This window comes from Mustela putorius, unplaced genomic scaffold, assembly GCF_011764305.1.
Source record: "Mustela putorius furo isolate JIRA1106 unplaced genomic scaffold, ASM1176430v1.1 tig00000873_pilon_pilon_pilon, whole genome shotgun sequence".
In the NCBI taxonomy this organism is placed as follows: Eukaryota; Metazoa; Chordata; class Mammalia; order Carnivora; family Mustelidae; genus Mustela; species Mustela putorius.
Genome location: NW_025421504.1, coordinates 3,496,827 through 4,054,799, shown reverse-complemented (window position 1 = coordinate 4,054,799; position 557,973 = coordinate 3,496,827). Strand labels below are relative to the sequence as shown.

General features: G+C 54.9%; 11 protein-coding genes, 7 long non-coding RNA genes and 1 other non-coding gene across 60 annotated transcripts; 10 read left to right on the top strand and 9 right to left on the bottom strand.

Moving 5' to 3' along the window:
- Positions 1-35,136: 35,136 nt before the first annotated feature.
- Positions 35,137-45,768, top strand: LOC106005459. 2 transcript variants are annotated; one of them, XR_006608333.1, is made up of 5 exons: positions 35,137-35,275; positions 39,074-39,256; positions 43,505-43,597; positions 43,857-43,960; positions 45,181-45,768. It is a non-coding gene; the product is annotated as an uncharacterized LOC106005459 (long non-coding RNA). The 2 variants fall into 2 exon arrangements; XR_001178803.2 differs by lacking the exon at positions 39,074-39,256.
- A 31,254-nt stretch (positions 45,769-77,022) lies between these two features.
- Positions 77,023-86,337, bottom strand: LOC123393523. Of its 3 annotated transcripts, none has more exons than XR_006608330.1 (5): positions 85,619-86,337; positions 79,894-84,909; positions 79,123-79,298; positions 77,617-77,791; positions 77,023-77,345 (listed from the first exon to the last, which is right to left on the bottom strand). It is a non-coding gene; the product is annotated as an uncharacterized LOC123393523 (long non-coding RNA). The 3 variants fall into 3 exon arrangements; XR_006608331.1 differs by having other exon boundaries at positions 79,123-79,235; XR_006608329.1 differs by having other exon boundaries at positions 79,123-84,909.
- Positions 86,338-86,899: 562 nt separating this feature from the next.
- Positions 86,900-99,763, top strand: LOC106005479. 8 transcript variants are annotated; one of them, XR_001178852.2, is made up of 10 exons: positions 86,900-87,035; positions 88,578-88,724; positions 89,137-89,284; positions 89,898-91,110; positions 94,061-96,066; positions 96,551-96,650; positions 97,006-97,296; positions 97,456-97,528; positions 97,988-98,233; positions 98,823-99,763. It is a non-coding gene; the product is annotated as an uncharacterized LOC106005479 (long non-coding RNA). The 8 variants fall into 8 exon arrangements; XR_006608326.1 differs by having other exon boundaries at positions 88,578-89,284; positions 94,061-95,265; positions 95,857-96,066; XR_006608324.1 differs by lacking the exon at positions 89,137-89,284.
- Positions 99,577-101,748, bottom strand: LOC123393524. The gene is made up of 3 exons (XR_006608332.1): positions 100,435-101,748; positions 100,114-100,241; positions 99,577-99,710 (listed from the first exon to the last, which is right to left on the bottom strand). It is a non-coding gene; the product is annotated as an uncharacterized LOC123393524 (long non-coding RNA).
- A 58,588-nt stretch (positions 101,749-160,336) lies between these two features.
- On the bottom strand, positions 160,337-171,619 carry LOC106005477. Of its 2 annotated transcripts, XR_006608322.1 has the most exons (4): positions 168,704-171,426; positions 165,358-167,435; positions 161,146-163,076; positions 160,337-160,710 (listed from the first exon to the last, which is right to left on the bottom strand). It is a non-coding gene; the product is annotated as an uncharacterized LOC106005477 (long non-coding RNA). The 2 variants fall into 2 exon arrangements; XR_001178849.2 differs by lacking the exons at positions 165,358-167,435; positions 168,704-171,426 and adding an exon at positions 171,433-171,619.
- A 114,234-nt stretch (positions 171,620-285,853) lies between these two features.
- Positions 285,854-285,956, bottom strand: LOC123393552. The gene has a single exon (XR_006608382.1). It is a non-coding gene; the product is annotated as a U6 spliceosomal RNA (small nuclear RNA).
- Positions 285,957-319,514: 33,558 nt separating this feature from the next.
- Positions 319,515-415,688, top strand: TNRC6C (trinucleotide repeat containing adaptor 6C). 9 transcript variants are annotated; one of them, XM_004748809.3, is made up of 22 exons: positions 319,515-319,547; positions 320,329-320,350; positions 340,354-340,680; positions 359,949-362,546; positions 374,043-374,258; positions 376,055-376,221; positions 379,494-379,574; positions 380,884-380,941; positions 387,909-388,051; positions 389,579-389,728; positions 391,024-391,170; positions 392,967-393,086; positions 395,997-396,080; positions 396,294-396,525; positions 400,292-400,459; positions 401,592-401,783; positions 402,248-402,391; positions 405,402-405,518; positions 407,305-407,499; positions 408,308-408,378; positions 408,953-409,092; positions 412,631-415,688. In XM_004748809.3, the coding sequence occupies exons 4-22, from the start codon at positions 360,167-360,169 to the stop codon at positions 412,989-412,991; spliced, it is 5,166 nt and encodes a 1,721-aa protein (XP_004748866.1). In that variant the 5' UTR covers positions 319,515-319,547; positions 320,329-320,350; positions 340,354-340,680; positions 359,949-360,166; the 3' UTR covers positions 412,992-415,688. The 9 variants fall into 9 exon arrangements, with proteins under 9 accessions (XP_004748866.1, XP_004748867.1, XP_044941749.1 ...); XM_004748810.3 differs by having other exon boundaries at positions 389,555-389,728; XM_045085814.1 differs by lacking the exon at positions 405,402-405,518.
- Positions 346,253-350,404, bottom strand: LOC106005476. The gene is made up of 4 exons (XR_001178844.2): positions 350,103-350,404; positions 348,299-348,466; positions 347,605-347,769; positions 346,253-346,866 (listed from the first exon to the last, which is right to left on the bottom strand). It is a non-coding gene; the product is annotated as an uncharacterized LOC106005476 (long non-coding RNA).
- A 403-nt stretch (positions 415,689-416,091) lies between the features above and the next one.
- TMC6 (transmembrane channel like 6) lies at positions 416,092-433,299 on the bottom strand. Of its 7 annotated transcripts, none has more exons than XM_045085815.1 (21): positions 433,096-433,298; positions 431,448-431,586; positions 431,149-431,288; positions 430,897-430,992; positions 430,426-430,584; positions 429,239-429,344; positions 429,014-429,110; positions 428,558-428,818; positions 428,039-428,226; positions 426,795-426,939; positions 425,809-425,964; positions 425,255-425,406; positions 425,074-425,155; positions 424,795-424,892; positions 423,974-424,069; positions 423,634-423,709; positions 422,807-422,953; positions 422,531-422,707; positions 422,343-422,421; positions 420,143-420,210; positions 416,092-419,577 (listed from the first exon to the last, which is right to left on the bottom strand). In XM_045085815.1, the coding sequence occupies exons 2-21, from the start codon at positions 431,501-431,503 to the stop codon at positions 419,308-419,310; spliced, it is 2,649 nt and encodes an 882-aa protein (XP_044941750.1). In that variant the 5' UTR covers positions 431,504-431,586; positions 433,096-433,298; the 3' UTR covers positions 416,092-419,307. The 7 variants fall into 7 exon arrangements, with proteins under 7 accessions (XP_044941750.1, XP_044941756.1, XP_044941752.1 ...); XM_045085821.1 differs by lacking the exon at positions 433,096-433,298 and adding an exon at positions 433,047-433,065 and having other exon boundaries at positions 431,149-431,236; XM_045085817.1 differs by lacking the exon at positions 433,096-433,298 and adding an exon at positions 432,443-432,731 and having other exon boundaries at positions 431,149-431,236.
- A 66-nt stretch (positions 433,300-433,365) lies between these two features.
- Positions 433,366-443,446, top strand: TMC8 (transmembrane channel like 8). Of its 8 annotated transcripts, none has more exons than XM_013054379.2 (16): positions 433,372-435,217; positions 435,661-436,020; positions 436,232-436,380; positions 436,733-436,882; positions 437,151-437,233; positions 437,724-437,860; positions 438,117-438,264; positions 438,626-438,796; positions 439,104-439,243; positions 440,593-440,716; positions 440,988-441,085; positions 441,254-441,437; positions 441,670-441,728; positions 441,821-441,979; positions 442,386-442,464; positions 442,973-443,446. In XM_013054379.2, exons 2-16 carry the CDS (start codon positions 435,860-435,862, stop codon positions 443,228-443,230), a joined length of 2,100 nt encoding a protein of 699 aa, XP_012909833.1. In that variant the 5' UTR covers positions 433,372-435,217; positions 435,661-435,859; the 3' UTR covers positions 443,231-443,446. The 8 variants fall into 8 exon arrangements, with proteins under 8 accessions (XP_004748862.1, XP_004748861.1, XP_012909829.1 ...); XM_013054378.2 differs by having other exon boundaries at positions 433,374-435,217; positions 441,598-441,728; XM_013054375.2 differs by having other exon boundaries at positions 433,368-435,217; positions 441,254-441,728.
- Positions 443,447-443,590: 144 nt separating this feature from the next.
- On the top strand, positions 443,591-456,479 carry CUNH17orf99 (chromosome unknown C17orf99 homolog). Of its 4 annotated transcripts, XM_013054382.2 has the most exons (6): positions 443,591-446,672; positions 447,085-447,117; positions 452,448-452,747; positions 453,987-454,256; positions 454,404-454,500; positions 454,837-455,447. In XM_013054382.2, exons 1-6 carry the CDS (start codon positions 446,636-446,638, stop codon positions 454,967-454,969), a joined length of 870 nt encoding a protein of 289 aa, XP_012909836.2. In that variant the 5' UTR covers positions 443,591-446,635; the 3' UTR covers positions 454,970-455,447. The 4 variants fall into 4 exon arrangements, with proteins under 4 accessions (XP_012909836.2, XP_012909835.1, XP_044941760.1 ...); XM_013054381.2 differs by lacking the exon at positions 454,837-455,447 and adding an exon at positions 455,461-456,479 and having other exon boundaries at positions 443,591-447,113; XM_045085825.1 differs by having other exon boundaries at positions 443,591-447,113.
- A 111-nt stretch (positions 456,480-456,590) lies between these two features.
- On the top strand, positions 456,591-460,567 carry SYNGR2 (synaptogyrin 2). Of its 2 annotated transcripts, XM_045085827.1 has the most exons (4): positions 456,593-456,758; positions 458,591-458,828; positions 459,246-459,385; positions 459,475-460,567. In XM_045085827.1, exons 1-4 carry the CDS (start codon positions 456,660-456,662, stop codon positions 459,670-459,672), a joined length of 675 nt encoding a protein of 224 aa, XP_044941762.1. In that variant the 5' UTR covers positions 456,593-456,659; the 3' UTR covers positions 459,673-460,567. The 2 variants fall into 2 exon arrangements, with proteins under 2 accessions (XP_044941763.1, XP_044941762.1); XM_045085828.1 differs by lacking the exon at positions 459,246-459,385 and having other exon boundaries at positions 456,591-456,758.
- A 1,284-nt stretch (positions 460,568-461,851) lies between these two features.
- TK1 (thymidine kinase 1) lies at positions 461,852-472,800 on the bottom strand. Its single transcript, XM_004749270.3, has 7 exons — positions 472,646-472,800; positions 472,492-472,523; positions 471,325-471,435; positions 468,772-468,865; positions 463,225-463,314; positions 462,860-462,979; positions 461,852-462,751 (listed from the first exon to the last, which is right to left on the bottom strand). The coding sequence occupies exons 1-7, from the start codon at positions 472,709-472,711 to the stop codon at positions 462,542-462,544; spliced, it is 723 nt and encodes a 240-aa protein (XP_004749327.2). The 5' UTR covers positions 472,712-472,800; the 3' UTR covers positions 461,852-462,541.
- Positions 472,801-472,945: 145 nt separating this feature from the next.
- Positions 472,946-488,826, top strand: AFMID (arylformamidase). Of its 2 annotated transcripts, none has more exons than XM_013054373.2 (11): positions 472,946-473,074; positions 474,885-474,975; positions 481,813-481,920; positions 482,009-482,057; positions 483,118-483,203; positions 483,302-483,374; positions 483,562-483,659; positions 483,951-484,029; positions 484,139-484,280; positions 484,484-484,588; positions 488,070-488,826. In XM_013054373.2, exons 1-11 carry the CDS (start codon positions 473,015-473,017, stop codon positions 488,100-488,102), a joined length of 924 nt encoding a protein of 307 aa, XP_012909827.1. In that variant the 5' UTR covers positions 472,946-473,014; the 3' UTR covers positions 488,103-488,826. The 2 variants fall into 2 exon arrangements, with proteins under 2 accessions (XP_012909827.1, XP_044941742.1); XM_045085807.1 differs by having other exon boundaries at positions 483,562-483,677.
- Positions 488,827-494,203: 5,377 nt separating this feature from the next.
- On the top strand, positions 494,204-502,319 carry BIRC5 (baculoviral IAP repeat containing 5). Its single transcript, XM_004748802.3, has 4 exons — positions 494,204-494,394; positions 495,167-495,276; positions 496,676-496,793; positions 501,840-502,319. The coding sequence occupies exons 1-4, from the start codon at positions 494,284-494,286 to the stop codon at positions 501,927-501,929; spliced, it is 429 nt and encodes a 142-aa protein (XP_004748859.1). The 5' UTR covers positions 494,204-494,283; the 3' UTR covers positions 501,930-502,319.
- Positions 502,320-509,265: 6,946 nt separating this feature from the next.
- Positions 509,266-511,933, top strand: TMEM235 (transmembrane protein 235). The gene is made up of 4 exons (XM_045085806.1): positions 509,266-509,358; positions 509,608-509,688; positions 509,881-510,018; positions 511,692-511,933. The coding sequence occupies exons 1-4, from the start codon at positions 509,328-509,330 to the stop codon at positions 511,931-511,933; spliced, it is 492 nt and encodes a 163-aa protein (XP_044941741.1). The 5' UTR covers positions 509,266-509,327.
- LOC101675884 (probable low-specificity L-threonine aldolase 1) lies at positions 509,337-517,070 on the bottom strand. The gene is made up of 8 exons (XM_013054371.2): positions 516,744-517,070; positions 516,125-516,310; positions 515,350-515,487; positions 514,932-515,124; positions 514,709-514,813; positions 513,312-514,598; positions 511,739-512,926; positions 509,337-511,198 (listed from the first exon to the last, which is right to left on the bottom strand). Exons 1-6 carry the CDS (start codon positions 517,068-517,070, stop codon positions 514,459-514,461), a joined length of 1,089 nt encoding a protein of 362 aa, XP_012909825.2. The 3' UTR covers positions 509,337-511,198; positions 511,739-512,926; positions 513,312-514,458.
- A 10,776-nt stretch (positions 517,071-527,846) lies between these two features.
- LOC123393522 lies at positions 527,847-541,720 on the top strand. Of its 4 annotated transcripts, none has more exons than XR_006608320.1 (5): positions 527,848-528,205; positions 536,185-536,444; positions 536,890-537,520; positions 537,603-540,960; positions 541,171-541,720. It is a non-coding gene; the product is annotated as an uncharacterized LOC123393522 (long non-coding RNA). The 4 variants fall into 4 exon arrangements; XR_006608321.1 differs by having other exon boundaries at positions 536,185-537,086; positions 537,436-537,520; XR_006608319.1 differs by having other exon boundaries at positions 536,185-537,520; positions 537,603-537,727; positions 540,663-540,960.
- Positions 532,080-534,221, bottom strand: LOC123393521. Of its 2 annotated transcripts, none has more exons than XR_006608317.1 (3): positions 533,821-534,218; positions 533,470-533,641; positions 532,080-532,775 (listed from the first exon to the last, which is right to left on the bottom strand). XR_006608317.1 is itself a non-coding variant. In XM_045085805.1 (3 exons), the coding sequence occupies exons 1-3, from the start codon at positions 534,180-534,182 to the stop codon at positions 532,258-532,260; spliced, it is 690 nt and encodes a 229-aa protein (XP_044941740.1). In that variant the 5' UTR covers positions 534,183-534,221; the 3' UTR covers positions 532,080-532,257. The 2 variants fall into 2 exon arrangements, 1 of the variants encoding a protein (XP_044941740.1); XM_045085805.1 differs by having other exon boundaries at positions 532,080-532,369; positions 533,470-533,685; positions 533,821-534,221.
- Positions 541,721-557,973: the final 16,253 nt, after the last annotated feature.

Genomic DNA, 557,973 nt, shown 5'->3' with positions numbered 1-557,973 from the left:
GCCTGGTCTCCAGCCCCGACCCCCATTCTCCAGAAGGCCCCGGGCAGGCAGCCCCTCATCACCCGTCTGTCTGCAGCCTCTGGTCTCCGTGAGCATCCTCCTTCCTGAGCTCTGCCTCCTGGAATGTACTCTGGCTTTGCCACCTCCCCCTCCCCCTCCTCCCCTGCCCTGCCCCCTTCCCGCCCTTTCCTCAGCATGGCTTGGGGTTCTGGAGTCCCTAAAGAAATGGAGACGGTTGACCAGTGTGGGGATGGATCCAGTGGGTATGCCCACGGGCTCCCAGGACTGACCTGCAGAGGGCCAGCTGAGCGTGCTTCTGTAGGGCTCAGGTCCCTTCCCAAGGCTCCAGAGTCGGTTCTGGTAGACAGCCAGGGCTGAGAACTCCAGGGAACGTTCTGAGAAGGGTTCGGAAATGGGGAGATTTCTCTGGAAGCTGCCCTGCCAAGAGCACTATTTGGGGAACACAGATTTCAGACTCAGACCCATCTGGGCTTGGCCCTCAGCTGTCCCCTCACGGATCCTGTCACTTTGGACTAGTGACTTCACTCGCCAGTGCCTCAGAGCTTATCAGTAAAATGGAAATAATTCCGCAAGGAGCAGAGACTGCCCGAGCCAGCTCAAAGACACAAGAAGGGTGTTGACTGTGAGAATGGGAGGTGCCTCTGGGGCCACGAGCGACCCCCTAGTTCAGCAGGTCACTGACTCGTCTTCCAGTCTCTCGATAGGTAAATGCACGGGCCAGCCGCTCAGAGCAAGACTGAGTCTCTGCATGTCAGTTCCAAATTCCCAGGCTATGGCTTCTGTCTCTTCACTCCCACAGCATCACCTCTGTACCCAGGATCGCTGTGGGCCAGACACTCTCCCAGAAGTCGGACACAGCCTAGAAACTGGAACACATCCTCCCCAGGTGATTGTACATTGACTTAATGAAAGCAAGATGCCTGTGTTTGGAGAGGAGACTGCATGGTGGCCCCTAGAGCGGGCAGGAGAGCTGGGCGCCCCCCCCCCCGTCCTGCCCCCGGGGCCGGGCACCAGGGACATGCAGGGAGTCTATTACTTTAAGTGGAGGGAAGAAGGTCTCTTCCCAGGGCTCTGGGCTTTGCAGACCTTTCCTTAAACAAACAGGAGAATTTATTTGTCTTCGGTCAAACTACACAGAGGTCAAGGGGCTAGTGACCCCTTTTAGTTTGGAGTGATGGGGTCACTTGGTTATTTGCTCATGGGCCAAGCTGATCCCCAGTGGGGGGAGAACTGGCATGTGGTGGTTCGATCTCAGCCCTTTGCTTGCTTTGCTCACGTAATTCTGATGGAGCAGACAGCCTCCGTGATGGTGGTAGGCTGCTGTGGGCGCCCAATGCCCCTTGTGTGGCTGCCGCCTCTTCCCTCCCAACACCCCTTTCCGAGCACATTCTTCCTTAAGTCCTCGCCTCTCTTCTGCTTGGTCCCGCCCCCATTCTCCTAAGCTGTTACCCTTGTCGGGGCCCTTCGTATGTCTCAGCACGCTGGGTGACCCACAAGCATGTTGACACCTGTCCTGTCCAGCGACCCTCCCCATGAATGGCACGAACCTCCAGTGCAGGAAATCACAAGGAGCCCTAATATTAATTATATGACTTGACGTTAGCTGCCTGATTTGGACACACGCCACACGTGTTGATAATAGATGTTACCTTCCTGTTGCAAATGTGTATTTTAGTAAGGTCACTCTGAAAGGATTCTTTTTTTAAGTCTGGTTACTGGGGTATAATTTGCATTTGGTAAAATTCACTCTTGCTAGAGGCCAGCCCCGTGAGTTCTGATGAATGCACGCAGTTATGTAAACAGCACCGCAATCCAGCCGTGTAACACTTAGCTCCCTCAGCCCAGTCCAAATCTCCCCATCCCCTGGTCTCTGGAAATGAATAATCTGTCATCTTCCCCTATAGTTTTACCTTTTCCAGAATGTCCAGTACAGCGACTCATACGGTCGGTAGCCTTTGGGGTCTGGCTTCCTTCACAGAACACCAAGCATTTTTGTGTCTTCCACGCTGCGTGCTGGAGGCTCCTTTCTTTTTCTTGCAGAGTGGTTCCCTGTTGCATGATTTACTGTTACTTTTTTTTTTTTAAAGATTTTTATTTATTTATTTGACAGACATAGATCACAAGTAGGCAGAGAGGCAGGCAGAGAGAGAGGAAAGCAGGTTCTCTGCTGAGCAGAAAGCACGATATGGGGCTCGATCCCAGGACCCTGGGATCATGACCTGAGCTGAAGGCAGAGGCTTTAACCCACTGAGCCACCCAGGCGCCCTTACTGTTACTTTTTTATCTGTCACCAGTTGAGGGACATTTGGGAGGTTTCCAGTTTTCGATGAGGATGAATCAAGCTGCTACAAACACTGCCACGCAGGTTCTATGGGAACACACATTTCCAGTATGGAAACCCAGTGCCGTCCTATGAGTGTGCGCGTCCTATGATGACCAAATGGTCATCCCGCATGGCTGTTGCGCCCCGCAGGGCCAGTGTTCCACATCCTCACCAACTCCTGCTGTTGTCAGATTTAAAGCCCTTCTGATATCTGTGTTGGGATATCTCACTGTGGCCTTAGTTTGTATTTCCCTGACAGTTAGTGACGCTGAACATCTTTTCTTCGCGTGCTTATCTTCTACCCGTATACTGTCTTCAGTGAAGTGTCTTTTCAAATCTTCTGCTGACTTGTAAAAATGGGGCTGCTTCTTTTGCCTTATTAAATTCTGAGAGTTCTTTATCCTGGACACGAGTCCTCGCACAGAAATACGTTTTGCAAACACTGGCCCCCAGTCTGAGACTTGTGTGTTTGTGTTCTTCACAGTGTTTCTCAAAGAGGGGAAGTTTTTAGTTCAGACGAAATCCAGCTCATTATTATTTTTTTAATGGAGTATGCTTTTTATTTTGTATCTGAGAAATTGTCCCCTGATCCAAGATTTTCTGCCATGTTTTCTTCTAGAAGTTCAGGTCTGCATTCCTTGTGAGTTTGTTTTTATAGATGGTGAAAGATATGGGTGGAGATTTATCTCTTTTGCTTGTGGGTGTCTGGTTGTTAGACCATTTCTTTAAAAGACTGTCCATTCCCCACGGACGTGTCTTCATGCTTTGTAGAAAATAAATGGACTGTCCTTCATTAGTTTTGAAAAATTTGGCTTAATGCTTAATGTGACCTGAAGGTCTCCTTCTGAGTTGTTTATGTCAACAGTGGTTTGTGGTGATGCTAGCTGGTAACAAGGTCTCACAAATATTATGTAGATCCAAAACAAAACAAACAAAAGATATGTAGATTCATTGGGAGGAAGCAAGAAGGAGGCTGCAGCTACTAAACCAAGATACTTGTTTTACAATCCCATCTGACACTTGAGTGCTTTTTTTTTTTTAATTGAAATTTGTTGTTTTCATTTCTGTCTTTCTTCATGTCAATCAGTTGTTCCCACAATCTTGGAAAGTGTTGCACTGTTCCCATCTTTAACAAATGAGTTCAAAACCCACAACACTCTTCATATAGAATATTTTTTTTAAAGATTTATTTATTTATTTGAGAGAGACAGATTGCGAGAGAGAGCACCCATGAGAAGGGAGAGGGTCAGAGTGAGCAGTGCTGAGCAGGGAGCCCGATGTGGGACTTGATCCAGGGACTCCAGGATCATGACCTAAGCTGAAGGCAGTTGCTTAACCAACAAAGCCACCCAGGCACCCCCATATAAAATAATTTTTTAAAACTTGTTAGGAAATTGCTTCTGGGTCATATACACCCGGAGGAGACATTTTATTGGACAGGTGATTTATTGTTTTGGGCAGTGATGATGCCAGCTTGACTCTACTGAGGACTTTCCCCATTGTTTTCTAGATTCTGGGCACCGTGCTGGAAATGGGGTACACGGATAAGGGGTGGTGCTAATGCCGGAGCACTAAAGAACATGGGAGACCTGGGTTCTGTGTAAATTGTGACTTATTCCACACCTGTGGGGGTTTGACTCTCTATTCAATAGTCTATTGAAGACTAAAGGACTACAAGTCTTTTACTAAATACTAAATAGTCTATTGAAGACTAGAAGACTAAAAGACTATTCCATAGTCTATTTTCCCTGTAACCTATTAAAAAATATTGATGCAGCTCTGCATTTGGAGACTAGCATCAGACAGTACCAAAGACAGCGTGTCCTCTCATCCAGCAGGCACTGGAGAGCAGGGGCAGTTCTGGGGACACCAGCTTGTTGGTCCCCATGGACAGCCTCACTGAGAGCCACACCTGTTTACCGTGAGTGTCTAGGATGCAGAGATGAGGCTCCTCAGTGAGCCTACCTACCAGCATTGGAATGGTAGGTCTGCACACCCCCTCAAGTATCCTGTGGGTCACATCCTGAATTTCATGAACTTAGGGGAGCCCTGAGAAATCACAACACCGAGTACACACTTGCTTTTCTCTGGGTCCCTCCCTTTTTTTTTTTTTCCCTCTTGCAGCACCTCAGTTCTTGGAAAGGTGCCCTGGAGATCTCACCGTAACGTTGGCACTCATGAGTTCTACAATGCCCTGTGACCCTTCTGTACCCAGCAAGCACTTGAGTGTGGACTTTGATGAGCTCTGCAGGCTTAATGGCTCAGGCACCCTGGAGGGAAATGCTGTGCAAGAACTTCCATGCTGCTCTTCCCTCCCAGGTGGGATGTGACCAGGGGACACAGAAATGAAACAGGGAACGAAGAGAAGTGGGTCCTCCCCTTGTTGGACCGCAGAGAAGCTGGAATTTTCTTTGGGGGAGGCCCGGGGACAGACCATCTGGCTTCCTAAGGACCTGGCCGGAACTGGAGACCTCTCTGCTTTGGCCTGTCTGGATGTCTCGTGCTCTTCTCGAAGGGAGAAAGCAGATCTTAGAGCTGCCCAGCTTTTGAAGAACAGCCTGAGCCGGGGCCATCTGCTGGTCACTTTTCCCCGAGGATGCTGGTGTATGCCAGAACCAGGGCCTTCTGACACACAGGAACCATGGCAGCTCTAATGTGTGCGTGTGTGTGTGTGTGTGTGTGTGAGTGCACGCCCACATGTTTGTGTTTTCGTCTCTAATTTCTGCCTCCAGGAGGTCCCAGAAGGCTGCCGGCAGCTCCTTGGGGCTCCACGCTTTCATGGTCATCTCTGGTAAGAAAGAGAGCACCTCTTTGTCCCAACATTCCAAGCGAAGGTTCTGAGCTTGCATTAATAAAGCCAGATTGGTTCGCGGGCCCACCTTTGGGCAGGTCACTATGACAAAGGGATGGGAATTCTATAGGGTGACCGCCTACGTCATGTGCTTTGTCTCGGAACCCAGCAACGAAGTCAGGTTCCTGGGAGGCGGAACTTGGAGAGATGGAGGCTGCTGGGAAGGGGCAGGAATGCTTGGGAGGCAGCCAACAGGTTAGGTTACTAAGGTTAGGAAGACCAGAGGCCCACACCCCATCGTAGTGTCCAACGACTCTCATCTAATCCTTCCATTGTTGGCCTTTGCGATGAAACGGGTCCTTCTACTGAAACTCTCCTGCTGCTTGTTTCAGCAGCATCAGGCCAGGATGCTGGGATAGATGGCCATGGCATCCTCAGGCACGAGGCCAGGCTCCGGTTTTGAACGCCAGAGCCTTGGTGCTCTCCCTAGAGAAATGGAAGTCCCGATCAAAACTGCCTTCCGAAGACGTCTGGGGGATTCGGCGGCTAATGGCGCGCCCTTCTCGAGTGTCTGGGCGGCAATAACCCGGCCCCAGGCTGGGGCTTCAACCATACACCTGGCCGGCTCACAGCTCTCGGGGCTGTAAGTCCAAGATCAAAGTGCCTGAAGATTCGGAGTCTGCTGGGGGTCCTCTTTCTGCTTCTCACTGTGTCCACACGTGGAGGGAGGGATGAGGAAATGCTCGGGGTCTCTTCCGTAAGGGCGCTCACCCCATTTGTGAGGGCTTCCCCCTCCTGCCCTGATCTCCTCCCAAAGGCCCCACCTCCGAAGGCCATCTCACTGGGGGTGGAGATGCAAGCTATGACTCCCGCGAGGACACAACATCCCCCCTACAGCTCGCAACAAGGGCTCAGCCGAGAGGCAGGGGACCCTGATTTGGGCTCAGGGAGTGGAGCTCTTCACTGGCTGTCACTAGTCCACAGGGCCATAGCCCAGAGGAGCAGGAGGTGGTGGTATTGGAGGTGAGAGACACAGGGAGGGAGAGTCGGGGCGGTGGGGACTCCTGCAGGCTTAGTGTGTCCTCTGGTGGACCCGAGGCAGCCACCGTTAAAAATAGAAGCGCACTTGGCGGAGAGATTCTCAAATGACACCCACCAAGTGCCCATTAACTCATCAAAGTGGTGATTCCAAATTGATTATTTCGAGTGTAAGACATAATAACATGTTCATCACGGAAAATAATTAGCAGTGGAGTGGGGCCTGGGACGGCCTGCTGCCTGCCTGCCCCCCAGCCCTGCAGCCGCGGGGGCGGGGGGAACTGGTGGATTCGGAGGGGGGATGCAGGCCTTCACGCCGGCGGGGGTGGGGGGGCTTCCATGGTTTAGGATTAATCCTCACCCTGCCTCCCCCCCCCCCCCCCCCCCCCCCCTGCAGGCTGGAGCCTCTCCTGGGGCAGAGTTTGGGGCGCCCCCAGCCCCCTGGCCCCCTGGGGGCTCCGTGGCAGGCCAGGCTCTGGGGGTACCAAGTGGGCAGTAATTGGCTGGGCTCCAGCTGGGCGCCTGGGCCCCGCATGACGCGCATTTCTCACTCGTGTGCGCAGCAGCCCGCACCTTCACCGTTTCCTTGGAAACCGAATTGCTCTGGCAGCATTCCGCGGTGGCACACACACACAGTGTACACACACACCACACACACCGCAGGGAAATCAAGCGCCGTGGGCCACCCCTTCCCGCACCCCTGCGTGCACCCCCCACCCCCAGGCCTGGTGGGAAGTGCCCCCCTGTGAGCGAGGGAGGCGAGCTGTCTCCTCCAAGCGCTGCTGAGGAGGCCGTTTGAGCGAGATGTTTATGGGCACTTGGACTCGGATGGAAAACGGCCCCGAGCGGCGGGGGGCGGCAGCTTAGGAAGTGGGGTGGGCTCTGGGGACGCCCTGGCAATTCTGGCACAGCGAGGCCTAGACAGAGGGTCCTGCACGTTCCGCGGCCCCTGCCCACCTCTCCCCTCCCCCGCCCACCGCTCCCTCAGTGCCTGCCTCCCCCGCCCTGCCCACCTCTCCCCTCCCAGTCCCAGCCCTCCCACCTCACCCCCTCCCTCCCCCACCCACTTTTCCTCCCCCCCAACTCTCCCCTCCACTACTCATCTCTCCCTTATCCCCCATGTCTCCCACGAACCGCCCCCCTCTTCCTCCTTCCCAGGCCCTCACTGCTGCCTGCAGAAAGCACTTGCAACGGCAAACGCTTGGGAAGGGCTGTCCTCAGGTTTGGGGTGACAGCCACATGAAGGCAATCTGGGCAGCGCGTGCTGTGGCGGGCCCCCAGAGCTCCATCCGGGCTCGGGGCTCACTCGCCCCCAGGTCTCAGTGGAGTCCTTCTGGGGGACTTGCCTCCAGCTGGCCAGAGCGGCCTGTGTGCTGGCCGGCGGGGGGCGGGGGGCAGGGTTGGAAGCACCTTTCCTACCCCCGCACCACCCTGGCACCTCGAGCTCCAGCTCCAAGGCTTGCAGTGGGGCTGCAAGTCTTCCCCGAGCCTGCATCAGCTCTCCAAGAGCATGGGAGACCCCCCTGCACCCCAAAACTGTATCCAGCCCGTGGCCCTGCAGGCAAACCATGGCTGGGTGTCTGTGTGGGGTGTCCCAGCGCCTTCTTTCCCCCCCTCCTTCCACAGTCCTTGGAACACCTACTGTGTGTCGAGCACCAGTTGACCACACAAGCAAGGCTCTGTTCTCACGGATCACCTGTGCAGGTTGGCAGAGACAGAAAAGAACGAAGTAGGAAAATATCAGATAGAGAGACGTGCTCTGCACAGTTAAAAGGGTGACCTTCTAGAAGCTGGCAGGGTGAGGCCACCATCCTCAGGTGGTCAGGAGAGCCTCTGTGAGGAAGGGACATCTAGTTGGACCCTTCAGCAACCAGAACAGCTGGCCTCGTGAAGGCCTTTCCACACACGGGGGAGCAGCAGGTGCAAAGGCCCTGAGGTGAGAACAAGATACACATCGTCTAAAGCTTACCGTTTCAGCCACGTTTTAAGTGGACCGCTCAGGACATTAAGTCCATTCACCCATTGCCACTGTCTGTCTCCAGAACATTCATGTCTTCCCCAATCAGATCTCTGTCCCCGTTAAACACAGGCTTCTCATTTCTCTCCCCCTGCCCGGAAGTACTCCACTTTCTGTCCCTTGTGATCTGGGCTGCTTTTGAGTACCCACGTAGAGAGAATCTTCCGTGTCCCCCTGATTTCGCTGAGGAACACATTCTCAGGGTTCATCCACGTTGTAAGAGGTGTTGGAGTTTCCCCCTCCTTTTTAAGGCTGTGGGTCTGGACCACGTTGTGTTCATCCACGGACAGGTGCTTCGGCTGTGAACGTGGGCGCACCACGGAGGGGACCTGCGTGGGGCTGTGAGGGGCACGGCTGTACTGATGTTTTAGCCAGATCTCTCCGGAGAGGATGGGCTGGGTCGGGAGGTCAGTGAATCATGGGGAGGGGGTGTCGGGGGGAGGGGAGGGTGATGCCCCTGCGGCTACTGGTGAAGACCACAGGCCTGAACCCGGGGTGCGTGGGAGGCACCATCGTGCCCACTATCCTGACTTCGAACAGAACAGATGAATCTTTGCCTCCTTTAAGATCTCATGTAAACAGGATCATGTGGCTGCCCCTTCCGCTTCGTGGCTTCTGTTGCTCAGGGGTATCTCACCCATGCCTGGAGATTTCTCATTCCCATTGCTGCAAACCGTCCCGAGGGGGTAAGAAGCCAAGCCGCTTATCCATCCACCGGCAGATTTGGGGGCGTTTCCGGTTCGGGGTTTTTCTGAATAGGCTGCAGTGTACGTTGTCACGTATTTTGGTGGACCCGGGACAGATCTGTGGGGGGTGCGAGCCTGGGAGCGATCTCGCGGATCCTAGTGACGTCTAGTTGAACCACTTCCTACTCCCAGCGGCACGCCAGCATCCGGATCCGGCTGCTCCGAGCACTCCCCGCTCTCCCTGGTGTCGGCCTCACCTCTGCAGCACCCGCGCGGTGTCTGTGGGTCCCCGGTGACTGTGAGGCCGGCCACTCTACCTATGTCTGCTGACCGTCGTCCCGTCCGTGAAGCACCTGATCAAGGTGTCGGCTTGTCGATATATCGAACCGTCTGCGTCTTTCCTAATGACGTGTAGGCGTCCTTGCTGTATCGCGACGGTTAACTTCAAGTGTCAAAGTGACTGGGCCGCTGGTTAAACCTTATTTGTGGGTGTGTCTGGGAGGAAGTTTCGGAAGAGATGAGCCTTTAGGTTTTGGGTGAGTTTAAGTAGATATTCCGCCCCGACGTGACTGGGATCCGCCCCTCCACCGAGGACCCCAGTAGAGCAAGAAGGTGGAAGAAGTTCGCATGAAGTGCTCGGTGAAGCAGAGCTGGACGCTGCACTCCTGCCCCTGGTCCTCGGGCCCCAGACCCAGGCTGGAGCCTGGGTTATGAGCCGTCCGGCTCTCAGACCTGCCAACCACACCACCCACGGCCCTGTCTGGGTCTCCCGTCTGCAGAAGTCAGACCGTGGGACTTCTCAGCCACCACAGTCATGTGGGCCAGCCCCTTGTAATATGTATGTATGAAGGCAGACAGAGACAGAGAGAAGCAGGCAGAGAACGCCTTCTCAGTGTGGGGCTGTGCCTTCCCTGTCAATCCTCTTAATCGTATGGACTAGTGATAAACAGAGGTCCTTGATTTTCTTTCTTTCTTTTTTCCTTTCTCTCTCTCTCTTTCTTTCTTTAGAAGTCAGCTCCAAGCCCAGTGTGGGGCCCAATGTGGGACTTGAATTCAAGACCCAAGACCCTGAGATCAAGACCTCAGCTGAGATCTTTTTTTTTTTTTTTAGATTTTATTTATTTATTTGACAGACAGAGATCACAAGTAGGCAGAGAGGCAGGCAGAGAGAGAGGAGGAAGCAGACTCCCCGCTGAGCAGAGAGCCCAATGCGGGGCTCGATCCCAGAACTCTGGGATCATGACCTGAGCCGAAGGCAGAGGCCCAACCCACTGAGCCACCCAGGTGCCCCCTCAGCTGAGATCTTAACCACTGAGCCACCCAGATGCCCCCTCAGCTGAGATCTTAACCAATGAGCCACCCAGGGGCCCCAGAAGTTCTTCATTTTCATACATTTCCTTTACGGTTAGTCTCAGTGTTTTGCGCTGGGAAGCTTGGCGTCTCCCCCAGCGCGGAAAAGTCAGCGCGTGTGTGCGATGTTCCTCCCCGGGAGAGCCCACTGAGGGGGAAGCAGCCCCCAAGGTTTGCGCTGGGTGCAGGTCCCATGGGCTCTCTCTCTGCCTGGCGCGAGTGGAGAGGCCAGACCCCTGGAGAGAGAGCAGGTGCTTATGTAGCGGAAACCACACTGGAAGGGGCGGGTGGTCCTGAACTCCGTGTGCCCAGCCTTGCACTCACTCCTTCCCAAGGAGAGCAGCCTCGGGCTGCCACCGTCCTCTCCCGCGTGGCGAGAGCACCATCCGCAGCGGGAGCGGTTCCTTCTTCTTGCCCGGGAGTTAGTGCCTTTCTGTGTTTTGTGTTCTGCCAGCTGGCCTGGAGCTCGGGTGGGAGCTTACAACCCTCGGGTTTCTTTCTCAGTCTGGAGGAGGCCGGGAATCCCACCAAGAAAGTGAAAGAATGAGAGTGATGGCATGTGTCTGCGGGGGCATGTCCTTCGGAGGGTCTGATGACAGCCTCCGTCCCTGCCCCGGGACACACACCCTCCCACAGCACACGCCCACGTGGTCACACACAGCACACTCACATAGCACCCACCCACACACATGCAACACACAGACACATCACACAAACAGCACTCGGACACACACATAACACACACACACACACACACACACACACACACACACACACAACACAATCACACACACACAGCATAGGTTGGCCATAGCCTGGTTCTCCTCCAGACACCCAAGTTTAAGCCTCTAACGTGGCTCTTAGGCCGAGAAGGGGCACTTGCAGAGGGAGGGGTCGCCCAAAGTTGGGGTGGGAGGCCCTGCCTCCCCCCGAATGGGAGCAGCAGCTCCGAGGGCAGGCCTCCCCACGCACCCCACTCACGTGAGCAAGGAGACCCCAGAGCGTGAGGCTTCCTCGGAGCTGGCCATCATACTAGCACGTGACCCTGTTATCTCATTTGGTCCTCCCACAGCCGCATGGGGGAGGTATTTGTTTCGGAAGGGGAAACGGAGACCCGGGGAAGGTCGCTTGCCCAGGGTCACACAGGATTGGGGTCCAGGTTGTCTGTCGCCTAAGGTCTCAGCACCTCTATTTGCCTCCAATGGCGCCGCTGTTGGAGGTGGCCCAAGGTACAGTCTTTGCCCATTTTTCTGTGATGTCCAGCCCTCAGGGAGGCCCTGAGCACGTCAGCCAGTCATCTCCTCGTGTCCTCAGCACGGCCCGCCATCCGGGACCCTGGTCAGAGAAGGTCACCCCGGGCAGTGCCGCCCGCTCCTGCCAGTGTCACCATCTTGCTTATGATCAGTGACCTGGTTCCCTCCGTCTCGCCCTGAAGGCTTCCGTCTCAGAAGGAAGGGGCAGGAGGAGATGCTGTCACCATGACGAGCGATCACGAGCGATGACCGCAGACCAGCACCGTGCGCCAGCCTGGGCCAAGCGTGGCACCCAGGCCCTCCTGTGGAGTTCTGGAACCTCCCTTTGGAAGACGGCGCTCTCAGATTTCTCGTTGACGGGTACAACCGGTAAAGACGTGGCGGCTCCAAGGGGGTTCAGTGATTTGCTCAGCGTCAGGGTGTGAAAGCCGGGCTGGAACCCCCGATTCTCACCGTCACAGCACTTGGCCTCCCATGGGTTCCTCCCAGTAGACACGCGCCCGCCGTGGGTGTCCCATAAAGGCCACCGTGTGGATGAGCGCTGGGCCATGGGCAGAGGCGGCTCGTGTCCCTGCGGGGCTCAGCAGGTCTGTCTTGCATGGGTGGTGTGAGGAAGGGGGTCCCACTGTCGCTGGTTCTCACAGTGTGAGACAGGGTCGTGGTTGGCAGTTCTGGCTTGGTCCTAGCGCGGGCTCCGGAGTGGAGACAGCCTCCTCCCGGTGACCCCTCACTCTCCCCACGCCTTTCTCATCCTGGGGTCAAACGCTGCCATCTGGACGTGCCCACTGGTGCGCACCATCGTGTAATTGGTCACCACTGGATTCATTTTGTCCTTGGCGGCTCTTCCGTGGCGTCCCCCCGGACCCCCATCCAGAAGCCTCCCGCAGGCATGAAGGCGGCCAGTCATCATGGAGGGAGCAGCCGGGACTCCTGACGGATGGGTCATCGCATCCTCCTCCCGGCCACTCGCTGGGTCTTGGTCTCAACTGCCTCTTCCTGCGGCTCTTCCAGAGGCGGGAGGCTCCGACAGCAAGTGACAGACGGACCGGCCAGGTGGAGGCAGCGTTCTTGGTTCTCCACTCCCAGCTCCTTCCGCTGTGATTTAAGTCCGTGTCCACCCTTGGTGAGCGAACTTCCTGGGGCAGTGGCTGTCCTGGTCTATCTGTCCCTCCCGCTTCCAGGAAGAGGCCACACATTCCCTCTTGCGCGTGAGGAATATGCTCATTTGCTCCAGAGCTGCCGTGAACCTTAGAGACTGGACCTTAGAGACTGAGAATGAAAGCTTCCAGACTGAGCCCTTTGTATATCAAAGGAGCTTCATAAATTCTGATTACATCAACGCATGCTCTCCTTGGCTCTCCTGGTGCCTGGGAGAAACATCGAGAATTCCTTTAGCTAACAATCCTTGCTCGGGGAAAAGTCAGCTTCATGGGGACACTCAGAGGAGGGAAGGCTGGTTGGTGCCCGTCTAGCCACTCAGAGTCACTTCCTGCCCTTCTGTGGCTGGTACTGTTAGAGTGTATCTTGGGTCCCAAAGGACATAAACATGGCAAAGGTGGGATTCTTGTACGTTTTGTTCGCTGAGAGTCTCCAGCCTTTGCAACAGGACATGGTTGGCCCTCGGTAAACCAACAGGGAACTGATGGGAACACGAAAATATTCCTGTGACCCTCTCCCCTGACCTCTCTGTCCTTGCTCATCTTTTAGCTCCACTGAAACACAGTCTCTATCAACATGGTCATGAGAGTGAACTTGGCCAGGGAGGATTGTGTCTCTAGACCTTTTCCCAGGAAACAGAGCTGCTCCTGGACCACCATCTCCAGGGACAGTGGCTGGACCAGTCCGCGTGAACCACATCCTTGGGTTTCGGGGGTCTGCCGAGGGGGCTGCGGAAGACCCTGGCTGACGGAGATAACACTTGATCAACAGGGAGCGCGTGCCGTCCCCCGCTGCCCCTCTTTTAGATACCTGGAGTTCTTTATGGCTTTGCTCAGGTAGATCATTCATTGCCATAAATTTTCTTATCTTCAGTGCTTTTCCAATTATGGATAACAACAGAAAAGCAGTCATTGGTTTCTAAAAGGTCATCAAGATATAGAGCCCGTTTGGGAAGGGAATGACTTATGCAGTTGACTTGTATAAATCTGGAGAAGGTTTATGCACAAGTTGGACAAGAAATGTAAGTGAGATTCATAAAATATATAAAGATTTATGGCGCCTCCGCTGATGAAAATTGCCTCTCCTTTTCCTGTTTGTGTGGGAATTATTGGTTCTTTCCAAGTGTTTTACATACGGCTTTTGAGCCAACGAGGCCTGGTGAGGCCCCGCGAGTGACCGGTGGCGTCCCGAGGGCGTAGCGACAGTTAGTCACAGCGAATGTGAACCGCAGGATGGAGCGGGCGTCTCAGAAACCGCGGCTCATCTGAACACCGAAGGTGCTCGAATCCCCGCACGCCGCAGCGGTGGCATTTTGGGGCCCTGCTGACGGACACAGACGCCCACGGGGATGGTCCACCCGCTGGTCGCCCTGTCGCCCCTCTGGGACAGCGGTGGGACACGGGGAGCTGGCTGCTGAGCGTTTCTCAAGGTGGTTCTCAGACGACCCGCCGTGGGCGCCACGCAGAGTCTCGGGCTCAGCCCCAGAGAGCCTGGTCTTCCTGGTGGAGCGTGGGAACGGGCGGGTGCATCCCACTGGCCACACCGGTGTTTCGGGAGCGCCCCAAGGTCTGAGAGCACCCCGCGGAGCACTTCCCTTCGTCCCCCTTTCTGTGGACCAGAGATGGAGGCCCAGAGCAGTGAGAGGCGTAGTTAAGGACCTCGGCTTCCTCGGGACCTCGAGGAGTAGGAGGAGGAGAGTGGCAGAACCCGAGGTCACCGGCAAGAACTCTGGATCAGCGTGTCCTCGAAGCTGCCCCGTGCAGGCTCGCTAGGAAAGATCATTTCCCCTGGACGACCCTCAGCGACCCGGCCCGGGGACTCTGCCCTCATCAGCCTCCCCCGCCCGCTGTCCCTAGCCCTGCCTCGCCGGCCGTGGGGGAACTCGGCGAGCATCCTCGGGGCGGCGTGCGCCGTCAGGTCTCACACCTGGATTTCTGGGGAGAGAAGCCCTGACGTTCACCAGTCCTCGTGGTGGAAATGCTCCCACCGTGGCCCGTTCCAGGCTTTCCGGCGGGACTTCTCTGAGGGGGTCCTGGGAAGGATCGTGCGGGGTTGGCTCTCGTAAGCTGGTCTGAGCCCACCGCGGTGTCTGCGCCCCAGGAGATGAGTGCGGTGGAGGCAGAAACGGATCAGGCCTGAGAAAGAGGAGGCTGGCCGACACTTTGGGGCTGGGCAGACAGACAGTCACATCCAGGAGGCCAGCCGGGGACTACCCGCACGCACGGGGTGACCGCCAGCCTCGGGATCCGGGGGAACTGAGGACACCCAGACGGCACTGGGGCACTTGGTGTAACTGTTCCCCAAGGACACAGGAGGGTCCAGCCCCCTGACTGCAGCCACAGGGCTGCTTGTCACCGGGTCACAGACAGGGGCTTCTTACGCTTCTGGAGAAGAAGCCAGACGTGTCCTTGTGGATCAGAGCTGCGCCTCCTGCCAGGCAGAGGTCAGAGCCAAGTGTGAGTCTTGCTTTTGAGACCTTCCTCTGCAGACTGGCCTCACCCCCTTGTCCATCTCTTGCTCCTGTCCCTCCTCACCCAGATGCCACACTCCGGCGACAGCATGGGACCCAGTGAGCCCCCTAAAAACAAAAGTTGGCCCGCCTCCTGGGTCGTGCTTAGGCTGTGCCTTCCACTTGCTGTATCTCCCCCCACAACCCTGTTCATGGTCTGGGGGGACCCGAGGCTTTCTAACGTTTTCTAACTGCAAATATTACCCCTCGGTGAGGACCTTTGCAATCACCCTCCACCGTGGGAAGAACCCCTCCCCCGCCGCCCTTGACCCCAGGACGCTGCATACCTTTCCAACAGCGTGGACGACATCCGCCCCATGTGGTCACGTGCCCTTTTCAGGGAACTTGACCATGTTTCTCTCCACGGGGGTTGTCCATTAGGCTTTAGGACTCCAGGTGAGGGAGATCCCCCATCTCCATGGCCCCCACAACATGGGGGCCTATAACTTGAGACCCTTCTAAGGTCTGGCATCACTGCTTAAACCAAAAACGGTTTGCCAACACACTAGCAGGGATGAGCAGGTGGGCCGAGCTCCCCACGTGTAGCTCCTCTGGGGAAGTCTGTCCTGCCCACCAGTCCCGGAGCCCAGCGGTGGCGACGGACAGACCCGCAGTCCCGGCTCGGACCCGTGTCTATCTGGCTCCGGAAGCCTCCGGTTCACCTCCTTCCCGGCTCTCCTTTCCCGAGATGCTCCATAGGGCCGGGGCCCATTCCAGCTGCCCGTGCCGGGTGGGTGGGAGGCTGCCCTCTGCCTCCAGGAGATGATCTGTTGGAGAGTTTCAGGACCAGCTACAGCCACACGGCCATGTCGCGACGGGTCATGGCCTGCCACAGCCATAGCCACTCCTTGAAGAGCCATCCCGGGCGCGTGGACAAGCCTCCGTGTTGGGCGAAGCCTGCTGATGCATGTGCGTCCGAGTGGGTCCTGGGGCAGTGACCCTCTTCTCTCCTTCTTCCCTCCCTCCTTCTGCATCTTATACCATCAGAAAGAAACTAGTTTCATGGCTAAAAACTCAGGCCTTGGGTCAGAGAGTCCTGGGTTCAAACCTCAGCTCCAGCGGTACGATCCTTGTGACCGACGGTGTCTGTCTCATTCGTTCCTGGGGGCCTTTGATGGGTGAATGCAGACAGAACTCCGAGCAGTGCCCGGCACAAGGCAGGGGTGCCCCGCACAGGGCAAGGGTGCCCTGTGGGTTAGCTGAAGGCTTCTCCACTGTCAGCAGGCAGCCTGGCCTCTGTGATCAGGGCGTCACCCACGGTGTCTCTACCACCGCTTTTTCCTCTAGCTCTCTCGTGTGTGTCTTACCACACTTCACTGAAATTAAATCAGAGCTCACAGGAAAGGGTCTCGTTGTGCCTGGCACACAGTGGGCGCTTTAGAAACCACGGCGCTTTCCAAGAGTCTGGGGGCAGCATCCCCTAGCCCAGTGCTGGGCACATAGTGGGTCCTCCACAACAGAGCGGAGGGGTTAGCCCAGCGCCCTCTCTTCCTCCTTGTGCCCCCCCTTCAGGGCTCTGTCCTTCCCCCTCATCAAGGTGGCTCCCAGATGAGCTCCAGGAGAAGGTTCTGTGTCGCCCATGGGGCTGGGAAGTAAGACGTCAGGACAGACATGCTCTGGGGCCCTGGGGTGAAGGGGTTCCATCTCAGCAGAGACGAGGGGTTGCCCTCCCATGTGATGCCCGGCTCTGGTCCCTCTTCTCACTGTCCTCACCATCCCTGATCCCTTGGTCAGGCACCCAGCCTTCTCTCGGGGTCACAGCCCCGGCCCCGGATCTGCCACCAGGCCAGAGCGAGATCTCACCTGACTCATGCGGGTCCGTGGGAGACAGGATGGGGGATAGATTGTCCCCACCGGGGCTCTTCTCCAGGACAAAGGCCAGCCATGAGGCTGTGTCGTCAGGCAGGCTGATGAGATGCTGCGGGATGGGGCACAGGGACATTTGTCATGGTGGAGAATGACAAAGAGGAAGAGGCGTCTGACCTGGGCTGACACAAACCCGGAGCAGGGGGGCAGGGGGCAGAGACACAGTGTCATTTTTCAGCATAATTTTCCTCCATTTAATGTTCCCATAGATTCTGGGACCCCATCATCTGATGGCCCATAGAGATGGTTTATGGTGTTAGGGTGTCAGGTTCCAGGAGAGGGAAAAATTAACGGTGAACTTCCTGTCCTACAAGGACCCTCATTGCCTGCAGAATACCGAGTTGATTTGGTTTTGCTCTTCTCGGAAAGGTACTCAAGGTGAGGGAGATAAATGGGCTTGCAAACCCCCTTCTGCTTGTAAAGAAAACGGAGAGACGCTCCCCTCCCCCCCGTCCAAGTGCGCCCTTCCTTCTGGCATGGGGGGGGTGGGGGCGGGGGTAGGGGGTGGGGGTGTGGGGGCGGAGGAGTCTTCCCACTCCCTCCGGCCCCGATGGGGACCGAGACTCCTGCAACAGCAGAGCAGCTGAGGCTAAAGTTTTCTCCAGCCCTCCCTCTTCTCAGCCTCCCCCTGTAGTTCTCTGTCCTCGGCTCTGCGATCGTCATCCTCGGGAAGGTCTGAGGAGAGACAGGGTCAGTTCTCTGTCTCAGACGGACCTCGTCCTTGACTCCAGGAGGGAGAATCTGGAGTCCTGAACCCCATCTCCTGGCAGGGAAGAAAAGCGAAAAAATGAGGTCACGTTCAAGTCAGGCAGTGCACCTGCTCGAGACCCCCAACGCCATGGTCGGGGAGAAGGACCGTCAGACAGTGAGGTCCCGCGTCGCACCAGCGAGGATGGGCGGGACCAAGGCCCTTAGTAACAGGTGCCCACCGGGATGTTCCAACATGGGAGCCCCCGAGCGATGCTGGAGGGGGCGGCGGGATGGCCGATGGGCTGGCTGCTTCGGAAAACAGCCTGGTGGCTTCTTAAAAAGTTAAACGTAGAATTACCTGTGGTCCAGCAATCCCACTCCTGGGTATAGACCCCAAGGAATTGAAAACACGTGTTTAAACCAAGACGTGTACGCGGGAGCTTGCAGAGAGCCGTTCCCCGTCCATCCACGCCCGCGTGCGTGAGCAGAATCGGGCGGCATCCCTACCCGAGCTCTACTCCCCCCGAAAACGTGGGTGGAGCCCCAAAGCCTCACGCTCAGTGAAAGCAGCCAGTTGCACGGGGTGTGATGTCACGTCCATGAAATACCCAGAGGGGAGCAGGGGCAGGATGCAAATCGGGGTGGCCAGGGTCTGGAAAGAGGAGGCGATGGGGAATAGGGCCTGGAATAGGGGTGTGGGGCTTCCTTCAGGGGTGGCACGAATATTCTGGAAGTACACAGAGAGGGTAGTTGCACAACATTGCCAACGTACTAAAAACCACTGGATGGTTCGTTCCCTTTAAAATGGTTAATTTTATATTGTGCAAATTTCATCTCGATTAAAAAGAAAGTAAACCATCATTTCGAGCAGGGCCCTGAGAAGCCAGCTTGGGGAGAGAGGCTGCCTCAGGGTGGGTTGTTGCAACTGGAGGAAATGCTCGCGATGTTTCCCTCCAGAATTTCTGGCTTCCCCCAGCCCAGGAATGAAGGCTTGGTGGGAACGTCAGGTAACGCGTACATTCCGTCCTGGGAAAACCGTGGGAACCAGCCCAGACAGAGCCAAGAACCCAAGGGACACAAGAGGGTGATTGTCTCCTCCTTTGCCGCAAGTCCCCTACCCCCTACCCCCACCCCACGCACACGCAACCACCTGCCCAAACCACCAGGCTCTTCTGCCTGGGCCAAGCCAGTCCCCAAGAGCCGGCACAGGCAAGGGCGCGGGCAGCCAGCTGGGAGAGCAATCCAGAAAGCTGAGCCCGTGGATGCATGCGTGGCCCCCCGGGAAACGTGGCGCCCCGTTTCCTCCTCCTGCCATCTTCAGGCTTCAGGAGGGCAGCCCAATTTCTCTGCTTCCCTCCCTTGCCACTGACCCGGGGTCGACCTTCAGGCCGGCTTCATAAATGGTGTCTATAGAAGGAAGACTGAAGGAGTCTTCATCCTGGATGGCGTTTGGGTCCCAGGCAGCCCCTCAGATTTTCCGGAAGGATGGTGGGTGGCCTCCCCCCTGCTCACTCTCCCTGGTGCCATCCATTGGAGCTTTCCTTGTTGAAGTCCCCCGCGGACTGGGATTCCGAGAAGACCCCACCTGAGTCTTCACCCCGATGTCCGACAGTCCCCCTCGTCCCGCCATCAGCCCCATGTCCATCACCCGTCCCCAACTACCATCCTGCCAAGTGTCTCCTGGTGCCCTTGGGGGGGCATCCTGCATCCCTGCCGGGTGGGCAGAGAGAGGCAGGTCCCCCACCTCTCAGGCCCCTTGGAAACCTCTTGGAACAGAAGTGGCTCCCAAGGGTCGTACTAAGATCCCGCTCTTTTTGCCTTAACCCATGAAAGAGAGAGACCCCATGATGGACACGGCCACTCCCCCCCCCCCCCACAGGAGCATCCGGATCCGGATCTGAAAAAATCGTCCTCCATCTTCATCAGCCACAGCCGCCGCCCCGCCCCCACTGCCCCCAGCCATGGAGCCTGCGTAATCCTCAGCAAGAGAGGATAATTAATTCGAAAAGGCCCGCATCCCCGGGCCTCGGCCCCTTTGACGAGAGAGCGCAAGAAGGGGAGGCAAGAAGAGATGCTGCGTCTGTCTGTCGGAATAATCCCTGTCTCGGGGCAAGATGGTTCCAGTCCTAATGAGACCCCCGGGCATTATCCTGGCGTGTATTGTCTATCACGGCCAGGAAAAGGGCGAGACCAACTTTATTTCTGAATTTGGACTGACTTAAAGAGGTGGCATCACATTTGAAGGGCACCCAATCAATCTGTTACCCTCACTGCATGAAATTGTCTTTGCTTGCCTCTTCCTATCTCGCTGGGCGCAGCTGGGCTGTGAGTCATTGGTGATAACATTCTTTATTATGCCGTCCTGTTTATGAACTGTGCCTGGAAAGAGATGATAGAAATATGCAGCAATATGCAAAGGGGGGGTGGGGTAGGAGAAGGGGAGCAAATGCTAGTTGCCAGGGCAACAGAGGGGCTATTTTGGGCATCGGATTTTGCGGATGATGAAAAACCATTTCCTTGCGATGGTTGGACCCTCCCCTCCCCCCTCCTGGAAGGGATGAACGTAGAGCCGAATATTTAGGCAGGGGATGGCTTCATTTCTTAATTAAAAATTATTTTATTTTCCCTTCTACCTCCTTTAAAAATGGATGGAAAAAAAAAAAAAACACCTAAGGGTGTTGATAAGCATTCTCGAGTGGAAGGCGAGCTCTCGTTCTGGTAGAGAGGGGTGTGTGAATAATTTACTAATCTTCACGGATCCCCGCCACCTCCCCCCACCGCACACCCCCACCTCTTTTTACCTACACCGACTTAACTCTGATAAACTCCCCGAGCCAAATCCCCGAGCTCTGGACCTCAGCAAAATCTCAAAACCTGCAGGTGTTTATAAGCCGCCTGAATTCCAATGAGGTTTTTTGCAATTTGGCTGCCAAGGAGATGGCGAGAGCTGAGGGGAGCCTGCACCTCTGGGCGCGGGCGTCTGCGGCGGATGAAGGGAGCGGAACCCTGCCGTGGCCCCTCCTGCGAGCCCCCCGCCCCCTGTTCCCGGAGGAGGGACTCCCCTGGGGGCGGGGGGCGCAGAGCCCGCTCAGCAAGCCCGGTTGGCTCCGGGCCCTCCGGACCTGTGCCCGCGTCAGGCCACCCCTCGCACTGCGTCTGTTCCCACGGGGTGGAGGAGCTGGTGGCCCGAGCAGCAGCAGCCCATCACCACCTCACGGACGCAGGTGCTCAAGAACTAGATGTTGGTGGATAGGGCTGGGTGGGGGCTGTCCTCAAATCCAGCCTCCCAGCCGGCAGCACCCCTGCTCCCCAGGGCTCTCAGGGGTGTGTTTGCAAGGAGAGGTAGTGCTGGGTGAGCCGCGGGTAGTTTCCCCGGGGTTGGACCCCCAGGCATTCTCTCCCTGCCTGCTGAGCTCTGGTGTCAGGTCTAAGATATGTCTCTGGGCCCAGGGTGCGTCTTGCAGCACCCACTGGTTCTAGAAGTTTCCATAGATGTCAGAATTGGCAGAATGGCAGGGGAGGCTTGGGGGGGGGGTGGCTCTTTGGCTGTGGTTGAATGGGTTTGTGCCTCGAAAGTATGTTTTTGTGCCTCTGGCTTTGAGACCATGGGCCGTGCTATGTTCTTCGCGGTGGCCCCCTTCTGCTGCTTCCCCCGCTAGAAAGAACACCCCGCCCCCCGAAGCTGTCTTTGGTGGGCCAAGTGTGGGGGAGATTCTTTATGATAAATTAGGGGAGAAGGTGGCTGGTGGCTTCAGATGTGGGCCCTTCCTGTGGGGTGTCACCCGTGACAGCATCCCTGCCCTCAGCCCCAAGAGAACACTAGGATTCAAACTTTCTTGTGAAAATGAACTTTTCATCACACGTCACCTAAGTCGTACGAGCGTGTGCAGAAAAACTGGAAAGGAGAGCGCCGTACAAAGCGGCACACGCGGCTGCGCTTCCCCGTCCGGAGGCCGGAGGACGTTTTCCTGCGTCGTTCAAAAAGTCTCCTCCTTCCTCTCCTCTCTCTCTGTTTATGTTTACAAACTTGAGGTCGCACCCTAGTCCGTCTTTTCTTTCCCTCGAACGTCCTGGGGTGAGCGTCTCCCCCATCTCCTTAAATTGTCTTCGAGACTCGCTTTTATTTATTTTTTTTTAGCGGCTGCGTACTACTTTATAACGTGTCGCTCTATTCTGCGAAGCCATTGTTTTCCACGTCTCTTTCAGGAGGTGGAAGTGGCACCTCGTGATTTTAATACCAAAGAAAGCCGAGGGCCGAGGGGAGTCCCTTTGTCTTTGATGACTCGGGGCGCAGCACCGGTGGAGGCTGGAGGCCGGCTGGGAGAAGCAGATCAGTCAGTGGGGTCTGAAGTGAGTTTCTGCGCTGACATTCGGGGTGAGAGACGGAATTACTTCCCCCCGGGCGAGGGGCAGCGTGTGGCACGTTGAAGCTTAGCAACGAGATGAATGGAGTGAAATAGTAGCTCACGCAACGCGTCCCTTGAACTCCCTGGAACGGGGCTGTTGCCAGACGGGTCTGGGGCACTGCCCACCCCCTCGGGGCCCGGAGAGAGGCAGGGGCCCATCCGGTCTCCTGGGGTGATGTTTCTGCTCCATTGTATCCTCTCGGTGAGCACATCTGGGGTCCGCTCGCCGGTGAATGGGCCTTGCCAGTTTGGGTGCCCTCGTCCACACCCTAGATGTCGTCTGTCACCACAGCGTATCACTGCTTCCCTTCAAACCGACTGTCGGCCCGTCCCCCAAACCCCCGTTCCCCCCCAGCCTTGTGAGGCTGTGATCTATTTAATTCTGTTTCTTTCTTCTTCTTTTTTAAATGAAGACCATTTTTTTAAGAATAGGTTCCCAGCAAAATTGAATGAAAGGAACAGATTTCCTGCAGACCCTCTGCTCCCACTCAGGCAAAGCCTCCCGCACGACCAGCGCCCGCCCCAGATGGTTGAATCCTCACAGGTCCTTCCACCCAGGGCTCACAGTTTACTTTCAGCCTCATTCTCGCTGTTGTATATTTTATGGTTTTGGACAAACGTACGGTGACGTGTGTCCACCATGACGGTACCCTACCGAGGCTCACTGCCCTCGGATCCCCCGTGCCCCCCCACTCCCTCCCTGCGAACCCCCTGGCAGCCGCCCGTCCTTTCACACTTCCCATTGCTCTCTCTTTCCCAGAATGTCGTCCAGATAGAACCCTACCGTCTGTAACCTTTTCAGCCTGGCCTCTTTCACCGAGTGACACGCATTTACGGTTCCTCTGTGCCTTTTCAGGGCTTGAGGGCTCATTTCTTTTTGGAGCTGAATCCCGTTCTGTTGTCTGGGTGGACCACGGTGTGTTTATCCGTCACCTACTGGAGAACATCACGGTTGCCCCCCTCCCAAGTTTTGGTGATCACAAATACAGTTGCTGTAAACAACCATGCGCTGGCTTTTGTGCGGACGTGAGTTTTCAGCTCCTTTGCATACATACCAAGGAGCACAAAGGCTGGATGGTATGCCAAGAGTGGGTTTAGTTTCACAAGAAACCGCCCAACGGGCTTCCAAAGTGGCCACGCCATGTTGCTTTGGGGCCAGCGGCGAATGCGATTCCTGTTCTTCTACCTCCTCACCAGCTGGCCGTGTCGTCAGTGTTCTGGATTTGGGGCCATTCTAGCAATTGTGTAGTGGTTTCTCACTGTTGCTTTAATTTGCATTTGCCAGATGACTGATGACGTGGAACATCTTTTTGTGATCATTTCCCATCTGTGCATCTTCTTTGGTGAGGGGTCAAAGTCTTTGGCCCATTTTACTCGGGGTGTTTGTTTGCTTGTTGAATTTTAGGAGTTCTTTATATGTTTTGGATCACAGTCCTTCATCAGACGTGTCTTTTGCAAATATTTTCTCCCAGTCTGCAGCTCGTCTTCTCATTCTTTGGATCCTGCCTTTTGTAGGGCAATGGATTTTAATCTTCATGGAGCCCGTTGTATCAAGGATTTCTTTCATGGATTTCTCCCTTAGGTCTGGTGGCATAAACTTTTTATTTTGAAATTATTTTAGATTTCTAGAACAGAGCAAAGATAGTACAAAGAGCGCTGTTTGACCGTGGTTCTTCATTGGCCCCTTGGGGGACATTTGGCAGGATAAGGAGACATCATGGGTTGTGCGCACAGGCAGAGATGCTGTTAAAACCCTACAACGCACAGGACAGCCCCACTGCAAAGAGGGTCTCATTCAAAATGTCAGCAGAACGGACACAGAGAAGGCTCGCCACATGTCCTTCACCAGCTTCCTGAATGTTACCATCTTAAAATAACCGTGGCACATTTACTAAAATGAAGAAATTAACATCCGTACCATACTGATATTTGTTGGCTTTTTTTAACTCTACTGACAAATCTTTATGTGTCCAGAATATTACAGTTAACCGTAATTGCCATGTCGTACAGACGTCTCGAGACTGTCCTTGTCTTGCGTAATGGAAACTTCATGCACGTTGGAATGCATCTCTTCTTGCTCCCTCCCCTCAGCCACTGGCAACTACCGTTTTCCTGCGGCCTCTGTGAGTTCAGGTTCTTAGAGATCTCATACCAAGGGAATCCTACAGTATTTGTTCTTCTGAAACCGGCTTATTTCATGGAGCGTCATGTCCTCAAGGTTCACCCATGCTGTAGCAGGTATCGGGATTTCCTTACTTCTTGAGATGGAATAAATATTATTCCATTGTCCGATGGACCACATCTTCCGTAACTGCTCATCTGGCCATGGTCATTCAGGTAGTTTCCACCCATTTGCTGCTGTGAACGATGGTGCCATGGACCCTGGAGAGCCACTATGTCTTCAGGCTCCTGATTTCAATTCTTTGGGATAAATTTGTGTAAGTAAGGTTGCGGGTAGTTTGGCTTGTTATTTTTTGAGGACCCTCCAGACCATTTTCCCCGGTGGCTACACCATTTTATATCCCCACCAACAGTGCACGAGGGTCCAAATTTCTCTACATCCTCATCAACTTTTTTTTTTTTTAAGAGTTTACTTATTTATTTGACAGAGAAAGAACAAACAGAGGGAAGCTGCAGAGGGAAAGGGAGAGGCAGGCTCTGCTCTGAGCAGAGAGCTCAGCGAGTGGCTCTATCCTAGGACCCTGAGATCACGACCTGAACCGAAGGCAGATACTTCACTGACGGAGTGACCCAGGTGCCCTCAACACCAGGTTTGTATATATATTTCTGTACTTATAATGGCCATTCTAACAGGTCCCAGTGAGCTGGTTTTGATTGGCATTTCCCTGGTTCGTAAAGTTGGGCATCTTTTTATAAGCCCAAGGGCCATTTGTCTGTCTTCTTTGGAGAAATGCTCATTCTAAGTCTTTTGCCCATTTTTTAATTGGGTTGTTTGGGTTTTTCTGCTACTGAGTTGTAGGAGCTCCATATGGGCTCTGGGCCTTGGATTCTCATCAAATGTGTGCTTTGTGGATATCCTCTGCCATTTCTTGGGTTTTCTTCTCTTTTTCCTGACCGTTTCTTTTGCTGTGATCAGTTCGCTTTTTAATTTAACACTTTTATTTCTTTATATCTCGTGCACTCTTTGCTCTCCAAGTCACCTATGGCCCGAGACTAACTCTAAGTGTCCCAAGAAGGCCTCCTCCACGGGGCAGACACTTTCTGTCACACAGGTCATCTTTGGATCATTGATTTGTTTGGTAAAAATCACGTTAGGCCCAGCTTTTTAAAACCAGAACCCAGGGGCACTTTCCACCAAAACATGAACAGACCTGCATTTGGGAGGAGCAAGGTCGGGGGGCAGGGAACAGAGTGAGGACCCTTTTTGGGGACTCCAAGTCCATTCTCTGGAGGACAGGCCATTGGTCTGAACTGGGGTCTGTAGGAACCCTTTACATCCATCCCACGATAAAGACTGTCTCATCCACTCCTGTCCCTAGGCCTGGGGTTCTGAGGTTGTCATCATGGGACCCGGGTGCTCCCTGACCTTGGCAAGTTAGGTCCCTCTGGTCCCCAGTACTGAGGAATCAGCTCCCAGGCTCCCCACCCCACCGAATTCGAGAGATCTAGGGAGAAACCACCAGTCTCTTCCATCTTTTTCAGCGTCTCTCTGGATCGTGAGTGCCACCGCAGATCCCAAGAGGCAGAGCCCTGAGCCCTGAGCCCAGCGCCCTGACACTCTGGGCCTGAGAAAGAAAAGCTTATTCAACAGGGCACCATTCCTGTCCCACAGAATAAGTACCCAGATCAGGGCTCTCAACTCCTCAGTGGTCTTGCTGCAGCAGACTCTGATTCAGGGGGGTCGGCCTGGGCTGAGAGTCCGCGTTTCCGACACGTGCAGTGATGCTGGCACTGCAGGTCCTGAGCCACACTCAGAGACACGGGGGAGAGCCCCGTGACCCGCGGGGAGCCAGGCTGCAGCAAGCAGCAGCGATCCGGAGACGCTGCCCCGAGTGACACTGCCCCAAGCCGAGAAGGATGGACGGAGTGTGGGTCGAACTGGTTGCTGGGGACAACCTTCCATTGTCCTCGACGCAGACAGAGGTCTTGCTTACGTTGACCCAGAAGGTGAGAACCAAAGGAAGGCAGGAAGGACGGCCAAGCTCATCTTCGCTTAATTCAGTCGGATTCATCGGCGACCCTTGAGTCTGGCCAAGTGGTGGTCTGGGGACTTTGGGGGGTGGGGCACGGAGAAGGGCTTTTTCAGCCAGCCGGGTTCCTGGCAGCTGGAGGGGGGGCATCTGTCAGTTGCCGCCACTGAGACCTTGCCGAGGTCTTTGCCTTCGGGCCTCCAGTGGGGGTGGGCCGTGCCATCCAAGGGCAAAGTTGGTGCTTTTAGGAATTTCTTTCTGTAGAAGCGATTAGCCAGCCAGACCTGTTGTCCTTTTGCAAGCAGCAAATTACCCAGGAAAATGTAATTACCCATTCACTCTTATTAGCGCACAGCCAAGAAGATTGGAGCAATGGCCCTTTCATGGTCTTTCAAAGCTTCCTCACACAACACGTCCCTGATATTAAACACAATGAGACTTTTTTGAATTCAATTAAGCATTTGCCTACTGTGACTCTTTATTCATTGCAAATTGTCTCAGTAAATAATCTTCATCAAAAGTCAGAACCAATCCCCATTAGTTGTTTAGATTAATTAATGGACCCCCCCCCCCAGCCACCCAAATGAATTCAATTCGAACGTCAACAACTCGGCCCCGGAGTTTCCCAGGTTGGCATTAAGACAATATTAAACCTGCAATAAGTCACATTTAAAATGTTAATTCAGAGAAGCTCTCCATTTAGAGCATTTAATTAAATCCTTAAATAAACTGCATGGGCTCAGTACCAGATGGTTCTGTATTTTCACGGCAGCACCGAGCCGGCACGGTGAAGATAACCAGGATATATAGAGTAATAAAATCTAATCTCGTTTCCAGCGGGGAGAGTCCGTGAATGTACACAACCCAGGCTCAAATTGTAAGTTAATTACATTAACCCCAGCGTACTCCGGGATCTGAGCAGCCGGAGATGAAATTAGTCTTTTTCCTATCGTAAGATTCTTTTTCAACTTCACTATATTAATTTTTAGCCAAATACGAACTCATAAGGAAAATTGAAGTTAATGTAACCAAAGATAACGTAATGCAGCCTTAATATTCTGAAGGGATTATGGAGACCCGTGAAAATATACTCTGCAAATGTCACTGACTCGAAATGGATTTATGGGGTGGGGGAGAGGAAATGAAGATGCCGAGGGGGTTCCTGTCTCCGCCCATCGCCCCCCTCCCGCCTGAGGGTTAATAAAGGACTTAATCAAGAGAGCTCCGTCCTTGCAATCACACAGGCTTATGGGGGTAGTGGAGAGGGTCTGTTGGGGGAAGGGACACGTGGCCGCCAGGAGAAGTCCGTCCGCATCTCCAGCAGGCGATGGGGCCCCGGTGTCACCCGGCAGCGGGATCACCTTTGCCTGCCCCTGGAGCGCCGTCCATAGATTTCCATGGCTCAGCTGTTAAGCTCTCTGTCCTCAGAGCATCCGCCCTCCAAGAGGAGGGACGAGGCAAACAGCTCTTCCCAGCCTCCCTCGCAAGGTGCCCAGGGGGACCCTGGTCCTCCGTCTCCCAGCCCAGAGACATCACAGTCATGTTTGGTCTGGGGCAAGCTTACTTTTGAGGGAGTTTCCCCTAAATCCTATCAATTCTCAAACAGCTAAGAGTATCTGGCAGCGGCGTCTTCCAAGACCAGCCCCCTACAGGAATGGGGAAACGAGGAAAGCCCAAAACGTTTTTAAATGTGTCTCCAAAGAACAACGTTCCTTTCCTGCAATTCCAACCAAAGCAGCGGGAAATGTATTACATTTCTAGTCGCCTCATCCTGGGAAATGACTTTAATGGGCCATCGTAACCCTGCAGTCACCTTCACTTGACCTTCTTTGATTTGAGCTATCAAACTTCCACTTAGCTTCCTTCTGCATCCTTGACCTTGACTGTCAGACTCGTCAGTGAAGGATCTCATACCGAGGTCACTAGTAGATGTCATCCGAACGCCGGCTATAACCCATGGGGGTGGGGGGGGTTGGGGAGCTTCTGGAGTGCAGTTTTCAGTAGGATTCTGAGCCTGAATCTGGGCTCCAAGAGGGAAAGAACACCCCATGTGATTAGTCATACCCATGGCAGATGTGGGTGTGTTTGCGCTATGAACACTTCCCGATTTTTTAAAAAAATCGTTGGAAATATTTCCACGGCTAGCTGTAATTTTTTTTCAAAGTCTTTTTATTTTTTTTTATTTGAGAGAGAGCGTGCACAAGCAGGGGGAGTGGCAGAAGGGGGAAGCAGGCTCCCCATGAAGCAGGGAGCCCGATGGGGGGGCTCCATCCCAGGACCGTGGGATCATGACCTGAGCCGAAGGCACTTAACGGACTGAGCCACCCAGGTGCCCCTGGAGGAGCATAATAACTTAACTAGATTTTCCTGATGATTTGAATTAAGGGATAGCACAGAGAGAGCAAGACTTAAAGGAACAATCAGGTGGTCATCACGGTCCTCCCTCGTTGGAACAATCGGGTGGTCATCACGGCCCTCCCTCGTTGGAACAATCGGACGGTCATCACGGCCCTCCCTACTTGGAACAATCGGACGGTCATCACGGCCCTCCCTACTTGGAACAATCGGACGGTCATCACGGCCCTCCCTCGTTGGAACAATCGGACGGTCATCACGGCCCTCCCTACTTGGAACAATCGGACGGTCATCACGGCCCTCCCTCGTTGGAACAATCGGACGGTCATCACGGCCCTCCCTCGTTGGAACAATCGGACGGTCATCACGGCCCTCCCTCGTTGGAACAATCGGACGGTCATCACGGCCCTCCCTCGTTGGAACAATCGTGATGACCGTCCGATTGTCATCTTTGTCCCATTGGTCTGGTTCTGCAAAACGCACCATCGCCCCCTCCCCACCGCAAGGACCACGGTGGAAAGAAGGCGCAGGTGCTTGGCAACGACCTCACACTGACCAGAGCTGCCTAACAAAGATGCCGTCTTCTGCCGGGAAGAGCGAGCCAGTCACTGTGCAGCGAGTGGGGGTGGCCAAGGGGCTGAGCAGGGAGCTTCGAGTCTGGGAGCAGTCTGTGCTTGGCAGGGTGGACGGGAATGGCTGGGCGCTTAGCCACAGAATCCACGCCCAGCGCTCGTCTCTGGCGTGGAGCAGAGGACCCTTCCCGGTGGAACTCCACATGGGGATTGTTCCTGCTCTGCCCAAACCCCGGGCGGCTGCAGGACAGGCTGGCTCCAGGAGAGCCTGCAAAGAGAGGAGACAGAAGCCTTGTCCGAGGACGAGGGTCTTTGTTGTGCCTCGATGAGGACCAGCCGCTTGCCCCTAGCAACCCCGGGTCTGTGCTGCGAGAAATCAGGCCGAGCAGGAGCTGAAACTGTGGCCTTAATCATCGATATGGACACCAGAGTTGGCAATTCAAAGCAGTTACCCATGAACGGTCTGCAGGTCCCTAACCTCTATGCTCCAATGCAAGGACCTGAGTAGTTCATTCCAAGCCGCAGAGAACCCAGCACAGCCTGGACCCCAGGAGAGGACCAGCCACCGGGGCCACCCTAGCTGCTCTAGGACAAACCCAGGAACCCTTCCTCTGACCCTCTGCTGATGTCCCACCGCGCACCTGGCAAGCAGGGACAGGAGCTAACTCGGAGCCTCCCCGTCTGGCATTGGAGGTGTGGGTGCGGATGGCTCCGTCCTAGAAACAAACAGCCTGGCGCATGGTGTCCGCTTCCCTCTTGATGCCCGAGCGCTTATTTCAGAAGTGGCTCTGCTGGGTGGCCCTGCCCGGGCTCTGGCTCGGTCTCTGATTAAAGATGACCCTTGTTATTCTGTCATCCTTTCTTCTCCGTAGTGAGACGCATTCCCTCCAGGAATGTTCTAGCCCTTCACAGCCCGTACCTATTGCGGTACCTGGACGAGGGAGGGGCAGCCCTTGGAATGTGCGAGGGGAACCCCCCCCCCGCCTCCCGCCCTCTCTGAGTTGGCCCTGTGACTCCCCTCTCTCGCTGCCTGGTAAGCCAGCTGGATCTAGCTGAGCTGGGACAAGAGAGGCCAAAGCACAGGGGGTTTTGTTTTCATTTGGTTTTGTGTGTTTTGTGTCTGAAATACAAAACTGGCATCAGACTCAAAACGTTCTTCTCTTCCTCTGTATCCAGAGAACACGAACAGTGGAAGTGTCCATCGTGACTGGTCCAGGCCTGAGCTTGGCAGATGATTGAGATTTCTTTGCACAGGGTGGGGGTGGGGGGGCTCTGTGGCCGCCTCTCCCCAGCACAGTTCCCCGGGGCCAGGCGGCAGGGGAGGCGAGGAGGGGGAGTCAGACAAGTGCTCTCTCCCCGGGCACTGCTCTGCCTGCTCCTCCCTGAGCTGGGGGGCTTCTGCGGGAGGCGAGACTTGGCCTCATGCTAAGAGGGGGTGGAAGCGTGCTTGAGTCGTTGGTAGAAATCACAGAATAAAATGCTGCGTACTTTTTATGAACGTGACCTGGGTTTAGTGTCTCTGGGAGAGCAGGGCAGCGATCGCCTCTGCACAAGGAACTGGGGCGATGGGTGCCTGCCCAGACAGTCCTGGGATGAGCCGGTCTGCGAGAAGCCCCTGATGGAAGCTTCTTGGCAGGGTTTTGCTTTGGGGGAAACGTGGTTGTGGACAGAGTGGGGCCGGCTCCCCTCTGACTGCACCGGCTTCCCTGGAGTCACCAGTGGTGCCGCCCGCCCTCCCTCAGCTCAGCTGCGCTCGCCGTCAGGGTACCCTGTGCCTGGTGAGCCTCGGTCCCCGGCGGGTCTTACAGTGCTCATTCCCCGCACAGACCGATTCTCCCTCGGCAGGACCACAGCTCAGTCAGGAGGCACCATCCGAGCCTCCCTGACCATCTCACCCCAGATCCTGGGGTTGGAGGGAAGCTGATCTCTGCCGCCAGGGAAGGGGGCCTGGAGGGAACAGAGGACGGGGTGGCTGGCCTCCGGGACGGCGAGCAAGGAGTTTGCCGCCTGGAGTCAGATTCCTGCTCTGACTCATCCCCTTGACCGTCGGGAGGTCTCACCGCACTGCTGTAGCCCCAGCGCCTGGACACAGATGTCCGGCCCAGCGTGGCCACGTCAGGCAGGCGAGTCCTGCCATCAGAGGCTTTAGAATGAGGAGGGGCCGCTGAGATCGCCATCCAGGGACAAGCTGGGCTGAGGCCAATTTGGAAAGCAGGAGAGAGCCACAGAGACCTTGAGCCCCACTGAGGGCAGATATTACCGAAGAAGATGTGCTTCTTCCCTCCGGAGGACCAGCGTGGGGGCTGGAGCTGGGCTGGGCTGGTAGGTGAGCTTGTGTTCATTGTCCCTCCAGTGGCTTTTGAAGCCGAAGCCGCCACCTTCGCTGGTCCTGACGGTCCCGGCAGGATTCTGGTCCTGAGGGTCCTGGCAGGATTCGCCCTGTGATGTTTTTAAAAGAACATGCCCTTGACATTGCTTTTCCTCTAGAATTGCACCTGCTGGGGGCAAGCCACCCTCCCTTTCTCCCCAGCAGGATGCACCCACACTGCCCACCAGGCAACAGCAGGATTCCTTTGTTAAAGGTCTGATCCCCAGAGGCAGACTGTTGGAATCTGGGACCTTGTCCCCAGCCTTGCTGGAATGCCAGCTAAAGACCCAGAGGCCCATGTCTCCAGCAGCAAGGAAAATGTGCTTGATCTTGGCTTTTTCATCTTGGACAATGAACATGAGCTCAGGATGGTGCTTCATTAAAATAGTCACTGAATAAACAGGAATCAGCTGCGTCACTTACGGAGAGCAGTGGGGAGAAGCAAAGATTTTAGGCACAGGCTGGCGCTGCCTTGCTCTCTTATCAGCTGTTTCTCAGCTTAGCTCAGACCTCGAGGGCGAGAAAAAAATGATCAGGAGCTTCTGAATTAGACCAAGCCCGAGTTCTGTGCCAGGTTCTTCCCCATCCTTGCAGAGGGGATTAAGTGAGATCAGGCATATGCAGCTCCTAGCACAGGGCAGGGGCTGTATTAATCAGAAGTCTTTGGTTGCAAGTGACCCAAATCCCAAACTCAAATAAGGAAAAGGAAAACTCACTGGCTTCCATAGCTTCAGGTATGGCTGGATCCTGGCGCTCAAACACTACGGTCAGGACCCAGGTATCCGTTTGTCTCCCTCTCTGAGCTCCTCTGCACTGGACGGACTTGCCCCAATCATAGAGCATGCCTGACATGGGGGTCTGGGTGGGGTCGGGGTGGGTGAAGGCATCATGAGCCCCATTGTGGTACATCTGTGTCCCCCGCTATCCCACAGGAGGTTCCCCCAACCCTGTGTTCTGCCTCAGGGTTTTTTCCAAAGCTCAGGCAACATGCCCGGGGGCCAGTTAGCACCCCCGAAAGCCACCCTCTGCCAAAGGGGGACGAACGTCTGTGCCTGCAGAAGGGCACACTGAGGCAGAGAGTTGGCCCCACCCTAAGCGAGAGCACGGAGAGGAATTTGGTGGAAGGAGAGGGCAAGATGCCGGGCCGCTGTCCCTGCAGGGCTCAGCTCTCAGTCCCCTTCTTGGTCCCCTGCCTGTCTTGGGGTGAGCAGGTCACTCTTATCGGCCTCTGCCTTCACGTGTTTAGTGAGGGCTCCTGGAGACAAGCTTGTTTTCCCTTTAGCATCGGTTACCTGTCGCTGCCGTAACAAATTAGCGTGAATTGAGGCGCTTAAAACAACTCAAATGGACCCGTATGGCTCCAGAGGCTGGAAATCTGAGGTCAAGGTGTCGGCAGGGATGTGCTCCCCGCCCCCCCCGGGAGACTCCGAAGACCTCTAATCACATCCACAAAGACCCGTTTCCTAAGTCAGGTCCTATCTCAGGTTCTGGGCATTAGGATTGGGTGGGGGCTATTTTGCAACATACCACGCCCTTTTGATCTGAGGCCAGACTTCTAAGTCAATGTGTCTCCCATTTTCTTTGGGAATCTTGTTTTTAATCTTTCTGAAACTTTCTAACGTAATTTCAGGTGTATCTGCAGGTAAGTCCCCCGCAGGGAGAGTGGATGGGCGCTCCCGATATATAAAGGATACGAAGCTGGGGTGATCCAGGCTCACTGGGCATTCATTGAGCACCTACTGTATGCCAGGCTCACTCACCCCTCACAGTGACGCATGCCCCCGATTTGCAGACGCAGAGACTGGAGTCTGAGATTGTAAGGAGGTCGCACAGCCCGTGCACGGCAGGGCGACACCTGGGGTCCGTGCCCTCTGAGGTCAAGTGCAGGTCTTGCTCTGTGTCTGCTGGGCTTGTCTGGGGCCACTCACAACACTGGCCTCATGTGAAGCACTTGTTGGTGCCTTCCAATCCGGACTGGGCCTCCCAGGCCTCGCTTGGACTCTTCCCACCCTCCTGAGGCCCCTTTTCCTTGTGCCTCACAGGGTCAGGCTGGTCCGGTCAAGGTCCGCAGGCAGCAGACACTTTCCCGTGTGGGCACAGATGTCCCCTGTCCTGAGGTCCCCTGCTGGAATGTGGCCCCCGTGCCCAGCTCCATGGGAGGCTCACAGCTTCTCTCCCTGCCCCCTCCTGCCCACATGGACCCCAAGTGTGAAGGATCCTCTCAGAGCCCCCAACCCTCTCACAAACTCTGTCGCCGTGTCACCCTCTACATGACAACGCTAACCGTTCCCTCTGAGACCTGCGCTGTCACCTCTGGGGCTGCCCCGTCCATCCGGTCACCCTCCCCGCTAAGCACACGGAAGCATTAAACACTCCCAACCTCCTCGAAGACCGTTAGCCAAGAGCAAGCGACTGTTTGGTTTTCTTTCGCGTCTTCTGGTTCTGGCTAAACGCGGGGACTTCAGGTGGTCGGAGGAAGGCGGGGGGCGGGGGGCGGGGGGCGGGGTGCTCTTCAGAGGCTCTGCCCTGCCTCTCTGACCTTGCCTGCTGGCTGCCTCACCATTCCCACAGCGTGACAACGCACGCGCCACCCGGGGCCCAAAACAAGGCCAGCCTTGTGCTCCTGGGGAGAGCGGAGGTGGGGCCGGGCTGGGGGGGGGCCTCTTCGCTGGGCCCCATGGGTCTATCCAGCCGATTGTAAAGAGCCTTTAGGATGTCTCTCTGTTCTTTTAATGCCCTCTTCCCAAAAGTCACCGAAGAAACACCTGTCCTCCAGGGTATCTTATGCTGTTGAATGAGTTTCTCCAACTGAGCGTCCCCGGTCGCTTGCGAGTCTCCCCGCAGCCGAGCGTGCTAGAGACCTGGGCCTAACCGCGCTCTCCGGAGCCATGGCCAAGCCCGTCCCCCACCTGCGGGATGCCAGCTTTCTGAGAAATCTGAGGCCTGGCCCCGGTCCGGACCCCGTCCAGGAGAGCGGGGCTGACACAGACGTGCTCTGTGCCCTTAAAGGTGGCGGGCCGGGGGCGTATAAAATCCGACACTCGGCTCCGGAGCGCCTGCGCCAAAGAGCCCCTTTGTTTGACCTGTCACATGCTCCCTCTGTGTGGCTTCCACGGTGGTGGCTCCGAGGAGACCTGGAGGGAGGCTGCGGGCTCCTCCAAGCCGCTTCTATAAATAGCCAACCTCAGGAATTCGCTCGAGTGGGGACTGTTTTCCCCAGGTTTGCGACTTCATTTTTCCAGTAATCCTGCTGAGCTCTTCTGGGCCAGGGCCACAGCAAGGGTAGGGACCACTTGGAGGGGGTGGGGAGCTCTCCCCCCCCACCCCATTTAGGAGGGGCTGATGTGTGTGCGGGGGGCAGGGCTGCCAGCCTGCTTGGCTCCGGATCCCCTGCCCCGTCTCTGGCCCTGTGGCCGGCACGTGACTCTGGTTATCTGGGACAAGCCGAGGTGCCCAAGTCCGGAAGTGTCTTCCCCTGGGGCCAGTCCCCAGCCAACACAGCTGGTAAGCATCAACATGAGACGGAGCACAGTGTGTAATAGGAGCCAGCTCTGGGCCGTTCTAGGCAGTCCGTGGAGAAAACCCCTTCTATCAAGTCTGAATTCCTCTGCTTTTATGTAAGCCGCGTGTGCTTCTCCGGAGCAGCCCGTAACCAGTCCGCTGTGCGAGCAGCCCGAGGTTGGGGACCCCCTGGGTTTTGCCTGCTCATCAGTGACCTGAGGTTTGTAGCCCAAGGGGTCTCCAGCACCCCCTGGATTCAACTCAACAACCTTGATTGAGTGCGGGGGCTCCAGGCACTCAGCGAGCCAAGAGAGGGTCGTGCTCAGGGAGTGGGTGCCATGAGTGAGGGCCCGGGGGTCTGCAGGTGGGTGGCCAGGGGTCGAAGGGGGCCACCGAGGTCATGGCAGTTCTGAGCCTGCTTGGAGCAGCACCTGGCACAGAAGCAGCAGGAAATCTGAGTTCTCACGGGCACAGTCAGCTGGCCCTGGAGAGGAGGGCTCCGCGGGAAGAGAGAGCGTGCTCCCGAGAAGGAGAAGGAGGTCTGCCCGGCCGCAGGGAGGCCAGGACAGCCGAGCTGCAGCAGAGAGGCATGGGAAGGTCAGACAAAGATTGCCAGGGCCAGGACCCAACAAGAAGGCCAGCATGCCCTCGAAGCACCCCGTCCTCTGGCCCCGAATCTCTCTCTTCCCTACACTAGTCCTGGGTCCCAGCTCCCATTCCTGGCTTCATTCATTCATTTGGGAAGTCCCGAGCCCTGTTCAGACCTGCTCTGGACCCCGACATCCCGCATGCGCCCCACCTCCCCAGCACCGTCGCCTGTGCCCTCTCGATGCTGCCACTCCCTGCTGCTCAGGGGAGACACGTTGGTTGTGTCTCACCCCCAGGAGCACCCGGAGTGCAGACCCCGAGACGCACAGGCCCAGGACAGCGGCCCCGCGGCTGGTCAGCATGAGCGAGGCCAACCGAAGTACCTCCCACCCTCCTTCTCTGGGGCGAGGAATGCCGGGTTTGGGGTGACTGGGTTTTTTTTAGCAGAGCATCAAGAAGTATTTACAGGAAAGAAATTCAGACATAGAAAGCTAGAGGCAGAACGGAGCTCAATTTTTACTCAAAAGGAAGACGGGGGCATGAACGGGCCTCTGTCCCCTGTTGGTGATTTGTCCCGCGTTCTCCCGGTGACACCGTACGGTCTTAGCCGGGCGCTCAGGAGGCGTCCCCTCTCGCCCAGCTTTGCAGTGTCAGGAGATGTGTGATTGCTGCTAACTTAATGGCTAAATCGGGCAAACGGGCCAGCTCTGCAGACCCCGTCCGTCTGCCTGGGCCCAGCCACAGGCTCTCAAAGGGAGGCCTGCGGACCCCAGTCCCCGTCCACTGCGGGAGCGCCTCGAGGCACAGAGGCTGTCCCTGTGGATGCAGCCTGGCAGCCGGCCTGAACGCGGGCTCGGCCACTTGCCAACCATGCGTCCTCAGCCCGGTGCTGAGACAGAGAGCGCTGGCCTCCTCATGGGGCTGTGACACACCAGAGGAGACCGAAGGTGGGTGCGGCTCAGCCCCGGCCAGGCACGTGCCATGTCCAACAGGGGACCCTTGCCATTCTTGGTGGGAGGGCTTTCACCGGAGCAAGCCTCAGAAGACGAGCTCCCACACAGAAGACGGGGAGGCCTGGTGGTGGAGGGACAGAGGACACCAGCCCAGAAGACACCACCGAGGTCCCTAAGGTCACAGGTGGAGGTGGCTTGCTGACGGTGATGGAAAGCAGGTGTGCACCTGCGCGGCTGGCCAGCCTTGGGGGTGGGGCGTGCCCGCGATTGGGTCCGACATCGCGGCGTCGGAAGACGTCCATGGAGCAGGGCCTCCTTGACACCCGGGCAGCCCTCCCTTCGGGTCGCCTCCCCCGCTGTGACTAATGGCTGACCTGACATCTTTCCGCGAGTGACCTTGTTGCGGCTGGTAATTCAAATATCTTTCAGCGTCAGAAATAATAAGTGCCACTGTGAGATGAACAAGAGGGGCTTAAGTTGAGAGCAGATTAATGGGGTTTTAATATTCCTAATTTAATCACTCTTTTCTGTCGCACTGTGGGCAACAATGATGTAGCAGCTAATTATTTTTTTAACCATGATGGGGATCTTTCCTAATCAATTTTATATTTAACATGAATGAAGGGAGGGCAGTGATTAATGAGAGAATAAATCTCACCAAACAGGCACAAGCAAGCAATCAGTTAAAAATACGGCAGGATGATTTTTTTTTTTTTCCTTCTCACGGAGCAAATTCTGCAGGAATGGGATAGAGCACCATGTTAAGTCTCTCTCGTTCTGAAAAGAAGAAATACATGAAAGTTTTAAAAAACAATGTGTTGGATGGAAAGAAAATGCGTTCTGATCTGAAACATTGTATGCTGAGAAGTTAGAGGCCCGGGTCACAGCTGCTCCCTTCCAGGAGGAAGGAGCTCATTCCAGGCCACCTCCCCGTAACCGCAGGCTCCCTTGCCGCGGCCTGGACACCTTCAGAGGCTGCAAAAGAAAGTCAAGTGTAGCCGCTGTCTCTCACCTCGCCTCCTCTAATCACAGGGGCGGCTTCTCAGCCCATAGTGCCGCGAGAGGAACGGGGAGCACAGGACAACGGGATAGAGAGACCTCATTTGCATATTTTAATTTCAGTATACTGTTACAATTGTTCTATTCCATTATTAATGTTGTTCCTCTCTTCCTGTGTCTGATTTGTAAACTGCACGTTATCGTAGGTATGAGTGTAGGGGAAGGAGCACAGGGTAGGGTTCGGTACCATCTGACATTTCAGGGGTTCCCTGGGGGGATGGAATGCACCCCACCCCCTCCTGCCATGCAGATCAGGGAGGGGGGACTCCTGTGCTGCCTCTGACCATGTGACCATGGGCATCGGTTTTCTCATCTTTTTTTTTTTCCTTTTTTTAAGCGGGCTCCATGCCCAGCACAGAGCCCAACATGGGACTCAAACTCACCACACAGAGATCCAGACCTGAGCTCGGATCAAGAATCAGTTGTTCAACTGGCTGAGCCACCCAGGTGCCCCCTCATCATTTAAAAGGGGGCAATGTGGGGCACCTGGGTGGCTCAGTGGGTTAAAGCCTCTGGCTTTGGCTCAGGTCATGATCCCAGGGTCCTGGGATTGAGCCCGGAGTCGGGCTATCTGCTCAGCAGAGAGCCTGCTTCCCTTCCTCTCTCTCTGCCCGCCTCTCTGCCTACTTGTGATCTCTGTCAAATAAATAAATAAATAAATCTTTTTTAAAAAAGGGGGGGGCAATGATGTGCCTTCCTCAGGACCTGCTGAGGACCCAGTGGGTGAAGGTGCATAGCATGTGCCTGACACACATGTGTCCCCATTGGACGGTGATTCACAGCCCCCACGGGGTGTGTCCCAGGCTGGGGCCCCAGGAGCAGGTCCTGAGAGGAGGCTGCCCCCAAGAGTTCGTCAGGAGGTGTTCGCAGAAAGCAGACAGAGCAGGCGTGTGGGGAGTGAGACTGAGGGATGAGGCCACCCAAGGGGACGGTATCAGGCTGAGGCCACCATGGTTTGGAGACAACGGTCACAGCCCAGCGCGGTCCCAGCCAGGGGCTGGGGAGCTGACAATGCGTCACAAGGGAGGGGAGACCTCAATGCCCAGGCACCTTCACTCCTCTCGCCAACCAGCCTCCTGCCGCTTGAGGACAGCCTTCCCAGCCAGAGAGTCCGAGGTCACCTGTGGGGCGCACACAAAGGTGAAGATGTTCAAGGTGGCGCGGGAGGAGGCAGACGGTGACGGTCCGGGAGGCTGGGCTGGCAGCCCCCCAAAGAGGACGTGAACAGGCACAGACCCCTGCCCGGGGAAGGAGGTCCTGGGTTCACATGCCCACTTGCCCCCTGGGAGCTGTGGGTCCCTGAAGGCCTGGGGCGAGTTCAGCGCCCTGAGCCCCACCCCCCAGGAGGAGGCGAGGGGCAGACGCCAGACCTTTCCGGCCCACGGATCCCTCCCCTCTGCATTTCTCCTCCCAAGCAGAGCTGGACGTCTTTGCTGGAGTTTTCTCTCATTCAACTCCACCTTTATCAAACACCCGTGCCAGCCAGCACGCACACCGAGCTCCGACGGTAGGCAGGACGGATAAATCCCGCTCACAGAGCTGACATCTTAGAGGAGGGGACAGGCGGCAGTATGTGGTGGAAATGCAGTGTTTCTCAGAAGGTGAGAGTCTCGGGGGTGCCCGGCTGGCTCAGTTGGGGGAGCATGGGACTCTCCATCTGGGGGTTGTGGGTCTGAGCTGACGCTGGGTGTAGAGATGACTTAAAAATAACATCTTAAGGGCGCCTGGATGGCTCAGTGGGTTAAGCCTCTGCCTTCGGCTCAGGTCATGGTCTCAGGGTCCTGGGATCGAGCCCCGCATCGGGCTCTCTGCTCAGCGGGGAGCCTGCTTCCTCCTCTCTCTCTGCCTGCCTCTCTGCCTCCTTGTGATCTCTGCCTGTCAAATAAATAAATAAATAAAATCTTAAAAAAAAAATCTTAAAAAAATAAAAAAAGGAAAGAGGGTGAGAGTTTGCACACAGAGAAACAAAGCAGAGGGGAGCAGAGCCGGCCTGGCTGGGGGTCGAGGCCAGGCTGAAACACGCCTCAGGGAGCTAAACGAGGAGGCTTGAGCAAAGACCCATCGCGTGTCTTGGAGAAGATCAGCCAAGGCAGCAGAGATGGCAAGTGCAAAGGCCCAGTGGCAGGAATCTGCCTGGCCCTCAGGAGACAGAAGGGAGCTGGCATGGCCACCGTGAGGGGTGAGGAGGTGAGGGCTTGGGGGAACGTGCAAGTCTGGGTGAGGCCCTGGGTCCCACTGAGGACTCTGGCTTCTGTCGGAGTCCGTGGGAACCTTCCATGGGATGGTTCAAGCTGGGACGCGCCGTGTTCAAACTCCGGCTGCCGTGCTAGAGGAGAGCCTCCGGGTGCCTGGGTGGGAGAGGACGGCGGCCGCACCGGGGTGGGTTCCAGGTGGAGCTGGCGGGGTTTGCTGACAGACAGGGTGCAGGGGCGGGGGGACAGAGCCGAGTCAGGAGAAGTCCCGGTCTTTCAGCTGCGGCAGGTGGCGGCCCCGCGTTGCTGTGAATCCAGATGGCGGAGCAGGTGGGAGCGCGGGCGTGGGATGCGGCCAGGCAGGGGTTGGGACCTGTGAGGTCTGGAACTGCCATCGGGCCTCCGAGTACAAACTCCGATGACAGCTGGATCAGGGAGTGTGGAGTGTGGGGGGCCCAGTTCTGCGGGAGGAGGGCCCGTGGGCTTGCAGTCAGCCCCGCCGTGGGCCCCGGACCTCGTCCTTCCCCGCGGATCAGGAAGCGCTCTGAGCTTGTTTTCTCACCAGGAGGGAAAGGGGTAGGAGTGCGGAGAGTAAACCGCGGGGTTCTCGGGGTGCATGGACGCACCCCTCGGCAGGTGACGGTGATGACCCCTGGCTTACTGCTCACTGGTTTTCCGAGGCTTCTGTTCTTTTCTATACATTAAAGTTTAGACAATTTAGAAAATTGAGAAAACTCAATATTATTTCATCTTCTCTCCTCCAACCTTCCAGATGGGAGCCAGGGGATGAAATTTGCTGGGGACACAGGCCAGTGGCCGAGGCTGGCGTAGGCTGCCCCCCCCCCCCGCACACCCGAACGCTCCCTCCTCTCCCTAGAATGTGGGACCCCGGAGAGGGCAGAGCTCTAAACCCGCGTGTCCTTCTGCATTGGGAGCGGATGGCTTCTTTCCCATTTAACCTTAGACGTTTTACGTAAACATCATCTTGTGTTTAATTTCCTTTGTTGGGGGAGGTCAATTAAAGGTCTCGACATGATTCTTTTAAATCTCTGGTCTCCCGAGTGAATCGCTGAGGCCAAGTTATAAAACTTTGCGAGAGGGAAGCAAACAGTTGCCTTGAAACCCCGGCCTCGCCTTAAGGAAAACCAGGGAAGGACGCATGGTGCTGAGAAATTGTGCCGTGACCCAGCCAGGGTCTTTGTTCTATTTTCTCATTCGTGTCCTTTTTGCCCAAGGACAGTCCACACGCGAGTGGGGGGCCCTGGTCCCTGCCTGTCCCCCACTCTGGGTATTAGCTCCTTCATCTCACACCGAGGCACAGTGCAGGGGGGCTGGCACGTAGCTCCTCCCTCCACCAAGACAGGAAGGGGTGGGGAGGCTCTGGTGACTTTGGGGGGCGTGGTGGGGTGGGGGACGGTTAGTGCAAGCCTCCTTGGTTCTTCCCACAGGCTGGAGGAACACTGAACTCAGAGGGGATAAGTCCCTGAGCATTTTTCTCCCTTGGTTTTTAAGCCGTTTCTGCTTTAAGGAAATTGAATCCATGTGTGTTTGGATTAATTGCTTAACTCCTAAAAATGTTGTCTTGTAAGAGCAATTTGAGGTCCAAGAACCTTTTAAGTTGCTTTCCACCCTTCACATGGCCCCGGTCTGGGGATCTGCGCAAACCCTCTGGGCCAGTGCTGTGCTCACAGCTGGATCAGGCTAAGGAGGAATTAACAGCCTCCTGGGGTGTTTGCTTCACCCCCTAATAAGATGGGCTTAGGAGCCTCACACGGAAATCCAGAAGCTTCTGCATCCTGCTGGGTTCAGGCTTGGGCTTCCCAGAACAGGGACACCTTCTGTGGGCTCTTGTTAAATATGGGGTTTCCTTTCCTTGGGTTTGATTTCCAGAACTTGGCTCCCTCTCTTGCAAGGGAAAAAAAATGCCATAGAAGAGATTTCGGGAGCCTTGAAAGGAGGAACATCTTGAACCGGGGGGGTCCTGCTGAAAGCCGGGTCCTGCCTTCTGTTCTCAAAACCGATCCAATGGTCAGGCATCAAGACTGAAGGGACGCCCCCTCTACCGTGGCTGGAAGAAGAAGACCCCATTTCTTGAGCAGCCAAATCCATCAGGAACCGGGGTGGCGGGTGTGTTAATGCCCAGCCTGGGTGCCTTCCTCTCTCTGCCACCACCAGGCCCCCGATTCCCCGGCTGCTAACTGAAACCTCTCCCCTCAAGGTGTTCTGAGAGCCGGTGGCAGTGAGAACTCCCTCCCAGTGCTGGTGCCTCCAGACCGCAGGCACCCCTCCCCCTGGGTCCCAGGCCCCCTCCCCCTGGGTCCCAGGGCCACCTGCAGGTCCTCCTCGAGTCTGGCTCCTCGTTCAACTGAGCTGCACCTGCACTGGACGTGATACGGTGTGATTCGCTTTATATGAAATGTCCAGAATGAGCACATCCCTGGTGAAGAAGGCTGGCCGGCGGTCGTGTGGGGCGGAGGGGAGGGAAACACGTGGAGCAAGGCTTCCGTTTGTGAAGCTGAAGATGCTTCGGAAGGGGTGGGTGCGGCTGCGGAGGGGTTTTCCAAAGAGGAGGGACAGCCATTGTCGACTTTCAGGAAGCTTGCGCAGGGGCTGGGGTGGGTGACAGGCTGGGGACAGGGGAGCCTCAGGGAACATCGGACGCTGGAGCAAGAGCCCAGATGAGAGCCGGGAGCGGGTCTCAGGGACAGGACGGCGTAGGATACGCCGGGTGATTGATTAGGGAGTAAAATCTTCCCTCGGTGGCAGGAATACATTTTTCCCCCCCAGATGGCATGTGAAGCGAAACATCTCAGTGAGATGCTTTGCCTGATAGACCTTTCCTTTTGCCCCCTGCCGAGACTTTACGTTCCCAGCGCAGGGCTCACGCCCGGCCTGGAGGGGCCCCCTGCCCCCTCCGTGCTGGCCCAGCGCACCCGTGTCCCCAGGGCCTCTCGTGGAGTCAGAGATCGCGCGCGTGTAACTCCGAACCCTCCCGGAGCTTCGCCGCCAGAATCCGCGCGAGACCCATTCCGTGCGGAGTCAAGCCACGGTGGAATGATGACCTCCATCCTTCCGGGCTCGTCGTCTGTGGGACGGTCTGAAACCTTCATAGTTCTGCCTTGTCTGGACCCTGAGGCCTTTTCGGGAGAGTAGTTTGCTCTCATTCTGCGTGCAACTTGTTTTTGTTTTTGTTTTGTGTGTGTGTGTGTTTAAAGATTTTATTTATTTGAGAGAGAGAGGGAGGGAGAGAAAGAAGCAGGCTTCCTGCCGAGCAGGGAGCCCGACGCGGGGCTCCATCCCAGGACCCCAGATCACAACCCGAACTGAAGGCAGACGCTTAACGGACTAAGCCACCGGGAGCCCCTCTGTGTGCCAGGACTTTTGAAATGGCCTTTGGTCCAACGCAAGAAAGTTCTGGCCTCATCTTTATAAAATCGTTTTTTTTTTTTTTTAAAGATTTTATTTATTTATTTGACAGAGAGAGATTACAAGTAGACAGAGAGGCAGGCAGAGAGAGAGGAGGAAGCAGGCTCCCCACCGAGCAGAGAGCCTGATGCGGGGCTCGATCCCAGGACCCTGAGATCATGACCTGAGCCGAAGGCAGCGGCTTAACCCACTGAGCCACCCAGGCGCCCCTATAAAATCATTTTTTTACAGGGGGCGGGGCAGTAGTGAATGATGCATAAGCAACTCTAATGAGAAAACCACGTCTGATGAGAAGGTAGTCAGGAGGGAGCCGTGGACGATCCGGTAAGGCATTTCTAACGTCAACTAAGCCACGTTTTGCCTCGTGTTTGCGGGACATTTGGCTCTCCTTTGGGTCCTTGCATCGGGGACAATCACTCGAGGGGTAGAGTCGTGAACTCTTATATGGAAACTTGTCGCCCGTCGGCTTGTCAAGCCCCAGGTCCGGGGGAGCTGACAGCCACACTGGCACGCATCCCTGCTGCATGGTCAGCCGACGCAGGCCGGGCCAGTCAGTGAGCTCCGTCCTCCTGATTTCTTCCAGGGCAGGCTGGCCGCTGGGAGGGAATCCCAGAGGTGCAGCCTCTGCTCCTGCTGGAGAAGGGTCTGCCTAGGAAGGATGCTGGCCCACAGGAAAGAAGAAGCGAGGTACAGAGAGCAACTCCTGAAGACGTGGTTTGTGCGTTGAGGTCCAACCGTGTGGAACATTCCAGACTTTGCAGTTATGCGAGGCAAAACACCCCCTCCTTTTTTTAAAAGAGATTTTTAAAATTTATTCATTTGGTTGGGGGGAGAGAGCATAAGAGCAGGGGGAGGGGCAGAGGGAGAGGCAGAAGCAGATTCTCCCAGGGGGCAAGGAGCCCGACGGGGGGCTCGATCCCAGGACCCTGAGATCATGACCTGAGCTGAGGCAGACGTTTCACCCACTGAGCCACCCAGGCGCCCCCACGACACCCTCTCCTTTTCCTTCAGCCACTTACAGTAGTCTTTGATCCTTTGTCATCAAGTGTCCTTCTGGTGCCTGTGTCACGTGGCTGCTGTTTCTCTACTGAAACCACGCAGGGCTCCGTGGCTGCTCACTTGCATGTCTGCCTGCCTGGTATCAGAAGGCTCTCCCCTCCCTGGCCTCCCTCTGCACCCCGACTCTCTCGAGGGAGCAAGCAGCGCCATCCCGCTGGGGAAGACCCCTTTGTCTGTCGAGCTTTAAAAATGCTTGCCTCAAACTCAGGTTTGTTGGCCTGTGGGACCCCCTCCCTCTGCAGCTTCCTGGGGACTAAGCCTCATGTGCCGACATCTCAGTGTCCCCCACGTGGTCCCCTTACTGTCCACTTGGCCCAGAACTCGGACCGCCCTCTCCAGACATGAGTCAGGGGAGTGTTTCCGTGCGAGCAGCTGCGGGGGTATTCGGGCTGGGGATGGAGACAGCTTCCCGCTATGACGCGCCAACAGCCACCCCGGCGTCAACCTTACAGAGCCCATCCCGCTTCCCTTCAGCTGGGACCCCTGGCCCCCCCGACAGTCCCCCGCAGGCGGCTTGCATACCCGCATCCTTCCACGTGTGCCCTGCGTGCTTCTCCCCGACTCCAGCCTCCTCCGTGGTCCTCAGGCCAATGCGCCCCACCCCTGCTGTCTCCGCTCCCCGCCTTCACCGGGGCCCCTTCCCCAACTCGGCCAGCTGCAGACCTCCCCCACTTCAGGGGGCTGTCAGAGCCTGTTAAGGCCCCTCTTTTTCCCCAGCGTCCCTCAGCAAGGTGAGGGAGCAGGGGAGATGTATTGTCCTGCCCCTGGGATTTATACCGCCCGCCCTGGGGGCAGGGCCAGCCACACTCCTTCTGGGTTTCCAATAACCATCTGTCTTCTCTCTGCAGCCTGGGATGAGGTCCCCCCTCGGCCGTCTCTCCTCTAGGCCCCAGTGACACCGTCTCTTCATCATCGCTCTTGTTTCCAGACCCTTCACCCTCCCGGGCCTCTCCTGCGAATGAGCTGTTTGCTGCCTCCTTCAGCTGGACGCTGGCTTCTGGCTGCAACGTGCCCCGTGGCCTGCGGTTTCCGTGAGCTGGTTCCATGCACGATTAGTGCCGTCCAGGCTGTGCTGACCTCTCTTCCCAGCAGGGTTCCCATTGGCTCCCGTGGGCGGCAACTTCCCGCAGGGGCAGGGGCGTCCTTCTGTCGGCTCCGCCCTCCCTGGCTTCTGATGGTGCAGTGACAGACACTGCTTCGTGCACGCTGTGGCCTCTCATTTAACTACTTTTGAGTCTCGACTCTATCATCATTCATTTTCAGCCTCCCTCCCAGGGTTTTGCCATTCGAAAATTTGCAAAGCACATCCCCCGCCCCCAGGGGCACCTGGGTGGCTCAGGTCCTGATCTCAGGGTCCTGGGATCGAGCCCCGCATCGGGCTCTCTGCTCAGTGGGGAGCCTGCTTCCCCGTCTCTCTCTGCCTGCCTCTCTGCCTACTTGTGATCTCTGTCTGTCAGATAAATAAATAAAATCTAAAAAAAAAAAAAAAGAAAGAAAGAAAAGCACATCCCCTATTTCTGTCCACTTCCGGTGTAGAAGCGCCGACCGGTACCAGGACAGAGCAGATCCCTGGGGCCCCTGCGAGGGCTCTCCTTCGAGGCTGGTGCACTGTGCACAGCGTCCCACGAGCTATGAATTTCCCTGGGGTTCTATCATATAGTCTTTGTTTGACCACCTAATCTACAAATGTTCATGCAAATCCGTGTATGTGCCCGAAATATTCTTTGGGTCCATCCATCTAATAACTCACAGAAAATGGGAGAAAAGATCCGCGCGGCACGTGTTAGTCTCAGCGAGTTTCCCGTTTCTGTTGCCTCCCTTAGCATGCATGCACTGACTCTGTAATAGTCTTATCCTTTTCTCAAGATTTACAACACGCTTGCTGGCCTATTCTTTCTAGAATTTTCTCTTATTCCTTCCTTTCGGGAAAGCAGGTCAGGTGTGGTTCATGGCCGGTATTTCAACATCTCCTTTGCCCTCCATAATTTTTTTGAAATCCCCAGTCGTGGTTCTGAGATGATGGCTGCTGGCTGCCTAAACACCCAGGGAAGCAATTCATCAGGGTCTGGGGAAAGAACTCATTTATAGCAGCTCCGGTAGCGATTTTTCTCTCCTTGCTTACATCTGGTTGCAATCCCGTCTTTGCATTTAATTTAACAAACAGCCTCTGAGCTCATGTGGCATGCCCTGTGCTTTGTTTTAAGCTTCCCAGTTGGAAGACCGTTCTCTTTCCTGGTTGAGGTGGAAACAGGATAAGCATGGTGCTCGTCTGCCTTCTCTCTTTGAGGGAACCCGTGGGTGTCCTTGTTCACCTTGACCTGAAGGTTGCTTTTAAGGCTGTGTGTGTGTGTGTGTGTGTGTGTTATGTGTATTGTGTGATCGTATCTCAAGGCGTCCAGTTTGTTCCCGACTCTGCTGTCAGTCGTCAAGTTCATGCCCTTTTCTATTTCCTCCAGCGCTTCCCGTTCATTAAAACACCACCACCACCACCACCACCACCACTTAATCCTGTCATGACTGACATACCAAAAGCTGTACATATTTAATTCACACAACTTGATGAGTTTGGAGATAAGTACACGCCCCGAAACCATCCCCATAATCTGTCATGAACACATCTATTCTTTCCAAAATTTTGTCCCAGCTTCTTTATCATAACATTAAATGTGGGATCTACCATCTTAGCAAACGTCTGAGTATAAAATGCAGTACTGTTAACTATAGGCTCTGGGAGAGCCTACGATGTGCAATAGGTCTTAGGTCTATTCATCTTGCGTAAGTAAATTCTTACATCCCTTCCTCTTTGTGTCTGGCTTATTCCACTGGGGCACACTTGTTTTAGTCTATTTCTGGGTACTCTGTTCTGTTCCATTGATCTATGTGTCCAATTCTCAGTGGCCAACACCACACAATCTTGATTACTATGGATAGATTAAAAAGTCCCAGAATAAGGCAGCTTGAGTCCTCTTATTTTACTCTTTTTCAAATTATTTTACCAATTCCTTTAATTGTTCATAAAGATTTTTAGAATAATCTTGTCTACAACTCTGAAAAATCTTGTTGGAATCTTAATAGGAATTGCTTTACCCTGTGTTAATTTGGAATGAACAGACGTCTCTACTCTGTCCAATCCATGAAAATGGTATGTCTCTCCATTTATTTAGGTTTTCTTTTATTTCTTTGATCAGCATTGTGCAGTTTTCAACATTTAAATCCCATGCTAAATTTTTTAGGTTTACACCCAAGTATTTCTCTTCGTTTTTTTTTTTGAATGGTATTGTTTTAAAATTTAATGTCCATCTCTTTATTGTTAGTATATAAAAATATAACTTTTGTAGGCTTATCTTATATCTTGTTACTTTGCTGAACTCACAACTTCCAAGATTTAAAAAAAATTATTCTTTGGGGGCACCTTGGTGGCTTAGTTGGTTAAGCGTCTGCCTTCTGCTCAAGTCATGATCCTGGGATCCTGCTTCTCTCTCCCTTTGCTGCTCTCCTGCTCTCTCTCTCTCTCTCAAATATATGAATAAAATCTTTAAAAAAAATTCCTTGGAATTTTCTAAGTAGGCAATCACATCATTTGCAAATAGATAGTTTTCTTTCTTCCTTTGAGACCTTTACGCCCTTTATTGGCTTGTCTTGTCTTACTGCTCTGGCTGTCCAGGATTATGCTGAGGAAGAGTTTCGCTTGTTTCCAGTCTTGGCAGGAAGGCATTCAGTCTCTCACTAATAAGCATAATGTGATCTGCAAAAACCCTTTTCCCAAGCAAAGTCACAGTCCTCTGCTCTTGGAGGATGCGTCTTTTGAGGGCTCCCAGTCACCTCAGTGATGACCTGCTTTGCACGTTACTTGCCTACACCTTGCCTTGCCAGCGTCCAGTCGGGGGCTGACCACTGTGGCCTCGCAACTGAGCAAACGTATGAAGGGAGACCACTGCGCATCAGCACTGGAGGTGGAAGGTGACACCGAGCTGGGTCACGTGGGAATGTTTTGCAGGCAGAAGAGACGGGCAGGCTTGCTGTTCCAGGAATCAGAGGCTGCTTCCCCTGAGGGCTGGGGATAAAGAAGCTGAAGCCTCCCTCCCTGGGTAGAAAGAATGCTAAGCTGAGGCTTGGGCAGACCGCAGGGAGGCTGTAGACATTCCAGGGCTTATCAGCAGGGCTGTGAGCTGGGCAAGGAGCGGGCTGGATTTGGGTAGCTGGGCAGTTCTTCCATTGAGATATTTTTAACTAAGACTTAAGTCCTGAGCTGGGCACCAAGAAGGACTCTATCTCCTCGCCATCTGTAATTGCTTGTGACCTTATAAATCCCCTCATCTCTGTGGGTCGTGGTCATCTCATTGCTCTCAGCTGGCTGGAGGCTGCGTTGTCATTCACCATCCCCAAACTGTTACCGAGTCTCTATTTTGCAATAGACACGATAAAATAGTGTCCCTGTCTAGAAAAACTCCCTGCGCTAGGGGAGAGGAAGAAATAAAACATCATCCAAAGGCAGCTAGCTAAGCGTTGTAGCAAAGGCTGTGTGTGCATGGCTGCTGGGGGCCAGGGAGGGGACACTGAGAGTCCCAGAGGCGATGCCACTCTTGTAGCCACATTGCTGTTAATGGTGAGGCTAGGGTTCCACACACAATCCACGTGCGGTCTAAGCCTTACCCTTTCTGGAACCATGTGTTGCCCATGAGTGCAGGTGGAGAGGTGCAGGAACACTGTTGGGAGGGTGATGTCTATGTAAAGGAAGGGGGAAGCAGGACGGGGCAGGGAGGGCTCCCCACCGGATGCTCTCTCACGACACCTGGGGGTTCCTCAGAAATGAGCTCTAGACTGAGACCCGGAGTAGGGGAGCGGAACGTGTTCTGGACACAGTGATCATCCCAGAGGCTGGATAACATGAAGGTGTTTCACTATGGTTAGAACATTCCAGAAATCAGGCGGGGTGGGGGATGCACGGCCGACAGGGCCAGATCAGGAGAAAGATTCTTGAGCCATGTTCTGGAATCTGGTCTTTATCCTGAGCCATGGAAGGGCCCTGATCTGGGATGCGAGGAAATCTACTTCCTCCGGAAGGACTGGGCTGTTCTGGAACACGGGAGCTGAGCAAGCTGCTTGGCTCCATCTGGAGGATGGCCAGGCCCACTGCCCACCTCCACCTGTTCCTTCCAGCCCCCTCTAATGGTTTCTGCCCAGCGCCTAAGCCCCCAGCTGCAAGTCCCAGTGAGCCATGCCCCTGAGGAGAGCACCGGCAGGAATTGGGGCCAGGAGAGCAGAGACGGCATGTGGAAGTGCAGAGGGGGCTGTTGTCTGGAAATGACTGGAACGCCCGCCTTGCCACCCAGAGCTGGGGCCCTTCTGCCAGACCAGGCAGCAGCGCCCAGCTAAGGAGGTCCCGGCATGTGGCTGAGCTGCAGGAGGCAGAAAAAATGAGTCTGTCTGTCCTCCTCTCTGAGTAGGAGGAGTGCTGGGAAATGCCGTAAGGGATAAAGCAGCCTGTTTCTGGCCTGTCTGTACCCCTGTTGCCTCCTGGGGGGGTTGGGGCTCTCCCAGAGCCTGGCACAGGAACCCCTTCTCCTCTTGGGGCGAGACTCAGGTCTGCGTTAGAATTTGAACTTCCTCCTGCTGGTTGAGCCCAGCCTTGAGAGGTCGTGGAATTCATACCGTGCCTGGGGGAGGGACCAGACCCACGCTGAGCCAGGCTGGCAAGGCAGCCCCTTCTCTGGGCCCCCCAAGGAGAAGTCCTCAGGTATCATCATCAGCCACCCCCCCCCCACACAGCGCGGAGAATGCAGACCTCCAGCCCTGGCCCCTCTGCCTTCCCACTCAGCCAGCAGGTTGCCATGGTGATGAGCCAGTGCGAGCATCTCTGTCTTTAATGCCAGAGTCTTTCCAGGCTCTGCCCTGCCTGGCCCCAAACGCAGCCCCGGGTGGCGATCCAATAGCAGGGAGGGCAGCTGGCACCAGCAAGGGGAGGGAGAGGGTCAGGAATGATTGCCGATCCGGACACCGCCCCGAGAGTTACTTCCCGCGGGAAAGTGCCAGCAAGATGTACGAAGCGAGGTCTACAGTCTCGCTAGATTTTTATTTCGGATGAGCGTGGTGCGGAGAGGCTGGGACTCTGCTTTCGAGCTTGTAAATGCCTACTGGGGCCCGACTGACGACTGATGGAGCAGGGGCTCCCCGCTGAGCTAAGGGAAGGCCAAGGCCAGGAGGACTGGCTTCACCTCTGCTCACACCTGGACCTACAGCCCCAGAGGAGCAAGGGGAGCCTGGAGTGTTCCCTCCTGCCCTGACCCACAGAACTGGGCTCCAGCCTGAGCCCGTGCTCCGTCCTCTGCAGACACGGGTTTGTCGCCTGCTAGAGCACGGCGGCGGAGACGTGGGCTTCTCCCTCTAGCTCCCCCGCTTTGTCCTGGTATGGCCTAGTCCCCCTGGAAGACTGCCCTTGAGAGGCGGGGGTGTGGTGAGCAGCAAGTGCTTGAGGTGCCGAGAGGGGCTGACAAAACGGGTCTACCCCTCCCCCCAGTCCTGTTACTGGCAGGACGGGTCCCTGAGCCACGTGCTGGATGCCCACGGAGGTGCATCTTTCTCCTAACCTCCAGCGATGATTTCCAGAACCCCCTTCCTCCCTCCCTGGTTCTCTGGTACGCCGCACTCCCTGGGTCACCAGTGCGACCTTACGTCTTGTGTGTCCGCTTGGCCAGGAAGTGGTACCCAGTCATTTAATCGAATGTCAATCTAGGTGCTGCTGTGTAGGTATTTGGTAGATGTGGTTACCATGCGCAACCAGACGGCTGGGAACAAGAGACGTCCCGCCAAGCTGGCGGCGGGCCTCACCTAATCAGTCGAAGGTCTCCAGAGCCCAAACTGTGCTTTTCTGGCAAGAAGAAATTCTACAGACTGAGGCAGCAACTCCTGCCCAGTCCCAGCAGTCCTGCCCTACAGATGTCAGACTCGCCAGCCCCACAACCACTTGAGCCCATCTAAAACCCACCTCTCTCCGAAGAATCCTGGCTGACAGACCCATCTCTCCGTCAGCTGTTGGGGCAGGGGTCCCTTCTCTCCCCTACCCCATCTCCCTCTCTCCTTCTCTCTCTCTTCCTCTCTTCTTCTCTCGGTGCGTCTGTGCGTCTGTCTTTCCACCCCAGCTTCTCTGGGACTTCTCTACCCCCCCCCTCACCAATGGCTTGGATTCCTCAGCAACAAACGAAAACCCAGGAACAGACCCCACAAACGAGAATCCACATCCTTCCCCCCATGTCTGTGGTCTAGGACTCCTCCTCTTGTGATTCTGGCCGTGGGGGGCCAGGAGCCAGGTGGGAGCGGCGGGGGAGCTGAACGGCCCTGGGCGGTGGCGGGAGGCTGAGACAACTTCTCTCTGTGGCTGGGCAGGGCAGGGTGGGAATGAGCCCGGGAAGGGGGTCATGCAGGCCATGACATTGGTGCTCCGTCCCACAAGGTTTTATTTGGAAATCGGGGTTTACAGCCTAATGAAGGCTGGACTGTGCTGGCTTGGGCTGGCCTCAGTCTAGACCGATGCCCAAGGCCAAGGGAGGCATGTGACTTAAGGGGGACCTCGCGGCGGGTAATGCAGCATAGGATTGGCACCGGGGTCTTCCGACCCTGACGTCCGTGCTCTGCCACGGGGCTGCCTGTGCCCAGACGAGCTGGATGGAGGTGGCAGGTATGAGCGGTGGAGGGCCACGCAAGTGGGGGGGGTCCAAGGAGACAGGGCCCCATCCTCCTGAGGGAGACCCAAAAGGCTTCAAGGAAGAGATCACATTGGAGATGCCCTAGAGGGACAGTCAGGCTGTGGTTTTTAGAAGGTGAAGGGGGGAGGGCATCGCGGGAGGGGACAGTAGGAGCAGAGCCCAGAAGGGGGAACAGCGAGGGGACAGTGGGGGGCATCCCACTCTCTCTCTGTTGGATCTCAGCATCTACGTGGACGTGGCAGAAAGAAAGACCCTCCCGTTCTGGGAGCTGGGTCTGTGCTCGGCATGGTAGGCAGTGAGGAAGTCAAGGGTTGTTCTGTTTCCTTTCTGTTTTTTAAAGATTTTATTTATTTGACAGAGAGAGATCACAAGTAGGCAGAGAGGCAGGCAGAGAGAGAGAGAGAGAGAGGGAAGCAGGCTCCCCGCTGAGCAGAGAGCCCGATGTGAGGCTCGATTCCAGGACCCTGAGATCGTGACCTGAGCCGAAGGCAGCCACTGGCCACCCAGGTAGTCCAGGGTTTTGCACGCAAGGGGCATCCCCAGCGTAGGACCAGAATGGGAGGCAGCCTGGGGGGGGCAGCTGGGACCAAGACTTTGGGAGGAGGAACAGGGCAGAGGGGGAGATGCGGCCTTGAACTAGGGGTGGGGGTCTAGCTGTTCAGCCAAGGGGACCCCGGGGGGAAACACAATTAGGGGGTGCCTCCCAGAAAGGGGAAGCTGCATCAGGAACAAAAGTCAGCCGGTACTTGAAATGGACCAAGGGGTTTTCTATTTAACAGAGGCTGCTTGTAAAGCAAGGGATCGTCTTATAATTAGACTATGGCAACCTAAGTTTTTGTAAGTTTGGATTTCATATTTAGACTTACAAAATAACCGAGCCTGTTATCTGTGTTTGTCCCTGGTGTCAGGGGACCGTTCAGTCCCCCAGGCCTGAGGCTGAGGGATAGAAAGCAGAGCGCCTCACTGCACCCCCGCCAGCTGACCCCCGCGTCGGGGCAGGTGCAGGAGCAGAGAGGGTGAGCCCCGCCAGCACTGGGCAAGCTTCCTGGGGCTGTTGGAGCAAATCCCCACAGCACGGGGGGCTGAAAACAACAGAAATGGGTTCTCTCACAGCTCTGGAGGACACTTGTCTGAGATGGGGGTATCCGGGGCTGTGACCCCTCCCGGGCCTCCAGGGGAGCGTCTGTTCCTGCCTCCTCCAGCTCCAGTGGCCACGGGCCTTCCAGGGGGGCTTGTGGCTGCCCCGCTCTGGTCTCTGCCCACCAGCCCCCTGCCAAGACCTCACACGGTTTCATTTCTTTGCTAGGTGTCCCTCTTCTGTTTCTCATTAGGACACTGGCCATTGGATGTAGGATTTACCCCCATAATCCATGATGACCTCATCTGAGGTCCGTAACTCGACTATATCTGCAAAGACCTTTATTCCAAATAAGGCCACACTCCCAGGGTCCGGGGGCTGGCGTGAGCACACCACCGCACCCACCACGGGCTGGGGAGGCCTGGGCTCGGCGCAGGAGCCAGCCTCCCAGGGAGTGGGGTGGGTGCCTCTCTCTCCTTGCCCACCCCCTCACGCCCTCCTTTCCCAGTCAAACCCCCTCTCCAAGACACCCCCCACTTGGACCTGCCCTTCCTAAGCACACATCCTGTCCCCTCATTCTGCCTTCCAACAAAATTAACATATTTTTTAAAGATTTCATTTATTTATTTTTGGAAGCGAGAGAGTGAGAAAGCACACAAGAGTGTGGGGGACGGGAGGGGCAGAGGGAGAAGCAGGGTCCCCGCTGAGCAGCGAGCCCAATGCGGGACTCGATCCTAGAACCCCGAGATCATGAGCTGAGCCGGAGGCAGTCGCTTAACAGACTGAGCCACCCAGGCGCCTCCGATTACCACGCTTGCCTCCCTCTCCTGTAACCGACAAGTCCTGCTCTCAGGTCGGAGTGAGCGGGTGTGCGTTCTAAGCAGGGATTGGATCCGGGCCATAATCAGATGCAAGTCTGAACGCCGCCTCACAGATGAATCCTCCGTGTGTTCAAGGTCAAGTGCTTTAACTTCCGTGGGTCTTTCTCTCCCCGCCCATAAAAACTGGCAATAAGAAGACCTTTGCCTTTTTGGCTAAAAAAAATAGTTTCTGCGATGTATCTCCTCCTGCCCCATCGCAGCATTCTCTTTCCACTCATAATAGACTTAATTATTTAAATTTAATGTGTTAGAGGTTTGATATTTAATTTGAAAATCCTCATGAATTATTAATATTTAATAAATAATAAAATTTAATATCTATTAACTGGGGTTTATATATATAAACTCTTTAATTTCTTAATTCAATGCTTATTTTTTAAAATTGGAACAGAGAGGAACGGCTCTCAGAGCCCTCAGAGCCTGACTGAGTTCTGGTGGTGCCCACTGCCCCGCCACCCCGCGCGAGCAGGAGTCCCTGCGGCCCCCGGCCGGCCGGCTGTGTGCGGAGGAAGAACAATCAGGAGGTGGCCGGGGTCAGCCCCAGGAGGAGCTGCGGCTCGAAGGAGGCTGAGTGACCAAAGAGGTAGCATCACCCACCAGAATGTCCCGAGCGTTCCAAACTGCAAACCAATGGACGCACCAGGCTTTCTGTTTGAATATGTGTCGGCATAGATGTACCGCAAGCGTCTAGTTACACCGGGGCTGAGTCCCCAGGGAGGCTCGAGCCACCGCGCTGCTCCTGGGACTCTGGGAAGTATCTCGGGTGCTCCCGGCCCCATTCTCACGACAACATCCTCACCTAGGGCCATGGGCTCTTCTGGATCTTCCCAAAGGCAGATTGTCTTTCACAGGGACCGCGGACTGAGTGACAATCCACAGGACTGGCTCTAATCATGTCACACACATAGAAGAGAACCCTGTGGGGTGGGTGACCCTGGGGGTCCTTTAACCTGTACTTGGTTCAGGGGATTAAGGCAAACGGACCTTAATGGCCCTGGGTCTTCCTGGGTTTGCTGGTCCTTTTGGGATGCATGGGGCTTTCCCTGGTCATTCTGTCCTCGGAGGAAGAGACAGGCAGCTGGACCCTGGAGCCTGGAATCCTGGACGGTGAGGGGTCTGGGCCCCAAGGCACAAGCTCCCTGGCTAGGGAATGTCCTGAGATGCTGGGTCAGCGGTGGCCGGGCAGGGGACAGCATCCCCGGGACCTCCCATAGTCAGGCAGGCACAGCCAGGCGTGGGTCACACTGTCACCTCATTACATGTCCCGCACATGGCTCTGCTCTGGATGGAAGCCCGTGGCCTTCGACTTGCCGGCCCACTGGTGTGTGCCCAACCTTGAGCATCGTGCCTGGCGCACAGTAGATGCTCAGTTGTGGAAGGGAGGGGGGCTCGGGCTGGAGAAGCTGGAGCGGGGAGGCTCCAAACCTCAAGGAAGTGAGAATTCGCTAGTAACGGGACAGAGGCGATGGGGGGAGCTCTCTATCAAGGCTTCCCTGTGGGGGGGGGTGTCACTGCCCATGCCCCCCACCCCCACCACCTGTGCCCTGACACAGGCTCCCCTCTCTCGCACCCACCCCCCACCCCTGTTGGGTCAGGATGGGGAAGGGAGCAGAGGGTAGAAGCCAGGGCGTGTGTCCTGCTGCAGGGGGTCTGGGGTGGGGGCAGCCGACCCAAGCCACCTCACCGGACCCCAGCTCGCCCACCTGCTCGCCTCCCGCGGCCGCCTGAAGGCTCAAAGGGCGTTCTCGGTGGGGGAGAAGGAGCATTTCTGATCTCATTTTCCAGTATTTCAGCTGTGCCATAATCTGTTTACCACACAATTCGTGTCACTTTGATAAGCGGCTGCTTCAAGACTGCAATTATTAAAATCAAGAGCGGGGACAGCTTTCAAGTCTCTCAAGAATTGTAATAAACGTTTGAAATTAGTCATTACGGTGTTTGCCATGGTTCACATCAGACACTCCGTCTTGGTGACAAACCAGCCTATCTTGCACATGCTCTTTTTGGCAACGGTGGTGAGGGCCTGGCTTTGACGCTCCCCCGTGCGGGAGAGGGCCGGAGAGGGGCAGGGGGGAGGCCCTGCTCGGCAGCCTCTTTCCGGGGCCCCGGGCTCAGACCCGGAAAACGTTCTTCCAGCTTGAGTCTGAACAGGAGGGAAACAGCCCAGTTTCCTCTCCTTTGCCTTCCCCTACAAACCATCGGCTCTGTTTCTCCGTGGGCTCTCCACGGTCTCCCCTCCACCCTGCCCAGCAGTGTGTCTGGGTTTCCGGTATCCTCTGGGCTCCCGCAGCCGTGGGAAGGAAGCTGCCCTCAAATATGGCATCTTCTCAGGGGCTCAAAGTTCAGTAGAGCATTGAGCCCCAGGGAGCGGGGAGGAGGGCCCTCGCAGACATCAGAGGGGTAGCGCAGGAGCCAGGCATGCGAGGCCCTCCAAGAAGAGGGTTCCTGCCTCCATGGTGCCAGGGGGAGTGGGGACATCTCAAAGTGACACCAGGAGATAAGGGTCCGAGCAGGAAGGTGTTAGAGATGCCCAGAGCTGGCCCAGGGCAGCCTGATGCTGGAAGGGAGAGGGTGGGAAGGGCCCGACCCGGCCCATTTGCTGATGGATGAGACTTTCCTTCGGAGGGGTCCCCGGAGCTGCAGGGGTGCCCTCTAGCTGCCACCTGTTGTGAGAACTGGGACCCCACAGGTGAAGAACTGATTGGATGGGACCAGGAGGTCCGCTGGGGAAAGGGAGTCACGCGACATGGGGTCAGGGTGTGCATGGAGTGGATGGTGCCACTCCGGGGGACAGGCTTCTGCTCTGCCGGGGAACGCACCTGAATTTTGCTCGTGAGAAGCTGGTCAGGGTAAGTTCTTGTGTCCCACAACAGGCATGCAAAATGGGCATTCCTCTCCTTCGATAAACGGTTTAGGCAGAGCAGGGACCCAAAGCTCCTGTGTTTAAGCGTCCTTGCTGGTGAGGGGTAGGGGTGAGAGGGACAGACAGACAGACCCCTGTAACTACAGCATCCCAGAGGGGCTGGAGGTGTCCCCTCACAGGCCTTCCTGTCCCCCAGCTGGAGTCCCCTCCCAGTGAAAAGGCTTTCTCTTTACTCTAGTTTTGTATATAAAGGAGGAAAACAAAAAATTTCATTTGGTCTGGTTTTATGCATTTATTTGAGAAAGGGGGCAGGGAGGGAGGGGCAGAGGGAGAGAGAGAAGTAAGCAAGCTTTGTGCCCAGCACAGAGCCCGACACCAGGTGCGATCTTACGAGACCTGAGCAAACCCAGGAGGTGGACGCTTCATTGCTGGACCCACCCAGGTGCCTCCTTTGATCTGGTTTTAAAGGAAAAGTACCCTCACCGCAGAGAAGTTGGAAAACTCAGAAGAGAGTGAGTGCAAAGATGTTGCATTCCCAGAGATGAGCGCATCACATTCCAATGTCTGTTTATGCGCATCTTTTCTGCTTTCTGTTCCATCTTTGAGCTCTATGGTGGGAACTCTGACCGGGACAGGGCTCCCAGCCCCTAAAACACCCCCCGCATGGAGGCAGCACCTCTAGGGTGATGGGCTAAAAAGTATGCTGGCATCTCGAGGCCTGCCCTTGGCCAGTGAGAGGCCTAGCAGTGGGTTAGCGCCTGCTTTTCTGCAAGACCCACAGCGAGAAGCAGTGCCTCAGATCCGTGGCTGGGACTGAAATCCCCGGGGGCAAAGGGATAGCTAATTGTCGTCCTCATCATCATCTTCATCATCATCGTCGTCATCATCGTCATCATCCTCATCATCGTCTTCATCACCATCATCATCATTGTCATCATCTTCATCATTGTCATCATCATTGTCATGGTCATCGTCATCATCATCATCATCATCGTCGTCATCATCATTATCATTGTCATGGTCATCGTCATCCTCATCATCGTCATCATCACCGTCATCATCATCGTCATCGTCATCATCATTGTCATGGTCATGGTCATCATCATCATCATTGTCATCATCGTCATCATCATCATCGTCATCGTCGTTGTCACCGTCATCATTATCTTCATCATCGTCATCATCATCATCATTGTCATGGTCATGGTCATCATCATCATCATCATTGTCCTCATCGTCATCATCATCATCGTCATCATTGTTGTCACCGTCATTATCATCTTTCATCATCATCATCGTCGTCATTGTCATGGTCATCGTCATCATCATCATCATCATCCTAATGGCCTTACCTGCAGGCAGGGCATCCTTCCCAAAGATGGGACTTGGTCCCTTCAGAGCTGCGCAGGGTGCTGGTTAAGCAACTGGGGGCTGGGCCCTCTGGGGACCCATGGAGCCAGATTCTCTGTGATGCAGCCACATGACTTGACCCAGGAGCATCGGGGTGATCCCCGGCAAGACCTCGAAGTGCGTCCCGTCCTCACCGACCTCTAGTGACGCAGGGGTCACAAGCCACGAGTTTAATGAGGAATGGTGAGCTGGGAGAGGGGAGACGGCTTGGCCAAAGTCACCCAGCCAACAGATGGCAGAGCAGCACTGTATGGTGCCCTCGGGCTCTTCCAGCCAGGGACAGAGAGAGACGCCCGTGCTGGGGGAAGGGCTGCACCTCAGACCACTGCCTGGATGCCAGAGTCACCGTCATGCTATTTATTTATTTATTTTAAAGATTTTATTTATTTATTTATTTATTTATTTATTTATTAGAGAGAAGAGACAGACAGAGAGAGGGCACACGCTCGGGGAGAGGCAGTCCGAGAAGCAGACTCCCTCACTGAGCAGGGAGCCGGACCCAGGACCCTGAGACCACGACCTGAGCCAAAGACAGACTCCACCAACTGAGCCATGCAGGTGTCCTCACTTATTTTTTTTTAATGAACTTTTTATTTTTGAAGAGTTTTAATTTCATTAAAAAATAAAAGTGCCAATAGCACAGAAGCCCCATACACACACCTGTTTTCCCCTACTGTTAGCATGGGACGTTCGTACGGTATGGTTGGTGAAATCAGCGAGCCTGTGGACACGGCATTAACTTTGGTCCATGCTTTAGGGGCGCCTGGCTGGCTCCGTGGGTAGAGCACGCCACCCTTGATCTCGGAGGTGTGAGTTTGAGCCCCGTGTTAGGTGGAGAGATCACTTAAGAAAATCTAAAAAAAACAACAAATAAATAAAGTTCCAGCTTTACCCAGCTTTCTGTGGTTTTTCCCTAATGCCCTTTCCCTGCTCCGGGATCCCAGGGAGGACGCCCGGTCACGCTCAGGCGCTATGTCTCCTCCAGTGGGGGGACTTGTCTCTGATCATCCCTCAGTTTTAAGGACAAATGGTCAGGTGTGTCATGCAATGTTCCCTCGGTTTGGATTTGCTCCGTATTTCCCCCAGGATTAGACTGAGTTTGTGGGGCTCAGGGCAAGAACAGCAGAGGTGAAGTGTCCTGTTGTTTCCTATCTTGGAGCCATGACTCGGGACTGTTGATTAGGACCTCGACCAGCGTCCTGAGGTGGTGTTTCTCGCTGAGGTGAGGGAACTGTTTTCACCCCTTCCCATGCTGCGCTCTGTGAGAGAAAAACATCAGGCACAGCCCATACTTAAGTGATGGAGGGTGGAATATCTACCTAAATTATATTAGGAGTTCCCTGCAAGGCAGATTTGTCTGTTCTTTACTTTTTTTAAAAAAATTTATTTATTTGGTCATTTATTTATGTCAATATCGACTCATGGGTATTTATTGTATATTTTGGGCTATAATGTAATACACATTTTATTTTGTTGCTTAAATTGTTGCAGCTTTGGCCATTAGGAGCCAACTGGTACAGCCACTCTGGGAGACAGTCTGGCGGTTTCTTACAAAACTAAATATTCTCTTACCATAGGATCTAGGAATTGTGTTCCTTGATATTTACCCAAAGGAGTTGAAAACTTATGTCTGCAGGGAAACCTGCACGTGGATGTTTATTTAGAACAGTGTTATTCATAATTGCCCAAACTTGGAGGTCATCAAGATGTCTCAGAAGGCAAATAGATGAACAAATGTGGTCCGTCCAGACAATGGAATATTATTCAGCACTGAAAAGAAATGAGTCAGTAAGCCATGAAAAGACATGAAGGAACCTTAAATGCATATCACTAAGTGAAAGAAGCCAATGTGACAGGGATCCATGCTGTATGGTTCCATCTCCATGACATTCTGGGAAAAGCAAAGATATGGAGACAGAGGATGAGGGAAATCAAAGGGTTGAGGGGAAGGAGGGATGAATCCGCAGAGCAAAGATTGTTAGGGCAGTGAAACTGCTCTGTATGATGCTATAATGGATACATATCATTGCACATTTGTCCAAATCCATGCAATGTACTACATCAAGAGAGGACCCTAAGGTATGTTTCATACTTACAGTGATATTATGTTGCAATGTAGGTTCATTGTTTGTGAGAGATGCTCCTCTCTGGTGGGAAATGTTGATGGTAGGTAAGTTTGCGCATGTATCAGGGGTTAAGGGTTTATAGGAAACCTCTGTACCTTTCTCTCAATTTTGCTGCAAACCTAAAACTTCTCTTTAAAAAAGTCTTTGCAAAACTAAAAATAGAAATGTAAATACCTAGGTGGTCACCATCACAATCAGGATACAGAAAACTTACATCACGTGTAAGAGTTTCCTTGTGTCTTTTTGGGGACAGTCCCCCTTTTCCCCACAAGCCTGATGTCACCACAGTTTTGTCTTCTCTAGAGTTTTCATATAAACTGAATCATAGACCATGCTATCTTTTGTGGGTTATGCTATCTCTGCCTTCTTTCATTTAGTCTAAAGCTTTTTAAGGGCACCTGGTGGAAGTGGAGGATGTGACTCTTTTTTTTTTTTTTTTAAGATTTTATTTATTTATTTGACAGACAGAGATCACAAGTAGGCAGAGAGGCAGGCAGAGAGAGAGGGGGAAGCGGGATCCCTGCTGAGCAGAGCCCGATGTGGGGCTCAATCCCAGAATCCTGAGATCATGACCTGAGCCAAAGGCAGAGGCTTAACCTACTGAGCCATCCAGGCGCCTCAGGACATGACTCTTGATCTTGAGTTTGAGCCCCATGTTGGGTGGAGCTTTATAAAATAATAATAATAATAATAGTAGTAATAATAATAATAAAGCTTTTGAGATTCATCCTCATCTCCTGTATCAGCTTTCCTTTCTTATCAGAGGGTAATCTTCTGGTGAATGAATGGTTGCACCTCACCTGGTTGACCTAGTCATTAGATAATAAACATTTGGATGCTTCCAGTTTGGGTCCATTATAAATAAACCCACCACGAGCATTCTTGTCCAGGTCATTGTGTGAAGACATGTTTTCATTTCCCTTGGGCAAATTTGTAAGACTGAGGTTTCTGGGGGCATATAGTAAGTATATGTTTAGCTTCATAAGGAATTGCCAAGTACCTTTCCAGCATGGCTGTGTCATTTCTCAGTTCCACCAGTGGTGTATGAGAGTTCTGGTTCTGCATCCCCATCAACACTTGGAATAGTCGGTCTTGAATTTTAGCCATTCTAGTGGCTGTGTTGTAGTATCTCATGACGGTTTTCGTTTCCTATCTGATTGTTAATGATGCTGAGCATGTTTTCATGTATTTGTTCACCTTGCTTAATTATTTAAAAAGTTGAATTTTATATTTGAGTGACTCTTGAACAAAACATTGTAGAAGTTTGTAGTATGACTAGTAGAAGTCTCTTCCTTCTCCCTGTCCCTGTCCTCCCCCAGAAGTGACCACTGTGATCTCTTCCAGGTGTCCAGCCTTTTAGACCTCAGCCTGAATGTTCACAGTCAGCCTGCACATCTTCCCACACCAGTGACCAGAGACCCTTCCCTGGAAGAGCAGTGACTCCATTCTTTAACTTGTCCGTGACCCTATGGCCATTCGTGTCTCCCTTTCCCTACACCCTCCAGTCCATCCCATCACGAAGAACGATTTTATCCCAACCTCTCACCCATCCCTTCTCTCAAACTTCCCCCATGTCCACTGGAGCCTCTGCCATGGGCTGCCTGGACAGTGGTCCCAGCGTCCTGATGTCCTTCTAACCCATCCCCCACACAGCAGCCAGGGCACATTTTCGAAGTGCACCTCTGATCACGTCAGCACCCCATGCCTAAGACCATGGTGGCTCCCGTAGCTCTGAAGACAAAGCCCACCCTCCTGCTGACCCCACTCCCGTCCATCACTATCCTCAGCACAGGCTGGGGATGCCTCCCCCTCTTGTACCTGGGAAGCTCCCACCTTCTTTGAGACCTTGCCCCCTGCCACCACTTCCTCAGAGAAGTCTTCCTGGACCTCCATTGCCAGAGGTGGCTGGGGGGAGGTCCTCCCCTTGGCTCCTCTGGGCGCCCAGTCCCCTGGCTCTCCTTCCTGGGCTGTGTCACAGCTGCTCGTTTTCATGGGTCTAGGGGTTATTGGGTGAATGCCCCCAGCTAGACCACACATGCTGAGGGCAAGATGGAGCTTGTTTTGTAAAGCACTGGGCTCTAGCTCTGGTGACAGCAAGCCCGGCAGGGGCCCAGATCTTCTCAGGTGACCAGCTAGGCTGTTAGGATTTTTGTTGACACCTCTTCCTGTCATTGCCTCGGGGTCACGTGCAGCTGGCAGGACACCCTGGTGCCACCTCTCCTGGAGGAAGCCCAGTGTCCCTCAGAAGTGTGGGGTTCTCGGCCCCGAGGGCAATAGACGCCAGCAGCTGGGGAGGTGAAGGGTGGTGGCCACATTTCACACCTGGGACTTGTCTCAGGCTGCTGTATTGAGCTCTGAGGGCTCTGCGTAGCAGCCTGGTCACTTCGGGGTCCCTCCCACCTGTCCCCTGGGGTCTTCTCCCCCAGGTCCTCCCACACAAGCCTGACTCGGGCTCTGTTTCTACATCACCTGAGCTAAGACACCAAGCTGACCCATTCGGATGCTCAGGCTCCTGTGTGGAGAACCCCCATTGTAGTCTTTGTTTTGGGGGCAGAGGCTCCCCAGATTTTCGCACTGGGTGTCCCCCTGTAAGACTCACTACAACCATACCTCCTGCTTTTCCCTCCACGCTTCTCTCGGCCCTGCCTCCCTCTTCTCTCCCCTCTCCTGGCTTTCAGAATCGCCATCCAGTCCTTCCTGCTGCTGGCATCTGGACATGCAGATCTTGGCTCCTGTTTTGCATGAATGTTTGACCTTGGGTAGAGCTGCTTGCCAGGATGGATGTGTTGTGGCTGCATTTAATCACCGGGAGCAGCCCAAGCCTTGAGAAACCATGGAGACCCAATTCCCCATCCGCTGCTTCGAGATGGCAATGAACTTCTGAGAAATAGCTAATCAATAAATTGAACAAGCAACGCTGGCAACGGACCCTCTCTGTCAGCACCTTAATTACAATTGCAGAGATGAATTGCAGGGGTGAGGAGCAACAGCAGGGAGGCAGGTGGGGAGCTCACATTGACCCCTGATTCCTTGCTGGGAGGGGCAGGAGGGCAAAGTAAGCTTCTCCCCTCAGGGGGGCTGCGGTTGAAGAGGCTGGGATTCGATTTCTGGGAGACCACAAGACACAGGAGACACAGGAGATGGTCCAGCCATCAGTCTGGCTCTTTCTACCCACACTGAGTCCACATCGTGGATGGTTTTCCCAGATGGGCAGACCCAGCACCATGGAGACTGCCCCATGAAATTATTTCGAAAACCACCGGTGCCTCTTGGCTGTGTGAGACAGTGACTCCAGCAACTGACCTCCTTGGCCAGGACCCCACACATCTCCCCTTGGCCCGGCTGCACGTCTGAAGGAAGGTGACTCTGGACAGGTCAGCCAGCCAAGTGGCCCACCAGGGAGTCACTGGAGTGGGGGAACGTCCTGCTTCTCCAAGACTCCCTTTCTCCCAGGATGGGGATCTCTTTTAAATACATATTTTAGTTCGGAAAATGAAGAAATGTTTTAACTACTGCAGACAATGTAAAATTCCGACTAGAAAAAAAAAATAGATAAGATGTAAATCATTCTAAAATCACCTCCCCAGCAAGACTGATGAGACCGTGGCGTCGGTTTCAGTGTAATCTGCTCGGGGGCCTTCCTGCTCCCAGCTTGGTCATCGTGGGAGGGAGCGTGTGCGTGCACGTGTGCGTGTGTGCGTGCGTGTGCCACCCGGTGTGTGCGTGTGTGTAGGCGTGTGTGTGTATGTGTGTGTGTAAGGGAGAGAGCAGACAGCAGCAAGAAGCAAGATGCTGAGATGCCAGGTCGTGGCAAGCTGCCTGCCTCGGGGCCAGAATTTTCCATGACAGTAAATAAATCTCCTCTGAGAGGTGGCAGGCACCAAGGGGACACGAGTGAGGTGCCGGCGTCAGCTCGGTGTTTACTGCACAGACAGAATATTTACAGCTCCATCTTTGGTGTGAAATGTGGCTCTTCCAGACCCCACGAAGGTCACTGGAATGTCAGGAGAATTTATGGGTGTTTTATAGCACATTTGTGCCGGCGAGCAAGGCGACGGGCTTCTGCACCTCTGTACCCGGCGCAGAGAGACACCCACGGAGGGAGAGGGGGAGCAGCTGGCTGAGAATCTGCCCCCCCCCCCATCATGCTCATTTATGCCAGTGAGTCTATTTGTCTGTGCGCGTGTAGAACATATGTTACTCCAAGGCCGGGGAGGGGAGGTTAAAACACGCAGAAGAGAAGAACAATTAGAAGAATCATGAATCACAGTTCTGTTTCTGCTCCTGCTACCGCGGCTGATTATTTCCTGCTTTTACCTGAGAGAGGCTGCATTAATCCAGTCCAGGCAGTTCCCGGGCAGATGGTAGTTCTAGATTCCGGAATCCCAGAGCTGGGCCAGAACCTCCAAGATAATAAAATCCGTTGCAGTCATTTTTAGTTGAGGAAGGCAAAGTCCAAGGAATTTTGTTCATGCGCCTGCCTGATCTTAGAGCCGTTGGGTGGGGGGTGGTTATTTTGGACGTCAGCTCCTGCAGCCGTCCCAGGGAAGCAAGAGGTTGCTCCTGGAGGTGTTCACAGTTGGTCCGAGCTGGTGAGCTGCAGGCTTTCTATTGTTTCTGGCTCCTGGCCCCGTGGGCTTTCCCAGCTCACATGCTGGTCTGGGTCCTCTTGAATTTAGGCAGGCGATTATTGGATCCTGGGCCCCACACACCCCTGTGGAGGGCATCCGACATCCTGGGTCAGCCACATGGCTCTGGGACCCCAGAGGAGAACAGCCAAGCCCCCAGCCAGGGGTGGCCATCAAGCAGGGTGTTGGAACCACACCACTAGGACGGGTCCACGCTGGCCACCAGAGCCACAGCTCTGCCCTACAGCCGTCCCTCTTGGCTGTGTGACTCTGGTCTTGTCTCTTCCTTCTCCAGACCTGGCCACACTGTATCTAAAGGTATGTCATTGGATTCAGTGATCTCCCATGATTCTGGATTTTTCTAACTCTAAGGGGGAAGTGGGCGCCCAGTCTGAAACATCCTTTACGGTTCAGTCTATGCTGATCCTCGTGAGTGAGTCTGGAAAGGATAGAATTGGCGACAGTGCGCGAAAACGAACAAATAAGGTAAAGGGAGCGCTTCTCTTTATAGATGAGTGCCGGGGAGTGCGGGAGGAGTGGTGGGTCCGTGGAGCTGGAAACACACTCCATGATCTAGAGAGGATGGTCGGGATGCCCTACAGGCGCCAGCTACCCTCCCTACCCCGCACCGCACTTAGCAAACACCAAGAGAAAATTGTGACGTCACACCGGGAAGAACCGGCCGACGCTGGAGGCCTCTGCAGTGTGTGTCACCTGGCGTGACGTGCTGAGAAGGGCACACATCGCTTCTGTGCTTTTGTCATCAAAAATGCACGCTCTGGGGCGCCTCGGTGGCTCAGCTCGTTAAGCCTCTGCTTTTGGCTGACATCACAGTCTCGGGGTTCTGGAATCAGTTGAGCCCCACATCCCATCTGGCTCTCTGCTCAGCTGGGAGTCTGCTTCTCCTAGAGCATCAGCTCTGCTCATGCTCTCTCTCTGTGTCTCACTCAAACAAAGAAAATCTTTTTTTAAAAAAATGCACAGGGCGCCTGGGTGGCTCAGTGGATTAATCCTCTGCCTTGGGCTCAGGTCATGATCTCAGGGTCCTGGGATCGAGCCCTGCATCGGGCTCTCTGATCAGCGGGGAGCCTGCTTCCCCCCCACCCCTGCCTGCTGCTCTGCCTACTTGTGATCTCTCTCTCTCTCTGTGTGTGTCAAATAAATAAATAAAAATCTTTAAAAAAAAAATGCACAACCTGAATCTGATCATGAAACATGAGAACAGCCCAAATCAAGGGATGGTCTGCAAAATAACTGGCCTGTGTTGTTCAGAAACTTGGTAAAGAAACACAGAGACTTAATGCTGTTTCAGGGGGCATAGCAGCCAAGTGTCGCCTGGGGGAGGTCCTGACCAGGCGGCACGTGGCAAAAAGGGCATCATTTGGATAATTGACGGAATTGGAATAGCGGATTAATCTGCTCGAGCTGCCGTAACGGAACAGCACAGGCTGGGCGTGGGACATCGGGGGGCAGCAGGGCCGTGGTGTCCTGGTGTACAGACGGCCACCTTCTTGCTGCGTCCTCACGGGACCGAGAGAGAGAGGGAGAGGGAGGGAGGGAGAGCGTCTCCTCCACCTTTCCTCATAGGGACCTGATCCCGGCACGGGACCTCATCTAAACTCAACTACCTCTGAAGACCTCACTTCCAAATTCCGTCACGTTGGGGTTAGGACTTCAACAGACGAACCTGGGGGTGGGGACTGGGGGAGGGGGACACCAGCATTCAGTCCCTAACAAGCAGCAACTATGGGTTAGATAATATTTTATCAAGGGTAAGTGTCCCGATTTTGACCCTTCTAGTTTCACATATAATCATGGTTATGCAAGACAGTGTCCTTATCCTCAGGAAAATGATTCAGAGATAGGGGACGTGTTGTCTGCAACTTAGTCTCTCTAAAGGTACAGGGAAAAGAATGAGCTCGGGGGACGCCTGGGTGGCTCAGTGGGTGGCTCAGTGGGTTAAGCAGCTGCCTTCGGCTCAGGTCATGATCCCAGCATCCTGGGATCGAGTCCCACATCAGGATCCTTGCTTGGCGGGGAGCCTGCTTCTCCCTCTGCCTCTGCCTGCCATTCTGTCTGCTTGTGATCGCTCTCTCCCCCTCTCTCTCTCTGATAAATAAATAAAATCTTTAAAAAAAAAAATTCTTAAAAGAATGTGCTCGGAAAGCGTCTGTGACACAGCACGGAATGCAAAGAAGTGGTGAATCCGGTTTTAAAAACACCAGAAGTCCACCCATAAACGCAGCTCAGTAAATTGTGAACATGAAGCTGGTCTAGAATCAAAACCTCTGTGACTGGAGATCATCAAGTTCTCTAGTCTTTTGAAGTTGGTCTGCTCATTCGCCATCTTTCAAAGCAACCATCAAACACAGATTTCCCGAGGAGCGCGGTGACCGAGCGGAGCTCCCAGACCCCTTTGCTCATTTGTCCTTTCCCCGTACATACTCAGAAACCAAAGGAGCTCAGTTATTAGGTGCATTTGCCTGGCCAGCCAAAGAGTCATGAACTTCCCCTTCCAGCAACCCTCCCTCCCTCCCTCCTTTTCTCCCCTCCCCTCCCCTCCCCTCCCCTCCCCTCCCCTCGCCTCCTCTCCTCTTCTTTCGTCTCTGTCTCCCTCGCTTCCAAGTCAATACTTACTCTGATGTGAGAGAACGCTTTCCTCTCTCTCACTTCCCTGGGCTCCCGTTTTTCCAGATAGAAGTGAAAGAATCAGTCTCCAAAGTGTTCCATGGGAAAAAAAAAAAAAAAAGAGAGCAGAATTGAAATTAAATATTGTAATGATATAAAACAGTAAGCAGCTCTGCTTGGCAGTCCTGACAGCCATTTGTTCTAGAAAACAGCAAGTATGATGTCAGCCCTAGAAGGGAGTGTGTTTGAATTAAGATAATTGCAGCCGATAGAACAACAAAGACTCCTTGCCGTCAATCACCCTTCACAAATTCCACGGGTAGAACCTTCCCAGTGGCAGGAGAAGTCTGCCAACGGGGAGGGGCGAGTGGGGCGAGTGAGCGAGAGCTTCCTGAAGGTTCCTCCAGAAGTCGGAGCGCTCCCCTTCCGGGGTCATAGTGCATGCTGGACTGTCCCCCCAGGACACAGCTCCCCCTCTCTGGTCAAGGGTTCTGACTGAACAGGTGTCTTTTTTTTTTTTAAGATTTTATTTATTTATTTGACAGAGAAATCACAAGTAGATGGAGAGGCAGACAGAGAGAGAGAGAGGGAAGCAGGCTCCCCGCTGAGCAGAGAGCCCGATGCGGGGCTCGATCCCAGGACCCTGAGATCATGACCTGAGCCGAAGGCAGTGGCTTCACCCACTGAACCACCCAGGCGCCCTTGAACAGGTGTCTTGATGACACCATAGTGACACCCGACACTAATGGCTTTACCCGTTGTTCCTCCGGAATTCTGAATCCGAAGTTACAGCCAATCCAGACTCCTTCCTTCCGTTTCTACGCAGTTCGGAGGATGGTTATACCTGCCCGAGATGGCCTGATCACCAAGGGATCCTTTCTGCCCCGAAGTAGGGCCCCTCGGGTTTTCTCCTGTTCTTCAGGGTTGGATTCTTCCCACAGTAAAATGCCCCCTCAGAGGGTCACCTCTTGGAACTCACATAGCCTTGAGGGAGGTTGCGGGGGCTGGGAGTCCTGAAAGCTACTGGAGCCCGAAGGTCCTGGGACAGAGCGGGAGGAGGCTCTGCGTGGGGTCAGGGGATACTGCAGAAAACAGAGCTTTCCGTGGCTCCAAAGCAGGACTCTGGCTGGTGGGAGCCTCTCCCCTCCACTCCGGCGGCTCCGAGCCAGAGGGCAGGGCCGAGCCCCGGACGCTCACACCCCCATCTTCTTCATCCTGCCCCTGCTCATCCTGGCCCGGGATGTGGCCGTTCAGTCCTGGGTGCAGTTTCTCAGCATGGCCCCAGGTCTGCTGGGGCTGGAGCATCCTCCTAGGAAAAGCCTTTATTTCCCTCTGCAGTGGTCGGCAGCAGGTCCCCCGCCAATGTTCCCCTGGAGCCTCAGAATGGGACCTCGTTTAGAAGAAGGGTCCCACAGTTGTAACTGACTGAAGGATTTGAGATGAGGTCATCCGGGATTTGGGGAGGCCTGAAATCCAATGACGGGTGTCTTTTGAGAAAGGAGAGGAAGGTATGAGACGTAGGGACAGAGGAGAGATGCGGGGAAGCCGTGTGACAGCCGGGCGGAGACTAGGAGATGCGTCACCAGCCATGGAACACCAGGGATGCCCGGAGTCACCGGGAGAGGGGTGCGGGATGGCTTCTCCCTGGGGCGGGGGGGCTCCAGAAGGAACCAACCCAGTGGATGCCCTGATGGTGGGCTTCTAGCATCGAGAGGTGGGCGAGAATCATTTTCTGCTGTTCGTGGTCATTTTTACAGAAGCTCCAGGACACATCCTTCCTTGCACGAACACGTCCCGAGTGCCTCTGTGAGCCCGCAGCTCTGCGATGTGCCGGAAGGGAGGTCAAGACCAGACTCATGGCGTGGCGTGGCGTGGCGTGGCGTGGCGTGGCTCAAAGTGGCGGGGGCGGGGCTCTGGGGGCTGGGACGCGAGACCTGCCCCCCACCTCCAGCGTCCCTTCTGCAGCCGCGTGCTGGGTCTGCGTGAACAGACGGGGCACCGTGGGGTGGGCTGCAGGTGCGGAGAGTGTGGGAGACCGTCTTCGTGATTCCAGCGCCCAAGCACTGCTCTCAGGGACACTCCTAGCGTTCTCCGCACACCCAGCTCTTAGCTCCCCAAATGAAACGCTGTTCTTTGAAGGAGCCAAGGAAGTTCGTGCGGGAAGATCAATAAAATATAGAGTGAAAACGAGTACTGCCTGAGATGTGGACAGGACAGTCCAGCAAAGAGGTAAGACAGTGATACGGTGCTGGAGCCTCAGGCGCGTCGAACCTGTCATGGAAATGACTTGGACGAGAGCGAGCGCAGAGGCAGAACCTGCCCCCCGCGGGCCGGACGCCACAGCTCATGACTCCTCTTGGACAAACTGGCTCTGGGATGTCACCGGCTCACTGCCATCTGTATCAGGCACCTGACCCTGGGCATCAGCCCACGGGAGACTCTCACCGTCCCAGGGCCGCCACGATAACGTCCCACGGACTCAGGGGCTTTCACCAGAGAAATGGACCGTCTCGCCGATCTCAGGGACTAGAGTCCAAGACCAAGGTGTCAGCAGGGTGGGTTCCTTGGGAGCCTCTGCTCCGGGCTGCCGGGCCTCGCAGGCTGTCTTTGCTGTTCCCTGCCTGGGAGAGGCACCACCTGGGTTTGTCCGGTGGCTGGAACATCAGGGCTCCTTCTGCCGGATGCTGTGAGCTCAGGTGCGGCCCCAGCATGGGTAACATTTCACCAGCATGGGGAGAGGATTTTATTTTATTTTCTGAGGATTTTATTTATTTATTTATTTATTTATAAAAAGAAAACATTTTGTTTGTGGGTTTTTTTTAAGCTTTTATTTATTTATTTGACTGACAGAGATCGCAAGCAGGCAGAGAGGCAGGCAGAGAGAGAGGAGGAAGCAGGCTCCCCGCCGAGCAGAGAGCCCGATGCGGGGCTCGATCCCAGGACCCTGGGATCATGACCTGAGCTGAAGGCAGAGGCTTTAACCCACTGAGCCACCCAGGCACCCCTGTTTGTGTATTTTAAAGATTTTATTTATTTACCGGAGAGAGAATGAGACCGAGGGAGCACACCAGTGGGAGGAGGGGCAGATGGAGAAGCAGGCTCATTGAGCAGGGAGCCCGATGCGGGGCTCAATCCCAGGACCCTGGAATCATGACCTGAGCTTAAGGCAGACACTTAACGGGTTGAGCCACCCAGGCACCTTCAAGAGAAGGTTTCAGATGCCACACTCCGCTCTGGGGAAACCAGGTGGATGTCCTTGTCCCTCACAACCTCGAACCCCAGTCTGTGGAGAGCGGAGACGTGCTCTGATGATTCAGAAGCAAGTCAAGTTCTGGGTGCCTCCCCGGACCCGAGTGCTTCCCAGTAGAAGGTCATTCATTCATTCACGGATTCATTGATTCAAGACCCGTTTCCTGAGCCAAGACCACACACTCTAATTGTTGCTCTGAGCCGGGAGACTGGGGAGGGAGCAGGACAGTCAGGACCCTGCTCCGTTTGTTGGAATTCCAGCAAGAAAAAGGCAGACAAGAGACGGATAAATAAGACAATTTTAAATAGCAGAAGGAAAATAAAACCGGATCCAACAACGGAGGGCAGGGGGATCCGGAGACGGGCGGGCAGGGTGGATCCGACCTCAGAGGGTGGGGTCTGCGAGGTGGGAGGCAGCCCCCATCCGGGAGGGCCCCCCAGACCTGGCGAGGAGTTTGGGTTTCATTTAAAGGGGATGAGAGACCCCTGAGGACATCATGTCAGGAGCACAAGTGGGGACTGGGGGCATGGGCTGAGCATGTCCAGCCGCGGACCCGGTGGAGAGGGTCCATGCCTGTTTACACGGGAGTGTTTGTTGAGTGAATGGTTTAATTATCGAGACACTATGCGCTGGCTTCCATTAATAATGCAGGGAATCGCAGTGGCAGATTAAATTCTATAAAGCAGTAAATTGCCCAGGAAAGTGAGCACCATGAGTACATTGTAGGTCTTTATTAGATAGAAGCCCGTGGCTGTGGGCAGACGGGCTGATACAAACGCACGCATTCGAGAGACACGGGAAAATGCATCAACCCATTTCTCAAAATCACGTGAAAGAGTCAGGCTCGCGCTGAAGGAGGCGAGGTCCAGGGAAGCTCACTGGCCCCGGGAAGGGAAGACCATGGCCTGTGCATTAGCGCCAGGGCTGGACGGCGGCTCGCTGCCCGCCCAGAGTTCTGGCCAGTGAAGGCGCCCTTAGAACACTTATTTCCGTTGCAGTGTCAGAGGAGCACCGTAAAACAATATTCGAGGGAAGGATTGGCTGTGTCCTGACCCCGCGTGGCTCCGGACGCCAGCAACACAGTGCAAAAGGGAACCCGAGTGGGATTTCCCCGGGCTCTGCTTGGCGCCCCTCGGGGAAGGGGGCGCGAGGGGGCGGCTGCCTGCTGGCCAGTCTCCTGGCCCGAGGAACAAAAACCCTGTCCAAGCGGCCCTGGCAGTCCCGTCTTAGTCTTGGATTCCAACTTGGAAAGAAGGATGATGAGGTGCCAGGGGCAGGATGGGGGTCTCAGCCGTCCGGCGTGGAGACGGGGAGTGTGGGCAGGAGGGGATGAACCCCAAAGGGTGCTGGAACGGGGGTCCCCAAAGGCAGCAGTGCCTTTCCTCGCTGGTGTCCCCGCTCTGGGAAGCACACGCAGCATAGAGTAGGTTGACATCAACACCTACCGAATGAGTAAATAAATGAAGAAACTCCAGCGACGGGAGACGCAGACGGAGGCAGAGCGGAGATGCTCATGAAACCATTCTAGGGTCTCATCTGTCCCTCTGGTCCTTTGTGTCCAGGGCCTGGGGGACACACCCTTGTCCTGAAATCCTAGATGGCCCGGCCAGCAGGAAGGCTGCTTGTCGCTGTTTGGGAACAAGAGCCAGTGCCATCAGTCCACTGCCAGCTGTGTTTTGCACATCCGTGGTCTTCCGTGGAAAGTCTTGCCCTTGGATGAGACTTGTCGCCCTGGGTGTTAAGCTGTTGGGGGACAGAGGGTTACCTGTCCTCATCCCCATCTTACAGACAGTGCACACATACCGGAGGCCTGGACACAAGGCGTCCGACTGGGTGCGGGAAGAGAATGTTGGAGATTCTAGTTACATTTATTTTTCAGTGGCGTGCTTGGAAATTTTTCATTTTTGCATATATATTTTGTAATGTGTGTGTTCTGCCGGTGGCGCTAGTCCAACGGCTCTCAACTGGGGATGCTTTTGCTCCCAGGAGATACTGGGCAGTGTCTGGAGACATTTTCGAGGCTCACCATCGGAGTGGGAGAGGGGGTTGCTCCCGGGTCCTAGCAGGTGGAGGCCAAGGAGGCTGCGAAACAGGCCACCACGCAGGACGGCCCCAGAACAGAGCTGGACCCAGCCCGAACGTCAGCAGTGCCGACCCTGAGACCCTGGCCCAGCCTGCTCCTCCAAATCTGTCCCTTCATGTTCCCATCTGAAAAGCGTAAGGTTGGCTGCCTGCCTCCTAGGTTCCTACGAAAGGAGTTCACATGGTAAAGCATTTGACACCAGCACGACGTCTGACCCTCATACCTGTCTCATGGGTGGCGCTCGGCAATTTCATTCTGATAGAAAAACACCATAAAACTCCGGAAGCGGGCATCTGAGTGGCACAGTCGGTGAAATGCCCGACTCTTGGTTTCGACTTGGGTTGTGACCCCGAGGTTGTGAGGTCGAGCCCTGCGCCGGGCTCTATGCTCAGAATGGAGTCTGCTTAAGGCGCTCTCTGCCTCCAGCCTCTGCCTTCTCGCTCTCAGATAAATAAATAAATCTTTAGAAAAAAAAAAATCTTTGGAAGTGCTGGACTCAATAGAGATAGATGATCAACAGATACTGAACTTCGTAATAACACCAGATAATACTTTCCGAACTCCATACATTTGCTGAATATTTTTTGTCTAGTAGCCTTTTAAATTTCAGATACGGTGCTTTTTTTCTCCAAAGTTTGGTTTGGGTCTCCTGAGTAACTTCCGTTCTTCTTTATGCTTTGCTTTGTGGCTGTTTGAACACCCTCTTCTGTCTTTTTCCATTGATTGACTTTTTTTTCCCCTCCTGACCTGGGGACGGATTCTCCCTGGTTTTTTGCCTGCCTCGTCATCAGACACGGTTTTCATTTTACACTCCTTGGTGCTAGGCTGAAATATTCATTTAAATACTATCGAACCGTGTTGCGAAACACAGGTGAGTCACGTAGGATCAATTTTATTTTGCATTTTACAGATTTAATTAATCGATTGATTGATTTAGAGAAGGTGAGTGGGGGGAGGGGCAGAAGGAGAGGGAGAGAGAGAATCTCAAGCAGAGCCCCCTCTCCCACCCTGAGTGGGGATCCCCATGCGGCGCTTGAACTCACGACCCTGAGATCGTGACCTGAGCCAAAATCGGGAGTCAGATGATTAACCGACTGGGCCCCAATTTTATTGTTTTGAAAATACTTTGTTAGGGTAGATCCAGAACCACAGTTCTTCTGGGGCTTAATTGGTCCCAGATTACCTGAAGGCACGGCTGAAAGGTAGATTCATCAGAAATGATTTTATCTTATTTTTTATTATGTATCTTATTATTTGTTATTATTCTTTTACTTTATATTTGAAGGGCATTTTTGTTGGGTATAGAATTCTCATTTAATTCTTATAGCACTTTAAAGATTATATTCTTTTGTCTGCTGGCGTCAAGTATTTTTAATAAATCGGTGATAGTAGTTCCTATTTCTTTCCCTACGTGCAGCACATTTCTCTCTCTCTTCTTTTTTCCTCCTGACTGCTTTTAGGGTTTTATCTTTATCTTCAGTTTTCAGCAATTCAACTGTGATATTTTTTAAGGAAGGTGTTCTTTGCGTTTATGCTACTTGTGGTTCGTTGGAATTCTTGGATGTCGGCTCTGATATTTTTTTTCATCAAACTTGAAATTTACCGTAACTATTCCTTCAAATATTTTTCCATTAATTTTATCCACTTCTTTACATCTTCAGTTCAGATTAGAGACTTTCTATTGACCTACCTTCAAGTTTAGTGATTTTTTTTTTTTTAAGATTTTGTTTACTTGTTTAAGAGAGAAACAGACAGAAATAGAGAGAGCATGAGTGGGGCGAGGGGGAAGCCTGCTTCCCACTGAGCAGGGAGCCCGATGAGGGGCTCGATCCCAGGACCCTGGGATCATGACCTGAGCCGAAGGCAGACACTTCACAACTGAGCCACCCAGGCATCCCACAGAGCTTTGCTTTTGCAATGTCTCTTCTGCCATTAAGTCCATGATTTTTTAACTTCTAAGTTCTAGAAACTTCGTTAGATTTTAAGACTGTATAGTTTCCATCTCTCTGCTGAAATTCCCCATCTTTGTGTGTGTGCATCTCTCTGTAGAGATCGAGAGAGATGAATAGAGATAGATATCTTTCATGAAAGAGTTTGCGAACACATTTATAAGAACTGTATGTAAAATCTTGTTTGCTGACTTGAGTAGCTTCGTGATCTCTGGGTCTTTCTAACAACCGAGGTTTTTTTTCTCCTGGCTGTTTAGCCACAGTTCTCTGCTTCATGCAGCTGGTGGTTTTTGACCGTCTCCCGAATATTGGTGACACTCCATGATCGATTGTCTGGATTATTTTGTCTTTAATCAAACAGCATTAGCTTTGGTTCTGACAGCTGGTTAATGTGCTCGTGGACCACAGCTCCACCGTGCCCTGGCTGGTTATCTGTTCGGGGGGGGATCCAAAGGAGCTCTTACTGTAACGGTGAGAGCAACCCCGTTCCTAGGGCATAGTCTTCCAGAGCCTCAACTGCATTCTTAACCACTAGCCCCATGTCTGCCCTTGGGATAGTCAGAACGTCAGCGTCCCCTGGCCCGGCACCAGGTCTGGGATCCCCACTTAGCTCACAGATTTCCAACAGCTATTCTGTATCGGGTCTCCTGGAGGCTTGCCCTGTGCGTAACCTGATGGGCCTTTGGCCCCAGACTCAACTGAGCTCCATGCCGACTTGGGGACCAACTTCTCTGCCTAGCTCCCATCGCTCTGGTGTCCTGCCTGCAAACTGCAGATTCCTCAGCAACGTTGAGCTCTGGTCTCTGCTGTTTTCCACCCAGTAAAACCAGAGCTCTCTGTTTGGGCTCCCCGTGCTGTAATTCAGCAGAAATTTCTCTTTGCTTCTAATGGGACAGGGTAAGTAGTCACTGATAAAAGGAGTCAGATCACCTTGACTACCTTGATGAAACAGGGCTCCCTCGAGGGGGCTGGGGTGGTCCTGCCTCCCTAAGCCCACACGTGCCCCTAACTGCCCAGAACCAGGTTCTGTCAGCCTGGCAGTGCTGCCCTGTGGCCCCCCCAGTTCCCTGTCCCCTGTACGAGTCCCTGGGAAGTTGGCTCTGCTCAGAAGTTTGTCCCCTAGGGTCTGTATCTTTGTTGTCACCTTCTGTACTGGGTGGAATGTGTCCCTCCCCCTCCCAGAATCTACAGATGGGATCTTATTTGGAGAAAGGGTGTTTACAGAGGTGATTGGGTTAAGATGAGTTAGGGTGGTCCTAACCCAGTGACTGGTCCTTAGAAGACAAGGGAGGCTCAGGAGGAAGGTCACGTGAAACCCAGAAAGGGGGCGGGTGAGACAGGCGGAGGTTGGAGGGGCACCTCTCTAAGCCGAGGATGCCGGCAGCCACTGGAAGGAATGGATTCTCCCCTGGAGCCCTCAGAAGGAGCCGACCCTGCCCACATCTTGATCTCAGACTTTTAGCCTCCAGCACTGTGAGATGACATTTCTGCTCTTCGAAGCCACCCAGCTTGTACCGAACAGATAGTCCAATAAGAGGTCGTTTTCTTAAGCTGGTTCGAGTGGGCTTCTGCCCCTTGAACACAGGAATGGTCTTCGCCATAGCCTACCTGTTTCTCCTTCACACGCGTTTGGAAGTTCCGTCTCCTTCGGGTGTGGGATTCCACACCCTCTCCCTGACCGCTGACCTCCTCTTGTGCTTCCTATGCACCCTAAAGGACATCGGCCCGGTCCCAGCAGCAGCCTCCAGGGAGGAGAGGCTGGAGGGCAGCCTGGTGCCTCCCACCGTGCGTGGTGCCTGATGGATGGTGCCTGATGGATGGTGCCTCTGGGGGCTGCTTCGGGGAAGGAGGATTGAGGAATGAATCCGTCTGTGGGTCTGGACTGAAGCCGGTCAACCAGGTGGAGTCTGGAGAGGCCAAGAGTCCCCGAGCCCCAGGGCCCCTCCCCCACACCCCAGCCTCTGCCTTCGGAGCAGAGTCCCGTCATCTGCCACATGCAAACCCGAAGTGAAGGACCCCCGGGACCCCGGATTACGGACACTTACAACTAATGCCAAATAAACAAGACGAAATTATATGTAATTACTCCTCAAGTCATTTACTTGTACCGGTAATTGACCTGTGTGTCCTTTAATCTTTAATGCTCTTTTAAAATTCAGCCTCAGGGAGCCATCACGGTTACTGACATTCGTCATGGTAAAGGACTCTGGAGGCAGGAGGCTTTGGTTAAGATGTCTTCAAAAGAAACAACCGACTTAAGAAGACTTGACTCTCGCACCTCAGGATGAAAAGATGCAGGGCGCGGGCCGCGGCCGCCTGCGCTCTCGCGGGCCTGGAGGACAGCGGCGAAGGTGGTGAGGACAAAGACGGCCTAGCAGGTACCACAAACGGTCTCGATAGATTCTCCAGCGAAGCTTTAGGGACGGTGCAATCATTAGCCTCATTTTACCAGAGGGCGGACAGGTCACACCCCTGTCCCATCACGTCACATGTCCCATCAGACACACGGCGCTCGGGGCTGTCCTACGCCAAGCTGGACCTCTCTCCCGTGGGAGCCTCAGACCCTACACTGCTGCCCCTGCAGGGGAGCCGCCCCCCACCCCCGGCCTCTGCCTCACGAACAGCACTCCCCCCCACCAAGGACACCACCCCTGCAGGCACCCTTGGGCGGGTCCCCTCTCTAACCTTTGGTTTTCTTGTCCACAAAACGTGGGTGAGGGTTCCTACGGCGCTGTCTGTCGTGAGGATGAAATGGGGTCATAGAGACGAGCTGTGTGACAGACGGCGCTCTGCTAGCTTCCTCCTGCCCAAACCGGGGTCCGGGACTGAAGCAGAGTGCGTGAGCTCTCCTTCTCATCTCCTGGAGACAAAGATGGGGAGAGACACCTTGCTAGCTTTTATCTTACCCCTTTGAGTGTTACCCAAGCCAGTGTTCCGAAGGTGCTAAAAGAAAAAGAAGAAAGAAAGAAAGAAAGCCCCCAAAGCCACAGGCCCACAAGGGGACAGTTTTGGGGTGGCATTGCAAATCTTAATCCCCTTCAAACAGATCTGAGGTTTGGGCGCTCTCCGATAAATTGCCTTTGGCTTGGCCGCTCAGCTCTCAGCAGCCAGGTGCCATCAGAAGCACCTTTTAAATTAAATTTTATTATCTGATCTTATTAGGGCAAGAACTTTTAACATGAGATCTGTCCTCTTAACAAATGTTTGAGTGAACAATAGGGTATTGTTATAAGAGACACAACGCTGCGCAGCAGATCCGTGGGACTTTTTACCCTGCATGAACTTCTGCTGAACTTCTCCCTGCCCCCAGCCTCTGACATCACCTTCCTCCTCTCTGCTTCTCCCAGGGTGGCTGCTTGAGATGCCTCGTATGCCCGGAGTCACGCGCTGCTACGCCGTCCATCCCTGGCTTACTTCCCTGAGCATCAGGACCTCCAGATTCGTCCATCTGGTCAACTAGGCAAGAGTTCCTCTTTATAAGGCTAACTAATACTCCATCGTGGGCACGGGACACATTTTTTTTTTAAAGATTTTATGTATTTATTCATGAGAGAAAGAGAGGCAGGCAGAGGCAAAGGGAGAAGTAGGCTCCCCGCCAAGCAGAGAGCCCGATGAGGGACTCGATCTCAGGACCTTGGGATCATGATCTGAGCTGAAGGGCTTAATCGACTGAGCCACCCAAGCACCCGGCACATGACACATTTCCTTTGTGTGTTCATCTATCCATTCCTCAGAGGAAACACGCAAACAGCCAACAGACGTAGGAAAAGATGCTCCCCATCGCTGGTCATCAGGGAAATGCCAGTCAAAGCCGCAGTGAGACACCACCCACACTCGTTAGGACGGTTAGTCTCAAAAAAAACAAAAGCCAGGACACCTGGGGGCTCAGTTGGTTGGATGACTGCCTTCAGCTCGGGTTGCGATCCCGGGGTTCTGGGATTGAGTCCCGGCATCGGGCTCCCAGCTCCACGGGGAGTCTGCTTCTCCCTCTGACCTTCCCCCCTCATGCTCTCTCTCCCTGTACCTCTCTCAAATAAATAAGTTAAAATCTTTAAAAGACAAAAACAAAACCAAAATCAAACAAAAAAGATAACAGGTGTTGGCAGCGATGTGGAGAAGCCAGAGCCCTCTCGCCAAATGCTGCAGGGGCTGTGGGAGGCCGTGTGGCATTTCCTCGGAAATCAGAAGTACCTTGCGCGGGGCCCAGCGCCGCCCGGCACCACCAGCCGCCCGGTGACCGTCCTCCCTCCGATCGGGGTTCGGGGTCCCGCAGCCAAAGGCAGTCGGAGGCCAAGCAGCAGTTTCTGAACAGAAAACAGTTGCTGTGTTCGAGCCTGTGCTGGAGCAGGTCTGCGGTCAGAGCTCGGCTGATGAGGAAAAAGAACGTCCCGGTGTCCGGAATCTGGGCTCCTCCTCCTCCCCCAGGATGTGCATTGAAGGGGACCAGAGAGTGGAGGTTCCTCCTAAGATTTCGAGGCCTGGGTTGTGTGAATCCTGAGTCCGCAGACCCTCCCTGGGGCCCACATGTGCCCCTCCCGCACCTCCGTGTCCAGCGCAGGCTGCCCGCCCTGTCCTTCCTGCAGAGCCCCCAAACCCCTGCCGGGCTCCGGCCGGGCTCCCACCGCACCCCTCCCCAGCCAACAGCTTCCTGCCCCCGAACTCTCCCCCTTCGTGGAGAGTGGCCCCAGGCGCCATCACTTGCCTTTCCACTGGGCTTCAGGTCTCACTCAGTGTGAGGCTTACCGATTTTTCCTCGGGATTCCTGCTTCCTTCCCCCTGGCCCTGAGACCAAAGTGGCACTCTTCTGCCTAGACCCGGCACCGGCTTCCTCCCTGGTCTCTAACCTGCCCTGCGATCAGCAGCCCAGGGGTGCCCCTCACTTGGCCGACCCCCACCCACCATGCCTCTTTCTCCCCATCCCCGTCATCACTGTGCTTCTGGCCAGAGCCGGGCATCACTCACCGGGACCGTGCCACACCCAGCTGGACTCCTGCTCCTTCCCATAGTTTCCTCGTGAACATCGGCTCCCCTGCTCCGGAGCTGGGCCACCGTTTGGCTCTCAGCTCATTTCCTGCTGCGGATCCACGGATCTGGCTTCAGGGAACGTGCCCTCTGTCCCCACCGTCCCACAGCCACTGTCCGCGCCCGGTCATCATCCCAGCATTGGTCCAGAGCTTGGGGTCAGCACCAGGCTGGCCACTGCCTCATTTTCCCGACCCCTCCCTGGACGGCAGCCTTCCAGAAGGCAGTATCCTCTTCCTGCCTTTATCTTGCGGACTTGCCAGGCAAGTCCGCACACTCATTCCCCACCTGCCTGATAAATTGGCTGAATAAATTAATTTGGGGCTCATTTTCCAGCTTCCTGCCTGAGTGGGGGAGCTGCTTCCCTGACCCGTGGGGTCGCCTGGCCCATTAAGCCTGGCCCCAGATCCCATTAAACTGAGGCGAAGGGAGTGTGCACGGCAGGGACTCGCCCCAGAGACCCCGCGCACCGGATCAGGCTGTTTAAGGAGGTCAGTGCAGCCGGGAAGGCTCTGCGGCTAATCGCTCTCGGCATTAATCTCAGCGCGCTGCCGGGGGCTGGCCTGTTAGATTGTGTTAATTTGGTAATTACTGAGGAGGGGGAGGCTGCTCTGTAACCCTATGTCATTATTCTTTAACTGGAATATGAGATAGAAATGGAAAATGAGAACTTCCAGCAGCTTAAATCGAGCCGGTGGGGACAGCCTGGGTCTGCCTTCGTCTCCCTGCGGCTGCCTTGTTCCCTTGCTTGTGCCCAGCATCCACGTCCCCCGGGGGGAGTGGCCCCGACACCGGGGCGGGGGGTGGGGTGGGCGGTGGCTCTCAGCATCAAGGCCTGTTTTCTGGAGAGACAGGACTGGAGCCACATTGTATGATGACCTCCACAGCGGCTGAAAGGGCTCAGGACCCCCACACACACCCTCTGCCAAGACCCGGCCTGCATCTCGGGCCGCTCCCTATTGGGCTGGTGGCCCCCCATTCTCCTGGGGGGTCTTTTTTGCACCTCGTACCCCTAACTACAGTCCTTGATTCTGCCTCTCCTCCCTTGACTGTCCCCCTCCCCACCGTGATGGCTCAGACACCGAGTCCTGTTGGGGGCGAACCAAGACATCTGGATGCTTTGTGGGGCCTGTGCTAGGTCCGGGATGGGGCTGCTTCCAGGCGCAGCACGGCCGCAGGCGAGGCGTACACAGCCACCGGGCTGAGGAGCGCTGTCCTCTGCCTTGGGAGTCCAAGCAGGACCTGTCCTTCTGTCCCTCAGGCATCCCTGGAGTCTGGTTTCCTCTTGATTCCCGTGGTGCAGAGTCTGGGCGGGGCCTGACTTTTCACCAGGACCATCACAGCAGCCTGATGCGGCTTCTCCCTTCAAGCCTGGCTCTACTCTCGTCAAGCCTCTCCCTCCGCCGTCCAAGGACACAGATGTTGGGACCAGACAGACTCGGCTTAAAATCTTAGAGGAGAAGCCAGAGGCCTCCTGATGGCCCTCCAGGGTCATCAACGACCAGGCCCCCGTTCTGGCTCCGGGCTCTCCCTCTCTCTGCTCCAGCCAGCTGGCTGTCCGCTCTGCACAGGCCTGGGGGGCTCCAGACTCTGCCGTATGACTAAGTTCCCCAGGTGTGTAACGTGCAGCCGGGCTTGAGAAGCAGGATCTCCAGGGTGACGCTCAAGGTCACTGGGTACTCGTCTGACCTGGCCCGGGTCTATCTGCCCAGGGTCTGAGCCCTCCTGCCCTGCACTTGAATCACATCCAACCACAGCTCTGTCAGCACCTCTGTGCCTCGCCCTTGTAATCCCTCTGCAGGAAAGAGCCTCGGTTTCCCTTCTGGGTATTTTCTCCAGCCCTGCAGCCGTCCTGCATCTCCTTGGTGAGACCTCGTCGGTCCCGTAGGGTTCCCTGTCCTATTTGGTCCCGAAGGTCAGCATGGCAGACCCTGGCCGCCTCTCCTCCTGGACCTGCCACATTTTCATCTTCTGTTTATAGGCTCTGACGATGTAGCAACACAGGGGCTCCGGGCCAGAGAGCCCTGGGTTCAAATCCTCAACGGCCTTGCTTATGTTCCTGGGCCTCAGGGATGTCTCCTAATATCCCCGAGCCTCAGTTTCCCCCTCCATGAGCCACAAATACTCTCAGCCCATTTTTATGGAGAACCTACTGTGTGCCATGGATTTCAGACCCTCTTCCTGTCTGCTCCCCATCACGACCCTATGAGACACACGGAACATTACGGACACCAGCGGCCACGGGACCCCACTCCATCCTCACAAGACGGGGGCTGTGACCAAATTACCCAAGCCCCAACCTCCCCACCCCCCGGCCTCAGCTTTGTCCCAGGCTCTGAGGGCACCGTGCCCACCACACGGAGGTTGCAGCCGCCATTAAACAGTTCCTGCCAAGTGCAGAGAACACGGGAAGCCCTCCAGACGTCTCCGGCCTCTAAATGTGCACCTGCCGCGGGAGAGACGGTCTTCTACTCCCAGTCTTGGAGCGTCGCTGAGGAGATCACATGAGACAACGTACGAAAAGTTTGACATAAAATACGTCTCTTGATAAATGCTTGTCCCCTTCCTTCCTCGCCTGCCCCCAACCCTGGCCGGATTCCGCAGGAGTCACGCTCCTCATGGACAGTGAGCGCGTCTTCCGGATCCAGCGCCCAGCGGAGCCCCCGCGCGCAGGAGGGACTCCATCCACGGCAGGAGGGTGCGCTCCCATCTCTGACGTGTCCAGCAGCTTCCCGCCACGCGAGCTCTCCCTCCGCCTCCGTTCATCCGCCTCCCGTCCCTCTACTCGCTCCCCCGGCAGGGTCCACACCCACTGCGTGCCGACACGCTTCTGGGTGAAGGTCCCGGACCTGGGGAGCCGACACCCCACGTCCGGAGAGACAAAAACCTGCTTCCGTCGCATAACCCAGGTGACCGGGAAGGCGTTGAGTAAAAGCAGTGAAGAGGAGGTAAGAGCACGTTTCCCAGACAGTATCCAGAAAACCCCTCTGGGACAAGGTGACGGCGGATCGTTTTAAAAGTAGTGTAGATCTTTGTTAGCACTTCAGAGAGTACAGAAGAAGGTCCCTTTGCTCCATAACCATCGCTCAGAAATCGCGCCTCCCCAGCACCTCGGCTTTCGTCTTCAGGTTTGAATGGACAGATCTGTCATGTGCTTTTAAAATTTGAGGGGACACTCGTCATTTTACTGCTGTGTTTGTTTTTCCCGTTCCTGTGTGTCAATATAGAATTTTTTTTTTTTTAAATTGGTACCACAAATACATATGCGGTGTTTTCACCTTTGCAAAGGAAGCAGATAGTATTGTGCAGATTCCAGGCAATCAAGGTAAGGAAGAAAAGAAAAAATTTATAATCTGAAGGTTCAACACGTTGGTCCATAGCCTTCCTATTTTTTCCTTCCTTAAAGTGGGACGTGCCTGGGTTGTTTCAGGTTGTATCTGGTCTCGTCCGGATAGTGTCTGAAACCCAGGAGGAGACGGTGGGATTCAGGGGGCAGGAAGTAGCATGCCGACCCTTGTGCTCTGCCGTTGACTTTGCCGAGTCGTGTAACCTCTGACTCCTACAAAAGGAAGTCCAAAACCCTTCCTGGATGTTAAGCCTGGAATAAACACCAGAGAGCAGAGGGTGGCCACGAAAGACCCAGGGAGGAAGGATGCCTGCCTGAACAGGTGGACCGTGAAGACCCCTGAACCTGGGGACAGGTTAGCCTGACGGTCCTGCAAGTCTGTGGACTTTTCACGTCACCTTTTCTCCGTCCATCCCCTTCACATGCCCCAAAGTTGGCACGGCTCTGCCCAGAGAGGTCAGGAAACCTGGCCGAGTCCCATGGCTCCAGAGCGCACCTGGATCCACAGCATCCAAGGCCACACCTTAATGGCCGGTGACCAGAGACAAACTCCCCCGACATCTCCAAGGGTGGAGGGGAAGGTGCCCGGGCTGTCCTGGGCAACAGCAGTTCCGTTTTCGGTAAAACTGCTCAAGTTCAATTGTGAGGGTGAATTTGAGCGAACCCCAACGTTGCGCTCTCACGGAGTGGACATCGGCCCCTGGAAACGAGATTCGGTGCCAACGAGACGTCAGCCAGAGTGATGCTCCGGGCTCTGCCCCCCGAACAGGAGGTCCACGAAGTTCTAGCGCGCAGCCTTGGCTGAGAAGTCCTGACCTGGACGGAGAGGCATCCGTTTCTGACCAGCCTGTGTGTATCTATTTGTTAAAAACTCCTTCAGAAATGCGCACTAACTTTTTTACTGAAGAAGTAACACTTTCAGAATATAAAAATTAAAATAGTGAAAAAAGTGTGGGCTTGAGTCCCTGTCCCTCCCGCCCCAGGCCCCCAGGCCTCCTCCTCAGATACGGAGAAGGGTGGCCTGCCTTTCCTTCCAAACCCCGTGTGTGCCCGGAATCACCCGTGTCTGTGTATCTCTGGACTGCGCCGCGCCGGCCAAGCCGCGTCCTTCCTTTCCAAATGCTGCATGTCTGCCGCCGTCTCCTAAGCCCGCTCGTTCGGAGCGACCCCAACCTTCTCACGGCTGCGTAGCGCTCCGGGACTCGGCTGCGCCCGGGCGTGTGAACCGGCCCCACACCGTCGGGCGTCCGGCTTCTCCAGCATCTTGTTCTTGCTGCCGCCGCTGCGGGCAACAGTCCTGTGCCACCGTCTTCACGTGCACGTCCGAAGACGCCCGTCCGGAGAGCAGAGCGGAATTCGTTCCCGCTCGGAAGGTCCCAGCAGATAGAACAGAGAAGAAGAACGGAAATAACAAGGCACACGGATCAGGAAGGACAAGACAGATCGGTCCTAATCTGTCGTCGGTAGAATCCGCTCCCTACAAAATCCAGTGGAATCAGCCGACATGACGAGAACCAGCGGACGATTCGGCAGCGCGACCAGGCGGATTCCCAGCATAAAAAAGCAGTTGTCTTCACAGGCCCAGCAGCAGCCAATTAAAAAATGTCATACTAAAAGAAAAAAAAAAAAGAAAAAGAAAAGAGTGGAACGTGGGGGCCAGAGCACCCTCTAGACCAACACCTGTCCCACTGCGGGTTCCGCCAGCATCACCGGGGGCCCGAACCACAGGCTGTGGGCCCCGCTCCCAGCTTCCCAGCAGCAGACCTGGGAACCTGCATTTTGACGAGCTCCGGGGCTGCTGCTGCTGCTGCTGCCAGCCTTTGAACCCCACTCGGAGTCACGAGGATCTGAAAACTTCGTCCCCACCCCCACGGCACCAACTAGGGCTGACGACAAGCCTCACTCCCCACATTTTGCCAAGGCTGGGTGTTAAGAAAGCGTCAGCTGCTCTGCTGTCTGGATGGGTGGAAAGCCTGATTTTACAGTTTCCTTGTGTATTTTTTAATTATAAATGAGCCGGTGCTTCCTCCCACACGTCAGGCCTTGATTCTCATGCCACCAGGTGCTAAGGGGACACGCACAGGGCGATGGGCGTGGTCTCATCACTGGAGAGCAGCGTCATTCCCCCTTGAGTCCCCCGCCTCCGGTTCTGCCTTCCCCTCATGGGTGAGAAGGGACCCAGGCGACCCCACGGACCGTCCCCGGCCTCCAGCCTGCAGCACCAGTCAGCTAGGACCCACAGCCCCCACAAGAGCACCTTCCAAGCCTGAGCTGTCTTTTGGGGGCAAAAAGCAAAGATTTCCAATCAGGAGAACCTACCATCTCCGACCACAGCATCTTCGCTGGAAATGCGAAGCGATGCCAAGTGGGGCCAAGAGGTGGATTTGCAGGCGTCCTCATGTGTGAGCCGGGGGCTTCGGTGCACGCGCAAAGCAACGCTTGGACACTCAGGAGGTCGTAAAATGGACCAGGGGAAGCCGGGAGCCACCTTGTGCGACAGGGGGCTGTTTCGTGCCATTTCAACTGTGCAGGTCCAACAAAGCGTCCTGGCATGTTTGTTAATAAAGACACAGAGCGGCAGCAACACACGGGGATTCTGTTTCAGCCCGTTGTCAACCCCAGAGAAATGTGACTGGAGTCATACTGCATTTTCGGGTCTGACGAAGCTGCGGTAATAAAATACCGGATGCGTTATACACCCCACCTCAAAAGACCACCAGAGACGTGAGTCAAAGCCAAGCGGCAAGGGTCGTTTATTAGGAGTTCGAACCCAGACCTCCGCTCACTCGTTCCCGGTGACGCAAAGAGGTCCCGAGCAGAGTAAGTGCAGGGTTTTTATAAGCAGGTACAAACAAGTTTTGGGGTGGGGTACAAACAAGTTATGCTGATTGGTTAATATTTTAAAAATCATACCTGGTGTTGGTTGATTGGTGTTGGGAGCCCGCGCGTGCATTAAGCAAGCATTGGAACAGAAGCGGAAGTAGCTAGTTAGCCCGCACGTTGAGCAAGCACTTTTACAGAAGCAGAAGTAGCCGGTTGATAGCACTTTCGGGCGTAAACAAGTTTCAGGTGGGGGGAGGTTTGTCCAGGCCTTTCAGTAACATAAGCATTTTATGCAAATGTGTGGTGGTGGGAAGAGTAGCGGGCCAGGTACCAGACATCTTAAGGAAACCAGAGCTCTGGTTACTCCTCAGTTTTAACACCTCATGAGAGGAGCCAATTATTTTGGACCAACAAGCTGCCTTTTGTGGAGTTTTGTCTCTGCTTGAAGTCAGAGCCCGTCTGCCAGCACAGATTCGTGGGGTGCGGGGAGAGGTGAGCCCAGGTGACCAGGTGAGCCCAGGTGAGCATGGCGGGGAAGGAGATAAAGGCTCACCCTCTCGCCATGCATGCCTGTGTCCAGCCGTCCTCCTGGACCTGGGAGTCAAGGTCATGTCACGAAAACAACGGCGGGCTCTGGACTAAGGCTCTGGGGCTGCAGCAACTGAGACGGAGTCTTTGCTCTGCCGAGCACTAGCCGGATGGCCTCGGGCAGGTGTCCTGACCTCTCTCAGCTTCGTTTCCATCATCAGCGAAATAGAGATGACCGTGGGTTGGAGGGGATTGAGCAGGACACTGCGCGCAAAATGCTCAGCCCCGTGGCGTGCACAGAGCGCACATGGTCAGTAAATTGACCATTACAGCATCAGCCCGTTTGTAACAAAGCTGTTAGAGGCCGCGCCCTCAGGGAGCTCAGGTGGGAGAACCAGCTGAATGTGTGTGTGTGTGTGTGTGCACGCGCGCCCTCGTGTGCATTTGTGTTGGGGGTCTGGGAGGGGCTCTGCTGGCCGTAGGGCTGTGTCTGTCACTGTTGGCACGTCTGGGCGTCTCTCTGTACATCGTCTGCAAAGAGCCTCCCAAGAACTTCCCCCAGAACGGCCCCTGCCCCACACCCTCCTTTCCTCGGAGATCTATGGGTCTTCTCTGGAGCTGAAGGAAAACAACCCACAGCCCGTCTCCCATCAGCCCTGCACATGCCTGCGATGTCCCTCGGCTCTCCGGTTCCACTCCCCGTGGTCCCGGGACCCAGAGGGCTGGCCTCCTGGTACCTGGCAGCCCACCTGGAGGCATTTCTTGATCACTGTTAGGGGCACAGGGGATGGCACCGGCGAGACCAGCCCCTTCCAAAATGGGAGAGGTGCCCAGGCGACCACGACCTCTCAGGGCCGTGCAGCATGAGGGGGGCGCTCCCCGCGGGGCAACTGGGAAGGCGTCCTGGACAGAGCGTGTGACCCCCTCCGATCCCCTGGAGCCTGTCCCAGCCCGACTTCACTCCGGGTCCTCCTCGCGCCCCCACAACCCGATCCAAGCACCGTTCAGTGCATCATAGGCCAGAAGGAAACTAGCTCACCCAAATTACCCTTTTACGGCGCCCCCTCTGCTGTCCCGGCCTTTGCGACGTAGCAGGAAGACGTGGGGAAGGGGACAGGGGTAGGAAGGAGACCGCAAGGGCGAGGGGTCAACTGAAAACGTGGTTGCTCACGCTTCTTCCGCTGTGACTGAGAGCAAGAAGCAGACGTTGCAAAGCCATCCAGGTCCATGAAAAGGTCTGTGGGCCCGAAAGGGTCGTTTCATGCAGCCTGACCCTTCCCCTGTGGGAGATACTGGTTTTCTATTCCTGTCTGAGAGCTCTGCCTGCAGGGCCACTGGGGGGCTGCCCCCGTCCAGCCGTGGTTCTGGGGGGAACCTGGGAAGCAGTCACGGGGACCGAAACCCAGGTGGTCATTGGGGCAGAGCTGGTCATTGGGGGAGCGGCCACCTGACAGGAGGCTTCTCGAACTCCTGCAGGGCCAGCCCAGCAGAGCCGGGGGCGGGGGCTGTCTGTCCCCGTGGTCAGTGAGTCAGCCCCGCCTGCGGGCTCCTGCCCCTGCTCTCAGTTTCAAGGCAGGAGGGGGATCCTCTACCCACAGCCCCCAAATCTGGTGGCTCAGAGGCCCTGCGGTGGGTGAGACGTCTCCTCCCTGGTCCCTCACGGACCTCTGACAATCTGGACTCACTCCTTTCAACTAAAATGTAACTGGGGCTCAGGTGGCTAAACATCTGCCTCTGGCTCAGGTCGGTGTCTTATCCTGGCGTCGAGCCCCGCATCGGGCTCCCCGCTCAGCGGGAAGCCTGCTTCTCCCTCTCCCAGTCCCTCTGCTTGTGTCGCTCTCTCGCTGTGTCTCTCTCGATCAAAAATATAGATAAAATCCTAAAAAATAAAGAAAGAAAGAATCGTGTAATATTTGTCTTTTCGCAGCTGGCTTCTCTCACGGAGCATCAGGTCCTCGGGGTCCATCCGCATCGTAGCAGGGGTCAGTGTTTGGCTGAGGGACATTCCATGGCATGGACGCACCACACCCGGCCCCTCCCGTCACCCTCGCCCCCTTCCTACCCTCCCGCCGCTGTGAGTAGCGGTCATCGGTTTGGAAATGGGACAGACTGTTTTCTTGTCTGATGTCTCTGCTGGACGGGCAGCTTCTCAAGGGCAGCCAAGGGTTCAGTGTTAGGGCTGTTGCCTCCCTCCAGCTCACAGGTTGTACGGAGAGCGCATGTGAGCAGGGGGGAGGGGGAAGGAGGGGGGATGGTGGAGGGGGGAGGGGAGGGGTTCCCAGCCGCCTGCAGAGGCCATGCAGCCCTGCCCGCACCCACCCTGCTGGTGGGCTCCTCCTGCCTCCCGCAGCTCCCAGCCCAGGACAGAGCGGTCCTCCGACCTTCCCTCTGCTCCCTCCCGGGGCCCCCGGCACCCTGCAAACGGAGACAGGAAAGGGCAGGTGCCCGCCCGCTTGCCCTCGTCACCCGCCATTCCACCCACGCAGAAATCACTGCGCTGGACTTGGAGGACAGTGGCCACGTGCAGGGGCAGAGGGCGGCTCCCCGAAACTGCGTGAAATGGACACAAACGCACCCGGAGTTCTCAGGAGGGAGGGTCGTCGCTGTGGTCCTCGGGGTTTGCCGTCCGGACAGGTGTGAGTCCAGAATGACTGTGGCTCAGACCCTGCCTGGCCCGTGGGAGGAAGCCCGAGGGCTTTCCTTGAAAAGTCTTGCTGATGTGTTTTTTTTTTTTTTAAAGATTTGTGTGTTTATTTTAGAGAGAGAGAACGGGGTGGGGGAGGGGCAGGGGGAGAGGGAGAGAGCGGATCTCCAGCAGACTCCCCGCTGAGCTGGATCGGACCCCGAGATCAGGATGTGAGCCAAAAGCGACCGTGCCATCCAGGCGCCCGCTGATATGGTATTTTAAAGGACCAGGGCCCCACTGCTGTGGGTGAACAGATCTATTCTGAGAGAAGTGTGGGGGGTTATACACGCCCGTCTGTGGGCACCGCTGGAGGGTCAGGCGCTGGGGGTGCCGTCCATGCAGTAGGGACACTGTGAGGCGCCATGGGTATACCTTGAGCCGGGAACCAAGAGAGACACCCCCCCTCACTCAGGGCCCTCCTGGGCCAGCGCCTCCCTGCCCACAGACAAGGAAACGGGCAGGGGGTGCAGGTCCAAGCCCTCACAGCTCCCTTGGGGCAGAGCAGCCTCGAAACACCGCAGACTCGAGCGGCTGTATTTACCACCTGTGCTTCGCTTCCAGGACCCAAGACGGCTGCACCTGTCACCTGAGACCTGTCACCTGAGCTCCTTCAGCCACAGCCCGGGGCTGGCGGGGTGGAGGGGGGCGTCTGACGGCCAGGAAGACCCCAAGGCACGGGACAGTCTCACGCCTGCTCCCGCTGTGTCGGGGCACCAGGATGGAAAGCCTGACGTGACCGCTGCCCCCTCCCCAGGCGGGGGCCCCTTCCTTTGCACTAATATGCAGGGCAACATGCCGGCCGCCTCCTGGTTGCCGGGCCGTGTGAAAATCACCCCAGTGGCGCGATGAGCTGTTTGCCCGGGGTTAATCGTCAGTGTTAAACCTTGCTCGGCGCAGGTTTAAAGCTGAATTTTCAATTTCCATGTCTAAGAAATCCATTCTCCCACCCGCCGCGGGAGAGAACGGAGTTCACGGGTTTAGCCCATTTCCGGGCCTCTTGACTCAGGGCACTACTAGGCGTGGGCTAAGTGGAGGGGGTCTGCAGCTGCTTCTCTGCTCGCTGCTGTACCCCCCACCACTGTACACGAATCTCAGAAGCAGGACCAAGTGCTGGAACCCGTGGCTGCTGTGGGGGAGTTTCCCTGAAAACAGGGCAAAGCGTCTCTCGTCGCAGCGCTCGGAGGTGGCACAGAAGTCATCCTCAAATGTGGGAGAGCAGGAGGGGCGGCGGGCACGAGGAAGCTCCCGAGCCCAGGACTGAAGGGCAGCCGTGGGAGGGACGGGGTGGGCGAGGGGCTTCCCCTCGCTGCGAGGGAGGCAGAGACCCCAAGAGTGCACTGGTTCACGAGGCCTTCCTGGGACCCACAGCAGCTTTCTAGGGGTGAGGAGGGGCGGGCGGCCTCTGACCCCTTTTGCTCTTCTTTCTTCCTGTTCCTGAATCTGCAGCCTGAGCAGGCAGAAGACACCCCAGAGGGACACAGGAACGTGCAGATGAGTCAGGCACAGAAGTAAAGAATTCAGACAGGGAGGGGCCACCAAAGCCCCCGAATGCTCCCTTCATTGTCTTGGAGGAAACAGAGACCCAGAGGGCCATGGCCTGTCCAGGGGACACAGCTGGGCAGCTCAGGGCTGAATCCCTGCGTCTGGGCTCCTGCTCTGTGTTTGCCACTCACTGCACCAGCAGCCGTCACACGTACGTGTCACTGATGCTGCGTGTTTCATATGCGCACCTGCACCTCGATGGAGGCCTCTCGTCCCCCATCACGTCCACCAGGTGTGCAGCGTGGGCCGGGGAAAGCAGACGCGTGGCTGGGGCGGGTGGAGGTCTCCATCTCAGGGAAGAAGGCACTTGACCAGAGTGACAACAAGAAGCCTGTGCCGGCTGGGCAGGTGACCCAGCAGTTGCGTGTGGGGCCTGGTGGGCGGCCGTGCACGGCCATGGTGAGGCTGAGGGATGAATCAATGGTGCCTTTCCGGTTTGAGTCGGGGGTACCAGTGGCTGCCAGGGAGCCAGGGGTGGGGGTCGTTGGTTTGCTGGGGAGGGCAAGGCTGACTTTGAGTCTGCTGGGCTGCAGGCAAAGGCCGTGTGCAGACATCTCTGCCGGGCTCCTAGGTTCTTGAAACGCAGGAGCCCCACAGCCCGTTTCCAGCTGGGTGTCCTAGCCCCTGTCACAGCAGCCAGCATGGGTCCGGCCCTTGGCGGGTGTTGGTTGAACGATCCAGGTGGGAGGGTCCAGCGGGAGCTGAGAAGGGGGGACTGGGGCTGCAGGGGGCCGACCGTGTGCGTGGGTCGTTCTGGAACCGCCCGGTCCACGATGAGAACCGTGGGAGTGGGCTCAGTGCTGCGAGGCAAGGTGGCCGGGAAGCAGGAGAGGGGCCCTCGGAGGGAAGTCAGAGTGGAGGAGAGGGAAGGCCAGCGATGCCCCAGGGATGGAGGTCAGGGAAGCCCCTGGATTTGGGGTGCAGAGTGCTGTGGGTGCACTGGGACCTACGTGCATTTAGGGTGAGCAAGGCCGGAAGCGGACTTGCTTAGGACAAGAGATGGCGGGGTGGCGGGGTTCGGGGGGACCCGAGTGCACAGCTCTCTGCGGAAGACGGGGAGCAAGAGAGACAAGGCCCAGGATGCGGGTTTGGGAAAGAGACTTGGGAAGACGTTGAGGGCGCAGGAAGGAAAGGGGATGCAGGGGCTCCGCGGGCGGGCGGGAGCCAGGACACCTGCTGTGAATGAACGGCCTCCGCCAGGGCTGGAGGGACAATGAGCTGGAGGAAGCCTCCCCACTGATTTCGCCTGGGGTGGGGGGAGCAGAAAGATGGAGCTGCCCCCTTCCTGGGCGACAGCACTGCCCGTTTGCTGGCCTCCCTCTGCAGACACAGGACCCCCTTCCTGGGCGACAGCACTGCCCGTTTGCTGGCCTCCCTCTGCAGACACAGGACCCCCTTCCTGGGCGACAGCACTGCCCGTTTGCTGGCCTCCCTCTGCAGACACAGGACCCCCTTCCTGGGCGACAGCACTGCCCGTTTGCTGGCCTCCCTCTGCAGACACAGGACCCCCTTCCTGGGCGACAGCACTGCCCGTTTGCTGGCCTCCCTCTGCAGACACAGGACCCCCCTTCCTGGGCGACAGCACTGCCCGTTTGCTGGCCTCCCTCTGCAGACACAGGACCCCCTTCCTGGGCGACAGCACTGCCCGTTTGCTGGCCTCCCTCTGCAGACACAGGACCCCCTTCCTGGGCGACAGCACTGCCCGTTTGCTGGCCTCCCTCTGCAGACACAGGACCCCCTTCCTGGGCGACAGCACTGCCCGTTTGCTGGCCTCCCTCTGCAGACACGGGAGATGGTGGGGAGCGAGGGGAGACCTTGAAACGCTGAGGGAGGCCAGAGGAGGAAGGGCCTAGAAACAACAGCGGCAACAGGGGAACCTGGAGCCACGGGCCTCGGGCGGTGGGCGGATGCTGGTGCCAGTCCCCGGCCGCCCCCCCAAGGAGGCCCCACAGCCTCCCCTCCCTCCCTGGCTCCCACCCACTCATGAGGCCACGCTGCCCCAGTGGCTCCCAGATGTCTGGGCACGGAGCAGGCGGGGGCACCCCAGCCCGCCCTCCTAAGACCAGTCCCTGCTCTGGGCCCCCCGCGGCCAGCCAGGCCCCCTCTAACTGCACGGTAATCGGGGGCTCTCTTCCCGCAGCCCGCCTTCCTTCTGCCTCCCCCTTCCCGGGGTCTCCTCCTGGCCCTTCTGTTTCCCCTCCGCACACAGTTCTCCCAGCCCAACCCCAGCCCATCAAGTTCCATCCTGGCATCCGCCTCCCAGGGGATTTAAAGTGACGCCGTCCCCGGGGGCTCAAAGCGACAGCTCTACCCCAGCTCTACCGCTCGTCCGTCCCCCCACACTCTCCCTTCCACCCCTCAGTAAAATGCTTGTCCTTACCGGGCCCTCAGCCTCCCTGGCCACTCTCCTGTGACGGGGAGAGGGGTGTGAAGTTCTTGGCAAGCTTCCGTCCTGTCTCTGCCCGGGAATCTGGGGGCGGGGCCGGCGGAGGCCCCCCATTCCTGGACCTGAGCTGTTCATGCCCAAAGTCCCAGCACTCACACCCAGGTCGGTGCCCCTCCTGGCCTTGTCTGCAGAAGGGTCCCTTCCCTGAAGGGAAGGAAAGAGGTTAAGTTAGTGTCCTGGGGCCACCAAAGCAGAGTGCCACCAATGGGACGTGTGGAACAACATAAATGTGTTCTTTTCGGAGGGCAGAAGACTGGGCGTTCCCTCTGGAGGCCCAGTTCCCTGAGGGTCGTTGTCCCCGGCAGTCCCCGGTGCTCTGTGGCTAGAGGCACCATCCTCTGGCCTCTGCCCCCACCTTCTGTCTCCTATAAGGCATTCTCACGGGATTTAGGACCTCTTCACCTTCATCCCACCTGCAAAGACCCTTCTACAGAAGGTCACACTCCTCGGGTTCGGGGTGGACGTGAATTTTGGGGGGACACTATCCAACCCACCACCGCAGGAGAGGGGGATGAAAACTGTCCCCGAGGGTAATGGGGGCGCGGAGTGTGTCCTGAGCAAGCATGGGCCCAGCTGGGTCCAGGGGTGGAGGGGAGAAGACCCCCCCACCCTCCCAGCCCCCACGATGCCCTCGGGCTTCCCTTCTGGAGCTTTCCACCATCCCCATCTGCCCTCTGGGCTCTGCTTCGAGTGGGGGTGGGGGGGAGGCCGTGATGACACCTTCTGCTTTAATCAGGTTACGAAGAAGAAATGACTCCGGAGCAGAGACGGGCTCTCCGGGAAGGGGACGAGGACCCGCAGGCAGCGGAGAACGAAGGAGGAGGTGCCGCCACCCACCGCGGACCCTCCAGGGTTGGCTGAGCAGGGGTGGGGAGGGGCGAGGGAGGGGAGGGCTGGGGCGGGCCGAGGCCCAGCCCTCCCTCCCCTGCCCTGCCCTTCCCGGGAGCGCCGGGATTTCATATGCAAAGGTGGAGAGGCGGGCACGAGGCGCCTCGCGCGGCTCGCGTGTTTCAAACAAAGAATTTACAACAAAGGGCCGGCGGCCGCGGGGTTTGTCAGAATTCAGCGACGGGGAAGATTTATCTAAGCCGAGCGGAGGGGCCTGTGACCTTGAACAGGCGGTGGTTGAAGACGGAACAAAGAGCGGCTTGTGATTATCGTTATTTAATATCATGGCCTGAAACTGTCGGGAGGGGGAATTAGGTGGCACAAGAGAATTGTTTTATTCCAGGAGATGTAAGGGAGATGCCGTGCAGGGGGAAACGCTGGGGCGGGAGGGAGAGGCGGGAGATCTGGGGGGGCGGGGGGAGGGGGAGCGCACCCGGGAGGGGCGCGGATCGCCGGGAGCCGCCCCCTCCCTCGGAGGCAGGTCCGGCCTCAGCCCCAGCAGGTGTATCAGGGAAGGCGGGGCCCTCCGGGCAAGGGGCTGGCAGAAGGTGGCCTGTCCTGGATGCAGTGGGAATCCCGGGGTGGGGGCGCTGCCAGCAAACCCCAGACCGGGTGTCCAGCGCTGCCAGGAAACCTGGACACACGCCCTCAAGGAAGCATGGCCCGCAGGAGGGGTGCGTCAGTGGCCTGGGGGGCCCCGAGGACCAGGGTGTGGAAGGGAGCAGCAGAGAGCTGCGGGGTCCTCTCATCAGGCCCCCCAAGAAGAGGGCGGTGCCCCTCACACAGGCGTCGGATCCCGGGAAGTGTGCTCTTCTGGGCGGTGGCACACGGGGGTGACTGCGGGCGCAGGAGGAGGTGGCTGGCTGGGCTGCCTGGCTGCCAAGACCGGAGCCGAGAGCCATGTGAGCCCGCGATGGGCACCAGGTTGGGCCAGACCCGTGCCAGCTGTCCGGCTTCCCGGGATCCAAGCAGGACACCTGCCTTCTCTCTGGGCACATCGGCTTCTGGTCCTTTGGGCTGCCTCTTCTAACAATGCCCTCTCTCCTGGGTTGCGTAAGTTCCAACTAATGGGAGGGATGGGCTCAACCAGGTGTCCTCACAACACACCCAAGGCAGAAGGACTGCGCTTCCCCCCAAATGTGCCAGAAGCCTGTGCCAGCTGTCTGGGGACTCTGTAAAGCTTTAGAGCCAGGGTTGGGGGAGCAGAGCAGGAGCAGCTCTGTGCTGGAGCCACAAGGGACCCCCGTCGCCTGTCCCGGGCCGGCCGGCCACAACACGTTTCCACTGGAAAGATTTTCCTCACTTCACACTAGCTGCTCGGGCCACAGGCCAACTCAGACCCCCGAGACCAGGGAAGCAGAGAGAAGACAAGTTTCTGAGTCAGGCTGGAGGGGAACGAGGCAGGAAAGAGGCTTCCGGTGTGTCGAGGGCACATCCCAGTGGTGGGGGCCAGGGGGCCCTCTGGGGAGGCACCGCACAGAAGAGGGACCGTCCTTGTCCAGGAACTCGGAGGCAGGGATCCCCAAGCCTGGCTGCACACCCGGGCGGCTCAGGGCCCCACCCCGAACCTACCGAAAACCCTGGAATGGGGGCCGTGCGTCCGTGTCTTAGCAGCTGCTCAGGAAACTCATGCTCCCCGCACAGGGCTGGGCTAAGGGTCGATCCTGGAGGAGGCAGGGTACTCGGCTCCACCAGACGGTGTCCGGACCCGGGACAACCCCGCGGGCCGCTGCCCTTGCCGTCTGGCTCATCTCTGGGCGGCAGGAGAGGCTGGGAAGCCTTGGATGGGAAGAGACAACAGTTTCCACTTGACCTTCCTCAACTGTAGACGTGCCCCGCCCAGGAAGTCGGTCCGTAAGTGGGCTAAGACTGCAGCTGGAGTGGGGGGCATTGGAGGCAAGTGTCCACGTGGGGGCGCAGCTCCCGACACCAGGACACAGCAACCCTCCCCTCCCCTTCCCTCTCCACACCCCCCTACCAGGAGCACTAGGGACGCCCAGTGCTTTCTGGTGGGTGGCCGCGTGGCCTTGTGGGCCAGCCCAGGCTGCAGTCAGGGCACCTGGGCCAGCTTGGCCACCTACTCAAGGTGTGGCCCTGGGCCTCAGCCTTCTCTTCTGTAAAATGGGGCTTGAGGATAAGCCATGTCCACAGGGTAACTGTCAGGAGTAGGATGATGTGGGGGAGCTCTGGAAGCTACAGGGACTTGGCACCCACTACTGTCACTGCCTCATCACCGTCCTCCTCGGCTCCCTCTGTCTGCCCAGAAGGAAAACCCCTGCCTGCGGTTGGGGCAGGGGTCCTCACCAGAGGAAAGACGCACCGGTGCTTATTCCTGCAGGTGGGAAGCCCTCGGTAGTCCGAGAGGCCGCCAGGGAATATGGCTGGGCCCCTGGGGACCTGGTCGAAGGCTAAGATGTTTCTAGTTGACAAAACGGAAGGTACGACCTCAAATAGACCCCTGCGTCTCCCTCTCTCTGTCCCCTTCTCCGTCTCTCTGTCTCTGTCTCTCCGACTTCCTCGGTCTCTCCCCTCCTCTCCTCCCCCACCCCTAGTGCCCCCAGAACATGCGCCAAAAGCTAGAGCTGAGGCCGTGACCTCGTATTATCGGGTCCTCTCGCTGCATGGCTGTGACTCCCAACAGGGAACCTCTCCCCAGTCCGGTCACAAAACACCCACCGGACAGAGTACACGCGCCCGAATTCTCCCTCCCGTTGGGAAATCCTTCTTCTTACCCAACCTACATGCCTTGTCCTGCAGCTTCAGCGTATTCCATGGTCTGCTTTCCATTTCCAGTCACTTCTCTACTTAAGACTCTGATCGATGGAAAGTGGTCCCTTAGCAAACACTCAGTTCTGCGTCTGGACCCCTCGCTCCTTCTCTGCCGCGGAGGAGCCACGGGGTCTGGTGCTCGGGGATCCTGGGTGAAGCCCTCCGCTCGGCCGCCACGCAGCTGCTGCCGGCCGGACCCGGGCGCGGCGTCCTCTTCCCCCTCACTTCACGTCATTACCAAGAGATGATGCAGATCTGGAAGCAGGAGCCTTTGGCTCTGGAAAAATTATGTGTGACACTTTACATGTGGATCAGGTAATTAACGGATGCCCCGATTTCCTCCACCAGAACATAAAGCGGGCGAGGATGGCCCTCTAATTCCAGATAATTAAAGAGCGATCGAGTCGGCTGGTGCTGCTCGGGGAGTGTGGGCTTCTGTCATGAACACAGCCTCCTCCTCTCCATTCTCCACAGCTCGCTGCAGACCATGGGGCCCCGGCTCCCCCGGGACTGACCAGCTAGAGCGCCCAGGCAGCCCGCCCACCAGGTAATTGGACTGGCCATATCTGCTGCAAATGGAGTGCGGCATGCTGTCACCAAGGGGCGGTGCTGGCTGCTACAGTCCCCCCTGGTCTGCACCCTGCCCGGTGTGCGTGTGTGTCCATGTCTGTGTTTGGGAAGGAACCCCAGAATGGCCTCTCCAGGGTAGCCATGCCCAACCTTACAGATTTGGTTCCCCAGGGAAACTTGCAGAGCTCAGAGGCTGCTCCCGCCACCTGGGGAAAAGCAAGTCACACTGGCACAGCATGACAGCGCAGCATCCCCACTCGGCCCCAAGAAACTGCCCCTCTCGCCCTTCCTGCCCCCAGGCTCAGGAGCCTTCCGGATACCTGGGAGGCCTTCTCCCCTGCAGCTGAAGGCTCCTGGGGTTTCGGAAGTGGCAACAATCAGTGGTCCATGACATAAACAAACAACCCTGTTCCAAGGGTTATCATTCCTTCTGCAGTCCCGGGGCCCCAGGCTGCTGGTAAAGGTGCGGGCGGTGGACGGGCACCCCTAGAAGGCGAGAAGATGGGAAGGTGCTTAGCGGCCTCTCTGCGGGAGTGGAGCTGCCCCTGACCATGGCCGAGAGGACCGACAGCTCCTGGTTCAGCCCACGCAGCTGTCACATTCCTGGTGACTGTCAGCCCTTCCACTGTCAGCCGGGGCCCTTGGGGTCCCTGCGAATGTCCCCGTTCTCTGCTCACGTCTGGTAAGGGGTCTCCAGAAACGCGTGCATGCGTGCTTGTGTCCACACGGACTGTATGTGTGCAGGCACTGGGCTAGTCTCGGGCCGGAGGTGGGACAGAAGGGTCTGCTGCATGGGACAAGCCGGGAGCAAAGAAGCAGGAGGACAGGCAGGGTGAGCGGGAGACGTTGGGAGGAGCACCGGGAAGGTCAGGGAAGGGACGGAGCTCCAGGAGGGTGTGCACGGCGGGCCAACTGGCGGGTGTGCCATGGGAGCTCTGCAGGTCACCCCAGGTGTCCCCTGCCTCAGGTGGCCACGTCCTTCTCCGAGGGGGGCCCTTGGCCACAGGCCTTTGGGATTGGCCTTTAGAAGGTTCGGGGCACGGCTGTCTGGCTAACTGGCAGTCTGCCTGTTTTTCCCTGCAGGTCTGGGACAGGGTCACGTTTTCGCCCAAACCGTTTTCTACTTAGTGAGATTTTTATTTCTCCCCCAAATTCTAGACTCATATCCACGTGCGCATTCAACGTGTCCACACGGATGGGGCCTCAAAGTCAAGGCAAACTTAGCCTCTTCCTATTTTAACCTGCGTCTGCCTCTGTCCTTCCATGCCCAGACCGGAGGCTCAGAGTCATCCTCACCCCCACTTCCTGATGCATCCTTAATCCAGCGCTGCTTGTTCCGACCGGGGAAAGGCAGAGGGGGATAGAGTCTCGGAGACACAGGGAAGGACATCGCGGGACCACAGAGGCCGCGTCCGGAGGCAGCCCTGAGGCAGTAACATCCCGAGGCAGCAGGAGCTGGACGAGGCAAGAAAGACCCTCCCCTCGAGCCTTCAGAGGGAGCACGGCTTTGCTGACACCCTGAGTGCAGACTCTGGCCTCCAGAACTGTGCAGGAATAAACTGCTGTAGCTTTAAGCTCCCCAGGTTGTGGTAACGCGTATGGCAACACGAGGCACCGGATGCGATCAGCTTAGGACCCGGGGAATGGCATGATGATTGTAATATTTGCCACCATTTGCTGAGATGAATGTACTTGAACTCAACAAGGAGGGAAGTGCTGCTGTCCCATTTCCTGGATGAGGAAGCTGAGGCCCAGCCAGTCTGCACCACCTTGAAAGCCCTCCTCCAGGAAGAGGGTGCCCGGCCTGAGTCCAGAGGCAGCTGCTTGCGATCTCCTGCTCACATCTGTGGGCTCCAGCGATCGCCAGATGTTCACTCCAGCTTGCCCTGCAAGCCAGACGGCCCTGTGGAGACCCACGGCGTGGGGCGCTGCTCTCTGACTTCGGGTCCAGGAGCCAAGCTCTGCAGCCCAGCCTGGGGCCCGCGACCCTGGGCCAGCGGCTCGGGCAGCTGCAGGGAAGGATGGGCCTTCTCCTTCCTGTCTGTCCTACCAGCCTTTCCCCACCTGTCCTGACCCCAGCTGCTTGAGATGGACAGACGGACAGCTGACTCCCAGCCTCCCCTGTTCGGGCATCTTCTTTGCCACTCTCAGTGGCTACCCTGCACAGAAGCAAAGATAAAATTGGTTTTATTTATTTATTTATTTTTTAAAAGATTTTATTTATTTATTTGACAGAGAGAGAGAGAGATCACAAGCAGGCAGAGAGGCAGGCAGAGAGAGAGAGAGGAGAGGGGGAAGCAGGCGCCCCACTGAGCAGAGAGCCCGATGCGGGGCTCGATCCCAGGACCCTGAGATCATGACCTGAGCCGAAGGCAGACCCTTAACCAGGTGAGCTCCCTGGGCGCCTGGCAACTTTCTTGAGAGTTGATTTCCCTATAGCCAAAGGCAATAGAAGTAAATTTAAAGGCAAAATAAGATACCCTGGCAGCAGGCAAAACCATGAATCGGTGAGTTTTGGGGGGAGAAAGCGTCCGATATTCCCATCCCCCATCCCCCACACACCTGTCCAAGCCACACGCGCTCTGTCCTTGGTTGCAAGGTCCTTTTTGGACCTGAGCTCCTGGTTCCTAAACGCCGCTTGTCCGTGGGGATCCAGGCTAATGGACTCTCCCAGGAATGGCTTCACGGCCCTGGGAAACCCAAATTCAAAGTAAAAATCTCCACAGGCCGTTGTGGAAGTTGTGGGGCAGACGCTAGACAGAATAGGACGCGTGGTGAAGGCCACGGAGGCTGCGAGCACCTGATTAGCGCCCCCGTCCCACTGTCGACAAGCTGTGTGACTCTGGGCCAGTCACTTAACTGCTCTGAGCCTTGTGGCCTCACCGGTAAGTGGAGTAAAACCAGAGTTCCTCATGCACGGATGTGTTTGTCTTCAGCGAGGAGGTCTCCGAGAAGCCTCGAGACGACGGGGAGCGCGTCCTGACTGCCCCCTAAAGAAAGGGAGCTGTATCTGTGTGAGGGGCCGGTGCGTGGGGAGAAGGCCCCCCCCCGGCATCTGCCCAGCACTACGACGCCCACCTTTTGTGGACTTCATGCACGGCCGCTGACACAAGGCCCACGAGAGACGTAGGATGTCCCTGTGACTTCTGCTGCCTCAGAATGGGATCCCTGGGGATCTGTGGGTGACAGGGAGTGCCACCCTTGAGCAGTGTCCTCCAGCCCAAGGGCGAGGGGTGGACGGGGACAGTCCGCCTGCCGTCCAGGAGGTGCTGGGGCTGCAGACAGCGATTGGTCCATCTGTGAGAGGCACGTCCGTCTGTTGGAGCGGGGCTGGGGGGGGTGTTTGTTGTTTGCTTTTGCTTTGTCAGAATCAAAGCTGCCTTTCCACAGATCAGCCAGGGACAGAGGACCTGGGTGACGCAGAGCCTGGACCCGGTGGGGGGTGGGGCACCATGGACTTTCCTGAGGGCTGCAGGGGGCAGTCTGGGGACTTGTGAATTGACCTTCCCTGCAGGTCGCAGGCACAGAGGGGGGCTGTGTCTCCTGGAGGCCCCTTGGTCCAGCCTGGGATGGGGGACCAGGACGGCTCTCGGCCCCTTCACCCTTGGGACCTCTGCAGCCGAGCAGGGAAGCCCCCAGACCTCATTCCTCATCCCAGCGGGTAGGCCGCTGCCTTCCAGGACTCCGGTCTCCCCACCCGCACCCCTCCCTGCTGAGCCGCCCCAGAGCCGGGGCCTGGGAGTCTGAGGTGTGGATGAGAGCCCCCGGGGGTTCCAATGGTGAGCAAGTTTGGGAAAACGACCTTAGCCCCGAGTTACCAAGGGCCAGCTTAGCGTGTGGCCTTCCCCAGGCAGGGGTCATGTCAAGGCCTGTGTGCTCGGATGTCCTGAGCCCAAGGCCTGGGGCTGTCTCCTGTGTCCCCTGGGCCGGTCCAGGACCAGGCATGCAATGGCTCGCGGCCTGTGTTTGTTGAATGAGAAAACAAACAAACAGATGCTCTGCCGTGGAGCGGCGGAGGGAAGGATTCCACGCCCAGGGCCTGTGTGTTCTCCAAACCACGGGTACCTCTGCTGGCAACACCGTGTGGCAGAATCACAAAGGGTTGACTGGCTTTTTGCTTTCTTATTTTTATGGGGCGTGTGTGTACACGCACGTGCGTGTGTGTGTGTGTGGTTGTGCGTGTGCACCTGCATGTGTGTGGATACGTGCACGTGTTTGCGTGTGCACATGTGTGTGGCGAGACGCCAGGGGCCAGCGGGTCGGCGGGATGGGGGTGCACGGGTTCCTTGTCCCCGGTGTTGGACGACGCCCTTGTTCCTGCCCTCTGAGATGGATCAGTCCCGTGACCCAACCTGGATTCAGGTCACTGGTCCCCAGAGCGGGGGCAGAGGAGCAGGGCACAGTGGGGGATCAAGGGACACTGCCCAGGGCGGGGGGGGGGGTGGGGTGGGTGGGCAGGAAGAATGGAGCAGGAATTACCATTGTCCCCACGGAGCCATGTCAGCGTCCCCCCAAGTCCCCTAGGGTGCAGGTTCCTCGAGGCGGGGCCAGCTGAGGTTGATGGGGAGATTTTGTCCAAAGAAGGCACAGGAGCTTCTCCCTAACTTCCCTGCCGTAGCTGCCCTGGTGGAACAGGGTAGCAGAGAAGTCTGAGAGCAAAAGTGAGCGCTTGGCAGAGAGAAAAGAGCTTCCCACTTCCTCCACCCCACCCCTGGCCGATCTCTGGCGGCTGCAGAGGGAGGAACAAAGCTGGGTCTGAGGGGAGCCTCGAAGGCCCAGGCTGGTGAGAGTCCTGACCTCCCTGGGGCTTCCCCAGGCCAGGGCTCGGGGGCTCTCCCCCCACGTTGCAGGGCGGAGATGGGAGGGGGAGCTGTGTCCCCAGCCATTCGGCCAGCCTTCAGGCAGAAACCCACCTGGGATGGAAGTCTCCAGAGCCAGAGCAGTGACTTTGCCTCCACAATTTTCCATCAGCTCCTGAAAGGGGCCGGCAAGCTTCTCCTAGCCTCTTACCTCTCACCCCCAAAAGGACCCGCAGCTCCCTCTCTGGAGCGCAACATTCCCCTCTCCTTCCTTCCCTGTCCTCTCTGGGCCTGGGTCCCCATCTCCTGCCTCCTCGGTCCCCAGTCCCTCTGACTCTCAGGACGGAGCTGACAATCTGCGCCTCTAATGAACCCACGGGCTACTCCTGCCTCTGCTTTGTTAATGCAACCTTCCCCCAGATGCCGCCTCCCCATCTTTTCCAGGGTCCCTAAATAAATGCCATTAGTTTTCATCTGTACTTGCTGGGGAGCTGGGTCCGGCGGGTGAGGTGCCAAGGATGTGGGTGAAGCCTTGCGGGGGGCGTACGGAGCGGACCCCATGGAAGCCTGAGCAAAGTGCCGCACACCCAGTAGCTCCCACACAGACCTCGGCTGCCTCCGTCCTGGAGGCCACAATTCCAGAGTCCGCAGGGACTGCGGGTCCCTGAGAGACCAGAGACCAGAGAGGCTGGCACCATCTCCCTAGGTCCTCACAGGGTCGTTGCTCTGCATCCTAATCTCTTCTTCTAACGAGGACACCCGCCGGATTGGGGCAGGGCCCACCCTGATGACCTCAGTGCAACCCCATCACCTTGTCAGAGGCTCCTCTCCAAACAGTCACACCCTGAGGCGCTGGGGGTTAGGGCTTCAACATACGGATCTGGGTGCACACGATTTAGCCCATAACAGAACGTATGTAACAACAACGTGTGTCCGAAACTGGAAATTACCTCCGATCAGTCTCCCCGGGTTAAATGAACTGTCAGTTTTGGCGCTGCGGACATCATCACCATCTTCTGACTCGCGTTCTGATGGCCGTCTGCGCTTTCTGGGGCCCCTGCTGGGTTCCAGGTCCTGTCCTGGGAAGGAGGACACGTGGCTGAGTCGAGGACATGTGGCTGAGTCCCAGCCATGGTCCTGACCCCCCAGGACCTCAAAGAGAGCGAGGGATTCAGGTGCATCCCCGACTAACAACAGTGGGGCCCGGGGCACTTTCCATAAAGTGGGGAATTTATCGGGGACAGCGGGGGAGCTGGGGAAGGATGTCAGGCACGGGAGTGACACGGTTACCCCAGGGCCTGATATAAACTTGCTCAACCAACAAATAATTGACCCAATTTGCTGTTTTCCTAAGCACGGAGTTTGAGCGAAAGGGACCGTCCACCCAGCAGGGTCCTTTACGAGGGCAGGACGAAGACGCAGCCCAGGCTGGGGTCCCCCGTGGACGGTGCGGCCGCATCACTGTATGCTCTGAAGGAGTCTCTCCCCTTCTCCCTCCCCAAGTGGTGAGTGGGCCTGGGTCCAGGCCATCCATTCCAGCTCTGGGACGGAGAGTCTGGGGAGGGCATCGAGGCAAGGAACGGAGGGGGCAGGTTGGGAACAGAGCGGGGGGGTGGGGGCGGCGCTGGCGGGCTCGCTCTGCCTTTCCACCTCCCCCTGCTGCCCCTCACTGAGGTCCTGAGCCGGACGCGATTACCGCCCCACCTCACCGATGGGACCACGGAGCGTCAGGTGGGGACCTTCCCAAGCAGTAAGGCCAGCAAGAGCCCGGGCTGGGATTCGAACACAGAGCTTGATGCCTACTAACCCACGCTCTGCCGACACTGCGTTAACAAGCCCCGTCTCCGGCTACTTGCTGGCCGGCGTGAGCTCTCCCCCATCTCTGGGTCCCGGCGTCACTCGGACACTGAGTCCCAGAGTGGCTGCCCGCTTGGAGAGCGGTCACGTCTGGGAGGCTACGGTCGCTCCTCGGAGCAGCGGTTAACACCCCCGGAAACCACACAGCTCCAGCGGCAACAGACGGAAGCACACAGGGCGGTAACAAGGAAGGGCCCGACGAAAACCACCCTGTTTCGGGTCCCTAGACCCCTTCCCTCGAGAATGCGCTTGAACGACAGGCCAAGAAGGGTTTGCCTCTCTGGGGAGCGGCTTCGGGAAGAACTAAAGCAAAATGAGCTCCCACCCGGGCTGGAGAGCCACCCGCTGTTCAAAGCAGATACATGTATTTCTGGGGAAAAAAACGTTGTCCTGGTATTGAAAAATGGAAGAGAGAATTCCAGAAGGATCTGGGACTAATTTCTAATTAGCAGCAAAGTGTTTGGGAAACTCACTTGCTCCTAGCAGTTAACCCTTCGTGGGAGGAGGGGCTGGCTTGCCCCTGCTGTCTGGGGCCGGACAGGGAGGGGCCTCTACTGGGTGGGCTCTTCCATGGCACCCTTCCCGCAGGTCCAGAAGCAACACGCTCGCCAACCACCAACTGTGTCCATTCTGGTGTCCATCCTGGGACTACAGACTCGATCTCTAACTGGGCCCGTGGACCTCGGGGACCTCACTTACGTGGACCTGGCCAGGATGCCCCTGATGAATGACCCCCACACTGTCCCTCTCGGGGGCTGTGGTCATTTATCGTCATTGCTATCGACGGCATCAGAATGATTATCACAGACAGTTTATTGGATGGGCTCTCTCGTGCCGGGAGGTGTGGAGCCTCACACACATGTTCCCTTCTCCTCCTCGGGACTCTCTGGAGCGGGGACCATTAGAGTCTGCACTTTGTGGATACGGGAATTGAAACTCACAGGAGTGAGGGTACCCGGCGGCTCAGTTGGAGAAGGGTCTGCCTTCGGCTCAGGTCATGATCTCAGGGTCCTGGGATCGAGCCCCGCATCAGGCTCTGGCTCAGACCTCCCCCCACCCCCAGACAAGAACTTAGACCAGGCTCCCTCCAGCGACCGTGGCAGACATCACCAATCAATCACCGCACTCTGGCTGGCAGAGCCTCCCAGTCTTTCTCAGTAAGGGACCCAGGAAGCCTCTGGCAATGGTTCAGGATTTCACGAGGAGTGAAATCTATGTCTATCCTGCTTTTAGCCTTCCTGTGTTGCTTCCCTGCTCTGGGCCATCCTGGGGGAGTGCTCGGCATGGCTCAGCCTATAGTTTGGGGTGACAGGGACTGGGGTATCTCCCCACCCAAGAGAGTCCTGAGTGAAGTGGGCACCCATCCCACCCCAGCACCTGCTGCAGGCAGGGCTCACAGGCTGCTTTCAAAGACAGGCCTCCCTTGATGTCACGTCTGCTTGTAGGCTGAGCAGGTGGTCTAGTCTAGGGGTTACCAAAGCGGGTTCCCTGAAACATAGAAGTCCAAATTATTTCCGGGATTAGAAAGTGCCCACTGGAAGTCATAGTCTTTGCGGGTCTGTCCTAAATCCCTATTTTATACTAGAACTTATCCCTCCCTCTTCTAACACCCCTTACCTTGGGTGATATTGTCTCTGTGGCACTGATGTTTCCCACACACCACCCATAAGGTGTGTGTTTGTTGTGTATTTGTTCATTCTGTCTCCCCACTGCTGGAACCTAACACTCTGGAAATCTGTTTTGTTCACCAACATATCTCAAACACCTTGAACGGTGCACTTAGTAGGTACACAGAATCCTAGGGGGTGAGTAAATCCAGGAAAAGTCCTCCCACTCGGTCAAAGTCCTCGAGCCTCTTCCCCGGGGGCCGCGCACCCAGCAGGAGCTGTGATTGGCAGGTGCATATGTCTTTGATTAATAAAAACTGGCAAACACGTTCACACTTACGTAATGCATTCGGTTTTGTTGGCAACGTGTCTCCAAACATGGAGTCCTCGCAGGGGAGGCAGAGGGAGTTATGGACAAGAGTGATGGGGAACGCCGGCCCAGGAGCGGGAGAAGGGCCAGCCTCAGGGGTGAGCCGCATCCTGCAGACCCATTCACGAACCGTGGGGCCCCCTCCCATGCTGTTCCCCCCTCCCTTCCTCACTGGAGGCGGTGTAAGGGTCCAAGGAGCTAATCCATGCGAAGAGGTAACGTTTCCATCACCTGGAAATTCAGTACGTGTGAGTCACCGGTCCGGAGAGACTCTGGATCATCGTGGTTTGGAAGACGAACGCTCCCTTAATGATCCTGCAGCCCGGGGCACGTGTCCACGCAGGCACTCGTGCAGGCCCGAGGGGAAAACACAGCCAGCGTTCACAACAGCACACGGGGTCCTCCAAAGTTTGCGCTCGGTAAGTGTGTGCTGGGTTCGGCGCAGGCCCCAAGCCCTCGGCGTCCTCGGCTACACAAAACAACACTCACGCCTGTCGCACACGCGCGGGCGTCCCTGTTCGCCTAGATCGCAGCATCGAAGGACGACTGCAAACAAGGAGGCGAGAGAGAGACGCGGGAACTTTGGCGTAACCAGATCTGAGTTCGAATGCTGTCCCCCACTTACTAGCCCTGCGCCTTCCGGCCAATGACCGCTGCGGGTCGGCTTCCTTCCCTGGCAGGCAGGATCGTGATGCCTACCAGGGGCCGTTTTGAGGACCAGGCTCGTGGTGGGTCTTCTGGAATCCCAGCCTCTCCTTCTGAGAGACAGAAGATGGCAAGTGCCGTGGGTCCTCGGAGGAGTGGCTGGTCGCCTGGGGTCCCACCATTGCCGTCTGGCAGCATGTCCCCGGGGCGTGCTGTTCAAATGTTGCAAGTGTCAGAGCTGGCCACCCTCCGTCCCCCCACAAGGGCACGTCGGCGGTACGCCTGGGGGACTTAATTTGGAAACAGCACCGTTCCGACTTGTCGAACGCCACTCCCTTTGCTGCTTTTGGCACAACGGATCCAGACTGCGGGTCCCCTGCCAAGTAAGCAAGGCTGTGGGCATAAGTCCTCTTTATGCTCCTGTCCCCTGGGAACTACGGCGGCGAGCAAGGTGAGCCTCCTCCTTTGGGAAAGTACACAGCACGCCCCGCGAGGACCCGTGCCCCGTCTTTATCCACGAGGAGCCTTCTACAGCTGCTGGCGCGTCGGCTCTCCGGCTCTAATGTCCGCCCTGGAGCGATTGGTCTCGGGGACCCTACTGGGATCCATGAGTCCGTGAGCCCCCGGGGCAGCTGAATGGCCTTTAGTGTTGGGAAGTCCCGGCCCCACCTGGAGGGGGTACCGAGACGCCCAAGAAGCTGGCAGCAGAGTGAATCCCAGCCCCTGCTTGGGAACAGTCAGGCTGGCGAATTTGAGTTGGGGGAGGGGCGGTTTGAACGGCTTGTCCCCAGTCGCAGGATCAGGACGGTGCGTTTGGGATTCTGGGAGTGGTTTGGGTCCCAGGGCAAGCTCGAACCACTGCACCACAAAGCATTCCCACCCACCCACCCACCCCCGCCATGCCCCTGCGAGAATTCCTCTCCAGATGAGCCAGATGTCTTGTGGCCCTTCCCCTGCCTCCCCCCACTGCCTCCTTTAATGGCCATCACTGGAGCCAGCTTAGCCAGGAGGGACACCGTGCCCGAGGTCCCGAGGAAAGGGACCCATCGAGCTCTGGGCCTGGTTGAAGCAGCCCTGACCGCTGCAGGCTCGCACACACCCCATCGGGAGCACGGGGTGGCGGGTCACCTACGACGCTGAAGGGACAGTCGTACCCGTCCACTGGGCGCCCTGGCTGCCCAGTTACAGGCCTCCCCCATTTGGGCCTGGCTGAGCAGCCAGGGTTCCCACGGCTGGGGCAAGGTCACCTTCACCTCTCGCCTGGCAGGAGCTGCCTTGCCCACTCCTGACCTGACCTGTCCTGTGTATTTGCCTCCCCGAGCCGGGACGGTCAAGGCCCCCAGCTCCAGAGTCCGTGATCGACCTTCGTTTAGCTGACGGCTGCGGTCCAGGGGGCCCGATGCAATTAGTGGCTCTATTTCATGAGCCAAGGAAAGAAAAGAGAGAAGGGGTCATGGGCCAGGTACAAGGGTTTCTTCAGGACAGGATGCGGTCGTGTGTGTGTTTGTAGGGAAAAGATGCTGGAAAGAGAAGCAGGAAGGAGCGTTTCCAAGATCAGCGGGACATGGCGGGCAGGGAGGGGGGAACATACAGGACGTGAGCCCACCCTCCCCAGACGCTTGCAGGTGTGTGTGTAGGTGGGACCTGCCTGCCCTAAGCTGAGTGGGGCAGCTCCTGGGTGACCCCAGACCCCTTGAGAAGCCAGGTTTCTCCTCACTCCCCCCCACCCGCCCCGGTCCTTCTGGCGCTCTCTCTGCACCTCCAAAGGGAAAGCGATCCAGGTACCCAGGGCCACTGGGGGGCCCCGCTGGTCTCACTGGGAGCCTCCTGTCCCAAGACACTCCAGGAGGCAGGCGGGAGACCATTGTGCCCGTGAGGATCTGGGGTCAGATCCCACCGGTTACTGGTCACTGGAGGCAGAAGAGATTTAGAGGGAGGCTGTGGTGGGGGAGCTCAGTTGGGGGTGTGGGCAGCAGGGCCTACACGGGGCAGGCCCCCCCAGTTCCTGTGCACCTGGAGTCCCCAGGCTCAGGGGCCACAGTCCCAAGAGATTGTCTGATTGGCTGAGCAAGGACACACCCACCTCTGGCTGTCCGGGGCAGTGAAGGAGAGCAGGTCCCTTGTCCTCCATGGAGGGAGGTGGGCACCTGACCTCAACCTGCCCTGAGTACCCCACTTACTTGGAGGGGAGATAAGGCCCCAGAGGAAAGCAGGGCCCCCGGGCAGTGTGACCTTGGAGGCCGGCACCAGGAAGGCCCCATGTCCTTCTAGCAAGCTCAGATAAAAGGCTTGAGCAAGCCAAGAGGCTTCTGAACACAGAATCTGGTGAGACGCAGGCTCCTGGGTGTGGAGGGGGTGTGGAGGGGGTGCTGGTGGGGAAGGCCCCGCCGGGCGGAGGCGGATGGACCGGCCCTTTCCGGCCGCGGGTTCCTGGCAACTCCCGCAGACCTCCTGTTCTATTTAGAAAACTTGGCGACTCAGGTTCAAGTTCAGAGAGCAGCCCCCAGACTCAGTGCTCATCTCCGCATCACACACGGCCTCCAAGAACACGGGGGCCATTCCCCACCAGGAATGCGGAGGAGAGTGGGGGGGGTTCCTTCTTCTTTCCTCCGCCTCTGAGCAGCCCACCCTGGAGCTCGCTCTCACCCAGCCCCGGGAGCCCGTTGGTTGTGGCTTTGATCAGCCTTGACGGGAAACGTCTAGGAATAAAGAGGGAAAACCCCCCAATTCTCCGTTCCAGGGAGTCAGTCTTTATGTCCATTAAGAAGCCTCAGTTTCATGGATTTCTGTTCTTGGGGGCTGTGGGTTTTCTCTTCAAATTTAAGCTTTTTGGTTGCCTCTTCGCAAATCCAGATACACGAAGAAGAGGCCGATGGTTTCCGGGGGGATGGAGTGGAGGGGCCTGGCTGAGCCCCTGGGACCTGGGTCAGGAGGGCCGATCTTCACGGCTCATCCCAAAGTGCTGGCAAGCTAGTCCAGCCAAGCCAAGCCTGGTGGGGGGCCTGTGCCCCTCTCATCCCTCAGCAGTGCTGGGTGGGGGTAACCTGTCCCTGTTTGCCGTTTCCTGGGCTGAGCTGCCACCCGTGGGGGGGCTTCAAGGTCCCCCTCCTCTTGCTAGAGTTCGGACTGAATGTCCTTGACCCCCACCCGGATCGCCCAGCCTTTTCTGCCCTTGGGGCTCTCATGAGCACAGCCGGTGGAAGCCTCTCTGTGCCCTCCCCCACCCTCGCACCCTCCCCACCCTCCCCACCCCCCCGCCCTCCCCGCTTCCCCCTGCCCTTGCCAGTTGTGATTGCTTGTGTTGATTTGCATGCCATTTTGCTTGTGGTCTCCATAGCAACAGCTACCAAATGGCCTACGGATAAGAGAGGGGCTGGGGCGCGGGTGGGGGGGCCCCACGCGGGGGTTTAGACTTTAAAAATGAACTCAGTTCCTCCGCATACTTGGCACGGTGGAAGCCCCTCCTGGCCTCTCCATTCCTCAAGTCCCTGGTGCCCCCCACGGAGGGCCTGGTCCCTTCCTTCCAAGGGGGAGGGGGGCAGCATCCCGAAAGAAGCTGTGTGTGTGTGTGTGTGTGTGTGTGTGTGCGTGCGTGTCCACAGCACTGGCAAGAGCAGAGGGAAGCCAAGGAGACCAGGGAGAGGAGACCCCCCACCCACCCACCCACCAAGGGCGACCACAATTCCCTGGAAGCGTCTCCATCCTATGACGAAGCTCTCGGCCCAAGTCTTGTCTTTTCTCCATTGTCCACCTCGGCCTCAGCCCTCCCGGCCTCGTCTGCACGAGACACAAAGCACGACTTCACGTCCCAGCCGAGCTTCTGGGCCAAGAGTCTGGAGAGAGAATTCTCTAATTCCTCACGCGTGTCCAGCCCTGAGCGGGTCACAAAACGCATCCAGAGCCGCAGACCTCGAGCCCTGGCGAGGCTGAAGGGCCGGGAGGGGGGCGTCGTCCTCCTTTCAAAATGAGGGAGTGGACGCTGGGGCAGCGGGCCGAGGAGGCGGGACCTGGCGGCCCCCAGCCCGTGTGGCCCACAGTCAGAGGTAAGAAAGCCCCATTTCCGAGTTGGACCAGGCTCTCCCGATCGTATTTATATCAGACCATATTCCCAGATAACGTCTCACTTCCTATCCCCACGGTGCTACGCGTCGAGGGGGTTGCCACCCCCCCACTCTCTCTGCCCCTGGCACCCAGGAGCGTGGGAAGAGTGTGGCGTCGGGGACAATGTGCCATTAAAAAAGAAACACAACACGAGAACCCACTGCTTAGGGAGCAAGAATGAACTCTTAGCAGGTGCACAGATGAGACCCAGGGAGTGAAGGAAATTTTTTGAGCCTGTGTGCACACACGCGCGCGCACACACACACACACACGTGCATACACAAACACACATGTGTGCTCTCACATGTGCGCACACACACACATGCTCTCATGCACATGCACACCCGCTGACACACGTGTGCACACAACACGTGTGTGTACATGCATGTGCGTGCATGCTCACATGCGTGCGCACACATGGACATATATGCTCACTCACGTGTGCGCATACAGAGAGAGATGCACGCACATGTGCTCACACAGAGACACACATGCTCACACGTGCACACACAAAAACACACACGTGCACACACGCACACGGCGAGTGTTTCTGCCAGGACCGGATGTCACAGAAGGACAGGCCCCGCTGGACGAAAATCTTCCTCCGGTTTTCCCGGGGCGCTTGGCTCCCTTTCCTCTCTGTCTCTGCACTCCTGTCCCTGAGCCTGAAGCATTTACTCTCTGTCACTTCAAGAAAAAGCCTCCCTGGCCCCGGTTCAGCGGATGCCCACCCGCCGTCTGTCCGTGATCACTGTGGGAGAACCGCGGACTCACGGAACATCTCCGGAACCTCGGCGGGGAGCTGAGAGCCAGAATAACCGATACATCGAAGACGCACGTTGTCCTGCCCTCACTGGGCTCGTAGGACCCCAAGGGACCGTGACCCAGGACCACGCGGCCGGGTGCGGCAGAGGAGGGAGTTGGAGGATCCAGGACGGCCGAGGCTGAGGCACTAATGGTGGGGAAGGTTAGGAGACCTCAAGGAAAGCTTCCTGGGGGCGCTGACAAGGAGCCGAATCTCCCGAGACCACTCGCCAGCGGCGGCGCACCGTCTGAAGACGCGGGGCTTGGGAAGACGGAGGTGCCTGCGGGCCGGCATGGGTGGGGTTTGAGGGGCTGGCGATGTATCCAGTGGAGGAGGCCTCCACACCCCTGGGTGCGCAAGGGGGAGGGGCCCGGGAGGGGGAGAGTCTGGGCTGGAGGGGTAGTTTGGGGGGTTTGGTAGAGAACGCTATCTTCTCAGGGATCAAAGTTGAGACCACCAGGTGGAAGCCAACAGACAAGGCATTTGCCTTTGAAGCTCCAAAGAAAGCTTTCCGTATTTCAATATGTATGTGCCTGCTCTCTCTCTGTCTGCTAGACTGTAGCCGCTTACTCTCCTGCCCTGCACCACTAAACATGCATCAAACGTGGGAAACACCAATTTCCAAACACAAGACAACAGGAGTCCTCGGACAGGGACCTTAGAGGGAGAGAAGAAAACGACGTGGGACCAGCAGGTGCCTCCACGCACAGCCTGGAGAGGGTTTCCAGGCTAAAGTAGAGGAAGGGGGACCTCCCGGACCTAGGGAGACCATGTTCAGAGGCTTTGCAGGCTCAGTAAATGCCTCTCCTCCCACTGCCATCCCAGGGGGGCCAGGGAACGGAGACTTGACCCTGGGTTCCCAAATGACCCACCGGGAACTGTGGTCCGTGGGAAGACAGCCCCTAGGTCTGCAGGCTTGCGTGACAAGGCGCTACAGAGGCTCCGTGGGGCCAGGGGCATTTCAAGTGGGAAGGTCAGAGCTGGTCTTTGGGCAGCAGAGGCCCCAACACGGGCCAGCACAGAGTTCAAGACGATCTTCTTAGTAACCGTATCAGAAAGGCGACTGAGTGGAGCAGTCTGAAAACACATCATCGAAACCCACCGTTCAAAGGAAAGGTAGATGAGTTCAGATCTTTCCAGAAGCCTGGCTCTGAAGCCCAAGTTTGGTTCCACGCTTTCTTGTGCGCCTCTACAGCCCAGCGTTTGTCACACGGAGCGATTGTGACTTTGCCCACATGCACATCTGTGGTTCAGGCTCCTTGCAGAGGCGGGTGTCTGACTCACGTCAGCAGCCCGGCGACTCTGGACAGAGCAGGGTAGAGACAGAGCAGGGCTTGGTATCTCTGCCTCCGTTGAGTGGCATGGGGGGCTGTGTGTTTATTTCTTGTCCTGGGGCTCCCTGAGAATGACATATGTGTATGATTGCGTCAACACGACGGTTGGCAGGACGGCCGCAGCCACACGGCGGTTTCGGTTGGGTTCTGTCCTGTGCTGTAGTGCTGGGCCTGCTGCTGAAGACCCGCCAGCACATTCTTTTTTTTTTTTTTTTTTTAAGATCTTATTTATTTATCTGATAGAGATCACAAGTAGGCAGAGAGACAGGCAGAGAGAGAGGAGGAAGCAGGCTCCCCACTGAGCAGAGAGCCCGATGTGGGGCTCCATCCCAGGACCCTGGGATCATGACCTGAGCCGAAGGCAGAGACCCAATCCACTGAGCCACCCCAGGCGCCCTCCTATCAGCGCATTCTGTGAGAGAGGAAAGGTCCCATCTGGTCTGCCTAGGAGGGCGGCCTCCAGCCTGCCTCGGTCAAAAGCCCTTGTAATGTGGCCAGAGCAGACAAGGGACAGAATTTCTCATTTTATCTCATTTCCACTAATTTAAGTTTAAACAGCCGCATGTAGCCAGAGCTTTCCATCCTGGACAGGACAGGACCCGAGGCTGCTCCCAGCCTCCCTGGGCTTCTGGCCAGTCGGGTCTGGGTCTCTTCCTCCCCCAAGTGCCTGGTAAGCTGTGGTGAGGACAGACGTCCCCGTCTGCTGAGCTGAGGGGGTGCAGGCTGGGAGAGGCATGAGTCGCCCGCCAAACAGCACAGCTGCCTTTGCTCTACGAGGCGACCCTTCCCCCCGTCTCCCGCCCCCTTCCCAGGACCCAGCACGTGGGCAAGGCGTGGGACATTTGGCCTTCGAGACCCCTCGGCTTGCCAGCCCCCACTCACCTGCCTCCCTCCCTCCTTAATTAACTCAGCAGCACCAACTTTGTTTCCCTTTGCCAAGACCAGGAGCCGGCATCCCGACATGTGCCCGCGCCAGGCCCCCGCGGAGTGGAGGGGAAGACGCAGCAGAAGCCCGGGCCCGCCCCTCAGTGGAGCGGCCCCCTGCACCCACCCCAACCTGGGCCCTGGGGAGCTGCTGGCTGGCGCAGTGACAGTCCCTGGGCTACGGGATCTGCACGTTAGCTTCGTGGTGAGTTGAGTCGCACAGACTGGGCAGGAGAGGAAGGCCTGGCCTGCAGCCCGGGGGGAGGGGAGGGGCAGGGGAGGAGATGGAGGGGCGGAGGCTCCTCTCCAATTAACAGGGGCCTCCAGAGGGTCCTAGGAGGCCTCCTCCTGCCTCCGGCCTGCCGCCCCTCTGTCCCAAGCCTGCCAGCAAGGCGTCTGGTCTATAGCACCTGTGGGGCTCACCGGAGGGGGCAGGAGGATGAGCTGATTTCCAGGCCGCAAGTCCAGCTAGTCCCACCCCGGGATCTGGGAGGGGCCCGGGGAATCTGCATGTGCAACCATCCCCCAAGTTGTGACCCTGAGGCTTGTGTCCACGGGCCATGTTCTGAGAACAGCGCCCTAGTCCTCCTAACCAGGGAGCCGCTGGGCGGCAGGCATCCTGCCTCGGCTCGCCCAAGTCCGGTGGGAGACTTGTAGACAGAAGCCCAGACCCCAAGAGGGGCCACCGCGGCCGCTGGTCACACAGCGAAGGCAAGGAAGTAGAGCAACGGGCTCCAGACTCGCTCCTCACCCCACAGCCGGGACACAGTCCGGGGGCAGAAGGCACCCCGGGAGGGGCCATGGGATCCTCCAGAGGACCCAAGGTGTCCAGGAGGTGAGGAGCCTGCCCAGGGCCTCCGCCCGTCCCCAGCCGCAGGTCTTTAAGACCATTTGTTCCTTGTTCCTGTTTTCTCCCAGGGGTGACGTGGCCAAGCCACCTGGCCTTAGCGTGTCCCAACCCTGCCGATGACCATTCCCGCAAGTGACCCTGACTGGGCCCCAGGGGCCCTGCTCTGACAGGCAGGTGCTACCCGGGAGACAGGGCCAGGGTGGACACAGGACCGTGGGAGAGTGAGCCTCCCTGAACGGCTTCCCTGCTGTCTGCTTACCTGGCCCGCCGAGGCGGCGGCAGTCGACGGACTGAGTGGATACACACTCAGGAAGCGCCTGGCCCGCCTGGCCCGCCTGGCCCGGGGAAGTCTCTCCAGTATTTGTGGAAAGGGAGGGAGAAGGGGGGGTGATGGGAGGAGGAGGGAGGACCAATTTTTTAAAAAGCTGGTCGGGAAGCAGAAGACATAGTGCCGTGAATCAGGACGGAGCAGGCTCGTGGGCGGCTCCTGCCCCTCCTTCCCTGGCAGCGTGGCCTCCCCACCCTTTGAGGGACCTCCTCTGTCCAGGCCCGTTTCCTGGTCTGTAAGGCATGATGGGCTCCGATGCCCTGACGTTGACTGTGACATTCCAGGCTCCGGGCCCTCCCCTTGCTGCAGCTGGAGTGGAGGAGGGTCGGGGGGTGGCGGGGAAGGTTCTTCTCCGGAAATGGTGCCGCCCGCACCTGGGCTCCCTCCAGGCTCCCTAACCCGGCAGGGAGCCCAGGTGAGGCTCATCTGTGAAGACAGGAAAGGATGTCAGGCTGCGTCTGAAGCCACCAGGGGCCCAGCAGCCTGCTGCGCTCTGTCATAAAATATGTTGTCACCTGGGGAAGAATCATCACGGATGAAATATTTCAGGAGACAAAAACAAGAGGTGCATTGATTTTTCCACGAGGTCAGACAACTTCTGGGAAACCCCTTGGAACTCAGCTGTCACGGCGCCTCTCCCTGGGCATCCATTTCGCCTGTGATGATTTCAGCGGCCTCTGACCCGAGGGGGCACCTGCCCCGAGCACAGGCTGTCCCTCCCGGAGGCCGGCAGCGTCGTCGGGCCTTCCCAGATGCCGGGGGCCAGGGATGCCCCAGACCCAGGAAACAATTTCTCTCCAATGTTACCCAAATTGGCCCTGAGGAAGCTCTGCACAGGTGGCCCCGGGAGAGGCTGTGCTGATGAGGGACACGTATCAGCTTCTGGCACACGCAGAGATGCGGGTCCCTGCGGGGGTCCCTGACCACCACCTCCTTCCACACAGCCCAAGCCAGAGCGCGCTATCATACAGCATATTAACGGCAAAGTCGCACAGTGAGGCCATCAGATCTAGAGGAAATTGCCATTGAAAACACAGTGTGTGACTTACAGGGCACAAGAAGAGGGGGTGCGCCATGCCTTTTGGGGCTACCTGGGGAAGCACCAGAGGCAGCAAAGGAGAAGCATGGGAGCAAGAGGTTTTACTGTGGTCTCCGTGGCAAGGACCTGGTGTGCCCGGGGAAGCAGATTCAGGATTGGCGAGTGTGAGTCATTTTGGGGGGACGCTGGGGTACAGACGCTGTTCCTAGTTGTCTCCTACCTGGTCCCGGGGTGACTAGGGAAGGTGGTTGGGAGTTCGAAGCAAGCAAGAGGGCGGGGGGCAGGCTCGGGATTGGTTGGTTTGTATTTGGAAAACACATTCAGGTGAGTTGTTTACAAGCTGGGCCCACCCTGGCTGGAGCGTGGTTGGTGGCGGGGACTCTCCAGAGTCAGCAGAGCTCTGGATGTCAAAGCATTAGAATACAGACAGTAACAGACCTGGGTGTTTAAAGGGGACTGAAGTGCATAGCCTTCATTTACACACGCAAATCAGCACCTGTCCAACATGGCGGACACCTGAGCAGCGATCCTACCTGTTTTTCTTTAAAGATTTATTTATTTATTCGAGGCAGAGAAAGGTGGAGGGAGAAGGAGTGGCAGAACCTCAAGTAGACTCTGCTGAGTGTGGAGCCTGACGCGAGGCTCGACTCCACGACCCTGAGATCGTGATCTGAGCTGAAGCCAAGAGTCAGACGACTAAGTCACCCAGGAGCCCCATGACTGCAGCTTTTTAGGGATCCGAGCAGGTGCCTTTCGGGAGCACGATGTAGGCCTGAGCCCTCCACTATGACCGCCTCCGGCCGCATGTGACTCTCAAGTACTTGGCGTCCAGCTAGTCCGAAAGGAGATGTTCTCTCTGTGCAAAATACGCGCTGAGTTTAGCAGACTTGGTACGAATCGAAGATTGAAAACGCCTCGTTAATAATTTGGTACTGACTATGTGTTGAAGGGCGTCTCCTAGAAACCTGGAGATGACCTCAGTGGCTCCCCGTCTGTTTCTATCAGGCGGTGCCGCTCTCAGCCTCCCCGAAGGAACGGGCGGGCCCGGGCGCACACAACTCTGTCACGCCAGGCTGTGCTCCTTCTCTCTCTTTCCAGAGCTAAACAGACCCCGGAGAAGGGGCCGAGCCAACCCCTCTGACCCCAGGGCCCAGGCACACACAGATCTGCCCGGTGAGAACCCGTAGCCTCGAAATCCAGATCTTCTCCAAAGCTTCACGTCATGACCCGCCTGCTATAAAGCTTCAAAAAAAAGGTCAGGGGCACCCGGCTGTCCCAGTCAGTGGAGCACACGACTCGTGATCTCAGTCATGAGTTCGAGTCCGTGTTTGCGGTAGGATTACTTTAAAAAATCAGTATCTAATAAGGATAAAAATAAAACCCTTTTGGCCTCAATTAATTGATTTGATGGAGACATGGGCAGTCGGGCATTCTCTACTTTGGCTGAGAATCCACTCTTTTAGCTCATACGAAGCCTCCTAGGCCTTTGAACTTGCCCAAGCCGGTGCTGGCGTGGACTGGCAGCACCGGGCTGGGGCTGGGAAGGGCTTGTCCAGCTGGCGGACCTCTGTGAGGGCTTCGGGGGAGAGGCTCCATGTCTTGGCTCTGGAGCCCGGGCCCTGGGCCTGATGCCCCTGGAGCCAGGCACTCTTCTCCTGACTTGAGCACACGCCTCCTCTCTGACGGCAGGTAATTTGCCTCTGGGCATTCAGTGTGCACTGACCCTGCGCGACAGTGGGCTCAGTGCCGTCCTTCTGGGAGGCCTTCACGTGGTGCCCCAGACCCGGTTACAGGGAAGCGCAGAGAGATTAGTTTGGACCGGTCTGAGCGCAGGTTCTGAGACAGCCACTGACCAGCAGCTGGGCTTGGAGCAGGTCACCCTCGGGCCTCCGCCAGCTTCGGGAACAGGACTCTGATAACCCGCTGCGGTATGAAAAAGAGGGTTCCCCGTGTTTGTCTTCAGCTCCCAGTTCCGGGACTGATCTTCAAAAGCATTTGGAATTTTGAGAGTGATAGGAAATCCTCTCTGTCGTGCGGGGCAGGTGCTTGGGGGCCTCCGGAGGGCTGTCCCCCACAAAGACTAACCACAGGATTAAAGGTTGGAACTCCGGGGCCAGCCAGAGGCCCAGGAGGGACAGAGACGAGTCTGCCCTTTCTAGTAAAACTACAGTCAAAAGTATAGCACCATCCTGATCCCACGGGTCATTTCAAACTGTCAAACATTAGAAGGTCAGAAGAACCCCTGTGATTGTGACCAGCTGGTCAGAAGTGAGGGCGGCATGGGGACCCCTGGCTGGTGTCTGATGTGGGGGGCAGTCTTGTGAAGGACTCAGTCTTGATTTGGGGGGTCTGACGCTGACTCAGGGTGGCCGGTGTCAGCAGTGACCTGAAGTTCGCACCGTTGGGGTGGGGACAGAAGACCCGTCTAAGGTCTTTGTAAAGATTAAATGAACTAGGGGCACTGGGTGGCTCAGTAGGTTAAACATCTGCCTTCAGCTCGGGTCATGATCCCAGGGTCCTGGGATCCCTGCTCAGTGGGAAGCCTGCTTTGTTCTCCCTCTGCTTGTGCTCTCTCTTTCTCTCTCTCTGACAAATAAATAAATAAAATCTTAAAAAATAAATTAAGAAAACAAAGATTAAATGAACTATTAAATGTAAGAGGTCAGCTGAGTGTCATGCCCAACACCAAAACTCAGCAGATCATAGCTCTGATGTCTGACTGTTGGAACATGAACATGTTCTTTGGCTTCTGCCAAAGCCTGAACACAAGGACAGGTCCTGGCTTCCAAATGACTACGCGGTCTGGGGCAGGCCGAGCCACCTCCTGGTCCTCTGTGTCCCTGTCTGTGACATGAAGACTGGACAAGGTCCCTTCTACGGTGGGCTCCGGCTCTAAAACTCTATGATGGGGTGTGCCAAATAGGACTTAAAAGGGTGCTTTAAATCTCCAAAATGAAATAGTCTACGGTTCTCTGGATTTCCTGCTTAATGAAGAATTCTGCGGCCAAAAAGATTCGTTTTCGTGGAAAATCCGAAGGGACTAGCAGTGTGCGCGCCTCCTCGACGCAAGCTGAGGTTCAGACCGTGGCGTGGCCGGGCTCCCAGCGAGAGCTCACCCAGACTGCCGCCAAAGCGCCTGGAAAATCCAATGTTCCGCGGCTCACTCCCTTCCCGAGAGCGTCTGTTCTCACGGACCGGAGATACCCGGACCCGAGCAGCCACGGTGTGAGTGGGGACCTTCGGGGGCCCCGTTCCGCGTCCAGCCTGATCTCCCAATGCCGTGCAGACCGTCCTAGACCGAGCGGGCTCTGCAAGTGTGTCAGGGGTATTTCGCCGCCCGCCGATCCTTTTAAGTCCGTGACCGGGTGGTCCTCGGGTACCAGGAGAGCCGCGTGCCCCTGTGAGGTGCGGCGTCCCTAGACGCGCCCGAGCTCCCGCTCCCCACCCTCTCTTTCCCTGTCCCCTCTTCTTTGTGCCAATCTCCACATCCCACCGCCTTCTCTCCCTCCTCTGGCTCACGCTGCACAGAGGGTCCAGCCCGGCCTGGAGACGGGGGCCCGGGATCTGGCTCTGGGGCCCTGCTCACTCCGGAGCCTTTCTTCATCCCCGATGGAGCAGTGGAGGGGGACCGCGGCTGCTTCCGCCGGCCATGACTTGGCTTCCCCCAAAACGATGCAGACCCTGACAGAACGATGCCGTCTTTGTGCTCTGAGGATCTGGGGCATCTCCCGGAAACCCCCTTTACTTCCCATCAGGGAAAACGTGGTGCCGACCATGGGTGTGGGGCCAGCGCGCTCCCCCCGAGGCAGAACAAAAAGAGGTAGACCACTGCGTGCAGAGCGGGACAGCAGCGGAGAGACCCCGCCAGGAGGTGGCGGTGAGGGCGCTGCAGTTTCAGGGCCGAGTGAGGGACTATCAGGGTGGGTGGGATTTCCCCTTTTTTGGTGATCTTGGGAACTGTGCCTGGTTGTCATTGGTCCGTTTGCGTAGGGGCTAGGGGCAGATCTTTACACTGTAGTCGCCATGGGTGTGACCGAAAGGTCCCCGAAGGCTGTGGTTCAGAGCCCGTGGGAGTTCCCGAAACAAGAAAGGGGTCTCAGTGTGATGTATCCCGGGAGAAGGCACCAAAGCCGGCCATGCGTTTTTGGGCGATGGCGGTAGTTGGGGGAAAGTTCTCTGGCCTGCAGTCCCCCACCCGTGCCGTTAAGAGCGTCCGAGAATGTGATCCGTGCTCAGAGGTTTCTACCCTCCCCCGCCTGCACGCGTCACAGATTGGACGCAAGGCCCACCGACGCTAGGCTCCCAAACACTGAGTCCACTGGTGCCAGCCCAGGCAGCAACGGTGAGGGTCCTTTCTGGACGACCCATGACCTTCAGACCTCGGGGAAGCTGGGGGTGGTGGTGGGGGGTGGTTTGAAGAAAGCAGATTCCCAGAATCACAAAATGCGTGGGGTCTGGAAACACCCTTGACGTTCTGGGGGCCCAGCCTCGGAGCGGGCAGAGGCTAACCGGCCTCGGTAGACGCTCGGTAGACGCTTGAGTTCGCCTCCCATGGGGGCCGAGCCCAAAGTTCTCAGCTCTGGGGCTTTGATTCCCTGAAACAGTCCCAGGCTCTCGGGGAGGAACCAGGCCTGAGCCCAGAACGAGGACTGGCTGGAGAAACCCTCCCTTGGCCTGGGAGTGTGAGGCCGGTTCCCGTCCAAGTCTCATCCCTGGTCTCACCTCCCTCTCCAGCCTCACCGTCACCCCGCGTCCCCCCTTCCAGCCCCGCTCCCTCCAGGCCGGGCTCCAAGGGCTCCTGCGCCGGCCCTGGCCTCCCGTCCCCCCGCTCTGTCCACACTGCTCCCCGACACGAGGGCCGAGCCCGTCCCCACCCATGTGACCCAAGCAGACCCCCTCCGGCAAATTCCTGTCACCGTCCCGTCCTGTCCCAACACTGCGGGCACCACAGACCAGCGGGAGAATCTGGTGACACCACTCACCAGGAAAGGGTCACACGACAGCCTCTCGTGTGGGACCTCAGGGAGTCTGGGACCTCCCCGGGGGGCTCGCTCGAGGTGCCCTTCATCTGGGACACACTGTACACGCTGATGGGACCGCCTCCCCCAACACACGGCGTCTCCCAGGCAGATCGACACCGGTACACTCAGCCCAGACTCAGAGCCCGGGTGCCTGCTCTTTGCCCGCCCGGGCCCGGAGCCCGGAGTGTTCGTACTTGGAATCGTGGGGGCCTGGCACCGTCGGGGCTCACCTGTACGCTTTGCACAGACGCTCTGGTTATTCGTCGCCACGAGGGCATACAGAAATCGTTCCCTTCCGCTCCTGTCTGGCCGGGGACGCCGCGTAGTCTCACCTTTTCGCTGTCACTGTAGTAACACATGTGGAGAGTGGCAGGCAGTTTGCGAAGTCACCGCAGACACGTGACCTCGTGCTCACCTCCCAACGGCCCCGTGAAACGTGTGGGTAACAGCTCTCGTCTCCAGCAGCACCACAGGGCCCCGGCAGCTCCCAGAGGTCAAACGACTCACACAGAGCAACCTGGTCGGACACAGCCCACGGCCCCTCCAAAAACCTGGTCCTTGTCCTCAGCTCCCCGCCGGCCCTCCGCCCCCTGCTTCTGCCCTTGACATCCCGGCTCGGGGAAGCTGCTGCCCATGCCAGCCCCCCGCCCCCCAAGAATAGACCTTCCAAGAGCTGATTCTGTCCATCTTCTCCCAACCCCGTGTTCAGCCATTTCCTGGTGAGCGTTTGAGTCGGACCCGGGTGGGAGTTTTGCAGCACAGAGCTTGGCCAAGGCCCGGGGTCCAACCCCAGACGGCTGTCCAGCTCCCTCCACCCCCCCAAATCCCCCCCCACCACCACAGGGCCAGGAGCTCTGGCCTCTCTGAGGGGAAGCGCAGGACCCTGGGGGCCAGGCTGGGAAGGGCAGGCAGAAAGAGCCTCTCCAGGAAGTCAGGGAGAGTCAGCGCGGGAGTCGGACTGTGATGAGCCCCAGAGCTCATTCTCTCCCAGTTGAGCCCCCTTCAGAGCCTCCTTCTCAATGCCAGTCAAACCTTGTGATTTTCGCCTTTCATTATTCAGCGAGGGGAAGGCAGATTAAAAATACATGATGGCATTTTCCAGGTCGGATCACTCCGCGCGGCAAGGGTGTTGATCAAGGGTCCTTGTTCCCGCTGTGATGTCTGCGGAACGCGGCCTGGCTCCCCTCCCTCTCGGCGCCCCCCCCCAGAGCCTGCCCGCCCCGAGCCCCCCCACCTCCCTCACTTCCGCGGGCCTCATCGGGCCTCTGCCGTCTGGGAAACCGCAGAGTGCCACTCCTGCCGAAAGAGGCAAGGCCTTTCTGCTTTATTGAAAGAGACAGGATTTATTTTCATTTTCCTTTGCCTCCTGTGCGTTGAGGTTCCCTAAAGCCAGGGGATTCCGGAATAAGCAAAGAAACCAGATCCCCCGTAAGAGTGGCTTTCTGGCTAATTGCCTGGGTAAGGATTAGCTTCAATTCCTCTCCTGCTTTAAAATCTGCCTTCTTATTAGGCTCTGCTGATCCTCAGGTAGGACAGGTCCCACCCCCCCCCATCCATTTTGGGGACACTTCTAGGAATCTCGCCCTTCCTTTGTCCAAGGTGGGGGGGTCCCGATCCAGGCTCACCTGCCCGCCCCAGTGCCCCCTGCCTTAGTCCTCTTCACCCCGCCAAGGCACCGGGGTGTGCCTGAGGCAGGGGGCGCCCAGAGAGGCGTGGGGTCTTCTGGAGCAGGGCTTGGAGCTGTGCTTCCCCTGCTCGACACGGCAGTACCCTGTCCCTGTTGTGTGACATCACATCGGCAGCTTGAACATGGTGGTGGTGGGAGCATTTCCACCAGGGAAACCAACACCACCTTCCAGGCTTTTATTTTGCTGGAGAGCAGACTGTTCCGGGTTTTATCCACACCACCTTCCCCCTCCCCAGGACCGAGCTCCCCCTGCCAGGCAGTGCCACACAGAAGCAGAGACCTGGGAGGTGAGCTGGAACCAGGAAGAGCCAGAGGGTACGTCTGCTTTTCTAGGTAACAGGGCTAGAACAAAAGCACTGCTGCCCCGGGAGCAGGCTTCTCTGTTCACTTAAACTGATGGGACCCTATCTGCAGAGGCCCCCAGGGGGGTGAGCTAGAGAGGGGTGAGGCCACAGAGAGACACCTGTCTCTTCCCTCAATCGCAGGCTTTGGTCCATTGTCCCTCCCCCATGAAGACGGGGTATCTGAAACTAGGGTGTGGGATAGTGTATGGGGGTGTGACGGGGCACCTCTGACAGCTGCTGGAGGTCCTACCTGGCGACCTGGCAGACGATCGGGGACTTGACCTCCAGTTTGGTCTTCTCCACCCTGGACAGCCTGGGGGATTCCCAGCAGAGGAGATCGGGACATGCCCAGAGACTGCACCGGGCCATCAGCCAACTGGGAAAGCAGGACCCAAGAGGGAGAGGGCAGCTGGCTCTCGGCCCACTCTGGTCACACTGACCAGTGAACTGTCTCGAGCAGAAGCACTACCACTTCCTGGACACGGCTGGCAGCTGGGTGCCAGCTCCGACCAGAGACCTTCCCCGTCCGTTCCAATTAAATGGAGGTTCTGGCCCTGCTCCTACACAGGCACAGCCCAGCAAAGTGATGACGTCTCTAACCTCCTCTGTCTGTCCCCCCCCCCCTTTCAAATTAAAGGGGTTCTAAAGTCTAATTACGGCGGGGAACACGCCGCTTCTTTTAACCAGAGAATCTGACTCTGCTCAAGGGTTATTTGCAATTGCCTCCAGCCTCCCCGGAGCTGAAGAATGATCTGCTTTCTCTCTTTGCTAAATTACAACGTCCTCAGATTGGTGCAGACGGGGTCCCCGCCGGAAAACCAAAGTGTCAACCCTTTTTTGCAAACCCTGAGCCTGTAATTGGTTTGGAAATACCAAGTGAATAACTAAAAAGGCTTCAAGGGGATTAATGTCAAATAACACGTCCCCTGGATGGCGTGGGGAGTTGTCGTGTGGGCATAGGTGGTGGCAGGTGCTGTTAATTTCAGCCTGCGGTGCAGGAACATCATTAGGATTCAGATTTGGGATTGCTGCGCCCAGAGCCCCAAACCAGCCTGCAGAGTGGAAGGATGCTGCAGACCTTTTCCCTGCTACCCGCATCCCCCCTTTCCTCCGGGCGGGCTGGCCCAGCGCCAGGGCCAGCCGCACCTGCACCGGCCCCCGAGCAGCGCTGGGCTGCGATTCCCCAACAGAGTGGCCTTACACCATCCGAGGGCAACTTTCTTCTCTTCTCCCGCCTTGAACGGGATCTGGGTGTGCGGGGGAGGAACAGGTTTTCAGATCAGATGCAGGGCTGCGTCTAGCTCAGCAGCCACGAGGCTCAAGACAAATCATGTAACTACCCTGAGCCTCAGTGTACTCATCTGTGAAATGGGAAGAATGATTTTGGCAAGTCATTATGAGGATGACATGATTCCTTGGACCTTCCCCCCAGTCACCCCCCAGTCACCAAAGACCTAGGGTCTCCTAGATTCTTCCTACCTCCTGCCTGCCAAGACACCCTATGATCCCTTAGGGTGTGTGCTCTTTCCCTGCACCAAGGAATAAACCCAGTCTGCTCGACTACACGTGCGTTCCAGCTGGACTTGGCTGGAAGGCGCTGGTCCTACCTACATTCCAAGCATTCAGCAGTCACACATGGCTAGTGGCTACCATACGGGCTGCCTAGACATAGAATCATTCCATCGTTGTAGGACGTTCTGTTGGGCAGCCCTGCTCTACACCATCTGACTCCAAATTCTGGCTGTGTGGCTCATCAGTCGTGTGAACACGAGGGCATCTCGGGACCCCTCTGGCTTTGGTGTCCTTGTCTGCAGAACGGCAGTGATAATCGGGGTTGCGGGGTTAAATGAGATAATTCACGTTAAGCGCCCGACACTGTGCCTGGTGTCGTGGTTAAAAATACGTCCACGGAGTCTCTGGTACCCTCCCCCTCAAGAGAAGCAGCTTCCTGGGGTGCCTGGTGGTTCCGTGGGTTGAGTGTCTCCTCTGTTTCAGCTCAGGGAGTGATCCCATGAGTCAGGGGATCTCACAGTGGAGCCTGAGTTGGGCTCTGCACGCAGCACGGGGTCTGTTTGAGATTCTCTCTGCCTCCCCTTTGCCTGACCCCGCACGTACTCTCTCTCTAAAATCAATCTTTAAAAAAAAAATAAAATAAATAAATAAATAAATAAAAGAGGAGCAACGTCTCTCCTCTTCATGTGCCTGCTCTTAGGGACCCGGTTCTAACAGCTGGAATGTGGCAGAGCTGATGGTGCGTCACGTGCAAACTCAGGTCCTAAAGGGCATCGGGGCTCCCTCGCTCTGGGGGAAGTTGGCTGCCATGTGGTGAGGACGTCCAATGGCCCTATGGAGCAGTCAACAGGGTGAGAAACTGAGACCTCCCACCAGAAAACGTGTGAGTGAGCTTCTAGAAGCTTCTTCTGCCCCTGTTAGATCTTGAGATTATGCAGCTTTGGCAAACAGCTTGACCACAACCTCCGGAAAGGCCTGGGGCCACAACTGCCTCCAACTTTCAGATTTCTGACCTTCAGAAACTCTGAGATCACCCATGCTTGTTATTTGAAGCCCAAGTTTTGAGGTCATTTGTTACCCCGCAGTAGGTTCAAATACGCGTGGCTGATGGGAGCGCTTAGTTCCTGTTAGCCTTTCTGGCCAGCGTCCGCAGAGCTGGCCCGTGGGGAAAGCTGCCGGATTTGCCGCGGGAGCCGCGCTGTCCTGTCCGCCTGGTCGTCCTCTTTACTGCAAACGAGGCGATCGGTCTCCTGGCCTTGATGGCAGCCGGAGCACGGGCGGCGTGGCCGCTCACAGTGTGGTCGTCCGACTCAAAACACCAGCCAGGAAGTGAGCAGGGGCTGGCAAGCAGGGGTCCGGGTGTCCAGGACTCAGGACCAGCCCTCGAGTCCAGCCCACCCTGGAGCCCCCTTCCAGCCCCTGAGTGCCTTTCCAATAGGACCTCGGTGTCACCTTGTGTCACCTTGTGTGAACGCACGGCGGGCTGTCCCGAGGCCTGAGGCTGGATTTGCCCTTTGCAAGAGCGGAGTTACGAGGTTGGAACGGGAAAGGGAGGCCCAGGATTCCCCCTCTTTGGTGCCAGCCCTTCCTTAGCTCTGTCCTCCGAAATCTCCCCGGTCCCAGGCTGCGCCCCAGGCCTCATCACCGAGGTGGTCTCCCTGCTTCCTGGGACACCCCCTTCATGGCAGATGGGCAGTGGGAGACTTCGCGCCCACCCCACACGGCTCAGGGACCTCGATGGCTCAGAAACAGCCCAAGTCCCAGAACTCCTGCGCCGCTCCGTGAGGACCCCGGGGGGAGCAAAGGGGCACCTCCAGAAGTAAGAAGACAGAGTGGGGCCAGCGTGGCTCTCTGCCATGGGTTCCTTGAAGAGCCGCAGTGTGTGAGTTCCAGACCTGAGTGTGCACAGTCCTGGTTCTCTCTCGGACACCCGGGCCGAGGTCGGAGGGTGATCCTGCCTTCGAGCTCTTAGCAGATGGGCCTGAGATGCCCCATCCCTGGCTCCCAGACCTCCCGGCGCCCAGAGGGAGTGAGGAGGGGAAAGCCCAGAACCGGGGCAAACGAATTAATTGAAGGTTGAACTCAGCACTCAGAAGAAGAGGCACGATCTCTCGGGTCAGCGCACAGTCTAGAGGCGGCCGCCCTCCTCTGCCAGGCCCTTCCCACCAGCGCCTGATGGCTCTGATGGCTGTGCTAAGCGGTGGGGGGGCCCTCTCTCTCGGGTGCGGGAGAGGACGCCGTCTACACCGGGGTTAACATTCTGTATTTATGAGATGTCACCAGCTGCTTCCGTGTTTCACATGTGTTTGTTAATGAGAGGTAACCTGCGGGTCAGGTTATTATGTAAATAACTCCAAGGAGGGGGAGGGGAGGGGAGCTCCCCATGAGTCCGCGGCTTTCAGGAGGCCCTAATGAATCCTGGGCCTTGCCCCTTGTCCCGAGCATCGAGGCTTGCTTTACGGAGCAGAGGATGGAGAGGACGGGTCTATCCTTGTTTGGGCTCCGATGAGCTACTTTTCCCTCCATTCCCACATGACCAGAGGAAATTCGAGTTCTCCTGCCTCGACCCTCCCCAGCGCACCTGCTCCTGCATCCCACACAGAGAGGCGGGCCGCAGGGATGCTGGCTACGGGACCTTCTGTCTGTTTGCAACGGTGGTGTCTGAATCGCGAACCATCCCCACCCCCCGGGCCCTGAACCAGCCCCTCCCCTCTGGCTCGGAAATCACCCGGGGAGGCCTCCCTAGAAAATAAGGAGGAAAACGGTTAGCCAAGGAGCCGTGGGAGGCTTACCGCAGACTGGTGGACGCAGACTGCCGGCGGTCACGCAGAGAGGGCTCCCCGCTCCTCCTGGAGCTGGTATTTTTCTGGCATCTAGGCTGGCGCCCCAGCAGCCTGCGTGCAGCAGGAGGCAGCTGGTCCTGGCTGCAGAGGGCCGCCCAGCCCGGCCCTCCTATCGCCTGTGCAAAGCGCAGGTCGGGCTCTGAGCCACCGGGGCATCTCTGGGAACGAGGGACGGCGGCTCCCCAGACTTCCCAGGGTAAACAGAAGCGGAATACCAGTCACATGCCTGCATCACACTCCGGCTTTGCCTCCGACGAGAGGGAGCGTGCCGGGATGGGTGATCGAAAATAAATCTTATCGGGCTGCTCCGGAGCCTCCAGACGAACAGCGAGGTTCCCCTCTCTCTGGGCCAGCCGAGGTGAAGCAGCCCAGCCCCTGGGACGTTTCTGAGCAGTCACCGTCACGTGCCTGCCTTCCGTGAGTGTCAGGGACCTGTCTCTCCAGAGGAAGGCGGGTGTCTCCGTCTCTTCTGTCAGGAGCAGGGGTGGTGGAAACAGGACGTGGGGGAATGGTTTACAGGTAGACGAGGGGACAGGAGCACAAAGGAGCCCAATGTGGCCCTCCTCTGCCCCTTCTCAGACATGGCGACAAAGGCCAACACCGGAGGCTGCCGCTGTTACACATCTTCCCCCACCCACCCCACCCACGGGAAGACGCCTCGACTGCTCTGTCCAGAGCCCCTCACCCTCGCCGACTGACCTCAGAGCAGGTGCGCCGCTTTGCTGCCGTGGCCGCACGCCCCAGTGGGACGGAGGTGATGCTAATGGTGACGTTTGTCCAATTGTCACATGCTTGCCAGACGCTGCCCCATTTAACCCTTGCAGTGGCCCCCGATGCAGGCTGTGCGGGCGCAGCCCCCGAGCACTGAGGAGGTGAGGTGTGCGGAGACCGACGGCCGGCCTGGAACCGCACGGCCGACATGCGGGAAACGGCCCACGGAGAAAGGAGGAATTCTCCCCCAGGCGGGGGGTCGCCGCGGCTTCAGCAGACACCCCAGAAATGCTTCGTCAGGATGGAGCTTGCCTTCGCGTTCCGGAACATGCATTTTCTCTTGGACTTCACTCCACCTTGCGGTGGGTGGTCCTGGCTCCGTTTCCTCTTGTTCGTGGGAGGGTCTGTTCCTTCCGCACAAGAAGCTGTGTGAGCTCAGGCAGCTCACTTCACCTTGCTGGGTCACAACCTTTCTCTCGTAAGACAAAGGGGTTGTACGGTGGTCAGCGAGAGAAGCCGGACCCAAAAGTCCACATACTGTATGATCCCATTTATGTGAAGCATCCAGAACAGGCAAATCCATAGGGACAGCAAGCTGATGAGTGACTGTAGGGTCTGGGGGAGGGGGAATGGAGCGTCACCGCTTGTAGGGATGGGGTCTCCCTTTGGGGTGATGGAAATATTCAGGAACAAGGTAGAGGTTGGGGTCATACCACGGCATGAATGCACGGAATGCCGCTGAATGGTACACTTGAACGTGGTTCACTCTGTGTTCCGTGGATTTTATTTCCATTAAGAAACAAGGAGGGGATTTGGGTGAGATGGCTCTTGTCCCCTCACCGATCACGTTCTGTCTTTCTGTGTGGCCCCGTCCCTGCCCCCTCCCTCCGCCAGCCCCCTACACGCCATAACCGTAGTGGAGAGCCTCAACCGATGAAGCCAGGAACCTCATGACTCAAGGAAACGGTGATACAGGAAGAGACACGCTCCCGGACGTCCAAGGACGGTGGACAGGGAAGGGACAGCGTCCTATGAACAGCAGCCCGAGACTTGCTGGCTCGGCTGAGAGGTGGGTCACCAGGAGAGCAGGGGGGCCACGGCCAGCATGGGCGGGGGTGTGCTCACTCTGCAGCAGGGGAGCAGGGTGGGGGAGCCTTCAGCCCCGAGGGACAGGCAGGGGACAGGGACAAAGGTAGAAACTACAGCAGATATTCAGACTGACCAGAGCCTGGGGAGGGAGGCCAGAAAATCACCCCAAACATTCTGGTTCTCCCTATCACACCCTGGAGGGCTCTGTGGAAAAGCATGACATTTTCCTTAAAAGGTGAGGGCTCTACCTGAGGCTTCCCTAATGCCCCTCAATGCCCCATTCGTGTATGTTGGGTCTACGTTTATCCAGTGTTACCTGTCCAGGGACATTTCTTGGGGGGTTCGTGGTAAATTTCTCCTGGGGACGCAGACCTTCGGATGAGAGCAATGGGTCTTCATCAAGCCCCAGTTTCCCTCTAAAACTGTGCAGCAGGTGGGTGGGCGAGGGGTCCATGCTTCCAGAGCCAGGAAAGGGGCTCAGAGACACACCCCCCCCCAGGGAGGTCAGGGGACCCACCTGGACTGGAGGCGTGTCTCCGTGGACACACCTGGAGGTAAAGTGGCCCTTCACTCTGCCCGCCCCCCCTGCAGCAACACCCCCCCACCCGGCTGCAGAGGGTCCCACTGAGGGCTCCGTCCCATGTAAAGCACCCGTTGTCCCCTTCTGCTGCGATGAGGGTGACACACGCCGTGAGAGAAAGTTCTGCGCTCACAGAAAAGCATGAAGAAGAAAGTTGCGATCTCCTCTCAACGTCCCCTCGAGCACTCCGCGGGTCATCTTTATGCACAGATGCGCCCCATTTTGGAGCAAGACGCCTTTGCGCTGGGTCTACAAGTTAGGCACCCAGTCCCGGGTACAAGCTGCCGACAGCACACTCGAGGTCCTATGCTGTTCCTGCCATTGTAATGAGTTATCGGTCACTGGGGGCTGACTGTCCCGTCCTGATTGAGGACGTGGGAATCTAAGCCTCCCAGTGGGCGGGGTCAGGAGGCAGGACCTTTGGGAGGTGAGAGGTCATGAGGGTGGAGCCTTCATAAATGGGGTTCGTGCTCTGATAAATGAGACCCCAAAGGGCTCCCTTGCGCCTTCCTCCCTGCGAAGACACAGCCAGAAGACAGAAGATGGCTGTCTGTGAACGGGAAGGGAGCCGTCACCAGACACTAGACCCAAGAGCGCCTTAATCTTGGACTCCCAGCCTCTAGAATTGTGAGAAATAAATCTCTACAGTTTATAGCCACCTGCCTGTGGTAACTCATTACACCAGCCCAAACAGACTAGGACATCCATGCACTTATTTAAAACAGAACTTGTTGACTAATGCACATGTGGTTTAAGAAAATCAAAATGTATCAAAAACCCACCAGCCTGTTGGCACCTGCTGTCCCGGGACCACGCGTGGGTATCTGACAGGATGCAGGCAGATGGACAAACGGATGAATGAATCATACGCTGTTGGGGGTTTTACGAGGTCTTCAAGGTCCTGGGTTCTCAAATTGTGTTCCAGAAGCTTAGGGTGGGTGTCAGATGGGGTGAGAGCTGGGCGTGCTGGAGGGGTCCTGAGGAGGGAGGGTGCAGTCTCCCCAGCACAATCAGAGAGAAGCTGGGAGTCTATCTATTGTATGTAGTAGAGTTCCAAGTGAGATTTTCCTAAAAGAGTCATTTATTTATTTAACAGAGAGAGACAACGAGAGAGAAAACACAAGCAGGATGAGTGGGAAAGGGAGAAGCAGGCTCTCCGCCAAGCAGGGAGCCCGATGTAAGGCTCGATCCCAGGATCTGGGATCATGACCTGAGCCAAAGGGCAGGTGCTTAACAACTGAGCTCCCCAGGTGCCCCTCCAAGCAAGATTTGATTTGATAAAAGGGTTGGACTTCAAGTAAACAGCCACAGATGGCTTGCCCTCCATATGCTTTTGTAAATAAAGTTTTACTGGAACACACCACACTTGTTCACACTCAGATTGGCTATGGCTGTTTTCCTGACGCCACAACAGAAGAGAGAATTTGCCACAGAGATTTTCCGGCTGCCAAAGCCGGAAGTATTTATTACCAGCCTCTTTACAGAAAACGTTTGTACAACCTCTGATCTAATCGGATCTTCCCATTATACAGAGGAGCAAGTGGAGCCGCAGAGAAGGATTCAAAAACAAATTTAGATAATGGGAGATCAGGGGTTAAAATAGCGGCCCTGGGAATTCCCGTGCATAGAGATCTCTAGAAGCCACCTTCTCCACACTCCCACAGCTCACACCCAGGGAACAGCCAACCAAAAGATCTGTTTTCTACCTTTTCAAAAAGCCTACAGGTTTTCAACTCTGGCTCATTGTTTTCTCTCTTGCGGAGCCTAGGTAAGACAGGGTACCATCTTCCATGGTACAGGAGGTTGGGCAACCAGTCAACAATCAGCCTGTGTTCCCTCCCTATCCTGTCTCTAGTTCACATGGAAACAGCCGCTGCCTCCCGGACTTGGCCGTTGGATCTGCCAGTGGGGAGTAGGTGGCGGGTGCGTGGGGGGCTCAGGAAACGCTGGTGATCAGGGGCTCAGGCAGCGCAAATAATAAGCAGAGCTTGGATTTGTTGATGATGGAGAGACCTTTTGAGGAGTTAAACAGAAACAACAAGGAAACCACGTTTGCCCAACAATACAGATGATCGGAGTAAGTGGAGTGGACAGACACATCATTAACACCAGCTTGGCACAACAATTCTGTGCAAAGGGTCTCCGTCAGCAAAAATGGAAAACAGATAAAAGCTCTGTAGTGTCTGGTTATAAGGAAGATTGTGGGTTTCCGCTGGGGTTTATACACTGATATCTAGGCAGACTGTGAGAAGGGATGGGGCGTGCCGCTGCTTCGGTCCCGGTACGCAAGCAGACGTCACTGCTTTCAGAAGAGAGCTGTGGACGGAGACCTGGGTGGCTTTTAACGAGTTGTTAAACCTTTCTCATCGTCAGTTTGCTCATCTGTAGTGTATATGTACCCAGAATGTCGTGAGCATGAGTAATGGCCTTGGCCGTTTGGCTGGAAGGAGTGAAAAACTTTGGTTCAAGTTCAAAGGGGTCCTTCTACCAGCAGTAGTTGTGATGTGAAGCTTTTTTCGAGCCTGCTCTGAGGGAGCTCATCCTCCCAACGCCCACCCATCGCTGACATCTACCCCCTTCCGATACCAAGTCAGCTCACCACCTGCAGGGGCAAATTCTGCACCAAAGGGGAGACACCCCTGGTCCTTTCAGTGCTGTGCCCAGAGAAACGGGAAGGATGCTTGTCTGCTTTTCCACTGAGTCTGCGCTGGGCTTGGGAGGGGCCGCTGCCTCTCTCTCGTGCCATTCCCTCCTCCAGAAATACCTTCCCCTCCTTCTGGATGGCCCCAAACTGTATAAACCTCAAAATCCAGCAAAGAAGACTTTGCTCCTGCTGCATCACAACTGTGGGGGCAAGAATGCAGTCTCTGTGGGGGACAGAGACCACTGTCCACCATCATTATCACCCCATAACCAAGCACAGCCCTGACACAGGACCAATGCCCAGGAACTGTGGGATGGATGGGTGGCTGGATGGATAGATGGAGTGATAAATGGATGGATGGAATGATGGATGGTTGATGGATGGACAGATGGAGTGATGGATGGAGTGATGGTGGACAGGTGGGCAGATGGATGAGCTGGTGACAGCACCCAGCAGAGAGAGTTCGTTCCTAGCTTTGGCAGCCCAGTGTCAGCAAAGCAGAGTAGGTCATCCCAACCCAAGGTGGCCCAGAGAACGTTTGAGGGCCTCTCCCTCCAAGCCTCTCTGTCCTGTGCAGTGGCCTCCACTTCCCCGGGAGACCATGAAAAATGACTTGACAACTGCCCAGAGGAAGCGTGCCTCTTCAGGCTACAGCTTTCAAAATCTTCTCCTGTCATCAGAGCCTGCAAATAAAATGGTAGCTATGCCTGGCGACCTCGGAGGATCAAAGGCAGCAAGAGAAAAGCAAAATCAAATTACGCTGGAAGGCGGCAGCCCTGGAAGAACCCTGGCTTGTGAAATTGAAAGCAGAAACACTGGAGCCTGCCTCCCTCCAAAGCCGCACCCCCCCACACCCCACCCGCAGTCACTGCACGTTCGGAGCAGGGACTGCAAACTGCTCGGCTGAGGAAGGAGAAGCCAGCCCACAAAAGGCTTTGTCTGGTCCATACCATGCTTTCTTATGAGAAAATCTGGGTGCCAACATCTAAAATCGTATGCTTCCAGGGGCACCTGGGTGGCTCAGTGGGTTAAAGCCTCTGCCTTCGGCTCAGGTCATGATCCCAGGGTCCTGGGATCGGGCCCCGCATCGGGCTCTCTGTTCCCCCCTCTATCTCTCTGCCTGCCTATGATCTATCTGTCAAATAAATAAATAAAATCTTTAAAAAATAAAATAAAATAAAATCGTAGGCTTCCACAAAAAAAATCTAGTTGGCGGGTCTGGCTCCTCCAAAGAAACCGGATGCCCCCAGGTGACCCCAGACCCTCACCTGGTACCCATCTGGCCCCCGAAGGTGAGTGGACCCGCAGCATTTCTGTTCACAGAGGACTCTGCTTCCCCAGGAAGCACAGTTCTGTCCTGGTTTGGGAGGACTCTGATAGACACGTACAGGACACAGCCACCAAGACAGCTCTTCTCCCGTCTTTCTCGTGCATCTCAGTGTTCCGGGAGACCCCAGACCAGGATCAGGATGCTAATTCCCCAATCTCTGCGATTTGTCTGTCTAAAAATGGGAAACCCCAGGGGGAGACTGGGGCTCATCCATGACCTGTTCTCAGCTTTCCACCTCTGCTGACGTTGAGGCAAGGGCCGCAGGGGACCAAGGTGTGGCTCTCTCCACTTTGAGGAGCAGAAGGGAAGCTGACGCGGGTCTCACTTAGCCCCCACCTACTCCAGCAGGTGGACTGAGGTCCCCGTTGCTCCTCCAACACTCAGCCTGGCTTCCCCGCAGGCCAACGGCCACCAACCCTGGACTCTGTTGGTGGAAGGAGGGCTGCCAGGCAGAGGGAGTGGAGAGAGGGAGAGACAGAGACTGGCATGGTTGTTTGCACATGGAGAACTCAGTGGGGTTTCTGTGCTGGGAGGAGTGCCGGTGAGGGCTGTTTGTTCTGGGAGTGGCTAATCCTTGTTCAAATTTATATCCTGAATCTTTAATGCAACTGTGTCAATGAGGAGTTGGCCACGTCGCTCGTACAGCTGAGCCCGACGTGCAGAGTAATTGACACACTCCAGGGGTTCTGAAGGACACGGGAGAGTATTGTGATTCCCCAGCCCACAGACTCACATTTCCAGGAAGGTTGGCTCAGGGAGAGAAACAGATGAAAGCTGGCCACAGCCACATTTTGTAAGGGGTGATGCTGACCAGGCTCTGTCTCCCATTCACGGGGGAAAGAAATCATGCTTGTCTATGGCTCTGGGTGGGGACCTTGTCTCGTTCGGTTTACAAGTATTTATTTTTTAAAGTAAGTTCTGGTGTTGGCTGTGAACTGAGGGCCCAAGGCCGAGTGAAAGCAGACCAGACCGTGTGGACAGGGCAAGCCCTTCGTCAAGGGGACGGCAGCCTGGAGAAGGGCCAAGAGTACGAAGCAAGCTGGCGGGCCCTCTTAAAGCAGCCTGGAAAGGATCTCCAGGGGGCCTCTCTAGCGAGTGCTGCTAAGTGTTGGCCCACCTTTCCCGCAGAAGAAAATCTCTGAGTTATGGCACTTGCCAATTCCCCTAGTGTAAATGCTCCCACTTGGTCAAGGGCAAGCAGCTTATCTGAAGTCACGGACCCGTAAAGACAGGGCCGGAGCAGCAGCAGGCAGCTTGGGCGCTACCCAGACTTTCATCCTCTTTTCTGCTGAGCAGACGTAGAACACATGGAAGGAAAAGCAGGGTCTTTAACCAGAGAAACCAACAGTCAACACCATCGCCCCATAGTAGAAGGGTAAGAGGACCACCCAGAGGCCAATGCAAAGACAGAGCTACCCAGGAACCCCCAGATGTCCCGGCCCAAGGCAGCAAGGCTGGAGGGACCTGGTAGAGCTCAGATCAGGCTGCTCAGGTCTCCGGGGCACCGGTGGGGGCGGGCCCAAGGCAAAGGGATCCATTCCTGAAGGAGGAAACCAACGCCGGCGCCAAGCCAGAGCGATGGTGGCCACTCAGGTTCCTCGTCTGTAAAACAGGGTGATCATCACGCCCCCCTGCAGAGGGTTGTCATGGGAACTGCACGAGCTGATGCGCTGAAGGCTTGGCACGGTGCCCCCCACACAGGATGTGTTCTCTCAGCTGTCACCCGACCATCAGGACGCGTGGGCTGTGTGCGGCAGGGGCCAGCGGCGGAGGAACTGCAAGGCGTGGCTCTGGTGGATGCAACACGTCTGTGCGTGACCCCAGCACTCGGCCAGGGCAAGGGGCACACAGATCTCAAGTCATGGACATCGACTCAGTGCTTGGGGGGCCTGGGAGGGAATCAGGGACCTTTATGGACACCGATAAGGGGAGCCGGGCAGGACATCTGAGACTCATAGGCACACACAGAGGACAGCGAGGGACGAGGAAATCTAGAAGACCCGAATGGAAGAGGGGAAACGTGGGCGGGGAGAGGAGCACAGGTGTTCCACGGCGAGCACGGGGACGGGGACGGCTTGAAGGCACAACTCCGGGCCAGTCCTGACCACTCCCCGGAGCAGACTTTCCAAGACGGAGGACCTAGGGAAACGGCAGTCTTTAGTGGATTGACAGGGGTCCACCAAAGAGGGTCCCCTGGCAACGCCACCGGCCTCCTGGTACAGCTTCTCCAGCTGAGTGACAGGTCTCCCCGGACTCGTTCGCTCTTGCTAGAGTGTTACGGGATGCCAGTGAAGTCCTGTATTGTCCTTCTCGGATATTACGCTTATGTTTTAAGCAGGGTCTCTCAGGGGTCTTGCCAGAATAATGAGGAGCTGGCGATGTCAGGGTCAGGCTGTCCATTGGAGGCTGGGGCTCCCCCTTCCCTTCCTTGCTTCCCCTTTCTGGGACTGAAGAGTCGCTAGGGAAGGAGCTCCATGACCGCGCCCTGCGTTTGCAGCATGGGTAGAGGGGCTGGAGTCAGAGGCCAAGGGGCGAGGGTGAGTCCCAGGCTCCTTCAGCCAGACAGCGCTGGGTTGGCCAGAATCGTCAGGAACACAGACGAATGGTGGAGCCCCGGCTCGCTGTGGGGGAGGGGTTCCTCTTCCCACCTGCAGGCGGGGCAGTGGTTCTGAGGATTCTCGGGTCTTCTATGGCCTCTCCTGGTTGGACCCTTGCCTCTCTGCACACCATGGGCCCCGAACAGAGGCCCAGGGAGAATTCCTTCTTACCCTTGACGGCAAGGACAACATGCCTGCCTCAGATGCTCCAAGGACAGAGGGTCTCCAGCAGCCCATCCCCGGCCCCCCGCGGCCTCCAGACCTGCCACCGGCATGTCCGGCTCAGCTCCAGGGACCAGCCTTCAGCAAGTGTAGGATGAGGCCGTCCACCGCCGTCTTGTTAACATGATTCAGTGTTAAAGGAGCTGAGGTGGTGCTTCAGACGGCCCAGCTGGAGGCCATAGACTCCACTGAGGAATTTGCTTCACCTCAAAGTGGGATGTTTAACCCCAGGAAGCGCGAGAACTTCCCTGCTTGCTCCCTTGCCCTGACTCCTCTGTAGCTGGACTGAGCTGCCGGCTCTTTGCAGGAACGGACGGATGGAGCCTGATTCGGTGTCGGGAAATGGCATCTCTCGCAGCTACTTAAGAAAAAGGGAAGGTGAGCAGAGCAGGGGCTGAGGCCCTTCCCCTGCGCAGGGGCCTTCCGGCATCGGGCACACGGGGAGCAGCGGGGGACGAGCCTGTCACAGCCGTGCGCACGTGAACCTTCGCCCCGATCCCTGGGAGGGCCTGGATGCGCGTCAGCCGGCCTACGTGTCGGCAGCCTCCGCGGTCCCAGAGCCGTGCCCAGAATTCTGCGTGTCTGAGGCGGCAGAGGGGCCTTGAGATCAAGGATTTTGAGCCACGCTGAGGGATCTGGACAGACCCAGATCGGGGCCCTGCTAGGTACTCGCTGTGTGGCCTTGGGCAAGTGACTTAACCTCTCTGAGCCCTACGAACCCGATCTGTAAACGGGGATAAGTAAGGCAGCCTTCTTCCCCATGTGATTCTGACAGTTGAATGAGACCCCGTTGAAGTGCCCAGCGCCGAGGCCAACGTTCAGCCGGGCTCGGGGGATGCGAAAGATGCTGGTTACGAAGGAGGAGGGAGAGAACTCATTCTGGATATTCTCCTTGCCTGCGACCCCACCACCCCATGCCTCTATGTCCACGGAGGGGACACCTTGCACATGTGGATACGGAGACATACACAAGAATAGTTACAGCGACTTCTAGCAAAACACTGGGAGGAGGGGCCAAGCGTCCATCAGTAGAAGGACCGGTAAATAAATCACTCTGCGTTCACGGGTGGGGTATTACCTTGCTTGAACAACGTGTGGACTCCTGCTACACGCCGTAACCTGAGCAATTCCTTTGCAAGGGAGTCCTGAACGCCGGGTTAACCAAACCGAAACAAAAACCAAAATTCTGAGCCAAGTATGCATTGTTTGGTCTTTTTTAAGAAAACTAAAAAACAGAAACAAAAACCCCCACAAAAACAAAAAACCAAGTATCACCGTGTTGATGAATGCATTTCTAGGAAGAAAATTCTTTGAGAAGTCCAGGAATGGTGAGCACCGAATTCAGGTCCGCCCCTGGGTGCTGCCCCTGGGGGAAGTCAGGGCTGGTGCTGGGGAGGCCACAGCGCATGATGGTGGTGTTGGTGAGAACCCCGTAGCTTCAGAGGCCTCACAGTTTCCCTCATATTCTGTTTCCCACCTACATGGGTGTGACACAGATTCCTTTCCGTGCATCGGGATGATGATTTTTGTTAAGGGAAGGAGAAAAAGAAGTGTTGGATACCCCTCATTCTGGCTTGCAAATGAGACCTTCCCATCCTGAGGGAGGGGAACATCCCGTCACTTTGGAACGCAGTTTGGTAGTTTCTTATACAAAGTTTAATACCCACTTACTGGGTGACCCGACGGGTTCATCCCTTGGTATTTACCCAAGAGAAAGGAAAACATATGTTCGTACAGAGACCTGTAGGCAAACATGCATGGCAGCTTTATTCGTAAGAGCCAAAAACTGGAACCAGCCCAGCTGTCCATCGGCAGGTGGAGGGGAGAATGCACGGGGGTCTCTCCGTTCGGTGGGACACTACTCAGCAGTAAAAAGGCGTGAGCTACTAGCACGTGCAGTGGTGTGACGGCCGGCCGGCCGGCCAAACCGCTATGCCGGTTGAACGTGGCCAGACTCCAAGAGTTGCGTCCTGGAAGCTTCCATTTACAGGAAGTTCTAGAAAAAGTGAGCTATAGAAGGAGAGATAACAGGGTGGTGCTGCCAGGGTGTGCTTTCCAGGGTAGGAGAGGGAGTGGAGTCCCTTCTGTCTGGACCCTGAGCCCAGGCTGATCCCTGCTGACAGCCTGGTCAGCCCATCCTGGCTGTCCAAGGTGCCCTGGGCTTTGCTCCACCAGGAGACCCACCCCCCTGGGCTTTCCTTCCAGCTGGAGCTATCAGTCTACCTGTCCCCACCCCTGGCCCACCTGGCTGCAGCCTGGGCCCCTTGCTGTATACTTGCAATACTCAGGGTCGGGAGCCTGCTGGGCCCTCAGACCCCTTCCCTACCCCAGAATACCCATCTGTTTCCCCGTGACTCAGCCCTACCCCAGGCCCCAGGTCACAGAGTCCTGCCTAGTGCTTGCAAGACCTGTCAGGGGCCACAGACCTGTACCCGCCCTCTGGCTGGGTCCTGCCACCTGGGACCACACCTGGTTCCAAAGGACTTGGTCTGTTTCCTACTAGAGACTCTCCAGAGGCCGCCTGTGCCCGTCTTTACCTCTCCTTCAACTTCCCACCAGGCCATCCTGCCTCCCTGTACCCCAGCCCGCAGCCGGGAACCTGGCCCAGCCTGGCCCTAATCAGCCCTCACTCCCTCTCCCTCTGCTGCAGCAAGACCAGGTCCACCCTCCTCAAAACCTTCCCAGCCTTGCCCTCCTGGGACCAGTGGGCCGAGCCCTCGTGCCCAAGCTGGTGATGGCACTTCTCTGGCTTCCGGGCTTGTAAGGAAGGGTCTGGAGTCAGACGCACGGACCTCAGAGCCGGCCCATGTCCCCTACGAGCTCTTGGAGCTGGTTTCCAAGCGTGTACCACAGCACGGAGGGTGCTCCGAGAGCCCCCACGAGGGGCTGTGTCGGTGAGGTTATTACAATGCCTGAGTGCAGCAGATGCACCCCGGGACCCCCACTGGAGTGTGTGAGTCCCTGGACCGCTGGGGCTAGGGTCACCTCCTTTTGACCAGAGTCACCGTCTGGCTCACCCAGCGCCCGTCAGCTTGGCCTGCCTTCCCTCCAGCTGCCGGGACACCCCGGGATATCTGGACGGGGGGGGGGGGACACAAAGCAGGCATTTGCGAGGTCTGGGGCGCCCACAAGGCTGGGTGGGGGGCTGCATAGGCACACTCGGCTTCCCAGTCAAGCACAGGTAGGATGTGGCCGGGCTAGTCCCCTTCGCTGCAGGGATGGAGGTGGCCTCTGCCTCGGCTTTCCTCCCAGAGGAGCCAAGTTTCCGTGACCCCCAGGCTCTGGCTGGGTCGTAGAATGCTAGAGGGCAGAGGGGGCACCTTTGGGCTCAGAACCCAACACTCGCTGGTTCTGGGGCTCTTCTGAGCAAGTCCCGCCCCTCTGCCTTGTCTGTGCCCCGGGAACTGGGTTGAGGACCTCACGGGGTCCTGGGAAGACCAGATGAGATAAGAAGAGAGAGGACTTTGCATCCTGGCAGGCTCCAGACCCGTGATACACGGCCGTGACCTGATCTAATGGCACGTTCCAGAACATTCCTATTGGAACTCCCCCGTGCGGGGCCTCCTGCATGTTAGCGCTGATTGTCGGGGCTGCTGACGCTGGGCAGGGCCAGGATTCAGAAACAAGCCCGCTGGCCTCACGGGAACTCCGGGCAGAGGTCGGTGCTGTGGCCGAGAAGGTGCTATTTGGGCCAAGTCGTTAACTGCGTGGGCCTCCGGCTTCCTCGCTGGAAATGTGGCGAACGTCGTCACCGGCGGGAGGATGGGCCATAATTGTCCCAGCACCGGACACCACGAGCCTAAAACCTCTCATTGCCTCACGCAGAAAGGCCCCAGGACAAAGTCAGGACCTCAGCGACCCCCAGCCCCTGGCCTCTCCCTCCCTAAGCGCCCTCCAGAGGTCATCCGGAGTGACAGGTGTATTTCCCACGAGCACGCAGCCAAGTGTGGCCGTGTGCTGTAAAACCCAGGCCTCCTGTCTTCTGCGGCTTTTAGCAACATCCACACTTGGGCCAGTGTCATCACCGGCAACATGTCTCAAAATGCGTTAAGAAGGTACCGTTCGCCGGGCACTGCCCTAGACAGTCCTCATGCACCGTGACGCTGGGTCCTCCCCACAGCCCCTCACATGCCGCCATCACTGTTCTTCCTATTCAGCAGATGCGGAAGCAGGCCCAGAGAGGCTGAGAGACCTCTCCAAGGTCACGCAGCAAGATGGACCCAGGTCTGTATCCCTGCAAAGCCTGTGCTCTCACCCCTACGCCACGCTGCCTCCCAGCCGGCTTCCTCTCGTGGCTGCTCGGATGGCTCTGCGCATCCGGCCACTCCAGCTGGAGGGGGGACCCCTGACAGGTGTGGGTGACCACTGATGTGAGCTCTGCAGAGTTCCTCAGGATCTGCCCTCCCTCCCCTGCCTCTGCTCACCCCTCAGCCCCTCTGCCATTCACCTCGCCACCCCTGCTCCATTTTCCTGCCACCACACAGCCACTTGGCCCTGGTGTCTGCTCCTCCTCTCCCTAGGGCCTGTTTCCATGGGGAAGGCGCCAAGGGGCTGACTCTGGCCAGAGAGATGGATGGAGGGATTGCTGCTTCTGATCCCGTGTCGGCTGCACAGTGCGTCCTCGGTCCCTGGATGTGCAATCGTGGAGACGTGCCTCCAGGGAGCTGGTGCTCCGGAGGGTGCTCTGGTCCCCACCGCCCAGGACAGACACTGGCCATCCACGGCGGCCCGACACTGCCCTCCAGCCGACGAGGTGCTGGGAGGGCCGGAGCGGGGGTGCCCGCCTGTTTTTCCAGCAAGAATGGGGCGAGGGGAAAGCGTGAGCCCCGGGTAGGAGAGGAGGAGGCCGAGGCGAGCCACAGCAGGCAGCATAAAGGATAAACGTCGCCCGGCAATGTGGCTGCTCTCCCCGTGCGGGGCCGGCTGGGAGGGCCCTGAGCCCCAAGGCCCCCCCAGAGCTGATGGTCATGGCCTCCGTGGGGTGATGGCGCAGACCGGCCCCCTGTGCGTGGGCAACGCTCCCCACTCTGCCCGGAAGACGCCAAAGGACCAATGGCAGAGGCTGGAGTGGATTCTTGCCCGGCAACAGCCGCCAAACTCGGGGGCCGGAAGCCGCCCCTCCCACATCCTCTGGGTGGCCCGGCTTTGCAAATGCAGGAAACTGCCAGAGCTGGATCGCTGCGTGGGGTGTGCGAGCGAGCGAGCGGCCGTGCGTGGCTGTGCTCCTGGGGAGCAGCACCCTGAGTCTGGCCGGGGGCTGCCCACTCACCGGGGGTGGGGTGGGGAGGAGCGGCCCCCGAGGGCCCACCACCTGCAGGTGCAGAGAATCAGGCTGCAGGAGCGTCACCGTCACCGTGTCTGCCCAGCCCGGTGACTCTACCTGCAGGAGCCCATCCGCTGGGATCTGCTCCAGACCCTGCCCCAGAAGACCCCTCCCCTTGGGGCAGGGCACTGGGCCGAGGGCCCCCAGGAAGGGGCCCGCCCTTGATTGTCCAGGATCAGAGCTGTGCTTTCCTGAAGCTTCCCCTCCCCACCCCCACCAAAGGAAGCCTTCTCCTCCTCCCCCCACCACCACCCACCAGAGGGCCCAAGGACACAGACAAAACTCTCCTCTGTCCCGGCTTTTTTGGTCCATGGAGACGAGAGAGCCCCAGAGTAAGGACCCAGCACCCCATGAAGGGGGAGTCCAGGCACAGAAGAGCCACAAAAAGCATTTTCCCCTTCACAGATAGATGTGGCGGACTTACTCTGGACCATGCGGTGGGGGCAGACCCCAAATGCCTACCTTCCAGAACCCAATCTACCCCTGAAGCAGCCAGCTAGATTCCAGCAAGTAAGGGGTTTAGAAACAGGAAAAGCCAGTTCCTTCCTTCACCCTGGCCCCACAGCACACGCCCATTCTGGAGACGCCCAGAGGACCACAGAGGACCACAGGGGAGCCCAGGCTAGGGAAGCTGGAGAGGCCTGCACCCCACTGTTCCCCTAGCTAGAAGCTGGGGTATAGCATCGCAAAGGCCTCGCAACCAAGCTGGATCCAGCCACGGGCTCGCGGAGACGCCCACTGAAATGAGCACAGGGGCAGGAAATCCGCCTGCCCTGGCTCCTGCTTCTTGGGTGCCCGAGACGCCCACGGGGCGGCCCCAGCCATGCCCAGACGGGACAGGATGGCTCAGGCCCCCAGTAGTAGCCCCCACCACGGCTTCGCTTTCTGGACTCCATGGAGCCTCTCCCTGCATCCGCCTTCGGGCCAGACCTGCCGAGTCCCCCATGCGTGGGTCAGGGCCCTCCCTGTCCTCCGGACATGACATGCAGGGGTCCCAGCCTCTCTGGGTGGTCCGTGGTGGGTTGAAGCTCTTGAAAATGGGAAGGGGCTTCCCTGTACATGGTTACAATGAGGGGTATTTAGCCTGGTAGCAGGTGTCACAAAGACAGGGAATGAGAGAGGGGGCAGTCACTGCACCCCTGCCGCTCCAGCAGGCTCCCTCTCTCCCCTCCCCTTCCTCCCAGAGACACTTTGGTCAGTGGGGGTCTCAGGGAACACCCCTACCACTCACCCCTGCCCTCACTCACAGGGCAGGGGTGAGTGGTAGGGGTGTGCCCTCTGTGCCCAGACCTCTCAGATCCAGCATGCTGGGTTTATGGCCGACTGATCATTGAACCAGGGATTTTCAGAGTGGGCAGGTGTGGCCGAGTGTGGCCCAGACTGTAAGTAAATGGCCAGGGCTGGGGGAGAGCTCACACACAGGGTGGCCAGGCTGGCTCCGACCCTGAGATGGAAAGCATTCTGAAATGCGACCCTTTGCCAGCGTCTCCAAATGCAGGAGGAGAGGAGGCGGCGCCGAGGGCCCCCCCCCCCGGACCTCACTCACCTGCCGTCAGCACCCCAGCCCCCTGTCCCCCCTCGCTGACCCGCCTCTCTGCTCCAGGATCCGAGGGACACATCGTGGTGGAGCCCTCCCCCACTCTCCCCGGAGCTCTCTGCCTCTCTGCCTCGCTGATTTAGAATGGTAATAGCACAAGCGGGGTCTTTCTCTCTCTTTTAGTCAAAATCAATGACAATGAAGAGTTATAAGGCGAGCCGTGGGGAGGAAGAAGAAAGCGCCTGGTGTCAAAATTGATGCAGGAGGCAGTTAGAGGAACCTATTAGGATTTCAGTTGCCTTAGGGTGTGCTGCTCAGCACAGAGCGGCGTGATATCGGCGAAACCCACTGGCAGGCAGGCAGCCTTCTTCCCCGGCGCACCTGTCATTAATGTGGAAGGCGGAACATCGCAGCTATTAGTCTAGGGGGGGGGACCACATGGCGGAGATGTTTCAGTCACACTAGAGGGAGAGAAGAGTGCCATCGGGAGCCTAAAAATGCAGTCTCGGGGAGGGCAGAAAGGGGAGCCCCGAGTTGGCCGCTGGGGTGTTTCTGGGGGTCTTGGGGCCTCCGAGAGGAAACAGTCAGTGTCACACACAGGGGCTGAACCTTGCAGGTAGAGGGGTGCCTGGTGGACGCAGCAAGGCTGGCCAGCTGCTGCCCGTGGGGGTCCCTTTGTTCCTCTCCTGTCATTCTCCCTGGCAGGAGACCAGCACCCTGGGACTCACCCTGCTCCTCCCTCCCTCTGAGCAGCACCGGCTCCCACGCTCCCCAACGGAGAGGAAGGCAACTGGGAATAAGGGGTTTACTGGGCCCCTGCTGCGTGCTGGGGAGAGACTGGGGTAGCTTGGGTCTCATGGTCTTGACCGTGATGACCCGGAGGGACACAGAAGATGCTTGCCTGGCAGAGCCTGCTGCCGAGGTGAGTGAACTCAGGGAGGGAAGCCCCAGCACCGGCCTGGGCAGGCGGGGAGTGAGGTGGGAGGTCCCAAAGCAAGCGCTCAAAAACAGTCCCTTCCCCCGCAGCACCCACCACGCCCACACCCTTCAGGTGGCTTGTGGGAGCCCCTGCCAGACTCCTCCTCCATCAGGGTGCTGGGGGTGTGGCCCGTGAGGATGGCGGACAGGACAAGCTGGGTTCGCGACAACAGCGTGGCCAGCTCCGGCCAGGCGTGCCTGGGCCTGCCCCGCTGAATCTTCACACCCACCTCTTGTCTCCGTTTCACCTGTTCTAAGGAAGCTGCGGGACAGACAAGGTCGAGAATCTGCCCGGGATTCCCAGAGCTCGAAGCAAGGGGCAAAGCTAGAATTTGAACCTGGTGTCCCCGGATTTCGCTCTCCTCCTCCAAGACCACCCAGTCTGAGCCAAACTCTGTAGCTCAGCGGGACTCACCCCATCGCAGTCCAAATGGGGGCCCCCCTGGCCACCCTGCGGTCAGGCTGCCCCCCGCTCTGCCTCCGCAGATGTCTGCGGTCGCCCCAGTCCTTGCCCCTGGGGAAACGCAAGGAGAACACGGCAAAGGCGGGGATGGACTTGGTGTGGGATCGCGTGTGGCTAATATTCCCCGTTAAATAAATACATTTTGCTAATTGGATTACTCAGACAGTATAATATACTACTGGATTTCCAACATGATGCTAATAAATTGTGTGAAGAACTTAATCATGTTAGCATCCCGAAAGCTTGTAAGAGATGAAATTAGAAAATCAGGCAAAGTCGACATCAGGGGTTTTGCCGAGGCGTTCAGACCCGAGAAGCTTCTGCACGCTTCCCGACGCCGGGCAGCCGTGTGCCCCAGGACCCGGGGGGTGGCGAGGGGTGGTGGGGAAGGGGAGGGGGCATGGGCACTTGGCCAGGAAGTGAGAGTCATCAGCCGTGCCTGACACGCGTGCTTGCCGGTGAGGACCACACACTTGCCTCTACCCCCTCCCCGGGGTGCCCCTCCCCCCGGGCAGCCTGCTTCCCTGCAGGCACACGCCTGTTGGCACATGCCTCCCCTGTGAGCTCACAGACAGAGCCATCGATCATGCTACCAGGGTCAGGGGCGCCCACCGTGGACCAGGCTTCCTGCCTTGTGTCCCACCCCGCAAGCGACTTGTACGGTTTCTTTAAGACACTCACAGCGCTGACCTTCTGTGTACCCGGCGCTAGCTGGTGAAGACGCACGACGAGGTGGCAGCCGTCTTCAAGAACATCACAGCCAATGTGCACGGGATGCATCCCAGGGGACAAAGCCCGTGTCCGGTTCAGAGGGCGCCTACCTCTTCCTTCTGGGCAGGGAGTAGAGGTGAGAAGAGCAGAAACAACACGATGTAGGCACCAGGAGATAAAGTCCGGGCCAGAGACATGGCGGGGGGCGGGCGGGGTAACCTCAGCTCAGCAGGAAGGACACAGCAGGAGGTGTGGCCGAGGAAGCAGGTGGTGGAGGGTTATAGCCGGTCAGAGCCTTTGCAGGAGGCCAGGAGGCACCAGGAAGGACGCCGCTGTCCTCGCCAGGTGAGGGGGCAGGGCCGAGACAGGGGACCAGGTTCTAGACAGGGAATGAGGGACCAAAGGGGAAGGGGAAGGAGGAAAAATCCTGAGTGACTGTCGGGGTGTGAGGAGGCGTGGCTGGGGGAGACCAGAGTGACGGGAGGGTTTGAGGCCACCTGAGATGAGGGGCCCTGGGGAGAAACACTCTCTCACCTCCCTTAACTCCATCATGTGGGGTGCGGCCTCCTGTCTATTTGGAGCTATGTGGCCAGCTCTCTGGGACACACGCACACACACACACTGCTCACACGCATGCTCAGCTCACGCACCTGCTTCTCAGGAACCAGAATAAGAAACCTGATGTCCTGAGCCGACTGGCCACCCTGTCTCGGCCCAGGGAACAGAAGCCCTGGCGGGAAGGCAGCCTGAGGAGTCCTGGCTGCAGCCCCAGCCTCGCGTTCCGAGGCTGCACTTTCAAACCTCCCTCCCGACAGGCCCAAATCCGTTCGCCTCTGCACCAGCTGGCCCTCGGTGCCCAGTGGGAGTGGAGACAACCGAGCATCTTCTTGCCCCATTCGAGCCCTGGGACACCACGCCTGGGACCTCGTTGTGCTCTTCCGCCCCTCTGCTGGGCAGCTTGGGGCTGTTCCTGCCCACGTGGTCCCGGCAGCAGGCTGGTGGGCTTCGCCTCCAGACTCTCAGGGGGCACGGTCTTGCTCCGGGCTCCAGGCTGGAAGACGGAGGTCGTGGGGAGCCACTCATGTAATTGACCTGCAACGTGAAGTTGAACTTGGAGTGTTCCTGCATCCTTCATGTCCTTTGTGGTCTTCTACCATCTTCGTTCCCCGGAGAAAGGGCAAGAGAGGGCTGGTGGTCCTTCCGGAGGGAAGCTTGGGGCTCCCGGTAGTGCCCTTCCCAGCACCTAAGGCAAGGCTCTCGGGTATACGTTGAATGAACGCACGAAACAAGCAGTCTCCGGCCTCCCCCTCTGCTCCTGGCTAGCAGGAGTGCCCAGCACGCTCTCGTTTATAAGCATGTCCAGCTCCAACCCCATGTTCGTGCTGTGCAGCACTGTGGTGCTTTTCCGGTCTAGAACGAGGACAAGGAAAACCCTCGTTTCTTTACACTTCTTCAAGCTGGCGTCTCTCCTTTGAACTAGACATTCTTGACGGGACCTTCTGATCACATCTTTATGGAGTGGGAGACGCTGAGGGGACCATAAAGCCATTCGAATGCCACCCTTGTCCCACATGCAGTCCCATCGCAGAGGCGCAGGTGGGCCTGGGGGCGAGAGGGAGGAGCTGGCCGACTCGGGGCGGGGTCTCTGTGTCTCTCAGCGAGGCCAGAAGGAATCCAGAGGTAAGCAAGAGAGGTCTCCGGGCAGTGATGTTATTTGCTGCAACCCGGAGGTAAGATAATAACATGAGTAATTTAAGCCCCAGGCTCCAGGTTGGAATCTACAAGCAATAAGAAAGGAAGGGGAGGGGAGGGGAGGGAGGGGACGGGGAGGCAGGGGTGTCTGGGCAATGAGACAAGGAGAGAAGAGTGTCCGGCAAAGGCAGCGCCGTGTGTAAAGCTCAGAGAAACGCAGAGTGAGCAGAGTAAGGAACCGGGAGCCCGAAGGAAGTGAAAAGCCCACAGAGGCAGCTTTCAGGGGTGAAGGCAGCCGCTCCCCTGAGCCAGCTTCTACTTGGGCACCAGATCTGGTTTTTATATTGTCGGTAATTTGGGCGACTGGTTGCTAGATGGAGCCTTGTAAAAGAAATCCAATGATAGAAACTCACAATTAGAGAAATTTGGTCCAACAGGATGATCCGAAAAACTCGAAACTCCCCACTGACTAATTATTTCGCTACATTTGACTAGTAGCTGCACTCTTGAGATAATTTGTATTTCTTGCCTCTGGATGCTGGAAACATTCTATAATGGTGGCCACCACACCTTTCTTCCCAGCTCGCTGCTCCATGAGCTCATGCTGTTTGTCTGAAATTGGCTGCGCTATGAGGATTTACACCATGGAAATTGGCAAACTCTACAAATCACGGCTTGATTTATGGGGTGTTGCTGATTGTCTAGACTCAAGAAAGCAGTAGAGAGAACATTAATCATACAGGTTCGGCTTTCAACGGGCTTATTGCCATGACACTGTGAAGGTCACAGAACGATTGTCAAATTAGGGTTGGTGAATCACAGCACAGGTCGACTACAGATACAAGAGCTCGGTGGAGATTGGCAAAGGCATTCTGAGTACCCGTTGGCTACAGGGAATTCGCAATAAGGACTAATGTATACTTCATTATTATTAGTTAGTTGGTGCCCCACACTCTTTATGTTGGTAAAACCTATAATAAACACACACGTGCACACTCGTTTGTTTTTCCACGAGCGGCTGGTCCCACATTTATCAGCACAGCAGAGTCCTTGGGCGACATCAGGTGTAGCGGCTTCCTGGTGGGTGAAGGGACTGGGAGCACAGAGGGAGCAGTAATCACATTAGGTTTTCGGACACTGGTTTGACGGGGAGGACAGACAGGGAGAAGGCTCTGACAGATGCCCCATGCCGCGTGTGTGTGGCAGTGGTGGCCAGGAGGACACAGTGCGCAAGAAGGCCATGGCCCAGCCGGGATCGCAGCCCGTTGCTGGCTCTCACAGCCAAGGTGAAGTCCTCAGCTACCACCCTGGGCTCCTTAACACAAGTCTCTCAGGAGCATGAGCCATCCTCTGGGGACGTCGGCTAACCCAGGAGGGGCTGAGAGGGAGGTGGCCTTCTTTTTCAGTGTTTCCCACAGCTCCGGGCGCAGGGTCCTCTGTGGCCTGGGGTTCCGACCAGTGCGGGGGACTAGGTGTCAGGTCATCCGCCTGTCACTCAATCCCCCTTACAGGCCCGGGAAACCCCCTCTGGCCTTCTGTGAGGCCCCAGCACGAGGCTGGGTGGCTGCGGCTGGAGATGTGCGCCCTCCTCCCGACGCAGCACCCCCCGTGCCCCCGGGGCCATCCCAGGGACTCAAAGCCGGGGATGTTCAGAAGAATCTTCTCCGCTGGGCAGCCTGTCGCAGGCTGCGGGGCCGTGCGTGCCCTGTCCTTGGCCCCCGCGCGGACCCGGCTGCGCTCCTTCATCCACTCCCACGGGGCCCCCGCGCCCGGGGCCCTCTGGCACGAGAGACAGATCGCTGCTCCGCGGGAATCCTGCTCTACAAGGTTCCGCGTGTTTGCCCGAGAAATACAGATAACGCTCTTACCATGTACGACCTTTAGTCTGCGCGGAACACTGCCCGTGACAAAAATGCCATCTTCTAAATGGTTTTCACGCCGGGGTATCCAGCCATTAATCGTGGTGCCTGCAGGGCCCGTGGCGCTGCCTGGGAAATCCGCGCGCCCGCATGGCACCCCGAAGGCGGCCCCTGCTCCATTATTCTGGGCACGGCTCAGGGGTCCTGGGCCTGCCCTCCGCTCCCCGAGGGCCTGGCCCGGAGCCCGCCTCGCCTGGCAGCCCCCACACGGCCCTGGTATGGAGGTCTCTTTGCCCCCCCCCACCCGGAGTCGATGCCCCTGCCGGGGACTCTATGTTTAGTCTCCACCATGTCTGCGCTCCTGCTGGAAGCAGGGGCATCATTTGGTGGGGGCCGGCTCCTGCTGCCTCCTGCCTGCCTAATTGGAGGACAGGCAAGCGACGGAATTCGGGACATTCACCCCTCCCCCCCACCCAAGACATCCTCTGATGTCAGCCGGGAACATTTGCACCGTCCAGTTAGGTCGCCACCAGCCCCATGTGGCCCATGAACACTCGGAACCAAACCGCTCCAAACGAGCCGGCCGTGATGGGAGAGGCAGGCCCATTTCAAAAGCTCGGTGCCAAAAGCAAAAAAAAAAAGGGAAATCTCTTATCAGCGAGTTTTATGCTGATGACATGTTGAAATGACAATGTGCAGGGCGCCCTGGGTTAAATAAAATGTATTATTGAATTTCATCTCGCCTCTTTCTTTTCCCTTATTGAATGTGGCTCCTGGAACGTTCAAAATTCCAGATGTGGCTTGGGTTATGCTTCCGTGAGGCTAGACGCACGCTCCAGGCAGAGACCAGGCCTGGGCATGGCGAAGACAGAAGGGGAGCAGAAGAGGAAGGCCGGGTCCCTGCACAGGGACTGGGCGCTCCCAACCTCGTGGTCGGGGGGAGTCCTGCACACACAAACGTCTGTGCCAGCCAGCACCTTTGGGGGGTTGTCAGTGTTTAGCAAGCCTGGTGCTCAGACGAGGCTGCGGAGACACACACTCCACTTTACAAATAGGTATTCAGTGATGACCTTGGGGATAGACAGGTACAGGGAGCCAGGGCCCCCCGAGTCCCCCTTTGGAAGGGAATGAGGATGACCTCAGCAGGGAGCAGACAGTGGGGGTCCACCCCGAACAATCAGCAGTGCCCCCCCGGGTGATGTTCACATCTCCCTTGCCCGACACACCCTGACCCACACATCTGCTCCGAGCCACTTCTGAAAATGACCAGGTGATACGCATCAAGGAGAGAGAAGGCTGAGCCAAGGAACTTCCCAATGCCTCCTGGATTTTTTCCAGGCCCCCTACGACTAGAACCCAATTTCCACCGTGTCCAGAAAAGCACCTGGGTACCTGCCCTGTGACCATGGGGACGTTTCTCCATCCACATCGTCCTGGGTCTGACTCGTGCACAAATCAAGAATAAACACGTTCTAGGATCCGGGGGTGGGGGTCAGAGCGCGCGGGTGCCCGGAGGGCCCGGAGAGCAGCCTGCGGGCTAACATCCCCTCCCGCTGAGGGATCTTCCTGGCAGACTTTATGGAGCATCCCTGCTTGCTGGACTCGGCTGGAGGCTGAGGATACAAAGATCGATACGCCACTCGCCCGTAGGCATGTTAACCCGTTGTTCCAAATACATGGGTGAGGGACAGGAGGCCCACGAGCTACCTGGGGGCCTTGAGCCCAACCTGAGGATTTGGAAATGTACGTGGAGGAGAGGGAGGAGCCGATGCCTCAGCCGTTTGAAAGGATGAATTCCAGGTGCCCAGGAAAGTAGAGGCGGGGAGGACATTGTGGCCCGGGGCGTTATAGACACAAGTCTCTGAGGCTTGTGGCAAAGTTAAAGGTGGGAGGAATGTGGCCAGGGATGGGGGCAGGGTTTGCTGAGCCGTTTGGTTTCAGTGCCCTTTAAAGGTCAAGGCAAGGAGTGGCAGGAGACAACGCTGGATGGTTGAAGGGAGTGGGACGGAAGAGCCTTGAATGCCACACCCAAACATCTCCCTTTTCCCTGGAGACAATGGGGCCCCCGCTGAAGGGCTCTGAGCTGAGGCAGATGAGGTCAGATTCAGATTTTCCATCAAGTGTTCTGACAACTAGGGCTTGGAGTTGAATTAGCACGAAAGAGGCAAAGTTTGGTGCCTGAACTTGAACACTGGTGTTAAGAATGGAAAAGAGGCAGAGATCCAAGAAATATGTAAAAGATGTCATGGGTCAGGCTCGATGTCAGAGTCAACGTGGGGGTCAAGGGAGACCACCTCAGGGGCACGGGGTGTCCCCCAGACATTGGCTGTGATCGCCAGATAAGAGAAAATCCTAGGCGAGTCTCCAGCAAATCCTGGAAGCAGAGACAAGATCCGCCAATGACCCGCCCCGGGCCCGCGCAGCCTTACAGCCGCCCACCAGCCTCCTGCTCACCTCTCCCCGCCGGGACGGCCCACGATACAGGGGTGACTGCCAGCAGCAGGTCGGATGCAGCTAAGCAGCTAAATCAAGACCTGACTGTAAGGATGATTACATTGAAGCATCTCATCGATTTCATGCGAGGGGTGGGGCCGCCAGATAGCGCTTCCCAAAACTCACAGTGTGCCCGGCCCCAAGACAGCCCCCTGCAACGTCTGGCTGGGTCTAATTTAGGTATGTAAATTTAATGGTTCAGTAAGTAAAATTGCCTTTATTGTTTGGAATACTTGTGCAATAATTTATGGGCTCTGCTGGTTCATTCGATGGGTCTCTATGATGGAGTAGGTGATGGCCGCGGAGTGGCTATTTATATAAAGAACTCAGGAAAAGCGTGCAGAAAAATTCAGCCCCGCCATCCTGACCAGCCTACGAGAGCGGACCGGTCGGTGGCTAGCTGCAAACAGCCAGGGAGGCCACAGCCCCAGACCCTCGGGAGGGTCAGCGGGAAGGAGCTGGATGCCTGGGTTTGAAGATGCCTTCAGGGGCGCCTGGGTGGCTCGGTCGGTGAAGCCTCTGCCTTCAGCTCGGTCATGATCCCAGGGTCCTGGGATGGAGCTCTGACGCAGGCTCTCTGCTCAGTGGGAAGTCTGCTTCTCCCTCTGCCTCTGCCCCTGCTCGTGCTCTGTTTCACTTTCTCTCTCTCTCAAATAAATTAAAAAATAATAATAATAAAGGATGCATTCAGTACACCCAGCACACAGAAGTTAGGGAGAACTGGGAGCACTCTGAACGGGCGGGAGTCTAGGCATGTTAAAGTCCCCACCACCGGCTTTCGGACCCAGCCCCGCATGCTGGCCTTCCTCCTCTCCCAACACGCACTGCTCCCCTCGCCTGCGGGGCAGGGGGTAACGGTGAGCAGTGGGGGAGGCAGTGCAGAGACACGACCCGCAGATGAGCAGAGCGGGGCCCTGCCCTGGGGCAGAGGTGGGTCCAGAACCCCAGGAGGAGGGTCCACGGGGTTCCGGTTTCTGGACCTCACAGTGGAAGGTGCCGATGTGTGGCGATGAGAAGACAGGTCTAGGGGGCAGGGGCTCCACGTTTTTCTGCGTTCAAGGATTTAGGACGCGGGAAGCCCACACAGGTAGGACCTTGATCCTCCTTCTGTTTGCCCAAGTTAACTGCGGAGTACGCCTGAGCACGTGCCAGCCAATGGCAAAGAGAGGACGACCGGAGGACGGCCGGCCGGCCAGCTTGGGCCACCCGTCCATCTCTTAATTGTCTCTTTCCTCGCCCTCTTTCCACCTGCCCCGTCCTCTTGGAGAAGCCCCCCCCCCAAAAGAGCCAGTATCAAACCCTTGGTCTGCAGAGAACCACTTCTCACTCTGAAGGAAGGGTAGAGAGTGAGTAAGGGGGGGCTGAGAACATGCCCCCCCCCGCCCGCACTCAGCTCCAGCAGGCAGCCGCCCTCTCCGGAGCTGACCGCCCCCTCCTCTTCCAGAAGCTGGTGCCCTCCCTCAGCGGGTTTCAGCGCACCCCTCCCCCGTGAGTGTCCCCATCAGGGTGGGGATAGAGCAACACGGCCACGTCTCGATTTTCCAAGTCTGGTGATCCACTTTGGGGATTCTCTAAAGCCCATGGTTGCTTCTAGACCAGGGTGACCGCACCCAATGACCCGCCCGCCACCCCCCCCAAGGGGAGACACTCCAAGGGGGGGTCTACTCCTCTGCAACTCAGCCGGGAAGAAACGCCTTTTGGAGAGGAACTCAGATGTCTGTGAAAACTGGGTGCTGCCGCCGTGAGATAAGCTCCTGCCATTCTGTACCACGCACCTTGCTGGTCCGTTAATAGGATAAGGACTCTGCTGAAATTAAGCTGCCGCCATATTCGTTTCCGGTTCACTTCTCCCCGTGGGGAGACGCCCCCCCAAAGCAGACTGATAATTACAGACTGCTCCTACCCCCATTAACAGTGACGGGGACTGCGGATGCCCATCGAGGGCTCGCCACGCACCCCACACTGAGTCAGCTCAGGAGATGGAAATTCGTGGAGACAGAAAGACAGAACCCGCAGGCTGTGGCAGGGTCCCCAGGGAGGGGGCTCTGAGGCCAGGATCGAGTGCAAGTCATTTACTCAAGAGGGGAGCCCCAGAAGCACCCACGGGGAGTGGGGAGGGGATGTGCAGACCAGAGGCAGGTGAATCAGGTACCTCGTTCCTACAGTTATCGCTGAGGGCAAGCGGAGCTCCAGCCCAGCAGCAAATTCTGGGAGCCGGAGTGACCCGACCAGGAGGCTGTGAGGTTATCCACCAACTCCCTGGCACCCTTGGTAGGGGGCTGCTCCCCGGGGCATAACTGATGGGCACTTCTGGCCTGCGCCTCTTCCTAGAGGGACCCCAACTCGGGCAGGTGGCCCCAATGCATGAGCAGACAGAAGTCAATGTCATGGGGCTCTGCGTGGGCACCAACAGGGTCTGCCACGCCATTTTGAGAGGAAATTACTTGCCAAGACCACGCACCTAATAGCAGATAGAGGCTCTTCTCCGAAGCTCAACCATCCCCCAGCCCCACCAGGTTGACCCCGCGGAAGGATCCCCCATCCGCAATGCCCCCTGTGGGTTTCCCACGACACCCAGCTCCCAGGTCAAGGGACACAGCGGCTCTCCTGTGAATGCTCCCCTGCTCCGTTGCGGAACGCCACAGAATGATGCCACAGCACCAAGGTCAAAGGCCAAGGCCAAGGCAAGAACTTGACCTTGAAAACACTTTTTTTTTCCCATTGACATGAAGAAGGCCGACTGAAAAAATATGTCAGCTGACGAGCATGGGAGAGGAGGGGAGAACCGGAAGCTCCTGCCTGCTGCCGGGGAAGCTCGGGGGTGCGGCCATCAGCAAAACCAATCTGGTGGCTCTCGGTGAGCTAACCACCGAACCACCGAATGACCCAGCAATTCCACTCCTAGAAACAGACCCTCAAAGAATCGAAAACTGGTGTTCAAAAAAATCTTGAATACAGACGTTCACAGCAGTACAGCCCAAGATGGAAATGACCCAAAGGTCCGACCTCGAAAGCACAGATAAGCAGAGTGTGGTGAATCCACACGCCGGGGTGTTATTTCTTCAACCCGGGGAAGAACGGAGTTCGGGTTCGTGCCGCTGCATGGACGGACCTTGGCTCCGTGATGGAAAGTAAAAAGCCAAACACCAAAGGCCATGTGTTGTATGATCCCACATGCATGATGGGTGCAGACCGGGAAATCTGCAGAGACACAAAGTACATGAGCGGTCACCGGGACCAGAACGAGAAGGAATGCGGCATATCTGCTTCTTGTGGGGTTTCCTCTCGAGGGGATGAAAACGTTTTCAAGCAGGTGATGGTGATGGCCGTACCACATCATGAGTGTTCTAAAATACCACTGAATTGTATTTAAAATCGTTAAAATGGTAATTTTGTGTAATGTATTTTACCACAGTAAAAAAAAAAAATATATATATATATATATATATAGCCACCCACCCCAAAAGGAGGAAGAAGCGATAAAGAAATTAGAAGCATCCATTGCACATAATTCATAAAGGTACTTGCAAAACATGTGAGAAGTCACGATTCCTTTTCAGTGCAGCACGGAGCCCAGGGACAAACCCAAACCAATAAAAATAAAATAATAAGACCTAACAGCTGTGGGAATAAAATCATCTCTTCAACTCACATGTGGATAATCGAGAGTTAACTCTTAATAAAATAATAAAACGCAGGAGCAGTGGGAATAAAAGTGACGTCCTGAGCCATCTCCCGGAGACCACATTCCTAAAATAATGACTCCCCTTTTCATCTCCTTCATTTTATTGTGCAAGATGTAATATGGCCGGGCCGTTCCTCAACTTCCAGCGGAAGGGAATTGTCAGTCAAGATGAAAAATGTCATAATTTAAGTCTGTCCCAGCCTGACGAGAGGGTCCATATGGTCTTTAAGTGAGGCGCGTGCGGGGGGCGCGTGGAGCTATGATTGACACGGTCACGGGCAGATCTGCTTCCTCCTCGACCTTCAGGGACACGTGGACGGTCGCCTGGATGTGTCCCGCAAGCCCTGGAAACGGCAGGAAGAAAGGAGCATGGAGACGCCCGGCAGACCCCGGGAGGAGATCGGCCATGTAAGAGCCCAGAAAATAACGGGTTTCCCTTTTTCTCCCCTGCTGCTGCCTGAAGCCGGACTCTTTAGAGCAAATCATGCAGTCTGCAAGTCTGGGGGTGAAGGGGGTGTCAGTCACATCTGGTTGTGTTATTGTAGTGTTGCTGTGTTGTTTTCTCTTCTGTTGGGAAGTTTTGTTGGGGAGGAGGCTTGCAAGAGACCGGGCACTAAAGGGTGGCGTGTAGTCCAGCTTGCCCTCCCTTGCCCCCGTGCTCAACCAGAGCTCAAGGACGCACGGTACCCCTTGGGCCACAAGGCGATGTCCTTTTAGTCAGACACACCCCAGGTGAGAGGCATCCTTGAAGCAGGATGTCCCCAGTGTTTCTGGTGTCCAGCCTCCTTGGAGACTCCCCCAGAAAACCCAGCACAAGACGGGGAGACTCTCCTCGGCCCCTTCCTGGATCCCCTGTGTGGGGCTTCAGCTTCTCAGAATGAACAGAAACCAGTCCTGGTTCCTCCCTCTTTGGAGCCTGCCACCCCCCTCCACCCCCTGTTGTTTTTTTAAATGACCCCATCTGAACAGCACGCAGCCGGGGGCAGCAGCCCGTCTGGTCCCCACTCTCTCTGGGTCCGCTGGCCCGGGGGTGGGGGTGGGGGGCGGCGGAGTTTCTCCTGGGGGATCGGAATATTGGGGAGGCTCCAGGAATTTCTGAGGACGGCAGCAGGAGCTTGCAGACCGCGCATGCCCGCCACCCACACACACTCACACGCGCGCTGGCGCACACACACGCTCGCGCGCCCTCCCTCCTCTCGGGAGCCCCCACACACCTCATTGGCATCCAGTCCCATTAACTGATGGCTTCTCCCACCCTAATATTCTAGGCTGTACGGCAAACCTCCTTTTGTTTCCACTTGCCGCCGTCCTTCCGAGAGGGGCCTGTTTTGATTACTAAGAACGCTCCGCCTGAGCCGCTCTCCCAGCCGTTCTAAAGGGCAGCTCCTCTTTCCGGCAGAGGCATTGATCCGCGGATGGAAGGCGAGCCCGGGGATCAATACGAAGGGCAGGAGGAACGGATTCCAGGGTCTTTGGACGGCCCAGATTTGATATCTTTCTTCTCCCCTGAACCTCCCCGCTCTCCTGAGCTTCAAACGGGCGGCAGGAGGGCATTCTAGGATGCGTTGCCCTGTGCCCAAAGCCACCAAGTCACCTCTGAAACAATGTGATAGTCAGCTGGGCAGGGCAGGGCAGGGAGGGCGGCCCCCAGCCCCATCCGTCCTGCTCAGGCTGTTGGGCGGCCGCCCCCTCCTCTCCACCTCTCCGGGCCTCTGCTCTGGGCTGGGGGGCAGCCCCTCACTTCAGAAGCCGGCCGCTCTGCCCACGAGCTGGCCTGGGCCAGGGCGCCCACCGGGGGTGGCGGCAGGGTGAGCCCCGAGGTCCCCTCCGGCCGTCCCTCCCCTCCCCCTCCCCTCCTCCCCTCCCCCCTCCGTCCCCCCTCCCCCTTCTTTCCTCTCGCCAGAGCTGCTGTAACTGACATTTTCCATCTGACAGGTTCTGTTTTCCCTGCCTCCGGTTGCCAGGGAAACAAGCAGAGAGGACCGCAGCCAGGGAGCCGTTCGCTGCCTTTTTAAGGGGCCCTGGACATAAACAGCGCTTTCCATAATGGGAGCTGGGCACAGAGGTTTTAAAAAAAACAAAACAATGCAGAAGAGGAAGCTCAAGTGGGGAGGGGGTGAGTCAGAGGAAGAGCCCCCCGGCCCCGGCCCCGGCCCAGGGTTAATGGGAGAGTGAAGGACGCAAGACAGACCTCGGACAGCCTTACGCTCCTCTGGACAAAACCAGCGACCCTTCTGGAAGGTCTGATCCTCCCCTTGACGTGCAGAGAAGCAGACACCTGGCCCCCAGCCCTGACGGCTTCTCTGAGACTAAGAACAGACTTGGGACTATGGCTCCATTGAGCTGCGGGGGGCGGGAGGGGGCTATTAAGATCAGAACCCTCGAGGTTGAAATGATGCTCTTCCTTAAGTGATGGGGCTATGCAGAGCTGTCTTTGGAGAAAGGTAAGGGGCTTTTGCTTCTCAGAGCACACTTACCCCCCGGGTACCGCGGAGTGGGGAGAAGGGCAGGATTTGGGGAGAAAGTGACTGAAGTACAAGTGGCAGAGGAGGGTGCCCCCTCTTTCAGGAAGCCTGCTGGGATTGGGTAGACAGAGACCTCTGCCATTCATCCATGAATCTTCTCGAGGCAGCCACTTCCACACCCCTCTTGTTTGCACACACACGTGCGCGTGTGCACATGCATGAGCCTAAGCACACAGGTTCTTGCAAGTGGGTCTAAGTGAACCAGCCCTCGGCAAGCTCGGGAGCAGACCCTTTATTTGCTGGCCCTCAAAGGCAGCGTCGTGTGTTTCCCTTTCATTCCTCTTTCCCTTCCACCCTCACTGGGACCCCAGCAGAGGAGAGGGGCAGACATCCGCCATCTCCAACCGCCTGTGCCCGTCTCGACCCAGAAGTCTCCGTCTCAGACACGGTCCCAGGAAACCAAGTACTGGTGCGCCCATAAACCACATTTCCCACGCGGACGAATAACTGTGACTATTTATTCCGTGCTCATCGCTACTTGTTTCCATGGCATGAAACAGATGTGTCATTAAACATTTTGATATCCTATGTTTAATGATTTTAAATTCCCCCACCTCTCTGGGTTTCGGGTCTGTACCTTTCCACCTGGCTGCCCCCTAGTCCTTCAAACTCCGGAGATTCAGAGCAGAACTCCCTGTCCCCGGGGCGCCTGGGTGGCTCAGTCGGTGAAGCGTCTGCCTTTGACTTGGGTTGTGATCCCGGGGTCGTGGGATCGAGCCCCGCGTCGGGCTCCCTGCTGTGCGGGAAGCCTGATTCTCCCTCTCCCTCTGCTCCTGCTTGTGTTCCCTCTCTGTCTCTCTCTCTCTGTCAAATGAATAAATAAAATGTTTTTTAAAAGGAAGGATAGAAGGAAGGGAGAGAGAAAGGGAGGAAGACAACAGCTTTGGCTCCTTTCCCCGAAGTCACAACCCTGGGGTGACCCACAGTCCTCTCTCACCCTTGGCCAGCACACCGGTCAACGTTGGAGTCTGCCTCTTGAGCATTCCTGCCCCCTCCCGCCTCCACCCCTCCTGCGTCTGAGTTATTTCTCCCGACGTATGACGACTGTCCCAGTTGGCGCCCGCCCCCCCACCACGCCTCCATTCTCCCCGTCCCGTGGGCTGCTGCCAGCAATGGGCTCTCTCCTTACACAACCCTGTCCCCCGCCCGGGCCCCCAGCGATCTCCACTAGAGAGCCCCTGATGCAAACTCCTTCGCCTGACCTTGACTCAGCTTTCCGGATCCTTCTCCCACCTGCCCCCTGTCCGCTCACCCTTTCCCGCCTCAGCCTGGACGTTTCCTTGTCCCGGCTCAGCTTAACACCGCCCACCCGTGAGATGCCTCCTCCAGGTGGAGCCTCTCCGGCCCTCGCTGGTCAGATTGCCCCTCGCCCACTCCAGGTTACCCTCCCCTCTTCTGGTGGGCACCTCCCCGAGGTCTGGTCCAGGGCTGTCGCAGGGCTGAGGACAGTTTGCGGGCTGAGAATTGGCCCACACCCAGCCCAGCCCACTGTGTACAGCAGGCGCTCACACACGTCGTCTCTCTGTCCCCATGGGGGCCACCAGGAGGGCAAAGACGCGTGTCCTCAAGAAGCCCCGTGGTCATATCCGGGGCAGCACCTGCCCCTGGGGAGCCCATCCAGGTGCAGGATGACGTCCTCGTGGGATGGAGGAGTGTCTGGTTGGGGGGCCAGCCTCCTCAGAACGGGTTGGCTGAATGCTGGCCCCCCAGAATGTCAGAAACAGGATTCACTTTCTTTAATAACAAGTAGAAAGAGGAAAAGAGCCCGTGGTCCACCATCCCACAGCCCAGACACCCCTTTCTGATATTGCTTTTAAAGTAATAATTTTCTTTAAAAAAGCCAGTTCGTGGCACCTGTCAAGGGATGGCCGGTTTCCTGAAGTTGGGGGAAGGGGCCGGGAGTGCTCGGGTCGTGGCCCAGAGGCCGGCAAGTGGCCGAAGCGTGCCACAAGAGGGGTCGCAGGACGGATGGAAGCAGCTGGGGTCCTGGCCAAAGGAGGAGTGTCCCCAGAACCCAGGCTGGCGGGGGCGTAGAGGGAGACAGGCAGCCGGCGGGAAGATCGGGGTGCTCGAGGGTGTGCCAGGGAGCCAGGGAGAAGCTAACTCCACGGCCTCTCACTTGATTAGATAGAAGCCAGCTGAGAACAGGCAAGCGGGCGAGCAGGAGAGGTTGGGTGCCGCAGAGAGGCAGGGAGGGGAGGGGCCCAGGAGGAGACCCTTGAGTTGGGCAGAGGGCTCAGGAGGGCATTGACTTTCTCAAGAACGTACTCAAGGTTGTTATGCTATAGATACACTTTTTTTTTTTTTGTTTAATGCGGGCAATAGCAGGAGAACCATTGTGCGATCAGGTTCAGGAGACCGAGAGGCCTGGCCCGGGTCCGGGACGGCTGTGCTGACGCGGAGACGCACGCCAGACAGAGGCCAGTGGCTTTGTCGACCACCGGGGTGACGGCTGGCAGGATGCCAGGGAAGGTGGCCTGGGACAGCCTGCAGTCCTTACTCCGCACCACCTCGACCATGGTGTGCATTGGGTTGGAGGAAGCCAGCCGGAACGACCGGCCCTTGGCTCTTGCCTCATCATCTCGTCGGGTTAGGTCCAAGGTCAGGCCCTGCCGGGCATCAGGCAAGCGGGACGTCTCCTGCAACACGCGATGCTGTTGGGTGACAGAGTGAATAGACTCTCACTTGGTGGCTTTGGGGTAACCGGGAGGGTCTCCGGGATCACCGCCAGCCCCCTCCTGGTGGTCTGCTCCTTGGGGAGAGGCTGCGGGGTTCCGGCTTGGGTCTGGAGCACACTCCGGGCCCAGATGCTGCTGCCGCCTGTGACAGGCATCTCAGCTCAAAGCCGCGTGTGTGGTGGGGCCCCGGGGTCATCCACGGGCTTCCCGAGAGTATGAGGCATCCAGAAGGGGTGAATCACCCCAAACCGATGACCCAGGGCATACAAGGGCCCAACGCCTCCGCACGGCTCCAGCCCCTGGAGCAAAGCGAGCTGATCTCCTGTGAGTGACAAGCTTGTCCCAGGAAGCCGGCCCTGTCCAGGGTCCAGGCAGCCAAGTCCCTGGGGGACAGAATAACCAGGCACTCACCTGCATCCCCTTCCTTAATTTATGAGAAAGCCTTCCCGCCTTTTGGTTGACTCTGTCCTCTCGGCAAGCCTGTACCGCCTGGCTTCACCCTTCCTTGATGGGGTCATGCTCCGTCCATCCACGACATTGTCAAATGACACTGCAGGAAACTGAGGCCCAGAAATGTTAGAGCAACCGTCCAAGGGGCCACAGTCAGGGCAGACCCAAAACAGGTACTTTGTAACTTCTACATTGGGACGCTTTCTGGATAAGACTGCCTCCCGGAAGGGTCCTTAAGGATGGTCGTGGCAAAAAACAAAACCAAAAACCCACAGACACTGAAGCGGAGTCGCCCATTCATGCTTGATACGTGGTGTGTGTGATAAGATTGGAGGGTATCAGAAACCGACTGAAGACGATCTTGGAAGCCAGGGTCAGAAGTTGCAGTTTTTCCCAAGAGCGGTAGGGACTCAGCATCTCTCCAGCACGGGGTGGTCACGAGGGAGAAGCTTGTCCTTGGAGTGGGCGGGACTCCCAGGAGGGCACGCGGCTTGCCTGGGGGCGGAGGACTCGATGGGAAAAGAACCCACAGGCTTTGACCTCTCCAGGTGGTAGAGGTGAGCCCTGAGCCCGGCCTGCGTCCACAACGCCCAGGGCTCCAGGCCGTGAGAGCGGCCCATCTGGGCAGGCAGCTCTGCTTTGCTGTCCCGGGGAAGTCCTATGGGAGATCTAGCCCCAGGTGCCTCCGACCCCACCGTGTCTCCATCTCTGGGGTGCCTCCCTCTGCCGGGATGTCTTCATCTGTCGGGTACTCTGTCCCTGGTGTGCCTCCGTCCGGGGGCAGCCCGCGTCCCCGGAACACACCCGACCATCTTTCCCTTTTCTTCCCTGGATCGAGGAACGACCCTACATGCTGGGTCCAGCCTTGCATGTAGGATCCAGATTAATTGCCTTTGTTACGTTCATGGTGCAAGTGTCCCCTCCAATTCTTTTTCATGCAGCAGATTCCTATGTGTTGCTAAAAATACAAACCCGTGACTCACAGCCTCTGAAGGCAGAAAGGAGAGAGAAGGCTGCATGGCCTTTGTGGCTTTCTGGAGTCGGGCCAGGGGACCAGCGCCAGCGGAAGGCCTGAGAGCAAGCCCAGAGCTTGCACCCAGCGGCACAAGGGCAGAGAGAGAAGGGTCCAGACGGGACTGAGGGGTCCAGATGGGACCCGGGGCTGTGAGCCGGAGGTTGCGTTTTCAGGACGTGACACCACCGTTGAAGCTGGCTCGATCCAGAGCCCCAGCCTGAGCCCAGATGAGCAGCACCGACCCGTTCCCCGCCCTCCTCTCCCGACGCCCCGGCGGTCCTCCAGCCCAGCAGCCCGCCCGGGAGTGCCCCGGGGATGCCCCGTGCCACCCTCCGTGCTCTGTGAGGCTGGCCGGCCTCGCTGGCGTCCAGGACAGACCCTGGGCCAAGAAGCAGTCCCTTGAAGGAATGGGACTGGAATCGGAGACCAGTCAGGCCGCCTCGGCTTCCTCCTCGGCCAGAGGGGGGCATTGGCAGATGGCCCCGAGGCTGACGTGGGATGAAGGAAGCACGAGCGCGCGAGACCGCCCACCCAGAGCCTGGCCAGAGAGAGGCTCGGAGCGTGTCGTCGCGGATTACCCCGCACTGTTGGTGGCCGTGGCCGTGACCCCGCTGTGCTCTCCCACGCGTGGGACCGCGCTCACCCCATCCCCTCCTTCCTGGGCCCCTCAGTCTCTGCGTCACAGACGACTGGCCGAGAAGCAGGCATAAGTCCTCACCCCTGGGAAGCAGCCGCTGAAGAAAAGAAAGCCTTCAAGAGAATTTTCTTGGCAGCCCAGGCCCTCCGATGAATCAGGATTCTTTCCAATTCCCAGCTGGATTCCAGGCGATCTGGCCGGTTCCCTACTCGCTGGAGTGCAGGCGGAGCCAGAGTGGGCCTGTGGAGGACACGGGAGAAAGGAGAGGGAAGCGTGCTCGGAAATCAGGAGCTGACAGGTCCCTGTCCGGCCCCCAAGGAGACCTGTCCGGCTGCGGCCAGAACCGAGAGACTGGGCATCTCTTCCGGTGCATGAGACGCCTCCCCCCGACCTTGCAGAGGCTGCCCCCGCCTTCTCCCTGATGCACCCCCACCCCCAGCACTCAGCCTCCCTGAAAATCACCCACCCGGCTTTGGTCACTGTGCAGCAAGGGACAGGGAAAGGGATTTGGGGTGGGGGAGGACCCTAAGACAACAATGTGATCCAAGATGAATGGCCGCTTGCCCACCTTGGGCCAGTGTCTCTCGGCCCAGCGCCCTGGGACCCTCCAGCCCTGAATGGCCAGAATGAGCGTGTCAGTGGCCCGTTCGGAGCCAGCTGCCAGGGCTGCGCCCACGCCTGCCCCCTCTTTGTTCTCCTCTGTGTTCAGCATCCGCAGAGAGCAGGACAACCGGGATGCCCGGTCCCCGGGACTCTTAGTCATGGTGGGGACCTAACGACCCACTGCTCCACCGGGCCTCCAATGCGCTGGAAGATGCTGGAAGGCAGCTGTCAGCAGCAAACCACATGAAACCGTGAACCGGTCCTGCTAGACATCTGGTCACATACCCTTGGTCCCCCCCGACCAACGCCACTACATGTGTACCTCCTTGAGGAGCGCTGGGCACAGCTGCCCTCATCCGTAGGCAGCCAAGCCCCCTGGTGGGGGTGGGGGAGGGAAGGGTCAGGAAAAGCCCGTAATTAACCCTTTGAGTGCAAAAGGTTCTCTCCAGTTGGAGACTGATTGAACCAAAAACAGGTGGGTCCTACCAGAAGATTAATTCCCACACTGACCGCCCCTGGTTTAACTCTGAGTTAAGTGGGACTTTTTTTTTTATTATTATGATAGTGGACCTTTAGAAATTTTAAAAAAGATTTTATTTATTTATTTGACACAAAGAGACAAACAGCAAGAGTGGAAACACAAGCAGGGGGAGTGGCAGAGGGAGAAGCAGGCTTCCCACTGAGCAGAGAGCCGGATGATGCGGGGCTCCATCCCAGGACCCCTAGATCATGACCTGTACCGAAGGCAGAGGCTTAACGACTGAGCCACCCAGCGCCCCGGACCGTTAGAATTTTACTTTTATTGTGCCGTCTGCCAAAACAGGCTCCTTCTTCATGCCCTTCTGAGTCAGATCGTTGTAAAAACGGCCCCGACTCGCTCGAGACTGCCTGCATCTGTGCTCTCGAGTAGCCCCTCCGTGGCCGACTCCGAGTGCAGCCGTGTGACCGGCTCGTCCGCGAGGAGAGCCCAGGCTGGGGAAGAGCGTGCACTCTTGGGAACCCTGAGACCTGGGCAGAGGGAGACCCAGGCTTGCCTCCTGGAGGCCGGGAGCCTGCGTGGGTCATCTCAGCCTGGACCCTAAGACCAGCCAGTCTGCCACCCGCCAGAATGGGAGTGAGACCACCCCCTGCTGCCCCGTGCCCTGGCCCAGCCACCGTACAGATCAGCCAGACCTGCCCAGAGGAGACCTGCCCCACAAATCCACAGAAAACCAGAAAATGATCAATGCAGTTTTCAGTCACCGGACGTGGGGGTCGTTTATTCATGGTGTACGCCCCGACCTCCAGCCCACCACGCGCTGCCGAAGGGCAAAGACTTGTGTTGTGTGGCTGTGTATTCCCAGGCCTGCGACAGCACGCCGTACAGAAGACCCTGAATAGAATGGTTTGCATGGAACGGGCACATGCACACGCTTCTCCCGCATCCCCTATGAACTGTAGACACATGCGCGTCAACATCCCTTCTGGAGGTTTCCCGCGGAAAATGTTCGTTGTACCTACAGCACTGGGCAGCCCCGGTCAGTGGCCTCGGACGGGGTCACTGTGAGTCCCGATCAGGACGCCCCCCCACCCCAGCAGGCGCTTTAGCACCACAGGGGCACTGAAGGTGAAGAACCATCACACCGTCCGGGCCAGCTGGGCCATGGTGCCTGCCGGAGGGTCCCGGGAGGTGGCGAAGGGGGCTCACAGGACAACAGAGACCAGGACACCCCTCGATGTCCCTTCCAGGAGAAGAATTTGTGGGGTCCCAGGCCATCTGCAGGGACTGTCCCCTCACTGTTTCACCCTACTTCGGGGTGACTGGAGTTTCTCACTGCGGCCCGAACCGCTCCTCTACAATCCGTGCTGGGGTCGAAGCCGGAGATTCAGCGGCTCTCCTCCCCTCCCCCTGTATCCACCGGGCTCCTCACTCACGCACCTCTGCACGAAACACATTCAAGAGCATCGCAGAGCATGCAGGGTCCGATGTCAGGTTTTCTGTCGGAAGCAACAGCCTGAGCTGTGTGGGACGGAGAGGGTGGTTGGGACAGGGGACAGGGGCCTGGTCCCGGGGTCCGGCTCTGCACTCAGCGAGGAGCCTGCTTCAGATTCTCTCCCGCTGTCCTCCAGCTCACCTCCCGCTCTCGGGAACGAGGGAGGGAGGGAGGGAGAGAAGGAAGAAAAGAGAAATGATTTACTTATAAAACAAAAGCTAAAATATGATTTTTCCAAGACAAATAGAGTGAGGGGCGCCTGGGTGTCTCAGTCGGTTAAGCCGCTGCCTTCAGCTCTGGTCGTAATTCCAGGGTCCTAGATCAGGCGCCTGGCTCAGAGGGGAGCCTGCTTCTCTCGGTCTCGGCCCGCCGCTCCCCCTGCTTGTGCTTTCTCTCTCTCTGACAAATAAATAAATAAATACAATCTTAAAAAAAAAATACTAGAGTGAAAGCAAATTTTAGTGCCAAACACACAGTAGGTTGCGAATCATTTTTTAAAGCGTGAAGAACTCTCAGAAGCAGGTTGTGGATTCCTGGCTTTTCTGGCTTTTCTCTAATATACCTAACTGTTTTTCTAACGACAAACTGAATACATAATTATGACAACAAAAATGGGTACAGGCCCTGTTGCCCTCCGGAGAGACCCTCGCCGGGCTTCGTGGGCTCTCCCAGATGCACACATGCACACACACACACACACACACACACTTTGGAACAGACATGATGGTGTCTGCTGAGCCATATACTTGGGAGCTTTTCCCAGATCAAGGGCAAGCTGTGCAAAGCAAGGGCTTGATTCTTCTTTGTGCAGTGACCACTTTTATGAGGCTGGGCCTCTGCGGTGACGGAGAGCCACACGCGGATAAAATCTCACCAGGAATCTCATTATGGGCAGAAGCCAGGAACCTCCCCTTCCGGGGAGCAGCCTCTCCTCTGCCCACCTCCGCAGCAGGGGAGCGTCCCTGGAATTCCCCGTATGGAGGAGGGAGGTGAAGGGAAGCTCACCCCTCTCTGTCTCTCTCTCTCTCCCCACCCCTCTCTCCCCTCACCCGCCGCCCCCACCCCTCCTGATGGGGGAAGGAGAGCGTTTGCGCTCAGGGGCGTTGGGGTCGCACCTGCCTGGCATCCAGCCACACCTCTGCCTCTCTGTGCCACCAGCCACTTATCCCGGGTCAGCCTCCTTTCCCACATCTGTTAAATGGGATTTTTTACATCACAAACCCTCAAAGGTCACTTTCAGAGAATCCCATGGCGGCGCTCAGGAAGGCAGTCTGTCCATTGTCACCGGATGCGTTATAAAGTATGACGTTGTTGAAAATCACGGAGAGAGCGGCAGATGACAGATCCCAGCACCCGCGAACGTCACTCAGGGGTGCTCCAGCACGAAGGCATCTCCGCGGCCTGAGCAACAGGACAGGACAGCGGGAGGCAGGCCCCCGAGGCAGGGCGGCTCTCGGGGAGTGGGTGGCCGGCAGGCGCTCCCCTTCCTGACCCCCTTCCTCCCCGCACAGGAGCTCCGCAGGGCCCAGCACAGCCAGGGCCGGCCCCTCTCCTCCTGCCTCCCCTCCAAACGGTTTCCAGGAAGGGCTCCGTTGCCATGGGAACACATGTCCAATTATTCTACTTGCAGAAAATCACTTATCAGCCAACTTGGTTGGCACACATCCCTTCTACAGAGCAAGAAAACGCCTCTGGGGTTTTTACCTCTCTCACACCCAGAGCTTTGAGTGAAGAAACGGAGAAGCGGGCCGGGAGACTCGGGCTGCGAGAGGGGTTCTTGGGGTCAGAGACGGCAGAGGTGGGGGAGAGACGCAAGTCCCTCAACAAACCACGGGGGTCCCCTCACATCTGCGGATCAAAGGGCCAGTTGGAGCCCCTGAAGGGACTGAGGGAGAGCAGGGCGGGGAAGGAGAGGCGCTTCCGTTCCGCTAAGCCCACACTGAGCCGGGTTCTCCTAGACATCAGGCGTGCAGACGTGTCCAACACCTCTCTGTACCTTCGACGGCGGGCTGCAGCCGGGGAGCTGGGGGGAGAGGGAGGCCAGCGAGCCGGTCAAAGTACCAGTAAGTGATAAGGACAACACCAGGGTATGTTCAGGGTAGCAAGAAGCCACCCAAGGGAAGAGAGAGAATGAACGAAGGTAACTCAGGAGCTGGGTTTTGACATACGTGTAGGAGCTTGCCCAACAGACAAGGGATGAAGGTCGGTGCTCTGGACGGAGGAGACCCTGATTAAGGGGTGGGGTCATGGGTCTGAGAACTACGGGTTTTGGAGCACTGTCCAGTGTAAAACCCCAGTGAGAAAAGGAGGGAGATTATGAGCCTAGAAGCCACGAATGCCCAGCTGGGATCAATTCTCTCTGCATCTCCCTCCTCCCAAGACAAGGACCTCACGGCCGACCTTTGGGACCTTTTGTCATTGGCATCTGTTGGGGACAAGCCCCTGAACTTCCAGCTGCAGGATTGCCAGAGTCTCAGACGTGCCTCACCCACCCCACCCCGACCTCCCAGACCACGCCATGGGCTCTGGGAGAGGCATCCTGGCAGGGAGGAAAATCTTGAACTTTGGGGCTTTGTGGACCTGTGTTTGACAACCCACTTCTTGCAGCTAAGTGATGCTGGACAAGTCTCTCTCCCGGGACAGAAATTTCCTGCCTGTTCTGTAGAGAAAATGACCTATACTGCCCCTTCCCCTGGGACTGCCAGAAGACACCCCCGTAGATAAGCAAGGAATCTGGAAGGGTTGGGTTTCAGTGTCCAAATAGTGGGGATTTGAATACTGGAGGCAGAGCAGGCATCCAAAACAGGACTGAAGTGGGAATCCAGACTAATTGCCCCGGAAAGACACATGGGCAGACACACCTGACCCCAGGTGCACATCCTTCTGCTTCACTTGTTGCCTCCTGGGCCATGACCTTGCCCTATTCTTTTTTTTTTTTTTAAAGATTTTATTTATTTATTTGACAGAGAGAGATCACAAGTAGGCAGAGAGGCAGGCAGAGAGAGAGAGAGGAGGAAGCAGACTCCCTGCCGAGCAGAGAGCCCGATGCGGGACTCGATCCCAGGACCCTGAGATCATGACCTGAGCCGAAGGCAGCGGCTTAACCCACTGAGCCACCCAGGCGCCCAAGACCTTGCCCTATTCTTGACATAATAACATCTGCGACCTGAAGGTCCATGGCTCAGCATGGACCCAGGGCCAGCAGTAGTCCCTGAAGAGAACTAAGCACCCCCCGCTGCCGTGACCCCCAGAAGCAAAATGATGCTAATTCTATGGGCAGGAGACACTCACCAGACCCGAGCGGCACAGGGGCAGAGCCGTGGCACAGGGGACAGAGCCTCGCTGCACACAGGTCCCAGGGTTTGCTTGCAAATCACCCTGTTTTAATAAAGGGAAGGAAAATCTTCCCAAGGGAAAGCAATCATTCATGCTCGTGTTTGTTTTTCGGGGGGGGAAGCTCTCAGCTCCGCAGAGCCATCCCGGCTTCCTCGTGATTTTATCAAAAAGGAGGGCTGTCGTGGGCCCCCGTGAAGTGCACACCGGGCATCGTTTTACTGGGTATCTATTCTGCTCCAAAGAGAATGAATCTCTTCCTCTCTAAAACAATACAAAGGTGGGTAATTAGAGTGGAATCATTAATGGATAATTTTAGAGGGGGTGAGCAGAGTTCATAACATCGTTCTGAATGTATTTGCATTCAGCTGAACTCCTTTTCTCTCTCTTCTGTGACTTTTTTGTTGTAACTGTAATTATTTTAATTGGGATTTTCCCTGATGAAAACAAAGAGCAATGTCTGTGAGAGAATCAGCTTCTGGGGAGCCCATGGGTGCGGGCGGTGCCCCCTTTCCCGAGTCCACGCCCGAGCGCCTGGGGACCCTCAGCCTCTGGGGGCTTCTGCCCTCCGTCTGCAGTAGGAACGGGCACGTGGCTGTGTGCGCGCGCATTTGTGTGTGTGTGTGTGTGTGTGTGTCTGTCAATTTATCCCCTGATCCAAAAGAACAGCGTAATGCACACAAAAAAATGGGACCCATAAGCCAAGAGCTCTGGATTTTTCTTCTGATTCTCTACCCTTCACCGGGCGGTGATTCCGCTCTCTGTGCCTGTTTCCCTGTTTCCCCACTGTACAATGCCAGCGTCTCTCAAGGCCTCAGCTCAGCTGGGCAATGAATGTCCTGCCGGGTTCTCGGTGACTCCGTCAGGGCTGTGATGTGGGTCCGGTGTGTCACAAGGCAGAGCACATCCTGTGTCCCTAACCTCCAAAAGCCACTTTCCAGAAGCTTCCACCATCCATGGCACACAAAGAGGAGGATACTGGCAGGTCCTGCCCTCTGGGTACTTAACATCAAGACGTGAGGGAGCAGCAGAGGGACAGCCGGGCAATGGCTAGTGGGTGACAGAAGAAGGAGGGACCCCTCCCCGCCACGACCTGTGCAGCCCGGAGCTCTGGGTCCTCAGACCCTGTTGGGACAGGAGCCTGTGCCCTGGCGAGTCCCCTCTCCAGGAGGCTCTAGACACTTTGGCCACTTACTTCCAACTCGGCAGTCCTCACCTCCTGCATTCCCAGCCATGGTCTCCATGTTGCTAAATCCGTTTCCCTCGAGGCCTCAGTCCCTGGGCTTCTGCCCCCAGCCCCAGGTTACTCGTGGGCCCCTGATTTTTGGAAGTATCTTTCATTTGATGGATTTTACTCTGAGCTTTCCCTGCTGCCGACTGGCCCTCTCAGCTCTGGTCCTCTGGCAAACCTGCGAGTGTAGGGGCTCAAGGCGGGGTTCCCTCTGAGGCCTGACCTGCCTGGGTGCTTCCCACCCCGCAAGGTGGTCCCGCCTCCCAGGACTTCCCAGGCCAGACGTTTAAAGGGTTCCTTGCAAGGGGGAGTTGAGAGGTATACAGTAGGTGCTCACACAGCTCACACAGTGGTCTGTGGGAGAGGGGGCGCCAAGCCAGGTCCCGGGGACGCGGCCAGAGAGCGGCGAGCTGTGTTATGTACGTGTACGTGTCTTCGCCATCCAGGATTGGGTCTGGAGTCCTGGATGTGCCAGAAGCAGCAAGCAGGGTGTGCGGTGCCTACTCAAGAGAAATGTTTCCTTCCCAGCCCAGCAGAAGGCTGTGCCCCTTCCCCCAGCTCCCTGGGGGCGGCGGGGGAGCTTGGGCCCAGACTGCCTCTCCCCAAGGTCACCACAGGACCTTTGCTTACCATGGCCAGTCCCTGGGAGGGAGCAGTGACTTCACGGAATGAAAACCATGGTCTAGGCCACCCTGTGGCCATCCACAGGGCCAGGTCGGCTGAAATCTCAGGCATGAGTGGGGCCTAGTAGCCCCTGTCTCTGGAAGGACTGGTCCAGACAGCCCACCCTCCCCAGCCCCCCTGCCCGCCTGCCCGGCCCAGCCCCGGCAGGGCAGCTGTCCCAGGAGCCAGGCCCTCCGGCCCCATCCCTGACCACAAACCTTTCCTCCCAGGGGTGCCGAGGGCTCAGGGGAGGAGGCTCCACCCTGAGATTTCATTGTTTTTAACAGAAATGTTAGTTTCTGCCAAAAGGGAAAAATTAAAATGGGAACAGTCTCTTCTCCCCCCTGAGAATTGTTTTCTCTTCATTAAAGCCTCTGGTCTGGCCTGGGCGGCCACCAGTCCTGGGCCAGCAGAGCTCTTTCTCCTCCTTGGCAGAGGAAGCCCTCCCCCTCCCTTCTGGAAAGGCCGAGGGCCCCTCTGTTTGGATCAGAGACAAGGAAAGAGGAGGCAGAGTCAGGAGGATCCATGAGCAGGAGGGGAGAGAAAGAAGGGAGTGCCAGGCGGGGACCCCCCAGACCTCAGAAACCAACCCCCTCCCGCTGAGACCAGCCCCCACGGGACACCCACGTTAGGGTTCCGGTTTTAAAAACCAGTCGGTGAGTTTCGGTAGCTGCCGGGCCCCCGTCATGCAGTGTGTCCCTCTCTCCTGAAGTCGGTTCCCGCCTCCCCGTCCTCGGAGACGTCCCGGATCCCCGCTCCCAGTTCCCCGCTCCCAGTCTGCCACTGCGCTCACCATGAAACCCCGCGGAGTGTGGGCGGTTTATATTCCCTTTCCGGTTTTCCTCTGACTCACACGCTGGGGTGGGGAGAAGGAGAAGCAGCTCTTACAGGGGGGCCCTCCTCTGTCCCCTCCTTGGAAGATGTCGGGGTAACTGGGTGTGCGCTCCTGCTCCCGCGCTCGTGGCAGGATTGTGGCACACCCCGCTGGGGCCCTGCCAGCCGGGTGCTCTGCCCGTCCGTCCCGGCATCTCCAAGCCCTGCTCTCCTCCCCTTGGGAGGTCAGAAGAAGGGGTCGGGCAGGGCCCTGGGCCAACATAAGTTGAAATGATGGTGCCTCCTCACATAAGGAGATCCACCACCTCCCGCCACCTCCAGAGAACCCCGAGGAAGAGTGACAGAGTTTGGCGTGGCTTTACGTGAGGGCGATGGAGAGGACACAGGACCGGAGATGCCCACAGTGGCCTGCCCACCTCCCGGCAGCCTTTCTGTTTCTGGGCTCCCCGACTAACTTCCCAGCACCAGAACCTCTTCTCTGTCTTGGCCACGAGAGCCTCAGAACAGAAGTGCAGGGGAGTTAACCCCTTCCCCCAACCAAAGCAGCCCGTAGTCAAAACCCAACAAGACTTGGTGGGGACCCACTCCGGTCCCCTCGCTCCAGGAGGAGGTGTCCCTGGAGCACGCTGTCTCCCAAGAGCCCCTCATCCCCCACTGCCCTGCTGAGGCTCCTGCAGACTGCTTCCCAGGTAAACCATTCAGACCGAAAAGCTTCAGTCAAGGTCTTCTTCAAAGGGTTCCAAAATAAGATGAGGAAAGACAATGCCATAAGCACCTCTTTCTCTGCCCCCATTCATGCAAGCCGCACAAGTAAGGGAATGGGTCTGTGGTCAGTGCACTCCAAGCCAACAGTGCGATGGGGCTGCCTAAGAAAACTGATACGGCCTCCGGCTCCATTATTAAAGGTATTATTTCCTAAAGGAGGGAGGTGATCATAACCCACTGTCCTCCACACTGGCCTGACCTCCTGGCCTATTACTTAGTTTGGGGGTAGGGGCAGGTGTTTGCACGGAGACTAAACCAAGTTCATGTGAACAAACCAGGAAGGGAAGGGACCTAAACCCAAGCACCTTGAAAAATGGTTAGGACTGCAGAAGACAAACTCGGGGTGAAGCAGGAATTCTGCAGCACTGTGCTGCTCGCAAGAAAACAGACTCGGTCCGTGTGCCCCCTCCCCCCCCCCCGCCAGGACCAAAGTCAGATGAGCAGCAGCGAGCTCCAGAAGTACAGGTTTTCAGTCTCACATACGAGAAAATACAGAAGCTGTCCTGGCCGCTTCACGACGACATCGGCTGTTGTGGAAAAGTACTGAACTCCCCATCCCTCGAGGCATTCAAATACTGGAAAACCAGTGTCAGGGGGTCCCACCAGCCAGTTATAGGCACTGTGGATCACCTAACAGGTTACTGCCTCTGTGAACTGATCTCTGAGAATATTCACTGAACGTTCACCCAGATTGGGAGGCCAAGGGCGACAGGCAGAAAGCAGGGCCCAGGGAGCTGTCCCTCTATTTTTTTCTTAAGTTTATTTATTTGAGAGAGAGAGAGAATGAGCATGAGCAGTGGCAGAGGCAGAGGGAGAAGCAGACTGCCCACTGAGTAGGGAGCCTGATGCGGGGCTCGATCCCATGACCCGAGCCAAAGGCAGACTTCACCGACTGAGCCCACCAGGCACCCAACAGCAGCCCCTCTGTTAAGAGCAGATGACGGGCCCATCCCCCATAGAAGGCAGCTTACCCCCACGTCTATAACTCCTTAAGCTGGCTCTCGGGGGAATCTCGGCCCCCCTCTCCGCGCCCCGACCCCCCAGCAGCTACTCAGAAACCAGCTGTTTGAACAGGAAAGCCTGAGAAGTAGCATGTCTCCCTTCGTGGCGCTCTGGAGCTGGGTCAGATGTCCCCAGGATGGAGCGCCCCTACCAAGCTGGCGGGTCCCCGCCTCGACCGGACGATGTCTCGCCGCTCACCACTCCGCCTGCCTGACCCAGGGAGCTGCCGGAGGTGCCCCTCGTCCCTCCAAGCTGCCCTCCTGTTCTCAGCCTTCTCCCCGGCCGCTCTCCGAGCAAAGCCCTGGGCCCATCTGGTGGCTCGTGCAGGCGGTCAAGCATCCTCAAGGACCCATGGCCCCTCCCCACCCTGAGACCCCCGGGACATTCCTGCCCAGACTCCTGGGACACCAGGAAAGGAAAGCCCAGCCTTCGGTGCTTCCTGCCCCCTGAAACCTGGGCGCTGCTGGCGTCTGGGGTCTGGGCACCGGTGGCTCTCCCCTGTGCCGAGGGAGGGACCTTGCTGGGAAGACCCCTTGCTGCACCAGAGCCCACGGTGACCAGCTCACCTCCTCTGAGCTTGTCCTGACCACTACTCTTGGCTTCTTCAAAGAGAGAGAGGGAGGGTCGTACAGACCCCAGACCAAGGGGAAGTGGAAGTGTGCCCCGCGCCCTGCCCTCTCCTGCCGGCCCCTCCCGCCCTCCTGATGTCCAGAGCTACTCCAGCCCCAAGTTCCCGCCTTGCTCCCCAAGGGGCCACACACCTCCCAGGAGCCCTCTCTGTCCACCCCCATTTCTTCCAGCACATCATGTACTTGGAGGACCCGGGGGAGGCCAGTGCGTGGGTCACGCGGGCCTTGTCCTGTTAACGGCCCAGGGAACACTGTGGGACTTTGAAATGAGGCAAGCGAGGTCACCGGGCGTGCTGTGCAGCTCACCTTCTGGCAGTAACTTCCCCTTTGACCGTCTCGGAGCTGTCGCGTTCTACAAGCTGCGCCGAACTCATGAGAATGCAAACGACCTTGTCCACGAAAGGCAGGTGAGCCGTGTTCCGTGGCCGCCCTGGGGACAGCAGCCGGCTCTGTGTCTCTGTGAAGGCGCTCCTGGGCTCCTCGCCGCCTGCAGGGGTCAGGCCTTTGGGACCCGCTGTGCCACCACACTGGTGTCGCCATAGTCGTGCATTAAAGAAAATCTCAGACACGTGCGTATTTCATATTCGTATGAGAGCCGTGAGCCGACTTCCTCGCCAGTCGGCGCGTCAGCAAGTGTGGACCTGCCAGGGCCGGAAGGCCAGGCTCTGTGGACGAGATCTGAGAACAGTCTTTGCAGGGAGCGGCTGGCGGAGAAAGGAACGTCTGTCCCTGTGTCTCCTGCCCCTCTCCCGGGCCAGCCCCTCCGGTCCTGTTCCAGACACCCCCACCCCCTCTTCTGCGGTGGCTGAGTGACATTTGGGGCCCGGGTGGCACAGGGGGCGGAGTCCCATTTGGGGCCAGGCCTGGGGCCTGCGTGCATCTGGCTGGGTGTCTCAGAGCAATGGAGGGTCCCAGCAGGACCACGGAGGAGCTGGGAAGGCTACTATTCTTGGTTATGGGAGATTACTGGCCTCAGAGGCAAGGTTGGGGGGCGGGGCTCAGCCTTCTCTTGCCCCGCTCTGCAACAGAAATGTTCCGACGGCGGCAGAAGCAGGAGCAGAGGGCGGGCGTCGGCGGGGGTGAGGCCTGGGACCCTCCCGCACCTCAGTGAGACCATCGGACAACACAGGCCGCTTCCCTCGCTGGACTGAACGCAGAGTCCGTGCACCAGCTCACCGCTCCACCCCTCCACGTACGTCCAAGAGAAGGGAAAACGGCGTGTTCGAGCAAAATCCTGTCGGCAAACGTCCACAGCAGCAGCTGGAGACAAAGCGAACATCTGTCTACAAGGAACCGAGGAACCCGGGCTGTCCCTGCAGGAGCCCTACGCGGCCACAGAGGAGAACGAAGAAGTGACAGACGACCACGCAGACGGGCCTAGAAAACGGGGCACCGAAGGACGGAGGCCGGACATCGAGGCCACAGGCCAGGGGATCCCATCTGCGTGGGATGTTGAGAAGGGGCACAGCCACAGAGATAGACCGCTGATCGCTGGCAGCCGGGGACTGGGGGCTGAGGGTAGGGACTGGGGGTCAGGGGGACGAGGGTGGGGACAACCTACGGGTACAAGCCTTCGTTCTGGGGCGACGCCAGCCATGCTGATGCTTGCAGAAATGTGCGACTACCCGGGGTCTAACCAGACATTCATTCTTTCACACTCCTGGAGGCTGCAAGTCCAAGGTCCTGGCGAGGGCGGGGTGGCTCTCTCTGGAGGCCTCTGTCCCTGGTGTCCTGGTGCCACCGTCTCACCGTGTCCTCTGGAGTCTTTCCTATGAACACATGTGCCCCTGGTGTCTCCCAGATTCTCCTCCTGTAAGGACACCAGTCAGACGGCAGGAGACCCCCACCACCCCCACCACCCTCAACCCCAGCCCAAGGACCTCGTACGCAGTCACCTCCTCCAGACCCCGTCTCCAGTCATAGTCACAGCCTGAGGCCCTGGGGGCTGGGCCTTCCGCATACGAATCTTGGGGGGGATATAATTCAGCCCATCAAACGCAATATGTGAATTGTTACCTCCATAAACCTGTTTCTTAAAGCAAGTGAAAAATGCCCACCCTCTGTACCAGAGAAGGGGATCTGACTCCCCCAGAGAGGCCACAATTTCACTTCCCCCCGTTTGTCTCGAGGCCAAATCAAACGGTGACTCTCCAACTGCCCCCCCCCCAAGAGGACAGCCTGCCACGGGCCGAGCGTAACAGTTTGGAATCCAGCAGACCTGATTTCGACCCAGCTGGCAGGGGCACCGGGGGCCAAAGTGTCTCCAGGAACCACAGGCCCTTGCAAGAGACAGGTGACCCTCCCAACACCCGCAGACTTAAGCCCGAGGACACACGCAGATCTCTGCAGACGGAAGCATGGGAGAAGCAGCCCCGGCAGGGGGTGGGGACGGGTACCCAGCCCCGGGCACCCTGCCCTGCACAAGCCGGAGCTGGAAGCTGGGGTGTGCTGGGCGGGGTCCATGGTCTCTCCTCTCCCCTGACCCCCGACCGGGGGCTCCACAGGGGCTCCACAGGGGCTACCAGAATGCAGGGTTCGCTCCCCATCCAGAGAAAGCCCACCCACCGGGCTGCTCCTCACGGCCCCCCCGCCACATGTGTGAGTTGGGGCCCCCTCTTCTTTTATCGCGCCTCACCCTCCCTGGTGCTGGGTCAGGCTCTCTGCAGCCTCAGAGCCCTCCACCGGGATTGACCTGTGAGTGGAAGCCTGGGAATGCAGGGACCCCGGGAGCCGCTGTTGGGTCATCAAAGCCTCCCCCACCGAGAGCCCCCCTGGGACACAGCCCCAGCTCCACTCCCTGCAATCTGGTCTCGGGGCCAAGGCTGGGGCGCAGAGCAGGCAGGACACGGCAGCTCTTTCCGGCTCCCCCGGCGGGCCCCATGGTGACGGCTGCTCAGGAAGGAGCCTCGGCCAGGTCGACGGGAGACCAGAGATGGGGCCCCTTTGCCGTGGCCGCTGGGCATCAGGGGACCGAGGACGCCCAGAGTGCCCACGGTCAGCACCCACCTGGTGCCGGAGAGGCCCTGCTGCGGCCTGGATCGCCCAGCACCCCTATAAACTCACCTCATTCGTTCACCCAGTCATTCATTCAGCAAACTCTGCAGGGAATCAGCACAACCTGTGTTCCAACAACACGATATAAATACAGGTGGCAGAGAGTCAGGTCTGGCCCAGGGCTGATCTAAAAGGACAATTCGCTTCACTCTCTAGTCTCTCCTCTCTGCTTCATCTGCTTGGTGGCACTCATCACCACACGGGGACACGTACATCTGTCTGCTTCCTCTGCCCTCCCCGACTAGCAGGTCAGAGCCCCGAGCACAAGACTTCTGGACCTTCTGCCCATTGCTGTGTCTCCAGATTCTACGAGGCACTCGGCGTATTAAAAGTAGATAAAAAGGGGTGCCCGGCTGGCTCCGTCAGGAGGCCACGCAACGCTCAACGTCAAGGTTGTGAGTTCGAGACCCATGTTGGGTGCAGTGATCACTTAAGTAAATAAAACTTTTTTAAAAACTAGATTAAAGAGACATAAACTTGACAACTTCATGACTGCAACAGCAAATCATAGCTAACATACTTACACAGTTGCCTGCGGTTGAACCATGTGTCATGTATGTAACACGTGTGCTGTGTGTGACGTGTACATGCATGTAGGTGTTGCTTATTTGCAAGGCCGATAAGGAAACAGAGCCAAGGAGGCCGAAAAAGACACGTTCGAGGTCACAGGGCCGGGAGGGGCACAGCTGGACGAACCCAGTTCCGGAGCCTGTATCTCAACCCCTTTCCTGCGAAATGAGGGTTTGGCTTAGACCAGGGTCTGCACACATAGCCCCCACACATCGCTTCCCCCTCTCCAGCGGCAGACACCCTACTGGGTGACGCCTCTGTCCCCTGCAGAGTCCACACAGCCTGGACCTCCAGCCTGGCCCTTTCGGCAGCCATTGGCAATGGGTCAGGGGTACTGGATACCTCTCTCCCCGGCTGACCCAGAAAAGGCCAGCGGGGCCATCTGTCTCCCTCACTGCCCGCCTGGACACCGGGGCAAGCCCCTGACGGCGCGCTGGGCCTGTCTGGCTCTGCCCGAAGCCTCTGAAAAGCCGTGAAGACTTCAACTCCGGAACAGAGAAGAGCTCCAGCAGCTTTTAAGGCAGATTTGACCCAGAAAAATAAAACTGAAGTTTTGATTTTAACAGTGATTTGCTACAAAGGGTGGTGAAGAAATGTGAGAAGGTCTGGAGAGAAGATAGGTTTGTAGGGCGCCTGGGTGGCTCAGTTGGTGAAGCGTCTGCCTTGGGCTCAAGTCGTGATGCTAAGGTCCTGGGATGGAGTCCTGCATCGGGCTCCCTGATCAGCGGGGAGTCTGGTTCTCCCTTTCCCTCTGCCCCTCCCCCTGCTTGTGTGAGTGGGTGCTCTCTCTCTCTAATAAATTAATAAAATCTTTAAAATTTAATAAAAAAGATCAGTTTGTGCCTCCTGATGACTATTCTATCTTCCTGTCTGTCTCTTCACCCATGAACCAGCCTATGGTTGCCGCCTGCGCCTAGGAAGGTGACCGCAAGGTGCCCCTCCACGTGCTCAGAGCAGCAGGGAGGCCCTCACAGATGGCAGGAGGCCACCCACCCGCTCCACAGAGACCCATCTCTTCAGGCACGCGCTCTAACGAGAGAGGAGGAGGCACAGGTAGGACGGGTGAGGTCTTCAGACCAGCTCCCGGAGACTCCAACGAGAAGCTCCGGCCCAGCCTTATTTGGAAGGGAAACTCTCCAAGTCCTCGAGCCTCGTGCGTCAGCCAGCAGGAATGCTTGTGACAGCTCACAACAAATACTAGCTCCTTACCTCCGTGAGCCTCTTCACAGGCTGTCACATAAGCTCCTCTAACCTGCACCAACCTGCAAGCGGGCAGGTCCGATGCTTTGTCCGTTAGGTTCCCAAAGCCCTGCCGGCCAGCCCAGGGCCACCCGGAAGGGAGCAGCTGGAGGGAGCATGGAATCCGGGCTCCCAGCTTCGACCCCAGGGTTGCTTGGGCCCTTCCTCCTCCTAGACCAGGCCTCCTGCATCTCCGATTCATAAACCAGGGCTAAGACAAAGTATCACTTAGCAAATGTGCACGGGGTCCCCGATCGATGCAAGAAACCGAACAGAGCGTAAGGCAGGAGATGGAGATGAGCAGGCCGCGGCTCCGGAAGCTCCGGGCAAGGGGGGTCCTCCGGGAGAGCTGGGCCGGTCCCCCGTTACTACAGCCTCTATGGCTTATCCCCAGCTGCACATAACTATATCATCGCAACCTGGCAGCTTCACACAGCGTGTGTTTACTATGCTCCGTCTCTGTGGGTCACCAGTCCAGCGTGGTTCGGCTGGGTCCACGGCTTCCATCCCACCCGAAAGCCGCAACTGAAGTCAGGGCCGCAGGCTCATCTGAGGCTCAACTGGGGAAGGGCCTGCTTCAAGACTCCTGGGGTTTGTGGCAGAATCAGGTGTTGGTGGCCTGTTGGACTGAGGTCTCGCTGTTGGCCAGAGGTGACCTTCAGTCCCTAGCCAGTAGCTGACCGGGGCCTGCCTTCAGCTCCTTGCCATGTGGGCTACCCCAACACAGCCACTTGCCCAACACCGGCAAGAGAGAAAGTCTCCCGGTAAGATGTAAGACAGATGCCACAATCTCATGTAACACAATCACGGAAATGACATCCCGTCACCTTTGCCCTGTTCTGTCCATCAGAGGAAGCAAGCCACAGACCCTGCCTCCACATAAGGCTGTGAACACCAGCGGGCAGGATTGTGCAAATCAGCACAGAGTCTGTCCACCACGTCTTCTGAGCCTTCCATCCCTTGGGTGGACTTGGATGGTTAGAAAGGACTTGGATGATTAGACAGTCCTTACTAGGGGGCACCTGGATGGCTCAGCCGGTTAAGCGTCCAACTTTTGATTTCCGTCATGATCTCAAGGCCACAAGTTCAAGTCCCATCTTGGACTCCACATGTGACATGGCTCCTGCTTAAAAAAAAAAAAGTTCTTCCTAATATCAAACTTGTGCTCACTGGCCAAGGCTCTGCAGTCCGGAATGACACAGGAAAAGTCTACTCTGGTAGAAGCTGAGCTCCAGGTCGGCAGGAACCATCTGTACCCAAGAGAGCAGGGTTGCCGGAGAGTTCCAGGCCCGTCAGAGGGATTTAGTAAATACATGCTAAGAAAATCGAGAACACAGATTACTTCAGTAGGGGTTCTCAGGGGTTGGTGGCCCGTGCCTGATGCAGAGGTCGCTAGCTCTGTGTGGGAGCTTATGCACCCACAGGTCTTGGAAGTCAGATCATCAGCCTCTTCCTGGGGAGCCTTGGGAATGTGGCACTTAAAGAATCCAGTCCAATTCTCTCACTAAAAAAAATCATGGCCGCACAGCTTGTAAGCATGTGGTCCCTCATCTCCTCACATTGCTCTGCCTCTGTCTTTGGACATGGAGGATGCCAAGCCGACCGGGACCCTGTGTCCTGGGAGATGGTACCCAAGGCTGCTTCTCCACTTTCTATGGGCTGTCCTGATGCCTGGCCAGGCAAACCAGAGGGGGCCCATCCCACCCCCTAGTCGGAAACACCAGCAGCAGGCTTCAGCCGGCTGGAACAGCAACCCAGGAGGTATTATTGCTGGCTGTGGACCTGCTCTGCATTCCAGAACACAGCTTCTCACCCCAGGAAGGACCACATCCCATGGTGCTTCCAGGGGTACCGGGGCCTTCCCAGAACTGACAGCCAGACCCATACTCCAGGCTCTGTTTGCTCCAGAGCTGCTCACGGGGGCCCCATGTCTCATGGCAGGTGCCCCAGGCTCTGAGCCATCGGGGCACCAGTCAGGTGTCGAATGGATGATTGAGTGGAAGGGACTCCAGAGCCTGCTGGGAACCTCAGAAGGGAGACCCAGCCTGACCTCTGAAAGGAGAGGAAACAAGACTAGAGGGAGGGTTCCAGGGAGACACCCCCTGGGCCTGGGTCTCTGAGCCATTGGCTGGCACTGTATCTAAGGTTCTTCGGAAACAAAGACGCCACGAGGAGAGGCAGAACCCACAAGGCTGTCTCCTACCTTGGACACTTTATCGTCACCCACATCACTGTGTTCCCAGCCCTCTTGGCTCTTCAAAGGGGCCCCTCCCATCAGTGGTCCCTTTTTCCCAGGCTCTCAGCTTCTCCTTCTGCAGCTGGTACATGACAAGGGCTCGATACATATTACTAATTAAATTATTAGGATTTTTACTGTTCCCTTCTCCTCCGTATACTAACATCCCAAAGAGTCTAACATCTAAAAAATGTTAAAACCTCCCAAAGTTTTTCATGGGGTGGGCTAGAGGTGACTTCTACGTTTGCCTTTGGATTTTTACATTTCTGACTTCTCTACCATAAGTATGTCCTAAAAATGATTAAAAGTCATAACAGCTGACATTTACTGAGCAGACACACTGCCGCTCACTTCCCACACTTGACCTCAGTCCATCCCCAGGCTGCCCTCGCCTGAAGGGCTTCCCTGGGGCTTTGGAAACCAGGAGGGCTCCTCCTCCTCCCACGCAGCGGGCACGATCATGGTCCCCATTCTACAGATCAGAAAACTGAGGCTTCCAGAGGCATACGACTCGGCTTCAGAAGCTTCTCAGAAAATGAGTAAAGAACTTGAAAAGACATTTCTGCAGAGGGCACCTGGGTGGCTCGGTTGGTTGGACGACTGCCTTCGGCTCAGGTCATGATCCTGGAATCCCGGGATCGAGTCCCACATCGGGGTCCCAGCTCCATGGGGAGTTTGCTTCTCCCTCTGACCTTCTCCCCTCTCATGTGCTCTCTCTCACTGTCTCTCTCTCAAATAAATAAATAAAATCTTTAAAAAAAAAAAAAAGACATTTCTGCAGAGAAAATGGGCAGAAGACCAACAAGCCCACAGAGAGATATCCAGCATCATTAGTCACAAAGGAATGCAAACCCAAACCCCAAGAAGATACCACATCACGCCTACTGGGATGGCTATCGCCTTTGTTTTGATAAAGGACATCACAGGTGGTGGGCTGGGGAGAAATCGGAGCCCTCATCCACTGCTGTGGGGAGTGTGAAATGTTTCAGCTGCTGTGGAAAAACAGTTTGACGTTTCCTCAATCACGAAATTGCCATTAGACTCAGGATTCCACTCCTAGGTAGAGACCCACCCGGAAAACAGGGACTCAAACACGTGGGCGCACGTGTTCATAGGGGGCACTGCTCACGATAGCCCAAAGATGGAAACAACCCCCATGTCTGTCATCCAAGGAACAGGTAAACCAAGTGTGGTCTAGTCCCACGGTGGAACATTACTGAGCCCTTAAAAAGGAGGGGAGCTTGGACGCCGACGACAGCGTGGCTGACCCTCTGCGAGCCTGGAAGACCACATGCTGGATGATGTCATTCGTACCAGGTCTCCAGCTTAGGGCAATCTGTCGAGTCAGAAAGCACATCAGTGGTTGCCAGGGGCTGGGGGACGTGGGGGGAGGTGAGAGCAAGTGGGCACAGGGAATGTCTGGGCCCGACCCGGTGAATCCACGAAATGCTGCTGAATTGTTCACTTTAAAATGGTTGATTGTCAGGGCGCCTGGGTGACTTAGTTGGTTAAGCTGCTGCCTTCAGCTCAGGTCATGATTTCAGGGTCCTGGGATCGAGTCCCGCATCGGGCTCCATGCTCAGCAGAGAGCCTGCTCCTCTCTCTCTCCCTCTGCCTGCCACTCTGCTTACTTGTGCTATTTCTCTGTCAAATAAATAAATAAAGTCTTTAAAAAAAAAAAAAAAGGTTGACTGTCGATAGTGTGGATCTCACTTAAAAAACAAACCTGAGCCTCAGTTCACACCACCCGAGAACATCCGAGCTGAACTAACAGGTGAACAGGGTCCAGCCAGCCCCATGACCCGGGCCCCGTGGCCACCTTCCCCAGCGGCGGGAGCCCCGCGTGGCTGACCCGCTGTCCCCACCTCCCCCCCAGCCACATTTCTGCCGAGCCTCCTCCACGTACGCACCTCCTGGACTCACCACCGCAGCCGGGCTTCCCAGCCCAGGGCCCCACAGGGCTCCCCCACGGTCTGCCATCAGGCCAGGCCCATGAACACGATTTGGGGATATTTGCCATCTTTCCCCAAACTACTGAGAACTGTCTTTCATTAAATGACTAAGTAAAACCCACTGGCTGCCCTGGGGGAGGACAGGACCCACGCCGGGTCACCTCCTACAGTCATTCATTGACACCATTCCCTTTGCCCCCGAGTCACCCCTGAGTCCCTGCCTATCGGTCCTCCTCCTGCTTCCCTCTGCTGCCCCTACTTCGCTCAGCGCACTCAGAAGCCGTCCGTGGGGACTTCCTGTCCGGGGCTGGAGGTTCACGCGGTTCCCTGCCTGTGCTCCGCGCGTCCAGGTGAGCTGCGGCCAGATAATGAATGATGTCACCGTCCCCAGAAGCCGGAGTAAGGGACTCCGATTGCGTTTCACCCAAAGTCCTCAGCAGCTGGAGAGCTGGAGAGGATGGTGACGCTGGTCCTGCCGGCGGAGCCTCCTGTCCTTCCTGCTTGTGGATACGTAGCCCCCAAGCTGAGATGAGAAGAGGCTGCAGGAACCTGCCCGAAGTGGTCTCTCCCGAAGCGTCCCTCTGACGGCCTGCGTCCTGGGGGCTGCGTCCAGCGCAGGCTCATGCTAGACGGGGTCAAGGCCACAGCTCCTGACTCTCGGCTGCGGGGTCCAGGGTCCCCTGGTTCACTCTCCCTTTCCCCAGCCCAAGTGCAGGGCAGCAGTGAGCCCCTAAGGGCAAGGGAAGCCGGCCACGGGGCTTCAGGGCGGAGGAGAACAGTTCACTAAGCGGGCATGCGCGAGCAGGTGATAGCAACTGAGAACACAGCCCACCTGCCTGAGAATGCAGAGTCCTGGGCAGGCCCGAGACCTGCCTGAACAGGATATCCTCTGCGGATGGACCCAGAACTCTGTCCGGGTTGCAGGGCAGGGTGGGGAGGGCTGAGTCCCTCCCTACCCAGCCCTGAAGGTGCCAGGGCCTCCACGCTTTGCTCCCCACTCACCCCTTCAGGCCCACAGTAGCTCCTAAGGAGCCCACCCCCTCCTCGGGTTCTGGTGACCTTTTCCTCGGAGCCTCTGAGCATCTCTGCAGGAGCACGTCCGGGCTCCAGGGGCTCCTCGGGAGGCCACCAGCCCTTCTCCCCGTGCTGCATGCACTAATGTGGGGCCGACAGGCCAAGGACGGCCTGCAGGTGGGCAAGTCAGCTGGACCCCGGACTCTGCACAGGCTCCCTCAGCAAGGACAGACGGAAGCTGCAAAGAGGGAGGAAAACCATCGCTGTCCCCGGGCAGAGCCACCAGGCACTTGGTAATGGGCTCCCAGGACGAGCACTGGGCCGTGGTGTCAAGCTACCTTGGACAAGTGTCCCCCACCCCCACCGGGCTCCGTTTCCTCCTCCAAAGAGTGAGGGTTTGGAAACATGGCCCCCTCAAGATCCTCTGTGACTGACATTTCATGACCATGGCCTCCTTGTGGAAGTGAAGTGGCCTCTGTCCCCTTTTGGGGTGAGCTTCCCAATGCATGAACGTAAACCCACAGCTGACCCCCTCAGCTGGGCCCAGACCATGTTCTCCGAGGTTCCCATGGAAGGCTTCTATCGGGCATATCAGCTTTTTTTTTTTCTTTTAAGAATTTATTTATTTATTTGACAAAGATCACAGGTAGGTAGAGAGGCAGGCAGAGGGGGAGGGGGAGGCAGGCTCCCCGCTGAGCAGAGAGCCCAACGTGGGGCTCAATCCCAGAACCCTGGGATCATGACCTGAGCCGAAGGCAGAGGCTTTAACCCACTGAGCCACCCAGGTGCCGAGGGCATATCAGCTTTTAAAAGGAAACATTTTGTTAAAGTACAATATGCACAAAGAAAAGCAAGATACTATGTATCTAGCTCCATGAATTGTCCCAAATAGAGCCCACCCACGTGATCAACCCCCAGGTAGAGAAGGGAACATTGCCCACTGGGCAGAGGTCCCCTCCTGCCCCCTTCCGTCACCAGCCCCGTTCCCCGCTAGACAACCACGATCCTGACTTCCATACCAGGGCCCGCTCTCTGCCTGAGTGGGAGTTAGTGCGCCAGCTGGTACGTCTGCCCCCCCCACCACGGTGCGCGCGGGATTCCCTGCCCACTTGGGGCGCTGCTGCCCTTCATTCACCCTCATTACCCGTCTAGCCTCCCATCGTGGGAACGAGCCACAGCGATCCGGCCCCTGCTGCTGGGTGTCGGGCTGGTTTTCGGGTTTGGGCGATCGTGAGCAGAGCTGTCGTGAACGGTCTCGTAGTAAACACGTTCCTTGGGGCACTCACCCGCCAGCAGAATTTACCAGGTCCTAGGGCAGGTACGCATTTGGGTTCAGGGGACATTTGCAGGTTTTTGAAAGTGGTTGTACCCATTTACCACCCACACCGGTGGGAGAAGTTTCCATGGGCCTCTCTTCACCGGTATCCGGGGGATCTGCCTTTGCCACGGTAGCGAGCCGCTCTGCTTTCTGCGTAATGGTGTCTCGATGCGATTTTAATTTGTATTTCTGTGATGATTCATGAAGGGGAGCATCTTTTCATATGCTTGTCATTCGCCTTTTTTTCACATTGATTTGTAGAAGTTCTTTATATATTCCGGCCACTAAATATGGCTATAGATAGGCTCATGGAAACAGACACAGAGATGCCAGGACATCAAGACTGCGAATGTCCTCTCAGAGTCTGTCGAGGTGATTTTTCTCCTTTATCCCGTTAATGCCATGAGCTACACAGATGGAATTTCAACTGTTTCACCGACTCTTCAGGGGATAAACCCAGCATGACGGCGATGTGTCCGTCCCGCCAGTGGTGGGGCTGACCTGCCGCTCTTTGGTGGAAGGCTCCTGGACTCATGCTCGCAAGGAAGGTCAGCCTGTAACCTTCTTAGTATATGTCCTGCCGAAGCGAGCACAGCCTGTAACCTTCTTTCCCGGACATGTCCCTGTACGCGCTGGGCATCAAGGCTGGACCTCATCCGCGAGTGTATGTGTGTCTCTCTGGTCTCTGCCAGAGTTAATAGGAAGCTGGTTTGGGGGGCACGTTAGTGACTGATTTGGGGAGAGGCCCACACAGCCAGGCCTGGGGGCTCTTGTCCGGGGTCCTGAGTCTGAGCCCTTGTCTGCCTTCTGAGCATGGGGAAGGGGCACTTGGGGGTGGGGGGGGTCTCACCTGACAAATGCCCGTGAAATGTGGCTGCAGCTAGGGTCCCTCTGAGGCCCTGTTCTGCCTTTTGTCTCTGTTCTTTCTCAGCTTTTCTCCCTCTCTGGTTCCAGCGCATTCTGCTGTGCTCCCTGCCTGTCTCTCCGATTCCCTGTCCGCTTCCCTCTCTCTAATCCCCCTCCCTCTCCCTCCCCCTCTATCTGCCAGGACTACCGGATACTTCTCCCCAACATGGTGGGGGGACAGGTGAGTGTGGTTGTGTGCAGGTGCGGGCGGGTAGATAGTGTGTGTGGAGGTAGGAGGGTCAGGGGGGTGTGGAGGGGAGTGGGGGGTGTATGTGGATAGGGGTCTGTGGGTGTGTGGGTGTGGACATGGGGTGATATAAGGGTATGAGGTGTGGGGCGGGGAGAATATGGTTGTAGGGGAAACATGGATGTGGGAGAGTGTGGGGTAAGGGTAGGGGGTGGGTGCATGTGTGAATGTGGTGTGGGTAGGGGTGGGGTGAGTGTAGGGGTGGAGCGTAGGGGTAGGTGCAGGACATGTGGGTATAGGGGGGTGGGGGAATGGTTGGGGGGTGGAGGGATGGGGGAGTGGGGGGCAGGGAGTGTGTGTATGGACGTGGGGGCGTGTACAGGGGTGTGCACGCGGCTGGTGGCAGGGCCCACTGCTGGGAGGAGCTGGGGGCTGTTTCCCCAGCCTCGGTCACTCCCGTGCTGTGGCTGCTGCAGGACTCGGGCCTGAGCCTCTCCTGCCCCCCACACCCCCGCCCCACGGCCGCTGCCTGTGTCTCTGCCCCCTCCTCGTTCCGACTATGCTGCAGCCTGCAGTGGCCCCATGGTGTTTGCTAGAACTCTTCTGGAGAGCCATGAAAGATTCATGAAGGCCAAGTGAGGATGTGCGCTGCAGGGTAAAGGCTAGGCGGGCAGCAGCAAGGCCGGCGAGGTCTGGCCCTAGGCAGGGAGCCCGCAGGAGCAGCCGAGCCCCAACCCCGGCCGCGGGAGAGGGGTGCCTCCACACCATGCCCTCACCGAGGGAGGAGGAGGAGGGGCGCCCTGTGCCTGTCCCAGGTAAGTGTTCCATTTGCTCAGACACAAGATCTAAATCATGCATGGCCCTGGCCAGGTGCTGACTGGCTGTCCTGAAGGGTTGCCCAGGCAGCCTACTGCCTGGGGGGGGCGGGGGGCGGTAGGGGGAGTCCCTTAAGCCACGGGAAGGTTAGCAAGCCAATGTGTGCAGTCATCCAAACCCCTGAGTGTGTCAGATGAAAACGCAGCCTTGCTGTCTCTAGGATGTGCGGAGGGGAGAAGCGAAACAAGTGGGTGGGTGGCTGCTCTGGGAGTCAGGAGTGTACAAAAGGGCCCATGTTCCAGAACCTTCCGTGCTGACGTCAGTGAGCATGTCACTGTCCTCCTCCCGTCCCAACCCCCAGCCCTGCTTCCACACCCAGCCCGGCATGTCAGGCAAGCTCTGGCCTCAGAGCCTCACCGGGCTCCCAGCCGGCCCTGGCCAGCGAGCCGAACCCACAGCCCACAGCAAGACTCCGGAGGCTGGGGAAGACAAGCGATCTGGCAAGAGGAGCCTAGGCCTGCTGGGCAAGGGCTCACCTTCCTCTCGTGCTGGCGGCCAGTCTCAGCCACCAGCCCCGAATGCACCAGAAGCTGGAGGGAACTTCGCCCGTGGGAAGCGGGAGGTGGCCCCAAACTGGCCCAGGGCTGCAGGCAGCCGGAGGTCCAGCCTGGGCTCTGCAGCTAACTCCCTTGCTACTCTCAAGCACACCCCCTCCCCTCTAGAACCCACGGCCCTCTCTAGGAAGGGACAGAATCACTCCAGGTGACATGGGCCATCCCTTCCCGCCCCCACAGTCCATGACTCCCTGGGCTCTGGGATCAGTGACACAGGCTCGTGGCGCTGGGGACCCCTGATGCCGCAGGGTGGGCTGGGGCATTGCCCGTGGGCACCAGGGCCCCTGCAGTCCCAGCAAAGGGGCGCCACGGGCTTTCAGCAGCAGTTGTGTTCATGATTATTGTTAATTGCAATAACGAAAAGAATAGTAATCATCCTAATCATAGCCTCGCTGAGTGGGACGGCGGCTGCCTTAAGGAATCATTAACACTGAGGAGAGGGATATTCTTAGAAACTCGAGGAGCTCCCCAGGCTCCAGACTGCAGGGGAAGGGACCAGGAGGAAACGAACTTTGCACCCTGGGCGGTAATCGGTGGCCCTGGGTTGGCAGCTATGCAGGGAGGTCCTAGTACGGGCGCCATAAATAGGAAGGTTTTCCATCTGGGCTCAGGAGCCAGGAACCTGCCCCAGCCCAGGCTCTCATTAACAGAAGTCACTAACAGGGGGTCATTAATGGGAGCCCCAAGACGGGCTGCCCTCCCGCACCTGGGTGCTGATTTCTAGAGAGATACTAACAAATCAGAGCTCGCCCCGCTCCGTGATGTCAAGAGAGAGGGAGGGAAGCACAGGGGAGAAGAAAGGGTCGGGGCGCAGGCTCAGGAAGCTTTGGTTGCTGGAAAGGGAGCCTTGGCTTCCCCAGGGGAGTGGACTGGTTTGCGGTGCCTCCCAGGACCCGCAGGTGGAGATCACAGGGGGGCCTCGGCAGGGTGCGGAGGGGGACTAGGCAGCACCAGACGTCTGTGGGAGGCTCTCTCTCCTCTGCCTGGTGGCTGCATCCTGCTTCCGGCTACCGGGCCACCCGGCAGGAGGCACTTGCCTACATCAGCTCTGCCCCAAAGCCCAGTGTAACCCAATGGCAATTTCATGACATCGGTCTGAACGCCCAAGAGAGGAAAGCAGGTGGGCGCCGGCCGGGACCGGCTCATCCCTCACCCAGGCACCAGGGGCACATCACACCGAATCAACACGGGGCAGGTGAGGGGGCTAGTGGTTCCGTCGCCCTCAAGGGTGTCTGGTCCCAATGGTGTCCTACAGGGCGTGGAAGGAGAAGCGTGGCCCAGGAGCAGAAGGAAGACTCTGGAAGGCCCTGGACGGCGTTCAGAAAGCTGAGGATGGCCCAGGAAGAATAAAGAGATGAGTTCTGTGGCCACAGGTCCCTTGGGAGAAGCAGGGGGGCAAGGTAATCCTGGAGCCAAGGGCAGTATCATGATGTCAGGAGTCCCCGGGTGAGCTGACTGTCCCAGGAGGACTGCCAGGGCAAGCTGGGAGTTCTGCGGTGCCGCAAATAATCACAGGGACTCGGGGGACAGAGCGGGGGTGGGGGTGGACATGGGCACAGTGTCCGCATTAGCTAGAGCTGTCCAGAGAAACAGAGTAGGAGAGATCGGACATGGAGATGGATGTGGCGATGGGAATGGAAGTGAGGAGGATGGGGAGGGAGACGGCACGGGGCGGGGGAGGGGGAGGGAGGTGGGGGAGGGGTGGAGAAGGCAGTGGGGGTGGGGGAGGGGCTGGGAATGGAGATGAGTTGCGGTTGGGGGTGGAGAGAGGGATGTTAAGAGATTTATTATTAAGGAATGGGCTGGTAGGTACGGGGAGGTCTCCCAAGGGCAGGCTGGGGACCCAGGAAAGCCGGTGGTGCGGATCCCACTCCAAGAGCAGGAGGTACCGCAGCTCAACGCCCGGAAGGAGTTCTCCCTTCCTCCGCCGTGTGTTCTGTTCGGGCCCTGGTGGCTTGCACAACGCCCCCTGACACCGCAGAGCGCTGTCTGCTTTATCAGTCCGTGGATTCCTACGCTAGCCCCTTCTAGAAACACCCTCGCAGACACACTGAGGAATCCCATCTAGCCTGCCATGTGGGCACCCCGGGACCTGGCCAAGCATCCACATACGATCCACCACCACAGTCTCTAAGGGCCACCCCATGGCCACCCCAGGAGGTGTCCCTGACCCCACAGACGCGGTGTGCCCGAGCCTCTGCTCATCTCCCCAGCCTCACTGCCCACACGCCTCCCTATGGTGTCCCCAGACCCCTGGGATCCTCTGGAGCCGCATCTTCCCCCTGCCCAGACTGGGCACCCCCTGGTCCTTCTGCCTCTGTCCTACACACACTTCACTTTTCACTGCAAGCACCACCTCTTCCGGGATAGCGTCAGAGACAGCCCTGCCCCCGTCAGACCGAACTCTCCCGGGGACAAATAACCACCAACCCCGAGATGTGCATGAGGGAAAAGCAGAGAGGGAAGCACACTGGGGGGAGGTCATTAGACTGGAGGGGGGGGCATGCCAGCTATGTCACAGCATCTGGGGGCTAGCACGGCATTGAGCAAAAAACAAACTTGTATTTTCGATTTTCCTTTATCAAAATGTTTACGTAATCCCCAAATCATTGGATAAACAGTTTCGAAGACAAGCTCCAGCTCACCAGCAGCTTTCAGAGGGCGACCCTGGCCTCTCCCTCCCCGACAAGGGCCGGCTGCTGGCCAGAGGCCTCTCCAGACTCGGGGAGCCCCTCCAGGGCCTCCTCTGCCTGCCGTTGCATCACGGGCTGAGCCCTCGGTGCCAGCAGGGAGGGGGAGCCTGGAGAAGGAGGAGGCGGCCACGGAGGGAGGGAGGGAGGGGGGTTAGGAGGGCGGCGAGCTCTGCTTCTCCTCCCCCAGGGAGGCCAGAATGCTGACGCAGGCAGTCAACCCAAAGCTCCTCTCCGAAGAGAACAATGAAAAAAAAGGAAAGGTCTGACCTGTTTCCCAGCCTTTTGCAGATTCTGTTTTGGGGTCTACAAGACATTTGGGGAGTCCCATGGTGTAAGCCTCTGCAGGACAACCGCACGTTCCTGCTCCCGTGGGTACTGGGGCAGAGGCCACAAGGCCCGGGCCACACCGCGGGAGTGCCTCCCGGGGACGGTGGGACCCTCTCACCCTTGGCCTTCTGTCTGGTCTGCAACCAACAACTTCCTTAGGGTCTCTCCGCTCACTGTCCTGTCTCATTTTACCTTTTCCTGCTGTTCTCCAGGAGGGGTGAGGAAGCAAGGGTTGATGGCTTTGCTGAATTTAGAATGATCTGGAAGGACCTGCAGGTGGCCCGACCCCCCAGGGGGAGCAGAGTCTTAACCCAGAGACCAAGATCCACACCCCCAACCTGCCCGCATAGACTCAGTAAATAACTCCCACATCGGGGCTGTTTTCAGAAGCATAGACATGCGGTTGTGAATAATCAGATACAAATTGATTTTTAAACCGCTACCGAATTCAAAGCAGCTTTTTGTCATTGTGAATTTTCTCGACCAACAAATCCTAAAAATAAAAGCACCAGGACGTGAAAAGATCCTCAAAGCGTTTGACATTAAAATGCAGTTCACAGACTTGGAAAGACGGGGAGCCTCGATTCCCTGGCACAGGGAGAAAATATGGTCTTGGGAGGTGCGGAGGCTCGGCCACCGTAACGCGGCCCCGGCGGGTGACAGCACCCACACCGACCCAGGATCTGACCCCGGACCGGCGCAAGCGCTCTCATCCCTCGGAGTCTCCAGCCCTGTATAGAGCAGAACTGTGGAGGGGAGTCAGGAAAACCGGGCTGCCGGGGTTGACACAGTGCCCAGCACCTAGTAGGTGCCCAGAAGGTGATGAGGGACGTCGCCCCGGTTAGCTCCCGCCGCAGTAGCCTGGGGCCCCGGGCGCGTGCCTTAGCATCCTGCCACACTGACCCTTCAAATCACCTGGCCATGCACACTCCCCGCAAGCAGGGGGCCCGACAGCACAGTCCCCATCACTGCTACTCCGTAGCTGGGAGGTGAGAAGCAAAGGCATCTCGGAGCCCTTGTCGTGAGCCCCCACAGCCACCGTGTTCTCCTGCCGTGGGCCGGACACTAAAGCATGCATGCGTGTGTGCACACACTCACACATGCACACACACTCACACATTGAAGAGTGCACACGTGTGTGCGCACACACAGTTGCACACATGGCCACATTGGTGTGTGCACACACTCTTAGGCACACACAGTCACACACTGAAGCATGCACGCATGTGTGCACACATCCACACACGTACCCACAATCACACATGTGTGCGCATACTCGCACACACTGAAGCATGCACACGCTTAAGCAGACACTCACGCACACAGTCCCATGCACACGTGCACACAGGGGACCACTCACGGGTCACAGCCCTGCTCTTCTCCCCCCCTGCTTCAGGACCCCCCGCTCACTCCAAGCCCCCCCCGCACACCACCCCCCTCCACTGATCCACGCCCCCTGTTTTATACAGAAACTTGTCTCTGAAATGCCTGCTCTGACATCCGATTTTGAAAATCAGTGTGGTTGCTGGCCCATCTCTCTTCCCCACCTCGCGACTCTGCTGTAGAAGACATGAGCCGGAGTCAGGGAGGGGGCAGGCGTGGGACAGGGTGCCAGGACAGACGCCGACCTCGCTGAGCCACTGTGGCCCTCCGGGTGGAAGTGAGGCGGCCCCAGCCCAGAGCCAGGTCCCTGGAGCAAGCGGCTTCTCGCCACCAGCGCTGGACAGCCCAGAGCTGCCCTCAGTCCCGCAGAGGCCTCTAGGACGGGCCTCCCAAAGATCTGGGCAAATAGAAGTCACAGCGTGGCCCCCTCCGTGGTTCCAGGCCCGGCAGGGAGAGCTCAGATGATGTAGGGTACGGGGCCTGAGGCCACAAGAGCACACGGTCCCCAGGACTGGGACATGGGGAGCACCTGGGGTACGTGGCCTGGGCCCCTCGATTCCTCTGTCTGGACCAGTAGGGAGACAGGAGGCAGATTCACCAGACACACATTCAGGGACTGGAACCGCCTGAGCCCACGGTGGCCGCAGGGGGTATCGAGGCGGGTATTGTCCCCCGTCTGCTCAGGGCGCGTTCTGCCGCGGCGAGGAATAGGGGCTTGGAGGCAGGTGTCGGCCACCCTCTCGGGCCCCCCGCCCTCCTTCCTCCAGGACAAGGTCAGCCCACGGCGCCTGGACAGGGACATCACAGGAGAACATTCGAGAGCATGACAGACACGGGTGGGTGGAGCCCCCTCTTGCCGGCCGAGGGGGTCAGGGGAAGGAAGCCTCAGGTTTGCACGGAGTCAGGGCTGCCTGGAAGAGGAGGACCGCGAGTCCGCTTTGGAAGGAGAGGAACCAGGACTAACCTCACTCGCGGCCTTAGAGCCTCTCTACCTGCTGGTTTCTGTCAGAGCTTGCCAGAGAGCGGGTGGGGGCCCTGCGGCATCCAGGCCAAACCAGGCTGGGCGAGGGCCTGCACTTGGGGTGATCTCCCCATGGATCTGAGTGTCACGGGTGACATGAGACAGGAGCTCTACTCCTCTGACTCACGGCCGCTTTGCCATGGGGACCTTCTCGTGACCTTGAGCAGTTTGACTCCAGGTACTGGGGTCACCTCAGAAACTGCGAGTGGGAAGGGCAGAAAATCGGGGGGATCCCAGGCCTGGGCACCCCCTCCTCGTAGGCCCTTGCCAGTCACAGGGACCCCCCTGTAGATCTCTGGGTCCCAGATCTGTCATTCTGGAGGGGAGGAGCCGCCCACAGCACCTGCAGCCTCTTCGCACACACGCACGCACATATCCACCACACACACACACACACACACACACTTCCACATGCACACGTTCCAGGCTCGTCGGGCCACCAGCACAGGGCCTTGGCCGAGGAGGAAGGAGAGGGCAGACACGCTGTCTGGGAATTATCTCAGCCAGGAGCCTGCCGATGGGCAGAACCAGAAAGGCCGAACCCACAGAGCCCACCGAGCTCCCCCGACAGTGCACAGCCCGCGGTCCCAGACAGGGAGCTCCACAGGCCTGGCCGGGCTCTCTGGGGGGCCGTGTTCCGTGGGCAGGGCCTCGGGGAGGCCTGGACCCTCCAGCCCAGCGGTACATCTCTCGTGGGCCGTTAACTTCTCAAAGCTGTTGGCTGGTCATCAGGTCAAGGACCACATTCACCAACCGGCCAGCCTCGGGGTCCCCTTGCCCCTCCTTGATTTTCCCACCTGCAGGTCTATGGCCAGAGGACGTGACAGCCGTCCCCAAAAGGCTTTCCTGAGAAAGAGCAGGGACTGCTGGTTGTCTACGTGAGCCCCACGAGGAAGAGAATGCCCCCAACCACCCCCGTCCGGCCAGCCCAGAGTCGCTCCTGCCTCCAAGGGGAGCACGGAGATCCCGGGTGCTCTGGACCCCACCCGGGCTGTCCACCTGCATCTGTGAGGTCGGCGCTTACAACAGAACCACTGCCTTCCTTTAAGAAGATCATAGTCATGGATCAACATCCTACTTAAATGGTGGTCCATGCAGACAACAGAATATTATTCAGTGTTATAAAGAAATGAGCTATCGGGGGGAAAAAAGAAAGAAAGAGAGAGAGAGAGAAAGAAAGAAAGAGAGAGAGAGAAAGAAAGAAAGAGAGAGAGAGAGAGAGAAAGAAAGAAAGAAAGAAAGAATCCATCGAGCCATGAAAAGACATGAAGGAGCCTTCAACACATAGGGGAAGACGTTGATCTGTGACTCCAGCTGTAGGACGTTCCAGAAAAGGCAGAGCCGCGGAGACAGTGACGGCATCAGTGGCTATGATGGGTGGGGAAGAGAGGGAGCACGGAGGGTTTTTAGGGCAGTGAAACTGCTCCGTAGGGCTCTATGGTGGCCGACGCCTGTCATTACCCACTTGTCTGAGCCCGTGACTGCAGAGCAAGACGCCCTGATGGACACTGTGGACTCCAGTTAATCACCACAGATCAGCACTGGTTCAGTTATAACAAACGTGTCACCCTCATTCAGGAGGTTGATAGTAGGGGAAAGTCTGTGCATGTATCAGTACACGTGCGCGTGCTTGTGTGCTTGTGTGTGTGTGTGCGAGTGCATGTGCTAAAAATGGAGGGTATGTGGGAATTCTGTACTTTCTGCTCGATCTTTCTAAAACTGCTCTAAAAAATAAGGTCTGTTAATTTTTTTTTAAATGACAAATTACATGCGATGCACATTTTGTTTTGGGCCCGTATTAGCTCTGCCCTGGTCTGTATTCTCAGTACACGAGCCCCCAAGGCCCCTTCTAGAGCTGGCGAAGTCCCAAAGAGGGTAGACCCCTCTGCTCCTGGGGAGCCCATCTTTCATATACGAACCAGCCCAGAGCCCACACCCAACCAGCCTCTTCGCACTCAGGGCCAATATTCCCCTGTCCTAATCACCCCAGGGCCAGGGGCCAGACAACACCCCGCTCCGGGGTACACCCGGGAGTCCACTGGCAGGACTCCCACGCACCCATCCCAAGCCCATTCTTCCCCGTGAAAACCACAAGACAGCCTGCAGATCCCACCTTCCCCTCTGTCCCTCTGCCCCTTGACCCTGGTGCTTCCCCCACACCCCTATCCTGCAGAGCAGGGCAGGGCATGACCCCTCCTCTGGCATCCGTGAGTCACAAACTGTCTTTCCAAGGGCAGTTGACCCCGGGATCTGTTAGCTCACGTACTTGAACAACAATAAAATCTACATTTGTAAACAGAGGTGACCTAGAGGCAAACACAGCCTGTGGCCCTGGACAATGGACCCATCCAGAACTCCAGTTGGGAAGGTGACCTTGGCTTCATTCTCCACCTACCCCTCAGCCTGTGTGGGAAGCCACAGACGCAGAGCGTGGTTGCGCATCCCCGTGCCCCACGTCCCCTGGGTGCCAACGCAACTGCCCGTTCCGCTCAAGCTCCTGGAGGTCCAGGATCCCATGCTCCTTCCTGCTGTTCAGCGTCCTGTCCTCGCACGGGGGCAAGCAGCAGGCATCCTAGCCCTGACACGTAGGAAAACATTCTATGCACATAGGGAGCCTCCTCTTCATAGGTCACCCCGCCGAAATTAACAGGAGGACCTTCGAAAGGGGCTACTGTTGGGGGGAGCTGGCAGGCACGTGCAGCCCAACAGTGGACACAGGGACACCTCCAATACCTAAAGGAGGCCAGAAAGGGCTGCCACATCAGGTAGTGTGGGGTGTCAGGTGGTGACCTGCAGAGAGGGGGCTTTGGGGTCCCGATGGGGTGTGTGCGTGTTGAGAGGTGGGGGGCAGTTGGTTAAGCAGCTGAGGGGAGTTGGTTAACGAACCCACACAGGTTGTTCGGTACCTCCCGTCAAGGTCACGGGTGCTGAGCTTGGGAGGGGACGGCTTTCCCCCTCCCTGTGGACACAAGCCCAGATCCCCAGCCGAGCCCCGATATCTGTGCCCCTTTAACTCAGCCCACACTGTGGCAGCTGGGGAGAGGCTGACGTCTGCGGGACGGGGAGCAGGACCCGGCCTGCTGGCACAGTGACACGCGGAGGAGTGCGTGCGTCCTGGGCAGGGGGGAGGGAGGGGCTTAGGGCCACGGCCGATGAAAAAGAGCCTCGGTCTTCATGCCAGGATGGCACAGCATTCCGCCCCTCCCTCGACTCCCGCCTCCACCCTCTCCCGCGTCGTTCTCCACCGGCGGCGAGCGGCTCCGTCTCCGGCGTCACCTGATCTGGACAAATGCGTCTACCTCAGCATCCAGCAAGAGCTCTGAAAGATAAGGCAGCGCGAGAGGCCAGGGTGGGCCCCAAAATGCGGATCCCCAGGCCGGGCCTGGGCCAGACTGCCGGGCCAGCAGGTTGGGAAACCACCAGAGAGGCAGGGGATGCAGGATTGGGGCGCGCAGGGCCAAGACGACTCCCGGCGCGCTCATCCCTGCTCTCCAGCCAGCCGGCCGTGGGGACTTCAGGGAGCCCCTTTGCTTGGCTCTGGCTCAGGCTTTCTCTCCTAGAAACACAGGCCGCCCCTGCCCTTCCGCGACCCGGCTTCCAGCCTCCCCCGTCCAGGCTGCGTGCAGGGCCTTCCCAGCCCTCCCCGCTCCAGTGCCCCCCGGGGTCTGCCGCGCCCGCCGCTGCCACCGTGACTGCTGTGACAGCGAAGGCCGCTGAACTTGCTGGAGCGCATCGCGTGCCTCTGCGCAATCCATCCTCTCAGCAACCCATCATTCAGATGAAGAAACTAGAGCTCAGAAAGGCTCAGAAGTTGTCCGGAGGGGCGCCTGGGTGGCTCAGTGGGTTAAGCCTCTGCCTTCAGCTCAGGTCATGGTCCCAGGGTCCTGGGATCGAGGCCCACATCGGGCTCTCTGCTCAGCAGGGAGCCTGCTTCCTCCTCTCTCTCTCTCTCTGCCTGCCTCTCTGCCCACTTGTGATCTCTGTCTGTCAAAGAAATAAATAAAATCTTTTTTTTTTTTTTTTTAAAGAAAGAACAGTTTATGTCACCGCTACAGATGAAAATTCAGTGTTGGGTGTTCTGATCTTGCGAATATCCGTACCACTGAAAATCAAGGTCCTCGGGGTCTAGCGGGGCGCTTGTACCGGCTGAAGATCTGCATCCTGAAGCCAGCTGTTGTTTGATTAAAAAGAGAGCACTCCATTCTTCAAAAAATTAATCATAGAATTACCATATAACCCAGGAATTCCACGCTTAGGTATACGCCCGAGAGAATTAAAAACCGGTTTCCAGATGGTTAATGGACCCTACGTTCACAGCAGCCAATCGTCCATCGGCAGAAGAAAGAATGAGCAAAACACAGTCAGTCTGCACCGTGGCGTGTTTTCAGCCGTAGAAAGGGATAAAGCTCTGACACACACTGCAGCGTGGATGAACCTTGAAAACATTATTCTAGGTGAAAGTTCGAAGGTAATATTATTGCATTTCTATGAAATATCCCGAGTTTAAGTAACTCCATGGAGACAGAAAGCAAACTAGGGGGTGGGGGACACTGCGAGGATGATGGGGGGCCGTGGTGGAGTTGATGGGGGTATGGGGGGAGTGGGGGAGTGGGGGAGCGGTGGTGGGAGTATGGCAGGGGCAGGGAGGTGGGGTGACAGTAGGGAGCAGGAGGGATGGTAGGGGAGTGGCAGGGGGCTGGGTGGGGGACAGAACCAGGCCTGAATGGAGTGATGCTTAACGGGCACGGTGTATGACGGTGTCCCAGAGCTGGACTCGGGTGCTGGTGGCCCACCCCTGCAGACCTGCTAAACGCCACATAGTATCTGTTTTCAAACAGTCAACAGCTGATTTTACGGCATGAGAATTTCACCTCCCTTTTGAAAAGGCAGATTTCTAAGTATTAGCAGGCAGTAAAGACATGTCTTTTCCTAAGGAGATTCTCTCCTTCATGGTATGCAAGGGAAAGAGAGAGAAAGACTTGCCCGTAGCCTTCTGATCCCTGGCACTTTTGCCGGCAGTCCCTGGTGGGGTCCTCCAGCCACCCAGGACTGCCCACAGGAAGGTGGTGGGGTCCGTGTTGGTGGCTTAGGCTGCCATCAGGCACAGGGGCTTCCACAACAGATCCTTCTTTTCTCCCTGTTCTGGAGTCTGGAAGTCCAAGATCAAGGTGCCTGTCTTCAAATATCCTGAGGCACTGGGAATTAGGGCTTCCACATGTGGACTTGGGGGACAGTCCAGCCCATCACCACGTCCCAGTTGACTGATGAGAAGAAGGATGCATGGAAAAGTCAACTCAAGTCACGGAACTGGTGGGAGGCAGCCAGACCAAGAACCCAGGTACCCTGATCTCTGGGCGCGTCCTTCCCTCCGTGCTCACCACCTCTAGTGGTGTCGGCGACCGCAGGGGCCCTGGCTGCTGTCCTCAAAACTGCTGGTGGGAGCAAAGTCATCTGCACCCACGGGACCGTGTTTCAGCAAGGGTTTGACGTGGTCCCAGCTGCCCGCTGCCACAGAGCCCATTATATTTCCCTCTTCGTCCAACAACCTGGCTGGACTACACCAGTGATCTAGCATCTGGGAGGGGGCTGTGTGATCAACTAATTAAATCTAATGAATGATATGTCTACAGACCCGGCAGGAAAGACCCACACGGAGGATGCACGCCTTAAGCCCTGAGTTCCTACCTGGAGAGACGGATAACCGCGGGGGAGCGCTTGGAATTCAGAGCCGGGTCTTTGTTTCGTGTCTTCTCCGGGCATCAGAGAGATTCATCTGTTAGAGTAAACAGACTTCAAACCGGGATTTAGTCTCTGAGCGTGTGCACCTGATTTGGCGGTCCTGGCTCAGACTGCCCCGAGCCTTCTCATTCTGCGCGTGGATGAAGGAGACGGCACAGAGCAGCTGGGGGGCGGGGGGGAGGGATGCTTGCGGAAGTGCCCGTGTCCTGGTTCCTTTCCTGCCACTGAAGCCAAGGGTGTCAGAGCCAGAAACAGAGGGAATCGAGCTGTGCAATGAACACCCGCTCCCCGTCCTGCTTCTCCCCCACACTCGCCACCTTGCAGGAGGAGCCCTGTCTCCTCACCAAACGGCCGTGTCACCAGGCTGCTGTAGAGGACAGCCCCTGAAAAGAGGCTCACCTGGGCAGCCACGTTGTCTCTGGCTCAGTCAGTTGGTCCCCTTTCCTCCAGAAAGGGCCCTGTGCTCTCCTCAAACCAGAAATGGTCCTCAAGGTCTCTGCACCCCTCACCCCTGCAGCCTGCGGAGCCCATCCTCAGAAAACCCTCATTCATGTCACAACACGGGGCTCCCATTCACACCCGTCACCCTCCAACCACACGGCCCAGCCAACGCTTACGCCTGCCCAGCGCCCCCGCCCCCAGCAGCCCCGAGGGCACCTCTTAGGTCTCAGGTCTTGAACACACTGGCCACCGCCACCACTGAGCTTCCTCTCCCAGGCAACTCCTCTACTCCTGCAGGACCCACCTGGATCACCTGAGCCTCCCCATCTTCCTGTGGGCTCCCGGTGCCCCTGGCACCCAGTACAGTTGAGTAAATTGATGAATGAATGAATGAAGTCTTGGCTGCTTAACAATGAGCCAGTCCAAGGGCAGCGGGAGCTTATAACACATCATCAGAGAGGGCTCCTTGGCTCGCGGGCTCGATAACCAGCCCTCACCACCCTGCAGGACATCATTTTGGGTAAATGGCTGCCACCTTGTCACGTGATCCGGAGGGCCTGGAAAAGGGCTACAGGCCATGGTGACAGAAGAGACACGGTTCCCACCTGAGCTGCCACTCGTTCAGTCCCTTGATGTAAATTGTGGCTCAGAGGATCTCCCCAGTGCCCTATTTGATGGTAATTCCCCAGAGGATAAAGGGGGTCGAGCTCGTCTGTTCAAACATGTCTTCACACGTACAGCGAAGGAAACCAACAAGATGAAAAGGCAACCTACTGGATGGGAGAAGAAATTTGCAAATGACTTATCTGATAAGGGGTTAATATCTAAAATATATAAGGAATGTCTACAACTCAACAGCACCAGGAACAATCCAGTTTAAGAATGGCAGAGGTCTTGAACAGACATTTTTTCAAAGAAGATGCACAGTTGGCCAACAGAGCCATGAAAAGATACTTGGCATCACTCCTCGGCAGGGAAATGCAGATTAAAGCCACAGTGATGCGTCACATAACACCTGTCAGGACGGCTAGAATAAAAAACCCCAGACACAAGTGTTGGCGAGGGAGTGGAGAAACGAGCCGTGGGACACTGGTTGTGGGAACACAGACTGGGGCAGCCACGGAGGAAAACAGTGGGGAGGCTCCTCAAAGAATTAAAACAGAAATACATATGGTCTAGCAACCCCACTGCCAGGCATTTACCCCAAGAAAACAAATACACTAATTTGAAAAGACAGGTGCACGCCTCTGTTTACCGCAGCGGTATCGACAATAGCCAAGATCTGGGACCAGCTCAAGTGGTTCAACCAACAACAAACAACAAAGCTCAACCAACAACAATGTATGGATACACAATGGAACATCGCTCAGCCATTAAAAAAATAGAAAAAAAGGAAACCTTGCCGTTTGCAACAACGTGGATGGACCTAGAGGGTATAACGCTAATTCAGTCAGGTAGAAAAAGACAAATACCATACAATTTCACTTTTATGGGGAACTTAAAAAAAATGAACAAAGGAAAAGAGAAACAGATTCTAAACTCTTCTAAACAGAACACAAACTGGGGGGGGGGGTAGGAGGACAGGAAATGGGGGAAATCTACAAAGTGGGGAAAATGTATCTTTAAATGATCAGCAGGAGGGCGAATGTTGCAGACATTTTAGGAAGCAATTTAGGGCAGATGTTTTTAAGGGAACAAAAATGCAAGTTGCTCTCCTAAGCCAGGGCTGAGCCACCACCCCCACCCGGCCCTGGTGGACAGGGGCAGGGGCGACCACGGATGGGCTGGGGCCCTTATCTCTTCCCCAGCACAGGGGCTGAGACCTAAAAGGGTAAATAAACTCCTCTTTGGAAAGTGGTTGTTTAAAAAAAAAAAAAAAAAAAAAGGCTCTGCAGAGGCAGAATCTGGGCCCCCTCTATGATCACTAGGAATTAAACATCACCTCTGCATCCAGCGGCGGACATCTCGTGCCCAGCATACAAGTCCGAGGTGGACAGGAAAGGTCAGCAAACGCTACAGAGGGCCAAGAGCATCCCCAGGCCCACCGCACCCCTCCGGCGGGTCAGAGCCCGCCCAGCACATAGGCCCCTGTTCTTGCTTCCCCTTCTTGGACTTGCCACACTGTTCCCCTTCTCCTGTGGAGCACGAATTCCTGAAGGCGGGAGTACGTTCCCCGTGTCACCGCCTTGTCCCTCACGCTCAGCGGGGTGCCAGGCTCCTGGTGGGCGCTCGTACACGCTTGTAGAATAAATGAATGAATGGTTTATCGCTGTTGAGAAGAAGCATGGGGAAAACAAAGCCTGGGGTCACCATGAGGTACAGAATAAGGACCCCTGAGAGCAAGATGTACCCCCACCTACCCACTCACCGCCATCCGTGCTCACCTGCTCCCTCTGCCACTCAGGATCCGAGCTGGGTGGCTCACCCTCGGTCAAGGGCTCAGGAAGCCAGTGGGTGACCGGGAAATGAGGAGGCCCCCAGGTCTGCTTCTGAGACCCTTGCCTAAGGAGCGAGGCAGGCTTCTAAGCTCGGCCTCCCAACTTGGAGAGGGAGGATCCAGGATTTCTGGATCTTGTCCCGTATGTGTATGTGGGGACTCTTTCCGGAAAGAACATAAAAACTACCTTACTCTTACACATTTTGTAAAACACGACGACAGGGGAACTCCTTGCTAGACACTTCCCAGGGCTCCGTGATGGCCCCGGGAAATCCGACCTGGGCCATGCTCTCTGGGGGCCTCCGGCCTCCGTCACCTCACCCTCTGCTGGGAACCCCGCACACAGTGCCACCACGGGTCAGTCACTTCTCTGTGCCTGTTTCCCCACCCATGAAATGGGTACAGCCTTGGTGCCCGCGTCACAGGTTTGTGAGGACATGTAAAGGAGGTAACACAAGGAACGGGTTTAGTCCAGGGCCAGGCACTTGGTGAGAATACTAGAAGGGGTTGCTGGAAGCTGCTGGGTTTTTTCAAGGCTCTGCATCCCTCCTGGTCAAACAGAAAGTCACAGCTCTCTGTAACATTGTTTTTCTTAAGATTTTATTTATGTATTTGACAGAGAGAGACACAGCGAGAGAGGGAACACAAGCAGGGGGAGTGGGAGAGGGAGAAGCAGGCTCCTGCAGCGCAGGGAGCCTGAGGCGGGGCTCAATCCCAGGACCCTGGGATCATGACCTGAGCCAAAGGCAGGCACTTAACGTCTGAGCCCCCCAGGCACCCCGGCTCTCTGTAACTTGACAGTGGGATAGCAGCACAGAAGCCCTGTCTGCTGTGATCATGGATTGTGGCTACGAATTTTATTTCTTTTATTAATTTAAAGATTTATCTATTTTAGAGAGAGTGTGTGCACAGGCAGGGGGAGAGGAGGGAAGCAGATGTCCCATTAGATGCTTAGTCAACGGAGCCACCCAGGTACCCCAGATAAAGACCCCTTTAAAAATCGTAACCACAGGGGCGTCTGGGTGGCTCCGCTGGTTCAGTGTCCAACTCTTGGTTTGGGCTCAGGTCATGACGTCGGGGTCGTGAGCTGGAGTTCGGAACGGGGCTCCGTGCTGGGCATGGAGCCTGCTTAAGATTCTCTCTGTCCTTCTGCCCCTCACCCCCAGCTTCCTCCCAAGTAAATTAATAAATAAATAAAGGGTCTCTTATACAGATACTCCAAAAAGGCATTTTTTTTTCCATTACCCATATCATCTTTCTTGCAAACCTTACTCTTGCTTCTGCATTTTTGCTGACACCTCGTAAGTCTGTGGTCTTTGTTTAAGGAATGCAATTAACACGAGTACGTAAAAAGTGTGAGTGTCTCGGCACACCCAGTCTCTCTGATACTCCAGGAAGCACCTGACTGCTGGCTGGTGAGCTGCCACCCTCCCTCCCACGGCTGCATTTCTGTGAAATATCCAGAATGGGTGACTCTACCCCCCCACACACACACCAGGCACCGGCCGAGTGCTGGCAGAGCTCCCAGAAAGACCCACTAGACTCAACCCTCCCAGGCCCCCACGAGGCGCCCCCCTCCCAGCAGGGTCATCACCCTCCAGGCCTCAGCAGCCGCCCCCTGATCTGGACCAGCCCACTGCTGGGGAGCAGGTAGGGAAGAGGGGATGCACCGTTCTGGGGGGGGACACAGGGCAGCCACGCTGGCAGAGGTCGCCCCCGTTCTTCCCGCGCCCAGCCCCATCCTGGATGGCTTTGGGCCCTGCCTCCCCCCCTTGCCGCCCGTAGCCACCCCGTCACGGGGCTGGGCCAGACCCGCAGCGCCCAGGGCTGGGTAAGCAATGAGACCTGGGTGGACCCAATGCTTCCTCTGTGACATCTTGGGGACATTCCTCACCACCCTGGCCTGTTTCTGCTTATGACAAACGGAAAAGATAACCGAATGTGGCTTAGGCCTAACTGGGACACTCCGCGAAACGCCCTGCCCGAGCGGGCACCCGCCAGTCACCGGCCCCTTTCTCTCCCTCAGCCTGCATGTCCCTCCGGCCCTGGGCTCCTGGGGCAGCAGGGAGCGGCTGAGAGGTCCAGCCGAGCTGCAGTCCCCAGGGCTCCCGGCCGTGCGCGGCAGCTTCCGCGACCCCCAGCTCCCGGGCGCCACCCGCTCCCCCGAGCCCGGCCCCCGTTCATCAGTGCTGGAAAAGCCCAGACTGCGGAAGTACTCCTGGCTGGCTCCAGGCTGGCCACGCTGACCACATACTCACCCTAATTCTGCCAGAAAGACCAGCCTGTGGTTGGGAAAAACAGCCATTATGGTTTCCAGAAAATTCCTCCAAGCAGGGAGAAGCTGTTTGCCATTCCTGAGGCCTCTCCAGTCCATCTGAATGCGGTTTTCCAATTAAGCTAGGACCGCTCCCAGACTTCTGCTTTAAACAACCATCTCTCGGCTTTCCCTCTCAAGAAACAAAACCCTCCGGCACACCCCTCCCTTTTATTCGGTTTCGAACGACCTCTGCGTGTTTTTTCCTGCGTACACAGGTGGTGCACATTCTATCCCCGAGGAGCGCTGGTGGGAGGGCACCTGGGGGGTCGGAAGTCCAGGACCATGCATGGCGTGGGTCTGCTCCCCAGGTTGGGGACTGCACAAGCAGAACCGAGCCTGGTGGGGAAGGAAGACAAGTCCTCCTCTGGGCCCGACGAGCGAGATTGCACTTGGAAATTCTTAACTCTGCCTCCGGTCAAGAACGTGGGAAGAAGGTTGAAGACCCCGGGCTGGCTCGGGGGTCCCCAGCCCGAGTGGGATCTCGGGGGTTGAACGTGACCTTTAGGTCATGTGCTGAGAGAGGAAAAAGCTAAGCACAAAGCAAGGAAGAGGGGACGGCGGACGAGAAATGGTCAGAGTCGTGCGGAGGAGGAGGAGGAGGCGGCACGCCGTGGGCCAGGCACAGCCTGTGACCAGAGAGGCCATTTAGAGGAGGTCTCTGAGGTCCCCCGGACCTGCCACCCATGATGTCACCAGCCACCAGGATGCATCGAGCCCGCTGAGTCTAGCCTTTAAGAAGACGGGCCGCTGCTACTTCTTGCCTCTCTAAGGACACTCCCCGGCAGAACCAAGGCCCCAGGCCTAGAGGAGCCCAGCCTGGGACACCAGCAGCCTCCCCGGTCCGCGCGCAGTCCCGGCTCTGTGATCAAGGCATCCCGGGGGCCCCGGCGTGCTCAGGCTTACCCGCGACAGCAGCCGGGCCAGAAGACCTCCCCGGAGCCCCGTCAGCTCATAAAATCAGCATAAACGATCCCTTTGGAGCCTTCTCCGGAACAAGGTCAATGATTTGGTGGGGATAGAGGCCTAACCAGAAGGGGTAAAGTGTGAACAGTGTGTATGTGCGTGTGCCCCCGTGTGTGCAGGGAACAGAGACAGCGTTCAGAAGCTCCTCCCTGAGGAAGCTGACCGACCGTGAGAGGAGGAGGCAGAGGGGACTTGCTCAGGGCACATCACTGCTTCACGGGTTCCTTCCTCCCAGCCGGCCATGAGCCCACCCCCACCCCACCCCTGAAATCCAGCTCACGGCCTCCGCAGGGGGTCTGCCAGAGACACCCACGGTGAGGGGAGCAGCCCTTGCTGTCAGAGCCTTGGCGAGGTCCCTGCCACTTAACTCCTGGACCTCAGTCTCCACCTCTCTAAAGTGGGGCCAAGGATACTCGACCCTCCAGTGTTTCGGGGCTGTGGCTGGAAATAAACAAAACGAAGGATACAGACACTGTCCGGGGCAAGGCCAGGGCAAGAGGTTATCATTATGACTCTCCAAAGGGAGGAGTGGTTGAGGGTCCAGGAGCTCGCAGCCTCCCTCAGAGGACACAACACATTTCCATACAAGCGGCTCAGGAAGATCAAGGTTGTCGGAAGAGCTTTGAATCTCAGCACCAACTTGGAGAAACCCCCCAGGGTGGCTCAGACGGTCCACCCAGAGCCTGCCCGGCCCTTGGCCCCAGTGAGAACTCCTCAGATTTGCAGATACATCGAGGGCTGCTTCTGGGACCGAAAACGACAGCCATTCCCTGAGCATTTGCCGGAGATGCTGGCACCCTCTCTGTTTATCATAATCTCATTTTCCGCCTCCAACATCTGTAGCTGAAAATCAGTGCTACCTCCTGGGATGGGGGAGCGAACACCAGAAAATGAGGCTGAAAACATCATAAAGTACAAAACCAGTCACGGGCACATTTCTCCCCCTGACCTGCAGGCAGTGCCTTGCACTGAGGTGTGTTCAACCTGGGGGAGGTGGGGGAAGGGGGCGCGAGCCACATAAAGGGGGAAAATAAATAAAATCGCACATCGTGCTCGGAGAGGGTCCACCGTAGCGACCAATCGCGGCAGAGCAGGCTCTCCTGATGGAGGCGGCTTTCGGGCTTTCCAGTGGTTTCCATGGCACCCGCGCCTTCATAATCCTCACCCAAACAGCTCTCCTTCAGCTCACCTTGTGTCACCGAGCCAGAGGAGACATGGAGTAAGTGTGACAAATATGCTGATAGCAAGAAAGTAGCGGGTGTGTGCGTGGTGTGTGTGTGTGTGTGTGTGTGTGAGAGAGAGAGAGAGAGAGAGAGAGAAGGGGGGAACTGGCAGAGCCAGGGTTTTCCCCCAGAATAAGTGACCTTGGTCATTGCCTGGGGCTCCGAGGGCATATCTGGGAGCCAGGCCAACCAGTGTCTGATTTGGAGAAATCCATGGACTCAGACACCTGCTGGGTTTGGAGGGGAAGATGCCTGGGACCCCCTGCTGTGAACGGTCAGGTCCTTCCCAGCAGGTGGCTCCTGAATGCGGGACTCTGAGCCTTTCTCAGCCTCTAGAACCCCTAGAGATGTGCAAACCATCTCCCCCTCCAAGAGCCTAAGCACCCCCATCTGGAGATGTTTTCTCTTGCATGTGTTCAACAACTACTGAGTGCCTTCGCGGACCAGGCACAGGACTGGGCTGTGGGCAGAGCTGCTGGCCGGACCGGCCACGCACCATCTCTCCCTCTGCATGGGGTTCAGCAGACAAGCAAGCTTGCCCCCAAATCTCACCCCTGTAGCATCCTCCACTTGCCCGCCGCTCAGATCAGACCCCCGGCAGCCTCGAGCTGCTGAAAAGGACACCGGGTGCTCCGTTCTCCCTTTCATCTGGGTCTCTCTCCCGCTCTGTCTCCTGTTTAAAAATGCTCTTTAATGGTGGGAAAGTTAGCCTAAAAGAGACAGAAAATGAGACTCAGGAAGGATGTCCAAAGTGCAGGGGTATGTTAGCCTGCCAGAGGCTCTTCCTCTCCAAGCCCGGCGGCTGGGAGCTGGGCTCTCCTCTCCCCTCCCACCAGCAGAGGCGGGCCGTGGGTCAGGATGGGCATCTGGCAGCGGGTGAGCTCAGACCACGGGAGACCATCGTCTGCTGCTGGGTCCCTGTGGGCAACTGGTGCGTCACCCTAGGGCCCCGGAGAGTCAAAGTCTCCATGAGCTGTGCTCCTTCTCTACCCAGAGAGTCGAGCCACCACTCCCCGTTCCTTTTCCCGGGGTACCTGGCCATGTGGCCCACCGCCCTCGGGAAGGCCAGTTGAGCTCCTGCCACAGACTCCCCCCAACGACCGACCCCTCCCCGCACCCTCACTTACCCACCAGGAGCCTGGTCTACAAAGGAGCCAGCTAGAGAGTGCCGCCCCAAGTCCCACCTTCCCGGAGAGGGGCTGGCTGCCCCCCAGGCAAGCCCGGGGGTGCGAGAGAAAGGTTGGATGGTCCCGTGGTGGGGGGACAGGCTCTCAAGCCAACATGCCTGGGCTCACATCACACCAAGTCAGCTTCCTACGTATTAACCGTGGGACCCAGCCTGTCCCTGTTTTCCAGTGCATCCCCGTGGGGGTAGGTAGGGAGAGTAGCACCGTCTCCCTGAAATGCTGTCAAGGTACCATAGGTAAGTCACTCGAAACTGCCCGGCGCACGGGAGGTGTAGAGCAGAGACCTGGGGACAGAGGCAGGAAGCGTTCAGCCAGACCCTGAATGCGCCCCCTGCCCCCACTGGCAGAGCACGAGGTTGGAAGATGGGTATCCACCCCAGTCAGATCCAGGGAGACAGAACCTCCCAGGGGTGTCCCTGCCCCGGGGGCCCCGGGCCTCCTCCACTAGGACTGAAGAAGCAGAGTGGATTGTGGGAATGGGGCTGAGCTGCTGCCTCAGGGTCACCCCACTCTGCACAACTGCAGGGGGCGCCATGTGCACCCATAGGACCCCATGACCTTTTCCACATGGAGGACAAGTCTCACAGGGGACAGGCCGAGGCCATTCACCCATTGGAGGCTGTGTAAAGGCCCGGAGGATGAGCCAAGAAGGGAGAGAGGCAGACTGGGGACGCGGAGGGGTTGGGAACCCACTTTGGCAGCAGCGCCCAGCCTGGAGGAACATGGGTTTTCCCTTCTCCTACAGCAGGTGGCCTGGCTCTGTCCTTGAGACTGGAAAGGGACTGGGACAAACAGCTTGCTGGACTCCTGGTCCACACCATCTCACGCCACTCCTCTAAGACCGGTGACTCTCAGGGCCACGGGCTCCCTGCCCCCCAACCCCCCACGGCCAGGGGCAGGAGTTGCAGGCACCCCGAGTGACGATGTGGGTTCCTCCCTGTCTCTGTCCTATGCTGACTTCCGCTCAGTCGCCAGGGAGATGGCAGCCAGCCCTCACGAAGCCTCCCTGCACTGAGAGAAGACAGACAGGAGGACAGATGGGGGACAAGGCCACGCTCCTTCCCATGGCCGGGGGCAGTGGGGGGAATCACAGGGAGAGAGCTATGGAGACAGAGAGAGCTATGGGAGAGAGAGACTGGAGACATGGCTATAGGGCGTGTGCAAGGGCACGTGTGTGCCTATGTATGCAGACGTGAGTGTCCAGGTGCACGCCCACGCACGCGTATGTGCAAACGCAGTGTGCTCAAGCACGTGGGAGTGTGGATGCGTGCAAATGTGCACACGTTTGTGTCTGGGCACCGCACGTGTGTGCGAGGGGGGAGAGGGAGCAGGAGGAGAGCAGAGCTGACCAGCGGGTCCTTCTGCCCACGGAGCTGGCCTACAGGCAGCCCTAGGAAGTCGGAGCTGCAGGGCCCGCTGCTGGCTGCTTCTCAGAAGCTGGCACACGGTGCCAGGGGGGCATGGTGACTTGCTGGTGCTCGCCCAACAGATGGCACAGGTCATGGGTGCCTCCCGGTCCAGGATGCGCCCCGCCCCTCCCCCTCACTCTCAGCAGCTCCCCCTCCAGCCGGCGCACCCCACCCCAGGCCCCCAGAGGAAGCTTCTCCTCAACATGGGCTGCCTCCTCCTCCTCTCCCAGGAACGAGGGGTTTCCTGCCTGTTCTTCAGGCCGGGTGATGTAAGCTGCTCTTCTAATGTTCAGCCAAAGAACCTTCCAGGCCTTCATTTGTCCAAACGCAGAGGCCTTTGGGGACGAACTTAGCTGGCTTACTTCCGCCCAGCATCTTGCAGTTGTCCAGGCCAGCGTTGCCTCTAGACCACGGGGATGCAAGAAACGGCCCAGTGAAAGGAGCCAGGGTCTAGCCTCCTAAACAGGGCCTGTGGACATGGCCAGTGTTTCCAGCGGCGTTGACTGGGGCTGGAACTGATCCCAATCACACCTGAGAATATGGGAGACCCCAGAGCGCCCCGACCCAGCCCCGCTCCGGGATCTGTACCCCGAGTGTGTGATGGCCCAGACACATCCAGAGATGAGCAGACAGCTGACCTCACCGCAGGAGGCCCCTACCAGACCCTTCTCCAGGCTCCCCAAGGGTCTTGGCAATCCCCTCTGGGCATTGTCACCCTCCAGGTTAGGAAATGCTCCTTGGGTGAGCTTCCCGGGTCAGAAGCCTGGCTGTGCCCTAGCAGACCCACCTGCCCTAGCTAGGGCCCCCAGATGTGGACTGAGAATCACGGCGTGCCCAATTCAGCGTCTCGTGGAGACTGAATGCACCCCTCACCCAGGCCCTGGCCTGGAGCAGACCGCCTTCCTTCTCAATCTGGGCCCCAAGACGGACCCGGTCCCCCTCTCCATGCCTCCTCCCTCACGCACCTCCAGACTCGAGGCACTCGGGGCACTCGCGGCTCGGCAGGCCTCAGTCTCTCTCTCTCTCTCTCTGCCTCTGCATCTCTCCATCTCTTCCCTCTGCAGGGATCTCTTGCCCTGTCCTTCAGGAAGCCATGGGGACAGTCCCCTCTCCTAGATACCTCTCTTGTTCCCAAGTCTGGCTTGGGTGCCGCCCTTGGGGGCCGCTGTCATGCCCCACACGTTAGTGACCACAGCACCGACCGTGATGGGCTGGGATTACCCCATCACCTGCCTCACTGGGGGCATCACCCCTGGCAGGAAGAGAGCCCAGAGCAGAGGGTCATTCGCCCATCACGCAGCACACGGTACGTGTCCATGATGCACACGTGGCATGAGAGGGTCTCCCCGGTGCAGAGCCGGACCCCACCCTGGAGCCAGGAACCCCAACCGATGGGACCGAGGTGGGACTGGGAGCCTCTTCCAGAGGGCTGCTGGGAAAGCGGCCCGCCTCCCGGCCCTACCCCCACCCTCCAGCTCCTGTCCCCCCACAGTCCCCGCCACCTCCTGATGCAGACTCATCAGCTGTTGCCATGGAGACCAGCCCACAATCGGCTCGGTGCCCTCCCACTGCATGGGGCGGGCAGAGCAAAGGTGGCAGTCAGCAGCTCACGAGAAAACCTGCCCGGCGAGGGGGCGCCCGCTCTGGACTCACACAAGCCAGGGTTCGGGGCCAGTGCCCGCCGCCCACATCGTCCTTCCCACTGCGGGGTGACCCCGGGCAAGTCACTTCACCTCCCTGAGACACGCAGAATTTGAAGGATGAGATGAACCACGCCGCGCAAGGGTCACCAGCGTGTTCTTTCCGGGTGCCAGCCTCGAGTTAGCTTTCTTTCTCCAGAGTTTCTGTCCCTTCGGCCTTTGTGGCCAATTCCCCCCCAGCTCAGGCGGGACCAGAGGAAGAAGGAGACACTCCCGTCCCTGCGGGCAGGAAAACACTGTGACATGTGAAGACTGAGAGGAAGCCTCCGCGGCCACTAATGCGGTCTGGCCCCAGAGCCATGACTGTGGGAGCCACGCTGGCCACTTGCTGGATAATGAGCAAAGCCACTCAGGGCAGCGACCCTCCCTCGAAAAACGTCAGCCGGTGTCAAACTCACCTGATGGCCTCCGCGTCTCCCCAGAGTGAGGTTGGGGCAGGAAGTGTCCCCTGGTCGCCTGACTGCTCTACATGGTGCCCATTTCTGGAGACGGCTGGTGATCCCTGAGCCTGCAGGGACCTGGGGACAAGAACATGCAGAGATGCCAGAAGTGGCCGGTGGCACCGAGGAAGCCGGCAGTCCCCAGCAGCCGAGGCCGGCTCGGATCCCGCATGGAGCCAAGCACTGAATCTCAGGCAGGCCTGCGTGCGCCCTGGGCTGAACGTCCGTCCAGCCCAGCTGCTGGGTTTTTGTCTGCCGGGAACGGCCCCCAAAGTTGGAGACAGGAAGTGGTCCCTTTTGTCAAGTGCTCGATGGGCACATGGAAGGAGAAGGGACATCGGCAGGAAGTGGAGGAAAGGAGAAGCTAAGGGAGGCCTCAGAGCGGAGGCCACAGCGATCCTGAGAGCAGTGGGGGGCTGGGCAGCCTCTGGGAGCCAGGATTCCGGGGCTGGGGGTAGAGAAGCAGGGGACGTCCCCCACAGTTCTGCTCCTCACTCTTTCCCCTGGACTCTCCGGACCCTGAAAGGCTGGACTACGTCCCTCACCCTGAGGCAGCAATCCCCACCCCAGACCGACCTGTCACAGTGCCCCCACCGCCGGGCCCACCTGCCCTTCCCGCGGACTCACACCTGCCACACGATGCAGCATGGGATCCTCAGCTCGCTGCCCCGCCAGTCGAGGCGAAACAAAGGAAGGAAGGTTGCAGACGGATCGCCCCCGATGGGTCTGCCTGGGAACACACTTGATCACACCTTGACACAAAGATAGAGGGTCAGAGGGCCTCCTGTGTGCTGCTTTGATCCTGAAAACGCCGAACAAAAAGTTGGAGGAAATTTAGAGAAACGTGACTAAACACAATAGTTTGGGGAGAGGATAATAAAAATGGATATTGCCCCAACCTCTTGGAAGACCCCATGGTTCTAGAAGACCCGTACTTGGCCCCCGTGTGCTGAGGGGCGTCCGGTTACCCCATTTCACAGAGCAGGACCCCGGGCTCCAGCAGTTGCGACTCGCCGGTACGTGGGACATGTGAGCAGTGGCACTAGGGTGTCCGTCGGAGAACCGGGAGCCTGATTCAGTTATCCGTACCGAGCCCAGTGTCTTCACTGCTTCCCGGGGCTGCCAGGGCTGTTGACCGTGAGAACCGTCCTCGGGGGCAAGCCGCAGGACCGGCAGGTTATATTTGCTGTTTACTTACAGCACCGCAAAAGTAGACAATCTCAGAAGTTCGTGGTGTAATTCTCTTCAAGGCGTTTGCAGACTCTCGCTGGGAAAGAGAAGTTGCTGGAATGAAAGTAGCCGTTCCTCGTGATACCGCATGTGCGGCTCAGGAAGGACCCGCAGACCGGGAGAGACGGAGCAGAAACACGAAGGGTTGTCACGGCCGCTAAGCAGATGTACGGCTCTGTCTCCCCGGACAAGGGGGAGGGCCCCTGGGCTGGTCCCCGACGTCTCTCTCTTCAGATGTGAGCCTTCGAAGAGCTGGGTGGGGTCTCACATGCCACCTAGATCAGCGACTCGCAGAAAGGGAGGAAAGAGAAAGTCTTCGCTGGTCACCCTTGGACCCCCCCTGGGACCTGAGGTTCAAGGGCTGCACAGTTGGGGAAATAGTTGCTCAGGACCCCGAGAGGTAACACAGAGGATAAGGGGGGAGTGTGGCTCTGGGTGAGCCGTGGGCCTTCCTGCTCGCTCAAGTCCACCCTCCCATCCTCTCCACCCCAAACTCTAAAGACCACCCCCAGATTTCTCTGGTCTCCCCCCCACTTGAAAGGCATGACTTTATTATACTATAGACCCTTCCAGGCTAGGGACTATCTAGGGGCTCTGTCTTTCCATCTGCAGCACCTAGCTGCCTTCCTAACCCACAGCAGCCACTCAGTGTTTGTTGAGTGAATGAATGACCCACGAACAAGTCAGCTAATGCTACGATAATACCGCGTAACAGATAATCCCCAAATTTCAACGACTCACAGCAGAAATCACTGACCTTTCTTCTTATCCATGGGGACTAGCCCACAGGGTCTCTTCCAGGACCCAGCATCTCCTTTGGGGACCAGCAGCCACAGGGAGCCCGTTCTGCTCATGCCAAATAACAGAAACACAAGACCCCCATCACACGTGCATATACGAAGCCACCACCCAGGCCACACCCACAAGCATACCACGTGTGGCCACGGCCACCGCTGATGGGCTGAGGCAAACGGTGCACCCACTCCAGCGGGGGTCGCCGCAAAGCCGCCTGGCAAAAGACGCAGATGTGAAATTCTGCATAGAGGAGGAAGCAAGGATCCTGGAACCAAGGGTCCGAACTGCCACAAAGCAGAGCATGGAAACAATGGCAGAGCTCTGCGTCCTTTGCAGGACAGGATGTGTGGAAATCGCTCCGAGAGGTACGAGGCACCGGTTAAATGCTATGACACAGCAATGTCATGACGAAATGTCCCCTCCACGGGACAGCAGAGTTACCATAAAGAGACCTCATTCTGGGAGGGAGGAATGGAGTGCTGGCCAGAGGGACCTGCCTCACTGTGGGAAGGGAGCTGTGTGGGGCCCATTAATGCGGCTCTAACGAGCCTCCTGGGCCAGTGGTCCTCAGAGGATGGCCGTGGGTAGGCCCCAGGGGGTACCTGTCTGGCCTTGCAAAAGCTATTAAGATAGAGAACACCTGGGGGTATCATCAACCCTCCCAGCCCCGTGTCAGCGTATCCCTGGATTTGGGAAAAGGGGGACCAGCCCCAGATTCAAAAGGTTCCTGCCAGGGCGCCTGGGTGGCTCAGTGGGTTAAGCTGCTGCCTTCGGCTCAGTTCATGATCTCAGGGTCCTGGGATCGAGTCCCGCATTGGGCTCTCTGCTTAGCAGGAAGCCTGCTTCCTCCTCTCTCTCTGCCTGCCTCTCTGCCTACTTGTGATCTCTCTCTGTCAAATAAATAAATAAATAATCTTTAAAAAAAAAAAAAGTTTCCTGCCTTCCCCTTCCAAGGGCACACACGCGTGCACACACACGTGCTCACACAGACCCTGCCCCCCAAAGAGGCTCATTTCAAAGAGGTGGGTACATTGAGTCACTGATCTCAGAGCTCCTTTGGCACGGTGGCTGGAGACTGGAACGGGCTGGGGGAGACAGGCTCCCTCGGGTCTCTGGTGTGACTCCTGGGGAGAGGAGGAAGCTCCTACCAGCCCTGCTTGTTTTCAGAAGTTTGTGCATTTTTTAGTCTCTTTTTTTTTTTTTCCTTTCCAAAGCGCCGCTCACCCAAGAGAATAATGTAAACACTTAGGATGGCATCTTAATAGTCCCAGGGGCATTGATCATGATTATGAATTTGAAAATAGCTGAGTTACGAATGTTTGACAGGGCGATCGCGCAGTGCTCTCTCCGTCGTGAACTCTTACGCGCCCGGCGGGGTTCTTACTCTCTGAGCACTTTCTCCTCTGTTGTCTCAAAGGGGAGGAGTCACTCTCCCAATTAGGGCAATCCGAAGACAGGGGTCACAAAGGGTCAGAAAGCTCGCCGACAGGGCGATGCCACCAGGAGGGATCGGAGCCAGGTGGCCTCCTCTCCTCCCGGCTAGAATTTCCCAGACTTCATCCTCCGCTCTGCCAACCACCTCGCCTCTCCTGGCCACCTGAGACTCCAGGTCCCCGCCTCACTCCCCAGATCCCACCCGGGCCCCACCTGTGCCGCCTCCTGGTCTCGTGCTACCAATTACCTCCCCGCCTCCTGCAGCCTTTCCCGTGCCTGGTACCGTCCTGCCTCTGTGCACAGATGAGATCTGGCCTCTCCCCCCCCATAGATCACCCTCCTGCAAACACACAGATGCCCCCCTGCCCTCCCCCACCGGGCTCCCCCAAAAGCAAGGCAGGCGGGCTCTTTAGCAGGTGACCCCCGGCAGTGGGGGCCGGAAAGGGCCTGCGGAGTACAGCCTGGTCCACACCCACCACGTGGGTGCCATAAGGACACAGTATTGGTCACCCCAGTGACCAAATATGTCTGAGGCCCCCAGTCTGGCCTGGGGTTCAGGGGCATGTGCCGCCGTCCATGCTTCCTGGGTGGGTCCCCTGCCGGGCCGGCGCTGGGACCCCCAGTGCGACTTGCTACTTCCCTACGTTGTGCAGTCGCTGGCTCTTCCTCTCCGTTTCCCCGGCAGTGGGAATCAGCCTCCAGTTCCAAGGGAGGCGTTTCGGGGCAGGCTAACCTCCCACTCCCAGCCCAGGAGGAGAACGTGCTGGGGGAGACGCACCGACAGTCATCGACCTCCGTCCTGTACCAGGTGCCAAGACAGGCGATTTGCACACACTATCCTCTCACTGTCCTTGAACCTGAACCCTAGCGGGCAGGGCCCGTCATTCTCATTTTGCAGATGAGAAGACTGAGGCTCGGAGAGAACAAGAAGTTTGCTCAAAACTACTGTGTCTCGGTCAGCGTGGGCTGCATTAACAAAATACCGTAGATGGGGACTTTGAGGGGCAGACACGTATTGCTCACCACTCTGGACGCTGGAAGTCCAAGATCAGGGTGCAGGCAGATGCGGTTCCTGGTGAGCGCTTTCTCCCCGGCTTGCAGACCATGACCTTCTTGCTGTGTCTTCATGGGGCAGGAGAGAGACTGGCGTCTCTTCTCTTCTTATAAGGGCACGTGTTCCATCATGAGGGATCCAGCCTCATGACCTCATCCAAACCCAACGACCCCCCAAAGGCCCTGTCTCCAAAAATCACATTGGAGGTTAGGGCTTCAACATAGGAATGTGGGGTAGCATACAATTCAGTTCATAGTGCTGATAAGAGGTGGCACCATGATCCAGACTGGGGTCTGCCAGAGGGGCCCCCGGCTGGCTCAATCCGTAGAGCACACGACTCTTGATCTCAAGGTCAGGAGTTCAAGCCCCACATTGGGTGTGGAGATGACTTAAAGACAAATAAACTTGGGGCGCCTGGGTGGCTCAGTGGGTTAAGCCTCTGTCATGATCTCCGGGTCCCGGAATTGAGTCCCACATCGGGCTCTCTGCTCTACAGGGAGCCTGCTTCCTCCTCTCTCTCTGCCTGCCTCTCTGCCTACTTGTGACCTTTGTCTCTGTCAAATAAATAATCTTAAATTCTTTTTAAAAATGTTAAATAAATGAATAAATAAACAAACAAACTTTAGGGGCACCTAGGGGGCTCAGTCGGTTAAGCATCTGACTCTATTTCAGCTCAGGTTACAATCTCAGGGTTGTGGGATCGAGCCCCACTCTGGGGCTCTGCACTGGGTGTGGGGCGTGCTGGGGATTCTCTCTCTCCCTCTGCCCCTCCCCCCCATAAATAAATAAATAAACTTGGAACTCGGGTCTTCCAGAGTCAACACAGACTCTCCCCCTCATCAGTCCGTCTCTCTTCAGGAGACAAGCACCAGCCCCACCATGGGGCTAGACACAAACTGGTCACACGGGGCCCTTGGCTCAGGGACTTGGGAGGACGGGCCTGGGGACCGTGGCTGAGGGTCCCCTTCCTGCTCCGCCTGCACAGGCTGGCCAGGGATGTCCCTCCCGGATGAGCAAGTTTTCTCAAGCAACTCCTAATGACATGCTTGTCCTCAGGAATGTCCTCTGGGGGCATCTTCCAAGGCCATTTGTCCCACCTTTCCTAGCAGCCCCCCAAGCCACCGGTCACTTCCCACAAGGGGTCTGAGCACTTAGTCCAGGACTCCTGTTCCCACGCAACCCTGACAGCCCAAGGGGCAGTTCCATGATCTCCAGGATGGCAGAAAATTCCAGACCAGTCATCTGACCGAGGCTAACATGGGCTGGCCGTCCTCACAGGTGCCACATCACTATCACCATGACCTGTGTCCCCTGCCTTTTTCCTAGAGTGTGGGGCTTCGGGGGTCAAAGCTGGGCAGGGGCAAGAGAGTGACAAGAACAGTGTGCTGTAGTGAGTTCACATGTGGTGGGTCGAATCCCCTAAAAGGTCACGATCAAGTTCTAACCCCAAGTGAATGTGAGGTTATCTGGGAATAAGGTCTTTGCAGATAGAATCAGTTACGATGAGGTCTTAGGGATCCGGCCCTAAATTCAATAGCCCACGTGGCAAGAGGGAAATTCAAACACGGACACACCTGCAGGAGAAGTTCAAGTGACAACAGAGCCAGAGATTGGGTTGATGTGTCTGCCAGCCAAGGGACAGCCAGGCCTGCCAGCCGCCACTAGAAACCAGGAGAGAGGTGTGGGACAGGCTCTCCCTAGAGCTGCAGAGGGAGCCACCTTTGCCGACACCTCGATTTCGGGACCTCTGGCCTCCACAACCATGTGAGAGTCAAGTCCCCCGGTCTCCGCGGATTAGTGCGAGCAGCCCTAGCCCTCCTCAGAAAGACACAGGGTGGGGGTGGCTGTCAGTGAGTCCTTGCAGGAACATCACGCAATATTGTGATTTATAATCAAAAATAGATTGGGTTTTCAACCCCATTCCTGCCACAGACCTCCTAAAGCCCTGGGGATTTCCTAAGTGGGGAGAACAATAAAGATGCCTTTTGTTAATGTTGAGTCTGTGACCGAGGTTGGAGGCTGGCTGCCTTGGGATAGAGGGCTGGAACACTCAGTCCCATCCGCTGGCCTCCAGGAAGGGAGAGGGGCTGGAGGGTCAGGCCGTCACCAATGGCCCGTGCTATATAACCCATCATGCCTTGGTAAGGAAGCCTCCATAGAAACCCAAGGGACCAGGTTGGGCCAGGTGGATGGACACGTGGAAATTTGGAAGGGGCGGCAAGCCGGGAGAGGCCTCCCCGCTCCCCCACACGTGGCGGTCTGCATCTCTTCCCTCTGGCTGTTCTGAGTTACCGCCTTTTATAATACACCAGTGAGACAGTGAGGAAAAGGGTTTCCCCCGAGTTTTGGAAGCCACTCGAGCAAATTAATCAGACCCAAGGAGGAGGCCGTTGGAAACTCCAAACTATAGCCTGTCGTTCATTCGACCTCCGGGGGGTTGGATGCTGTCTCCAAGCAGATGTGTCAAAACTGAGTCTCATTGTAACACCCGAAGCTGGTGTCAGGGAATTCCTCAGTGGTGTGAGGGAGAGCCACATGCCTAGGAATTGGGTCCCGAAACATTTTTGTACCGACACTGGGCACCTACCACCCAGCAGACAAGGCAGGACTTGAGGTCTGAGGGAGCTCGGTCCGGTGCAACCCCTACTGGGGGCCGGCACCTCGTGCCCTCAGTCCAGGGTTGTCAACACCCACCTCCCAGCACTACTCGGAATAACAGTAAGAGGGCCAACCCTTCCCAGGCACCTGCTAGGACCTCACAGACCTTACTTCCCACTCTCCGAGACACGTGGGGTCATTGCAGATCAGATGAGCGGGTCACAGAGAAGCTTCTAGAACAGTCATGGCACACAGGAGTGTTCAGTGCAATCCCCATCTTTCCTCATGAGGAAGCAGGGAACCACAGTGCATTCTTTTATGAATGCTTATAACTAAGAAAGTCAACAGATGGTAGGTGTCGAAGGCTGAAGGGTCAGGCCTCGTGGCTTCGTGGCCCTGGTCCTCCCAGCGCCTCTCCCCAGCAGGCCTGCCCCTGCCCAAAGGTAAGACAAGACCTCCTCACTCCTGACCAAGGGTTCTGTTATTTCCCCGATACCTGGCTCCCCCTTAACTGTGTCCTGGAGGTCACCTGCCGACCTTGCCATCACCACTCACAAGCCCCCACTGTGCCCTTGTGCTGTGCCAGATGTCCACACTACACCATGGAGCCCCCAAACCGCAGACACTATCCCCGACCTCAGGAAGCAGACCTGGCCCACCTCCAGAGACACACAGGCCTTGAGGAATGGGAGAAGCCACAGGCCATCCTGACTCCGTGTGCCCACACCCCTGCCCGCCTGTGCCACCTCCCAGGGATCACCTGTAAGTCTGGGTCTCTCCAACTGGGGCCCCCACAGGCTGGGGGTGGTGGCTAGGGGCTACCAGAAGGCCCAGGACACATTCATGGGCACATCTTGCTGGAGTAATCATTTTACTCAAAAACCTGGGGGGGTGGGTAGGGGAAGGTCAAGAATTCATTTGGCAAACAACTGGAAACCTAGCGGGTCTATGAAGGCACACACGGCTGTACTATGGGCAGGTGCACCTGTGTTTCTGAGACAAGCCTCTGTGATTCACACACCCCCGTTCTGGTGGCCAGCAATCCAGAGCGTCGGGGGTCCACCCCCCTCCCCCCCTCCCCTGCCTGCTGCTGGGAGGGAACCATCTTGTCCCCGCTCGAGGCACTCCCATCTTCCCGAGAGGACATCCTCCACTCCCCTCTAGGCCCGCCCCAAATGATCACCCTCCTCGTGGTCCAAGAGAGCTTGGCCACGAGGCAAGCACTGCGCGACGGCCCCCGAAGTCCCTGACGCCTCCTCCAGCGAGGGCAGCAGCCCCAGTCCAAGGCGCGAGGACACTAGCATTAATCATTCTTCTCCTGTTCTGCCAGGCCCCCACGTCCTGTAGGTGCTACATAGGTGGCAGCCCCAGGGAGGAAGAGCTCAAAATCCTCCCCCGCTGCCCCCTCCTCCACCCTCCCTCCCCCATCCCAGAAGAGAAATGGGTTTAGAATAAGGAGAAGGAGCTTCTCACAGAGCCAGCCCATCCATCAAACTGACTGAGTTCCGGCCACCAAGAATCCAGGGAGGTTTTCCAAGCAGGACAAAGGCCAAGGGAAGATGGTGGAGAGAGCGGCTGAGCCTCACCGTCTACCTTCCCCAGGGACAGCTGTGTCCCTGATGACAGGACCTTTCCCACCAAGGGGGCAAGCGGCCCTGAGGGTCCAGGGGCTCCTGGGGGTCCAAGAGGCAGGGGCTGTGCCTGGGGCCTGACACTGGGGCTACTCTGCTCCTTCCACTACTTGCTCAGTAAAGCCTCTGGTTCCTCTGGCACCTTCCAAGGCATGACCTCGGTGCCAGGGATGCAGGGAGAAATCAGAGAATTCTCTGCCCCCAGAGTCTGTGGGGGAGGGGAGGCAGGCTTGCAGGAAATCATTGTTGCAGGCATGAGGCTAAACCCTAGGAGGGGGTAGGGAGGAGGCACCGTGGGACCCTGAGAGGGGAAAGAAGCACAAGTGGCCAGAGAGAAGACAGAGACTGCATCCCTGCCACGGGGATATTTGGCCTGGGTCTCACAGCATGAGTAGGAGTTCTCTAGGCAGACAAAGGGAACTTGGATGGAGTGGCAAGGACATGGACGGTGATGAGAAGGAGGCCAAGGCTGGGGTCTGGGCCACCAGGGAGGGTCAGTGAGGCCAGCCCGGAGCAGGGCCACAATGTGGTGGACAGTGGGCTGGGCCACCCAGATGCCCCATCAATGCTGGCCACACGCACGCAGGGATGGCTCAGCACAAGAGGCCCACCCAAGGCCTGGCCCTTCCTGGTGGGGGGCCACAGCCAAGGTCCCATGGATGGAGGGTATCAAGGCCCGGCAGGCTCGGCCAGCTCAGGACTGCTCTGGGGCCCGGACTCTCCCTCTGCCCCCCCCTTCCTTCCCTGCCTTCTTTCTCTAATGAACGTCCTGCAGGCTCAGTCGGCCTCCAGGGAAACCACACCTGCAACACAGCAGCCGTGGGAGGAAGGTAAAGGCTGTCATTTAGATACAAGTGGTCAATAAACCAGATCAGAAGTAAAAGCGCCCACCAAGACGAAGCACAAACTCGTTTTAATTTCATAATCAAGACTCCCTCTGCTCCTGAACCATCCTCCAAGGAGAGGGCGGGCCCCTGCCTCGGCTCGGAGCGGCCAGGCTACCGGTCATCCACGTGCCCCGCTTCCTGGACCAGGACTCGGCCCATGCGGGACGTTAGCGGGTGGTGGGGAGAGCACGGCCTGAAGCAGCACTGTGGGGGCAGAAGTGGGCAAAGGGACGGAGATGACGTGTCACCCTACAACCCGGCCGACGACACAGAGGCTGTCCCGTAAGGGCGCCAGGAGCGTAGCCCCGCAGAGCTGCTGAAAACCTCCAACCTGCAGACACATCGGCTCCTACCCAGAGCCTACCCGGCCAGAGGCACTCCACGCTCCCGGAGAAGGCGCCCTGGAGATCCCTGGGCAACAGAGGGCGGCACCTGTGCTCTCAGGATGGGGAATAGAGAGGTAACAAGCAGAACTCCCTCCTCCTCTTCTGCCCAGAACCCTGGCTGAGAAACTCAAGGTTGGAGACAAATTAATTTGCCTTAAGGTGCTTGAGTTTATGCATTAATTACACGTGTCCTCCCCAGCAATTCTCCACCTGCTTCCCATAAACATCGTCGTGTCTGGTGGAGTACTAGCCTCATACCCAGCGCTGAGTGGCTGGTGGATTACAGTGTACGCTTAGTCGCGTCGGATTTGTTAAAAAGACACCGGGGTATGTCACTCGCTTCTTTTGACCTGCCTGGCTGTCTTCTTTTGCAGCTTGGAGAGGGAGACAGTCTGTCCTCTGCTTCTCTAACGTGCCAAGCACAGGGGACGGCCGTCCCTGCGGGATGGTTTGTTCCCGTGACGATGTGCAGGCGGGAGTGTGAGTCTTCCCCCTCTCACCGCCTCCCTGGTGGATCTCAGGGGACCTGCGGGCTCAGAATGGGGGGAGGGGAGGATGCCCGTGGGAACCAAGTTGGAGATCCACCCCCTAAGGCATGGGGAGGTGGGGACGGGCAGTGACCTGGGCAGCGGCCTTCCTGCCCACGTTGAGACAGGTGTGAGCCCCTCCAGGGGCAGCCCCAAGTCACGGGGTTCTTACGAGCTGAGTAGAACCTGGGCAGCTGGGAAGGCTCCAAGGTGCGAGCCTAGAGAATAATTGGGCATGAGACGGGGCCTCAGAGGAGTGGGAGGGAGCAGGAGTGCAGAGAGGAGCAGGATGAGGTGTGGCAGGTGGAGCGAGCCGCAGGGGCGGGGGCTGCCATAGGAAGGACACAGGTGGGGCTGGCAGGTGGGGTAGCGTGAGGGCGGGGCCTGGCAGGCTGGGCCTGGGTGCTGGGTGCTGGGCCGCTGGGCCCACCCTCCATCCCAGAGGGGGCAGGGCCTGGCAGAGTCCCCAGAAGGCCAGCCCCGGAGAGGGGAGGCGAGCAGAGGAGGAAGAGGCCAGGGCAGGGTGGGACAGGGAGAGATCTTGAGGAGTAGCCCGGGATCTGTCGCCATGGCGACAACAGGGTCTAGAGGGAGGCAGCCTGGCAGCTCCTGTGACGCCACGGGCCACCAGAGACACCCATCGTAAAGAGTCCGTTCCCACCGCCGCCTGCCCGGCCCTCCCGACATCCAGACACAGGGCCTGTCCAGGTCCCCCGGTGCTCTAACCGCTGAGAGCCAGCTGTGACCAGCTGGAGCGTCGGGGTCACGTCTAGGTCAAGTTCTCCGCCAAGCACTCCACACTAATACGTCTACTAAGCTGACCTCTGCCTCAGTTTCCTCGTACGTCAATGAGGAATAACAGTGATGGAGAGACACCTCACGAGAGGACTGCCCTGATTTTAACAACGTGCTGAGAAAGTGCTGGACGTGGGTGCGGCAAATCGCGAAGGCTCAAGCCGGGTTTCGATGACGACGTTGATGCTTACCAGTGGCTTCCCTCCAGTCCCGGCCACCAGAACCTCGAATGTTCTAGACTCTCAGCACGCCTGTGGGAGAGGCCTTCCCGCCAGCTTTGGTCCCTGCAGCCACACTCGAGCACGGGCTGGACTTGAGGGAGACAGAGCCGGAGCAGGTGGCCGTCCACATCTTCAGACCTGAAGAAAACCAGGCCCTCGGGACTCGCCCACACCTCTCTCCTCCTGCGCCATCCCCAGGGAGCAGCAGAGCCTGGAGAGAATCACTCACGTCCTCCCGGCTGCCCGTACCTGCTCACACCAGAGGGAAGCTGGGACCCCGTTCTGTCCGTGCCGCTCACCCATCCTCACTCCTCCCCAGCAGCACCTGCGCCTTCCCCTTTCACCCCAGCCCCAACCCAACCCCAGGCCTCCCCCTGGCAGAGATCCCACCCCCACCCCCCACCCTCCACCTTCAACTTTTCAGGTCTGATAGCGCCCCGGCTCCCGCTCCCGTGCCCCAAGCCAGCAGGACGCATCTGACTCCCCACCTGCCCCTCGAGAGCCCCCTCCCCTCCCGGCACCCCCAGCCGGCCCGTGCCCTGTTGCCTTCCTTATAGACCGTGGCACAAAAACATAATAAAATAAAATGAATGTTTTCTCAGTGAAAATCCATTAGATGAGTTACTGGTGTAATTTAATAATAGGGACGGAAGCTGCAGCAAATTACCAAAGTATATAATTAAAGTAAATCTATTTTAACGTTCTTTATTGCTTGGTGTTTCCCAGGTCCCGGTCCCCCCCACCCTGGCCTCCCCCGCCTCGGGTGTGGGGAGAGAGATGGGCACGGTGGGCGCCTTCTGAGCCCTCAGTGCCTGGTAGCAGAGTGCCAGAGGTAGCTGAGACCCCAGGCTGGCCTCCCCTTGGAAGGAACAGGGGGAGAATGAGTGACAGGCACCTGCTGAGGTCAGATCCCGGGACCCACCTCTGCTGAAGCCTCTGGACGAGGGCTGATCTTCGCTCTAAATGCTGAACCCGTGAAACCGAGGAGGGGTGGGGGAGGGGAAGGGGAGGTATAAACTCCAGGGATCCCGGTCATGGAGGGGAGATGCTCCCGACCCCCAGACCTCAGATTTGCTAATATGTATCATTTTCAGGGTGGTGTCATTGTCAGGAGGCAGCAGGAAGCTAAGGCTCAGAGGGGTTCAGTAGTCACCCGGAGTCACACAGGGACAAGTAGCAGAGCTGGGATTTGATCTTGTCCAGCACGGAACCCAGGAACCCCCGGCCGGGATTGTGGTCCGCTGGGCAGAAAAGTCCTGTGTCATAATCCCAGTCAGTGACTGTCCATTTCCAGAGGAAAGAGACGTGACATTCATGGTTACGGCTTCCATGGTTGTTTCCCACCTTCTGGAATTCGGTGTCAGGACAGGAGACCCGAGGGGTGGGCACCGTCAAACCAGACCTGTGATTCTGTCCCAGTCCCTCTGCCTTCCAAACCCACAAAGAGTAAAGGCTTCAGACCCTCTAGGGCAGGTCCCAGGGGGCTCCTCGAGGCCCCCAGACCCTGAGCTTGGCCTGACATGCCCCGGGGGGTGGGGCAGACCCACCAGCCTGGCCCAGGAAGAGGCCGGCAGAGCCTTCGGTCACCTAGAGTGATGGTAATGAAAGAATTTTCTAGAGAAGAAAGAATTTCATTCAAACCCAGGACAGTTTTCCCCACTTTTCTAGAGCACTCAGGACCCCTGTGCAATGAACAGCAGCAGAAACTGAGTGACCCAAACAGACATTAAGCCACAAGGGCCACTTCCTTAACACAGTGAGTTCTTGGCTTAAGAGAGAAAATGCCCCCCCCAGAAAAGGAAGAACTTCCTGCCACTGGCAGGTCTTCCAGGGAATGCTGGGCCTCAGGACAGCCAGTCCTGCCACTGCAGCCCCAGGCAAGGACCCCGTCCTCCTCGGGCCGGACCCCCCCTTCCTCCCCGCATCCCCCGCATCCCTCCCCCGCTGTTATCCCCACAAGAGGATGAGCAAGAGGGATGGGCTTGGCAGGCTCTGGTCCTATGCAAATGAGATGCAAAGTGGATGCAAATCCAAGCTCTCTCTTTCTGAATCCCCATCATCATCTGGTAGCTGAGCCCACAGCAGCCCTCCGGGCGGGTGCTCTGAAGGCCACCGTCTCCTTCGTGTCCATCAAGGACAGGGTGCTCTGGCAATGGGGCAGCGAGTAGGACTTCGTAGAAGGCAGGGGGAGGCCCGCCCACCACAGGCCTGAGCAACCCTCCGGATGCCACGTTTCCCGGGGCTCAGGTCATGACTACTCCCTTTTCCATAGCCAGCTCCAGCTCCAGGGTGGTGCCCAAAACGCACCCCCCCAAAGCCCCAGGGAGTGCTCCATCCTGAATGTGGGGTGAGGCCAGAGTGCAACTGCCCCCCATCTCCCGTACCCTCCCCCATTGCCTTTAGCTGTGAGGGGTGGAGGTTGAGGGTGGATGCAGTACCGAGGGTGAATTGTCTAGTTTGGAGCAGACATAGGACGACTCCCAGCCCCAAGGAAGAGAATGGAATGGGGTGAGCGTGCCTCTGCTCATCTGGGAATGTGCCTCGAAACCACACTTCAGTCCAGCTCAGGCCGTGCACTCGGCCCCCCTCTGTCATCTGTTCCCAGGCCCAGGGCACTGGGAACCCACTCAGGAAGCCCTCATGTTGTCCCACTCATGGCACTCAAGACCAAGGCTCAGGGCCGTGATGTCTGCAAGTTACGTGGGTCGCTTCCGGTCGCGGTCGGCCTGTGGCGGGGTTCCGCGGAAGGCGTCACCTTTACCTACCGTGTCAGCACTTGGGAGGGACAGCGGCCACTCTCGCGGAGAGCCTTCTGTGTACCCACGGCTGTTGCAGGTGTTGAAGAGCAAAGATGACGGTGATTACGAGTGCGCGCGGGGTCGGGAGTCCAAACCCCGGGTCTGAATCCAGCTGGAGCCCTTCTTAGCCGCGGGAGACCCGACAAATGCTCCAACTTCAGCAAGAGCTTTCTCGTATGTAAAACAGAGGTAAAGACAGTCTCCCTTCCCTTTCCTTCTGCAATGAATAAATGAAGTCCTAGATAGGAGAGTATCTAACCCAATGCTGTGTCCATAGAAAGTGCACGAGAAAGCGCAGCTTTAGTCACATAAATAAAAATGTAATCTAGGGGCGCCTGGGTAGCTCAGTTGTTAAGCATCTACCTTCGGCTCAGGTGATGATTCCAGGGTCCTGGGATCCAGACCCACATCCGGCTCCCTGCTCCGCGAGGGAGCCTGCTTCTCCCTCTCGCACTCCCTCTGCTGTGTTCCCTCTCTCGCTGTGTCTCTCTCTGTCAAATAAATAAAATAAAATCTTTTTTAAAAATGTAATCTAGGGACGCCTGGGTGGCTCAGTTGGTTAAGCAGCTGCCTTCAGCTCATGTCATGATCCCAGCGTCCTGGGATCGAGTCCCACATCGGGCTCCTTGCTCGGCAGGGAGCCTGCTTCTCCCTCTGCCTCTGCCTGCCATTCTGTCTGCCTGTGCTCGCTCTCTCTCCCTCTCTCTCTCTGATAAATAAATAAAATCTTTTTTTTAATGTAATTTACATAATAAAGCTTTTTACCCTATCTTACCAATGAGCATACAGAAGTCCAGAGATGTTAAGGAACAAGTTCACACTAAGCTAAGCCAAGGACCATGTGCCAACCGCAGACGGGTATGTGCTCCCTTGAGCAGGTTCCCACAGCCCACATGTTTATAACAGCAGCAATCGTGACCTTCTTTGAGCCAACATGTCGAGTTGGCCAGATTTCCAGCAGCTGCCCTAGGTGAGGCATGAACTCAGGGCAGTGGAGAGTGTGGTTCAGACTTCTTTTATTGGTTTTTTGTCTGCCTCATTCAGCTCAGAGCTGGCCAGGGCTGGAAAGCCCCTCGTGGCCGACCAAGGACACACATGTGGGGCTGTGCACCCAGTGGGCCAGCTGGTCTCTGCGGATCGAGCTGGGGGGCTCCACCGGAAGGAGACAGGCAAAGCAGCATCCAGGACTCACTGCTGTGTCCCCGGCCCCTAACAGGGCACAGCACTAGGAGGTGAACCATAAGCACCTACCAAATGAAGGCAACGGGTGGGTTGGTGGGAGCAGGTGGCTGTGCAGATCGGCTTTCACTCAATGGTCGTTTGCAGGGAGGAGAAGAAAGAGGAACGCAGGGTTCACTTTGCTCTCCGTGCCTGCCTTGTCATCGCAAGGGGCCGTGTAAATGAACACACAGTCCAGGGAGTGAGGGACACATCCCCTGCCCCTTGCCGGTCGGTCCTGTTTGGGAAGAGGCCGTGTCTCCAGAGAAAGCAGGTGTACTCAGGCTGAGGAGAACACGCAGGGAGCTGAATTCCCCCGGAGCTTAAACGAGCCTTCCAAGCCCCAGCCCTTAGCTGCTAGGAAGAAAGAAAAGGCTTTTGTTACAAGAGCCCTCTTTAATGGGAAGGAAACGCAGTCTTGTCAAAAGCCCATGGTGGTAACACTTCCCTAACACAATAAGTGCCAGTGACAACGTCTAATGAAGACTTTTATGATAGGAATGTAATTGTAAAAAAAAAAAAAAATGATTAAAAAATTGGTTTCAATGCTTTGTGATCCAAGAGTTCATTTGTTTCGTCATTCATGCACTAAATAAGCCCCTGATTAATCTTGAACCTTGAAGAAAGGAGACTAGATTGGCGTTTTCTCCATAAGGACGCACTTCTCATTTCGGAAAGTTTGAAGAGGTTCTTAAGCATTATCCCAGAGTAGTATTTTACCAGCATTTTAGAGAGACCTCATTAGGCTGCCGAGGCTGCTAATTGCATTATCATATTTTTAAGCCTTATAGGTGAGGGTCAGGCTCCGGGGGTCTCCCTGGTCCCCCCGCCCGTCTGCTGGTTCGAGGTGTCAGACATCGGGCTTTCATTTTTCTCTTGGAGGAAGGGGAAGATGAGCCCGGGGCTGTGGACTGACGAGGCTTCCCTTAGCCGCTGGCTTGTGACAACAGAGGAGACAGGCCGCCTCTCCCAATGGCAGGGACCGGGCTGATTTCTCTTTGTGGAAAATGTAGCTTCAGGAATCGTTATGATGCCATCACTTCCAGGGAGGAGGAAGGAACCTCCAACTTTGCGGCCAAGAAAAGGAAAGCAAAGGGAAAGCGTGTATGTGTGTGTGTATGCATAGAGAGGAATAGACGCGGGACAGAGATATAAATATATATGCATCATATAAATACATGTCTGCGATGCTTAGATAGACTCGCACTTATGTGTATATGAGTAGATACATATGTACGAGTCGCATACATGTGTACGTGGTGTGTGTGTGTGTAAATCTATGTATATGTGTGTGACTAGATGGGGATGGGGTACAGGAGCAGGAGTGATGACGCCTAAGTTCGTCTGGATACGTCCCCTCTGTTTGAAGACAATTTTGACGGAGAATTCATTCCCGGACCTAACCAGCTGGACAGATAAAAGCGTGCGCCTTCGCCGTGGTTTTCACGTGTATTCGTGTGTTTGATCCTCACTACGACCTCAAGAAGAATGGACTGGTATTTCCCTTGGTTTTTTGGAGCAGAAGATGGATTCTGGTAGATCCCGAGTCACAGCTCTTGGAAGTGAAGGAAGGAAAATTGGAAGCAAGGCTGGCGGACGCAGAGGCCGGCGTGCTCAGCCTTGCATATCCCGCACAGAGTCAGGAGCCCAGGAGGCCAACAGAACGGAGTCCAAACCCCCCAGCTGTGCATCCCAGAGCAAGCGTCTTAACCCCTCTGGTCATCTGGTTCCGAGTGTAAATGAAGTGCAGAGAGAGGCGGAAATGAGGCCAAGCACACGGAGCCCCTGGCCTGGGGCTCGCCCCTCACACCACCGCGGGCTGCACGGGCAGCCGACCCCACGAGAAGAGGCAGGGACCACACAACCAACATGCGCGCCCAGGTCTCACCCCCGGCGCCACTCAGATGTGGCATGGAGACAGCTCCTGGACGCTGGCTTGGAAAGACCTCCCGCTTCTCTCCTCGCCCAGACCCTCATCCTCAAAGATGTCCTGGCTCAGTTCCCCACTGGGCAGGGAAAGTCCTTCCCCTCGTGCTCTGTTGCTGCTTTCCCATAGACTTTTCTCTTTATAACATGAGTGCCTGGGACCCAGCAGCCACCCAGAGCCCCTCCTAGGGCTTCCTGCGCCCCCGCCGCCCCACAGTCCTGACCCCACAATCCTGGGTCTCCTGGCAGTCGCCGGAAAGAGGTGGTTGAGAGGCTGGAGGCTCCTGTTCCCCGGCTGCCAACTGGGGGGCCCTGGCAGCAACGGGGAGAGGGCTTTTTGTTTTTGAAGATGTATTCATTTATTTTAAAGAGCGAGAGAGAGCGTGTGCACGCGGGCACGAACCAGTTGGGGGGAGGGGCAGAAGGAGAGGAAGAGAAATCATCACACGCAGACGCCCTGCTGAGCATAGAGCCCCAAGGACTTGGGCCTGGATCTCACCACCCTGTGAGCTGAAACCAAGACTTGGACACTCAGCCAGCTGTGCCCCCCAATCGTCCCCCCAGGACCGCACTTTCATCACCCTCACCGGGCTGTGCCCCACCCGCTGCTGGAGACTGCGTGTTAATACAAGGACAACCTCTGAGGCTGTCCCCTCCCAGCAGGGAGTTCAGGCCTCCAGACCAGGGCTGCTGAAGGGCCATCTGAGTCTTTGTTAAGCCCCCAAAAGAAGGAGATCCTTCAACTGGATGCCAGGCGGCAAGGCAAGGATCCCCTGGTCATGCCACTGTGCCAAAGGAGGAAGGGGATGGCGGGTAGCCAGGGAAGTCTCCAGGGCAAGACCCTGCCAGTCCCCTCCTGCCGGTGGCCAGGACAGACCATGGGAGTCACATCCCTCCTCCAGCTGGGTGAGGGCCCGGCTGAAGGGGTGCTGTCCGCAGCGGGTTCAACGCTCCAGCAATCTCTTGATGGGCGTCTGCTCTGCGGCAGTATTTGGGAATCGGACCCCTCTGTGGCCCCAGGTCTTAGAACAGGAGACAGGCGTGTGCATGGGGTCGGGACGGAGTCAGGCAGACATGGGATCAAGTGCCAGACCCTCCACATCCCACATGAGTGGCCACAGGCGGGCGACTCCCCGCCAGAGGTCTGTTGCCTCCCCTGCAAGACACAGCTAAAACTGTCACCACTTCGAGGATCCAGAGAGAACTGACTAGGACAGACCGCTCAGGAAGCAGCTACCTGTACCGGCCCGCAGGTGCGCAGTCCCGCTGAGCAGAGGGAGGCAAACAGGCAGACTGACGAGCCGGGAGAATCAGTGGTGACAGGCGCCCGAAGCCGACAGAGGATGCCGCGAGCGCGGGTATGGAAGACAGGCTTCCCGGGTTAGGGGGCAGGGAAGGCCAGGAGCTGAAGGGTGAGCGGGAGCCCACCGGGCCCAGGAAGGGTGGGCAGAAGTGGGGGCGCCCTCAGTATCCTGTGGGATACTCCTGCAGCAGAAACACTGGACAACATCCACCCCCCCCCACCCAGAGGGGCTCCCAGGAGAGCCATGTCCCCTGCCCCAGCACGTGGCCCAGCAGCCGCCACATATGCATGCCCAAACCCCACGCCTCAGCCCACCTCAGGACCAGGGCACAAAAGCTTCCTTTTTTTTTTTTTTTTTTTTTTTAAATGAGCTTCACACCAGGCATGGAACCCAGCTCAGGGCTTGAACCCACGACGCTGAGATCAAGACCTGAGCTAAGATCAAGGGTTGGATGCTTAAGTGACTGAGCCCCCCCCAGGCACCCCAGGGCACCAAATCTTAAACTTCATGACACGTCTCCAAAAATGGTTTTCTTTTCTACCAGGAAACCCTTTTTCATTCTGATTTTTCTTTTGGCAGATCGCACTAGAAACTCAGGCCAGAAGAGAATGGATCATATGACCCAGCTAGGAAGTGTTCTCTATCCCAGGAGGGCCATCCATTCCCCCTCGCTCTCGTCCCCCCCAACACACACACAAATACGCACACACAAGGACCAGCCATGAGAAAAAACCAGGACGGCAGCCAGTTCTAAGGATGCAAAGCGACACACCTACTCCCACACCTGAGCAGCACTGCTTGCCTGTTCACCACCAGCCTGAAGCCAACACACACACAGACAACACCGCTCAAGTGCTCACCGTCTTGTTTCCCTGTAAAACGCACGCACAGCCGTACCGTCATGGGTCCGTCCTGGGCAATGACGCTGGCCAGGGCTCGTCCGGTTTAGCAGAAAGGAGCTCTAATTACCAGCCCAGCAACACCGTGACTTGGGGGAGGCGGGGGCATGGGACGTGGGCAGTTCCGCCCTCTCAAAGCACTTGGTGACTTTAGTCTCAGCCCCCCCCATGCCTGAGGGCAGGGACCATGTCATTTATCGTGGTCTCCCCGGAACCTTATCCGCTATCTCTCATACATCAGGGACTCACGCCACGTTTGTCGAACGAATGCCGTCCCCATGCCCAGGTGAGTAGAGAGGGTTCCTGGGGTTCTCTGGCCCTCCCTCCTGATTCTGTCCCCCCGCCTGGAAGCCCCTCTTCGCAGCATCCTCCGCCTGGACACGTCCCGTTGATGGCTCCGCGTAGCGAAACGTCAGGACAGGAAAGTAGAGAAGCAACGTTTAAAGCACGTGCCGGCCTATGTCACAGTCGTTTGATAAAATAAGGGACTTCTTAACCCCAAAACGTGGGGAGGATATAATCGCATAATAGCGGGTAGCTCTTTAAAGGACCAGTTGCAGCATTTTGGGAAAAACTCAGCACTCCCTATTCTCTTCCTTTTCCCGCTTTTGAGAACCAGCATAAGACGGACTGGGAGGGCTTTCAGGAGGAAGGGGCCTGGCCAGGAAGGGAGGAAGGAAGTGGGGGGTGGCGGCTCACGGTCAGAGCAGGACACCCCGGGCTCCCACACAGAGGCCAAGATAAGTAGAGGATGCGTGGGGTCCTGACCAGGAAGCCCACGGGGAGAGCGCTGAACTCCAGAGCTGGGAGCCGGCCACGCTTGGATAGGATTTCACCTGGAAAGCTGAATGGGAAACTCGAAATCTTAAAGGTTCCCTGTGGACCCTGAGATTCTTTTAGCTTCTCAGTTAAAGAACCGGAGACAAATTGTGTTCAAGGCTGGCTCTCCATCAAAACTCTAATTTTATACCGACGCGGTCTTCATTTTTCACGAGCGTTTCCTGTGAAACCAAGGCCCGAGCGAATAGATGACCCCACTTCCTCAGCCCCAACCCTGCCCCACTCACCACATCGCGTGAAAGCTTCACCCAGAAGGAGCCTAAGGAGCCAGACCCCCTCCCCCGCCCCGCCCCTCCCCCCTCCACCCAGCATCCATCCCTCCCATCCCCACTTCCCACCCCCATGTCCACCCTATCCCTCCCCCCCCCCGACCCCTCACAGGTCACCATCCACCCGTCTTCACTGGCACAGTCGCTGAGCACCTTCTCCGTGCCCCGGCACACAGGAGGTTCTCAACCACAAAAGGGCCCCAGCCTGTGGCCCTTCTCTCACCAAAGTGCAAGGAAAAAGAATTTGTCCCTGAGGTGTCCCCGCCCCCAGTCCTCTTGCCTCTCCCTCCCTGAGCCTTCCACCTGCGTCTTCTGTTTTGGTGCTCAGAGAGCTGCCAGGCAATCCCGGGGGCCACAGCGTCCAAGCCCAGGGAAGGGTTCACCCCAGGGCCTCAGCTCCGGCCGGCTACGCAGGAGAGCGGCTTGGGGACGGCAAAACCACCGAGACCCAGGCCACCCCTACGGACCTCGCGTGTCTGGGATGGCCCAGCTTCCCTTCCGTGGTTTTAAAGCATCCTGGGCAACTGTACCGCACTGTCTACCGATAACCTCTGGCCCCGGAGCCACTTGGGGCTACCGAGTTAACGAATTACCTCCCAAGCCTTGTCACCCAGACGGAAGCATAAATGAACCGCAGGGTTTTCCATGGCTTGGAGCAGAGCCAGGCGATGCTGGGGGACGGAGACCACCCACCTGAGAATCCACCTCCACACGCTGAGGCAGGTGTGCAAGGGAGAAGACACCTGTCCTTCCTTCCGTCTGTGCATCCATTCTGGGCTCTTGCCTCCCTTCCCCGGGGGTTCAGAGCTAATTCTCCCAGCCTGGGAGCTGTCTGATTGACGGCTGGGGACTGGCCAGCCTCCCAGGGTGCCTCCCCTTGAGCTGGTTGTAAGGGTTACTTGGTGTTCGATGCAGAAGGCTTTCTGTTCCTTTGCGCACATGCCTTCCCGTGCGTGGCACGGATGGCGCACGGAGCTCCCGTAAGAAGCAGCGGGAATTCTCTTTGAACTCATCATCGTCATCCCTCCTGCTCTGCTCAGCTCAGCTCTGCTTTCTCTGTCCCCTGCTGTGGACACGTGTGCTCCCCACTGGCATGCCGGCTCTGAAAGCCATGTCCCCAGAGTGTCACTGCCGTGTCCGGGTGCCTCACACAGAGGCGAGCAACACAGAGGAGGTACCCGGGGAACATGTGAGGTGACGGCCCGCGAACCCCTCCACAGGCAGGCATCTGCCTCTCTGCAAGGCATCACCATCACCCAGGTCACTCTGGCTGGACCCCTGGGCACAGCCTCCTCCATGTCCCTCACCACATCACAGCAGGCGCTGTCGCTCCCGGGGTGGGTACAGCCTCCTCCTCCCCTGGACCGTGCTCCAGCCTGGGCTTTGGAACCAAAAGACACTGGTTCCTCTTAACCCACTGGAAGATGTGCCCATGCAATCATTTACTAATAATTCCATCCTCCCAAATGATTTGCTTTTTTTTTTTTTAAGATTTTATTTATTTATTTGATAGACAGGGATTACAAGTAGTCAGAGAGGCAGACAGGGAGAGAGGAGGAAGCAGGCTCCCTGATGAGCAGAGAGCCTGATGCAGGGCTCCATCCCAGGACCCCGAGACCAGATCTGAGCCAAAGGCAGAGGCTTTAACCCACTGAGCCACCCAGGCGCCCCTGATTTGCTTTTTAGAATACGAATCTGAACGAAGTCAGGGTCCTTATCCCTCTAAGAAAGGGATCCTCTCTCAGGGGCTTCCTGTCGGGCGTGCATTCCTGGGGGGCTGAGAGAGGAGGGACACAAGCCCACACCTGACCAGGGCAGGGCCGCTTGTGAGATGCCCACCTGCTGTGTGGGACCCTCTGCGTGCCCCTGTGTCCTCATCTGTAAAGTGGGAGGGTAGCAGGTTCTCCCTGAGAGGGTCGGTGTCGGAAATGAGTGGCCACGTATAAAACTTGGGGCAGAGCTTGGTCTGTTGTAGGTGCTAGCTGTTATCATCACCATCACATCCTCCTCTCCGTGCGCGCACACAGAGGGAGCCGAGAACGGCCATCCTCCCCGGCAGCCGGTAATGGCTGTAAAGTGACCGTCTGGCCACTTCTCTCCCCTTGTAAAAATCTCTCTCTGTGGCTCCCCGGTGCCCTCGGGCAAATGTGGTCCGAGATGTGGTCCCTGCTGACCTTGAGAGCCTCCCTTTGCACCACGTAAGGTCGCATCCAGCCGCACCCGCCCACTTCGCTGGAGGGGGCGGTGGTCAGGAAGCACCCCGCTAGCCCTGTGGACAACTCGTCCCTAAATCTGCTCAAAACAGCGGGCGGAGTTTGCCCAGCATCTGATCATGGCCAGCATCTGATCAGAACCTGCCTCAGGCAGTGTCCTCTGCTTTAAGGGCAAAATGCAAATGATAAACTCTGAAATTAACAGCAACCAAGATTACTTATCAGGTCCAGGAAGTTCTTTCTGTAGCTAAATGCTGCCCGGTGGTGTCTGCAGTATTTCCGACTGCCCTCCGTTTGTGTGTTACTGCAGGTGTCTTATCTCTTTCAGCATTATTATTTGGGGGAGGGTAAGATAGCAATGTCACTCTCTACCGGGAAGGATCAGCCTGGAATCGCACTTGCCTGCACCTGGCATTCACGACGGACATAGAAAAACCTTCTAAGACTTGTAAAACCCGTCAGGGCAGCGAATGCAAAAGAAAACCAGCTTAAGAGCTGAGGAGTAAAATGTTATCCTAATTAAGTGTGGGGAAGGAATTAAGGCACTAAGCTTAAAGATACTGGGTTTTTCTTTCCTTTTTTTTTTTTTTTTAAAGATTTTATTTATTTGACAGAGAGAGAGCTCACAGGTAGGCACAAAGACAGACAGAAGCAGGCTCCCCACCGAGCAGAGAGCCTGATGCGGGGCTCAATCCCAGGACCCCGAGGACATGTCCTGAGCTGAAGGCAGAGGCTTAACCCACTGAGCCACCCAGGTGCCCCTCTTTTTTCTTTTTGCAGATTGTGTTCGTGCGTGTTTCACAACGTCTGCTGTGATATATTCCTGGCTTTCAGAGCAAGGAGAGCCGTCAGGGTCTCATTTGTTATGTTGATGCCAAAAGAAATAAATCTAGGTCCTCACAGACAAGGCTGCTCCCACTCCCTACAACCGACCTTCTGGGGAATCCCGCAGTCGCGTCCCCAGGGGGCGGGCAGAGCAGATTCGGGGTAAGATACACTTTGGCCTTATTGATCACAAAGCTTCTTCATTACTTCTGCGGGGCTGCCGATCAGTAGACAGGCCCACAGACACATAATAGATTTTTTTTAGAAAATCAATTAAACAGAATATTTCTTAGAGTCAGGTTTGCATGGCCACTCTGTCGTCTGTACTGTACCATGTATCGTGGGCGAGGCGGTTTCTTGGGAAGAGCAGCCTTCCAACAACCAAGTGCCAAAGCTTTGCTTAAAAGGTCAAATTTGAAAGAAGAAAGCCTCTGCCTTCGGCTCAGGTCATGATCTCAGGGTCCTGGGATCAAGCATTGGGCTCTCTGCTCAGCGGGGAGCCTGCTTCCTCTACCCCCTCTGCCTGCCTCTCTGCCTACTTGTGATCTGTGTGTGTGTGTGTGTCAAATAAATAAGTAAGATATTTTTTAAAAAGAAGAAGAAGAAGAAAGGATCCCCTGGGAAATAGGAGCCCCCAGGTAGCCCGGAAGCCGTGGCCAAGAGCAGTGGCGTTGTCAGCCTCACACATCCTCTGGGTGTCGTCATCTGGGCCAAAGCTGTCAGGGTGCCTCCTTTCGGGCTGCAAATGTGGAACTGAAACTTCTTGGAAAGCTCAGATTGATGTCTGAATTTCCCCTTTCTGAAAGCAGAAGGCGGCCCAGCAGGCGTAAAGGTGAAATATGGCCGGGATGTGGCTGCCCAGATTGGCCAGCCCGCGCCGTGGCTCTCGCCCCCGAGGACACGGAGGAGCCACCAGAGACTGGGGGACGCTGGGCTCAGGCTCTGCGGCAACATTTGCTACCAGGATGCACACACTGGGGCTCTTGTTTTTTTAGTTTTGGGCTTTTTTGGGCTTTGGGGTTTTTTTGTTCACAGATACACAAGCAGATTCCCATCGTGCCCAGGGGGGTGTTGCTTGTGGACAGGCTATGGATCCAAAGATCCTGATCTCAGCAGGTGGGGGCTGGCACCACGCACCATTCCCTCCACCCCGCATCTCAACCTTCCTGCCTCTGTCTTGCAAATCTGCCGTGATCCTACAGGACATCTAAAAAAAAAAAAAAAAATGTCCTCACACGGCGGGCACCTCCGCAAAGCGGGCCTCAAACTGACGCAGTGCCCTGGTGCGGAACCCAGCGGGACGGCCGGGCGGCGAGTGCTCCCGCACTGCTGAACAGAAGGCATGATACATTCCCGGGGGCACCTAATAAATAACAAAGCTGTAACTCCACTGAGGAGCCTGGCGATGACATTTTTAAAAATCTCCCTTAGCTTTGTTCCTGTGCTCCACGTCATCAGAACACCAGGAGGGGATCTCAGCCTGAATTTATGTCCATTTCAGGGGGGGTTGGGGGGCTTGTTGCTTCCCATCATTTCCTCTCATCTGTTTCTTGTCTTGGGCTTGTCTTTCAGGAACCCCGGGGGTTTCCGTCTGGGCCTCTCTTCCTTTCCGCACCCCCCCCCCACCACTACCACCAAGATTGCCCGCCTCCGTAAGAGGACATGATGCTGTGGCTCTGCAATTCTGAACTGAATCAAGAAAGCTCGATCCCTTTCGGCAGGGTCAGAGGAGAACCAGGAAGACCTCCCAGGTCATCTCAAGCAGGAGGCTGACTCTGCCGGGGACCGGGGTCTGCCTGAAGATGGAGATGCTGTGTGTTGTGACCCTGAGGGTCGGCCTCTCTAGTCCCTCTGCCTCCCCGTCCCTACAGAGAGCAGGGCAGGGTGGAATCCAAGGAGGCCTGGGGCCGCGTGCCCCGTGGAGGGCTTGGGGAAGGAGGGGCATTGGAAGTCAGGGTAAACCCTGAGGGTCCAGTGGAGGGTTTTCATATCCAGTGATTTGGGGAAAAGTCTTCTCAGGGCAGGTTTCTGTCCCGTTAGATTTCACGGTACCTAATACGTGCCTTGGCCAAATGGGGAATGACCATCGAAGGATCATCTTTACACCTTCCATATGGAGTTCCGAAATACAGCTCAGATCCACAACAGACACTGAATTCCAAGACTTTAAGCAAACAGCGCAGGCGACACAATGGCATCGCCCCAATAAACAACATGGAGGCGAGAAAATCCGTTTCCATGGTCTGCGGGGACCTTTGTCCCCGGAGAGCCACAACTCCGCATTCTTGCCTCTCAAAGATGCAGACCCCAGGACCTGAGCTGCTTTCATCACAGGTCGCCAAGGCCTGCCACGTGCCGTGCCCTCCTCCCAGGTAGAGTCTAATTACCAGCAGAAGTGCCTGCCCTCAAGGAGGCTGCCTTCTGCGGGTGAGACAGATACTACGACAGAAAGTCCAGAAGCCCGGGGAACGTCTGTGTGCTCCTTGCGGAATCGTGGACCAGCGTGCTGCATACATCACATAGGCAGTGGGGAGATTATGCTGGATTATGCAGGGGAACCCTAAAAGTAGTTGCATGTGTCCTTCTAAGAGGGAGGCAGAGGCAGAGTTGAGAGAAGAGAGTATAAGAACAAAGGAGAGTGAAGGGCTTTGAAGATGTAGGAAGGGGCCTCGAGCATAACCTTAAGGCACGCAGCAGCCCCTGGAAACTGGGAAGAAGGTTTGGGCAAGGGCTCCCCGCCTCTGGAGCCCCTGCCGGGAGCGCTGCCCTGCTCACACCTCGGTTCTGACCCGGTGAGAACGCCCAGCTCAGACCACCGGCTTCCAGAGCTCAAAGGTAACAGGTGTGTATTGTAGTAAGCCACGAAACGTGGGGCAATATGTTAAAGCAGCTGCGGGGAAACTCATACAGAAATCAGATGTGTACTGGCCATTCTTTTCCTGATTTGTGATTTAAAACAATCATTTTTTTTTAAAAAAAGAAGAATAAATTGTCACCTTAAAAAGATCATTCACTTTCAGTACAGTCTTTTCATGTGTGAACTGAAACAGGCACTTGCCAGACGTAAATAACTTCTCATCACAGTCCGGACTGTGTTACTGTTTTGTTTTGTATTTTTAAGATTTTATTTATTTGACAGAGAGAGAGAGAGAGAGATAGTGAGAGAGGGAATACAAGCAGGGGAGCAGCCGGCAGAGGGAGAGGGAGAAGCAGGCCCCCCACTGAGGGGATCCCAGGACCCAGGGATCATGACCTGAGCTGAAGGCAGACCCTTAATGGACTGAGCCACCCAGGCGCCCCATGTCACTGTTTTAAATTTTGAACAAACAAAAACGATACGGAGTCACACAGAAGGACGGAGTCAAGTCAGTTCTGAGTCAAGTTCTGCGTTTTCATCCCCACAAACCCAGGGCCACCATGGTTCATTCCAAACCTGCTGTTCCAATGCAGGACGAAGCCATTCTGGGGGCGGGAGTGTTGGACAGGCAACCTGCCCCCAGAGCCATCGTGAATGATTTGGGACACTTAGGAGCCACAGGTACCTCCCCCCAAAGGACCCCAAGCGGTCGTCCCAGTGCTGGAAGCCAGCAGCACAACGCAGAGGGGCGTGGAGGGGCCCAAACTGACTCCCCTGAAGAATGAGAGGTTTATCAAAGGTTAAGTAATAGAAACGGGCTAATTTGCCTCTTACACAGGTGTTCTTAAAACTCAACATCGGGGCTCCTGGGTGGCTCAGTGGGTTAAAGCCTCTGCCCTCCGCTAGGATCGTGATCCCAGGGTCCTGGGATCGAGCCCCGCATCGGGCTCTCTGCTCGGTGGGGAGCCTGCTTCCTCCTCTTTCTGCCTCCTTGTGATTTCTGTCTGTCAAATGAATAAATAAATCTTTAAAAAAAAAAAAAAAAAACCTCAACAGCAACAACAATTGTTTAGAACTGAGACCAACGAAAACATCCTTCAGGGACACCATCGGGAACTGCGGGTGCATGATGTTGGCAAAAAGCTGACCAAAAAAAGAAGAAGAAGAAGAAACGCAGACCAGGCTTTGCTGGTTTTATTACTTGTTTTTAAATTCCTACGGATGCCGCATGTCCTTGTTGGCCACACGTGGAACAGACTGCTCCCGCCGCCTGCCCTTAGTCCTACGCTATCACTCGCCATCGGGGGAAGGGAAAGCCAAGCCTTTCCTTGGACACTCTTGTCTCCCCCTGCCCCGCCCCATTCCGCGGGGCTGAGCCATACACTCAGGGCAGTGTGTGGTCTCGGAGGAAGAGCCTGAGGGCAGAGGTCCAGGGGAGAAGGGGGGTCCACAAAAGACCCTGAGACCCTTGCCAACGATGGAGTAGGAGGAGGCTTCCCACAGTGATAAGGCTTGCTAGGGATTCGCAGACAAGAGCAGCCTTGACAGAATGGGCCAATGCACCAAGTGGGGCCCCTGTACAGCCTGGTCTCTGGTTTGGGAAACTTCTCTCCTGGAACACCCCGGCCCCACCGAGCCTGGCCTCCCAGAGGGCCCTGCACCGCCCTCCCCCAGCCCCTGGAAGCTCCCCACACTGGCCTTACCCCGAAGGGACACCTTCAATCAGGAACCGCCCCCCCCCACCCCGGCTGACCAATGACTATTACCACCCCCCAGCATGACTGGCCTGCAAACTGGGAGGCTCTAGAAGCCTCTGGGTGTTTGGTGTGCCCCGCTGGAAGAGACCAGCTTCTCAGCCACCTGGCCAGCTCCTCCAGCCGGTCCTTTACAGGTCATGACCTCTGGAGCCGACATAGTCTCGAGTCCCTGGTCACCACGGCCCATCCCCATCTGTTCTGATGCCCCTGGGGTGCAGGTAGCTGCTTGTGACCTGTGGGAGTCAGCAGACCTGGATTCAAATGCTGCCTCTCGTGGGGTCTTTGCCCAGGCAAGGTCTCACCCGGAACTGGGACTGGAATGTTCCGAGCGGCTCTAAGTATGGGACTGGAAGGGTTCAGAGGGGGCCCCTGGCCTCGGCTTCCCCTTTCCTCCTCCTGGATGAATTTTTATCAGGACCCCCAAATGGTAGGGCTCAGTGCCGTTCATCAGGAGCCCCTCTTCCCTGCGGCTACAACTGGGAAAGGTCTTGCTTGCCCCCAGAGGCAGCTTTGACTGTTTTAACAGGAGCCTTTTGGAGACACAGTGATGGGCTCCGCAATTGAGGGCTTTAGGGCACCACTCAAGGTGGCCATGGGCAGGCGGCTTGCCCCGGAGTGGGAGCAGGGGAGGAGAAGGGAGAGGTGAGCAGGGGACAGGCAGGGAGAGAGGCAGGTCCCGCCCCGTCAGTATGCAAATCACTCGCCACGCAGAGATTAACGATCCAACAGGAAGGCAGGCAGGTTCCCAGCGGGAGCCTTTTGTCCTTTCTACTCCCTAGGAGCTCGCGAGCTGCCAGAGCTTCCCCAGCCCTCCCTCCCTCCCACCCAGGTAGCTCAGCCGGGGCCCAAGGGCCCAGAACCAACAGAGGCATCTCCCTGACCTCCACCTCCCCACCTCTGAACACAGAGGGTCAGGGGCTCCCCGGGCACAGCCTTGGCCTTGGACGTGGGAAGATGCTCCTCGGAGGCCAGAGGGGAGAACCCTTTGTCTCTTGAAAGGACACCGTGAAGCCGCAAACCTTTTTCTTTGGGCAGTCATCTCTCCAGCTAACTGACAAGTGCGTATCCTATGCATGAGCTGCTAAGATTTTCCATGATGTCAGCAGAGCCCAACACTATCTTGGGTTCACCCGGCAGGCCTGGCACCGAGTAGAGAAAGTGTGGGGTCGGGTTGTGTTCCAGCAAGAATGTGAGTAATGCTTGGAACCACAGCCCCGTTCATAAGGGGCTGATGAAGGAAGGGATGGTTCAGTCTATCCCGGAGATTTGGAAATTGCCAGAAATCTGATCCAAGTCAACCCACCCTTTCCTTGTGGGGCTCCCCATCTTTACAGTGAAGGCTTGAGAACAGCACCCTAGGCAAGACTCAAAATGCTATTTGGTAGCAAACACCAGGCCATAATGATTTTCAAAGCAAGAGGACAGTTGTCAGGACCACGGACACTGCTTCCCCACCTACAACCTTCCTGTGCTGGAACCTCTCCCCTACTGGTGATGGGCTGGGCTGGTGCGTCCTGCCCCTTCCCGGAGCTCAGAGCCTGGTTCACGGTTGGGTATGAGGGTCAGTAAGTATTTGCTGAATGAATGAATAAGCAACAGACAGAGCTCCCCATGGGACCGCAGAGCACAGACTTAATTCTGGAAAGAAATAAAGCTCTTTGACACAATCAGGGACCAAACTCACAACTGTTGTGTTAAAACACATGGCCCTACTTTGGCCTTTTATTCACTCATTGACTCATTCAGCCATTCAGGGCAATTTATTAAGCACCCACGGTGTGCTCAGCACTGACAATGCTGACCCGCTTTAGGGCAGGGTCGCCGCCAGCAGACTTGCTCACGCTCCGTGCCCACTGCTCTGCTGGCAGTGGCTGGTCATTGCCAGGGGTCCTCACAAGAAAAGGGCCCAAAGTTCTTGGTGAACCCAGGATATTGTTGGTCTCTGCTGACGTCATGGAAAACCTCAGCAGCTCACACATGGGACAGACACTGGTCAGTTTGCTGGGTGTTCACACGCCAAGAGCGGTTTGCAGTTTCACGTTGCTGGCCTAGCCTTGGCAGATAACCAGCGTGAATGCCTGGTCACCCCTTCAGTGAAGTCCCTCCTCCTGATGGGAAAAGGCTGGATGGACTTGTCACCTCTCATGTGAAGGCCCTATCAGAACACTCTGTGGTCACCTCTACCCACAGTCCCCCTTAACACCAAAATTTGGGAACATTCCAGAAATGTGCTTCAGTACCATTCAATGACTCCTAGAACTGAAGGTCCAAGGGTGAAAAGATCTGGGCCCTTTGCTTCAGGAACTGTTCATCTGGAGAAGACAGGGGCTCCATGTCTATAGCGCAGGACCACAAGTCTGCGGGCAGGTGTCCGCAAAGGACACTGATCACAGGCCACGTTCTCTGAGTGCAGGCTCAGCGCTGGAGCCCACGCTAACCGCTTTGCCGGAGGCCTTCATCCTCTTCAGAGACCCAGGAGGCAGCGCTTGTCCCCACTTCACAGATGAGCAAGTTGAGACCCACGAAGCCAACCCACTTGCCCCGGGTCACGCAAGTGGGGAGCCCCATTGGCCTGAACTGAACTTAGCTGCCTGCGAAAGTGGATGGTTTCACTGACCCAGGCTGGGACCTGGCAGGGCAGGAGAGCCGCTGTCTGATGGGGCAGGAAAAGGCATCTGTGCATAAAGACGGTGATTAAAGCCTCCCAAGGGAGGTCCATGATCTCCGGGATAGCCAGGGAGCCCCGGAAGTGGCCGACAGTCCAGCAGACACTTGAGGCATCAGGGAGGACGGAGAAAGAAGGAGGGGGACCGTTCCTGGGGACAGAAGGTAAGCAGGGTCAGGGACTTGGAGAAGAGCTGGGACCGGGGGAGCCCACAGGGAAGACTGTCAGTCTGGAAGCGTCCAGGGGAGGGCGCTGTCTGGGTGTCTCTTCCCAGCAGTGGTGGGTAGGTGAGTGGGTGAGAACAGAGCAGTAGGGGAAGTCCTGGGAGGTCTCCTGCAGGAGGCACGGTACACGCTGCCATCAGGAAGATCCAGGTTTCCCTGAATTCAAGGGAGAGGACCCATGGCCCTTCCCCGGAAACCGAAGGAGGCGGCAGAAAGTTGCCGGCTGAGAATGAAAGGAGCAGGGGGCGGGGGGGGGGGGGCTGGCAGGCGGACCAGGTGGAGAGGGGGCTGGAAGCAAGGTCGGAGTCAGGAGACCACCGCAGCTGCTCCCGGACACCGGGCACTGCGTGTGCTGAGCAGAAGCCGCCTTTCAGCGCAGGCCCCGGAACTGGCAATGCCCCAAGGCCCCCACACCCTGCCCAGCACCCTACTAGTCGCCCAGAGGTCCAACAGGGAACAGGACGGCCCGTCGGCGTTGTCTTGGAGCAAATCAACATGATGCTTTGGTAGCGGTGATGAAGCAAAACCGGAGGGATGTGGGGAGGTGGTGGACGCGAAGTTGGGGGCAGAGATTGCATTCCAGGAACTGCAGAAAGTCTCTCCCGGGGGGTCACTCTCCGGGGGGACGGCAGCTCTCCAGAGTCTCCTTGCTCCTCTCCAGAAGGCAGGTGCAGCCCCTCCCGTGGAGCACCCCCGTCCCAGGGAGCTCTGGGCAGGGTAATGCGGGTGAACGGCTTCAGACAGATTTGAGTACGGGTCCGGCGGGCTGCGGCTGTTCGTCAGGACTGCCACTCGGGAAGCGGGGGGCGGGCTCCTCCGACTTCCTCCACCTGCCCTGCCGCAGAGTCCGGCCCCCTGGGTTTTATCTGAGCCCTGAGCCTAGCCCCAGCAGGTAGCAGCAGGGCCCAGCAGGGCGACCTGAATCTCACCGAGAACTCGCAGCCACTTGGGGTGGGGGTGGGGCAACCTCGGGAAGCAAAGCTCTTTCTATTCCCAAGTTTAAAGAGGTACAGAGACCGGATGGCTCTCTCACGGATCCTGACCTAAGAGGAGGCTAGATGCTGAGGTGGGGGTTGGAGCGGGTTGGGCTTGGAGCGGAATACAAGGGCCTCTCCACAAGATGCTCTGACACCTTCTTCCCAGCTGGGCTTGTGCAGTGCTCAGAGAGGTTAAGCAACTGGTCCAAGGTCACACAGCTCCTGAGCATACACCCCGGGGAGGCGGGCTTTCAAAGTCGTCAGTGTTTAACTTTGCAGAGCATTCTGCTACCTTTATCAGGCAACTCCGCTGGGGCACTGAGCCCCCTCAACAGGCCTCTCCCATGGGCCTCCCAAGGGCTGAAGCTTTAGGGGTTGAGGGTCTGTCCCCCAGGGCCAGGAGTCTCTGTCTCTGGGATGAGGAAGTGAGAGGCTATGGATGCGTTGCAGGGAAGGAGTCCCGGAACTTTCTGGCTGGAAGTATTGAGACCACTGGGGAAGACATTAGCCCTTGTGAAGTCTGAGCCCCTCCCTCCTCCCCTCTGTTTGGCCCCTCTCCCCCAACTTCCTGAGATCTCTCATTGGGAACTTATCCACGCCCCCACAGGCCTTCCTTCTCCAGGCCCCAAAGCCGATTTCTGCTCCTGCCTCCCCCTCCCAGGGTCCCCAGAGCTCCCCGGGATCTCCTGAGTCCCGAAATGCTGGGTGGACATACGTGTTCCCTTTCCAATCCCCCTCCGATCGGGCTGTTGGTAGCTGCCCAGACCATCCTCATGGTGACAGGGCCCGGCCTTCTTCTACATTGACTGTGGAGACCTGCAGGGGCCAGCAGCCGGGGGAGCCAGATTCCCGGCCAGGGGGCTGGGTCCCTGGCATCTGCCTCCCCAGGAGCAGCCCCAGCTAAGCGCCTCAGCCTAGAAAAATCCACCCAAGGCCAAGGAGTCTGGGGGCCACTGAGCCTCCAGGCATCCATGGAAGAGTGGCTGTGGCTGAGGACAGGCACCATCCTGAGCAGGTGCCCCAGAGGAGTCACCAGAGCCACAGAAGAGAGCTGGGGAGCAGACACTGTATTTTATAAAATGAAGGCTCTAGGCCCAGCCCAGGGCTTCTCCACTCCCTGCCCTTCTCTCTCCGCCCCAACCCCCTTCCTGGAGCAAAGAGAGATCCTGGGTCGAGAGAAGTCCCCTGCCCTGCCTCAGTCTCCCTTTTGGTCAAATAAACAGTCCTAAGGCCCAGAATTAATGAAAAACCTGGTATATTGTCATTTCCTAGTCCCTAGATTTGAACCCTCCCAGCCCAGGACCCTGTCAGAGAGAGCAGGCCTGCTAGGCTCCCTCCTCCCCACTCTCTCATCCCCTCCCCCTCCCCCCTCCCCCCCCCCTCCCTCCCTTCTCCCCTACTCTCTCATCCCCTCCCCCTCTCCCCTGCCCTGCCCCCAAGTCTCACTCTGCTCTCTGGGTCTCCTGAAGTCTGGTCTTCTGTCTGACACCGCGGATGGCTCTGGCCTGGGCTGGTGGAGAAGATAATTACTGCGTTAGCCCAGTGGCCTGAAGAAAGATCGGGTTGGGGGGGGGGGGGACTGTGAACAGGAGGAAAAGAAGGTTCTTTATTAAATGCAGATGTTTTTAAATCACTATAATTAACTGGAATGGATACGGAGAATCACAGACATAAAAGCTAAATGGGCTTTTGTTTTAACTGTTTGTCATATATTTAAAAGGGTCACTGGAGAATGTAGCACAGAGATGGCCTTGCAGTCTTCCTGTTGGCTTTTGCCCAGAAGAGGCTTTCTCTGGGCCCATGTGGGCGCGCTCACACATTCACACACGCACATACACATGCGTGTGCACACACACATGCACACACATGCCATGGGACCAAGCCTGAATGGGGCTTGGCTAGAGGGGGAATGAGCTTCCTAGAGGCAGGGGGACTTCCTGCACCAAAGGCCACGGGGCAGGTGGCTACTCGTGGACGCGCATGGAGGCCAGCTCACACCGAGCTGTCCTCCTCTGATCACCACAGTGATCCTGGTCATATCCACGGTGACTTACAGTCCCAGTGGCTTCCTTGTCCCATGAGAAGTGTAAGGGGACAGAGGCATCCCACTGGGGGGGTCAGACTCCACCTTTCTTCCCAGAGATGTTGGGCCTCTTTTTTCTTCAGGCACATTCTTTCCCAGTCTCAGGGCCGCAGGATGGAGGAGGCACGGTCAGGCTGGGACCAGCCTGGCAGAGGCGCTTTGAAAAGCCTCCAAACCTCCCCCCACCCAAACACCTCTTCCTGCCCCCACCCCAGCAGTCTGCACCCTGGCCACAAGGCCCTCAGCTCGCCCAGGGCTCACGGTGGGGGAGGGAGCGAATGGTACAGGGCCAACCTTGACCTAACCAACCCCCAGCCTGGAATTGCGGGGCTGAACCAATGTCAACCCTGTCCCTTTTCAGAACCCAACCATAGAGTCCTCATAGCCAAGAGGAAGCACAATGAGTTTTCACTTCTATGCCTGTCCTTCCTCTTCAGCCTCATCACCAAGGGGAGCAAGGGAGGGGAATGGGGTAAGTCTCCGCAGATTGTGGGGGAGGATCAAGATGTTTCTAGAATGTTCTGTGGGAGCCAGAAACCCACCCCCCCCCAACTTCCCAAAGAATCCAGCTTACAGGACTAGGTGCCCAGTGTCCCGTTTTACACTCTCATTCAGCTGTGCCTGAGTCCAGACCCCCTGGGACACGCTTTTCCTCTTAGTGTGGTCAGCTGAGACATCCAAACTTCCAGCTGCCAGGTCCACTCCCAACGCCCCCTCACCTGAGCCCCCTCCCCCAGTGCCCCTCTCTGCTCCCTCCCCCACTTGCAGAACTCCTCTTGGGAAACACCTTCCTGTCTGGGCTCCCTGGGCCCTCAGCTTTCCAGCCTTGAACACTGAGACCCACAAGAAGAATAGATGCCACCTTCCACCCAAACCCGTCCCACACACACCGTGTTTTTTTTTTTTTTTTTTTTTAGATTTTATTTATTTATTTGACAGAGAGAGACACAGCGAGAGAGGGGGAACACAAGCAGGGGGAGTGGGAGAAGAAGAAGCAGGCTTCCCCCTGAGCAGGGAGCCCCAATGCGGGGCTCCATCCCAGGACCCTGGGATCAGGACCTGAGCTGAAGTCTTAATGACTGAGCCCCCCAGGCGCCCCACACATCGTGTTTATAAAAAAACTAAAATGCACAGCACTAAAGCCCTTACCCTCTTGTGGCCTTGCACACTGGTGTCTTTTATCCCATTCGATGTTTCTATTTCCGGTTTCCGTGGCCCACAACCTGGGTTTCACCCACTAGTGGGTCGCCACTTAAAGCTTGAAAACCACCACTCCAGGCCAAGACTTCTGGTCTTCAGGGAGCCAAGCTATGGCGAGCTCCCTGACAGCCACCTACCCTCACGGCTGCGGGCAGATCCCTGACAGCCACCTACCCTCACGGCTGCGGGCAGATCCCTGACAGCCACCTACCCTCACGGCTGTGGGCAGAGACCTCCCTTTCTCACAATCCCGGACAAGCCAGCCTCCGAGCGCCTGCAAGGGCTTGGAGATGTCACAGCATCCTTTCTTTGGGCCTCCTCTCCTGGGCACCCTCTTCTCTGGAATCCGCATGCCCCACCCCATCCTCTTCCTCATCGTGTCCTTCCAGTTTTCCAAACCCCCAAAATCTTCTTCATTATTTGGAGAACATGATGTGGGAGATGTTCCACAACCTTGAGAGGATGGTCGAGAGACCCAGCTCATTTCAATTCAAAGACCCCATTCGTCTATCTGACGACCACTCCGACATTAGATGGTCCAGTCCGGACCACCAAGGAGCTGCTCTCAGGGTTTTATAGGTAGAAGACAGCTGGGTGTGCCCTGAGCACCCATGTTGTGGGGGGGCCCCGTCCGTGGAGTTCTAAAGGTATCAAGTGGGGGTGTGCTTGGGGAGCTCAGTTAAGCCACTGCCTGTAGCTCAGGTCATGATCTCAGGGTCCTGGGAAAGAGCCCCGCATCGAGCCGCATCGGGCTCTCTGCTCAGCAGGAAGCCTGCCTCCCCCTCCCCCTCTGCCTGCCTCCCTGCCTACTTGTGATCTCTGTCAAATAAATGAATGAAATCTTTAAGAAAAAAAAAAAAGAAAGTATAAAGGTATGTCATTCACTGCTCTCAAGACCTTTAGGAAACAGGATCCATTACCACAGTTCCATCAGGAGACTCAGAGAAGCAAAGTGAGTGACTCAAGGTGGGCAGGGGGCAGGGGTGAGAACGGAGGGGGTCATGAACTCGGGTGGGGGGGGCAGGTGGGGGCTGGCAAGAGGTACCCGGCTGGCACTAGGATAGCAAAGCCTTATTCTTTCTGCTGGAGTTGGGGGTTGCTTCTCCAGGGCTCAGCAGCCTGGCAGAACAGGTCTCCAGGCAAACTGGGGCTGGGGAGGGGTGCGCTCATTCCTAAGGGCTCCCCCATACCCTTCCAGCTCCTAGTGTATTGTACAACCAAAAAACGGAAAGCAGGGAAGGGACAAGGCACAGAGGGAGGAGAGGAAAGAAAGGGCGAGAAAGAGAAAAAGAGAAACAGGACAAAGGGAAATAATCATACCTTTTAACACCATATTCTCTCTACTTGAACATAAACATTTGCTTTGCTTCACTTTCTAATGTTCTCCAAATTGACGCTCATCTTATGATCAGCATCAGAAGAAACCTGCCAGCCAACAGGACATCTTATGATCATGATGAATTGGAACAGAGTGGGGGCGGGGGGGTATAAAAAATTATGTTCAAGGTCGTCCCCTGAGGCTCACAAGGTGAACATCACCTGGGGCGGAATCAAGTTCTCAGTGAGGCTCGCAGACTGGGGTGGACGTTTCTGGTTTGCTATGGGCAGGGCTAACAGAATCTGGTCACCTTACTTTTAACCACACAGATTTAGGAGGAAGGAAACTGATTGGGGGGGGGGGGGGGCACAATTATATTTTACTTGCACGGTCCATTGTGTCTATTTTCAAATATGTGTCCCCAGCAGCAGTTTGGGTTTTAGTTGTTGTCGTTGTTGTTGTTTTGTTGTTTGTTTGTGGGGGTTTTTTGGCATGCTGTTGTGTTTTGTTTTGCATCGGCAATTAACCTAAGAAACCACCCTTTCATCCCTCTGGTACATTAACCACTTCAGAGAGACTATCAGATCAACGTGGGGCTTTGATTTGCGCACCTTCAGAAGCCCGGACGAACAATGGGGGTGGTTTTAACTGTGCAATCCTGGGAATTAGAGAGAAGAGGCCCCTCTGTAACTGCTGAGAAAGGTCAATTAATTTGACCCTGTTTCACACAGTCCGATTTTCAATAAAGTGAGGCATTTAGGAAATCACCGCAGGCTGTAACCCCCAGATCTTCCTGGGGGGCTATTCTGGGCAAAGACCTCCCTTCTGACCTGTTTGCATGTATCCAGTCCCTCTTTTCTGCTGGGTATTGACAAGTGCTGTTTCCCCCACTGGCCGCCCTGCCTACAGCAATACCCGGCCAGTGGCCTCTTCTTCCTTTAGCCGGAGCCTCTGCCTTGCCATCATCTTTGATGATCTGCTTGAACTTGCTTCTTTTCCCAACTGTCAGTAGAAACCCAAAGCAGTATTTGATGGTTTATTCATTGTTTACTGACTTATTTATTGAATGGTATCTCCATTGCAAATACATTTTTAACAGAAGCAGAAGGAAAAACATTCTCCCTCTTCTCAGCCCCAAGCTGAGAAGTGTATGTTCTTCCCAATCCCCAACCGCCTGAATGAATTCCTTGTGAAATCTCCTCCCTGGGCACTTTAGTGCTAGGTTTTCCTCCTCCAACTTGCTCCAGCAGTCCGGAACCCAACAACGGTAAAGCACAGCCTTTCTTCAGGGAGAATTCCCTTCCCGACAGAGCATAAACATTTCCACTCTAGTACCCAGGAAATGCGGGCGCTTTCTGGGAAGCCTCCAAGCAGACATTAGTGTTTGCAGCCGCTGGTAGCTGAGCTTCTCACAGGGCCTCTGGAGCCACTGGGATTCAGCCCCGCCTCCCGCTCTGCAGCTTCACACCGTGAACTTGAAGCAGCCAAGACACCTATGCTTCACTCAGTCCACTCGTGCAAAACTCAGCTCAGGCGTCCGTGCTTCCGAGCCCCACGACTAAAAGCCTGGACCCCTACGCTTAGGTCCCTGTGCCAAAGACCCCATGCTCAACGGCAGTCAACCGTCTGTTTGCGTCCCCAGCAGGACAGAAGGCTCTTCAAGCTGGAAAGCATGCCTCCCACTGCAAACGACAGAAGACTAACCCAATGCGGTTAAGCCCCCACCCCCCAAAAAAGTACTAGCTCCTGAGGCTGAAGGCAGAGTTGGCTTCAGATGCGGCTTGATGCAGGAGCCCAGAGGATGCTATCATCAGAACTCGGTGCTGTCCTCTTGGCTTCCCTCCACTGGCTCTGTTCCCAGGTCCGCTCTCTCTGAGATGCTCTCAGCTTCATATCCAGTGGAGAGGAGTCTGGTTTCCTGGTAATTCAAATAAATATAGTGGAATAGTGATTTGTTGAGTTTGCTTGCCTTCCCCCGGTTGGATACCCATCTTGCAACCAGAGCCCATGACTGGGAGGGTGAGGTGTGCTGGTTGCCCTCGGGAGTTCATCACCATCACCACCATCACTGTCATCATTTCACCGTTAGTCACCTGAAAGCAATGGGCAGGTCCTTAAATAGAAGTTGGGCGGCTCTTCACAAAAGAAGGAGTAGAGCTGAGCCACAAAACCACCGATTCCTGCTGCGGCTGGCAGGGGCTGGGCTGATCCACAACACACACAACACACACACACACACACACACACACACACACGGGCACGGAGCCTTCTGAGAATTCAGGAAATGATAAAACCACAAAACACTTCACAAAAATCTCACTGCTCAAAGACAACAACTGCTACCATTTGGGAGTGCTTTTCTTTCCAGTCTTTTTTCTCTATGTAGACATTTTTTTTGTAGCCGTCATCGTATTACCTATTTGTGGTCTTTTTTGCACTTAAAACTACAGCTTTCACAAACACTTAACAGCTGCAGAATAGGACGTTGAAATGATGTATACTGATCTATTTAGTTGGGTTTTTTTGTTTTTTTTTGTTTTGTTTTGTTTTTGTAACGGGCTGCTTTTCAAATAGATGCTATTATAAAAATACAACCAGAAGCATTTTTACATTTCATGCTGGCTAGAGGAGGTAAGTCTTTAAAAAGTGGGTGAGGGGACCTCAGGAACCAGCCCGGTGACCCTCGAGGTCCTGGGACTGCATCAGTTTGTCCTCCCCAGTCATCCTTGGAACTGTGATGAGCCGGAGTATTTGACTGGCTTTCCAGATGCTTCTGGCGCCACCCAGGGAACCACACTGGGCTCTCTGGTGATAAATTCATCACAGGGACATGGCCACCCTCCTGAAATTCTCTTCAGGGAACAATTTTCTGAGATCTCACATCGTGCCTAATTGACAACTTTCTTTAATGGGCTGGGATGATAACTCTTTCTTTAAGCCACAAATGATGATTAATGGAGTTCCAACAGGACACGGGTTTCACTGTATTCTCACCTTCATTATTTTAATCTCTCTCCGAATGACCCTCTAATGGATCTGTATGGCTCTAACACTCCATGAGTGGTGGGTAGGTGTCCATAAATCCCTTCCAAACCGCAAGAGGTCCCACAGCCAGATTACAGGCTCAGTTAAAAGCCTGTCCAACCCTTGGCTGCAGGGGGGCGGAGATGACAGGAGGAGACCATAAAGTGGCCAAAGGACATCGGCATCCCCAGAATGGCACTAAGAGTCCATATTCACTCCTTATAGAAAGAGATGAGAGGCAAAGGCTGAAATGGCCCTTTGCAGACTATCAGGGATCAAAAGGTCGTGAGGAATGATGAAGCCTTGCATTGATTCAGTCACTCAGTTCGCATTTTACTGAGCTCGCTGGTCAGTGCCAGGCTCTGTGCCAGGTGCTGTGAAATCAAGAAGACTGGGGTGGCCCAGCCCTCCAGAGTCTCACAGTCCCTGTGTTGGAGGGAAAAAACCTACAGTCTGACGACGACCATATTAAACAAGGTGTTTTAGAAGTGATTTAGGCTAGCAGGGCCGGCTCTCCAGGCATGGGACTTGCACAGTCCCACAGGCCCCCCAACCGAAAGGACCTCACACTTGCATTAATAATCTGCTGGGGTGGGGGGGGGCGCCTGGGTGGCTCAGTGGGTTAAAGCCTCTGCCTTCGGCTCAGGTCATGATCCCAGGGTCCTGGGCAAGCCCCCCGCATGGGCTCTCTGCTCAGCGGAGGGCCTGCTTCCCTTCCTCTCTCTGCCTGCCTCTGTCTGCTTGTGATCTCTGTCTGCCAAATAAATAAGTAAAATCTTTAAAAAATATACATATGATCTGCTGGTGGGTGTTGCTACCCTTCAAATTCACTCACCTGAACGAATGGGCTGGCTTAGCCTGTAGAGCACATGACTCTTGATCTTAGGGTCATGAGTTCAAGCCCCACATTAAGTGTGGATCCTGCATATTTTTATTTTTAAAGACTTTATTTTTAAAGATTGTATTTATTTATTTGAGAGAGAATGAGAGAGAGAGAGAGAGCATGAAAGGGGGTAAGGGGTAGGGTCAGAGGGAGAAGCAGACTCCCCACCAAGCAGGGACCCCAATGTGGGACTCGATCCTGGGAATCCAGGATCATGACCTGAACTGAAGGCAGTCACTTAACCAAATGACCCACTCAGGCTCCCAAGCCTGACTTTTTTTTTTTAATTCATTCATTCTAGGGCACGTGGGTGGCTCAGTCAGTTAAGCGACTGCCTTTAGCTCAGGTCATGGTCCTGGAAGTTCCGGGATCTAGTCCCTCATCAGGTTCCCTGCTCCACTGGGAGTCTGCTTCTTCCTCTGACCTTCTACCCTCTCATGCTCTCTCTTACTCGCTCTCTCTCAAATAAATAAATAAAATCTTTAAAAAAAAAAAAAATTTGTTCATTCTGCAAAGAATGTGCCAAACACTCCTCTAGGCCCTGAGGACAAAAAAAAGCAAATCCAGGACAGGGAACAGCAAATAATTACATACAACTTACACGATGTCAGATAGGAATAGGTGCTGGAGAGGAGAGCAAGACCAGGGACAAGGTAAAGGCAATCCTAGGATGCTGGTTTGTGCAGTCTGCAGAGTGACCGACTATCATGTGCGCCCACCTGGGGCACCTAGGCAGCTGTGATGGTTAATTTAAGTTAGTTTAATTTTTAAAAAGACTGTATATATTTATTTGACACAGACAGAGAGATCACAAGGAGGCAGAGAGGCAGGCAGAGAGAGAGGGGGAAGCAGGCTCCCTGCTGAGCAGAGAGTCCGATGTGGGGCTCGATCCCAGGACCCTGGGATCCTGACCTCAGCCGAAAGCAGAGGCTTAACCCACTGAGCCACCCAGGCGCCCCTGATAGGTAATTTTAAATGTCAGTTTGCCTTGGCTACACCATGACACCCCATTGTTCGGTCAAACTCCAGTCTAGAAGTTGCTGTCAAGTTCCTTATCAGATTTTTGGGATGCAATTAACATTTAAATCAGTAGGCTTGGAGTAGAGCGGCTTATGCCCCCGGAATGTAGATACGCCTCATCCAATCAGTTGAAGGCCTTAAGAGGAAAAAAAAAAAACCTGACGTCCCCTTGAGGAAGAACGAATTCTGCTTCCAGACTGCCTTCGAACCTAAAAATGCAGCATCCACTCCTCCCTGGGTCTCCAACCTGCTGGCCTCCCTGCAAATGTGAAACCTGCTAGCCCCCCACTCCCCGACCTGCAATGGCCTGAGCCGATTTCTTAAAATTCCCGTCACTCTCCCTTTCCTCCTCCCCTCCCTCCTCTTCCCCTCCTCTCCCTCCCCCCTCCCTCTTATTCCCACTCTTCCTGTCTTTCTTCTTACCTATGTCTCTCTTTCTCCTATTGGTTCTGTTTCTCTGCAGAACCCTGACCACTACAGCAGGGCCCAAGGTATGGCTGCTGGCTCGGGGCTCTTCCCAGCCTCACTGGCTGGGAGTCAGGAAAAGGGAGGGAGAGAAGGAGGGAGTGTCGAGGTGGGGGATGGGCAGCATCCAAGCCCAGGGATGCCAACTCGCCTCCTTGAAGTTTCTACCCCAAACAGCCTGGGAGCTGCCCCTACCCGTGCCAAAGGTGAGGTCACAGGTGGTTCCCATTTCCCCCTTTCAGGGGTCTGGGGGCAGGAGGCCTTGTGCACTGCCCCTCCCAAAGTCTTCTGGGGTCTTTTGTCTGGAAACGAGGATTGCTCTCTTCCTGATGGCTGCTGGTCGCTGTTTGGCAGTGCATGTCCCAGTCATCTCCTGCCCACGCACAATCCCCACCGAGGGACGGTGGCCACTGTGGCCTGCCAAGTGGCAGGATATCGTTGCTGAAGCCATCTGGACGATCTACAACAAGGCCTTTAAGCGAGAAGTACAGTATTCTCCAAAGAGATTTTCGCTGGAATGTCAGGCTCTGCTCCTAGGGTTTTTTTGTTGTTGTTTTTGTTTTTTTTTAACATTGAGAACACGTGTCATTGCTCCAGAACACTGTTGTCTTCTGGGAACAAACACAGAGGCCCATTGTTTACCCTGCCAATTAGGAGCCATGATTGACCCCAACACACAAAAGCCCGGTTGTGCCCCGCCAGCTGAGGAAAGTGTCTTGGACCTTTTGACACAGGTCTTTGGACAAAGGAGCCTGAGCTTGTCATTTCTGGGGTTCTGGGGGCCCATTTCTCCCACTCTGCCAGCGGGCGGTGCAGCCAGGAGCCAGGGCGAGCAGGTCCCACTCTGGTCTCTCGGGCTGTTGCTCTATGGACAACTGCAGTGCCCATTTGGGCTTTCCAAAGTCAGTCTCACCCTGGGGCGAACGCAGTCCCTGAGGTTCAGTAGCATCTCCTCCCTGAAGAGCTGGAGAAGAAAGCTGGATTTCCACGGAGCAGCTGGTAAACTGAGGCTTCATGGCTCGGAAGGGGGACCTGTGCATGCTCCCGACCAATGGGTGTCTTTTGCCACCACGGGGTCAGCCACACAGACAACCCAGGGCCATCACGAGCAAGACTCTCGGTGCCCGTGATCCCTAGAAGGAAGGGGCTCCCTGCTTGGCAGAGATTCTCAAAGGCAACAGCGAACTGCTTGTTTTTGACTTCTTTCATGAAAACCAACCCACGGGCCCCTGAATGGGTCAGTCACCTGAGCGTCCGACTCCTGACTTTGGCTCCAGGCATGATCCCAGGGTCCTGGGATCGAGCCCTGCATCTGGCTCCCTGCTCAGCGGGGAGCCTGCTTCCCCCCTCTCTCCCTGGCTCCCTCTCTGCCTACTTGTGATCTCGGTCTGTCAAATAAATAAATAAAATCTTTTTTAAAAATAAATTAATTAAATAATTGAAATAAAAATAAAAATGAAGATTAATGGGGGCAGTGCCTGGCAGGCTCAGTCGGTAGAATGTGCTACTCTTTTTAAAATTTTTTTAAAAGTTTTATTTCTTTGACAGACAGAGATCACAAGCAGGCAGAGTGGCAGGTGGGGAGCGGGGGTGTGGGGGTATAGGGGGGTGTGGGGGTGTAGGGGGTTGTGGGGGGGGAAGCAGGCTCCCTGCTGAGCAGAGAGCCCAATGCGGGGCTTGATCCCAGGACCCCGAGATCATGACCTGAGCTAAAGGCAGAGGCTTCAACCCACTGAGCCACCCAGGCACCCAAGTGTGCTACTCTTGTTCTCAGGGTCATGAGTTTGAGCCTCACACTGGGTATAGAACTTACTTAAAAAGAAGAAGAAAAAGAAGACGACTAACAGAGATAAGACTTTCCCAAATACATGCAGCAGTTAGGAAAGTCTATTCTTCGGGGGTGCTCTTCAATCATTTAACAGGTGGAAGAAAGCAAGGGGAGATGCTTTTTCTATAAACAGGGCCGACCCCTCCAAACACATCCTTAACCACCACAACACAGAAGGGGACCCAGAGCTCCCAGGTCCCAGCGGAGGAGAGGGCTTAGCTCTAAGACCCTTTTGCCTCTGGTAGGAGATTCATTACGTAGATTGTGGCAAATTGATTTGCTAAAACCGTGTGTCTGCGTGTCTGCTATTAGAATGGTTTTTATAGAGCTTATTGTAATAACATGAAAAATTACAATGTGAAAAAGTTTCTTACTCCTAGACTAAACATGTTTCTCTTTTCCCCAGAGAGTAATTCAAAAACAATTCATAGAGCGTGAACATGTCTATGGTTTTTTAAATTATGCTAAGATAGGAGTCTGGAAGGAAGCACTTTTTAAATGTTAACATAATCTTGGAGGAGTGGGACAATGTGGTATTTTTCTTCTTTCTTTCTTTCTCCGTGTACTACCATTTTTCATAAAGAGTGTGTATTCCTTTCTGGAGGGAAAGAATAAAGTAAATAAAAATAAGCAAACAAGTGGTTGCTATGAGAAAATAGGCTGGGAACCCCACTATCCAGCTTCTTCTCCCTTGTTCTGGAATCGCGTTTACCTGTGGTCTGACAACGGACAGCTGGGCACCCTTCCCGGGCTCTGAGAGACGAACACCTAGGGCCTCTTGGCTGGCTCCTGATGGCACCTTGTACCAACATAGAGGGTTGGCAACCTCTGAATTTTATCAGGTTTGGGTTTTTCCTTTTTTCTCACGCTGGCTACACACACACACACACACACACACACGCATGCATGCGTGCACGTCCCAGAATCTCCACATTTTGGCTGCAGGAGCTCTCGTGGGTGGTCCGTCTGCCAGAAACAGGCTCACAGGTATGTGACAGTCTCCTTATGGGAAGATGACTTCCTTTCATTGATGTTGGAGCCCCCTTCCGTTCTTCTCCAGGGCATACTACCCCGTGATGCCTACCCCTGGGTGAGACAGATTTCAGTGATCATACCCGGGGCCATGCCTTCCAACCCGAAGGCTGCATTCCAGAGGGGACTTCAAGAGAGTCCACACAGGGAGCCTCCCTGAGCGTCCTCCTCTGGGTCTAAGAGCATGGCCATTCCTTGGGAGGAGGGAAGCACACTCCTATCCCAGGAGACCGGCACACACACTGTGATGGGCTCCAGGTACACCTGCTCTTGTTTCCACAGCATCAACTGATTGAAGTCTGTGGTTTGGGCAGCTGCACGAAGCTTGTGGATTTCTTTCTCGCTCACTCCCCTAATTATTCATCCTGTTGATTTCAGCAAGAATTGTTGCTGAGTATCTGAGGTCCGAATTATTCCCATTCTCCAGACTGCCAGGAGCAATCTGCTTCCATCCCCCAGGAAACTGGCTGCCTCACCTTTACATACAGGGAATCCTGAGCGAGAATGCCGGAATGCTTGTCCCTCCCTTGTCCCCTGACCCCTCCCTCATACTCACCTACTTCTTAGTGTTGATGTGACACCTTCCTTAATGCCCACGGGCAGAGCTAAACCAGTAATGACTGGCACAGTAAACCATTCATTCACCTAACAAGTACTTATTGAGTACCTGTTAAGTGTCCCACACGGGGGATACAGTAGTGAACCAGGGAGACGTGATTCTTCTAGTGTGGGAAACAGCTGGGCACTTAATAAAATGGCCAAAAGGACACCAGTGGAAGTTCAACCCCTGTGGGAGCACAGCGGGCGACTGAGCTTAAGGCTATAGCACTGGGCTAGCAAAGGGAGGAAATATCTTCATGGCAACAAGGTTGGGACTCCCTTGGGTTGACTTTAATAGCCGACCGAAGATGGTTGGTGATTTGGTTACTCAAACATTATCAAAGTTGAAATATCATCTGAATGTTAACCCACCCCCTCTCATGCCCCCATCCCCTGCTCCTGGTACTGCCAGTCTATCATGGGTGGCTTGTCATCAGAGTCACTCTGGCTGCCCTCCATTCGTGGACAGACTCGTGTCTCTCTTGGAAATGCCTCCAACTCTGTCCTCATGGCCATCATCCAACTTAATCCCCACATTCTCAACATCTGTCCTTCCTTCCTTCCTCAAACATTTACTCAACACCTACAGGGGGCCGGACACTTGCTAAGGGCTGGGGTAGACCTGCAAGCAAAGGAACAAGCAGTCTCTGCTCTCCTGGAAAGTCCGGGCTGGTAGGGGAGGCGAGCCCTACCCACGCCCCCTGTGTAAATGTAAATGAGGATGATGAGAGGAGAAATGAATGGATGAATGAGCGCTTAAATGGTCAGCTACCTGGGCTGCCCCAGGATCTTTGCTCTGACCCACCCTGTGGTAGAGCTGCCTGACCAAGCAACCCCTCTGTACTTCCCCTCCCCATTTTCAATGGCTCCCTACTGCACATGAGGTCAAGTTCTAATTCCCCAGCCTGGTGGCTCTTCCTGCTCTGATTCCAAACTACCTCTCCAGTTTCATTTCCTTCCAACCCGCTAGGATAACCTATGCACTATTATACCTATCGCTATGTTTATTTTGCCTGTCTAGAAAACTCACCTCTGGTCCTGCTGTTGAAATTTTAACTCATCTGAGGGAGGGGAAAGGTGTAGGACAGCAGGATTTGGTGGAGAAGAGCCAAAGCCTCACCTTGTATCGTGGGAAGTCCTCATGTTATTATAGAAAAATCACAAAAGAAGAAAATAAACTTTTTTTTTAAAGAAATAGGAACATAAATGGCAGAAGAAACAGCTGAAGGACTCGATATTGTTGCTTCCAGGGGCAGAAATTCTGCTTCCAGGGGTAGAAATTGAAAGTTAAGAGGGACAGGGCATAGGACTGAAAGGTTTTGTTTGTTCTAAGATTGATGTTACAGAATCACCTTCTAAAAGGCATGGATTTATTTGTTTGAAAGTTTTTTTGTTGTTCTGTTTTTGTTTGTTTGTTTGTTTGTTTGTTTTTTACCTTTTTCAAAGTAATCTCTAGGCCCAACATATGGCTTGAACTCACGACCCCAAGATCAAGAGTCACATGCTCTATTGCTTCAAACTAGGCATCCCTAGTTTGGTTCTTAAAAGTTGTTTTTGGTGGGGGCACCATGGTGGCTCAGTCGGTTAAGCGTCTGCCTTCAGCTCAGGTTGTGATCCTGGGGTCCTGGGGTCCAATCCCATGTTGGGCTCCCTGCTCAGTGGGGAGCCTGTTTCTCCCTCTCCCACTGGCTGACGCTCCCTCCCACTTGTGTTCTCTCTCTCTCTCTCAAATAAATAAATAAAAATTTTTTAAGTTGTTCTTAATGCCCAGTGAAGCAAGATAAATATTTAAATAAGAACTAGGGGCGCCTGGGTGGCTCAGTTGGTAAAGCATCCAACTCCTGATTTCAGCTCAGATCATGATGGAGAGATCAAGACCCTGGACAGGCTCAGTGCTGGGTATGGAGGCTGCTTAAGATTCTCTCTCTCCCTCTGTCCCTCCCTACCCTCTCCATCTACAAAAAATAAAAATAATAAAAATGCAATTTAAATAAGAGCTGAACAGGTTAAATGAGATGGTGTCTATAAAGCATAATGTCCAGCATGTAATAAGCAAAGAAGAAACAGCCATCATTACTTGCATCTTCTCCATGAATCCTGCCATGAAGCAGAGGCAGGAATGGGGACATCATGCCTCCTCGCTGTCACCTCATGTGGCAAGCCTGCAACAGCTTTTTTTTTTTAAAGATTTTATGTATTTATTTGACACAGAAAGAGAGATCACAGGTAGGCGGAGAGGCAGGCAGAGAGAGAGAGAAGAGGAAGCAGGCTCCCCATTGAGCAGAGAGCCCGATGCGGGGCTAGATTCCAGAACCCTGGGATCATGACCTGAGCCGAAGGCAGAGGCTTTAACCCACTGAGCCACCCAGGCGCCCCCCCCCGCAATAGCTTCTTAACCGATCTCTCCACCTTTGGTGTTTGTTCTCCCTTCTTGATACCCCATCTCACCCACCAATGGCACACTCACCTCCCTAAGACTATGTTTCTCATGGAATCCCTATGCAAACACTTGACAAGGGTTTTCTAGTGTGTGTTAAGGCAGTGGTAGCTGCTGGAAAAAAAACCCCGAACTGTCAAATGTGCCACGTGATACAGGCACGTTTTTCACTCTTTTGGCATTCCAAGGAGATCTTATAGGCCCTTTTGATTTTGAGGTTCCTCCATGCCCTGGAGCCCTGAAGTCCTTGCCATCCAAGAAGGGGAAGGAGCTAAAGGAGAAGACGTCACTCCTGTCCCGCTGCCTTGGCTTGGGAGGGAGGCTCATTACTTCTGGTCACATCCCATTGGATAGAAATGGTCACATGGCCCTACCTAGATGCCAAGGGGTTTCTGGGAAATGTAGTTCCTGGCTGCTCAGCCTCTGCTCCGTGGAGACTCCCGCTGAGGAGGGCACTAGACGTTCTGAAGGAGGCATCCCTGCCACATTCACCACCTACAGAGTGACCTCCAGAATCTTGGCTTAGCCCAATGGTTCACTTACTTATCCAAACAGTGTGGGTCCTGCCTCCCTCTGGGAGCTTTCTGTAGTCCCAGCTGCGGTCTCGCTAACATCTCTCCCACTTAGTTCTGTATGTTCATTCCACAGGGCACATTCCATCCTTCGAAAGACAGTAGGGTTTTTTGAAACACAAACTCCCTCTCTTCTTTGAAGACTTATTCATTTCTATAACTGCGTACTGACTCACTGAAACTGAATTTCTGAGTCACAGAGTTTGAGAGTTAGACAGTTGGCAACATGGTCCACCCCACTGCTAGAAGAAACTGGAAATGAGACCTTGGGGGGCTAAGGGAATCCCCCAAAGCGTGGCCTTCAAAGCAGACGCTTTTGTCCTGCGTGTGAACCATTCCGTGGTAACTTCAAAGTCAAGGACAGATCAGGATCTGAATTTTGCTGAGCCAGGAATTTGCCTTGCTGGATTTGTTGTGACGGGAGCCAGCCTCCAAGATGGTCCCATAAGCTCTGCCTTCTCATATCCACGCCCTGTGTAGTTAATTCCCACACTGAGCCAGGGTTGGTCTGTGTGGCCAATAGCACAGGGTGTTTGCTTGTAATACTTGATTATGGAGGAGTTCGGCTTCCGTTATGGCACTCGCTTGTTCTTGGATCACTTACTTTGGGGGAAGCGGGGTCCTGAGCAGCCCGATGGAGAGGTCTGTGTGAAAAGAAATAGAGGCCTCCTGCCAACAGCCAGGAGAGTGAGCTTGGGACAGACCATCCGGCCGGATCACAGACTCAGCCAGCACTCACCCACAACCTCATAAAAGATTCTCCTCCACAAGCTGGGCTGCTCCTGGATTCCTGATTCTCAGAAACTGTGTGATACAACACGGCTGTGGTTTTAAGCTGCTAAATTTGGGGATAATTTGTCACTCAGCAACAGATAACTAGCACAGCCATTGTTTGCTGCTCAAAATCAAGGATGCATTTTGGTTTACTTGGGAGGGGGATAAAATTGGAAATTATAAAATATATCAAAGTTTTTTTTTTTTTTTAATTTGGGTTCTACAAAGGGCTCATAAAATGTCTACTGTAAAATATCAAACGTTCTGATATCTCTTCTGTGTATTGTCCTAAGTAATCAACTGAATTACTAAGAAAAAGAAAAAGAAGAAGGAAAAAAGGAAGGGAGGGAGGAGGAGTTCTGCCCATCTCTACAAGGCTGTCTGAGTGCCTCATCCTTAAGGGCCTTTCCCTGATTCACCCCTTACTTGTAATATCTAGCTATCACTTCTCCTACTGCAGTTTGATACTAACTTTCTTATGACATTTATCGGTCTATCTTAATTCGTTCATTAATTCAATGAAGAAATATTCATGGAGCTCTCAGAGCCATCTCTGCTCTGGGTGCTTAAGATTCACCTGTGATTAACACACAAGGATTTTGCCCTAGTGGATCTTATGTCCTAACTGGAGAGAAAGGAACGATAAACACCATAAAAAGCAAACTGTATATCACAGAAGGTGATAAACACTATAGAAAAAAAGTAAAATGCAGAACAGGGAGATCAAATTGCTTGTATCTTTATCATGTCCCCTCTGTTAGAGGCTCAGGAGGGGTTGACCGTGAACCTGGAAAGTCTGTAGTGCTTTGCATATGCCAGGTGCTTGCAAATATTTGCTTAATTTATGCAAGGATAAAGAAGCTAGCCCCGGAATGGGGGAGTTCCAGCAGATGGTAGATCCAACAGTTACTGGCTGCTGAGACAAAACCCCCACTCCAGGGTGATTGCTAGATATATGAGCAGATTTGGGCCACAGAGAAGCCCAGCTGGGGACAGCCTATGAGGGAATTCTTCCTTCAACCTCCAGGGCAAAGAACTTGGTTCATTCATTTCATCAGGAACCACCTTATCTCTCTCTGGTACACCAGATTGCCAGTTTGGCCGAATTGGACCAAAGAAAGACTTCTGCTCAGTGTCACAGGACCCAGACAAACAAAGCTGCTTTACACACCCAAATACCTCGTACCGGGGGCACCCTTATCATGACTTGATCAGGCATCTTATGTTCTGTACCTAGATGACCTCACAGATTTTCACCTCTGGGTCTGAAAGGAGTAGACCCAAGTAGAAAGAGAGGGTCATGATGTGTCCAGGTGCTGGGCACGTGCGAGACCAAGGGTTGCCACTCAGACATCCAAAATGCCACATTGAAATTTAGACCCAAAGAAACAAAAGCAGACAGAATATGCCTCCCATGGTTTAATATGAGGTCCCCTATAGTTTGAGATTTGGAATTTGTTTTAACAGGCAAAAAAGGGTGCCTGGGTGGCTCAGTCTTTTAAGCAGCTGATTTCAGCTCAGGTCATGATCCTGGGGTCCTGGGATAGAGCCCCACGCAGGGATCCCTGCTCAGCGGGGAGCCTGCTTCCCCCTCTGTCTCTCTGCCTACCTCTCTGCCTACCTGTGATCTCTGTCTGTCAAATAAATAAGTAAAATCTTAAAAAAAAAAAAAAAGGTGCAATGTCCTCCATTTTTTGCAAAACATGCCCCCCCAGCACACACACACACACACACACACACACACACACAAGCACACACTCATGCATGTACATGTTTGCCTCTAGTCTCAGGAGCAGAAAAGCCCCCGACCGCACATCCGTCCAAGGCCTTCCTTACTTCTTACTTCACGCTCCACCCTTCCAAACAAAAAGGCTGACATCTTCCTCTTTGTGTGTTCTCTTCACCGGGTCTTTCTTCTCAGCATATTAACACACTTAAGTTTCTCTCTTTATTTTTTAATTTTTTTTTTTAAAGATTTTATTTATTTATTTGACAGAGCAAGAAATCAGAAGTAGGCAGTGCAGCAAGCAGAGAGAGGGGGGAAGCAGGCTCCCCGCTGAGCAGCGAGCCCGATGCGGGGCTCGATCCCAGGACCCTGAGATCATGACCTGAGCCGAAGGCAGAGGCTTAAACCACTGAGCCACCCAGGTACCCCAAGTCTCTCTCTTTAAAAAAGCAAAACAAAACAACAAAAAACCACTTTTGTGGCCTCACATTCCTCTCTGGCCATACTCCTGCCTTGCATGGCTCTAATGGTGTCCCCGTGCACTTGGGTGGCTTCAGCAACAGAAATGTATTGTCTCCCAGCTCTGGAGGCCAGAAGTGCAGGACCCCGGTGTCGGCAGGATGCCCTCCGGGCCTCCTTTTGAGCTGCCAGGCCTTCGCTGGCCCTCTTTGCTGTTCCCCTGCCCGATCTCTGCCTTCCTCTGCACCTGACCTTCCCCTGCCCTTTCATGCATGTCGGTGGGCATCTACTTCTCCTCTTTCTGTAAGGACACCAGTCTTCTTGGGTTATGGTCCCTCGGAATGACCTCAAGTTGACTGTATGTGGAAGACCCTATATCACTAAAGAGGGTCACATTCTGACACAGGTGGCGTTAGGACTCCAGTAAATCTTTTGTGAGGGATACAATTCCACCCATAAGAACAGCCAAACTTCACAAGAGGATCCCTCCTTATCCTCCCCTCTGTCTGCCCTGCCCCGGCTGCCCCCATAGCCTGGTGCCCTCTGGCATCTGTACTGAGGACAGAGCGACCTCATGGTTGCTCAGTCTGGTGGAACTTTCCTGACTCTAACAGGTGGACCTTACAGTCACACTGTTACTAACCACCTTTTCCTTCCCCTTTTGGCCTCTCCGGTTCCCCTGGAATTCCGTGTGTCTGGCTGGAACCTTCTCAAGCTCTTCTGGCACTTCTCCTCCTCCTCGTCCCCCTCCTCTCCCTCGGCCCCCTCCTCCTGCAGCTCCTGCCTCACTGTCTCTCCACCTCTCACTGAGCAAGAAAACTGGGTATCATCCTTTACCGCCTTGCTTCGGCATCTTCTATACCAGTTCGGAGTCCCACCGAGTCCCCAGGAGTGAAAATTATCTTTCAAGGGGATCCTTGAAAGGATCTGCTCCAGCCCCACCTCCTTCATCCTCCTCCCCCTCCTCCTCCCCCTCCTCCTTCCCCTCCTCCTGCTCCTTCTCCCCCCACACCCCTGCCCTTGCCACCTGCCACAATGTTTCCACAGTGATCTCTTGGACAGCCAAGTATAATGTTTAGAAGTATTCAAGAGCTCTACATTGCATTCAGGATAAAGCCCAAACTCCTAAATGTGACCTGGGAGGGTCCTTAAAATCTGGTCCCTGCTCATTTGCACACTTCCTTTGCTGCCTTTATATGAGGACCTTCCTTCCAACCTCCCTTTTTCTCTTTCTTTCTTCCTTTCCGTCTGCGTCTCTTTCTCTTTTTCTTTCATTCCTTTTTTTTTTTTTAAGATTTTATTTATTTATTTGACACAAAGAGAGATCACAAGTAGGCAGAGAAGCAGGCAGAGGGAGAAGCAGGCTCCCTGCTGAGCAGAGAGCCCAATGCGGGGCTCGATCCCAGGACCCTGAGATCATGACCTGAGCTGAAGGCAGAGGCTTAACCCACTGAGCCACCCAGGCGCCCCTCTCTTTCTTTCATTCTTTGTCTTTAAATTTATTTGAGAGAACACAAGCAGGGACGTGGGGCAGAGGAAGAGGGAGAAGCAGCCCCCCCTGCTGAGCAGGGATGCAAGTCAATCCTGGGACCCTGGGATCCTGCCCTGAGCCCAAGGCCAGTGGCCTGACCGCCCTACCGAGGGAGCCAGCCCACTGCCCTTGTGAGGACTGTTTCAAGCCTGTTGACACTTTGCTGCCCCCCAAAGTGCTGCACAGTTCTTTTGCATTCCCTTTATACCGACTGCTCCCTCTGTGTTCACTGCCCTTCCTCAGCCTCTGACCACATCGCTCCCTTGCATCTTTCAAGAATCAAACCAGAAATGCCCCTGGAAGTCTTTCTGAGCCCTCCAGAACGGCCTAGGTCTTCCTCCTGCCTTCTTCAGCATTTTGTTATGTATCATAATCATGGCTTTCAGCTCCAAAGCCCTAGTCCTCTGCCTGACACACGGTATAAGTTTTGTCTAACTCACTGAGGAATACAAAGAAATCTAAAGCCCTTGTTCATATTTAAGGTTCTTGGCTTTATTCTAGCATTTTCTTCAGTGTAGTGGGAGGACAATAGCATCAGAATCAGGTGTGGGGTGGGAGTTGATTAGAGTGCGGCTTCATGGACTGTACCCTGAACCTAATGAATCTGGATTTTAAACAAGCTACCCCCTTAATTTATGTGAACAGCGTTCAAGAAAAAAGACCTTTTAAGCTTTACCACATTTTTTTTTAAAAAGTGAGTTAATCTCCAGTGTGGGGGCTTGAACTCATGACCTGGAGATCAAGAGTCAGATACTCCACAGGAGCCAGCCGGGCACCCCAAGCTTGTAAAGATTTTATTTATTTATTTGTCAGAGAGAGAGAGAGAGAGTAAAGTAGGGGGAGCAGCAGGCAGAGGGAGGAGACTTCATGCTGAGCGGAGACCTCATTGTGGGACTCGATCCCCACCAAAATCCTGAGATCCTGAGCTCAGCTAAAGCCTGACATTTCACCAACTAAGTAAGCCAGGTGCCCCTCTTATGACATATTTTAAGGCTAAGTTAGTTACCGTCTCTTGGTGACAAGCAGGGAGATCGGAGCCCAGCTCCATTACCTTTTCTTTGGAAAACAATCATTTGTTCGAGCCTTGAAGCTTTTCCATTTAAGAGCTTGCCACGAGGAGGCAAATTCTACTTGCAGAATCAACAGATCTAGGGGGATGGATAGGGTTTCAGGAGGAAGCAAAGCAGTCCTGTGTGGTCGGAGGTAGGCAATGTAGAGGAGGCCAGTATCACACACAGATAGAACCCCAAGGAAAGATGCCCTTTTTATTGATTTTGTTTTATTCTAAAACTTTAGTGAGCATCGGATTCACCTAGAGGGCTTGTTAAGGGGGAGGATATCTGGAGTTCATCCCTAGAGTTTCTGATTCAGCAGATCTGGTGGGGGGATCCAAGATGTTGCATTTCTAGTAAGTTCCCAGGTGATGCTGATGCTGCTGGTCCAGGGAGCACACTTTGAGAACCGCTGAGCTAGTTCAGCCTTTGTGCCCATGCAGTAATCTATTCTGCAATATCCATGGAGACAGGAACATGATCCCCTGTCTTTCTGCATAAACCAGATGAGGATCTTGTTACATTTCAAGCTGGGGTTTCTATGGATAACCCTCATGATTCTTCTTGGAATGAAACCAAAATTTGCCTCCAAACCTTCCACCCACTGACCACAGGTCTGCCTCCTGGGATCTCACAGAATTTACCTGTGCCAATTTGTATTTAAAAATTTGACAACAGCCATTCTGTCCTGTCTGTTTCCTCTTCCCTATATCAGTCTCTCCTGCTCCTCCAGCCCTGCTGAATGACCAGAGGGTTTCTATCAACAGCCCGCTGTCTTCCTGACTCTCCCTGATGCAGTCTTGAAGCTTGTCAGTTTCTTTCCTACGACTTTAGTACTCAGAACTGGCCACCATACTCCACGTGGGGTCTGGCCAGCTTAGACTACAGTCTCTTGAAATGGACACTATTTTAATACAGATTGTATGTTTTCTGGGGCACATGGTTGGCTCAAGAGGGAGAGTATGGGACTCTTGATCTCTTGAGTTCAAGATCCATGTTGGGTGTAGAGCTTACTTTTTAAAAAAGTGGGTAGGGGGCACCTAGGTGGCTCAGTCTGTTGAATGTCTCTTGATTTTGGCTTAGGTCATGATCTCAAGGCCATAAGATGGAGGCCCAAGTCAGCTCTGCACTGGGCATGGAGCCTGCTTAAGATTCTCTCTCTCCCTCTGCCCCTTCTACCCATTCTCACCCCACCCGCTCTAAAAATAAAAAACATAGATCGCATGACTTTTTTTTTTTTTTTTAAGATTTTATTTATTTATTTGATAGACAGAGATTACAAATAGGCAGAGAGGCAGGCAGGGAGAGAGGAGGAAGCAGGCTCCTGGCTGAGCAGAGAGCCCGATGCGGGGCTCTATCCCAGGACCCTGAGGTCATGACCTGAGCTGAAGGCAGAGGCTTTAACCCACTGGGCCACCCAGGCGCCCCAGATGGCATGTCTTTTAACAAATGATTTTTGCATGTTTAAACATGTGAGCATGTGGCCACCTGAAACCACAAATTTTTTTACATGAGCTTGTGTCCAGCCAGATCTTCTCCATAGGTCTTTAACTAGTTGACTTTAACTCAAGAGCTACATTCAACATTTAATTCTCTTAAATGTGATTCTGTCAGTTTTGACCATTATTACAGACTATTAATTCATATCTTAGCTATGAGATGGTAATGACAGGGCCCATCAGGGGATGAAGAGCCCAGATATGCACTTCCCCATTTTACAACTTTGCTTGGGGTCTTTGCTCATCCTTTCATCAGTTCAAAGAGCCTTGAGTGACACTGACACTGTGTTCCGCAATCCCCATGTTCATAACCGTCATGTGTCTCAATGTTTCTGGGTCAACCATAATTTTAAATATTTTTTCTAGTGCTACAGGTCTTCATGCCAAACCGTGAATCTGATTTTTTCGTTCAGAAAATATGGTCAGGGCATTTGGCTGGCTCGGTTGCTTAAGCGACTGCATTCAGCTCAGGTCATGATCCTGGAGTCCGAGGATCCAGTCCTGCATCCAGTTCCCTGCTAGGCAGGGAGTCTGCTTCTCCCTCTGACCCTCCCCCATCTCATGCTCTCTCATTCTCTCTCTCTCTCAAATAAACAAATAAAATCTAAATATATATATATATGGTCAATATGATGCTACCTTTCTTCCTAGTGTTAATAGGCTAATGTAACAGGACAAAAAAATTATTTTGCCCAGTTTAAGCTGAGGGAGGAGAGTAGTAAAAAGAACAAGGTAGGTGAAGTTGAGAGATTACAGTCACAAATTTAACATCAAAAATATTAAATAATGTATCTTCAGTTCCATTTCCCCCAAACTTCTGTTTATTACAATGCTTGGTCTACCCACGTATCTGAATTCCTCTCCATGGATTTAGCAATCTATTTACTGGATGCTGCTTATTTTGAAGATTTTACTACTTTGCACTCCCTCCCGGAGCTTGCGATGACACCTCTATCTTTGAGAATTTTTTTTTTTTTAATGCAGGTTTCTCCGCAGTCAAGAATTCATGTAAATAAAATCTGACTTTAGCTCATTCTAAGTGAGACGGGTTTGGGGGGGGGGGGAAAAATACACAAGGCAGGCATTCGAAGCTGACTTCCGAGAGTGGTTTGTGAATCTGGCTACGAGAAGGCTTAAAATATGGCAGGAAGAAGAAAGGAGAGCGCGGGGCTCCCGAGACCCTGATGGGAAACGAGAGCGGGGAATTTGTTTGGTCTCTTTCATCCCCAGACTTTCAAAGCATGACACTTGCGGTAACAAAATTGCATTGGGAAAGTAGTGTGTCATTATCTGCTCTTCAAGATGGGGACACGTCGACAGCGAATGGCCTCCTCCAACACCAACAACTTTCGAGCAGCCCCGCCGAGCTTCCTTCCACCGCGCGAAGGGGAAAGCTGGCCTGCTACCACGACCCTTCACGAAAATGGAGAAAATCCTCGGTTTTCAAATGTCCTCGTGACTCGTGCGGAAACTTAAAAAGGGACGTTTAAACCGTACATCCCTCCTGACCCCTAGCTACGGTCGGTGACTACTGTACACCGGGGAGACGCGGAGGAACGGAGGACCCCCGCCGGGTACCGCGCGCGGGAGCGTCCGGGTCCTCCTCCACCGCCCACCCCGCCCCCGCCCTTGGCACGGGGTCCACGCGGCGGGGGCGGACGGCTCGCTCTCGCGGACGGAGGAAGCCTCCCGGCGCGGCGGGGGGAGGCTGTTCCGCTGGGAGGCTTGTTTGGCTCGCAGCGGGGCGCTCCCCGGGGAGCCGCTGAGTGCTAGGGGAGGCTGGGAAGCGCGCGGCGAGCGGGATGCTCCCGGGCCCGGCTCGGCGCGAGTACGAGTCTGTGCACGGCGGGGAGGCGCAGGGCGTGTGCACGGCACGGGCGGGACGCGCGCCGCGGTCGGCGCCGGTCCCCGCTGCCCAGAGGGCCGGCGCGGATACGGCGCAAGATCCCGGCCCGGGCGCCGCAGGGTGCCGGCGGGGGATGGGGGGAAGCAGACGGATGTGCGCGGCCGGGTCCGCGCCCGCCGTCCAACGCGTTGACACCGAGTCGCGGCGCCCACAGATCGGGAACGATGTCGCGCGGGTCTCCAAGCACCGCAGGCAGAGCGCGAGCCCCCTAGACTTGAACGCGCCCAGGCAGGGGGAGCGCGCGCTCCCGCTCGCTCCCCGGCGCGTTCCCCGCGCAGTCTGCGGAACCACAACGCGAGCGGGTATTAAGGGGGAAGGACGGGGCGTGGCCTGGCCAGGGAGAACCAATGGGCCGGGGAGGGGCGCGCGGGGGCGGAGCTCGGGCGCAGAGCGCCGATTGGCTAGTTGGCCCTCCGGTATGCAGATACAGTGGAGTCACGTGGCAGGGGCCGGGACGACTTCCTGTTGGAGGCCAACGCGGGGCGGGGAAGGGGGCGCGAGCGCCCCGTCTGGCTGGAGCGGGGGGAGGGGGGTTCTTGTCAGTTAGAGCAACAAGATGGCCGCGGTGGCAGCTCCGCACCTCAGCGCGACGGCCCCGGGAGCCGCAGCCGCCGCCGCCGGCCCCGCCGCCCCGCAGTCCTGAGCGCCGCCCCGGCCGCCCCCGCTGCCCCTGACAGGGCCGTCCCCGCGCCCGCCGCGCTCCTGCCGCCGCCGCTGCGGGCCCGCCCGAGCCGGAGGCGGAGGGAGCGGAGCCGGCCGAGCGCCGAGCGCCCAGCGTCGCCGCTGCCGCCACCTCGGATCCCGGGCCGCGCCGGAGCCGCCGTCCCGCTTGCGGGCGCGAGGAGGAGGGCGCGTCGCGGCGTCGCCGGGGCCGGACCTGGACCTGCCGGGACGCGCCGCCGCCCACCCGCCCGCGCCGCCGCCCCCGCCGCCGCCCGCGCCGGGACCTGAGCCCGCGGCGCCGGCGCTGAGCGGGCCCCTGCCGCCCGAGCGCCCCGCAGGCCCCGGGGCGGCCGCCCGAGTCGTCGTCGTCGTTGTCGCTGCCGCCGCCAGGCCCGCGCCGCCGGAGCCCCGCCGAGGAGCCGGAGCCGCCGCCGCCGCCGCCGCCGCCGCCGCCGCCGCCGCCGCCGCCGGGGACGGAGCCCAGGTGAGCGCGGGCCGGGCCTCCGAGTCCCCGCCGCTGGCCGAGCTGGAGGCGTCGCCTTTGTTCGGCCGGGCCCGGAGCGCTGGGGGCTGGCGGGTCCGGGCGGGAAGGGATGCGCGGCGCGGGGCGGCGGGAGGAGCCGCGGGCGGCGCGGGGCCGGTGCGTGCGTGCGCGCGGGGAGCGAGGTCCGCGGAGCGCCGAGTGCGGGGGAGCCGGCGGGGTCGCGGCGGGCGCTGCGGTCACACGCCAGATGTGTGTGCTTTCAAGTCGTGCGGCTGTTGGAGCCCGGCGCCCCCGGGACGGTCGCCCCTGGGTTGTGCATTTCCGATGGTGCGCACGAACCCGCAGCGTTGTCGGTGCAGGGCCTCCCGCGTCGTTGTTTGCGGGAAGAGCGAGCCCGGGGCGTGCTTTGGGGGAGGGTGCGGGCGCCCCCGGGTCTTCTGCGGGTCTGGAATCAGGTGGGCTGCCAGCGGGGCTGCAGACTGCGGAGCAATGCGCACGAGGAAAAGGAGCCGCGCCACAGCTGCCCTGCTAGCACATCACGTAACCCGAGCGCCCCAGTGCCACCTCTGCTTGAGCGACGCCTCATCTGCACCTTTACCTTGTGGGTGACATTTAATCAATGGGTTCGTGGCTGTCAGAACGTGCAGGTGCGACTGTAGGGGTTCTGCGCGGCAACCCGGCGGGGCAACCGCTCGCCTGTCGGTTGCACAGAGCTTTGGGGCTCTCCGCGGAGATGCAGGGTCGGTGCCGCCCCGGGCGGGGGAGGAGGAGCTGCAGAGCCCGGCTGCACCTTCGCGTCTTAAGGCGCTCCGCGGGGTCGCGTGATGCTGTAGAAAATGAGTGGAATTGTCTCTTTGCCTCTGTCAGATTAAACCTCCATTTGAGTTGCCTGCTCGTCTGTCTAGGCTTGAACCGCAGATTCTGAGCTCAAAATGGTGCTCTGTGGATGTTCAACTTGAGCGCCTCGAAGGAGTTGCAAGTTGTGGGCATCTGGCTGGTTTAATCCATTGTGTGCCGAGGGTCGGGTTTTCTCCCGGATCGGGTCTTCTCGTCGCTGCGCTGCTGTCGGTCGAGGTGGTCAGATGACGATGATCACTGTGTAGCGATTGCTAGGGGCCTGGCCGGACCTCACCCGCTCAAGGCTTCTTTTATGCAACTTATGTCCTGCGTTTAGAATTGAGTAACTGTGAGGATGAGTGGAGACGCTGGAGATGTGTCTTGAGGGATCTCAGCGGACAGTGGTGGCCACTTTGAAGTGTGGCCGGGTGTTGACAGTTGCATGCTTCGGTTCCAGACTTCCTTCTGTGCTACCAGAAAACGTAGAAGATAAAACTTAGGCTCTGGCCAGATGAACTTGGTTGGTTGAGGGCACCTTGAAGAAATTTGCATTATTCCCACACCACAGAGATGGTGAAGGTCTTTGAACACCTTTCATGTGGCACTCCTAGGATGCTTTGTTGGGGGAAATGATGGTAAATGAGGTTTTAAGAAATGACTAGCCCAGTTTCATTATCCAAGTTAATTTTGTCAGTGTTTATGGGAGATAGTAATGGTCTGAGTAGTTGCCACTTTACTTCCCTATCCTGAAAGTTTGCTCTTTCTACAGAAAGTTTTCAATATTTATATTCTCATAAAAATAGAGGGTCTCAGACTGTTTTTCTTTCACACCTTGGGTCACAAGATATTGATACCCCAGGAAATAGTAACCATAAAAGTATTAAGTTAAATTTGACTTACGGTGACACAGAGTGATTTCTTCAGGATAGCACTTCCTTAAGCAAGAGAATGGATCTGGGATCCTGGATGTTTTATATACATTAAACTCACACACACACACAGACTTGATTTTATTATGAGGATCTAGTTTTATTTTTTGTTTTTTAAAATATTTTATTTATTTGGCAGACAGAGATCACAAGTAGGCAGAGAAAGAGAGCGGGGAAGCAGCCTCCCCGCTGAGCAGAGAGCCCGATGCAGGGCTCGATCCTAGGACCCCGGGATCATGACCTGAGCCGAAGGCAGAAGCTTTAACCCACTGAGCCACCCAGGGACCCCAGAGGATCTAGTTTTAAAAGACTTGATTCTAAGCTTTCCATCTTTCTTGTCTAAAGCAAAGATCTTACTGACAGGTACCTCTGTTTTTCACTCTTAAGCTATTAAATTAGATAAGGTTGACACCGAGGCTGTCATAAGACTTAATCTCACTGTTTCATTTTGGATTCTGGCATTTAAATATTTTAGTAGTAACCTGGGGTACATGTAAATGTTGACTCTGGTTTTCCTTCTTACAGTGTTTATTGTTGTTCTTTTTTAAGTGGCGCATGTTTTAACACTTTGACAAAGATTATTTTGTAGCAGGCTTATATTTATACTTAGTTGGCTCAGGAATTTTGGAACACATAGTTGCATTAGAGGGCTGATTATGAGGGAAAGTGGGGTGCACTGTTTCATTGGACCTGCAGGGGTTAAAACAGAAGTAAGTAAGGGCGGGGGATATACTCTAAAATTACGGGACTTCTCACCACCACCACCTTTTTGTTAAACAGCCAGCTTTACTGAGATAAATTTGTGCTTCTCCAAATGCTGTCATCTGGCTCACTTCCAAAACCAAGCTGGGGAGGAGGAGGTCAGGACTGGAGTGGGGCAGCCTTTTTCCTCAGTGAAGAGAGCTTTCAGTTGGAAAGAAATGGAAGATAGAATTCCTACAGTACTGGCTGCAGACGGAGTGTCTGCATGACTGCCCCAACTCCAAGTGAGGGCGAGAAGTGCCTGAGTATAAACTTACTCTTGCGCCGCTCAAAGTGATGCTAATCTTAAATTTTAAAAAAAGCAGGGTGGGGATACTAGTGAAAATTAGTTTATTTTTCCTTTATTTGAGTATATAGAATATCTTTGGCATCATATAACTTTTCTAACAACTGGACATTTTCAGGCTTAGGAGCCATTTTTTTTTTTTTAAGATTTTATTTATTTATTTGACAGAGAGAAATCACAAGTAGATGGAGAGGCAGGCAGAAAGAGAGAGAGGGAAGCAGGCTCTCCGCTGAGCAGAGAGCCCGATGCGGGACTCGATCCCAGGACTCTGAGATCATGACCTGAGCTGAAGGCAGAGGCTTAACCCACTGAGCCACCAGGTGCCCGGGAGCCATTTTAAAGACTATGGGTCTTTTGGGCCTTCCCCAGTAAGAGTTAGACCCATGAGATTACATGCAAATGTTGTAGAAGACTCTTAACGCTCAGTCAGGGCTTAGTGTGCAAAGCTATCTGAGATTTTATAAGGAAGAAAATAGATTGTCTACTCTGAGGCTGTTTCCCATATCAGAACAACATATGAGATTATTAAGATTTGGGGATGCAGCAAACAGAGATTAGCTAGAGCCACTGAAGTCCTGGGGGCCCGGGTGGGGAAGCATGAGAAACAGGTGAGGAGGGACAGATTTATAGAAGGTCTTAGAACCAGGAGCCTTTAGCAGAGAGCACCTGGAAGGTCTAAGTAAGAGGGGAAGAGCCAGGCAGCTGTGTGTGTGTGTGTGTGTGGTGTGTGTGTGTGTGTGTGTTTTGTTTTTGGTCTCTTTGACGTTGTTATGGCTTCTTACTGGTGATTTTTGAGACAAACGGCTTTTTACTTTTCACACCCAGTTTTATTTTAGAGGGTCTTATGATGTTTTCGATGAGCTGTAAGGCAGTCTTTTGAAGGAGTATTAGTGTTGCAGTCTTTTTGTATGATGAGTAGATTTTATTTGCTTAATTAAGACAGCATCTTAATTTTGCTTGGAGATGCCACAGATTTAAATAGAGAGAACAGAATATCAAATGAGAACTGGCTTCCCCCCCCCCAGGTAGATTTTTTACAGATTTTCTTGCTTTAAGCCAGTTAATCACAAATATCTAAATTTTTACAAATTAGCTTTTAAATAATTGTGCAGTCATGAGGAGAGCATTCTTGACTTTGCCAAATAATAATCCAGTAAGCTTTCTTTAAAAATAGATTTTAACGCAGTAAAGATGTTCTCAATTATAAACATTCAGCTTGTATACAACTTTTCAAGAATATAATTACTTACAAATATAAAGATTACTTGTCAGAAATAGCTGTAATCTTGTGTAGAGATTGTATGCGTGATGTTGAAACCAAGCAATGTGTCATCCTTGCCCAGTGAACTTGTTTGAATAGCTTGCTTAAAATAATCCTGTAAGTTTCCTATTGTGTAGAGCGTGCGTTTGAACTGTAAGTTATTTAATGAAAAGTAAAATACGTATTCTTTAATTCTCCAACTGGGATGTGAGGAGGTTTTGTATATTAAAAACATGGTGAAAATTCATACCCTTTGTGCCATTTTTAGAGTTTTACTAAAAATGAATTCTTTTCTTGGCCACAGATGCTTTCAGAGAATGAAGAAGCTGTTGCAGGGCCGGAGAGCTGTTCGTTAGGAACGCATTCTTCCCCCAGAGCCTCCCCCGTAGCCCTCCAGAGGCTGCAGAGCTGGGTGCCGAGCTAGACAATCTGGGCACCCAGCCATAAAACATCAGTGCTGAAGCACAGATAGTTGTTCGCGCCCTCCTGAGCCCTCCTGGCTGCAACCACCGCAGAAAGAATGGCCTTGGGAAAGCAGTGTTCACTGCTGTCTTGAACTCTTAATAATCCGTGTATCTCTTTGGTTTTGTTTTGGTTTGGTTTGGTTTTTTTGTTTGTTTTGTTTTTAAAGATTTTATTTATTTATTTGACAGAGAAGTCACGAGTAGGCAGAGAGGCAGGCAGAGAGAGAGAGAGGGAAGCAGGCTCCCCTCCTAGCAGAGCTCTATCCCAGGACCCGGAGATCATGACCTGAGCCGAAGGCAGAGGCCCAACCCACTGGGCCACACAGGCGCCCCGTCATGTGGCTCTCCGAGTTCAAGATATGCAGTGGGACTTTGGTTTTCTGAGACACAGTAGTGAGTAAGGACGGGCAAGAATATGGGTTCCAGGGCACGTCTCTTCCAGGTCAACGTATTTAAATATTTGCTCGAGGAAGTGGGAGTAGTGACTTGTCTGTTCTGTGGTCTCTCTTTCCTTCTTTGCCTATTTGTCACAACACTCCTCTCTCATTAGAGAGCGGTCTGCCTGGACAGCCGTGGGATCACTGGACCCCTGGGTCACAGCACCCAGGGCCCAAAGAGTCATCTGGAATCTGTCTTCCAGAGAGCCGGCAGGAGGGATTGGTCCATTTGTGGCTTGGTTCCCGCTTTACTTCCTCATCAAAAAATTCTTTGTGCAAAAGTATGAGAATGAAAGAGTGTGCAAATAGATCAGTTTGTTTTCATTATAAGGAGTCAGCATTTTTTGTGACCAGCATCTGTTTGTATATAAATCCACAAGATCCCCCGTGATCCTCTAGAATGCAAACACCTGAACGGCTCTTTTTTCTTTTTCTTCTTCTTTTTTTTCCTCCAAAGACTATTTATTTATTTATTTATTTGACAGGCAGAGATCACAAGCAGGGGGAGAGGCAGTGGGGGAGGGGGAAGCAGACTCCCTGCTGAGCAGAGAGCGGGATGTGGGGCTCAATCCCAGGACCCTGAAATCAGCCACCTAGGCGCCCCAGCTCTTTTCTTTCTTTAAAGACCCTTTCTCGGGTGCCTGGGTGGCTCAGTGGGTTAAGCCGCTGCCTTCTGCTCAGGTCATGATCTCAGGGTCCTGGGATCGAGTCCCGCATCGGGCTCTCTGCTCGGCAGGGAGCCCGCTTCCCTCTCTCTCTGCCTGCCTCTCCGTCTACTTGTGATTTCTCTCTGTCAAATAAATAAATAAAATCTTTAAAAAAAAAAAAAAAGGACCCTTTCTGTTTTCTTTCTTTGGAACATTTTAGAAATTAATACTGTATTGTGTCTTCATAATGCCCTTCCTCTGAATGCCCTTCCAGTACCACAGTATCAAGTCAAGTCATTCTCATCAGGGGGACCACCCCTGTCTGTGGTTGAGTCCCTTACTAAGGTGCAGACTGGGTAGAGCCAAGGTGGTTTAGGGGAAGAGTGGTTTGTCCGATTCATTTATGTGTGCGTCTAGCTCATTAAGACTAGCGTCTCTCACAGCTAAAATCAGCTGCTTGAGTTGAGCCTGGCAAGGGTATTGTTTACTTTTTATTCCCAAAGATAATTTCTTTTTAATTACTCTTTTAATAAGTGGGGGAAATCTAAGTCTAAAGTAGCAACAGGGAATCGAAGTTAAGACGTGCAGTTGGGAAATGGCAGCGTTGGGACACTGGGCCGCCTTTCCGTCCACGCATGCGCGGCACGATGTTAACAGAGTTGTTCAGAAGTTACAAGGGGGGCGCAGAGTTACTCCTTGGATTACGTTCTGTTTTCTCACACTGTATATCACGTGGGCAGTGCACAAGGGGAGGGGAAAGGCTGTAGGAAAGGAATTTAATCTTTGTTCTTCAGGAGGCTGATGGTTTCGAGAAGGGTTTTGGGCAGGGGGATGAGGTGGGGGAGGAAGGCGGCTCTGTGGAAGGAAGGACATTGGAGTCTCTGGGACTGTTGGGAATTGGGGAGGGGGATGTGGGGGCGCTGGTTGGAAAGCATGCTCTCAGGTCACCAGAGCTCCACTTAAAAATAATCTCCAAATAGGTACAGCTAATAATTGAGCACTTACTGTGTGATAGTGTATCGAGGACATGAGTATTATCTTATTCCATCTTCATAGCACAACACACCTGAAAAATGGTTGCTTTTATTGTTCCCAATGTACAGACTGGGAAAGGGAGAGCAGAGGACAAAGTAATTTCTACACGATCCACAGCCGGTAGAAGGGAAAGCGGAATTTAGACTCAGTGCACTTCAGAGCCCTCACTTGTGGGTAAATAGCTTGGATTATTTGAATAGCTTTTTAATTAGTAATTAGTCTTTCTTCTGGTCTATATCCTACCAGTCCATCTGCTAATATTAACCGAATGCTTTTTGGGCACTGTGTGAGTGTGTCTAATCCATTCCTCGGCAGCAACCTGTGAGGTAGCTCCGTTACTATGTACGTTCTCTAGAGGGGAGGTTAAGCCCCACGGAGGCTGAATAATTCACCCCAAATCAGAGACTTAATAATGCGTTTAGGTGCTGTGGTGCCGACATCGGCATCTTGCACTGCCGTCCCCTTGCACTATCGTCCCCTTGCACTGCCTTCTGAACCCCAAGTCGGGCGCGTCATTAATGCTCTGTGCCACGGAAACTTAATGCCTTCCTGTGCAGTGACCACAGTGAGGACCAACGGCTCGCTGCCCTCCTAGAACTGTCTGACTGGTGAGAGAGGCAGACTCCAAACAAAAAAAAAACAAAACAAAAACTGAAATAGCAATTAAATGTTGTGAAACTTCCTTAAGTTAACAAAAACGTATGGTATATAATTATATAGTCATGTACCGTATCTGCCCTCTTGCTTGAAGACGCGTGTTAACATAATGGATGCTCCCGGAAGTCTAGCAGGAAAAAAATGTTTACCTTTATTAGCCCAATTTTCCCCCAATTTATGTGACTACCACACATTGTTTACACATTATACTGCCTTTTGATTCAGTGGAATCAACTTTGAGAATGCAGAAATAGAGTGCCTGATCATTCAGAAGAGGGAGAGGGCCCACGAGTTGCAGTGGTCAGGCAAGACTTCACTGGAAACAGGACCTGGAAAGTTGATAGAATGTGGCTGGATGGGGGAACGTTTTGGAAAGTGGCTAAAAATAACAGCTAGAACTCTTTTTTTTTTTTTTTTTTTTTTTAAGTAGAAACCACACCCAGCACGGAGGCCAATATGGGGCTTGAACTCAAACCCTGAAACCAAGACCTGAGCTAAAATCAAGAGTCAGACGCGTAAGGGACTGAACCACCCAAGCACCCTGGGACTCAGTATTTTTATCAAGCAAGTGAACACTAGGTTTAGCTGTAAGTAGAAGCTTGTGTTGGCCGTGAGGCTAAGGAGCTGTGTGGGTACAACCTCCATTCTTTGGCTGCCAGTCGATGGGCATGACATGAACCAGGTGGCAGATTAGAAACCTCTTTTGAGCAGGTGGTTGAAGGGGAAATTGGAAGTGTGAAGACCATGGTTTTTGTAGTTGTCTCTGTAAGGTGATGCAGGCTTGGACAAGCTTAGTGGTAGAACCCAACTGAAAAGGTGTTACAAAGAATCAGCGACAAAACGAAACAGAAGGATTGGTGTGGGCTGTTGGAAGCAGCGAGTTGTGGACTGGTGTGGGCTGTTGGACGCAGTGAGTTCTAAAAGGTAAGACTCGCAGTGCTTGCCGCTCTTTCTGGAAGTTTTAGAGAGGTTTTAGGTAAATAAAGAACCTAATGTTGAAGTAGTTGGTAAAATCCATGGAGTGCATCCTTTTAGAATGCTGACTGGGGAAAGATGATACATAAGATAGCAGTTGTAGGAGAGTTTGTTGTTTGAGTTCTGGGATAGAGATTTGACTCACAGCGTAAATCCCAGTATGTAATGAGCCACGTAATAATAGGGTTCTGCTGTTAATTACGGTGAATACTCTCGACGAAATCAAATGTTCTTAGTACCATACCCATAAAAATATCTTAACTCAGACTTTATATAACAGTACTAGGTGTGTTGTAAACTATATGGATATGGGATATTGACAGAAAAGAGAGAAAACAAATCTTCAATATTTCTAGGACATGTAAGATCAGATTGTGGCATAACAGATTATAACATAACAGATAAGATTATAACATAAACAGCAGTGTTAGGCTGTGTCGAAGTTACTAGAGCTTTTTGTGTTTTTTAATTTTTTTTTATTTTTAAAGATTTTATTTATTTATTTGACAGACAGAGATCACAAGTAGGCAGAGAGGCAGGCAGAGAGGGGAAGGGAAGCCGACTCCCTGCTGAGCAGAGAGCCCGCTGGGAGGCTCGATCCCAGGACCCTGGAACCATGACCTGAGCCAAAGGCAGAGGCTTTAACCCACTGCACCACCCAGGTGCCCCGTTACTAGAACTTTTTAAAGGTTACGTAAATATAATAGCATCCTTAAACCTAAGTGATCGTAGATTCTTTTCTTTCTTTTTTTTAACAAAGAAAACAAAACCATAAAATGGACCTTTTGTTACTTTTATAGAGGGCGGTGGGGAAGCTTTTTGGGAGGCTAGCTTTAAAGCAGACAAGAATATTATCTATTTACTGTAGTCAAGTGATGAGTAAGAATCTTAGCCACAGTTGCACTTTTGTATATATTACGGTTTTGTGTTTAATTGATGAGCATGAGTCATTCACCCTGTTCATTTTAGACTCAGAACTCCAGCAAAGCTCTTAACAGATTCCTGTTTTGCAAAGAAACCTTCATTATCATCATCATCGTCATCATCATCATCATTTCTTAGATTTTGAGTTACTTGGTAGCAGGGATAATAACATGTCCAAATCCTTTTTTTATCTACAGTATTTTATGGATATTAAGATAACATTTTCAGTTTTGTTTTGAGTCATCTGTTTCTTCAGAGATGTTGTTTCCACAAATGAGAGGAGGGGGAGAGAAGAGGCTGAGGAATGAGTACTTTCCTTCTGCTTTTAATCTTCTTGGGAATAGTGACCCACCGACCATGTTTTCAGCTGGTCAGCCCAGCATGTGGGGTGCGTCTGCAGGTGTGTGGCCGTCTCCACAGGCCTCCACGGCGCTCCCATGTTTTCTGGAGGCATCCAGAGCGGTGGGCTGTTGCCTCTCCCTGAGGCCCTTGGGGTCTGCCAGGAAGTGCCACCAACCAAATTATGAAGAAATAACGTGACGTTTCTTATGGACATTTAAATTTTGGTATGGAAAACAAATTACAAAATAATTCCTGGTTTGCCTTTTACAGATCTGGTAACTATCTTCAGATACTAGCCCACTGGAAGAATGAGTATTTTAACTAATGGAACCATTCTGGCCAACCCAGAATGTTTGGTTAGTATATATTAAACATATCCTTTTATTTTCTATCAGGGAGACTCTAGAAATCAGATTTTATTTTTTTTTTAAATTTTTTAAATTTTTTAATTTTTTATTTTATTTTTTTAAAAGATTTTATTTATTTATTTGACAGAGAGAGAGAGATCACAAATAGGCAGAGAGACAGACAGAGAGAGAGAGATGAGGAGAAGCAGGCTCCCCGCTGAGCAGAGAGCCCCACGAGGGACTTGATCCCAGGCCCCTGGGATCATGACCTGAGCCGAAGGCAGAGGCTTAACCCACTGAGCCACCCAGGCGCCTCTAGAAATCAGATTTTAAAAGAATGTTGTCAAAATTCTTTTTCTTGAAATCAGTTTGTGTTGATTCCTAATTCCTTTGGCAAAATTATTAGATGTGGTTATTTACTTAGCTTAAATACTTGCCTATTTGTCTTTTTTTTTTTTTTTAAAGATTTTATTTATTTATTTATTTGAAAGAGAGAGAGAGAGAGAGTGAGAATGATGGGGAGGCAGGGAGAAGGAGAAGCAGACTCCCCGCTGAGCAGGGAGCCTGATGTGGGGCTGATCCCAGGACCCTGGGATCACGGCATGAACAAAAGGCTGATGCTTAATGACTAAGCTACCCAGGTGCCCCTCAAATAAATAAATAAAATATTTTTAAAAAATGAGTTTTTCTCTTTAAGTTGTGATTTTCTAACTAAGTCTCAAATTAGTGGGTATCAGTTTCAGGATTCAGCCTTTGAGATCATTCAGAAGTTTTGTTTTGTTTTGTTGTAAGATTTTATTTATTTATTTGACAGAGATCACGAGTAGGCAGAGAGGCAGGTGGGGGTGGGGGAAGCAGACTCCCCCAGAGCAGAGAGCCCAGTGCGGGCTCGATCCCAGGGCTCTGGGATCATGACCTGAGCTGAAGGCAGAGGCTTTAACCCACCGAGCCACCCAGGTGCCCTCAGAAGTTTTTCTTATTTTCTTATTTGTTTTTTTCCCATAACCTTTCCTCCATTTTTTCATTTTCTTTTCTTTTTTTTTTTTTTTTCATTTTATTTTACATTTTTTCTCCTGAAATTGCACTTCAGAAACAATAGTAAGGCGTGGTTTGGGGCAGTAGGTTGAACTGCTTTCTTGCATTTCAGTGCACTGTTGTGTTGCTAAGCCTGTTTGCTCTGAAGATATAAATTCATGGCTGGAGGAAGGATTCTAAATTTCACAATAGCTATAATTTTTTTAATACATATAATTTCATTTTTTATGAATTTATTTATTTTATAGAAGGAGAGTGTGCACTTGCATGCACACAGGTTGGGGAGAGGCAGAGGGAGAGAACCTTCAAGCAGTCTCCCCACTGAGTGGGGAGCCCGACATGGGGCTCAATCCCATGACCATGAGATCTCAACCTGTGCCAAAAGCAAGAGTCGGACCTTCAACTGACTGAGCCAACCAGGTGCCCCAATAGCTATAGTTTTTTGAGTGCTTATCATGTGCCAAATATAGAAAGTGTAATATAATTTCATTTATTCTCATTAGTAGATAAGAAACCAAGGTATGAGAGAGGTTAGGTCTACCTGATTAACAGTGGCCATGCTCCTGACTGTTCCATTATTCCGTTTCATTCAGACAGACAGATTTTCATTATTTTTAAAGATCTAAGAGTTCTTTGGGGCCCCAAATGTGAAGTGTGACATTTGATTTACTTTAATAAAACAATTTTATTAAGCATCACATAAATAACCTGTGTCTCTTGGGTTCATAGCCTCAAATAGTATCATTTTGGGAGCTAAAAGCATTTTTTTTTTTTAAGATTTTATTTATTTATTTGACACAGAGAGATCACAAGTAGGCAGAGAGGCAGGCAGAGAGAGGGGAGGAAGCAGGCTACCCGCGGAGCAGAGAACCCGATGCGGGACTCGATCCCAGGACCCTGAGATCATGACCTGAGCCGAAGGCAGCGGCTTAACCCACTGAGCCACCCAGGCGCCCTGGAGCTAAAAGCATATTAAGAGAAAACTAATGTTGATGTGTTTATAAGAATCATTTATATTTGAAAAACCTGATGGTGAGTTTCTTTTCTCTCTGATTTCTAACTTTGGCATCTAGAATGCAGTGAGGCAAGGAGCGTGTATGTAAGACAAAGATCGCATGGACTTTTTTTTTTTTTTTTTTTGCCACAGCAGCAGGTTTTTCTTGAAGCATTATTTGAAAATTAATGTTACTGGAAATTTTAAGCCTATTTAAAGGGATTCTAGTTTTGATCCAAATTATTCAAAGTGGGAAGACATTTCTGTAAAACTCTGTGTCACCTTGAAACTGGAATGCTTTAGTTAATGGGGTAAGCTGGAGGTAAGCTGCCTTTGATACAGAAGAGCCGCGCGTACAGATGGGCGATAACTTTCTTCAGTCTAATTCACCCATTTCTTATTCAATCTCAAATCTCAGTTGGAAAGCAGTTTCCCTCGCTTGACCCATTTTTCATCAGCATCTTATCTTTCTTCAACAAAAAAAAGTTTAAAGGAATGGAGTGTAACCCTTGCAGACTTACCTGGTAAGAAGAGTTAAAGATTACTTGCTTTGGAATATGCATATTATCTTTTTGTTTTGTCATGTGGCTGTGTGGTTGGAGGGATAACAATTGTGCTGATTTTTTTTTTTTTAAAACTTCTGAATGGTTTACTTACCAGATAGTTGGAAAGGATTATTGGTTTGAGAAAAAGCCTTAAATCAATACAGCTTTTATTGCATCTTTAAAATCTCACAAATAAGTCTGAAAAGTCATCTGGCATCTTGCTGTTTCTGTAGCGGGACAATTTAGGTCTTATTCATCAGCCTGCGGAACTGTTCCTTTTTCAGAAAAGTAGATAACATCCAAAATTTTTCTGATATCCTTTTTTTTAACTGTTGTGGCTTGCTGAATCAAAGCAGCAGAGTTTGATACAAGTTCAGTGTCATTTCCTTCAAGAATTATTTCATCTTTCAGGGCACCTGGGTAGCTCAGTTGGTTAAGTGTCCCAACTCTTGATTTCAGCGCAGATCATGATCTCAGGGTCATGGAGTCGAACCCCGTGCCAGACTCTGTGCTTAGTGGGGGAGTCTGCTCGAGATTCTCCCTCTTCCTTTGTCCCTCCACACAATGCGCTCTCTCTCTAAAAATAAGCAAATAAATCTTAAAAAAAAATTAACTCATCTTTCTGGGATTGAGATACTGAACACACAATACTTTCCTGAATCCTACAGTTACATTTTTCACCCAAGAAATTTTGGATTTTGAGACGTCTGGGTGGCTCAGTTGGTTAAGCGACTGCCTTCAACAACTCAGGTCCCGAGTCTACATTGGTCCTCCTGTTGGGCGAGAAGCCTGCTTCTCCCTCTGCCTCTGCCTGCCACTCCCTGCTTGTGCTCTCTTTCTCTCTGACAAACAAATAAATAAAACTTAAGAAAGAAAGAAAGAAAGAAAGAAAGAAAGAAAGAAAGAAAGAAATTAATTTTGGATTTCAAGAAGAGAACCATTCTCCTGAAGAACAATGTTGATGGGAAAGTGAGCATACATGGACCTCATCTGGTAACAGAAACCCAGTCTAACACCTGGATCATGTTCTTTCCAGGACTACAGATAGTGCGGGCAGTAGCCAGTTCTTTTCTGTTTCCTGCCATTTGTCCACTCGGGAGTCTCTTCTTCTTTCCGAGGAGACTGAGTTCTACATTGATGGGATTGAAGTCCCTCCACAGGGTTCCTCTGGGGCCCTTCACTGTACCAGGGCACATATCCCTCTAGAGTGATGTTGACATTTTCTGGGCTGTCAGTACTCTGATTGCTGAGAGTGGTCTTCGTTCTCACAGTAGATGTGGCAAAGAGCAACAGTTTTGCTTTTTTTGATTTCACAGTTTTTAGAAGAGATACATGTTAAATGACTGACATTGGTAGAAAGGCATATGGGTAGAAGAAAAAAATAGGTGTGTAGGGGTAAGGATCTTGTTTTAGTAACATGGACAGTTTAAGGATATTATCATTTTAGTAGACATATATATAATAACCCTGATATTGATATATATGTGTTATAAATTGTCTACTTATGTGGAGATATGGTCTCTTAATGTCATTATCTTTACATCTCCACTAGTCACAGATATGACATGTTATCATGTGATAACATTCATTTCACATCCATGGCTTATAGAGTGCTTAAATTGGCTCTGTTCTTGCTAGATCAAATTAAAAATGCCCCAACATACCTAACCTAACAAGAATCTCCTTCCTGAGATTGTCTCTGACTTCACTCATGGAAACTTTTTCTCTTTATTGACATTCACACCTTTGGTAATTGAGTCCTTTGACTGTAAATACCACACAAGTGGGCCCCCCTGGGTGGCTTAGTTGTTAAGGGTCTGCCCTCGGCTCAGGTCATGATGCCAGGGTCTTTGCATCCAGCCCGAATCAGGCACCTCCCCCACTCCCTCTGCTTGTGTTCCCTCTCTCACTGTGTCTCTTGGTCAAATAGATAAATAAAATCTTTTTAAATATAACCATACAAGACCTGAGATTTCTGAATTTTGCATCACCAGTATGGACTGCCCCCAGACTCAGTATTTTCATACCCAGTTGCCTTGCCACATCTCCATGTGACTGTCGTGTGAGAATTACCACCTCAGATGTCTATGACTGAACTCCCGCTCTCAGTCCTACCTCCACTGCACGTGCGCTCCTCCATGTCTCCAACAGCACTTTCTTCCTTTAGTTGCTCCAGTCAGAAATTTTGGAATCCCCTTGATTTGTCTCTATGTACACTTCATAAAAAATTAAATGAGATTTCTAAGTAACTGTGGGTCAAAGAAGGGATCACAAGAAATGTCAGAACATATTTTGAACTGAATTAAAAACAGAAAACACAACACTCTAAAATTCCTCTGGTGCAGCCAAACTGTACTAAGAGGGAAATTTATAGCTTTAAAATGTCTATCTTAGAAAAGGAGAAGGATCTCAAATCAAAAATTAAGCTTTCACCATTTGAATCCACAGAGTGAAAAACAAACTAAAAAAAAAAAAAAAAGGAAGGAAATAAAGATCAGAGTGGAAGTCAGTGGAGTAAAACCAGAAAAACAGTAGAGAAGATCAATAAAACCCAAAGCTTGTTCAGTGGAAAGATCCAACAAAATTGACAAACCTGTGGCTAGACTGAGAAAAACAGAGAAGACAGCTTAGGTGAAATGACAAAGTCCTAGAAAAGGATAGAGTCCACCAAACTGATTTCAAAAGAATGAAAAATCTGAATGGGCGTATAGTAAATAAAGATGTTAGTAATTACAAATCGTTTTTAAAATAAGCTCTACACCCAGCATGGGGCTGGAACTCATGACTCTGAAATCAAGAGTCACATGTTCCACCAGCTGAGCCAGCCAGGTGCCCTAGTAATTACAGTTCTTGCCACAAGGAAAAGCCCAGGTCATCCAGGTCATCTTGGCTTCATTGGTAAATGCTGTCAGACGTCAAAACCTAATACCAAACCTTCACACACCTTTCCAGAAAAGAAAGAAGGAGGAAATGCCTTTTTTTTTTTTTTTGAGGATTTTATTTATTTATTTGACACAGAGAGAGAGACCACGAGAGAGGAAACACAAGCAGGGGAAGCGGGAGAGGGAGGAGCAGACTCCGAGACAAACAGGAAGCCCAGTGCAGGGCTTGATCCCAGGACACTGGGATCATGCATGACCTGAGCCGAAGGCAGATGCTTAATGACTGAGCCACCTAGGCACCCTGAGGAAATGTTTTCTAACTGATTCTTTGAGGCCAGGATTGCCATGGTCCCAAAGCCAAAGATATCACAAAAATTAAAACCACAGCCAGACAGCCAGATCCTTTCATGAATCTAAGTGCAGAAATCTTCAGCCAAATATTAGAAAGCCAAGTCTGGCAACGTGTGGAAACGATTATGACCAGGGGCATCTGGGTGGCTCAGTCAGTTCTCCATCTGACTCTTTTTTTTTTCTTTTTTCTTTTCTTTTCTTTTTAAATATGGAACACTTCACGAATTTGTTTGTTATCCTTGTGCAGGAATCGTGCTATCTCTGTATCGTTCCAGTTTTAGTGTATGTGCTGCCGAAGTGAGTGCTCCATCTGACTCTCGATCTCAGCTCAGATCCTGATGTCGGGGTCATGAGTTCAAGCCCCACACTGGGCTTCATGCTGGACGTTGAACCTACTTAAAAAAAAAAAAAAAAAAAAGATTATACTATAAAGCTAAAGCAGTTAGGACAGTTTGGTATTGGCAAGTGGATAGACGTATTTGCAAATGGAACATAACCGAGTGTTCAGAAGTAAACCCTTACAGTGAGCTGATTTTCGACACAGTGCAAGGCATTTCAGTGGGAGAGAAGGTAGTCTTTTCTTTAAGGTTTTAAAGTATCCCTGGACCCAGTGGGGGGCCTGAACTCATCATCCTGAGACAAGAGTCATGTGCTCCACCACTTGAGCTGGCCGGCTGCTCTGAGACGCGCTCCTCCTGCGTGTCTGCACAGTACAGATAAACCATCCCTTCACACAAGAGCCTGACCATGAATGTATACTCCTAAGGCCAGTTAAGTGGAAACAGTCCAAGACCATCAACTGGTAAATGGATATTGGAAATGCGGATAAAGGTGTTTTTTTTTTTTTTTTTAAGATTTTATTTATTTATTTGACAGAGAGATCACAAGTAGACAGAGTGGCAGAGAGAGGAAGAGGGAGAAGCAGGCTCTCCACTGAGCAGGGAGCCGGATACGGGGCTCGATCCCAGGACTCTGGGATCATGACCTGAGCCGAAGGCAGAGGCTTAACCCACTGAGCCATCCAGGCGCCCCGAGAATGAGGTTCTGAGACATGCTGTAGTGTGGATGGATCTCAGTAATATCATAGCAAGTGAAAATAGCCGTATTTCGTTTACTTGATATTTCCACAAAGGGCAAAACTACGGGGTCCAAAAGTATGTTAGTAGTTGTCCAGGGCTAAGGGCGAGAATGAGGAATGGCTTCAGTTTGGATCTTGGTGGGTCATGGAAACGCTCAAAATCCGGGTCATTGTTCTTACAGCCGAACACCACCGTAAATGTACGGACTTCGTGGAAGAGAAAAAGCTGCTCTTTTTTCTGAAGGCTTCGGTGCGTACACAGTGCAGACACTCTTGCATTTTTTATTAAAAATATGAGGATTGGTTCTTGTTTTGTTTTCCTTAGTTTTATTTGGGGTTTATATTACCATTGCTATTGAAGGTTCTCTATAGTCAAGGTGGTAATGGGTTAGCAACAACAATCTTACTAACCAGCATTATATTTTGTGTGCCTGCTGTGTTTTCAAGAATAAGTCTTAATTAATTTAAATTATTGAAAATTCACAGATCTTTAGGGTTTATAGAGGAGAAAACTGAGATCCAAAGAGGGGATGTGACTTGCCTAAGATCAGACAGTCCTGGCCTCAAACTGGAGTCTTGGAGAAAACTAATTTTATGCCTTTTGGCATAGATAAAAGAGCAAAGGGAAAGATGATTATAAAACAGGTCAGTGAGCAAACATATTTTAAAAATTAATCTTGCCAGCAATCAAAGAAAAGCAAATTAAAGAAACCAGATTCAGGGGGGAACATATTAAGTTGGCAGTATTTAAATATAATACTAAGGACAAAGAGAAAAGAAATCCTTCCATTAGTGCTGCTAGTATAGTGTGAAAATGGTCATGTACTCAAAAGACTAAGTTACGTTGTTGCCCATGAATATATCTGTTGAGATTCAGTTTTGAAGTACTTTGGTGGATGTGGGTGAGGATCAAAATGAGAAACTCTGTGACCACCAGAAAGGCAGTGGGAGAGGGAATGGGGATGCTTTCCTTGTAATTTTGCCTATAAAGGAGGCTCCTGTGCTGTGAGAGCACAGCAGTGGAGTGGCAGGTGGAAGGAGAAGCAGGTTCCCTGCTGAGAAGGAGCCTGGTGCAGGACTGGATTCCAGGACCCCAAGAACATGACCCCAGCCGAAGGCAGACACCTGACCGAATGAGCTACCCAGGCATCCCAGCACTTTTTTTTTTCCTTAAGGTTTTACTTGTTTCAGAGAGAGAGAGAGAGAGAGAGAGAGAGCGAGCATAAGTAGGCTGAGGGGCAGAGGGAGAAGTAGACTCCCTGCTCATCTGGGAGTCTGACTCGGGTCTCCACCGCAGGACTCTGGGGAACCCAAGGCAGACCCCCAACCAACTGAGCCACCCAGGCACCCCTCACACAGCAGTTTAAAAAAAAATTGTCATTCCCTTTTTTTTTTTTTTAAGATTTTATTTATTTGTTTGACAGAGAGATCACAAGTAGGCAGAGAGTCAAGCAGAAGGGGAGGAGGCAGCAGGCTCTCCACTGAGCAAAGAGCCCGATTCGGGGCTTGATCTTAGGACTCTGACATCGTGACCCAAGCCGAAGGCAGAGGCTTAACCCACTGAGCCTCCCAGGCGCTCCAGTATTTTTCATTCTTGTAGAAAGGTAATTATTCCCCAAGTATTATTTAGTCACATCTATCCTTTTGAGGGTAAAATCAATTTTTTTCTTTATTTTTTTTTTAAGGATTTTATTTATTTATCAGAGAGACAGCGAGAGAGGGAGCAAGAGCAGGGGGAGCAGGAGAGAGAGAATCAGGCTTTCTGCTGGACAGAGGGTCCAATGTGGGGGTTGATCCCAGGACCCTGAGATCATGACCTGACCTGAAGGCAGATGCCCAATGACTGAGCCACCTGGGTAGAATCTTTTCTTTTGAAATATGGAAAAGCATTGTGGTTAAGACTTAATACACAAGTAAAGTTTTTTTTTTTTTTTTTTTTTTTTACAAGTAGTTTCAACACAGAAGCGGGAGCGAGCGTATGGTTGCCATCTTTTAGTCTGCCACATAAGACAAGCAAATAAAAAAACTACCATCATCCACTCTTATCATTATAAAAGACATCCCTGTGTGAAGAAGTACAAAAGACACCATCTTAGAGGACAGTCCTATAGCTTGAGTGAATATAACTTCATGAAAAGTTTACCTGACATCATTTCCTTTTCTTCTCATTCTGTGGAGTCATCTTGAGTGTGTGTGTGTGCGCATACACATGTGACAGGGGTATACATATATCAAAATTTACTGAATGGTATGCTTTATTATTTATTTATTTATTTTTAAAAGATTCCATTTATTTATTTGAGAGAAACACTGAGAGAGAGCATGTGAGGGGAGAATGTCAGAGGGAGAAGCAGACTCCCCGTGGAGCTGGGAGCCCGATGTGGGACTCGGTCCCGGGACTCCGGGATCATGGCCTGAGTCGAAGGCTGTAGCCCAACCAACCGAGCCACCCAGGTGCCCCTGAATGCTATACTTTAAAGATATGCGGTTTATTTTTCTCACTAACTGTTAATGAGCAGTTGGCACTGCTGTTTTAAGTATGGTCTTGGGAATTGTCTAGCCAGTTCTGGGCTAGGTTTCTAGGAATGCCGCTTATAAGCTAGGTAACTTTGGGTTTATTTTTGAAATTTCTCTGAGCTTTGTTTTCTCACATGGAAGATGTGAATAATATGCCTACTATAGGGTTATATGATTAAATGAGATAGTAAATTTGACACCTCATAGGTATACATTATCTTCTCTGCAAAGTCTTTTACTCGCTGTCACACATTTGAACTGTCATTATCTGTTTGTGTGTGTGTTACTGTAATTGCAGAGGAGTGATTCAAGCGTAGAGAGTGGTGGTATTTTAATCCTACCATAGACGTGACCATAGCAGTCACTTTGGTATGGTTTATAAGGTATGTGGGGTGGGGAGAATGTTTTTACTCTGAAGACGCAGATGTGCTGGTTTATAAAATTACTGTGTGAGTAAAGACCTGGGACAGAGATAGAATTTGAATTCTGTATAGATTACTAGGATTTGTCCTTGTGATGATCATATTGTCAGTTTAATTTATTATGTTTCACACAAAGAAGCCCCAGTCAGGGTTCCAGAAATGCTTATAAATAGGTCTTCTGTGGCATTTAATTATCATAATGTGTAAAGCTTTATTCAGTGAGATCAGATACTTAAGAAAAATACAGTCACTTTGTCACTTACATGTAAAGCTTAGTTTTCCTCTTCATGTTAAAGGTATGTTAAAGAGGAAAAAAATGGGATGTATAACACGTTGCTACTTGGCATACAGATTGTATGACTTATAAGACAGATGGTTCTGTTTGGGATCTATCTCATGTGCTTAGACTTTCCAGTTTTTATATAATTATATATGTATACAAGTTTTCTTCTATTAGGGTATAAACTCCTTGAAGGCAAGATTCATGTTTGACTTTTTTCATCTTTTATAAAACTTAGCTCATTTACTTTTATAGAGTATGCACTGAGTAAATATTGCTTGGTTGATTGAATAAGTCTTCATATGTGTTAGGTTACTGACTTCTGATGGTGTCAGGGTCTCTCCAAAGTTTGATGAGATTCCTAATGATAAGGAAAGTAAAGTGAGCAATAAGATCTCCTTTTCAGTTTCACTGATATCTTTCCTGGGTCCATAAACTCCAGTAATTTTAAAGCTTTATGTAATGAAAAGCAAGTCCATGACTCAAAATGGTAGATATTCGTGACCTGGCATGTAACAGAAAGACAACTTTTAGGTCAGAAAGAAATAGCAGTTATTGAGCCTTAGCTTAGTGGTAGCATTGGATATTAACATTTTTTAAAAGGATTTTATTTATTTATTTGACAACAGGGAGAGAGAGAGAGCGCGCGTACACAAGCAGGGGAGCAGCAGAGGGAGAGGTAGGATCCCCGCTGAGGAGGGAGCCCGATGTGGGATGTGATCCTGGCACTCCAGAATCATGACCTGAGCCAAGGCAGTTGCGTAACAAATGAGCCACCCAAGCACGTGGATCTTAACTTTTTAGATGGTCACAGATCCTTTGAGAATCCAAAAAACCTAAAACAAGAAAAATTTTAATAGTAAAAGAATTTTATCTCCAAAAAGTTTTTCCTTTTCAGATAATGTTAATAAAAATTAATTCTTTCAGGGGCACCTGGGTGGCTCAGGCTGTTAAGCCTCTGTCTTCTGCTCAGGTTATGATCTCGGGGTTCTGGGATCGAGCCCCACATTGGGCTCTCTGCTCGGCAGGGAGCCTGCATCCCCCACCCCCTAACTTTTCTCTGCCTAATTGTGATCTCTCTGTCTCTCTCTCTATCAAATAAATAAATAAAATCTTAAAAAATTAATTCTTTTGTATTTTAGTATTTACTATGAATTATCTAATAATTTTAAGAAGGGAAAAGCTATCCTCTTATGAAGCTAACATAATTGTAATACTAAAAACATGGAAATGATAGCAACAAAGCTAACTCAATAATAATAATTTCCGTCACATAGGGCACCTGGGTGGCTCAGTTGGTTAAGCATCTGCCTTCTGCTTGGGTCATGATCCTGGGGTCCTGGGATCAGGCTCCACGTCAGGCTTCATGCTCAGCGGGGATCCTGCTTCTCCCTCTCCCTCTTCTGCTCTCCCTGCTTGTGCTCGGTCTCTGTCAAATAAATAAATAAATAAATAAAATTCTGTCACATAATTAAATCTTAAATCCTTTTTTTTAAGTTTTTTTTTTTTTTTTCTAGTTTGAGAGGGAGAAAGAGGGTGCACGTGTTTGAGTACACATGCTAGCAGGCAAGAGCAGGGGGAGGGGCACAGAGAGGAGAGGAGCAGACTCCCTGCTGAGCATGAAGTCAGATTTCATGACCCACTGAGCTGAAGGCAGATGCTTAAGCATCTGAGCCACCCAGGTCCCCCTAAATATGAGAATTTTAAATAATTTACCAGCAAGTATAATTTACCAGTATTAATATTATTTCCTTAAAATCTCTTTCTAAAGAAATTTTGAGACAAATGGAGCAGCCTATTATATCAGCAGAGTGGTAAGACCGAGTAAGGGTTACCTTGGCAATGCAAGAACTCTTAAAATCCCTCTAGCAGTAGATCAAGTAAGACCAAGTAAGGGTTACCTTGGGGATGTGAGAAATAGAACATTCCACTGCATTGGTAGATCAATTATAAGATTATCCTAATTGCTACATAGAAAGTATCTTTTGAGACTTCTGCTTCCGGCTAAGGGAGACCAGTTGTGTCAGATGGTCATTGCTGCCAAGAACTAAAAACACTAGGTAGACCATAAAAAGCAACTCTTTGAAGGCATTAGACGTTACCAGGGCATTGAGGACTTGGAGGGGCCAAGATCCGCCAAAGAAGGGCTGTCGAAGCAGCAGGATAACTGTTTGGTGTCACATGTCTCCTCAGAGGTGTTGGCCAGCTCAAAAGCTGTGACTGCAAAGCTGAACAGAAAACAGGTTGAGAAGCTAGATGGAGTGTTCAGCGGACTTAGGAGGCTAGGAAGCATAAAAACTGGGCTCAGGAATGACAGAGGAGGAAGGTCCCTGGTGAACATCCCCAGCTTTTGGTTGGGACCCTCTCCCCAAAAAGTTTTACCCTGGGAGGAAGGATGAACCTAAAAATCCTGAAATCCAGCTCTCACAAAAACTAAAACTTAGTTTTTAATTGCCTGAAATAGATTAAAATGATTCCCCTCTACTTTTAATTGCCTATAAAAGCAAACGTAAGCCTTCTCTGAAGCAGGGTAATACTGTCCGGAACCTTAGGTTATTGCTACAGATTTTCACAGTCAGTAAGTTTCCAGTCAAAAACCAGGCATATAAAAAGACTGAAAATTAAGGGGAAAGAAAGACAACAAGGACATCTACAAAAGATCCAGATTTTAGGGTTATCAGCCTTGGACTTTAAAATAACGTTGACCAATATTCTCAAAAAATTAAATGACAAAATAACAGAAGGGTTTCATAGCAGATTAGTCACAGTTGACAAGAGCATTAGTAAACTGGAAGACAGATCAGAAGAAAATATCCTTGCTGGAGCTCAGAGACAAAATGGCTGAAAAAAGAAATGAAAAAGAAAAATGCATTACAGACCAATCAGACACTATTAAAAGTCTAAAAATACTTATAATTGGAGTGTCAGAAGGAGAGGACAAAGATTGGAGGTAATATTTAAAGAGGTAATGGCGGGCACCTGGGTGGCTCAGTGGGTTAAAGCCTCTGCCTTCCGCTCAGGTCATGATCTCAGGGTCCTGGGATCGAGTCCTGCATCAGGCCTTCTGCTTAGCAGAGAGCCTGCTCCGCCACCCTCTCTCTGCCTGCCTCTCTGCCTACTTGTGCTCTCTATCAAATAAATAAATAAAATCTTAAAAAAAAAAAAATAAAGGTAATGGCTGGGAATCTTCCAAAACTGATGAAAGCTGTCAAGCTACACATTTAAGAGTCACTGTGTACCTGGGCACCTGGGTGGCTCAGTGTGTTAAGCTCTGCCTTTGGCTCAGGTCATGATCTCAGGTCCACAGGGAGCCTGCTTCTCCCTCTGCCCCTCTACCTGCTTGTGCTCATGCTCATGCTCTCTCTCTCTCAACTTAGTAAAATCTTTGGGATGCTTGGATGGCTCAGTCTGTTAAGCATCTTCCTTCAGCCCAGGTCATGATCCCAAGGTCCTGGGATCGAGTCCCCACATCAGACTCCTTGCTCATCAGAGATCCTGCTTCTCCCCTCTGTCTGTCTGCCACTCCCCCCGCTTGTTTTCTCTCTCTCTCTGACAAATAAATAAATAAAATCTTTATTAAAAAAAAATCTTTAATAAAGAAAGAAGAATCACCATGGACCTAAGCAGAATAAAGATAAAAATGATGCCTGGGTGACTCAGTCAGTTAAGCATTTGACTCTTGATTTCGACTCAGGTCATGATCTCAGGGTCATGGGATTGAACCCCACATTGGTTCGGTCTCTGCATTCAGTGTTGAGTCTGCTTGTCCCTGTCACTCTGCCCCTCCCCCAACTAACTAACTAACTCTCCCCCCACACACAAATAAATAAAATCTTCAAAACAAAACAAACAAACAGAAAAGGGAGAGAGAGAGGAAGGAAAGAAAAAAGGAAAGAAAATGGGAAAATTGCTAAATCCAAGGAAAGACTTGAATTAACCAAAGGAAGAAACAGACATTACTTTCAAAGGAGCAACTTGACTTTGCTGAGGAAATAGACATCTGAAGACTTTGGAACCAAATCTTCAAAGTGTTATGAGAAAATAACTGCCAACCTAGAAATTTATATCTAGCAAAAATGAAGGTAGAATATAGACATTTTCAGACAGGCAGAAACTTGTGAGAATTCATCACCAACAGATTCACACTAAAGAAATTATAAAGAGAGTTCTCAAGGTAGTTGGAAAATTATCCCAGATGGAAGTATGGACATGCAGGAAAGAATGAAGAGCAGTGGAAAGAGAAAATGGTAATAAATCTGAAGTTATGTTAACTGTATAAAACAGTAAAAATAATAACTGACATTAGCACAAAAAGCAGGAAGAGGCTAATTATAGTTTAAATATCCTGAGGTCCTTGTAAATTTATATTAAGAAAAGATTAGTGAGGGGCAGCTGGGTGGCAGAGTTGATTAAGCGTCTGATTTGTGGTTCTGGCTTAGGTCATGATCTCAGGGTCATGAGATCAAGCCCCACGTTGGGCTCTGTGCTCAGCAGAGTCTGCTTGAGATTCTCTCTCCCGCTCTCCCTCCTGCCCCTGCATGCTCTTTCCCTCTCTCAAATAAATAAATCTTTAAAAAAAGAAAAAGACTAGTGAGTCCAGGATATAAGGATATAATGCCTAAGGCAGCCCTTCTCTACATGTTTAGTGAGAGAAATTTAGTAAGGAAAAATAAGTCAATCCATAAGGAAATTTGTATGCATATAATAACATAGCTTCACAGTGCAAAAAGCAAAAATCAGCAGAATCAAAAGGAGAAAAGATAAATTTGTTATTGCTATTTTTTCCATTTGACACAAATCAGGAAGAGTAGAATATTTGTTTAACATGGTATAAGTTCTCAGACCAACTTTCCATATCATACTTAATGGTAAAACTCTAAAAGCAGTCTCTCACTATTGTTGTACCTAATAACCCACTTTCAGAATTTCTGCTTTCCATCCTAGAAACCTGGAGCCTGCTGGGGTTTGGAGTTCTTATTTTCCAAGTGGGGAACGCTTCCGCCAGAGGCTAGAGGGTAGTTCCGTCGAATCGTGTATGAGGCTGCCACCCACTAGGGACTCTGCCACTGAACGGGAGGACTCACTTTACTGCCTGGAGTGCTTGATCCTGATTACTAAGGGGTAGAAGGGGTCATGCTACACAGTGGGGGCAAGGAAGACTGTTAATTTGGGATTCTCTGGAGTGTCTCCTAGTAAGCATGCACTGTTTTAAGGAATAATGAAAAACTGCACCCCCAAAAGGCAGGTACCAGGATGAGTCAGATCCTTCAAGAATGAGGTTTACGGTTATCCTGTCATTTTGAGAACCCTGATGACCTGAGGTTCTGATTGAATGCAAAGGAGATATGGGATGGGAAATGGAGAAAGAAAGTTATGGATACCATCTGTGCCCTCGTGATTAGGTACAGAAATGAGAATTGTAGTGATTTAGCATAGTTTTTCTTTGTTATGTCTGTATGTTTAACTTTTATTTTTCTTCTTCCACTTTGTATAGAAATTGTTGTGAGTTAATTTGACAGTTTAGTCTTTAGAGAGAAGAATATTTAGTATAGCTATACAGAATTTAAGAATTAGGGGCGCCTGGGTGGCTCAGTGGGTTAAGCCTCTGCTTTTGGCTCTCAGGTCATGATCTCAGGGTCCTGGGATCGAGCCCCAAATCGGGCTCTCTGCTCAGCAGGGAGCCTGCTTCCCCCTCTCCCTCTGCCTGCCTCTCTACCTACTTGTGATCTCTCTCTCTGTCAAATAAATAAATAGAATCCTTTAAAAAATACATTAAAAAAAAAAAGAATTAGTTAATATAGGGTACCAGGATGGCTCAGTCAGTTAAGCTTCTGACTCTTGATCTTAGCTCTGGTCTTGATCTCAGAGTTGTGAGTTCAAACCCTGCATGGACACTACTTAAAAAAAAAAAAAAAAAAAAGTAGCGCTCCTGGGTGGCTCAATTGGTTGGGCGACTGCCTTCAGCTCAGGTCATGATCCTGGAGTCTCGGGATAGAGTCCCACATTGGGCTCCCAGCTCCATGGGAAGTCTAATTCTCCCTCTGACCTTCTCTTCGCTTGTGCTCTCTCTCACTGTCTCTCTCTCAAATAAATAAATAAAATATTTTTTAAAATTGTGATTAATATAGGCGGTGATGGCTCCAGTGGCTATTAGGACCGTGGCTCCTTATTTTGGGGAGAAGGCGAGAGCATCGTCATTTGTGAGAAGACAGCTGCGTGCTGTTAGGTGGAGACCGATTCTATGGTGCTTTATACATGAGTCAGCCGTGTGTAGAGGACAGAAAGACAGACTGTGCCGGTTATTCATTTGCCCCTCATCTTGCAGTCTGTGTAAATCCAAATCCATCTTTGCCCGGCCTTGTGCTGCTGGAGCTGGCCACTTGGACACATTTCCATTTGGCTAGTTGGCTTCATGTTCGTCTTTGTCCGCAGAGGCACTGGAGAGGGAATGTGAGGAGGAAGAGACTGTGGTGCAGAAGAGACGGGGAGTCCAGGTCGCTTGCTTGCTTGCTTTCTGGGGGACGGTGCAGCAGTCCGCGGACTAGCATCTGGGCGCGCTGGGAGTTCCTACCTCAGTGGCGCTTACAGAGCAGTTTTGGTCGCCTCCTTTGGGAGGATTATCTGCCACTCAGCAGGGCCCTCCTGTGGACCACCTCTGACCTGAGCCCTCTGTCAGGTTTGCTCCTGGTCACACGGGTGTCCTCTGGCGCCCACACTCTCATCCATGTGGAGAGAGCTCCACTTCTAAATTCTTAGCCCTTTATTCATACGCTCTCAGGCTGAGATAGTAGATTTCTGCATTTGTTTTTTCTGGATCCCATAGAGACTTTTTTTTACCCTCTTAAAAGTCAGCCAGCTTGTACTAGTTAAGAGATCTTTCCTTTAGGCTCACCTGTCCACAGTACTGACGTGGATCTGACTCCAGCCGTCCCCGACTGCTGAGACCCCCCCAGCATTCTTATCTAGTCTGACCTAACGTCGCCATCTAAGTTCCTGCCGGCTAAATAAGACAGGCGTGTCCGTTTCCTATTGCTCCACAACAAATCACCACAAGACTAGTGGCTTCAAAGAACCACCAGTGTTCTGGGTCTATCGGCCAGAAGTTCTGGCATGACACGGCTGGGGTCTCTACTCAGCGCCTCACAGGCTAAACTCAAGGTGTCAGCCAAGGCAAGTCCTCCTGTGGAGGCTCTGGGGGGAAAAACACTGCTCCCAGCCCCATTCTTGTTGTGGCAGAATTCAGTCCCTTCTGGCTGTAGGACTGAGCTCCCTGCCTCCTTGCTGGCTGGCAGCGGGGCTGGGTCTCCGCTCTCAGAGGCTGCTGTACTCCTTGCCATGTGCCCTGCACTTCAGCAACCGTGTGTTCAGCCCTTCTCTTACTCGGAACTTCTGACTTCCTCTGTCCCTGACCTCTAAGCCTAAAGGGCTCCTATGCTTAGCTCAGGCTCACCTGGATGTTAAGGTCAACCGATTTGGGACTTGAGTTCCGCCCGCGGACCCCTTTACAGAGTGCTTACATTCGTGCTTGACCGAGTCAACTAGGACGCGCATGTGCACCAGGAGGCAAGATCTTAGCAGGGGTAGGTGGGTCTTAGAATTCTGCCAAGCGCAATATGGAATAGAGATAAGAAATAAAAAGGTGAAAAGTTGGTTGTTTACAGATTGTATACCCAGGAAGACCAAAATGATCAGCCGAAAAGTTACTTGATGCAATAGAGATAGATCGTAACCTGACTGAACACCTACGGCCAGTAGCCGCACAGGCTGGCCGAACAGAGCTTGAGCCTGTACGTCCTGTACAACAGTAAGCTATCATGAAACACCTAGAAGTGATCTTAACATATATAAGAAGAAAGTAATAATTTCACTGAAAGAGGAAAGATTTTTTCTAATAGGAAAATTAAATCCTACAGAGGTTTCAGATCAATTAATTTGTAGGTTTAAAACGATTTTTTTAAGATTTTATTTGTAAGTAGTCTCTACACCTAATGTGGGGCTCAAGTCCGAGCCTGAGATCAAGAGTCACATGCTTTACCAGCTGAGTGAGCCACGCACCCATAAAGAAGTTCTAACTTTTAAAAAATTACATATTTTCCTTTTGGAACATGACAATGATTTTAAGTTTCATCTGGAAGAACGAAAGCATAGTTGACTAGTTTCTTTTAATATTTTTTTTAAAAAAAGATTTTATTTATTTATTTGACAGAGAGAGATTGTAAGTAGGCATAGGGGCAGGCGGGGGTCAGGTGGGGGAAACAGGCTCTCCACTGAGCAGAGAGCCCGATGCGGGGCTCGATCCCAGGACCCTGAGATCATGACCTGAGCCGAAGGCAGAGGCTAACACTGTCCCACCCAGGCGCCCCCCTTTTAACATTTTTTAAGTGATCTCTGCACCCAGTTTGGGGCTCAAACTCACAATCCAAATATCAAGAGGCACATGCTCCACTGACTAAGCCAGTCAGGTACCCTGAGTAATTTTTATTTTCTTTAATTTTTTAAATTTTTTTAGAAGAGTAATGAGGAGAAGGGGCACTTGGGTGGCTCAGTTGATTAGGCATCTGCCTTCAGCTTGGGTCATGATCCCAGAGTCCTAGGATTGAGCCCCGACTTGGGCTGTCTGCTTGGCAGGGAGCCTGCTTCTCCCTCTCCTTCTACCTGCCACTATGCCTACTTGTGATCTCTTTCTCTTTTCTGTCCAAAAAAAAAAAAAGAGTAATGAGGGAAACTAGTAGTAGCAGATAAGCAAAATTTTATGAAACTGGATTAACTAAAATAGTGTGGTCCTGGCAGAAACACCCAATTATTAATGGAGCAAAATGGTCTTCAGGCCCATCTGTTATATGTGACTTTGATATATGAAGAGCCGTTACAAATGACTTGAGTAAGGAGGGGTCATTTAGTCCTGGGGCAGTAAATGATGCCCAGGCATTCTGGTAGCTACTTGATTTAGAAAGAAAGCAAGGTAAATCCTAATGTCTACCATACACCTAAATATAATTTATTTTTTTCTACCTAAAGAAAAAAAATTTTTTTAAATATTTTATTTATTTATTTGACAGAGATCACAAGTAGGCAGAGAAGCAGGCAGAGAGAGAGAGGAGGAAGCAGGCTCCCTATCAAGCAGAGAGCCCGATGCGGGACTTGATCCCAGGACCCTGAGATCATGACCTGAGCCAGAGGCAGAGGCTTAACCCACTGAGCCACCCAGGTGCCCATCTACCTAAATAAAATTTAAATAAAGCATCATCTGTATTAAAAAAAAAAAAACAAACTGAGAAATCTAGAAAAGAAAATAGCAAATTTAGGGAATGTTTCTGGATTAAAAGTAAAATCTCATGACAGCTTTTTTGTGGGATTTTATGGAAATATGAAACTTTCGAATGTCAAAAATAATTAAAAGGCAAACAAAAAACTGGTAGAAATATTTGTAGCAACATGATAAATGGTTAATCACTTAGCATATAGAAACTCTTATAAATTGATAAGGAAAAAGCCTACTAAGAACCTGAGGAATATACCAGAAGATATAAACAGTCAATGCACAGAGCACCTAGATGGCTCAGTTGGTTAAGCATCTGACTTTTTTTTTTTAATAAATTTACTTCTTTTTATTTATTATTTTTTTTTCAATTCTTTTTTATTTTATTTATTTGACAGACAGAGATCACAAGCTGGCAGAGAGAGCAGGCAAGGTTGCGGGGAGGGGGTGGTGGAAAGCAGGCTCCCTGCTGAGCAGAGAGCCCGATTCGGGGCTTGATCCCAGGACCCTGGGATCATGACCTGAGCTGAAGGCAGAGGCTTAACCCACTGAGCCACCCAGACACCCATTATTATTATTTCTTAAAGATTTTATTTATTTGACAGGCAGCGAGAGAGGGAATAGAAGCAGGGGCAGAGGGAAGGGGAGAAGCAGGCTGCCCACTGAGCAGGGAGCCAGAGCCTGTGGGACTCAATCCGAGGACCCTGGGATCATGACCTAAGCTGAAGGCAGATGCTTTACCACTGAGCCACCCAAGTGCCCCTAAGCATCTGACTCTTGATCTCAGCTCAGATCTTGATTCAGGGTCGTGAATTGAAGCTCCAGATGGAGCTCCACTCTGGGTGTGGAGGCTACTTAATAAAACAACCCCCCCAAAAAAAGTTAATTCACAGAAAATGAAGTTCAAGCAGATTAACAAATATAGGGGGAAATATTCAGTAATAATCAAAATATAAATTAAAGCCAATGAGATGCTTTTTCTGTTTGATTAGCAAAGATTAAAAATTATAATACTCTGTGTTTATGAGAATGTTTTGAAGGAAACACTCTTATAAGATCCAGCTAATAAAAGTGTACGTTATTAAAATACTTTAGATAACAGTTTGCTTATAAGTACTGAAACTCTTAATTATATACCCTTTTGTTTTAGTGAGTCTGTTTCTGTAAATCTAAGACAATAATCACAAATAGAGAATAAACTAGAATAATCACAAATACTGAACAAACTACACCAAAGGGGATTAGTGATGAAAATAGTATAAAATGGGAACGCCTAAGAAAACAATGGGGGAATTGTTAAGAAAACTATAGTCTGCTGACACAGTGAAGGTATTATGTTGTAATTAAAAATTAATAGTTGTGAAGTTTGTTTAGTGTGAGAATACCTTGTTAAAAATGAAAATAGCTGAATACAAAATTTTATATAAAGGATCATTTCAACCATACCTTTCTTTTAAGTTTCGAAAATTCCCTAAAGTGAACTCCGGATCATGGACAGTGTAGGTTAAGACAGTGGTCAGCTGTGCACCGGCACTACACTAATTAGCAGTGTTACCACCTGTGCCCTCCTCTTCGCGTCTTTGCAACATCAGAAATTCTTCTCTGCACTTGCCCGTCTTTGAATTTATTCTCACAGATTGCCCCTGAGTGTTAATGGTTCCTTGGTTAAAAACTCGCAGTTCCCTCCCTTTGCTTTTCTCTTGAACGTATTTATTTAGAGTCCAAAGGGTCATTATAATTAGCATCTTTTCCACTAATAGGTGCTACTCTACTGTCTGTATTCTTAGGCTGTAGAAACTTCTTCAGTAGGATATGAAACTCTGCAGTTGCTTTTCCAGTGTTGGGTGCCACCTGTTGGGAGCTGAATGTTTAAATCTATTTTGTGGTACATGTGCCCATAAATAACTAACAGTTAATGGGGAAGATAACATTAATTTTTGGGGAAACTTTTTATGCTTTTACCTGAGAGACACAAAGTATATAGGTTTAAAATGTAAGAGCCACATTCTGGATCATCTTCATTTCAAGTTACTGTGTAACTTTCTACAGTTTTCTATGTGTAAGCTCTGTGAAGGCAGGACACACAATGTTGGCTGGCACATAGTACACTCCCATTAGCAGATTCCAAATGAAAGAAACTGCCAGAAACTGCCACGTGGTGGAAATGTCTCCAGCTGTAAAGTCTAAGTATAGAGACCTTCTTAGACTGTGTCATTTAGCACAGTGTATACTTTGTTGCCTTAAAGCGGTTGTTCTCAGCAGGGGTGGTACTAACCCTTTTGAGGGGCATTTGGAAGTATGGAGATAATGTTAGGGCATCCCGTGATTGGGGTCAGCCACAGCGGTGTGTAGTGGGCGAGAGCCAGGGATGCTGGCTGTTCTGTAGTGCCTGGGCCAGTCCCACGCAGTGAGGACCGATGCTGCGTGCACCCTTCATGGCTTGCATACCCGTCTGCATGTATGAGTAGATGAAAAACCAGTTTCTCTTAGTTCAGAACCTATTTTACAGGTATATATAGTTTTTTTGTGCTGTTGTAATAATATGCATTGACTTTTCCAGGAAAGTAACTCCCATTTAAGTTGAGGAAAGACTGTACTATGTCTGGAATTTTCTCAGTAGTTACTCATCATTTTGGAAATCTCATCACCAGTGTTAGGGCTGCTCATGTCATTTGAGTCGCAGTGCGGGTTTTATTTTCTTCCTGACACTTAACACAAACTGAAATTACCTTGTTTATTTACTTGTGATTTTTATTTGTTTACCTGCTAAACTGTAAGCTCCCTAATAAATAGGGGTCTTACATATTTTGTTTTCTGGATATCCTTATACCTAAAACAGAGTGGCACACTGTGGCCAGTTATTAATTAGTAATTGGTGCATACATAATGAACGGATGTTTGAATGACTGTCTCATCCATCTGAACCTGACCTTTAAATGCTGGTTTTCCTTAAGCCTCTGTCGCAGGCCCTCTTTTCTGTTTATTCTAACCCCTTCCCTGTTGACCTCAGCTATGGGCATGGCTTTGATTTATAACTCTACATTGACATCTCTCTCGATTTTTCTCCTGCTGAATCTTTCCTCTGAATCCAGAATTTACAAATCTAGCTGCCAGCTTCCTTCCCGATTTAATGCTCAAGCATCTCAAAGTCAACATGCCCTTCTCCAGTTTTTATCTCGGTAAATGGCACCATCATCTACTTAGTCACACTAGTGGGAAACCTAAGGGTTGATCTTGATGCCTCCCTCTCCCTAATGCCCATTTGCACTTAATCACCAAGTCCTGTTCATTCTGTCTCCTGAATACTTTTCAGACCCTGCTTTCCATCCCATATCCTCTATTGCTGCTCAGATCTGAGGGACCAGGTCTAAACTCTCTTAGATTGACAGCAGGAGCCTACTTGTTGGTTTCCACTTGTGTATTCTTCGTCTTTTAAAATCCATTCTCCATAGTAGCCAGAGTTGTAGCTGGCCATTTCTTCATTGCTCCCATACTTTAAGCCCGTAATCGTCTTGCTGTTTCTCAACTATGCCCTGTTCCTTCCTCCATGTTGTCTCCCTTGCCCCGGCTTGCTTATCCTTCAGAACTTAGCTCACTTCCGTCCACTGCCCTTGGATGGAAGCATGCTCTCCCGACGTGGCCGGGACACTCCTCCATCATGTGGTATCACAGCACCCTTTACTTAGCAAATTGTAATGAATGTATTATAAGGTAGCTGTCTGTCTTTCCCATAGAATTGTGTTTTTTTAATTTAATTCATGATCTATAGGTATGGCCTCAATATATCTATTTATATTCTCATCATAAAGAATGGCCTGATAGCAACTATAATAATTTATCTTCTAAAATTTAATTGGTTTTTAACCAGTAATTTTATAGGGTAGATCAATTTGTTTTGTTTTTGTCAGGGGCATACAATATTTCATTTGTTCTAAGAAACATACTTTCCTCACTTTCAACACCTCTGGGTTGGCATGCATCTTTCAGATAATGGCGTCTCATGGTGTAATTGGCATCATTTTTCTTAGTGGCGCATAAAATAATGGTGCTTCTTATATTTGAAAGCATCTTAGATTAGATAATATTTGGTATTTTTTAACAAATTCATTGTGGAAGATTTGCTGAGAACCTTGTGATGTCCTGTCATTCCATAGAAGCATTGCTAAGATTTTTCTATAGCCATTGGCTGGTAACTAACAGGTCACATCTTGATCCTTTGAAGAAGTTTCTGCCTAAATTCATTAAGGTCATATTCTGTATGAGTTGAATGTTGGGCGCTTGATTTATGTATCATTCATTCAAGTAACACACAAGCTCAAATTTATATATGTGTATGTGTACCTGTTTTGTTTTGGAAAAGTTTTTTATCTCCATGTGGACGTGGGCAGGCCATCCATTGTTCCAAAGGCTATGGATTATCCTCCTGGAATGTTTTCTCTCCTTCCTCCTTTTGGAAGAAGTTTTAGATGTGCACGTAGAGACGTTTTCCCCAGCCTTCTTTGGATATAGATAAGGGCATATGAATAATTATTGTTCTGATTAATTGGATGTGAGCAGAAATGTGTCCTTCTAGGTCACAAACCCAAAGGAATGGTTGCTCTCCAGTTCCTCTTTCCCTCTTCTAGTGAGTGAGAAGAACTTTGGGTCCCTAGATGATCTCATGCAACAGTGATGCCTGGCCAGCCTCTGGACTGGGGTTGGGGGGGGATGGGAAAAACATCTTGAGGATATTGTATTTTGGGTCTTTTATAGTAGTTTTGCCTGTACTGTAAGTAATGAGCATCTGAGAGACTGTTTGGGTGGGCTTTTCTATTTTGAAGAAATGAGGTCAGCCTTATCATCAGTTTGTCTTAAGTCTGAAGCAGATGGCTCTCACTCTTGGGCCTCAGTAGCAAATATGTGCTCTCTGGGGGTGCAGTGTGGTGTGATGGGTGCAGCGCATGCTTGAAATTCCATCAGACCTCTGCTTGGGTGACAGCTCTGTCGCTTACTGTCTGTGTTACGTTGGGACACTCACTGAGAGCCCCTGAGCTTTCAATTCTTCTCCATTAAGATGCAGGTGATAATCGATCTCAACAAGGTTTGTTTGTTTGTTTGTTTGTTTTAAAGTACGCTCTATGCTTAACATGGGGCTTAAACTCATGACTCCAAGATCAAGAGTCTCATGCTCTACCAAGTCTCTTAAATCCATTTTCATCTAGGCACCCAGTTTCATTGTGGCACCCCTCAACAAGGTACTTTTGAGGAATGAATGAGATTGTCTATTCAAAAGCCCTAGTCCTAGCCCAGTATTTAGTAAATGACAGGTATTGTCATCATTAATTTTTCTAAAGACTAGAACCTCAAACTATTTGCTGCCCTAGTATTTTTTCAGATGGACTTGATATTTATGGAGGATTGCCTGATTTTCTAGGTTATTTGTTTGGATTAAGCAAAACCATCAGAAACCTTCATATATTTGTACCGTGTTGCCTTGGTTCCCCAGAGAACTGCTGGGTTTTTGAGAATTTTCCTGAGTTTTCCCATCATGCTTTTGGCTATGGGAGGTTGCAAGAGATGGTTTAATAAAAGCTGCCCAGTGCATGCTCCAGGGCATGAAAGAGGCTGTCCACTGCTTGACTCTGTCGCCTGTGTGAGGTATACCCTGAAAACCTTATTTTTAGATCTGAGTGCTGGGGAAACTTTCTCTTCCCTTATAGAACTGATGTGTGTTCTCATGGTTAATGAGAAGCCGTAGAGAACAGAGAGAGGAGGTGAATGATAAATAGTAACATAATTTGGTAAATTGGTAATTGCTTTCAGTATAGGGCAAGTTGTAGGTTAGCTTTGAGTACTTACATTAAACCTTACTAGATGTGTTTCCATTAAAATCTTTTAAGGAGGCCAGTTCTAGACCTTTTTTTTCTTTTTCTTTTTAAAGAAAGCCAGAATGTTTGCAACTAGCAATAAGGTGACTTTATGAGAATAATGGGAAACCTTTGCTTTTCACAATTATTTTTTTAAGATTTTATTTATTTATTTGACAGAGATCACAAGTACCCAGCGAGGCAGGCAGAGAGAGAGGGGGAAGCAGGCTCCCCACTGAGCAGAGAGCCCGGCCGATGCGGGGCTCAATCCCAGGACCCTGGGATCATGACCTAAGCCGAACGCAGAGGTTTAACCCACTGAGCCACCCAGGTGCCTGCTTTTCAGAATTTAAAAAAAAATTTTGAGTAATCTCTACATGCAGCATGGGGCTCGAACTTACAACTCAAGACCGCATGCTCTGCAGATTGAGCCAGCCAGTCATCTCGGAAACATTCGCTTTCAGAGATTGGTGTGTGAACATAACATTGGGTACACAGTTCCTACCAGATTCCAGACTTTCAATATTAGAATTGTGGGTTTAAGGCAGTAATTCCAAAGCAGTGGTGTCAAGTGCAGGGACAACAGTCTGTGACGGGTAAATACTTGTTAATGTGCATGGGACTCGGGGCGCCTGGGTGGCTCAGTGGGTTAAGCTGCTGCCTTCGGCTCAGGTCATGATCTCGGGGTGCTGGGATCGAGTCCCGCATCGGGCTCTCTGCTCAGCAGGGAGCTTGCTTCCTCCTCTCTCTCTCTGCCTGCCTCTCTGCCTACTTGTGATCTCTCTCTGTCAAATAAATAAATAAAATCTTAAAAAAAAAAAAGAAATTAAAAAAAAAATGTGCATGGGACTGAGCAGGTCAGGGTCTCAGCCTGGCTCAGGAAGCAGTTTGCTGCTCTCTGTTTGCTGAATGGCTAAAGACTAAACTGAATATATATAAGAATGGTACAGCAAATTATAGAGCACTTCTTTTCTTACCCAGGTGCTTTCTCTAGCATCTGTCTGGACTTGGCATGTGTTTTTTTTTTTTTTTTTAAGATTTTATTTATTTATTTGACAGACAGAGATCACAAGCAGGCAGAGAGAAAGGCAGAGAGAGGGGGGAAGCAGGCTCCCTGCCGAGCAGAGAGCCCGATGTGGGGCTCGATCCCAGGATCCTGGGATCATGACCTGAGCTGAAGGCAGAGGCTTTAACCCACTGAGCCACCCAGGCACCCCTGGACTTGGCATGTGTTTAAAAGTAATACAGAAAATTAAAAATTATTTTCTATAACTGGTATTTCTCAGGTAGGTTTTCTTGCTCATCATTTCTGAAATACAAGTTTTTATATTTCACATTTTTAATGTGAAATATTAACAATCCTTTTAATACCTGTGGGGTTTTTTGCACAAATATAATTGGTCAATCATTTTTTCTACCTTAACGTTTCATTATAGAAACTGTTGCGGCAGGCATTCGACTCCTTTATCAGCTTATGACTCCTGTGCAAAGCCCCGAAATCTTCCTTCCTACTGTCCTCACATACAAACCCTGAACTCCACAGACGTTCCCAGATCAGAGCTCTGGGTGGATGGTGGTATCATCTCTTTTTATATTTGACTTTCCCCTCATGCAGATTGTCATGAAGCTATTTCTGCTCAGGGCCTGCGCACTTGCCTGCTCTCCCGAATTAGAATCCAACTTTGAGCACAAGTTAGTTTAATGGCTCCCAAAACTGAATCTACAGTTAACAGTCTTTTTAGTTCACAGAATTGCAGAATTTCCTAATAGAAAGCTACCCTGGAGATCACGTGCAGCCCAGAGCTCTCATTGATACATGCCCCAGGCGCCGGCTTCCTTGCTTTAGTGGCTGCCCTGCGCTCCTGTGGCTGGGACTTTGTCCTTTCCTTTTCATAATCATGAAGGAGAGCCTTTTCTAAATTTGTCCAGATGTACCACAAGTTTTAGAGCGTAGAAGTATAATGGAGTTAAAAAAAAAAAATACTGGGCAAGTCGTATTAGCCAAATTCAGGCATATAGAACTGCCCCCCCCCCCCCGCTATCAGGTTTCATATTTGAGGTCTGTGTGTTATTAATTAAGTTTAACTTACAGTTAGTTTTATGCTGCGATGTCATCTATTCGTCACTGAGATACATTTGAGAATTGTATTTACTTGTTGGTGTGACAGTATTAAAGTCTCCAGTTTATTGACCAAATTGAAATAGGCTCTAATTTAAGGATTCTTTCATCAGTCTGGAGAGAGAAACCATACAGCAGTGTGAACAGGGACAGTAGTTTAATGTAAAGAATTGCTGGCTTAGTAGGGATTGAAGGAGAAGGGACTGGCAAGCAGAAGTAAAGAACACTTAAAGAATGTGGGACTAGGGGCGCCTGGGTGGCTCAGTGGGTTAAGCCTCTGTCTTCAGCTCCTGTCATGATCCCAGGGTCCTGGGTTCGAGCCCCGCATTGGGCTCTCTGCTCCGCAGGGAGCCTGCTTCCTCCTCTCTCTCTCTGCCTGCCTCTCTGCCTACTTGTGATCTTTGTCTGTCAAATAAATAAATAAACCATAAAAAAAAATGTGGGACTAACAGATACAAGGAGGAGCCACTGTCCCCCGGGGCTGAGATGGAACACCCTGTGAAAACCTCCAGGCTGAGGCCCACACCTCATTGAAGAGGCACCCATGGCTTGTGGGATGGTGGAGAACTCAGCCGGGGAGGGGGGTGACGGTAGAAGCGACTGGAATGTTGCTGGGGGGCTGAGGGCATTGCAAGGAGCCTGCTGGGAGAAAATATTCTTCTGCCGTATCTCTCCAGCGCCCTCTACTGAACAAGCTTAGCATCGTGCCAGCTGACGGAGGAAAAATGTTCAAAGGTCCACATTGGTTTTCACAGTGGCCTAAAAGCTGAGTGTGGAGCTCCGAGGCAGTAAATCCGTAGCCAGCGTAGTTTGCCACCTTCAGATTCCTTAGTAGTTGCAAGTAGACACTTGGGGAAAGGATGCTTAGCACTGGTTATACAGTACATACTTTTAAATTTTTTAGCAAACAGTGAAATCCTGGTCATTATTAATAACCGCTCTGTGGCTTACACACCAGCACACGGCAGCAAGACTGCTGTGTCTGAGAGACTGGTTGGAGATTTGCTTCTATTATTTTAAGCATATTTAAAGTACACATGTTCAAGTGTCATTATATAAATTGACTGTGGAAGTGGAGCAACATTAAAAATTATTGTGTCATTTTCAGTTTGAGGCTGCTTTAAACTCAGAAATGAAATATAAATGAAATATAAAGGTTTTTACAAAATGACACTTACGACTCCTGTGTCTGTAATTGTCAAGTTAATACAATAATACTAAAACAGTTTTTATAGTGGTTAAAATGTTTACTGAACCTGATTAGTTTTGAGACAAAGCATAATTAATTAAATAGTGCTGAATCCAGTCAGCACTTCCTCTTCCTGAATAAGGCTAAATTAAATAGATTATTGAGGAACCGTTTGTTAGTGTTCTTTGGTTACAAGCAACAAAAAGTGACTCTGTACAGTTGAAAGGGGGAGGAAAAGAGGGACTTCGGGGATGCTAGGAGGCAGCTGACGACCTTGAAGGAAACACTGAAAAGCTAGGCTCCGCAGTCTGCGGAATGTGGGTAGCCAGCACCAGCGGCCAGGCCTTGGAGGGAGCCGGCGGGGAGAGCCGTCTGCTCCAGCTGTCTCCCATGCGGGTCAGGGTTCGCATTCCGAGGAGTGTCTAGGAGGGCCGGGCAAGGACAAGGCGCTGAGGTGCCAGGCTGCAGAAACAGCGTGTTTCTGGGCTCAAGGGATTCAGCTTTCTCCAGAGAGTTCTCACTCTCTTTCTTAGCTTCTCTTCCGTGGCGTTGGCTTCATTTTCAGGCCTTCCGCGGCTGCGGCGGCGGAGGTCCCTCCGGCAGCTTCCATTCCTCTGATGCAATTCGGTTCACCCCTGACCATTAGAGTCCTCTCTGAATCTAGTAGATGGCCCAGGAATGCAGCACCCTTTGATGGAGTCACTGCCCCAAAGTCCGTGGAGTTCAACTGAGGGAAATTGGGGTACAGTTACCAGTGGAGTGGAGGGAGCTGACAGGCAAAAACAGCAGATGGAGTAATCACCTTGATTGTTCGGAGCAAAGCCGGCTCCCAGGAGAACATCATTTGTTCGGTGATGAAAAGCCAATGGAAGAAGATACGGAGAAGCCGAGCAGGGAACCCAGTGCGGGACGCGATCCTGGGACCCTGGGGTCATAACCTGAGCTGAAGACAGCCTCTTAGCTGACTGAGCCCCACAGATGCCCAAAGAGATACTATTTCTTAAGGAGTCTGGTCAGTCAGGCTGCCGTCGCTGCTCCTGAGGCACAGCTAGGTTTTGTTTGGGTTTGATGGTGCAGACACCGCAGTGACTCTCTAGAGCTAAACCGTGGGGCTGAAGTCTGTATTCATTCTGAAATGAAAGTCATGTCGGGGTTCTTTAAAATACCTCTAGGCCAACTGATTTTTCCATGGTTCTCCTCTATCCTTCCAAAGTAAAGGTCCCTGTGGTCATCTGTTCCTAAGTTTCTTGGTTGTCTTCTCCGAATCTTCCCCAATGCCTTATGGTATACTGGTCCTGTGGGGAGTGAAGACCTTGATCTTTAGCCCTGTATGCCACCCCTCAAGTACCCCAACCCCATCCATTTAATCAGAGCAGGAATGGAGGGGGCGGGGACATGAGGGGGAGGATTCAGCTTTCTCCAGAGCCACCCCCCATGATCATTTATAAATCATGATTTTTTTTTACTTTTGATTTTGTCCTTTTTATTCACATTTTGAAAGTTTGCATACAGTACCATTCACTCTGCCCTACAGCTGTGTGAGTGGCAGCGAATGCGTGCGGCGTGCTCGCCGTCTGCGTGCACGAGACCACCGTCGCGGCCGCGACTTCCGTCGCCCTCCAGGAACATTCCCTTGCTCTGCCCCTTCGTAGTCAGTATCTTACTCCAGGCCTGGCCCCAGGTGGTCGCTGGGCTGTCTCCTGCCCCTGTGATTTTTCTTCCTCCAGAGCGCCCTGGAACTGGAGCCGTATGGCACACACATCCTTTTGGAGCCGGCTGCTTGGACTTGGCGGGTGCCGTCTGTGTCCGAGTGTGCTTTCCCTTGAACTTATCCCAGTTAGCGTCCACAGAGCTTTTCCAGCCTGTGAATTTGTATGTATCGCCAGGTTGGGGAAGCTTTCCACCATCATTTCTCCACAATGTCTCTTTCTCTTCTGCTTCTGAAAGTCCTATAACATGGATGTTGGACCTTTCGATATTATCCTTAGGGTCCATGAGGCTTTTCATTATTTTTCTTTTCAATCTTTTTTCCTCTCTGTTCTTCAGATTGGACCATTTCGATCACACTATTAAGTTGACAGACTCTGCCTCTGTCACGTCCGTTCTTCCGTGGCCCATCCAATGAAGTGCTTCATTCAGGTTTTTATTTGTCAGCTCTAAAATTTCCAGGTGGTTCTCTTTTTATAGTTTCTATTTATCTGCTGTGAACTCCTAAATTGACATTTGTTTTAGGTGTATTTACCTTTATTGTCTCCTGGAGCAAAGCTGTAATAGCTGCTTTGAAGAGTCTTTGATAATTCCAGTACCTAGGTCATCTGAGAGGTAGCATCCTTATCTTTTGTGTTGGCAGCTGGTATGTTTTCCCGGTTCTTCGTATAAGGAGTAATTTTGGATTTTATTCTGGACAGTTGGAATGTGTTGTACAGATTCCGAGTCTGGTTAAACTCCTCTGGAGCCTGGTGATTTTTATTTCTCTTGTTTCTCAAAGCCTGTGCTCTGCTGTTCGGGGTCTGTCCCGGACGTGCCTGACTTGAATGAGGGTGAGCCCAGATAAGGGAACATTTATACATAGCATTCAGAGGTCTGGGATGCCCCCCACACTGTCTAGCTCACAAGAGCTTCTTTTCCACATCCCATGTTCAGGAAGATGGGGCCCTCACAGTTCAGGCTGTCTGTGCCACCAGTGCTGCAGCACAGCTCGGTGACTACAAGAGAAAAGGGGAGGAGACGCTCGCCCCCATGCAGGTTCCCTCCCCAAGTTTTGAGTCTGCTCCCTACTCTACCAGCTTTTGTTTGCTTTGCATTGTTGTAGTTTTGTATTACGCTGTACTTGATCTAGTTTTTTGTTGTCTTCAGCGGCTGACAGAGACTATCATGGTCTTCCTCTGTCTTCGTCAGCCCCAGAAGTCTTAAATTGCTACCTGCATTATTTTTGTACGCTGCATTATAGATTACCACAAGTTTAGTGGCTTAATGCAATATACATTCATTATTTCACAATTTCTGTAGGTCAGGAAGCTGGGCATGGCTTAGCTGGGCCTGCTGCAGGCTGCGGTCCAGGCCGGGGCTGGGTCTCCACGGGGGGGCTTGACCGGGGAAGGGCGGGCTTCCAAGCTCACTCAGGCTGTTGACAGAATTCATTTCCTTGCAGCGGTAGGATTCACGGCAGCTGTTTCTTCAAAGTCAGCACCCAAGAGGGAGACCAAAGTCAGTGTGCTGAGAAGATGGAGTCTCACGTAAGGTAGTCAGGGGAGCAGCGTTCCTTCACCTCCGCCATATTCTAATGGTGAGAAGCAAGTCGCAGGTCCGTCCCACACTCCCGGGAGGGCATTTTACAAAGCTGTGAACATCAGGAGACCTGCGAGTCTCTATCAACTATATTATCCTTTGATCCTCAAATAAAAACTCTTCCTGCTACCCTCTGTTCTTAGTCATCAGAGCCGTGGTTCTCTTTTCCACCCCCAGTCCCGGCGAAACACTGAATGACTTTGTGGTTCCTGTAGACAGTCCGTCCGGTACTCGGACCTATGGGTTCTTGACCTCCTTGTATGTTAGTGACCTTTACTTTAGAACTCTGTCCTGTGATTCTAAATCCCAAGCCTATGCTCTTCGCCACGCACCTCTGTTTATTTCCGGAATGTATCAAGTATTGAAGGTAACGCAAGTCTTACCTTCACTCTCCTATTAAGACTCTCTGTCCCTTGAGGTCCAAGACTCTTTTTATGTCTCTGCTCTCTTGTAATGCCCGCAGGGCCTCCTGAATACTTCCTGCACAGAGCAGGGATTTAAAGGCATGGTGAAGAATTAAGAAACTTAAGTTTTTCAGTGATAGCTGGACAGGGTACTACTTCCTTCTCCTTTTTAAATTTTGTCTGTTAACACTTTACCAGCCCTTCCTTAACATAAATACTGTCAGGAAATTCTAATCGAATTGGCCAGACTTTCTAAATCATGCACATAACACAGACACCGGTGGATTAGTGAGCATTTTATTTATTTTTTTTTTTAAGATTTTATTTATTTATTTGACAGAGAGAGATCACAAGTAGGCAGAGAGGCAGGCAGAGTGGGAGGGGGAAGCAGGCTCCCTGCTGAGCAGAGAGCCCGATGCGGGACTCGATCCCAGGACCCTGAGATCATGACCTGAGCCGAAGGCAGCGGCTTAACCCACTGAGCCACCCAGGTGCCCATTAGTGAGCATTTTAATGACACGGTGTTGGAGTCTAACTGGGATACCTTCCGAATATGGGCTGTGGTTTGTCCTATGGCTGAAAACTAGGTTAGGATGAATTACAGTTTCTGGTAACTAAACCTCCAGGGTAGAAACAGGCCCACCCTCTTTTAATGAATCCTGCTTTTTTGCAAAAAGGGGAGTAATCAACAAACCAGACTGAAAATTTGGAAGATTTTCCACCCAGGATAGTTTTGTGTGGGGTAGCGGCATTCCCAGTCCACCTACACAGTTGTGTCTTCTGACTGACAGACAGTGTGTGGTTTCCCCAGGAATCCTCCAGTGATTGACATGCATCAAGACTTCAGGTATGGCGACTCCCCTACTTCCCAACTCGTCCCTCTTCTGGCTGCTTCTTCCTCCACCTAGAATCTCCTAAGCCAGTGATGCCAAACTATTTGAGAACAAAAGAAACATTAAATTATTAAAACCCAGATTATTAAAAATATTTTCTTTCTGATAAAACTCAGTATAATGAGAACCCATTATAATGTAGGGGATTTATGTCCAGTCTGGCCCTTGTCCAGTGTGGGGCCTGGAAGTTGAGCCCCATATCAGATTTTCTCCTTCCCTGGTTTTCACGACTACCAAAACAGAAGCTACAACACCAGTCAAAGCGGTGTTCTTATCTTTAGCGGAAGCTCGACAGGAAAGCTTGAGTTATTTGTAGTGGTAATAAACTGGAGAGGAGGTGCGTGTGTGCGACGGAGGAGTGATGAATGGGGGAGGGTAACAGCCACACCGCGGTATCTTCCGTAGCCGGGAGAAAGAAGAGTTGGGAGCCATCAGATGGGGGTGGGCAGAGGAGAGAGTCACACACATGTATTGAAGGAGAAAAGCAAGATGGAAAAAATTGGTTTAACACGATCCCACTTTTACAAAACAGACCAAGTAAAATGCTTTGTAAAAATGTATAGGTCTGTATGTTTCCATACAGACCTGAGCACAAAGAAAGACCTGGAAAGGTGTGAACGGGGTGGTTAACCTGGGTTATCTGGAAGGGCCGGGTGGTGAGGGAGCAGGGACTTTGCTGTAGGTATGGAGAGAGGAAGAACCTGTGAGGGGACTCCAAGGAAATGTGAAACAAAAATGCAGAGTATACTGGAAAAAAAAAATAGAGGGTTATCTTTACACATGTATATGCAATCGTGTATTTAAATGTAGTTTCGGGATGCCTGGGTGGCTCAGTTGGTTGGACGACTGCTTTCGGCTCAGGTCATGATCCAGGAGTCCCGGGATCGAGTCCCGCATCGGGCTCCCAGCTCCATGGGGAGTCTGCTTCTCTCTCTGACCGTCTCCTCGCTCATGTGCTCTCTCTCACTGCCTCTCTCTCAAATAAATAAATAAAATCTTAAAAAAAGAAAATGTAGTTTCAAGGGGGTGCCTGGGTGGCTCGGTGGGTTAAGCCTCTGCCTTCGGCTCAGGTCATGATCTCAGGGTCCTGGGATTGAGCCTGGCATCAGGCTCTCTGCTCAGCAGGGAGCCTGCTTCCTCCTCTCTCTGTCTGCCTCTCTGCCTACTTGTGATCTCTGTCTGTCAAATAAATAAATCTAAAAAAGAGAGAGAGAGAAGGGTTTCTTTGTTGTTGTATTAGCTCTTTAACTAATTGAGATCTTTCTGTAAGTGAATAAATAAAATCTTTTAAAAAATGTAGTTTTAAAAAGAAAATTTAAAAATAAAATTCGCCCAACCTGGCCCTCCCTTTTCTTTATTCTCTTTATTTTCTTTATTCTTCTTTATTTTCTTTATTCTCTTTATTCACTGTCAAGTGAATAAATAAAATCTTTTTTTAAAATGTAGTTTTAAAAAGAAAATGCTTAAAAATAAAATTCCCCCAACCTGGCCTTCCCTTTTCTTTATACTCCTTGTGAGTCTGCTTCATAGAGACTCCACAGAAAAAAAGTACCGACCAACCCCTCTACAGTTGGCCCTTGAACAACAGGCGTCTCAACTTTAGGGCCCCACTTACACATGGGCTCTTGTCCATAAACACAAGACAGTGCCATAAATAGATCTTTGTCTTCCTTATGATTTTCTTAACATTTTGTTTTCTCTAGCTTTCTTTACTATGGTAATACAGTATGTAATATATATAACATACAAACGTGTTGTCTCTTGATGTGATCCCTAAAGCAGACTGTTAATAGTCAGTTTGGGGGGCGCCTGGGTTAGGGCCTCTGCTTTCGGCTCAGGTCATGATCCTAGGGTCCTAGGATCGAGCCCCACATCGGGCTCATGCGGGGCTCGATCCCAGGCCCCTGAGATCATTACCTGAGCCAAAGGCAGTGGCTTAACCCACTGAGCCACCCAGGCGCTCAATAAATAAAATCTGAAAAAAAAATAGTTTGGGGAGAGTTAAAAGTTGTACGTAGATTTCTGACTGCTTGGGGAGTCAGTATCCCTAACCTCCAGCATGCATGTTCAAGTGTCAGCTGTTGGGTTGATACATATTAGTTTTTTTTCTCCTCCAATGGGTCAAGAAGCTTCCCAAATCTAAGTGGTGTGTGTGTGTGTGTAATCTCCATTTCCAGTGTGGGGCTCAAAGCCACCGCCCCAAGATCAAGAGTTGCATGCTCTTCCAGCTGAGGCAGCCAGGTGTCCCTCCATATCTGTTTCTAATCTTCTCACTGGCCCTGCAAGATAGAATCTTATTAAGTATTACTAGATCATTTCAGGGAATAAGGTGTCCCTTGGAAAGAAAGGATACTTTGTTTTTAAAGTAAAAATGCAATTCGTTGTGAATTTTTAAGAAATTATTAGTGAGAAATGGCAGAAACTGTACTGGAGGTAGAAGGAGTTATGTCAGTTGGGGGAAAGTAGATAAAATTGTATTAAAGAGTATACATCAGAATTGTGCTTTGTCCTGTAAACATGAGCTCAGGCAGGCAAGGCTTAAGAGAGCTAAGGGCCATATAGTCTCTTTATTTATGGCATTTTATTTTACTGTATAGTAAACTCTTGACTGTACTGCTGGAGGAGTAGCAGCTCTAATTGTCAGAGCAATAGAATTAAGTAGTCAGTTTTATTTCATCTTCAGTTGAATACCTTTTATTTATTTATTTGGGGGGGCTAATATTTTTTTCATTTTTAAAAAAATTTACATTCAATTAGCCAACGCATAGTACATCCTTCATTAGCTTTTGCAGTTAGTTTTTTTTTTTTTTAAAGATTTTTTTTCTTTATTTGTCAGAGAGAGAGGGAGAGAGAGCGAACACAGGCAGAGAATGGCAGACAGAGGCAGAGGGAGAAGCAGACTCCCTGCCAAGCAAGGAGCCCGATGTGGGACTCGATCCCAGGACGCTGGGATCATGACCTGAGCCGAAGGCAGCTGCTTAACCCACTGAGCCACCCAGGCGTCCCACTGCAGTCGTTTTTGCAGCTTTTAAAGATGCACCTGTCCTTTTCTATTTTGTTAAGTTTACTCTCTGAGGATAATTTAAGGCTTTCATTGTACTGTAGATTAAGAAAGTGTAACATAGAGGAGGGCAGTCACTGCTTGGTTTTTATTTATGTGCTTCCTCCCAAGATGTGTGGCGGCAGCACGTTGGTTTTAGCCCCGCATCATGGACACGGCCCAGCACCCACAGGCTCGCCTGTGCCTTCAGACCCTGTTTAAATGCAGATTTCCTGGTGTCCCTGCACTGTTGAACATGAGACTATTCCTGGAAAGTGTCATCTGAAATAACAAATGATCACCATTTTCCAAACTTGATAAACGTACTGAATGAACTTCTTTAAAAGCAGTGTTCTCAGCCTTGGCAAAACATCAGAGCCATCTAGAAGCTTTAAAAACTGCTGGCCTCTGCATTCCACTCCCAGAGATTGCACAGAATGGAGTGGCAGCCCTTAGCTTCGGAAGGTTTTAAAACTTCGTGGGTATTTCTGATGAACAGCCAAGACTGAAAACCACTGTTTTAAAGGAATAATATTCTCTAAGTAGCCCCCTCCCCCACACCATGTTGCTTTAAATTATGTTTATAATGGTAGTGTTTAAATATGTACAAACTGACAGCAGGTTGGAATTCCTTATATATGTAGTTGTTTGGTGTGTTTTTTTGAAGATTTTATTTATTTATTTGACAGAGTTCACAAGCAGGCAGACAGAGAGGGGGACTCAGGCTCCCTGCCGAGCAGAGAGCCAACTCTGGAGCTTCATCCCAGGACCCTGAGATCATGACCTGAGCCGAAGGCAGAGGCTTTAACCCACTGAGCCACCCAGGCGCCCCCTTATGTATATAGTTACATATAAAACCCATCAATGAATGAAAAAACCTCAAAATCAGTAAATTCAAAACAACATTCATGTATATATGGATGCAATTTTCCTGAGGCTTTTGTGAATGCTTTTCTTTCTGTCTAGTCTGGTAAATTCTCTTTGCCACCTGGACCAGTCTGCCCAAGCAGGAGATAAAAGCACAAAGTAATGTAAATAGGGAAAGTTTCTTACAAAGAAGAGTTAAGCTGTGATAATAAAGTCACTGCAGAAACTGTATGGGACCTAGAGCTGAGGGAGAGTCCTCAAGGAAGCTGGGGTTCAGACTCCTTGAAGAAGGGGAAGTTGCAGCCCACCAAGTGGCAGAGCAGCTCCGTGATTTGCCCAAGTTGGCGAGTCTGCAGTTGCTGGGCAGCGACAGAACTGGCTCCGGAAAGCCACAGCCATTAGCGGGACACAGGGCCAGCCGCACAGGCAGCGGGGGTTTGGGGGGCAGCCTTCCTGGGGGCAAACTGCAGCTGCTGGCCACCCATGTGCTGAGCAGGTCGGAGTGTCATCAGCGCAGCAGGATACATGGAGCCCACCGGGTCCCAGATGGGAGGGCCCTGTCCTCAGCAGGACCACAGGAGATGAGTGTAGGGGCGGGGCCAGCAGCTGGAGGCCTGGGGCACACAGTGTCTGTTGAAAGGGTCGCGGGCAGATGGTTCTAGGCCGGGAGCCGCAAGGTTGCTGAGGGACCACCCTTTCTGGCCCGTGGCTGGGGTCATCACTGATGTCCTCATAGCTACATGCTTAGTCGTGCTCCCTGCAAAGGAAGAACTAACTACTTAAAGGAACTGCCCGTTTACTGCAGAGTGCATGTTGAAGGTGGGATTTGGAGTTGCCCAACAGTAAATTGGTATCTGACCCGCCACCCCGTGGCAGCCAGATGCTTTTGCAGTGTTTAAGGCCCCGCTTACAGGCTGCCTGACCCTTCCAAGTGGTGTTACCCTGTGCTGTGCTCCCATGTACCCTTCTAGTAGCTCACCATGCTGTGTAGGAATCTTTGTTAAAAAACTAATTGCTCCTGGGGTGCCTGAATGGGTCAGTTGGTTAAGCATCATACTCTTGATTTCAGCCCACGTCATGATCTCAGGGTCATGAGATCTAGCCCCACATTAGGCTACACCCAGAGTGTGAATTCTGCTTAAGATTCTCTCTTTCCCTCTCCCCCACCCCAGAGCTCGCTCTTTCTCTAAAAAAAAAAAAAAAAAAAAACAAAACCAAAAACAAATAAAATTAATTGCTCTTTGGGACACCTGGGTGGCTCAGTCCTTTAAGTGTCTCACTCTTGATCTCAGCTTAGTTCTTGATCTCAGGCATGAGTTCAAGCCCTATGTTGGACTCCACACTGGCCATGAAGCCTACTTGAAGAAAAACTGCTCTTTCAAAAAATGCCATGTAGGAATCTTATTTAAAAAATAATTGCTTTCTCTTGGCAAGGATGCCCATTCCCACTGTTGGTGGGAATGCAAACTGGTGCATCCACTCTGGAAGACAGTGTGGGGGGTTCCCCTAAAAGGAACTGCCGTCCAGCAATTGCACTACTAGGTAATGACTCAAATACCACTTTGCAGGGTTACATGAACCCTGGTGTTCACAGCAGCATTATTAGCAGTAGCTGAACTATGGGAAGAGCCCAGATGCCCATCAATTGATGAGTGAATAAAGAAGTTGTGTTGTTCACGTACACACACACACACACACACACGAAACACACAATGGAATATTACCAATCAAAAAAGGATGAAATCTTGGCATTTGCAACAACGTGGATGGAGCTAGAGAGTATTATGCTGAGCGAAATAAGTCAGAGAAAGAAAAATCCCTTATGATTTCATTCATGTGGAATTTAAGAAACAGATGAACATGGGTGGGGAGGAAGAGAGACAAACCAAGAAACAGACTCTAGACTATAGAGAACAAACTGAGGGTTGCTGGAGGGGAGGTGGGCAGGGGTGGGTTAAATGTGTGTTGGGGATCAAAAGAGGGCACTGGCGATGATGAGCACCAGGTTTTGTGTGTAAGTGCTGAACTGCTAAATCCTACACCTAAAATTAATATTATACTGTCTGATAACTAACTGGAATTTAGATTAAAACTTGGGGGAAAATCTAAAAAAAATTTTTTTTTTGTTTTTTCAAGCAAATGTATAATTACAGAATGCTTGAGAATCACTTCCAAGGACTCTGATTTGGTTGGGCTAGGGTGGAACCCAGTAATCTGCATTTTTGATAGGTAGTCTGGAGGATGCTGAGGATGTGGCTTCTGAGACAGCAGTGAGAGATTGGGTCTGGGGCTGGACTGTAGGAACAGTGTCTTCCTCCATTTTGTACCTTTATTGCCTGACCCGCTCCCGGCTAGAAGCATGGTGTTTGGCACCGGGGCGGAATGAACGACTCTGGAAGCACTAACGCGCTCGGGGGCCCCTGAGACGTGGGTGGCCCAGAGAGGAGCCTCATGTTTCCCACGCCTTCTCGGAGTGCCTTTCCACCTTCTGTCTACGAAGCTCAGCCTGACCTAAAACTCCCTGCAGCTAATGTTTTGTCGTCGTTTGATCTAAAATGGACATTATACCAATGCCACCTTTCTTTTTTTCATAGGGAGAAAGAACAAGAAACACAAAAAGAGGAACGTTTGATGGAAGAAAAGAAAAAGAAAAAGCAGGAAGAAAAGAAAAAGAAGGAAGGTGCTCAGAAAAAGGTTTGGCTGGCATTCCTCCGTCACTGTCTGTGGTCACTGTGTGTCTCATCCGCATTGTCACAGGCATTCTGTTGGAGTTCCATTTTATGACCTCAGAAAATCAATATGTTAAATCTATAATTAGCAAAAAATAGATGTACTAGTGAAATAAATACAGAGTGACAGCCACAGAATGTCTTTCTTAAGGAACCTAGAAATAGTAGAGCTGAGCTTTAAGGAGGTCTGATTTTCATTGTTGGTGATAAAGAATGTTCATACTATTCCCCTTACTGTGAGCTGTCCAGAACAGCCATGTCTTGAGAAATGAAATGAAAAGGGTCATGTAACTGATTTTATTAGGAAAGCGAGAAATAATTTTTGCAGGTTTGGCAAATGTTCTCTTATAAATCCTATCAGTAAATATTAAAAATTAAAAGGCTTTCTGTAAATCTTACAATCTCATTTGAATCTTACTGCATTTACTATTCCAAGTTAGGCTGTTTGTTGTTGGTCTTGCCTAGTTTAGATGTCCCTTTTAATTTAAACTGTACCTTTTGGACTCTGTTAAAATACAGAGTTCTGATGAGCTACCAGGTAGGGTTTTTTAATTTTGCCTTTAGGTCAGTATTTGCATGTAATAGCATTTAGACTATGTATTTTCCCCAGTAATAAATTTTAATGAATTGGGCAAAAACTTGTTTTTTAAAATTTCCAATATTAAACTCTGCTTATAAAATTTCATAGATGTGAACATTCTACACATTATTATTCCTAAAGAGTTTCTGATTTTTTTTTTTTCCAGGCTGCTGATCAAAAAACCAAAGGTAAGTTGATTTTATTTGTGGGTGGTGGTACATTTTATGGCAGCACCACACTCTTTATGATGAAGATGACTTTTAATTGATAGTTAAAAACAAAGAATCTAACTCTGGCTTTGAATCTTTTGAATCTTCTCTTTATCCCTGTGTATTTCTGCATTTATCGCTGGTTTCACCTCCGTATTTCATTGGCATTTGTTCAATCTAAAATGCCTAAAGAATGTTGTGTTCGCTTTCTGAACAATGCTTTTTACTTTTCCTTTGGTTTGCATTGTCCACCAAACAAGGACGAAACTGATAAAGGTGATCTGATTTGAGTCAGAACAGCCCAAAGATACTGCATTTTTTTGAAACGTCCAATTACTCTTTGCCCGACTGTGTAACAAGAAGAGGTATATATTCTTTCTGTATTCCTCTTTGCTAATTAATATGTAGAAGATTTCTTTTTTCTTCTTTTTTATTTTCTAAGTTGAAACTTTACTTGTTAGTGTCTTAGCGGGTATTGGAAACACGCGTAGTTCCCCCAGTAACGGAGGCGTCCCTGGGTTTGCTGGAGAAGGGGCACGGCAGAGGCTGCACTGGGAGCCCCTTCACCCTGTGCTCGCCCTGGTCCTGGGCAGTGAAAGAGGGGCGTGTGCGCACGAGCTGCTTCCGCCTGCTCGGTTGAATTTGGGGCCAGTTATTTCATTTGTCCAAGCCTCAAGGGTCTCCTTGAAAGAAAGCTGGTGAGTGAGTGGCTCCCACCTCATAAAGCTCCTCTGAAGATTAAATGAGATCATGTGTGAAAAGGTCTCGGTGCCCAGCACGTAGTTGGCGCTCAGGAAGAGTGAGCTAGAACTAATTGTGAGGATGGTAAAGATTCTGTTGAACGCATGTACACAATTGTAGGCGCAGGCAAGAGTGCTACAAAGACTTACCAGCTTGCTGTCTCAGGCAGTACCACTGGTATTGGTAGTAATTGGTAGTAATGGTGGTACCACTATCATTAGTAGTGTACCACTACTAATACTCTACTTTTGTTTGGCATCTTAGAGTTTCCGAAGTGAAGTTTATATACATGACTTCATTCAGACTTCGTAACTAAGCAGGGCAGGTGGCAGGTGACTGTGGAGAAACTGAGGCTGACACGCGAGTTAAGGGGCTTGAGCTGGGCCTCTGACCTCCGTGCAGTGGGCCTCCGGGCACTGGCACCAGGGTCACGGTAAGATGGGATTTCATGTAAAGTAAATATTATAATGCAGCCCAGTTCCCAGAAAAGAATTTGTCTCTCACTCTCAGAAGCAGTATGAATGTATAGCACACTTTTCCAGAAGACCTGGAGGGTTGTGGTACATAGTTGTATTAGCAGGTATGATCCTGAGTAAGAAAGAATGGTTTCTTCCACTTGTCATGTAAAACTACAGGATTGTTCTGAGTCATTTCTTTTTTTTTCTTTTTTTTTTTCAAACATTCTGAGAAGTTTTTATAACCTGATTGAATACTAGCCATATTCTGTTGTCATTTTCAATGTTTTCTTTTCATGGAGTAACAAATTGCTTATGGTCGTATAATGATCCTGCCACACTACACAGAATTATTGTTTCATGTTAGAGTTCTGATGAGCATTTCCTTGCTTACTCCAAAGTCTGCCGGTGTTTCCTCTTCTCCTTTTATCATCTCTAAATTACTGCTCCTTTGGGTCTAATTTGTCATCAACTGTACTAACTGTAACTAGCCTTAGTGCACATAATAATAATGATTATTAATGTGTCCTAAACAGAAAAAAAAAAGCTTTTTAAATTATAAATAATCTAGCAGTGCTGCTTGATAATTCATTAATGAATATTAGCAGTATCAAGGTTTAAATTTTTCTCAGATGCTCCATTATTACTCGTTCGAATCAAAATTAATTCCCTGCAGGGAGCTGTTTCTGAATTTCTGACCGGAGATGTGCGTTGGACAGCACAGGCTGGGCCTGCTGCTCCCCCTCATTAACACTTCCCCATGCCCTGCCCTTTACAGAACTGCACTGAGCAATTTGAAAGCCTTGTATGAGCCTTTCCATAAACAAAATAGTTTCTTATAATTTCTGCCAAACGTTGTCTTTGCTTTATCAGTGACTCAAGAAGGAGGTAGCTGAGCACAGTTACCTGTTATGCCTTTAGTGATATTCCAGATGCCCTCACAGTTGGGGGAAGGCAGTCAGACGTAATCTTACCTATCTATTGAATTTCTGCTGTGGAGGACCGGTATCTGAGTGTTGGGCACTGTATAATGGGTTTTGCTTAGGTAATCAGTTATCTCTCTTTTGTTTTGGGTACTGCCCTTAATTTGGGCGCAGATAAGAGTAGCTTTATATGTGATGTGATGACTTTGTGAGCCTCAATTTTCCATATTGTGTTCTGGGTTTTTTATGGATTTGATTTTTTTCTAAGGATTAATTATAATACCCATAAGTGTGAAGTAATTTAATTCATTGGTTTTGGCCAGATTTTCTAAAGTTCATAAAATAGAAAGATAAGTTTTCATACAAAAAGCTCGAAGTTAATTATATCATGTATGAAAGCGAGTATCTTTATGACCCAACATGTCTCGAACTCCATATGATTAATGCTTTATGATTTTGAGTCATATACTTTTATAAATTTATACATTATGATTAGTCTCCTAATCTTGCTTGAAAGGACTATAATTTAAGTTTTGCAGTTGGGTATTAACTTTGCCATGCATTCAATTTGTAATGCTAATTTTAAGAAAATCTTTATGTGCTTTTGTTAATGTAAATCAGTTCTTTCAGGCCTTAGGTTGAGCGATAAAGGTTCTGGGGTCGGGGATTGTTTGCTCTGCTCCGTGTTCCTGTTGAGGCTCATTCTAAACATGGTTTTCTCAGGATGAATGAAGGCAAGCACTGAAGTTTAGAGGGTGCCTTCCCAGCTCCATCTCAGATCCTGATCCGAACGAGTACGAGTGAGAGCCCTCCTCTCTGCACTTGGCCGGTTGGGCGGCGCTGCTGCGGAGTAGAGTCAGCTCTGTTGGCTCGACACGATACTCAGTTGGTTAGGGCTGTAAGGCATCACATCTGTGTTTTCCTGACACTGTGTCATAGAATCAGCAGATTCCTTGAGTTTACGTGTATTCATATTCTCATCCACATAACCAAAGTGTATGAGGTACCCTTAGAAGCAGTAGCTAAAAGTCTCGTTAGTGTACTTTGCACAGTATATTTTATGAAATATGGCATTTTGTTGGCCTGTCTGAAAAATTAATAAAATCATGAAGTTTGAAGGGTCCTTAGAGATTCTCCAGTTTCTTCACTGGTTTGGAAATGAGATTCAGGGAGGTTAAACAATTTGCACAGATTTTGACAGCTGTACTTCGTGGCAGAACTAGAACCCTCCTCCTCTTGCTGTCAGTTACAGCTTCGTCCTGCTGTCATATGAAGGAGACATCAGTATTGTTGATCCCTTATCACTACAGTCATTCATTTTAGGAAGTAACTTAGGATCTTTTCAAATAAGGCTGAAAGAAATTCCTAAGAGATTGGTTATGTGATGGATCTTTATGGGATATGGGATCTTAGAGGATTTTAAATATTCGATGGCTTTCTTTAGCCATGCTGTTCTGTGTTTAACACAACTACTTAATTTTACTGTTAAACCCCTGACAGAAAGAAGATATAATACATGCATTAATATTTTTTCCATGGAACAAAGAAAGTATATTAAGATGTGGTATTTTTCCCCTAACATATAGGCAACTTATAAAGACAAAATTGTGGGGAAAAAAACCAACAACTCAGCAGGTACATAGATATAAATTCTTTATCGAATTTTAGAAGGAAGGAAGTATAAATCCACTGGGGCAGGGAGGCGGCTTAGTGCTCCTGCTACAAGCCCTTTAACAGCATCTTCTTGATGGCCCTTTGCTAAGTCTCAGATAAAGTGAAAGTCCACGTCTCTGTTTAGCTTAACTAAACTCTGATGTTAAATGTAGAAGCAGTCCCAAGTTTAGAGAAAGTTACAGCTCTGAAGGAAGCCGACAGTCTGCTCTCTGAGAAGTCACTTAACAGGCTACTTTCTTTGCTTTGCCTTTTTTTTTTTTTTTTAAAGGTTTTATTTATTTATTTGACAGACAAAGATCACAAGCAGGCAGAGAGGCAGGCAGAGAGAGAGGGAGAGAAGCAGGCTCCCAGCTGAGCAGAGAGCCCGATGCGGGGCTCGATCTCAGGACCCTGGGATCGTGACCTGAGCCGAAGGCAGAGGCTTTAACCCACTGAGCCACCCAGGTCCCTTTTGCTTTGCCTTTTAAACCGCTTTATTGAGTTAAACTGGCACGCGGTAAACGCCTGGAAGTCTCCCTGTGCCGCCGCCAACCCAGCCCTCAGCCCCCCAGCTTCATCGGTCCGAAGACGAACACTCGCCGGCTCCCGGTCCCTGCGTGAGGTTTTCTTTTCTAGATTCCGGTTAGACCAGCGGAAGCACGAGGGGCGTGCTCCGGGCTTCTCTCGCTCGGAGTGATGTGTCCTCTCACCTGGCCTGCGCGCCGGACTTGTTCCTAGTGTTTAGCTTTCGTGAATGAGGCTTAAGTGAGCTCTGAATCCGAGTTTCCGCAGATGTGCGCTTTGCCTTCTCTGTGGGAGACGTGTGGGGGTGGAATGGCTGCATCCAAGGATAGATGTTCGACCTTCAGGAAGCTGCAGAACATTTTCAAAGTGGTTCCCCAGTGCTACATCCTTACCAGTACTTGGAAAATCAGTCTTGATCCTTGTAGCCACTCTGATGGGTGTGCGGCCATCTCTCGCCGTGCTTTTGATTTGCATTTCTGAAATGTGATGGTGTGGAATGTTACTGGCGTGCTTTTCTGCTGTGTATCTTTGTCGAATACTCAAATATTTTGCTACTTTATAAAAGTTGAGTTACTCGCTTGCTTATTCCAGATTGGTTTCTAATACACATGGACTCTAGGGTCAGGCAGAAAGACGCATCCCTGCCCGTAGCTTCCTTCGTATCCCGTCAGTTCCCGTCCTCTCTGTGTGCGCAGCTGTTTGGAAGACGGTCCTTTCAGAAAATACGCACTTTTAGCGGCAATCACATTTTCTCTCACTTTCAACATACCTACTAAAGATTGCATTAATAAACGAGCTGGCTCAGTGGGTTAAAGCCTCTGCCTTCTGCTCGGGTCATCGAGCCCCACATCAGGCTCTCTGCTCAGCAGGGAGTCTGGTTCTCCTTCTCTCTCTGCCTGTTGCTCTGCCTACTTGTGATCTCTGTCAAATAAATAAAATCTTAAAAAAAAATAAATGAGCTGTTAGTCATATTTTGCTATCTAGAGTTGTCACGTTAGTTCATTAATTAAACAGTTAACAGATATTTATCAGAGATAAGTAAGTTCCCTGTTCTCAAAGAGATGCATTAGTAGGGAGTGTTGGTTATATAAGCAAATGAATGCACTAAAGTGTTCTGAGGGTTGTGATTTATTTATCCCACATCTTCTACCTGAAAAGATTTAACTACATTCACTTGGTCATGTTTCTGTCCACTGTTTATGTCCCTGTAAGAAAAAATGACCTGTTTTTAAAAATAAGTGAGAAAACTGGGGGAAAGGCAAAAACTGCTTCCGAACGAGATGAATGCACGCTAGGGTTGGCCACGTCCCCGGTTGTCCCCAGGTTAGCCATGAAAATGAGACAAGGGGGGTGCCTTATCCCAGCCGTTCTAACCCACCCATGAGGCCAGTAGAATGGAGCACTCCTGAACAGTCTGTCCTACCAAAAAAAGGGAGTTGAAGCTGGAGGGGTGGAGGGCGGGGAGACCAGCTCATCCAGTCCGTCTTAGGACTTTAGATTTGACCTTTCGGACCAGAGGAAGCCACAGGAGATTTTAAGTGAGAGAGTGACTTCATTAGATTATCATGAGATATATTTTAGGAAGATCATGGAACATGCCAGATTGAAGACGAATCAGACAGTCGGGAGAGGGAACTGGATGCAGCCGGTGCAGTTAGACCGCTGCACACTTCACATTCTAGATGACAGCTCCGCGGTGAGGGCGGACAGGAAGGGTCATGTGGTAGAGCCAGCAGAACTTGGGAGACCAACCGGGTTACACATTTGATCCAGCAGATGCTTGCGGAACACCTGTTTGCCTGGCACTGGTCACTGTGGGGAGAAAAAGATTAAACAACAACAACAACGGATGCACTCCGCACCCTCTTGCACACTCTTGCAGCTTCGAGCCTTACCGGGAATGAGCAGAAACCTCAATCAGGACGCCGCGTGTGTCGTCACTGGCTGGGATGGCCACTGTGCAGGAGAAAGAACATGGTCTAATGACAGCATAGAACAAAAGACCTGGAGCCAGGCTGCAGTGAGCAAGGCATCCCCAGTGATGCTGAATCGCACGCGGTCTGACGGGTGAGGAGAAGGCAGCTAGGCCAGGCAGAGTAGAAGACTCGCGGGCTTCCACATTCAGAGGGGACAGCATTCGCAAAGGCTGACTGGCCCATGTGGCATTCTCCAGGAACTAAGCAAAAAAAAAGCTGGCATAGAAGGCGAGTTGTCGGCAAGGGGAGAGTGGTGTCGGTGAGGCTAAGGAAGATGGGGACCCAGCGCACACTGGGCATGTAGAGTTGGAATATTCCTCTTTTTTTTTTCTTTCCTTTTTGAAAGATTTTATTTATTTGACAGAGCAAGAGAGCACAAGCAGGGGAGCAGCGGAGGGAGAAGGAGAAGCAGATGCCCGCCGAGCAGGGAGCCTGACATAGGGCTTGATCCCAGGATCCTGGGATCATGACCGAGCCGAAGGCAGATGCTTAACCATCTGAGCCATCCAGGCGCGCCTGGAATATTCCTTTTAAAAATCAGATTGCAACATGGCTGATTTCCCTTCCCCTCCCCATCCCTCTCGGACTGAATGTTGGCATAGTCTGACTCGGGCTCCCTCTTGTGGCAGGCTCTAGGATCCCGCGCTTTGGAGGACAAACATCCCAGGATTATTGCTGGTCTACGATTTGTACATTTATTGAAGAAAACACACAGTCCTACCACACAGGGCAGTACGCATGCTCTGAGAGAACACATTTCAGATGTGATTCCACTTAAAACTTCTGTGTTTCATGAGATTTAGCATTTGCTGTGTTTCAAGAGCTTGTTCCATTACGGATGGTCGCGCGTGGGAAGAGACGAGGTCAGCCTGGAGGTGAGCAGGGTGAGAAGCTGTGCACTGGGGGTCTCTGTTCACCCTCCGTGTCTGTCCAGTGTGTTGCCTCATTCAGGGAGTATTTCTGGTTAACATTCCGTATGGAGAAGATGATAGAAAAGCCAATATGTATCCGTACTGGGTTTGTTACTTGCCTTTAACATACGCTGTTATCAGAAGTTTCTATTTTGATCTTCTGAATCTGCCAGCTCTTGCTTAAAAGAACTTAGAAATATTTGCCTGTGTGATAAATAGTACATTTTTTTAGAGTAGAAGAATCCAAAGACCAAAACAATGTAATTTTCTAATAAAATGGTTCTTACTGTTAGTAATCATTATTAAAGTAAATTTATTTTAACATTCATATTATCCAGTCTGATGTACTAAGAGTAGCACTTAATTTAATTTCATGCTTTTTAGAGAGGTAACTGTAGTACACTAGAATAGAAAATATCTCTGAACAGCATTCTCTCATTAGCAACAGGCAGTAAGATGATGTAGTTAGCGGTTAATGAGTTTGTGCTCATTTTGAGTTGAGCTCTTGAAGTTGCCATGGTGACAGATCAGCCAGAAGCCGTCAACAGAACACACAGAAGGCCACCGCTTGGTACCCCACCGGGAATGCCAGTAAGCACAGCGGATGGCCCCTCCTGCACATGGCTGTCTTCCCCTCGCCTCTTGTTGCTCTAAGGAGCTTCTTGCCGTGTGGCCTTGCCTGCTGTGTAGGTGGCGGAAGAGATTGTAATCATGAAAATCTTCTTGGAATCACAGATTATTTTAGCCCTGGAAAATAGTTCTCTTTTATATATGTTTAAGTAAATATAAATTTTAAATTTTAAGAAACTCTGAATCTTTGAGTATGTATTCTGAAATTGCTAGGTTTAATGATTTTTCAGTATTTTTCTTATGTCATTGTGTGGTATCTATACAATAGAGAAATTCTGTGTTTTATTATACAAAAACTTATCTGTCTTTGGGCTCATGAGGAAACTATTAAATTCTTACACTATTGTAAGATGCATGCAAATTTCAGAAATAAGACATGTTAAAGTGTCCCTCTAGGTTGGCATTTATCTATAGTTACTTTCAAAATACACCATTGCAGGCCTACAGTTGTCAGTGTGCTTTGGGCTTATTATGGTAGCCTAGGAGATGCTGATGGAGCGCATGTGTAAGGTAGTCCCATTACGGTAAATGTCATTACGAGGAAACCGTTGCTGAATATCTAGGTGATGACCACACACCGTGATGATGTCTATCTAGGTGAGTGAAAGAGCTGAGTATACTACTTGCTAAAAAAGGATCTGTGCTCTTAATCAGAGTTCAGTTGAAGTGTCTAGCTTTTTTTAAGGACAGGGAATTGAGTGCTTATAAAACCATTGTGAGGCCAGAGGGAGGGGGCACACCCTAGGCTGGGCCTCTAGAAATGATTCCTCCCAGAGTCATCCCAAAGAGCTGCTCCCTAGGAAAGAATCAGGAGGCCTCAACTGGCACTGTTGACTTCAAGGGCACAGTGTCACCACTGCATCCCAGTGATCAGGAAGCTGCCATCAGCACTGTCCCTCACTGCCACTAAGACAGTGATTGGGAACTAGGAAGGACCCTGCACAGAAACGCCCACCATTTCCAGAACTGTGCTTACAGCCGGAGCCGGGGTAGCAGAGAGCAGCCAGGTCACTGCCTGCTAGATCACATGGCTACACACATCTGCTTGGGGTCTGCTCCACAACTGGGGTCCCCCTGCAGCTGGGAGCCAGACCCCTGTTGATCATGCCCCTGGTGTGCTTGTTGGGGAGTGGGGGGCAGGGAGAGACAACTCTGACTGCTGCTCTGGAACATTTTTAAAAACGATGGGATGGATGACTGCTCGTTAACTTTTGTATATAGTGTTTGACACTTTCCAGATGGTGGGAATGTGAGACCCAAATTAAGTGGGGAGGTTGAGGGCCAGACTAGAGATGTAATCCTCCAGTCCTGAGTACAGCTGTCAATATCTGTGCTAAGTTGCCACAGTCGCTTCTGGCAGCCTTTGCCGGCTGGCTCCCCTTCTTCAATTAGGTCGCGAATTGCAGTCCATGTCACGTGACTTTGAGTTTTGTTCCTTAGTCTACAGTCCTTCCCATTGTTCCCAGAGGGGAAGAGGAGTGAGGTGGATTATTAAGACTGGCCAGGACTATTGACCTAACTTCAGTCAGACTCCTAGACCATCCCCTAGGCTTGTCCCTGTACTTCTTATAAGATCCGGTTTTAGCAAGAACCGTGCTAAGTCAGTTTCACCAGACCCGCCCCCCTGCCCTTCCTGGATGTCTGACCCAGTTCCGCATCCTCCATGGGCCCAGGTGATGCCTGACGCCCTGGCCTGCCTTCAGCCAGAATCCTGCTGGGTCCGTTTAGCCAGAAGCCGCCTCACCCTTGACGTGGCCTCGTAGTGGTTTTCTGCTTGCTGCTCCGCTCCTGTGCTCCCTGGTTTTAAATCCCCGCCTGTCCCTGCTGTGCTCGGGAGTTGAGCCCAGTCTCTCTCCCCTGATGTAAATCCCAGCACCTGGTCCCTATACCCATCAGCCCAGTGAGGGTCCCGGATGGAGCTGCCTCACCATCCTTAACAAGTGTCTTTGCACGGTTTTTCTTTACCATAATAAACACAGTGCACGTAGTATATGCTAGACATTGTTCTGAATAGTTCTTTACGTATTGAACATTCTCTCCCCAAAGAACCTTCTCAGTAAGGTACCCTAACCCCCGTTTTACCCCCCACTTACCCACATCTTACATATGGCACAACTGAGTGACCGAGAGGTTAGAAACTTACCCAGCATCACCAGCCAGGAAGGGCCAGAGCTGAAATTTATTTATTTTTTTTTAAGATTTTATTTATTTATTTGACAGATCACAAGTAGGCAGAGAGGCAGGCAGAGAGAGAGAGAGGAGGAAGCAGGCTCCCCGCTGAGCAGAGAACCTGATGCGGGGCTTGATCCCAGGACACTGGGATCATGACCTGAGCCGAAGGCAGAGGCTTTAACCCACTGAGCCACCCAGGCGCCCCCAGAGCTGAAATTTAAACCCCAAATCCGTACCCATCGCCACTGCACTGTATCTCTAGAGAGGCACACGGGAATGATAAGGCTCGCGTTGCTCCTGGGGAGACTCTTCAGAGCAGCATACAGGCAGGCAGAGGGAAAATGGGGCTTCGGTGGCATCGGTGAAATTCTTCTTAAGCTGGAGATTGGGTACATGAAGGTTTGTTGATTATTTGAACTTTATGCCTTTTTGTACATCTTAAATATTTCCAAATAATTTTTTTCAAGATTATGTTTATTCAACAGAGAGCACACATGCACAAACAGGAGGAGTGCCAGGCAGAGGGGGAGGGAGGATCAGGGAGCCCGACGCAGGGCTGGATCCCAGAACCCCGGGATCATGACCTGAGCCAAAGGCAGACACTTAACCGACTGAGCCACCCAGGTGCCCTTCCAAATAAATTTTTTTTTTTTTAAGATTTTTTATTTATTTATTTGACAGAGAGAGAGAGAGAGAGATCACAAGTAGGCAGAGAGGCAGGCAGAGTAAGAGGGAGAGAAGCAGGCTCCCAGCTGAGCAGAGAGCCCGATGCGGGGCTTGATCCCAGGACCCTGAGACCATGACCTGAGCTGAAGGCAGAGGCCTAGTCCACTGAGCCACCCAAGGGCCCCCCAAATAAATTTTTAAAGGAAAGAATGTCTTGGTAGTATGGCTTGGGTAACAAGATGGAAATGTCTTGGTGCACTGGGCACCTGTGCTCCCTGCTCTGTTAAGTCCCTGGTGAGGAAGGGAAGGTGGACCCTGATGGGAACCTAACATCCCAAGGGTTGCCCCCTGGGGATCTGTGGAGTGGAGCAAGGCGGGGGGCTGGTGCTGTGGGCTGGGCTACAGGTGGTTTCCCTGACCTGTGAAGGTGACAAGGGATAAGCACACAGGACCCCTGTCTCTAGAGCTTGCACAGACAAGTTCTTGGTCAAGGTCACCTGCTTGTTGAGTTTAAATAGCAGTGAAAGAGTATGTCAGCTCTCCATGAACTTGTAATCAGAGGAACCTTTCCTGGAGAACTCCCTGAAACCGGAGGCTCCAGACTCCCCTGTGTGCTGCAGCCAAGCAGAAACCCCCGGGGCGGGGGGGGGGGCTCTCCCAGCTATTGGCCACCAGGTGGATTCGGAAACCCTTACAAAGCCTGTGCCTGCCTCTCCCGCCTCAGGCCCAGCCGCTCTCCCTTGATGCCCCAGGCTCCAGCCACACTCCTCGCCAGCACGAAAGCTGCTCCTCGGGTCAGGACCGTCCCCACAATGCGCCGGTTGGTGGGTGTGAGCTCACGGGCCCGTGCACGAAACCCCGCGCGCGCACACACACGAGTTTAGGTGGCTCGCACACTCCCCTCACCTGGCTGTCGCTTCTCCAGCCCCGTTGTCACTTCCTCACCGGAACTAGCTGCCTGTCATGTTTACCACGACAAGTAGTTGTTATTTCTGGAATCATAATCTCTTACTGGATAATAAACTACAAGGACAGGGAATTGTATGTTTTCCACGGTGTATACCCAGTGTCTGGCACAAAATTGGTGTCCCTTAAATATGACCTGAATAAATATGGAGAGGGGACGTGAGGGTACAGACACACCGGGGAGGGGCCGGGCATGTGAGGCAGAGAAAGCCAGCCCATAGGGATTTGACCCCTGACTCACCATGCCCTGCTTTCCCGGCTTCCCAGAGCACCTAACCGCTGCAGCTCGTGTCTCACTGTGCGGCCTGTTCTTTCCTTCTTGCCCTGCTGAGACGTGGGCTCCGAGGCGGGAGTCTGCCTTTTCTGTTGCCCCCTGCCCAGAACAGCGGCTGGCTCTAGCAATGTCCACGTCATACGTGGAGGGAGCTAGCTGGTACCAGGGTTTCTTTCTTCCTTCCTTCCTTCCTTTCTTTCTTTTTTCTTTAAGAATTTATTTATTTATGACAGAGACAGCGAGAGCAGGAACACAAGCACAGGGGAGCTGGAGAGGGAGAAGCAGGCTCTCTGCTGAGCAGGGAACCCAATGCGGGCGGGGCTCGATCCCAGGACCCTGAGATCATGACCTGAGCCGAAGGCAGAGGCTTAATCCACTGAGCCACCCAGGCGCCCCAGGCCCGTGTCGTAGGAATTTAGAAGCTGTGTGGGCCCTGTTGTGACCAGGCCCTTTGAAAATTGTAACTGAAAGCAGAAAATCATTTTGAAGAAGCCTCAGTTTCTCAGAGGGTGGTTTCGTATCTGCCTTTTCCCCAGCAGGTGTCACTGTTATTTGAAAGGAGAGGGGAGCGTTTTCCTGGGGAGAGGAGAGGTCCAGGAGAGTGCCCCCACACCGAATTATTACGCAGCTGCCCTCTTCGTGTTCTCTAAGGCAGTGACTCGTTGATGGTCCCTAAATAAAATCAAGCTGAAATTCCCACAGCCTGGCTGAGTTCTGCTCTGTTAAAACAGTGATGTGTAGGATAGACTCGTCTGTGAGCCTCGGTTAAGTGAGGCATAGCCTTAGACGCAGGGGAATTTGAGAAGAGCTGCGTCACGATGACTGGGATATCCCACTCTTTCTTTGGGTGGCGAGAGATCAAGAAATTTGTGTCTGAAGAAAGTGGATGGCTGGTCAGAAACTGCCCATTTGGTTTATCTATATTATATGAGCAGATCAAATTTTGAGATACTGCACTTATCAGTGGAGATTATGTGAGTTAGCTGCTAGTTTTCAAAGATCTGAAGAACACGGTTGACACCAGAGAAGCTTTATCGCTGTCTCATAAAAGAGGCCAGAGACACAGTTCGGTAGGGTCAGAATTCTTGGTTCCTTCCAGCTCGTCGCTCTGATGAGTGAGGCTGCTCTTCGCGCTCCTTCAGACTTTTCCTACAAAAGCCCAGACAGCACCTGTTTTAGACTTTTCTGGCCTTGTATGGTCTCTGTCATATATTCCTCATTTTTCTTTCCTGACCTTTCAGAAGTGTGGGAAACCTTTAGTTCACCTGTTCTGACTCCTGCCCTACACAGCTCTCCCCCTTCAGAGGGGAGACTGGTTTGGGATTCTTTGACTCTTAAAATGAGGCTCTAAACGTGACCACGCATCGTGTAATGCAGATAACACTAGGAAAGTGGAATAGTCCATATTCAGATTTCTTAGCATTGGTGCTTTATGTCCAAAGCTGGTTACCTGTTGATCACACTCCGTTATTGTACTTCTACAGAACAGTGACTGATAGCATTCATTTACTATAGGAGACTTCTTCATTTCTGGAGCACAGACTCCTTTTTCTCTAAATATTTTGAAGAAAAACAGCCCTGTGTTTGTCCTCCCTTCTTTTTGAAAAGATAACAGTGGTGTAGTGGCAGCAGGCTGGCTCTCGGAGACGAGGCTGCTGGTGGGTCTTGGTCAGCTCGCCTGGGCCCAGGTGTCTGTGCAGAGCAGGGCGGCACAGGGCGATTTCCTTGCTGGTTGTTTCCATCAGGTTTTGAGTTTAGGCAGGTTTTCTACATTTCCGTTCTTTGAGAAGGCTGGGTGACAGATGGCAGTACTTGACTCTGATGCTAGTTGGCCTCCAGTGTTAGCTACTACAGAAGGGGAGGGATTCTCATGGTGAGGGTAGGTGGGACTCTGTAGCGCAGTGATCACGCTCTGCCCTAGTCTGTCCTCCCTGCTCCTCCTCCTCCTCCTCGTCCTCCTTTTTTTGTTTCAGCCGCTGCTTTTGAACTTCGTAGTACACGAACCAGTTGCGTTCATATTCTGGGCTTTTAAGAAGCAACGGCTAGGTCTTGAGTAAGACCTTTGGGCCAGATATGTTAAAATGTGTAATAAAGTGAAATGATATGCTGATCACCTATTTTTATTTTTCAAGAAAAGATTATATTTATTTAGAGAGAGTGTGAGCTGGGGGAGGGGCAGGGGAAAGAAAGAATCACAAGCAGACTCCACGCTGAGCGCAGAGACCAACTTGGGGTTCAGTCCCATGACCCCAAGATCATGACCCAAGCCAAAATCAAGAGTCGGAACTTAGCTGACTGAGCCACCCTGGTGCCCCCATAATAATCACATATATTTTTTATTTTTTTATTTTTTAAATCACTTTTAAATCATTTTTAAATCACTTTTTAAATCATTTTTATTTTTTAAATAAGCTCAGTGGTGGTATTTCCCAGACAGGTGTACTTCTGCCCTGCTCTCCGTTCCATTTGCAAAGTTGTAATGGAAAGTTGCTATTGTGAAAGAGACAGCAAGTTTGCTTTAATTAATAGATTTGGAGGGGTTTTTTTTAAGTAAAGTATATAATTAGTGTTCTGTTAGTTTCAGGTGTGCAGTATCTGATTGAGCAATTCCATACCTTACTCGGTGCTCATCATGCCAAGTGTACTTAGTCCCTTTTACCTGTCTCACCCGTCGCCCACCCTTTCCCCCCCGGGAACCTCCAGTTTGTGTTCTGTGTGTAAGAGTCTGGTTTTTTATTTATCTCTTTTTTTCCCTTTGCTCAATTATTTTGTTTCTTTTTTATTTTTTTTAAGATTTTATTTATTTATTTGACCGACAGAGATCACAAGCAGGCAGAGAGGCAGGCAGAGAGAGAGGAGGAAGCAGACTCCCCACCGAGCAGAGAGCCAACGCGGGGCTCGATCCCAGGACCCTGGGATCAGGGCCTGAGCCACCCAGGCGCCCCCCCATTTATTTTGTTTCTTAAATTCCATATGAGAGTGAAATCATGTAGTATTTGTTTTTTTCTGACTCTTACACTGGTGGGGGTGGTGCGTGGGGGTGTGTGTGCCACATCTTCTTTATCTGTTCATTTATCATTGAACACTTGGGGTGCTTCCTTGTCTCGGCTATTGTAAATAATGCTGCAGTAAACGTAAGGGTTCATATTATCTTTTCAAGGCAGTGCTTTCATTTTCTTTGGGTAAATCCAGTAGTGGAATTACTGGATCATGTGGTCATTCTATTTTTACTTTATTTATTTATTATTTTAGAGAGAGGGAGAAGGGGTGTGGAGAGAGAATCTTAAGCAGGCTCTGTGCCCAGTGCAGAATCCGACGCGGCGCTCAATCTCACCACCCCGAGATCATGACCTAAAATCAGAGTCTGGCGCTGAACTGGCTGAACTACCCAAGTGCCCCTAGTTTTAATCTTTTTTAGGAACATCCATACTCTTCCACAGCGGCTGCACCAGTTTGCGTTCCCACCAACTTCATAGCCATTGTTTTTAGAGCAGTTTTTGGTTTATGGAAAGTCTGAGCAGGAAGTATAGAGTTCCCACAGTGCTTCCTCTCCCGACCCCTAACGCATCCTCAGCTTCTCCTCTTACCAACTTTGGCCTTGGCGTGGGGCTTTTGTTGAATCAATGAACCAGTATTGGTACATTATTATTAACCGAAGTCCACTGTTTACATGCGAGTTAACTTAGTGTTATACGGTTCTAAGGAGTTTGACAGATGCTGGTATCCTATATCTGCATTAAAGTATCATAGCGGTTTACCGCCCTGAACGCCCTCTGTGCTCTGCCTCTGCCTCCCTCCCCCCACCCCACGCCCTTGTCAGCTACTGAGAGTTTTACTGTCTCCGTAGTTCTGCCTTTTCCGCAGTGTTCTGTAGTAGGAATCATGGACTATGAAGCCTTTTCATACTGGCTTCTTTGACTTAGCAGTATGCATGTGAGATTCCTTCATTTCTGGTTAGGTCTTGATAGCGCTTTTTTTTTAAACGTAATTCTCCATTGTATGGATGTACCAGTTCCTTTACCCATCACCTAGAGAAGGACATCTCGGTGGCTTCCCATTTTGGACAACTAGAAATAAAACTGCTCTAAACATTCCTGTGAAGGTTTGTGTGGATAGAAATCTTCAACTCATTGGGGTAAATATTTAGGAATTTCTGCTGTTTTAATTAGCTGTAGGCCAATGTGAGAAAAAAATATATACTTGAAAGTCTCTATGTTTAAAAATCAACCTGTAGGGGTGCCTGGGTGGTTCAGTGGGTTAAGCCTTTGCCTTCGGCTCAGGTCATGATCTCAGGGTCCTGGCATCGAGCCCCGCTTCAGGCTCCTAAGTCAGCGGGGAGCCTGCTTCCCCCTCTCTCTGCCTGCCTCTCTACCTACTTGTGATCTCTCTCTCTCTCTCTGTGTCAAATAAATAAAATCTTTTTAAAAATTTTTTTTTAATTTTAAAAAATCAACCTATAATAGGTTTTATAGCTTTTTTTTTTTTAAAGGAAAGCTAGAACGGATGTTCATTTCCTGTGCCTTTGAGTTAAAGGTGAATAACCATCAAATCTAAGTAAATCATAAAAAATGTGCCACGTCTGTAGCCAGGCCAAGGAAACAGAGCAGAGAGAGGCAGAACATGTAGGAGGCGCTCGGTGTGCTGGGAAGGGCCAGCCGTCCCAGAGCTAAAACCACGTGCCATATCCTTTATTCTTCCCTTCGAAAATCATAGGCATTCGGAGCTGGAAGGAACCTCCGGGAGTCAGCAGTCTCAGCCTTTCATTTCCCGATGAGGAGATCGAGCTGCAGGGAAACCTCTGGACTGGCGCCGTGCACGTGATCAGTGGCCGCTGGCCTGGAAGTCAGGCCCTCGGTTTTCCAGTCTAGTATTTTTTCTGCTTTTCCAGTTACTTTCTTTATATTTTGCTATTTCTGCATTTCGCTTTAACTTCAGAATGTGTGTTTGAGAAAAAGTCAAGCCCTTGGATGTTTGTTGAGCGCTTACTGTGGGCCAGGCACTATGGTGACGTCCACTGCGGCCTCACGGGGCGACGACCGCCTAGAAAGCGGTGTGCAGTGCTGAGTGCCGGCGTGGGTGCAGGGCGGCGGGAAGGGCGGGAAGGTGGGGGAGCCGGCGGGGGGTGCTGAGGGGAAGTGACATTTAATCTGATAATTTAAAGAATGGCTAGGAATCCCCATGTTTTACTGAATCTGATACATTATCAATTATGCCTCATTTCATGTACCACTTAGAACAAATACTGCCAGTTAACCTGATACATACGCCATTAATTATAAGATCTCTCAACTTCAGGAGTATTAACATGTCAGAGCTGTGTATGAGACCTGATGAGGCGCGGCGGGTGGATAGAAGAGGGGAGCAGCGGTCCCTGAGGAGAGCGCGGGCGTGGCAGGGTCAGTGGGCCCGTCTAGAAAAGTAGGGCGGGAGGAAGCCAAAGGGGCGGTGAGGACGCCGGAGAGGCGGAGAGGCGCTTACAACAGGCCCTTTAAGAAGTTCGACAGGAGGAGCGGCAGCAAATCAGGAGGTAGCTGCAGGGGGATTCCTGGTCACGGAGGGCAGTAGTTGTTGCTGTCTTTGAAGGAAGTGGAGATTGTGCGTGTCAGCCACACAACCCCCCGGCAAGTTAGAAGTTGCAGATGTGCTTACGTCCGCTCTCCACAGAAGCCCAAGTGGCTAGGTTGTCTTGCATGCTTGTGTTTATAAAACAAAGAAATAATGGAAGCCTCACTCTCAAGCTTTGGGCCTTTGTTTCGGCTCTGGAGAGTGTCACGGGCTGAAGACCCAGGGCACGCACAGTCCCCGAGATGGAGTCCCCGGAGCGCAGCAGCTTGCACTTCCTCCCCGAAGCCCTTGATTGTGAGCTGTACCGTCTTCATACACCACGAGAAAACACTGCCAGCCGACTGGCGTGTCATCGACCGTAGGACACATCCTATGCAAATGCGATTAACTTATGAAGAAATGGAAGTCTTAGAACTGGTAAAATACAGCATTCACCACAGATCGGAGTTAACAAGCATGGTTCAGAGAACGGTTTGATGCTGATGTATTTGGAGGGGCAGAAACTTGAAGGTTTTGCCTAATGGCTTTTATTCCTTCTGGAAAGTAAAGTTATAGTTCCTCTTCTGAGGAGGAGGAAATAAAGGCATTAGCGGCTCCAGAGTGGACGTCTTTGAGTGACTCGTTGACAGCAGTGGAACCCAGCAGGCCCAGGAAATGGTAGAATGGCCAGGAAGCACTGAGCGTGTCCTGTGTTAGGGACACAAACTCACAGTGACGGCAGACTACAAGTCTGTGATCTGAGTCAGGAGTAGAGAGAATACACAGTGGCTTCATCTAGGGTTAAGGGTTTGCTGGACAGGGCGACAGAAGAACAGTGGGCTGAGGCCTTGTAGACACGGTCTGTGAGATAGTACAGGGCCACAGGGGCATGGCAGAGCCCATGCTGGCGGACGAGAAACTCAGGCCATGTGAAAAGGGTAATGTCAAGGCCAGCAGTAGCATTTTGTGTTCCCCCAGGAGGGACTGGAAGTACTTATATAATGTTAGTTACACTTTTTTAAATAAAGATGTTACTTATTTATTTGACTTATGTATTTATTTGGCATTTATTTTATATTATTTATTTGACACAGATTTTATTTATTTATTAATCACAAGCAGGCAGAGAGGCAGGCAGAGAGAGAGGAGGAAGCAGCTTCCTGCTGAGCAGAGAGCCTGACGTGGGGCTCTATCCCAGGACCCTGAGATCAGGAGCCGCTGAGCCACCCAGGCGCCCCGCTGTTACTTAACACTTTTAAGATAGATACACTCATTTTGTGTAAAGACATTTACAAATTAAGTAGAAAAAAACCTTTTTTTCCCCAAACAAGGCAGGGGCACTTGGGTGGCACAGTTGACCGAGCATTCAGCTCTTGATTTTGGCTCGGGTCGTGACCTCAGGGTTGTGAGATCAAGCCCCACATTGAGCTCCACACTCAGTGTGGAGTCTGTCTGAGATTCTCTCTCCCGCCCCCCTGCCACCTCAAATAAATAAATCATTCTTTGGGGGGCACCTGGGTGGTTCAATTGGTTAAGCATCTGCCTTTGGCTCAGTCATGATCCTGGGGTCCTGGGACTGAGCCCTGCATCGGGCTTGCTGCTCAGCAGAGTCTGCTTCTTTCTCTCCCTCTGACAAGCCCCCCCCACCCACTCATGTGCTGTCTCTCTCTCAAATAAATAAAATCCTTAAAAAAAAAAAAAAAAAAAGGTTAATGTAATGTCCTGGATATTCATGTTTCAAATTCAAGATGAGAACGGCTTTTGAGGCTCAAATTCTTTGCATTTCATGTGTCTGGGCTCCCTTGTGAATGCAGGGTCACTCATCTTTGCATTTGGCGTGCTTATTAGTAGTAACACAACACTCTCAGGCCTGCTCTTCCGCTCTGCTGCTCCCTCTTGCTGCTTAATTACTGTGGAACTCTTGTTTATGCGACACTCAGATGGCAGTTTGGCTCTCTAGTTAGTGAGCATCATACGCAAGTTCGCCCGTCTGTATTCTTTGCCAGCGAGAGTGTGAGGGCGTGTGCTGGTCCTGATGATAGCGGCAGCACCAGTGCTGTGCTCGGGGGGGTGGGGGCATGTGCGTATTTGTGTATGTGTTGTCCTCAGAATTAAAATAGAATACATGTATAAGTGAATGAGCATCTAAGATCCTGTCATTTGAGAAAACACTGGCCAAGAGCCGTGGTTCTCAAAGTGTGCTTCAGGGACTGCCAGCATCAGATCCGGCACCTTGGGAACTTATTGGGTCAAGTCTGATGCAAGCTGAAGTGTAAACCTCTGCGAACTGCTCTAGACTCACCGAGTCACCCATTCTACAGAGCAGGGGACTGCGGCCCAAAACCCGCTGCTCAGAATTGCACTCAGTTTCTAAGAAAACTGGCTCTCAAACCTGAACCTCTGGACTTTAGTCCGTTTCTGTTTTCAGAGCACTGTGTTATCATTTCTTTCTCGGTTTTTTGTTTTTGTTTTGTTTTCTTTGGTTTGTTTTGGGTTTTAAGGAGCGTTCCTAAAGTTTTGGGTTCTTGTTGTTTCATTCCTTATAGTGCCAGAACCTACTAAGACCTGTTCAAGCCAGCCCCAACCTGCCGGTACCAGTACCAGCACTTGCACCAGCACTCTGTCCAGCAGCAGCAATGGCAAACGTGCGCCTGCCAGCAGCCAGCAGCCAGCTGCCTCCCGTTACCTGCCTCGCGAGGTGCCTCCACGCTTCCGCCAGCAAGAACAGAAGCAGCTGTTAAAGAGAGGGCAGCCGCTGCCCACGGGGGCTCTGACCGGTGTGAGCCCGACCCAGGGGGCTGGGCCCACAGGGGTAAGCCCTCCTCCCCTCCCCGGAGCCGGAGCACAGCAGCACCCCAGTAAGCTCCAACCAGGTAAAAACACATAAATGAGGGAGTGGTTCTTTTTATCTGACAGGTGGTATGCTGTTTTCGACTTTGCTCTCCAGTGATACAGACAGACATATTGTGGTCCATATTCATTATATGCATCTAATGGAGTGAACTAGCTAGCTAGATGGTGGATAGATTCATTTCAGTTGATTTTTTTTAAAGATTTTATTTATTTATTAGAGAGAGAGCATAAGCAGGGGGAGGGGCCGAAGGAGAGGTAAAAGTAGGCTCCCCACTGAGCAGGGAGCCCAAGTCCTGGGACTCGATCCCAGGACTCCCAAGATCATGACCTGAGACAAAGGCAGATGCTTAACTGACTGAGCCACCCAGGTGCCCCCAGTTGAATTGTAAAGTTCAATTCTGTTTCCTCCTCATTGTGTATGTTGTTTCTCATCTATTCTCCACTGGCATGAGCTCCTTCAGCGAAGTCTGGTTCTTACCTGAAACTAGAGGTCTGCACAAGAGCACATGTGCATCTGTCAGGGCAGTTGCTGTAGAGCCCTGCGGCGGGAACGCTAAACCTTCCTGTCCATTTCCGAGGTCGGCCCGTGACTGGGCCTGCGCGCTCTCGGGGAGGTCACAGCGTTTGAGTGGGAGTGGGTGCTGAGTCACTGTGACTTGTTCAAACACACGGACCCAAGCCTGCCGGATCTCCTGCTCAGCCCCTGCGTGGCTGGGCTTCTGATCTGCCTGCTTTTTGCTGGCCGCCTGGCCCACAGTCGGACTCTGGCTTTCTCTTGTCTCCCGAGAGAAATGACCACTTCTACGTTGACTTTCCAGCTTCTGGCCTGCTGACAGCCGTCCTCAACCCCTCCCCTCTTCCCATCGGCTTGACCTTACTGATGGACTCATACTCTAAAGAATTTCTTTACCAAAGTGTTAGAGAACGTTTTGATAGGGAGCAAAATACATGTATTCAACAGCTGTGTTCTCTGTTATTTTCTTAAATCGTTCCATTTTGAATGATTTTACGATCAGTATTGGTGGCTAGCTTGGACACCGTATTTGCTGATGGCAGTGAGACTCAGGCCTAGAACTAGAGAAGCAAGGAGGCTTCTTACATTAGATTGGGATCGAAAAGAAACCTGCCAATATCAAGAAAATATTGATATTTTGTTTCATGTGCTGCTTTCTAACATGGAGAATAATGCCAGAGGATTAATAGCAAGCAGTATTTCTCAAAACTCTGACTTTGCTATATATTTGAAACAAATATTTTTAGACACCTTGGCCATGTTTCTTCAAATAGTCTCGACTCTGATCTGCTAAATTCCTGGTACAAGGGTTGTAGGTCATTGGTTGTCAGCAAAAAGCAAAGAAGGGGGCGCCTGGGTGGCTCAGTGGGTTAAAGCCTCTGCCTTCGGCTCAGGTCATGATCCCGGGGTCCTGGGATCGAGCCCCTCATCGGGCTTTCCGCTCAGCGAGGAGCCTGCTTCCCTTCCTCTCTCTCTGCCTACCTCTCTGCCTCCCTGTGATCTGTCTGTCAAATAAATAAGTAAAATCTTTAAAAAAATAAATAAAGCAAGGAAGAAAAAGAAATTATCGAATATAATCATTGACCAAGAATATGGTCTTGTCTGCTTCACCATATCAAACACAGTTACTTTCTACACTGAAACATGGTCCTTAGGAAAATCTTAACACAGACAACAAACAGTATGCAGTCATCCCTAAATAGCTTGGTGTTTTAATTTCAGATGCTTATTTTGAAAAACTGGAAAAGAACTATAACAACCCCGTTTTTTTCAGGCCTTATCTCATTGTTACATGATGAGTTGGCAGGACCACATCAGGGTTCCCATCAAATGCTGTTGGTGCAAGACATTATCAGGACATTCTTAGAGAAGTAGAAAATAAGGAATTGCTTCAAATTTGGGGATTGAAAATAATATTCTTTATTATAATATTTGCCTCTGTAAATATCCTCTGGAAAGCTATTTCTAGTTTATCATAGTTTAAAATATATATGGGGGGGGAGACTAAATCAGCATTTTCTATATAAACATCTCAGAAAATGGAATGAATCTGTATTATCTTAATAAAATAAATGATTGATTTTTGGCTCCCAAACAAAAGTCTTCATTTTATACCAGGTTCATCTCTTTCCCAGCAGTTGCTGATATCATGGCCAGACGAGCCTTTCTAACTGATTCAGGTCCTCTTGAAACCTGTCCTGCCTCCCTGTTCCTGCTGCCAAAGTCTCATTTTCAGTGATTGACTCAGAAATTAAAGGGCAGAGACCTTAACGGTTAGAGGTCCTGAGAGGTTCAGACCTCTGATTTTGGATGAGAGTGAAGTCCTAGCTGGGGGTTTGACCAGTGCTGTAGCAGCCAGGACTGCCCCGCCCCCCGCCCCCAGGGCAGAGCTCCTTACAGCCCACTGGTCTGCTCATACCCTAGGAAAGTGCGACACTTTCTTTATAGGGTACTTTCAAAGTAATTAAGAGCTGAGACGCTTACAGTTGATCAGCAAACAACGTAGGCTGCACAGTGCGCACTGAAGGGGACAATGGGTCTGTAGCCCGAGCATCTTCCTGCAGGAGGACCAGAGAGTGGAAGTGCGGAAGGGACTTCGTGGGGTGGGGCCCGGTGACTGGGACAGAGTGGAAGGGGGAGCCCACCAGGGGCGTGCATGTCCTGGGACAGATGACACTGCGCCTAGCGTATCTGTGACGTGGCAAGGAAACGGCGCTGGCGGAATGGAAAGTAGGCCGAGCGGAACAGAAGGGAAGACGCTGACTAGGCGAGGCTGCTCTGACGGCCGGGCGCGGAAAGCGAGACTTTGCGCCACAGGAACTAGGAAGGCAAGACAGATTTCAAGAGAACCTGAACGTCCCCCACCAACAGCATCTGATGGGAACCCTGATGTGGTCCTGCCGACTCGTCATGTAACAGTGGGATGAGTCCTGGAAAAAGCAGGGTTGTTACAGCTCTTCCTGTTTCAGTATGTGCGCGCGCGCACACACCCACACACACACACACCCCGTAAAGGTTTAGTTTGATTGGCAAAGAGTAAAGAAGGTTAAATATGCCTGGAAGGAATCAGTGGACTTTGAAGCACCTTCGTCATAGCTTTGAGAAGTTGTGTAGTACAAACCTGCTGAAATTAAGGAGCATCCTGGTTCCCCTCATCTGAGGGCTGGGCTGCCTTACTGCCTCCTCCCTCTGCAGGAGACTGTCACAGGGTTTGCGAGAGTAAGGGAAAGCAATCTGGTCCACCCCGTATACGGAAAGCACTCACCAGGGAACAGTGGAGGTGTAGAAACAGGAATGTGTGTAAAAGAATTGAAAACTGAAGTCATACTCGTTTTAGCCCAGCGAGCGTAGATCCATTTTCTCTCCTGTGACATAAGGTAGTGGTAGAGTGCGGAGAGGGACCCAGCCTGTCACTCCTGTGCTCCTCCTTTCCTTTAGGTCCCACATGCTCTGGGAAAGGGTGTGAAGTCAGTAGATCAGTCTGGCTCTTGTTAAATTTTGTTGTGATTCACCTTGTAATTTACAGTAATCTGTCAAACTTGTTCATATGGGAACATCACAGTGCCAGTTTTTGCCAGTTTTTGATAAGCCGATACACAAGCTTAATACTTTCGCACTGTTTTTGCTCTGGTGACTCCATCAGAATGCCTAGGCGGCAGCTGCACACCTCTGACGGAGGAGAGGCTAACCTGCCAGAACCGTGTTGTCTCTCTTTTTTTTTTTTTTAAGTTTTTTTTTTTTTTAAGATTTTATTTATTTGATAGACAGAGATCACAAGCAGGCAGAGAGGCAGACAGAGAGAGAGGAGGAAGCTGGCTCCCTGCTGAGCAGAGAGCCCAATGCGGAGCTCAATGCCAGGATCCTGGGATCATAACCTGAGCCGAAGGCAGAGGCTTTAACCCACTGAGCCACCCATGTGCCCCAAAGACCTTATTTATTTATTTGATAGCACGAGAGTGGGGAGGCTCAGAGGGAGAAGCAGACTCCCTGCTGAGCAGGGAGCCCGATGCACGACTCGATCCCGGGCCTCCAGGATCATGACCTGAGCTGAAGGCAGTCACCCAGCCAGTTGAGGCACCCAGGCACCCCCGTGTTGTCTCTTCAAGCATATCTGCATTAAGTCACTGGGCAAAATGTTTATTGAATGCCTACCAAGTATAGGGATAATAGGATAATAGTCATGCCGAAGAGGGCTGGGGGGCCACTAAAAGATAACTGTGGGGGGCCACATGCCCCTTAACCCAGACCGAGGACAGGGGATGGTCCAGGAAGGCTTTCCCGTGGAGGTGACCTGAGCTGAGTTTTGGATTAGCTGTGAAAGGCAGGTGATGGAGGAGCCTGCGAGGGTGGTGAAGGTGGTTTGGTGTGGCCGGGGGCACAGGAGGAGGAGGTGGGCTGGGAAGGGCGCTGTTTGTATGACTCAGTGAAGCAATAAAGTAGCACAAAAACTTACTGGAGCGAGAGTAAACCGATAAATTGATGAGATAGGATGCACTGGAGGGACCTGGGAAAATGCGCGCACACACGCACATGCACCTGCCCAGGCTTAGGTTAGCACGGCCCGGCCTCCCGAACTGCTGGGCACGCGGTGGCTTCTGTCAACACTGTGCTAGAAGACCCTACACGAGACAAACATGGGAACTGTCGGAGGTGACACAGACCATCTCCAGATCCTAAAGCTACTAAACTGGTTGAGAGCTAGTATTATTTGTGACCAGGGGAAAACTAAAATGAAAACGAGAGATCACCGGTTTTCACTTACCAGACGGCCCTGCTTGACAGTCTGTTGAAATAGCAGCGGGACCTTGGACTGAGTGTTTTCCGTGTTTTGGGCCCAGGTGCTTCACAGCAAGACCCCAGAATGAACACTCTGCCAGACTGCTGAGGGCCTGGGAAGGGGCAGCTCCCAATTTGTTACAGGTGGGGAGGTAACCAGTCCGGCCGCTGGGGAGGGCAGTGGGTAGAATTTATAAAAAATTTTAGGTGGTCCCATCTCCTGGCCCAGGTATTCTTTTTATTTTATTTATTTTGAAGTAGGCTCCATACCTGGCATGGAGCCCCACGCTGGGCTTGAACTCACAACCCTAAGATCAAAACCTGAGCTGAGATCAAGAGTCACAGGGTTGACCGGCTGAGTCACCCCGGCACCCCTCCTGACCCAGCTGTTCTAGCTGGGAGTACTTCTCTTTCCCCACCCACACCCTGTTGCTCCGCAGTATCGCTTGCTCTGTGGCATGAACTGGCGGTAGGTGCATTGAGAATGTCAAGTGTCTGCTGTCGTCTCTCCGGATCACTTACAAACGGAGGAACGTTACTAACCTCGCCGTGACTGACATCGTGCTTTGCCATACGGAGCTGGAGCAGGATCTGTGGTTGGGAGCCGGTGGAACTAGTGCTGGGTCTCAGGTCTTCCCTCACTGGCAGTGATGACATTTGCACGAGTTGTCAGGGGTGGAGGGGGCTCCTGCAGAATGAGGCGGAGAGGACAGGGTTCCGCCCAGTCCCAGTCCAGGTTCCGTATTTATTTGTCTTGAAGTAAAACCCTGGCCTCCTAAAAATAAAAAAATAAAAAAAAAATGCAGGGGAAAATGGATTTTTTAATTCATGTATGCATTTGGAAGGGAGCTCATTTAGCCAACTGGCAGACGCAGCTGGTAAGATAAGTGGTGGTGTATCGATGCAGTGTCACACAACTCAGGTTCCAGAAAAATGTCATTTTGTCATGTGGTTTTCTTGCAAGTCTGCTGCATAGCTCTAGCTCCAAACACTTGAGAGCTTTTATCTTAAAAAAAAAAAAAAAAAAACAGACCAAACCTCTTTTTCATTGTGCTGAAGGCAGAACAATGTATTGTTTTGGTGGCGGCTTCGAACATTTATAAACAGAGGCTTTGCTTCACATGCAGTAGCGTGGTGTTTGCTACTTAGATCTTTTTTAGATAGAGGCAGGAAAGTAATTAAGAAGTTGGACACTTGCCAGTTTACATATGGGGCTCGTTTAGAATATTATCGCCAGTGTTGGTGTGCCAAATTGCAGGGTTGTTTAGGAAAAGCAAGAAGGAAGGAGGAATGCGCATCAAAGGCGGAGTGTGGAAGAGCGGCCGCTGTGTGCATGCGGCCGGGCACTGCGTTCTTCTTCTTCCGGCTGACTTTCAGGACAGCAGAAGAGGGGCCCTGGTGCTCCGTGCAGCTGGTCCTCAAGTGCAAACGTTGGTGACAGTCGAAAGAATTTAAAGAGGAAGAAAGATCGGTTTAGTGTCAGCTGCAATTAGATAATCAGAGCTTCCAGATCCCCTTTGTGGGCGCCTCCCCCTCGCCGAAGGGGATGAATCGGACACCTCCCCGAGCGGAAAGGGCACGGCTGGCCCCTGCCCCGCGGGCGCCCGCAGGTTGCCGGGCCCGGCCGGCGGGGGAGTCCGCTGGCGGCGCCCCAGCGGGAGGCTCCTGCGGCGCGCGGCCGACATGGTGGAGCTGCGCGTCCCGCCCGGCTCGCCAGGTAGCGTCTTCCGCGGCCTCGGGCGGCCCCTGCCCCCGCAGATACCCCACCCCCGGCGGCTAGAGCAGGAGAGGGAGCGCGGCGGCCGCGGCCGCGGCGGGGGCTGGGGCTGGGGCTCCGCGGCCGGGCCCCTGGCCGTGGCTCCGCCTGGCTAAAATGGCGTCTTGGAAAGGAGCGGCCGGCCGGCGCGGGGCGGCCCCTCCGTCGCCGCTGCGGCGACCATGGCCGCGACCGGGATGGTGACCGCCGCCCTCCCTCGCCTCCGGAGCTCCCGGCGCGCCCTCCCCAAGCGCCAAGCGGGCGCCTTCTGCCCCTGGGTGCTGGGGCACTGCTGATAGGCCCCTGACCTGGAGGAAGCAAGCTCGGCCCCTGCTGCGTTGCAGAGAGCACAGGCCCCGATTCGGAGTCTGTGCGCCCTGAGTATTGTTTCCAGCAAACCTTTACTCCGGCCCGTGTTCAGAATTCCTTGCGGTTGTGGAGGTTGACAGATGAAATGTCTAGAGTCTGTCCCGCCTTGCAGTTCTGAATTCAAAGCGCTTTCTCCGCCAGGTTCTCGCACACGTGAAACGCAGTGGAAGGGGAGGCATCTTTGCTTCTCAGAAGCTGGAAACAATTGTTAACATTTATCCCGCTTCTTGAAAGAAGTGGCAGGAAACTTGTGTTATTGCTTAGCGTTAGGAGACGCATCTCAACTAGGGGAAAGTATTTGGAACCACTTTGTATAACGTATGCTTTGCTGTTTCATCATTTCAGTCCAGGGCTGGTGGGTGCAAACAATGAGCTCCGCGCTCGGGTTGTTGTTGGTGCTAATTCAGCATCCTGCACAGTTCCAGCAAGCCCTGTCCGCAAGTCCCTGTCAGACGAATTTGATACCTCGTTAAAATTTTGCCTACTCCAGCTTCTGGAAGCTCTTTGTTAAATACTTTTCCTTGAGATTTTAATCTTTATATGGCAACATTTTGGAACTTGAAAAAAAAAACTTTTCTCTTTAAATCATGCTATTGTGTAATCCTTTTTGAATTAATCACTTAAGACAGTTATGTTACTTAGATTTTTATAGAGATACGTGTTTTTAGGATGTGTAGACCATTTAAGTAGCAGAAGAAAAGAGAATTTAACATAATACACAAACCTCATTACTTTTTTCTTTTCAAGGCTTTTTTTGGGGGGGGGGATCATTTTGGTAGTAGAATGGCGGAGCAGAAGGAGCACTAGACGCAGCTTTCAGTCCGGTCCTTACTGTTTATTAGTTATTAACACCTTTTCTGAGTTTGACGTCGCTGAGCCTCTGTTTCCCCATCTGTAAAATGGACATAATTTTGTTAGAGTTCAGTTGATGCATTGTGGTGGAGATACTTCAGGATTTCAAAGTGTCGTGTCACGTCTGATAGACAGGACAGCCCCGTTTTATAAACTCTCCCGGACTTGTTGCGTATTACCAGTATGGGTTTTAGCCTTTCAGAGCTCCTGGGTTGTGCAGGAGAATCTAGAGCAGTTGTATGGGAATTCAGTCTTGGTTTATTTCAGAGTTTTCATTCATTTCGGAGTGCTTGCTCCTGCAAATAAGTCATTTCACAAAAATTTTCCCCCATGGTTTCTTTTAAACTAGGACTAAAACAGGGACTGGTGAATTGATAACACAGTCAAGAGACTTTGGTTAATGCAAAGTGTGTTCTTCAAATAGTGTCAGAGTCATAACGTTCTCTTAGGAAGAGTGGTATACCTTAAACATAAAAACAATAATGATCTTTGAAATTCTCATTTTTGGAATAAATTCTCCTATCAGAATATGTTGTGATGGTGGTAGATGGTGCTGGTGACGAAGGTGGCGGTGGTGACGAGTGTGGCAGTGGTGACGGTGCCGATGGTGCTGGTGATGAGGGTGGTGGTGACAGTGAGGAGGGGGAGGTGGAGAGAGACATTTTGGGGTTCCCTGGAACAGAGCTGCTCAAACCATGCCCTTCAGAGACCCACGGAAGACTTGAAAGGAGTCTGAGTGGGGAGGAGACAGTGGGGAGTGGATGCAGCCCTAATCGTCCACAGCGGCCCTGGGGTTAACACCTCTGTGTGCTGGCAGCATCAGCTCTGCTGTCCGAGTTCCGTTGCTTGGGCGGTGTCTGCCACGGCGCTAAGACGCCTGTGCTGAGCGGCACTTCCAAACCCACTTGAGCCCGTTTCTGAAAGCCATCACCATTGCATTAAAATCACAACTTTCTGCTTTAGCTTTTGAGACCTTTCGAGGTTTCAAATACATTTTTATGTTCAAACTATTATTTTTTAAAGATTTTACTTACGTATTTATTTGAGAGAGAGAGCACACAAGCAGGGGCAGGCGGATAGAGAGGGAGAGGCAGGCTTCCTGCTGAGCGGGGAGCCAGAGGACTCGGGCTCAGTCCCAGGACCCTGATCAGGACCGGAGCCAAAGGCAGACGCTTAACCCACTGAGGCCCCCAGGTGCCCCTCAAACTATTACATTTTCAATTATTAGAGTGATAGGACACGACTGTTTCTCATTGTTAAACTTCTTGAGCAGGAAAAACAAATGACAAAACAAGACACAAGTGAAAGAAGGGGCCTAAGGACGAACTGAGGCGCGGGGCGGAGCCTGCCTGGGTCACGCTGTCCTGACCCCAGCCTGGGGCTCTCTTTGCAGAGTGTTCCTGGGGCACCAAGAACGTACGGGTAGGCCCGAATCAGACGTGCAGCACCACGCGCTGAAGAACTTTTACTGTTCATCTCTGAGCAGTGCCCACAGAAGTACCTAAAGTACTGGAGGTCTGAGAGTTTGATCACGATGAAAACCATCATAGTAACTGTCTCTCTCACTTTTTTCCTTACCCACTGTTTCGTTACAACTGAAAACATTTAAATAGAAACCTAGATTTAGTAGTTCACAGAGTACGTAATAAACCATTGATAAAAGAGCAGCAGATTACCCAGTTAGTCTCATTTTCAGCCCTTCTGAAGAGTTCCATGTATAAGGATCGCCAGTCTTTGCGGTCTGGAGGACAGAAGCCCTTGTTTCAAAGTGGACACAGGCATTTCCATGCAGCGGTGAGAACCAAGCTTCTTGGGACCCCCCCTAGTAGCAGTGTCACCTCCCCTTTGTCGCCGCCTTGCCAGAGCACAGGGCCACGTGCCGTTCAGCAGAACACCTTTACTGAGACATTTCTTCATCTGCTTTCATCTCTCCCGTCCTTTTGCTCTTCTCCCCTAGTCGTCTTGCTCCCTTTTGCCCCTCCCCACTGTTCATCCCAAGTTCTAGAGCATTCGCCTCACCTCTGAGTTCCGAGCACTTGTCTCCTGGCCCTCACCACTTGCAGACATGTTCTTGATTTTGAGGAAAAGGGTACTGCTCAGTAACAGTGTCCAGATTTCTCAGCGCCTGTTAGATACCGCTCCCACTTGACTGGGGTGTCGAGGAGGGTGCCAGGCCTAGAGAAGAGACCGGAGTGGCAGTAAGGGCCTTTTAAGGATCTAGATAAAGCACCTGCAGTGCTGGGCTAGTCCACACACAGATCGGAGGGGGCGGGCAAACCCTGTGCTCAGGAGCTGAAACCCTCACATCTGAGCTTCTGGCTCATTTCTCACAGGACCTTGGAGCAGATCTGCCAGCACCTCCTCTCCCCAGCCCTCCCTCCCGAGAACTGTTACCCCAGTACTCCCGAGCTCAGTGGTTGGAACGACCATCCACTCAGGGCCCAAACCCCAGATCTGGGCATCACTCTTGAATCCTCCCCACCTGCTCCGCACATGTCCCATCTTTCACCAGGTCCTGTGAATTCTGCCACCTGAATATCACGCCATCTCCATCTCTCCCACAGCAGGGCCTTCGGATTACATTATCATTGCCATCTTAGCCTCAACTACGGCCACCGAAGTGGGGACTAGAGAAAAATTAGCATTCATATTTATTTTTCAATATAAAAAGTAAGGAAGGAATTCTGACATTCTAATATTAATTCTACAGCCTGATGTATGTATCTTCTGCTGGTCTCCCAGTTCTGGGTCCCAGGTGTCATACACAGGCATACTGTGGTCTCCTGCCGGGGAGGGGGGCGGGGGGGTTTCATGGCAGGAAGGACTGTCTGAGGGCCGCGCTCATTCCTTCTTGCCCTGTGTGTTCCATGCCAGGGACCACTCGTGTGGGCTCAGTTGTGTTTTCAAAGGCCTGACGGCCTTAGCAGTGCTGGTGTCTGGGGAGGAGGGGACTAAATGGGTTGTCTCCTGGCAAAGCAATTGGCTTTCTGTCAGAGGTAACTCTGTTATCAGAACACCTGGGCGGCTCCATCCATGAAGCATCTGCCTTCTGCTCAGGTCATGATCCCATGGTGCGGGATCCAGTCCCACATCAGGCTCCCTGGGAGCCTGCTTCTCCCTCTGCCTCCCGCTTCTCCTGCTCTGCTCTGCTCTCCTTGAGCAGAGCAGACGGGGGCGCCTGGCTGGCTTGGCTGGAAGAGCGCAGTCCTGTGCTAGCTTGCTCTGACAAACAAACAAATAAAATCTTTAAAAAAAAAAAAAAAAAGATAACTCCGGTATCTCTAACAGGGGCTGGGTGTTCCAAACTTGCTAATGTATAGAAAATGAGAACTTTTATTTTTAACAAAAAATACAGGAGAGATGCTTTACTAATCTTTGCTGTATGTGATCTGGGCTTCCTGTTGGTCATCCTGTATGGGTCTCGTCCCACAAGTGTGCTTGTTTGTTTATTTTGTTGGGGCAGCATTTGAAAATAAATTGCAGATACCATAACCCTTAATATACACCTGTATACAAAGATGTACAATTGTAGTATGGTCATATAAAAGACAAATTAGGAAATTTAACTTTGGTATAATCCTATTATCTAATATTAAATGTAATACATTTAAATTTCACCAGTTGACCCAAATAATACTCTTGATAGCAGTTTAATTGTCTCTATATTTATTATTATTATTATTTTAAGATTTTATTTATTTATTTGACGGACAGAGATCACAGGTAGGCAGAGAGGCAGGCAGAGAGAGAGGAGGAAGCAGGCTCCCTGCAGAGCAGAGAGCCCAATGTGGGGCTCGATCCCAGGACCCTGGGATCAGGGCCTGAGCTGAAGGCAGAGGCTTTAACCTACTGAGCCACCCAGGCGCCCCTATATTTATTATTTTTTTAAAAGATTTTTCTTTTTTAAGATTTTATTTATTTATTTGTCAGAGAGAGAGAGAGTGAGAGCGAACACAGGCAGACAGAGTGGAAGGCAGAGGCAGAGGGAGAAGCAGGCTCCCTGCGGAGCAAGGAGCCCGATGTGGGACTCGATCCCAGGACGCTGGGATCATGACCTGAGCCGAAGGCAGCTGCTTAACCAACTGAGCCACCCAGGCGTCCTTAAAAGATTTTTTATTTACTTATTTGACAGGCAGAGATCACAAGTGGGCAGAGAGGCAGGCAGAGAGAGAGAGGAGGAAGCAGGCTCCCTGCTGAGCAGAGAGCCCGATGTGGGGCTCGATCCCAGGACCCTGAGACCATGACCTGAGCCGAAGGCAGAGGCTTAACCCACTGAGCCACCCAGGGATCCCTCTATATTTATTTTTAAGTTTTATTTGTTTAGTAATCGCTGAGCCCAGCATGGGACTCAAGGTCACACCCCCAAGATGAGGAGTCGCACGCTCTTCCAGCCAAGCCAGCCAGGAGCCCCCGTCTGTGCTTGCTGGCCCCACCTCCACACTCGGAAAGGAAAATGATAGGGTGCGCTACCTTGGAATTGTTTCTGACAGTGACCAGTAGCTCAGCGTGCTGTATAGTGCCTGGCTTTGTCTTTTTTTTTTCATTCTTGATTTTCAGAGAAATAACTAAAACATGCCTGGGGAAAGAGGGCTTTTTTTTTTTTTTTTTTTTAAGAGGGCTTTTAAATGGTAGAATAAACACAAGAATACCTTCTGTTTGCTTTTTTTACATTTTAAGCACTTCCTATTTCTGCGCACTGCCCCTGAATTAATATTTGGGGACCTACTTTATTTTGATGTTGAAGAACCACAGAAGTAAGAAACAGAAGAACAACTGACATAGGGAAAGGAGGAGGAAGGTGTAGCGGTGCCCAGTGACGGCAGGACAGACGTTAAATATCAGCCGCAGATGATACTGTCCTGTGGACAGGAGGTCGCCAGGAGCCCGCAGCTTCTCCAGGACCCCGGGAGAGACCGCGCAGGTGGAGCAGGCGGGCACATGACTGACTGCGCAGCAGTTCACTTTGTTTTAAGTAAAATGTCATTGTTTCTTTTTCAAAAGAAACTGTAGATTTGTAGCATCATTTACCACTTCAACTGAATGTAGACTGTATCTAAACTTGATTTCACTGGCGATGGTGCGTCAGCTGCTCCGCTAAAAACTGGAGGGGAAAAAACGGGCAGCCCTTACCTTGTCCGAGTTTACAGCCAAGAGGGAGAGGCAGGCCGTCACACGAATGGAGAGCGCACACCAAAATGTGTGCCCTGCGGGGAGAAGGAGCTTGTCTGTCCTGTTCGACACCGTGTCCCCAACATGGAGCCCGTAGGCTGGAGGCACCCCGTGATAGCTGCCGTCTAAACCCGGGATTGGCAAGCCATGGCCCGCAAGCCAGATCCAGCCTGCCGCCTGCTTTTGTGAATAAAGTCGGGCTGGGACACAGCCATACTCATTCATTGACAACGTATTCTCTATGACGGCGCTTGCCCCACAGTGACGGGATTGACTAGTAGTTTCTGAGACCATCTGGCCCGCAGAGCCTAAAATATTTACTATCTGGCCCTTTACAGAAAGTGTCTGCCAACCCCTGGTCTAAATGAAGTAAAAGCAGAGGCAGACTGTTAGGATGACTGTGGCAGGGGTCCCCAGCACGGGGCGGCAGGTGGGGGAGCTGCTCAGATGAAGTGTCTGCCACGTAGCGACAACAGAGTAGCCGTCACGTCCAGGTCGGGGACGCCGCTGCCGAGCCCTGTGGCCAGGGGAGCCCTGCGCAGACGGCACCTAGAGGAGCTGGCCTGAGCGCCGAGAGGGGAAGGACGATGGGAAGTGAGGTCCCCAGAGAGAATCGAGCCTGGGGCTGCTTACAGGAGCAAAGAAACCCATGAGGTGTTCAGGCACCGTGATCTGCCGCGTCCGGCTGTGCGCTTGGAAGGTGCACCTGTAGCGTGCCCTGGAGGGGAACACGGGGGGGGGGGGGGGATGAGGACGCTGCCGAGAGCTGCTGTAACAGTCCAGTCAGGAGGTGGGGGAGCTCCGGTCGGGGGTGTCCACAGGGAGCTTTTGTTTCTCTCTCTCTCTCTCTAAGATTTATTCATTGCAGGTAATCTGTGCACCCACCACGGGGCTCAGACTTCCAACCCTGAGATCAAGAGTCAGGTACTCTTCCAACCGAGCCAGCCAGGTGCCCCTCTGTTTCTCATTTTTAAATGGAAGATTCTGGAGCCATTCAGTATTAAACTCACAGGCATGACTTGATCCTGCCCTTGTATTGTTTCAGATAGTGAGCACGTCTGTAGAAGCGACTGTCCTTCGTGCCCACACTGCCGCGTTGGGGCTAGTCCTGCCCCACACTGGGAGGAGTGGGCGCCAGCAGGAGCCTTCTCACCACGGCGATCGCTTCTTGTTTGTTAGAGACGGTCCATGCTGCACTGGCCCCTCTCGTGCCCCAGCTACAGCTTGGCGTTGTTACTGGTTTTTATCCTAATGACTGGGGTTTTTTGGGAAATTTGAGATTTTTTAGTTTACGTAAATGAAAACATTATCTATCTCACATGATTATCTCAATTCCAGTGTTAGCCTTTGGTCCTTGGCCCTTTGCTGCTCTTACAAAGATCTCAAGGGAAAGAAGGGTCTGTGAAAGTGCAGAATTCTGGTTTGATCGGCACTAGCTGCTTCCTGCCTGTAGAGAAGTTCATAAATTGCTTTTTCTTACAGATTGTTATATAGTTCTGAATGTAAAGATCTAGAGTGATTTATTTTTCTCCTAAGCAGCAACATTGCCCTATAATTTATCATCTCGCAGTGTCTAAAATTAAGTGTTTTGGAGGAGCACCTAAGTGGCTCAGTAAGTTAAGTGTCCAGCTCTTGGTTTGGGCTCAGGTTATGATCTCAGGGTCCTGGGACCGAGCCCTGAGCATCAGGCTTTGAGCTCCATGGGGAACCTGCTTGAGGTTTTCTTTCTCTCCATCTGCTCCTCCCTCCCAATAAATAAATAAATAAATCTTTTTAAAAGGTTTTGAAAAAAAATAAATGTTTTGGCCATTTGTATTCCTATTTCTTATTTACAGTTTCAGACTTTGATTATAAATATTTATAGGAAAGTCCAAAACAAAATCATCTGAGTAGCAGGATGGCATATGTTAGAAACGTTCTACAATATTTATTGAAAACTCACTGTGTTTTTTGGTTGTTTATTTCCAGACAGTGTAGTTCCTTGTCTTTGACTCTGTTCATTTCAACAGAATAAATTAAACAGTTTTATTATTAAAGTATCTTTGCTTTACATGTGAAAAGAAGCTCAACATTACTAATTATTAAGCAGATGCAAATCCAAGTCTCAGCACAATGCCGCTTCCCAGCCGTTCGGGTGGCTGCTGTTCCAACAGAAGGTAACAGGTCTGGTCGAGGGTGTAGAGCAACGGCGGTGGGGAGCTGCTTCCCCCTCTCCCTCTGCCTGCTGCTCTGCTTACTTGTGATCTCTCTCTCTCTGTCAGATAAATAAATAAAATCTTTAAAAAGAAAAAAAGGGGCGTGTGGAGCAAATGGAGCCCCTGTGTCCTGCTGTTAGCAATCCTTGCCGAGCCGCAGCTATGGTGGGAAACAGTATGGCAGTTGCTCAAAAGATTAAACCTAGATTTACCGTATGATCCGGCCGTGCCACTTCTGGGGATGCACCCAGAAGAACTGCAAGCAGCAACTGGAACGGACACTTGCATACGGCTGTTTACGGCAGCGCCATTCACAACAGCCGGAAGGTGGAAGCAGCCCGCGGTGTCCGCGGAGGAGGGGCCGGTGAACACGGCGCGGTGTATTCATGCAGTAGAATGTTGCTCAGCCTGAAAAAGGAGGAAGGGGGTTCTGACACCTGCTGCAATGTGGATGGACCTTGAGAACTGAGAGAAGTAAGCCAGACGGAAAAGGACAAATAGTGGTCGATTCTGTTTATAAGAAGTACGTGGAATAGGGTCACAGTGTCACCAGAGCCTGGGAGGGGGCAAGAGGCGAGAGGACATCTTGTGTGATAGGTTACGCCTTCAGGTTGGGCTGATGGATATAGCACTGATGCTTGTACAGCGTGAATGTACTTGAACCCACTGAATCGTGTACTCACAAAGGGCTAAGATGGGAAATGTGTATTTTACCACAATAAAAAGAAATCTTTGCTCTGATATTGGGGTTGAGACTGAACATGCCAGCTTTGTGGCTCGGTACTTCCGTGTGTGAGTCTCCTGTCACCGTGGAGGGTACGGCTACTCTAGATATCATCCGGTCTACAGCTGAAACCTTAGGGCTTATATAGTCCATCTCTGTGGAGCGGAGAAGGGACAAGGCCTTGTTCGGATAGCGAGCGCCTTTAGCTGGCGCTCAGCTTGGGTTCCATACGTGTACATTCTTGGGTTGGTCCAGAAATCCCATGCTGGCTGGCTGCCGTGCAGCAGACACGATGGCCGCAGAGCTGTGCTCCAGGGCTCCCTTCAGAATGCCACTGCACCCGGTGGCCAGACTGGGCTTTCATCCCACCGCGTCTCCTTGCACGTGTGAAGTTCGCACACATTTCTGACCGTGCAGGTTTGACCGCTTCTCTTCCATACATCCCTGTGGCGAGGAGCACTGGTGCTTTGCTTGGGTCCCTTTTGGGATTCCTTTCTGTCATTTTGATACCACAATGAAGCATTTAACTTTTTTCAATTTTTTGATACATGTTTAAAATAGAAGAAACTATGCAAAAACTAGTGTAACTGAATCCAAGGTACACATGTAACAGTCTTTTGTCAAGTTTGCTTCATATCTCTTAGAAATGATTCAGATGTTCCTCAGTCACATTTTCGTCTCCCCCGAAAGGAATCCCAGGCCTCACGTTTCAGTGTGAGTGACATCTCGCAGTGTTCAAGTGCGTTTCCCAATTACTGATGAGATCGGTTATTATTTCGTGTGTTAGCGGCCGACAAGGACCTCTTCTCCGGATTGCCTCTTTCTGTTGTTTTTCCTGCCCTTGTTGGGTTTTAGTCTTGTTCTTATTGAATTGTAGGGATTTTTTTTAACAAGATTTTATTTATTTATTTGACAGAGATCACAAGTAGGCAGAGAGGCAGGCAGGGAGAGAGAGGGGGAAGCAGGCTCTCCAAGGAGCAGAGAGCCTGATGTGGGGTCAATCCCAGGACCCTGGGATCATGACCTGAGCCAAAGGCAGAGGCTTAACCCACTGAGCCACCCAGGCACCCCGAATTGTAGGGATTCTTCATTCTTTATTCTGTTCTCTTTTCTTCCTGTCTGTGGCTTGTTTTTGTTTTTTGTTTGTTTGTTTTTTTAAGCTTCCTTTATATGATATCTGCTGTCATACGGTGGTTTTTAGATGAACAGAGTCAAATTTATCAACTCCTTAGGATGATAAGTGTCCCACGTCCTAGAAATGGCCTCCTGTATTTCCTTATTGAGCTTAAGGAAGTCTTGCTATTGTGACTAGGTCTTTAATCCATGTAGAGCTGATTTTTCTTTATGATTGGAGGCAGGGATCTGATTTTTTCCATATGGCTAGCCACTTGTTCCGATAGCATTTATTAGCTGGTCCTTCCTTTCTCCACTGGCTTGTGATGCTGTCCTTCGTATCCAAGCACGCAAAAATATATATTTCAAACCTGATACATAAGCGAGTATGAGTCCAGCAGATTGGGGGCTGAGCAGCAGATAAAAGGCATTCCACACAAACCCTCTAGACCATCAAGAGAGAGCTGATTCCTTTGCATAGGGACCTATTATGGAATAGAAAAAATAATAATACATATTCGAAAGGTACACCAGGAATGCATTGGTAAGCCAGGTTAGAGACCTCCTGCTGTCTGGGTGTGGGCTGCGGTGAGTACTGTCCTAGGTGTGTCCTGTCCCCGAGGGAAGCAGGGCTGTTGCGAGAGTGCACTCTGGGAGGTTTGCTGGTAACATTCCATATTCCATAGTCTCTGGTTTTTTAACTTGGTCTGATTTTCTGCCTTACATGATGAGGGGCACATTGACCTCTTTGAATTTGTTATTACAGAAGCTAGTTTTAGTAGCACATACAAAACTTAGTGAGATCATGACCTGAGCTGAAAACAAGAGTTGATGACCCAGGCACCCCTCCTCTGCACATTTTTAATCAGATTATTTGGGTTTCTTGGTGTTGAGTTGTGCTGGTTCTGCATATATTTTGAATATTAACACCTTGTCAGCTATGTCATTTGCAAATACTTTCTCTCATTTAGTAGCTTGCCTTTTTGTCTTATTGGTGGTTTCCTTTGCTGCACACCTAGAGCAAAATTCTGAATTCATTACATCCCTTTTAAACCTTTTTTTTTTTTTTTTTAAGATTGAAGTTGTCACTAGGATGTTCTTTGTAGCTATAGTGATCATTCTTTACACACTTCCGCTGTTTCTCTTTTAACTCCAGTAAACTTTAAAAGAGGCTTTCTGTTGGAAACCCAGTTTTACTTCCCAGGAGTAAAATTTTTCTTATTAAAAATGTGAGGAAAACATAATGAAGAAAAGGTTCTAAAAGAGAAGAAATATTTTATTGCAGTTATCTGTACATCGTACTGTTCGAAGAAACCATCAAGGATTTCTAAGCTGTGTGAATTTGTTGTATGCGTAGGTTAAATCAATTTTTTTATGTTTTATTTAGTTCGGAGTGATCCATACTTCAGATAGAGTCTGCTGGAAACTCATTGGACTATAAGTTGGATTGCAGTGTTAGAAATAGTCAAATAACTAGAAATCCTAGGAAATAAAATGCAGATGGCAAATACTGGATTCTTTGAAAGGATCATAAGGGTGAAATCAAATGACTGCTAGAATGGAAGATAGTGCATCACATCGCTCTAGGGTCCCCAGTGCGCAGACTGTGGAGGGAGGAGATGGAGAGCAAGGGGAGAGGGTCCCCAGAGTTCTTATTTGTGTTCAGTAATGGCAAACTGTGATTGCTGGTGATGACAGAGAAGTAATAGAAATGTAATGAAATGTCTTAACCCTCCGTACTCCCGATAACGTAAGATAGCATTTTCTAATGCCTCTTCTCTCCCTGTGGCCCTCATCCCCAAAATACTGCTTCTCTTACATGGTTCTGCACTGTGTTTACCGTTGTTTTCTACTAAGTGAGCCGTGTAGCTGTACTGTGCCGTAGCTCCGGTTGGAGTTCTGGAAGGGAACTACGGATGGTACTTAAGAAGCCCCGTGCTCGTGGTGTCCCTGCAGTCCGGGTGTGTTCAGGTGCGGCTCAGCCACATCAGTGTCCTACCTGGGGCGGTCCTGCCACGTGGCTTCCTTTCCTGCAGATGGCTTTCAGGGACACTCACATGCTCACGTGCACCATGAGTCTCCTCAGGAGGGACAATGGTATGGGGTAGTGGTAAGGGTTAATACCATTCTAGAAACACAAGCTCTTTTTTAAACAGGAACTTACTATGAAGGCAGGTAACTTTTTTCCTAAGTCATTTTTTCACATTTGTCAGTCAGCATTGAACCTGGAAATAAGGATCTTCCCCCAAAGACTAATTCACAGTGGATCCATTGACAAGTGGGAGAAAGATCTAATTCTGAATGTGTTTCGTGTTTTTCAGATCTCAGTCACGGCGGGTTGGCAGATCACTATGAAAGCCCCCACTGGGGACAGCAGCCCACGTACAGAGGTGAAGCCGGCAGCAGCTGGGAGAAAGTGATCAGAGACAGGACTGACAAGGAGGCGTGGCCTTCCATCACAGGAGCGGAGACGGACTCTGCCTCAGAATGTACTACAGACACTGACTCTGCCTCCAACTGTGGCTCAGAGAACAGTAGCATGGCTACGGGGAGTGCCCAGGGCACCTTCACCGGCCACAGCAAGAAGACTAATGGCAACAACGGCCCCAACGGCGCGCTCGTCCAAAGCCCTTCTAACCCGAGCGCCCTCGGAGCGGGCGGCGCCGGCGGTAATGGAAATGGAGCCAGAGTGTGGGCCGTAGCCACAGGCTCCAGCTCCGGCCCGGCTCACTGCTCTCTCAGCGGTGGGGATGGAAAAGTGGACAACATGATCGGAGAGGGGAGAAGTCAGAATTGCTGGGGTGCTTCCAACTCCAACGCAGGCATTAATCTTAACCTTAACCCTAATGCCAACCCAGCCGCCTGGCCTGTACTTGGACATGAAGGAACTGTGGCGACAGGCAACCCTTCCAGTATTTGCAGTCCGGTCAGTGCCATAGGTCAAAATACGGGCAACCAGAACGGGAACCCAACAGGCACTTTAGGTGCTTGGGGAAACTTGCTGCCGCAAGAGAGCACAGAACCACAAACATCCACTTCTCAGAATGTGTCTTTCAGCGTACAACCTCAGAACCTTAACACTGATGGACCAAATAACACTAACCCCGTGAACTCTTCACCAAACCCTGTCAATGCAATGCAGACCAACGGACTGCCAAACTGGGGCATGGCTGTGGGCGTGGGGGCCATGGTCCCGCCTCACCTGCACGGCCTTCCGGGTGCTAGCGGACCATCCGTTTCTCAAGGCAGCGGGAGCGGTGCTGAAGGAATCAGCAGTTCGGTGTGGGGACTGTCCCCAGGTAACCCTGCCCCAGGAAGTGGCAATTCTGGGTTCGGTCAGGGGAATGGAGACACTGTGAACTCAGCATTGAGTGCTAAACAAAATGGATCCAGCAGTGCTGTGCAGAAGGAAGGAAGCGGAGGAAGCGCCTGGGACTCGGGCCCTCCTGCCGGCCCTGGGCTCCTCGCCTGGGGACGGGGCAGTGGCAACAGCAGCGGCGTCAGTCATATCCATTCGGGAGCTTGGGGCCACCCCAGCCGGAGCACCTCTAATGGTGTGAATGGGGAATGGGGCAAGCCCCCAAACCAGCATTCCAACAGCGACGTCAGTGGGAAAGGGTCAGCGACGTGGGACAGTCCGAGCGCTAGCAGCCAGAATCCTGCCGTGCAGCCCGGCAGTGAGCACATGAACTCTTGGGCCAAAGCGGCGTCTTCTGGAACGACAGCCAGTGAAGGAAGCAGCGACGGCTCTGGCAGTCGCAGCGAAGGAAGCTCGGGGCGGGAAGGAGCGGAAGGCCGGAGGCGGGATAAAGGGATGATAGACCAAGGGCACCTCCAGTTGCCAAGGAACGATCTTGACCCAAGAGTTCTGTCTAATACTGGTTGGGGACAGACTCCAGTAAAGCAAAACACTGCCTGGGAATTTGAAGAGTCCCCTAGGTCTGAGAGAAAAAATGACAATGGGACAGAGGCCTGGGGCTGTGCCGCTACTCAGCCTTCAAACTCAGGGGGGAAGAGTGACGGGTCCATCGTGAACAGTACAAATACCTCTTCAGTGTCCGGGTGGGCCAGCGCGCCGCCGGCTGCTGCGCCAGCAAGCACAGGCTGGGGAGACGGCAGCAGCAAAGCGCCCAGTGGCCCAGGGGTTTGGGGGGACTCGATAAGCTCTACTGCTGTCAGTAATGCTGCTGCCGCCACCAAGGGTGGCCATGCTTGGAGTGGGACCGTAAATCAGGAGGACAAGTCGCCTACCTGGGGGGAGCCTCAGAAACCCAAATCTCAGAACTGGGGAGATGGACAAAAATCTAATCCGGCCTGGAGTGCAGGAGGGGGAGACTGGGCCGATTCGTCTTCTGTCCTCGGACACTTGGGGGACGGGAAGAAGAATGGCTCTGGCTGGGATGCTGACGGTAACCGGTCCGGCTCTGGCTGGAACGATGCGCCCAGGTCCGGGCCCGGTGGCTGGGGTAACAGCACACACACAAAGGGGAACCCAGGGTCAAACTGGGGCGAGTCTTTAAAACCCGGTCCCCAGCAGACCTGGGCGGGCAAACCCCAAGACAACAGTGTGAGTAACTGGGGAGGAGCCGCTTCCGTGAAACAGACCGGAACCGGCTGGATCGGGGGGCCGGTCCCCGTCACACAGAAGGACGGCAGCGAGGCCACGGGCTGGGAGGAACCTTCTCCGCCGTCCATTCGGCGCAAAATGGAAATCGATGACGGGACCTCAGCTTGGGGCGACCCGAGCAGCTACCACAACAAGACTGTGAACATGTGGGATAGGAACAACCCAGGCCTGCAGAGCAGTGCCACAGCCGCCGCAGCCTCCGCCCCCGCGAGCAGCAGCGCGGACGTGGCCGAGACGCCGCCGCCGCACCCGGCCAGCGTCCAGCTCAGTCGGTCGCCGCTGCTCGGCCCAGGTACGGGGACACTTAGGGAACTTTCGCGGTTCAAAAGATCATTTGCTCTCATTACATACATACGCACGCTTCAGTGGGGTTTTCATACAGCGAAAGACATTAATTTCCATGCCCTTCACCTTGTGGTGCTGTGTTCAACTGTTACCCCAAGAGAATAAAGACAGGAGGATTCTCTGATAGCTTTCCACCCAGAAAGGAAGGATTTTCGGTACTTCCAGTGTTGAGGAGGGTAGAGAAGAGATGAATCCTCTTTAGGAAAGATTGGCGACCATTGTGTTGGCTGGTGTTTCCTTAACAAAAGTCTTCGTTTCCTTCTGGGCTGAGCCAGTGGTCCTCCTGCCTGGCTCGGTGAGAAGTGCTAGGGAGCTTAGGGGCTGGGGAGCCAATCGCCAGGACTTCTGGTGTCACTGGCCTGCGGGGCGGCCCCTGTGCGGGTGGCTTCAGGGCTCCGTGGGCCTTCCTGATGTGTGGGTTGGTGCTGAAATGGAACCATTCGTGTAGTGAGAGTGGCATTACACAATATGAGTCGTGCTGTGAGTCCAGCTGGGAGATAAATCCTAAAATTAGACTAAAACTTGGGTCTTGAGTTCCTGTTTTGTGCAAGGCACTCTGCTGGATGCTGTAGCGGAAAAGAGTCTTCCCAGACCAGACCAGAATCTTCCCGCGGGGCTCATGGGTGGTGACAAAATACACATGCAGCGTGCCCCAGCTGGGCTGTGCAGTAGGAGCTGACAGCAGCCCCACTTTCTGCCTGGGAATCGGCTCCTGACGTGGCGGTCTCACTGTGCTCTGGGCGAGAAGTGGGCTCACCGAATCACACGGTGCTGGGTGCAGAAGAACCAGAAGGAGAATCCAGTCCCAGTGAGGACATCAAGCTTGGGCCTTCCTCCCCCATCTCCTTTGCCCACACAGCTAGAGGCTGCTACGTCAAGGCCCATCCCAGCCAGTGCCAGGGAGGCCGCCTCCTGCCCAACGCCCTTCTTTCCTGGGCACTCCGGCTGTCGTGGGCCTGATCATCAGCTTCCTGCCGATGTCTGTAGTTGCTTGTGTAGTGTCCTCTGGGATCCTATGAAGCAAGGCTAAGCTGCTTGTCCCATGTTGCAGGATTTCGGACAGCGGCACGTAGTCATCGTGACCCGCTCTCCAGAAGACACTCCCAGCTCCTCGCCACTGTTCCTCCTTGTCCCGGTTTTAAGTCCTTCTTGTTGTCCTCTGGAAAAGCCATGGCTTGTGAGGGTCTTTGTGCCCAGAACTGACATCACTGGTTTCCAAGTATGGTTTTAACAAGTACAGAAGTAGTCGAGGCTGTAAGTTCCTTCTCTCCTAAAACTTCTACCCCCAATTCTGAGTTGCCCTTAGCCCTTCTGAGCCACACCTCACTATTTGTCCTAAACTCAGTCTAGAATCTGAAGTTTTTCTTTCCGTTAAGACAGCTATGAAGCCCTTCCTTGCTCAGGACTATTCATGTGCACTTGGTCACTTGGTGTCCCAAGTGTAGAACTTGGGCCCTGGCAAAGTTTTGCATTCCAGTCCCCCAGCCTGTCGAAATCTTTCTGTACCCTGATCTGTAATCACCATATAAGCTATTCCTTCAGTTTTCCTACCGTCCCTAAATTTTTATAAACATGCCGTGAAGACAGGACTAAGGACAGAGTCCTTCCTGCAAGGTCACTCAGTCACCTCATGTATGGAACTACATTTGCATCCAAAATCCAACCTACAAGGGAGTCTGGCAAGCGACGTGTTTTAGCTATGGGCCTCGGTAATATGGGAAGGCTCTTAGACGGCCGTCGAACAGATGCTGAGTGCTCGCTGCCTCTGTCACGGGCTGAGATGTGGGTGAAAATCATTATTCTGACCATCGAACATCACTCGTACAGGTATGAATAAAGAACAATTGGTGCGCCCCCAGCGCCAGAGCTCTGTCGGAGGCCCAGTTGAGGCTGGTCACTTCCATTCCCCTGGCTCCTACCTCCCAGCCGCCTCAGTCCCAGGATTTCTGATCACCCAGCAGAGCCCCGTAGTCAGTAAGGGTTAGTAAGGAACTCCAGGGCTCTTGTACCCATCTGTGTTAATGCTTCTAGAACCGGTACCTTCATCCTTTTATTAGGCATACACTCATGTGAAATAAATCATTGAATGCCACTGTGTGCCAGGAAGAGGACACAGAGGCTCAGGATAGAATAATGCAGAGGACAGGAGTTCTGCCCTCTTTAAACCTCCATGTGGACAGAAAGGCAAGTATCTGGACAAAAAGAAGTCCAGAGGGAAACCAGTGGTTGGGGTAAGTGTTAGGGTGACTGGAAGGCCTTACGGAGAGAAGCTGGAAATTGGGCAAGGCCTTTTAGGCCTTTGAAAGAGCTGGATTGTATTCAGAGGAGAGAGGCCGGTGAGTTTTTGTGATTTGGTTCACGAAATTTGTTTTTTAAGATTGATTTGTTTGAGAGAGAGAGAGAGAGAGAACGTGCATGAGCCGTGGGGAGAGGAGCAGGAGGAGAGGGAAAGCCTGTCTAAGCAGACTCTGCATGGAGCCTGACACAAGCCTGACACACGACCTGAGCTGAAACCAAGAGTCGGACACCTAACCGCCAGAGCCACCCAGGCGCCCTCAGTGAGGGGTTTTCAACAAATCGGTTGCTCAGACTGACTTGTAGAATCATTCCAACCATAAAATTAAGAATGGGTCAGTGGGAAGCAAAACCGGAGAGGCTTTGCTCAGCCATGCTCAGCCAGTGTCTTGATGCTGATGGTGGCCCTGGATTGGGACAGTGGCAGGCCCTGGAGACAGAGGTAGACAGACAGAGGAGACGGAGCTGCTACAGAGAGAGCAGAAAGGCTTGGAAAGGGTGTGCAAGCAAAGAAGGAGGGTGAGCAGAGAGGGTTCAGGGCTGGGGAGAGTGGGCCCTTGAGCAGGTCACTCGCTGACTCCCGCAGGAGCACAGCAGGGCCACCTGGCCCTTGGCGGTGAAACCGAGGTGGCAATAGAGGCCAGCCTCAGCCAGAGCTGGGGCTGGAGGTGCAGCTGTGGGAGAGCAGCGGGGAGTAGAGGCAGGATCGGGAGTAGAGACTTCATTTAAGACAGAGTTGGGAGCCTGTTTAAAGGCTGGAGCGTCACCTGGGGGCTCAGTCAGTTGAGCATCGACACTTGGTTTCAGCTCAGGCCATGATCTCAGGGTCACGAGATCAAGCCCCACATTGGGCTCCCTGCTCAGTGTGAGGTCTCCTTGGGATCCTTTCTGCCCTCCCCCCACTTCCATCCGTGGGGGCTGCTTCTCTCTCTCTCTCTTTCTCTCTCTCTCTCAAAATCTGTTTTAAAAATGCTAGAAAGGAGCCAGTAGAGAGGGAGAATTATGCAGAGGGAGGGATCCCTACTTCTAGCCGAGAGGAGTGCTTCCCCCAATTTGTACAGGAGGCCGGGGTGTCTGTGGCCAAAGGGTGACAGGGTGTCTGTAGCCCAGGGTGCTGGGCTTCTTGTTCTCTGAGTGTCAAGGATACCAGTCTTGCGTACAGAGGGGGCGGGCAGGAGCAGCGGTGCGAGCAGAGGTGAAGTTTGCATTAGCCACGTACGAAATGGAGCAGAGGGCTTACGAGGGGTCCCCCGAAGGGCTGCTGGAGACTGTCCAGGATCCAGACGTCCCAGTTGCGCAGGAGATACACATTCATTTATCCAGCATGTGGTCAGTAGGACCCACTATATGCCAGGCAGCTCTCTGGTTTGGAGGACAGCAGGGAGCAGAGCAGGCAGAACCCCTCTTCTGGTGGGGGTAACGATCCAGCAAGGGGGGCCCGGGCTTCATGGGTTACGAGGCACGTAGCGGTGTGGCGGTGAGGGTGCCGCAGGGAGGGGAGCCGGGCGGGGGCCTCCGGCGCGGAGGTGCTCATGCTGTCCGGTCTTCCCTGCGCGCCCTGAGCAGCCAGAGCAAAAGGAGGGCTGTCCCCACTCCTGAGTTCGGTTCGAACAGCACGGCCCTCCGGAGCCTCCCCTGGTCTGCCCGCTGGACGTGACTGCTCCAGCCTCCTTAGATGCCCGCCGTTGGTTCACTTTTACCTCTCCGAGCCACCGTGTTGGGAGTCCTTTATGGAGCGCAAGACTGTTGTAGCCTGTCCGTGTGCTTCTCCGTCCCTAAACCAAAGGTCAGAAACCTGGGGGTCCGTGGACCGCACCACATCCCACAAATGGGCCTCACTGGCCCATTTTATTCATGTGAATCAGCATTTTTAATGAAAATGTTTTCTAAAAATTCCAGATTCCTGGCTTCTTTTGGAAACCAGGAAGGCCTGACTCATTGGATTCGGACGGCAGCGGTCAGCCGACTGGCTGACTTTAAACGAGGCCTCTGCTTTCTAGTTTGCCGCACTGCCCACCGCCTCCCAGGGCAGCCCACCCTGAGGCTCGAGCAGAGCCACGGGTCATCAGGCTTGGGTTCCTGTTCTTTTTGAGTGGGCCTGGATGCGCTACGTGGCTGGCTGCCCGGGGACTGGAATTGGCGACTCCTGTTTTTCTTACTAAGACGTGACTAACACTTCTAAGCACGTGAACGTTTTACAGCGTGCTTGAGGGAATGAGGGGAAGTGAGAAGGAAGAAAGGTAATTCGTGCCGTAAATGAAGGGATATGGACACTGAGACGTGGTAACGTAGAACTCAGTGGTTTGATTAGCATTGCAGTAAAGGTCTACACCCAGCACTGAGGAGAATCGATGGTTACCAGTAGCCTTCATGTCCCTCCTCCCCAAGACTGTCTTCCGGAAATCCTCGCGCCCAGGGCAGTTCGTCCCAGGTCACAGTTTGAGCCCGTGGTGCTGCGCACCGTCTTCTGGAAAAGTTCCAGCCGCAACGTGCCCTTGTGCACTGTGGTCCGGGTGACAAATGTGGCCTGACAGTGCTTGGTGACCACACGCCTTTATCTTCACACATCCTCTTGTGTCACCCTAAGGCCCTCGGCCTCCGCCGGCAGAGGTTGAGTGGCTCACGGAGGGTGCGCACGTGGTGAGGTCCCAGATGTGTGACACACACCTTGCCTGCTACCGTCCCGCGTCGTGCGGCTGTAACACCCCGCAGAGACGGGAGCCGTGTCGCCGTATGATTTTTCCCCTCTCTGATATGCTGCTCTTCGAATCCACTCTTCCTGGCTTTTAGTGGACAAAGAAAGTGAGCTTTACCCTGGATAAAGGCATTCTTGTTCAGTTGCATGGGCCCAAGTCATTCCCTTTTGTATGAAAACATTTATAGATGATATTTTTAACAAACCGCGCATCTTATCACCGAGCGGGAAAGAAGGGAAGCGTGGTCCAGCCAACCCCGGTGTCTGTCTGTCTGCCTTGCTGCCGCTCCAGCCCTCGGGCCTATGCATGCAGTAGTGTGTCAGCCGCTGGGACCTCGGCTTTACTGCCTAACAGAGACAGAAAGTGAGACAGAGGTTTTCCATGGAGCTGGCCTGCGTGCAGGGTCTGCTGAGCTGAGTGTATGACGCTGTGGCGTCACTCCATGGCTCCACTGGGGCCCCAAGCAGCCGTGCTCAAGGGTGCTTCCTGCCCCACATCACCTGCAGTGTTCACGTCCCAGGTCTGGAGCAGGCACTTGTGCAATAAGAACAGAGCTCCTCGCCCTCGGGGGTCACGGGTGATAGAAGCCTGGCCCTTCGCAGCCTGGCAGACCGAGCCAGTGAAAACGTCAGCTCGTGGTCCTCCTTGTGGGCATGGGGACACCTGGTCAGCCGGGATCACTGATGGCAGCAGCAGTCCCAGCACCCGCCAGGCTGTGGGCTAGCTCATTGTGGCTTGAAGACTTGCGCGGACTGGTTTCCATGCGTCTGCTGGGTTTCTGCGCTCCCAGCGGAGCCACGCACCCGACTCGTGGATGACGTGCCTGCTCTTCATGAAGCTGTTCCGTCCCAGGAATTCTGTGATTGTGCTGTTGGCCTGGCTGGCGTCACCAAATTGGCACCTTTGTCAGAGTCCAGGCGTTCAGTTGTCGCTCATCACCACTGGTCTGCGGGGCACCTGGGGGTTCAGCCGGCGAAGCGTCTGACTCTTGTTCGCAGCAGGGGTCTTGATCTCAGGGTCATGAGTTCAGGCCCCGCTTTGGGGTCCATGCTGAGCATGCAACCTACTTCAAACAGACAAAAAACAGAACTCTCAGTATTGATCTCTGTCTTACAAAATATATTTCCTCACTTAACATTTGCGTGTGTGTGTCTGGTTTTAGAGAAGTGAATGCAATAAGACAGTCATTTTGTCCCATTCTTGTTACACTGGTATCAGTTCATTTTCTGATAAGCCTGAGGAAAACTGGTAGTAATTTAGGAAATGCAGTGTAGTTTCATAAGCTGGAGTATTTGGATCTCCTTCAGAGCAGGAGAAGCAGATGGAACGCCGTAATCTGGAGAAATGTTCCCGTGCCTGGCTTTTGGTCAGAGAGGGTGAACTGCCTGAGAGGGATTCCTGAAGCTGTTATTTTTTTTTTTTTAAGATTTTATTTATTTATTCGATAGAGATCACAGGTAGGCAGAGAGGCAGGAAGAGAGAGGGGGGAAGCAGGCTCCCCGCTGAGCAGAGAGCCCAATGCGGGGCTCGATCCCAGGACCCTGAGACCATGACCCGGGCCAGAGGCAGAGGCTCAACCCACTGAGCCACCCAGGTGCCCCACGTGAGGCTGTTATTAACATGGAGTGTCGGGTCGGGTACGACGGGACCACACAGTACCTGCTCCTTGACGTTGCCCCGGGGACCGTGGGAATGTGGGCTGGACGTGCAGGACCTGCTGACTTATGCCCTGATGTGCAAGGAGCCAACAAGCCTTGGAGAACCAGTGTGTGACTGTGACGGGTACTGGAGGTGTGGTGTGAAGTGAGCGTCGCATTTACTTCTGTTTCTAAGGGGATGAAAGTGGATCCTAAAAATACTAACCAGCCTGCTGAGCACACTTAGAAATAAATATCCTGACACTTAAAAATCAGTTTGCAGACACAGGAAAACACTAAACATGAAATAATACAACTTCTGATGAGAAACAGATCCTCCCTATAGGCTCTGAACCTAACAGTGAGATTGAGAGAGAAGCACACGGTGACCTCTGTCGGACTCCGCTGGGACCGTGAGATGGATACTTGGAACGCAGCCGAGGGGTCGGAGAGTGCAGATCACTACCCGTATGGTTAGTTCGGAGTCATGTAGGAGCCCATTACAGAAGAGATCCGAGCTCGACCGGCAGCATAGTGCGGTTGTAAAAATAAAATCCTGCCTGGGGTCCTGTCTTCCAACGATGAGCGGGAGGGAGAGCGTCGCTGCCGTAGGCCGGTCCGGTAGCTGGGACTGCGCCGCGGATGTTGACCTTCCTCTGGACTGGCGTCTGACCCATTTGACTACATCTCCTCCGCGGCTTCTCAGCAGGTCCCACCTCCACTGGGCATGGCAGCGGGGCCGAGCTGCTCACCGTGGTTGCCCCGTGCAGGTTAGTGGAGACGGCAGCCGGAGGCAGACTCACTCTGCATTCGGGTACTGAGTCCACGGATGCTGTGTTTGCTTCATCACTTAGTGTTCTGGCACGGGTGTTACAACCACCGGCAGAGATTGTGTGAGTTAATGACGGAAGAGGCATATCACCCATCTGATAACTAAAAACTTGGAAGAAATAGGGTTTAGGAATCTTCTACGTAGGGATAAAACACATCTGTTGTTTCTCCAAGTCTCCTTAAGGGCAGATAGAGAACACCGTCCTTCCTGCAAGACGTGGTGTCCTGGTGGCCTCCTGCTCCCGCTTCATTCTTTGGTATAAAAACGATACGAGAAAATGGAGTCGCCTGCAGACAATGAATCAGCAAGATGCTGCCAGGGGCCCAGCTGTTCTCACACCACGACTTCGGAAATAGATCTCCGGGGCCTCCCAGCCGGAGCAGCCCACGGCAGTGCCCGAGAAGGGTCCTCTGAGCAGCCTGTTCTTTGTGGATACGGGATTTGGGGCAGAAGGGGGGTGTTGGTTAGAGTGTTTTTACTTTCCTGAGTGTTGGGGGACTTGGTAGCTGGAACAGGAGTGGAAAGAGAACCAGGGCACCGTCCTGGTGTGTCACAGCCAGGGTGTGTCCTGCCGGAGAGCTGGGTGGGGACAGCTGTCTGCGCATGTCCTGCGGACACACACGGAGGATTTTACTGTAGGCAAAACCTTCAGTTAAAACTGAATAAATAAGACCATTAAAAACACAGTTTGGCTCCCCCATATATCAGTAAAAAAGAGTACATTTAAAATCTATATTAGTGCACTCAAATAAAACCATTCTCTTTCTAATACGGACCCTCTGATGAGCCCGTAAGACAGGCAGAAGCACCTCTTCTGAGCAGTCGCCGTGTGGCTCCAGGCCACAGGATCCGCTTTTGAAAAAGGACCTTGTCTTTGACCCAGCATCCCCAGAGTTTGGGAGAGAAGCTTCTAATCAGTGCTCATGAAATGAGGCATTCTGGGAAGTAGGATGCTTGAGCATCTGAGAAGGCCTCTGGAGGAAGCGTCACCAGATAAATGCCTCTTGGTTTCAAATATGAAAACGTAATTACTGCTGCAGCTCCGCTTCTGCTCTGTTCCTCTGGAAGCCGGTGCCCAGCCCAGCATGGTAATAGGTGCGCCTTAGGCGTAAAGGCCACTGTTGTGGACAGAATCCCATCCCGTTACTAGTTACGTCAGTGTGTAAAGTGCCAGGCACACAGCGGGCATTCAGACCTCGTCAGTGCCGTGTCGGGCGTTTCTCTTCTCACACCCAGTTACGACTGGCCGCTGTCTGACCACACCTTCCTTCCCGGCGAGGACTGCCTGTCACACTTTGGCTGACACACTGGCTGAATATGGTGCAGGTAGTGTCCATGAGACAAACTAGAGCCGACTTCTTACTTCACAAAAGAAGGAACTCCATCCGCGGACTTGGCCGTCTGGAGTGTCTAGGCTGGGGATCGTTGGTCAGGTGGAACCTCTTGCCGTCAGGTGTGTTTCCCGGCGCTAGAACCTCTTTGTGTCCGTTTTTGTGCTGATCTCCGGGGTGCTTACCGCATAGGTACTCTGTGTTCTCCATTCTGATGGATAAAGTGTGTTTAAAATGGAACGAAAGGTACATATTCTAGTGACATTTCATTGTCACTGTTATTTTAGTCCTAACACTGTATTCATTCAGTCGGAGAAGGGAGGCAAGAATTCTTGGACCCCGGGCCACAGAAACGTGCGGTCCAAAGCAGTAGCGTTTGAAGGGCCATTTAAAAAATGTTAACATCACTGTTTTAAATGCAAGATAGAATTTTTTTCTGCCCTGTGAAGCCTATCTTCAATAGAACCTCTTTGAAATTAACAAAATGCTTTCAAAAATTCATACCAGCAATAAACATTAAATGATGGTGATTATTTTGATCGTATGTACTTACAATTACTTTCTGTCTACTGGAAGTATTCGCTTTGAATCAAAGTTAGCTGTTATGCCTCAAGGTTATAGCATCTCTTCTATGGCCTTTCGCGTATCCCGAGGTGCACGTGTTCTGATGTGTGTGTGTGTGTTTGGCTTTGTCGGTAAATTATATTCTTGCCAGAGATCCACTTAAAATGGAAATGTTGTCGGGGAGATAGTCTTTGAGACACTAGTCCACTGTCTTCCTGGCGTTGGCATCACTGAAATTCCTTTCTTGTTTCACCACTAAATAACAAGACAAACAACCAAGGAAATAATGTTCTCTTCGTTTGGGGGTGAGTAGTTATTCTTCCGTCTGTAAAAGAAACATGCAGCGTGAGGGTCATTTGTCTTGTGTATAGACATACTCTAGACATTTCCGTTGCTTTAACAGGAATGGAAAACTCTTATATTATAAATGACATTTAGATGTTATATATAAATTAATAATTATATATAAATTACAAAAGTTGATTAAGTATAATTACCATGGTCTTAATATGTATTCTTAGTTTTGACTTACTTAAATCATTTGTCATATTGCCTTTCAGAAAGATGGAAAAATAAGGCTGACAAATTTTAAATGAGTGTGTTACTTAATTATCCACAATAAATCAGTATTTTTACAGCTGATTGATCTTTAGCAACACCTAAATTATTTTATCTTCCTAAAACATCCATAATTTTTGTCAGCTCTGTTAATTTCCTTGATTTAATTTTGTCCCTTAAATTTATAAAATGATTTTTTACCGATATACATTATTGTTTTCTGTGTCATTATAGGGAATATTATAGTGGGCAGTTGCTGACAATAATTGATTAGGGCTAACTTTCCTGTTATTAGCAATAATTTACATCATATGTTGCTCAGCATGGAGCTTGTAATTTAAAATGACTCATAGATTGCATAGTCTTTTGCCATTAATCAATATTACTGCATTTTGTTAGAATAAAGAGCATCAGGGGAGTTGATTCCGTACTATTTTTAGTCAGAAAAGTAATAAATTTCATAATTGATGGTAATGCACATATTGCAACCAAATTATTTAAAATTTACGGTTAACTGTTTATATTGTATGCTCTCTATTCTTTAGTTAGTATTTAAAATGTTTTCATTTCCATCTTGGAGAAACTGTATCGGTATGAAAATTACAACTGATGGGAGCTGTCAATATAGTTAACAGTAGGTTCAAGCAAGCTTACAGGCAGAAGCAAAGTGAAGTATGGATTGATTTGGGAAAATGAAGTTTATGTATGTAATGTAAAATATTTCTCTTGCTAAAGTGTAAAGATACTGGCCAGATGCTTCTCGTTGCCTGGCCCCCTGACCTCCCCCATGCATGTCGAGAGCAATGCCATGACCTTCCAGACTCCACTGCACACCCTCGTCAGGTGCCAGCCCTGGGGTCAGGATGCTCTGGCCACAGCATTGGGCAGACGAGGGAAGGAAGTGTTCCCGGACGCCTGCAGTCCGCCTGCCCAATCCTCTAGGCTCTCCCCGTCCTTTAAGACAGATGCCTCCTTCTGCTCCTTCTCAGCTCACCAGGTGCTGCCTGAGAACCGTCTGGATTTCCTGTCACTGCTTTTCTGTACATGTTTCATCTGCTGTCTTCTCGTGTCTCTGCCCAGATACGTGTCTTTGATGGTCTATCAAAGATAAGCTAGAATGATTTTCAGTATATATTTGCAACTTGTTAGTTTTTCTTATAAGAGAATAATGTAACATAAAATTTCTTCTAGATTACATGTAATACTAGAACGTGTAAAAGCTACTTCTTAAAATACGAGTTTTAAACTCTTCTTTTAAACCCTGTTACGTTGCAGATACTGTGGATTCAGTTGTCTTCAATGTTTAAGGGGCTCTCGATTTTAAGTGGGTAGCAGTCAGGAGTGAAAACACTGGGAATTTATAAGCTAAACAAATCTAATCAGATACGATACTGCCTCCTTTCTACTTTCCCCCGAAGCCATCCTAAAGACAGATCATCTCAGAATTATCTTGAACTTGAAACAAACGACCATTTCCATTTCTCATCTGTTTCACTCTTACTGTGTTCTCTTGGTCGGTGCCCATTTCAGTCTCAGCGGGCTGGGGAGAGATGCCTAACGTCCACTCAAAGGCCGAGAGCTCCTGGGGAGAGCCGTCCTCCCCCTCCGCCCTGGTTGACAACGGCACTGCAGCGTGGGGCAAGCCGCCCAGCAGTGGCAGCGGATGGGGGGACCCCCCTGCGGAGCCGCCAGTGACATTCGGGAGAGCCAGCGCCCCCGCCGCCGCCCCAGCCCTGTGCAAACCAGGTAAGTCCAACTCAGGGCTTGACAAGTGGGTCAGGATATTTTCTTGAGAGGTATACTTCCTGTCGCATTTGAAGAATTCAAAGTCTAGGACAATTTCCTCATTTTATTTGCACTTTAAGGCTAACATACTTGCTATGTGTGGTATACGGACACAGAGGAGCTCCTAACAGAAGCCCATGCTCTCCTTTAAAAAAAAAAAAAAAAAAATCGGTTACCAGAATCCGGACCACAGCATGTGTGTGCCGGCTACCCAGAGTAGCAGCCACGCCGCAACGGCATCCTCACGCCTGCCCCCCATTCGCTGCTTCCCTGAGCGGCGGGATGATAGAAGGCACGCCAGTGTCCCTTCCTGAGACCTCCGGTCTTTGCCAGTGGTTGGCCCTTGCTGCCTCGCTCGTGTCTCGTGAGCACAGCTCTGCTCTCGGTGCTCCCGGCTGACAAGTTTTCTCCTCTTCCTGTCTCCTCTCGTCTCGCCTCCTCTCGCCTCTTCTCTCTCTCGAAGAAAAGGAAGCAGACAGGTTGCATTGTCCTCCCATTCTCTGGAAACGTAAGAAGTACACCTGCGAAACGTCCTTTCTCACAGACGTCCGCATCGCGGTCACCGAGTAGAACTCTGTGACGCGTGAATTTGACAGTGCGATGCATAGGACATTAGTGTGAACCTACGATTGCCATTTAATAATAAGATCGGTTGTTAACATGGCTGTAAAAGCTTCATATTCTCTTTGGACAACCTTAAATGTCTTAGATCTTAAAATGCAACTATTCGTTTTATATTTTTGCTGTTGCATTTTGCATTAGGTTTGTGTCTGTTACTTTGCTAACACTGGATTGTGTGTTCTGTATATCTACCATTCTGCTGGATGGTTTATTCCGTTCATACAAATCTAGATGATAAGGAGGTACTTAACCATTTGTTGTTGCAAATCTCAAGGATAAGGAGCTGCTCAGGTTGACATGCCATCTGGAGGGGGAATATATTTGTTTTTATAATTTGAACTTGGAGGCTAGGCTTGTCTGCCTTGAAAAAGCATCATATCTTCATAGTCTTACAAAGTAAGTGCAGCTGACTGTATTACCACTTAATCTTGGCCTTCGTCACCTTCTCCCAGGAAGTGAAAATCTGGGATAACTGTCGTACCCAAAATCACTTTGTATCTTCAAAAAGTAGAAAAAACAATATCCTGAAATCAAAACTCAGTAGTCAGGTTGTGGCTCCATCTGCCTGTGGCCTCAGCTGTCTCCATCCTGCTGTTCTCAGAGTATCTCCTGGGGGCTTGACAGAAACAGATTGTCGGGCCCAACCGCAGATCTGTGCGTTTCTCGTGATCCCCAGGTCACTCGAGGCTGGTCGCGTCAGAGGAGCACGAGTCCGCATACTGCTGCAGGTGTGGACCAAGTGGTAATCAAAAACCACGTGGGGGACGGTGCTATTTTTCAGGACTCGGCATTTTACTGGCCATTTCATACCATGCAGACATTGTAGCCTCCTCCTGTGGCCCCCAGGATTTATTGTTAAAAAGTCCATGCTTCCGAATCACCTCTAGCCGGTTGAGGGATATTGTAACAGCCCAGATGACAAATAGTTGGAGTTTGAAGAAAAAAAATATACACGTGTTTGCATATCTACTCTACAAGTCGTTCGAGAAATTCAGTTCTTAGGTCCTGGGGAAACGAAGTAGTAAAAAGGTAGATTACATCACACCGCTTTTGTCCCCCCCCCCCCCAAATGTTATCTTACAGCATTGACTTTAGGAAAGGTGAGTTTGGTGAGTTCATGTTTGCTCTCTTTCTAGCTTCAAAATCTATGCAAGAAGGCTGGGGCAGTGGTGGGGACGACATGAACCTTGGCACCAGTCAGTGGGAAGACGAAGAAGGGGGCGTGTGGAATAATGCTGCTTCCCAAGAAAGCGCCTCCTCCTGCAGTTCCTGGGGGAGCGCCCCCAAAAAAGGACTCCCAAAGGTGTGTGCAACACTAAAGAAAAGAAACTCTAAAAATCAGTGATGCTTAAAAACACGTTCGGGGTAGTAGTGCTATTCTAGTTAACGGCGACGGGTAGACCAGGAGTTCTCGAAGTGCTCTGGGTACTTCTGGAAGACCCTGAGATTTTGTCAGGGGTCTCGCCTGAGCGAAGGCTGGCATTTTCCAGAGACTACCTGGCATTGCCGTCGTAGCATACCAAAGGCAGAGACAGATGCGAGAATCCAGCTGCTTTTAAGAAGCCAGGCAGTAAAGAAATTTGCAAGCATGTACAACAGTGTCACTCTTCTCACAGAAGGTTCTTCTTTTAGAAACATAGTTTTCCATTTAAAAAAGTATGTTACTGGTGTTAACATAGAGAATGGGTTTGTTATTGTAATTTTTAAACAAATTAAGTATTTTTAAATTTCTCAGTTTTAATTTCTAATAACAGTAAATATTGATAAAAAACAACCCATAAAGCCAGAATTTCTTTAGAATCCTCAAATCTTTAAGAGAGGGTAATGGGAGTTGGTGCTCAGACCGTTAAGTCTGAAACTCCTGAGGTAGACCATTAAGTTGTCTTGTAGCAAATGGGCGGCCGCCTGGAAAACATTAAGTGAGATCCACAACTCATATATGCGCCAAGATAAAATCCAAGTAGATCACAAATTTAAGTATGATAAATAAAAAATAGAAAAATGGGGAAGGATTTTAAAGACAGTCTTGGGAGTGGGAATGACCTTTCTAGCTAGGACTAAAATCCAAAAGCCATCAAATGGAAGACTTACAAACTTCAGTAGATATACATGAAAACTGTGCATGACAGAAAAGATCAAGAGGTCAAAAGACAAAAAAATATTAGTATCCTAACATGGAGAGGGCCGATCTCCTGAATATATAAAGAAAGGTCCTAGAAACTGATTTTGTAAAAAATCAATTAGTAACCCACTAGAAAAAGGTGCAGAGAATATAAACAGAGGGTCCCCGGAGAAGGAATGCAGCCAGCTCGTACACAGACGAAGGGTGTTCAGCCTGACTTCCGGGAAGAGAGTGCAGTTTAAAACACCAGTGCGAGGGGCGCCTGGGGGCTCAGTCGGGTTGATTGCAGTTCGGGTCCCCATCCCAGGGTCATGGGATCCAGCCCCGTGTCGGGCTCTGCGCTCGGTGCGGAATCTGCTTGTCCCTGTCCCTCTGCTCTTCTCCCCTCCCCCCACACCGTCTCTCAAAGAAATAAATAAGATCTTTTTAAAAAATAAAGCAACACTGAAGAGGCCAGCTTTCATCTCAGACCAGCGGAAATCCGCACATCTCATCCACAGGCTGCGCTGACAAAGCTGTTAGAAAACCAGCACTGCTGTCCGCTGCCGGTCAGAATGTGAACCACTGTAAGCCGCACGGCCGGCAGCGCGGCACCCTCTGTTTGCAGATCTGTCGGCACGTGGGTGCGGCGCTTCCACTGGTCTCGGGTGCAGCAGATGGCGTTGGTACACAACTCTCTGTTGCAGTGTGTTTGCAGTCAAATAAAATGATTTAAGTGTGCATTGGTGGGGTGACTAGTTAGATGACAGCACGTCCACGCTGGGGAGAGCCAGAGTTGTGAACAGAAATTCTGTGTATATTCTTACGGAAAGATCCCCAAAGTATTTCGTTAAATGAAAAGGCAAGGTCCAGAAAAATGTGTGCAGTACACACCTCCTTTGGTGGTAGGGAAGAGGAGTGTGCGTGTGTGCACGTGTGCGAAGGGGGACTTCCTCTTGGGGGGAGCAGGAACTAAGTGGATGGAGGCGGGGGTAGGAAGAAGATGCTTTGGTGTGTGCCCTTTTTCTGCTTCCAGATCTTGTGAAGGTATTGTCTGTTCAAAAAAACTAATTTAACAAAGTGTTCAATTAGCAGTAAGCAGAACCCAGAAACTAAAATCAGAGCTCTCTTCATTAGGAGTAGAAATGATTATAGACATCAAAAAGGAGTCTTTAACAATCGGACTTGCAAATAATCCAATTAATGATGGGACCAGAAATACCCAATTGGTAAATTAAAATATTGTGTAGCCTTGGCGGCTCGGGCCCCGGCAGCGCAGCCGGGACTCCCATAGCCTCCGGGTAAGCGGCTTCCTCCAGGAAAGTGTCCCCGCTCGCTTCGTGTCACCCGTACCCTCCCTCCTCTGGTTAGCGGTGGGCTCAGCTCTGTGAAGGACGGCTTTAGCGGAGGCTGTTTTTCCTACCATATGAACGCGCGGTTGGAATCTCTGGTTGTGAGACTGGGAGGGAAATGCTGGAAAATGGTTCACGTCACACTCGGGCCTCCTGCGCTGACATGCTCCCCCTCCTCTGCCCTGCCCCCCCCCCGCCCTGCGCTTGCTCTCTCCTGTTCTCTCCGTGTTGCCCCTCACTGGTGTTTGCCCATTTACTTTCTTCCGTACCCTACGGGCTGTAGGCAGCGAGAAGTCAGTAGAATTAACAGGCTTGTTGTGCCTTTCATCTTGTTGCCTTTTCATTCTGTTGGAACAGATGCCCTGCATTTTGTCGTCTCTCACAGTAAAGCTAATAGAAGGGCAGAAGACGTAAAATTTTTCATACACTTCACATAGTATTAGCATAGGGCTGTGTTCAGAGCCCTTACGATTATTTGATAATGAAAGTGGCACTTAATTGTGATAACCTAAATTCTCGGGGAAAAAAAAACAATTCTCTTTTTTTTTTTTTCCAAGATTATATTTCAGAGAGAGAGAGCAAGAGAATGTGCAGGCATGAGTAGGGGAGGGACAGAGGGAGAAGGAGACTCACCGAGCAGGGAGCCTGTGTGGGACTTGATCCCAGGACCCTGGGATCATAACCTGAGCCACCCAGGCTTGGTTTTTTAAGGTCTGTAAATGAGGGATGCCGGGTGGCTCAGTCCGTTAGCGTCTGCCTTCGGCTCGGGTCATGATCTCAGGGTCCTGAGACCGAGTCCCACGTCGGGCTCCCTGCTCAGTGGGAAGCCTGCTTCTCCTTCAGCCTTCCGGTCCCCCTGCTTATGTGTGCGCACACTCACTCTCTCACTCTCTCCGACGAATAAATAAGATCTTTAAAAAAAATGAAGTCCATAAATTACACACCTATGCCAGCTTGCAAACGCACCTGAAGCATCCCATAGTACTAGCCATGAGTCAGGGACTTTCTGGTACACAGCATGAGTCAACATGAAGATTTTCTAACTTTTAAATCACTGGGAATTTTAGGCATCTCCCATTTCTAGAAGAAATGCGTTAAAATGTGACCCGTGCTTCTTTCTAGGGCATGAAAACGTCTGGCAAGCAGGATGAGGCCTGGATCATGAGCCGGCTGATGAAACAACTCACAGACATGGGCTTCCCGGTGACTGGTGTCTTATTTTACCGCTCCCCTCCATATGTGCTGCCACGCGTGGTCCTGATTGTGTCCCGCCCGCGTTTGTCGTGCGTAACAAGGAAGCTTTTTGAGGGAGGAGAACGTTCATGCAACTTAACTCGTAAATTCCTCTTCCACACGCGCCCTTCTGGTTAGGGGTCACTGATTTCAGCCCCAGCAAGGGTCCACACCATTTCTGCCAAGTAAGGTGTGAGAGCCTCTTCTGGAAGAAAACGTGCTGGGTCATGGCTCTGTTCATTGGCTTAGCCAGTGACATTCTTTCTTTTAATTTATAACAAAGTGAATTTTCATTAGTTCACGCAGCAGCTTGACAGATGACGAGAAAACACTTGGTATAAAGCTCTGTGTCCAGAAAAAGACGCCTCACCCAGCGTGTTGAGTTCCTGAGTCTCAGGGCCCGGGTCAGGAGAGTTCACGTCGCAGGATGGCCCTCTGAAAACGTGTCGTGATGTGTTCAATTCTGAGATCAAATACCGGGGGTCAGATAGTGTGGATGTCACCTGCGTTTGTTATGTCTTGCCCTCAGAAGTCCTCTCTCCAGATCACTGCTCAAACGAATATTTATCTTTTGATTACTGTGGATGTCCCTAGAGAAGGAGTCCAGAATGGCCCAGTCTAGAAACCATACATTTCATAGCAGGCCCAGGTCCTCTGACATGGGGCAGGGCACAGGCCCAGGAGTGGCCCAGCCTCTTCCTATGTGAGACACTGGAGGCCTGCCCAGGAGTCCTCATTTCCGCTGTGGTGCTGGCACACACTCAAACCCTCTTTGCCTGCATAGGCATCTGCCCCATCATAGGGGGGTTTATCCAAATGAATCAACTCGTTTTGTTTTGATCTGTCTTTACATTTCTTGGTGAAGAGTAGTTGATGGCCAAGCCCAGAGTCCGTGAAGGAGAGAATGAAGCTCTGTGCTCTAGCTCCTACAGTAGTTTTTCTGAAACTGTCCTGGTGGAGATGTCACCTTTGCTGAATGGTTGCTGCTAACATAGAGTCGATGATAAGATTCCACGGGCACTGTATTTAAGGTGTTAAATACAAATCCTTTAAAAGTCAGTTCATTACATAGTCATCTTCTAAGCGCCTTTTACTTCGAAGACCTCTGTCTCTAGCCTCTACAATAAGAGAAGTATTTCCAGTTCCAAAACCTAGTAAGATAGGTTAATATTAGGTCAATAATAATCATTTCTCTAAGTTAGTAAGGATAGAACTCTTCGCTAGCTCTTTTGTTATCATAAAAGCATTGTCCTAACCAAAACCCTCTTTGCCTGCACAGAGAGAGCCGGCTGAAGAGGCCTTGAAGAGCAACAACATGAATCTCGACCAGGCCATGAGTAAGTAGCGTGACACACGCTTAGAGTGCGCTAGTTCTGAAAGGTTCCACTGTGTGGAGTTTGGATTTTCAGAAGCATTTCATTGTAGTCTTGGGTTAACGGGGAAAACCTGCGCCGGGTAGACAAGACCAGGCTTTGGCAAAGGAGCAACCACGCGCCGTGCGCTGGCCGTGCGGCAGCCTCTGCAGACAGGCAGCCTCAGGACGGATGGAGGCGTGTGGAGGACACGTGGAGGCGTGTTTGCCGCTTTCATTTTTCTCTAGTACTTCAGCAAACAGAAGAGTTTTTTTCCCTCCTGAGGGGAGGTCCTAGTGATGTTCTTAGAGAAAAGCTTTAGGACCACAGGCCAGACTTCATCTGACAAAGACTGAGCCCGTTCTTCACGCCCGGCCCCAGAACGGGCCTGCTCGGGGACCAGCGGAGAGATGCCCACGCCTGCGGAGCTCAGCCTCTGCGCACGAGATGAGATTGACCTCAACGACAAGCAGCCCTCGTTCTGGAGCTGCTTTAATAGTAGTAATAACTGAAGGCGATAAAAGTCAGGATTGGAAAACTATCACTGTGTTTAAGAACGGTATAATAAACTCTTAAATGCAGCATAAAGGTTACAGGAAAAGAGGATTAAACTTAACTGTGGCCTCTACAACTTGGGAATGAAATCTCAGCATAAAAAGAGATCATTTGTGACATCAAAAATGTAACGGGAAAAGCAAAACCAGGGAGGAGAAATTGCTGTCAACAGGAAAAGGACTGTTCTTTCTGTGAGCTGGTTACTGTAGACCTCGTGGTGACCACGAAGCAAACACCCAGGACAGACACACAAAACGGGGAGGCAGAGAGTGGAAAACCACCAGTTCACAGAGGTGGACAGGAATGGAAGGAAAAACCGTGAAAAGACAGAATAACCAGAAGGCAAAGGATAGGACAGCAGTAAGTCCTCATATGTCTGTCATCTCTCTCTTAAGACTTACTCATTCCAGAGAGAGAACGAGCACGAGCAGGGGGGCAGAGAGGGGTGGAGAGAGGCAATCTCAAGCAGACTCCACACGGAGCACGGAACCAGACGTGGGTCTCAGTCCCCGACCCTGAGACGACAACCTGAGCCAAAAGCAAAAGTCGTCCGTGTCACTGGCTGCACCACCCAGGCGCCCTGGCGGTGATCTCTCTTAATGGTGGTGCGCTAACTCACCAATCAGAAGGCACAGAGCAACGAGCAATGGGGTGGATTGAAGCCACAAGTCCTGACTCTGTGCTGCCTGTCAGGCTCCTACAACTCTTTTTTTGTTTGTTTGTTTGTTTGTTTTGTTTGTTTGTTTGTTTGTTTGTTTTTTTCAGGCTCCTACAACTCTTGAGACACAAACAGGCTCACGTGGAAAGGGAAATGATACTCCAGGCAAACAAACAAAAAGAAGGCAAGCACAGCTGGACTTGATACCAGACAAAATAGACTTAAAGCCAAAATGAGTCAGAGTCAGAGAAGGTAATTATGTGACAAAAAGGGTCAATACATCAAGACGATGTAATGGTTGTAAAGATACATCCATTCTCCGCTGCCTACTGCCGAAGTGCAGTGAGTAATGAAGAACCGACCTTAAGGAAGAAGTAGCCAGTACAGTATTGGAGGGATGCCAGCTGCTTGCTGTCAGCTGTCAACAGTCGCAAGATCATCAGACTGAAAATCAACAAGGAAAAATTGAAATGAACCACGCTTTAAAGCCAATGGACTTAAAAGCCACACACAGATCATCCCATCCAACCCCAGCAGAACACATACATTTCCAAGCACACGTGGAACTCTCTTCAGGATAGTAACCCTCCCACTTTTTTTAAGGTTTTATTTTCAAGTACTCTCTACACCAAAGGTGGGACTCGAACTCAGTGCCCTTCCAGGATAGATCCTAATAGGCCATAAAACTAACCTTAGTTTTGGGGGACCTGAGTGGCTGTCAGGTTAGGCTGTGAGCCCAGGGTCCTGGGATTAAGCCCTGCGTTGGGATCCCTGCTCAGCATGGAGTCTGCTCTCCCTCTCCCTCTGCCGCCCCCCTGCTTGTACGTTATCTCTCTTAAATAAGTAAGTAAAGTCTTTTAAAAAAGAGAGTGAGATTGAGTCAATAAATCAAAACACAGAGAACTCCAGGACCAGAAGACTCACTGGCAGAAATTCTACCAAATACTAAAGAAGAATTAACACTAGTCCTTCTCAGACTCTTCCAAAATACTAAGAAGGGGACACTTCTAGACTCATTCTACAAGGCCAGCATTCCTCTCGTGCCAAAACCAGCTGAGGATACCACGGGAAAACTACTGACCTGAGCAGTAGATGCGGAAACTCTCTGCAAAGTATTTGCAAACTGAATTCAACATGTGAGTAGGATTATATTCCATGACCAAGTGGAATTTGTACCAGGGGTGCAAGGTGACTTCAACATACACAAATCAATTAAGTGTAACACATCTTGTCAATAAAATGAAAGAAAAATATCGTGATCATCTCAATAGAGAAGAAATATTTGACAAAATACAGCATCCTTTCATGATTTTAAAAAAAAAAAAAAAACAACCCTTAGCAGACTGGGTATAGAAGGTACGTACCTCAACATAATAAAGGTCTTACACAAGAAACCCATAGCTGACATTAGAGGAATTGAAAGCGTTTCCCCTAAGATCAGGAACGAGGCAAGGATGCCCATTCTCTTCGCTCCTGTTCACTCCTGTCCTCTCCTGTTCGCTCCTGTTCGCTCCTGTCCGCTCCTGTCCGCTCCTGTCCGCTCCTGTCCGCTCCTGTCCGCTCCTGTTCGCTCCTGTCCACTCCTGTTCACTCCTGTCCGCTCCTGTCCACTCCTGTTCGCTCCTGTCCGCTCCTGTCTACTCCTGTTCACTCCTGTTCACTCCTGTCCACTCCTGTCCACTCCTGTTCACTCCTGTTCACTCCTGTCCACTCCTGTTCGCTCCTGTCCACTCCTGTCCACTCCTGTTCACTCCTGTTCACTCCTGTTCCTGGCTAGTAGCAGAAGTCCTACCCAGGGCAATCAGGCAGGACAAAGAAAAAGAAAAAAGGCATCCATGTTGGAAAGGGAAAGTCAAGTTCTCATTGTTTGCTGATGATATGATCCTATATATAGAAAATTGCATGAAATCAGTCAAAAAATGTAGAGTTAACAATTTCAGTAAACTGGCAGGATATAAAAATCAGCATCCAGAAATCAGTTGCATTCCTTTATGATAATGATGAAGCATTAGAAAATAAAACCAATTCATAATAGCATTAAAAATAATAAAATACTTAGGAATAAATTTAACCAAGGAAGTAAGAGATCTGCACAGTGAAAACAGCAGGGCTTTACTGAAAGAAATTAGAGAAGACACAAGCAAACAGAAGGGCATCTCATGTTCGTGGATCAAAAAACTAGTAGTGTAAAGACAGTTATGTTACCCAACACCATCTGTCAGTTAATTGCAATCCCCATCAAAAAACCAAAGCAATTCACCGAAGTACAAGAAACAATTCCTAAAATGTCTGTGGAACCACAAAATAGTCCTGAAAAAGAAGAGTTGGCGGTGTCACACTTCTGGATATCAGGCTGTACTACAAAATAAGAGTAGTACAGAGCCATAATAATCGAAACAGTGTGCTACAAGAACAAAAATAGGCACATCTGGGCCCCCAGCTGGCTCAGTCAGTTGAGCATGTGACTTGATCTCAGGGTCATGAGTTCGAGGCCCATGTTAGGCCTAGAGCGTACCTAAAAAAAAAAAAAAGAAAGAAAGAGTTAGACTCACCAACCAGTGGATCAGAACAGAGCCTAGAATTGAACCCCAGCAGTTACAGTCAACAGAACACTTGGCAAAGGAGCCAAGAATACTCAATGGGGAAACAGGGTATCTGAGACGCAGTTCTGGGAACAATAGAGAAACGTGCAGAACAATGAAAGTGGACCCCTGTCTCACAGCACAAAAATTAGCTCGTAATGGATCAGAGGTTTAAACAAAAGATCTGATACCATAAAACTCCTAGAAAAAGAACTTAAAGAAGAGGCCTGTCAATATTGGTCTTAACAATGATTTGGGGAGGCGTGACATCAAAAGCACAAACAACAAAAGAAAAATCAACAAATGTGGCTACATCAAAAGTTGCCACACAGCAAAAGAAACAAGCCTAAAGAATGGGAGAAAATTTTTCAAGCCATATATTGGATAAGGGGTTAATATTCAAAATATATAAAGAACTCAGTCAACTGAAACCAAAAACGTATGGTTTTTAAAATGGGTAGAATAACTGAACAGACGTTTCTGCAAAGAGGAGATTGGATGGCCAACAGACAGGAAAAGGTGCTAAGCATCCCTCAAATCGGGGAAATGCAGATCAGAACCACAGTAAGATCTCACCTCACCCCTGTCAGAATGGCTTTCATCAGGACGACAAGGACGGATGCTGGCGAGGATGTGGTAAAAGGGAACCCTGTGTACTGTCAGGACTGTAGATTTGTCCGACTGGTATGGAAAACCATATGGAGGTTCCTCAAAAAATGAAAAGTAGACTCACGGTACAACCCAGCAACTCCAGTCCTGGGTATATACGCAAAGGGTGAAAACGGGATCTTTTTTTTTTTTTTTTTTTTTTTTAAGATTTTTTTATTTATTTGACAGAGATCACAGGTAGGCAGAGAGAAGGGAGAGCAGGCTCCCCACTGAGCCACCCAGGCACCCCAGGATCTTTTTTATTTAAGATTTTTTTTTTTTTTGGACAGAGACTGAGAGAGGGAACGCAGGCAGGAGTGGGAGGTCAGAGAGGAAGGAGCAGGCTTCCCACTAAGCAGGGAGTCCGGGGGCTTGACCCCAGGATGCTGGGACCATGACCCGAGCCAAAGGCAAGATGCTTAACAACTGAGCCACCCGGGCGCCCCTGAAAACAGGATCTGGACAGGATATCTGTACTATCATGTTCATTGCAGCATTACTCACAATAGCCAACATGTGGAAACAGCCCAAATGCCCATCAGCAGATGAATGGGCGAAAAAGATATGGTTCATGGACATGGTGGAATATATTCAGCTGTGAACAAAGAGGAACGTTCCTGCCATCTGCACCAACATGGGCAGACCTTAAGCACTTGATGCTGAGTGAGCGAAGTCAGACAAAAATACTTCATGATCTCACTTAACATGTGGCGTCTATCCAAGTTCAACCTGTGGAGCACAGACCGCGAATGGTGGTTACCGGGAGGTGGGGCTGGGGGGATGAGCCATGTAACAAGCGGAGGTAGGCCACGGAGATCCCGCGCACAGCGGCCGAATGTAGTCGTGTTGTAGTGTAATTACATGACCTGCTAAATACGGCTCCACAGCCGTCAGATTAGGATATATTAATGTCTCAAAGTTACATATATACCTGAAATTTACACAGTGGTTTGCATCAGATTTATTCAGTTAAAAGTAAGTAAAATAATGATGTTAAATAGTCAAGTGTAAAATGCAGCTGTTTCCCTAGGAAATACAGGGTCGGGCTCCTGCAAGCCTCTGGCCACAGCATTTTTGTTGACCAATCAGTACATAACCTCGCTTTATGTGTGTTTCTATCTAAAGACACTTTATTTAATATAAGTTTCTCACAGGTGGGAAACAGTATGCCATATTTCTGTCTTTACAGTAAAACACTAGCTAGGAAAGATTTAGCATTTTCCTGACCCTGAGTCACGTGACCGTGAATCTGTGGCCATCTACTCTCACACTAACGCCATCTGCCACACTTTCTTAAAATTACACTATCTCGGGGCACGTGGGTGGCTCAGTCTGTTAAGCATCTAATTCTTCATCTCAGCTCAGGTCTTGATCTCACAGTCATGAGTCAAGCCCGATGCAGGCCTCCATGCTGGGCGTGGAGCCAACATAAAGAATCAGCATCTTGTCATCCAAAAAGTTAGGCACTCTTCCCGTCCTTTCCAGAGCTTCATTGCACTCTTAGAGATTACTGAGCACCCTCACATACAGATTGGGGACTCTTCTCTTCCGTTAGCCAGAGGCACCATATCGTGGAACAATACCTACCTAACCTGTGTTTTCTCCATCAGGCACAACACTACCTTCCTGCACTCAGGAACTTAAGAGAGCACATTAGCACTACACTTGGGGTCCATTTTAAACACGGAAGTCACCAATAAGAAGCACAGAAACGCACTGAATAGACCACAGAGGGCTGCTTGTCACTGCAGGAGGGCTCAGTAAGAAGCCAGCATCTCGTTTGGCCTGAGTTAAGAATGTGTGCATCGGGCATCCAGCATTTTTCACCACCCTGCGCGTGTCCACAAAAGTACACGATTACTGTTTTGGGGGCTACAGATAAGTTTAGCCAGCCTGTGCATTTACAAGCACAGAATCCATGAATGATGAGAACCAACTTTGTTATCAGCGTGCGGGCATGGAAATGTGTGGTACAAGTTGCTAGGACAGAAATGACAATCCGTGTAGCTGGAAGAAATTGTCGTAACTTGTTAGAAGTGTAAAATAGCACAAACTCAAAGATAGCCATGCCAAACCAGTCACTAGCCTGAGACAAAAACCTTGCCTGTTCGCGTGGTATCGTGTCCCCAGTATCTGGAAGAGCCCTTGCAGCCCATGGGGGTGCAGGAAATGGAAACCACGGGCTGTGAGGGCAGCAACACCATTTTAAACAGGAAGATCAGAGCAGGAACGCAACGGGGAAGGCTGTGTGAAGAAGGGGTACATCCCTGTGGGGAGGGAGGGCAGGCCCCTGCGGGGCGGAGTGGCAGGTGTGATTGGAGTGGGCGGGGCAGGAGCAGGGGCGAGAGCAGGGCCCCGTCATAGACCGTGGGGGTCACAGGAGCAAAAGCATGGCCTCCCCATTTTCCATGGGGTTGAGAGACTCAAACTGGTGCCCGTCTTGTGCTCGGCCCTCCTGACTGACACTCCTGGGGCATTTAGGTGTAAGTGTTGCTTCTGTTTGCTCCAGGCGCCCTGCTGGAAAAGAAGGTGGACGTGGACAAGCGTGGACTGGGAGTGACCGACTACAATGGAGTGGTCACCAAAGCCCTTGGCTGCCGCCCACCAGTCTCCAAAGACTCTTCCGGGGACCGCCCCACCTTTCTCGACAAGGTATGGATTGAGGGGGTGTTTTGTTTGTTTGTTTTTAACAAGAGGTATTTTTCATTTTAACTGTGTCCTTAATGCAAGCTGGATTAAATATTTGCCTGACTATAATATTCAAATGACTACTCACTTTTGAAAAATACGTTATGAATGTTTAGCTCAGAAGAAATAGTGTTGTACTTTTTCCTGTAGTCACACAATGTGACTAGGGGTAAAAAATACAGAAGCTGAAAACATGTTCATTTTAGTGGGTGAACTTGGCTAGGTTACCTGCTTCCATTTGCCCAATAACAAGGGTCATCAAATTTCTGTTTTACTGTCTTATCTTACAAGATATTGGAAATAATGTGTGACATGTTTAACCTGAGAAAAAGAAACTGGAGGTGGTTGGGCGCAGGCATCTGTGTCTGGTCCGCCCAGCTCGGCTGGTGCAGAGCACGTGCAGATGTCTGTTGGAAGCCCCTGGGGGGGCTCACGTGTCCGGACACCAGTTTGGTCCTTTCAGGATTGTCATGTAGCGGTGCCCCTGCTCCCGGTGGGTGTGCCTTCAAAAGGAAGGGGAGAGTAGGATCCCGTGAAATTCAGTCAAAATGTTGAACCTTGAAAATAAAACTGAAGCAAGAAACGGCAGGTTTAGAAACAAAGCTGGCAGAAAGGCTCACAACAAAACAGAAAGGCTCACAGGAGAAAGCTCTAGCCCTTCGTCTCTGCTCACAGAGAAACAGGGTCCCTTGCTACACTTCGCAGCAGAAAGCTGTGGCTGGGGAAGGCCTGGAGGGAAGGTCAGGTCATACCCTGCCCTCCTGCTGTGGGTCTATTCATGTCCAAGATTCTTAGTGAAATTCCAATTTAATTTGGTATCTTGTATTTTTGCTTGGGAAGTGCGGGACTCTGACTTACTTCCTTATCTTTAAAATGTAGAATAATACCAAAAAGAAAAAGAAGACTGTAGACTACTACACACTAGTTGTGAAGTCAGAGGAGATAAATTTGCAAAGGGCCAGACATACAATGTGACCTTAATAATGTACAGGAGAGTTAGTAAGACCCATCTGCTCTATGACTTACCCCGTTACTGGATTAAACCATGTGAAATTGCTGTTGGTAATTCAAAAACAGCTGAATGTCAGCAGAATGTAACCCAGTGCACCCCTAGAGCCTTGGTACTGAAAGAAAGGAGCCTGTTTATTTGAAAATGCTTGTGAAGTGTTGCCCAAGTAAGAGTTTTGCTAATGTTTCCGGGCTTCTCCGGAGCCCTGTCCCTGGGCGGGGTCGGCGGGGTTGGAGCACGTTGTAAGCTAATGTATGTGTTTATGAAGTGATTGTTAGAACAAGAGCAGCATCTTAATCCTGTTTCTCTTTTTCTTCTCCCTCTTCCTTTGGCCCATGTTCTCCATTCTCTTGTTATCCACTCTTTTTTGATCTTTTAATTCTTCTTCCATCCATACCCCTTTATATGTTCTTGGGAAACTGCTTTGTGCTTTGTCTGCGGATGGACGCCGCACACAGCTGACCCTTTCTTTCTCCAATCAGGACGGCGGCCTAGTGGAAGAGCCCACGACTTCACCGTTTTTGCCTTCACCAAGCCTGAAGCTCCCCCTTTCAAACAGTGCACTCCCTAATCAGGCCCTGGGTGGGATTGCCTCAGGGCTGGGCATGCAAAACTTGAATTCTTCTAGACAGGTAAGGCTTGGGTAGAGAGCCGGCGTGATCTCCGTTTCCCCTGCCTCTAACAGATGTGTTTGGGACGTGCACTTTGATCTTTAACAAATGCCCGTATTTTAACATACAGTCGAATATGTCAAGGTCGCTGAGATACTAGAAGTGTGCTGTCCAGGTACTGAGAGTTGAATCCGGTTCTTGAAACTGAACCGTGCTAGAGGAGGTGGGCTGGGTGATGCCATCCTTCTCCTGGCCGTCCAAACCTAGCGTACCTGGTCTTCGAGAAAACAGCACATGCTCGCCCTGCTCCCTGAAATAAAGGTGACATCTCAGTGGCTTCCAGAGAGCCACGCTGACATTTTCCCTTCCCTGACACTCAGGGGGTGAGAGTCCCCGTCAGGCATCACAGAAGGGAGGACTGTAAGTGTGTATTGGTCGCTGCTCCGTGGCCCTTGTGTCTCCTAGTCCCCCAGAGGACGGGACCTGCAGGCCGACGGTGCCTTTCCCGTCTGGGGGACGTCCTTTCCGTGGATTTCCTTGCACATGAGGCTGACACGCACCCATTTCTGGAACACCTCTCCAAGGCGCCACTGTGAAAATCCGGTTAGCCCGACAGTACGCATGTGCGCCTGTCATCCCAGGGTAGCAGCAGCATGCCAGCCGGCGGCCTCCCGGTGCTAGCGCCGGTGGTAGTTCAGTGCCGTGCCTGCTTAACGGGGCTCCTGCCATCGGACAAACAGGCCAGCGGGGTGTGGGGAGCGAGCCCACCTGGCGGCTTTTCTACTCAGCGTCCCACAGGGCTCTTACGCCCGCAGAGCACATTGGACCCCGAAAATGCATTGGTTACATTTAACATGAAGGTAGCAACCTGGATTTACCTACTTGTTCAGCTTCTGCTTCTGTGGAAGTTGTATTGCTCTTTCCAGTTTGAATGTTGCCATCTCCAGGTTAGTGGTCCCCACCCCTTTCTGCTCAGCACCCCACCACGGTGTGCTGCGGGAATTGCTGTGAAGCCAGTAGTGATGCGTTGCTCTTGTCGGCGCGCCCTGGGGTGATGCTTTCTTCAGATGTGACGGCCTTGTCCGGGGCCCCCTTGGACTGACGCCGTCACGTGGCTTCTGTGATTTACACGCGCAGTCCGCCTTCGTGCGCAGCCGCTCTGCATGGCAGCGGGCACCGTGGGTGCGCTTCGGTGGGAGTCGACAGTGGAAGGAAGTAGGGACGGTCTCGCTGTCCCGTGCAGGCCAGCAAAGCCCCCTGCGGAGCTCCCGTCACACCTGCCCCCGACCGACCCAGCCCCTCCCGTGTCCCCGCAGATCCCGAGTGGCAATCTGGGCATGTTCGGCAGTAGCGGAGCAGCACAAGCCAGGACCATGCAACAGCCGCCGCAGCCCCCCGTGCAGCCTCTGAGCTCCTCCCAGCCCAGCCTCCGTGCTCAAGTGCCTCCGTTTCTATCCCCTCAGGTGGGCCCCGTAGCCGTGCGCGCTGACGCAGGTGCCCCGATGGCCGGTGGCATCGGTGCCATGGGGACATCACTCGTAATGAGGGCGAGTTCACCCACCCCAAGCACGGTCATCTCAGCCCGTCCGCAGGGGGCGTCTGCAGGACGGCCCCTTGGAGCGGCTCCGTGTCCGCCGCTCATAGGGAGCAGGTCCCTGGGGGAAAGGCTACGCCTCCCACGCTGCCGTGGTGCGGTTTTTGCCCAGGTCTTAGAATGATTCAGGTGAACCCGATGAATTATCCTAGCTGGGAGAGGAACGTGACACGCCGAAATATTGCTTAGCCCAGAAGGGAGCGGGTAGGAGCACGTAGCAGCTCTCGGGGCCTGAAGAATGCTTCAGGGGCCCCCTGCATGTGATCATAGGTCATATTATAAATTAATACAACTTACTATTATTAATTTGGCTGCTTAGTTAAGTTCATTACTTAGTATTAGACTATTTTTGCCCATAGAGGTTCTTTTTTTTAAAAAAAAAAAAAAGGTGTCAAACAGAAAAGGAGAGAAGGATCTCTAGTTCGGCATAACTCTTAAAGCATATGGATTTTTTTCATGTTAATATTGTTTACTCTTAGAACATTCCCTAATTTTACACTTTGGACTGAGTTTTTCCTTATAGTGTTTCAGTCCTCATCCCTTATAAAAATTCAGTAATAGAGACTAATGATACGTTACAGAATTAGCTGGAAGTAGTTAACACTCCACAGCTGGTTGACCCCAGATTTGTGCGCTGAGCTGAGGCAGCCGGGATGTGGGTGGAGTAATTGTCCAGTTCATTTGTCAGAACGCAGGGCGAGCTGCCGTGCCACAGGCCCCAGAGTACAGAGGCTTCCACAAGACCGGGTTTGCTTCCCTGGGTGGCTGTGCAGGGGGCAGCCGCTCAGGCCTGTGGGGCACCCCTACCGCAGCCCTTCCCGATCGCTGGGTTCTGCACAGAACACTTCCCCTTGCGTCCCACTGCCCAAGCCTGGGGACACAGCCAGCCCAGTCCAAGGGGCAGAAGGAGAGCTGAGCTTGGGTGATGGGCATCGGGCTTCCCACACTCACAGAGCACATGTCACCCTCGTGCCCCCCACGTTACCTGTGCTATGATACAGCATGCTTTCTTTAAATGACTTGCCTGCTTAAATAAATCTATTCTTCAAACTTTACATATCTCTCAGAAGTAGAAAAATCACATTTTTCTGGTAACACATTAGACAACCATTAATGTAAAAGATGCCCATCCACGTTTACCCAAAATCATCTTGCATCCGGTTGTGATAAACATACATGGCATGTGGTGGAAAGGCACTGGAATCTCAAACCGTCCATGGACTGTTCCAGCACAGTGAATGCCAGTTGAAGGGGCCCCCCTGAATGCGCACACGGCTTGATGGGCCAGGGCAGGGCTGGCAGAGGGGCCTAGACCCCTTCCCCGAGGCCCCACATTCACTCTTTCCTGAAATTAGGCCAGTTATTTCACGGTAACAGGATGTGAGCTCAGTTTTCGATAGGAGTCACCCAGAGCCCTTATATCTTACGTCATGACCGAAATACTTGGAGGGGGGAGGCTCTTCTCTCCGCCCGATCTTATTTTCCACAGAAGCACGGTAACTACTAGTGGTAAAAAGCCCATGAGTATTTTAATGGGTTTTGAAGTTCATTCTGAAGACAAGCTTAACTGTTGGTAATTCATCAGTTCTGCATCTTGAAAACTGCCTGGAACGGGTGGCCGTTTCGACAGGGACGCGGTGCCTGACGCTTTGTGTTGTCCGACAGGTTCAAGCACAGCTTTTGCAGTTTGCAGCAAAAAACATTGGTCTCAACCCTGCACTATTGACCTCGCCAATCAATCCTCAGCATATGACGATGTTGAACCAGCTCTATCAGCTGCAGCTGGTAAGCGGACGCTTCAGCTTCTAGAACCGCGGAGGAGTGCTGCCGTTCACGTGGCTGGCAGCGGCCTAGCCACCGACTGACAAAAGTACTTCACGCCTTGCGCTCTTCCTGGCGGGCAGTGTCACTGAGACTTTCATAAATTTTTTTAGACTTTTAAAAAAATTAGGCAGTTTTGTACTCAAGGGTGTTTTCCCTCAGCTTTGTGAATTCTCTGGCCCCTTCACAGAGTGTCCCAGACCTCACCAGGAGGCGTGTCCTTCACTCAGGGTCTCGGCTAGCCTTTCCGATCCACAGCTTCCCACCAGGACCCCAGAACACAGAAACTCATTTGAGGGACAGTTTTCTAAATTCTTCAAGGGGGGGGACACACAGAGACTGTTCTGGAAACATGAAAGAAATTACTTCATTACATACAGTAGATGCCTTAGAGGTTACGGCTTTCACAGTCACTGTGGGGAAGGCTGATGTAGCCTAATAGTTCTTGATCTTGAAAGTTTTACAATTTGACTTACCTTAAATTTTTAATTTTCAAGAATCTTACTGCTTTTTTTTTTTTTTTTTAAGATTTTATTTATTTGACAGAGAGAGAGACCACAAGCAGGCAGAGAGGCAGGCAGAGAGGAGGAAGCAGGCTCCCCACTGAGCAGAAAGCCCGATGTGGAGCTCGATCCCAGGACTCTGGGACTATGACCCAAGCCGAAGGCAGAGGCTTAACCCACTGAGCCACCAGGTGCTGCAAGAATCTTACTGCTCTTAACATAAAATGCCATGTCACTGTACCATCTCTAGATTCGTCCTGGTCATATACACTGAAGGACCTTTCTGCAATATGCTGACACCTGCTTTCTTTCGAAGTCTTGTTCAACAACTTCATCTCCTTGAAAAGGACCAGGAATTGGGGCGCCTGGGTGGCTCAGTGGGTTAAGCATCTGCCTTTGGCCCAGGTCATGATCCCAGACTCCTAGGATCGAGTCCCGCATCGGGCTCCCAGCTCCACAGGGAGTCTGCTTCTCCCTCTGACCTTCTCCCCTCACATGCTCTCTCTCACTCTCTCAAATAAATAAATAAAAATCTTTTAAAAATAAGGAAAAAAAAAAGAAAAGAAAAGGACCAGGAATCATTAGGGAAGGAAACAGGCCGCTGATACTAAAGCATTGATGCCGAAGCTTTCCTTACAGGAGAGCCCCGGGCCCTGTCAGTCCCATAACCCGCACTGGCTGTTAGGCTATGTCTAACCAGTCCGAAGGGCCGGTTTTCCAGTAAGTAGAGCCCCAAGCCCTGCTCACTACTAAAAACCTGACAGAGACATTGGAACCCGGCCTGTGCCTCTCGCTTCAGCCTTGTTGGTGCTCTTGAGAGCAGCCGCCGGGACATTCATGTGTGCCACGATGGTGGCGTGGAAAGACAGCAGAAAAGGCAAGAAAATCTTGAATTATGTTAAGTATGTTCTGTTTTACAAACAGGGCTTACTGTTCTTAATTTTTATTTTCAAAATAATTGGTAAAATGAAATTTTGGTGTATCCTGAGGTTGAGTTTTAGACCTTTAAGGATTCACTTAAGTAGAGTATTTTATCTCCCTATAACTTACAGATTAACGAGACATTTCTAATAGTACAGTCCCTACCTTTATGTGGATCCTGTTTTAATAAATCCGCTTGCTAAACATGTCCTAAAAAATCCATTTATGGGGTGCCTGGGTGGCTCAGTGGTTTAAGCTGCCTTCAGCTCAGGTCATGGTCTCAGGGTCCTGGGATTGAGCCCCACATCAGGTTCTCTGCTCAGCGGGGAGCCTGCTCTGCCTGCCTTTCTGCCTGCTTGTGATCTCTGTCTGTCAAATAAATAAATCTTTTAAAAAAAAAAAAAAATGTCCTCAGAAAACAAGGTACGATAGGCAGCCAGCATTTCGAAGCGACGGGATGATGGAACTTCTGCATGGCTGTGTGGGAGGGGCTCACGCCCCCTTGTGCCTGCTGGCGGGGCCGGGGCCTGTGGTGGGGGAGCATCACGTGGCCCCCAACACTCGAGCCTCGAGCATGTTTTTCTGATTGTCTGGGGGGGCGAGCCACTGCTCTTGTACCAGCCTCCGAGCCATTCTGGACGACTTTCATCCAGGTCACCATAAGAATCAATAGTTTTTCATTGTCCCATCACTTCTTTTTACTTTTAGCTTATAAGATTTGAGCAGAAGAATTTTGATCTCTTCATTAACTGAAAAATACTTGCTGGGGCACCTGGGTAGCTCAGTCATTAAGTGCCTGCCTTCAGCTTACGTCATCATCCCAGGGTCCTGGGATCAAGCCGCACATCGGGCTCCCTGCTTGGCGGGAAGCCTGCTTCTCCCTCTGCCACTCCCCCTGCTTGTGCTCCCTCTCTTGCTGAGTCTCTCAAAATAAATAAAATCATTTTTTAAAAGAAAGAAGAAAGAAAAATATTTGCTAAGAAATCTCATTACCTACACTAAGCAGGGGTACTGACTGACTGAACTACTTTTGAAAATCTGTGTGCCGGAAGGGTTTGGGAAAGACATTTCTCCTTTTAAAAAGGCTTCTCCCTCATGGAATACTTTTTTGTTTTTTTAAGATTTATTTATCAGAGAGAGAGGGAGAGAGAGTGAGCACAGGCAGACAGAATGGCAGGCAGAGGCAAAGGGAGAGGCAGGCTCCCTGCTGAGCAAGGAGCCCGATGTGGGACTCAATCCCAGGATGCTGGGATCATGACCTCAGCTGAAGGCAGCTGCTTAACCAACTGAGCCACCCAGGCATCCCTACCCTCATGGAATACTTAAACCACAGTATAGTAAGGGGGCCAAGAATCTTGGTTGCTTTCTCTCTTCCTCTCTTTTTAATACACAAAAGTTGAACCGTCTGTCAATGGCCTCCTACAGTATTTGAACTGTTCTCTGTCAACAGGCGTACCAACGTTTACAAATCCAGCAGCAGATGCTACAGGCTCAGCGTAATGTTTCCGGACCCATGAGACAACAGGAGCAGCAAGTAGGTATCTCGGGGCGTGTGGCTGCCCTCGCCAGTGCCCACCGTCCCTGAGCGCATGATGCTAGATGGCAAACTGTTCCGTGGTTGACTTTCCTCTCACTGAGCCTCCCTTTTAGCCATCTCGGGGGCATCTTAGCTTGGGAACAGGCGGGTCCAGCCAGCAGAGACCGGGGCCGCTTGCACGCCTTTTCCAACTCGCGTGTCCGCCGCCAGGTCGCGCGCACAATCACGAACCTGCAGCAGCAGATCCAGCAGCACCAGCGCCAGCTGGCCCAGGCCCTGCTCGTGAAGCCGCCGCCGCCGCCGCCGCACCTGCCTCTGCATCCCTCTGCAGGCAAATCGGCCATGGACAGCTTCCCCCCGCACTCCCAGGCCCCCGGCCTGCCTGACCTGCAGACCAAAGAGCCGCAGGCTTCACCCAGCACCTTCGCTCCTTACCCTCTCGGTGAGTCCCCACGGGGCGGGCCCGCACACTGTCCCCGGCTTCCTGCTGAGGGAGCCGCACCGGCCGTCTCCTGCAGAGCGAAGTTCTGCTTCGGCCGTACATAGCTCTGGCCTAAAGTCTTTTAAAGTAGCACCAGCGAAAGTGCTGGAATTCCCTCAGTTTGCATTGTTCCCCCTTTCCTCCTCTTCAGCGGCCACCGTCCCCCAACCTAACTGCAGGGACGAGCTTGTGATGGTTTTACTGGTAAAGGTGTTTAGATTTTTATGAATCAGGTATTTCTTGGCAACCAGTGGTGGCCCATCCAGGTTCTGCAGTGTAAAAGACGGTTTGTGTAATCCACCAAGTCAGCCTGTATGCGTTGACCCCTGACCTGTAGGACACATGCTCAGCACATGAAACCCACAGGTCTGCAGAAAGCATGGGGCTTCCCTCGTGCTTCCAGGTCCTGCAAGCCAGCCAGGAGGGGCATAGGTTCCGTAACCACAGGCGGGATCAAAGAAACATCCCAGGGAGGGACATGCCAGTAAACAGATTATAAACAGTTTGACAAAGGGGTCCAGAACCTGGCGGCAGCCCTCAGGCTTGTTTGCCAGCTGACCGTTAGTGTGAAGCTACAGGACAAAGGGAGTTAGTAACCCAGGAAGCACATAGCCAGAGGAACAGAGGTCAGATGCATGACAGTGAGTGTGCTACTGGCTGATGGGGTCCCTCTCCTTGATGCTGCCCTGAAAAGAGCCGTAAATCCTAATCGTACAAGCATGTTCTCCTTGACATGCAGTCACTGTGGTCTGTCCTTAGTAGGAACCTGGTGGGTGCTGACTGTGGTCATCCCTCCCTTCTCGTGGCCCCGTGCTCCCAGCCCTTACGTGCACATGGGAGGACAGTTTGGTGGCCGAGGCCGGCTGGGGAGGTGGCCCGCCACGCTGAGTCCCAGCTCTACCAGGGCCAGCTCAGCACTTGCTTGCGTGACTTGCCCGACTGACTGTCTCAATTCCCCATTTAAACTGGGGATAGTTACCGCCTGGGGTCCTTTAAAGATTAAGTAAGATGACACAAGAAGTTCGCAGGACAGTGCCGCGTGCCGCCAGCCCTTTGTGAGACACGACCCAGACTGAAGCACGTCTTGTTTCAGGCCCTTTCAGAGACAGGTTCCGTTGTCTGGCGCCCTCAGTGCTTCCGCTGCAGCTTCCTGGAGGCATCTGGCCTCTCAACCAGTTTTTGGAGAGCAGACTACAATAGTCTGTATTCTTAGCACAAATGAAAGAGCTAGTACAGTGGCTCTTCAAAATTAGATGAAAAATAATTTTGATACTATTTTATGATACTCACATTAAACTTACAAACTTACTGAAAATCTATAGTAGGACGCCTGGCTGGCTCAGTCAGTAGAGCATATGACTGACTCCTGATCTCCGGGTTGTGAGTTTAATTGTGAGTTTAAGCCCCACGCTGACTGTAGAGATTACTAAAAATAAAATATAAGAGAAAAAAAAGAAAGAAAAGAAAAGAAATAGCTAATCAGGCGCACCTGGTGGCTCAGCCCGTTAAGTGTCTGCCTTCAGCTCTGGTCCTGATCCCAGCGTCCTAGGATCAAGCCTGCTCAGTGGGGGTCCGCTTCTCCCTCTGCCTCTGCTGTGCCCCCTGCTTGTGTGCTCGCGTGCGCTCTCTCTCTCTCTCTCTCTCTCTAACAAACAAATAAAAATTGTAGGAGAAAAAGAAGTAGCTAATCCAGTATAAGAAACGTAGCCTGTAAGATGGCCTCTCTGCTTGGTTCTTGGCATTTTTCGTCAGTGGTTGTAGCCCCGCCCACCGTCCTTCCCACGCACCTTCCTTCTCCTCGCTTTGTTGTCTCTTGACTGCTGGAACTTGTCATCCACATGGGAAGACCAGGGGTAGAATCATGAAAAACAGCCTTCGTAGGCAGTGCTACAGGGAGGGAAGAGCTCGTGCTCCCCTTGAGTGGCGAAGCAAAGACCCACAGTAGGGGCTGAACTCGGATCTCAGATGAGCAGGGCCTCGGTGACCAGAGCCTGGCCGGACAGGGCGGGCCCCGGGTGGTCGTGCCGACTCGTGGTGGGGGTCCACAGGTGAGCGGGCATGCTGCGGAGATGGGTGCAGGCCCAAAACTTTGAAGCCCAGGCTGGAACCCAGCCTCGCGGTCCCCTCACCCGACTAGGTCAGTGCAAAATGGAAGCGAAGATTGCTGTCCGTGCCAACCTCACACAGGCAGCCGCTGGCTGCCTCACCTGCACAGGTGCTGTGTTTCATCTGCAAAGTGTGTGTGTGTGTGTGTGTGTGTGTGTGTGTGTTGTCAACATTTAAAAATCTTCAAATGACAGTAACTTCTGGCTTCATTTAAAATGACTCCATGGGGCGCCTGGGTGGCTCAGTGGGTTAAGCCTCTGCCTTCAGCTCGGGTGGTGATCTCAGGGTCCTGGGATCGAGCCCCGGGTTGGACTTCCTGCTCAGCGGAGGGTCTGCTTCCCCCTCTCTCTCTCTGTCTGCCTCTCTGCCTGCTTGTGATCTCTGTCAAGTAAATAAATAAAATCTTAAAAATATATATTTAATAAAATAAATAAAATAAAATGGCTCCGTGGGGTTTGCCTTCCACGTGGCTGTCACAGGCTGACACCAGCCGCTGGCACTCTAGGTGGGACAAGCAACGTCCCCACCAGGCCCACTTCTCAGCCACTTGGCCCATGTAGGCATTGGAATTTGCAGACACAGGTTTCTTTTTTTTTTTTTAAGATTTTATTTATTTATTTATTTGACAGAGATCACAAGTAGGCAGAGAGGCGGGCTGAGAGAGGAGGAAGCAGGCTCCCTGCAGAGCAGAGAGCCCGATTCAGGGCTCGATCCCAGGACCCTGAGACCATGACCTGAGCTGAAGGCAGAGGCTTAACCCACTGAGCCACCCAGGCGCCCCTTGCAGACACAGATTTAAAGTCAGGAACAAACCTGTTCAATACCTTGCTTACGAATAGAGATGCACTTTGACCAACGTACCAAGATGATGGTCTGTGAATCCTGGGGTGCACACCTGCCCGTTACTCTCCGCCAGCCGAGCATTCCGTCCCGCTCGCAACTGGTGTCCCCACCGGGCAGTCTTTCTCATCCTCCTAGCCCTTCAGTAACCTGGCACAGTGTGGCCAGATGCAGCAGCATGTGGTTTTAGCTATAAAAAGGAAAGGCCGGGATTGGCTGCTGTTCTAGCGAGGGGCAGATGGCAGCCCTGCCACGCCCTCCAATAGGTCGTGTCCTTAAAAGGAGTTTGATATTTGGTTTATAAACTCCGGAAGACTTTTGTAAAGTAAGATCACTAGAGGTGGCATTGAATGACCCCCGCCAGCCTGTACTGGTACCTCAGAACACTGTCCAGAGCTCTGAAGGAGTTGTGTTCATCTGCTGAGTTTCCCTGAGGTATCCTAAGATCAGAAAAGATTTGCCTAATTGTCTGGACTTGCTCTGCTTCCTGTGCGTGCTGAGGAGCGGCAGGACCATGTTTTGCTCTGAGACAACCGAGCTGAAGAGCATCATCGGTCTTAACCAGAGAATATTCGTTGCCATTTCACCTTAATTCAGGAATAATCCCCTGGAAATATGTGTCGTAAAAAAGACAAAAAGCTTTTCTTTTTATGAGCATTAAAAGTTAGAGTTAAGTATGTGGCCATGAGTTAAGACTTGGATTGATTCTCCAGGAGAGCTTTGGAATGTAATAAAACTTTGAGGAAGAGCAGGCGTGTCCTAATAGCATTTTTATCCTTAGCTGGACTGAACCCAAACATGAATGTCAACAGCATGGACATGACTGGTGGCTTGTCGGTAAAGGACCCGTCTCAGTCCCAGTCACGCCTCCCTCAGTGGACACACCCCAACCCGATGGACAACTTACCCGGTGCTGCTTCTCCCCTCGATCAGAACCCCAGCAAGCATGGTATGTGTGAGCCGGGGTGCCTGGGGTCCGGTCGCTCCTGCCATGCGGGCCGACGGTCCGGTTGTAGACATGCTCGTGTTACTACACACACTGCAGCTCTTGCCTAAGAATTCCAGTAGAATGGACCCTTCCGTTCCACCCCAGAGTGTGTGAGATCCCAGCTAGCCCATGGTCAAAGCCCCCGAAACCGCAGCCTCCGGATCTTTGCTACAAACCAGGAAGGAGTTGAACGTGCCCCAGAGCAGCAAACAATGTCGGTTGCGGCCTGCAGATGTTTTAGTTTTTATGTGTACTCTTCCACAAAAAACTGGTCTACTGAGAAGAAATTTTTCTCAATAAAATGGTAAAACACAATAGAAAAGCAAATGCGTAGAAAAAAGGAAGAAGCAGAAGTGCCGAAACCTGAAGGCAGCAACCCTACTAGTAAGCTTGACTTTAGCTCCCTGTTTCCTGACAGCACGAATAGCAGAGGAGATATCATAGCTTTCTGATTCTCTCTTGATTCTAAAAGGAAAAATAAAATTTTTCCTGTTAATTCTACAAGAGAATCATCACGGGCTACCTGGGCGCTTTCCATGGCAGGAGAGCGCGGTCGCCCATGGTGGGCCGGTCCACTCCAGAAGAAGATAAGGGCCCTGCGGTCACATGCCCAGCTTGTCCGTCCAGAGGGAGGGCGAGCAGGGCGCACGCAACCCCAGAGTCCATCGCTAAACACAGAGACTCAGAAGCTGGGCCCCAGAAAGGCACAGGCCCGCTCTCATTTGTACGGGTTTGTGTTTTGCCACGATTTCTCACTTGGCAAACTAAAATGGTTCTGAAGGAGTTTTGGTCTTGGGGCGCCTGGCTGGCTCAGTCGGTGGAGCATGTGACTTGGGGTCTCACAGTTGTGAGCTTGAGCCCCACATTAAGGTAGAGAGCACTTAAAAATACAATCTTTAAAGAATAAAAAGAATTTCAGTCTTTACAGACGAAGTTGGGGCTCACCAAAGTAGTCACTTATTCTTAGCAAGCGCAGGACAAACTATGTGTGATGGTCTGTGTGCGTCTGGAGGGGGCGGGCCCTGGTGCTTAGAAGTGAGGACGCAGGGGCTCCCCTGTTCACTCAGCTCTTTGTCTCCCGCTGTCCCCTCAGGTGCTATCCCTGGAGGTCTAAGCATCGGGCCTCCAGCGAAGTCCTCCATTGACGACTCCTATGGCCGGTACGACTTAATCCCGAATAGTGAGTCACCAGCCAGTCCTCCTGTAGCTGTCCCCCATAGCTGGTCGCGTGCCAAATCTGACAGTGACAAAATCTCCAACGGCTCCAGCATCAACTGGCCCCCAGGTGAGAGCGTGCAACACGTCTGCCCAGCCGCACGTCAGAACTGCCCCAAGCCTGAGGAGAGCGCTTCTGCTTGGGAGAAGCCAGGACCTGAGCTCTAGGAGTCCTGGAAACAGGAACCCCACAGCTATGGCTTTTCCACTGGAAATTCACGCAGATTTGGGAAGTGGTTAGCTCCTGGCACCTTCCTGTAGTCCCTTGGTTCAGTGAGGGGAGTGGAAGGAAAATGGATGCTATGTTGCATCTGGCCAGACTGTTCTAGACTCCACACTGTCTGAACACGGTCAATGTGGCAGCTGTGATCCCTGCTTCTGCTTGTGCCAGAGGATCGATGGTTTCCTGAAAGTCTAGGATGGGTCTCCTATTGTAACTAGCGGATCATAAGAATTTTCATAAATTACCATGAAGGAATGTGAAGATATTATAGTACTCGTGTTTTGATTTCCATTTTGTTCGTCATTTTCTAGAATTCCATCCTGGAGTTCCATGGAAAGGACTTCAGAATATAGACCCCGAGAACGACCCCGATGTCACTCCTGGAAGTGTCCCCACCGGGCCCACTATCAATACCACCATCCAGGACGTCAACCGCTACCTCCTCAAGAGTGCGGGTGAGGACAGCGGCCGCCGGCAGCCCGGCACAGAGGGCCTCCTGTGCACATCTGGGGGCACCGGGGTGGCGTGTGGGCTGTGGGGCAGGGACGCTGTGACACACACCTATAGACACTTCTCAGCATCTGGAGGTAGTGCTGATGGTGAAATGGAGCTTGATTTCCTGGCCTAGTAACACCTTGTTTCTGACCGTGGTGCTGTAAGATCCCAGTACTACACATGCAGCTGCTCAGGAAAAGGTCCCACCTGAAATCTGTTTAAACTACAGGTGAATTGGAAGAGGAAGGCTTCCACCTCAGTCTGTTTCCTTCCACAAAGTCTGACAGAAAGACTGAAATCCGCCCCCAGTGCTGTGTTCCAGGCGCAACTCGGGGTGCTAGTTCTGGGTGCTCGCTGTGTCAGACTCAAGCTTCCAGGGGGTGGCAGAGAGCAGCTGGCTGGGCCATTGGAAGCATCTGTGCAGCTCTGAGGTGCGATGCCAAAAGGGTGACGCTGATACGGTGGCAGCGCCGATGTCCGGAGAGTGGGAGGGAATAGCAGGCCGGCCGTGGACGCTCATCCCCGATAAGGCCACTCGGGTAGTCAGACTGGCACCATCCAGAAGTCCAACTCGGCCCTCAGTGCTTGTCGCCCTGAGTGTGGCAGGAGGGTTGTGTCCTGGGACGACTGTCCGTCGGTGGATTTTGAGGATGGTGGGCAGGTGTGAAGGGGCAGCCCTGACCCGGGTACTGAGAGACCTCGGAAAGTGTCAAGGTTGCTTGGCGTCGCACAGAGCTTCGTGCCAGTGCCCCGTGGGTCCTCCAGTGGTCCCATGGCCCTCGAGTGGCCTCTGGAGCATTGTGGTGACCTCCACGTTCACACAAGTGTGCAGTGACGGGACGAAGGTGACATGGAGGAGGTGAATTCTGCGGGCAGGCCCTAACGGCCGTCCTCCCGTCCAGAGCAGCTGAGGCAGAGCAGGCAGAAGGGCATCTAGAAGTGACCGAGGTCCTGGCGTCAGGATCAGATGAGAAAGTGGGCTCTCCGGCTCCAGGGTAAAGAGGCAGGCAGCCGTCCAACCTGGGCACCTCGAAGCTTTATGTGATGCCATGTGACTGCGGGGGCTGACAGGGGCGGGTCTTGGACCGCTCCTGCCAGGCCCCTTCTGCAAGCCCTGGGGAGCCCTTGCTCCTCTGCTCCTGTGCCCTCGTGGTTTGTGTTTGGGAGAAGGAGAACATACAGAACTTCTCTTAATGTAGCCCTGGGCACGTGATCATGCCACTGCCCCAGCGCAGCACAGCCAAGCTGCAGAGGCCGGACCTCGCCCCCACCTCTCTCCAGAGCGCAATGTGCTGCTCCCTACACACCGTCAGCTTCCAGGCAGCCCCTTTGACTGACCTTGCTCAGGGACAGAGCCACAAATGTCATCATACTTCTTTATAGTTTGTTTTTGGTTGTTTTTTGTTTTTGTTTTTGTTTTTTGAAGTAGGCCCCACACCCAACATGGGGCTTGAACTCATGACCTGGATATCAAGAGTCACTTGCTCCCCAGACTGAGCCAGCCAAGCGCCCCAGGTTTTTTGTTGGTTTGTTTGTTTGTTTAATTTTTAAGTCCTCTCTGCAGCCAGCATGGGGCTTGAACCCACAACCCCAAGATCAAGAGTCACATGTTTCACCGACTGAACCCACTGGGCACCTCCCCCCGCCCTCCAGCTATTGTAGTTTTGACTAAACAGCTTGACCTAAAGTCCAGAGAGAATGAAAATAAAAAAAAAAAACATGCCCTAGACGGAGAACAGGGAGAATAGCTATTAAGCTCTTGATACTGACTTATTTTACATGTTCTCATACGTAATTCTCTATTTTCTTCTGTTGAGTATCCACTATACTGGGTGTTGCTTTCTAATTTGCATTTTTGTTTTTCATTTACTGCCATTGACATTAAGTTCTGATTTGATATTAATCTGCGGATTACAAGTCAGTTTTAATGTTCGTGAGTTTTCGTGCTCTCATTCTAAAGAGGTTGATCACAGTAGGGCAGCTGTGGACAGCTCTGCAGGTTGCACACTGCACAAGTCTGACAGGTGCCCCATGCCCGGTCATCTCTGTGAAGCGTATACCTCTGGGGTTAGTCAGCGCACCAGCCCACGTGGGCACCTGCATCTGGCTTCCATGTCTTGTGAGATTCTATTTGTGGAAGTAAATGTGACAAGCAGACTGTCACGTGCTCATGTCCCCACCCCACCAGCTTCCACACACTGGTGGAATAACTTTCTGAATCAGAGGAGCTCAGATTCTGTTCTGCTCTAACCCAGACTGTCAGCACTGCTTGTTCCCCACCTTCCTGCTCTCAGAGAATCCTGGCGGAGGGTGACCTGGAGCCGCCGGGCAGCAGGGAACTGCACAGGGGCGGCCACCACCCGCCCCCAACAGCCTCCCTCCCGGGGCACTAGCAAGTGTTTTCACAGGAGGGGCTGTGGTTGGGGGAACAGTCCTCCAGTGCCCCACACAAGGTTCTGCCTCATGCCTGTGTCACCAGGGAGAGGCTCAGACAGGACCTAGTGGACACCTGAGACATTCTGAGTCAGAATGAAGTGCTGGTCTTTCTACGGTAAAATATATAGCAAAAAGCTTAGAGTTTCATGGTTTTTGATTTGGTGGATATTGTTTGAGGTGGGAAAAGATGGGGAGTGCCCTGGACTGTGAGTCTTAGCCTACGTGGGAGGGAGTCCGCGCGGTCAGTTCACATCCTGCGCGGCGTTCTTGGCATTCTGCCACCAACCCTCTTCTCCTGTGCCTGCAGACCCTGCCCCTGAGAGGCTGCCACTGCCTCCTGGGCCCTGGGACCCAAGGGTCTGTCCGCCCTGGCCATGGTCCTGACCATGTCACACCTATATGGTCAACTCCCTGGCCACAACCAGCCCCTCTGGAGAGCCTCCCTCTCGGTGGGCGGCACGGTCACACCGCCGGGCTCAGGGCTGCCCCAGCGCCCGCCACCCGCCTCTCTCAGCGCTGTGTGTGCTTCCGCAGGGTCCTCCCCACCGTCATCTCAGAGTGCCGCGCTGCCTTCCTCGAGTGCCTGGCCGCTCAGTGCCTCCGGCTACGGTCGCTCTTTCAGCAGCATCGCGCCCGCGCCCAGCATTGCAGGTACGCACTGGCTTCTCCTGACGTCTGCCCGCTCGCCCTGGAGCTGGGGGGCCGTGCGGTGTGGTGGAGAGGGGGCCTGGGCACCCCTGCCCCCTGCCGTGTGAAGCAGGAACGGGGACATCGCCTCTGCGGGGTGGTCGTGCAAGGCACGTGGCTGTAGGCCGGGGCACATCTGCTTCCACGGACCTGCTCCCTCGCGTCCCCCCGCACCGTGGCTGCAGCATGAGGGGGGCTCAGGGCTGCAGCGCGAGCAGGCGGCCCCCGCCGGGACTTCGATAAGGGAAATGAGTAGGTCCCAGAAAATGTGGCCCCTTCCCGCCTGTCACCTTCTCTGTTACCCTAGGCTTTTAGAAGTTTTTGGTCTAAGACATTTTGTTTAGGCTTAGAGGAGAACTGAGAAGTGTTTGTCATAAAAACTTGAGGGGAATCTGAACCAAAAAATTTCAAGACAAGGATATACAAAGATGCAGGCCCAGACGCTAACAAGATGTGTGTCAGGTTTGTAAGTAGACAGACATCTTACAGATGGAATGTTGTTTACAGACTTCTCCAGTGTACTTCTGTATTCCTTCAAATCTTGTCATTCAGTCCTTTTTGAATCCGTGTGAGGAGGCTGTCGGAATCCCTCTAGCACCGGTCCCTGGGCAAGAAGGCCATTGTGATTCGGTGCGGCCCTTCTCCTTCCCTCCCCGTAGTCAGTCGATTATTTTAGTTTGACCCCAGTGTGTGAGCACGCGGTCTCAGGTACGAATGTAGTGATTCAACATGTAGTTCAGCATCTTACCGAAAACAAAGAGTTTCTGGATTATGTCATTCCTTCTGTTTATTCTTCCTGATGTTTACATAGGAGACGTATGTAGACCTGTAATACTTCTGTGATCATGTAGCTGAAGAGAAGGGGCAGAGTCTAATTTCCCTGTACCTCCAGCCGTTTTTATAGCATTCTTGCTTTTCTGACCAATGACACCTTTGCTAAGATTAGTGTTTGTTTGTTTGCTTGAAGTCCTGGTGGCTAGGGGTGGAGGGGAGCTCCACCAGGGTCTGGTGGCCTGGTCGCTGCCGTGCTATGCTAGCACCACCGTGACAGCAACCACTCTGTCGCCAGCACTTCCCGTTCGGTCATGCTGGGCAGGTGAGGCGGGCCTAGCAGACGTCCAGCTGTGCGCACCTCCCAGCTGAGGCCTGCGTGCAAGAGAAGCTGTTCGGAGTCGTTACCAGTTGGGTTTTTTACTCCCAAAGAGCCTTCAGACGCTCTGCACCCTGTGGAGGTACTAAGATGCCAAACACTCAGCCCCCAGCTGCTGGGCCCCACGCGTCCGTTTCCACCGTGCGGCCCAGCAGCCTCATCTCAAAGCTGTGGGTTGTCAGGGGGCATTGCCTTGAAAAGGGACTGGTCGCTAAAGGAATGGTGTAAAGGATCTACACATTAGGCTTTTGTCCTCAATTAATATGTTCCATTATAAGCTTATCCCAATAGAAGATGTCAGTGGTTCATTTTAACCTCGAACTGCAAAAATGCTGTTTCCTCAGTGGCAAACTTGGTTCTGGCACAGTCAGCGAATTCAGCATCAGCCTCCCGGCAAGGCCTCCCCAGGGCACTGGGCACAGGCCGGTGGTCAGTCTTTAGGCAGGAATCCAAAAGCGCACACACCCCCGTGTTCTCGGCGTTTCCTGTCCATCCCCATGGTCTGCTGGTGCCGGAGAGCGCCTTGCACACTTCTCCACACACTGCGGTGACTTCTTCCGATCTCCAGAACCCCTGTGCTCTGTCTCCCTGCCTTTCTAGGTAAACTGTCAGACATCAAATCGACGTGGTCCTCCGGCCCTGCCTCCCACACACAAGCCTCTCTGTCTCACGAGCTGTGGAAGGTGCCCAGAAGCACTGCTGCCCCCACAAGGCCACCTCCAGGGTTAGCCAATCCCAAGCCTTCCTCCACCTGGGGAGCCAGTCCCCTCGGCTGGACCAGCTCTTACTCCTCGGGTACGAGTCCGGGTGCTCGGTGTGCGGGCGGGCCGGGGCGGGGTGCGCGGGGCCTCCGGGCCTGCTCTGCCGGCCCTTCAGGGTGAGAGTGTGCCCATCATCTTGTCCTCTGGCTCCTTGGGAAGGACTGCTCCCCTACCCCTAGAATCTGGAGAGCCTAGGAGGGGCCCCAGATTCTCAGGGCAGCGTGTGGGCCGAGTACCTCAGCCGCTGTGGTTTCCAGCCTCCGCCCAGGGCCCCAGGGTCCGGCGGGTCTGCCAGAGGCAGGCGGGCCCGGCCGCCCGCCACAGCATCCTTCCAGGGGCCATGCTGGGCCCTTAGAGAAGGTGCTTCGGCCCTTGATACGTGCTTCTCCACAACATTTCCCTGGAGCAAAGGGCTTTTCAGGCCAGAACCCAGACCAAGCCCCTCGTCCGAATCAGGCCCGTATCCTGGCGCCGCAGTGCTGCCAGGCGCCGCCGGGGCCTCTGCCGAGCTGCGGCCGTGGGGCCGAAAAAGTCGAGATGGAACCAGCTGCACGTCGCTCGAAATCCGCTTGGCGGCCCTGGGGGTCTGCCGTGTTAGCCAGAGCGTTTTAGACTGTTGGCTCTCGGGAGGGGGACAGGCGCTTCTGCCCTCCTCCGTCCGTCATCCGGCCCCCGGGGTGCCTGCAGGAGTTGTGGGGCTGGGTTCATCAAACCAAAAAGAGAATGTGGATTTTCAAAGGTTGAGAAAGGCTTAGAGCGTGCAGTGGTGGCATGTGCCACCACACGTGGGGGCAGGAAGCCTCTGGAGGCCGTGCTGACGGGGCTGTCCCTGGCTCGTGCAGGTTCTGCCTGGAGCACCGACACCTCAGGACGGACAAGCAGCTGGCTCGTTCTCCGCAACCTCACGCCCCAGGTACGGCTACAGGTCACCGAGCAGCCGGGCACGGTCCCCAGAGTGTTCCCGCCACCCCCAATGCATGCCAACCTCTGCTGGGGACCCTCACTCGGGCCCAGAGACAGCAGAGGCAGTGCAGGCAGACAACCTCCATGGTCCGGGGGAGCTGTTTGCTTTTTACTCTTTTGAGGCTTTCAAACAGAGACGCTTGCCTTTAATTCTACCCACCGAGGAGTCATTTGCCCTATGCTCCCCTTTCCTGGGATCAGGGGCCCCAGGGCTGCCACGAACTGTGGGCTCTGTGTGAGGGGCCCTGGCTGGGTGGGTGGGAGGCTGCAGCCAAAACGGGGTCTTGTCTTCCTCCTGATTGACGGAATCCGCGGGGCATAACTGACACACCCAGGATTTAAAAGTTCATGGTAAATGACAGGGTGTGAAAGGTTAAAATCATGAAGTCATACATGCTGAGCCCTTGTAGAGACAGACCTTTGCCCAGGGGTGAGTACTCCGGGGCCATGTACATCTTCTTTGAAGAATGTCCTGGAAGAAGTGGCGGGAAGCTCGTTACCGCCCCCTTTGCTTCCTCAATCAGATCGACGGCTCCACCCTGCGGACGCTGTGTTTGCAGCACGGGCCTCTCGTCACCTTCCACCTGAACCTGACTCAAGGCAACGCCGTGGTCCGCTACAGCTCCAAGGAGGAAGCCGCCAAGGCCCAGAAGTCCCTGCACATGTACGTGTCCTGGCCGCTGCCGGCTCTCCCCGCAGTGGCGCTGGGTTCGGGCTCCCTGGGAGTGTCCTGGGCTGCCGTGAGGAAGCGCCACAGGCACAGACGCTCGTCACCTCTCGGTTCCAGAGGCACCGAAGTGTCGGCGGGGTCGGTTCCTTCTAGGGCTTCTGTCCTTGGCCTGCAGGAAGCTGCCCTCTCCCTGAGGATGCGTGTGTCCCAACTTCCCTTCTCAGAAGGACACAGGTCATCATGGATTAGTGTTCGTTGATGGTCTCATTTTGCTTCCATGACCTCTTTGAAGACCCCTCTCCAAGTACAGGCACAGCCGAGGTGCCAGGGGCTAGAGCTTCCATGTGGGTAATCGGAGGGCCAGGATTCAAGCCATAGCAGGTATCTCGTGAAACGTGTTTCTTCTGCTGCAGAGTTGCCGTGGCCCTGCGCCCCAGTAGGGACGGGCACATAAAGTACAGGGCCACAAGGAAGCCGCTGTCTCCCCCAGGCATGTGACCCACCTTCCAGCACCCCCCCCCCGCCCCCGCCGCTGCTCACAGGACGCCCTTGCTAAGCTGTGTCGGGGGTGGACTCAGCGACAGCCTTGGAGCCGTGGCATAGCTGGGTCCCACGGTGGTTCTGTTTTAATTTTCTGGGGAACCTCCAGAGTGCCTGAACTACTTCCCATTCCCCTGCGCAGTGAGCAAAGGGTTCTCTTCTCCACATCCTCCTCAACACTTGTTAGGTTTTGTCTTCGGGAGCCCAGCCGTTCTAACGGGGGTGGCGAGGTCTCATTGGGTTTCGATTTGCCCTGACGCCCAGTGACGCCCAGTGACGCCGAGCGTCTTTTCATACACCTCTCGGCCATCTGTATGTCTTCTTCGGAAAAATGTCTGTTTAGTTCCTCTGCTCATTTTTTAATCGGATTTTGGGGCTTTTATTGTCGTCACTGAGTTACAGGACTGTCTATATATTTTGAAAATTAACCCCTTATCAAGTAAACACTTCGTGAATATTTTTCTCCATTCCATAGGTTGTCCTTTCATTATGTGAACAGTTTCCTTGACTGTGCAGATTTCTAATTTGATGTAGACCTACTTATTTTTTTCTTTTATTGCTTGTGCTTTTTTTTTTTTTTTTAAGTTTTATTTACTTAAGTAATCTCTGTGCACCACGCAGGATTCCAGCTTACAACCCCGAGATCAAGAGTCACATGCTCTTCCAACTGAGCCAGATAGGCGGCCATGTGCTTTCAGTGTCATATCAAAAAACCATTGCCAAGACCAGTGTCAAGGAGCTTTTCCCCTGTTTTCTTCCAGGAGTTTTATGGTTCCAGATGTTTTGTTTACACCTTTAATCCATTTCTCGTTAACTTCTGTGGGTGATGGGAGACGTCCACCAGTCACTACTCCCCACGTGCTTCTCCAGCTTTTCCAGCAAATTTGTTGGAGAGACTGTCCTTTCCCCACTGAGTGCTCTGCTGCCCATGTCAAGTACAGTCAGTTGTCTACCTGGGGCTCTGTTTCTGGGCTCTCTGTTTTGTTCCACTGGTCTGTGCACCTGGGGTTTCTTGCCAGAACCATACTGTTTTGACTCCTAAGGCTTTGGAGTATAGTTTGAATTGAACGAGTGTGATAGCTTCAGCTTTGTTCTTTCTCAGAATCGCTGGGGCTGTTTGGAGTCTTTTGTGGCTCCACACGAATGTCTGTGAAGAATGCCGCTGGGATTTTTTTTTTTTTTAAGATTTTATGTATTTAAAAAAAAAAAAGATTTTCTTTATTTATTTGACAGAGATGACAAGTAGGCAGAGAGGCAGGAAGAGAGAGAGGAAGGGAAGCAGGCTCTCTGCTGAGCAGAGAGCCCGATGTGGGTCTCCATCCCAGGACCCTGGGATCATGACCTGAGCCAAAGGCTGAGGCTTTAACCCACTGAGCCACCCAGGCGCCCCAGCCACTGGGATTTTTATAGACGTTACATGGAACCCAGAGATGGCTTTGAGTTGCCTGGATGGCCTCGCATTTTATCTTCTTCAGTCTCTTTCACTTAGGTCTTTTAGTTTTTTGTTTGTTTGTTTTTTTAAGATTTTATTTATTTATTTGACAGAGAGGGGGATCACAAGTAGGCAGAGAGGCAGGCAGAAAGAGAGAGGAGGAAGCAGGCTCCCTGCCGAGCAGAGATCCCAATGCGGGACTCAATCCCGGGACCCTGAGATCATGACCTGAGCCAAAGGCAGAAGCTCAACCTGCTGAATCACCCAGGCACCCCTAGTCTTTTAGTTTTCATTGTATAAAGTTTTCACTTTCCTGGTCAAATTTATCCCTAAGGGGGGTTTTTTTGTTGTTTTTAATGCTGTCATGAATGACATTTTTTTTTTTCAGATATTTCATTGTTAGTACATAGAAATGCAGCTGTTTTTCATATATTTGTTGCATATCCTGCAAACTTTACAGAACTCACTGATCACTTCCAGTCGTGTTTTTGGTTAGGTCTTTAGGGTTTTCTCTGTAAGATCACATCCTCTGCAAATAGTGACCATTTCACTTCTTCCTTTCCGATTGGATGCCTTTTTTTCTTTGTCTTGCCTGATTGCTGTGGCTACGGACTTCTTGTGGGGTGTGGAGTAGAGATGGCAAGAGCAGGCGCGCTTGCCTTGTTCCTGACCTTCGAGAAAACGCTTTCAGCCTCTCGCCATCGAGTATGATGTTAGCTGTGTGCGTGTCACGTACGGATGGCCTTTCTGACACAGAGCCACGTTCGTTCTGTCCCCTGTTTGTGGAGGCTCTTTAGCACGAAAAGCCGAGTGTCTTGTCAAACGCTGTCCCGGCATCTACGGAGACAGGAGGACTTGGACCTTTCCTCCATCCGTGTGATGTGTCACACTTTGTGATTTGGGCGTGTTGAACCATCCTTGCATCTTAGGAATAAATCCCACTTAACTGTGGGTGTATAGTCCTTTTTATGTGCTGTTGAACTCAGTTTGCTTAATATTTTGTTGAGAATGTTTACACTGTGTTCATCAGGGATTTCGGGCTGTAGTTGTCTTGTGTCCTGATCTAGCTTTGGTAGCAGCATATCATGGGCCTCATAAAAGAGTTCAGGAGTGTTTCTTCCTCTCCCGTGTTTTGAAGAGTTTGAGAAGAACTGGTGTTCATTCTCATGTAAATGTTTGGTAGAATTCACCAGTGAGATCACGTGGTCATGGGCTTTTCCTTGCTGGGAGGTTTGTGGTCACCGATGCAGTCTTCTTACTTGTTACTGGTCTGTTTAGATTTTCTGTGTCTCCATGATTCAGTCTTGGTAGGTCATGGTCATCTGTTTCTAGGGATTTGTCCATTTCCTCTAGGTTGTCCAGTGTGTTGGTGCAGAACCCTTCCTAGAGTTCTCAGGACGCTCTGCACTTCTGTGGTGTCAGGCAGTCCTATCTCCTCCTCCAGTTGGGATGGTATTTATTTGAGTCTTCTGTTTTTTTCTTAGTCTAGCTGAAGCGCTGTCAATTTTTTTATCTCCCAAAAAACCAGCTCTTAATTTTGTTGCTGTCCTGCTCTTTTAGGTGTGTTCTGGGAAACACTACCATCTTGGCCGAGTTTGCCGGCGAAGAAGAGGTGAACCGTTTCTTAGCCCAAGGCCAAGCGCTGCCACCCACCTCCAGCTGGCAGTCCAGCACGGGGACCGGCCAGACGCGGCTGGGCGCCTCCGGCAGCTCCCACGGCCTGGTGCGCAGTGACGCTGGCCACTGGAGTGCCCCGTGTCTGGCCGGCAAAGGAAGTAGTGACCTGCTGTGGGGCGGGGTCCCCCAATACTCCAGCAGCCTGTGGGGCCCGCCCAGCAGTGACGACGGCCGGGTCATCGGAAGCCCCACCCCGCTGAACACTCTGCTTCCTGGCGACCTTCTCAGTGGGGAATCCATCTAGGACCGAGAGGACCCCATGGGCGCCACAATCATCAGCACTAGGAAGAAAAAGCTGACCCTTTCCAGTCCGGGCGGCGCTGAGGACCCGCGTGACCTGAGCAGCCCGGCAGCCCTTTGAGTACCTCTGTCCAGTACTGAAGACGAGCCCTGGCCGCAGTCCTTGCGAACTGTTCACGAGACAGTGCGGGCTGCGCTCGGTCAGTGTCCCATGCTGACGACAGGATGTTCCTCATAGCTTTTTATTTTGTGTTGTCTTACGTTTGTATGGTGTGTTGTCGTTTTGATTTTTTAAGTATAAAAGCTGCTTAGAATAGTTCTATCATGAAGGGCACTTTTCAGATTGTGGGCTGGAAAGGGTTATTTTATCAAGGGGGGGCGGGAGGGAGGGAGACGAGAAAGCCTATTTAAAACGAGCCTGTGACGATTATGCACATTACCAGAGGCGGGCCCCGTGATCAGGGGGAGCTGGTGTCCATCACTGGGCGCAGAGCACGGGCTCCACGCGGCGGGCCTGGTGGCCCAGACCGGCGAGCTGCGCGGAGGCGGCGGCCTGCAGCCTGCTCTCTGCTCCCACGGGTCCGCCTATGCACATTACCCTTGTTTCATTACTTTTTCATGCCATTTTTTTTATCCCAAAAAATATTTTTTAAAAGTTAAAAAAAAAAAAAGACATATCAAACATGCAAATACTTGAATCCAGCAGGCCAATAAGGAAATGTGAACACTTGCCGCGTCGAATTCTACACTTCCAGGCTGACGTCAGTGCGCAGAAACAGGCTCTAGGAAACATTTCTGAGTTCACAGCCTATGTGCGTGTGCGTGTGTGTGGAAATAGAAGCGTGTGTGTGTGTGTGTGCGCGCGCGTGGGCGCACTTTCTGTGTCTGTGTGTTCTGTGTGTGAGGGATTTAACTGTGGGTTTTCCCTTTGATTCAGTATATGCTTTTTTTTTTGGCGCATTGGTCAAACGTTTGTTACTATTATTAGCTTCTAACTTTGCACTGAGTGTCCCTGCCCTTCCTTTTGCTAATCCTATACATGAAAGAGAATTCATAGGACAGGGCCGGTGACAATTCACGTGTAAATGTTTACTCAAGGACTCTGTTATTGCGTTTAAAAATTACAGTGTATATCTCTGGAGAAATAATCTGTATACCTACCTTTAGCAGCTTTTTATTGTGGACTAATGCAAGAGAATTACCAGAGTATTGCACCGTGTTTCCATGTGGACTAGAAAGTGAGAGAGAAGACAGCTGTTGCAGAACTGTGGCCATAGATCCTCGCGGAGACCGGACGGCTCCGCGGGAGGAACGGAGACAAGCACTTGGACGTGGGTGGTGACCGCTTTCGGAGGAGCCCGTGCTCAGGGCTCCCACCTGTTTACAGACCTTTTTTTCTCCTTCAGACTTTAAAATAAAAAAATTTTAAAAAGGAATTTAAAAAAAAAAAGAAAAAAAAAAGAAAAAAAAGAGACTTCCGTGGTAAAGAAACCTATTTTCAGAATGCAGATACGCTACTTCAGAGCTCTGGGATTGAACAGTGTCGTCGCTTCCCTCCGGCCATCGTTGTGGACTGTCGATTGTCCCCCTTCGTCGAGGTGACGAGACGTTGTGGTCACTGTCTTGCACATGCGGACGCGCTCTCAGGAAAGCCAGGGTTCCCGAGGGGCAGCTCCACACCATTTCATGTATTTTGTAACCCAACTCCTAGCACTGAAGATGTTATTAAAAAACAAACAAAAAAAAAAAAAAAAAAAAAAGAAAGAAAAAAAAAAAAAAAAGGAAAAAAAAAACACAAAGAAGAAAAATACCTAATCTCTAATGTGTAGCAGTTACATATTTACCAAATAACGGACTCAAAAGAAATAGATGTTTGAAGAGTGCTTTATATATTAAAAATTGCTTTATGTTTTAAAAATGATCAATGTTTTGATTGTTTTGCAAGAAAGACAGACAATGGAGTAACATACCCTCAAGTATGTTTAAAAATATATGAACATTGTGCTCCCTGCCTGCTTGATCAGGAAACTTGTGCATTACATTTTTTTTAATTAGCTTTTTAATGGTTTTATCAAAACAAAACAAAACAAAACAAAAAAGAACAAAAAACAAAAAAAAAAAACAAAAAACCCACAAAAAAACAAAAAAAGAAGGTCCTGCAAAATTGCAGATCAACAAAAGCTGGTTTTATAGAGGATCATGAACTATGCACAAACTGGGTTCAAGACTTGTTTTCTCAAGCTGAGTCGTGTGTTAGCGAAACAAACCTTCCTCAGAGTACTAGCATCTCATTGCCATTACATGCGCTCTATATATTCGATGTACATACCCTCACGTGTGTATATCAAATATATGTGCGTGCGTGCGTGTGTGCGTGTGTGCGTGTGTGCACCAGACGGCGCTCCTGCCGCCGCTTCGCATCGAGCTGTAGAAGAACTGAGAACTTTAAATTGGGGATGGAAGTAAAGACTCTGTTTGTTTGTTTTGGGGTTTTGTTGACTTTTTTTTTGTTTTTTTTTGACCTTTTTCTTTTGAGTTAAAAGATGTCTGTAACTCTGAGATTAAAAAACAAGTTTGTGGCTTTTAATGTTTTTTCCTCATAGAATGTGATCGTTGAAGAACACGCACCGAAAGTTGCTTTCCGAAGTACAACGCTTTGTTGAATCTTAATAAATTGCAATTTTTTTCTTGGCTGTTCAAAGAAATGTGTTTTTTGATTTTTCACAGACAGCATCGATTTGCGCTTTGTACGTGCTGAGGAGAGCGCTGTTGTGCCGTCCGCAACACATGCCCTGCCTCTGCTCATGACATCCTTAGAGAGTCTCCCTTAGGTAATCAGATGAGCTCTGAATTTCTGTTGTTTGGTTTATGATTTTACCATGTGTGTTGCGGCTTTGCAGTTCGCACTGAAACCCGACTGCTGATCACCCAGAGGCCGCAGCAGAGAGGGTGAGCTCGCCACCACCGCCGCCACCTGAACCCGCCGCGCCGGAGATGTAGCTGGGGCCCGAGGGCCGAGTGTCCCGGCTGAGCACTGTGCCTTTGTCACCGGTGACCCGGTTTAGGCCTCAGAAATATTTGGACCAAAGAGAGTAATGAAGATCTTTTGTGTTTCCTGGACATTATATTCATATATCCTTGTAAAGTAGCCTCAACCTGTGAGAGGGGACGTTCACAAAGCATTTTGCACAGAAAGAGCAGACGGACCTCAGGCCGCCGCAGGAGGCTGTTGGCTTTGTCCCTGTGGCATCCCCGGGGGGCAGCTGGAGAGCCAGCCCACTGCAGACACCAGGACCTTCAGTCACTTGGGCAAGCGTCGGTGCTTCTGATCACCGGGGTTGTAAAGACGGTCTCTGGGAGGCGAGCCAATGTGTCCTCTGACCCCTGCTCAGAGACCAGCACAATGAGTGCCTGGGACAAGGGGTGAGCGCTCGGCTCTGCCCGACCTCTTCGGAAAGTCACGAAGGACAGCGCTGAAGGGCGCGGTCGGGAGACGTGAAGAGGACGGCCGGGAGGCAGGGCGGGAAAGCGGGAAGCACAGCCAGCGTTCCTCCGAGCAGGGTCCGAGCAGGGCCCGGCGCGGCCGGAGTTCGGGGGAGCGCCTGCTCTCCCGGGTCACGGCCCCGGGAACATCCAACGGCTGCGCGGGGCTTCCTGCAGGCGGTGGCGCGGCCCCGGGCCCAGGAGGCCGGATTGGATTTTGACAGCCTGGGGGAAGCAGGGGACGGTGGCTGACGCAAGGTAAACTGAGTCCCGGTGTGACTGCTCGTGAGACCCGGCTGGGGGGTCCCGGTACCCCTGGTAGCAGAGAAGGCTCCGTGTCTAGAATCAAGAAAATAGGTGTGGAGCCGCGCTTCTTACGAAATTGTTCTGACCACACCGTGGGGGAGTGGCAGAGACCAAAAGGGTGCAGTGGGTCGTAGCGGGAACTCAGAGCGAGGTCTGAACGGCCAGGAGGCCGAGCGCCGGTTCTAGGGACAAAGATGAGAGCTGAGTGCTGAGCACGTGCTTGCTGACCGGAACGAAAATAGAGACGGGCATTTCAGGAAGATTCTTCCCAGGGACAGCACATCCAGGATGGACCAGGGAAAACCTATACCCAAGTCCCGGTGGAGTCACCCTTAATCTGCCAGCCCCATGCACCGCACCTCAGTGTGAGACTGTGCCTTGGCTGTGAAAGACAGAAGCACGTTTCCAGAAGCCCCTAAGTGGGCTTAGTAGATCCCGATCAGATGCTGCCTACAGCACAGAGCGGTGGTCCTCAACCCAGCCGTGTGTTAGAATGATCTGGACTTTTTCAAGATTTATTTGTTTGACAGAGACAGCAAAAGCAGGAACACAAGCCAGGGGAGTGGGAAAGGGAAAGCAGGCCTCCCGTCGAGCAGGGAGCCCGAAGCAGGGCTCCATCCCAGGACCTTGGTACCATGCCCTGAGCCAAAGGCAACCAACCCCTCAAGGACTGAGCCACCCAGGCGCTGCCAGGAACACCTTCCAAACCAGGGCAAGCTGCAGCCTTGGGGGTGCGCCCCCGGCTGGTTCCAGTGAGCAGCCGGGCTGAGAAGCAGCGGCGTGCATGGATCTCGTCATCGGCCCCAAACAGCTACAGGCCTCGCGCCCACTGGGATAGCAATCCCTAAAAGTTCAGTCGGCAATTACAGCTCATTGTTTTTTCCCGATTTATTTCAGAGTGTGTGCAACGGGGAGGTGAAGAGGGAGGGCGCCAAGTGCGGAGCCCGACGGGGGGCTCGATCTCATGACCCGGAGATGGAGCCGGAGTCGAAATCCCGTCGGGCACCCAACCGACTGAGCCACCCAGGTGCCCCTCTTTATTTTAAAGCAAAACGGGGCCAAGGATGGTGCTAACTAAGCTCTCTAGAGGACCTGTGTCTCGCACTCCAGGAGCCGCAGGAGGTGACGAGCCGGGCTGGGCAAGGTCACAGCAGGGCAAGGTCAGAAAACACGCCCAAGACTCACGGCTACCGGGTCAGATGCAGGCCCGCTCCCCCAGGGGCTCGACTGCAGCAGGAACCCTGCGAGTCGCGCTAACCAGAGGACCCCGGCCACACGGGTATCAGAAACAGCGGGACGGGGGGCATATGGACACAAGGAGAGCTGGTGCACACGGTGGCGGGGTGGGCCAGGCAGCCTCGGGCAGAACTTCTTCAGAAAACCTAGGTTTTGCTCTTAAGGCCTCGCAACTGCTTGGATGCGTCCCCCCCCCCCCATCACTGGGGATAATCTTCAAGTCAACAGCTGTCCGTGTTCAGCGCACACCCCGAGTCCCTCGACAGCAGCACGTGCGACTGCCCGACTGAGGGACAGATGCGCAGAGCACTAGTCCTGTAGGAACCTGGGCAACCCTCCCACTTGTCCCAGGCAGGCGACACGGACGGCAGTGCCAGCCCAACCCAGAAGTGGCCAGGTTGCGCCTGCCCCCCCTACCCCATGGGACAGTGTATCTATGACCAGAGGGAGGCGCCAGGAAGGATGGCGTAGCCCAGAGAGCCCTCGGCCAGCCCCACGCCTTCTGAGACTTCCACCCAGCTGCACCCCGCGGTGCTCATGCCCGAGGCACAGGGAAGACCGGTCCGGGACTAGCATGAGCTCTTCGCAGAGATCTCAAAGCTCCAGGTCGGGGCATGGCCATGACCAGCCCAGGAAGCCTGAGCTGTCGGGGGCACCAAGGGCGCCATCGCCCACCTACAGAATCTAGGTGATGCCCGGTGAGCCTCTAGGCCACATCAGCAGATGGCACCTGTCCCTGCCCGTCTGCCAAACAGGAACACCCCCAAGAGACCATCTCAGAAAAAGGCGGTTTGAGGGAGCGTGGGCCCAGCTGGGGACACTGCCAGTGCCGGGGGCATCTCCACTGTGGTTTTGACCTTGGCCCTCCCGACTGCCTCACCCAGGCCTGACCTTTCCTCTTCTGGACGCCCCCAGCCTCTCCTTAAATGTGCCCTGCACGTGCCCTGGCCTGATGACCACCGAGCATCAGCACTGACGGCTTCATCGCCCTGGACACCGCCCTCCCGGCTCGCTGGCACAAGTGCGAGCCCCCAGGGCACAGGCCCGTCAGGGGCAACCTTCAAGCCGTGCCCTGGTCCACCCTGCCATCCGGGGCTTAGCCAGCAGAGGGCACCCTGCGCTCCGCGCCAGGTGGCCCCCAACCCACACCTCGGAGGGCACTGGAGGGCGGAGCATTCAGTCGGAAAGAGGAAGGGGGGGCGGGGCCTTCCCACGCCCTCCGCCCAAGGCTAGGCACCGGGTGAGGGCACAGGGCACAGCAGGCCCGCCTATGAGCACAGAATCCCAGGGGCAGCTCATCTTGCAAAACATGTTTTATCAGAATAAATAGTCCCCGCAGGACACCGTCCACGGGTGGCCCCCCCACTTGCCCACCCTCCTCCAGTGCCCGCCTCGGTGCGCTGCAGAGTCCCTGGATGGCGTCCGCACCTACAGGGCCAGGGGAACAGAGGGCGGCCCAGGCCCAGGCCGCACCAGTGAGCAGACGCAGAGCCTCCAGGCCTGTCGCATCCTACCAGGCGTCCGGATGGTCCACCAGCCTCTCGGTCTCCTGGCTTCTCCCAGCCCTGCCAGAAAGGGGAATCAGTGAGGAGGCCCAGGGACCTGGTGGGAGGCTGAGGGGTCCCTCCAGGCGGGCCGAAGCCAGACACCCAGCAGCCCCCTCAGGAGCTGCCTTCAGGTGTCCCGAGCGTAAAGACGCGTCTGGACAGCCTCAAAGGGCCGGACAGACCTCCCCTGTGTCTGCAGGTGAGCGGGGTGGGGCGGGGGGGGGGTCAGACGGCTCAGTCTGGGGGTCCCTGCTGCCCAGGGATGAGCCCCAGCACCTCCGACGGCCCCCCTGGCCCGGCACGTGCACCCCCTGGGGACGAAGAGGGCCAGCTCCTGGGCACTCCAACTTAGGAAGTAAAGGGCCCCGGCGCCCAGCTCTGCCCGCCCCACACACACTTCTTTCTTCTCTAATTTCCTTTTCTCGCCAGACTTCACCAGGCTGGAGCAGGAGAGCCGGGAAGGAGGCGGCCAGGGAGCCCCGCGCCCCCTCCCACCTCACCCCCAGCTCTGCATGATGCCCGGCCCTGGCCCCCTCCCCCCAACACTCATGCACCGAGTGCCCGACCCCTCCAAGGCCCTCACCTGCTCCTCTCCTTCCTCTCGTAGACGGAGTGAAGCCTGTTGATCAAGAAGACTTTGTCTTCCCCCTCCTAAAAAGGCCAGAACACAAAGGGTGAGTGGACAGTCGTCCCTCTGTCTGTCCAGAACAGACGATTCCACATGACAAGCACAAAATGTTTAAAGGGGGAAAGGGCACCAAACGACAGAAAAACCAAGAGCCAGGCAACGGGCATACATATAGATAGATCTAAACTTCCTAGTGGCCAAGGCGAAAAAGGACATGTGACAAGAGCCCGGGGAAGGCCACAGAGTCTGCCTGACTTCATTTAAAACTGGCATCGCCACTTACTGACTCTGGGTTGGGCAAATTACCTCCCGTCTGACCTCAGAGTCACCATCTGTAAACGGGTGGTAAGGGTGCCTGCGGCGTGGGGCTCTGTGAGCTTCTACTGTTCTAACGACCACCAAACTGGTAGCTTACGACAACACAAATTTGTCTTTCAGTTCTGGAGGTCAGCAGTCCCAAACGGCTCTCACTGCGCCAAGGATCAAGGTGTCAGCCAAACCAGGGACTCTCGGGAAGCAATCTTCCTTCCTTTTCCAGCTTCTGAAATCTGCCCGTAGCCCTTGGCTCTCTGCCCCTTCCATCCGAGTCAGTGGGTACAGAAGGCCATGTCTGCCCTGCCCAGACCCGGGAAGAGCCACTCCAGGGGCCTAGCCGAGCCCAGACCTGCAGCTCCCACGCCCTGCCCTGGTCTGCAGCAGGGGCCTGCCCGGAGAATGGTCTTCCTGCTCCCAGGTTGCTAGCAGGTAGAGCTGGGACCCTCCTCCCGGCGCAGCTGTGCACCCACTGGCCCCACCGCCACCCCAGACCCCACAGGCGCCCTGATGCGCCACATGATAGGGCAGCAGCTGGCTGCCAAAAACCCAGACCTCGGCCAGAATGCCTGGCCTCAAGCCCTGCTCCCTGGGGGTAAAGGGGAAGCAGACCGGGGCTCCTAGTGTGTTCCCTGAGCCCCCCAAGAAGTGGGAGCTGTCCTTAAGGGACCTTCCTGCTTGGGATCCGGGCCCTGCACTGATGAGCCAGCAGCCGGGGCCCCCGCCTACCGCCCCCAAGCCTTGTCCTGCCCTGGCTGAGACCCCAGCACGCGCCAGATGAGGTGCAGCCCCGGCCCCAGGTGAACGCCAGGCCACAGGCACTGCCAGCTCCACAGTGGCTCAAGCAACCAGCAGGCAGAATCTCCCGAAGGAGGGGTGCCTGGTGGATTAGTGGGCTAAAGCCTCTGCCTTTGACTCAGGTCACGATCTCAAGGTCCTGGGATCGAGCCCCACGTTGGGCTCTCTGCTCAGCAGGGAGCCTGCTTCCTCCTCTCTCTCTCTGCCTGCCTCTCTGCCTCCTTGTGATCTCTCTCCCTCTCTCTGTCAAATAAATAAATCTTAAAAAAAAAAAAAAAAGTCGCCCGAAGGGGAACATCCATGAATAGACTGATAGCAAGGCCCAGGGTGAGGTCAGAACACCCCCCGCGTCTCCGTGGAGCCCCAGGGTCACTGGCAGGTCCAGCTGAGCAGACCGCAGCAGGACACAGTCCCTCGGGCTGGGCTGGAGCAGCTCGGGGCTGGCAGGTTCCCAAGGGCCGACCGTGCAGTGGGGTCCCGGCACCCTGGGCTCCGAGCCCCACCCTGCCTCTCACGCTTTGGTGATAAACTACACGGGCTTAATAAAACTGATTCAGGGGGTGCCTGGGTGGCTCAGCCAGTAAAGCGCCTGCCTCCAGCTCCGGGCATGCTCCCAGGGTCCCAGGATCGAGTCCCTGCTCAGCGAGGAGCCTGCTTCTCCCTCTGCCTCCGGCCTGTGCTCTTGCTCTCACTCTCCGTCTCCAGTAAATTTAAAAAAAGTTAAAAAGCTCTAAATCCAGGCTCACTTTCACCCTTACTCCACTTGTTTGGAAAACATGGGTCCCCCAAGAAGTCCAAAAGCAATTTCCAATACCTCAAAGACCTCCCCAGAGACCCCGCGGGGCCACGGGCCCTAAAATGCCGCAGCCGCAATCCCACCCGGCTGGAGCCCTGCCCCGGGGGGGTCGGGGCGGCCGCCGCCACGCTCCCCAGCTCTGCTCAGTACCAGCCTCACGCGGGAATGTGTCCTGTGGCCCACAGAGCCCCTGGGTGGCCGGATGGGGGTGGCGGCCCCCAGAGCGTGGCAGGGGCAGGGGACACTCACGTTGCTGATCTGCTCCTTGAGGAGGCAGATGACCCTCCGCTGTCCCTTCACCACCTGGATGTTGAGGTAGATCACGGCCCTGCGGGATCAGAGCCAAGCGGTCCGGGCTGAGGGGGTGGGGGGAGAGGGACCAGCGTGCGGAGGGACGGGCCGCGGCCCCCACCCGGCCGGTCCCCGCCCGCACTCACAGCAGCAGGGCAGACACCAGGTAGATGGGGAAGGTGTTTTCCACCAGGTACCGGTGCACCCAGGGCAGCCAGGAGACCCGGGGGCCCGCCGCCTCCAGGCGGCGCACCCACACCTTGCCCGCCTCGTACATGGTGTCCAGGGTCCGGAAGGGGCCGCAGGTGCTGGAAGGCTTCACCCTGCGGGGAGAGGGCGAAGGCGACCGCCCCGTCACCCCACCCCGCAGCCCCGGATCCCGGGGCGACGCCACCCCCCGCCCGAGGCCAAGCACCACGCACTGCCACACGGCGTAGCAGAGGAAGACGGCGGCTCCCAGGAAGGAGGGGAAGCAGAGCAGCGAGACGAAGACGGTGCTCATGTGGGAGGCCAGCCAGGGTCTGCGGGGTGCCTGGCAGTTGGCCATCAGGCTGGTCTGGGGACAAAGGCTGAGATTCACCATCGCTGGCTGCGGCCTGGGGCGGGGGGGGGGGGGGGGGGGTACCAGGGGGAGGGGGAAGGGGCGGTGCTTCTGGGAGGGGCCCTCCCACCCCAGGGGGCAGACAGTCCCAGGACTGTCTCCCCAGCCCGTAAACCGCCAGGCTGGTTTACGGAGGGGAGACTGAGGCACACGAGGGCTGGTCTGTCCACCTTCCCTCATATACGGAAGACCTGACAGGGACGGCCACCTCCGGTGGCTGGCGGTCTCCGCTGGGCCAGGCCCTGCACCCAGAACCCTATGAATGCCATCCCCAGCAGGCCCCCGCGGGCACGGTCCCGCTGCAGAGACCAGGAGACAGGGCCGGAGGGAGAAGCTGGCTCTCCACGGAGGACACCCCAGCCCGAGGACGGAGGAGCGGGCTCCCTCCCCTCGGCCCGGCTGCCCGGCCCCGCCCCGGCTGGCCCCCTCGAGCACCCGGCAGTGACCACGGACCCCAGCAGGATGCCGCCCAGCCCGGGAAGGGCAGCGGTGCCGGGGAGGGCCGTCGGCCATTCCCTGGGGCCGGGGGAGGAGGGGAGGGGTCCAGAGCCCCAGGGCTCTGGGTCCCCCAGCCCCGTGGCCCAGCCTGGTGACTGCACAGTCTCCCGAGGCGCCACCAGCCTCCCGGGTCCCAGGGGACACCCTTACCTTCTTGACGTAGAAGATGAGCAGCAGTTTGATGATCTGGACGGCGGGGAGGAGAGGACAGAAGAGGACCCCCAGCCTGGGGAGGCAGCGAGGGGGTGCGGGCTGCAGTCTGGAGGCCAGGGCCAGGACCCCCATGCTGCACCCCAGAGCGACAACGGCCGGGCTCAGGGTCACAACGAGACGGCCCCAAGGCCAGGCTGGGCACAGCCCTGCACAGATGCGAGGGGTCCGGGCCCAGGTGACCGCAGAGCCCCCAAGCCGGGGTCTTGCTGCAGGCCTAGCAGGGAAGGGGCTCAGCCGCCCCGGGGGCCGGGCCACGCCGCCGGCCGGAGACACTCACCAGGTCAGGGTCTGCCCGTAAATCAGCTCCAGGACATTCCCGGCAATGTCGAACTCTGGCTTCTCCCTCCTCTTCAGCTTCTTCTCAGAGATGAGCCTGGGGCAGAGGAGTCCCCAAGGGTCACGTGGGAGGGCCAATCCCATTGGCCGATCCCCAGCGGGCAGGCACGGGGGGGGGGGCACCCTCCCCTCAGGCGCCTGGCGGTTGTCAGGGGACACAGCCGGCTGAGGGCCTCCACCTGAGGGGCTCCGGGCTCCGGGCTGATTTCCTCTCCCTCTTTTTTCTTTTTTTTCAACCAATCTCTACACCCAACGTGGGGCTCGAACTCAGGACCCTGAGATCAGAGTTGCACGCCCCACGCACGGAGCCGGGCGCCCCCCCGTCTTGGTCTTTTTTCTACTCTCTTGGGTATGAACATGCACAACAGGCCTCGGTTTTACTGACGGTTCAACTTCCCAGTTTAAAATTATCAAACTCCTCTCTTCCCAGAAAAAAACACAAACAAGAAAATAAAAGTAGCAGCTGCCCCGCGCCCGGCGGCGTTCTGAAAACACCCTCCCTCCGTCCCTTCGCCGCGCGTGCGACGGGGACCAGACACCGCGCTGAAAACCCTCCTCCCTCCCCCCGAAAACCCGTCCTGCCGTCCTGCCCCGTCTGCGGCTTTGCTTGACCTGACGACCGCGCACAGGACAGGCTTCGCGGGAGCGGACAGACGCGCCCAGCGGGGACCTCCAGGCGCTCCCTGCCTGCCTCGCAGCCCTCCCGGGGGGGGGGGGGCGTGGGGAGCCCAGGGGCCCCGGCGGCGCGTGCAGGGGCCTCACCTCCACACCAGCTCCCCGAACAGCGTGTCCAGCAGCACGAAGATGAAGTCCAGCACCGTGAGCCGGTAGAGCTCCTGGCCCACGAAGTTCTCCCAGCACTGGAACAGACCGGCCTCAGCCCCTGGGGACGCCGCAGCCCCGGCGCCCCCGCCCACCCCGGCAGCCAGCCCCGCGCCCAGACCGGGCCAGGCGTACCACCCAGCCGGCCGGGGAGGGCCCTGCACCCCCATCCCTAGCGGCAGAGCAGCCCCCGCGTCGGGCCCCCGTGGCTTCCCTCACCTGGTCCTTCAGGGTGCCCACCCTGCGGCCCAGCCAGTGGTAGCAGAGGATGCCCAGGATGGCCATCTTAAAGATGAGGTTCCTGCAGAGGACAAGGAGGCGGGGAGCGCTGAGAGAGGCGGACCCGGGGGACAGAGGCCCCGCCCCAGGCCACCTCCCCCGGCCCCAGCCGGCCACACACCTGCAGATGGCCAGGTACACCTCCAGGACCGGGGAGTCCTGCCGCTCCAGGGCCGCCAGGCAACGGAACAGGTAGGGGGCCCCCAGGTTCAGGAGGCAGACCACCACGGGCAGGGCCAGCAGTGCCCCCTCCTGATCAGCGGACACTGGGCTCTGCAGCAGGAGGGGCGGCAGTGGTCACGGCAGGTGCCACCGTTGGCAGGTGCCGTGGCCAGGAGGGCCCCCCTGAGGTGGAAGGAGGGGGTCAAACTGCCTCACAGCACCCCCACCCACCCACCCCCCGCCAGCAAGAGACTCCCCACCCCCAGGCTTCGGGTTCAAACCACACAGGAAGGGGGTGGGGACACAGGTGTCAGAAGAGAACCTGAAACAGCAGGGGGAGGGAGAGACAGGTGCAGGCGGAGAGCGAGCCACCCCGGGGGAAAAGCTGCCCGGGGTGGCAGGTGTGGGCGGGGTGGGGGAGGGGGGGACAGTCACCAGGGACCATCCAAACTCAGCAGGGATCTGACCCTGCGGTCAGGGCCCCGGGGCCGTCCGTTCTCTCTCTGCCCGCACCTTGATCATGAGCTCCGAGAAGGCGTAGACGGCCATAGTGCAGCCCACCGTGGTCCCCAGGCAGAGCAGCCACACCAGCCCCAGCACGGCCACGTGCCGCAGTCGCCCGCACGCGCTCCGGGGGCCCTGCCGCCGCTGCCGCTCCGCCAGCAGCTCCTGCGGGTGGCCGAGCCCGTCACGGACCCGCGCACACACGCAGATGCACACGGGGCCCTGCGGGGCGGACACCGGGGATCCCGCCTCTCCCACCCCCAGTGCTGCCGCCCGTCCCTCCTGGCTGCGTGGGGCCCCATCTCCAGGGGCGAAGAGAACACAGGGCAGGGTCTCCAGGCCACGTCCTGCCTCCCAGCCCCGCCAGGCCCCAGCTGCTCCCACCCTGGGCTCCTGCTGTGTCCTGAGGCCCCGCCCCAACCTCCACCTGCCCCCATCCTGCCATCCTCTCTACCTTGGGGGTAGGCAGCAGCCCCCCCACCCCCCCACCCCACCCCCACCCCCGGCTGAGCAGGAACCCAAGGCGCGAAGCCAGGGTGTGTGCTGGTGGGAGCCCCGGGGATCCTGGCCAAGGGCCCCAAGAGCACCCGAAGCCCCTTGCCCTGGAGCCTCGGTCCCGCAGGTTCTCCAGCCCGGGGCTAAGGGCGACCTGAAGACTGAGGCCCCAGGATGGAGGACAGGCCAACAGCAAACACCCACCCTGGGCCCGCACGCACACAGACCTATGCTCCGAGCACAGTCCGGCTCACGGCCTCCCGCACGCTCAAGGGCCCTGGACACGGACCCCAGCCAGCGGGCGAGAGGCAGCCCCAGATGAGACAGTCGTATGGGAGAAAACTCCAGGGCGATTCCCAGGGCTACCTGGTGTCCCTGGAACCGGGGTGACAGGCCAGGACCCCACCCTCATGCCCCGCCCACAGCTCTGGCCACGTGGGCCAAGTCTGCGGGAGCCGAGCAGGTGGGGACAGCAGCCTCGGGCCCCCCGAGTGGCTCACCTTCAGATGGGTTCGGATGTTGTCACACTGGAGGCGGGAGGCCCGTCTCTGAGTCACCTTGTGGTCCCAGGAGCAGAAGACGGTGACAGCATGAACCCCCGAGGCGCTGCCCACCCGGTAGCTCTCCCCGAAAGAGCGGGACATGCTGGAAGGGACAGAGCCAGGAGAGAGGTGACGAGGGGCACAGAGGCCGCAGAGAGGGCAGTCAGGATGCTCCCCGCAGCCAGAACCCAGCACGCACTCTGAGGAGCCCTCCGGGCGTGAGAGGGGCCCTCCGCTGGCCCCTACCCCTCCTCCAGCCCCGCGCTCCGGGGCCCCTCCTGCGGGATGCCAGTCACCCTCCATTGACCCATCTAACTCGCTGCCACCAGCCACACGTGGCTGCACCGGCACCCGCCGACGGGGCTGGCCGCCTCCTACACGGACATCGCGGCAGAGTACGCCCACTTACCCCAGGCCTTTTGCACGGCCTCTCGCAACAGTCAAAACACCCTCCTCCACTTCTCCCCCGCCCGACCGTATTCAACCCCCCTGTCTGACACGAGCACCTCCTCCCAAGCCAGCCTGGCTCCTCCAACGCCCCAGAACAGGCCGGCAAGCGCCTAGAGGGCACTGCGTCTTCCCAGCCTCCTCTCTGGTCCGTCTTCTCCCCTAGACACCAAGTTCCTCGAGGACAGGCCCCACACTCACTCACCCTCCTGCCCTGAGCTGAGCACAGCCAAGGTCCCGAGACGGGAAGGGGATGCGCGGGTGGAAAGAAGGAAGGGGAGACGGAAGGACGGACACAACTAATGAAGGAGGGATGGACGGATGGATGGACAGATGGACGGATGGATAGATGGACGGATGGAAGGCAGGATGGACGGACAGATGGACGGATGGAAGGCAGGATGGACGGACAGATGGATGGATGGACGAACAGATGGACGGATGGACAGATGGACAGATGGAAGGCAGGATGGATGGACAGATGGACGGATGGACGGATGGAAAGCAGGATGGACGGACAGATGGACGGATGGACAGATGGACGGACAGATGGACGGATGGACGGATGGACGGATGGAAGGCAGGATGGACGGACAGATGGACGGATGGACAAATGGACGGATGGACGGACAGATGGAAGGACAGACGGACAGACGGACGGGTGAGGGGATGGACAGGAGGAGGGATCCATAACGAATGAATGAGGAGACGAGCGGTCGCCCTCAGAGCCCAGGTCACATGGGGGACGCGGTTACCTGTACACCAGCGTGATGCAGGTGATGAAGAAGGCCACCCCCACCGTGAAGAGGTAGGCCAGGGGCATGTTGTAGGGCAGGCTCTCGGCCTCGCGGCCGCACGGACCCCCCGGCGGGAGCGCGCACGGCCGGGTCAGCGAGCTGTTACTGTAGTAGCCGTAGTACAGGACAGTGTAGTTGAAGCTGCCCTGCGGGGAGGAGGCCCCGTGGAGTCACGGACCCTCCCCCTGCCCACCCCTGCCCCAGCCTCAGGCAGAAGAAGGGCGCCCACAGGGGCAGGGCGAGGAGAGGGCAGGGCAGGGGCAGGGAGGAGAGCCCAGGGGTCGACAAAGGGCCACAGCCATGCTGGGGCTCCCCGGCCCCAGGGAAGTCAGGGCAGGACGGAGGAGGCCACGCCCCCCCCCCCCCCGGGAGTCCCGGCACAGGCAGGGGTGGGGGCTCCCTGGAGGAAGCTGTGCGAAAGGGGGTTCGAAGGCGGGGCCCCGCCCACAGACGCCCCCCACCCGAGCGAGCCCTCACCCCGCCCGTGAGCAGCTCCAGGCCCGTGAAGCTGGGGGCAGAGCCCGGGGAGGCGGGCGGCGGGAAGGCGGCCTGCGCGCCCACCAGGAAGGCGAGCAGCAGCGGCAGCAGGAGCGCGTTGAAGACCAGCAGGGTCTTGAGGAAGAGGAAGTAGGAGAGCGCGCTGGAGCCGAACCGGCCTCCGATCCGCTTCAGGGCGTAGCGCCAGGGCACCAGGGCCAGCAGGCCCGAGAGCAGTGCGAGCCCCAGGCCGTGCAGGGCCTGCGGGCACAGAGGCGGGAAGGGAAGAGGGGCCGCCCTGAGCCCCCGGCCGAGGGGAGGCCAGACTCAGAGGTGCGGGGGGCGGGGGGGGGGGGCGCAGAGGGGAGGGCGGGTCTGAAGGCTGGGACACCCCACACACGGGACGGCCACAGAAGGGGGCCCCCCTACCCCTACCCGGAGACAGCAGACCCCTACCAGGACGCAGGCGTCTCGGAGCCGGCCACAGCAGGGGAGGAGCCCACGCCGGCCAGGCCGGCCCCGCCGCTTCCCCCTTGGGGTCCGGCTCTCCTCTCTGGGGACACAGGGGGCATCAGGGCGGGGCCAGGGATGGACCTGACACCCCCCAGGGGGTACCCGCCGCCCAGCCCTCCCCCACCACGGCAGTGGGTCTGGAGACGCCCGAGGCCAACAGGCACTGACCGCAGGCAGCGTTTCTCAGCCAGGCCCAAGGGCATCCCCCGGAGCATGTGGTCCCGCTGGGCCACCGTCAGGCCCTGCAGCTCCTTCACCAGCAGGAGCCGCTTCTCTGCAGGAGGATGGGGCTGTCAGGGCCCACGGCAACCCTCCTTCCCTCCCGCCCGTGCCCGTGCCCTGGACGAGGCTATCTGCCCCTGCTGGCCCGCCCCAGCGCAGACCTCCGCCTGCCCCCCAGCCCCAGACGACTGCTCTCGGCCTGCATCCCTCAAGCCAGACCCTGCCGTGCCCGTCTGTCTTCCCTGCCTATGAGCCCAGGGCCCCTCCTCCTGGACCCCAACTCTCCTCCTGGGTCCCCACAAGCCTCCTGCTCTGACCCCCCCCACCTGAGCCTCACCCCCACCCTCCTGCTCAGCAGTGGTGAGGTCCCAACCCCACCCCCTAGCACCTCCCCCCTCACCAGCTCCTGCGAGGTGACGGGGGTCGGGGTCCGTAGAGCCACCGCCTCGCTCCCACCCTGGGAGGGGACACCACCTCACCCCAAAGTGACAGACAAGCAGACACCTGGCCAGGCCTGCAAAGCGCAAGTTGCCCAGAGCCCGCTCCTCCCTGCCCAGTCCATCACCTACCACCGGGCCTTGAGTAAACTGGGGAGGACACAGACAGGACCCCAGCACAGGGCCTGAGCTCTGGGCCCCTGAACGCCACAGGCTACCGGGTTGAGGTCTGACCTGTGACACTGGCCCTGTTATGACCACAGTCCCTTGCCCTCTAGCACCGCCACACCTGCCTCCCACCTCAGGGCCTTTGCACATGCCCCTCTGCTCTAGCGTCACTTCCTCCAGGAAGCCTCCCTGGATCCCTGTCCGGCCACGGCCCTCCTCAGTCCCCTCATCTGAGCTTGGATCTGCTCTTCCCTTTCGCTGGCTCCCGTCTGTTCTACTGGGCAGAAACAGGGCACCAGACAGCGGGACCTGGTCTGCTCACCACCATCCCAGCCCAAAGCCGAGAGCAGCGTGTGCAAACAAGTGCTCAGCACGGGCATGTGGGGTCTGGACACTTAAGGGCGCCATGTGACATGGGTCAAACCCTTCACAGTCCAGGCGGCCCCCACTGCTCGGCTTCTCTGCCCGGGGCCCCCACCCACCACCCCACCACCCCTCCCACCCCCACCGCCTAGCCCACTCTCTCACCCTCCTCCTCGAGGGCTGCAGGGTCGAGCTCCAGGTCGTAGAGGCGGAGGCTGGGCCGGGCCGAGCGCCCCACACCCCTGAGCTCAGGCCGGCTGACCCGGCGTCGCAGCTGGACCGTGCGGTTGTAGTACTGGGAGATGATAGCCCCGCGGCTGCGGCCTGTGGGCAGGTGGGGGGGAGGGTCGGGGGGGGGCAGCGCCGGCCTCGCCCCCCTGCCCCTCACGCCTGCTAGGGCCCATGAAGTCCATTTACTAGAGACCTCGGGCACCACTGTGTTCCCAAGAGCCTATTTTTATCCCTGGGACTCTGGAGTCGTTTCTGGAACCCAGCGAGGCCGCACGGGGCTGTACTGAGGCTGCGCTGGGCCTCCGGGCAGTGGACGGCAGGTGCGGGGCGGAGGACTCAGCTCCACGCAACACAGATCCCGCTGAAAGCCCAGCCGCCCGGGCCCGGGGAGAGGGGCCCACTCACCAATGGTGCGACTGGGCATGCTGGCCAAGATGCGGAGCGTGGCTGTGCTGGGAGCCCCGGCATCCTCTGGCCCCGGTGGGATCCGGCTGCCGCTGCCTGCAAACCACAAAGACTGGTCGGGAGGTCCTGGAGACGCGGCGGCCGGCGGTCTCCCCAGCCAATCCCCAGCCCAGGCCCGCAGCTGGGAGAGGCTGGGAAGGTTCAGAGCCCCGCCCGCGGCGCCTGTGCACCGGCCGGGCGGGGTGGGCTCACCTGTGGTCTGGGGGGCTCCAGCCCCCCGCTCCCGCTCCTGCAGCTCCAGCCCCTCCTCAGCCACCCACCGGCTCTGCTCCTGGATGAGCTGGTGGAAGGAGTCGTGCACGTCGCTCTCATCGTAGGGGCTGGGCTCCTGGCTGCCGGGGTGGGAGGCGGGCCGGGCGTCGGGACTCGGCTGACCCAGCCCTGCCCCAGCAGCCACCCCCTCCACAGGCCCTGCTCCTGGTGGCCTCTCCCGGGGTGCGGGGGGCACCTCTGTCCACCAGCCCGCCACCCCCCAGCCCCAGTGCACTTACCCGTGGTCCTCTGGGGTCTCGGGAACATGGAGGACAAAGTTCAGTGGCTGGGCCATGTCTAGGACCCACGCCCAGCCTGTCTGCCGCCCTAGGGCAGCTCAGAGCCTGGACACAGCCTGCAAGGCCTCCCGCAGCCCATCTGCGGAGACAGGGAGTGGCGCACCGAGGTGGGCTTCCAGTGCCTGGTGCCGAACCACCCACTCCCTGGGGACCGTGGGGTTGCCCACAGCCTAGGCTGCCAGAGCCGCTGCCTGACCCACCCCCACAGCCAAACACGGGGTCAGGTTAGTGACCCCCAATAAACCACATGCCAGATGGACCCAGGGGGAGTCCCTTCCACTGCCTGAGGGACAACGGAAGGAAGGAGGGGTTCCGAGCAGTCCCCATCCGTTTCCTCTAGGCGCCAGTCCCTGGGAAGGGGGAAGGGGGGCTGCGTGTGGACACAGCTCCTCTCCTCAGGCTCCGCCCCCCGGTGTCCACCGCCCTCTTTGGGGGGAATAAGGTCAGGGCCGCTCCCAGGCCTTCCCAGGCCCGCCCTGAAACCCCAGAGCACTTCCTCTCACAGGAAGCCCCTCCCACGGCCAGCCCTCCCCACCTCCCACCAGCTCCAGGGGCCTCCTCCAGCCGGATTCCCACCCCCCAAAACAGGGACCACTGCCCTCCACACTGGGCTGGGCCGGGCCACTGCTAGGTCACCAGTTCGCAGGAGACCGACCGCCTCCCCGACATTCCATCACCCTGGGGCCAGCGGGGCAGCTGGCTGCGGGGGAAGGGAGGCTGGGCATTAAACAGGACGCCTTTGTCCAGCCTTCGTCCTGGCAGAGAGCTCTGTCATCGCGGGCGACAACTGGAACCAGGGTGTCCTTGTCTGGGCGCTTCACCCTGTCGGAGCCCAGCCCTGCGCTGCCCAGCCCTAGACCCTCCTCCCCCGCCTCCCCTTCCTCCGCGGGAAACTCAGCGCTCAGAAAAGTTGGGCTTGGCTCAAGGGGGCTCACCTGGGCTCACCCAGGCACTGCCTAGGGCTTCTGCCCCGCTGACGCCCAGCGGCCGGCACCGTACCCCAGGCCCCCAGGCCGGGCAGGTCGGGCCGCGTTTCCGGGGTACAGCGTTCCTGAGCCCTGAGCCAGGTGGGGAGGAGCAGGGTGGGGCGCGTCTCCGGGAACCCCGACCCGGCCGGCAGCGAGTCCGCAGGGAGCAGCAGCCGCCGGGGAGAGCCGCAGCCCAGCCGCAGGACGCAGGGGCGGCCCCAAGTCCGGGCGCCCCTCGACCCCTCTCCGCGCCAGCCTCCCGCTCCCCCGCCCCGACCGCGCGACCCGGCCCGGCCCGGCCCGCGGGCATCGCCGCTGCCCTCCCGGCTGGGGGGCCGGCTGGGGCGGGTCCGGGGGCTGCCTGGGCGGCGCGCCCGTCCGGAGAGCGGGAAGCGTCAGGCCACCCGCGCGGGAACTCTCCGCCCGGGGGCCCCGGGGGCCCCAAGGAGTGGGGAGCGGGTGCGGCGGCCGCCGCAGGGGAAGTGGCTGGGCCGGGAGGACCCGGGCGCCGCCCCCAAGCCCGGGGCCCCGCGGCCTCGCCCGGACCCGCACCCCGATCCCCGCCGCTCACCCGGGGGGCGCGGGGGAGGACGGGCCCTGCGCGCTCGCGAGCCGCTCACCTGTCCCCGGAACCGCGGTCCCGGCTGCACCACCTGGGGGCGGGGCCGCGGGGTCAGGGCGAAGGGAGGGACCGGGAAGGGGAGCTCGGGGGCGACCTGGGACCCTCGCGGGACCCGCGGGGCCGAGGGAGCTGCGCGGCCCAGCCCCGGCCCACGTGGTTGCTGGCCTTCGGCGTCACGTGACCCGGCGCGCCCCCGCGCCCTCGCGCAACCTTGCCCTCCCCCCCCCCCCCCCCCCCCCGGCCGACTGCCGACCCGGCCCCGCCTCACACCGAGGTCTGAGCAGGGTGCGGGCGGCCGAGCGTCCGGGCCTGAGTCCACAGTGTCAGCGGGACTCAGTTTCCCCAGGTTTCAAGTGGGGACAACACTTCTCCAGCCGCCCTTTTCCCGGGGCAGTGATCAAAGCAGCCCGCCGCTGGGGAGCCCTGGTGATCGGCGCCTTGCGACACCGGATTGGGTAACCCTTTCCTCCACACCACCCCCTGCTGACCAACGACTGTCCCCAGCGGGCTGCAGCACCCGGCCCTTCACCCCTCTCTGGTCGGGGCGTGGTTTCTGCCGCTACTTGGACCAGAGTTGGGGCGCACTTCCTGGATGCTAGGTCGGGAGGAGGGGGCAAGCCCCAGGGAAGCCTGACACTGTGACTGTCCCCTCTGCTGTTTTCTTCGTGATTCCCATAAGCCGGGGGCTGGACACCCACTCCCGGCCTCACAGATGAGCCAACAGGCAGCGACCACGTTCATCAGCCCCCAGGGGTGTCCTCTGCCAGGGAGCTCCACCTGCACCTGCACCGAGAGCCCGGACTTTGAAAAAGCCCGGCAGGTCGGAGGGGAGGCTCCCAGGGCCCGGAGAGAGAATGGGCGGGATTTAGACAGTGGGTGGGGTCTGGGGACCTTTTGAGGGGGGTGCTTGAGAGGCAGGCAGGGTGGAAGGTGAATGGGAGGCCCTTCCGGGGGGAGAACAGGGGAGCAAAGCAGGATTCCCAGAAGACAGGATATAATGCAAGTGGTAAAGGGGTCCCCAGACCTGAAGTTGGACAAAGTTGGAGGGGCCAGCGTTGGGGCTCAGACGGGTTACTTTGGGCTGGATTTTGGCACAAGGCACTGCCGTATGAAGACTGGGCGGGCTGAACCCTTGCCTCTCCTCCCAGGGCCCTTCTCCATGCACACCCATGCTCCAGCCACATGGTACTTGCGTGACCCCGGCCCAACTTGCAGGTCACCTCCCATGGGAAGCCTTCCTGGATTGAACCCTGTTGGAGCACTTGCCATTTCCTGTTGACATGTTCTTTTTGCTTGTCTGTTCACCCTGCCCCCACTCTCTGAACCCACTGTGCACTGGGCACCAGCACCCAGCTTGGAGCCTGTCATAGAGGAGGGGCTTAAAACGAAGGGGATCCAGGCAGGGATGCAGAGAAGCCATCAGAGCTGAGCTGGATGCACGGGGCCCTGAAGGAGGTGGAGAGGGAGCAAGGAGGGAAGGCAAGACCGCAGGGTCCCAGGGGACCTCCAGGAGAGAGAAATGGCCAAGATGGCTTGCCTCGCTGGAACGAGTGGCACCAATTCCTGAGCCCTTACAAGAGGCCAGGCTCTAAGTGATAAGAGCCAGTGACCAAGGTGGGATGTTGAGGATTAACGCCAAGGGCTTCTGAAGCAGCCCCAAGTGATGGGGTCCACCCATGCTGTCACTATCAGCTCGCTCTCACGAGGACAACCTGCCACGGGTAGATAAGTGCCCCTCCCCCCACCTCTGGCTTCGGCTCCCAGGCACAAAGGGACCCGTAGGTGGGGGGAGCACGCTGGAGTGGCAGGGAGGGACAGTGTGACACCACCCCACCCCCTTGCCAACCCTGACCCCACAGGCCTGGAGGCTGCCCCTCCATGCCCCGCCCTTCCCCCCACCCCTCCTGCCTGCCCCCGCATGACACAGGAAGTGTCGGCCCCAGAGAAAGCAAAGGAAACTGTGGAGGGGGGGGTGCAAGAAGTGGAGGGGGAGGAGATGGCGGGAGAGCTGGGGTTCCTGTCATGTGACCCCTCCCCCGGTTCCCTCACCGTCCGGCCTAGCGTGGAGGGAGCCAGAGCAACGAGGGGGCTCCTCCGGGGACTTGGTCCCTTGTCCCCAGGTGAGCTGGTGCAGAGTGGCGGGAGGAGACAGAGCTTGAGGGGCTGAAGTCCAGAGAGAATCAGGTGCTGGGACTGCTGAGGGGTGGGGTCCCCTCCGGAGTCTGGGGCTGTAGCCATGACTCCTCATCTGGGGCCCCTGGGGGGCGGGCAGACCCAATCCTGGGGGCTGGACCCCAGGCGGCAGGAGGGTCCCAGTACATCCAAACCCCGCAGGATACTGGATTCTAGGAACTGTCAGGGTTTGGGACAGGGGCCTGTTCCCACTGGGAGAATTACTATGGCGAGAAGAGCCAGAATTATCTTGACCTCAAAGGCCTGTGGCCACAGGTGGCAGGTGTGACCTGGCTGCAGTAGGCCTCTGTGGCCACACCTGGCTTTGTGTTTGTCTGGGACAATCCCATCGCCCCATTACCTTTGGATCTTTCTCCCCACTGACCAACAGGAAAACGGAGGCCTCCGGCAGGGGGTTGCTTTGAGATGTGCCTGGGGACCCAGCCCAGAGCTGCTCCAACTGAGTTCTTTTCTTCATCTCTGGCTGTGCCAGGGCCAAGAGCTTGAAGCTCACCCAGCAGGCAGCCCACGTCCCTTCTAAGAGGGGGGGATTGCAGCCCGGCGCCTGCAACCTCAACCCCACTGCAGAGATGATGAGGCAGTGGTCAGTGCAGTCCGGCCAGGCCCTCATGGAGCCCGAACCTGAGCCAGGGGTCGAGGAGCTGTGGGAGCAGGAGATGGAGCGGCTGTGGTCCTCCCAGGCTCAGGTGCGGGAGCTGCCCTACGCCATGGTGGACAAGCGCTTCATTCGGTGGGTGCCGCCCCCCCCCACCCCGCCTTGGGCAGGACCCGCTGGAGGCCAGATGGTGGGGGTGGGTGGGGCACCACCCAGAGGATGCACCGGTGGGATGGGGTGGAAGTCACCAGCCGTGGGAAGACGCCTCTGGCCCCGGGCATTGCTCTGCCTGGCCCGGTGGGCACAGCGGGTGACTCAAGGATGCCCCACCACCACCCCAAGCCAGGCAGCTGCGGGAGCCCAAGGGGGTGAAGACCTCTTGCTGGCGGCGATGTCAGCGCAGGTGGCGGACTGTCCGGCGGCGCCTAGGGGAGGCAGCGCAGCGGCTGGCCCGGGGCTTTGGGCTCTGGGAAGGGGCTCTCTACGAGATCGGGGGTAGGACCCGCACCCCCAACCCCACTTCCCCGCTCCCACCTCCCTTCTCTGGAGGCTCAGGGTCCGGTTTAGAAACCCGAGGCCACCGTCCCGCTTGCCATTGTCCCTCCGGCCCTCACTGAACAACCCCCCATCCTTTCACACACACACACACACACACCCCGCCCCCCACCGAGGCGCAGAACTAGGCGGGTGACAGCACCCCCAGGTGGCTGTCGCAGGTACTGCTGGCCACTGATCCGCGGTCCTGCAGGGCCTCTGGTGACCCCCACCCTGCCGGCTTGGTCAGCCCTCGGGTTCCCAGCGGGCCTGGCCTGGTGCGGTTCTGAAGGCCCCGCTGCCCTCCTCACAGGCCTCTTTGGCACCGGAATCCAATCCTACTTCACCTTCCTGCGCTTCCTGCTGCTGCTCAACCTTCTGATCCTGCTGCTCACTGCCAGCTTCGTCCTGCTGCCCCTGGTCTGGCTCCGCCCCCCTGACGCCGGCCCCTCCCTTAACTTCAGTGAGTGCCCAGCCCCCCCCCATAAGGTCCTGGAGGCCCTCCTGCACCCTGGGGACCCTGAGGGGCTGGTCCAGGGCTCAGAGTGCTGGGACAGCATCGTCCTGCTCGAGGCCAGCTCCAGGACTCTCCCGGACCGTGCCTTGTGCGGCACCCTCCTCGGGTCCTGCTCAGGCCTCCCCAGATGGGGAGCGCTATGGAGGAGATGGGGGAAGAGCCTCACCTTTGCCTTGGGGACCCTTCCCTACTGCTCCCCTCTCCCTCCCGACAGCCCTGGCGTGCCCTGGTGGCCTCCAGCCCCAGACTGGTGTTCCCAGATTCCACAATCGACTTTGGAACGTTTTAACCGGCAGGGTAAGTGAGCTCCGTCTCCGCGATGCATCAGGAGGGCTGGGGGACCCGGAGAACCGGCCCCAGGGGACCGCCGTCTAAGAGGACCCCCATCCCTTCAAAGACATTGGCTTCGAGGGGGACAGTTTTACATACACAGGCCGGCGGGGACAGTGATGGGGTCAGAGAGAGGCCAGTATGCACAGCCCAGGGCCATGGTCCTCGGTACCCAGCTGGGGCGGGCCGTGTAAGGACACAAGGGAAGAGTGTCCGGGCCTGTGGGATAAGCACCGCCCCACCCTCGTCCCTGGGTGCCACGGAGAGGTCACCGAGCAGACTCCCGTATTCCAGTCCTCTCTCTTACTCAAAGCTGTGTGGCCTCGCTCTGGGACTGTGACGTGGTGGGGATGCTCTCCCTCCCTGCCGAGGAGTCTGTGACAGTTAGAGAGCCCAGACACGGGAAGCACTTAGCACACAGCCCGCATGACCTGGTTGTCACCGTCCACACCCCCAGGCCTTTGCGGACAGCTATCTCTTCTACGGCGCCTACCGGGCGGGGCCGGAGGGCAGCTCAGCCTACAGCATCCGCCTCGCCTACCTCCTGAGCCCGCTGGCCTGCCTGCTGCTCTGCTTCTGTGGGATTCTGCAGCGGTGAGAGCAGAGCCCCTGCCTGCTTCTGGCTCTTTCCCTGATCACCCCTCCCTTGGCTTGGCAGGAGGGCCCTGGCCTCGTTCGGGCCGGCTCATCGGTGGTTTCACGGCCCCGATTGTGTCCCCAGGGGCAGAGCTCAGGGACACTGGCCCCATATCCCCACCCCTGACCCCAGGCTGCACCCGGGGCTGTCCGGGACTTCCCACCCCAGACCTGGGTCCCTCCCCCATGGGCCCTTGCCTCCTGCTCCCTCCAGGATGGTGAAGGGGCTGCCCCAGAGGCTGTTCCTCGGCCAAGACTACAAGTCGCCTGTCAGTGTCAAAGTGTTCTCCTCCTGGGACTTCTGTACCCGGGGACAGGAAGCGGCCACCATCAAGAAGCATGAGATCAGCAACGAGTTCAAGGTGTGTGCAAGGGTCTGGTGTGGGGACATGGGTGTGTGCACGAGGGCATGAGCGTGTGTGACTTTGCACGTGAGTGGGTGTGTTTTGGAAGTGTGAACACACGTGCGTGTTCCAGCCGGAGGCAGGGCTGTGCCAGTGTTTGGGCATGAGCCCACCCACCCCGTGCAAGGGGCCATGGTCTACATAACACCGGCCTCCGCCCCTCACCTGCACCTGCCCCAGGGTCACACCAGCCTCCCCTGGATCCTGGCAGCCCGTCTCCCCACGAACACCGACCTGGACCTGACCGCCTCCCCACTCCACACAGCGCCCTGCTGGCCGGGGAGAGACCCGACCATCTGTGTCCCCACCCCTGTGACAGGTGGAGCTGGAGGAAAGGCGTCGGTTCCTGCTGGTGCAACAGGAGACCCGGGCCCAGAAGGCCTGCCACCTGCTCACCCACCTGCGGGTCAATGTCCTCATCGGGCTCCTGGTGGTTGGGGCCATCAGTGCCATCTTCTGGGCCACCAAGTACTCACAGGACAACAAAGAGGTGCCAGGCCACAGATGCGTTCGTTTAACCCTGGCCAGAACTTTGGGGGGGGGGGGACAGGGTGGACCCACCTGGCAGATGAACAAGCTGAGACTCAGAGAGGTAGTCACAGGGCACCTAAGGTCCAGACGAGCCAGACCGCCTGCACCCGTGGTACCCCCAGCCGCCATGCTGTCGCTGGGAACAGTCCATGGGCTTCCTGGTGCCAGGCCTGCACTAGGGGACACTTGAGGAGGCTGTAGGGCGTGGGGGTGCTGCTGGGGACCCTCTGGTCCCTGGGCACCCCCTTACCTGTTTTCCCCTGCAGGAGTCCCTGTTTGTGGTGCTCCAGTACCTGCCCCCTGGGGTCATCGCCCTGGTCAACTTTCTGGGGCCCCTGCTCTTCGTCTCCCTCATCCAGCTAGAGAACTACCCGCCCAACACGGAGGTCAACCTCACCCTCGTCTGGTGAGTGCCACCCTTGGGGGTGATGGGTGGGGCGGCCGTGTGGAGGGTCAGGTACGGAGTACGCTGTGTCCTGCTGTCTACCTGGGTTATCGCCTGAAGCTAGGGCACCTGAGCAAGAGAGGGCTTGAGGGAACTTCCAGAAAACACCATCTCGGAAGCCTCCATCTAAGATTTTCCGGCGCCTTCCATCCAGAGCCAGCCAGCAGCCCGCATCACACACCAGCCATTCAGAGAGGCCAGTGACAGAACAGCCAGAGGGGGTCTGGAGCCAGCTCTGCACACAGGGAAATCGGGAACGTGGGATGTCACCCCGTGACAGCCTTCACATGATCTGTGACGTGGGGACCATCCTCCGCCCCATTTGACAGATGAGGAAACTGAGGCTCATGGGGTCAAGTACCTCAGCCGAAGGCAAGCCCACCATGCCTGCTGGGTGCATGTTTGGTACAAGCCCTCCTCCAGCCCCGTGCTCTGCCCTGTCCCCCTGCTCAGGACCAGGATCCTGCCTTGGACTGGAAGCCCCTCTCCGAGCCTCCTCTCCCTCCCCGAACCCCAGTTCTGCTTTTCTGTCTGCCACGCCCCCCCCCCCAATTGGCTCTGTCTGCTTTGCCTTCTGCTTCCTGGGAGCAGAAGCTGTCCAAGCCCATTCAGCTCTCCTGCAAGGTGCACTGTGGTTTGAAGCTTTATCTTTGGAGAAGATGGTAGCACAGGCACGTGGTAAAAAGTTCAAAATGCTCCAAAGGATGAAAGAGGGAAAAAAACCAGCCCCCACCTTCCCTGCTTCCCAGGCTCCCTCAACAGAAGACCCACTGTTCCCGGGCAGACTGCGGTCGCCTGTCGGCTCTGAAAGTCCAGCCCTAGATATAAAGGGCATGTGATGGGCATGTGATATAAAGGGCATGTGGGGGGGGCTAGCCATCCCACCCGGGTGGCCCGGTGTGGCAGCGTCCGGGGGCGTGAGGCTCGAGTGTGATGCGTGAGACGCTGCGAGTGCGCTAGCGCGTTAACAGGCACGGGAGAAACCTGGCCTCAGCTCGAAGGATGCAAAAGTCTCATACAGCAAAACTCCAGACTGAGTGTGGGTGGGGGAGGGTAGCTGGACTCCGCAGTGTTTCCCAAAGTGATTTCAAAACAGAGCCCTTCTCTCCTGAATCATCTGGAGACCAGGGTTCTGGGGAACACCCTCTGGGAAAGATGGCCACAGACAGCGCAGGTGGAAAGGAGACTGGGCTCTGGATGTGGAGGGAGCTGGACCCCGGAGAGACTGATCCCAAATGGGGACGCGCCACACGCAGACCCTGGGTGGAATGCGGCCGAGCGCCTGAGCCCCGCCCCCGCCCCGCCCCCAGGTGCGTGGTGCTGAAGCTGGCCAGCCTGGGAATGTTCTCCTTCTCTCTGGGCCAGACCGTGCTGTGCTTCGGCAGAAACAAGACCAGCTGTGCGTCCTACGGCTACAACGCCTGTGATTACCAGGTGGCTGGTGGCTCCATCCAAGCCTGTCCCTCCCGCCCCTCTCCAGGGTCCCCTTTGTGCGTGGGCAGCACACCCCCAGGGGGCAGCTTCACAGCACACCGCGCGCGCTCGCTGTGGGGTTTCCCTGCTTGGATTTCACCCTGGAGGCCCGGGTTCTAACTCAGTAACCCTGTCAGACTCTGGCCTGGCTCTGCCACCACAGGGCCCCCCACCCCGGGGGTGGGGGAGGGGCGGCTGGGGGCCAGGGGTGACAGGTCCCCCTCTGCTCCAGTGCTGGGAGAACGCGGTCGGGGAAGAGCTGTACAAGCTGAGTATCTTCAACTTCCTCCTCATGGTGGCCTTTGCCTTCTTCGTCAGCCTGCCGAGGAGGTGAGGCCTGGGGACACCCACGGTGGGGGGGACGGGGCTTGTCTGGGAGTGGCCGCTGGCCGCGGCCAAGGGTGAGCGGTTCTTCCCATGGGTCTCCGTGTAAGCCAGTGGGGCGTGGTGGGTCCCTGGTCGTGACTGATGTGGTGCCGGGACGCTCCCCGCCCCCAGGCTGCTGGTGGAGCGGTTCTCGGGCCGCTTCTGGACCTGGCTGGACCGGGAAGAATTCCTGGTGCCCAAGAATGTCCTGGACATCGTGGCGGGGCAGACGATCACGTGGATGGGCCTCTTTTACTGCCCGCTGCTGCCCCTGCTCAACAGCGTCTTCATCTTCCTCACCTTCTACATCAAGAAGGTGAGCGACACGGGCTGGGGAGGGGGCGTGGAGCCCCTGTCAGCAGGGCGGGGCTCGGGTCCCGCTTCGGCCCGCCCCCTCGGGGTCCCTTCCCCGGGCCTCGGGCTCCTTGGCGTCTGCGACTGGCTAAGGACCCCCATTTGCTGTTGCTTGCCCCCAGTACACCCTCATGAGGAACTCCAGGGCCTCTCCAAGGCGGTTCCGCGCCTCCAGCTCCACCTTCTTCTTCCAGCTGGTGCTCCTCCTGGGCCTGCTCCTGGCCGTCGTGCCCCTGGGCTATGTGGTCAGCAGGTGAGAGCGGCAGAGGCGCCTGCGGCTGGTGGGCAGGGAGCTCCTTCCCCGGGGGCCCTGCTGCCAGCCCTGCCCTGGCTCTCTCTCCCCAGCATCCGCTCCTCCTGGGACTGTGGCCTCTTCGCCAACTACTCGGCCCCCTGGCAGGTGGTCCCACAGCTGGTGGCCCTCCGGCTGCCGCCCCCTGCCCAGCGCGCCCTCCACTACCTCGGCTCCCACGCCTTCAGCTTCCCCTGCCTCATCCTACTCAGGTGCCTCTCAGGGCAGCAGGGGCCGAGGGAGGGCACACCTGGGAGGGGGCCCTTCCTTCGATGGGCACCCCCGGGCAGTCTCACGGGACCTCACGGGAGCACAAGGACAGGCAGGGAGGCAGGGTCCCAGGGGCGGAGTGTGGGCCCAGAGGCAGGTAGGCCTGGACAGCACCTTGGGATGTCACCTGTAAAGCAAGCGCCCATGTGATGGGGGAAACACAGTGCCCCCTGCAGGCGCGCTGAAAACCTGCCCGGAGCGGGGAGGGGCTGCCCGCGGGAGGAAGGAGGGGACAGACGCGGGGGTCTGCGGGGGAGAAGAACCCGGGAGGTGTTTTTGAGAAACTGAGGTGGGGAGAGAGAAAGGTGGGGGAGGGGCCACTGACCTTGGATCTCCGTCTGTCCAAAGCCTTGTCCTGACCGTCTGCGTCTCCCAGTCCCAGGCCAACGCCAGGGCCATCCAGGGGCTCCGCAAGCAGCTGGTGTGGGTGAGTGTCCGCTGGGCTGGGGAGGGGCCAGACTTGGCCCGGGAGTGTGGCCTCGGGCTGGCAGCCCCCTGACAGGAACGCGGTTGATAGTCGACAGCATGCTACAGCAGTAGCATCACCTGGCGTCAACTAATTGCGCAGCTGACATTTAACTCGGGCTCTCGGTGGCGGGCGGGGACAGAACCCTCGTGGGGGCGTGGTCTCGGACCGGTCGGGGGCGGGACCCTGGAGGGGCGGGGCCTCCTTGGGAGGGGCGTGGTCTCTGGCTTGGCTGGGGCGGGACCTGAGGGCAGACTGGAGGCGGAACCGTGGCGGGGCGTGGTCTCGGTGTGGAGGCGGAGCCCATGGGGGCGGGGTGTGGGGGCGGGGTTTGCAGGCGGCCAGGCCGGGGACCCGGGACCCCGGACCGCGGAGCCGCCGCGGCCGGGCGGGCTGCTTGTTCCCGGATGGCTCCTCGGAGGAGGCGCCGCTCGTAACCGCCCGCTCGCTCCCCGCCCTCTCCGCACAGCAAGTCCAGGAGAAGTGGCACCTGGTGGAGGACCTGTCGCGACTGCTGCCCGAGACGGGCTCTGGCGGCTCTGTGGGGCCCGAATCCCCTCCCTCCCGAGCTTCCCGCCCGCGGTCTTTCTGCCCTGGATTCCCGTGCCCCGGCTCCCCGGGCCCCAAGGCCCCTAGGCCAGGACCTTGCCTCGAGGATCCAGCCAGGCCAGGAGGTGGCCCTGTCGCCGCCCCTAGATTCCGCTTCCCCAGCGCCTCGGAGCTGTAGCACCCACCCCTTCCTCCTCCCCGAGCCTCCCCAGGGCCTGACCTACCTCCCTGCAGCCAGACTGTCCCTGGCCCCAGGCTCCTGCCCCCTGGTGACTGATGCTCTCAGGGGGCCCTCCTGCAGGCGGCGGGAGAGTCCAGGAGCAGCAGAAAGAGAATATGGGAAATTGTATTTATATTTTTACCTCAGTCCTGTAAAGTTTCAATTTTTGTTGAATGTTTTATAATGTACTTAATATATTACATAGTCATACAGCAGAGTAACCCCTGAATGCAACTTACAGATACACATTTATGGGGGTGCTCAGAAGTGCCCCCACTGTGGGGAGCACCACCACAACGTGTCCGGGAAGCGTAAGGCCTGGCCACGGTGGAGCAGACCGGCGCCGTGGATCTGCTGTGTTCTGAGGGCACATGGGCCCCCACAGCCTCCTGGGGCTCCTTCTCCACCTGTGAGATCCCTGAGCCCCACAAGCAGTGCTTGAGTCAACCAGCAGCAGAGCGGACCCCGGAATTTGGCTCCAGCATGCCCACGGCATGCCAGGAACGCCCCTGACCCTGACCCTGACCTTGACCCTGACCCTGGGGGCTTCCCTGAGTCTGCAGAACAGAGGGTCCAGGGCAGCCTCTTCCTGGCAGGATTCCTCACTATCTATTCTAACCCAGGACCCCACATCAACAAAGTGGGCCTCCTCAGGCACCCAGAAGCCCCTGCCTCTGCCGTGGTTCGCAGCCTTAGAGGACTGGCCCTGTGCCGAGGCTGCCGAGGTGCTCAGCCCAGGTGCGGCCAGCAGCCAGGCATCGGGACTCCCGGAAGCTGCCAGGTGACTCTCCCCGGCGGCCAGGGCTGAGAACACTGGCCTGAAGAGCTGTTGGGAGGGAGGCACAAGAGAAACCCCATGACATGCTCTCCAAGCCTCTGTTTCCCCCAGAGGCCTGGCTCCTGGCGGGATTCCCAGTCCTTGAAGGCTTGGCCGGCTGGGCCTCTCCCACGGCTGTTCTCTCTCCCTCACCCCGTGTCACATGACCCTGTCTGCCTGTCAGCAACTGCCTGGTCTCGTTCCAGGGAAGCACACAGTGCAGTGGGCTCAGCTGGCCGAGGGCCACCGGCCTGTCCCGGGTGAAGGTGGCCCATACTTTTAGCAAGTGGCTTAGGGCCAGTGTGTGGCCCCCGCCTGCCGCAGTAGCAGGAGCTGGGAGCTTGGCAGAAATGCAGATTCTCAGGGCACCGTTCCCCCTCCCCCACCCCGACCTCCTGACACAGAAACTGTAGGGGTGAGGCCCAGCGCAGCAGACATTCACGGAGAACCAGCCAAGTGCAACACCAGGAGAGGACAAGCTTGAGGAAACCAAACTCCGGGCCTGTTTGCTCTGCTGAAACATGAGGCGGACACCATGCTCTTCTGAGCGGCTGCGGGGATTAAATGAGCAATTACATGTCAAGTGTCCGGACATGTGCCTTGAGTCATGAGGCTTGATTATGGCCTGACTCCGTACAATCCAGGTGACCAGGACCCTCGTGAGTCCTCTCCTACGTGCCGCCTGTGGAAGGAAGGAGCAGAATAGCCCAGAGGACCAGCCCCCTCTGTAAACATTCCAGGCTGACAGATGGCGCTGGGGCCGGTCCCATCCAAACCTGCGAGAGATGTCTCGAGCCCTCCCACCGCGCAAACCCCATCCCCTGGACACAACATGGAGGGGAAAAACACAAGTTTTTGGAGACGAACCGGGAGCAGCCTAGACGATCCCTCTGTCTTACAGCCCCAGTTCTTCGGGTTCCTGCCCGACCACTGCAGCAGAGCAAGGACAGACTTCCCGGGAGGGAGAGGACGGAGAGAATTTGGAGAGAATGCTCTCGCCCCCCACATGCACGGAGGTGGCCCTAGGGCGCACCCCCAGGCTGTGAACCTGGACTCTGGATGGCAAGTGACAGATGCTGATTCTTGCTTCCTGGGCAGACAGGGGACCAGCACGGGGACTGATAAATCTAATCCCCAGCCTAAATCTAATCCCCAGCCGAGCTCCGGGACGTCAGCCCCCAGGCTCCGGCTACCCCCTCACCCTGCTTCCCAACATCCCTGCCGCTGCCTCCATGTGAGTAGGTCAAGTGCTCGACAGGCTTCCCACCACGCCCAGAACTCTTGGGCCTCCTCGCCTTTCCCCGAGGAGGGCCAAGGGTACCCGAGGGCAAGGCTGCTCCTGCCTTCCTTGGGTCACTGTTCCTGCCTTCCTTGGGTCACTGCTGGGCTGTGCAGGGGGCAGGCATGAGGTCCACCAGGGAGTTCTGCAGGAGAGAACAGCCCCTACTGGAAGCAAACGGATCCCCAGGGGTGGCACATCTTACCCAAGGAAGGCAGCCCAGATGGGCGTTTCCCAGCACAAACTAAATAAACCAGTCTAGCAGCCCGGGGCTTGGCTTGGGAGGAGCCCAGCTTGCCTGGGGCAGGCTGGAGCCAGGGGTCAGCTGCAGGGCTGGCTGGGTCCTGGCCCACACCTCACCTGCTCCCTCCATTCTCTCTGAGCTCCAAGCTGCCCGGAGCCCCCAGCCCCGAGGGGGCGCGTCCTGGTCCAGCCTTAGTGTTCCCAGAGGTTCCCTGGCTCACCCCCCCGCCTCCCTCTACCTGGATCCAGTGGGCTCTGTTGCAGACTGCCAAAAAGGCCACGCCACCCATGTGATGTGGTCTGGCCTCCTCTGGTCTCGATAGCACTGGGTCCAGATCCCGGGGAATGACCGCCGTCCATGGGCAGGAGGTAAAACCCTTCCCCGCTCTGAGCTGGCCCACTGCAACACACTCCTGGGGGGGACCAGGGGCCCATCCGGTCTGAGCTTTAATTTGGGGGCTGAGCCCAGTGTCAGCCACCCAGCTGGTGCCCACCAGGTGGTCACTAAGGAACCAGCATGAGATGGGCCCAGGCGGCCTCTCCTGCCTGTCTCTCTAACGGGCCCAGCCCCCCAGGTCTCCTGTCAGTGTCAGACTCTCCTGGGGGAGTTTGGGAAGGACCTTCGTAATAACGGCCCATCCTGATAATCCAGAATAAGGACCTCATCTCAGATCAGAAGATTAGCAACCTTACTACCCCCTCTCGACGTAACGTTACATATTCCAAGGCTTAGGGGTGCACATCTTCCCCCCCAAAACAAGCCAGGCTTCTACAGTTCAGCCAGGATGGCCGAGTGTTAGCCCCCAGTTTGGCTTCGAGGCCCAGGGGCCTCCCAATCCCCCCAGAGAGCGTGGAGGCCTAGCTGTTCTGGGCCCAGCCCTGGCTGCTGAGGCACTGGGGGGCTGTGGCCTCTGGGTTATCTGCCTGCTGCAGGCCCCCACCCCAGGAGTGTCCAGGGGCCCCAGAGTGGAGGTGGCCCTGCTGACGGAGCTCTTGCCAGCCTGAGCAGGGCCCTTACCCCGGCATGTGGCTCCTTCTGCTGCTGTGCTGGGCCGTGATGGGTGAGCTCATGGGGACACCGTCGGGGGCAGAAGGGACTACTGCCAGGGCCTTGGGGAGGCAGGCTGAGGGTGCAGGGGTGCCAGGGAGCGCAGGAGAGGGACCCGGAGGCACGGATGCTTCCAGGAGCCTGAGGACAGCAGGGGAAAGCTGTGGGCTTGAGTCTCAGACCAGCCTCTCACTGCACAGCGTGGCCTGGTGGCTGGGTCCCTGAGCTGGACGCACTGTTTACTCAGCCAGCAAACGGCTGATGATTCTGAGTGTTGCGCCCTCGAAAGAGCTTCTGGGAGCGAAGGCGCTTGTGGAGTCCTGGGCCTCCCTTCCGGCCTTGGCAGGAGGCTCTCTGGGTGGTGTCGCGTCCCCCCTCCACCCGGGGCTCCCTGCTTACTACCTCCGCACCCTCCCTTTTTCCAGTCACCAGCAGCTTCTCCGAGGAGCCAGAGGTAGGTGAGTAGCCCAGCACGCTTGAGGGAGACGCTGGGTGCCGTGGTGGGTGCCGTGGTGGGTGTCGTGGTGGGTGCCGTGGCTAGCGGAGATTGCTGACGGTGAGCGGGTGTCTGGTGGTGGATAGATGGAGAGTTCTGGAACTTGGCCTCAAGCCCTGCAGGGCCCTGGAGAGCATGGAGAGGAGCAGGGTGAACAGGCCAGTGGGGGACCTCCAGGGCACTTGGGGCAAGGAAAGAGCTGGCTTCCGGTCGGGTAGGTGGGTGTGATCCCAGTGAGGGCTGGGGCGCCCAGGGCGGGGCACTCAGGCTGAGGAAGTCCAGGCTCCCTCCCCAACCCCCCAGGTCTGGCCAAGGAAGTCTGACTGACTCTCCCAGGCAGCCAGAGGGCAAGGGACCCCCTTCTCCACCAGGGGGTGATATAGAGCCAAGGGGAGGGGCCTCTCCTGGTCCCGCCCCGGTGCTGGCCTCCCCACCTTCCTTTTCCAGCTCTGCCCCCACCCACCCTATTTCTAGTCCTGTGACCCTTAAGGTCAGGGTGGTGGGTCACCTCCTCCTCTGACCAGGCTGGGGGTGGTGTTCCTGCCCAACTTGTCTCCACCATCACCTCGCTCCGGTCACGGGGTCGCAGAGCTGGCATCTGTCTCTCTTCCCCTGAAGGGTGGGTCCCCCTTGAAGGCGGCACAAGCAGAAAGATCATTTCCTCATTTGCTTTAAAAACAAACACGTCAGTTCTGGTGTTTCTGCTAAAAAGAGAGCGGTTGAGGTGGCGCACGTTTGCGTCCCGTTTCGGGAAGTACCTGGTCAGGGCTGGTGCCCCCCTGCCCCCCCCCCTCGGCTCCTGACTTCTGCTCAGACTCTTGCCCAACAAGCCTTGCTAACTCCACGCCGGAGAGGCCCGCTGGGATATCATTCATTCATTCGGCAGAGACCGTAGGAGCCCCTGCTTGGTGCCAGGCACTGTTCTAGACCCCAAGGTGGGTCCACAAGGTGCACAAAAAAACAAAGATCCCCCCCCACCCCTTCCTGTAGCTTACATTCCAGTGGGAGCAGGGCAGGGTGCAGAGGACAGAAGGTAGTGACTAGAAGCACCTTCTACTGTGTGCTGGAACCCAGTAAATGCTGGAGAGAAGCAAGCAGGGGAGATGGGGGGGGGAGCACGGGGCTGGGGACTGGGGGTGGAATCCCAGGGAGCTATCAGGCGGTTCCTGGGATCCAGAGGAGAGATTCGGTGATGGCCAGAGCCCCCGGGGAAGTGATCAAGATGGATTCTGAAGGTCAGGCCAGCAGCGCGTGGGGAGAGGGTGGCGATGGGATGCGAAAGACGGAACCGGAGAAGGGGATCCCAAAGTTTTTTGCCCGAGTAGCTCGAAGGATTGACCAAATAAAGTGCAGCCAGACCTTAAAACATGACTCCGCTAAACGCGGGAGCGAGCAGTGGGGCGATCTCTGTCGGGTGTGAAATCCCCGGGGACTGCGGACTGCGGCTGGTGTGGTATTGGGAGTGGTGGGAACCTGGAGCGGGAATGTTCAAGGAATGGTGGGTGTTGCTAGGCAACTAACAACCCAGAGGAGCAGGGTAGAAAAGGTCCGAAGATATGGGGTTCCAGGCTGGTGTTTGGGAAGGAGAGCAGGAGAATAGTCCAGACCTGCCAGGAGAATGTCTGCCCCTGTCCTCCAGGTCAGTGCTGGGGAGGCTGTGGGGACCCCACCACCCAGAACAACCACGGGGCAGGCCCTGCTCTGGGAGGGGAGGCTGGGTCCCCTGGGCATCGGTGAGGTGTCGGGGTCCCAGCGGAGCCTCCATTCCAGAGGGCTCCGCGGGAGGAGGCCAGGATCGGGGAAGGTAGGGGTGAAGGGGGACGGGCAGAGCCTCCTAAGGGGCAGGGAGGGTGGCCTGGGGCCCTGGGGCTGCCGTGGACGCAGGACAGTGTCCTCAGTCGGAGGGGGGATCTCTGGATGAAGCAGGGATTCAAGCTCGACCGGACTCCCGAGAGCGGGCAGAGGGACCTTGACGGACGGGCCTCCGGTCCTCCGAGTATCCTAAAACCTGTGCGGAGTTTCTCGGGGACAACGTCCTAGAACCCCTCAGAGGGGGTGCTGTTGTAACTTCCTGGGCTGCCCTAAAGAATTACCACACACCGGGTGGTTTAAAACAACAGCCAGTCGCACTCTCCTGGTTCTGGAGGCTAAAGGACCGAGGCAGGGGTGCGGCAGGGAGGGGCTGACCCAGGCCTCCTCTCCCCTGTCTGCTGGGGGCTCCTGGCAGTCCTTGGTGTTCGTGGCTGGGGACAGCATCCCTCCAGCCTCTGCCTGCCTCTTCCCATGGCCTCTCCCTGTGTGTGCGGGTCTCTGTCTCTCCTCTCACTAGGGCCACTTTCATCCACTGTGGGCCCCTGGACAGCGTCTGGAAAGACCTTGTTTCCAAATAAGGCCCATTCATGGGACCCGGAGGATGCGGCTTGACCACATCTTTCTTGGAAGACCCAATTCAACCCTCAGCACGTGGGCTGCTTGTTCAAAATCAAATCCCTAGACACCCACACCTGCCCACTTTAGGTCTAATACATCGGATCTCTAGGGTTGGGACTCAAATCTCCAACCTCTGGTTATCACAGACACAAGTCTGGAGAGAGGCAGGGGCGACCCTGAAGGGCCTCTGGGCCAGGGTGGCGGCAGCCCTGTGGTCCCCCCATTCACCCAAGGGGCTTCCTTCTCCCCTTAGCAGCAGAAGGCGGCTCTGCGCGGCCACCCACCCACCCAGCCTGGCTCGGCTCGGCTTCAGGTGTGAGCGTGGGTCTGTCGCTGCATCGCACGGAGTGCACTGTCCCACTCTCCAGTGCCCTGACGCACTTGATGAAGTTTTAATTGAATGCCGGACCTCTCCCTCTTGCTGGGTTAAATGCATAAATGGAACGGTCAACAGACAAAGACCACACGGGTCTTGTTAGAGCAGAAAGTGAATGGCCCCCTTGCCTAGCGCAGCCAAAAGTGACTCTGGTCTGTGAGTTTATGTAAATCAAGTTTCTATTACTGGCCCTCGAAATGGAAACCAAGGTGGCCCAGGCTTTTCTTGCAGCTTGTATTAGTCGTTTCCTCCACGAAGAGAGCAAAGAAAGTGTCATCACAATGAACCCCCTGAGCCCCCGTTTCCCCGTGTGGAGGGAGATTTGGGCCCCAAGAGCATCTGGGCAGCCAGGAGCTGGCCCTTTGGCCCCGGGGTGTGCCCAGAGCTGTTGGTGTCTGTGCAGCGTGGGCAGGCCTAGAAATCTGTTCTGGAAGGTTCCTGAAGGTTGTCAAGACCACGGTTTCTCAACCTCGACTCTCCTGACATTGGAACTGGATGGTTCCGTTATGGGGGTCGTCGTGGGTCTTGTTGGAGGTTTTAGTGACCTTCCTGGCCTCCCCCTACTAGATGCCAGGAGCGCCCCCGCCCCCCACCATTCATGGCAACCAAAAATGTCTCCAGGCACAAAGGTCCCCTAGAAGGCAAACTAAAACCGACCGGAGCAGAGAACCACGTCTAGAAAGAAATAACGCTTCGTGGTCAGAAACTTTAGGATTCCAGGAAAGGTCTCTGAAGCAAGCACATTCTAGCAGGTTCCGGTTCTCTGCTCGGTGAGTAGTTATCTGATGGCAGCGTGGCTCCCAGAGCCGGGGCGCCCGCCCAGCGGGGCAAGGGTGATGCGCGAGGCTCGTGATATTTCGGTTTCGTCAACCCTTTCCTCTACACACACACACACACACACACACACACACACACACACACCCGCCCCCGAGGCTGCCCTACACACTCTCCTCCCACAGGCGCAGAATGCTGCAGGCAACGCGGCCTCCCTCCTGCGCCCGCACTGACAGGCAGCTTTGTTCCCTCCCGAACTCTGTCTGGAAGAATTCAGTATGGGCAGCAAGAGGGCCAGTGGGAAGCGCTTAGAAATGTTTTCTGCATCAGATCAACTCCAGCATCTGCCTGCAAAACAGGGCAGTTACTCCCAAGCAGAGAGGCAGTCTTGATGGAGAAACGCAGGTTGCCGCTGGAGAGCAGGTCTGGCCCCCATGTCCCCGTGTCCCCGTGTCCCCAGGAGCTCCGGCATCCGGTCCTACCGCGCCCCCCACTCCCCACCCAGTGCTGCCAGCATCGCCTCCTTCAGCGGCTTCCCTGCTCTCTGGAAATCCTGTTTTCCCAAGTGGCCTTTCTCTCTGGCTCAGCTCGCGCCTGTGGATCTGAGTCCACTCTCTCCCCCCTCCTTCTGACTGTCCCTTTAAACCACATGTTGACACCTCTGGGCACAGGGCCCTGGCCAGCTCCCCTGTATCCCAGGTCCCCTGCTGGGTCTGAAATGAGCAGGAAGCCTCTGACACTGGAGGGCATCCAGCGCACCCCAACCCGAGACTAACTGCCTGCTCCTGGGAGGGGGCCGTTCAGTCCACAAGCAATAGAGTCCTGGTCTCCTGCTTGGGCAGGAAGGACTCCGGTGCCCGTCCCCTGCCACTTACAGTCGACCAACCTGTAGCATCTAGAAGTTGAATTCAGTGTCGGCTATCCAGACCCGTGTCCCAGACTTCTCCATGCTTCCTACTCGTGTCCTGATGTCATTTTTGTAGGAAATTCATTTTTGTAGGGCAAAAAGTCTAAAACCCCAGAGGTAGACTTTTATCCAGGAGGGCTTTCTTTCCTTCCTTTTTAAAATTGGGGCGAAATTCACATAACACAAAATTAACCATTTTAAAGTGACGGTTCATTAACGTTTAGTGCGCTCACCATGTTGTGCAAACGTCATCCCGCCTAGTTCCAAAACATTTCCATCACCCCGAAAGGAAAGCCCCGACCCACGAGCAGTCACTCCCCATCTGCCCCTCTCCCAACCCCTGCCAACAGGGCACTCTGCTTCTGTCTCGGGATTTTCCTATTCTGGACATTTCCCATGAACGGAATCGAAGATAGGTTGCCTCCTGGGTCTGACTTCTCTCACTCCACGTGATGTTTCTAAGGCTCGTCCGGGCCGCAGCATGGGTGAGAACCTCGCTCCTTTTCGCGGGTGAGGACTAGGCTATGGTGTGGCCAGACCCCGTCTCCCTTACCCACTCATCCGTGGACGGACGCTGGCTTCGTCCGCCTTCTGGCTGTCATTAGTAGTGCGGCCGTGAGCCCGCGTGGACACGTAGCCATTGAAGCCCCCGTTTTCCATCCTTCGGATAGTTATCTAGAAGTGGGATTTGCTAGGTCACATGATAACTTTTTAACTTTTTGAGGAACTGCAAAACCAGCATTTTCTTAAGGTGTTTGATCAATGTTGGTTTCCTTCTTCGGCCTGGGACCCTTTGACCTGCCAGAAGTCACCCATGAGACCTTCATTGCCTACAAAGTCCTGGAGGTTTTCCCCAGAGGCCGCAGGGTGGTCATAACGTGCCACTCACCCCAGGCACCCCCGCCCGTCACCTACTCCCTCTGGGCGGGCCAGGGCACTGAGGTCGCCAAGAAGATGGTGAAGACCGGAGACCCGGCCTCCTTCAGCATCAACATCACGCTCAAGTCCAGGCCAGACCTGCTCACGTACTCCTGCCAGGCGGCCTCCCCCGAGGGCACGCACTCAGCCAGCACCAAGCTGCAGATGTACTGGGAGCTGTGGACCAGTGAGTGCACTTGGGGGGCTGGCGGTGGGGCAGGGTCTGGGCTAGAAGCCAGGAGGCAGGGACAGGACAGGTTGCTCACCTCCAAGGCCACTCTGGGTCCCTTAGACCTGCGTCCAGAACAGTGCAGCTCCTGGCTGGGCCCCAGGGCACCATCTCCCAGCAGGGGCCCTTGGGGAGTGTCAAAGTGACCAGGGCCGGGGCCCCATCGGTTGAGCTCTGGCCTCATGCTGATAAAGTAGGCACCTTCGTGTTTTATCTAGTTCAATCCTCACAGCAACTGGCGAGTGGGGTTCGTGGTTCCTGGCCTATGTAAAGCCCTTGGTGATTAAGAATGTCACCCCAGGCCAGTGGCAAAGGCTGGTTTCAAACCCCCACTCTGTTCAGCTCTAAAATCTGTATTCATCCCACTTCTGGTGGGACATCCCTCCTGGTGGGAGGCACAGGCTGTAGTTGGTGGGGAGGAGGAGACTGGAGGGTGTTGCCCAGGCCAGTGGTGGCCCCCGGGGGCTCCCTGACCCTACCCCTGAGAGGAGCCAGCCTGGTGTAGGAGGGCTCAGGGCCTGGAGGCTTATGGTCAAGATTCAAGTCTCCACACTTAGCAGGCGGTGGGTCTTGGGCAAGTCAGTCAACTTCTGTCCGGCCTGGTTGTTTCATCTGCAAAACAAAAATAGTAATAGTTCCTAGCCCAGGAGGGCAGGAGGGATTCAGCAGAAGCTTCTAGTAGGTGGTCAGTATGCCACAAGGGGTGGTGGTTGTTACTCATCTGTAAGTCTGTTTATAGCATTAGGCTGAAGGCCCCGGGGGTTTCTAGAATCTAGACTCTTAGAAGTGACAGTTTCTGCTCGGAAGGAACTCTTCTAGTAAAAGAGCCAAGACTGAAAGAATATAAATAGGGCTGCCAGATAAATTTTGCACAGGACAGAGTTAGTCATACTAAAAAGTTTTTCATTATTCACCTGAAATTCAAATTTAACTAGGGATCCTGTATGTATTTTTAGTCAGTAAGCCCAACAACCCAGAATATGCCAAACGCGAAATTGTGTAGTACACACTGCAAGTAGAGTAGAAGCTCAGACACGAGAGACGGAGGGAGTAATCCGGAAGGCTGCCTGGAGGAGGGAGCAATAACAGTTAGGCCTCCAAGCTCAGGAGGCATTCCATAACAAGGGAATTTGCTGGGGAGAGGGTGCGAAAGTCACCCAGCCATGCCTATGCTAACTAACGTCTTCCGCCTTCCAGAGCCCGTGTCCCAGCTGCAAGCTAACTTCACCTTGCTGGACAGAGGGTCGGGCCCCAGGGTAGAGATTTCCTGCCAGGTGTCCTCGGGCAGCCCACCCATCACCTACAGCCTGGTCGGGAAGGATGGGACCGTCCACACGCAGCAGAGGCCGAACTATGGTCAGCCGGCCAAGTTCACCTTCACCCTTACCAACAAGTCCACCAGGCTCCAGTGCCAGGCTGAAAATGACATCAGTGTCCAGTTCAGCCCCTTCAAGCTGGTGCCCCCAGGTGAGAGAACCCCTTGGTTCCCAGACGGGCCGCTGGCACTTCCTGGTAGGGCCACCACGGGGGTGAAAGAGCTCCGCCTTGCCACGGCCAAGAGCAAGGAAGGGCACTGGGAAGGGGTGCTAGCTCCGCCGTCTGCCTCCCTCACAGGACAGCTGCCCCAGGGAGCCATCGTGGTGCTAGGGAGCAGCCTCATCTCCATTGCAGCTGTCACCTGCTGGTTGCTGGCCCAGGCCTGGTGGACCAGGTAGGAACTGGATGCAGGATGTGAGGGTCTGTGAGGACAGCTGGTGGCCTGTATGGGCCACCACCCGGAGTCCTGCTGGAGGCAGTGGGTGGGTGGGTTTGTAGGGCAGGGCCGCTGCCAGAGCAAACAAAGGGCCATGTGGCTCCTGCGTGTCTTGGAAAAGTTCATGGTGCCAAGTGCCTGCTGAGGTATTGCACATCCCTGGTTTTGTGTGACCCTGACCAACACCCCCAGCAGCCCTCGGATGGAGCCACCTGGTCTCTGGGTGGGGCGTTCACCTGTCTTCCTGATGGGTCTGAGGAGGGACAACAGGAGTGTGTCGATGATGCCCTCCAGGGACCAGGGCGGATCACGGGCTGCTGCTCTCCTTGGCAACTACATAAGGCGGGTGACAGAGGCTTCCCGGCTGGTGACAAGAGGCAGGTCCAGACCTCCTGGGGTCCCCTCTCCAAGGCTCTCACTTCACTGACTTGTAAAGTGACTAGGGTCTTTGTGTCATCGGTCCCCCCTCCAGCTGTCACCTGTGCCCCGTGAACTTCTCACGTCCTGGGCCTCTAGGACACTGCCATCTCCTGGTTGCCTTCCTCCCTCCCTGGCCAGGCTTCTCAGTGGCCATTGTCTGTCCTTGCCCACCTCTGGGTCCCTCTTTCCCGACTCTGTCCCTTCCAGAGGCCAGATTCGTGGGAGAGCCTTGCCACCTCTCTGAGCCTCTGTGTTCCCTTCTATAAAATGGGATATAGAGACTGGGCTCTCACCGGCCGTGTGACCAGGGGCCAGTGCTTGTCCTCTTGGTGATTCAGTTCCCTGCCCCTTCATTTAGTGGGGTGACTAACCCTTACACCCCTTCTGCTGCCCAGGGCGCTGATGCACTTGACACCATAAAACTCCCAGAGGCCTTGCGAGGGGGTGGCTGAGAGGTGTGTTTGCCTAACCTGAAATCTTAACTCCTCTGTCATCAAGGTTGTGACCAGAAGAGGCAAGCCTGACAGAGTCCCCTCCGGAGGGCCCCGGTCTTCATCCACGATGGAAGGACCCACCACTTGAATGAAGAAAAAGCCCGCCCGCCCTGGTTCTGATGACACCCACACGGTGTTAGGCTGAGGATTTTCGGATGGAGTGGGCTGTGATGCAAGGGGCCGGTCCATAGGAAGTGGGGGAGCTCTGTGTGTCCCCGTCCTCACCCCTAAGCTGCTTGTCACCATCCACGCCGGTGTGGAGAGAAAGTAGCGTACACTGGGAAAAGTCCCGGCTGCACCAACCCACCTCCCCCATAGTTGTTCCCCTCGTCCCTGGAGTGGCAGCCCACTCCCGGTGACCTAGCTGTCTGGCCCCGCCTCCTCACCTGGGAGGACTCTGAGCCCTTCTCCCCCACCCCAGCACCCCTGCATTAATCCTCGCCTGCCAACTGGCAAAAAGTGTCTGGAGTTCCTCCCTGCCAGTCGGCTTGTGACTGGGAAACGCAGCCTCACCCCACCCCCACTCAGCCTTCTTGGTTTCGATGCTCTAAATCATTGGGGGGTGGGGGTGGGGGAGGAGAACTGGATTAAACCCTGAGCTCTGCCTGTCACCCTGGAAACTTGGGCGTGGAAGTCTGAAGCCATACATACTTGGGGTCTGGTCCAGCCAGGGAAGATTTAGGGGGGGAGGGGGCCGGCTCAACGCCACCCCAGGCTTAGCTCCGCAGAGAAGCAAAGAGTGACAGGCCGGTCGGGGAGCGCGTCCAGGCTGTGGCCTGGGGTTTTGGACGCAATGGGGAGAGAAGACCGGTGCCTACGAGCCTGGGTCCTGGGCAGGTGAGGCCCGGACAGGCACCCGGTGAGCTTCCCGAGAAGAAGGCGGGACGGCAGGGGCAAAGTGTAGGTGGGGCAGACGGGCGGGCCCTCCGTGCCTCCCCCTCTTCCCCGGCACGCTGGGGCCCCTTTCTGGGAGCTGGGGGACGGGGCCCCGGCCTCGAGGTGGGCTAGACGGCCGTCCGCCCCCGGAACGCAGGCCCCGCCCGCTCTACTCGCCCCTGGCGGCGAGCCGCACTTTGCCCTCGGTCCCTGGGGCCGCGCTGGCCACGCCCCGGGGGCGGGGCCGGGGCGGGGAGGCGGCTGGGTCCTTGGCGGTCCGCGGCGGCGGTGGTGGCGGCGGGGCGACGGCGGTGGGGCGACGGCGACATGGAGAGCGGGGCCTACGGCGCGGCCAAGGCCGGCGGCTCCTTCGACCTGCGGCGCTTCCTGACGCAGCCGCAGGTGGTGACGCGCGTCGTGTGCCTGGTGAGCCGCGCGCGGGGCCGGGGGACCGGACTGAGCCGCGGAGCCCGGGCGGGGGAGGGGGTGGCCGCGAGCCTGCGAGCGCGACAGGTGGCGGCGGCCGAGGCCGGGACCGTGCGGGTGGCGCGAGTGGGGCCGGCGAGAGGGCCCGGGCCCCGTCGGCTCCCACCCACCGGCCCCAGCTTCCCCCGCCTTTCCCCGGTCCCCGCTGCCCCCCACCGGCCGGGTCCGGTCGCGGGGTGGCCCGGAGGCACCGCGGGGAGCAGGCCTGTCGCCCTGCTGGCGGTGGGAGGAGCTTGGGGCCGCTCCAGGACAGGTGGCCGGCGTGCTGGGACTCCGTGCTGGGGGAATTCTCCGGGACGGAGCTTTCCCAAGCCACGTCGGGTACGGGAGCAGTGCGGCTCCCTGAAACAGCATTCCCCCTCCACTCTGGAGCAGGCCGCGCGCGGGTCGGCTTCCCCACCCAAGATCAGGTCACCCCAGGATGTACCCTTCCCTGTGAGGTAGGAAAGGCTTCCAGGACGGGGGCGCAGTGGGATGGGGTGGGGGAGAGGGGTGGGGGGAGGTCACAGGCTCTTGGACAAGCAGCGCCCAAAGTTGGACAAGTTGTTAGAGTGGGCACGAAGTGCCCTCGTCATGCCTTCCTGGGACTGGAGCCTAACGAGGGACCTTAGTGGCACCCATGCCCCCTCCCTGCCCGATTGCGGGGTCTGCCCCAAGGGCCAGATGCCCCGTGTGTCGGGATGGCTGTGCCAGGAGTGGGGCCTGGCACGCTGCTCCCAGCATCCCGGAGTTCCGGCTTCATCTCCAGCTGGGGGCGGGGCTTGTGACTGGTGGCCGCAGAGCCTACTGACAGGGCCTTGTTCGGGCAGGGCCGGGCGGGGGAGAGGCCTGGGCCCCTCCCACTGAGAGCCAGGTGTGCAGACCGCCCTGCATCCTTGCATCTGCTGGCATGGGGTGGTGGCCTTGAAGTTTAGGGAGGCCATAAGGTGACATGAGGCTATTCCCAAGAGCCTAGAGCCGCTCCCTTGTCCCCCCAACTAGGACCTGCAGGGTTCCAAGTGTAGAACCGTGTCCACAAGGCTTGCCAGTCGGACTAGCCTGGGGTGCCCTGTGCAGCCCGGACTCCCTTACGGACAGGAAGCAGGTTGGGGTTCCCTCAAAGGCGAGAGACGCGATACCACAGAGGCCAGCCGTCCTCGCAGGAAGACGGTTCGCTCAACTGGGGAGGCCAGGCTGGAGCGGGAAAGCGTTGGAGGAGGCACCAAGAAGTGGGAGTCTGGGGGTATGGGCTTCTGCTCAGAGCATGCTGGCGGGCCTTTCCTGAGACCGTGCGGCTGGTGGGGGGGTGTTCTCCATCACCCAGGTGTTCAGGCAGAAGACAATCTAGACAGGGCGCTAGGCAGGTGACTCGGGCAGAAGATGGTCTGAGGGTGGGGCTCCAAGCCTGCGTTTCTGTGACTTTGTGGCCTGTCTCCTGCTGAGCCACGGTGACCCCTCCTGGCAGACAGCCCGAGGCCGGGCAGTCCCCTCTCAGGAGATCCCCGTCTCTTCCCCACCAGGACCCAGTCCAGGAATCCCCAGCCCTGCCCCCGCTGATGGCGGCTTTGCTGGTATCTGCGGGTGCCCTGGGGAAGGGAGTAGGGAGAAGTGGGGATTGTGCACCGGGAGGCGACTTGCTTACTGGCTCCCGACCCAAGTTCGGAAGGGGCCGCAGCGCCAGACCCCTGCCCAGAGGAGAAAAGCAGCAGTGAGAGAGCCCAGGGTCCCCATCATGCGTGCCCCGCTCTGGGTTGTCTGGCGACCACTCAGCTCACCCCCACCTGTCTGCTCAGGTCTTTGCCTTGATCGTGTTCTCGTGCATTTTCGGCGAGGGATACAGCAACACCCACCAGTCCAGACAGCAGTACTGCATTTTCAACCACAACCAGGACGCGTGCGGCTACGGCAGCGCCATCGGGGTGCTGGCCTTCCTGGCCTCGGCCTTCTTCTTGGTGGTTGATGCCTACTTTCCCCAGATCAGCAACGCCACCGACCGCAAATACCTGGTCATCGGCGACCTGCTCTTCTCAGGTACCTGCTAGCGGCACCCCCACTCTATTTGGGGAGGTTAATAGGAGCAGCCAGTGTTCCCCAAAGCCCTGGAGCTCTGGGACTGCAGGGCCTCGGCAAACAACCTGGTATGGGGGGCCGGAGCAGCCCGGGGTCCCCGCCCCACTCGAGGACACGGGCTTTTGCACAGGGATTTCTGTCGGTCTGCGGAAGCCCACCAGCGTCGAGCGACGGTCCCAGGGCTCTGGAGCCAGGCTCCCCGGTCCCCACCCTGGCTTCTGCATCAGCGGCCTTTGCACGCCTGGAAGCTTCTGGGAGATCCTTGCCCAGGGCCTCCTCTGCACCCCTCCCCCCGCCACAGGGGACCCCTCCTGGGTCACTGGACAGCCCCCCGCCCCCTCCACGTTGCTGACCCTGCTTTCCCGGCCTTCCTCCCAGCTCTCTGGACCTTCCTGTGGTTCGTTGGCTTCTGCTTCCTTACCAACCAGTGGGCAGCCACCAAGAAGGAAGATGTGCTGGTGGGGGCCGACTCGGCCCGGGCGGCCATCACCTTCAGCTTCTTCTCCATCTTCTCCTGGGTAGGTGGGCCGGGGCGGGTGAGGGCGGCAGTGCCTCAGGAGAAGGGTGGTGGAAGGCTGAGGAACCCGAAACTCGGGGCTCCCTGCAGGGTGTGCTAGCTTCCCTGGCCTACCAGCGCTACAAGGCCGGAGTGGACGACTTCATCCAGAACTACGTAGACCCCACTCCGGACCCCAGCACGGCCTACGCCTCCTACCCTGGAGCGTCTGTAGACAACTACCAACAGCCACCCTTCACCCAGAACGCGGAGACCACTGAGGGCTACCAGCCGCCCCCTGTGTACTGAGCTGCTGCGGGGGATGGTAAGGGAGGCAGGAAAGGTGCTGGGGGAGGGGGCTGCCCCCTGGCCTGGACTCCTCCCAGGAGCCTTGCCTCCTGGAGCTGTGGCCCCCTCTCCCGTCCGGTGTGCCCATGGGAGCCACCGCACAACCTGGAGAGCCCCTGCTTTCCCCCTCCCCGGCTGCTGGTGCAGAGCCCCAGCCCCAAGTGCCTCTGCCCCAGGGGCTTCACCCACCACTCCTCGAGGGCATTTTCTAGAAAAGGGTTTTTAGCCAGATGTGTTTTGTTACTGCTTTTCATGCCCCCCAGCCACCTGAAAGAGCTGGACGGGCCCGACATGCCGTTTTGACAAGTGCCTTAGCTTCTCCCCAGCCCAGGCAGGCTCAGGTCCAGGCCATGGTGGCCATAGTGACTTGGGGTTCCGTGCCAAAGAGGAGGCTGCGAGCCTTCCCCCCGCTCTGCTGCTGGTGCGGGGCCGGGGCCCCTTTTCCCGCTCACTCAGGTTTGTTTCCCACCTCCTGGCACTGTCGTGCCCACAGCCCCCTGCCTGCTCTGGGAGCCGGCAGCCCCGGGCTCACTGCTGTTGTGTCTGCTTGCTCCTGGATCCGGGTCCCTTCGCTGTGCCTGTACCTCTGGGCGGATGCTGGTCTGCTCACTGCAGGGGCACCAGGTAGCACTCCCTTCTCCTTGTTCCTACCCCCTAGCAACAGGGAGGGGCTTTGCCTGATCGGAAACACCCAGCTTTATGTAAATATCCTGCCACTGTTAGGTGTGGGGTGCACCCACGGCCCCCCCAAACCCCGGCTGTTCTGAATGTATTAAGGAGCCTGGGGCTAAGACAACAGATTCTTGGTTTTAGTAGACGGATTCCAAGACAGAATAAATGTTTTTCTCGTTCATAATCTCCACTGTTATTCGTTGGACCTCAGCCTAGGGGTCCAAGAGAAGTTCCACTCTGGGGTGCACCCCAGGAGTGGGGTGCTTTATGAACTTGCATTTTGAATAGCCACAGCCCTCTGCCTTACGGGTATGCCTAGTGCACGCTTGCGCACACTCTTCTTGTCTGGGGTCTCATGCCTTACACTGCCCTCCGCAGCATCTTAAAATAGCAACTGTGCTCAGCCTGTAAACAAGACACTTTCTCTGGACTGCCTTGCCAAGGCCCTGCTGTGCCCTTGCTGGAGTTGGGGTTGGGGGGGCACCTGGGAGCTGCCCCACTGAATATCCCTTCCCTGGTAACTCTTTCCTTCCCAACCCCTCCTAGCAGAGTGAGGAGCCCCAGGCCTCCACTTCCTGTAGCCAGGGGTTAGCACCTCCAGAGCCCATCCTGGGCCGGCCTGCCCCGGGGGAGAAAGCCCATCTCTGGCAGGAGAGGTCAGGGTCCCTGAAGCATCTCATTCCCCTTTTGGAGCAGTGACAGCGGGGAATGTCAAAAGTGGACCTCTTAGTTTGGAAATCCTGAGTAGCAACTAATGTGGTTCTGTGAACGCCTGTCACCCAGAGCCAGTCATTAGCAAGCTGGAGTAGAACGAAGGGGAGAGGCAAGCCAGGGCAAGGAGGCTACCCCAGAACCCTGATTCCATCTGCACTGGAGTTGGGAGAGGGGCTCAGCCACCCCAGCGGACTCTTGCTTCCATGCAAGGCACTGACAGCCCATTTTACAAGGTGCAGCTGAGCTAGTCTTCTGGGCTCCTGAGCTATCAAATGTCTGTTTCACAAATAAAACCTGACCCCACAGCCCCAGCTGGCCCCAGGCCCCTCCGGCTACCCATTTTGTCCTGAAACCCATCCGGACAGAAGAGCAAGCAAATGTTCCTCCCAGAATGTGCTTCGTGGTCGCTTCTCAGTTAAAATGGTGTGGCGAAGAAACTAGAAGTGCTAGAAAAGGATCTGGAAGGAAATCCCCCCCTCCCCGCCCCGGCCCGGGCCCTGTGTCACGTCAGAGCTGTCTACAGTGAGACCTGGGGCATCCCAGGCTGTAAAAGACAAATGTGCTTCTGGGGCCCCTGGGTGGCTCCGCTAGTTAAGTGTCTGACTTCTGCTCAGGTCATGATGTCCGTGTCCTGGGACTGGGCTCCTGCTCAGCGGGGAATCTGCTTGTCCCGCTCCCCTCTGCCCTCCTCCCACTTGTGCTCTTTCTCAAAAATAAAATCTTAAAAAACCCCTCAAAAAACAGACACATGAGCTTTCACCAACCAGTAAATTTTAATATTAGTTATTAATTCACAGGCTACAACAGAATCCTAGATCCTAACCCTAGCCACCTCTGCCCCTAACACCTCCACATCCAGCTTTTTAAAAGAGAGGCCCCTGGGACCTGAGACCCATCGGGCTAAGGGTCTCCCGTGTGAGAGAAGCTGTAATCCCGGAGAAAATGATCACGGGGGTGCAGGCAGCAGGAGGACCCAAGTCCAGCCACCCTTGGGGGCCGAGAGTCCCAAGCAGAGACAGAAACCTCTGCGTGGGCCGAAGCTGGGTCTGCGCGGGAGGTACCGGCGCACGGACTTCCCAGTGAGAACAGAAACTCAACGGCGAAAGCCACAAGGGGGAAGAAGCCATGGGCGCCCACGTCGCCACAGTGTGTGGTTCTGCCCTTCCCCCCCCCCCCCGGGAGGGTGGGGGGTGGGGCTGGCTGCGGCGGCCGGGCCCTAGCTCGCGGGGGCACCGGCGGCCGGGAAGGGAACCAGGGACAGGGGAACCGGGACGCGCAGACGCGCAGACCACCGGCCCGAGACCCACACCGCGGGCGGCAGAAAGTCCCGTCTTCGCCCCGCCCCCACTTCCTCCTGGGGCGGGCCTCGCGGCTGCCAGCAGGGGGCGCGGGGGCGGCGCGGGCGGCGCGGGCGGCCGGCGGGGGGCGGCGCGGGCCGGCGGCCTCAGTTGGCGGCGGGGCTGCACTGCAGGACCTGGTGCGGCGCGAAGAGCTTCCGGGCTCCCGCCGCCTCCGCGGGCCTTGCGGGCACCGGCACGGGGCAGTTCTCCTTGTTCTCCTTGCCGTCCGGCGCGGCGGGCAGACCCGCGGGCTTCTTGAAGTAGCAGAGGCGGCACACGGAGTGGTATTTGTCCGCTCCCCCGATCACCTCCACCTGGCCGCGGGACGCAGAGGGCGCGGACTGAGGCGGGGCCCGGCGCCTGCCGGCCTCTCCCCACCCCCCCCACCCCCCCCAACCCCGGGGCAGGCAGGTGGGCGCTACCTCTTTCTCCGAGCCTAGCCGCTTGGTGTACGCCGCCTCCCGGAAGCACTCCATGCACACCGCTGTCAGCTTCACCACGCTCTCCGCCAGGGGCACCAGGTTCAGGATGGTCCCAAAGGCCTATGCTCCCAGCGGAAGGGCAGCAGGTGAGCACATCCACCTGGCCAGGTGCGCTGTCCCTTGACACCCTTGGATGGTCCCGGGGCAAGCCGGGAGCTGGGCCTTGCTCACCTGCGTGCCCCCGCTAGGATGCTGGGACGAGGCCGACTCAACGTGCTGCCAAGTGGCAAGCCCCGGTCACCGAGGCTGGCAGGTCTGCCCCTGTTCCTGCCCAGCCCCTCCAAGGCCGGGATCAGATGCCTCACCTTCCTCTGAAAGGTCCCGTCCAGTGCGGCCACGATCACGGTCTTCCCCGCATTAGCCATAGTCTCGCTGAACTCCACGATGTCTGGGAACTGGAAGGGGGGAGGCGGGGAACGTCAGGCATTCAAACAGTGATGTGCCCTCTGATGCCTCTAGGGGGGTCAGCACCTTACAGAGCAGGAGGACACAGCAGGCCCTGTGGTCACTGTCAATCAGCGGTCCTGCTAAGCGGCCCAGGGCTGCTTCTGCAGGTCCTTTGTGCGTTTTCCCTGCTCAATCATTCTGCCTCCAGCGGGCCGTGTTTGTCTGTCTGGATTGTTCTCTGGTTGTGTGAACAGGCACATTCTTGTCTTGGGGCAGCGGGTCTCTCCCCAAGCCATTTAGGCCGGGCTTGGCCCATTTATCGAGGTGTGAGGTTACCGGGACCTGGACGGTTAGCAAGACAAGGTCCGCGAAGGTGACTGTAGGAAAACCGAGAGCAATTCGAGTAGGACTCAGCTGAAGCCAAATCCCGATTGTTACCCTCCGTAGGGCTGGCCAGGCCCAAGCTACAGAGGTAACCCCCGCTCCACCCACGGGGACTCTGGCATGCTCGCCCACGCTTTGCGGGTCGCAGAAATGCAGCTCCCAGTCTGCAAGGGGCTCTCGGCCAGTAAACACCCCCTTCTCTAAGTTGTCACAGAGAGAACAGTTTCTAGACGTTACCAAATAATCCCTGGGTGGGGGCAGGTGCAAAACGATCCAGAGATGAGCCTCCCTGTGCCTCACCCGCCACACGGAGGCATAACGTCAGGACACTCGTCCTTCCACACCCTTTCTGGGGTCCTGGGAGGGCCTCAGCCCCCCTCCCGCCCACTGCGCCGACGCCAGCATTCAAAGAGCTCACATCGTCCCCTGCTCACATGCCACCTCCCTGGGAAGGGGTCCCCAGCAGGGGTTCCCGAGGTCTCCAAGGTAAGGACAGGGCGGAGCACATGGCCAGCACCCCGTAGAACACCCGCCAGGAAGCTCGTGCGGATGTTGATTTCTATTGCTGTTCGTTTTTACGTTATGTTATAGGTCGACCTGTGTCCCTCCCACCCCCCAAATTCACGTTGAAACCCTAACTTCCAGTCCCTCAGAACATGACCTCATCTGGAGGTAGGGTCTTTGCAAATACCACCCCACTAAAATGAGGTCAGCAGGGTGAGCCCCAATTTCATATGACGGCTGTCCTTACAGGAAGGGGCTCTTTGGATGGCGACACGGAGGGAGGCCGGCCATCCGCAAGCCAAGGGGAGGCGTCTGGAAGCCCTCACAAGGAAGGGAGCCTGCCCACACCCTGATTTCGGGCTTCCAGCCTCAAGAATTGAGAGAGAATCCGTTCCTGCTGTGTGAGCTGCCCCATCTGTGCTACTTGTCATAGCAGCTTAAATAGAACTTTAGGGGGCGCCTGGGGGTGTGGTCGGTTAAGCCTCTGGCTCTTGGTTTCAGCTTAAGTCATTATCTCTCAGTCAGGAAATCGAGAGCCCACCCCCCACTCTCTCTCCCAAATAAATAAAAAATCTTTAAAAGAAAATAAAATAAACAGGGGCGCCTGGGTGGCTCAGTGGGTGAAGCCTCTGCCTTTGGTTCAGGTCATGATCTCAGGGTCCTGGGATCCAGCCCCGCATTGGGCTCTCTGCTCAGCAGGGAGTCAGCTTCTCCCTCTGCCTCTGCGGCTCCCCCTGCTTGTGTGCTCTTTTTCTCTCTCTCTAATAAATAAATAAAATCTTAAAACGAAATAGAACTTCAGGGTCCCCAGCTGGCTCAGTCAGAAGAGTGTGCAACTCTTGATCTCAGGGTCGTGAGTTTGAGCCCCACACTGGGTATAAAGATTATTTAAATAAATTAAAACTTTAAAAAAAATAAATAAACAAAAATAAAATAGAACTTCCAAGCAGTTAGCAAATTTCGGGTTGTCTTGGTGCACACAAAAAGTTACAGCAGGGGCATCCAAGAGGGAAAGTACCAGCAGAGGGTTCTCGCTGGTGGCGAGCTGGCTCACTAGCGTCCAGCTGCCTGTTCCATACCTCGGGGCAACCAGCGGCGAGCCGCTTCCTAAAGGAGCTTCGATGCAGGTAAAAGAACCCAGAGCCAAGCTTAGGAAAGCCTTGGAGGGTAGCAGATAAACATGGAAACAGGACTACGAAGGTCTTGGAAACAAAAGAGAAATGCAGTGGAGTAGGGTGTGCGGGTGTGTGTGCCCTGGTGTGTACGTGCGTGCACACATGGGCACGCTCCAGCACCCGCCCTTCACGCCTCTCTCCTGGGGATTTCTGCAAAGGCCCGGTGGTCACACTGCCCTCTGCACCTGCCGTCCTCTCTCCTGCCCGGAGCCACCTACCTCCTACAGAAGACACACGCCACCTGGCTCTCTCGCAGGCCCCTTTCTGACCACCTCACCTTAGCTCTGTCCCCCTGATGTGCCTTTCCCCCCAGTTGTCTCCACCTGACCTATGACGTCATTCTCTCCCTGGGCTAGAGTGTAAGCACAGGGGTGGAGACGCTGACTGGATCCCCAACACTGAGAACACGGCTGGCGTGGGGCACAGGCCCGGAAAGTACTGATGGATGGATGGGTGGATGGGACAGGACTGGCCCTTTGACCAGCAATTCCACCTCACAGATCAACCCCAGTACGCCAGACAGAGGATGTCCGTCACAGCCTTGAAATGGCACATGCCAGGGGGCTTGTGTGAGAAAGGTACGCTGCATTTGTAAACCTGTGGAAGGACTGGTACATCCTCCGAGCGGGGACGTTTGCTGTCACGGGTAAATAGCCACACAGCGTGATAGGAACCCCCTCTTTAAAAATGTACACCTGGGTGCCTGGGTGGCTCAGTGGGTTAAGCCACTGCCTTCGGCTCAGGCCATGATCCCAGGGTCTTGGGATCGATTCTGCATTGGGCTCCTTGCTCCACAGGGAGCCTGCTTCTCTCACTGCCTCTGCCTGCCGCTCTGCCTACTTGTGTGTGCGCTCTCTCTCTCTCTCTCTCTGACAAATAAATAAATAAATAAATAAATAAAATATTAAAAAAAAAAAAAAAGAAAAACGTACACCTACAGAACAAATAAAGAAGATGTGGTATATATACGCAATGGAATACTATGCAGCCATCCAAAAACCCTTGAAATCTTGCCATTTGCAACAATGTGGATGGAGCTAAAGGATCGTCGAAGCACAAGAGTCAATCAGAGAAAGAGAATTATCAGATGATCTCACGGACACGAGGAATTTGAGAAGCAAGACAGAGGACCATCGGGGAAGGGAGGGAAAAATGAAACAAGATGAAACCAGAGAAGGAGACAAACCCTAAGAGACTCTTCATCTCAGGAAACAAACTGAGGGTGGCTGGAGGGGAGGGGGCTGGGGGTGCTGGAGGGGCTGGTGACGGACACTGGGGCGGGTATGTGCTATGGTGAGAGCTGTGAAGTGTGTAAGGCTGATGAGACACACACCTGCACCCCTGAAGCAAGTAATACATTCTATGTTAATAAAAAAAAGTACGGCTATAAAGATTAGACAGACATAGAACCAACATGTAATGGGTTTTTGGATTGTTTTTCTGGGTTGGGAAGAGAAGGCCAGCCCCAGCGGCACCCACAGCCGGGCCCCAGTGTCACATAATTAGATTTAGGATGCTGGACAGGATCACCCCGCTTCCTGAGGGCACTGGATCAAAGGCTAAGCCAACCTCCTAAAATCCTCCCCAGAATGAGCGCCGGAAGCAAAGCCCTCCCAAGGCGCCCCCGGGGTCCCGCAGTGTGGGTTCTCCCTGCAGCAGTGACGAACCGCCCCCTCCCTGGGCACACACACAAGAATTTCAGGGCACAGACGTGGCGTAAAATACAGTAAAAGGGGGCGCCTAGGTGGCTCAGTGGGTTAAGCTGCTGCCTTTGGCCCAGGTCATGATCTCAGGGTCCTGGGATCGAGTCCCGCATCGGGCTCTCTGCTCAGCAGGGGGCCTGCTTCCCTCTCTCTCTCTCTGCCTGCCTCTCTGCCTACTTGTGATCTCTCTCTGTCAAATAAATAAATAAAATCTTAAAAAAAAAAAAAATACAGTAAAAGGGACCATGTGCCCAAGCCAGTGTACGCGCTTCCAGAAAGGAAAAGACTGAGCCAGAAAAGCCTTTAACACAAGATTTTCCAAAAGGCAAGGGAAGGAACGGCCGCAGTTAAAACAAACAGGACGTCCGTAAACAGAAACCAGGAAATGTGGCCGAGAGCGGGAGTTCCGCGAAAAGAAGGACCTGAAAATCCCAGATGGAAATTAGTCTTTGAAACCACACACGCTTTGGGAGATGTTCCCAGAACACCTCCCGGACGGTGAGGAGATGTGGAGGGTAGTGGCTGCGTTCTCCCCGCCAGGCAAGAAGGCACCGGCGCTCCCATGTAAAAGACGCAGCAGCCACCAAACTAAACGCAACACGGCCCAGGACACCCGTCACCCAGTCACCGGCTCAGGAAAGCCACCCTTTGCCACCCTGCTTATCCTACAGAACAAAACAAAGACGTTTTCCGACCAAGACTCAGAAAGCTTGCCGCTCAACCATCCTGGGCTGGAAGAGCTCCTGTAGGGTGCACTTCCAAAGAAGAGAAACAAATCCATAACAAACATGCCAGAAGCAACAGAGAGGCAAACAGAGCACTGCTTGCATACCAGCGCTGAGAAATTGGCTTGAACAGATAACCCTAAGGTCAAGAATCATAGGCTGTACAGACTGAGCAGGCCAAGCACCCTAAGAAAACGGATTTTTTTGTTGTTGTTGTTCACTGTAAATATATGTATATATATTTTTTCTTAGGGGGGTGGTGAGTGAGAAGGGAATCTTAGGCAGCTCCATGCCCAGCACAGCCCGACATAGGGCTCGATCTCATGACTCTGGGGTCATGACCTGAGCCAAAATCAACAGTCAGAGGCTCAACTGATTAAGCCACCTAGATGCGCCCCCCCCGGCTTTGTTTTATTTTTTATTTTTTAAAGATTTTATTTATTTATTTGACAGAGAGAGACACAGCGAGAGAGGGAACACAAGCAGGGGGAGTGGGAGCGGGAGAAGCAGGCAGCAGGGATCATGACCTGAGCTGAAGGCAGATGCTTAATGGCTAAGCGACCCTTTTATATATATAGATATAGATTTTTTTAATAGGATTTTTTTTAAAGATTTTTTTATTTATTTACTTGACTGACAGAGATCACAAGTAGGCAGAGAAGCAGGCAGAGAGAGGAGGAAGCAGGCTCCCTGCTGAGCAGAGAGCCAGATGCGGGGCTTGATCCCAGGACCCTGGGATCATGACCCGAGCCGAAGGCAGAGGCTTCAACCCACTGAGCCACCCAGGCGCCCCTAGATTTTTTCCTTAAGAAGGTAAAATAAATCCCTTAAAACTTGAAAAGCAGTGTGGAGAACCCAAGGGCATTCCGACATGAGCTGAAGTGAACATTGCTTACTAGAAGACAGAACCAACAAAGCAGGAAGAGGGACAGACTGGGAGTTCCTAGGCAGAATGCCAGGACGGGCCAACTTACAAACTGCCCTTCGTCGATGCCTATGACAGCCACCCCCAGGGCCTCCTGAGCCACGTCCCGGAGCAGGCTGGCCGGCAGTGCCTCCATGGTGTTCCTGGGGAGAGAAAGCCAGCAGGTGAGCAAGGCCAGGGAGAGGAAACCTGAATGCTGGGGCTGGCGCCCAGCTCCCGGGACCACCCTACCCGCAAAGCAGCTGCACTGTTGGGCTGGGCCTTGAAGTTAGTACCTGTGGGAAGCCTCTGGGGAGGATAAAGGCCCGTGTTCAGAAAAACAGTCATTCAACCCAAGCGGTTTCCTTTGAGGCACCAGACTAGAAGTTAACAATGCACATTACAACGCTTAACGGAGACTCAAGGCTCCACTTCTGTTTAGTGTGGGCCGGCCAGGTGAAATGCTTTAATTTCCTTTAAAAATGGGAAAAAGAATACCTAAATACAACTCGGGCTGCATTCTAGCTGTCTTTCTGCCAATGTGGTCCTAAAATTTAATCTTTTGCTTCTTTCTTTCTATGGACTAAAGAGCCCACTCAAGGCTAAAGTGCTCTGGAAGGTGCAGTGTGGTACTGGGCGGAGGCTGGGCACCAGACTCAACCCTGTGTGTCCCTGCAGAGATAAGCCCAGAACCCCAGCCAGCACTGCTGGAGAAGAATTCAATCCATCTGGCTCTTCTGACAGGTCAGAGGACTTTTCCACCATCACAGAGCTATTAATTGGCAGAGCCAAGATTCAAATCCAAGGTCACACTGTGTCCTGTGTGCCCAATGGGGAGAACCATATCTAGAAATGTTTGAAAGCCAAAGGCCATGTGTGGGAAGGTTCCAACCCAACCTGTCCCCACACCGAGAACCATTTTTTTTTTCTTTTTAAAGATTTTATTTATTTATTTGACAGACAGAGATCACAAGTAGGCAGAGAGGCAGATGGAGAGAGAGAGAGGAGGAAGCAGGTTTCCTACTGAGCAGAGATCCCGATGTAGGATTCGATCCCAGGACCCTGGGGTCATGACCTGAGCCAAGGGAAGACGCTTAACCAACTGAGCCACGCAGGCGGCCCCCTCTTTCAAGATTTTGTTTATTTATTTGAGAGAGGGAGCACATGAGCGTCAGGGGGAGTCGGGGGGGCGCGGGGAGGAGGGAAGAGGCAGAGGAAGAAGCGGGCTCCCTGCTCCCCGGGACCCTGGGACCATGACCTGAGCTGAAGGCCGCTGATACTCTCTGAAGGCCCCGCAGCCCGTAGCTGTATTTAGAAAAATAAACAAAAATACTTTATAGCAAGATAAGTTATTATCTTGCTATAATTCTACTCCAAGATCTGGGACTAGCATGAGATAGTATTTCAAATTCCCCCTTCCCTCCCCAAATAGAAAAAAAACAGAGGGCGGGCAAGGGCAGCATGTCTGGAGCCCTGTCCCTCCTGCGCCAACAGCTCGGTCCCAGCCGTGGCCGATCCCAGCCTCTGCAGCCCGAGTCAGAGAGCATCTGTGCCACTCCAGGCAGAGCTCCAAGGGGCCCCTATCTGCCCGAGTTCTCCCGGGACACTGCTGCCTCCTCTGCTCCCACAGTCCTCCCTGGATGGGCCCTTGCGTGGTGCAGCCGCAGAACAGCATGTTTTAGAGCGGAAGCAAACTGGATGGCAGAAATGACCAGCATCGGACAGCATGGCCAGAAGCACGTGGCACCCAAAGCCTCCCGCTTAGCTCCGTGTCCCAGGCACTGTCCACCCCACTCCCCGCCTGGCTTCACAAACCCCACAACTGCCACCCCGACGCTACACACAGGGGGCCATTCTGAGGTTCCCAGGCTACAAGCTCTGTCCGTGGCACAGCATGGCTTTGCCACGGGGTGGGGGGGTGGTTTCAGTGGGACAAGCCCCGAGTACAGAGATCACGTCCCAGGCTCAGATATCTTAGGCCTCGATCTGTAGCCAAGGAACAGGCAAGAGCCAATGTAAATTTCCTCTTCCCTCCCGTGCTTGGCAAACAGAAACGTCCTCGGGGCGCAGGCAGATAAACATAAAAGCAGGTGCATGAAGACCACGCAACAACTGAGAGCGAGCCCGGCTGTTAAGGACGACAAAGTAAAACGAAAAACAACACGCAGGCTCAAAGAAATCAGTTTACCACAGCACAGCCGTCAGCGCAGCACTGTTGACAACCGGCAGGATAGATACTGGCCGTGGGGCTGTCCTGTGTGCTGTGGGATGTTCGGTTTGGAAGCATCCCGTGCCCCTCCCCCACTGCAGTCGTGAAGACTGGAACTGTCTCCAGACACTGCCAAATGGACTCCCCGGGACGGGGGCGCAAAGCCTCTCCTGGTTAAGAGCACTGGGCTAGAACTCCGCGCAAGGCCAAGTCCATGATCCCTGGCCAAGCGACTTTGAAAGTTTGCGGAGTTGCAGTGTTTCGATGCCAGGCGTCAGCATTACTAAGCATTCCTGCTAAAAGAGAGCTCTTCCGGTGTGTTCTAGGCCTTTGGGAATTTTCACCAGGCTTCCAGGGTTGGGGGGGTGGGGGGTGGGCGGTCATGTGACAGGACAGACGCGGGCAGGGACTCACCGGTCGTGCGTGGAGAATCTGCTGCTGTACCGCGTGTCCTTGGCGTACTTGATCACCAAGCACTTGTACTGGGCAACCTGGAAGCGGCGGACCCTTCGCATCAGCTCCGTACTGCAAGAGCGGGGGCCCTCCGTGAGCCCCACGGTGTTGACAGTGGGCAAGGAAGACCCCCTGAGCACATGCGGGGCGCCCCACCACCTTCTAGGGGTCTGCAGCCCGAGACCCACCAATGGAGAAAAAGAGGACAGAGGGGCCGTGCTCTGGGCATCCACAGATGCCATACTGGTGAGAGCAGTCAGGGAGCCCCGGGAAAAATGGAATAACAGAGGCGTGCTGAGGTGGTAAGTGTTCTCCTTGGGGAGGGTGGCAAGGAATGACCCTTAGATGGTCCGGGGAGGGGATAGAGGGGTGAGGGTCTCAGGGATCTGGTGGAGCGGGCAGAGGCAAAAGCCCCATGTGGAGGAGAGGAGCCAGACTGCCTTCCAAAGCAGTCTCATCCCGGGGGCCATCAACTCGTCGGAACTGATTTCATAAAATTTTTTTGCGCAATAAGAAAATCACTTTGCCTCTCCCAGAGCCTAGAGCTTGCACTGGAATCACCCCCCCACCCACCCCCCCCCCCCCCCCCCTCCCCGGGCAGAGGGCGATTCTCAGGGGGCTGGCTAGTCCTGCCTAGGTCAGGTGATGGTGCCTCACATCAAGGGAGCAAAGGTACCCGGGTCTGACTCCTTAATGTGTAAACTAAGGAAACAGTCACATCGGAAGGTGGGGGAGGGGGGGTTGCCCGTACTGCAGGGCACATAGGACCTGGCCCATGGTAGACGCGATTTTAAAAGAATTTAAAAATTTAATCACAAAAAGCATTGAAAGACTTGGCTGACCCTTTCCGAGAGGGCTTCGGTGCGAGGCTAAACCGTCCGCAGCTGCAGCCAGAGGCCGGAGGGAGCGGGGGTGGAACGACTCTTACGGAAGGGACGCCTTGCCCAGGACCGGATCCCGGGGAACCGCAGCATCCCGGGCGGGCACGCGCCGTCCCGCGGCAGGGGCTGTGCTGGGGGTGCTGTCTGAGAGCGGCGGCGGGCCCTGGAGGGGCGCCGGGGGAGGACAGCCCCGGGGAGGGGAGGGATGGGGGAGGAGGCGGTCCCCACGAGGCCGCGACTTACTTACCTTTTTCCTGAGAACATGGGTCCTAGAATCACCTAGGAGGGAAGGCGAGGTTCACTTCGGGGCCCGCCACGCACGGACGGCCGGCCACCGCCACAACCCCCACCCGGACCCCGCTCCCGCTCCCGGGTGCAGGGATCCCCTCCCGGCGCGGCACCTGAATCTGCCCCCGGGTCTTGCTGGGGGAGCCGGGAAGCACGGTGGGCAGGTTGATGCAGCTCATGACGCCCCAGAAACCCTGCAGCTCGGGGTCCCTCCGGTGCCGCCGCCCAGCAGCCAGGCGCGGGTTCCCGCGCTCTCCGCTTTTATCCCCCGCGCACTGGCCAATCGGGAGCCGGCGCTGGCGCCCCGGAGCCAATCAGCGCGCGGCCGCGGCCCGGCGGGAGATTCGACCGCAGCCCGCCCCTCGTGGGCGGCCCCGGGGCCCCTGCGGGCTCGCGTCACCGGGAGGGCGGACCCGGGCCCCGCCGCCCCGCCGCCGCTTATAAATAGAAGGGGTGGCCTTCTGGCCGGCGGCGGTAGGACGATGGAGGTCCCCGGCCGCGCAACCGGAGCCGAGGCTCCCTGGAAGCAGCTCTCTGCAGAGGTAAGCGGGCTGCCCGGCGAGCCGCGCGGCGCGGAGGTTAGATGCGCTTCCAGCAGCGGAGCTCAGGCGGGCGTAGAGCCTGCGCTCTCCAGAGCAAGGGGGGCACCTGCGTGCCTGCTCCGAAGGCTTCAGCGCCCTAACCCGGGGTGCTTCTGGCCACGGGCAGGCTTCGGCGAGCCTGGTTTCAAGGGCAGAGAAAACCGAAGCTGTGCTCGCATCCATAGAGAGGGCCACGGTTCCCGACCTGACCCGAGGGTCCCCCATGCGGATGGTCCCCCATGCAGATGGAGGACGGGGAGGATGCAGAAAGGCTGCTGTTTCCTGACCGTGATCCTTGGGCTAGAAACCACCCAGGCAGAACACACGCTCTGATTGTCACTCAACTGTAGTTTCCTAACTAGTTTTCCTGAATTTCAGGCACTGTTCTGGGTTTTTTCGATTGCACTCGGTGCGTGTCAGGGACGACAAGGTGTCCTACAGACACAGATTGTATACATGTAAAGAATGCTGGCCAAGACTCTTGTTCAGCGGGAGGAGGCAGTGACCCACACTTGAAGGGTTAGTTTTACTTCATTTACATGCCTTAAGTCCTTCAACCTTAGGCTGAGACCCAGGAGGGTAAGTGAGTTGTCCAGAGGAAAACAGCCTCTAAGTGTTGGAGCGTGGATGGCACTCAACCCATCTGACTCCAGAGCTCAAGACCCTTCCACGAAGCCACCCTGTCTGCAAATTCCCCAGCAAATTCCCCATCTTAGTCTCCACTCTTTCTCCTGGTCTTCGAGCTCCTTATCCAAAATCTGGTTCCTCGTTGCTCTCTGCATTACATCTGAACCTCTTAGCCTAACATCCGAGACCCTCTCCCCCAGCCCCAGCTTCTCTGCCGCACCTCTGTGTCTCAGTAGTCTGGCCCAACAGCATTTCTAAACTGACCTTTGGTTTCTTTGCTGTGACTCCTGCAATCAGAATCCTGCCCCCTCAGGATTCTGGTCAGGGGCTCCTGGATGGCTCAGTCAGTTGAGCGTCTGACTCTTGGTTTCAGCTCAGGTCATGATCTCAAGGTTGTGGGTTCAAGCCCCGTGTCCAGCTCCACACTGACTGGGGGATCTATGTGAGATCTTCTTCCCCTCCCTTTGCCCCTCCCCCTGCTTGTGTGCTCTCTCTCTCTCTCTCTCTCTAAAAATAAATGAATAAACTCTTTTTAAAAAAGGATCAGGGGCGCCTTGGTAGCTCAGTGGGTTAAATCTCTACCTGCAGCTCAAGTCGTGATCTCAGGGGGCTGGGATCGAGTCCCACGTCGGGCTTTCTGCTCAGCAGGGAGCCTGCTTCCTCCTCTCTCTGCCTACTTGTGATATGTCTCGGTCAAAGAAATAAATAAAATCTTAAAAAAAAAAAGGATCATGCCTGCTCAGAGAAGATCAACTTTCCCTGCAGTGGCCCCGGCCCCAGCTCCCTAGCCTCCAGCAGCAGGAATGGTGCCTACAGTGGCATTAACCAGGACAGATTTATGGGACCTCATCTCCCCTTTAAGGCTGTCCACTAGTTAATTAAAGCATGACTGTGGCTCTAGGCCACGAGTCTGAGAGCACCCACGTCTGAAGTACCTAATTAATTGATGTTGGGGGGAGAGGGAGGAGTAGGTGACCAGGCTGGAGATGGGAGGGGCTTGAAGGAAACGGAGAGCATCAGCCTGAGATATGGGGGGCGGGGGGGCGGCTTCTCAAGGAGGAGAGAAGCATCCAGACTGTTAGGAGGGATGGGGTCACAGTGTGGAGAACAGGGTCTTGTGCAGCCGTCTGTCTGTGTTCCGCAGGAGTTGGAGAATCAGTACTGCCCCAGCAGATGGGTCATCCGACGGGGAGCCGAAGAAACCCTGAAGATGTACACACACCTAGGAGACAAGGGTACTGGGGGCCATCTCCATGGCTGCCGTGGGTGGACTTTGGCAGGTGGCAATGGTTCAGATTGCGGGGATCAGGGGGAGGCTCTCAGGGCAATACCCAAAGTCCAGGCACTGGGCAAACCTTGTCCACTCAGGGCCACTCAGGAGCCCTCACTGCAGGATGGCTGGAACCAGGAAATGCCCCTGCATGCCATGATCCACCTCTACTCCGTGCTCAGCCAGCCGTGCCCAGGCACATCAGGTGACGGGCCACAGTGGCGCAGAGAGACCAAAAGGTCTCCCCCAAACATTCAGTGTTGATGCTATTTGTAAGCAAAGAAGACTTTGGTTTCTTTCAAGAAGTCAGGGCTTGGGACCCTGTAAGCGAGTGGAGGAATCCCGAGATGAATCTTGGTTTCCCCAGACTGAACAGAGCACTTGGATTTGGTGGTTCCATAAACTGAGATAATCCTTCTGGAAGAACAGGCTCGTGGAGGTTCATTCCAGCACTGACCCGTATTCTCCCTGTCCCAACGGACGTGGAGTGGAGTTGTGTCCTGGCCTCTTCAGAGCCCTCTGCAGGGCCCAGCTCTGTGCCAAACACGTGACCATTTGGTCAATAAGCCAGAGTGTGTGGTGAAATCTACATGAGCTTGTAGAAAAGCCTTTTTTTTTTTTTTTTTAAGATTTTATTCATTTAGGTCACCTGGAGTTCTAGGATCGAGTCCCACATCGGGCTCCCTGATCAGCAGGAATCTGCTTCTCCCTCTGCCCTTCCCCTTGCTTGTGCTCTCTCTCTCTCTCGCTCTCAAATAAATGAATAAAATCTTTTAAAAAAGAGATTTTATTCACTTATTTGAGAGGGAGAGAGAGCGGGAGAGAGCATGAGCAGGGAGGAGGGGCAGAGGGAGAAGCAGACTCTCCACTGAGCAGGGAGCCCGACCCAGGCCTCGATCCCAGGATCCTGGGATCATGACCCAAGCCGAAAACAGATGCCCAGATGACTGAACCACCCCGAAAACCTATTTGTCTATCATAATTGTCTTGAGGGAAAGGAGAACTGTCCCCCTTGAGAAAGCGAGTTCCGCATGAGATCGTGCTGTCCGCTGCCCTCAGAGACTCCCATCCATGATTGCTGTCCACACCGTGGACAGCTTTAAGCTCACATTCCACTCACCTTCCTGTTTTCAGTGCTGTAGTTGGCCGGGAGGAGCTGCAGATGCCACTGACCCATTCCAGGGGTGCAGAACATGAGCCCAAGAACAGGGGGCCCTGAGGGCCTGGGGAATGAACAAGGGCCATGCCCGCGCAGGGCTGGAGCCTGTCTCTACTTAAAATGTTGACATTTTGTTGGCCATGGACATTAGCGTTACTTGATATTTAAAATATGTTTGTACATTTACTGCATCTAAATAGTATTTCTCTTTGGGGTGCCTGGATGGCTCAATCGGTTGAGTGTCCAATTCTTTTTTTTTTAATATATTTTTTTAAGATTTTATTTATTTATTTGACAGACAGAGATCACAGGTAGGCAGAGAGGCAGGCAGAGAGAGAGAGGAAGGGAAGCAGGCTCCCTGCTGAGCAGAGAGCTTGATGCAGGGCTCCATCCCAGGACCCTGGGATCACGACCTGAGCTGAAGGCAGAGGCTTTAACCCACTGAGCCACCCAGGCACCCCGAGTGTCCAATTCTTTATCTCAGCTCAGGTCTTGATCTCAGAGTCCTGAGTTCTGGGCCTACCCTGGGCTCCATGCAGGGCCTACTAAAAAGTAGGGCTCCCCCTACTTTTTAAAAAAGCTCTTCTTTAAAGTAAGTATTATTTATCTTTATATTGGTCAGCTTGGTCTGCACTAACAAAAGGCCATCAAATGGGTGGCTTAAACAGTAGGAATCTATTTCTCACGTTCTGGAGGCTGGGAAGGCCACGATCAAGGTGCTGGCTAGTTTGGTTCCCTGGTGAGAGCCCTTTTCCTGACTTGCCGACAGCTGTCTTGTCCATATGTCCTCACTTGGCAGAGAGAGCAGGAGAGAGAGAGGAAGAGCCCTGGTCTTTCTTCCTCTTCGTTTAAGGCTGCTAATCCCACGACAGGGGCCCCACCCTCATGACCCCATCCAAAGCAAATACCTCCCGGAGGCCTCCAATACCATCACGTTAGGGAGCGACACTTCAACATAGGGAATGTTGGGGGACACAAACCTACAGCCAAAAACAATCTTCATTACTGAGTTCATTACTGAGTTTTTCGTGCCACCCCCCGACTCCAATGTTGTCCCCAAAGCAAGGGCCTTCCTCACCTCACCCTGCTTGACGAGCTCATGCAGCTCATGAGGGGACCCCCTGGCCCTGGGGAGAAAGGAGCAGACTGACCTGGTGGGGCTGGTCAGGCAGCGTCAGGAGGGAGCACTGCCTGGCCTCTGCTGGAGGATCCCCCCAGACCCTGTCAGTGCTGCCTGTGGCCTCGAGGATTGCCCCACAGTCACACTCACAGGACACGGCAAAGGGACACCAAGCGCTAATAGTGGAAAATTGCTGCCAAGCCAGAAAGTCTCTCCACAAAGGACAGAGAGAAAAAAGAAGACATGTTATTATTGAACAAGGGATAGCCAAACTGTGACATGCCCCATAGGAGCTGCTAGAGACCCCAGAAAGATACATCACCCTTTTGTACAGGCCAGCAATATGCCCCATCGCAGACCAGATACATCTGCTCTCAAGATAGAGGGTACCTGTGCTCAAGCCAGAGAGCCTGACAGAGCCCCCTGGTTCTTCCACAATCTACCCAGTACCTAGGGTGGCCCAGGCTTGCAAACTGCCGTTCTCCAGAGGAAAAAGAAGATTACCCATCTCTTCAAGGCAAGAGGTAGTCTTGTAACTTGGCAGCCAGACACCTGCTCCTGCCCTCCCATGGAATCTGGGGGTAGGGGTGCTGGCTTCTGGTCTGGGACAGAAACATTCCTAGCTTGTTTAACTGGCAAGAGAGTTTGTCAGCTTTTAAACATATCTACATATACCTCAAAGGGGTAGAGAGAGGATTTACAAGGAGTTTCCCAACACAAACACTGGAAGAAAAGGGAGGGAGGAAGCTCTCTTTTCCTTTTCTGCACCAGGGAGACTAAAAATAATTCCCTCCCCCCTTACTTTTGGTTTATATTCACCCTTACAGTCACTGACCTAGTAATTTGCAGTAGGGGAGTGTTCTGCTCTAATGCGTAGTTGACCTTTCTCTGCCTTAAAGACCTGGCCTGGCTAAGGCCGGACACGCAGGACTGCTGGGGGGGCATGGGCAGAGAGAAGGGGCGCGGAGGGGCCGGTTTTCAGAACTGTTTCCTCTGTCAGTAAGGTTAAACTTGTTTTACCGCAACTCTTAGGACTGATACATTGTACACTAAATGAAGGATGGATGCATGCATGGAAGGGTGGATGCATGGGCGGATGAGCCAGCAGGCAGGCAGGCGGGCAGGCAGAGGTCTGTGCTGAACCGCTGCTTGCGGGCCCTGCCCCTCAGCGGGTCCTGCAGCCTCCTGTCCCCCAAGCCACGCCCTTCTCCAAGAGAACCAATCGCCAATGAGGTGGGTGGAGCCTCGTGGTTGACAGCCTCTGGTGGGGTCCGGACCTCCGAGGGCCCTTACTACCTTCCAGGGGCTTTTTCCTCTCCACCAGGAAAGCCAGAGGAAGACTCAAAGGCACAAAAGATACAAGCGCCAGTTTTGTTTGACTGTGCTATACAGTACACGTGACATAAAATGTACCACTTAAACCATTTTTTTTAAAGATTTCATTTATTTATTTGACAGACATCACAAGCAGGCAGAGAGGCAGGCAGAGAGAGAGAGGAGGAAGCAGGCTCCCTGCTAAGCAGAGAGCCCGATGCGGGGCTCGATCCCAGGACCCTGGGATCATGACCTGAGCCGAAGGCAGAGGCTTTAACCCACTGAGCCACCCAGGCGCCCCAAACCATTTTTTTTTTTTTAAGATTTATTTATTTGACAGAGATCACAAGTAGGCAGAGAGCGGCGCGGGGGCGGGGGGTGCAGTGCGAGGGAGCAGGCTCCCTGCTGAGCAGAGAGCCAGACGCGGGGCTCTATTGCAGGACCCCAGGATCATGACCTGAGTCGAAGGCAGATGCTTAACCAACTGAGCCACCCAGGCGCCCTTAAACACTTTAGATTAGAATCACAAATGCAATATATTTGAGTCACTGAAAGTCTCTAATAGATGCATTCCTTTAAGTGGGTCCTATATAGAGGTCTGTGCCCAGTGTGGCACATGGACACACTAGGAGGCTGGTCTGTTCTGGTCATTAGACCTTTTTAAAAATTTTTTATTTATTTGACACAGAGAGCGATCACAAGTAGGCAGAGCGTCAGGCAGAGAAAACGGGGGAAGCAGGCTCCCCACTGAGCAGAGAGCTGGATGCGGGGCTTAAGCTCAGAATCCTGAGATCATGACCTGAGCCGAAGGCAGAGGCTTAACCCACTGAGCCACCCAGGCGCCCCTGGTCATTAGACCTTTGCAGGAGTCACACCTCAGGCCCTCTGAACGGTTGGTCACTTGAAGCATTAGGAGTTGGGAAGTCCCCATCCACTCATCCACAGGAGAGGGAGCGGGGACCCACAGCGCATAGCACAGCACATCTCTCTCCTAAAAAACTTCCCTTCTCTTGTCCCCTCACTCCAAGGATGGTGGGGGGCCGGTGTGTGGTCAGTAGACATGGTCAGTGATGGCAAACTGGCCTTGCCTGTCCGGCAAAGGCAGCCTGGTCTCTGGTTTTGGCATGGGGAAATGGGGCGTCTACCCTGCTCAAAGCCAAGACCAGTTGTTGGTCTTGGCCTTGAGCAGTCCAGCCAAAATGCCAACTGCCCATTTTAACAGTTTATGTGCACTTGCCCAAACACACTTTATACAAACTATCTCTACACAGTGACTTAGCCCCTTCTGGAGGTCCAGGGTCATCCAACCCAGAGGAGCATTATTTTCTTTTTGGGCCCAGCACCGCGGCCACCAAGGCTGGGGACCTGGGCATCTCTGGGGACGTGGATCCCAAGTTCACATCTCTCCCCACCAATTTCAATATATTGGGAAGATCACCGTAATCTCTGTGCTATTCCTGTTCTGCTCTTTGCATCATGAGATACTTATCCATTTCCTTTTCGATTAATGTGTTTGGGGTCCTACTTATGTAATCTTTGCTATCTCAAGATCATGAAGATCTCTTATGCTCTTTTCCAAGAGCTCTGTTGTCCTCTCTTTCATGTTTAGATAGTCCATCGGGAACTAATCTGGCATGGCGTGAGGTAGGGATCAAGAAACTTTTTTTTTTTTTTCCATTTGGATATTTGGTTAACCCAGTACTGCTTGTTGAAATATTTGTTTATCACACAATTTTCTTTTTTAAGATTTTTTTCTCTTTATTCATTTGAATCCGAGAGAGACAGAGAGAGCATAGACAGGGGAGAGGGAGAAGCAGGCTTCCCACTGAGCAGCGAGCCCAATGTGGTGCTCGATCCTAAGACCCTAGGATCATGATCCGAGCCAAAGGCAGATGGTCAACTATCTGAGTCACCCAGGTGCTCCTATCACACAATTTTCTTTTAATTTTTTTACTACCTATCAAGTCCTGGGTATACAGTGGTGGGCAAAACAAAGCCCTTGTCTTCAGGGTGAAGGCAACACACAGACAGGAAAAACAGTGAAAAGTATATCAAGAGTGGTGAATGCCAGACTCTATGACAAAGCCAAGAAGGGGGATAGGCCATAATGTCTCTGAGCAGCTTTCTATTTTCATAGGTCACTGAGGCTATTATAAATGCCATTACTGTGGACATCTTTAAAACAAGTCTTTGGGAATATATCTGATCATTTCCTTAAAAAACTGTGTGGATAGGGACTTAGGAATCAAGGAATACAATCTTCTTGGGCTTTGATACCTATTTCCAAACCGTCTTTCAGAAGATCTTACCAATTTACACTCTCCAGTGCCCAGTGTTGGAGGGAGCTAGGCTGCCCGCATTTCACTGATTTGGGGAGAGAGCACTTGGGGGAGGGCATGAATATACAGACTCCCCTCTCACCCCACCCCTTCACCTCTGGTATTTATTTCCCTAACAATGCCCCTTCTCCTTTCTTCTTCTCCACCCAAGTCCTCGCCAATTTCCACATCATTCTCACCTCCCATCCTGGCACCCAATTACATATCCATATTGTTTTATTATCTATTTACTTGAAGTGAGATTAAATACTTTATTTCTTTGAGAGAAAAAGAGAGAGCACTTGAGCAGGGAGGAGCAAAAGGGCAGGGAGAGGGAGAGAGAATCTGAACCAGACTCCACACTGAGCGCAGACCCGACGCGGGGCTCGATCCCGCCACTGTGAGATCGTGACCTGAGGCGAGATCAAGAGTCCGACGCTTCACCAGCTGAGCCCCCCAGGCACCCCTATTTGAAGTGAGTTTATATATTGCTTCCCTAGAAGATTGCTTTTCAAAAGACTTGGACAAGTCGACACTTCCTGGAGCACGAAGCAAAGGGTCATGGCCACAAAAACCCCGTAATGAAGCAGTGGACAGAGTGCGCCCTTCAGAACCATGGCGCCCTTCCAGACAGACCTTGGCAGACCTTATCGGTCCCACTTGGGTGGGCCAGTCTGCTGTTGTTGCAACTGACCACACACACCCACGTGATGCTTGGGAACCCAGCTCAGATGACCTTGAGGACTTGGGGAAGCATCGTTGGAGGCAAACAGTGACAGCTAGAACTGACCGGTGCACCCCAAGGGGCTTTCAGCAGAAAAGATTCTGCCTTAAATGATAGAGAAATGATACAGATTGTGCTGACGGCGACTTGTCCGTTTCTCGAGACAGCCACCAAGAAGGTCCGGGCCACCAGGAAGAGCCTGCTGCATGTCCCCTACGGGGATGGCGAAGGGGAGAAACTGGACATCTACTTTCCTGGAGAAGTGGCTGCTGAAGGTAGGCCATCAGGAGGGCTGTCCCTGGGCAGGTCTAGGCTGGCCTGGCCACCTGGGCTCAGCCTCCATGCCTTTGTCTGTCTTTACAGGCTTGCCTTTCTGTCTGTTCCTTCACGGAGGCTACTGGCAGAGTGGAAGGTGAGTCGGGGTCTGGATGAGCAGGATCTGGAGATTCTTCTTGCCCTGGTGTAGAAGCTCCTTTGGCTGCTGCAACAGATGACTGCAAACTTGCTGGCTTATCACTGAAACACATTCTCTTCTGGTTCCAGCGGCCAGAAGTCTGAGATCGGGGTGCGTGCAGCACCCTGCTCCATTTCTAGGCTCCAGGGAGAACCTGCTCCTGCCTCCTCCAGCTTCTGGGGGGTTCTTGGGTTTCATTGGCTGTGGTCGCCTCAGTTCCATCTCTGCCTCCGTTCTCACTGGGCTTCCGCGGTGTCTGTGTGTCTGTATCTCAGATCTCCCCCAACCTTTCTCTCTTATAACATCACCCATTGTAGGATTGAGGTCCATCCTAAATCATGGATGACCTCCCCCTCGGGGTCCCTAATGACAGCTCTGTACACTGTGTGGCCGTATTCCCAGGTGCTGGGCTTAGGACATGGACCTGTCTTTTGAGGGAACATGACTTAACCCACTGTACCCGGGGAGAAGTACGTTCAAGCTACTCGCAGTCAAAGGGAAACCGCAGTGACTAACCCTCCTGGCCTGTGTGGGACTGAGGGGTTTCCCAGACATGAGGCTTTTGGCGGGAGAGCCCCCGGGGAACCCAGGTCAGCTCATCACCATACGATAAGCAGAGGCATACTTGAGATCTTCAAGGACACTGTTGTTCCCTAGGATCTCACTAAGGAGTTTCCTGCTACAGGATCTATGACCCTTCAAGCATAGACATCTTTGCAGCTGAATTTATGGCTTTACCCATTGTCCCACAAAGCTCTCTGTGCATCTGATCTTCATTTCTCAAAGACAGCACCTACGAGAAAGTAGATGTCCCCATTTTACAGATGAGAAAAGCAGACTTAGAGGTTAAGTAAAGCCCCCAGGGTTTCAGAGCTAGCAGGTGATAAGGTAAGGACCGCACCTACCTTCTTCCTTATACTACACAGGACCAGAGAGGGCTGGACACCCTGGTGGACAGGAAGGAGCCTGGTTGGTGGCCGAGGTTCCTCCATTATCACATGTCTGTCTCTTTCCTCAGTAAGGACATGTCAGCCTTCATGGTCGAGCCACTGACGGCACGGGGAGTGGCTGTGGTAGTCGTGGCTTATGACATTGCCCCCAAAGGTAATGAGGATGGTCCTAGGGGTTGGAAGGCTGCTGGGCTTTGGAGGGGAGGGAGCCACCCGCCATGGACCCTGACCCCACTCCTGCTCTGTGTGCAGGAACCCTGGACCAGATGATAGACCAGGTGACTCGGAGCATCGCATTTGTGCAGAGGAAATATCCGTGCAATGAGTGGGTGTCCCTGCAGATCTTCCTGTTGTTAGACAATGCAGGAGGACGGTGGGCTCAGTACCTTGGGAGCAGTGCGGCTGCCTCCTCCGGGCTGTGGGGCAGAAGGCAGATCGGAAGCCTCTGGTACTGGTCCGATGCACTCAGGAAACTGAAGGCAGACTTGGCTCTCTTCTCTGACCCGACCCAGGGGACTTTACCTTTGTGGACACTCAGCAGGGGCCCACCTGGCTGCCATGATGCTCCTGGCCAACTGGACCAAGCACGGAGTCACACCCAACCTCAAAGGTTTTCACGGGACTGCAGGTCTGGCTGGGCAGCCTTCGCCCTCCTCGGGTGGTCGACACCGGCTGCCCCAAATCCCAGCAGCCACGGAGGGCTTGACCTGCGGGCTCTGAGCCCTGTGAGACAGGCCTGCTTTGCTTCTCTCCCCCTACCGTGGTCTTGCCCCTTTGGTCCTGGAGGCTGGGCTGGCCCCATAATGCTCCCCCCTACCCTCCGGGTCTGCATGAGGCCTGGCTTGGTGGAGCCTCTGCCCCACCTGCAGCCTGACCCTCTGACTCTTCTTCCCCTTCACAGGTTTTTTCCTGGTAAGTGGGATCTATGACCTGGAGCCCATCGTGCACACCACTCAGAACGCCCCTCTCCTCCTGACCCCGTGAGTCATTTGGCCCCTCGTCCCGGAGCTGAGGGGGACCCTCCCAGGAGGGCCCGGGGTGAACTGCAGTCTCCTCTCTGCCCTGACCCACGCCTACCCCCTTCATCAGGGAGGACGCTCGGAGGAACAGCCCCCAGCTGCTCCTGGAGGCGGCCTTGGCTCGGCCCTCGGGGCCAGCCTGCCGCGTGCTGGTGACTGTGGGCCAACACGACTCCCCTGAATTCCACCGACAGTCGAGAGAGTTTTTTCAGGTACCCGCAGCTCCCCGCCTCTGGCCAGAGGTTGAGGGTCCTGTCCTCCTATTACCTTCCACTTTGCTTCACCCCAAGGGACCCCAAGACCCTGAGCCATTTAGCCAACAAATACTTAGCGGGCACCTGGCACGTGGCAGGCGCGGGGTGACGCTCCCCCACGCCCCCCCGCCTGCCGCCTCTTGACTCCTTCCTTCACCCAGACGCTGTGCCGGGGAGGGTGGGATGCCTCGTTTGAAGAAATCCCTGACGTGGATCACTTTGAAATCATCTGGAGCCTAACCCAGCAGGACTTCGTGCTCACCCAGGTGGGGCACAGCCTTTCACCTGGGGAGTGTGGTTCCCACAGGAGAGGTGGGGCGGGGGGTGGGGGTGGCGCACGGGGGATCTTTGGCCTCCAGGGGGCTGGGGTCCTGATGGTAGGAACCCAGAACCACCCCCCCCCACTGCCCCAGGGGATCTGCAGAGTCTGCTCCTGGGCACGAAGGTGGGAGCTGCCTGGGGCTTGGTGGGTGGGGGGGGGAGGGGGGGCATCGCTCTGGGGCAAGGAAAGAATTCGCGTGTGTGTAAGCAAACAGCAAAGCCAGCTCCAGGTAGGCGAGGATGGAGGGGTCTGGTTCATAAACGTTCATTACAATTTTCACATGGAGACGCCTGTTTGTTTATTTATTTATTTATTTATTTATTTTTAAAAAGATTTTATTTATTTGACAGAGAGCGATCCCAAGTAGGCAGAGAGGCAGGCAGAGAGAGAGAGGAGGAGGAAACAGGCTCCCTACTGAGCAGAGAGCCCGATGCGGGACTCGATCCCAGGATCCTGAGATCATGACCTGAGCCGAAGGCAGCGGCTTAAACCACTGAGCCACCCACGCACCCGTTTATTTATTTTTATTTGTGTTAAAGATTTGCATTTATTTATTGATTTGACAGAGGGAAAGAGGCAGCGAGAGAGGGAACACAAGCAGGGGGAGTGAGAGAGGGAGACGCAGGCTTCCCGCTGAGCAGGGAGCCCGATGGGGGGGCTCGATCCCAGGACCCTGGGATCATGACCTGAGCCAAAGGCAGATGCCTAATCACTGTCCAGGGGCGCCCGGCTGGCTCAGCTGGTGGAGCGCATGACTCTTGATCTCGGGGTCGTGGAGTTGGAGCTCCACGTTGGGTGTAAAGATGGCTTAAAAATAAAATATTTGGAAAAAAAATCAAATATTACAATTTTAATGTGGAGAATTCTTCTAAAAGCCAAAGAGAAAACTGGCGAAAATATTTGTCACAGATTTGGCAGATAAAAAATTACCACTTCTGTTCCCCACACCCCCAGCCCAGGAAAGTGGGCGTGTCATTAGCGTCGCTTATTAATCAGCTGCCGCCTCAACAAGGCTTCTTTTCTTTATTAAGATTTTATTTGCTTATTTGACAGAGAGAGACACAGCGAGAGAGAGAACACAAGCAGGGGGACTGGGAGAGGGAGAAGCAGGCTTCCTGCCAGGCAGGGAGCCTGATGTGGGGCTCCATTCCAGGATTGAGCCGAAAGCAGATGCTTAACAAACTGAGCCCCACAGTTGCCCTTCAGTAAGGGTTTTTATAGTATTCCGTTTAAACTCACATAGTTAATATTCTTACTATATAAAGAACACTTTCAAATCAATAAGAACAGTTTTTATTTCTATTTAGGAATAGATTATAAATAGAAAACAATGGATAAAGAATAAGAGATGATTTTTTTTTAAAGATTTTATTTATTTATTTGACAGACAGAGACCATAGTAGGCAGAGAGGCAGGCAGAGAGGAAGGGAAGCAGGCTCCCTGCTGAGAGAAAGCCCAATGCGGGGCTCGATCCCAGGATCCTGGGATCATGACCTGAGCCGAAGACAGAGGCTTTAACCCACTGAGCCACCCAGGCGGCCCTAAGAGATGATTTTTTAAAAGATTTTATTTGTCAGAGAGAGGGAGAGAGCGCAAGCAGAGGGAGAAGCAGGGAGCTGAGCAGGGAGCCCGATGCGGGACTCAATCCCAGGATTCTGGGATCATGACCAGAGCCGAAGGCTGAGCCACCAACTGAGCCACCCAGGCACCCCAAGAACAGGGGATAAATTTTTTTTTAAGATTATTTATTTATTTATTTGACAGACAAAGATCACAGGTAGGCAGAGAGGCATGCAGAGAGAGAGGAGGAAGCAGGCTTCCTGCCGAGTCAGAGAGCCGGATGTGGGGCTCGATCCCGGGACCCAGGGATCATGACCTGAGCTGAAGGCAGAGGCTTTAACCCACTGAGCCACCCAGGTGCCCCAGAACAGGGGATAATTTAAGAAAAAATGTACATGGCTAATAAACGTGGGGGGGAAATTAAATTATGCTAGTGATCATAGAAATGTCACTTAAAAGCCCAGTCCTTGAAGCACCTGGGTGGCTCAGTTGGTTAAAGCCTCTGCCTTCGGCTCAGGTCATGATCTCAGGGTCCTGGGATCGAGTCCCGCATCGGGCTCTCTGCTCAGCAGGGAGCCTGCTTCTCCCTCTCTCTGCCTGCCTCTCTGCCTACTTGTGATCTCTCTCTGTGTCAAATAAATAAACAAAATCTAAAAAAAAAAAAAAAAAAGCCCAGTCCTTTCCCACCTGTCATGGAAAATATTCTAATGATAATTATGTCCAGCCCTGCTGGAGAGGTTGGGAAGGGGCTCCTCTCCAGTTCTGCCCTTGGGAGCACATTCTGGTGACAGGAATCCAAACCCAAAGGCCCAGGAATTCTGTTGCTGGAATTTCTCTTCAGGATAATCAAGAAATACAAAAAGGTAGTCTTCCCAGCTTTATGAATATTCAAAACTTAGAAACAGCCCACACATCCCAGTGAGTTTGAATTATGACATAATTTGGTAACAGAAGGAAGTTTGCAAAAATAAGTTAGGATACATCAAATTGTTTCAGATGTGAGAGCCAAAGCACAAGAAAGGAGTGAGCCAACATATTTCCAGTTTCATAATACATAGGCAGCTAGACCCCGGGAGGCACGGGCATGCTTGTGCAAAAAAACAAGTACCAGTGGTGTGACAGGTGCATTTAAAAAATTCATTTCTGCGTTGGCTAACACGAACATGCATTCCTTTTTTTTTTTTAATGGGGGAAGAACAAACACTCATAAGTGACATCTCTTGAAAAACCTAAGAAATACACATTTCAGGTTTTGGAGGCCGTCCAGTCTCTGACACAGCTACCCAACGCTGCCACTGTAGTACATATAGAAGCTGCCACGACCATTCATAAATGCTGAACATGGTGGCTGTGTGCCAATAAAACTTTATTCGTACGGACATTTGACTCTTACATAATTTTTACATGTCAGGAAATAATATTATGTTTCGATCTTTTTTCAGCCATTTAAAAATGGAAAGCCAGGGACACCCAGCTGGCTCAGTCGGTGGAACAGGCGGCTCTTGATCTCAGGGTCGGAGTTCCAGCCCCACGCTGAGTGTAGAGATTACTTAGAATTTGGCACTGGAGACTTTTAATTAATCAACTTTAATTAATTAACTAAAAACCTGATTAGTTAATTTCATAAAAACGTAAAGCCATTCTTAGCTCGTGGGTCCAGAAAGCACATCTCGAGCAAGGTAAGCCTACGAATGGCTGGGGGGTTATTTAGGACACTTCAGAGGACAGATGGGACTGAGCTGTCCTTGTAAGTTATTGCGCTGTGCTCAGGAATGCAGTCTGTTTCTTTCACCGGATTCTGGAGAGAGAGCCGCATGAGAGCCGCTCTGAACCTGGGGGTCTTGGGTCTTGTCTTCCTGCTGCAGATGATTTTAAGCACAATCCTTCGGGAGCTCTAACACCGCTGGAGTGTGGCCCCTGCTACCGATGATGAAGGTCCTCAACAGACCCCACACGCTTCCCCTTCCTGCCAGCACCCCCCTCTCTGTGCCCAGGAGCACCTCCATTTGCTCCCAACACCACTGCAAATCTCCCTCCCCGCTGGCCTGGATGGAGGGGTTCCAGGGAAGGTCCAGCCCAGTCAACACTACGATCCCCAAGCCACCTGGGCCGCTGCCTGCCAAGATGGTGTGACAAATATGACAATGCCCGGCAATCAGTAGACTTAGCTCCAGTTGAAAGTCTGCTGACCTTTTTGTAAGAGCTCAAAAACCAGTCTGTTCTCTTTTATGGCATTCTTTTGACCCATCTGTCCTGTCTTGAGGCTTTCCCTAAGCTCCAGGGACATAGCCCGGGGGCTGACCCCTCCCTGAGGGGACAAGGACATCCACAGCCAGGTCAAGATTCCTCTGCGCCCCACCCAGGGGTGTGCACAGTTCCCAAGCAGCCACCCACCACCCTCCCCTCCCCAGCAACCCTCCTCCATTCTAAAGAGCTAGGACCCCCTGTGTGATGGGGTGTCACAATAACGGAGACTAGCCTAGATAGTCTTCAGTCAGGGATAAGTACATCCAAACCCCCAGCAGCCGAAAACGATGTAGCCATAAGAAAGAGACATGTTTACCGGGTGGGAAATCCCCCCAAAATATTGTTACATGATAAAACCAAGACGCTTGCTTAATTACAACTTAGTACCATCTCAAGGACTTTAAACAATACACCCCCACAAAAAGACGTTTTTCTCTGTGTGCTCACGTGTGTGATGCAGAGGACAGATCCTGGTGGACCCATACTAAACCCTCTGCTCCCCTCCAGGGAGGGAGGTGTTTCGCTATATTTGTATTCTCTGACGCTGGAGCTGAGAAGGTGATGAATATTTAAACGTAGTATGTAATCGGAAGTGCTGAAATACTCAAAAAGCTTTCAGGAGGCAGGCAAGTGAGAAGGACATTATAGACGGTAATTTGAATCTATCCCAGACCTGCAAAGGACATGACTCACAGACTGTAGAACTTCCGTCTGACATCTGCAACCAGTTCTGAGACTGAGACCCCTCCCAGCTGCTGGAGGGGGCCCCCCATGGCACACCTAGGTTAGGAACTGCCCCCTTAGGTTACACCCTGATGAGATAAAATGTCTTAAAATAAGCAAAAGACAGAACAGAAAAGAGTTCACCCCCTTGCGATCCTATTTTCATTAAAAAAAAAAAAAGTTTATATAAATGGGGTGCCTGGGTGGCTCAGTGGGTTAAGCATCTACCTTCAGCTCAGGTCATGATCCCGGGGTCCTGGGATAGAGCCCCACCTTGGGCTCTCTGCTCAGCGGGGAACCTGCTTCTGCTTCTCCCTCTCCCTCTGCCTGCCACTCCCCCTGCCTGTGATTTGTCTGTCAAATAAATAAATAAAATCTTTAAAAATAAATAAATAAACATTGTAATTTAATATACGATTTACATTAAATATGCTGTGGACTGGACAACTATTTTTACGGCTTTCTAAACATGGCTTCATGATTTCTTTTTTTTTTTTTGTAACTAGACGAAAGACACGGTGCTCTGTTTCAGGCGTACACTGTAATGGCTCAGGGTTCATCTCGAGAAGTGTGCTCTTAATCCCCTTCATCTGTTTCGCCCGTTCCCTCCCACCCCCGCACCTACCTTCTAGCAACCACTGGTTTGTGCTTCCTACGTAAGAGTGTGGCTTTTTCATTTGTCTTTTTCCCCTCCTTTGTCTGTTTCTTCAACTCCCCATGTGAGTGGAATCTTGTGCTTTTGTCGTTCTCTGTTGGACTTATTTTACTTAGCCTGATACCCTCTCGGTTGTCACAATAGCAAGGTCTCCTCCCCTCTGTGACTGAGTGATACGTCGCTGTATGCGTGTACCACACCTTCTCTACCCATCCATCAGTCCGTGGGCACTTGGGCTGAGTCCGTATCTTGCTGTTACAAACCACGCCCAGTAAACCTCAGCGGGGACGCATCTTTTCGAATGAGAGTTTCATTTTCTCTGGGTAAATATGCAGCAGTGGAATTGCCAGATCATACGTGTTTCTATTTTAATTTTTTGAGGACACAACATACTGTTTCCCACAGTGGCTGCGCCAGTCTGCTTTCCCACAGGCAGCGCCCGACGGCTCCTGTTTCTCCGCACCCTCCCCAACGCTGCTCACATTTTGTGCTTTTTTATGGTAGCCATTCTGACAGGTGTGAGGCGAGATCTCGGTGTGGCTTTGATTTGCATTTCCCCAGCAATGAGATGCTGAGCACTTTTTCATGTGTCTGTTGGCCATCTGTGTGTCTTCTTTGGAAAAATGTCTACTCAGTTCCACTGCCCAAATAGTTCATTGTTTCATTGAACTTGTTTCATTGAACATTGTTTCATTGAACATTGTTTCACTGTCAGCTCAGAGTTTCACTGAACTCTTGGGGGGGTTTTTTGGTGTTGAGTTGTATAAGCTCATTATAAAGATAACTTTTTTTTTTTAAAGATTTTATTTATTTATTTGACAGACAGAGATCACAAGCAGACGGAGAGGCAGGCAGAGAGAGAGAGAGAGGGAGAGGGAAGCAGGCTCCCTGCTGAGCAGCGAGCCCGATGCGGGACTCGATCCCAGGACCCTGAGACCATGACCTGAGCCGAAGCAGAGGCTTTAACCCACTGAGCCACCCAGGCGCCCCAAGATAATGTTAAAATATAAAAATAATGTTAAATTCCCTGATTTTGACAATTCTGCTGTGATTATATTAAAGATGAAGTAGGTAGGGGTAAAGAGGCAAAATGCCTTCACCTTACTCTTAAATTGCTCAGATAAAAAATATGCATATAGGGACGCCTGGGTGGCTCAGTTGGTTGGACGACTGCCTTTGGCTCAGGTCATGATCCCGGAGTCCCGGGATCAAGTCCCGCATTGGGCTCCCAGCTGCATGGGGAGTCTGCTTCTCCCTCTCACCTTCTCCTCGCTCATGCTCTCTCTCACTGTCTCTCTCTCTCAAATAAATAAATAAAATCTTTAAAAAAATATGCATCTATACACATACTATATATATATATTCTATTTTCTCTCTATATGTACATGCGTCATGTAAACAGAAAATCTGGATAGAGTACACATCAGTATTCCTTGTACCGTTCTTGTAAGCTTTCTGTAATTTAAAACGATACAGTAAAGAGGCACTTGGCTGGCTTAGTCAGCAGAACATGCAACTATTGATCTCAGGGTTGTAAATTCAAGCCCCTCCTTGGGTGTAGCGATCACTTAAAAATAAAATCTTTAGTAGTAATCATCATCATAATAAAATGATACAATAAAAAGTTTCCAGGGGCACCTGGCTGGCTCAGTCAGTAGAGTGTGGTAGAGCATGGGATTCTTTTTTTTTTAAGATTCTTTTTTTATTTATTTGACAGAGATTGACACAGCAAGAGAGGGAACACAAGCAGGGGGAGTGGGAGAGGGAGAAGCGAGCTTCCCAGAGAGCAGGGAGCCCGATGTGGGGCTCGATCCCAGGACCCTGGGATCATGACCTGAGCCGAAGGTAGACACCCAACAAGGGTGCCACCCAGGCGCCCCTAAGCATGGTATTCTTTTTTTTTTTTTTTTAAGATTTTATTTATTTGACAGACAGAGATCACAAGTAGGCAGACAGGCAGGCAGAGAGGGAGAGAGAGGAGGAAGCAGGCTTCCCGCAGAGCAGAGAGCCCGATGCGGGGCTCGATCCCAGGACCCTGAGACCACGACCCGAGCCGAAGGCAGCGGCTTAACTCACTGAGCCACCCAGGCGCCCCTAAGCATGGGATTCTTAATCTCAAGGTTGTGAGTTCAAGCCTCACAATGGCTGTGGATCCTATTTAACTAAAAAAGAAGTGGTTTCCAAAATGTTGTGACATTGAAAGAATGGAAGCCAGCAGCCTGCGTGGGGTTGGAGCATTGAGAAGTCCTCTTATTTCTGGCCCACGGATGTGAGAGGTGCCACTCAGCCACCCCTGCAGCTCGGGAAGTGACTTCAGAACACCCTGTTCCTGACACAGATGGAGGACACACAGTTTTCCCTGTAGGCTGCGGGATTTGCCGTTGCTGGGACACCACTTTGAGGAGGGAAGGGGGGCGTTTGCCCTGAGGTCAGCCTCACCCATCCTCTCTGTCCTGCCCTTTCTCTCCCACAATTGTCATTACTGCCTCCCTCCAAGCCCCCACCCCAGGTCTGTGAGGTCCGTGATGCCCTCAGGGACTTAGAATTCTGTCTCCGGCTCTTAGTCCTTCAAGCTCTCCTGAAGCTTTTGTGTGGCCTTGAAGCCCTCTAGAATTCTCCTTTCTGACTCTGTGGAGCAGGTGGGGGCGACGGCTGCCGTCTGTGGCTGCCGAGCACCCGGGAGCTGCTCCAGGCTCTCTTCCTGGCATTGGTTTCACTCCCTGCCCTTTCCGGACTCTACCAGCGACTCTGGGTCTTCATTTATTCATCTGTTAAAAAAAATCCAGCTGGAGCAGGAACAGGGAGACAGACCCACGGGCAGAACTGAGACTGAGAGAGACCCCAGAGATGGGTCCCAGCACATGGGGGGGTTTACGAAGTGACAAAAGTGGTGTTTCAGGGGCACCTGGGTGGCTCAGTTGGTGAAGCCTCTGTCTTCGGCTCAGGTCGTGATCTCCGGGTCCTGGGATCCAGCCTTGCATTGGGCTCCCTGCTCAGCGGGGAGTCTGCTTCTCGCTCTTCCTCCACCTACTGCTCCCCCTGGCTTGTGCTGTGTGTGTTAAATAAAGAAATAAAATCTTAAAAAAAAAAAAAAAAAGTGGTGTCTCAAACCTGCCTTCGTTCAAAGCTGCTACCAAACAGTGTAGAGTCAGCTGGCCAGATCTTGGCAAACAGGGGCACTTGGGTGGCTCAGTGGATTAAGCCTCTGCTCAGGTCATGGTATCAGGGTCCTGGGATCGAGCCCCGCATCGGGCTCTCTGCTCCACAGGGAGCCAGCTTCCCCCTCTCTCTCTGCCTGCCTCTCTGCCTACTTGCGATCTCTGTCTCTCTGCCAAATAAATAAAATCTTAGAAAGAAAGAAAGAAAGAAGAAAAAATACACCACAAAGTCCAAAAAACAACAAACCGGCCAAGGTCGAGGAAGACAAGAGGAATGAGTTTAAGTGCCTTTTGTATAAAAACTCACCAGACAATACGAAAAATGTCAATAACCAAACAGCTAAGTAGGTAAAGACAGGAATGGGCCATTCACAAGCAAGACTTGATCCGTCTTTTAATCTGAGAGATACAAGTTAAAACAAGCACATACCTTTCTGCATTCTTGCAAGTGCAAAGATCAAAAAGTCTGCTTCGGCTCAGTGGGGTGAGAAGACCAGAAGTCTGGGGGGTGGGGGTTAGCTCAGGTTAACCAGGGAGACCTTGACCAGGGTATTTAGCAGGCACAGGCCCGATACAGGCTGCCCCCCTCCCACCTCCGGGTGGGTCTCTGTCCCTGTGTCCTCCCCGCTGTTCCGCGAGATTGCTCCGTTTTCTCATCCTTTCCGCTGGGAAGTCACTGCGCGCGAAGCGGCTCACGCAGCCCTCGAGGACCGCAGCCGCTGGAAATGCACAAAACTAACAAGGGCCAGCACGGACACCAGCCTCAGGGGGCTTCTGGCTACTGTATATAGATGTTAAAAATGGGACCCTAGAGAGTAGGAACTTGGCATAAATAATGCAGAAGACTCAAAATGGCAGAAGGTGTTCTCGGTAAAATTTGATACAGCCGAAAGCTGATCTATGAATTAAATACCTGTTACAGAATCTTATGGGAAAGGGGAGTGTTTAATGAGCACAGGCTTAACGTAAGTGTGCTCGACGGCGGCCACTCCTTGAACTCACCCCGGGGACGTCAGAGCAGCCTCAACGCCTCTTCCCACCAGTCTTCGTACGGCGTCGGGGAAACGCTGAGTATGGGAAGGGGCGGGAGCGAGGGGGCGCGCTCGGTGCGCCGCGAGCCGCGGAGCCGCGCGGCGGGAGGACTACAACTCCCAGCACACCCCGCGCCGCCCAGCCTTGCCTTCCCAGAATGCCGCGGGCGCAGCGCGGTGGGGCAGCGCGTTCCCGACCTGCCCCGCGCCGGCCGCCAACCGCCGGATTTGAATCGAGTCGGCGCTCGGCGCCTGCGGCGGCGGGATGGGCGCTTCGTCGTTGCCCCCCGCCTGGCAGCTCTACCTCAAGGACCACCGCGTCTCTACGTTCAAGAACTGGCCGTTCCTGGAGGGCTGCGCCTGCACCCCGGAGCGGGTGAGTCCGCCTGGCCTCCCTGGGCCCCAGGCCCGCCCCTCCCCAGAGCCCTGACGCGGCCCCGGGGTGACCGGGTCCGGCCGTGGGCTCCCGGCCCCGTGAAGCCCCTGCCCCCGTGGGCTCCCGGATCCTGAGCGACCCCGCCCTCGGTGGGCTCCCGGGCCCCCCTCTCCCCGTGGGCTGCCAGACCCCGCGACGACCCCTCCAGCGGTGGGCTCCCGGGCCCGGGGTGACCCCCTCCAGCTGTGGGGGCCCGGCCGGGGCGACCTCCCGCTACGGGCTCCTGCGCCCCCAGATGACCCCGCCCGCTGTGGGCTCCCGGCCGGGGCGACCCCTCTGCTGCGGGCTCCTGGACCCCCAGAAGACCCCGCCCTCGGTGGCTCCCGGGCCCCCCTCTCCCTGTGGGCTTCCAGACCCCGGGACGACCCCTCCAGCGGTGGGCTCCCGGGTCCGGGGTGACCCCTTCCCTCAGTGGGCTCCCGGCCGGGGCTACCTCCCGCTACGGGCTCCTGGACCCCCAGATGACCCCGCCCGCTGTGGGCTCCCGGCCCGAGGTGACCCCCTCCAGCTGTGGAGGCCCGGCCGGCGCGACCTCCCGCCACGGGCTCCTGGACCCCTTCCTCCGGGTCTCCGGGCGACCTCCCGCTACTGGCAGCTGGACCCCCAGACGACCCCGCCCCCTGTGGGCTCCCGGCTGGGGCGACCCCTCCCTTCCTGGGCTCTGGGATCCTAGAGCTCCTGGCGGGGCCTGAGCCTGCGCTCTCCCCTGCAGATGGCCGAGGCCGGCTTCATCCACTGTCCCACTGAGAACGAGCCCGACTTGGCCCAGTGCTTCTTCTGCTTCAAGGAGCTGGAAGGCTGGGAGCCGGATGATGACCCTATGTAAGTCCCCCAGGCCAGCCTCGCTGGGCTTCCAGGGCGCCCCGCTGGGAGCTGGGCCCGAGAAAACCATGCGAATGTCCCAGACACTCGGTGAGGGAGCTGCTGCGGCTTTTGCAGCTCGTGTTGTGCCCCTGTGACGGCCAAGGGACGGATTTCTGTGCCGGTGCCCAGCGGCGCTTAGGCCTCTTCCGACCCGACTTGGCCCGACGTTCTTGGAGGACTGTCCTTGACACCTGTCGGGTCTGGCCCGTGGGGGAGTGGAGCCTGCGGGTTGAGCGGGTGTCGGGTGCTTTCCCAGCTGGAGTCTTCAGATCTGAAGTGTCCCGGAGCTGCCACTCACGCCAGAGAAGACACTCCCAAGGGGTACCCGGGCGGCGTTTGGGGGTTTGTTCTTTAAGGCATCTAGAGCCGTTTCTTTTAATTCCGTGTGTGTGTTGGCACGGACCCTGATGGCTGTCCGGCATGAGACCCCACCTCCTTGTCTGGCTTTTGCCCCCGTTCACACCCTGTTGTGGCCACAGCGTTAGTATTTCCTGTAGAGAATCCCCCACACCGTCTCTTCTTGGCCAGAAGAGAGTTGCTTTTCCCTGATGTGCTTGCTCTTATGACCCAGTCTCTCTCTCTCTTTTTTTTTTTTTTTTTAATATTTTATGTATTCCCTTGACAGGGAGAGAGCAGAAGCAGGGGCAGTGGCAGGCAGAGGGAGAGGGAGAAGCAGGCTCCCCACTGGGCAGGGAGCCCGATGCGGGGCCCGATCCCGGGATGCTCAGCCGACTAAGCCACCAGGTGCCCTCGTGACCCATTCTTGACTGGGCTGGCACAGTGCGCGTGCCGGGATCGCTGAGGGAGTACCCCTTGTGATCCTGGGAGTGAATTTCTCAGTGCCGGAGCACGTTCAGACGTCCATCCTATCGGCTGTCCTCTGGGGCTTGGTGCGGCTGTGTGTTCATTCCGGTGCTGTTCCGCTCACACTGCTGTCCTCTACGCAGGGGTAATTCGCAGGGCAGACAGTGAGGCCGGGGAGTTCCCCGGAGAAGCCTGGCCCGCGAGCAGATCCTGTAACAATTCCAGGGAAATGGGGGAGATACTTCACACAGTTCCTTCCTCGAGGGTTTTAGAGGGACTTGAGGTGTGCTGCCCCTGCCCTTCTGTACCACTTTTCCTGCTAATTGCTGCAGGACTCCAGAAAAATCCCCTCAGCCCTAAGCGCAGTGGGAGATGCCCCGAGAGAGGGCAGGCCGGGCGTGGGCTGTGGGAGCGTGCCTGGGACCCAGCCGTGGTCCTGCGAACTTGAGCGAGCAGAGGGAGGCACGTCTGGGAGCCGGGAGCTGGGTGTTGCTGACACGCTCGCTCTTCTCCCTTCCCCTGACTTTTCTCTGGTCCCATATTGATTTTTTAGAGAGGAGCACAAGAAGCATTCGTCTGGTTGTGCTTTCCTTTCTGTCAAGAAGCAGTTCGAAGAATTAACCCTCAGTGAATTTTTGAAACTGGACAAAGAGAGAGCCAAGAACAAAATTGTACGTATTAGCCAGAGCGAGACCCAAGGGCCAACCCCGCTGAGCACTGAGTTCTGCGCCCTCGCCCCGGAGCGGCTTTGTTTTCCTCGGAAAGCAGTGTTAAGCCCCTCGGAGCCATCTGTCCTGGAATGTGGTCTTGGGGTTGTTCCCTCTTGGAAGATGTGTTTAGTACGAGGTCCTCTGGTGGTGGGCGGTGGTGGTCAGGCTGGCGTCCGGCCTTCAGTGACAGTCTGGGTGGGAGGCCATTTACATGTTGTGTGTTTGGGTGTGGGCATGCTGGGGCAGAGGGTTTGGGGGCACGTAGTAGCATGTCGGGGAAGGGGCGTCATGGGTATTGGGAAGAAGAGGCTCCAGTCCAACTGGACCTTGGGATCAGGCATCCTGGGTTATCGGGGGAGAGGAGGGGTGAGGCTGAGGGTCCACAGCGGGATGGGTACCAGGCAGCCAGGGTGGTAGGGAAAGTCGGCTCCCAGTTAAACCTGAATTTCAGGTATAGTTCGTGTTTGGTGTGGATGTATTCTAAAAAAGTTACTTGTTTTTGTAAAGTTTGTGAAGTTTCAATTTACTGGGCATCCCTATTTTTATCTGCTAAGTCTGACAAAATTACAGAGAATAAATGTTTGGGTGTTTGCTATCCTTGTAGCAAAGCACTGGGCTGGGAGTGGACATCCTGGTTCTGTCCCCGCCACTCACGGACTCCATGAGGTCAGGCTGGTCTTGGTTGCATGCGGAAGACAGATCCCCGTGATTTCTGAGACCCTTTTCTGGTTGAAAATTTATGTTCCTTTTTAGAGATGATTATGAAATAGTTCTGTCTAATATAGGATAAATGCTGAATACCAAATTTTTTGTTAGGAAAGTGGAAGAACTTGGCAGTCAGTGTAGCATGTTGTGGAAGAGTGTTTGCACAGTGGGGCCTTGAGAACCGCAGGGCGGGAAGCGGGCCAGGGAGAGACTTCTAGGTCAGGGTCAGCACAGCCTCCGCAGGGTGCCCCTGGTAGTCAGTATTTTAGCCTTCATGGGCTGCAGGTTTCTGTCAGATACTCTTTTTCTTTATTCCTTTTTTTTTTTTTTTAAGATTTTGTTTATATAGAGTGAGAGAGCATGAGCAGAGGGAAGGGGCAGAGGGAGAAGCAGGCTCCCCACTGAGCAGGGAACCCCATGTGGGACTCGATTCCAGGATCCTGGGATCATGACCTGAGCTGAAGGCAGACACTTCAAACAACTGAGCCGCCCAGGCGCCCTCTAGTAGATATGATTCTGTTGTTCTTGTTTTCACAACTGTTTAAAAATGTGAAAACCATTTGTAGCCCAATGACTGAGAAACAGGCTGTGTCCCATGGGCCACAGTTTGCCAAGCCCATTCTAGATGAGAGACCAGCCTGTTTACTTAGGGGACAGTGGTGAGAAATCTGTGCCCCAGCAAACAGAAGGGGGATCGATGTATAGCCCAGGGAGAGGCTGAAGCCAGACTGTGGCTTGTGCGCTGAAAAAGACAAAGGTTGTTCGGTGTTGCAACAAAGAGAGAAGGTTGTTGTGACAGCACAGCTCCAATACAGTGAGTGACCCACTGCTTCTAGGCCCCATGGTCTGGTGGGCAGAGCCAGGTGCCTGTGGGGAGAGGTGACTCACTGGAGCAGGAAGCCCACCAGGTCGCCACCATCTGCGGGAACAGCGGTGGGGCCACGCCAGAGCAGGGTAAACAGGCAAGTGAGAAAAGTGGGGGATGGGAAGAAAATGTTTTGCTTTCATTGTGCAACTGTTCCTGTTCTCCCCAAGTCAGAATACAGGAAGCTTAAATTTTTTTTTTAAGATTCTTATTTATTTGAGAGAGCGAGTAGTCGAGCACCAGCAGGGGGAGGGGCAGAGGGAGACGCCGACTCCCCGCTGAGCAGGACCCTGGGATCACGACCTGAGCCCAAGGCAGACACTTAAACTCCTGAGCCACCCAGGCGCCCCAGAACCCAAGATACTTCAAAAGGATGCCTTTGTTGCTGTTGCTTTGTTTAATCACAAAACAATGCAAACTTTCAGGAGGGAGACTCAAAAGCTCCATGCTATGCTAAGGGCTAAGTGGTGGTCACCACTGTTTACTGTGTTTCCTTCAGATAATTTTTAAATTTCTGTATTTTAAAAAAGACTAAAAAGCGTATGCTGCTCATACTTTCCATAATCAGTTTACACAACTTACACAACAGGGAGTTTGTGAGCCTGGGGCCCTCACTGTACTGTTGTGATGTTGCGGAACTGTGCTTGCCAGCCCTGTGGCCGTCACTGGGCATGGCTTTGATGACAAAGACTCTGTAGAGGGCAGGTTTCCGTGCTCTGGTCACACAGTGTTCTACCTGCCCAGTGGAGGGACGTGGCCACTTGCTGCAATGCTGCATGGCACAGATAACAGAATAGTTTTGTTGTTGCAAAGGATCCTGTGGGACACGCTGTTCTAGAGTACCAGCTGACTGTAAGATCTGCTGCAAATAATTATCACTAAGGTAAAACTCGGGTCCCCTCGTGTCCCCGTGCACTTGCCCATGTGAACAGATGGTCATGTCTGGGGTCAGAGCCACATGCAGGGAACTGGCATAACCAGAGGTCTGTCTGCTTTGCCCTGGAGCCCCCAGGTGGGCAGTCGAGGGCACGTCACTCCTGAGTGTGGGCTGGCACGCAGACCTCGTCTGTTCTGTGAGGGTCAGTACGGTTGGGGTGCTGGCGTGTTCAATCGGAAAGTCAGCTCTGTGGTCGCAGCATGTGGTTTAAGGTAGTCGTTTATTGGACAGTTGAGATAACTGTGTCGGGTGAGCAGATCCTGGAGACGAGGCACAGATGTTTGCTGTGATGCCGCGGGTGTCTGAGGCCCCAGACTCCCACGGGAGGTGCCGCTGCTCGTCCGTGTGACAGGATCGCTGAGGGAGCCGCCCGCCGGGGGCCTGACGCCGGAAGGTGTGCTGCCCCACTGGACGGCCTCTAGGCTGGGAGCGTGCTCCCTGCTCAGGACATTCCTGCTGCTGCATCGCCACCTCTACCTTTTGAGGAAAAGGAAGTAAATTAGAACCAGTTAGAAAATAAACCAGTTCAGGGGCGCCTGGGGGGCTCAGTCGTTAAGCCTCTGCCTTTGGCTCAGGTCATGATCCCATGGTCCTGGGATCGAGCCCCACATCAGGCTCCTGCTCAGTGGGGAGTCTGCTTCTCCTTCTCCCCTCCCCCTGCTTCTGTTCTCTCTCTCGCTGTGTCTCTCTCTGTCAAAAAAATAAATAAAATATTTTTTAAAACGAAAAGAAAATAAACTAGTTCAGGGAATGACCTGAATGGGAGCAAGCAGACCTGCGTCTGTGGACGCTAGTGATGAGGGAGAAAGAAGCCCAGGAGGAAGGAGGAGACACCGAAGCTCCAGATGGTAAACTTCTGCTCAGTGAACACTATGTTTTTAATAGCGAGTTTCCGGGGTTTTTGAAGATTTATTTATTTATTTTAAGGAGAGAGTGGGAGGGGCAGAGGAAGAGGGAGAATCCCGAGCAGACTCCTCGCGGAGTGTGGAGCCCGATGTGGGGCTCAGTCTTGCGACCCTGAGATCATGTCCTGAGCGGAAATGAAGCGTCAGATGCTTGACCGACTGAGCCACGCGGGCGGTGCCCCATGAGTTTCTGATTTTTCCTTCAATCCACCTTTATTAAGAAATTAGAGGGGCACCTGGGTGGCTCAGTTGGTTGAGTGTCTCGCTCTTGATTTTGACTCAGGCCATGATCTCAGGGTTGTGGGATCAAGCCCCGAGTTGGGCTCTGTGGTCAGCGGGGAGCCTTCGGGGGATTCCCCTCCCTCCCCCTCTGTCCCTCCCCCTGGTCACACACACGCATGTGCACTTTATCTCGCTTCCTAAAATAAATACATCTTTTAAAAAAGCGTTTAAAATGGAGGTATTGACGTCCATGTTGTACAGCCGTGTACATCAGGGCTTAATTAATTTAAGCTTTATTGAAAGAGAAGAAAAAAATAAAATAATATATTTTAAAAGGCCATCGTCAGGGCCCCTGCCTGGCTCAGTTGATGGGCCATGCAACCTTTAATCTCATGGTTGGGAGTTTACATGCCATGGTGGGCGCGCAGATTAAAAAACAAAAAGACCACGGTCGTCTTTCCATATCCATAGAGACGAGGCACTCGGGTTGCAGGGTTGTCCGTTACAGGGCACACCACTAATTGTCCGATGCCGTTCTCTTTTTCGTGTCAATTTATTATTTTATTAATTTTTCTTTTAATTAATAATTTTAAGTAAGCCTTATACATGGCAGCAAAATTAAGATACACAGAAATACTTAATGAAAAGTGATTTTTTAAAGTTAGCCTCTAATTAGAAAACAAACTTAATAAAGGTCTGTTAGCTTTTTAACGTGTCAGAGAAATCCAGGAGAACACACATGAGGGTTGGCAGAGAGGTTCCTGGATCTGCTGATGGGATCTGGCATTTGTCCCGGCCGGAGCACTGAGCGGGACAGACAGGTCAGAAGGCAGTGTCGGCTGCGGGAAGCAGAAGGCTCTTCTGTTTCAGGAGAGAAAGCCGAGGCTCGGCAGACACTCGGCAGTGTCTGCGTGGACAGGAGGGGGCTCTGGGCCTGAGTTGGGGGAGCTTCTGAAGCAGTGTGGGCGGTGGTTAAGGTTAGGAATGTGCCAGAGCCTAGCTGGGCCACCTGCACACCTCTGGGGCAGTGTGGTCCTCGTCATGGTAGAGCACGGGTGGTGGTGACCCCTGCCTCATGGGGAGCCGAGCGAGAAAGCAGTGCGCGTGTGTGAAGCAGGTGAAATGGTGCTCAGGGCACGAAGGTTGCGGAGTATTTTCTTTTATGATTATTAGGAAGTAGCTGAGGTGGGGGGCTCGTGAGTCGGGATATTCAGCCCCAAATAGCGGGGGGAGGGCGTTCTCCGCCCTAACCCAGCGCCTGATTTGTTAGGGGCTCAGTCAATGTCGCCTTGTTCTTTCCACGTTGGTCTTATCTACAGGGTGTGATGGGGAAGCGCTCAGCTCGGTTTCATGCGCCTCTTCTTTATTTCCAGGCAAAGGAAACCAACAGTAAGCAGAAAGAATTCGAAGAGACGGCAAAGAGAGTGCGCTGTGCCATTGAGCAGCTGGCCGCCGCGGAGTGACCCCGCCGCCACGGGGCGAGCTGCTCCCCGCGTGGGGCGCGCACCCTGCCGGGACCCTGCCCAGCGCCTTAGGAAACAGGAACATCCACGATTTGAAATTAGAATATTTAAGCTAGACTTTTGCTTTCTTCTTGAAAGCAGTGCCAGGGCCGCTTCTCTTCGGGCCGCTGAGTCCAGGAACCGATTCTCTCATTTTTCTTTGGTAGTTTTTGTGCCGTTGGTTCCTGGGCTCCTGGGGGTGAGAGGGTGAGCAGCGTGTTCTGGCCGCGGAGCCCTCCCACGGCGCAGCGTCGGCTTCAGGCTGGCAGCTGGCCGCGCGGCCTGAGCTTTGATGCCTGAACGTAATCATGGGTCTGTTGCGGCTGCACAAATAGAGAATTAAGGACGCCATTTCAGATTTTATTTGTCTGATGATCTGAACTTACGGTGCGCATTTCTTGTGTCCGCGCTACACTGTCTCACTTGGGTATGTCCAGGGCCTGCAGCGGTCCTCTCCCCGTCGGCTCTGGTACAGAGGCCTCCCGCCTTCCGGAGCAGAGCAGTCAGAGCGCCATCCCTGCCGGGGCTCTGAGGTGCTGAGCGTGCGCTTCCTTGCCTGTCTTGTCGTTTTGGAATTTTCACAGGGGAGCTAGGAATCCAACCCCGGGCTGCCTTGGGCCCCCAGGTGTGCCAGAGCCCTTCCGGCGCCGAGCCTCCGTGGCGGGGTGGGGTGGAGGAGGCCTGATGTCTTGACAGCAAAGCCAGCCTCTGGCTCGGAGGGCAGCCGACCGTGCGTCCCTCCAGCGCGTACCACGGGCCCATGGCAGGGTTGTCACATCTCTAACACAACGAAAAGGTCCTTAATGCCAGTGCCCTTTCCAGAGGCCTGGCTCCTTGCTCTGAATGAGCTGTGACGCGGTGGGGCAGGCAGGCCTGGGCAGGGAGACCCGCGGAAGGGGTTCCTGGTCTCAGGCTCCCAGCGCTCTGCAGGTGGCTACTTCCCTCTCCCCACGCGGGTTAGGTGGCCGGTGAGGCACCTGTGCTTCTCCTGCGAACCCCCGTCTAGGAGGACAGAGGGATCGATTAATCTAAAAAGTGCACTGGAAATGTCTTTTAGAGGGAATTTTTTGTAGATAACTTAGATATTTTGTTCGTAGTCTACAAGATCATGGATTTCCGTGACGTCACTTAACCTCGGCGGCTTGGTGCCCCTGAGCTGCGGTTTGCTGGTCTGTAACGCGGGGTCCCGAAGCCTGCACCACTGCAGCTGGCCTTCTGTGCGGGTGCGGGAGGCGTGTGTCAGGGGGCCTGACACAGCGTCCCAGCTTCTCGGGCTCTGCAAAGCCGCTCTCTTGTTGTGCTGGAATTTACTACTTCGCAGAACAGCGCAGAGTACAACGAGAGCGAGCGCGAAGCCCTTCTCCATCATCGGGGCGATCCATGGGAGCCTCAGGTGGCTCTGGAGACGGGGCAGCCGGAAGCAGGAGCCGGCACGCGCGAAACTGCTGCCGCATTAGACGCCCTCGTCTACCGGCCCGGCTCGAGGCTCCTGCCCCAACAGCAATGCAGAGGCCCGAATCCTTTTGAAATCACTTGACTCCGAGCCGTGGGGACTTGGTGGGCTGTTGCGGGTGACCTGTCAGCCCCGGGTGGCCGTGTCTCCGCGGCTGCTACCCGCTCCCCCGCGCATCTGCCTTCTCCCTGTGCTTGTCCCTCCCCGAGGCCGGCTCACACGCGGCTGAAGCCTGGTGTTCCGGGACAGACTGAATCCGTCCCTCCACGAATTGGAGCTGCAGGGTGGGTTGTGAACGGTTCTACTGGAGGTCATCTTGTTGTTTTCGGAAAAATAAAAACCATTTCATTTGAAACACAGCTGCAGACCCTACTGGGTTTTTAAAATCCTGTCGGGTCTGTGTGGTGGTTCCTGGCCCGCCACATGCTGCTTCCCACCCACAGGCTTGCGGGGCCTCGGGGCTGGGATGAGCCCCAGCAGACAAGAAGCCGGCCCTGGCCTACAAGGCCCACCCGTATGTGTCACCTGTGCCCGTACCAGCTGTGAACTGGCCCTGCAAAATGCGTTTCAGACTCCACTCTTTCTACCGCATCTGTCAGACAGGGAGGAGCTCGGAGGATATTTGCTGCAGTGGTTTCTGTTGGAGGGAGAAAAGTTCTCTAGCCTTTGTACTCTGAGCTGCTTTATTTTGATGTCTGTGCCCATGCGTCATGGGTCCTTCACTGTAACAGTAGCCCTTTACCGGTGGCTCCGTAGAGAGGCTGACCCTTTGCGCAGCGGGCAGTGATGGGGTTCTCGGCTTCGGCAGGCCAGGCTGTGGAGCAAGACCCAGCGGGAGTAGGCCACCTTACACGTTCCCCTCCTACAGAGGTGTTGTCTAGAGGCTGTGTTTATCCCCGGGCCTTTGTGACTGTCCTCTTGAAGCACAAAATAGACCTCTGTTAATCAAGCCAGAAGCCTTTGCCAAGGCCGAAAGCCTCAGGATTTTTTTCATATATGTGTCCCTTTTTGCATTCTCCAAGTCTGTGAGAGTCTGGAAGGGTCGTGACAGATCCTTAAGGGCGGGCACATGCAGAGCACGGTATACGCTGCCGGCCAGCCTCGGGATCCAAATCCTCCCGCTGTCCCCAGCACTGACGAGTGCCAGCCTGACCCAAAGTGACCTGCCAAGCGCGGAGCCTTCACACAGTGTCAGCAGGTTGGTACCCCCTTGGGGTGCTGACCACTCTGCAGGTTGCACTTAAGTCACAATTTGCCGGTAAAGTCTTAGGTGGTCTTACCTGCATTTTGTCATGCAGAAATAGAGCCTTGCAGAGAGGTGGAGAAGCTTGTCCAAGATCGTATGACAAAGGTCAAGGACGGGACCCAGGCCCGCTGGCCCTGGAGATGGGCCCTCCCTGATGAATGATGCGCCCCTGCCTTGCGGGTGTGGCCGGGGTCGGCTGCCTGACTCCAGAGCCGGGCCTGGCTCGAAGCCATCCCCATGCCGTTTTTTCGGACTGCTTTGTCAGGCCTGCACTCTGCGGAGCGGAATCCGACCCCCAAGGATTCCATTGATCTTCCTAACACAACATTTTAAAAAATTTCAAACTGAGATTCATGGGCACTTGGAAAGACAGTCCAAAGGGGCCCCAACAGCCCTTCACCCAGCTTGCTCTGCTGCGACGACCGTGAAACGTCTGTGCTTGCTTCTGACGTGGAAGGTCTGAGCTGAGACGAGGTTCCGTTGTGCAGGCACCTGGCTCTGAACCAGTGTCACCATCACAAAGGGTTTCTCGTCGGGGGTGGGGGAAGGAGAGGGTGCCGTCTTGTTCTTAAAGCAACTGCATGGTTGGTTCCCCCGCGGGGCTCAGCCTGCAGCATTTGGGCCAGTTTTCAGCTGACCAGCCACACCAGGGCCTTAGCTTCTCTGTGGTTATGTTCCCCTTGACCCCCAAGGCGGGGACGTCTGTCCACTCATTCACTCCGATGCTTGAGCGCTGACAGGAGCCACGTGCTGCGCCCGGGACCCGAGTGACAGCCAGGGAGGACTCAATCTCCCATGGAGAGCGCGGGCTCTAGGCCACAGCCAGCAAATAGCCGTGTGACGACGCTGCCTTGAGTAGAGCACGGAAGGCCCGAGCTGTCTGTCGGGACCGGGAGGAGGCGGCTGACAACCACAGAAGGGAAAGCTGTGTCTGGCGCGGGAACAGAAGCGTGTGCTCCGGGGACTCCGGTGCATGTCGCGATGTGCGGCCCTCCCGTTTGCCGGGTAGAAAGCTGCGTCTGGGGCCCGTGGGCAGACCCTGGCGAGTCTGACGTGACCCTGAGGTATCCTTCATAGATCCTATTGCTTCCTGGGATGAGACTGACCCCGTGTGTGGCCACCTCCCCGCCTGCGCCATGGCCCACGGAGCCTGGCCGCCAGCCGCATCAGCGTGGAAGACCTCTGTGTCTGATCTACGACCTCTGCCCCTTGAGAGCCCTGTAGCATGGTTGGTTTTGGCCAGAACAGCGTCTCAATGAGTCTCCCGAGGAGGACTGGCCCACAGGGCACCCCGATTGCATGGCACTGGCCTGTGGAGGAGTTTGCTGAGTCCAGCGAGCTGAGTTGGTGCCTGAGCCGTGATGCCGAGCGGCTCCGTGATTTCCCAGGCAGTTTTAGCTGCTTCCTCAGCCCGGGGCTGGAGGCAATGCCCTGTGGCATCAGCCTGGAATGGGAGGCTCATTGGGCCCACAGCCATCGCTGGGGTCAGGGTCCTTACCACCCCCGAAGAGCTAGTTGAATGCAAGTTTTTAAAAGAGGCTCGGGGGAAGCCCGGTTTCTTTGTCACTTAAAATCGGAATTCTTCCATCCAAACGTCCCTCCCACCCCTGATTTTGGTGGTGGTGGTCTGATGCGATTTCCGAAGAGGCTCCAGCATCCTGCAGACGGGCTTGGTGCTTACCAAGTGGCCAACCGACAGCTCCAGCCGCGGGTGATGAGCCAGTCATAGGAGGACCACAAGTGGAAAGGGGTCATTGCAAAGGGGCGCTTTTTCAGAACCAGGCTAGGGGGTGATCTGGGTCCGTCTTAGGGACAGAGGCTGGTGGGATTCATCCGAGCAGCCCCGTGAGGACCAGTGCCTGCTGCCTAGGGGGACAAAGTAGTCAGTGGCTCCCAACTGCACACTGGGTTTCGGGCACGGAACTTTAAAGCAGGGAGATAGGGTGTAGACTGCTAACATGGCCATCTACACTGCATCGTGAGCGCGAGACGTGTCTATTCCTGTGTGCAGCTGTGTGGCTCAGTGAGGACAATGGCCTCCAGCAGTGTGGTCCCCAGCCCTGCCAGCAGAACCCTTTTTTTTTTTTTTTTTTAAGATTTTATTTATTTATTTGACAGACGGAGATCACAAGAGACAGGCAGAGAGAGAGAGAGGAGGAAGCAGGCTCCCCACTGAGCAGAGAGCCCGATGCGGGGCTCGATCCCAGGACCCTGAGATCATGACCTGAGCCGAAGGCAGAGGCCCCAACCCACTGAGCCACCCAGGTGCCCACCAGCAGAACCCTCTTTATGGGGGTGCCAAGGAGACCCTTCCAGAAAGCTCAGGCTGACAGGCAGGGGTTGCTGGGAAAAAGCATATGGAGCTGCCACCCAAGAGGGGCTCCTCCCATCCTCCTAGTCCCTCGATCATACCTTCAACACAAAACAAGGCTGCGACCCACTGAAGGCAGTGTGGGTCCTTGTCACGTTGTGGCTGAACGCTGGGTCACTGTTCACCTTCGCCGGCTTCCAGCAGCGGCCCTGCCCTGCCTCCTCGCTCCCCGCTCTCCCTCCCCCGCCTCCCCTCCTGCTTTTGTAGAAGGCTGCCTGGAAGCAAGACTTCTCCTTCCATAGCCCCCTTGCCAGCCTGCCCAGGCCCTTTGCCCATCCAGCCCGCCTCACTGGATCCCTTTGGTTAGTCCTGGAGACTGATTAAGACCAGGAGCAGCCAGGGGTCAAGTGCCGCAGCCAGGGGTGGCTGCCTCCCACCATTCAGGCTGCGAGCTTCCTGGCCAGCGAGGTCAGCTGCCTGCTGAGCCCCCTCCTGAGATGACACAGGCCCCACCCTTCCTCCTCCTCAGCCCGGCCATTTGGCAGCTGAAAAACTGGAGGTTTGGAGAGAGTAAGACATTTGACAAGGGACCCACTCCAGCGACCAGCTCCTCGGGGACGCTGGGGTTTGAACCCAGGTCTGGGGCAGGTCCGCCTGCAGCTCTGAGACCTCCATCCCTGCACCCAGATCTGCAATCGCGTCGCCAAGAGGTGGGACCGATCTTCCTGCAAACCTGAGGGGGTGTGTTGTGAGGCTGGCGCGCAGGCAGAAAAGGGGCCGCCGCGTCCAGAAAACCCTCGGAGTGGCAGCACCAGCTTGCCGCCCCAGCTCCCCGCGTCCCCCCAACCGTGCCCCTTACTCCCTGGCGGCCCCCCCCACCCCTGCCGCCCAGCTCACCAAATCCCAGCCCCCGCTCCCCGGCCGGCCTCGCCCTCTCCCCGCTCCCCGACTCTCTCAACCCCGAGGTCCCCTCTGCTCCCCAAATCCCCGGCGCCACTCCCGGACTGCATGGCCTGGTTGGGCGCGCTGCTCAGCTTCGCGCTGCTGGCGGCCGCCGTGGCCAGCGACTACTGGTACGTCCTGGAGGTGGCGGACGCCGGCAACAGCACCGGGCGGGCCGCGCGGCTGTCCTCGCACTCGGGGCTCTGGCGCGTCTGTGAAGGTACAGTGGTGGCGGGCCGGGGCGCAGAGGGCGCGGGCAGGGCAGCGCCCCTCCTGCCCCCACTCCCCATCCCGGACTCTGTTTTCTCCCAAAACTGGGCGGTGACAGTAGGGCTCAGAAATGAAAGGGTCGGGCACTGGGCGGTTGCGGGGAGAAGGGCATTTTGGGGCCCCCAGAGCCTGGGGAGCAGGAGCCCTGGGCCTTCCTTTGCCCTCCCTGGTGGGGGCGGGGGTGTCTTGTGTTAGTAGCGGCACGTTGCTTGGTAGATGAGAAGGAACCCCCGGCTCTCAGTGGGCTCTGCCATTGGCTGCTGCCTGTCCCTCCAAGGCTTTGTCCGATGGGGAGAAGATGCCTCTTCTCAGGATGCAAGTCGGTGGGGGGTGGTTGGGAGAGTGAGGGAGGAAAGCAGGGGCAGGACCCTGCACCCAGGGCACAGGCTCCTGTTCTTCCTCAAGCAGGGGTGCGGGCGCTGAGGTGGGAGAGGTGCGGGGCACTGGGGACCTCCGGGAAGGGCACGGTTCCACATCCAAGTGACCACGAGTTGTTTCTCAATTGCTGTCTGCAGAGGTTCACTAGCACAGCCAGGGCCCCCGGAGTAAGACCCCTGTTCCTCTCTATTCCCCCCCCCCTCCCCACCACCTGACGGCTTGACGAGCCCTTGGGCACCAAACAGGAGTGCCTTGTACCTTTCACACCTGCGGAGAGGGGAGGCCTTTCCCTCTGCAAGGCCTATGTAACGGGGTGACCAGCGGGCTGGGGGTCCTCCCCTGCACAGGACCAGCCCTGGGGGGCAGCAGTGTCTGTGAGAGCGTGTGAATGTGTGTGTGTGCATATGCGTGAGCATAGGTCTGTGTGAGTGCCAGCGCGTGTGCATGTGTCAGTGTGCGTGTGTGCACATGAGTGTACGTGTGGGAGGCTCCGCGCGTGCGCGTGCGTGACGACACCATCCTTGGTGGCGGCCGGGGAGGAAAGACGAGCTGTTGGTGCATCCGCAGAACACACTGTGCTGATTGCTCCAAAGCCCCCTTGATGTGTGCATGTGTGTGTGCAGATGTGGGTGGGTATGCATGCGTGTGTGCAAGAGTAGGAGTCCACGTTACGCGCACCTTTTCCTGTCCAGGCAAAGCCACACGTGAGCCTGCTCAGGGCCCCAAGCCTAAGGGAGAGCTGAGGGCAGCGTCTCCGGGATGTTTGAATTTCAGACCGACATCTATGTAGGTATATTTGTCCGTTACAGAAACAAAACAGGTCTTAAATCCTCCAAACCCACTGGGAGTCACAAACTCTGGGGTCCAGAAGAGAATCTGACGGGGCTCCGTGGCCACTGACCAGCCCGCTGGGTTCAGGCAGGGCTGAGAGTGTGATGTCCAGTGTGCCCGCAAGACCGCCCATCTCAGAGGGACCCGGGGTAGTTGGGGATCCCACAGGTGTCCGGCCCCCCAAGCTTCTGTCCTTTCTGCTTTTTAGGGCAAAACAGCTGCATCCCCCTGATCGATCCCTTTACCAGCGGGAACCTGGATGTCCCCACCTCAGTGCAGCACCTCATCTGTGAGTCCTGGGCCTGAGTCCCCACCCCCCACCCCCGGTCTGTCCTTCATCTGCAGGCAAAACTGTCCCACAAAGGTGGACCTCCAGGCAGACAGGGCTCTGCAGCGCTCAATTGGATCTGCCGGCAGGGGTGGGGGGCAGTGGGGGCCGGTCCAGGTCCCAGCTGGGACGCTGAGCCCCCTCTCCCGGCAGCCCTGCACAGAGCTGTCATGGTGACCCTGCCCCTGAGCCTCGTCCTCGTCGTGTGTGGCTGGATCTGTGGCCTCTTGGGCTCCCTGACGCGGAGCATGGTCCTCCTCCTCTTCACCGGCTGCTACTTCTTGTTAGGAGGTGAGTGTGGGCGCCCTGGGGGCCACACGTCCTGGGAGTGGGAGTGCCTCCTTCCGGCCACCCTGTCTCCTGCTCCCATCTGGCCTGTGCTGAGCCTGGGCCCAGCCTGGGGACTGAGCCGCAGCAGGCAAAAGCATGTTGGGTGTTACGGGGCCTTTCTAGGGACACAGGCAGGGGTTCTGGCTGTGGGCCTCGAGCCAGGGAGGGAGGAAGCCCAGGGCTGAGCTCCCCAAGGCAATCCCTGGACCTGGTCTCCTAGACCTGCAGCGGGGGGCGCTGTTCTCTCCTTCCCGGACTGGCCTGGTGGGAGCAGCTGGCGTGGTCAGACCCCGGCAGTGACACAGGTGAAGAGGGGCCTCGCGGTCCTTGGCAGTGACCCGGGTCCAGGCCCAGAATGTGACTGGTAACAGTTCCTCAGCCGACATTCCCCTAGGCTCTTCTGGGCGCTGGCCAGGCGCACCCCCAGGGCTGCAGCTGTGGCCTCCCTGTGGTCCCAGTTTCCAGCTCAGAGGTCCAAGGTTTCACCAAGGTCACCAGTGCTTTTCAGTGCCATCTGCGCCTGCCCGCCAGCCGGTGCCCCCTGCTGCCCAAGCCTGGTTGTCGCTGATGCTGCCCTGGGGCTCCTTGGAGTCAGCCATCAGAGGCCTGTGCTGTCGGGGTGAGGCCTGAGCTGGGTCTGGCATCCGGGCCAGCTCTACGGTCAAGGCCATGGCATTTGAAGCCCAGACCTCTGGGGCAGGCCTGCCTCCTCGCCAGGGGATGCTGTCCCTGTGGGAGACCTTAGTCAAGTGGGAGCAGGCAGGCTTGCCTGGTGCCAAGAGCCTGGGGGACCAACAGCCCGGGTGTGCGCTTCAGAGAATGACAGCGGCAGTCAGCTGCGGCCGGCCCCCAGAGACTGGCTGTGTGGGTCTAAATCCAGTGAAGAGGACCTTGGGAAGCCACGGAGAGGAGTAACGGGGTGGGATCGTATCCAGGAAGCCTTGGCATGATGCTCTCAGAACCATGGCCCAGACGAGTGGGTGGACGGAGGGCCCGGGGGCAGCTGCTGCGGGGGGCTCCTCTTCCGAAGGACCCGGTTCGAAGAACGCCACCTGCTCTGCTCGCTCAGGGTCCAGGCTGGCTGCTGTCCTCGCGGGGGATGCTCCTTGGAAACGGGTCCGTTGACATCACTGTCAGCGCTCTGAGCAGCCCCAGAGAGTCCAAGGGAGGACAGTGTCAGCGCTGGGGGGAGGTGGGGCGATCGCAGATGGGGGAGGGGGCAGGCTGGGGCGGGGGGGGGTAACCCAATGAAGTGGGGGGAACGGTAAGGAGAGGGGAGCTGGTCAGAGCTCCAGACCCCCCCCCCCCGCACTGCCAGTAGAGGTCCCTGGCTCCGTGTGTGTGTGTGTGTGTGTGTGTGTGTGTCAGGGACACTGGGGGACACGGGAGGGTGCTGTGTATGCAGAGGCAATAGACTGGGGACTGTTGCCGAGGGTATACGTGGTGCCTTTCATGGTGGGGGGGGTTGTGGGGTGATGCCCGGGGCTTTGGGGACTGTATCAGAGCCTCTGTTCCCCTCAAAGGCCAGCAGGGAGGGGCTCCTGGTCTCCAGGACCGCCTCGGCCAGGTCCTGGTGAGGCAGTGTCACTCAGTGGGTAGACACAGCAAGTGGTCCCCCTGCCCCCCTCCCCCAGGTGCCCTGACCCTGGTAGGGGTCAGCGTCTACATCAGCTACTCCCACCTGGCCTTCGCCGAGACTGCCCGCCAGTACGGCCCCCGGCACGTGCAGGACATCCGCATCAGCTTCGGCTGGTCTCTAGCCCTGGCCTGGGGCTCCTGCGCCTCCGAGGCACTCAGCGGCTTCCTCCTGCTCGTGGCAGCCCGAGCCCTCAGCCTCAGCCGGCAGCCGGGGGACCCCCACTCTGTGGTCATCTGAGTCCCAGAGGGGCAAGTGGCAGGGGCGGAGGACACAGTTTCCCTTTGCATCTGCAGGCCTGGCTGGAGATCTTGTTGGGAGGGGCACCTGCGGGGTGGGGGACTGGGAGCAGAGCCAAGGAGCCAGGTTCCTGTTGCCTGGCAAAGCCGGATGTTTTGGGGGCCCCCTGCCCAGTTTATGCCCTTTAGGGACTAACTGGTGTGAATGAGAAAAGGGAGTCCCAGAAGAGTCAGCAAGTGACCCAAAGGAACGTTAACGGGGTCGGGGTGGGGGTGCTGCAGGTTCCCGGTGCTCAGCAGGTCCCCTTGCCTCTCGAGGACATGGCCTGCCCTCGCCCTCCCCCAGCAGCCCTGGTGTGCCCCGCTGTCCTTCCTGGGACCCGGGGCAGGTGCAGGAGCTGCCCGCTGTGCTGGGGAGGAGGGAGTGTGGAGTTAGGTGCCGAGCCCAGTGTCACCCGCGCATTTGTGTGTCCCGTCCTCCGGTCGCCCTTCACGCTAGCGACCTTCACCCGTTTTACAGAAGGGGGCTCCGAGGTCCAGACCACCCCGGAGCACGCGGCAGGGCCAGACGCCCCTCCAGGCTGGCGGGCCTCCCAGGCCTCTGTTCAGTCCCCTGGCTCGAGGGCAGGTGTTGGCGGGGAGGATCCTGGGCTGGGGGAGGGGGGGAGCCCGGAGTCTCCTGGGATTTGCAAGGGCAGCTGAGTGGGCCGGACACACCCTGCCCCTCCCTGTTCTCGGGCCTCCGTCCTTGTCCTGGGGCGTTGCTGCTGCTTTTGCTGGACCCCATCCTCCCATCTGCAGCCCCCCGGGGGCGGGGGAATGTCTGTGACTGCGGGGGGGGGTAGGGGGGGGGCTTCTTAGCCAGGAGGGTCAGGGGCTGCCTCGAGAGGCAGAGGCCAGGGCTGCAAAACAGAGGTGGGTGGGGGTCGGCTTGCAGACCCGGGTGCAGGCCCACTGTGACTGGACTCCTGGGTCACCGTGAGGCTCGCTCCTCCTGTAGGCAGAGAAGTTGAGGTGGCAGAGGGGACGGGGCCCCAGGGGGGCTGTGGAGCACCCGAAGCCCCACACAGCCCCTTCTGGGGTTCAGGATCTGGAATGTATGCGGGGGGCTAGAGGGCAGCCAGCCTCCCTTTATTGCTCCAAAGGTTACAGGAAGCTCCTTGGGGCCCTGGGGGCTGGTACCACTTGGGGGTCCCCCTGAGGGCTTCCCTTCGCACCTAGGTTTTAGCGTTTGCCATTCCGTGTCGCAACATTGTGCCATTTTGTCCTTAAATAAATCAATTTATGCTCTGTGCAGATAAGCCTTGTTTTTCTGTCTTAACGTTTTTTCAGAATTGATCAAACAGAACTATAAACTGTGTGGGCAGTAGCACTCTTACCAGCTGTGTGTGTGTGTGTGTGTGTCCGTGTCCCCATCCAGCCAGAGACGTCTTCTGCAGACACAACAGGCCCCTTCTCTGAGGGTTGGCACAGGTGGAAGAGGACCCTGTGCCCTGACCCCGCACCTCCGTGTTGGACGGGATGGCTTGGCGGGCAGGTCCTCTCCACTGTGAGGCTCTAACCGCACTTGTGGGTTCGCTGGGGAGCAGGGAGCACAAGGGTTTGGTGGGAGGCCTCCTTGTCTGCCTCTGGATCTACACGACCCCAGGAACTGCTAAAAATGAGATTCAACCCCAAATCATCTACAATAAAGACATAATTTTTTGTAAGAAAAAAAAAATTTTTTTTTTAAAGGAACAAGTCTATAGGTGACAAGACAAATCCCAGCCCCCGACACGGGGCAGCTAGGGCTCCCGGGCATCCTGCCCCGCTGTCTCTTTCTAATATCTGGTCACCCTTCCCCGTGTGTCCCCAAGCAGGAGCTCGGGACAGTTTCCTCTTCTGGGCGCTGTGAGCAGAGCCCTTGCCCTGGCTGCTTCCTGGGCTCCGGCAAGGGGCTCGGCTGGGCTCCCACCGGTCCGCCGCCGTGGTGCCCCGTCCCAGATGCGGGAGGCACCGCGGGCTTGCCGAAGGAGCACGGGTGGAAGGCTTCCCCCCCCCCGAGCGTGGGGAGTCAAGGGGTCCGAGCAGGCGGGTCACAGGGTCACGGGGGTGTCGTTTCACTGCCTCTCCTGCCACCTGCTCCCTCAGGACACCTGCACTCCCCACCTGGGTCCCAGCCGGGGCACAGGGTCCAGTCACCCCGTCCTCAGGGCCCCAGCTGCCTCAGCACAAACCCCCACTTCTTCAGCGCCAGCTCGGTGTCCTGTGCGGAGACGTCGCGGTGCCACACGGCGCGCACCTACCGCTCGGCCCAGGGGAACAGCAGCACGCGCACCGCGCGGCCGGTCTGAGCCACCTCGTCCGCGCTCACGGCCTGAAGACGCCGGCAGAGCTCCTCGGGCCGCAGCCCGTCCACCCATGTTCGTCTCCACGGCGGCGAGGTCCGCGGAGCAGATGGGGGACGCCAGCTCCTGGAGCCCTGGGACCGGGGCCTCTGGTGAGTGGAGCCTGACCCCAGGACCTCAGCCCTGAGGTCCGGCCCTGTCATCCCAGCAAGGGCACAGGGCAGCCCAGCCGCCTCAGAGAAAACAGGGACCCTTGGAGCCGCACAGACGTGGCTCTGCTACTTTCCAGCTGTGTGACCTGGGGCAAATCAGTTAACCTCTGGGCCTCAGGATCCTCATCTGTAAAGTGGAGACATCATGGGATTGTTTCGAGGACTCAAGTGATAAAGATTAAGACCTGGGTTGGAGGCTTCCCTCGCCAGATCCTGCAGGAAATAGAAATTCCTGACCTCCCTTGAGGGCTTCTTGGTCCAGACCCTCCACCGGTGCGGTCTGGTAAAGCATTCTTCTGTCCCGGGCCCACGCCTCATGGCTCAGTGGCTGCCCTACACGTTCTAGAGTCAGAAGGAAGTACACCCGCTGGGGATTTGGGCCCTGCTGCAGGGGACCCCCAGACACTCTTCTGGGAGCAAAAGGAAGTGAGGGTGGGGGTAGGGGCTGTGGTCCACGTACCTTTGGCGAATCTCTGGGCGTTCTGGTGGTCCCTCTGCAGCACCTCCTCGAAGTCCGCCAGTCCTACTAGGGCGGCAGCAGCCAGCACCCCGGCCTGGCGCATCCCTCCGCCCAGCGCTTTCCGGAGGCGCCAGGCTTCTTCAATGAAGTTCTTGGGCCCCCCAACCAAGGCCCCGACCGGTGCACCCAGGCCCTGGGAGGAAGAAAGGAGAGAGTCCTGCCTGCCAGCACCCCAGGTGTGCATCTCTGTCCTTGTGGCCAGGGGAGGGGCGTGGGAAGGGGATGGGGCCCCATCTGGGGAGGGGCTAAGGGGGCCCAGGGCCAACTGCTGCCAGCTTCGGAGCTTGGAACCCAGCTGACTCCTACTGTGGACACCCCCGCTGTCCTGTGTTTGGGAGGCAGCCCGAGGCTTCCCCACCTTGGAGAAACAGAGAGACACGGAGTCACAGTGTTCCACGATGCGGGCGGGGGGCACGTGCAGAGCCACCGTGGCGTTCATCAGCCGGGCCCCATCCAGGTGGACGCGAACTCTGTGGCTCCGGGCCAGGAGCTGCACCTGGGGGCAAAGAGCAGGCAACGGTCAGAGGGGCTGAGCTTGGGGTCCGAGTGGAGGGAGGACCAGTCTCCGGGAGCCTGGAGGAGTCCAGACGGATCAGGGCTGGGCCAGTGTCCAGCGTGGCCCCCTCGGACCGGAGCAGGCGCTCAGTTGCCTGAGCCTGGGCGCCGTCCTCTGTGAAAGGGGATTGATAATAAGCGGTGGGTTCGCCATGGCCGAATGCAGAGGCCGTAAGAGCCATGCATGCGGCACCCTGTTTGAGCCGTCCCGAGCTTCCGCGGAGGAGATGCCCACTCCCGTGGACAGGGAGAGGGTCTGGAGGGTCATTAGTGGCGAGTTCTCACACCGGGAGCGGCGTGGCTCAGCCCTCATACCGTGTACGAGCAGGTGCTTGTGGGACTCGCTCCCTGGGGAGAACGGGGGTGTCTCTGTCCGCGGGGCTAACCGGGGGGCGTAGTGCCCTCCGTAGCTGCGGGCGAGGGGCACATGCGTCCCTCCCACAGCAGTCCCAGCTGCCCTGGGCACCCATGGCCTGTGTGAGGAGACACCCTCCCAGGAGGGGGCTCCGGGCACAAGGTGGGGGGGCTGGCTGGCTGGGGGCGGGTGGGGGGCAGGCGAGTGGTGGGGTCGGGCCCACCTGGCGCAGGTAGTCTACGGGGAGGACGCGGCCCCCGGAGCTGCTGTGGGTGTTCTCCAGGCAAATGAGCTCACAGACCGGGTGGTAGGGGCTCCCCAGGCCCCTTGTGACCATCCTCTCCAGCTCAGCCAGGTCCAGGGTGCGGCGGGGCAGGTCTGGGAGGGGGTGGGAGTGCACCCCCGCGATCTGCAGGTATTGGGGAAAGAGGGAGGGAGGGAAGATCAGGTCCAGGGGCGCAGCGTCGCCTCCCACCTCTGTCCCCGCGGCTCCTCCCCAGCTCGGGGCCATCGAGCCTGCCGCTCTGCTGCGGACGTGGGCTCGGACACCCCAGCAAGAAGGGGAGGAACCAAGGGCTGGGTTCTCCCGAGCCGGAGCGCCGCGTGCTCCGGGTTCCCACAAGGGGGCAGCAGAGCGCCGAGAACGGCCCGTATCCGATCGGGCGTGGGCGGGGGGGGGGGGGCTGGGCCGCGGCTGCCCCCACGTGGTCAGTCTGGGAATGGCTCCCTTTCCAGCCACCCTGGCCATCTCTTCCCTCCGCAGGTCCCAACGTGGTCCCTAGGAAACTGGTTCCCGCCAGAAATGCTGAGCTGGCCCCAGGTGAGGGACGCCGGGTCCTTACCTGAGCCACCCCGCCCTGCTCGAAGACGTGGAGGTGGCACTCCTGCCCGAGGAGGAGCTGGGAACCCCTGCGCTGGCAGTGACACATCACTGATAGATGGGGGAGGGCAGCGTTGGCTGGGAGTCCCGTGGGGCCCACCTGCTCCCGCCCAGCTCCTGGCTGAGCCCGGAGGCTAGCTCCCAAGTGCTTATGCCAATTAGGAAACGGCACCCCTTCAAGACACCTTACTGCCATGGGCCAGAGAACCATCCCAGGAACTATGAAAGTCCAGGATAACCGTCCAGTGAGATGTTGTGCCCTGTGCCCTGCAGCCCACCCACAGAGCATGTCCTGCCCAGGAAGCTAGTCACCCTGCTGCTCCTGGGGGTCAAGCAGCTCAGGGCACGGGCATCAGCTGGGCCCAGCAGCAAACAGAAGCCCATGCCCACTAGGAAGCCAGAGAGCTTAATAAAGGGGGTGATTTAATAAAGGGGGATTTACAAAGGTGTAGCAGCGTGAAGGGAAGCCACAAGGGACAGAGCAAGACCCCCAGGCCATAAGGGTGGAGAGGGAGGCGTGGTCACCAGAACCTGGAGACAGGGAGGCGTGGAGAGGGCTCCCAGGAGACTACGTGGGGAGGGAGCTGGGGGAGGGGCACGGACACGCGGAGCCCTCTCCTCTCCTCTCCTCTCCTGCTAGGGACTCTCCGCTGAGCCCAGCAGAAATCCAGACGGCTCAGCACCCCACTGATGTAGTCCGAGCTTTGCCCCTCGCACCAAGGGGAGAAATGCAGAGGGACGACCCGGAGGGCAAACGGGAGTCACCCCCACCACGCTCACGAGAGATGAGGTTGGCCATGGTGTTGGTGGGCACAAACAAGGTCTGGTCCACCCCCAGCAGCTTGGCGGCCTTTTCCTGCAGCTCTGAGGAGGGAAGGGGCAGGAGGCATAGGGAGACTCCGTCAGCAATGGCACTCTTTTTGCATTACTCATAACCGTGAGCTCACGTCCTGCTGAGGTAAGTGGCCAAGCCAGACAGAAGCCCTGGTCTGTGGGCTGCAGACTGTGGTCTTGGTGACCATATATCTAGGTAGAGAGGCCTCTCAGTCAACACCCTGCACCCAGCCTCCCCCTGGGCCCTGGTCTCCCCCACATTGAAACTTTGTGGTTTGAACCCCCCTGTCCCATCCAGACCTCACACCTGTCTCACTTCCTTTCCCATCAGCCCCTTGCAGGTGGGGCACTGCGGTTTCTCTGCTGACTTCCTCTCCCAGAACAGAAGGACAGGAGCTCTCAGAAGGGGAGACTCGGGGGGGGCGGGGGGGGGGGACTTCAGGCTCCTGCTTTAAAGGCTGCTCTGGCTCCCCTCTGCCTGTGGTGTCAACTCTGAAGTCTTTAGCGTGACATTCAGGCCCAGTGGGATTTGCCCTCTGTCTTTGCCTCCAGTTACTGGTGGCTCCCAGTACCCCACACTCCAGCCACAGTCCCTATCTGTACCCTCAATACCCAATGAGCCAGCTCCCTTCCCTGCCTGGGGGCAACACTCACTCTTTAAGAGGCTACTCTGCGAAGTCCCCCTTCCCTGTGAGTTCCACGCCTCCTCTCCCCACAGGTTCCCAAGGCACTCTCTGTGGACAGATGCCAGCCCCGACACTTCCCCTACCCCATGGTGTCTGTGTGTCTGGCTGCCTTCTAAGCAGTGGGCTCAGCATTTTCGAAGTTTCAGGCAGTAGGTGTCTGCAGAACGCATGATCACCGATCACCACCTGACCCTATACACAGCCCCTTGAGGCTCAAACAGCAACCCGTGGCTTGCCCCTGGCAGGGCAGAGGGTAAGCACCCTCGCATAACAGTGGTCCATTACGATGGCCACCCTCAACACTGTGTGTGAAAATGCTCCCTAGGTTATCGGAGTCCAAATCCTCTTTTCTAGACCGGTTTCCTGTGAGTCTTCATGTGGAAAGGCGGTGGGTGCAGGACCATAGCTACAGGTTTTGAGAGAGAGGACCTGGGTTCGAAGACTGCCTTGCCATTCGCTGGGTAGGAGACCTTGGGTGCCACACTCGCCCCAGAGCCGCGCTCTGCAGGAGGAGACCACACCCATCCTGCGCGCAGCTCCACACCTTCCTGCGCACACCGGTCCCCCGGGAGGCCCGTGAGCCTGCAGACTCTGGCTCGGCGGGTGTGAGCGTGGGGCCCGAGAATCTGCATTTCCAGCAGACCGTGGGGTGATGGGCCGGACTGAGCAGCAAGGCCGCAGGGCATGACGCCCAGCCTGCGCCGCCCCTGCGCGCCCCGGGCCCCTTCTCTCGCCAGCACCACGGACAGCGCTCTGGGGTCGCCGCGACGCCCCCAGGCCGCGGCCCACACCGGGCTCACCGCGGACGGTGGGGTCCTCGCGGTAGTCGTCGTCCCCCACGACCGCCTCGGCCATGGCGCGCCTCATGGCCGGCCCGGGTCTGGTCACCGTGTCGCTGCGCAGGTCCCCCACGTGCGCCGAGACCTCCGTCCCGCTCCCAGACCCCCGCGTCCAGAGGGCCCCGGGTCGCCCGGCAGCGGCCCGGGCCAGTCCGCGGAGCATGGCGGGGGCAGCTCCCGACCTCCACCCGGACCCTTCCCAGCGAGGGCGACCGGGAGCGAAGGGGTTGGCGCGGCGGGGCTTCACGGTCTTGGACCGCAGCGGCTGACCTGGGCCCGCGGGTGTGCCCGGGGCGTGCTGGGAGTTGTAGTTCGCGCTTCCCGGCGAGGGCACTGCGCGAGGGGAGCATGTGGGGTGGGGGGGCACTGCGTACCCAAGAAGAAACCGAGGCCGACGAGCGTTCCAGAGCGCACGCCCGTGTGACTCCTGCCGTGTGCCAGGCGCGGTCTCCGACACCCTACAAACGTTAGTGCAGTTACGCCTCCCGGCAGGTCGAGGAGGCAAATCGCAGTAGCATCCCCGTTTCACAGAAGGGAAAACTGAGCCACGTGGAAGCTAACGCCTGCGGTCGCTGGGCAAGGAAGCGGCCGGGCCGGCTGGCTCCATTGTGACATCGCCCCTGAAAAGAGCGTCCCGTCACTGACTTTGTTTCAATACAGATTTGTTGAGTACCTCCTAGGTGCCGGGCAGAGGGGTGCCGAGGTGGTGCAACCGGTCTGGGCGTCGGACTTCATGGGGTACGAGGGAGGCAGCGTGAGAGGGGTGCAAGAGAGCCCCCTGGTGCATACCCCTGCCCTTGAGAGGGGGCTGCCTCCCGCTGAGGCGCACAGCCGGGTTGAGGAGTGAAGGGCAGGGACTGACTCAAGTCCTCCCTCACCAGGCTTTGGATGAGGCTTTTCTCCGCTCCGTGCCTCAGTCTCCTTGTTTTGAGGATTCCACGACTCACTGTCCTCAGTGCTGACCCCGGTCCCTGGCTGTGCGTGAGCGCTCCGTATGAGCGTTCTGCTGCTGCTGCTGCGAGGACCATCCTTACTGGTCCCAGCCCAGAGCCCTGGGGCTTGGTGTTGCTGCCACGGGGAGGACCGTGACTCAGCCCAGACTGGACCTTCTGCCGGGGGACCTTCCCTCACACAGGGAGGACAAGTCTCCCTCTGAGCGCCCAGCCTCACTCGGCTGCTCCCCTCCCTGGAGTAAGGCCACAGATGTCGCTGCCCCCCCCCCCACCAATGGGAGGATGTTGGTCCCAGAGGGGCCCAAGTTCCCCAGAAGAGGTGCCCACAGCTCTGGCCAGGGCGGCCCTCATCGAAAAGGGCACTCCCGTCTTCATCAGAGGTCTGCCATGTGCCTGCTCCCAGTTGGGTCTACGGATAAAGGCGGACAAGAGCAGACTATTGTCGGAGCCTAGGTCCCCTGGGTGGGGACAGGACACTGCCCAAGAGAGGAGCACTGGGAAGGGGGTGGATGTCAGCCCCGGGAGACACTGCCAGGGGCCTGGTTGAGGCATCAGTGTATGCTTCCTGAGAGAAGCAGGAATTGGGCTGAGCTGTGAAGACAGAGCAGGTCACTAATCAGACGAAGGAGGAACATAAGGCAAAAACTCCAGGTCGGAGGGAGATGGGGCACTGGAGGTCTCGGGAGAAGGCCAGCCGGCGGAGGAGCGAGCAGGGCTGGAGACGGAGCTCACAGGGTTAGGGCATCTTCGCTGGAGCTCTCCACCTCTCCCCCCATGCCTAGCGCGGGCCTCTTGAAAGGGCACAAATCACAAGATCCCTGTAGGATCTGTGGCCCCAAGGCCCCCATCTAAAGCAAAGGCTCATTGTGCCTTCCCCCACCCCAGTGCCCCTCTGTCCCTGACCCGCAATCTAAACTGAATTCCGGGCCCTTGGAAAACAAGCCCCTTATCTCTGAGTCTGGCTCCAGCCCTTCTGCTGGGAAGAGGGGGTGGGGAGCAGAGGCCTCTGTGGACAGGAAGGGAGGGGTTGGGGCAGCCGTGATGGCCCTCAGAAGAGCAAGGAGTAAGAGGGCCGACGGCGGATCAGATCCCCAGGCACGTCCCAGTCCTGGCCTTCTGTTTGCAGGCGCTTCCCAGTTTGCCAAGCCTACTCACCCACAACCTCCCTGTCCATCCTCATAGCATGGAGGAGGGGGACTGGGCAGGGGGCTTAGGGCCAGCCCACCATCCAGAAGGCCACCAAAGTAACAAAGGTGGTCATCAATCCAGCCTTTCTCCTCCCGTAACAGCGGTCTCCCCAGAGAGCTGGCCTCCTCCTGAAGGAAGCTGGGGCCGCCCAGAGGTTCCTTCTACCTACCAGCCGCTGCCACCTCCTCCCCAGTCCTAGGGCCCCGGGGCCAGCCCTGCCTCACCCTCGTGAAGGAGGGAGGAGGCGGAGGGAGCAGGTAGGACGGGGGCCCTCCCCGGAGCAAGAAGACGTGTTTCTGTTTTCTTTTGTTCTTTTTAAGATTTTTATTTATTTATTTGAGAGCAAGAGAGTGAGAGAGAGCACCGGCAAGGGGTGGGGAGGGCAGAGGGAGAGGGAGAAGCAGGCTCCCCGCCGAGCAGGGAGCCTGACGCGGGGCTCGATCCCAGGACCCCAGATCATGACCCGAGCTGAAGGCAGACGCGTCACCGGCTCAGCCCCCAGTTTTTGAGGCCTTGTTGGGGGTGAAGCGGAGACCCTCTGCCCACCGCTTGGTCTGGGGGGGTTGCGTCGGCTCTTGTGTGTCTGTGTGTATCAGTGTGCACATACGTACCTATGCACGCGTGTCTGTGAGCACACATGTGTAAGCACTGCTGTAGTACGTGCAGTGCAACCCCCGTGTGTGTATACACACGTGTGCAAAAGTGCGGGGGGGAGTCTGTACGTGTGTGTAAGCGTGGGGTGGATGTGGGGTGCCCCAGTGTGCGTGTGTATGCATGTGTATACGTCTGTGTGCTTGTGCGTGAGTGTGTCCCTGGCTGCGTCTGATCTCTGGGTCATCTTGTTGATGAGCTGGGAACAGCTCACAGCTCCAAGGCCAGGGCTGAGAAGCCAGAAGGCCCTAGAGCAGCCCCCTCCCCACGACCCCAGGTTACTGAGCGGACCCCAGCAGTCTCTGAGGAGAGCCCAGCCCCTAAGCAGTGGCCCTTGCTGGAGGTTGGAGGTGGTGGGATTGTCTCCTGGCCCCACGCAGACCAGCCCAACCCCGCCACAGCCCTGGGCTAAGCCACCTCCGGGTCAGCCCCGCCCCCTCCCTCCCCAGCGGGCTCTTTGTCACAGTCCCCTCCCTCTCACCGCATGGCAACACTTGGGTTCCCCGAACACCCTGGCCTCTGTCTCACCCCTGGGCCTTTGCACCTGTGTTCCTTCTGCCCCGGAAAGACCCCCAACCGTCCTCACACCTCCTTGCCCGTCACCTTCTTGGTCTTTGGGTCTCTGCTGAGCGGTTCTTTCCCCCAGGAAGCCCCCCTAAGCCCTGCCCCAGCAGGGGAGGGAGGTGGCCCGCCTTCTGGGGTGTCCATGTCATCTCCTCTCCTTGTCCCCCGGGGTTACGGGCCAGGGCCAGGATGCTCTTAGCTTTTGGAGTGTCCTGTCTGCCGGGCCTGGAGCTGGCCCACGGTCACTCCGGCTGAGCAACCGACGAAGGGAGACACATGGGTCAACTTCCTCCAACCCCGGTCCCTGGGGCCGCGTGGACACCGCCAGCGCAGACACTGTCGTGGGGGGCCAGGAGCCGTGTCAGCAGCTCTGACCATGGAGGGCCCTGGGGTCCTGTGCCAGAGGGGGCCAGGCAGGGGTGAGGAACAGACCCTGCTCCTGCCTTGGTCTCTCCACGAAGGATACTCCCTGGGGGTCCCTAAGAGAGCCCCTCCCCTGGCCTTCTTGAGACACCTACCTGCCACTCTCTGGCACGGTGGGAGGACCCTGGGCAGGCTTGCAGGTTTAGCAAGATGTGAGTTCTGGGGTGGCTGCTTTCACGGCACCCCCAGGCTCGCTGGCACCCCTCCAGGTGCAGGCTCTGGGGTGTGGGCACACACTCACACACGCACGAGCCGAGTTGAGCGTGCGTATTCCTGTAACCCTGGGCTGCTGGCAGGAAGTGAGTGGCGGGGAGGCTGCTGCTGGGAACCAGGGGCTGGCCCCACTGAGATAAAGGGAGGCAGCAGATTGGAACTGGAGATAGCGGCCTTGGGTCCTGGTAAACAGGTTGGGGGAAATGTCCTTCCCATCCGAGCCTCTTGGCCCTGAGCCTGCAGGATCCATAGGGCCCTGGCCTGCGTCCAGGCCCAGCTGCCTGGGAGTCAAGGGAGAACTGTGTGCACCATAATCTCCGCAGACTGGGGGAAGGGGCCGCGCAGGAGGGCGTGCTGGGCCCCACGTCAAGGCCACCTGTGCTGTTAGGGAAGGGGACAGGAGGAGGACCGCTCCAAGCCCCTGCAGAGGGAGAGGTCCGTAGCACGACAGAGGGGCCACCTTCAAAGCCGTCTCGGGAAATCGAAATGGCAGGAGACCCAGAGAGAATGGGGACAGCGAGGGGGAGGGGCCGCGGCCCACCGCCCAGCAGGAAGTCCCTGCAGCAGCCCGCCGTGGGCTGCACATTTTGGCTGCTGGGAGACCCTGCACCGTCCAAGCCGAGGGAAACGCACACAACCTTCTCCGGCACCCCACCAGGGCTGGGGCTGGGGGCTCTGCCCGGCCAATGCGAAGCGCCCCGCACCGTGGGCCCTCAGATCCGCCGGTGCTTTCAGAAAGACGAGGAGATGCTCACAGCAGAATGCAGAAAAGTGCGTGACGCGTGTTTGCCCCGTTTCACAAATAAATACGTGCAGAGAATGAACTTCTACGGCGTTGCTCCTCAGATCGAGAAATCGAACGTGGCCAGGGTTCCAGAAGTTTCCTCGTCATTCACAAGCGCTCTCTCTGCCAGCAGCAACTGCTGGGACCATGTGACCACTGACTTTTGGGACCATTACCTGCTCTTCTCCGAGGATGGGACCCTCAGTAACATCCTAAGTGGGGCGTGTGGCCCTGTGGGGAGCTGGGCTTTGGGCTTCCGCCTGGCTGGCACTCTGCACCGGGCGCCCGGACCTCGGTGTATCTCTGTCCCGCCTGCTCCGGGAGCCAGGTGCTTTTCAGGTTTGCTTTGCCAGCAGCGCCGCTGTGAGCGTCGGCATTCGCAGGTCCTGCGTCTGCAGGCGAGCCCCCCGCCGGTCCGCGGCTCCCCAAGTGGCTGCAGTGGTTTCCGTCCCCACGTGCCCGTCGCCGGCCGATCCTGCCATCCCTGGGCAGGACCTCACTTCATGACTTCAGCCGTGCGGTGCCCGCGCGCTGGTACATTTTTACTTTTATCTGCTCGTTCTGATGAGCGACGGACTTGAACGCCTTTTCTGACGTTTTAGCCCACCGCGGTCCTCCTCCGTGCCAGCCGGAGCCTCTTCCTGGCGACCCGCCCGTCATCTCCGTGTGCTGGGTACCAACGACCCGTCCGCGGCTCGTCGGCCGAAAAACGTTTCTCTCTTCTGTGGCCTGTCTTCGCGCTTGTGTGAAGTACGTGACGGATTACAAATTCCTCCTCTTAGGTACTTAAATTTTTCGCCCCCTCCCTTTATAATGAGTGTCTTGCTTAAGAACTCCCCAAGGGCGCGGCGACGCTCTCCCAGTTGTTCTAGAATCTGGAATTTCTGCCTTTCCCCTTGTGTTTACATTCGTGGACCAATTATTTCCCGCCACCGCTCGGAGAGCAGGAACGCACAGCGCCAAGACAAGTCAAGTCACCCCTGACGCGGAGGTCCCCTTCCCTGCACTACACGGTCCTCCCTTTGCTGTGCGGGTGGTTGGCCGTGTACCCGGTGCTCATCGTGCCCTGGGCCAGGCTGGAGGGGTTGGCTGCCCTGGTGTTGATCATCGTGGGAATCGGGGGGGGGCGGGGCTGGGAAGGTCTTGGTCAGGCGCACCAGGGGTGCTGGAAAGCCACCACCGTGCTTTCCAGAATGAAAAGTGGCCTTCGGTGGGCCTTTTGGCCCCATGAACCTCAGAAAGGTGAACACCACCCCCTGGCACTTCTCTCTGGCAAACTGGAGGCCCTGCCTCCACCCGGCACAGCCCTCCATCCTTAAGGCCCAGAGTGGGGGTGGGAGGTCTCTGATGCCCCCCCTCCGCCCCAGACTGTGCAAGGCTTGAGACTGGAGGTGCCGAGTCAGGATCCGATCCCTTCCACAGAGGCCCCCACAGCGTGGGCTCCAGGGGGGCAGGCCCATGGGGCACTCCAGGTCCTAAGGGAACAGAAGAGCCCAGTGTGAAGGCCTGGCAGCTGGAATCCTAGGAAATCCTCTGGGACAGTAGCCCCAGGGCTCCCTCTGCTCTGCTGGGAAGCCGCCAGCCTTCCAGGAATCAGCTCAGGCGTGGGGGCAGGGAGGCCTGGAGGGGGGAGCCAAGCAAACCCAGGGCTGGGTCCCCCATTACAAGGGCCCCCTGGAGATGCATGGCCACAGAGCAGGAGGCCTGGGGATGGGGCCCAAGCGACCCTCAGAAGAGCTTTGGAGATTCCTAACATCTCAGGACCTGCCATGGGACCCTCTGGACACCCCCCAGCCCTGCTTTCTGGATGCCACCTGCAGCCCTGGTTGCAAGCCGAGCACACCTGGCACCTGCTCCTCCCACCCCCACCCCTCCCCGAGGCCCTGGGGCCCTGGAGCTGCACTGCCCAGCTGGGCTCCGACAACGAGAGGCCAATGTTCGGGGTCTGGTTATTTACTGCCTAGCTTCCTCCTCCTTCCAGTAATCTGTCCTCCGACTCCAGGCTGCTTCTGATCACGCAGCAGACCTCTGATCTCTGAATCTGCCTCGCTTACTGGCATCGGCCTCTGGCTTCCTGTTACGCGGCCCGGGCTGAGGCTCGAGGTCAGCTTTGTGCAGGCTGGGCCCTCGCCTATGCCCAGGGCCCTCTGTCCTGGCCCCTGGGCCCAGCGGGCGGGGAGGACGGAGGGCTCCGATGCCGGACGTGGGCACGGTGGTCCGTCTGGAGTCCGTCCAGTTCCACAGACGCTGATCCTGTGCTACATGCAAAAGGACTCAAGGGCGAGGGGCCACCGTCACCTGAGGCTGAGCGCCCGGGGCTCGGGGGCTTGCACGGGGGTGGGGGGCCAGAGCTCCCAGCATCACCCCCCAGCTTGGCAGGGTACCCTTCCCCAGGCCCTCCCCCACCATCTCCTCTTCTGTGGCCAGGGGATAGAACCTGTGTGGGACGGAAGAGCAGGGAAGGTTCTAGTGAGGGGACATGGACAGAGCTCATATGGACAAAAGGAGTCAGGCTTTGGGCTCTGCTGTCCTAGAGATGCCCTTGGCCCTTGGCCTTAGGAGGCAAGTATGGGAAAAGGCTTCTGTTGCAGATTTCCAGGCTTGCCTACCTTGTCCACCTGTGCGGATGTCCCTAGAGGAGTCACGGGTCATAAGAAGGGTGGCCATGGCTGCCTTGCCTCTGGCAGGGTCTGAATCCAGGGACAGTCAGACGTCCAGTGCCCTGGGGGCAGAGCCTACCTTGTTTATGGACAACATCCCTGTGTTGGGCACCTGCTGTGCACTCTAGATACAGACCCTTGGGTTTGAACCCCGGTTATCAGTCACTGAAGGGCACCCTCCTATTCCCTAACCGCAGGACATCTGTCTGCTTAGGGTCCCCGGTCTTTCCATTATCTTGCTCCCAGTGGGCCTGTGTCTGTCCCCTGTGTCCCCTTCCCTGCTGGCAGCCCTGCAGAGGGGGGACTAGATCACCCTTGCTGGGGACACCCTGAGCACCCCAGGTTTGCCAGCTGCTGACAGAATGGCTGGGGTCAGGAGAAGCATGATCTCCATGGTGCCAGAGGGGTTTTGTGGGGGAGGGGTCTTTGGGAAGAAGGAAGGTTGGACCTGAAGCTGGGGAATGGACCAAAGTAGGGGAGGCACTAGGGACCCCATCACAGCATGGGGATTCCCAAGAGCCTCCCCATGGCTCTGGTCTCCAGAGTGGACTATACAACCCGCACCCGGGGTAGGGGGGAGAATTTTATGCTTAGATTTAAAATTGATCCTTTTAAAATATCAACCTTCTGTGAATATTGTATACCGCAAATAACACATTCATATAGTCATGGAAATTTATAATCTGTGAATAACAACACAATATACTGTTATGGCTCAAGTGTTTCGTAGTAGAGAGCACGTGATCCAAACAGTAGGAAGGCTTGAAAGTCATTGTCTCTTAGGTCTTAGAAGTCCTAATCCTGGGCAGCTGTGCACCGTGTCCGAAGTCCAAGACGGAGAAGGAGCCTCTGCTCGGGGCCCTGGAGGGCTGGCTGCGGGCCATGGGAGTCACGGCGTGGGGTTCAGGAGAGCAGGACTGGTCCGGGCACTTGGCTGGCGTGGCTGGTAGAGCACATGACTCTCGATCCAGGGGTCACGAGTTCATGAGCCCCACATTGGGCAAAGAGATTACTTAAAAGATAAAAAACATGCCGAGGCCTGGAGGTGCCGGGGGCACAGATGCTGGGCGCAGAGACAAGCCTGGGCTCACCCTGGCCCCTGCGTGTCAGAGAGGGGCAGCCACGGCTGGGCCCTTTGACCAGGAACCCCAGAATCCCTTAGGACATTAGGACAACACACAGAGCCGCACCTGCAACACCCTCCCTGCCCCCCCACGTCCCCCCCCCCCTGCATCCATGGGTGGAGCTTCCTCCCTGGAGAGCTTCATTTCACAAACAAATATTGGTCATGCGCCTGCAGGGCCCGGGTCAAGGGCAGGACGTGGCTTGTGCCCTCACGTGTTCCTGGTCAGGTGGGCGGTGGATTGCAACATGAGAGCCATCCCCAGCGTAAGGTGCCCTCCCAGAGTCCTGGGTGAGCAGAGGCTAGTGCTCCCTTCTGGGACGTGCTGCCACTGAGGAAGGAAGACCAGGGGAAGCTCCGCGGTCCTCAATCCATCCACCTCTTAGGTGTGCTGACCTGTGCTGGGTGCTTGGGGGAGGGGGGATGCTTCGCCTCCTGATAACGGAGGACCAAGGATAAATGGTCAGGAGCTCTGCACAGCGGGGACCATGACCTCCATTTTACAGGTGAGGAAACTGAGGTCCGGGAGGTAGAGTAACTTGCCCGTAAGCAGTGAAGTTAGGACTGGAGCCCGTGGCTGTGGGCAGTGCTGGGAGAACCCGGAGGCACTGTTAACCCTTCTTGCCTTCTCTACTAGGAGGAATCCCAGGTCTTCCAAACTCCACGCACCTTGTTTCCTCTTCCAGGAAGTCTTCCAGGATGGCCCCTCGACGCTCCACCACGATACACACCCTTTGCTCGCTCTTTCCTCTGCACCTGGCTTACCTTAGAGCAGCCCTTGTTGTTAGTCACTTGCCAGTGTCCCTGAGCTGTGGGCTAGTGGAGGGCAAGACCTGTGTCTTTCATTCTCAGGATCTGCAGCAGGGATCCAGGTGGGGGCCTGGAACATCCTGGGCTTGAAGGAAATACGTGAAACATGTGGATGGGAAAACAGTAGCAAGGGGAGAGGGGCTTCCTTTGGAAGGTGGGAGCTGAAGCTGGAGGGAACAGCTGAAGCTGGGGGGAGTAGGGCAGGGACCAGGGGACAGCTCCAGCAAAGGCCGGCAGAGAGCTGTGCCCGTGGAGTCCTGCCTGAGCAGGTGGGTGGCCTAGAGGGACAGGGTGGGAGGAACAGGATCAGACAGTGCTGGGCGGGTCCTGGAGCAGAGGCACCGCGGGACACGCCTTCCTTTAGCCTGGGGCAATCCTGGGCTGACCCTCCGGCCTGGGCAGAAGACGACCAGCAGAGGAGGGCAGCCGCACCCTGCCAGGCCTGCAGCCTCCGGAAGTCCTTCCAGTCTCTTACCTGAGGCCCTCAAGCTGCACCTGGAAAGGGTGTCCGCCCGCAGCGGGTGAGGGATGAGTGCCCTGTGCCCTCTGCCAGAGCTCCGGAGGGACACTTGCTGGAACCTGACAGCAGTGAGCTCAATGACTCATTCATTCATTTCTTCAGTAAATGTTTACGGGGCACCAGCTGGGTGCCTAGACCCCGCCTGGCCTACAAATTGGGGGAACCCTACCTAGAGGCCTGGCCTCTGGGATGCATGGGCGCCCCCCCACCCCCAAGTCCTGGGCTCAGAGCTCCTTTCCCACCATCTCCCCACCCACTCTGGGCCCTGCAGAGCAGCTCCCCCGGGGGCTGGGGACGGGGCTCGCTGGAGGAGGAGCCCCCGGCTGACCCACCCCAGAGGAGCCCGCGGGGTGGGGACAGCCTCAGTGGGGTGGAGGTGGGCCTCCGCAGCCCCGCCCGGGCCCCACACAGGCGGCTGTTCCCGGAATGGGGGTTTTAAACTTTTTTTTTTTGTTGGCGAATATGCATGTGGTCTTAATTATTTATACGCAGCACTTATCTCCCCCAAATGTTTTATCGGGATTCGGCAGATCCGAGAGCGCGAGATGGAAGCCCCGGCGGCGCGGGGGCGGGGAGGGGGCTGTAGGGGAGCAGCGGAAGCGGGGGTGGGAGTGGGGGCGGGGGCGGGGGCGCCGATCTGGGTGTCCCCTAAGTCAGCCCCGGCCGGTGGCCGAGGCTGGGGTGAGGGCGGAATGGACCTCACCCACGGTCGGTTTAACTCTTTCGGGCACGGACGGGCGGGGGCAACCGTAGTGAGCGGCCGGCCTGCGGGAGGCGGCGCCCGGGGTGGGTCTGGGCTCCGGCCTGCGCGGACCCGCCAGCAGGGGACGCTCGCAGAGGCCAGTTCGCCCCGTCGCGGCCCGGGTGGTCAGCAGCGCGGGGAGCCCCGCCTCTCGGCAAAGCCCGGGAGACCTTAGCAGGGTCCCAGCTCGTTTCTCGTGGGGCTGGGAAGAGGGGAGAGCGGGCGTGACCTCGGAACCCCGCGCCTCCTAACTCCCGGGCCTTAGTGCTCACCGGCCCCCGGAGACGGGCGCGGTCTTGCCCTGCCCATTCCGCAGCTGGGGAAAGCGGGTCGCGGAGCCGCACGTCTAAGGGCCTCCCGCCGAGCTGGGGCTGGTGCCCACGTGGACTCGGGCGGGTGGTCCTTCCTTCAGCTGCGCGAGGGGGGAGGGGGCCCCCTCCCTCGCTCCCCAGGGCCCCCCAGCTGCAGATGCCCTCCGTATGCCCCCTTCCTGGCCGTTTGGGCAGCGCCACTGGAGATTCCTGGAAGCGCCTCCCGGGCACACCCCCTCCCTGTCGCACCCGCCCACCCAGGCCTGCAGGATTTGCAGGGGGCTCAGAGGCCAAACTCCGCCACCCCCTCCAGGCCCCGAGGAACCTGAGCCTGGAGGGCCTGGGAGCTCCATACCCTCCCTCCCGCAGTGCCCAGCGCTCCCCGGCCTGAGGTCCTGCCGGCACCCAGGAGGCCCCAACGGGCTGCGGGGAAGGGCAGGGCGAAGCGTCGGGTGGGCTGGGAGGGCAGGCCTAGGGCTCCCGGAAACCCACCGAGGCGGGAGTGGACAGGGGGCATCGGGATCTGGATTCGCGGGTGCACCCTGAAGACTTCTGTGCCTGGGGGCTGCCCCAACCTCCTGAAGCCGCCTTGGGCTTGCGGAAGCCCCTCACCCAGAGTGCTGCGCGGATTCGGGCTGGGAGTGGAGAGGATTTCCTTGAACGCCCCAGTTAGGACCAGTGGGGGCTGAGCTCTTCTTGGACCCTCTGCAATCCTAGATGCCCGCCCTCGGTGGGGCAGAGTCGGGGAGGGGGAGCCTCATTCATGGCATACCCTGAATTTCAGCTCTGGCCACAGGGTCAGCCTCTCCCAAGGCTAAGCTTTTTCAAGAGGGAGGTTCCCGGAGCTCCCTGGCAGCCGCATGGTAATGGGTCTATCGATTAACAGCTCGGTGTGGGGGGGGCGCTTCAATGGGGGGCGGGGCAGGTGAGTTAGGGACCCAGCCCCAGGGAGAGGTTGCGGGAGGGAGGCCGGGAAGTCGGTAATTCCAGGCTGGGGAGGGTCTCCTGCCTCCCCAGGAGGGCGAGGATCCTCGCAGAGGCAGCCCTGGGGCCCCGGGTGCAAAGCGCCAGCTGGGCCCCCTGGGCCCCTGGAAGAATTGGTTCCCACCAGCCGACCTGTTCCCATAGCCAGAAGTTGCCATGGTGACCCCTCCCACCTTCAGCTACAGCTTTTCCAGTAAAACCACTGCAGAAATCCATACTTCCCGACAGGCACGCCCCCGGCCCCCCACCCCCCACTCTGCGAGGTCTGGGAGCTCCCAGGAGTTAACCCTCAGCTTGCCGGGTGTTGCTGTTTGGGGGCGTCAGGGGAGAGAGAGCCCACAACCGGGGAGGGGGGGGATTGGGGGGGTGAGGAGAGGGTGGACGGGGGAAAGGCCGGTCACCCTATCCCTCAGGGCCCTTGCAAGGGACTTGAACAACTCCAGGAAGCTGGAGGGGAGAAGGGAAGCTGTCTGGAGACTGAAGGCCCCGCCTTGGAGGCGTCTCCCCGGCACCAGGGCTGCTCTGCCTGGGACCCAAGGGCCCTCCCTGGGCTCCAGTTTTCCAACAGCGACTTCTGTGGGCGCCGTTGGTGTGGGGGTACCGCATCCACCGGCCTGGCCCGCCCCAGCTGGCCAGATTTCCTCTCCCTTCCTCCCAACACAGCGCTTTCCTAGAGGCCCAGGGGCCTCCGCTCCGTAGGGTGGGGGACCCTGCAGTCCCTTTGGGGGGCGCTGGATGCCCCCAGCCTGGCTTTTTGTCCGCAAGTCTGTGGGACAGAAGTCAGCCACAGCTCAGGGTCTCTGCTTCCCCCCCACCGGCCGGAAGGGAAGCTACGGATGAGGGGGAGAGGGGATCCACCCTGTTGCTCCCTAGGGACAAGGCCTGTGGTCTCTGCTGGGGGCAGGGTCCCTGGGGACCGCTGGGCTGCCTAGCCCTGGGGTCCGGCTCTGTGGCTCAGCCTGGCCTCCACTCCCAGAGCCATGAGCCGAGATGCTCTAATTGTTCTCTCTGTAGCCGGGGATGAATAATTGAGAGGTCTTTGAAGAGAATTAATTAGCCCGTTTATTGACTGTAAATGCTTTGCTGCAGATGATGAAGGGAAGGCTTACCGCCTGTGCGGGCTGCCTGCTGCCGAGGGCCCCCGGCTGGCCACTTCGGGTGCATCCAGGGTCTCCTCCATGTGACCAGGGCTCAGCCTCTGCCTGGGAGCTGCCCCCTTTTCCCTGAGAAAGGAGGCGGTGGCCGAGCCCCTACGTCCCGGCCTTCCCGGCCTCCTGCTGCAAGGTCCTCTTCCCTTTCTCTTCTAGGAGGCAAGATAAGGGCTGTGCTCCCTGCCAGGAGCACGGCTGGGGTCTGTCCCCTGTGGGGAGCGCTTCCCCCAGCACTCCGGACTCCTCTCCTGGGGCCAGGCTCCTGGCAGGGTCCCAGGACCTTCAAGGGGAGAGGCATCCCGGGCAGGGGATCGGTTGTGGGGCTGGCTCTGGGCTCCACGGGTCTCTGTCCATGCTGCACCATGATCCTTATTGTACCCCAAATGTCCATGCGCTGGTGGGACCGGGGGGGTGGGGCTTGGGCGGCGCGGACAGGGGCAGCTGCTGGGTGGGTGCTAGTTGTTCATAGTAACAGGAGACACTTGCGCACCTTTCACCGCACGCCAGGCCCTGGCACATCATTGGACTCCGTCGGTCCTCCCACAGAGCCCATTAGACCTGAGAGGGCAGAGCGTGGCCCACGGGGCTTCAGTGCAGAGCGCAGCACAGGCAAGGGCTTAGGGAGGGAAGGGAGGAAGGAAGGGGGCGGGGAGGAAACTGAGGGGCGAAGCTGGGCTCATAGGAACCTTTTGTGCACTAGAGGACCCACGCTCTGATGTGTCTCCCAGCCCCGGGAATTGGCATCTCTGGGCCCCAGGCCATGCCCAGGGGTCAGCTCCTACCGTGCAGCCACTGGGCACCAGTGAACGCAAGGAGGCCAAGAGCGAGCTGGCTTCGGAGCCCCAGGCCTGCAGCTGTGGGCTTTGGGTTGGGGAGGGGAGACCTCGCTGGGGAGCGGGCTGGACTTGGTCCTGGTGAGCTATGACAGGGCTGGAGCTAACCCACAGCAGGTGGGGTGGGGGACAGCGATGGAGCCTGTGACAGCTCCCATGGGGTGGAGGGGGGGGCGATGCAATGGAGTGACTCGGTCCCTTGTGGACCTGGGGAGAGGGCCAGAGGAGTGGAGATGACCCCGGGGTCACCTCAAAGGAGGACCTGTGTCGGCAGGGGAGGTGGCTCTGGCAGCCCAGAGCAACCCCCTTCCCCCACTGCCGGGGAATGAAGACCACCCCCCCCGGCCCCCGTCACCCCACCCCCCACCCCCCACTCCCCCCCAATCCCGCCAGAGCTCCCACTGTCCTTCCATACCTACCCTCTGTGCACTGTGCGTCCCTGGGACACTGTCCTGTGGGGGCCACCACTGTCCTGTGGGGGCCACGTCAATGGACTCCCTCTTCCGGAGCCTTCAGTTGGGCCTCTGGGATCTGCCTGCTCTCCTCTGGCCATGGCTGCGGGGGAGGCCCCTGGCCAGCCCATAAAGGCTTCTGCAGCCAAGAGGAGAAGGTGGGTGATGCTGAGCGCACAGGGCCTGGGAACAGGTGGCACACGAGGCGGGAGCTGCCTATTTATTTATTAATTTGTTTGACAGAGAGAGAGCACAGGTCGGGGGGGCAGAGGGGGACGGAGAAGCAGGCCACGTGCCGGGCCGCCTCTGCTCACTCACTGCATATCGCTGGTCAAAGCGAGGCCGGCGGTGCTGTGGTCTGATGGTTTGTGTCTCTCCAAAACCCGATCCCGACGGTACATCGACCCCGGACTTTCAGCCTCCCACACTGGGGAGCACACGCCTGTGGCTGGTAAGCCCCCAGCCTCTTGTCTGTGACCGCTGCTGCCTGGACAGCCGGAGGAAGACCCATGGTTGTGCCCGGAGCCAAGGACCTGGCTGGATAGTTCTGTTAGACGGGAGGGAAGGGGCGGGACCGCACACCCCTGTTTTTCATTATGAAAATGGCTTTGAGGAACTTGGAAAGCATAAGGGGGCAGGAGGGCACCATGAGTGCCCGCAGAACGCCGCCCAGATTCCATGCTTACTAGTGTCGGCCGTGTTTGTGTGATCAGTCAGCTTGTCCTGGTAAGGTGGTTTTTTTTTTCTTTTTTTTTTTTTTAGATTTTATTTATTTATTTGACAGACAGAGATCACAGTAGGCAGAGAGGCAGGCAGAGAGAGAGGAGGAAGCAGGCTCCCTGCCGAGCAAAGAGCCGGATGCGGGACTTGATCCCAGGACCCTGGGATCATGACCTGAGCTGAAAGCAGAGGCTTAACCCACTGAGCCATCCAGGTACCCCCCTGGTAAGGTGTTTTAAGGCTTTTTAAAAATCAAGGTAAAATATACACCACGTAAAATTTGCCACTTCGGTCATTTGTAAGTTACAGGTCAGTGGCATGAAGGACACTCGCCGTGCCCGGCAGCCATTACCACCGTCCGTCCCCGGGACATCTCCATCTTCCCGAGTGGACCCTGTCCCCATAAACACGGACTTCCTGTGCCCTCCCCCAGCCAGCCCCTGGCCCCCCACCCGCTGTGTATTTGACCAACCCAGATAGTTCAAGTAAGAGAAATCAGGCAGGGGCGCCGGAGTGGCTCCATCTGTGAAGTGCCTTGGGCTTGGATCATGATCTCAGAGTCCTGGGATCGAGCCCCATCTGTTTCTCGCTCTTCTGCCCCTCTGTGCTTTCCCTCTCTCTCAAATAAATAGATGAAAGTCTTAAAAAAAAAAAAATAGAGAGAACTCAGACAGCATTTGTCCTTTCGTGCCTGGCTTATTTCACTCAACATCTTGTCCCCCGGGGCCACCGCGCTGCCGCTGGTGTCCGAGCTGCCCTTTTTCTGAAGGCTGAATACCGTTCCATCATCGTGTGCACCGACCACGCTGAGTCCCGTCATCTGCTGATGAATAGTTGGGTTACTTCTCCCTCCTGGCTGCTGTGAATCACGCTTTTGTGAACATGGGTGTGCAAACATCTGTTCGAGGCCCGGCCTTTGGTTCTTCTGGGAGCATCCCTGGGAGCGGGACTGCTGGATCTTGCGGTCAGTCCAGGTTTTGCTTTTTGAGGACCTTCCAAGCTGTTGTCTACAGTGACCTCGGGAGCTCCCATTCCCGCTCACCCGCCCAGGATTCCGATTTCTCCACGTCCTCGCTGGTACCTGCTACTTTCTGGGTCATTGTTGTTTAATTTAATATTTTAAGGAGTAGTCATCAGAGGCACCTGGGTGGCTCAGTGAGTTAATCCTCTGCCTTCAGCTCAGGTAGTGATCTCAGGGTCCTGGGATGGAGCCCCACATCGGGCTCTCGGCTCAGCAGGGAGCCTGCTTCCCCACCCCCGCACTTGCCTCTCTGCCAGCTTGTGATCTCTCTCTCTGTCAAATAAATAAATAAAATCTTAAAAAAACAACAAAAAAAGAATAGCCATCATAATGAGTGTGAACTGTGTCTCACGGTGGCTTGGATTTGCCTTTCGATCTGTTGACTTCAGCTGGTTTCAGACAGGTTTCTGGTTCTCGTAGCTGGTACTAGTTAGGGGCAGTGGGGTGAGTGGCGGTGACAAGGGAACCAGTCACGGTGTTGTGGCTTGTGGAAAAGTTCACTTCTCTTTCACGGACCAGCCAGGGTGGATGCTCCGTGTCAGGGGAAGCGCTCCTCCTTCCTGGGACCCAGGGGGTTGGCGGCTCTGTCCGCTCAAGGAGGAACACCTGGGGCGCTCGGCCCTCCCGCAGGAGGAAGGAGCCCAGCTCCGACAGCATCTTACCGCAGAGCACCCGTGCTGCAGGAGGGGCCGGGAGCGTGCCAGGGCACAGAGGAGGAGAGAATGAGCCGCGGACGTTTCCAGCTGGAAGGCGCCGCGCCCCACCCCCATGTCCTGCTGCACAGACGGGACCCCATGCTGAGCTCAGGGCTTCGGGGAGGACCCAGGCCATGGCCTCGAGGGTGCTGGTGGGGGGCAGCCTCCATGAGGGTGGGAGTCAGGACCCCATTGCATTAGGCCCAGGCCCACCGTGCCTGCCCACGGCCTCCCTCTTTCTTCCAGGGCCCGGGAGCACTGCTCAGGGCTCGGCTCTCGAGGGGCCCCAACCCTCCTCTCCATGTTGCTTCTCCGGCTGGGACGAAGGCAGCTTCCCAGGAGACCCATCCTCAGCCAGGCCTTCTTGACTGCAGGCTCCTCTGCTCTGGACGCCAGCTCCCGTGGAAAGCCTGCTGCGAGCCAGGTGCCCGCTCCCCGCGCACTGTCCCCATTCAACCTCCCAACAACCCAGCGAGGCGCGCATGGCTCACGACGCTCCCTATGGGGTGAGGACGCGAGGTGGGGTGGGCAGATGGTGTGCCCAAAGGCATATGGCTAGGGTTCGAGGGCACGTTGACACCTGAAGCGGGACCTCTGGAGCCCAGGGGTCCCTGCCAGGGTACGGTGGGCATTGCTGGGTCACTGCCAGGGAAGTCCTGCCCTCTCCCTTGGCCCAAGACTTGGAGAGCTGTTTGGGGGCCGGGGGTGGGCGGCATCGGGGACTGCAGGATGCTGGGGACGCCGGGAGGTGACAGTGTGGAGACCCACTTCTCTCCCAGGGTGTGTTTGGAGACCGATAGCATCTTGGAAAGGGGAATTCGTTGCCCAAGAAGGCTGCTGTGGGGTTCAAAATACAGGCTTCCTTCCTTCTGGGAAGGAGGAGGGTTGAGGAAGAAACCTCCCAGCCCTGTTCTCTGCTAAGCGGATTTCGGTTAAAACTCTGCCTCCCAGCCTGACCCAAAAGGCCTCGGGCGCAGCTCTGAGCCTTTCTCCAGTCCGAGAGGCCCGGGTCTCCCGAGACTCCAGATCTGTGTGCAGCCGGAGGCAGACCAGGCGGGGTCTCTGGCCTGCTCAGTGCCCATGGCCCCAGGCTCCCTTCAACAGAGGACTTTGTTTCTTTCCCTGTGGCCCGTAGGATGCGGGAAGAGGTCAGTAGAAGGGAGACAGAGTCAGAGGGGTGTGGATGTCCACCCCTGCCCACCCCCAGGGCCCCTCTGTGCCACAGGAGGCCCCCTGCTGCAGGAGCTGGGAGTGGGGCTGGGGCCAAGTGGGCAGGGCCCCGCTGGGCCCGCGGGAGGGTGGAGAGGGCCCTGGGGAAGGGAGTTACCAGCAGCCTGCTCTGCGGAGACCCCGGGAGGCCCTCCTCCGTTCCGGTAATGACAGAACGGGGTGGGATGCCAGCTTCTGCCTCCAGGGCCCAGGCCCTCCCCTCGGCTGTCTCCCACCTGCTCCCCCACACTCCCTCCTGCCCCACCGCGCCCCTCCCCTCCCTGGAAGGTGCAGAGCTGGGGCTTGCACACCCAGACAGGCGCGGCAGGGCCACTCTCCGTGATGACTTGAGCCGGTGGAGGTCCCTGCCCAGGTTGGTGGCCCCTGCTGAGGGGTTGGGGATATGATGCCAAGGACAAAGGCAAAAGGAAATTAAGTTTCCTTATAACTTACAGCCCATTGACAAGACCTTGGGACCGGCCGAGTGACCTTCATCTGGAAGTCAGCTGCCTCCACGTTAGTACTTCGTGTCGAGCAAAGGGCAAACGTATCTTAGTCCTAGCCTGACCTCCAGGACCCCGTAAGTCTACTTTAACATATAAAAATTCCTTTGGAAACTTCCTTTATCTCTGCTGCCTGAGATACCCGTTGGCCATCACCCCGGGCATATGACCCGCCGATATACATCTGAAGTCTCATGACTCAGGTTTGGCTAGACGGTAGTAAATGACCTTTTCCCAACACCAGCCGGCCCCTCCAGGTCCTGCAAACCTGCTTCCAGAATTCCTCAGAGACTCACGCTCTCCCTAACCGCCTCCCCAACTAGAGAACACGTCATAGGTCACCGCTCCTGACCCCAGCACAGCTCTTTTCTGTCCACGGGTCCTGTCTCCGTACTTTAATAGAATCACCTTTTTGTCCTGACGACATCTCAAGAATTCGTTCTTGGCCGTTGGCTTCGAACCCTCACATCTCTCCTACACACAAGCACTAATCGTCCGGTGGCCGGGGCCGGGGGTCTCCCAGGGAGACGGACAGGGATCCCCTCGGCGCTCCCTGGGACCCCGCGCTCCTCCACTCTGCAGCTGGCAGACGGGGCCAGGGCTGGGCTCGCCCCCAACCGACGCTTCCTCCCCAGCCTCCGTCCCCGACTCATCTCCCTCCCATGGAGGCCCTTGGGCAGGCTCCCAGGGCCGATGGGGTGGCCCCCTCTTTTCCCAGGAAGAGGAAGGAAGGCCGAGAATCTGGGAGCCAAGCCTCCATCCCCACTCTTTCTATGGCCAGAAGCTGCACCCTGTGACCTGGCCTCCTGGACACCAGCCATCTGGGGGGGACAGTGGAGATGGTCCCCAAGGAGGACTCCTCGTCGGGGGGGGGAGAACATCTGCCCTCTTTAGGGGTCTGAGGGCCAATGTCTGCCGTGCCCTGCAGCTCCCTGCGGCCAAGGGGAGGGGCCAGGCTCTCCCGCTTCCCCTGAGGCTCCATTGTGGTCCTTTGCTCTCTGGCCGGCACAGCAGGCCTTGCCCAGCCCCAGGGGCAGGCTGTTCCAAGGACCCTCACCTTGGCCCTAGAACCCCACCCCCTACTAGGCTAGAGAAAAGGCCTTCTGAGAGCAGGGAGTGGGGGCTGGGCTGGAGACTGCTGCCTTTCAGCTCCCAGGGGGAGGGCTATGCCAGCCATGATGCTAACATGTGTTGATGAGCCCCCCACCCCCAGCCAGTCACCCCCACTCCAGCTGAGATGCCTGCTAGTGGAGCCCCGTGGCCAGGAGGCAGGCTGCCAAGGCAGGAGGTTGGTCTCCGGCCGGCCTGCTGCGGGGAGGGGCGCCAGTGGCTTTCAGAGCATTTCACCCTGGTAAGAGGACAAGGAGCAGGCAAAGGCGTGAAGGGGCCAACGGTGGTGGTCCCGCACTCCCCAACAAACAGCGAGGTCACGCGCCATGTCCAGAGGTCACTGACCTAAAGCAGACCGGCTCCTTCGTTGATCTGGCAACTGTGTGCCTGGGGTCCGTGGAGAGCGGGCGCTGCTCTGGGGAGACGCACCCCTGCCAGAGAGGCGAGGCTGAGAGTGAGGTCGAAGGACTAAGGAGAGCTGGTTTGGGGGACCGAGGCGAGGGACAGGTGGCTGACGGAATTCCAGACCTGGTTAAGGCAGGCTCCTCGTGGAGGTGATTGGGCCACGCAGTGAGGGGTGAGCCACGGAAAACAAACGTGGGGGGACCACGGCCCTGGGGGGGACGCTGCTCTGGGTGTGTGCTCTGGGCACTGCCAGGGGGCCCGAGACTCCGGGCAGCAAGGTGGGAGGCAGGCGGGGAGGACCTCGTGGGAACCTTGTGGTCACCCGAGCCGTGGGCAGGGTGGAGGACCCCTAGGTGGGCGATGCAGGGGCCCCGGGGAGAGTCCCGAGGTGCTGGGAAGTGGCCGCCTCTGGGTGCCTTTTGAAAATACTATTATATTTCCACCTTATTTGCATTAAGAAAAAACAAAAAGCAGAAACAATGGTCTGTGTGTCCTGTGCTGGTAGGGGCCCGGGGGCCTGTGGGTGCACCTGAGACGGGAAGTGGGTAGGGCAAGAGGCCCCAGGGGACACAGGGCGTCTCCGAGGTGCTCCGCAGAGCCCAGCGGTCTCCTTCAGCGCCGCGGTCCAGGTGCCACCGGGGCACACCCCGAGCCAACATGCAGAACTAAGCCAAACCCCAGTGAGGGGCAGTAAGAGGGAAACAGGCTATTTACGTAAACTGTCACTCCCTCATCCGGGGAGGCCCCGGGGTGGGGGCAGGGAATGATGACTATTCTAGGGGACCCCGGGCTCACCTCTCCTAACGTCCCCCTGTTGGAAGGGGAAGGAGCAAAACAGCCCCCTTGGAAGGTAGACTTTTTGCCGCAGCCAAAGTCATTTGCTAACGAGGCTCGGCACGCGAGGCTGATCCAACCCAAATGGTGCAACTTTTGTGTCTGTTTTTGTTTTTTTGGGATTTTATGTTTAAGTAATCTCTAGCCTCAACAGGGGGCTCAAATTTACAACCCCCGAGATCAAGAGTCTCTGACCCAGCCAGCCAGGCGCTCCCGGATGGCGCAACTTTTGATCCCAAGCAAGCCCTTGCTCAAAGTCCTGGCGCTGACTTTCCCGGGGGCTCAGAGGCCAGCTCTCAGCCAGGCCTTCTGCAAAGCTTTTAAGGACTAGGGGTGCTCCCTCCTGAGTTAACAGCTCTGCTGAGCTAAGAGAGGCACCAGCTGCGAACTTTCCAGGAGCTCCCCCTGCAGCGGAGGGGGGAGCGCCGGGCTCTGCCCAGCACCCAGAACCCTGTTTAGTTTTGTGACGGACATCAGCTACTCAGCTCCCCTTTTGTGAGACAAGCGGATCGGTGTGCCCCCCCCCATCCCTCCACAGTCCTGAGGCCTCGCTGAAATGTATATGTAAATCCTTACTACCGCCCTCAAAAAAAAAAAAAAAAAAACGAAAAAAACAAAACAAATCTCGCTTTTCTCTTATTCTTGATCTTTGTACCTAAACAGTCAATGCCAAGGCTTTGTTAACGGGTCTGAGCACCCCTCACCTGTCCTCAGTCCAAGCCTGGGGACTTGGTGGAACCCTACTGAGACCAAGAGCCATCTCTCGCCCCCACCACCCCCTCGCAAATGTTCCCCCAGAGTCCGGCAGTTGACTTGAAGACATCACTCGTGGCGGGGGTGGGGGGCTCATTCTTCTTCTTCAGTGCCTCCCTGGGGAGGCTGCCAAGTTCAGTGAAAGAAACAACCGAAAGAAGGCATCTCGTGAAATTCCAATTTCTTCAACGGCGAGTGTTGCTTCAGTGTAAGTATATCCGTGCGATGGGTAGGGGCTACGTAAACTAACGACTATTCCTTATGGATCGGAAATTCATGTTTGCCTGCGCTCCTCGTGTTGTCTCTGACGACCCCTAGCCCCCTCTGCCCCAGAGCTTCTCTTGGCCTCGAAGCTGTATTTTTTATCATCCTGTCTTTCCCAGAGCTGAAACGGCTGCTGCTTTTGGCATTTTTATAGCTTGATAGTGACAGTGGGGAAAAAAGCTCCTGTCGGCCGGATGATTGAAAACTCAGCTACAAAGCGAATCATTTGCCTTCTTTGGGCGCGGTCGGAGGGCTAGGACGGATTCCCCGGAACACCTCTGCGGCTTGCGAATGTCACCTGAGTGTCTGTGCGTCCTCAGAGTTGTCCCGCTGATGCGGGACGCCCACGAGTACTGCGCCCCCTTTGCGGCCGGAGTGGAAGTGTCTTCCGTGCTTGGGACCACGCAGTGACGTTTATTCCCAATAATTATGTTGTGGAGGGTTCTCGGTACTTGACGGCTACGATTGCAGTAAAATTTATATTCCACAGAATGATGACGATGTTCGGCTACTAATGAGTTTATTATTTTTGTTTGTTTGTGTTTTAGAACCATGGAAATAAAATTTACTCCCAACAATAAGGCTGCAAGTTGATGTCCCCAAAACTAACCGTAAATAATAAATGAAATAACAGAATGTCTGTAAAACACATTAAAAAAAAAAACACATAAAACAGCCTTCTCGGAAAAAGTGGGCTCTCTGTGTCTCCCCTGCTGGGGCTGGGAGGTGGGGGTGGGGGGTGAGGAGCCCAGACCAGCCTTCAAGGTCAAGGTCGCTGGGTTGGCCTCAGGAGGACTCTGCCAGCTGGGGAGAAGTTGGTCCACATGTCAGAACCTCCTAACCTGGGAAGTGGGGACAGAAAGACGAGCTCGGAAGGGCTGGCCGTGAGTGCACGTGGTGACCTCCCTCTGGATGGTCCCCGTAGTGGTTTCCTGGGGCCTCGGGACGAACTACCACAAAGTGGGGGAGGAGGAGGGCTTAAGACAACGGAAGTCGATGTCGATGCTGTCGTGGTTTGGGAGACCAGAAGTTCAAAACCGTGATGTGGGGAGGGCCGTACTCCCTCCAAAGGCTCCAGCAGAGAACCCTTCCTCTTCCAGTCCGGTGGCCCACGTGTTTCTTGGCTCGTGGCCTCGAGGATCCTCCAGCCCGTGCCTCTGTGGTCTCCGGTCTCTCTCTGTGTCTCTGTGGCTCTCGCTACTTGGTCCCTCGTAAGGGCACGGGTCGTTGGGTCAGGGCCCATTCCGATCCAGGATAATCTCATTCAAGCTCCTTAACTTAATGGCATCGCCGAAGACCTTTTTCTCAAACAAGGTCACATCCTTGGGTTCTGGGTGGACGTATGTGGGGGAGGGTCCATTGCCTCCACTACGCCGACATCATCACCATTGTCACCGTTCATCCCGGTCCCGGTTAGAGGTATGCTGGAAAAGTTGAGAGGAACCAGCCCTGAGGATGAAATGAAGCAGGAGGCGACCCCAGGGGACCGTGGGTTCCATCCACAGAAGGGAATATCCCCCAGGCTTAAAGAGAGTGGGACTCGGGGCACCTGCTGCGGTGGGAGGAACCTGGAGGACAAGAGGCCGGTCACGAAAGGATTCCCTGGCCTGCGGTGTCTGGAGTTCAAGTTCAGAGAGACAGGGCGCCTGGGGCTGGGACAGTGCTGAAGCCATTCCTGCCTCACGGGGCACCCACTCAGGGCGTCGATGACTCAACCCTCGGACCTGCTCTCTTCCTACCCTGAGCGCACGCGCCTACGGGTCAGCCGAGCCCGACGGCCCAGGGCCCCAGCCCTGCACGCGGCCTCCTGCTTCCAGGCCTTGCCTGGGCCTTCCGCTCCTCTTGGGAGGTCTTTCTTCTCTCCTCTGCCTGGACGCCGCTGGCTGCAGGACCCCCTCCCTCGCCGTGCTCGTCCTTCCCTCTGCCCGCTCTGGGAGCGGTCTTCGTCCTGGCGTGGCTCTCAGCACCTGATGGTGGCTTGTTCCACTCCCCCGCCAGCCTGGGTCCCCCGCAGGGTCCCGGACCTCGTCATTCTGCTCTGAGATTCGAGCCTCCGGCTTGAGCTGCTGCTGGCAAGAGCTCGGTTCCTGATGCTCAGAGGAACGAATCGACAGAAGGCAGGTGTCTGGCCCGGCGGGGGGCTGGCCGGGACCTGGGACCTCTTAGGATTCTGCTATTGTGAGGTCGCCCTGAGTTAGAAGTCAGGCCCTCATTCACCCTAAAGATACAAATGTTGGGATCCAGAGGGGCACGTGCACCCCAGTATTTACAGCAGCGACGTCCACGATAGCTCAACTTACGGAAAGAGCCAAGATGTCCTTCAACAGAAGAATGGATGAAGAAGATGTGGTTTGTATGTACAATGCAAAGTGACTCAGCCGTCCAAAAAACCAAACCTTGCCATTTGCGACGACGTGGATGGAACCAGAGGTATTACGCTGAGCGAAAGAAGTCCAGAGACCGACAAATACCGTAAGGCTCCACTCATATGAGGAATTTAAGGAACAAAACAGAGGGGCTTCGGGGAAGGAGGGAAAAGTAAAACAAGACGAAATCAGAAAGAGAGACAAACGATAAGAGACTCTTTTTCTCTTTTCCCCAAGATTTTGTCTATTTATTTGACAGAGCACAAGCCGGCGGAGCAGCAGAGGGAGAGGGAGAAGCATGTTCCCACTGAGCAGGGAGCCCGATGGGGGACTGGATCCCAGGACCCGGGGATCACGACCTGAGCCGAAGGCAGAGGCTTCACCAAGAGCCACGGGATGCCCCATTAGAGAAACAACCTGACAGTTCCTGGGGGGGGGCGTGGGTGGGGGAAGGGGGACTGGGTGCTGGGCACCTCGGAGGGCCCGTGATGCATGAGCACCGGGTGTTACTTACAACTGATGAGTCACTGACCCCCGCCTCTGAAACTCATAACATACCCTATATTCATCAACTGAATTTAAATAAAAAATAAAAGACAATACTGTTTAAAAAAAAAAAAAAAAAAGGGAATTCAGGCCCCTGGCAGCAGCCGCTGTTTCTGGGGCCGCTAGAGGGAGACCTTCACAGCCTACGCCTGGCCTCCCACTAGGCCAAGGCTGGGAGGGGGGTTGGCTGAGAGCAGCAGCGGCCCTGCTGGGCCTTGGTGAGAATGAGCAGGGAGAGTGTGTGTGCGTGCGTGTGTGTGCGTGCGTGTGTGTGTGTGTGTGCATGATCGCGTGCAGCCTGGGCCAGAGGGTCTGTGGGCAGCGAGGCCCCTCGTGCACTGCCGGGTGGCCTGGCTTCCTGCGGGTCTGCCTTCCGGATGGTGGGCAACACTAAGAAGCTGGCGGTAGGGTGGGCGGTGCCACTGGGACAGGGAGGGCAGCAAATTAGAATCAGCAATCCGGCATTACGGGAGGACATGTATTTGGCGCTTTTCTGTGCCCAGTGCTGTTCTCAGCATTCTGGGCGTATTTCTTTTTTAAAGGTTTATTTATTTATCCGAAGAGGGGAGAGAGAGAGAGAGATTGAGATCACAAGCAGGGGGGAGGGGTAGAGGGAGAAGCAGGCTCCCCGCTGAGCAGAGAGCCCGATGTGGGACTCGATCCCATGGACCCTGGGATCATGACCTGAGCCGAAGGCAGACTCTTAATCGACTGAGCCATCCAGGCGCCCGCCCAGAGCTTTAAGTAAGGTCAGAGCTGGGACTTGAACCCATGGAGGGGGAGCCAGGATTTGGGTCCCACAGCACTAAGGGAGGGAGCCGTCTCAGGGCACAGCCAGGGAGGTCCAAGATAGCCCTTGGGGATCCCCTGTGCCTGGCTTTGGATTCCAGCTCTGCTGCCCGCCAGCCGAGTGTCCTTGGGCAAGACCCCACACTTCTCTGAGCCCTTCCTCCTCCTCTATAAGCTGGACTGGGGACCCTCCTCTCATGGAGCTATTTAGAGGTTTAACTGAGACACAGGATGTAAAGGGAGCAGACTCTGGGGCTCTTGTTAGGGTCCTTGGTGTGTGGCCACAGGGCTTTTGTATGTGTCTGTGTGGATCTAAGATGCCCATTATAATGCTCGTGCTCCCCCGGCCGTGGACTTGTCTTTGCTTTCCGCTCCCGCTGCTGCAGGGCTGGCTTTAGAGGGTAAGACCCAGAAGGGACCCACACTCCTAAGGATCCTATGCGGGGCTTGATGCTTGGCTGTCATCATTGGGAAATTCTCCATACCACAGGGTGCCTGGGGGGCTCAGTGGGTGAAACCTCTGCCTTCAGCTCAGGTCATGATCTCAGGGTCCTGGGATCCAGCCCCGCATCGGGCTCTCTGCTCAGCAGGGAGCCTGCTTCCCCCTCTCTCTCTGCCTGCCTCTCTGCCTACTTGTGATCTCTGTCAAATAAGTAAACACAATCTTTAAAAAAAGAAAGGAAATTCTCCATACTTTCTGAAGCCTGGGCCGGGCATATTCACTCCGCACGGGCCCTGCTCTCGTTGCGGCCGGGTTAGTGCTCCGGGTTCTTTCCTCGATTCCTGCTTCTACCCTGGGTTGTTTTCAGGGACCCCCGAGGCCTCCCGGCACCTCTAGTTCCCTTGGGTGCATGAGATCTCAGCCAGGCGGAGCTCAGCCTAAGCTTTGCCCCGTCTGGGCCCAGAAATCCTCCTGCTTCAAACGAAGCCTCTGTGCCAGCCCCAACCATTCACCCACCTCCAGCCCCACATCTCAGAGCACACACAGCATCTGGGCCCCCAGGGAGCCGAAGGGGAGGCACACAGGCGGGGGCTTTCAGCCGGCAGTGCTCATCCTCGGCCCCCGGCTCCCGGGCTGGGGACCTGCCCTCTGGCCCAGCCTGACCGTCCAGGGTGAATGACCTTCGGGGCAGGCCGTGTTCTGGGAACAGGTAGTGCTCGGGCCAGCAGGGAAACCAGAGCTGGGGCCGAGCTGGAGGTCTCTCTGAGGTCCACCCAGGCCGGTGGGATTGCCCCGGATGCTGTGCACACTCTGCAGTTACAGACCATCCAAGCGTCACCTGAGGTCACTGCGTAGGAAGGAGTGGGGGCTGGCCTTTTCTACCTGCCCCCCCACCACCGCTGAAGCCTGGTCGGGCGGTGTCCCTCACCCTGGTTTGCCCTCTCTGACGTGAGAAGTCGCCCCACCCTGGGTCTGCCATAGTTCTCAAGGCGGACATCAAAGAGATGTGGGGACTACGGTCCCTCCTCCTTTCCATGCTTCCTTCCCTCCATGTATCCCCTCAACAATCCGTCATCAGACAACTATGGCGTGGACGGCCCACAGCCACAGAACGTCAGGGCTCGCCCCTGTCCACCCCGCAGCGTGGACACCTGCTGCTCCCCCCACCCCCTTCGCCTTCCCCATTGACCCAACTCCAGCCGCAGAGCTAGGCTGGGTCGTGACCCCCGTGGTCACAGTAATCTGGGACTCACATCGCACCGCTCGGGCCGGCGGGGGCCCACAGATGCCAATCCTGGGCTTCCGTTTTGCCAGAAGGAGACTCACTTCTCCTGTTGGCCTTGGACCCCCCTGAGACACACGACTCCCCAGGCACTTGCAAGCCTGCAGAGAGCCTGTCGCGGACCCAGTCAGACCCCCGAAGCAGGGCGCCCCTCCTTGGCTGCTGCTCTGGAGGGGTGAGACGTGCGGGAGCCCCGAGCTGGTGGATGCTCCCGGGTGTTTAAGTCACGTTGAGCTTGTTTACTCTAGTCCGTTCCACTGCCCCGGGGGGACAGTTCTCCACGCTCCCAGGCTGGGGACCTGCTCACCTGCCCTGAAAAGAGCCCCCAGCCATGGGGCCCACTGCTGGATGAGGCAGCCTGCTTGATTTCTGGAACATTCTACCTCGGGAGAGGACTAATAGTTGCCCCACATCTGCCATTTTACTTCTCTGACCTTTCTGCCCTGGCTCTCAGGTCCTGGCACGTGCCGCGTCCCAACTCTCGGAATGCTCTGCTGTCCCCATTCAGGGACACCAGCTCAGAGTCCTGGCTGGGGGTCACCCCCTTTGGCATCTCTCCAGAGAACCCCCTTCCAGAGGCCCTTCAGAGACACGCCAGCTCGTCCTGCGTGACCCTCCCCCGGCCCTCAGGGCCACCTCGCAGGGGTGAGATGAGCACAGGTAATGAGGTTTCCAGGAGGGCATCGGCCGTCCCCAGGGAGCCCCCGAGGATGGAGGCCTATCCGGGGCGTCAGTGAGTGACCCTCAGCGGTGGCCCAGGAGGCAGGCAGGGGCAAAAGGAGCAAAGAGGGGAGCAGGGTCCCCCTGGGGGCGCTGGGAGAGGAGCCGTCTGAGGGGAGACTGGATATGCCCCTGTCATTCTCTGCTGGACACAGTGGGGACTCTGAGCGGCTGGTCCCTTGGAGGTGTGTCAAGGTCCCCGGGACTCAAGTTCCGGGGGTTGCAAAATGTATGCGAATCTGGGCCTTGGGTCCTGCTGTGTGCCTCCGGCAGACCCCAGGAAGGGGTCCATTTGTTAAATGGTGAGAATATCCCAGAAAAAAGGCCACCCGGGTGTCCTGGCCAGGCTCCCAGGCCAATACCGCCAACACATAATCTTAGGTGTTAGCTGTCCTGGACCGTGATCCTCACCCCGGGGCTGAGCAAACAGCTGTGACAAGCCTCAGAGAGCCCCGCGGCACGGACGCTTCGCGACCGTTTACAGAGAGCAGGCCGCTTCTTGCATCGACGCTCGCCTTCACGGAGTTTGGAAGACAGAGGAGAGCCCAGGTGAAGAGCAGGAGAAGACGCAGGCTGGGCTCTGCCCCGGGTCCTGGCACCCGGCTCTGAACACCCTTGCAAGTTCACTAAGAGCGCTGGGAGCATCTTTCATTCTTGGATTTCGTCGATGAGCCCCGGGATGCTAAATCCCTTGGAATTTCTTGGGTGATAGAAGGGACTTTTGTCCTAAGGAGGTGACTCTGGCTGGGCTCTGGGGTGCGGACTGGCTACGAGAAAGACGGAGCCTTGAAGGCTTGGATGTCATGCGGCAGGGAGAGGAGAGAGGCTGGAAATGGGTGAGTGGTCGATGGTGACTGTGGGGGAAGCTTCCATAAAATCCCCAAAGCACAGTGTTTGGAGAGCCTCGGGGGGGGTGGTGAACACATCAGGTGTCGGGAGGGCGAAGCACCCCGGCTGCACGAGGACAGACCCTCCTAGCCCTCACCCTCTGTATTGTCGTGGCCTCTGGCATATCCTTCACTTTATAATAAACCAGACACGCAGATGTTTCCCTGGGTTCCAGGAGCTGCTCTCGCAAACGCTCAAAGCCGAGGAGAACGTGGGAACCCCCAGCAGGGAGCCCCGTCGGACAGAAGCTGGGGGTTCCCCGGGGACGCCCTACTTGCAGCTGCTGTGCGGGGCAGTCTCGGGGGACGGAGCCCTTGACCGGTGGGATCTGTCTCCAGGGAGAGGGGGTCAGGACAGAGTTAAATTGTGGGACAGCCCGCTGCTGTCACGGAGAATGGCTCTGTGTGTGTGTGGGGCCGGGAGCCCTGGGGGGCGTGTGGCTGGCTCTGCGGGGAGGGGGGAGTGGCTGGGCCAGAGCCCGGAAGAGACCCCCGTGAGAGGGCACAGCCGGGGGTGCACCTAGGGTGGTGGCCCTTGGCCTGGGCGAGCTGAGGGCACGTCGAGGGGGTGTCTGAGGAGGGATACGGTGGGGTCTGTCTGCGGGGGAGATGGGATCACGCAGGCTGGGCTGCGGAGGGGCCTGGGGTGCTCCTTGCCCCGGGGGGGCTCAGTGGGAGGTGGGTTGGGGTTTGGGTTTTGTCCCACGTGTGAACGGAGAGCGGGAGGTGTGAGGAGAGCGGAGAGTCGCTGCTGGCGTGAGGCATGAGCTCAGGAAGGGAGCAGGATTGGGGGGCCGAGGCGGGAGAGGGTTCCTCTGCAGACCCCCAGATCTATGGCAGGAAAGCCCAGCCGGCAAGCTCGGGACTTCGTGCAGCCCCACTGAGCTGCTCAGGTGCCCAGGGATCCGGGAGGAGCCGGGTCCATCCGGGAAGCCCAGCAGAGCTGGCCGTCCCCTCGGTCCCGAGCAGGTGGCGCTCTATGGCCCCCGTCGCCACACCTCGCTGTGGCTGGTGGAGCTGGTGGGTCAGCCTGTGCCGCTGGTTTTCAGTCCAGGAGTGGGGATCCTAGGCCATCCTGGGGGCCACCCCACATCTCTTCACAAGAGCTGAGTGTCCTGGGGATAGGCCGGTGGTCACCATGGGGCCGGCAGCGCCATGCCTGGCCCAGGCCCCGGCTCCTTGAGGCTGTCAGTCAGTGGCCTGGCCGTGCATGGCCCCCATTGCACCCCTAGTTCCCAGAAGTCAGGCCTCTTCCGGGCTCTGGCTGCCGACAGCAAGCCCTGGCTCTGGGAACACCCCAGACAGTGCCTGTCCCCTCCTGGCACTCTGTGACAAACAGCCTCAAAACAGTGGTCAGAGGGGCACCTGGGTGGCTCAGTGGGTTGAAGCCTCTGCCTTCGGCTCAGGTCATGATCCCAGGGTCCTGGGATCGAGCCCCACATCAGGCTCTCTGCTCAGGGGGGAGCCTGCTTCCCTCTCTCTCTGCCTGCCTCTCTGCCTACTTGTGATCTCTCTCTGTCAAATAAATAAATAAAATCTTTAAAACAAAAGCAAAAACAAAAACAGTGATCAGAGCTTTCACAGGTATATGTGTGTGTGCGCCCAGATCTAAGCCCAGGCACACCCGGTTTCTGTTTTGGAGGAACTCCAGACTGACACACGCCTGCTTGGCTACTGACGGACAGTGCCAGAATTTCTATAAAGTTCCTGCAAGGTGACCTACGCAGCAGCCAGGGAGAGCGGGAGCTCTGGGACCTGTCTCTGGGCTGCTTACCTGACATATTCTCTGGGTCACTTGGATGGAGTATCTCTGGGGAAGACTGGTGCCCATCTGGGAGTGGTGCTAAGGCCCCCTGAGCCCGAGCCATCCCTGGCCAGGCTACTGAGGGCAAGAAGCCCACGGCTAGGCATGGATTTGACGAAGGACCTAGATCCCGGATACGTGCAGACCCCCGGCACCAGCATGACAAAGACAGGGCGTCAAAGGAGGGCGGGCCAAGGACCTGAGGGGTCCCAAAACAGAGAAAAGGCTCGCAGAGTAAATGCTCAATGTGATACCACCTCCCACCCACAGAACGGCGACCACGCCAGGGGCAGCGGATCCCCAGCACGGGGGAAGACCGGGTATGTCCAAGCTGGGCGAGCTCCGCCACGGGAGCGTGACGGGCGCAGGCGGGTCTCAGCCGTCACTGTGTGAAGAAGCCAGGCCGAGAAGATTTCACGCTGTATGATTCCCTTCATATAAAAAGTGCAAAAACAGGAAAAATGAGGATCGTGTTAGAAGGCAAGGGCACAGTTATGAATAACTTTGGAAGCGCTGCTTGAGGACTCGTGGAGGCTGGAAATGTTCTGCGTCCTGTCCCGGACCCAACCACACACCAGGGTTTCCGCATTTTTCTCTCTATGTATTTCAATTTAAAAGTTTTTTTTTTTTTAGAGGCGCCTGGATGGGTTTTTTTAGCGGCTGCCTTCGGCTCAGGTCACGATTCTGGGGTCCTGGGATCGAGCCCTGCATGGGGCTCCCTGCTCGGTGGGGAGCCTGCTTCTCCCTCTGCCTCTGCCTGCTCCTCCCCAATGCTTGTGCTCCCTCTCTCGCTCGCTCTCTCTGTCAGAGGGAGAGAGAGAGAGAGAATCCCAAGCAGAGTTCCCACTGAGCACACAGCCTGAAGGGGGCTCAATCCCATGACCCCAGGATCATGACCCACGTGGAAACCAAGAATCAGACACTTAACCGACAGAGCCATCCAGGCACCCCTCAATTTAAAATATTTTTTAACCCCCCCACAACCTGCTTCACTCTACTGGGTGTGCGCCCGGTGGCTGGCCCAGATGTGATGGAGAGACTAGTCGCACGTAGTCCTTGTGTCCGTCCATCTGTCTGCATCCAGCCAGGCTGATGCCTGGATCTATCCCCACCCCCACCCCCGCCCCCATATACAAGGCCACGGGTTCCCCCGGCCCGGCCACGCCTCCGCCCTGTCCTCTCTTCCTCTTGCATCCCAGTCCATAGCAGCAAAGCTGGTTCCACCTTCTGAGCAGGTCCAGAAACCTGCCCCTCCTCACCCCCCCGCCTCTCCCCTGCAGGACCGAGATGTTCCGCCGGGGGCTCCTTTCTGCATTCCCCGGGGTCTTGGCCCAACAGCGGCAGGAGCGGGCTTCTTGGCCCATGCACTTAGTGACTTGGCCATGCACTTAGTGACTCTCCTGCTTCACGGCTCCAACATCTGCAGGTTCTATGGGGAAAATAACCCAAGCTCCTCCCCAGGGCCTCCCAGGTCCTGGAGGGACTGGGCCCCCACCCGCCCCTCTCCCCACCTCCCTCCCTGGGATCCAGACTCACTGGCCTCCTGGGCACCCCCCCAGCTCAGGATGCCCCCTGTTTCTTCTACCAGTAACCTCTTCCTCTTCCAGACCCCGCATGACCCCACCTTCCCACCATCCAGACCTCCCTGAAGCCCTGTGCTTTCGAATCTAGTCCAGAGAAATCCTGCGCTTTCCTGTGCCCCACTTTGCCTCAGGACCCCAGGGGCCCAGGGATAAACCAGTCATACCAACCTCCTACTCTTTTGCTAGTGACAGGTCTAGGGTGACCATGCAACCCAGACCTCCCCACAAAATGAGGGGAGGGTCTCTGAGGGTTTCTGAGAAGCTCAAAGAGAAATCTGTTTTGCCTGTGTCCCATTTCCTCTTGCTCAGCGCCCTGTCCCATGCCAGTGTGATGCTTGGAGCTGCAGCAGCTCTTTTGTGCCCATGAGGAGCACCATCTCCAGTACCAGGGTGACCACAAGCCTGGGTTGGATTTCCTGTGATGCAGGATGTTCAGCACTAAAACTGGGGATGTCCTGGGCAACAGGATAATTAGTCACCCTAAACTGGAGGCCTGGAAGAACAGAGAGGACTTGGGCTCTTGCCGATATCGAGCTGCCAACTGGCTCTGGAACCCCAAACCTCTGGATTTTGTTATATGAACAACGGCTATCTTTGTGGTTTAAGTCTTGTTTTGTCCCTTGCCGCTGAAACCACAGGCCTGGGGCATTCACACCTCCGGCATATCCCACCTCTCGCCTTCCTGCCGTTTCAAGCACGGTGGCCCCCAATCCCCGACCCCCGACCCCAGGCCCCTGTGTCTGCACCTGACCCTGCATTCACCCTGTCAGGCTGGATCCTGACCAGACCACGTCCTTCCCCAGGGTGGGAAGGTTTCCTGGGCTCTTCCTCAGCCGGCTACAGGCGCGCTCACCTCCGCATGCTCGGGCTTCCTTCCCTCCTGCTTTCTGCCATTCCTTGCACTCTGGCTGCGGTGTAGCTGGCTGGGCTCTCACCGTCCCCACCTCGCCTGCCTACTCCACCCTCTCCCCCAGCCCGAGCTACGAGCCCCTGGGGGGCAGAGCGCAGACTTCCCCAGTCTCCCCACCACCACCATCCCGGTCTTGGGAGAACAGTCCACACTGTCTTCTTGGCCAGGAAATGAGGTCTGGCCTGACCTGACTGCTTTCATTCCTGGGCCAGGGGCTCTCTGCACCCTTACCCAGTTCCTGAGGCCTCAGGGCCGCCTGTGGTGTGAGCTCCAGACGGCCTCTCCTGCCCTGTGGCTGACCCAGCTCCTTATCACAGGTCCTGCCCCCGGCCCTCTTCCTGGGAGAGGCCCAGCAGGTGGGCGCTCCCCTGCTGAGGGAGGACTCCAGCCGGTCCCCCCCCCCCCCAGCTCTCCGGATCCCACTTTCTCAGAACCCCGCACCTCCTGTGCTCATCCTTGTGCCTAGGTGGTCATGCGATTAAGGATTCCCCGCCCGGGTCATTTCATGATTCACAGCCTGGTGCCAGGAAAACACTCTAGAGTGTCTGAAACAGCCCCAGGTCCTGTCCTGTGTGCGACTCGTTCCGGGACCCCCAGGCCACTTCCACCGTCCCCCTGGACCTCAGTCTCCTCCTCTGGCAAGGGACGTGTCTTGTCACTATTTCAGGTCCTCTAATTCGACGAGGGGTGGCGTGTCTTTGGGCCAATACCCGGATGCAAGCAGGGTTCAAGTGGGGAGCAAGGAGAACTGTGCGGGCAGCATCACGTTCAAGCTGGACATGGGCTCCTAACCCCTGCGGGGCATCGAATGGCCAAGCAGGACTCTCTGGAGTGGCCGCTCCTTTTCAAGGGGAATCGGTGCTAGAGGGGGAGGTGGCCTGGCTTGGAGGCGACGCTGCTGGGCCATGGTGGGACTGGAGCCAGTGGGCTTCCAGGAAGGGAAGCTAAAGATACCCCCTTCCCGGCACGGCTGGAACCCTGAGAGCACAGGGATCCAGTTCCAGTCCTGTTGTCGCCGGGGGCAAGGGGTGGTGACCAGGAGGGCCCTACAGCAGCTGTGTTGGGCTGGGTGCTGCCGGGGGCCGGGGCCCAGGAGCAGGCATCTATTGGCTGAGTGTCTGAGCCGGTGGGCGAGGTCAGGCCAGGGCCAGCGTGTTACTGGAAGCCCGGTGGCTCTGTCTGTCTCTCTGCCAAGCTGCCCACTGCATTCTTTGGCCTCCTATTTGCAGGCGAGCTCTGCAAGGTCCCAGCCCCGGCCTGCCTTGAGCTTGGGTGTTACCGTGCCTGTGTTTTGGATCCCTCACGCTGTCCGGGACGGCCGCGGAGACAGGCGGCAGGGGTGGGGTGGGCAGGACATTAGGAGGGTAGCCGAGCTCTTTGGGAGCAAGGGTCACCTTTCCCGGTGCAGTTGTGGGAGCTCAGGCGACTCAGGCGAGGGGACCCGTGTGTGCGAGTGTGTGCGTTGTGAGCGCGGCGCGGAGACTGGGGGTCACAGACCTGAATTTGCCCCGGGATTCCAGGATACGGAGGCGGGTGTGCCGGGCATGGGGGTGCAGAGAGAGCTGTTCTGTCCTCCCGGACGGCAGCTCACCGATTGGATTTGGGATCTGCCGTCGCTGGGTCCGGGGAGTGGCGTGGACAAGCCCCGTCACGGGGCCGTGGCGAGGACGGGTAGGTGGGACCCAGTGGGGCAGTGAACTTGGAGGAGGGGCAGAAGCAGCCCTTCCTGGGCTTCGCAGGGAGCACTTGGGTTTTCTCACTCCTGCGTTTCCCTCCAGGGGCCCTTCCTGAATCCTCTGGTGGGGGGGGGTGCATCTGCCTGATCTCCCTGACCCAGACGTGATTGTGTTCTTCCTGCCTGGGATTCCAGGTCCACAAGCTTTCTTGCCTACGGGAATGTGGCCTCAGCATTCCCACCAGACCCTCCCCTTGAAGTGCAAGGACCTTGTCTGGTGACCCAGAGCCCGGGGCATTTGGCAGAGGAGACCTGAGCGCCCGGGGGGCTCTGGGGTGCCTGCCACCCATGTCCTCCCGACATGGGAGCTTCCCCACTGTAGCCAGGTTGGGCTGGCCCCAGAGGAGACAGCAGTATGGTTCCAGGAAGCCTGTGCCGCCTGGGATAGGAGTCCGAACTCCCAGGGGTCAGTGTCGGGAAGGCTGGCGGCCAGGAAGCCGGCCCGTGGTGACAGAGCTGGGGTCTCAGATGGCTCAGGGTAGGATATTCAGCCCTTTTCCAGGCTCAGCCCCTCAGCCACCAGCTCCGTACCCCCTGTCCGGCACTGACCTCCCCAGAGTTCCCCCTCCTTCCCTGCTCAGCTCGGGGAGGGAGGCCCTGGGTGCGGGGACCTCGATAGGACCCCCGATGTATCAGGGAGGCTTCTTCCCCCCTTTCTACCCCACTTGCAATGGGACCTCCGAGCCTCAGTTTCCTTATCCGGATAATGCAGGTGGACGGCACCCCACGTCAGAGTCATACATGGTTTCTGTGGGGGAACGCCGCACGGGGCCTGGCCGACAGCAGCAGCCAGTCCCGTGTTAACGCCGTCTTGCTCCTGCCCCAGGCCCCCACCTCTCAATGGACGGAGCAGGTGGAACTCACCGGCGCCAAGACAGGAGCTCAGAGAAGCTGGGGCCCTGCAGGGCCCCACCTCTGGGGTCCAGGGCCCGATTTGGAGAAGCAAGACTGGGACCCGTGATTTTCTTCTCTCAGATCATTCCCTGAGGAGGGAGCTGGGGGAGGGGTGAGGCTTCACACCTGAGAGTCCTGGCGTCGGCTCAGAGAATTCCCTGCAAGTGTCCGCTCTTCCTTCCATAGCCATCTCCACGCCCCCAGCAGCCTCTGCCCCTCTGCCATCCTTGGAGGGTGGCCCCAGGGAACCTGTCTCCTGGCGTCCGGCCCCTCCCACACTGAACCAAGCTGGTCTGTGCAGCTTCTTCCAACTTGGTCTTTGGGCCCTGGGGGAAGCCAGTCCCCATTCCAGGAGGTCACTCCCACTGCCCCATGGTAAGGCTCATGGGGAGAAAACGGAGGCCTCCAGCCAGCAACCATGTGGACAGACCACCGTGGAAGAGGGTCCTCCAGCCCCGTCCGGCCTTCAGAGCACAGCTGCCCCACGACAGGCCTCAGGACAGATGGCCCAGCCGAGCCACTCCCAAGTTCCGACGCTCAGAAATTGAGCGGCACCGAGGAAGGGCTGCTCTGAACCAAGGGAAGGGCGGTTTGTAATCGTCCAGAGTAACCAGCGGGCCCTGGGGAGTCGCACGCCAACCCAGTGAGAAGGGAGTCGTGGCCTTTTGTCGCTTCTGGTGCCTCCTCTCTCTGACCCCACAGCCCTCCATGCTCGTTTTCTACTCTGTGAACACAGTACCGCGCACTTGGCGGCTCACACGACACACGGACCTAATAGCGGACGGTTGCATTAGGTCCGAGGTCCATGGGCTGTTTGGCGGGGTCCTCGGCTTAAGATCTCCCAGGGCTGCCGTCAAGACGGTGGCTGGACTGGGTCCTCGCCTGAAGCCTCCCCGAGAGGAAGATCCGCTTCCAAGCTCTTTCCAGTTACGGGCAGAACTCCTTTCCTTGTAGCCGCGTGACTGAGGGCCTGGGGGTTTTGCTGGCCAGAGGCCAGAGGCCACCTTCAAGTTCTAGAAGCCAAAGCTCCTGACCCCACAGGATGCCTCAACACAGCTGGCCCCTCCCTTCAGCAAGGGAATGTTCTTGCATCGGTCTGCTAAGAGGGAGTCTTAGCCATGACCATGGAGGGACATCCTGTCCCCTCTGCCAGCTTCTGTTCTTAGACCCCCGTCCCAGCTTCCGCCCACACTCCCAAAGAGGAAATTATAGAGGGTGTGACACACTGGGACCATCTCAGGATGCTGTGTCCACAGGGAGAGGGTCTCTCCCGCCGTGACATGGGTGTTCTGATCTCACTCTAGCTAAGGCTGGAGTCTTGGGGTTTTTTCCTGTAAACTGGAGCGGTCTTGTTTGATTCCTGCATATCCCTGAGATGACCAGGGCTCTAACCCACCTGCTACGGAGTGGTTACTTTGTAGCTGACCATGGATCTAACTGGATCCTTTGGTTCTTCTTAGTATCACAGCAACCACAGGGGCAGGCAGGACTGTCTTCTCGGGCACAGAGCACGTGCGGCAAATGGCCAACATGCTCCGCTAGTAACTGCTGGTCAGGACTGTCCAAGGCCAATGCCGACTGGCCAAGGCCTTTGGAAGGAGACTGCTCACATGAAAAACACACAGGAGGAGGACGAGGCCTGGGGCCCAGCTGGAGCCGGATTCGGTGTCCCTCCCTGCCTTCTGCTCCCCCCTGCGGGCTTCCTCCACTGGGCAGCCTGTCCCTCATGGCGGACCAGGTGGCTACAGCCGGTTGGCCTCAGTCTACGAGGGCCTTGTCCCCGTGCCGTGCGGGAACCCTGTCCTGCCTGGACCATCCTGGGTCGTCCCTGGCCTCCAGAGCCCTGGGGGTCATCTGTCCCATCAGTGAGCCACAAAGACCAAGAACGGCCAAGGAATGGAAACCGGGTGCTTTTACTGAAGGAAGAGAAAGGGGTGCGTGTGGACAAGACAATGGGTGGCCAGTCTGGGGAAAGAACTGTGTTCCAAGCCGCTCCCACCAGACTCCAGGGTCGTGCTATCAGTCCTGGGGCCTCCTGAGCCACTCCATGACAGGGAGCAGAGGTGAGATTCCAGGGGCGGCTCGGATGCCGTCGGGGGGTGCTGACTCCCAGGCCCCCTGCCCCGCAGCTGCCACAGGGCGCAGACGCCCCAGGGGCACCAAGGGCATGGAGCCTTTGAGGACAAGTGGGACCTGGGGGAGGAGGGGCTGCTCCGTCTCTGTGCTGAGGAAGCAGAGAGGACATCTTAGGGACACAAAGCGTATGGGTGGCTTTGTCACGATTTTTCTACCACCACAGGTTACCGCTTTGGGTGCATTTTGGGTATGTTCAGGGTTTTAATCTCCAAGCAGAGCCAGGAGGAAAGGCGATCCCAGCCTCCCCTGGAACCGGGTGAAGGTTGAGGCTCCGAGGGCTCCAACGGGCTGCTCCTGCCCCGCAGGCCCGGCTCTATCCATTGCTGCCTCTTTCCCTCAGAGGAGAGGCATGGGCCCAAGGAGGGGTCAACGCCAGCTCACACACACACACACACACACACACACACTCCGGGCCCCTCTCACCTCCCCTTAGTTTGACTGGCATTGTGTGTCTCAATAGGTAAGAGTCATAGGTTTCAAAATTGAGATGTGACAAGTGTTAACTGAGAAATGTCACCCTCTGTGGTTGGCTCGGGGGTCCCCAAAGACGTCCGCACCCCATCCCCCAGACCTGCGATGATGTCACCTTCTTTGGACAAAAGGGACTTTGCCAATGTGATGGAGTTAAGGACCTCGCGGTGGGACAATCCCGGGCCTTCCAGGTGGGCCCTGAATGTGATCACCACGGTGCTTGCAACAGGCATGCACCAGGCCGGAAGAGACGCGGGAAGATGCTGCCCGATGGCCCCGCAGATGGAGGAAGGGGGTCTCGGTGAGCTCGGCTGCCATCATACGTACCACGGACGTGGGCCTTCGACGGCACTTATCTCTCACCATTCCGGAGGCAGGAAGTCCAAGGTCAC

Coding starts and splice junctions, on each gene's coding strand:
- TNRC6C (XM_045085808.1), top strand. CDS start 347,133: ATGGTGGAGCTGCGCGTCCCGCCCGGCTCGCCAG. Junction 389,729..391,023: donor ACTTGAATTCTTCTAGACAG/GTAAGGCTTGGG, acceptor GTGTCCCCGCAG/ATCCCGAGTGGCAATCTGGG. Junction 396,526..400,291: donor CTTCGCTCCTTACCCTCTCG/GTGAGTCCCCAC, acceptor TTTTATCCTTAG/CTGGACTGAACCCAAACATG.
- TMC6 (XM_045085815.1), bottom strand. CDS start 431,503: ATGGCCCAGCCACTGAACTTTGTCCTCCATGTTCCCGAGACCCCAGAG. Junction 431,289..431,447: donor GAGACCCCAGAGGACCACGG/GTAAGTGCACTG, acceptor CCACCCCGGCAG/CCAGGAGCCCAGCCCCTACG. Junction 429,111..429,238: donor GCTGAGAAACGCTGCCTGCG/GTCAGTGCCTGT, acceptor CTGTGTCCCCAG/AGAGGAGAGCCGGACCCCAA.
- TMC8 (XM_004748805.3), top strand. CDS start 435,860: ATGATGAGGCAGTGGTCAGTGCAGTCCGGCCAGGCCCTCATGGAGCCC. Junction 436,381..436,732: donor GGCTCTCTACGAGATCGGGG/GTAGGACCCGCA, acceptor CCCTCCTCACAG/GCCTCTTTGGCACCGGAATC. Junction 438,265..438,625: donor AGATCAGCAACGAGTTCAAG/GTGTGTGCAAGG, acceptor CCCCTGTGACAG/GTGGAGCTGGAGGAAAGGCG.
- CUNH17orf99 (XM_045085825.1), top strand. CDS start 446,921: ATGATTCTGAGTGTTGCGCCCTCGAAAGAGCTTCTGGGAGCGAAGGCG. Junction 452,748..453,986: donor GTACTGGGAGCTGTGGACCA/GTGAGTGCACTT, acceptor TCCGCCTTCCAG/AGCCCGTGTCCCAGCTGCAA. Junction 454,257..454,403: donor CTTCAAGCTGGTGCCCCCAG/GTGAGAGAACCC, acceptor CCTCCCTCACAG/GACAGCTGCCCCAGGGAGCC.
- SYNGR2 (XM_045085827.1), top strand. CDS start 456,660: ATGGAGAGCGGGGCCTACGGCGCGGCCAAGGCCGGCGGCTCCTTCGAC. Junction 458,829..459,245: donor CGGCGACCTGCTCTTCTCAG/GTACCTGCTAGC, acceptor CCTTCCTCCCAG/CTCTCTGGACCTTCCTGTGG. Junction 459,386..459,474: donor TCTTCTCCATCTTCTCCTGG/GTAGGTGGGCCG, acceptor GGCTCCCTGCAG/GGTGTGCTAGCTTCCCTGGC.
- TK1 (XM_004749270.3), bottom strand. CDS start 472,711: ATGAGCTGCATCAACCTGCCCACCGTGCTTCCCGGCTCCCCCAGCAAG. Junction 463,315..468,771: donor GCATCGACGAAGGGCAGTTT/GTAAGTTGGCCC, acceptor CCCCCCTTCCAG/TTCCCAGACATCGTGGAGTT. Junction 462,980..463,224: donor ACGGGACCTTTCAGAGGAAG/GTGAGGCATCTG, acceptor CTGGGAGCATAG/GCCTTTGGGACCATCCTGAA.
- AFMID (XM_045085807.1), top strand. CDS start 473,015: ATGGAGGTCCCCGGCCGCGCAACCGGAGCCGAGGCTCCCTGGAAGCAG. Junction 484,030..484,138: donor GCCCCTCTCCTCCTGACCCC/GTGAGTCATTTG, acceptor CCCCTTCATCAG/GGAGGACGCTCGGAGGAACA. Junction 484,281..484,483: donor AGTCGAGAGAGTTTTTTCAG/GTACCCGCAGCT, acceptor TCCTTCACCCAG/ACGCTGTGCCGGGGAGGGTG.
- BIRC5 (XM_004748802.3), top strand. CDS start 494,284: ATGGGCGCTTCGTCGTTGCCCCCCGCCTGGCAGCTCTACCTCAAGGAC. Junction 494,395..495,166: donor GCGCCTGCACCCCGGAGCGG/GTGAGTCCGCCT, acceptor TCTCCCCTGCAG/ATGGCCGAGGCCGGCTTCAT. Junction 495,277..496,675: donor GAGCCGGATGATGACCCTAT/GTAAGTCCCCCA, acceptor TTGATTTTTTAG/AGAGGAGCACAAGAAGCATT.
- TMEM235 (XM_045085806.1), top strand. CDS start 509,328: ATGTTTGAATTTCAGACCGACATCTATGTAG. Junction 509,689..509,880: donor CTCAGTGCAGCACCTCATCT/GTGAGTCCTGGG, acceptor CTCTCCCGGCAG/CCCTGCACAGAGCTGTCATG. Junction 510,019..511,691: donor CTGCTACTTCTTGTTAGGAG/GTGAGTGTGGGC, acceptor CCCCTCCCCCAG/GTGCCCTGACCCTGGTAGGG.
- LOC101675884 (XM_013054371.2), bottom strand. CDS start 517,070: ATGCTCTGTGGGTGGGCTGCAGGGCACAGGGCACAACATCTCACTGGA. Junction 516,311..516,743: donor AGCAGGGCGGGGTGGCTCAG/GTAAGGACCCGG, acceptor CAATACCTGCAG/ATCGCGGGGGTGCACTCCCA. Junction 514,814..514,931: donor CGCCCAGAGATTCGCCAAAG/GTACGTGGACCA, acceptor TTCTGACTCTAG/AACGTGTAGGGCAGCCACTG.
- LOC123393521 (XM_045085805.1), bottom strand. CDS start 534,182: ATGGAATCTGGGCGGCGTTCTGCGGGCACTCATGGTGCCCTCCTGCCC. Junction 533,686..533,820: donor GCTTTGACCAGCGATATGCA/GTGAGTGAGCAG, acceptor ACCTGTTCCCAG/GCCCTGTGCGCTCAGCATCA. Junction 532,370..533,469: donor GGACGCACAGTGCACAGAGG/GTAGGTATGGAA, acceptor CTTGCCTCCTAG/AAGAGAAAGGGAAGAGGACC.